At 46.0% G+C, this 576,716-nt stretch overlaps 2 protein-coding genes across 3 annotated transcripts; one reads left to right on the top strand and one right to left on the bottom strand.

Moving 5' to 3' along the window:
* Positions 1 to 41,882: 41,882 nt before the first annotated feature.
* On the top strand, positions 41,883 to 197,931 carry LOC138511358 (tetraspanin-36-like). Of its 2 annotated transcripts, XM_069626969.1 has the most exons (7): positions 41,887 to 42,097; positions 70,751 to 70,957; positions 127,113 to 127,187; positions 130,479 to 130,574; positions 133,692 to 133,841; positions 159,559 to 159,642; positions 195,551 to 197,931. In XM_069626969.1, exons 1-7 carry the CDS (start codon positions 42,038 to 42,040, stop codon positions 195,614 to 195,616), a joined length of 738 nt encoding a protein of 245 aa, XP_069483070.1. In that variant the 5' UTR covers positions 41,887 to 42,037; the 3' UTR covers positions 195,617 to 197,931. The 2 variants fall into 2 exon arrangements, with proteins under 2 accessions (XP_069483071.1, XP_069483070.1); XM_069626970.1 differs by lacking the exon at positions 159,559 to 159,642 and having other exon boundaries at positions 41,883 to 42,097.
* Positions 197,932 to 272,182: 74,251 nt separating this feature from the next.
* On the bottom strand, positions 272,183 to 549,478 carry LOC138511357 (tetraspanin-36-like). Its single transcript, XM_069626968.1, has 7 exons — positions 549,229 to 549,478; positions 433,613 to 433,804; positions 374,909 to 374,983; positions 349,924 to 350,019; positions 287,731 to 287,883; positions 286,844 to 286,927; positions 272,183 to 275,796 (listed from the first exon to the last, which is right to left on the bottom strand). The coding sequence occupies exons 1-7, from the start codon at positions 549,286 to 549,288 to the stop codon at positions 275,710 to 275,712; spliced, it is 747 nt and encodes a 248-aa protein (XP_069483069.1). The 5' UTR covers positions 549,289 to 549,478; the 3' UTR covers positions 272,183 to 275,709.
* Between the last annotated feature and the right edge of the window lie 27,238 nt (positions 549,479 to 576,716).

Genomic DNA, 576,716 nt, shown 5'->3' with positions numbered 1-576,716 from the left:
AGGGCGGCAGCAGCACAGATGTGAAAATCAAACAATGGGCAAATACATGGTGCCTGCCCCATGTTGCAGGGCGGCAGCGCACACAGATGTGAAAGTCCAGCAATGAGCAAATGCAGAGTGCCTACCCAATGTTGCAGGGCGGCAGCAGTTCACAGATGCGAAAGTCAAACAATGGGCAAATACATGGTGCCTACCCCATGTTGCAGGGCAGCAGCAGCACACAGATGCGAAAGTCAGATCAGTGGGCAAATACATGGTGCCTACCCCATGTTGGAGGGCAGCAGCAGCACATAGATGCAAAAGTCATAACAGTGGGCAAATACATCTTGATCGCGTTGAGGCCTTATTCAGTATCATTAGCCAACTGGATCACTTCCCAAAGCATGATCTGGAACCATTTGGCGTCTCCGTCAGTTTGCACTCCTGGTAACAGTAACAATGCAAAAATGTTTCTTTCTTGCTGTATAGTCGATATTGATATTGATTCTTTCAGTAATTGTGAAGAATCTTGAGATAAATCATGGGACCTGCTCCTTCTCCGTAATTCTTCTTTTTTCTTCTTTTCTGGTAGGATGCAGAACATACGTCGCTGCGACATCACTGTGGTGGGGACATCGGACACTGGTGTTGGGGCTTCCAAGTCACCTGGTGCCCCTATAAAGGGTTCTTCGGGGACCACCAGGAGTACAGAGTGCAAGGACTCCAGCGAGCAGGTTCTCCTCCATGATGGCTGGAGGTGCAGAAATGCCTACTGGCTGTTCACCAAATAGTTCTACATCACGGCTGCTGTCCCTTTATTGAGGCCTGGGATGTATAATGTCTTATTGCACCTATTGTTGGTCCCCACAAAGACGCTCCCTTTGTTATAAAAGCGCAATTCATATTCTTCCTGTTTTTGCACCTTCACTGGTTTCTCCATTGCTTTGACCCACGTGAGTTTGCCACATGCTCAGTCCAGTACCCAATGCATACCACATTCACATTTTGGATCACTTCTTCTACAAATCCTACAAGTCCTCCTGCCATACAGCTCATTGTAGTTTCTTGCCATCTGCTCACCACAAATCGCACGCCTTCCAACCTCAGGTACAGTCTTTGCAAACACTGCACACTTTTGGAATTTTTAGCACATTGCAGTTGGTCAGGGTCCATTACTTCAAGTTGCACGCTTTGTGCCTGAAAAGTGCTTCGCAATCCGCACAAGGTCAGATTAAGTAAACATTGAGCCTCCAAAATCAGAGTTTCCTGTGGTATTAAATCCGGGCAACTCCCGATGCGTGTGGTATCAAATAACAACCTTAAATGCTCCCATAAGCCTTCTTTCCCCCCCTGAGCTCATGTTTGCGTACCAACTATTACTTAAACTTTGGATGCTGTACGTCTTCTATTGTGTCTAACCCAAGTCCTCGGTACTGATCGTACTTGGCCCTTCTAACTTGTCTTTTAAAATGTTGCGGAACAATAACATGGGGGATACTAGGGGAAAAGCTAACATTTGCAATTATGTTTGAAAACACATTAGGAAATAATGATAATATGAGTAAATTTGTAAGCTTCCCGTGTGTTGCTGGGTGACAGATGTATCTCTATATAGTCATAAAATGTTCTCACTTGGTTTTCATTTTCAAAGTGATGAATATGAAACTGACATGAATGGAACAACAATGTCTTTCTTAATCATTGCAATTCAACTAATCTTGTATCTGTCCTAGTGCCATGTCTGTGATTATCTCACCTATTGAGCTGTTCTGACACATATCACTGTGTTGCACTCCATCTCTCTGATTCATGCTTAGGTATCCCTGATGATTGTTTTGGTTATTCGTTACATGTAAGCTGTATTAGCTAGACTCTCGCAATCGGTGGATGTATTTGCTTAGTTGCATCCTGTGGTAGCTGCAATTTGGGGTATTGTGTTGTGTTATGTTTACACTAGAGGTAATCTTCCTACATACAGTTCCGTAATAGAACGTCAGAGGCATGTACAAAGCAATTTAGACATAAGGGTTATTTTGAGTTTATCGATTTATGGGTGCTATTATCCAAAGTCTTAACACCATTGTAGCTTAATGAATAGTGTGCTTCATGTGAGTTTGTACCTGTCATGACCACTATTAATACTCGTTGTTAATATTGAAATGTACAGCATGCTTGCCACGTTTGTGACGTCACACGCGCGTGCAATGTCATCTTTATTATTTATGGTGCAACACAACCAATATGGCGCACTCAGGCACGCAGAACGCGGATTTTTTGCACCCGTAGCACAGGTCCTAACCCACCTGTGCATATTGATAAGTTAATTTTGGAGATTTTAGAATGGGAATTTTACCATTGCATTGTTAATTTGTCAGCTACCAATGACGTGTTCCCTTTAGTATTTGTTCAATTGCATTTTGCTTTTCTTTTCTGATTCAAGGGCAGTGTTGGAGTTCTTTATATGTATTTGTTTGTGTTCACTACTGAAGATTTTCATCAGTTATTGACTGTTAAATCCTGCTACGTGATCTAAGGATATGTTAAGGAGCAAGCTTTTTTAGGTGAAGAATATGTTGGTCCCCACGTGAGGAAACAGCCCCCTTGTGGTATCTGTGATGCTGCCCCTTTAAGGGCCGCACACACGCGCGCACTCTGCCGCGTGCACTATAAATAAAGAGGGTGTTTCCGGCCGCGTTAGAGCGACCGGGTAGCCCGAGCTGCATAGACGTGTCCCTGGTGCAGTCTGTAGCGGGAGGGGGCTCACGGGCATTGGTGTGCACACATAGCGCACCACAACAGTGGCGACAAGGCACGGATGAATCCCAGTCATGGCGGTGATAATCGACGGCGAGTTTTGTTTATTTTACAACATCAGCACCGTTCGATCATGCCGCAGGGAAGCAGGCAGTCCACGCGGTCGACGGGCATTTTGTGACCGGGCCTAGGAAGGCTGCAGCAGTGATTTCTTCAACTTCTAAAGGCCATCCAAAGCCAATTTTTGGAATGCTTGGCAGCGGAGAGCTTTTTGGACAGAAATTTTGTTTATTTTTGTCTGTTTTCACCGAGTGAATGGTGGTTCCTGGAGAGGCCTGCTAAGCCAGTAGGACAGTCTCCAGGCCCCACCTGGCTCAATTTCTGGGACTCCCACCCACAAGAAGAGGAAGACATTGGGTTACATCTATCCCTGGCAAAATCGCTGGATCTTCACAGTGTTAAGCTGGTGGAAGGACTGAAGTGTCATTGGCCTGCCTGCAAGGAGAAGAAGCCTGCTGACCTACAATCTGCCTGCCTGCAAGAGGAGAGAGCCTGAGTTGCGGCCTTTGGTGGCTTACACAAAAGTGCCTGAGCGCTCTAGGCAATGGATGACGGTGGACCAGCAGCACCCCAACAGCAACCAGATCAAGGTCAGCCTCAAGCCCCTGTTCAACCTCCAGTGCTGCCACCTGTGGCAGCTTTACAACATCCTGTACAGCCTCCTGAGGCAGCTGTTCAACCTCCTGTACAGCCTTCTGTGGCAGCTGTTCAACCTCCAGCACAGCCCCCCGCGATGGCGGCACCACAACTACCAGGTGCGTTACCACCAATGCCTGAGTTTGATATCTCGGGGGCACCTTCGAGCGTGGGGCCACGTTGGAAGATGTGGATGGACAGGCTGGAGATGTGTTTTCGTGCTACAATGGAGACTAATGATGACAGCAAGCTAGCCACCTTGCTGTATGTGCAGGTCCAGCTGTGCATGAGGTATTCTTGTTGCTTCAGCCACGTGATGTCTCCTATGCTGCGGCGAAGGACGCTCTCCATGATTATTTCTTACCCCTTGCCAACGCGGACTATGAAAGATTCCTCATGGGGGCAGCACGCCAAAAAGACAATGAGATACTCGACACGTACTATGGATGGCTGAGAAGGCTGGCGGTGCCATGTGCATGGGTGGATCCTGACACAATGATCAGGAATCAGCTGATCCAGGGCTGCAGGTCTGGCAAACTAAGAAGACAAGTCCTAAGGGTGCCCGGCATCACCCTGCCACGCATCTTGGAACTAGAGAGGTGCCAGGAGGTTTCTGACCTGCAAGCGTCCCGAATGGAGGCGGGGTAAGCCCCAATAAGACAGAAGAGATTTGTGCAGTCGGACGCGGCAGAGGAGCCAGACGTGGGGGAATGAGTCCACGTGAGAGGGGATCGGCATCTGTCAACTCGTGCTCCAAGTGTGGGTGCGACATTCCACACCTAGCTGAATGCCCGTCTATCAGGAAGACATGTGGCAGGTGTGGTGGTCCAGACCACTACGCTAGGATGTGCAGGGCCACTGCCCCTGAAGTGGTTTCCAGAGGCCTGGTGCGGGCTGGCTTCTTCCGACAGCAACGCCCCTCAAACGTTGCTCAGCTTGATCAGGCGGAGGACAATCCGGCTCTCGATGAGGAAGAGGAGGATGAAGAAGAAAACGTGTGCTTCGTTTCCAGTAATGGCGTATCGAAGGCGAAAACAAAGTGGCAGCCTCGATGTCTAGTAATGGTAAATGAGCCCTCAGACCCGGTACTGGTAGACACGGTGGCTTCACTCAACATCATGGCTCGTGAACACTATGACGCCATGGTGTGCCCGCCCACCCTGACCAAGCTGAAGGCTTGTATCTTCACCTTTGGAGGAGCAGACCCAATACAGCTGGACAGTGCATTTGTTGCGGATGTTGAACATGGTGGGTCAGCCATAAGGGCCTGATTCTATGTGACGCTGGTCAGCAGCAACAGCATGCTGAGCTGTACGGTGGCAGAGGCATTGGGTATCGTTACGTTTGCATACTTCGTGTATGTGGATGACATTCAAACACTCCTGGAGAAACAAACGGCTCTGTTTGATGGAATTGGATAGCTGGTTGGGGAACCAGTTAAACCACACATAGATGACTCGGTACAGCCCATTGCCCTCAAGCATCGACGGGTCCCATTCCACCTAGATCTGGTGGATAAAGAACTCGACAACCTAGTCAAATTGGACATCATAGAGAAGGTCGAGGGCCCGACACCGTGGGTATCCCCAATCGTAGTGGCTCGTAAACCCAGCCAACCAGACTCTGTTCACATTTGCGTAAACATGCGTCTGCCCAACAAGGGCATTAAGAGGGAGCGACACCTCACGCCCACGATTGATGATATTATTACTGAGCTGCAGGGTGCCTGGTCCTTTTCTAAGCTGGACCTATGGGCAGGGTACCATCAGGTGGTACTGCAACCCGAGTCAAGGTACATTACAACGTTTACCACTCAGTGGGGCCTCCATAGATACAAGAGGCTCAGCTTTGGGGTGTCGTCCGCAGCTGAGGTATTTCAGAATATCATTCGTGGAGCGCTGGCAGACCTGGAAGGTGTCTTAAATATTAGTGATGACATCCTTGTGTTTGCCAAATCGGAGTCTGACCACCTGATGAAGCTAGCCAAGACATTTGAACGCATATGGTCTCTGGGCCTGACACTGCACCGAGAGAAGTGTGAATTCCTCTGCACCACCATTGAGTTCTTCGGGTTTGTGTTCTGGGGCTGGAGGAGTTTCGCCCGATCCACGCAAGGTGAAGGACATCATGGAGGCCAGGGCCCCCGAAAACGTCTCGGAAGTGAGGAGTTTCCATGGAATGGTCACCTATTGTGGCAATTTCATACGCAACCTGGCAGCAAGATCTGAGCCCCTCAGGGCCCTCACGAAGAACGACATGGCCTGGCAATGGGGCCCTCTCGAGGAGGCGGCTTTCGAGGACATTAAGGGTGCACTCACGGCTGAGGACATCATGGCTTTCTTCGACCCTGCACTGGAATCGGAGATTGTAGTGTACGCCAGCCCGTTTGGCCTGGGAGCAGTGCTAACGCAAATTGGTGCCAACCAGGAGGACCGTCCCATTGTGTATGCCAGTAAATCGCTATCGGTGACAGAGCAATGATACTCCCAGATCGAACGGGAGGCCCTTGCCGTCTTGTGGGGCTGCCGCCACTTTGGACTGTATGTTCTGGGATGACCGGTGACAGTGGTCACGGAACACAAACCCCTGCTGCCCATCCTAGCGGGGTCGTCGTCCAAGCCACTAGCCCGAATTGAAAGGTGGATGCTGGCACTGTTAGAGTATGGCAGGTATACCTGCCCGGAAGCAACAACACGGCGGATTATCTGTCGAGACACTCGTGAGAGGGCACTGGGGGGGTGCCGTCCACGTGCGCGGAGGAGATGGATGAACATGTACAGCTAGTGGTGGAGGCTGCGACACCCAACACAGTGCCCATACAGGTCCTTGAACAAGCATCCAGTGAGGATGACTGTTTCAGAATACTCAAGTCAGCCATCCAACAGGACTCGTGGTGTATGGTAATTGACTCACTGGCCGCCAGAACGCAGGAGGCCAAGTCCACCTTCGAACAGCTGTGGCGAGTAAGAGGGGAATTGACTTTCTCGGACAATGGACTCCTGCTGAGAGGGGACAGCATTGTCATACCTCAGAGTCAGACTCAGCAAATGATGGTCCTGGCACACCAAGGCCATCAACGTGCAGCAAAGACGAAAGCACGCCTGCGCCAGAAGGCCTGGTTTCCCGACCTGGAACAGAGGGTGGAGGAGTTTGTGGCATCTTCTGTATGGTGCCAAGCAGCGGCCCCTGCTCAGAAAGAGCCAGAGATTGAGAACATGCCAAGAGGGACCAAACCGTGGGAGGTCATCCATGCTGACTTCGGCTCCACGTCCAGGGGCACCCATTTCCTGGTGGTGGTTGACGAGTGGTCCCACTACCCAGAGGTGGAGTTCATTGAGTCGATGGCTTTCGACAAGGTGGCGGTGGCTATTGAAAAGATCTTTGCCACCCACGGACTGCCCACAGTGCTCTGCTCCGACAATGGCCCACCATTACAAGGGGACAGTTTTGTGGGTCTGATGGAGGAGTATGGCGTACATCACCGCAAGGTAACACCACGGTGGCCCCGGGCCAATGGGGGGGCTGAGAGGATGATGCGGCTGCTTAATAAGGTTTTTCACATTGCCCAAGGGGAAGGCAAGTGCCTGGAACGAGCACTGTACACATTTCTGAGAGGGTACCACAATACTCCCCATACCTCCATGGGGGTGGCTCCAGCAGAGCGGCAAACAGCCTTGCTACTGCTACTGGACTTGTCAGCAGCCTTTGACCTGGTTGACCATGCAGTTTTATGTAGCCACCTCAGGCTCGCTGCCAACTTCACAGGATAGGCCATAGCCTGGGTAGAATCCTTTCTAGCCAACTGGACTATTAGAGTTTTCTCTACTTCCACCTGTGCGGATCCTATCCAAATAATATGTGGAGTCCCACAGGGATCCTATATCTCACCCACTAGGAACAATATTTTCACCAAGCCACTATTTGACAAGTTGGACAGACTGGGCATCACCTATACTAATTATGCAGATGACACCCAGATCCTCATACCCCTTTCGGGCAACTATGAAGCAGATTTGGCCCGGTGAATAAGATATACATCCTCATTCAGGCATGGATGGCAACAAACGGCCTCTGCCTGAACGAAGATAAAACTGAGATCCTGCTCCACGGATCTGTCTCCAACCTAAAAAAACCAGACCCAAACTACGTATCTTTCAATATTGACAACAATATTATCAAAGCTATGCCCGAGGTAAAAACTCTAGGATTCTATCTGGACTCTTCTCTCACCCTGAAAAGGCAAGTTCACTCCCTCTCCTCCACAACAGCTTACACCTGTAAATTAATCCGAGCGGCCAGACCATTCCTGTCCAGCACCAGTTGTATCACCTTGGCTAATGCTCTTATTATGTCTAGACTAGACTATTGCAACGCCCTGTCCTCAGGAACCAACAAGTATGTCACGGACAAACTCCAAAGATTGCAAAACAACGCCCTAAGAGCAGCGTTGAACATCCCATTTAGAGAGCATATCTCTAAATTCCGGAAAGAGGCTCATTTGCTAAAAATAAAGACGGGATCCTCCTCAAAACTATGGGCCTCATTACGAGGTGGGCGGTAAGGAATTACCGGCACTGTTAAGGGCACCGGTGCCGGTAATCCCTTACCACCCTATTCCGAGGTCCCTTAGCGTGTTCCTTCCCTAACGCCTGATTTTACCAGGCGTTATGGAAGGGACCCGTTAAGGGACCTCAGAGCTAATAATAGGCCCGCTAATAGCGGGCCCGTTATTAGCACCATCCCCATTCAGCCCTATGGGGGCTGAAATGGGAATGGGGAATGGTTCCCGGAATGGGGTCTTCCCGGTTCCTCCAAGGTCAGAATGACCCGGTAAGTCCCTATTCCAGGAACACAGACCCGGAATGCGGTAAGGGGGTAGCCATGGCGCTAATAGCACCATGGCTCCCTCCTACTTCGTAATGAGGCCCTATATCTATTACTTCCAAATGCCTAAACAATCTAGCACCTCCTTACTTATCGGAAAAAATCTCCAGGAAATCCACAACCCGACCTTTGAGATCCACCAACACATTCTTGCTTGAAATCGCTAGATTCAAACTGGCCACGGCTGGAGGAACCAGCTTCCCAGTCAAAGCCGCGCAAGTATGGAATACACTCCCAATAGACCTTAGACGTCCTATACCTTACGTCAGATTTAGAATCAACGCTCTCAAATGGCTTTGCTCCAATGACCAATAACCACTGAACCTAACAATACTACTGTGACTTACGCACCGGACCTGTTGGTCCATAGCCTTAGCCGTAGGCACTCTAATTTAGCTAATGTCAAATCTGACCCTTGCTCATGTATCTGATCAGTTATACCATTCCATGCTCCACAATTAGCAAATGTCTATATTGCCTCACCTACTGTACTCACATTGTATTCACTTTGTATTCACCTGTATCCACATGTACCCACGAATGACAAATGTCTGTACTGTTTCATTTATTGCACCACACAATGTATTCACATGTATTCACTAGCCTGCGACAGGCACTGTAACTAAGCTTTGAGAATTCTTGTACTGTTGCGCCCAGCTGCCCAAGGGCTTGGTGCGCATTATCAAATTAATAAACAAACAAACAAACAAACAATGTTCCAGTGGTGCCCCCGAGACCTACTACCAGAGCTCGGTGAGCGGGAGCATGCCATAATCAGCAATGAAGAGGTCGAGCGGGAGTGCCGTGAACTGACAGCAACCGGGAACATTCGGAGGGGACTGAGGCCACAGAGGCTTGTGCCGGGAGACGAGGTACTAGTAAAGAACCGGCACCCCCAGGGAAAACTGGCACTGACTTATAAGCCGGCACCGCTGGACGTGGTGGCAGTAAAAGGGTCCATGGTGACCGCCTCCGACGGAAGCACCTCTGTAACATGTATTGCAATCTTCTTTATGCTCTTGGGAGAGCCACAGACTGATCCAAGGACTGACCCTACGGCCAGCGAGCCAGCAGTAGAGGTTCTGGATGAAGGGGGTGGTTCCCCATGCCTCCCTGGCTCCCCAGCTTGGGATCCGGGGGTAGAGGGAATTCCGATCAGAGATGTGGGCAGGAGGTATCCCCAGAGGACTGGGCGAGGGAAACCTACACGTTTCAAAGGGGCTCCGGGTTTTGTGAATGTAGTGGTTAGAACTGTTAAGCCTCCCTTGTTCATTGTTGTGTTTTGATATGAAAAAGGAGGAGTGTGATGCTGCCCCTTTAAGGACTGCACGCATGTGGCGGAGTGACGTTGCACTCCGCTGCGTGCACTATAAATAAAGAGGACATTCCGCGTTAGAGCGACCAGGTAGCCTGAACTGCATAGACGTGTTCCTGGTGCAGTCTGTAGTGGGAGGGGGCTCACGGGCATTGGTGTGCGCACATAGCGCACCACAACAGTATGCGACACCCAGGAGACCGTGTCGTGCCGGAGAAACTCCAGGCCCACGGAGTCACGAGAGATGGGCTGGGTACACAGCAGTGGGACGTGTCCAGCCCCGAGTCGCACCAGCAAACCGTGAAGCGCAGCTCAGATCGTGCAGGCTCCGGGCGGCCTGGAGGCAGCCATCCCTGTGGCAGGACCTGTGTGATCTGGAGCTGGGCCTCTCGATCACCCCGTCTGAGTTGGAGCGAGGTTGAGGAGCCATGAGGAGAAACACACTCAGGGTCGCAGAGCGGGGCAGGACCCGCGCCTGGCTTCAGACACAGCACCAGAGCAGAGACCAAACTCCTCGGCTACGGCTGCACCATTCTATGCAGCTAGTCAGCGCTGTTGCCCCCCAGCAGTCCCCCCATAAAAATCAACTGAACTTTGAGGTCTGTCGCAGAGCTCTGGGAGAGCAGACCCATCGTGGTGTGGGGCCGCCTCTTGCTCCACCGGAGGCGTCCCCAACCTCTGCACAATGCCCTGCCCTGCATCAGGAGAGGACACCAGTAGCTCCCCCACGACCTGGGGCCCGTCTCCCTGCCTTTGCCCCAGCACCAATCTGAAGCGGATCACCGCAGAGGCCCTAGAGAGGACCCCCAGGGTCCTGAGTGAGACCTCCAACTCACCTCTGGACCCTGCGACCTGCAAGCCATAACGGGAGCACTGTGCACTGCGCCGTGATCCCCACCAGAAGAGGTAGCCGCCCCACCCAACTGCGACCCGGGAGTGCCCTTGGCCTTCGTGGGGCACTTGGGGTCCTAAAAGAAAAGCTTTGGCATACAACAAGCCGGTGAGCAGGGGATTATCATACAAAACCCCCGGGCCAGACCCCAGCTCTGCCCCGAGTGAGACCCCCAACCCGAGGCCTGGGAAGCCAAGAAACAGTGGGCCACCCATGAGCTGGGCAGCTTTGCTGCCAATATTCCAGTACGACCAGGCGCCCCTCCCAATACAGGAAATCATGCCTGCCATGGCTACGCCGGACCCGGAGGAGACCCAATTGATGAGCAAGGGCATGGCAGCACTTCTTGAAGAAATAAGGGGACTTAGGGCAGACATTAGCAAAAGACTGCATAGGCTGGACAAAAAAGTGGACCGCATAGACGACCGCATCCGGGGTCTCGAAGCAAACCAAACTTCTGTGGACCTACTAGAGATCCAAATCAACATGAGACTCTCGGAGCCGGAGGGAAGTGAAGAGAAGTGCGTGCTCAAAATGGACGATTATGAAAACCGTGAGCGCTGCAACAACCGAAGGTTCCTGGTGCAAGAAGGAGAAACACAGAACAACATTGTTTAGGCCATAATTGGGGTTGTTAGACAGCTCCTGAATGAAGGAAAAACCAACGAACCCACCATAGACAGAGCGCACATATCGGTGGGGAGCTCCAGGGGTACATGGTCAGTGTTGGCGAGATTTCATTATTTTGATGAGAAATCAAAGATTCTGGAAATGTCAAGAAAAAGGGTCCCGGTAGAATGGGGAACCTCACAGATAACTGTGTTCCAGGACCTGTCGGCCTTCACCCTGACCAGGAGGAGACTCTGTTCACCTCATTTCCAAAGGAGTGCGTTATAGGTGGGAGGTTCCCTTCTCCCTTGCTTTGAGTTCGAGGGGTATAAATGCAGCCTCATAACGGAAGATGACATAAGCAGAGTGACTCAGGAACTGTTAAGTGTCTCAGCCCAAGTGGCCACATCGAGGTCTCGGGGAGGCAGACCGAAACCCAGAAGGTCAATGGATTTGTGGGAAGATGCAGCGTTCATGGCCATCGGAAATTGAAGAAGTTAGACCTGGTGTCACCCCTGCAGTCCGAAGAGCGGGGCTAAGTCTTTGATGTGTCCATGGGAGGGAAGCACAAGGTGGCACCTGGCCCATAACACTTTCAAGCCAATCAGGTGGATCACTCAGTGTTCGATTCTTATGAGGCCACGGGGTTACTTGAGCCACCTGTTGTGAGGCGGCATTCCTGTGCGCCTACCAGTTAAAGCTTGTGGAGTTATGTCAATTTGACTACAGGGGAGGAAGGAGTGGTGGGTTTAAGGTTAATGAAGGCTCGCTCAATCAGGGTGCTCAGAGGTGCCACATTGAGATTTTCAAGCCTGAAGGTGGGGCAAACAAAGGTGGTCTGGCCCAGCGACGTGTTACATGTCGCATGTAGTCCAGGTGTCGGCAGAATGGGGGGAGTTGGGGGTTCTGTTGTTTACAAAAGGGAATTTCAAGTTAGGCAGGCTACCAAACACCAGTTCCGTTCAGCGGGAAGTTCTATAATTTATGTTCAGAATAATGGGCGCTCAGCCTTGGGGAGGTGTGTGGCATAGCGCTAAAACTAAGAGATACATGAGAAGTGCCAGCCCTCCTGATGGCTAGCACAGCGAACACAATGGCGTTGGGTTAGCTGAACGTAAGAGGATTGAACTCCCCACACAAGAGGTCCTTAACCGTTTGTGAATTCAACCGACTAAAGTTAGATTTTATGTTTTTGCAGTAGACCCGCTGGCTAAGGGGTCTACCATCCTCTCAACCATCCTTGAGAGCCAAGTCAATAGGAGAGGTGTTTCATGCTTCCTTTTCGTCCAAAAAAAAAAGGGTAGCTCTCCTCATTTCTAGTAGGCTTCACTTTACCCTGAAGGCACAATCAAAGGACCCAGGGGGACGCTTTGTGATGGTGAAGGGGGAGGTTAAGGGCCGCATGCTCACAGTGGTCTCTCTCTTCTGCCTGAATGACGAGCACGGGCAGTAAAATTCAAACCTTTAAAGAAGGCACACTGATAATTGGGGGCGATTTTAACATGGTCCTGCACCCTGATCTTGATCGGAAGAGAGCGGGTCCCTAAGAAGCAATCCGGTCGCAACACAGGCTGTCCTTGCGCTCCCAGTTGGTTAACATGGAATTGTGGGTGGCTGATTCTCATGTTAGAGAGCAGGATCTGGACACCCCATTCACTTACTATTCAAGGGTGCATGACACAGTTTCAAGGATAGATTATATCCTTGTTGAATCTCCACTATTCGAAAGGGTGAGGGAATCCACCACGGAAGTGATTACGTGGTCGGACCAAGACCTGGTGAGAGTTAGAATTGGTGTATTGTCCCCAGCGAACCATGAGTCCAGGTGGTCATGAAATAATCAGTTGCTGCGGGATAAAGAGCTAGCCCTGGCACTGCTGAAGGCTATCAGGGAGTTCTTTGAATTTAACAAGGGGGAAGTGGGGATCCCGGGGATTTGGGAAGCCTTTAAGTCCACGACTCGAGGAGTCCTGAAAGGAATGTGGTCCAAGAGGAAAAGAAAAAGAGCAGCAGAAGAGAAGGTCCTTAGGGGGAAAATTGAGTCCTTGCAGCCGCGAGGGAAAATTAAATCCCAATGTTTCCAGGGAAATGGGCTGAGCTACAGGAATACAAAGTAAAACTGAAAGCCCTCATGGTGGGCCAAACTGAGAGAAAAGTGGCTTTCCTAGAGCAGAAATATATGGAAAAAGGGAACAGGCGGACAAAATACTGGCATGGAGGTTAAAAGAGCAGAGAAACCGAAGGGTGGATGCAATCCTCCCACCAGGAGGTGAAAAGCTACTGAACGACCCCTAGATAGCTGAAGAGATTCGGGTATATTATGAGTACCTCTATACCTCAGAATATAAGGGGGACGGGACCGATGTAGATAGGTTCCTGAACTCCCTCCTGATCCCTAGTCTCCCCCCAGAAAACGATGAAGCCCTTGAAACTCCCATTACCAAACAGGAAGTGATAGACATGATTAGTAGCATGAAGGGGGGTATGACGCCGGGAGAAAATGACTTTACTGTCTATTTATTTAAGAGATTTCGCTCCACCCTGGCCCCATTCATGAGCAAGCTGTTCAATAATGCAATGGTATCGGGCTCCCTTCCAAAATCCATGCTCTCAGCCCAGATAGCAGTTATCCCGAAGGAAGGGAAAGTGCCAATCTTATGGACCAATTTCCCTGCTGAATACTGATGTTAAAATTATGGCAAAAGTGCTTTCCAATAGACTTAGTCACCTGATGACCTTGTTGGTACATGGGGACCAAGTGGGGTTTATCCCGGGACGACAGGGAGCTGAGAATGTAAGGAAATCAATAAACCTGATACACAAATCAAAATGCAAGAGTCTGGAGGCATACTTGATTTCCCTAGACTCAGTGAAGGCCTTTGATTGAATTCAGTGGGGGTACATGGGAAAGATCCTACAGAAGATGGGGTTCGGTAGTAACTTTAGGCAGTGGATCTCTGCAATATACAACAACCCCACAGCAAAAGTGGCAGTGAATGGCACAATTTCTTCCCTCCCCCATCTCACCAGAGGAACGACACATGGTTGCTTGTCTCCCCCTGTTGTATGTCCTGGCCATGGAGCCCCTGGCAATTGTTATTAGGAAAAACCAACGGATAACAGGAATTCAGTGTAGGGTCGTTGACTTTAAACTCTCCTTGTTTGCCGATGACATCCTCTGCTATGTGACGAATTTAGCAAAATACCTCCCTGAACTCCTAGTCCAGATAAACTTGTCCGGCAGGTTCTCAGGCCTGAAAATTAACCTCCGCAAGTCTAATGCAAAGCCCATCAGAGGGGACGACTCGGCAACCAGAGGTAGGAAAATGGTAAATGGGATGAGAATCGAGCGCATGTCCTCCCCGTACCTGGGCATTCACCTACCCAGAGATCTGACGAAACTGGTAGAGCTCAATTTCACTCCCATTCTAGAAAAGATAAGTCTGGACCTCCTGCGCTGGGCTCCGCTCACCCTATCCTGGTTTGGGCGCATAGTATCAGTGAAAATTAACGTTCTCCTCCACCATGTCCCTACCCTTGACCCTCCCGGAAACGTTTTAGAGACCATGGTGAACCGGTTAATATGGAAAGGGAAGAGGCCCAGCATTAGACATGCTACTCTAACCCTGCCCAGAGATTTTGGTGGTTTAGGCCTTCCTGACTTCTGGCAATACCATAAAGCAGCACAATTGCGAGTTATGTTGGAACATCTACGAGACGATCTGGGCACCTACTGGACGTATATTGAGGACATACATGCCCATCTTAAAAATGACAGAGATCTATCGTGGGCTCCAAGCAGTGCGGTTCCTATCCATATCAAAACCCACCCAACCTTCTCTGTTCTATGAGGCTTATGGAAAACGAGCAAAGGGAATCTCCCCCTCTCTTTCTGGCCATCGCCTTTGAGCTCACTGTGGGGCGACCCACTGCATATGGGAAACAAGGGCTTCCCACAAATGCAGTCATGGTCAGAAAGGGGCCTTGAGAGAGTAGTCCAACTGTTCAGGGGGAACCACTTCATTGAGTATGAGGCCTTAACTGAGACCTTGACAGCAAAATTATTGAACGTCTTTGAATCCTGCACCTTAGGGGTATTATGACCGACCCTAAATGGCACTCTAAAATCTCAAGCCCCCTCATGTCCTTTGAGAAAATCCTTTGGGAGTCCACCAAGAGGAAGGGAATGCTCTCCAAAATGTAAAGGTTCTGGTCACGGCAGAACTGGAGGGGAGGCAGAAGTTCAAACAATTCTGGTAGTTAAATTCTGGGGGTGAGGGAGGATATCTGAGGACACCTGGGGGAGAATCTATAAATTAATGTTTGCCGGTAACCTTTACACCTCGGCAATGGATCACAATTTTAATATCCTGCCCTTTTGGCACTTGCCCTCCTTCAGATTGTCCTAGATGTTTGCGGGATCCTCCCCCCTCTGCCCAAGGGAGTGTGGACAGCTGGGGTCGTGGTTCCACATTTGGTGGGAGTGTCCGAAAGATACAGGTATACTGGGCAGAGGTCCTCCATTGGATTAAGGAGTTGGTCAGAGTATCTCCTAGCCTGAGCCCTCACCAGGTGATTCTGTACATCCCTGGTGCTGACGCTGATACCCCCACGTTCCTGAAAATCATTGAATCTATGTTAACAGTGGGGAGAGTAGCGGTAGCCCAGAAATGGAAAGACAAAACCACCCCAGCGAAAAGTGAACTATCAACCAAGCTGTGGGACATATTCACGTACGGAAACATGACACAATGGAAAGCTTTTCGATTGAGTGGGGATTTTTTATGTTGAAATGGGGGGAGTGGAAACCCGAATCTCTGAGACTGCTTGAGACAGTGGGCATGTTCTACCTACAGCATTTTCATGTGGAACAGGAACTCTAATGAACTGGGGAATTAGAGGCAGAACGCCAAGAATGTCTGAATTCTCTGATGCAATTGCTTGCTTCAAAGTCCCGTTGAGTGTACGGTTATGTAATACGAGTTACCTTTTTTACAAACTTAACCAAGTTTTAATAACAGGTCAAAATCATTCATGTAGGCAAGAAGCATTTGGTTGGAATCCGTCATACGAGAAAATTTGGTGAGAATTCTGCTTTTTTTGTATTGTGTTCTAGCTGAATCAACGACCCTTCACAGTACAAACAGTGCACAGCATGTGAGGCATATTAGCATATTAAAATGTATTAAAACTCATACTTCAATTGACACTCAATCCATCACAATTGAATCATTAGGACTTCACCATTACTAGTTTCACAATTACCATTTAATCAGTCACATATCTATGAGTCCCATGTGAATGCTAACACCGGGATGAAGCCCATGTGCTCACCTGTGTGGTGAGAAAGACTTCTTGACCCGCTATCAATCTGTCCCAAAACATTTCAGAACCCAAGCTCTCCTTCCTGTCCACAATCCATCCCAAAAGGGACACCCTCATCTGCCATGTGCCGCTAAACTCAATCATTATGTGTTTTAGGTTTTGTTTTCCCACTTCTTCCCATGAAGAGCAAGTGTTTGCTCTGCTTAGGATCCTATCACGTATGGAAATGATTTCTCCAGCATTGATCAAGTTTAAGTGAAACCTTAAGAATTGTTGTCTCTGCTTTGAATTTGGGAAGTGTCTCAGATACCTTGAAAGAAAGCCACAGGGGTTATCGTAGATTGATTGAGATTTGGCTTAAACCAACTCTCTCATCCCTTCAATGTTACAGATCCAATCCGATCTACCCAGTGCCTTCTTAACACCCATGGGATTAGAGATTAAATGCTCCACTGTCCATTCATACACCATCAGTGTTTTATGCAAAAAGAAAATGTAAGTTTCACAATAAAGGACTGGTTCCCCTGTCCAACACAGTGCCTATATCTTTGTACAGTGAATGATTTGGAGAGACCATGATCCATCTTAATATAGAGACAATCCTGCACTCAACCTGCATCTGCAAGGAGTGCATACCCAGTTCATATCTCAAACTGAGCACAGGGAAGCTCTGAGGGAGGGCCAAGACCTTTTTCAAGAGTGCCCCCTCTATATGTTTCCAGTCTATCTTCCTAGATGGGGGTCCTATATCCATGCCATAGAACAGGGTATGCAGTAATTTCCCAGTATACAATCTTATGAGGGGAATGAGTGAGAATTTGCAGTAGGTGGTGAGCAGTTTCCTCATTTGACAAGATGAATGTAACACCCTGTCCTTAAGATCTGAAAATGTCTGGCCCAGTGTTGGGAATGAATACAATTTGAAACCCAAATAAACCACATATTTTCCTACAGGCACAACCTGCTCCTTCATGGACCACTTGTAGTTTGAGCTGGGCTTACCAGGTCTTTTGAAGGACACTATCTTTGTTTTGGTGAGGTTAATCTTTAATTCATTTTCTGGTGCATTGTCTCCCATAGTTGTCAGCAGTCTCTGGAGGCCCACCGAAGTAGTATAGTCCATAAGGACTATATCATCAGCGTATAGCAACCACATCATGGGACTTTTCCCAATTTTAGGTCTACCTAGCACGTGTGGCATCAAAGACTTCTCTAGGTCAGCCAGATATAAATTGAAGAGAAAGGGGGTGATTATACACCCTTGTTTCACCCCTCTCTCCACTGGAATTGGGGCTGCCAGATGACCTTGCGTGTTCAATACTGACACGTATATTGGTGCCCTCATATAAACTTACTATGACGGCTAACAGTGCCCTCGGGATCCCCCACACTTCTAGCATAGCCCACAGGCTGTTGATCATATCAAAAGCTTTCGATAGATCAATATATGCACCATGTAGGATTGGGCCATCCTTAGCCCAGGAACCTTCACAGACCACACTCATGATCAGGCCATTCGAGCCAGTTGATAAACCACTTCTAAACCCTATTTGGTATTTTGACAAGATGTTATTTTCAGCGGCCCAAGCCTCCAATTCCCGCAAGAATGCCCCCGCAAAGATTTGACCTTCAACGTCAAGAAGGGCGATCAGACGATAGTTAGATGGATCTGCCTGATCGCCCATCTTATAAATGGGAATTACTGTGGCTGACTTCCACGATGGGGGAATATCCCTGGTCAACAGAACTTCCTCAAAAGGTTTGAACAAGATCCTGGACCACAAAACTATATTCCCTTCAAGCTTTGATTTGTCAAGCCATTTGGGCCGTCCTCCCTTGAAGAGGAAGAACCCGCTCAATAAGATTGGTGATGTGTTCCTGGGTGAGGGCTGCCCTCCAAGTTGTTTTTTTGGACTATGGGACATGGTAATGCTTTGCAGGTTTATCATATAGAGTTATGAAGTGACTGTACCATGTTGATTCGGCCACTACATTACTCTATATGCTAGCGTGGGGTTCTTGCTGTTGATTTATTAGTGACTAGAAGTTTCCAGAGGCCTTATCCAGCAGAGCTTCCAACATCATCTCGCTATCTTTCCGGAATAAATGCCTGTGTGAATGGGACAAATTCCTATATTCTCTCTTCAGGGAATTCACTTTATTTTGAGAGTCCACGATTTTAAATGACACATTTTTAACATGCCTGAGGGCTTTCCTTAGTTCTCTTTTCCTCTCCCATACTTCCTCATCGAAATGCTGTTTATGATTTCTCCATCAAAAAAGGCAGCCTGAGGTTGTGGCGTGTCTAACTCCCACAGAAGTTCCAGAAGGTTATTTGGGCCACAAACTCTTGTTAAGTCAGAATCTGACATGTTGTAAGCTAATTTTTGCAAAGCACTGCTTAGGCAATCTCCGCCCTGCTGAATTTGACAATTCTGTTCTTGTTCACTCTGAACTCACAACACAGTCCCATGCTTACTCTGTGTGGTTTCCGGGACAGAAACCCCACCAACGGTTTGTGATCACTGCTTCCCAACTCCCGAACTGAGAAATGGTGACAACCAGCAAACAGATCTTGTGAGAGGAAGAGGTTGTCTATGGTCGAACCTACAGATCCTCTCCTCCAAGTGAAAGCAGGGGGGGGGAGCCTCCCTGCACATTGCCATTCACCATCACTGAGTTCAATTCAGTCATGAAAGAGAGCCACTTTCTCCTGTTATTGGAGTGTCCTCTTTCCAGTGAATTAATTCTGGGGGCTCTTGTGACAATGCATTGAGAGTTGAAATCTCCTGCTACCACTAAGCCTGCCAAGTCTGCTGACATATGACTCGTCGATAAAACATCAGACAAGATCTCCAAAAAGGATGTGAGAGTAGAAGAGATGGGGGTTCTGATATACATTTATGATCACTAGCGATCTTTGGGGGAAAGTACCTCTTATGGATAACTTCACAGCCAGGAGGCCCTCTTAGTCTGTAGGTATTAATTCAATGTTGGACACTAGTGTTTCTCACACTGCTATTAAGAGGCCGTCAGCCAGCCTGCCTTTTTTTCTCCGGGGGGCAGGCTGATGAAAGGTCAAGAAACCATCTATATGACAACGGGCCATCAACCACATTTCCTGAAGGAGGATTGGATCATGTTTGCCAAAGATCTCCGCTTTCATGTGAGATTTCTAAACGAGTTGGAACCCCACGTTTTCCAGCTCAATAACTGTAGGTCCCCTGCTACTACTGAGACTCATCACTAACACCAGGTTTCTGAAAGATGTGTTTCAAAATGTCTGAAAACAGGGAACATACTTGGATTTTTTAATCGTTCGATGATTTAGGTTTCTCTGCACCTTCACAGGACTTTTGCATGCGCTGGGAACGATCCTGGCTTGGGGCCCCAGGTGAATTTAATGATTTGTTTCCACCCCCGTTGCTGGTTGTCTTCGAACTTGCCTCCCTGTCCTTTCCCAAGCTGGTACATCAAATCTCATATCACCAGTGACTAAACTCGGCACTGACTTCCAGTACAGCTTTGGCCCCTTCATTGGTTTTTAGGCCTAGCTCAACTATTGAGACACATTCTTTATGCGGGGATGGAACGTATTCCATGTTGTGAGTAAAGAATAGGTACAGATCTGGGATTTTCTTGAAGATGGACAAACCTGCACTACGATTGAGGGCATCACGCTCACTCCCTTTCGATGTGTGTTTCAGCCATACCATCGGGATGGCAAATGGATGTCACTCTGAGTCATCCACAACTGAACCCAGATCAATTGCACATTTCATCACTTCAAACCCACCGTCCAACAGTGCCTACTTCCATTTGTTCCACCTTTCCCACTCCACAAAATCCTGTCGTTCACTCATTGATTCTTGGTCTACCGCAGAGGATTTAGGGGTCACGGCTTTTTCCTCTATAGAGGATTAGTTCCCATTTTACTGTTGCTTGAGCTTTATCAGCTTTATCAGTTTGAATACTCACAGTAGCCTTAGGGAGAGCCCCAGCGCTCGAGACACTGGCATGACCCTGCTTTTTCCACCGTTGGAAAATGGCCTCCCACTTCCTTTGTTCCTGATGTTGATCCGTTTGGAGTCCTATACTTAGGTTGTGGGAAGAGGATGATGAGAAACTGTCTGCAGAGTCCTTATCTTTTCTGGTTGAGGGGTTACAGCTAGCGACCCCAGAATCATTGTTGATGGAAGTTTGTTGCTGTGCTTCCTTCAGGGTTTGCGCTGTGTTTTTGCCTGGCGGGATTTTCCCCTCTTAGGGATTGAAATTTATTTTTATTTTGTTCCTGATTTTCTCTGCTTTTTTGATTCTTTAGTTTTAGTTCAAGATTATCCTCTCCAACTCTCGGGGAGGACTCTTCTCTTCTTCTTTCCAAATTGTTCTTCCTTTTCCTCTTGGTTCTCCTCCGCGCCCTCTGCTTGTTTTCATTTAGCTGCTCACACACAGTTACATCACTAATTTCGACTATCTCCGGCCCGGCCTTTGCTTCTTCATACTTATCCAAATCCACCACTTCTGCCATCTGCGCATGATGCCAAAATTCTTCAAGAGCTGATTCTGATAGTGGTGTGTCATCAAACTCAGAATTCGCATCTATGTCTGCGTGATGGGATGGACGCACCTCCCCACGACCCACATCCTTCCGGGCATCCTCTATCCTGGGGGGGGGCTAATAGTTTCTCTATTTTCTGATTGGAATCCAAACAGTGCTTTTGTAGGGCGTTTATAACTTCTGACTGTCTCTCGTGTAGGGTATTGAAGTAGGCCGCGGTATGTAATATAAATGCGGGAAGCAGTTGGGTAGTTAAATCTATTTATTAGATCGAATGATGCAATAACATTAATATAGTAATATATGTATATAGGAATGGAGGAGGAAGACAACCTATAACCTCGGGAGCTGGACAGTTATGTTTCAATTCAGTGCTTCATTCTAGAACCTTATCAACACTTCAGTTCCAAATGTTCCAACGCTACCCACCATACAATGATCAGGCATGTCCCATACAGACCAGGCACTTCTGTCAGAATGATAAATACTACACATCTCCCTCCTTTTATATTGTTCTAACAAAACATATTCCTTTTACAATTTTCCTAACTATGTATAACCGTTCTGGAACACATTTATTCTATTATCACTATTCACAAACTATGTACAACTTCTGTCGCACTATTTCCAGCTGGTTCATTTGAACTCCACATAGTCCTCCATCTTCTTTGGTAGTCGATATGATCTGCCCGATCGGGACATACATGCTCCATGTCTGGATGTGCTTGGCAAGGAAAAATTGAACTGCTCAGATTTGCCATTATATACCTTCTCAACAGCACTATCTACTTTACTTTTCGCACTATTGTTTGAATTTCTAGACTCCTTAGCTTTCTTAACGGTATCCTGGTCTACATCTTTCACTTCCTTCCTGTTACCCTCAACACTTTCACACATCCAAATTCTTTCTACATTCCATATCCTATTGTCCTCTGTTCTGACAGCATTGCGAAATGCCTCTATTACCCTGATAGGATTGGACCATTTGCATGGTCCTTTTCTTAGAGCAGGAGGCAGTAACACTTTAACAAACTTACCAACAGCTTTACACATATCATACTTGTTGTTACGAACTTTCTTATCATAATTAACCTTATTTCTCTTTTGTGTTTCTCTGATTTTCTTTCTAACACTAACCAATTTCTTTCCCATTTCTTTACTTCCTTTAATAAGCCAAATTGGAGCTAATTTGGTGTTTGCCTTTCTTCCCCTGCTATGCTCAAAAGGAGAGACACCTGTACTGGTATGTGGGGTGAAGCGATGAGCAATTACTTTCTCCTTAAGAGCATCTTCCCAATCTAACCCATTGGCCCACGCCATTCTTATGGTTTCTTTCAGTATCTTATTAAATCGTTCCACTGTCCCATTAGTTTGTGGATGATAGATTGAGCTAGTTTTGTGCTCAATGGCAAATTTTTTACAAAATTCCGCCACTTCCTTAGACATAAATTGAGTACCGTTATCAGAAAGGATACTTCCCGGATAACCTTCCCTCTCACATATGTTTGATAAAAATTCCACCACAGTTTTACCCGTAACACTAGAAGTAATTAAAATCTCTGCCCACCTGGTGAGAAGATCTATAACTACCAAGCAATACTTTTGTACACCTTTACAACATACGGGACCTAAAATATCCATGCTTATATCCCTCCATACACTATTGGGAATATCAGTAATAACCATTGGTTGTTTGGAGCCCACACATTTTTTTTCATCAACACAACAAAGGATACATTCCCTAACATAACGCTCAATTTGTAGGTCACACCCAGGCCACCAATAGTCATTCCTAATTCTTTGCTTAGTCTTTATCACTCCTTTATGACCCTCGTGACCCAGTTCTATAATCTTCAACCGCAGATCTGTCGGCGGAATGACTTTATCTCCTCTCATTACAAAATTTCCGTGAACATGCAGTTCATCTGCAACTGTCCAGAAAGAACTTAGATCAGCCCCTTCAAATTTAGATTTCTTCATGGAATCATGACTTTGAATCAATTCTTTCAATTTCTTGATGTTATTATCATTACATTCAGCCTGATCCCAAACATCTTTTGATATAGAAGAGGTATCCACACAAAATACAACCTCCATGTCTTCATCTTCATCAACAATCTCAGAAATGTTGGTTAATCGAGATAAACAATCAGCAGACACATTCTTTACTCCTGGAACGTATGTCACAGTATAGTTGAACTCTTGCAGCATCATGACCCATCTTCTCATTCTGTTGGATACTTTATTGAGACCTTTTGACATGAACACTTGAGTTAGAGGCTTGTGATCTGTTCGAAACTCAACTTGGTTGCCCCATATAAAGCTGTCAGCTGCCCACTTGATAGCTAACGCCTCTTTTTCTATAGTGGCATATGAAATCTCTGCTCCTTTGAGCAATCTCGATGCGAAAGCAATTACTGCTTCCTGTCCATTCTTCTCCTGTGACAATACAGCTCCCAATCCTATATTGCTAGCATCCGTAGTGATTACAATCTTGTCATTAGTACAAAAGTTCTTTAATGCAGGAGCAGAATTTATTGCGTTCTTTATAAATTTGAATTCATTTTCACATTCCACACTCCACTCAAAAACTTTCCTCTTGAGTGCCTCTCGTAATGGAACAGTGTGTATGGCAAAATCCTTGACAAATTTTGAATAATATTCAGCCATGCCAATAAATGTCCGAATCTCATCCTTATTGCTCGGGCTTGGCATTCCTACAATAGTGTTGACCAATTGAGGCTTTGGAAAAATTCCTTCTGCAGTAATTTTATGTCCCAAATATTCAATCTCCTTGCAATTTATCTTGCACTTATCTTTGCTCAACGTCATTCCAGCATCATATAACCTTTTGCATACATGTAATAATCTCTTGTCGTGTAATTCTTGAGTGGCAGCATGAATTAATATGTCATCTTGAAAACAGACAACTCCATCAATATCCTTGAACATACCATGCATAACCTTCTGGAAGACCGATGCAGCTGACACTAATCCAAAAGGCATTCTTTTAAATTGATACAACCCATCATGAGTTATGAACGCAGTCAGTTTCCTTGAATCTCTATGCAATTTAATCTGATGGTAAGCAGATGACAAGTCTAACGTCGAAAATATTTTAGAAGGTCCAATGGTAGAAACAATTTCTTGTATATTTGGTAACGGATGACGATCAGGTATGACACATTTGTTCAATTCACGTAAATCAACACAGATCCTAAGTTTTCCTGACTTTTTTCTTATTACCACCAGTGGAGAAACCCATTCACTGGCATCAATACTTTCTATAATTCCATCTTCTTCTAGTTTCTTTATTTCCTTGCTGACTTCTTCTCGTAATGCTAAAGGAATACTTCTCAATCTTTGAGCTATGGGTTTTTTATTTGGCTTTAGCAATATTTGATGAGTATAGCCTTTAAGACATCCTATATTATCTCGGAAAACCTTTAGCAACCCAGCCTTACGTATAACATCAACACCATTACTCAATTCAGTACTTCCACTGCTTATAGCCAAGACTGATTCCTCACTGGTTGAATCCACTTTCACTTGTAATTTACTCTGGTGAGTCCAGCTGAGTAGAGCAGTCTTCCCTTCACTTGTAATATATATTTTTCCTTTTGCACTTCTGTTCTTAAATTTCAACCTTCCCCAATGCCAACCAATGACATTAATTCTCACACCGCCATATGCCCTTGGATTAATATCTGTTTCATGCAAATATTCATGTTTATTCCTGTTCCACAACTGCTTGGGCAGGAGCGTATATTTTGCACCCGTATCGATCATCATACATACTTCATTGCCATCAATAGACACCATTGCCCTGGGACTTTCCAACACTTCTTCATCATCATCGTCTGTTATAGTGCATACACAGTCATCTTGAATTTCCTTTTCACTGTGATCACTATCAGAATTATCCCCTATCCAATTCATGGCACTGTCGCGAAATCTGCAACATTTAGAGAAGTGACCTTTTCCTTTGCACTTGTTACAAATTATTTTTAATGCTGGACAGACTGGGTCATCAGCCCAATGATTCACATTGCCACATCTGTAACACTTTCCTTGACGTTTCTTTTCCACTTTCCTTAATTGATTCTCTGTATGTTTTTTTTTAGAAACTTCATATGATGGACCCTTCTGACCATATTTGCTTGATCTTCTATCCACTCTCATTGAATTACATTGTTTATTGACAGATCTCCTCTTAGTGGTGTCATTATTGATCATTGAAATCGACTCTTCGTCACGTGCGTCATGCATTTTACTACTACTGCTTCCTATTTTTACTTGTTTCATCTTGTTCTCCAATTCTTTAACACACTCCTCAGTGTGCTCTACTTCTTTTGCTACTCTAAGAACAGTGTCAAGGGAAGGATCACTTTCTGACCACAATCTTTCCCTTACTTTGCTACTGCGACACTCCAACATAAATTGGTCCCTGAGTCTCTCGTCCAGTTGCTCATTGAAATTGCATGACTTTGCTAATTTCCTTAATGCAGTGACAAACTTTTCCACACTCTCTCCCTCCTCCTGTGTGCGTTTGCCAAACTTATAACGCTCTAGAATTATGCTCACTTTCTTTTCAAAATGTTTATCAATTTTCTTTACCGCTAACTGGTATTCATTCAGGTCCACACTCTCATCTTCTGGTAATTCTGGAAGTGTTTCATATTTTTCTTGGCCAACAGGACCCAAACAGTGCAAGAGCAATGATTTCCTTTTTTCCGCACTGCAATTCGGACCACATATGACACCAGCATAATGTTCAAAAGATTTTATCCACCTTTTCCAAGGCAAGGTTGGTTCGTCAGTGCTGGGCATAAAAAAAACAGGTGGAGGCCCACTGCTGAATGCCATGACAGTTTATGTTATATAAACCACAAGTTTGTATGTATAGTGTTGCTCTTTGGATTTCTTCGCACTAATTTAAGTTGTGTTTGGGTGTGTGGTCACTTCTTACACAATTCCTGCCATTATGCAAGCATATTTTCAATTGAAATTTTGTTCCCGATGCACCTTCTGATATTAGATAGATGAGTGTAATATTTGTCAGCAGAGGTATGATCACTCATGTATTACTGATACCATTGTTCCTTGAATTTACACTGTAACACAACAGGACTGTCCGCTTCATCTGACCGTATCTATTCAGCACTGTTGAAATGCATAACTTGTGACCTTCCGTTGGGATTGAAACACAGCGTACTGCACCTTTAAGGAAAATTTCCCATATACGCGCGTTGTGCGCATGTGCGAACTCCGCCGTCAATGTAAACAAAGTACGTTGCATTCAACGCTGCAGCACCTCAGTGATCGTATCACCGAACATCACAATCTTCGTGTGCCGCACTGGAGCTGCCAAACGTTACCTTCAGGAACGTTGAGACGGGGCCGCTTCTACGCTCGGGCATGAGCGGAGCAGCTCCGTGCATCTCGATGCTGCGTAAGTTCGCCGAATCCCATCCTCGTCGCCACTTGAAGTAGGCCGCGGTATGTAATATAAATGCGGGAAGCAGTTGGGTAGTTAAATCTATTTATTAGATCGAATGATGCAATAACATTAATATAGTAATATATGTATATAGGAATGGAGGAGGAAGACAACCTATAACCTCGGGAGCTGGACAGTTATGTTTCAATTCAGTGCTTCATTCTAGAACCTTATCAACACTTCAGTTCCAAATGTTCCAACGCTACCCACCATACAATGATCAGGCATGTCCCATACAGACCAGGCACTTCTGTCAGAATGATAAATACTACAGGTATCTATTACTGTGGAGTTTAAGGCAGTTTGTATACCGACCAGGGTCGAGTCACAGGATACCACCTCCTTACTCAATTCCATCAATATGCCTGAATGAACCTGGACTTCTCCTTTGAGCAACTCGAAGACGGATACAAGAGAGTCAAAGACAAAATTTAAAGCTGATAAGGTGATTTCATTGACCTCCTTCGATTGCTGTGTGGTAACCTTGGGAGAATGGGAGTGGTCAGACTCGTAGTGTAGGCGAGGTCCAGAGGGGCTTACATTCAAGCCAGGCAGTGATGTTGAAGCTGAAGCTTGTGGGGCTAAAGGGCATGCCATGCATGACCAGTCTGGCAGAAGAACACATCCTTCTTCTACCATATAGATTAGTTGGCTCTCCCTCCAATATTGCGTCTGGGTTTGGCCAGGTAAAATGTCCTGAAAGGGCCCCCCGCATTCCACTCCTTCTAGGTGATCGACATCCCCAGTGCTCCAACTTCTCTCTTTTTTTTTAAGTAATTAATTTTTCATTTAATTGAGGTCGCGGTCAGAGTGCTGTCACTAGAGAGCTGAGTCTTTGAAAGGAACACTCCTCCTCCTTGCAATGGGTAGCGTCAAAAGACTCTGGTAGGATAGCGGGACACAGAAAATACTCCTGGAACACTCCGCTAGGGAGCTGAGTCTTTGAAAGGAATATTCCTCCTCCTGGCAATGGGCAGCGTGAAAAGACTCTGGTAGGATAGCGTTTGACACAGAAAACACTTCTGTAACACTCCGCTACTGTTAGAAGTGTCAATCACATATGGCTCACACTATTTCTAGGATATGAGTGTTATTATTAGCACTTTGTGGCACTGGTGCTTAGTTTTGGACCTTGGCATGAAAGTGTTTGGAACAGCCAAGCTTGCATCTCTCTCTACCTTATTTTCCAATTAGTGGGCGCAGTGCTGTCACATTTTACTCTATAGTGTTAATATTGATTTCACACACCTTTCTGTCGACTTTTATATGTAACCTTTTCACTTTTCCAGTTTGTCATTTTCGTGAGGCTTTACTGTTGAGAAACTGATCATTTATGTCATTAATTTTCCCTTTCTTTTGTTGACTTGTGTGTTTTATTTGATGTTGCTGCATTTATGTCGTTGTGATCCCATTTTTCATGTTTTATATATTTCATAATTTGGCTGAACGTGTTTTTCATTTCATTTGTTGATGTTATTTAGAATTGCTGTTTGAATTGAGCATGTTATATTATGGGTTCGCTTTTCCTCTTGGTATTTTGAACTTATATGATTTTATGTAAAATTTTGATCTGTCTCTGTAAACTAGAATAGCCCTGAGGAAGACCTCTAGTGGTCGAAACACCTGTTGGCTTTTACTACACTACTAATAATTTCATAGGATTTTGAAGCTTTGCTGACCAATTAATATTAGCGTTGAGACCTGTAGAGTCCTATCACGATATTATATTCATTGCTATCTCATGTCACTACTGTTTAGCCCAGAATAAGCAGGGTCCCAATTCTTTTTTTTAAGATCTTTATTTGTTTACCCTGGTTCAGGTCCCCATAAACCCTGATCCTTGCTGCTCACCCGCTGTGAAAAGTGTATCCAGTTCTGCTCGAGCCCTGGAAGGCCCCCTCTTTGTCTTTTAGTTGTATATAGTCTGTAAAGGATACGTTTGCATTTAAGGCTTTTAACTTTTCACTTGTGTGTCATAGGGGTGCCTCGGATTCATTTTTACAGCCAGCCTGAGATTTCCAGGCGCTGCTAGCTTTGTTGTTCTTTATGAATCAGTGCTGCTCGAAGTTGATTCCTCATCTAGTGCCCCTTCCTTACATTTTAACAAAATGTGTACAAAACATGTTCATGTTGGGATGCAATAGGTACCTGAATATCAGTGGAATAAGAATTTGTTGAGGAGAAGATGATGTTCCAGGGACTTAGGAATCAAGGGAATACAACAGTAAAACTTTATGGAACTGCCTTGCGCTCCTGTAAACATTGACACTTGTGAGTAACCCAGGCTAAGGAGACAAGTTATTAGCAGATGTGTTTTAGTGTTGCTCAATGGGTTTCGACACACTGGAAAGATATTTCCAAGAGGTTCATCTATTTTTAGAGAAGACAATGCCACTTCTTTATGTCTCAGCAATGGCGACCCCCTCGAAAAACAACATTTTAAAAACATTTTTACAAAATGAACATGGACATAGTTTCTTTTTGAAGTCACACCGCCTTCTTTGAGAAAAATAATTTCTGTAACAGAAATAATTTCTTTATGAAGGCAGAGCAATTTCAAAAAGGAACTATTTCTTTTTGAAGTCCCAGGGCTGCCCTCACCCCATGACATGGAGGTCTCCAGTCTGGAGACCTCCATGTCATGGGGTCGGGGGAGACCTATAACTTAAAAAAGAAAGAGTTTCCTTTTGAAGTCACGTTCAGTCCTTTAACGGAAATAATTTCTTTATGAAGTCAGAGTGAATTCAAGAAGAAACCATTTCTTTTTGAAGTAATAGGGCTACCCTCCACCCCATGGCATGGAGGCCTCAGGATTCTCTGCAGATGGCTGCTGCAGGGAGCTGAAGGCCCCGTTCCCTTGACCAACGGATTGAAGGTAAGAAAATGTATTTTCTTTAAATGTGTGTGCATGCCTATATATGTATATTATGTATATAATCTAATGTGCATGAATGAGTTAGTGCATGATGTATGGGTGGCTGCCTGGGTGTGCCTGTGTGAGTGCACGGTGAAAGGGTGCACACTTAAATGTATGGGTGGCTACCTGGGTGTGCCTGCATGATGAAAGGGTGCACATGTAAATGTATGGGTTGCTGCTTGGGTGTGTCTGTATTGTGAAAAGGTGCACAGCTAAACGTATGGGCTGATGCCTTGGTGTTCCTGTATGGTGAAAGGGTGCACATTTAAATGTATGGGTGGCTGGGAGTGCATGTGTGTGTGTGTTTGTGTGTGTGTATGGTGAATGAGTATACACTTAAATCTATGACTTGCTGCCTGTGTGTGCCTGTAAGGTGAAGAGGTGCATATAGTTAAATGTATGGGTGTCTGCCTTGGTGTGCCTGTATGGTGAAAGGGTACACACTTAAATGTATGGGTGGCTGGGTGTGCGTGTGTGTGTGTATGGTGAATGGTGTGTGCGCGTGAGTTCAGGGGTGCAACAAAACCTACATTTTGGGGCTAACCCTTAAAATGTTGGGAGAGGTGCTAACTTCACAGGCAGTGGGGGAGGGGCAAATGTATTTGTGTGGGGGCATCTAACTTATTTATGCATTCTAATGAGGCTATTCTAATGCAGCTTCAATGTTACAAGCAGTTAACGCTCTCTTTTAAGTTTGAAAGCACCTACTACTGTGAGAATGAGTCGTCTCCTGTCCCCTCTCTAACCTTCGAATCACTCCCCTCGTATGCAAGTACTAAACCCACATCACAATTTCAATGGCCTAAAAAAGTAAGCATGCGACTGCAGGTACTAACTGTGTAATGCCGTACATTAGTAATTGCTGGGCCTTTATTAACAGCGAAACCCAGGCGCCATTTAGCAATGCCAGTAATTCAGATTTATTCAAAACCTTCCACACCTCGCTTTTTTGATTGTAGTTTGGTAGTTTGTCTCCTTGTGTGTGAGAGGGTATGCCCAGACGTGGGTCCCTTGCTCGCTACGCCATAGGGGACCAAGCTCCACCTCACTGAGGAGGCCCAACAAGGCGGAAACATGTCTGGGGCTGCTTGTGTTTCCGTGCAGAGGGGACCTGGCCTAGCAGTTCGGGCTTGGCTGCTACCTTCGGTGGCGGCAGCTGCTGACTGATTTGCACATGGCAGGACCCCTTTTGCAATGGAGCAGACGGGCTAAAAAACAGTGGTGTGGAAGGTTGCCCAGAGCAATGCCAGTGGTTCAGATTTATTCAAAACCTTCCACCCATCACTTTTGTGCTTACAGTTTGTCTCACTATGTGAGAGAGGGTATGCCCAGACGTGGGTCCCTTGCTCGCTACGCCATAGGGAACCAAGCTGCACCTCACTGAGGAGGCCCAACAAGGTGGAAACATGTCTGGGGTTGCTTGTGTTTCCGTGCTGAGGGGACCTGGCCTAGCAGTTCGGGCTGGGCTGCTACCATTGGTGGCAGTACCAGACTGGTTTGCACATGGCTGGACCCCTTTTGCAATGGCGCAGACGGGCTAAAAGACGGTGGTGTGGAAGGTTGCCCAGAGCACTGCCAGTGGTTCAGATTTATTCAAAACCTACCACCCATCACTTTTTTGGTTGTATTTTTAATAGCAAAGCATTACATTAATTAAAGCATTAATGTTCCTGTGCACTGTTGGTGACTTGCATGTATTGGATTTTTGGATTGGTGTTACCCTACTAAACAATTGCAAACAATCCGGCTTTTTAGCCAATTTTCTCAGATAGTGTGCTGTATAATGAATTAAAACACATATGTACATTTTTCTCCTAGTACAGTGTGCGGCGTACCACTGTAGCAGCACGTTTGTGCGTGTTGTGCAAGTCTGGTAATCTAGACCAGCCCAGAGTGTGGCGCGACCCATCATTTGTTTCTGCGCTGTGGGGGAGGGGGCTAGAGGGGGCTATGACACCGTGTCTCAGTAATACTAGTGGCCGTGCCTGGAAGCAAACGTGTTTTAAAACTCGTTTGCAGTTAGTTATCGTTTTAGTTGCCAATGTAATGGAAAGCATATAACGGGAGATTGTTGTTTAATGACTTTGTAAATCAATGTTTCCAAACGATATGGTCGCATAGAGTATAAAACACACGTGTCCTACACACCTGGCAGATATAACACAGTTTGCTGTGCACACATGACTTGGACATTTACTGAGCTTTGTAAACGAGTCCAGGCCAGGTCTGGACCACCTCCAAACACTGCAGGGATAGATGCAAACAGCAATGCCGAATAGCCCTGCACACACAGATCCTGCGCACCCACAAATCCATTTCTATTGAAAATGGGTAGACGCGGGGCAAACACGTGTTGGCCAGCATGGATGGGGTGTTCCTTCCATTCAAAACATTTGTTTCATCGTAGCTAGCGGTAAAAGCATTTTCAGAAATGCCACTCTTTGAAAAGATTCCAGATGCCTGAAGCAGGCTCAGCGAGTTGCCCATGTGGTATGGAACATCAGTGTTCGTTATATTGTTCATGTGTTGTATTGATATAGCGCATACAACTCTGTGGCATATATTCACTGGAATACCACAGTAGGGGGAACCATTTATAACCAGGGACATATTCAGCTACCCTATTAGTATACATTGTAATTGGTTATTTATAACGTGCTTAATACCCACAGGTGTTTAAGCGCGGAGAGAATGGCACTGGACAAGAGTTACCTGAAATGACATGGGGCGAAACACATACATTCTTCTCACATTCTTCAGTATCTGCGTAATATTGTCGATATGACATCTTTGGTACTGCAGTACTTGCATATACTGTGCATCAGCTAGGTCTTGCGGGGTCATTCATTTCATCTCTTGGTTGTGTAGTGCCATTCTGACAGTGCTGAGGCAGAAAATCAGAATAATGTGCACTACCTGGCGGAGGCCTGCCTACGAGACACGAAAGAGGTGAATGATGGTCATTTATTTTATTTCTTTATATTTGAATTTTACAATAGGATGAAGCATAGGGTTACTGCTTGAAAGCACATAGAAGATAAAAACAGGACATCATATCCAATAGAGAGGTGTGATATATAGAGAGGTGTATATATATATACACACACAAGGAGTGGGAGCAAGGGATGAGGTTACCTTCCATACTTCAATTTCCAAGTAGTCTGCTTAGTCACCGTCAGCAGAAGAGATCTGAGCTGACAGTCCACCTACATAGCTTTTGTTAAGGCGCCATGTGTCACAGAAACCATGGGGCTTGCAGGCTAAAATTACAACCAGTATAAAACAAACAGACAGGGATCCGTTTGCATGGACATTGTAGGCAAATGCCTGGTTATCAAGTGATGGCTAAATGCTGTGAGGGCGGGGGTTGCTGCCCATAAGGTATACATGTGGTAGAGCCAAGTATAGGAATTTTGGAGTGGAGGAGAGTTTATTTGATTCATTTCTGTGCACTATCTGGGTTAGATCGTCTGTTCAGGAGCCAGATTTTCACATTCTAACTGCAGGTTTGGGGGAGGTCTGGTACTGCAAGGGCTCTTCCTCAATGTTTCAGACTTTGGATCCTGGGGGCTGTTAGGTTATCATCCTGCGGGGATTGTAGCAGTCGTGGAGGTACATATTGGTTCATGTGAGATTTCAGGCATTTCAGACCATTGCTATAGAGGATTTGGAAAGTAATACTGTTGTTTTATGTGTTACTCTCTTCACAATGTGGAGCCAGTCGAGGTTTTTCAGGGTGGGGCAGATATTGGCATAGTGCTTGAGTCCCAAAATAGGTCTAGATGCTTTATTTTGGATGAGTGCTCATCGGCTTAGTTGTTTTTTTTTTAGTCATAGACAGAGGGGGTCATTACGACCCTAGCGCTAAGGGGTTAACGGCGCCGTAAAAGGTGTCGGCGCCATTAAACCCTTAACGCCTGATTACGAGGTCCCTTTGCGGCTCCCGACCTTAACGGCTGGTTTGGACCAGCCGTTAAAGTAGGGAACCGCAAAGGGACTTTCGAGGTAATTACGGTACCGCAATTTTCGGTACCGTAATTAACGCCTTCCCCAGTCCCATTGAGCCCTATGGGTCAAAAATGGGAATGGGGAAGGGCCAATGGTAAATGGGGAATTACTGCCCCGCCAACCTTGGAATGGGGCGGTATTTCCCCATTTACCATTGGCGGACTCATTACAATACCGGCAGCAACCATGGTGCTAATAGCACCATGGGTTACAGCCGGTGTTTTAATGAGGGCCAGAGACTATTACAATAGTTTAGGCGAGAGAGGAGGGCTTTGGTCACCTCAATTTTCTGTGCCATTTGCGAGCAGGGGATTATTCTCCTAATGTGTGGAGCTGGCAGTGTCATTATTTTATGTTTAAAATGATGCCTACATTCTTTACCTGGTCCAACAGGGTGGGTTCCATGCCCTTCAGGGTGGCCTTTTGAAAGGAATTGTGGCCAGAGTTGGGATCTCAAAGAAGAGAATCTCGGTTTTACCAGCGTTAATGGTGAGGTTGTTATCCATGCAGAGATTATTAGCTATGGGGCACTCCTGGATTCTGTGCAGGAGTCCAGTGATACTGATTGCTGTTGTTATTGATCTCCAGGTTCGCTAGAACCTGGAGATCACCTGCGTATATTTGGAAAGGTTTTGAGAAGAGTTTGATCATGTTTGCTAGGGGTTCACTGTAAACATTAAATAGCTTAAATGGTTTATCTCAGAGTAAATAAGTTGTCCCTTAGTTTTACCAATGTGAGCAAGACAGACGCAGCAATTAAAATGAACATTAAGAGCATGAATCAAAAGCAGAGGTGCTTTTTTAACTTGCGTGATTGTAAGAAATGCACTTGTCACGCTATTCAGAAATGTGACATGCACATTTTTGGGGGCTGACTTGCTCCCTCGGATACATTGGTGTCCGCATGGTGCAGCCAAAAGGTCCTGTCACAGAGAATTGCACACACATAGAAAAGAGCAATTCAAACTGCTAGTGTATTGTCACTTACACAGAAATGCGCAAAAGGATAAGAAAACATTCTCTTGAGCATTGTGCTCCCTCCTGTGCCTGGTTCTCTCTGCTTTCATTTTCTGCACATTGAAAAGTGCTTTCTATTTGTGAGTTAGGATGCGGTTTTGAAATGGGACGAAAAGCCTCCTTATACTGCTTGTCGGAGTAACTCTGCTCATATTTGTTTCACATCAGCGAAAGGAATGAACTGGTACATCCCATCGCTGACGTTAAAAAAAGAATTGTGAATCAGACCAAAAGTTTTTACAAAACAAAATTGTTTATCCTTTACTATTAGGCGCCGACCAATCAGGAGGCCAGGAATGGAATGCAGGCGTGACTGCATGAGCCCCGCCTGCGTTCTGTCTAGATCTCTGGCACCTCCATTTTTTATCGACAACCCACCATGCCTCCATGCCCAGTCCAGACCTCCAACCCCACTGATTCTCATGACACCCACTCCTGCCTTCCCAAACTCCGCTTACCACCTCTCCTCCCGAATAACAAAGGGACTTACTCCCTTTTCTGTCTTCATGGCAATCTCCATTTTTGTTTTGTTTCCGTTTCCACACAATACATGCAGTGTCCATCGCCAGTGCAAACAACAAATTGAAATTTTGTATTACCCTGTAGGGAGCCCCCGTGGTGCTAATAAGCGATAAACCCTGCAATGGGGGTGGGGGCAGACCTCGAGGCCTAAGTTGGTCCTTGCTGCCCTTGCACCTGCTTGGCCCGGGCTGGTAGCCCATTGTTTTCCCTGTCCACCTCCCCCACCCCCGCTGCAGGGTTTATCACTTATATGCATGTTATATTATCTGCAAACCTCACAGCCAAAAATGTTTTGCAAACTGCTTCAAATTCCTGAAACAGGAAATTACATCAAAGAAGAAGCAGAAAAACATTCTGGATATTACTTGGAACATTAAAGATACAAAGTGAAGGATATGATATGGCATTTATAACCCGCCTATACACAAAGGTTCCATATCCTTTACTTTTCAACAATGACAAGTTTACATTCCTAATCACCCTGCCCCATCAGTAGGATTAAAGTAATACCAGCAGAAGTAGTCGTGTTACCAATTGTGATACTAGTAATGAAACTACTAGCAGTACTAGTAGCACTAATAGTTGTAGAACTACTAATAGAAGCAGATATAGCAGTACAAGTATTACGGGCACAACCGGTAATGGTACTGTTAGTAGTATTGTTACTCTCAGTAGTACTGCTACTTGTAGTATTAGTACAGCTATTACTACAGGCAGTACTGCTATGAGCAGTAGCAGGGCTGTTAATAGCAATAGTAGAACTGCTATTGCTACAGGTATTATCAGTAGTTCTACTATCAGCACTGCTACCATAATTAGTAAGATTAGTGGTAGCAGAAGAACCACTACTTTTAGTGTATATAGTAACACTAGTACTAATGTAACCTCTGGTTCTTCTATTATTACTACTCCAGATAGTCGTAATGATACTCCCAATAGAAGAAGTAGTAATGGTATTACTAGAACCAGTAGCATTAGTAGTAGTACTATTACTACTGGCATTATCTCTACTTTTCTTTTTTCTATTGGTACTACTAAAAGCAGTATGGTGCTGGTTTGCCACTATTGGTACTAATATCACTATTTATAGTATTACGAGTAGTAGTAGCAGCGGTAGCCATAGTCCTGTCAGCAGTACTACTTCTACTAGTGATAGTACCAGTACTTCTACGGCTTACTACCACCACTGGTAATATTAGTATTAGTACAAGCAGTGCTCCAGAGAATATTTTGAGCTGGGAGTATTTTACTCCCTATTTTTAAACTTTGAGAGTAAATGTAATTTCCAGAGAGTACAATTTTTTTTTTCTCCTTTGCAAGAGAGTAATCTGCATGTGACATCCAGCCGACATGTGCAAAAACTGTATGGAAATCATTACTATGCGGCAGCTTTCTGCATTGTGACAGAACGCACCTTTCATTATGTCTCTAAGGTCTGCCCATTTGATCTCGCCTGTATATATTTAAATGTTGGAAAGACAAAAATCTAGTCAATTACACAGTAAAGCAAACATTAATTGTATTGTGTGTTTTAAGGTTCGATAGCAGACTTGTCTTTTGATGTTTAATGAAAGTCGTCATTTCCTGGAGCTATTACTACCTAATGGTATGCCAATGTTATGATTCAATAGTGCAGAGAGGCAAGGACTCCGTGTTAAATTCTATACCTAATCTCATGGTCAAATGATTCATTGTATAGCGCTTTTGGCAGAGCGTTGTACAAAGAACATATTTATCACAGTTATCACCAAACCGAAGTTGGTACTCCTTTATCGACCTCGAAATGATTAAAGGCTGAGTTTGCCTTGTCGGAATTCGAACCTGCAATCTACAGATCACGCACAGATTGCAGCAACGAGGTTTGAACCGGCTGAGCTATTTTATTGGCTAAAATCCTTCAGAGGTCGGTAAACTGAGTATCGACTGAGGTATAATAATCACAGTGCCTACATGTTGGACGAACCATGTATGAAGTGCTACATAAAGTTAAATACTTATCTGGATTATCATGGGGACAGGTTTTGCTGAGTTTCTATTTCCATTACAAATGTAACTTGGATTTGTTTGTTTTTGAACAGCGCTTGCACTTCCTGGAGAGTCAGGCTTTGGATATTTTACTTGTAGTCTTGAAGATTTGAGAGGCTATAACAGCTATCAGGTAATATTATCCCCATAAATAATGTCGCCATATATATGGTCGCCAGGAAACGGCATAGGCAACATTATTTATGGGGATAATTTATAGGGTAGATAAAAATCAAAAGAAGCGCTCTAGTTTCTGTCAAGTAACCTGACCTTTGCACTTTCCTCTCCTCCAAACTTGTGTGTAAATCTACACAGGAAAATAATAAAACTGACATATTTACAAGATTTTCATGCATCAAACGGCCTGGTACGCACCTTATCTGGAGGCCTGAGTACTGTATAGGCGCCATACAAATGTCCAAGAAAATAAAATAACCTTCTGCTAGGACTACCACTGCTGATAGTACTGTTGGTCCTACTAGCATTACAATTGGCCTTACTAATACTACAGATTACTGGATAGACAACCTTGCTGATGGAAAGTAAGAGCAACCTTTCACTTTGCATATGAGCTGTCCTAATGGGTTTAAAGTAGGTGGGAAGACATTCTTGTTTTATTACTTCAATTGCTTACTCTTTTGGGGTTTATAAACCCTGATTTAATTTGCTGGAGAGTTTCTGTTTAGCTATTCCTAAATGTGTTTTATGGGTTAACTTGCTTGTTTTCTTTTTAGCAATTAAGGGCTTGCAGATATGAATTGGGGAACGGGTTGTAAGTACACAATGACGGTACCATAATGTGTATCACACACACTTGTACAACCGCATTCACGTGCATATCTCTTTTCCCTATATCTTCAGTCAACAGTAGAACAAGTTGTTCATTTTAACAAATGTATTCCTCAGGTAAACAGCCAGACCTATTGGCTTTGCTACTCACGTGACTGCTATTTGATCCTCTAAGTGCACACCTCTAGAATGTCATGGCTTCCTCCCATTCACAAGTCACTTGAAGGTGCTCATGTACTATATCTGTGAAGCCCCGCAACACCCTAAAACTGACAACAGGAGACCTGGAGACCTTCAATGATAATCTTGGAAAATTTGGACATCTTTGCACCTTTTTTATGCAGATTTGTCAATGCCTCATTTAGGCACAGTACTGTCCCGCAGGCCATTAAAACAGTGGCTGTCACACCCCTTCTAAAGAAGGTAGGCTTAGATCCCAAAGACGCTACTAACTTCCGGCCCATCACAAATACTTTATTTTTCTTAATGCTGGTCGACAAGGTAGCTACAATCCACCTTCAACCCCACATTGAAAATACAGGTTGGTTACATGAAAGACAATCAGGCTTCCGTCGCTTTCATGGCACAGAGAATGCCTTGGTGGACCTTCAAACCCACATGCTGACCCTAGTGGAGAAAAGTAGACCTGGCCTGTTGATATTGTTAGATCTCAGCACAGCTTTCGACCTTCTAGACCACGAGATATTATTGAAGAGACTGCTAGATACGGGCAGACTTGCTGCCGAGACGATACATTTTGTCAGATCCTTTCTGGAAGGTAGAAGATCCACGGTGCACTGGGGAGACGCGTGCTCTGAAGTGGAAACCATTATGTGTAGCGTCCCTCAGGGAGCATGTCTGTGTCCTCTGCTTTTTAACATTTATATAGTCCCTCTTTGTAGAGAATTGGAAAAGTTGGGCTTTTTCTTTACGAATTATGCTGACGATTTCCATTTGTCAATGCAGCTATCACGAGACCACCAGGAAGATCAGCATGCATTAAATGAGGTTTATAGAGTTATAAAAAACTGGATGACCATAAATTGGTTATGCCTAAATGCCGGTAAACGAACTTATGATTTACGGGTCCAAGAAATCCAGAGAGAGCTTGGCTCCTACTTTCACCAGCTTCGTAGTTGAGGATAGCCTTATAGAAGTAGTTGATAAGGTGAAGACCCTGGGTGCAGAACTGGAGGCCTCTTTGGATGCAGGGGCTCAAGTGGATGCCATCGAAAAAAACACCCAATACTACCTGCGAGTACTGAGACAGGTGGCTCCACTAATTTCTATAAATAATCGAGCCAAACTAGTATGGGCTGTTATTTTGCCACACCTGGATTACTGTAATGCTCTGCTGGGGGGTGCCAGTAGATAAGATATCCTCAGACTGCAAAAAATCCAGAATGCATCCGTTCGTATAGTTTACGGCATGACTAAATATGAACCTACATCTCTTGTCAGAAAGGAATTGCACTGGCTGCCCATATCAGCCAGGATCTCCTTTAAAATGCGGACACTGGGCCTCATCACGACCCAGGCGGTAAGTTACCGCCTGGGCCGTGACTTTACCACCATGGCGTAAACTACGTTTACGCCATGGTGGTTGGCGGACTTACCGCCCCATTCGGACCTTGGCGGGGCGGTAAATCCCCAATCCCCATTTACCCTTCCCCATTCCCATTTTTGCCCCATAGGGCATAATGGGAGTGGGGAAGGCGTTAATTACGCCACCGTAAATTACGGTGGCGTAATTAACTCCATGGTCCCTTAGCGCCATGGATTTTAACACCTGCTAAAAGCAGGTGTTAAATTCGCCATGGCGCTAAGGGACCTCGTACTCTGGCGGTAAGGGTCGGCGCTGTTTACGGCGCCGTAAACCCCTTACCGCCTGAGTTGTAATGAGGCCCACTGTGTCATAAATGTGTCTATGGGAGAGCTCCCAGCTATTTAAAGGACAAGATCACCATATATCAGCCCACTAAAAATCTTCGTTCCACTTCTGCCCAGCTTTTGCAGGTGGCAACGACTAAGAGAGCATGCAGCAATGGACGCTCCTTACCAGTACTCGTGTCAAAGGCATGGAATAACCTACCCTCTGGCGCTCAGAGAAGAGACCAATCACCTGGCCTTCAGAAAGCTTTTGAAAATGATACTCTTCATCTAATCTTCGGCCATCTTCACTGTTCTTTTTCTGCTTGTGAAGGAGCGCCTAGATGTCTTAGGGCTTTGGCGCTATAGAAATGTTATAACATAACATAACACATCAGGCCAGCTCTGAAGAGCCTGCTTTGGCATCGGCTGCTTTGGCTGGAAAAAGCGCTTCATCCACGAGGCGTATATCAGAGTGCTCCCCTGCCCTGATCTGAAGACACCACCCTCCCAGAACCTTGAGATCCTGCACTGCCAGGAGACTGGCTCCAATCACCTTTAAGAAAAAATCATGTCCAGATTCAGGGGGGGAAACCAAAACGAACTTTATTTTTTTTTAAATAAGTGCTCTCAAAAAGAATGATTTCCATCAAAGAAAATGGACACGACACACACCCTTTTGCTCCTGCACACAAGTGTTGAGACTTTTTCTAGGTGGCCGGGAATTAGGGCCGCCTGTCAGCCTCATCCACTTGCCTGGTGAATGTTAGCTTTGCCCGGTGCCGCCGCTGTGTTCTTCCGCTGCCTGCAATTACCAACAGTACTACCTGCACTAGCCTGCCTTATTTTATTTTATTTAGTATTTGTCGAGCGCACTACAGCCCAGAGGCAACGAGGCGCTATAAGGAGATTTAAAGAAGGCTTGCTTGAGGGTTACAATAAGCGGCCCCATACGGTATACTTAGGTAGATTCAGTTACAGGGTTACAGACGATATACAGTCCTATTACATAGTTGCAGCGGGTATACAGTGAAGGTTACAGTTAGTTACTCATATACTTTTCTAGGTAGCACGAGGCACAACAGAGCATGTGCTAGGTGATATAGTGGAGGTGCAGACCTAGACTGACGGGCTCTTTTATACAAAGAGCTGGGTTTTTAAGGCCTTGCGGAAGGCTGTGTGAGACTCAATTGATCTAATCTGAGCTGGGAGGTTGTTCCATAGGGTCGCCGCCATAGAGGGGAAGCTAGTGCCTCCTGCCCGCACTCTGCGCGTGTGCAGGACAGTGATGCGATTAGCATAGGCTACTCTAGACGGTCTGTTGACTGTTTGGGCCTCATTCCGAGGCTGGCGCTATCCATGGAGTAAATAGCACCATGGTAAGCAACCATGGAGCTATTTACTCCATGGAAATCCGGCATGGTGAATGGAGTAATTACCGGTCCATTCCAAGGTTGGAGGGACTGGTAATTCCCCATTCACCATACCGGTTCCCCATCCCCATTCCTGCCCCCATAGGGCTCAATGGGAATGGGGAAGGAGTAAATTACGGCACCGTAAATTACGGTGCCGTAATTTACTCCAAGGTCCCTTTGCGGGTTGGATTTTTAACGCCTGCTAAAAGCAGGCGTTAAATGCAAACCCGCAAAAGGGAACTCGGAATATGGTGGTAAGTGTTAACGGTCACCGTTGCCATTAACGGTGACCGTTAACCCTTACCGCCAGCCTCGGAATGAGGCCCTTTGTCTGCTAATCCTTCTATGCATCTACTTGTTCTGAAGCAGTCACCGCCGGCTACCTTCCTATGCATTTATTCTAATCAAATATAACAAGCACCCTGAATGACCAGCGCACTGTGTATCCCCACACGCACCCCCTCCGCCCCTACACACACACACACACACACTCCTCCCAGCCTCTCCCTCTTTGAGGCGCCACGAAGTAACTTGCGCGGTACAAATCAACAATACATGATTAACCATTCCATGATCCCTCTCCTGTTTGGGGACTTACACCCCCTTACCCCCAGCGCCCCAGGTTACAGCACCCGGTGTATTGGCTTGGCTGCATCAAATATTAGTGGCAGCCTCGCCAGCTACACTTCCAGTATATGACGTGGGCCGGCTTCATTGTGTAAAACAAAATCCGCACTTCTCTCTTCTTCGACATGAAGAAATACCGCGGGATCATATGTCGTGGAGTCAGCAGAGGCCTGTGCAGAGCAGAGGAGGGATTTCTCGCACTTCTCCTTTCGCCCATGAAGCAATGGGTTCCAGTCAGGAAGCCCTCGGCGCTGTGGTGAGGAATACCCCGAAGCCCACGTGACCAGGCGGATAAAGAGGTCTCCACACTCCTGCTGCTGCCCGGAGGGAGAAGCCATGGACCCCGTAATTGTCGCATCTAAGGCAGTGCTGCTGCTGCTAAGCCTGGCTTTCTGGGTAAGTCTGCCCTGGCAGAAAGAATAGACACGACCGGCCTCTAAACTCAAGTTCTATTGCGCCCTTTGCCAGTTAAAATGCGTTTATCAGTAGGCTTGACCTGGAGAAATGTTAGTGTTGCACAGTGGTTAGTTTGCAAGAAAATAAGTGCCAGGGCCCAGATCATTGTATTTGGGGTACAGTACAGCTCGCGCCTGCTCCTTTGGGTTGCTGGATGCTCTGACTGTCATAACTCCATAATCAACCTGAGTCTGAGACAATGAGTGTCGGGCCCCAGAAATAAGGCTGAGTCCTGGCAAAACACCCCCACCGAATTAAGCACTGGTGTTGCAATCACGTGGTTTTCGAATGTTACCTGTATTTCTTTGCAGATGAACTGGAGGCATTTCTGAATAAACCCTTTCATTTTCCCTTCATGTAATCTAATTCATTACTAAATCTGTGGTCATGTTTTCTGTCTTGCAATTTCTATTTGGATTTTTTAAAATGTAAATTGCCTTTGTAATGTATAGCAAGTACTTGTATTTGTTATATATTTGTATAGCAAATCGCCATAGGGCGCAGCCCTTCTGCTCGTCTTACACATGTGCACCCTGGTGTAGGAAACCTATATTGGAGACGTGAGTGAGAAGTGACAGGTGGTTTTTGCGTTCTATGTCATCATTTTGGTAGGTCGCCTAACAAAAAAGATTTTTTTCATCTGATTTTAGGCAGCCTATAAAAAGCAAAAAAAGACATTGGGCCTCATTACGAGGTTGGTGCTAGTCATGGCGATATTAGCGCCATGACTAGCACCAATAACGGGACCGAGTCCGCCCTCGTTCAATGGGGACTTACTGGTCTAGTCCGACCTTGGTGGGACCGGTAAGTCCCATTGTAGAAGCCATTCCCCATTCCCATTTGAGCCCCCATAAGACTCAATGGGAAGGGGGAAGGCTTCAATAATGGTACCGCAAATTGCGGTACCGTTATTGACCTCGGTATCCCTTAACGGGTCCCGTCCATAACGCCTGGTAAAACCAGGCGTTAAGGGAGGGACCTGCAAAGGGGCCTCGGAATAGGGCGCAAAGTGATTACCGGCACTGGTGTCATTACCGGTGCCTAGTGGTCGAAGTGAGCGGGAGCGGTCGGGAGCGGTGCTCCTCTACTTTTTAAAATTACATTTTACAGCTCCTATACTTTTATTTTAAAAAGAAATCGTTCCGGAATGGTTTCATTTTAAAATAAAAGTGGATGAAGTCTTTGCAGCTTGCACTTTCAGAGCACTGCACTAAACGTTCCCTTAAACAGCAGGTGCAAGTGTTTGGGGGTTAGTATTATGTGTGGGAGGGGGTGTGGTGATGGGGTTTGTGGGGAGTGTGTGCTGACCAGCAGGGAACATAGTTATACTACTTCTTTTTGTACACTTCGACCACTGCCTGTGCCCGGTATCCCTTTGCGCCCACCTCAGAATGAGGTCCATTCCCTCGCACCCAATAGCCCGGTCTCCCCCATCTGCGCTTCTGGGTCGTGAGCGGCAGGGGCATGACAGTTCGATTTCGAAAGACCGCTCCGTGCGGTCACATCGCAGTCTTTCTAAATCGTTTTTTTAGTCGTCATTTCTAAAAAGGTCATTTGTCCCAATACCGGATTTGGTTCGTGTGCACTAATGTAAAAATCACTTCATTCTGGCAATAACATTTTTACTGCAGTTTTACACATTGGCAGTGCCCCAGCCGGTGGGCAGGCCCAGTTCATTTACAGATGGGTTTTTGTATTTATTGCTTGATTAATTTAAGGCACTTATATAGGGTGCTACTACTACTCCGTAGGTCCTCCAGCACCGCGCATAAGGCTGCCAAAACAAACCGTCGTTTTTCGGTTTAAATGTAAATGAGAAGAGAAAAGGAGAAATGAGAGGAATTGGAAAGTAATTTATCCCAAATTTTTGGACCTTGAACCACGAGCTCCCATGCCCCTGTGCCTACCTAAAGGAAGGAACACGTCAAAGGGAGTGTGGACACCATGTGAGGATGGAAGAAGGTTCAAAGGGAGTGCGGACACCATGTGAGGGTGGGAGAAGGTTCAAAGGGAGTGCGGACACCATGTGAGGGTGGAAGAAGGTTCAAAGGGAGGGTGGACACCATGTGAGGGTGGGAGAAGGTTCAAAGGGAGTGCGGACACCATGTGAGGGTGGGAGAATGTTCAAAGGGAGTGTGAACACCATGTGAGGGTGGGAAAAGGTTCAAAGGGAGTGTGGACACCATGTGAGGGTGGGAGAAGGTTCAAAGGGAGTGTGGACACCATGTGAGGGTGGATGGAGGTTCAAAGGGAGTGTGGACACCATGTGAGGGGGGAGGAAGATTCAAAGGGAGTGTAGACACCATGTGAGGGTGGGAGAATGTTCAAAGGGAGTGTGAACAGCATGTGAGGGTGGGAAAAGGTTCAAAGGGTGCATGGCCACCATGTGAGGGTGGGAGAAGGTTCAGAGTGTGTGTGGACACCATGTGAGGCTGGGAGAAGGTTCAAAGGGAGTGCGGACACCATGTGAGGGTGGGAGAATGTTCAAATGGAGTGTGGACACCATGTGAGGGTGGGAGAATGTTCAAAGGGAGTGTGAACACCATGTGAGGATGAGAGAATGTTCAAAGGGAGTGTGAACACCATGTACGGTTGGGAGAAGGTTCAAAGGGAGGGTGGACACCATGTGAGGGTGGGAGAAGGTTCAAAGGGAGTGTGGACACCATGTGAGGGTGAAGGAAGATTCAAAGGGAGTGTGGACACCATGTGAGGGTGGAGGAAGATTCAAAGGGAGTGTGGACACCATGTGAGGGTGGGAGAATGTTCAAAGGGAGTGTGAACAGCATGTGAGGGTGGGAAAAGGTTCAAAGGGTGCATGGCCACCATGTGAGGGTGGGAGAAGGTTCAGAGTGTGTGTGGACACCATGTGAGGCTGGGAGAAGGTTCAAAGGGAGTGCGGACACCATGTGAGGGTGGGAGAATGTTCAAAGGGAGTGTGGACACCATGTGAGGGTGGGAGAATGTTCAAAGGGAGTGTGAACACCATGTGAGGATGAGAGAATGTTCAAAGGGAGTGTGAACACCATGTACGGTTGGGAGAAGGTTCAAAGGGAGGGTGGACACCATGTGAGGGTGGGAGAAGGTTCAAAGGGTGCGTGGCCCCCATGTGAGGGTGGGAGAAGGTTCAGAGGGTGTGTGGATACCATGTGAGGGTGGGAAAAGGTTCAAAGGGTGTGTGGACGTCATGTGAGGTTGAGGAAGGTTCAAAGGGAGTGTGGACACCATGTGAGGGTGGAGGAATGTTCAAAGGGAGTGTGAACACCATGTGAGGGTGGGAGAAGGTTCAAAGGGAGTGTGAACACCATGTGAGGGTGGGAGAAGGTTCAAAGGGTGGTGGCCACCATATGAGGGTGGGAGAAGGTTCGGAGGGTGTGTGGACACCATGTGAGGGTGAGAAAGGGTTCAATGGGTGTGTGGACGTCATGTGAGGGTGGAGGAAGGTTCAAAGGGAGTGTGGACACCATGCGAGGGTGGAGGAATGTTCAAAGGGAGTGTGGACACCATGTGAGGGTGGAGGAAGGTTCAAAGGGAGTGTGGACACCATGTGAGGGTGGAGGAAGATTCAAAGGGAGTGTGGACACCATGTGAGGGTGGAGGAAGATTCAAAGGGAGTGTGGACACCATGTGAGGGTGGAGGAAGATTCAAAGGGAGTGTGGACACCATGTGAGGGTGGGAGAAGGTTCAAAGGGTGTGCGGACACCATGTGACGGTGGGATAAGGTTCAAAGGGATTGTGGACACCATGTGACGGTGGGAGAAGGTTCAAAGGGTGTGTGGACACTATGTGAGGGTGGGAGAAGGCACATAATGAGTGACCATGATCTTGGGTTCTATGTGAATTTGCCAGCTCTAGCATGAACCGCGGTAAAAACACTGGCAGCAGCATTGTCATTTCTTTTTTGTTGTTGGTGCAAGCGTTTTCCTTTTGAACTCTCCAGCTAAACCCTCGCCATTCCCCCATTAACTTTAAGTGCCGCTACCAGTACTTTTACTGCAGGCCTTTTAGTGCCACTCTGGGGACCCATAACGGGGCATATTCCACTTTAAGGCGTGCTTTGCCATTTCCTGTTCAGTTGAATTTGATGTGCTTGCCCTCCAATAGAGGTTTGCACTCAAAATGTAAGCTTAGGGACATCAAAAAATGAAAAATGCGTTAAAGGTGAAAGAATGCTGGGGGGGGGTTTACCGGAGTTTGACCTCTCCCCCTTCATTTTTAAAGAGGGTGAAAGGCAGACGACGTGCTCAAATGGAGTGTACTGCAGTCGCATCCATTTATTTTTGGTCAGCCCACACATTTCAAGTTATCGGCCCGAGTTTGAGACACTGTCCACTACTTCTAGTGATCATGCGATGCTGTTTATGAAATGTTTGGGCCCTCCGCCATATTCCAGGAAAATTTGGGGCGTTAACCCAATGGTCAACTCCCAAGGGAACAGGTTATGTGGAATAGTAGCAAATATACAAAAGCTAAACACTGCCTTGGGGGGGGTTGGACCAAGAGAGAGAGGGAATTCTGAAGGAATGTAACTGGGATTTGTAAAGGATGAAGGACGTTTTTGGCCCATTGGCTCAAAGGCACCTACAAACAAATAAATACTAGGGCAAACCTGGATTTAGGTTTGACTATGGTATTCACAATAAGGATAAAGAGCTTAATGCGCGGGTGCAAAGAATTAAGAGAAGCCTTATTTTACCCTGGAGGGAAAAAATTGGAATGGTAGCAGCTGCCAGATCTAGTTATAAGAATTGGCTGCAGCAGTCTACGTTTTCGATGAATACGGTGGGATGGAAACTCATTAATCGTTAGATAAGCTGTTATGAGTCTAAGAAATGATGGCACCTCATACGCAGTCATGGGTCTGCTAGCACTGCTAAAGAAATCTGTTTCATTCCAGAAGAGTCCTGGGGCTCCTTTATTTAGAATTCTTATTGGTGGGGAGGGGATCCAACCTGGGCAGCTGAACCTAAGGCAATGTGTGAGACACTGGTTGCCAGGCATACAAGGGAGGTTGATCTGTTGGGCGGCTTCTTGTAACCCTTAAATACGCCTTCTTACGCTCCATTTTAAAGTGTCTCAATGCCATTTGACTGTAGAGCGCTCCACAAATGTAAAAAATAAATAAATAAAATAAAATCTGGTGGCCATTATTGTGAAGTTTAAGGCTTCCAGGCCCTCTGTAACTCGGTCTTTGGGAGTGCTCATGTGCTCTGGGCCCAAATATTAAAGGGGTCACGTAAATCAAACCATTGAGCAAATCAACAGGATAAATTGCTCTCTATGCAGGAGCTCAATGAGGGGATAGACTAGGTCAAGGAGAGTATAAAATCAATCAATCTTTAATGTACACATATCAAATAACATTACACATGGTGCTGAAATCACAATAAAAACAGCATAAAGACACACAGTCAATAATGGACATTTCCAATTAAAGTGCATATTAGTCTAATAAGCGTCCTATAATATAAAGTGAACACACTGTGCATAGAATAATTCAGAAACATATTGCACCAGAGGACGGCTCCAATCTCAAATTGATGCCCAGTATATATTCAAAATCGAAATTATATAACCAAAGTAAGGCAGAAAAAAGAGAAAAAAAGACAGAAAAAGGATAAAGAAAAATAAACACAAATTATATATATGTTTATAGAGGGCACCATCCCACGCAGGTCAAGACAGTCAATGTTTCCTGCAAAGTTAGTAGGTTGTCCCAAATCAAAGGTAAATTTGTATAGTAAGCTGTTAGATACCAGTGCAGCCCATGAGATTGTTGGCAGCTGCACCAGGTACTGGTTGTTGACTATTGCGGTCAGATTGGAGACAAGTATTGCATCTGTTTCAGTTAATACTAATGCATCTCGAACTTGTCAGCTTACTATAAAATTTACTTTTGATTGGGGACAACCTACTAACTTTGCAGGAAATATTGACTGTCTTGACCTGCGTGGGATGGTGCCCTCTATATACATATATATAATTTGTGTTTATTTTTCTTTATCCTTTTTCTGTCTTTTTTTCTCTTTTTTCTGCCTTACTTTGGTTATATAATTTCGATTTTGAATATATACTGGGCATCAATTTGAGATTGGAGCCGTCCTCTGGTGCAATATGTTTCTGAATTATTCTATGCACAGTGTGTTCACTTTATATTATAGGACGCTTATTAGACTAATATGCACTTTAATTGGAAATGTCCATTATTGACTGTGTGTTTTATGCTGTTTTTATTGTGATTTCAGCACCATGTGTAATGTTATTTGATATGTGTACATTAATGATTGATTGATTTTATACTCTCCTTGACCTAGTCTATCCCCTCATTGAGCTCCTGCATAGAGAGCAATTTATCCTGTTGATTTGCTCAATGGTTTGATTTACGTGACCCCCCTTTCTCTTTCGCTAATTGTTCTGTTACTCCCCTGGGTCTACGTGGTTGGGGACGCCTATTCTGGATTACATTCTTGCAGACATGTCAGACTGGGATTATTTCATGTTCTTGGAAACAATCGATCTTGATCCCGGTTGACAAGAAGGGCCCACGCAAACTCCCACTTAACTACGGATTGCTGGCCTTGTTGGATTGCAGCTCCAAAATATTTGCAAATATTTTGTTGGACCTGCTATCCATACGGGTAGTGGAGCGTGGTTTATTACATTTCCAGCAGACGGGTTTCCAAAAGAACTGTGGGACAACACATTCCATCTGGACCCTCATAACCCTGATTTCTGACATACAATGTTACCCTGGCACAGTTCTTTACCTGTCTTTAGTAGATTATTCTGCCACTTTTAATAGTTTATTAAGATCAAAACTATGGGAAAAGCTGTCTCAATGGGACATTGACCCCTCAATACTATATTTCATTAAAGCTCTACGTAGCGATCCGCAGGTTAGAGTTTGTTTGTCCCAAGAGGGGGATCTGTCGTGCTCTTTCTCGACCAATAGAGCTTTGAAGCAGGGGTGCGCTCTTACCCCACTGCTATTCAACCTCTATATAGATGAGCTAGCTCATTTGTAAAGGACAATCTATAACCATTCGCCGTGTTACAGCATGGAAGTCATCAACTGCTTGACATACACGAATGATATTGTCATATTAGATCGGCCCGCAGTGTGCCTACAGCAATCCTTAGACGCTCTATATACCTTTGCCTCAGATCACGGCCTTATTCCCAATGTCATAAAAACTAAGATCATGACGATAGGGAAGAGGGCATGTGGTGCCCCCTCTTTTGTGTGGAACCTGCGTGGTGTTAAGTTAGAGCAGGTTAAGGAATATAAATATTTGGGAGTCAGTATGAGAACATACATCTCACTCGTACATCTGGCTGAGGGGATTAGGCACAAGGCAGGGTTTAAGTAGCTGTCTCTTAAAAAAATCATTGATGCTCAAGGGGGTCGTTCTATCGAGGCTAAAATTATAGCTTACTGGAATTCAATTATCCCTGTCTTACTATACCACTTATGCATAGGCACGTTATAAATGCCATATCATATAATTTATCATATCATACGACCTGGAAGTTTTCACAGAGAAGGCAGTTACCTGGCTCACAGAGTGTGGAAATAAAATGTTATTCTCTCTACTAAGCCTCCCAGGGAGAGTGCCAGTTGAACCCATAAGACTAGAGCTAGACCTGCCCTCTTTCCTTTCCCTTTGGAAGATTTCAGCTTGCAAGTTCTGGGCAAAATAATATTACGGTTGTTCGGGGGATGATTCTCTATTAAGCATGGCCGTTGCCCATTCTAGCCGGTTCTCAAAAAGCATATTGTTCAGGGAATTGGAGGGTTTTGTAAAAGATCATCTTAATGAAATTGGAGGGTTCGGTGTCTCGGAATCATGGCTGGATTTTAATCTTTTAAAAATCGAGGAAAAGTCAAGACATTATGAAACTGCTTTGGCACTGAACTATCTGGCTAAGCTGCACAGGTATGAGTCCATCTCACATCAGGGTTTCCAAATAGACCAGACAAAGTGGTACTTGATAAAGCTCTGGCTCCCGGCTATGATTAGATGTATTCTATCAATGCGTCTTAACACTCTCCCTGTTTTAGAAAACACAGGGGTTTGGGCAAGTGTTCCCTGGGTTGATCGACTGTGTAGAGTGTGTGGCAAACACGTAGAGTCAACATGACACATTTGAACTATTTGTGAGGCTCTTTGGGGGGAGTATGAGAGAGGTTATAGTAAATTCTCTCTCTACTCCTCAGACCCATTTTGGAGCACAGTCTATTGTGCTGAATCCCTGGTGATTACATCGGCAGAGTTTCATGTCTGGCATATTGTCAATTTGATTTAAAACATTTTCTTAGGGAAATGTATGTATATTTTATATGAATGTGTTTTTAATTCGAAATCATTTTTTTTATTGGAAAATATGTATTTGATGTTTATTGTAAATTGTATTTATTATGTTTTTCTACATAGTGTCAAAGGTGACAAAGTTCAACCAAATACAATGAAATACATTCTTTTATTTTTATTTTTTAAATGAAACCTTCCCGCACACTTCAAACCCTTGGCAGATCCCTGCAGTGGTTCTGAGGTTAGACTGGTACTTGCAGGCACCTGGAGCAGGATCAAAGGTGCTCTCTGATACCATGGGAACAGTGGGGAGATGGAGGGCCTCCAACAATACAGCATTGGGCAGGCAAGCTTCACCAGTGCCATCTGCAAAGGGACCGTAGCCTAAGGCATAATGATGCCAGGGATGAGGAGTAAGATGCACCTGGTGTGGGTGGTTGTGTGAAGAACGTGAGTTGTAGTCCAAGTAGACACATAACGTGTGGGAGAAATACTACATTACTGGTGATTTTCGGGATTGAATGCGTGACGAAAGAGGTGAGTGCTTGAACGTACGTTAGGTGTGTAGTGGATCGATTATTTTCCAGAGGGGCCGTTCACAATCATTAATGTGACCCATCAGTCCCCGCAGTGACTGGCCTTATGGTTTGTGATCATTATTATGAGGCTGTGCAGATCCTGGTGGAGTGCTCAATTCCTGTATCAGAAAACCAGGTGTTCTACATCTAGGACCTTTGTAAAAAGACACCGGAATTAAATCCAGTAGCCCTAATAATAATTTGTATATCAGCCACCTGCTACTTTAGCGTGCAAGTATACGTGTGAATCTCAAGCAGTGGCTAGCTAGATACCTTCTCTAGAGCCGCACATTGTAGATCTGCAAATAGCATTCACTCGTCATACAGTTCAAATCTACTGCACAGTGAATATCTGAAGGCAATGGACCTCTTTACGTAAGGCGGTGCAGTAAAATTCCATTACCACCAATTTATAGCAACAACAGAATTACCACCATGTTTACTGCACCGCCAAATACAGAGACGGCATTGAATTAGAATATTTGCTTGAATTGGAGGATTTGCTTGAATTGGAGGATTTCCTGCAGTAACGTGCAGGAGTTAAATCCTTCACTTCAAAATAAAAATTGATCTGATTCACCAAGGGCACAACTACTGCCTGTGTTTTTTCTGCAAATCTCCTCATGGAGTCCTATAAACGTCATAAATAGGGGCTAACACATGTAAGAAGCTATTCATAATCTGGCTGTAATTCGGCCGGACCAAGAGGTGGTAGCAGTAATTGAGTTTGGCAGTAATTAAATGAAAATTCTATGGAATTGCCACCAAACTTGTAATGAGGCCCCGTGACCTTTAAGGAATACCGGGCAGTATCAATTCATACAGATACATAGATATTGATATTGATTTCAGAAATTGACCACCAATCCCTTCTAGTTTGCCATTGTTTAACTGATGTAACACCAAATTGATTTTGTGTCCGGCTCTGGTTTTGCTGTTACCAAACGACGGCTCCCATGTATCCATTCTTGCTTATTTCACTTGCATTACTGAGTGCATCTCTGTGGAACTCATAAAAAGGTAGGAAATTCAACTTGTCTTTCAAACCTTTATTTGGGAACTTAAAAAAACAAAACGAAGAGTAAACAAAAGTCTCTTCAGTGTGTCTCATTTTTAAAATAAAAAAAGTCACTACTTTAAAATCATTATGCAAGCATGTATCTTTCGTAGTAATTCAAATGAATCAAAAAAGTATTTCAGAATGGCTGGCATACGGGACACAGCGCCAAAGTCCAGCCACACCATACACCACTTCCAAAATTAAAACCCCGTACAGCAGCACCAACATATTAGTATTAATTAGCAAAGAATAGCTAGCATTGGTCACCATCTTCAACAGCCCACCTTGCCATCTTCACCAGCGTCCTATAACCTTTGGAGTACTGGGAGTCTAGTCCAAAGCAACAGCTTATCCAACAAGGGAAAAAAGTTATGTTTTTTATTGCATCTAAAAAAAATAAAAGTGAATCAAGCATTGAATCAGCCATGAGGTGGTTGGATCAACCCCCACTCATTCTCACCTTTAACGTTTGCTGGGAGTTTGCTGGGAGTTGCTGAGTGAATGATTCATTCTAGCTACTATGAAGGCAGAAAAAAAAACGTTTTGCCCCACATATCTAACAATGTTTAAATACATCATTAAAAATGTAAATTGTGCTTGTTGATCTGAAGTTGGCGTTGGTCCATGCATTACTAAAAAACAATTGATTCGACCCTTATGACGAGTATTCTGTTTCCAGAAGAAAAAAAACCTGGAAATGGATTTGTTTGACAGAGGATGACCAGATGTGGGGTTCTTATTTATTTTTTAAGCAGATTGCTGACCAGGGAATGCCCATGGATCTGCTTCTGTCTCTGTTCTGAGGGATCTATGGACTATTGAGGGCGTCCTCTGGAGAAGCATTGCAATGACGGGTCTGCATACTGATGGACCTTGTTGGACTTTTCAGCCACGTTGCACATCTTTGTCCATCCCCCACCCGCTTTTGGGCTGCATAGAGTTAGCATGTCTTCAGTGACTGCTTTCAGGTGGCTTGATTTCTTTTCCTGTCTTTTCCACCGTTTCTATCTTTTTTTTAACGTAACTTTTTATTGGCATGAATGTTCCTTCCCCCTTCGTCCTTGCCCCCCTACCCCCGGTCCGAGCGTAGTCCATGTGTAGGCAGTTCCCTTGAGATGAGATTGCTGTGGTGTAACAGTTCTTCTGGATAACCGGGCTTGCAGAAGAGCATCGTCAGTAGCCTCTTCATAGTTCGCCTTCTCCGGGCCGCTCGATTATGCCCAGGAGGCCACCCGGCTCCCCTTGCCCCCTCCCTGAGATACTTCAATATGGATGACCAGTCAGTGCTGAACCTCTTGTAATCCCCTTGGATGGAGTATGTGAGCCACTCCAAAGCGACAAAAAACAGATCTTCGCCACTCATTCGTGGTCCTGTGGAGGATCCCTAACCTTCCACTTGCGCGCCAGTACCAGCGCCGCCGCCATCATCATCATTATGACATAGAGTTTGCGCCTCGGCTTAGAGGTGATTTCCTCCAGCGTCCCATCGGTTCCTATCATTGCCAGGCCTCTATTTCCCTTGCACCTCACCCCTAGGACCTGCTCAATAGCTCCCAGCATGCCTTTCCAATAGTGGTCCCCGCATTCCCTCCAACAGAACTGTGAGGTCCACGGGTACATTCTGTGCAGTTTTGTCGGTGTCATGTGCCATTGGAGAATACGTTTTAGCCATATATCCCTTATTTGGAGGGATCTTGCACCGTTTGTATCTTAAACACAACATTCCGTCACGTGGGGTCTTGATTCCTGGCCTACTGCTTTTTTCTATTCATTTAAATGTGCGATTTTGGCCACAAGCTTTAATTCCAGAAACACAAAAATATGCTTCAAAGGAGCACAATATAAATATCTATATATAAAAAATATAAAAATACAACACTGACAAAACAAATCCATAGTGCAGTGTATTGGGAATTCTAATAAAGGAAAGTGGAGGAGAAATAGGAAACAGAGGGAGAGCAAGAAGAGAGAAGAGAAGGGGACACAGAGTGTATGCAAAGATGTGGCGTTTCTGCCAGTTCTAATGTAGAAAAATCTCATTTAGCTTGACCGGGACTAGCTCATCAACACTTACTTCCTGTTTGATAGTGTTTATAAGTTGTTATTCATTTTTCATTTTGTCAGGCATGAAAAAGTGACCGCCTGCTTGCCTCAATCTACTCCTCACTTGGCTTTATTTTGCATTCTTACGTTTTGGACATCAAAACTTGCCTGCAGCTGTCGGAAGCTCGTCAGTGGCCCCTGGATGCCTGGACGCAAAGGAAGCTTTGATGGCCAACAAGGTGTGGAAAATGAACGCAGACGATGCTGATGTGTCTGTTTTACAGACAGACCAAGACCCTGAAGCTCTGCACCATGAAGTCTTACGGCCAAATTAAATCTGCAACCCCTCAAAGAGCAACCTCACTTTGCTGCTGCATTCACATGGATGCCTTTTTTCACTCAGACATTCTGTATCTGCCAAAAGACACCAAAGTTCCTCTTGTCCCACTCAGGATTAAATGTATCTGGTCATGCAAAACTGCATTCTGGACCGCCGTTTGCGTTTCTTCAATGAGGCGGTGGGATGCCCGCTATTGTTGTGGTCTTTTTGCACAAGTCATAGATCCTATTGTACCAGCCCAGCACAGCTCCATGAACTCTTCTTCAAAAAGAGATTTGAATTCAAAGTGTGGTGCACAGTCCATCAGGCCGTCCTTCAGATACGCCCTCAATTCTGATTGTGAAGATCCAACAATGTTTGCCGATTGCAACCTGGAAATCCATGCAGAGTGCACTCTTTCTCAGGATGCGCAGCTCACTGCTCGACCTCTCTTCAACACTATGTACGGTTTATTGATGAGCGCCGAACATTCCAGAAAAGGCTGACCACCAAGGCAGCAATAAGCATCTCTTGGATCCAGGCTACTGTTCATCTCCCCTAACTGAGGCTCAAAAGCAGCGCTACGTTTCAGCCCATTTGGTATTCCTGCAGTTCCCAAAAACTATTTAACAATCCTGTATTTTGTATTCGTATTGTTTAGATGGATTTCTAAACTCTGGCCTGATGGGCAGAGTTTAGGAGGCCAGCCTAGTTATAGTGAACAGGGGAACTCTGGGAGTTTAGCCAAACCAATCAAGGTAAGCATGGAAGAGTGGTCAAGGCAAATTCTCAGGAGAGGTGAGTGGTGTCAGGGGTCCACAATGAGTCCAGACAGTGAAATACACAATGATTGCAGTTAGGCCGCAAGTAAAAAAACACTACATTTATTATAGGTCCAAAAACACACTAGAAAAATGAATCAAGCTGGTAATATTATCACACAACACCCTAAATATAAAACATATATACAGTCATAGTTAGTCAGTACAATGCATACAATTCACCCCCAATACCTGAAAGGAGAGGTAAGTAATTAGGTAATTGGATCAACAGTCCATAGGAATGAGAGCCCTAACTTTAGAAGTCCAACCCTAAGTTGAATGGGACCTTGTGCCCAAAAAGTTCACAAAGTACGTTTAAAGTTGTGAAAAAGTTAGGAAGTGTTGCTGTGGGTGTAAATGAATTTTCCTAGCTTCTGGAGCACTTTTCCCAACAGTTCTTTGAAAGGCAATGGAATGAAATAATAAATCAAAGTATTGGTACTACGATTTTCCAATAGTACTTGGAGGTCGAATGGGGGTTGCTGGAGGCAGGTTTTCCCTCTGTTGGATACAGTAGAAGATACCCAGGAGCTGCGGGTGCAAGCAATGTTCCGGTCCTGTCCAGGAGCTAAATGCAACCCTTTGCAGTGGAGAATTACAGCAGGCTCCAAAACAGGACTCGTCTGGACACTCTACCAGATGGGGGATGGCCAGTTTCAGTGACAGTCACTGCACACGAGTGACAGCAGGCATCTCAGTAGTCACAAACAAATGAAGCCTCCCAGAACAGGACCCATCAATGCTGGGACGCTGAAACCTGGCAGGAAGTAGACTTGCAGGACTAGCTGGAGACCCCCAAAGCTCAGGGCCAATATTCAGAACAGGGAGGATTCTAGCATGGTAGCCCAAAACAGAGCTGGGCAGTCAACCGGTTGGTCCAGGGCATTCCTATAGTCTGGAACTTCGAAAGTTCCAGACTATAGGAATGTGAGAAGGCATTGAGTCTTTTTTGGCCGAACAGTCCAAGGGGCAAAGCACCAGCAAGGGTCTTCTGAGATCAGATAGTCTAGCAGGGCTTCACCGGGACAGCAGCAGAATGGTCGCCAGGCCTCTTCAGGATTCGTCCTCGGGTGTTCTGTTGTCTGCACAGCTACACAGGATACTTGGCTTCCTTTCTGATCTGCTGAAATGGCATGCAGGACTCCATTTCGTATTCTGAATTCAGGTGAGTGATCAAACTCTACCCTCCAATAGGAAGATCTGCTCCACACATGCACACCAGCACTGGTCCTATCAGGGACCACTGTGGGTCTGGCTCGTGCATGCACACTAGACATACTGGCACCAGTATGTGGATTGGGGCCAGACAGTCCCAACCCATTTTATGAGCCCATACATCCATGGCATGTACTAGTCAGCGAAAACCACTGCTTTCGCCGGCAAGTGCATGGCCATAAAAGGGGATTCCTGACCTGAGAAGTCAGGAAGAAGGCAAAAGAACAAAATGGCCAAAGAACAAGTGAAAAAACCTTGTGGCACGGCCCTCATTGGACACTAGCCACAGTTGGTAGCCAAACGCGGTAAACGCGATGAGCTAACTAAAAATAAAGCAAAAGAGATAAACATGTAACTGCTGCCACCAGCTTGTCTTTAGGTACATTTAAAAGTAACCAAAAATTCCTTTGATGTAAGTCTAGCATGATACAAAAATAGTCCCACTGCACTGCATTGTAAGATGCTTTGTGAAACATGAGAAAGTTACCAGAACAGATAACATGACAAAAGATGAAAGGGTACCATAGTTTTCCAGTACTGACAGTCTGGTCAGTTTCCCCACAAATGAGCAAAAGGCCAGTGAAGTGAAGCTGAATGCTTCACTTCCTTGTAAAAAGTCAGCACAAGGTGTAAAAACAAAAGCAAAATGTTTGGGGGTGCATAGAATATGGAAGAAACAACCCCTAGAAGAGAATCTTTCCTAACACTAACCCCCACCCCAGACTAAGAAGGGTCCTAATTTACCCCTGGATGGGTCTCCTGTTCCAGTCATTTGTACATTCTGTACGGCCCATCAGCATTGCAATGTTTAGCACCTGGCCTGTGCTAAATGGTGAAGTCCAAGCCTTGAAATTGTATGGACCACCTGAGCACTTTAGGATTCTCTCCCTTCATGTTCTTCAACCACTTTAAGGGCTAAGGTCAGCCTGCACAATGAAGTAAGTTCCATGGATGGAGGCAGGGTCCCCGCTTCCTAAGGCTCCACACAATGGAAAGACATTTGTTCTCCCCCGTAGGTCACCTGAGCTCTCTGTCCTCAAGCTGACAACTGATGAAACATAGAGAATGTTCCCTGCCTTTGTCATCTAGCTGTGATGCTACTGCTCCTATCCCAGTGTCAGAGGTGTCTGTCTGCACTATGAAATATCTCTGGTAATCAGGTGCCATGAGAACAGGGGCCTGACAAAGGGAATACTTTAGGTCTTGGAAGGCCTTCTCACACTCCTCAGACCAGGAAATGTTCTTAGGTTTCTTTGGAGAAGTGAGGGCAGTCAGAGGGGCAGCTATAGGGCCACAGTCTGCCATATAGTCCCTGTAATACCCAGTGAGGCCCTGGAAAGGCCTCACTTGGGTTTGGGCAGTGGGGGTTGACTGGACCTGTACAGCCTGTACTTTACTGAGAAGAGGTTGAATCTTGCCCTGACCAACCTCATGCTCAAAGTGACCATTGAACCCTGACCAATCTGGCACATGCTAGCCTTTATGGTCAGGTGGGTCTTCTGAAGAGCCTGTAACACAATCTCCAGGTGCCTAACACGCTCCCCCCAAGTGGGTCTGGTGACTGCTATATCATCCAGATATGCAATGCAGAATCCATCCAACCCACTGAAAACATGGTTGAGCATGCTTTGAAATGTGGCAGGTGCAGTCTTCAACCCAAAAGGCATTACCCTTAACTGATTAAGACCTTCAGGTGTTGGAAATGCTCTCTTCTTCTTGGCATTTTCTGAGGGATATTTGAAAATACCCTGCAATGAGATCAAAAGTGCTAAGCTACTTGGCAGTACCTAGCTTGTCTATCAACTCATCCGTTCTTGGTAGAGGGTGAGCATCTGTCTTGGTGACAACATTCAGAGCTCTAGAGTCCATGCAGAATCTTAATCCGGAGGTAACTGTTTTTGGTACCAGAGCCACAGCACTGGACCAATGATGGCTAGAGAGCTCAAACACCTTAAGATCTAACATTTTGTTGACCTCAGACTTAGTGTCAGATCTTACTTTGTGTGAACAACCACAACTCCAAAACTTGGTTGGTCCACCAACTCCAGTGGCAGAGTCTTGCTCACACCAATCTGTGAAGCCTGGAATTAGGGAAAACAAGGGGGAAAATGTCCTCCCAAAGGTTATCACCTCACCTTGCTGTTGTGGAGTCAGTTGCGGGGATACTAGTCCACCCTCAATGAAGTCATAAGGAGGGCTTCCCTGCAACAGGTCAGGGTTGGACTCAGATGTCTTTGTTTCCCTTTCTGAAACCAGGAACAGGGCTTGTTTTTCATCCCCAAGGACGCCATCAATGGGAAACTCTATGGAAGCCTTTCTAGGTCTTCCAAGGCCCACTGAATAGCTTACCTTACAAAGTCTTTGATCTTGGTAAGGCCCAGACCATGAACTCATGATCAGGTATTTTGACACTAAGTATGATATAGGAAGGTCCCCCTGCCTGCATTGGGGCTTTCTAACAGCTACAATAAAACTTTGGAGAGTTCCCAAGAATCTCTAACTCAGACAAAAATATTGTGGGGGACAGTTGTGTGACCAATCATAAGTCACTTGGATATCTGGTTTTTCCATCTAATCCCATTGCCTCTAATGCCATTCCATTAAATTCTTTCCATCTAAAAACTTTGCATCTAATGCATTTTCTGGGGGGGTAAAGGGTTAATTTTTAATTAGGTGCATTATAAAGGGTAAAAAACAGGGGCTGGGGGGAGGGGCCCCCAAAAAATGCATCAGATGCAAAGTTTTTATATGTAAAAAATTTGATGGTTTGACATTAGATGCAATGGCATTAGATGGAAAGACCATAAACCGTCACTTCATCTTCATCCCACCTAGTCTGGCTATAACTGAACCTGAAGATGCTGCCTGAGTCAGGCATAACTTCAGAGGAGCTACCTCTGGTAAAAATGTCCAGTAAAGCTTTAATGACTGACTTGGCAATCATTATCTGATGTGGGTTGGCATCTGGACACTTGGCGTTGTGATCAGCAACCACTTAGTCAATCCTATTGCCCAAGGATGAACAAACAGGTCTAACAAAGTTAGGCCGTGTCTCTTTAGAGACTGGGCCCGCTACTGGTAGTAGAACCCGGTGATTCTGAATTCCTGTTCATCTTTGGTCAGATATGATATGATATTTTATTTTATTTATATTGCGCTCGTACACAAGTGTTTCAGAGCGTGACCAGGCAAAAAGCGAGGGGAACAAGGGAGAACAAAAAAAGAAAACAGTGATCTTACTAGGCCCAGTGACATTAAGAAAGCGCCAATGTATGGAAAAGGAAAAAGGGGTAAAGTGCATGGAAGGGGGGGGTGGAAAGTGCGGAACAGAAGAGAGAACACAATAAATATTAAATAAAATAAATAAATAAATACGGGCGATAAACCATGGTAGTGCAGCCAGCAAGTGGCAGATGAAAGTTAGTCAGATAAGGTATATTTGATAAGTGCAGAAGAAAAGTGGGAGGGGGACTGTATGGATACAGATACAGGACCCTAATGCAGGGGGTGCCCTGGAGGCAGTGCAGGATGGTGGCAGGGTGAGCAGGTACCTGGGCCCGAATGCCAGAGGTTGGCCAGGTGCACGATGCCAAGAGAAGAAACAGATCAACAGGGGAGACGGGGGGCAAAGGCAGAGGCAACGAGGATGGTCTTGAGGTGCTTCCGGAACCGGAGATGGTTTTCCTCAAGTTTCAAGGAGGCCGGGAGGCTGTTGCAAAGGGAGGCACCGGCCGAAGACAGAGATCTACCCCCAGCTCGTTTCTTTGCAAAACAGCTAATCCCTGAGGGAGTTAGGAGTAGAGGAGCGAAGGGCTAGAGAGGGGAGGTATTTATGGAGTGATAGTTGAAGGTATTTTGGACCCAGGCCCCCGAAAGCCTTGTGGACAATGCAGAGGGTTTTAAATGTAATCCTTGCATCCACTGGGAGCCAATGAAGGGATTTCAGGGCTGGAGAGATACGATCCCAGGGCTTGAGGCCAAGGACAAGTCTCGCAGTCCTGTTCTGGATTAGTTGTAAAGGGCGGAGAGTGGAAGCAGGTAAATTTAGAAAGAGGCTGTTAAAGTAATCCAGTCCGGAGAGAACTAGAGCTTGGGAGGCAGTGAGATTTTGAGGGAAGTAAGGGAAAGGCAGGGTACCTCTAAGGAGTGGCAATAAAAAGTTTGACTTTTTGGAGATGTCAGAGATGTGTGCGGAGAAGGGAAGTGTGGAGTCAAAGATAACCCAGAGATTCTTAGCCACGCAGGTGGGGGCAGGAGGAGGGCCAAGGGGGGCCGGCCAGAGAGTGAGAGGAAAGAATGCAGCTGGTGTACCAATAAGGAGGATCTTGGTCTTGTTGGTATTTAGACAAAGATCATTGGCGGCACACCAATTCTGAGTGGTGATTAGACAATCAGAGATGAGGGAAGGAGAGGAGGAGGCTGAAGAAAGCCTGGAAATGAGTTGGGTGTCATCAACAAAGCACTGGAAAGGTGATCAGAAAATGGAGATGCAGGAGGCGTGAGTTGCCAGGTATTGGTTCAAAAGCCAGTGCGAGAGGTTAGACCCTTGGGGGATACCAAGGTGGAGAGGGAGATAGAAGATAGGAAGGACCCAAGTTGTACCTGGGAGGGTCGATCAGAAAGAAAAGAGGTTGGCCAGGCCAGAGCCTGATCAGTGATACCCAGGTTATCACTGACAAAATAGCTGACAAGAAGTGAAACTCCTACAGTTGGTTTCATCTAGGACCCCCATCATGGCCAGCAGGATTGCATAGCTCACCACATTTGAGTTACCCTGATGTCAGGATGAACTATAAGGGGATCCTCAATTAACTTGCACTACTCTGTTCTAAACTCATGGCAGCGACCTTGTGAAGCAAGCATGCAATGAGTACTGAACTGGATAATATTCAAGATTACAACATATCTAAAAGGTTTACTGGAAAAGTTGATACTTATTCATTAGGGCGAGTCCAACAACAAGCCCAACAAGAGACTACCACCAAAAGATTGCTAACAAATCAATCAAAACTTTAATTCCTTGCTAAACCTGTGGAAAATTCACCTAAAACGCGGCTGACAGGCACCTCACTAAACCACGTTCCATCATGCAAAGGGCCTACAGGGCTAGCTAACACAAGTGGTGGGGTTGCATCAAGTCTACCTGATGGGCAGGGGTCATTGATAGTGGGTTTACACCCAGACTCTCATATGCCCTATACTGCTCCACCCACCCTCAGCTTTAACATCCCTGCAATGGTGCACACAGCTGAAGACCCCAGTTTTGGGGAAACTCCGGATCAGACAGCCGTGAGCACACAATGTGCACTGACCTCCCGGCAGAACGAATGTGAAGATTTTTAGATGAGTCATACTTACGATTATGCAGGAATATGGGTGATTTGAATGACAAAACCAACAGCGAGACAGCTAAAACCATAAACAAACCATCTATTTTGGCCCAAAAATCAAATCAACCGACTGAGGCAAATTAGATTCACCATAAAGATCAACTATTGTTAATGAGCTTAATCCAAATGTCTTCTTCACACCAAGCAATATTCAAAACAGGCAGGAGTCCAACATCTTACCAGACCTAGACACCTTGGGACCTGCCTCAATTTCGGCTCTTTATTTGGTGCTGGAGTCACTACTTCGGCTCTATGACAACATTAAAGAAACGGTCAAGTATAACATACTACAAATTACAGGGATTGATATAAAGATAAAAAAATGTTGTGTTTGGTCGCAACAAATAAGTAAAAGAAGAGGGGTAAGCCCCGCTACATTGACATTATCGATCTAGACAATGATAGCCTGATGACAATGACAGGCACAGGTACTCAGCCGGAAGTTGAAATGGTTAGCCTGACACCTAATAGCCTTTCGTCTCTTATTGATTGTCATTTGGGACAGAGTCACTCGCTGTTGTCACCCTATGCTCCAATTGCGAGTGCTAATATTGAAAAAGGTGCTACAAGTGAACTTGATAAAACATCTTCTTCAATTGGTCTGCTCAATACGCGGAATGCAAAACCCAAAACTAAAAGAAAGCAACGGCAACAACAAATAAAGAAAACAAAAAATATGTCAGCCCAAAATAACAACAGAAGGAAATCCTCATTAAAGTTTCAGTGGTCCTTGCCTATGGTGGAGGAATCCGCTAATCTGTCCATGCAGCAAATTCAGGGGAATTGTCTTCTAACAGTGGTTGGCTCTGTGATTAAAGACGAACATCCTGCAGCCCCTGTTACAGGAAAAAACTGCAATCTCAGACCCTGGAATCCTATATAGAACTATCAACAGCAAGGCCATCGATACAGAGAAAAGAAGATGCTCTTTCAAACGTGAAGGTGCTAGGCGAATGGGTTTCACAGACTGCTGTTACACCACAGAATCAAACTGATCCTGTGTCTGAAGTTTCTATAACACAAATCACAGGTTGTCCTGTACATCAAGAACCATCTACTGACGACTCAAAGCTGACAAATATGCCTGCCACAAAATCAATTGGATGGGTAAACATCACCCATATCAACGGTGAGCTGGCTATGAGTAGAAGCAAGGTTCTGGCCAATTTCAAACAATACCATGCTTACTTCCTCTTCATTCGGGCGATATAGATTGCATCACATTTTTGGACTCAGATAGTAATCGCCTGGTGTGCCACTTTCACCCCAACTTGGTTATCAGATTGGTCTTTGAAGAACGAGCAACTTTAAGCTCTGTGGGGTTTGATCTATATGAGATGAACAACACAGAAGAAGTAAGGAGCTTCTTATTGGTTCCTAATAATAAGGAGATGCTAACTAACAAGGAACAACGATCAGAAAGAACCTCTCATGTAGTCCGCCGCAGTGATAAAACAAAAACAGTCTCTAACATAGTCAGGTCAGGATTGGTCGTGGTTGGAGACTGCTGTTAACATGTTTGCGAACTCAAGACAAGCACAACAGTAGCTTTAACCTATACAACTTATCACTAATCTCCTGGAATGTCTGTGGATACAGCAATTTAGCAAAGGCCTTACATCAGACTAATTTTATTTTGGATAAACACGTTCTACTTTTTCAAGAGACCATGACTGTGACTTATTTTGATTTAGAGGGGTTCTTCACCATCACAAAACCAGCTACCAGAGGTCCATTAGGACGACCTTCGGGAGGCCTCGTAATTGCCATTGACCTGAGCCTGAAAGCCAAGTGTGAGGAAATAGAGACAAGCCTTGATGGCTTATTATCAGTAGCTGTTTCATTAGAAGCACTCAACTTGGATATTCTTGTTGTTAATCTTTACTGGAATCCCCATAGGACCTCTTGTAACTCCATGCAAACGGTGTTGGCTGAGCTTATTAAAAAACTGGCTAGATCTGGGTCACTCCCCAATAGTATAATTGGAGAGGAATTTAACACCAGTTGCACGGAGGGAGCAAGGCTAAACGACAAACAAGCAGATCCTATAGGGCACTTAGGGGGTAGAATTTGCAATAGGTCCTCAATGGGACTGGTTCATGAAAAATTGGGGCCTACATTTGGTCTTACCTTTCAATAATTCACAGGAAGGGGAGACTTCAACATGGAGTAGAGGTTCTTCTTCCTCTTTGATAGATCAAATCTACACATATAATTACTTGCAATCATTGTGTAGGGCCTTAGCTATTCACAAACTGTGATTTACGGATCATTCTACAGTATATCTCAGTTTGGATTTGGCAATAAATGTCCATATTATTTCCCCTTCCCTGGTTCCGCTCTCCATTGATAGGGGAGGGTTAACAGTGAAGTGGAACTCGTTTTGGTTTTCTGGTCATCCTGAAAAAAGCAATGCGATTGGTTGATGATAGAGAAGGTAACAGCTTGAATCTTTTAAGAATGATAGATTCAACATCACTATATCTCAAAACATAAAATTGTTATCAGAAAAGGGTAAGCTACGACATCATAAAATACCTCCACACCCTCACACATATATGACATGAGAATTGCAGAGGCTAAGAAATTCAAGAGAAGATGTCTCAGAGATCTTCTTAAAGAACATCTGACAACTGAAGTATTCAGACAAAGAAAGAAATCAATTGTACAGGGTCATAAGAATCTTGTGAAAAATCTAAAAATCCAACTTCCCACTAAAGACAATAAAAATATCCTTGAGAAGCTAAAACACTGCAATACTTAGGAATTCTTGGCCCTGGTTGGAAGCAACATAGACCTTTTCAAACTAACTATTAAATGTACTATATCTGAACATATTTGGCAAAACCTGTATTCAATCAAATGTACTCATCCCCATAGGGTAGTCCAAGAGGACATCGGCTGATGAGCCTTTTGGTTCTTGCAGACTATCCATGGGGGAAGAGGATCTGCTCTGGGCTATTTCGAGGGCCAGGGCGTTTAGAGCGCCTGGCCCTGATGGCTTGACACCTGTCTTATTGAAGAGTAACCCTCAGGCTTGGGTGGGCACATTGGGGAAACTGCTTTGGTCCATTTTTTCTACTCATCTTCCCCCCCCCCCACCTGTCATGAATCAATCATCATTCCGGTTCACAAAAATGGCCAAATCAACGACCCAAATAATTACAAGCCAATAGCACTCCTAGATAGATGCAGCCAGTGCAGTATTTTCGACCTTGCTTTTGGGAGATTTGAAACACTCATCGACACATCTGGGAGCGCTAAATCGTTCCAGGAGGGCTTCATATCAGGTATGGGCACAGTTCTTAACGCCACAGTGATGGGTCACCTATTAGAATATGTTAAAAAGGGGGCCACTGGCACCATCTATATGGCCTCGCTCTATATGACTAGTGCATTCGACAGAACCCTTTTTTGGAACAATTTGCTTGAATGGTCAGTACCAGTTAAGTTAGTCCAATTAATGGCGAGTATGCATTAAAAACTACTATTAAGATCTGGCTGATGAAAGCGGGTAGTGTGTCAGGCCCAGTACAGACCTTTGAGGGCCTTAGAGAAGGTTGCATCCTGGCACCTACCCTCCTCAACACTTATATCAGCGACTTACAACAACTTTGGTCTGAGGCAACTTCTTTTCCAGTTAATCTGAGGCATATAAAATTAATCTGTCTGGCATTTGCCGATGACTTCGTTTTCTTTGATAAAACTGCTGTGGGGCTACAAAAAAAGTTAAATCTGTTCTTTTACTATTCTGTCGAGAATAACCTCCTGATTAACGGCGAGAAGTCTAAGGTTGTAATTTCTTCAACTAAAACCAAAGCCAAAGTGATACTCTGGAAGGTGGGTGAACAAAACCTTGAGAGGGTATCTTCGATTTGTTACTTAGGGTACAATCTTACGAATACTCGATCTTTGGCAACATGTAAGACCAACCAGAGAGAAATCTAGGCCCTTGATTTGTCAGATGAAAAGGCTTAATCTTCATCTTTGCAAATACTCCCTTCTACCTATTAAAATAGTATCTAGCTAAAGTGGGGCCCTCAATCCTCTATGGTTTAGGCATGACAACCCTTGATTTAGGATTATATCTGAACACTATACAGGGACTAGTCTGGAAGGAGACCCTGGGCATGTCCAAATCAGTCCCTAATGCCATCATCAGACATGAGCTGGGTCGGATTTCTCTTCTAGCCAGGGTCCAATGGAGACAGCAGTCTACGCAAAAATTATCTGCCCTCCAGACAACTCGGGAGAACTGTTAGTAAACCAGTCCCTTGAGTCACTGAATGTGTTCAGGGTTAAATTGAAGAACATTCTGGATACCATAAATTCCTTCTGAAGAGGAATTACCTCTTAGACCAGCCACCGCAAAAAATTGATTGGTGTTTTACAATCGATGGATTGTCTTGTTATAAAACTTACAGTGAATATGCAAGTTTCCCCGGCAAAAGGGAGGTTTTGCCAAAATGTATTAACTTACTTCCATGTAAAAAAATCTGTAGTCTGTATTTGTGCTTCTGACTTAACCAACTCCCTACACTTGAACGTGTGGGTAGCTGGAAGTCCGAGGCGGGGCGAAAGCCACATTGTAGACTATGCAACTGTGTGTGCACTCCAGAGACCTTAAAGCATTTGATTCTAGATTGTAGTAAAGCAATGGACTTCAGATTTCAACACTTTAGACTTGTAGTTCCGATAGAGCTTAACAGTTTGGGAGAATCTTTTTGCTGGCAGTTTATGTGGGAAGATAGTGTATCGCTCATACTGGCCCTGCATGGTTTTTTTAGAGGCTATATTCAAGAGAATCGATGAACTTCCCCAGGGTTAATCCTTGAAGAGCGAGGGCAATGTTAATTTATGTAGATTTTGGAGTAATACTACAAACAAGACTATAGGGAGAGCGTACATTAATTTCTTTATTGTCTCAATGTCACTCCAACAACTTGGATTGACTGGATTCGGAACTGAACGACCGATCAATGTTGGAAGACATTATTAGTTACTCTCTCCTTTTTCTCTCTTCTATATTGGCATTTTTATATGACATTGTGAAATTTTAGTAACTGTATATGGGTCAATTTGAAAAAGTGTTTATCTGAATTTTGTAAAAATTGTGTTTTTCTAGATGATTACATTGTGAAAGGTTTAACTTAAAAACCAAAATACAATTTAAAAGAAGTCACAATGAAACCACGTTGTTGGTTGACATGCCCACACCTCATTAGTGGGGGTGGAGGGAAGGAGCATTGCCAAAGCACTATGGCTGTGTATACAGCTACAGGTGGCTTCGCCCCCCCTTTCCACATTCAATAGAATTCGTCGTGGATCATATCAGATGGTGCTAGAGCAGCACATGTAATGGGACGCTAAAAATTGAGCAATTTGTCAGTCTGTTGCCATATTTTGAGAAATGGCACGACCTTGCCAAAGGGTGGGCTGCCCCATTTCTAGAATAGGCTGTGCAGATTAGTAGTAAAGAAGGATCATATGCTGCCTCCTGACGCACAGGTCGATGGCACTGCAGAACCCCCAGCACATTCCCTGGTTTACATGACAGCACGCCCCATGAAAACTAGGGACTGAACATTGACATAATGTTTTTCACTTTGCAGCATTTGGTAATGTAAGGTAGATTCTTACTGCCTATTGCTAAGGCAAAGATATATCAACCTACTTGGCTTACAGGGTTTTTCCTCAGTTTCCTTATCTTCTGAGTTCTGAAAGAAATAAAAGAGAACTCTGTCCAGAAGAGAGACTGACAGGCATAGTAGAAGGGAGAGTGGTACCAGTTGTCATATACAAAGGAAGTTCAGGGGGTTAGGGACTGGAGTCCCCCAACTCCCTCATCTCACTTCTGGGAGGGGACCCCATTCCCCCTTTTACAGGTTCATGACCCTAACTCTGGAACAATGCCCCCTCCATCCTACTCTTCAGGAAGGAACTGAAGACTCTACTCTTCAAAGAACATCTCGCCAATCGCTGATCAGTCCACCCAATTCTATTTCTCTACCTGTGAAGTCCCCACCCACTCTACTCACCCCCTGCTCTTCCCAGCTCCTTTGCTACTCCAGTACCCCCTGGGTGTGTTGTTTTCAGCTAGATTCACGCTTTATAAATGCCATACAAGTAGGTTCCTTCAAGTCGTAGGAAAAGCAGCACTTCACGGTCATGATTTCTAAGGGTCAAGGGTGCTGGTGCAGAGCCTCAGCTGCCCCGCTACTGCTTCAGGATTGAATCCCAGCATTTGACCAAGTATTGGGGCAGAATGTTTGTGTTAACTCTTAAACCAGAGGTAAAGGGTGACCCATATTGACAATCAGACACATATGCCCATTCAAACAATGTGTGGCCAGACAACCAGTGCTGGTTGCCACGTCCACATTTTGCGACCATTTGCATGCACAAACTCAGCTATGTGGATTTAAACTGAAATCCGGACATCCCACCCCCAGGCACAAAAGCCCTATATGGAGTGACAAGGCCAGGGCCATGGCCTTGTCAAGAAGGGAGAACTCTGTTTCTAAGCAGTGCACCTGTCTCAAGATATGAGTCCATTCCAAGTTGCTTGCCAGTGTTTTTCTGTTTCTTTTAGAGACATATCGGCTCCATCTGAAGCCAAGAGGAAGCATGCGAACCAGAAGCCTGAACCAACACACTACTTTAGTGAAAAGGCGACACAGTTTGATCAGCACTGTGAGTGCCCGTACAGAAACCCACAAAGCTGAGTCACCTGCACAGCCCTACCCCGCCAGCGAGCCACAGCACGGGGAGAGCAAGCTGCAGAAGGAGGCAGAATCCATATGGGGCTAGCTGAAGGACTCTGAGGTGCTCCCAGAAGAGACCAGTGAGCATGGACAACCCCTATACTGTCAGGGACAAAAAGCAGAGTTCATCCTTATTGGGTTTACTGCAGGTGCACCCGGAATCGGTCACTGGAACACAAAATATTGTCTGCCCAGACCACCATTGCTGTTCTGTGGCAGACCCACAGAGAAAGTGGCCTGGGCTCAGCCTCTAATTATGACTTTTCATTTTCCTAGCACGGCCAGGGCGGGGAAAGCAGATTGGACATGGATTGAAGGCCAATACCAGCAGAAGAGGGGAGGATATAAGCAGATGCCAGAAAGAAGTAAGTGTGGGTTATTCAGGTCACAGGTTGAAGAGGTAGAAGATCAGGAGACTGGCAGCAGGATCGAAGGAGCAGCGAGTTGTGGAAGTGATTTCTGGAAAAGGTGAGGCATTGGCTAAGGAGTGGAAGTAGTACTGCAGTGTGAGTGAGAATGTTGGTGGCAAGTGTTGGTAGAGTAAATAGTGTAGGCAATGACTGACTTGTATGGTACAGAGTGAAAGAAGAATGTTTGTGTAGTAGTAGTGTGGAGGAAGGAGTAGTAGTGGAAAGGAGGTAGTAGTGTGGTGGAGATAGTAGTGTGTAGGAGGTAGTAGTAATATGGAGGAGGTGGTAGTAGTGTGGAGGAGGTAGTAATAGTGGGAAGGAGGGAGTAGTAGTTTGGAGGAGGTAGTAGTAGTGTGGAGGAGGGAGTAATAGTGGAAGGAGGGGGTAGTGGTATGGAGGAGGTAGTAGAAGTGTGGAGGAGGGAGTAATAGTGGGAAGGAGGGAGTAGTAGTTTGGAGGAGGGTGTAGTAGTGTGGATGAGGGGGTAGTAATGCAGAGGAGGGAGTGGTAGCACCTCCTCGCCCTCCTTTCCTTGTCTGCCAGTGTCATTTTTCTTGATTTAAACAAACCAGGGGTCACCTTAGGGAGCAGGAAAGTCTCCCTGTATGATATGGCCACACATGGTGCAGCCACATCATACGGTTACACTGCCAATAACAGAATCTGGGTATACTGTCCATGTGGGAAACTAAGGTGAACCTTTGTGTTACCTCCCAAGAGGAGGCTCAAACATCACATGGTTGTGAATCCAGTGAGACCTGGATGCAAGCCACCACTAGGCAAAAATGATCAAGACATCACAGGAGCATAGCAAAAGGCATGGGGCTCACCAGTGCGGGCTGCGCAAACCAAGTAATTGAACCTCCCAGATAGGAAAAAATAACCATGCTAAGCAAGCGCAGAATCCCTCTCTGACTAGCACCATTCAAAAACTAAGCCAGCGGACCACCTGCAAAGGTCCTGGCTTTGCCACGTTAGCTGTACATTCAGCATATGTGCAGCTACAATATTAACCTCAGGCCTTTCAGATGGGCCACTACAGCTCCTCCCACTTTGAAAAACCAGGGGGACAACAGCACACAGCCACGCTGCTCTGTTAGGGTGTGTTGGCCACGCTGCACGAAGGAAGTGGGCAGCGGGGCAGCAGACCAGTTCACGTATCATACTGAACAGTGCTCTGATATGCAGTGGGCACAGGGGGATCTTCCCTTGCGTTGACACCCCATCTATGTGGAATGCAGTTTGCGTACTCTGCCTTCTCGTACATTTACATTCTAACTGGGTATCGTAGCCAAGGACATTGATTGATTTGTGTTATAGGAATACGTTAAATTCTCACAAGAGGGAACAAATACGGATTTGCAATTGTTTGGATATACAGTATCACTTCACAATGACACTCTGCACCAGGTGTCGACTAGGCAAGGATGTTGCCCTGTACAATGTGTGATGATGCCTGTTGCAATGATGGATGGCCATCATTTTCATTTGGCAAACACAAGATCCATTCTGAAAAACATTTGATAAATCTTCCCAATAGTGAGCAGGTGCAGGCCTAGACCTAGTGAATACAAAGCCTATATTTGTGTGATAATAAATTATCTGCTGTTCTCTGAAAGATGTGTTCCTTCATGATTTCCCCTTTTTCATAGTTCAAATAATGTCTGATTGTTTATGTTGCAGGCTGTGGCAATTGTGCTTATCGGCTTCGGAGTATATTCCATATACGTGAACAGCAGCGTCGAATACCACGATGACTACCTCTTCGAAGTCAACCACTACAGCGCCCTCTACTACTTTCTCATCATCGGCCTCGGCGTGGTGCTGTTCCTCATAGGGTGCACTGGCTTGTGGTCGATTTGTTCAGGAAATTATTTTGGGCTTGAATTGGTAAGTGATATGATCACATGTGCATAGGCTTAAAAACCTTCGAACATAAATAACCAATTGCATAAAATGGCAAGAGTAGCCGGAAATGATAGAGCATATAATACTTGCCACAAAATAAGGGCCTGCTAGCCTTTCTGGCATAGCATACACTGTTCTAACATATTTTAAAGGCTATTATCGGTCGGTAATTCATAGGGTCACTCCATCATACTTCTTAAACATCGGAATTACCACTGATCACTTCCAGGACGGGGCGTAGGACCCTGTGACTTATTAATGGTCATTGAAAATTCTAAACATTATTTTTATTTGAAAGGCATATTTGTATCAGATGGAATGAGAGGTATGGGTGGTATAAGAACATTATCTAAGTTCCATCAATTACGTAGGCCTCTATGATGTGTCTTTGTGGATGCACAATTGTCAACCTTGTTCCATGAAGTGGGGTGGAAAGAAGTAACCTGAAAGCATTCTGAATGTTTGCGTTAGTGGAAGGTGAAGGGGAACGCGTAGAACCATGCTCATTTTGTTTGTTAAAATGATAGCGGTTCTTGAAGAGGAAGGGCTCACAGGTTGCCATTTGGACCGCAGAGGGCAACCTATCACTGATGAATTGCATCAACTGAGTACGGAAGCATACCTAAGCATTATATATATATATATATATATATATATATATATATATATATATATATATATATATATATATATATATATTCAGTAAAAAAACTTTGTTAAAGGGACGTTATGGTTAAGTTGCACTACTAAAAACCTATGAAATTCACTAAAAAAAACTTTGCTATGTGATGTCATCTTTGATGTCCTGGGTGTTAGTCTTAGCAGTGCACGCCGGTGGCGCGAGTTATGGTTGCTTAGCTTACCATAACTGGCGAATTTCAGGGGGGTTTTGGTTTTACTTTGAATCATAGCAAAGTTTTTCACCGTCCACCTACCGCTCCATATTACTGTTTGTTGCCTCTTTCCTAATTTCCGCTCGCAAATTGCCTTATTAGCTGTCCTACCAAAAAAGAAAGGCATCCGTAAACAAAGTAAATGTGCCGTTAAGAACCACCTTTCACAGTGTAAATATATTTTTTAAAAATCGCATACAATCCATGTATTTTACATTTCTCAGTAAAGGACATAGATGAAATAAGATTTGCCAGTAATTGTCTAGATTTGCAAAGCAGTAACGTGTGCTACTAAAAAATAGGATTTCTGGTTATAATCCGGCATGCCTGCGGCGGGCTGGATTACAAAACAAAATCCTTTTTCAAGATGGCCACCATAGAAAGGGAAGGTGGTTGTTCCATACATGGCCCCTCTTCGCTTTCCATGGCAGCCTGCAAAAAGCAAAGGTACGTACGTGCTGTGACGCAGAACCTGTAAATGAACATACAGCGACGTACAACGTAGTACCTTACATTTTGAAATGATACACTGGATTTTAAAAGAAAGCGTTAACATTTTAGAATTTGTAAAGTACTTTTATTTAACAAGAAACTGTCGGAGACCATCGGACTAATCCCATTTTCAATTAAATTGTAACAATGGTTCTAAGGGCGTCATTGAAAATGTTAATGGTGAGGCACACGTTGTTCTTTTCCCATACACAAAGTATGCATTTTTGTTAAAGCACCCGCTTTGTTTGTACAGTGATTTTGAAGACGGCGCCAAGACCTTCGGCCTACACCACCATAAATGATGTTATGTTACTCCTAATGGCCAGTTCAGCGTATGGACAAAGGGGGCCTGGGCGATCATCCCACAAAATTGTGATGGACAGGCAGCCGGTCACAAGCAGTTGCATCTGACGTCCAAAGAAGCCGTCACTCGGCATCTGGAAACCATGGCACGCACAGTACAGCAAGATGTAGCTGGGCGGAAAACATAAGAGAAAATACGTGTCAATACCCAACCTTTAGCAAAACATTGCAAAAAAGACACAAAGAATGTGGAAAGTAATACACAAATCGAAGTGGTCAAATATGACATTTTAAGGAAATATTAGCGTTGACCATGGGTAAATATAGTGACAGCCTACAAACGCTGAGAACCTGCACTCGCCGTAAGGTTTAAAAAAATGGCAACTACACAGTAAAATGGTAATTCAGTTATGAAGCCAAAATGAATGGACAAGTAAGAAAAAATTACATCTCGTGATTTTGAACCAGACCAAAAGAACGTGCAAAGTGATACACAAACCTATGTGGGCAAACATAACATTTCAAAGAAGAAATATTAACGCTCAACAAGAGTGAGTCTAGTCATAGCCTGCAAACGCGGAGATTCTGCACTCTCCGTTATTGGAGGAAAATTACAACTGCGCAGAAAGATAATACTTCAGTTATATTGTCACAATTAGTGTTTCGGTAACATAAAATTAAAACGCGGTTCGGTGTAGAGTTGTCAAAATTAAACTTACATGATGTTTACTGCCTCCATTGTCAGTCAGACTGCAATGTATTCGCACCAAAGAATCTTTGTGAACTGATATTTCATGTGCCTTACAAACGTTTTTAAAACATAACCTTATCAAATGGTATTTTTTCCAAGCTTTCCTTCCTTGCATTGCTTCTGAAGTTTCCCTTTTGCTCAATGTCAAAAAACAATTGCCCCTTATGGATTCACTCGGATGCGTAGGCCTGCTGAGCTCGCAACCAAAAAAGCAAATCAAGTTACCTTCACTCAGAAGGCAAATACATTCTCACTTTGCAACAACATATGAGAATCCAATCATGAAAAGCGCTACTTCCATACACCTCCAGAACCTCTGTTTCCATCAAACAGTGCAGGTGGCAGCCTCAGATTCCAAAACGTAGGACGCCAGTCTGTCGGCAATATTATTCTAAATACATTGTAACACAGACGCAGTAGTTGGTCGCCGTACATTGAGCACCAACTTCCACTTTACCGTATGACTTTGGTGACAAGAAAACACCACTTTTTGAGTTTCTGCTGCCACATCCCATTCCATCCTCATTAAAGCTCACCTTCGGAAACAGTATTTCATAAGTGTAACAAGTGCAATGGTGTCTTGTTTTTTATGTGTTACCGGCGATGTCCGCGTACACCAAAACATGAACAAAAGATGGCGGGGGCAGTGACGAAATCTGACGCACTTCACGCTGTCCCACAACCAATCAGTGAAAGCGCCACATGTCCACGGACATGACACTACAGATTAGCCAATCGATTTCTTGTCCGCGGAGCGAACAGGGAAGTGTGACCGCGGAGTGACATTGATATCACTAATTTTTTTAGACATATTTTTGGGTCGTTTTAAAGGAAACTACTGGACGGATTGTCACCAAATTTACAAAAGCACGCTTTCGGGACCAAGCCCCTGCCCCTGCTGCAAATTTGGTGAAACTCCGTCCAGCGGTCACACTTCCCCCATTCAGTCTATGGGAAAAAAAGATGTTTTTGGACCCCCCCCTATAACTTTTCCACCCCTAGACCAAACATCACCAAATTCAGAGTGACCCATATACTTTTTTTTGCAAAGTTTGGTGAGGATTCGTCAAGGGGGAGCGGAGTTATAAGCCACTGAAAAAGTGCTCTTCCTATGGAAACAGCACCTTAACCATAACTACACAGCCGCTACCGTGGCTGTGTAATATGCTGCAGTGGTTGTGGCGAGGGCCTAGAGTCTTGGGTGTATGTCCATAGATATTTGAATATATCGGTGTACAGTGACTTATAACTCCAATGCTTATTAATTTGTTCTATGGTGCATGGCCTTTGGCCATGCACCCAAGACTGTACACCCTCCCCACTACCATCTGAGCAATAAGCTATACTATGGGTGTATCCATTGCTGTGATATGCTGTGGTGGTTGTGGCCAGAGCCTAAAGTCTTGGGAGTATGGCCTACGGTCGCTTATAAATCATTAGCACACCCATAGAATTAAACATTTTAACTGTAGCATGTACTCAATTTGCACCCAGGACTCTAGGCCCTGCCAACACCTACCAGATACATAATCGATTGTATGGGTGTGATGTATGAATGTGAAGTGCTGCAGTGGATGTGGGCAGGGTCTACACTCTTGGCTGTATGGCCTATGGCCTGCAGCCATGCACCCAAAACTCTACATACTTCCCACAACCACTGCACTATATAAAACCCATGGTGCCTTATAACTTCAGTGCTTAGAACGTTGTACTTGGGTGCATGGCCTTTGGCCATGCACCCAAGACTCTAGGTCCTGTCTAGAACCACCACAGCATATCGCACCCATTGTGGCTTGTAACTTCACTACGTATATATTTGGTCTTGGGTGCATGGCCTTTGGCCATGCACCCAAGCCTCTAGGCCCTTCCCACAACCACCTGATTGATGTTTAATACTACGGGTGTATCTATAGCTGTGATATGCTGCAGTGGTTGTGGCCAGAGCCTAGAGTCTTGGGTGTAAGGCCATAGATATTTGAATGTATGGGTGTGCAGTATATAAAACTCATAGTGGCTTATAACTCCAGTGCTTATAACTTAGTTCTTGGGTGCATGGTCTTCGGCACCCGTGCCCTTGCACCCGAGACTCTACGTACTGGCAACAACTACCACAGCATATCGCACCAATAGTGGCTTATAATTTCTCTACGTATAAATTTGATCTTCACCCAAGACGCTAGGCCATGGCCACAAACACCGCAGCATATCACACCCATAGTGGCGTATAAATCAGGAGCACACCCATAGAAACAAAAATGTTAAGTACAGTATGTACTCAATTGTAATGTTCGCTAACACCACGCGTGTCCTTAGAACAGTTTCAAGTTGCCTGCGCACAGCACAGACTGAAGTACTATCCTTATCAGACCCCTCATTTTCAGTACTTACAAACATCCCGGACAAGGTGGGCATAGGGAATACATCATTAACACCTGCCGCCTAAACAAATACAGTATTTCACCCATCCCTTACTCTCTGAACCTCCCCAAGCACTCTGACACACCAAAACTGTTTCCGAAACAGCATTTCACCTCTGGTCGCCGCTGCGCTGTCAGCGGATCCAAGATGTCGGGCAAATCCAAACAATCTGACGCACATCACGGCTCACTGCAGCCAATCAGCAGAGACGTTGCATGTCCGCGGTCATGACGCCAGCCCCTTAGCCAATCGGTATCTTGTCCACGGAGAGAACTGGGAAGTGTGACCGCGGAGCGGACCTAGATATCACTAATTTTTTTAGACATATTTTTGAGTCGTTTTAAAGGAAACTACTGGACAGATTGTCACCAAATTTACAAAAGCACACTTTCGGGACCAAGCCCCTGCCCCTGCCCCTGCCGCAAATTTGGTGAAAGTCCATCCAGCGGTTTGGCCTGTAGGCGTGCACAAAGTTTTTCCCCCATTCAGTCTATGGGACCCCACCTATAACTTCCCCCCCCCCGGACCAAACATCACGAAACTTTACAAAAATAATTCAGAGTGGCCTATATACTTTTTTTGCCAAGTTTGGTGAGGATTCGTCCAGGGGAGCGGAGTTATAAGCCACCCAAAAAGTGCTCTTCCTATGGAAAGCACCTACCGTGGCTGTGTAATATATATGCCAATATATATGCCAATATATATGCCAAGTTCTCATTTGATCTGTCTGGGCCCTAATAGATATAAAGCCATATACATGAAAATGCAAGCAATATTGCACAGAAAAATGGAATAGAAATGAATGACCATATATTGAGTGAAACCATTGCACTAAGTTTTGGGTGTTTTCCTAATGAAAAGGTGTTCTTATTCATGTGTTTTAGTGTAACAAGTGATTTGTCAATGTAATGATGAATGTATATTTTTCACTTTAATCCATTTCATTCCCATGCAAGCCCTCCATGTGCACACACCCACTCTCCCTTCGCTGTCTCACTATAACTCTTGTGTGTCACATATGTTGGCCAATGTAATTTTAAAGATATTGGAGATCATTATATGTTTGCTGGTATCCTGGTGGTAAATCCTCCAGGATACCGGAAAATGGAATTACTGTTACTGGCACTCAGTCAGATGGAATGTCTACCAGATTACGAGTGCCGGTGCAACTCCCCATTCAACTGAGTTGCATAGGACTCCATGGAGGAGTTTTCTGGTATTACAGGCAAGAACGAGGCTGAAAAAGGTGTCACTCTACATAGGGAGGCCAACCTGTCACGTTCCAGATGTTTTGCTCAACAAAACTCTCGCAAGGGTCAGCCATTTTAGTCAGTGGTGCAGGATCATGGGATTTGTAGAACAAACATCTGGGGGTGACAGGTTGAGGGCCTGATTACACATGGTTACTGCAGGTAAATCAACAGTTGTTCTTGGAGAGACTAGCTGTCGCTGACTGTACAGTTTACATTTGCTGTGTATCTCTGGGCACTATTTTTGAGGGCAGAAAGTAATGGATTTCTTCTTCATGCCATTACACCATTAAACCACTTCCATGGGCCGGGAGGATAGCTCAGGATCAACGCGTTTGTCTTGGAAGCAAGACAATGCATAGCAACACTGGTTCGAATCCTGGTCTTGGGCTTTGCAACTGGTCTCCGGTATTAAACTTGTTATAAAAGAACAATTATAATTATGCTGAACTTTGGAACATAACATTCTACATTAGTAACATGCATCTTCTCACCAGCCTAATGCCAGGGATCATGAGGAAGGTCCCTATAGCCTCCAAACAGACACCCAAGAGGCAACGGTTAAAGAGCCAAGCCATTTATAAGATTAAGCTTCTTCCACTTGGGACAAAAAGACAGTGACAGCTCTGCAGCCGCTGGCATGTGGAGGAATCCCACATCTTTGTTTCCAAATGTAGGACACACATACTCTTCAAACCGAATAAATCTTTTGCCTTTTACATGCTGAATAGAAACCATGGCTGCAGCTGATCTGTTGTGATGTAAGCTGTGTGGAGGACTTTCATTTGAATCCAGTAACAATGACAATATAGCTGCCAAGACATGCGTGAGGCCTTCAGCCAGTCCTAATTTTTGACATTGCAGGCTGGGACTTGAAGGCTTATATTTTTTAATTAATTGTGTTTTAATTTAAGTTCCCGCAGGCAGCCAGCAAAACCTGGACTGAGTGAAGATGCCCCACATAGCATAACATGGGGCCACTTGGCTACAATGCAACAGTCCAAAGACTCCTTTTTGCAGTGTGAAAAGGCCTGTCGCTGATGCTTGCCAAAGAAGATACAGTCTAGATTATCCTCATGCCTTCTGCTTACCCCACCCCTGGAATGTTTGTATTCCACCAGTCTCATACTACATAAGGTCTAAATATTATTTTTTACAACCGCTAGTATTGAATATATGTTTGTAATATTGGTTTGGCTTTGGCGCCAGGGAATTTTGAAAGCATCAAAAATTCTGTAGCATTCAAAATCCTGGTGGGACCACCTTGCATGCTCTCTAGATTGATACATGTCCACCAGACTTAAAATGCCCCAAGGTTAACCTATCCCTCTTCGTTCATCCAATGTATGAGCCAGTTTTTTGATGTCCCAGAGGCCTATCCCTGATCACAAGTCTTGTGAACTCCTAGTATGATGTACAGTCTAGCCCAAGCTAACAATGTGCATCTAACAGAGATGAAGTTAGAGCTCCGCTCATTTCTGGGACAGGAATAATGAGCAAAGCATGAGGAAGGGTCAGGTACACCACAAATTGTGATTGTGCATCGAGAAAACATGTTATTCCATGATGATCAGTGGCACCCATCCCACACTGCAACTGATGCCTGGTCAGTGTACCATGCTAACGTGAGGTGTTTTAAGGTTCCAGCATAATGGCATCAGCAAGAAGCAATAAAAAAGAAAGAGGTGCTTGGGGAAGAGAAGCATCTTGGCCAGGGTTATCTTGACAACTACGGATAACAGAAAGACAGGACATCTTATGGTCCAATCTACAAGATGTCTCATGGATGACTTGTGATTTAACTTCAATAGCTTTTTCGCATCTTAAGGGGCTCGGCTCCCCTGATCTGAAATATCTTCAAGCTTAGTCACTGATCTAGGGGGTCAGAGGAGTTGTGTCAGTGAGGGGCAAGAGATTAGATTTGGACCAGTTCACCTTCACCCGAGATTGGCGCCACACACCACATGCTCAATCATAATGAAGAGGAGGATGCCAGCCATTGTGTATCATTACGAGTTTGGCTGTAATTTGGCAGTAAATCTGGAGAATTACTACCAAAATCCTTTACCGTTACTGTTAGTCTGAAAAACCAAATTCTAACCATCGTCTTACCCCCCCCTACTGGGAAACCATGCAATGGTCTAGACAATCTTAGACAACCTCCTGGGGGTTATGGATTACTATAGCCCCCCCCCCCCCCCCGCTGCATTCGTATCTCAGGCCCTATGTGCACTGTGTTACTCCTAGATTAGTTCCAACAACATATCAACATACTCCTATCTTACTACTGTGGACACAAATAACATAAAACACAAAGAAAACACATGACTCGGTTCGATTATAACAATAGAATACATTTATTTATGCACCGTAAAGCATAATGCAGGCAATCCTAATGCAGACAATCCTAAAACTATTGCGAATGTCTAATTTGCACCTTTTATACTTCTGGTGAAAAGCAAATCTACCATGCAATAACTATAAGCTTTACAGGTTTCTAATGCAAGCCTGTGATGCAAGCCTGTGATTCTAATGCAGTCTAAATGCAAGCGTCAGCATCCATCTCCTTCATGCAGGATCAAATCCACACCAATCCTTCACACTCACTCACTCTAAACAATCCCTGTCTGATTTTCCCCTTCAACCAAACCCAAAGCTCTTTGTGTGACTAATCAATCAGTTTAAACCACACTTCCCATTTGCTTCCCTTGGTCTCCAGTTCTGTCTGCCAGTTCTCACCTCTATGCATGACTCTGCAATCAGCCAGTCAGTGGCAGGCCTCAGGATCTGGTAGCTGCCAAGCTCTGCCAAGCTCTCTCTCTGCCAGATCGATCTCATCAAAGCCTCATCAGGTTCTGCTGCACCAAGACACTTCTCTCTCATCGCATCTCGTACTCCATCTTGCACCATCTCCAACCAACAACCAACAACTACCAGCCAACTCCAGCTAGTCCCCTCTCCCCCTTGCTTATACTCTTCCAATGACGCACTCATCCCCCAAGGTTACTCACATACTCTAAGCTAGCAATGTCTGTCTGTTAGCGTATAGCAAATGCCTGCAAGTCTGTGTTATGTTCTTGTTGCGTTCTGGTCACTAAGTGTGCTGTGTCAAAGTGTGTCAAAGTGACATTGGACATCATATCTCTCCCTTGGCCTTCTGAGTGCGCGGTGCAAAACACCATCTAATTCCATCTATTTCCCCATTCACTCCACTGTTGGCATCACAAAATGCTCTCTCTGTCCAGAAAATAGGCCATCTCTCTCTCATGCAAAAAGCACTCCTCCAATCTCCCCATGTCGCTCACTCCATGGCCCCAATCTCTGCTGCCTCCCTGGCACACAAGCTCAAGCTGATTAGCCTCCTTCCCTCTCCCCACTCGGACAAGAGTTTGTGTTGTCTGTGTCTGCAAAGAAAATGTTTACGAATTCCTGGTACAATGTTAACTCAAAACATCTTCGCTCTGAGCCCAGTGCCCCTTCTGTCGCCTTCAGAATGGATTCAAATGCCAGCTAAATGCTTCCTAGCGTTTACACTTTCCTTCTTGCAATGCAAGTGCTACATAATGCAAACTCATTCTAAGTGCACACTCTACATACATACGTACATGACAGTCTCTTCATGTGTCTCTACAAAGCATACATGTGTCATCATTCTAAATGGCTCTAAGTGGCATTTCAAATATGACAGTGTGTCATTTCCAGGCCTCATCCGTTCTCTCTAGTGCAAACAATACGTTTCTCTTCTCAGCCTAAGCGCTACAATGCAAACATAGATACATAGCAAATCATTCTCTACATGTCATGATGCAAATATACTGTCTCTCTAGAGCACTATATGGCACTTCAAATACGTGCAAGTGTCATTCTATTGCAAATGGCAAAGTGGCAGTCTAATATATGGATACTGTAATGATGCTACTTCTGCAATGTACAATGGATAGCTAACCAGGATGCAATCATGCCTAAAGGAATAATACTGGAATAAACAAACAAACAAACAAACAATGAGTAATGGTTCTCTATCAATGGGTTTTATGATTCTCTAATGATAACAATCCAGGCATCTAATTTTATCAGATTTCACCATGCTAATCTGAAGTGTTTTAAGGTTCCAGCATAATGGCATCAGCAAGAAGCAATACAAAAGAAAGAGGTGCTTGGGGAAGAGAAGCAGGCCAGGGTTATCTTGACAACTATGGATAACAGAAAGACAGGCCATTTTATGGTCCAATCTACAAGGTGGCTCATGGATGACTTGTGATTTAACTTCAATAGCTTTTTGGCATCTTAACGGGCTCGGCTCCCCTGATATGAAATATCTTCAAGCTTAGTCACTGATCTAGGGGGTCAGAGGAGTTGTGTCAGTGAGGGGCAAGAGATTAGATTTGGGCCAATTCACCTTCACCCGAGAGTGGCGCGACACACTACATGCTCAAACATAATGAAGAGGAGCATGCCAGTCATTGTGTATCATTACGAGTTTGGCTGTAATTTGGCAGTAAATCTCGAGAATTACTACCAAAATCCTTTACCGTTGCTACCACTTGGTCTTGTGGAATTACCACAGGATCACGAGTTGTGACAGAGTGGTGTTAGTGCCCAATTTTGGAGTCCAGAGGACCCCATGGGATTTTTTAGAGTTACTGCCACTGGTAATTCTGCTGTGGTAATTCCAACGATTTTTGTTTGCGCAAAAATTTATGATTTTCCTCTTTTTTGCTGGAAGTACATCTTAACCACCAAAACCGGTATTACAGTGGTTTGGTAATGTGGAGGTAAAGCAGAAGTAATGAAATTATTGCCACTTTACTTCCACTTTTTACCACACCACTACCACTATACACTTAATGAGACCCAATAGTTAGAAAATATCATCTGCATGTAGGGAGATGAAAGCATACTGACCTCCCAATGCACGCCTCTGTGGAAATGGTGCCTCTTGTGCAGTACCACCAGGAGCTTCATAGCAATTGAAAATAATAACAAATATAAGGGGACATACTTGTCTCATCCAAGAGGGAAAACATCAGAAAGCACATAATTGCTACCCCCCTAGATCTTGGGTAACAATGTAATAGTTTAGAAAGGTTTCTGAGATAGTCAGAGAATCACAGCTTTCCCATTGTGACCAGTAATTTGTTGACCAAAAAAGAAAATCGATTTAAAAAATAAAGATACAAAAAATCAATTTAGGTGAATAAAAATTGGCAAAAATTTCGATTTGCATGTGACAATGTCAAATTATTGGTTTGAATGTCAAATCACAGGTTTAAATTGCATTTGTTAAAAAAGGGCTAATTAGAGATTAGTTATAAATAGTACAAATGGGAAGTTTGGTGGGGTTCTTCAAGGGCCGGGAAAAGGAGGCTTCATAGGGTAAAAGAGGCAATTTGGTTTGGGGATAGCCCCCGTTAAAAGGTATTTGTTACTCCAGTATATATAGTTAGAATTTATGTTGACTTAGTGAAATTACATTTAACAAGGATAAAACACATTTTTCAAACTGCATTACAATTATAGAAAGATTCCCTAGATGGTACTCTGAGACAATAGATATTGTTTGAAAGTAGATATTAGGCTTGGTGAAAAAGATATCTCAATTTTTTTTTAAGATATTTAAAATTCATTATTAAAGCATGTAGATTTTTACCCAGCATTAAAATCACATATAACGCTTTTCCATGGCTTCAAAATGAAATAAAATCAGGTGCTTTCTCAGCATGTACAATCAACACACAAAGGGGGAGTCCCCCAAATGAACCACTTAAATAAGTTGATTCTCGTACGGATGAACCTACAATGAGGGTCATCGATTATTTACTTCATTTATTATGTAGGCCAACCGGCCCTACAGTCAAGTTTTTAAGAACACTATATTTAATATTCTCATTTCATTTACTTGTTGATACAAATCCCACAAATACTGAAAGATGTCAATAAAAACATGCATCGTACATTGGACACTCAAAACCTAACATTCAAATCTAAGCATAACATTTATGAAGCAAGAAAAATACACAATTGTTGCAATTCATATTTTTAGCCAAACAAGATCCAATCTTGTAGCGCACATATGCTTGTGAGTGAGCTAATGTACACCCGACGGGTCAATACAGGTATTCTCAAAGCAAATTTGCTGGGAAACCCTGTACGTCTCCTGTATTGCTGGCCATATCTGGCCAAGCTAAATAGGTTATATACACGGCAGGTGCCCATAGTTCTTACAGATAACATTTAGATCTATAAAGGCTGCAAATGTCATTGGTGGTTTTGGTGTTTCTTTCCCATAGCAAATAGTTGCCAGAGTAATACTATTCAGGCCCGTTAAGTGACCCCTTCTAAAGCCAGTCTGTTGTTTTGGTATTATTTTGTTTGCTTTAGCCCAATTCTCCAGTACTTTCAATAGTAGCCCAGCAAAGATCTTACTCTTAATATCCAGCAATGTAATGGGCCTATAATTACTAGGATATTTTTGGTCACCCTTTTTATAAATCGGTATTATTAGAGCAGTCTTCCAAGATTGTGGAATGATTTTAGTCCTCAAAATTTCACGGAAGAGTTGACACAATATTCTTGCCCAGAGTTCTGGATTTGTTTTAAAACCTGATAGGTAAGTCCGCTCGGTCCTGCAGCTCTGAATGAAGATGACTTGTTGATTAACTCGAGGACTTCCTCCTCTGTGATTTCGAATGCCTATGAGAAGTCTGAAGGGATGAACAAAGGGCCGTTATCTGATTTCGAATATTTTTCTGAAAAATAGATCATCCATGCAGATTCTTGCATGCAGTTTGTTTAGATCACCTCTTGATCTTGACCTTGAGAATTTATCAGGGACCAGAAGTTGCGGGAGTTGTTATCTGATAAGGTTCTTATCATGGATTCACCATCTTGCTGCAGGCGTTTACAGCGCCTTTGTCTGGACCAGTTTTTATACGAATATTTTAATAAGTTTTATTTATTTCCATAGGGTAGAGCTATCCAGTGTTACTTTCTTTGCTATTGCAATGGAGCGGCGGGTTTCCCGCTTTTTCTTCATGGATTCTTCATCAAATGCATGTTTATGAGAATTTTATTTCTCGAAGAAGTGTGATTTGGGGTTTATCTATTGACCAAAGAAAATTGTGAAAATGCTGCGGGTGGCAGTTTCCTTCCCAGGGCTCTGGACCGGAAGCTGTAACAATGTGTATGAGTTCCTCATTCAACCGATGGCCTTCATTTCTGTATTTCAAAACTCTGTTCTTCTGGATGTTTACCTGTAGACTATTATGCCATACTGCTGCTGTTAGTTTGGAATTCCAGCGGAATGAGGCCTGTAGCTTACAGTGATCACTTAAATTAAAGTCACCCACTACTAGCTCATCGCAGAGATGAAATAAACTGGGGAGATACAACAATATAATCCAGAGTGGATCTGATGTTCCCGCGTAACCAGGTGTATAGTGGCGGGACATCTCCCTCTATATTACCATTCACTGACCTTAAGTTCCATTCTATAAAAAAGGTGCACCATTTTTTCCTGTTTGCACTTATTGTTCTTGCTTTGTACAAATGACACCCTGGATTGTATGGAACACACTGGGAATTCAGATCCTCTGCAACCAGAATATGTGAATCCGGGTAAATGGCTTTGATATATGTAAGATAAGAAGTTCACCCTGGGAATCTTGGTAGACCGAGAGTTCTGTACACACGGGATTCCAGTATAGGTTAATCACCAGCAGTTCTTTCATCCTGGCGGTTGATGGCGCCTTCAATTTTGCAGCTAAGATGCCGTCCTGATTACATGGTATTTTTAGGACTTGTTTAAAGATATCTGATCTGCAGCCCATAAGTAGCCCCCCTTTTGGTCTACCCTTCCTCATCGTTGTTGCAGCTTAACTCACCATTTCGAAGCCTTCTAGTTCTGGTGCATGTTTCTTGGAAAAGGATCAAGTCCATTACCCCCAAATACTTCTGATTTGGTCTTTGCATTTCTGAAAGTACTGGATCCCCTTGTATTCCAGTTTGTTATTTTAATATGATCTTTGCTAAAGTATAGTCTGACCTGTGCCTAACTTTGAGCAAATTTGTGTGATAATTTCGGGAATTAAAGATAGTAGGATGGCGTGATCTGAGCCACTTTTTGGAGGGGAGTTTTGACCTCCCTTTAAACGTCCATCATTTCCTTGAGCTGTCTTTTCCTTAAGAATGGGTGCTTTATCTTGTTCCTCGTTTACCCCTGGTAGGGATTCGTGCACCAGCAAGCAGTGTTTTTCCAAGCGGTCTGCTGCGGTAACAATTGCTCTGGCCCTCGCTCTCGAGGTCAACACCACTTCAGCCAAATGTATCTTACTGGGATTAGGGAACTTGGTGTATTCTATATCTCTGGTCGAAAAGAGGTATAGAGCTGGAACTTTTTTTATTATTGACCGTATCTCTCCTCTATTCAAGAATTTTGGATCGAATATGTGTTTTTTGCAGGTGAACCATGATTTCAGAATAGCAAAAGACACCTGCTCCTCCTGTATGTTATCGGGGACTTTGTAATCTTTTGAACCAGTTGATATTTCCTCATGTCTATGAGTTTCTACTTTCTGGCCCATTGTACTGATTAGCACTGACGGAGAAGGTACGGTTTTAACTTCTATTCCAACCATTGCCGGTCTTGCTTGGATGTCTTCTATTGAGCAGGGCTCTGTGGGCATATTTGAAGTCTTTTTTTGGGGCTTACTGAAAATGGGTGCCATTTTTATGGATGGCTCTTGGACTTGAGTTGACACTTTTCGAGATTTTTTCTTTAAAAGAAAGATCGGAGCCCACTTAATTTGTTTCCCTCCATTTGATAACGTAGTCCCAGCTTCCAGAACTTGATTACGCCCCTTTTTGGGGATATTTGATGGTAGATCGGTGTGTATGCCTATAGTCATTGATGTCATTCTTAATTCTTTGCTTGGTGGTAGAGGCTTCTCCTTTGAGGCCTTTCTTTTTTCCTGTATTGAATTTTGCCGCCCAGGTTGGCTATCTGTAGATGTTTAGCTGTCCTTTCCCTTCTTCTCCTGGATTTTTGGATTTGCCACTGGGTTGGTTAAGGCTTTTATAAAATTGTTAGTCTTACTACTTCCCAGGTTTTCGATCTTTCTGTTTTTGACTTTTTCCCTTTGGGATTCGGAGAGTCAGATGCTTTATGCTTTCTTCCCCTCTTCTTTTTTCTCAATCTTCTCCTGCACTTGTAGGTTTGTTGCGAGTCATCCTTCCATTCCTCCATCTCTAAATTCTCTTCTTGTCCTTGTTGGATGGAGGATTCCTCTGGATTGGAGGGTATGCTCTCTGGTATAGTGTCCGCCAACTGGGCCAGACGGCAAAATTCATCCAGTATTGACTGAGAAAGAGGGGTATCCTCAAATGTGGAGGGATAGTCAGTTGTTAGAGGTGAGAAGGGTGTATTAACCTCTAGCGGAGTTCCTGTTGATTGTGGTTCCTGTGTCATGATTTATTTTCTTTTTTGTTGTAAAAAATCCGTACGTAAGTAGATGTTTAACTTTGGAACTTTCTATTTTTAAATCCCTTAGTGCGTCTTTCAGATGTTGTGTCTCTTCTCTTTGTAGTGTCATAGCTTGTGTAATGGCCTGTAATGTTGGTGAGACGTGTTGTTCATAGCATTTCTCAAGGCCACTATAGTTGAGTAGAACTGATCTATGTCTTTAGACATTTCCATTAAGATACCTGTATGTATCTGTATGTCACCTTTGATGTTTTCAAACGCTTTAACAAGGGAGTTTAGAACGCAATTTAGGCCAACCAGTGTTGCTTCACTCGCGATGGATGGTCGCGCATCCCTTAAAGGGGGACTAGAGTCTCTATCCCTTTGGTGGCCAATAGCCTTGGGAGAAGGTGAATGGCTTCTCGGTTGCACTGTCGTATTCTGGCTTGATTTGGGATTATGGGTACTGTTTGGGGAAATCAGCGATAGCATCAACCTAGAGGGTGGATCCAATACTGAAGGTACTTGCTCGTTTTCCTCCCCTCCATTAGTATTCCTTTGTCCAATTGTCAGACATGAGTGTATGTTTATAGGAGAATTAGTCAGCCTCCCATGCCTTTGACTTGAGAATTAGTGTTTAATTGTTCCCTTCATGTTCGTCGCTGTGAGGGTAAAGTCTTTGATGGCTTCCCCCTGACCATCCTGTATCGATGCCTCTTCCCCTAAGACTGTTTGAAAGGTACAATCATTATCTACATTGTGCAATTGCACTTGAATAGCAATGGTTTTTCCAGCCAGCACGCTTTGTTGCAAGTGCAATTGTTGCTGGAGTTCTGGCCTGGAAGAATTGCCAATAAGGGAGTCCTCCCACCCAGGGACTCTTGGCTCATCTATTCCTGGGCCACTTCTTAGATTGTATCTTGGGAGCATACTTGGATTTCAGAACCTTAATAAGAGGCCTGTTGGGGCCGTGATTATTAAATTGGCATAGATTGCAGTATTCTGCTGTCTTGTGAGAATATAGGTGGAGATGTCTTTCCTAACGTGTGAAATGTCCTTGTTTATTTACGAAGTAGGCAGCACAGCATAATCATGTGCTGACCTTGCTGAATTTCTGCAGTTTGTGGTATCTGTTGCAGTATGGTGGATATGCTAAACCTTTTGCTGGGCGTTGTAGAGAGGGGTCCGGGCGGTCGGATCAAGGGTTATAAACCCCACAGTCTCCGAACATAGGGTTCCTCTCTATATTGAACCAGGCATGAAAGCAAGCATGAAAGCCAATTAAATTGCTTTCTGAAGGTCAAGTGAAAAGGACGGCGGGTTGGATCAAAGGGTTCAACCCCACAGTCTCCGAACTGCGTGTTTGACGTCTATAGTAAAAAGACAAATCAAACGTTTTTCTTATTTTTTTTTTACTTTTCTTTATTGGCATAGAAAGAGTACAGATTACCCACACAATATATACATCAGATGGTAACGCAGTTGCATGTATGACATTTGACATATTGAGGATACCAATTAGGGAGCTGCGCTCTTAGGCATACAGTACAGAGTGCTCAAGTGATAGCAGGGGTTGGCGCATCAAGTAGAGGTGATGATACCAGTTCAATGTCCTCTTTGTTGTTCAGATAACTACAGAACTCTGTCCATATGTTTTTAGGGCGGGAAGTCAATGGGAGGGTATTAATGTAGTCCTCCTCGCACACTTGGGTCCAGGTCAGGGCCTTCAGCCACATCTCGAATGATGGGGGAGAGCGGCGCTTCCAGCATTGTTGATACATTTTTTAGCTACCATGGTGGCAACATTCAGAAATGTAGCCATCTTTCTAGCCTCAGGTTCATCCCACACTCCAAACAGGACAGCAAGAGGTGCAGGAGAGATTTGGGTCATTATTATTTCAGATAAGGCCTCAATAATGGCCTCCCAGTATGGGCCCAGGGCCTCACAGGACCAGAACATGTGTATGTGATCGGCAGCAGTGGATTTGCATCCAGGGCACGTCTGAGCCTGGCCAGGCGTGAACCTTCCCACCCTGTGTGGCGTGTAGTATAGGCGGTTTAGGAGTTTGTATTGCATGCATCTATATCTGGCGTTGAGGGAGGTTTTAAGTGTGTGTAAGCACATCTTGTTCCACAATACATTTGAAAGGGGCACGCCCAGTTCGCTACTCCACATGTCACGCACCGGTTGCAATGCCTCATCAATGCTAGCCATTTGTATTTTATATAACGATGAAGTTATGCCTCTGGCCCCAGCCGCGTTAGCTATATATTGGATTTCGGGCGAGTCTGGGGGCTCATCTGGGTAGGAGGGGCACAAAGCGCAAATTGCTGCCCTTAACCTGAAATACTGCAGCATCTCGAGTGCCGAGCCGGAGTGACCGGGTCTCCACGTCTGCGGTGTAATGAACTTCCCATCAGGGAAAAGGTCGGTCAACGCTCGGTAGCCCAGGTTTTCCCAGCGTTCCATTAGGAGTTTATCATGAGTAGGGCTGAGACCCGGGAACTGCCAGATGGGCAGCCACTTGTAGTATGGGTGGTGGCCGGTGTTTACCTGGAGTAATCGCTTCCAAGCCATGATTGTGGCCGCTATGGGGTCGGCAGGGGATCAGCTCGGAATGTGTGGTGAAGAATAAGGGATAGAGGATTGACTTCCTTACATGCCAGTTTCTCGAGTTTCTCATGTGGGGGAGGGTCCGTAAATATATACCAGTGTGAGGCATGTTGTGCTTGTGTGGCAGTCCAGTATTTTGTGAAATCCGGGGCAGTGAAGCCACCCTTCTCATAGGGAAGAGTCATATGCTGCCACTTTTTCCTCACCGCTCCAGAGTGCCACAGAAAGCGGGCGCAGGCCATGTGGAGGTCCCTGAAGTATCGCCTCCTGGGCCAGATCGGCACATTCACGAAGATGTAAAGCAACTTGGGGACAATGATCATTTTAATCAAAGAAAGCCTGCCCGACAGCGAAAGTGGCAGACTACGCCATTTCGACAACCGGGCCTCCATTAGTTGCGCCACAGCTGTATAGTTGTCAGCTATCAATGATGGCCTACTGAGGGAAACCCACACTCCAAGGTAACTGATACCCCCGGGCGACCAACGAAGGGGAAATTCACAATCCGGTCGGGGGGGTCCCACCGTTAGTGGGAAGATGTCGGACTTAGTATAGTTGATTGTGAAGCCTGAGAATGTGCCTATTTTAATTATATCTCGGAGAATGGGGTCTAAATGAGCAGCCAGGTCTCTGATGTATAAGAGTACATCATCTGCATACAATGAGATGATCTCCGGGGTGTCTTGCATACGTATGCCTTTCCGTGCGTGTTTGTCCCGGACAGCCATAGGTTCGATAGCAAGTGCAAAAAGTATTGGGGAGAACGGGCAACCTTGGCGAGTGCCTCTGTACAGCGCGAAGGGAGGGGAGACTTTAGAATTGATGAGAACCCTAGCCACCGGGTCCGTGTATAACAGCTTAATGTATGATATAATTCGTGGGCCAATTCCCATTTTGTGGAGCACTGCCCACATATACTGCCATGACACCATGTCGAACGCCTTCTGGGCGTCGAGAGTAACTGCCACAGCATGGGCATTGGGGTCAGTTCTAGATATGACATTGAACAGTTGGCGGATGTTGAGGGACGTGGATCTGTTGGGAACGAATCCGCTCTGATCAGGGTGAACCAGGTAGGTCATTATCGGGAGGAACCTGCTCGCAATGATCTTGGCAAAAAATGTTGTGTCTATGTTGATTAAAGACAGGGGTCTGTAAGACCCGCATTCATCTGGTGGCTTGCCAGGTTTGGGGAGTACAGTTATAACAGCCTCACGCAGAGAATGGGGCAGAGTACCTAGTTCGAGCGATTCATTCCAGACTTCAAGGAGTCTGGGTGCCAGGATGGCTACATGTTCCTGGTAAAACTCCGAGGTAAGACCATCTGGGCCAGGTGCTTTGCCCTTTGGGCAGCTAGATATGGCTGTGGTTATCTCATCAAGAGTGAATGGGACCTCTATCTGATTTCTGGTGTCGTGGGAGATGAGGGTCATGGCGATTTGTTCAAGAAGGAGGTCAGTGTCTTGCAGGCTATGTTCTTGTTGGGGGCCGTATAGGGCTGTGTAGAATGTGGTGAAAGTTTCCAGAATGTGTTGGTCGGACCAGCCCAGTGCCCCGGAGGCGTCATGGACGCAGTCTATACGTGTCCTGCCACTCTCTGGACGGGCCAGTCTGGCAAGCGTACTGCCGGGTCTGTCCCCCTCGCCATACTTCCGGGCAGCCATGGGACGGGCATGGTACTGTAACTCACTACGGGCATGGGCCTCGAACGTTTCAAGGTCCGACCTGATTTGTGCCAGTATGTTCGGGGAAGGGGCAGAAGCATATTGCTTTTCAAGGTCTTTTAGCTTCACCTCCGACTGCTTTAAGCTATTTCTGATGGCTTTGAGGACCTCAGCCTCCCTGGATATACACATCCCCCTAATGAAGACCTTAAACGCCTGTCACCGCACTCCATCGGAAGTATCCTGTCTGTTATTGCATTCAAAAAAGGTGTTGATATCGGCCAGGATTTCAGCTTTCAAAACTATATCTTGGAGGGCCTCAGATTTGAATCGCCAAGATGAGCGGGAGGGTTGGTCACGCTCCAGTTATATTCTTGATAGACTATCATGCACCGAGGAATAAAAGGTATACTCAATGTGAACACATATGCCCCCAACTTCGACGCTCCAGACTTCTTTGATGCAATCACCTCCGTACTGTTGAAATATACAGGGGTCCCTATCATATGGGTGGGAGACATGAATCTGATACTAGACACCGTCCTGGACAGACATGGGAACGCACGCAGGGCTGTCACACGCGCGGCCATTAGACTGCACACACACATGAACACGCTAGGACTCAGAGATGTATGGAGAGTCCTCCACCCACAGTATACCTTTTATTCCTCGGCCCCACCGTGGCCCAACGCGGGCCCAAAAACAGTGGCAACAAGGTGAAAACAAAAAATAACATTGCAACTGCAGTGAGGTGCGCTGTTGCCGTGTGGTTGGCATCTCAGAATGTAAGGGCGGACAGAGTATACTGCCCGAGATAGGTTCCTGCGGTGGGCAAATCCAGTGCATGATCCCTGAAGTCTGTATGTCAGCCCAAAAGCATATAGCACGGAAGCAATAGTAGTTAGGGCAAGCGGACGGTTACCAGCCATGGGGACAAGTGCCGGTATGTGTTTAAAGCATTGGAACCAGAGCCGACAGCCCAGTCGCTAGCAACAGGGATATATATTTGCCGATTAAAGAGCGGTGTTGCCATCATCACGTTGAGTAAATAGGATCACCAGATATAATAGTCAACTAGTCCGGAGCATGCTTATGCGTTATTGGCACGGGCCCCCTCTGGATTAGGAAGTGGAATCTGCGCCTCGATAAATCTCGTTGCCTCCTCAGGGACAGTGAAAAAGAACAGTTTGCCGTTGTGAGTAATCTTGAGTCTCGCGGGGAACAGGATGGCATAAGGAACATTGCGCTCTCTGAGCAGTTTCTTGACGCCTAAGAATTGCCTTCTCTGTTGCTGCACTCCGACAGAGAAATCCGGGAAAATCCTGATAGTATGGGCCTCCTAGCGCAAGTCACCCTTCTCTCTCGCCAGGTGAAGGATAAGGTCTCTGTCACGATAATTAAGGATCCTGGCGATGATGGGTCTGGAATATCGCCTGGTCTGGTGCGCGGGGACAGAGCCCGATGCGCTCGCTCAACTGTGAAGTATGGTGACAAGGAGGGGTTCCCCAGAAGATCCTTGAGTAGACATTCGACGGCATCTTCCATGCGTCCCTTGAGGGCATTTTCAGGGACCCCGATAATGCGCATGTTGTTCCTGCGGGAGCGCGACTCCAAATCTTGACATTTGGCTTTCACATTTTTCATGTCGCGGGTCAGAGATGCAACCGTATCCTGTAGTGCGTGTATGTTGTCTTAGTTTGTCGATATCCTATCCTCAGCCTCTGTGATTCTAGTTCCGGCCTGATCCACTCGTGCCCTGAGCGAGGCGACGTTAGCATTGATGCCGTCCAACTTCTCATGAAAGGCAGCAAGGTTTTTGGCCATTGATTCCATCAATGTGGTGAGGTCCGGCGGCTGGGGAGCAGGGTGAGGGGTGATCTCAGGCTCCTCTTGTTCGGGAGGCACCTGGTCAGCCTCGGCCCTCGGGACAGACTTAGCAAACCTGTCCATAGCTCCCCCCTTGTTAGCCCCCTTGGTTCTGTTCGGCATTGTGTGCTTGGGCTGATGATGCAGGAGGCCTACGAGTGATGCTCCACAAAGTGGGGACCCTGGAAGGGCCGCGGGCACTGGACTGGACACCAACCGATGTTGTGGGTGGGCCCAGGAGGAGCAGAGGCCGCAGTTGGGTATGTGGAGACCAGGCATACAGGATTCAGATGGGGGAGGCTGTAGCGAGATGGCCACAGCAATGGCAGACCAGCTAGCCTCACGGACCGATGATAGTGGCTGGGGGTCCAATGGAGGCAGGTGTTCGCTGCTAGGCAAATGTGCAATGTGGTGGTGATGAGGCAGCTATATCAAGATGGGCTCCGCTAGTGCCACATGTCCCAACGTTGCTATAGGCGTGATCTACTGATAATGATGCGTAGGGTAGAAAGCTGCCGCCCCAGCCAGGCCCAGCAGCAGGCTCCGCAGGGTGCTAAACGGCGGATGATGGGAACGGGGTCCCCCACAGGCAGGCACAATGCAGGCGAGCACCGTCAGTATTATTAGCCCCGCGGCAGGCCAGGCGGGTCCTTCAGCATGCAGCCACGGCTGCAGCCGCCAGGAGCGAAGATCGCAGCCCTCACCCCCTCACCTGATCTGACGGGGAACAGCCAGACGCAGCCTCGCTGTCCCCGGAGGCAGCCGAGACACGGCAGAAGTAGGAGCTCCGTTGCAAGTGGCCGAGGTAGGGGGGGAGACGCGGCCCCCGCTCCAGCACAGGGCACAGCCGCCGTCCCCGGCACAGCAGCCCAGTTGATGCCGATTAGGGCTGCCCTCCACAGGCGCGCGGGGCCCCCAGGCGCCCGCCGCACGTCAGCAGGCGAAGATCACAGGCGTACAGCTGCTGCCACGCCACAGGCCGCGGCCGCAGGGATTCTGCCCACAGAGGGCCAGGCCACGACTTGGTCACCGGCAGCCCTGCGGAGCGCATATCCAGACGCAGCCCCGCGCTCCCCGGAGGCAGCCGGGATTCGGCAGAAGCAAGAGCTCTGCTGCAGGTGGCAAAGGAAGGGTGGTGAGAGAAGACACGGCCCGTGCTCCGGCGCAGGCCCCAGCCACCGTCCCGCGGCACCGCAACCCAGCTGATGTAACTGAGGGCAGCCCTCCACAGGCGGGCGGGTCCCCCAGGCGCCCACTGCAGGGCAGTAGGCGATGATCACAGGCTTTCAGACGCCGCCGCGCCGCCGCGCCGCCGCGCCGCAGGCCGCAGCCACAGGGTCACCTCTCACAGAGGGCCAGACCACGACTCGGCCAAAGGCAGCCCCCCGGTGCATAGATCTGGACCAAACTCGCAGGGTGCAGGGCAGGGATGTCAGACAGCAGATGCACCGAGTTATAGGCAACAGGACCCCATGCAGCTGCAGATGTAGACGGATGATAGCCGACTCTACACGGAGCTAAGAAGCTAAGCAGCCATCTTGGGCTGCTCAACAGCGCCACCCAAATCAAACGTTTTTCTAAGCGTATTTAGTGTGAGTGACTGCTGCACCCACTGTTACAACCAGCTTTCAATTCAGCCAGCTGTCGGGAATCCCAGCGAGGCGCACTGGCAGCTTTCCGCTGCAATACCCAGAGGACGTCCCAACAAAAAAAATGACAGGAGGGGCCTAGAGGGGACTTGTGGTCCGAGTAACTATGTTTTTTAAAATGTCTTCAGCGCGCAAGGGATGCGCGACTTACCGAAACAGCAGAGTACTTGGTGGTAGTGGACGTCTTGTGGGGCGGCGGCAACCCTCCCCCACAATGGCTCCACTCCGCTCCACACCACTCAGCTCGGCTCGGGCCCGCTCCCAGGCTCCTGGCTCCTGAGAACTTTGACAGACAAAACGTCTGCTGCTGCAGTCACACCAGTACCGAACGCTGAGCACTGAGCCTGGAATCGAGGAAAGGACCTTAGGGGTCAGTGAGACGTGGCTCGTACGTGTCAAGCCGCGCTGTTCTCACACTGATCTCGTGAACACTCTGAGATTCAGTGAATCAGCCGCTTCCAACACTCACGGGGAAAACATTTAAAAATTGACACATCCCAGGTCCAGTGTATAAAAGCACTGCTCAAGCCTAGCGCAACAGACTTAGTTGAGACAGGACACAAAAGAGCCTCTTGGGGTTTAGGGACATACAAAACCTGATTTCGTCTGGATGGATCAAGCATACCATATATGAAAAGATTCCATTAGCGCATATTTTAGCACATATATTTCATGTTATATTTAATTATTTTATTTATTGTGTAATAAAGTTTGAATGAATTCAAACTGCAGCACATTTTCAACAATACACATATACAATAAACCACATGAATCCTTGATTAACCACAAATCAAAAACCTCTTTAGCTAAAAATTATGAAACATCAGCATCAGTACAATTCATTAAAATCAATTCATTAAAATACAACTAAATCCTGGGGATTTTGTTGAGTTGTTTTAGGAGTCTCACCATCCCTGTCCTATTTCGAAAATGTATCTTTACTGTCAGCAAAACATTATGTAGGCAAATTCTGATATTTATTTATATCTTTTTACATTTATAAAGCGTGCTAAGCCCAGGGGGCATCAAGGCGCTATCACAAGCACAGTTGCTATAAGACAGCGAGGGATTGATAATCCAGCCCAGAACTGTGCTCGCGAGCACATCTATCGTGGCTTGGATTGTACTGTCGTCCGAACGACTGAGCGCCAAAAGAAAAACGGAGGAATTTTACATCCCCAGCGAACGCTGGCGGCCGAGACGAAACATCATATTATATGAGCCTCTAACGCAATATCATGACGTGGATAGGACCGTTCCGAGAGTACATTAACCCCCACCCTTCATTGGGACAGAACACCAAGGTGCTGTTGTGAAGACTTGAGTATTAATCACCATCACCACAGGCTGTCTACACTTCATGGCAAGCTGCCCCCTAAATACAGCAGGGAGACAAAGAGACTACTACGTCCATTTGGGGACCTAAGTCAAACTGGAGGATCCTAGAAGAACCCAGCTTTTTGTGTAGATTACGACCACTCACATGCGAGCACTCCCATTATAAATGCACAATTTATGGCATTTTTTGAAAGATCAACTTAGATCAACCATAAAGTTCAAGTGACTGATTAAGCCATCCTCCTGAAGAAAGTTCCATATCAAATATAGATAACTGAAACATGTCGAGGGCAAGACCTAGTAATTCTATATACTAGAGATGTATTGAGATCCTTATTGATCAAACTTCATTCTCAACTGTTGAGTAAGACCTGATCTTGAAGCTAGCTGATGTGATTATTATATCAGTATTGAATTGCTGCTATCAGACCATAAGCCTTTGGTGTCACAAGTACTTTATATTATAGTATTTTATCTTTATTGTGTTTAACTGTGTTTTATTGATTATTAATACAATGAAAATGTTTTGAATTACTAAATTGGCATTTGAAAGTGTTGTTGTGTATCTACCTCACCTTTATAAACACTCTCTTCAACCCCCCCCCAAAAAGTGGTAGAGAAATCGCCACTTTTCTGTTTAGTAATTTTTTGGGTTTCTCCTCTTTATATTTAAGTTCTATGCAGTCATGTTCCTACTATGGCTGGAACTATAGATTAGCTTCGACATCCACCCCTGATATGTTTGAATTGCGACATGGGTGAAATTCTGGGACTGCTAGCATAGAGGGCATGTCAATGGCACACCCGACTGAGTCCATCCGTGCTCAGTGCCAGTCATGCTGTGGGAATTATTTCAGAACGGTGAAGCAGATCACAAGCAGGCTGCTGTCGGTTCTGCTATGTGGTTCAGTGCCTCTGGAATATCTAACTACTCAGTGTTTTTTTCTGTGACTTTCCAAGAGCCACAGTGACAGATCAGTCTAGGCAACTCTTCAGGAGGTAAATAATATTTGAAAGGTAAAGTAAACACCTTCGGGTCCACATAATATATGTGTAAACAATATTCTTTATAACTATGGTGTGCAAAGGAATGTTTACAATGTTAATATTCAGGCATGCTAAAATATACAGAAATGTAACCACACAGGGCCATAAAATGTTATAGTCCACAACGTTCAACAGGACCTTTCTTGAGGCTCAGGCACCTTTAGAATCAGCAAACCACGGCCACAATCATGCCACAGTACAAATCAATGGCCCAGTGCAAGTCAATGGAGGTAAGTAGTAGGTGTGCACATGGGACAAAAGGATACTAAAGTAAATCTTGAAATGGGTGAGGGGACCCCACTGAAGAGATCCAGTCACCACCTTGCTGGGCAAGAGATTACAGATCAGATCTTTATGTAACCAGCCGGGAATGCAGTGTTACTGCTTCGATAGGATGGGGATCTGCACATGAGACCTATAATGCTGGGCCAATGGAACAAAGGCACAAAGGTGAGTCTGTGGTCCACCAAGAGGAGAATCAGGTGACGAAAGGGGCTTGAAACAGCATGGCACCTGAACTTGCAGGGCAAGCTGCCAAACAGACTGTGGTTGTCCTTTAGGTGGGCATTGTCTACACACAAAGACCGTGCAGCTGAAGCAGCAGAAACAACACCTCAGCAGAAGTCTAAGGCCCTCTGAAATGAAGACACGTTTAATGAAGGAAGTCATAGCCTCACCGTTAAGGACTCTGCAGGGCAGAGTCATTGTAGCAGGATCCGACAAGGTCCCAGTTATGTTAACAGATAGACAAGGTCAGCAAGCAAAGACCCAAATGAGGAGTTACAGGCCAAAGGCCCAGGCTGATATCAGAGCGACTACCGGATGGTGACCATGTGAAGAAATAGTGACTCAGTGGCTTTAGATTGAATAAAAAGCAATATTGTCCCATCTCAAGGAAACACAGATGAGTACTGGAAAATGGAAGAGCACATACATGGCTTCAGAGTAGCTGATCCAGCCTACACCTCTGGTTCAAGGGGAAGGATCGCTGTTCAAAGTTCCTCCTGTCCACAGGAAACAAAGAAATTGGCCATTTGATTTGTTAGTATCCAAGAGATGCTGTGGCAGAGCTTCTATCATTGTCCTCAGGAAATTCCTCCCTCCTAGTGATTTCAGTTCCAGTCCCAGCATTGACAAAACAAATCAGATTATCAGCTTATACGCTGCTTCAACTGGCCGATGAGGGTGAACCTTCCTCCAGTTAAAAAAGCAGACTTCTCCTCCCGTCATGGTTTCACACACTATTCAAACATTTGGCTGCAGGACATTCGGTGATGGTTACCACATGATTACCACATATGCACCTTTGCATGCATGTGCAAACACAGTGGATGTGAATTCTAGAGGAATCCCAGATATTCCTCCCACAGGTATACTCAGGCACATCCACACAACCCCTTTTTTCAGCTCCTGGATGGAACTCACTTCAGATATGACCCTACCTCGTTGCACCCATTCACATAATGGCAACAAAGTATTGGATTTAAAAACAAATACAAACTCAATTGTGAGCCTTCGGGAAGGAAAAATACTTCCTAGGAGCCACAAAATGTACACTTGTGCATCCACCATCTTAAGGTACACTGCCACCAGCCGGAAACAGTACAACTGTCTGGGCAATCTTATGTGCCCAGAGATACTAGGGGCACCTTGGCAGTAGCCCCCACCTTAGGAGCCATAAGGAACCCTAAGGAGCACAAAACAGAGCATTACATCCACAGTGAGACCTGGTAGAGTCCTCACTGGGGGAAATGGCAAGAGCACCACAGAAAAAGTAAACTGTTCAGGGGACTTACAGAGTGGGCGAAATAGTACCTTCTACCTTACAATGATACTAGAGGATAAGTCACCCTTGTCCAACATAGACTGTTAGAAACAGGTGGTTAGGGTGACAAACATCTGTAAGGATTCAACTCAAGTCTGTATGATTGAATGTTCTGGAATTCCAAAACCATATGCAATGCTGGCTACATTTACTTCTCCTCCTTTCTCCTGCAGTCTTATGCTGGTTTACAGACCATCTCCATCAGATGTATTCTTCATCAAGGAAACTGCAGACACGGCCTTCCGGACAGTGGCTTTATCCTCCATCACATGATCAGCGGTGTTAGGTGGTTTACATTTTTGAGTTGAGTTCCAAGATCTGATTGCCAATCCCTCCTTCTTTTCAAGCTCAGCACCCTTGCGTCTGGCCACACACATTGTGTTGGCCATACTGCAGATGCTATTTATAGCTCTGACTCCTCTATATGTATAGAAATACCAACATCTTTGATCTTCTCTTATCACATTCTCGTGTATTTTTCTACCATCTGGTTAAGGTATTGACTCAACCTGTGCTGTATTTGATTTTGAATATCTCTCAAAACCGGAGGCATTAAAACAAGCCTACAATCATAGGACCTAAACTTGATCAGAGCCAGTGGGGGGGCGCAGAATATCCTGAGACAGCTCTCTTGGACACCTGTATCACCTATCAGCTAGAATTGTGGCCATTACACATACAAGAAAATAAAATAAAACAAACCTTTGAATGTCTGAATTCTGGAAGTGGTTCATAACTGAGCCTGAGACTCAGAAACAAATACTGAGGCGGGTGGAACTCCGCTTAAGAGTAGCATATTACCTCATGGCTAAGATAATACAGCATTGATAGCTGATCCCATAGAGGCCTAAAACGCTTCCCGGTCGATGGAGGCCCTTAATGTCACAAAGTTACTTTCAGTGTGTAATGGAATGTAGTCATTCGGGGCACCGAGTGCCACTATTCTCGTAACGTCGGACCTATGCCAAGGATTAGTAAACTTCTTTTCTACTAAAGTATTTACTGTCTAGGCTGCTATCGAGGAACATGCTGCTAATCCAGACACCAATGCTTATGCTATGCAAGACAGTAAGGCGTTGGTGCCCCCAATTACTTTATGCAATGTACACTGCTTTTCTCAGCAGGTTGCCTCCAATTACCAAAATTCAACTCAAAGCTTCTTCCCGTCAGACTCCTATGCAGTCATCCAATTACCAAAATTCAACTCAAAGCTTCTCCCCTTCAGACTCCTATGCAGCCATCCAATTACCAAAATTCAACTCAAGGCTTCTCCCCGTCAGACTCCTATGCAGCCATCCAATTACCAACATTCAACTTAAGGCTTCTTCCCGTCAGACTCCTATGCAGCCATCCAATTACCAAAATTCAACTCAAAGCTTCTTGCCGTCAGACTCCTATGCAGCCATCCAATTACCAACATTCAACTCAAGGCTTCTCCCCGTCAGACTCCTATGCAGCCATCCAATTACCAACATTCAACTCAAGGCTTCTTCCCGTCAGACTCCTATGCAGCCATCCAATTACCAACATTCAACTTAAGGCTTCTCCCCGTCAGACTCCTATGCAGCCATCCAATTACCAAAATTCAACTCAAAGCTTCTTCCCGTCAGACTCCTATGCAGTCATCCAATTACCAAAATTCAACTCAAAGCTTCTCCCCTTCAGACTCCTATGCAGCCATCCAATTACCAACATTCAACTCAAGGCTGCTCCCCGTCAGACTCCTATGCAGCCATCCAATTACCAACATTCAACTCAAGGCTGCTCCCCGTCAGACTCCTATGCAGCCATCCAATTACCAAAATTCAACTCAAGGCTTCTCCCCGTCAGACTCCTATGCAGCCATCCAATTACCAAAATTCAACTCAAGGCTTCTCCCCGTCAGACTCCTATGCAGCCATTTTGGTTTATGTTCTAAGAGTGAGCATGTTTGTCCAGTTTACAGAGGAATATATAATAGCCCACAATTAAGGTTAAAAAAAAAAAGCCTGCAAGGCCTGGCTAAATCTCTACAACATTGTTAATCCTTTGTTTTTCTTAGAAAATATTGTGTTTGCATTAAAGGAGGCAACTTTGATACCATTGTTGAAGAAGCCAGCCAATTATCATCCAATGACCCTCGTAGTGTACTGTACCAAATGAACGGAAGGAACTTTAAGGGCTTTCCGGGGCGAATGCTTTGTTTATGGATTCCACCATTCCTGTTAGTTGCCTTCGACAAGTGGATCTCATGTTGAACTTTTTTTATCGTTTGATCTGTGCAAATATGAGATGAGCAAATTGATGGATGTTTTTCGAAACTCTGAATGTGCCTTATTGAGGTCTTAAACCTCAAAGGTTTAAAGGCCCAATAAGTGTCCTGTTTTCTGTGCAAGCCTGTTCACACAGATGTACACTGGTTTGTAGCAGCTGTGACATCCCACATTCAGGAATCCCATTGGGTAATGCCAAAAGACTATATTATCCCAGGGTATCCACCCACTCTACAATCAAACCTCGGGAGGTGGTACACACAGGATCACACAGGGGCTGTGTCCCCTCCTCAACCTTCAATGTCAAGCGGTATCACTGAGGCTGTAGACTGAGCATTAAATGTAAGACTATGTGACCAGCGGGGCATGGACTGTAATACCTGGAAAGCATGGAACATGAAATCAAACCACAGATAGCTTGAGGGGCTCGCAAGCCGGCGAACAGCATGATGAACATGCTTAGCGTAGACACCAGAGATAGTAGTCAGGGAACCTGCAATCCACAGACACTCAGGGAGTTTGGAGGAAATAGTTCACTGGCAATAAGGTAAGATGAGCTGTGGAGCCATGTGGCTCCAATGACAGTCCCACCTTTCTCCAAGGTAGCAGCTGAGTAATTTAAGCCCCTAGTCGAGGACCACATTAAATAGTAAGTCATTTGTGAGCACAGAGAAAGGAGACACAAGAAATGAATAATAATGAGGGGTGTCGAAGCGGATGGTGGGGAGGCAGGACAAGGAAATCAAACACATTCCTAGGCCCAGCAGTTAATAGTGAAATTGCACCACCAACCCTGGACATTAAAGATGTGTAAAAGAAGGCAGAAAAAACGTGGATTTGAGGGAGTTGGAATGGTGGCCCAGAGAGGCAGTATTGCAATACCAGATGGAGCAAAGGAGAAAGCTTAATGAAGTTTATAAATCGGGCTCCGACACCAGTCAGACAGCAAGGAGAGCTTCCTTCAGGCAACCTGCCGTGGGTGAGAGCCGAGATCATGGCCACGGCCAGAGAGCATCAAGGAGAGATGATGTGTTGCTAGACTGCACATCCTATCAGAAGCAGGTGGTAAGCAGAAGGAGGAGAATTGTTGATAGCTTGCTGGGGGCTATACTGCAAACCCCCTCAGGAGCCAGTGATCCAGTCAAAGCCTGGACGGGGTACCCTTGGCTGGTGGGTCATATTAACACCAGCCTGAAAAGAACCTGCCAGGGGGGAGAAATGAATGCTGGTAATATTCTGAGGCATCCTGTAAGGCAAGGTGGAACAATCTATTCTTGCTGGAAGGCGAATGGTGCAACGGCCTTCAAGAGCATAGGAAAACGGCGCGCAGTCAGGGGGTAACAATATTTGAACCAAGAAACAACACAGAGGGAGCCACAGGACAGAGCTGAACACTTACTGGTTTGGCCACAAAATGTGTGAATTGACGCAACCCTGTGACAGGAAGCCAAGACTCCTTTATAACCAGAGGGTCTGCACCCGTACTCCGGCAAACCATGAGAATCGACATTCGTCGCGATGAGTCATGAAGAACGGAGCAGAAGCCATTTGATGAGGAAACGTGTAGAAGCGCAGCAGGAGTTCATCCTTCCTAGACCACTTCTAATGGTAAAGCGCTGCTGGTGTTTGCGAACACCAGCATCCTTCATCTCAACCAGAGCAAAGTCATGTGCCATGCTCTCCCTGGCCCACCGGTGCAGCTGAGGCTCTCGCTCAAGGAACCCTAGCTTCCCTGAACCATGCTGCTGTCCTGGCATGGATCTGCACAAAGATGCAGAGGTACTGCAACTAGGAGCGCTGTTATCCAGCAGCGCCTCCAACCTGTGATTAATAAACAACGAAACTGAAGTGGGTGTTCTCATAGCGGGTGCACATGGAAGCCTTGCATGCATTGGTCACTGCGCTGGCCATGGAGATGAAGAGGTGAGCACACTGAGAGAAGCTTGGTAACTTGCTGAGTGTTTGGCTAGCAATAACATGCACATCATGAGCAGAACTGTTGAGTGCTCTATGTGATAAATGTAATCACATGAGTGTACCTGGTTAATGTGCGAAAGATTTTCCATACTCATCTCTTTGTTCTCCCTACCCTTTCCCGCAATGCATAGATAAAGATTATATTCTTATAAAATAAAACCTTTGAGTGGACCTTCTGTTCATTTAAGTGATGTTCCATCGGCACTGTCGCCCACCCTTATGAGCTGACCGTGGATACTTGACCACAGCTACCAGTAAGTGAGTAAAAGAAAGCTTGCATGAGAGCCTGGTTGCCTACCCTAATACATGGCTAAGAAACATCACAATAGCACTGTTAATCACATTAAAAGTGATCTGTTAAAATTGAGATCCTCACCTGCTTGTAAGACTTGCTCCTAAGACCTGCTTCTAAGACCCGTGTCTAAAACCCTTCTGCGTGGAATCAATCATCTTGACCTGACATATTAGGCTGTGTCCTGTGCTTCTATATTTGAAGCAGTACAACCAGTGCCCCTGCTCTTTGACAGTGGCTCCAAACGGCTGTGACTTGCCCGCACAGCTTTTCACCACCAGGAACCTCTTTATCTTGGTGAGCAAATTTGCAGTCTAGGTTCCATCAAGCGATTGAAGGTCTTCTCACTTACATCCCTTATTGACGCCCAGTGTACCCTGCATGCCGACGGTTCTCTGAACACAGAGCGCATCACTGGAACCTCCTCCCATTGACATCTGGAGGAGCCCTTGCCATTCAAGAGGGCCATCACGCCTTTCCTCTTTTTGGCTTTGTGTTCGACTTGCTAATATTAAATAGATTTGAGCCTATATCCATGTTGCTTCACAGGAGGTGTCTTTCTGAGCTCAACAAGCGGGAACTAGAACGATGCCCCAATAGCAAGGGTAATCCTAAGGGTAAAAGGGCAACATCCTGTACCAACACCTACCTTAAAATACTAACCTACCAACTGAAAAAGGTCTAGAATCTCACAGCCAATGGAGCAACAGGAAACTCCAAATGTGTACATGGCACCTCCGTTTTTAGTAAAGTGTATTGCTTCAATGTCGAGTCATACAGGCCCTGTTTTGGTCTTTCACATTTTTCATTTGAAATGGGCCACCATACCTAGGTGTGGGAGAGAATGCTGTGACTCTGACAAAGAAAGCTTGATAGCTTTTTAAGTGTTCAGTTAGGGTTTCAGTTTTCCGCCGGCTGCCTTGATTTGTTTTTCTTTGCCGAGACCAATGAATCTGTCATGTGATAATCTGCAGCTACTTAGCCCTCAGCCTACATTTTATTTATCTATGGTTTTGCCACAGAATGATGCTGCAAGGTGGGGCTGATGAGTAAGCATGTATTCCATAAGGAAGTATCAGCCTCACAAACTAAGGCCTGTGACAGTTTAAATGTATACTTACCTGCCAAAGACAGACCTCTTTAAAAGGTGATGCATATCACTGACATGTTTCACCCTGCTTCCAGCACTTTGGTGTTATGCAGTTAATATGCTTTTGGCATATTGCAGTTCAATGTGGGGCTCTCATGTTATGCAGGGAAATCACCCGTTGGTATATACATTAGGAAGCTTCTCCACACACAGCTACCTTTGATGGGTTTTCCCAGCTGTAGGCAAGCCCTCCCTCAAGTTATGGAGCACCCACGCAGGGAGTCGTGGACCACTGTAAGAAAGAGTCATGAGTCATACAATTCTGCCTGGATACTGTGAGGGGTCCGAAATGCGAGGCAAACACAAAGGTATAGTTTTCCCAAGGTTTGCCGTTTTAATAAATACAAAGGGGCAAGATGAACGCCTATATTTCCCTGTCCCAAAAAGGATGTCCCTGCCTAGCAATCTAAAACTGAAGAAAATAGCAAAGTGTCCAAAACATCTCTGATCTTCACACTGATACGCACAACAAAAATATATAAGGAATATGTAGCTGTCCTCAGTTCAACAAAACAATATACCAGTTAAAATTTAAGGTTTCAGAAAGTACCCCTTGTGACCAGGATTGGACAATTCAAGAATACCTTGAGCAAGTTCTGATTCAACAAAGGTCTATTCAGTGTAACACAAAAAAGTATTTTCGATCCACTGCATCCTTCCACTTTGTAAAGTAAATGCCTTTTTCACAAATGTTTGTTCACAAATCAAAGCAACTGTTGTTCTCCACAACATCCTTCTTGATAAGGCAAATGTCTCTCTCTCTCAAAACACAAGTTCATAAACCAAGGCAATCCTTCTGTTCAGAATTGTTCAGCAATTATTAGCATATCAAACCTATTCTTCAAATGAAACACTTTTGTCAGGATAGAACACCAACTACCTTTGGTGATGCAACAGTTTGTCAAAAGGATGATAGATGATAGACAAGTTCTTTCCACCACACATTTTTGCCACAAACACACTTCTTCAAATCATCTTCTTCTTTCATGCTATACTCGCCTGCCAGGACTAACTACTATGAGCCATTTCCTGGTGTACTCGCCTACCGGGGAAAAAGCTCCTACAACTACAATCAATCCTTGTGGCAATATTTGTTCCAAGATTCTACACTCCAGTATCTCTTGTGAGGAGGGCTGAACAATAGCTGCTTCTTCTCATACTCTCTTAACTCTTGGCAATGTGGATTCCAGTTTTGCCCAAACTGAAAACTCAAGATAGGAGAGTTGTTCCCAGGTTGTTTCTTACCTACTTATTGGCAACCTCTTGGCAGCTGGCAATGTGGGTTACAAGTTTCCCCCAGTTGGTGTCCTATATAAAGGGAGTTGCACCCTTGTTGCCTGTGTATGGTTTCTTCACAGCCTCTTGGCTGCTGGCAATCAGGGTAATACGTTTCCCCCAATTGGTGTCCCATATAAGAGGAATTACACCCGTATCACTGTTGTATGGCTTCTTCACAGATTCTTGGCTGTTGGCAATGCAGATTATACGTTTGCCCCAAATGGTGTCCCATATAAGAGGAATTACGCTCTTGCCAACTCTGTACTGCAGTGTTACTTATTCGGTTTTCACAATTATGGTTTGTTAACAGTTGTCCTGTTAGGAGTGCCCCATGGTCAAAGTTAGCATCAGGCCAACATACCAGTCTCCTTCGGCGTCTCCTCTTTGTGGTCAGTTGCTGCAGTGGACTTCCTGTGTCCTGTCCTCTCTGACACCAGCTTCCGCGCACCTTCGGTGGACTTTGCGGTTTTCCCTTGGAGTTCTAACAGCTCCATTGATCTTCCGCGGCTGTTCATACACTGAAACATAACACACTGAGTTGGGAGCATGACTCCCCCCTCAGCTGGGCTTCCTCTTCACATGCCACTTCCTGTTGCACATACTCTGCAATACCGTTCGGCTTCACTCCTCGCGTCGGAATCAGCTGGCATTCTTTCTTCTGTGGCAATCCCAGCACCTCAGACTGCATCTGTTTCAGCTACTCCTTCCACGTCTCTTTCTTCCAGCTGCATCTCATTCCTGAGTTTAAATGTTCCACTCAGGTGTCCTGGTCTGTAACAACTAGACTGCACATTTTGGTCAATTACACTTTTAATCCTACCTGAATATGATCCCTTCTTCCTCGTCCCAGTACAATAGGCATTATGGATACAGAAGTCCAAAGTGGTGTTGGTCTTTTTATATTTAGTTAGTTTTAACTGCTTTATGAACTGAGAGTTGTTAGAGTGAGGGGAGGTTTTCAAAAGCATTTGTGATTCAGCATTGGAATGAGGACCTCTACTTAAGGCAGAATTAGGACAATTAAAGGAAGTCCTATTTACTCCTGAACTTCCAAGGTACAAACCTTATTCTGTTTGGATGATTTTTCATAATATGTCTTTGAGTAGTTATACGGGAGGAACTTGTACCCTGACAAAATGCCATTAGGTATTTGTGAATTGTGAACTCTCATCTCAGAATAAGGTGAATACTGCGTCCCTCCCAGTGAAGTCACCGCTTCCCCCTGGCAGCCGTCTCCTCCCATATGATCCTCCCTCCTGATGCCACCCCCAGGGATATGATCAGTTAGCAGCTGCTGCCTTCCCCTGGCCACACGAGAGGAGACTTTAGGCTGGGGTTTAGCGATGACTCTGCAGAATTCATCACAATACACTCGCAGAGTCCTTTAAGAAAAGGTCAAACATTACACCACTTCACTCAGTGTGGATAAAAACAGCAGGAATGCATCAATAATTATGTTACCAGTGCATTACTGCACTACTGTACAAACATGTTTGGTGGTAAGATGGAGGATTTCCCTCAAAACCAGCAAAAATCAGCATCATCTGTTTAATTACTGCCAGTGGTAATTGTGCTGAAATCCCCATGCAATCCTATGGACTCCGACAATGGGCATTAACACTGCCCTACCACCACATGTAATCCTGCGGTAAATCTGTAGAACCAAGTGGCAGTGACGGTAATCAAGTTTGGTGGTAATTCAGCAGATTTCCTGTCAAATGACCACCAAACTCATAATGAGGCTCTGTGTCAGCTTCCCAGGACCAGGTGGCAAAACTAACATGAAGGAAACTATATGGGAGACATCATACGTCATAAAACTAAAACAAAATAGTGCCAATTCTTGACCAACATGAGTATTAATGTGAAAACATAATTTACACTATCATTACACCAGTAACAATGAAGACCGGAAGAGATCTGTATTCCCAAGGGACTCAAATGATAAGGATAAAGTGCATTCATGGGAGGCATCTGATGGGCGTCTATTCAACTCCACATGTTTGAAATGAGTGTCACTGCCTCCTGTTTGTTGTGGTGAATGGAGAGTTCAGTTCAATAAAAGAAGCATTCAATGGTTGGTTAAAAAAAAAAAACCATGGACTCCTACTGCCTCGATCTACTACGATTGAAGGGTTCCGTGTAATAATGTCCCTGTGAAAAAGTCGTCAGGTTCTGGTGACTTTTTCCTGGCTATCAAAATTCTTTCCCCAATTATTCTAGGAGGGGTATAATTATATATTATTACCTGCAGTCCTAGAATATGATTGCCTGGAGGGTGCATCATTAAGGCAACCTGTCGACTTTTCTCATGGGGACATTATTACCTGATGCCCTCAACCACTTGTATTTTGTAGCAGGATTAATGGAATATTTTAATGTTTGCAACGAGCATAGAATTCTCTAATATAAGCGTGCTGGTTGTGTGTGTGTTATGGTGTCAGTAGATGTACCTCAATGAACTGTGTTTTATTTATTTTAAATGTAAATATTTGAAAGAAATGATGCTAAGAAGTAACTGTACCCGCGGTATGCCCAGCCACGCCGGTGCGCCCGTCGCAATCCCGCTCTGCTTTCTTCCGCCAATGCTGGCATTCTGCGCTTGTGTGGTACCTTTCACAGACGGGACTCTGGGTGCAGCTGCGACTGCCAGAAATGGGGGCAGGAGGAGGGGTGCTCTGGGGAAAATAGTGGGATGCTACATCATCTCCCTCTCTTGTGAGTGGGGAATTAGTACAAAGTCCAGATAGCACGCAGGTGTTTTCTTTTGCATTCCCTCCTTACACTGCTGCTCTATTTAGTGTTATTCCAAGTTTGCTGGTCTGGAAAATAAGTGCCGGTAATGACGTTACAAGGGCTGGAAGTAAGTCAGCATCCTACAGGCAAAAATAGCCTGTATTACCAATAGGACTCCATGAAATGGGGATTTAACTCCCTTACCGCAACTTGTAATTTGCCGGCCTCATTACAGGATTGCCGGGCTTGTGACATTAAATCGTGTTGGTAAGGGCGGTAAATCCCCATTCCAAGGAGTTCCATAGGGCTTCATAGGGCGGGGGGATTTTGACGCAATTACCACCGTGCTGGTCAAAAATGCATTTTTTTTTACCAGTAGGGGCAGATTTACCTCCAGCTCTTGGCTGAAGGTAAATCCTTAACCCCTACCAGCAAAGTTGTAGTTAGCCGTTCTGGTAGAATTGCTGGTAAATGTTATTACCGGCACTTTTACAGTGTACCCTCCAACTCTGAGGCTGGATGGATGGCTGCAGGATGGACGACAGAGCAGCTTGTGGTCAGGAATCGTATCAGTGCTGGTTGGCGAGTCTGAAGCACTGGACGAGGCAGTTCGGACGACGTTAGCGATTGCAGCTTGATAACAGTCAGCGGTGCAGTCGATTGCAGCTCGTGGGGCTCGACTGGTCCGGAAATGTCCGTTAAGGTGGATGCCGGTTGATGCTGAGCTTCTATCTGGGACTACAACCAAAAGACCCAGGGCAATAGCCCCCTGAGACCACCCTAGCAACGTCTCTGTGTCGAACCCAGAGAATTCACTAAAAGTGCACGCTTTTCAGAGTGGCACATTCCAGCCCGTCTGGTGCCTCAAGGTAATGGCAAATGACAACTTTCTATGCTTCTTGGATGTAGGCGATGGACCTGGTGACTGCAGAAATGCAGGTTTACACCCTGCATCTTTGGGGCTGGTGGGTGTGGGTTTTCTTGCGGTGCAGTGCACTGGATGTGGCTTGGCCCTCAGAGCAGTATGAATATTGAAGTAGTTAGGCGAGTGCTGCTGCAGTTGGGCTGTGGTATCCCAAATGTCACTAATGTGGTAATTGAATGTGTGTTGTGGGGAAGAGGAGCTGTATCTCAAATGCCTGTCCACGGCCATGTTTTGCTCAGCTGCAGTTTTTATTAGGAATACACCGGCAAACAGCAGCACCCGCAGCATGCTCGTGAACACATGCAGGAGGATCATTATATCCGGCCCGCCCAGTGGTCAAAGTGTACGAAAAGAAGTAGTGGAACGATGTTCCCTAGTGGCCTGCCCCTGCTCCCCACACACCCCATCACTACGCCCCCTAAAACTCCCAAACACATGCACCTGCTGTTTAAGGGAATGTTCAGTGCACTTCACTTACTGCAACTTTAAACTTCTTCCTACACTTTTATTTTAAAACAAAACCATTCCGGAACAGTTTCTTGTTAAAATAAAAGGACAGGACCAGTATACAAACAGTAAAACTTAATAAGAAAAGTAGAGGAGCACCGCTCACGCCCACTCCGACCACTGGCCTTGTCTCTCTCCTGCTAGTGCCGGTGTTCTGCACATCCGTGTTACATCACAAACAAGACGCTCAGCACAGTTTGGCGTACCATAGGGGAGACTCCATGTTGGGAAAAGAAGCAGGGTGCTACAATAAATTAAGATCAGATTAAAAACACACGTTTTTTTAGATGTATTAGCACATGAAGAGCGTTAATGACCTCCTTTCAGTCAATCAGAATTCTAAGAAAGCAGTCAATACATACTGATATTGACTGCATTTTGAACATTCTGTATTCAAATGCACCTAGGGAACGGAAGATAGCACAGCGGCAACACGCTGGTCTTGGAAGCAAGACCACGCAGAGCAACAGAGGTTCGAATCCCAGATCTGCCCTTAGAAACTGACCTCAGGCTTTAGGCTTAGGAACTCGGGTAAGTATTAGGCTTAGAAACTGAACTCAGATGGGTATTAGACGCTCTTTCCTTCCCTGCACTGTTTTTCTATCTCTATCTTCTTTTGCCTCCACTGAAGGCTTTTCATATGCGCAACGGTTTGTAACAGCACCTTGATGCCCCTGTGTTTGGTGCGCCTTATAAAAGAAAAAAATACAAATAAATAAATAAATAGGCGCGTTATAAAAAACCAAATTAAAAAAATAAGGAAGCAACAATGCAATTTCCAGGCAAGACTTTTTTCAACAAGACATCTCTCTGGAAGAACCTTTTTTTGGCTACAATATGCTAGCTCACACATGAGCGAGAAAGCTAAATCATTTGAGAATGCTTTCACTTTCTTATAGTGAAACAGTTTACTTTTACATTACGCCCAGTGCATGCTCATGATAAACCTGTTGCCAGTTCAACCAAATGCAATTTAAATGGTTCATGGCAACTATGTTATTTGAATACTACCAAAAAAAACACATTACATTTACTAACTCGGCTTGTCTACTTACTTTACTCTTAAAGTAACACTTTACCACGAAAACTCCAAAACATGTATTATTTCTACTACCATGTGCTAATAGCTTTATAGACTTTGGAAGGGATAATTATAGCTTGGGATAATGACCCTTCCCTACCTCGGTGGTGGGTCATTATCCCACGATAACAACTCCCCTCAGTCTATAAAGCCATATTATTATTATTATTATTATTATTATTATTATTATTATTATTATTATTAGGGTATTTATTGAATGCAGACCTTTAGCATGGATACTTAGCTGCTTTTATTAGCTTTTACCTCTTTATATAACGGACAGGTCTGATATCTAATAATTATTGGCATGATCAATAACATCCTGCATCTGGGTTATCAGTGTTTTATCTTTGTGCTGTGCATGTTTTTATAAAACATTGAATGGGATGAGGCCATCAATAGAAAGTGTTTTCAAGCATGAAAGCTTATCCCCTAAACACTGAGAAAGGTGGCGAGGCCAATACCTGAACCATGACTGCCTGCCCCTTGAATGAAACACTCTTCAAGTGTTGCTCAATATCACACTGTGATCAACCAGATGCCAGGCCACGTGCCCCTCCTTCAAAGAAAGCAACGCCTGTGCATGTTGCCTGCGCCACAACTGAATGGGCTCATTCTATTGATGCAGACACCGGCTGCCCTACCTATTGGGCAGTGCCCTCAACCAGGGCTGGCATTTGGGCATGGCTGCATGGGCGACCACCCAGGGCACCATTAGCCTCTCGGCACGCCAGCTCGGGGGAGTGTTTCAAGGGCTCCACCGAGCTGGCGTGATGGGAGAAGGCGCGGCAGGCGACCTATTTAAATTAAATGTGCCCCACTCTTGTGCTGACGCCGGGCTTTTGCAACACGGGAGTGGGGCACTTTTAATAACAATAGGGTCAACAAACACGTACTTAAGCAGCAGCATTGGGTGGAGGAATAGTAGGGGGGGGCATGAAAAATATACTAATTACAAGCTAAGTACAAGACCACCACCAGTGGTCCAAAATGGTGAAATGACATTTGATTTGATTAACTGTCAAATAAGCCATGCACAATAAAGGGGCCTACATTAGAACCTAGTGAATCCGACACAGCATGGGTAGCTTAGTGAGTTGCTTGCATCCGAGTTCTGTCCTGTGGGTACCTTTGAAGACAGAAGGTCGATACAGACTGTGGGGACATCACGTGATCGCGGGAGCGTGTTCTCGCGAGATCTCGATAGACGGGATCTCGCGAGCCCACGCTCCGCGGGAAAACGTTCCCGCTTCGGAGAGTTGGCGCGCTGCCAGCCAGAGCGGTCGTACAGGAGCGCTGCTCCTGATTACAGGAAAAGGGAGAGTCAACTCGAGAATCATCATCACAGCTCTTAGGGCATAACACCACAGCCACTGGAGGCTTCATGGGGGCCCTGGGAGCTTACGGCGTGCCACCGGTGAGCACAACCCCTCCACAGTGAAGTAACTGGGGAAGCACAGGACCTGGGCAGTAAACAGTGAGTAAGCGCCCTGCGCCACCGGTCCGTCTTAAGACATTCTCCCTTGTTGTCAGTCAATAAAGACTGTTAGAAATCCTACAGTGTCCTGTCATCCATTCAGGCCACAACATAACTGGCGACGAGGATACCTGCAGTCCCACGGACCCACCATGCAAGGCGCCACGCCACCCCCCGCGTTTCTCCCCTTGCCAGGGACACCGGCGATTCCGTGGATGCAATGGGAACCCCTTTTTTCCACCTACTTGGAAGCGGTGGGCGGCACGCGATATGCCCCCATCAGGAAGAGGGCGATGCTGTTGAATGCGCTAGGGGTGGAAGGTCAGCGTATCTTTGCAGGCCTTAAAGAAAAACCTGCGGCCGACGGAGACGCCGATGACGACGACGTGTACAAAGAAGCCACGCGTCGCATCATGAAGAGGTTCACCAACAAGGAGAATATTGTACTGCACAGGTTGAGATTCTACACTCGCAAACAGGAAGGGAGCGAAACCGTGGATGACTACATCACCAGGATGAGAGAACTCGCTTCTCTGTGCGCCTTCGGAGAAAATGCAGAACAGGTCATCTGCGACATGCTCGTCGTCCACACCAACTCCAGGAAAGTACAGGACAAACTCATCCAGGAGAAGGAGGTCACCCTCGATAAAGCCATCCAGATTGCCAGGGCGGAGGAAGAAACCTCCAGCAGACGCAAGGAGGCGGGAAGTCACCTGCCCGTGCCCGAAATGGCGGCGCTACAATGGAGAGGTCGCAGAGACAAGCAATCCCGCGACGGCCCCAAAGACAAAAGTCCCAGGAAAAGGGAGGCACCGAAATGCTACAGATGCGCCAGCCTCAAGCACATGGCGAATGACCGCGACTGTCCCGCCAGGAATAAAGAATGCTCCAAGTGCGGACGCATTGGCCACGTGGCTCCAGCATGCATGTGGCGGGAGAAAACCGTGTCCCGTGTTGACGGTGACTGCACCTCCACCGATGAGGATGAACTACAGGACAGACCCATGGTTGTCATGGTCAATGCCCCCCATGCCAGAAGAGAAAAGCCCCACTGCACCATTAAAGTGGACGGAATGGAAACGCGCGTCATGGCTGATTCGGGATCCGACCTCACCATTCTGCCCATCAACACGTACAAGGAGATGATGGGACAAGAAAGAGTGGAGATTAGATCCACCAGGCAAAAACCCACCGTGTTTGGAGGGGCAACGGTCGACCTGTTGGGCTACATCAAGGCCCGCATCGATTTCAAGGGGAGGTCTACCACCACCAAGGTGTATTTTTCTCCCAAAGGTCCAGCCGTGCTGGGGTGGGATGACCAACACAAACTCAGCATGAAACTAGATCCCAGCACTCCGGAACAGGTGCTCATGATCTCGTCAGGAGCAGCGCAAAACTATAAGGAGATCTTTCCAAACCTGTTTTCCGAGAAACCGGGAAAAGTGAAAAACTTCGTACACAAAATTCGACTGAAACTCAACGCCACTCCAGTCAAGCACAAAGTAAGGGCGGTACCTGCCACCGCAAGACCAGCGTTGGACGCTCACCTGAGGAAGATGGTCGAGGAAGGAACCATTGAAACCGTGGAATCCTCGGAGTGGCTGAGTCCGGTAGTACTAGTAAAGAAGAAATCCAGCAACGACCTCAGGATCTGTATCGACCTGAGAAGCCTGAACTTGGAGGTGATCACGGATAGCTTCCCGCTCCCCAGCATCAATGAGATCGTCCTCATGATGAAAAAGGCGGCCATTTTCTCGAAACTGAACATGCGTGATGCCTATCACCAGATTCCCCTACACAAGTCCTCCCGCCCCCTGACGGCGTTCATCACTCCTTTTGGCACCTTGCAATACACCCGCATGCCTTTCGGGTTATCGTCCGCAGCATCCGCATTCCAGAGGATGATGAACTCCCTATTGAAAGGCCTCACCAATGTCTCATTCTTCCAAGACGACATTCTGGTATACGCCAAGGACAGCGAGACCCATGACAAGGCGCTCAAGTCAGTCCTAAGCAGACTTCAGGAGGAAGGCATTCACCTACGCCATGAAAAGTGTGTCTTCGGGGCGAACAAAGTAGAGTATCTTGGGTACTGCATCTCGAGTGATGGGGTGAGTCCCAAGAGGAACCTCATGGAGGCCATTACTGAGGCGCCGGTGCCGATGTCTAAAGAGGAACTGCGCTCATTCTTAGGCCTAGCTGAGTACTATGCCAAATTCGTCCCCAGGTTCTCTGAGACCACGTCTCCCATGAGGGAGCTTCTGAAGAAGGGGGCAGCGTACTCTTGGGGCCCAGAACAAGACGAGGCTTTCGGCGAAATCAAGAATAGGATTCTACATGCGCCGTGCCTTACACCATACAACCCTGAATGGGACACCTACATCACCACTGACGCCAGCGCATACGGCCTAGGGGCCACCTTGACTCAAAAAAAAAGGCGACACAGAGAACATTGTGGCATTTGCATCCAAGGCATTATCCTCATCCGAGAAGAATTACTCTACGGTAGAGAAAGAGATGTTGGCATGCGCTTGGGCCGTCGACTACTTCAGATCATACGTATGGGGGACAAGGTTCAAGTTGATCACCGATCACAAGCCGCTAATTCACATGCTGAGCCCGGGCGGCACCAAGACGGCCACCCCCAGACTGGCCAGGATCGCTGCGAAGCTCCAAGAGTATACCTACGAGATACAACACATTGCGGGCTGGAAAAACACACAAGCGGACTGCATGTCCAGGCTCCTCAACCAAAGCGCCCCCGGCACCACATTCCTGGAAGACGAATGTGTCGTTGCGTCCATCGGCGACCTGAGGAACGTCGAGTACATGGAAATGAGCGAGCGCCACTGGCAGGAAGAGTTCGAGCAGGACTACGCTCTAAGGCACGTAAGCACCTGGGTTCGGAATGGATGGCCCGACGAGAGAGCGATCCCTGAAGGCCTTCGTCCCTACTGGAAGGTGAATGAGGAAATTACCGCCATGAACGGTCTCATTCTCAGAGGTGATCAAATCATCCCACCCAGCGGAATCTGTAAAGTCATACTGTGCAGAGCACACTCGGGCCATTTAGGGTGCAACATGACCAGAAGAAGGATACGCGACGCATACTGGTGGCCAGGTATGGACCAGGACGTTCGGCAGATGGTCGATAGGTGCCACGAATGCTCCAACAGCGACAAGCGCTTAGCCGTGAGGCAAGCCCCCATGCTGCCCACCGAAGTCCCCAAAGGGGTGTGGCGAAAACTGGGGCTGGATTTCATAGGGCCGCTGGACAACATGCCCCCTGAGCGCAGATACGGGATAGTCTTGGTCGACTATTTTTCCAAATGGGTGGAAGCTGACTTCACCCCGGACATCACCACGGGAACAGTCATTGAAACCCTCACCGCCATATTTCAGCGGGAGGGCCTGCCCGAAGAACTTGTCACGGACAACGGAGTCCAACTAGTCTCCAGAGAAATGGAAAAATTTCTCAAGCTTAACAACATCAAACAGCGGAAAGCAAGTCTATACCACCCACAGGCAAATGGCCTAGTCGAGCGGGCCAACCGCTTCATCAAAGGGGCGCTGCAACTGGCCCACGCCTCGGGCCTAGACCCTTACAAGACGGTCAAAGAAGCCGTAGCGGCCCACCGTCTCACCCCCAACGCCGTCACCAGTGTGTCCCCGTTCCATCTGCTGAGGGGGAGAAGGGCGGCATCCTCACTGGTACCACCATGGCTTCAGCAAGTGAGGGCCGACGAAGACGTTGACATGGTTGACGTAACGTGCCGTATGCAGCGCAACAAAGAAGCAATGAAAGCACAGGGGGACTTGCGCCGAGCCGCTCGACACACACAAGTCAACAAAGGGGATCTGGTGAAGATACGACTTCCCCACAAGGACACCTCCACAGGTTCCAGATACAGCAGTCCCATAGAAGTCATGGAGAGAGGGACAAACCACATCCGCACCAGCGATGGCAGGAGATGGAACCTAGAGAGGGTAGCCATGTACCGCAGGAAAGATGATACTGTACACTCCCCTGGAGACACGGGAGGAGATCAGATCTGCCAAGAGCCATACGAGAACCATCATCTCCCGAGTGGAGACATCATAGAGCCACAACATCGCAACGACTTCGCAAGCTCCCCTTCCCCAACCACACCCAGGGGATCACAGCAAGGAGCTGGACAAAGAGATCCCGAATCACCAGCACCCTCCCAAGGACACTTCATCGATCCCGCTACATACCCGGATCCAGGCAGGCCCCAGAGAGAGAGAAGGAAGCCCGGGAAATATGCGGACTTCATCATGGAGTGACCTCCCATCCTTTTTCCCAGCAGAGGAGGTGTGTGGGGACATCACGTGATCGCGGGAGCGTGTTCTCGCGAGATCCCGATAGACAGGATCTCGCGAGCCCACGCTCCGCGGGAAAACGTTCCCGCTTCGGAGAGTTGGCGCGCTGCCAGCCAGAGCGGTCGTACAGGAGCGCTGCTCCTGATTACAGGAAAAGGGAGAGTCAACTCGAGAATCATCATCACAGCTCTTAGGGCATAACACCACAGCCACTGGAGGCTTCATGGGGGCCCTGGAAGCTTACGGCGTGCCACCGGTGAGCACAACCCCTCCACAGTGAAGTAACTGGGGAAGCACAGGACCTGGGCAGTAAACAGTGAGTAAGCGCCCTGCGCCACCGGTCCGTCTTAAGACATTCTCCCTTGTTGTCAGTTAATAAAGACTGTTAGAAATCCTACAGTGTCCTGTCATCCATTCAGGCCACAACACAGACAGTACATCAGTGGTCGAAGTGGGCAGGTTGGGAGCAGTGTTCCTCTACTTTTTTTAAATTAAGTTTTACTGTTCCTATACTTTCATTTAAAAAAAGAAAACGCTACTAGAATGATTTTTTTTAAATAAAAGCGTAGCAAGAAGTTGAAACTTGCACTTCAGTGCACTACTCTTAACGTTCCCTAAAATTTCAGGTGCGTTTATTTGGGGGTTGGTACAGCGCGTAGCAGGGGGCGTGGCAACACGGTTTAAGGGGAAGGGGCAGCCCAGCAGGAAACATAGTTGCACTACTTCTTTTCCTACACTTCGACCCTGCAGCACATTAGATGTTGAGAGACTCCGAGGAAGTGAGACACTAACATTAAACAAAAATCGCCCCTCTGCTCCCCCTGCCTCCGAAATGACACAGGTGGGTGGGGCTTATGTGGTGCCATATTTTTGTTTCACTGCCCCATTGGGCGTTGCCGCCGCTAAGGTCGGCCCTGCCCCCAACATTCTAGTGTGGGCCTGGTTTTTTATTGGTCAACCAACGCGATATACTTTCAAATGCAGTATTTTCAACATGTTTTATCAATACACCTTTTAGTAATGCTCAAACAGTCGGTCCTGAAAAGTAATGAATTCCAATGCGCGAGTGTGAGCCACTTTTTCATCGGTGCCCACTGGCCAGGGTCATTTTATGTCCCAGGGAGAGCCTGCTCTGATGGCAGTTACGTTGATGTTTTTGTCGTCATGTGACAGATAAGCTATGGGCTTTCGCCGCACAGACTTCCTTTTCTCGTGCGTGTTAAAAGGGATGGCCAGAGCGATAGTCTCCGCGGTCTTCCTTCCTGCCCTGTGTTGCAAGATGGGTTTAGAGACTTCGTCAGCAGTTGTGAAATCACATTGCACGAGATGGCACTGCAAGCCCAGGCTCGGACTGGCATTTAAAACTAAGCAACCGAGGAACAATGTGTGCCAGTTCCAAGAGTTACAGTGAAGCTGGTAGATTCCATGTGCGATTGAACCTATGTGTGTTAAAATGTATTTGCTGCCACTCTTATCAGCAGTTTGTCGTGAAGGTCATTTGCAATTGTGAGACACTATTTTTTATTGATACCCAGTATTAGAACACCCTTGTGGTGTTTCCATGCACGTGATTGGTCAATCTGCGGGCTCTACAAACTAGGTTATAGCCTGCAGATTGAATATAGCCTAGAAAATAATTACTTCGCTTACCTCTGCCGCCGATGACAGCCTGGAAAAAAGCTGCGGCCGACAGGGATGTCATATCACCAAAATGCCTGGGGTAGCGGAAGTGACATCACACGACCCTTGACCCCCACCCTCTGATGACATCACAGGAAGTGATGTAATTTGACACCGCCCCAAGTGACATCACAGGAAGTGATCACAAATAATCTTCAGATTGTTTAGATGCATCTAGCACCCGTGTTTCCAGGTGCTCTGATTTAAGCAGGATATAAGAACCAAGGCACAGAGGGAGGCATGATTTGTTCACGATTACACATTTGGGAAATGCCATTTTCCAGATTCAATGTGGGGTATAAATGTAAAACATACATAATGCAGTATTTGTAACAAGGTAACCGAAATCTGTAATGAAGGCTACAGCTAGTGTATGGAACATCTAGATCAATGGACACAGAAGTATGTGTTATCTGTGGTGTTGCTGTGTTAAACAAGCCAAAAAAGAACTGACCTGGGGAGGTGTGTGCTGCTGTTTAACCAGGAGAAAAATGCTGCACGAGCAAGGCCTGAAAAAGAAATCATTGACCCGGATTTAGCATCAACCAAATTCACTTGTTATAAATGTATACTACCAGTCTGCTACCACTACGATAGAAGAAACCTATTAGACGGGTCTGCGTGCACAGAGGGGCTGGTCTGCGTGCACAGAAGGGAGTGCAACTGATAATGTTATCTTTGCTGGAGTATAATACCTGGAAAAGTTTCTTTCAATATACCCAAGACCTCCCATTGTTTTATTATCTAAGCATAATACTGGGTGCACACATAAATTCATAGCACCACACAGTTATTTAAAATTAAAAACACCCACGAGTTGCTTCTCACCCGGGGACTCACTGGTAGACTTCTAGGCGCGCACTGAACACTACCCCTTTGTCAGACCCAATGGTGTTCAATGGCGTAGCACAGCATTTGGCAGCTCTCCTGCGAGCCATGCTATTGGGGTCTCCCCAAGCTCCTTAACAAAGCACAGGGCACACCACAACCCGGGCCGGTCCGGACCACCACGTGTGCACAATGTCCATGATGATTATGCCGCTGCAGGTGAAAGAAGTAAATATGTTTTTCAATTAAAGCTTACATCCTTAACGTAACATAGAGAGAAGGGGGCAGTGCCTGGTCCACAAATATACCAGCCACCAGTAGTTGCTGGTGAGTTGTTTTTTGGAGGGTGTAAATATTTGTCACACGTATGTGTTTGCGACTAAGCATAGCGAGGGAGCCCGAACTAATGGAAATGGGTTAGGGGGGTCACAGGGTGATTCTTCTCCCTCCCCAGCTTAAAGGTTTTGAATAATGGGTTAAAATGGTGCATTACACAGCAGACTTTCTGGGAAAATGTGGGTAAAATGCCAACAATGTGGGTAAAAGGCCAACAATTGGTTTTGTAGAATGTGTGGGGTAAATCATGAAAAAAGTACAATAGATACAAGTCACCAAAAATGCACAGGGCATTTCCCAGTGCATTATCATACCAGACCCCGCAATATATGCCAGTATAAAAACATTTTTATGCTGGATGTGCCCATACATTTCCATGCTGGCTCCACCAACACATGCCAGTATTCCCATCTAAGACCATACTTATGTTTGCTTCAAGACTTATTTCTATAGTTTCATTACTGGCACTTGGCACACAACTGGCTCTGCCAATATATGACAGTACTCCTATGTAATACATACTCCCATTGGTTTGGCCATTAAAATTGACATTTCACAATATGAAAACCTGTCCAAACTGGTTCCAATGTAAGCCAGTCTAGACCCATAAGAACACTTATGATGCTTGATTCATCATAGATGCTCAGTTAATAAAAGGTCATGCAACAGTGAAGAATATACAGGCCGCTACACCAAAACATAAGTTTAGCAAGGTAACACAGCCTATCAGGCTTGCTTTTTTAAAGATACCGAGTAATACATGTCATGCCACAGTAAACAATGGCTAGACTGACTGCACCACAATGCCATTCTAGCCAGGGAAGGGCACACATGAACTTGCTGTTGCCCAAAAATACCAGTAAAACATGCAAAGTCAATAAAGGATGTGGCAAAAATGCTCCAGTGATCACCGCCAGTCTCCCAGGGGCTTGCACACACATGCATCCCCTTTCATCCACCGGTCACTCACCCATACATCTTCTCTCGCATTCACTCACACGGGATTCACCACACAGGCACACACCAAACCCCACCAAGAATATTCAAGCATACATTACCACTTGTATGCTCATTCACCCACCAGTCACTCACTCACACCTTCTCTTATATGCACTGATTGCATTCTCTACACAGGCACCCACCACCCACCCAGAACCTTCAAAAACACGCCTTCACATTCGTATTCCTTCACCCACCAGTCAATCACTCATACACCTTTTCCTACCTCCACCCATTGCATTTTCCACACAGGCGCACACCCATCCAATCATTACATTCCCTACACAGGCACTCAACCAAACCCAGATCATTCAAAAACACACTTCACATTAGATCACTTCTCATTCACCCACCAGTCACTCCCACCTTCTCTTAAATCCACTCATTGCATTCTCTACAAAGGTACACTCCCACCCACCCAGAACATTCAAAAACACACATCACATCACTTCTCATTCACCCACCATTCACATACATACATCTGACACGCACTTCACACATGCAAAACACACATCGTATTACAAAAAAAAGCTTTACCTTTTTTTTGCAGCTTCGGTTCATCCTTCCAGGGCTCCTCCGTGCTGCTCCCAAACAGGAACCAGGAAGCTGCGAGAGCTTCCTCATTCTTGTATGTGAGCTGCAAGGAAGCTGAGGGCAAAGAGGTTGGAGCTGAATGTAGCATGTGACATGTGCCACATGTCACGGTCAGCTCCAACCCCTACTGAGTGCCTCCCTGGCCCAGCCTTCACCCTAATGGGTGAGGACTGGGCCAGGGACCCAGCAGACCTTGTGTGGTGGGGCTCACTGTGCCCCAGGAGAGCCCACTAAACCAGGAGCACCCGTTTATTGTTTTGCCCAATTTCTTTTTTTTATGGTGGGATCGCAAGGGAGTCCCCAGGGGTTGCAACTGTGTACCCCAGGGGCCGCAGTTGCGACCCCTTGCAACCACAAAATGGCATCTCTGGCAGCCGCATTTTTATTCCTCCTGCGTCCCATTCATCACCTGAAACAGGTCACAAAATATGTTGCCCTGCTAACGCAGGAGCGTGCCTCACCAGGTCCCACCCCCTCAAGAAAGCTCTGGGAAGAAAGTTAATTGCTAAACATTGAAGGTCCTGCAAACAATTTAAGTCGCATTGTAGTGTGAGCAGAAGTAATGTAGCTCAGCCCTAACAAAATGAAAGCTTTGTAATGATCTCCGGAAACACTTTATCTGCTGTTTTGCTGTGTGAGTATACAGAGCTTAGCTCAGCCCCCTCACAAAAGCGAACAACATTAAAGCTGTCTTATTAACTCAGGCAACACTATATCTGCCGCATTCCCATGCAAGCATATTTGGCGTGTGCCTTGACCCCTAAACAAAACAAAGTAAAGGAAACCTTTCTTTTGCGCTCCAGAACAGTGCAATACAAACGCTGCAAACAAGGAAACACAAAATCTACAAACAAAAGTAAGCAATCATTATGTAGTGCCCTCCATCTGAAAGTCAAAAATACACTTGTGTTTGTGGTTGAAATAATTCAATATTATATTTACTTTTAAAACAAGTAACTTTAACCCTGCATTTCACTGCCTGATTAAAAAATAAACTCATACCTGCAGTTCCTTTCCATAATTAAACCCCCCAATGCGAACCCTTCTCCAAATAAAAATGTATTTCTGCAACATTTATTGGTCACTGGTCTTTTTTGATGATTTAATTAAACACTGAGGGTGTTCTAATAGCTTTATAAACCTTAAGCTCAGGCCGTACCAGGCATTATGTTCCCTTATACCTCGTTAACTTGGTAATCAGGGCCATAACACCCGGTACGGCCCTTACTCCAGGTCTATAAAGCTATAGTATCTCTTGCCTCAGTCCGACCTGTCTAGACATTACTCTCAGTTGCCCTCTGTGGCCCATCTCTGCGCTATTCCTGCACAAGTGTTGTACCTATTGGTGTTTTTAAATCACACAGCATTAGCTGAAAAGGAGCAGAGTGCTGTCCAAGAAAGGGATATAATAATAGGGTGCAATTAGAAGTATATAATATCCAGGGTAGTAAGAAGGATATTATTATTAGTGTGGGCTATTACGTGTCCCTAGAGATACCTATAAGCCTAAACTATTGCATTGGAGTACAGATAGGGAGAGATGTGTGAGAGGTGTGACACAGAGTCTGTAGGTGTTGTTTGGCTATGTGCTTACCCATTACCTGGCCATGCTAATCTCTATGGCCACTCCCTCCCATTCCTGCCTCTGGCCACCCCAAAGACCTCCTCATGGGAACTCGTTGAGCTCACTTTAATCAAGCCTTAACATCAGGCTTTACATTCAAAGTGTCTGGCTGTGTTTGTTAAAAGCTGTCTCCTGAAAGTTGACAGAGTTGTAAACTCGCAGTCTTACCAGGCCTGCCTTCAGCCACTGGATTTATAAGCACTCTACGTCCTTCACTGAAATCTTGTTAAAAACAAGCTTTGCCAGAGCCACTGAAGTCCTGTTTAAAGCAAGCACTGGCAAAGCCAACATGTTTAGCTTGTGCATAAGTTTTAAGCGTTTGCCAGGCACTGCTATTAGATGCCCAGGTGCTCGCACCATTGTGCACTTGCTACCAACAATGGGAAGCTGTTGGCATTGCCAGTGATTGTTTTTATTATATTTATTTGTGGGCCAGCTCACCGCTGTAATAGTCTCAAAGCGTGTACAACCTGTCTGACTTCATGAAGGCAGTGGGTTACCGTAATGGGATACAAGTGACTCCATCTTGGTCAGCTAGCTTGTGCAGACTTGCAGACGTGCATCTGCAGCTCCTTCATGAATTGTAAGGGGTTGGGGTCACTATGATGTCAGATGGAAGGTTCCCTCATATTCGCAGTACGTAGTCCCAGTCTTTACCTTATTGCAGTGTTTGATGCACAATCTGGCGATGTGCAGGCTTCTGGTGTTGTGTTTGCGCCCAGAGGTGGTAGGTTTCTTGGCAAGGTAAGCAGGGACATTGGTGGTTAGTGCTTTATAGGTGATGCAGGCTGTCTTGAAGGTGATGCAGGATGTGGCCGGATCAAATATTTGTGCAAGAGAAAATGCATTTTGTGAATGCAAGAATGGCATTGAGTTTGCACAGTTGCATTAGCGCCAGTGCAATAGGGTCATATTCTTGTACTTTTTTAGCCCTTTGATGAGAAGGGAGGCTGGATGCTCTTGGGGAGGGGAGCGGTCCAAGTGGTTTCTTGAACAGGACAGCGTTGCAGTCATCCATTTGGGAGATGACTTGTCCTTGGACAGGTCCCTGAGGTCTGACTCAGGAAGGCATAGAATGGTTTACTTAAAGGGGGAGAGCCCTACATTTAGTTAGAGAGCTGGCATGCATGCAGTGGTAAGTGGGGAGGCAATAAAGCATTTGGCCCTTGCCATTGCAGATTCTGCCTTAATTTCCTGCCACCTGCGGATGGCCAATTTCTTGTCTGTGCCCGCCAAGGATCCCATTTCCTCTTGCTGCCGAGTGGCGGATGCCTATTGAGTTGCTAGTCTTCAGGGTAAGACGGAGAGCCGCTTAGTACACAAAGCAAAAGGTGTATCGCAGCACAGTGAAGAAAGCATGGTGTCTACTAAACATCAATAACGAGAAAACACATAGAATAATCGTAGTGCACATGGCAAAAAAGGTGCCACAAGCAACACACTGTCAAAGAACCATAACACAGGCAGTAGGGTCTTATAATAATAATTTAGCATGTATATAGCGCTACGAACCATCAGACATCTGAGCGCTGCTTATTATGGTGCTCATTTATCGACCTCCGAAGGATGAAAGGCTGGGTTTGGCCCCGCCAGAATTTGAACCTGTGTTGGCGGGCTATGCATGGATGTTAAAGCGAGCGCCCTACTCGCTGTGCTATCTGACCAGCAACAATGAAAACAAATACAGGCGCCTTGGAATCAAGAGATCCGTCAGTTGCAAAGCAAGTGCAGGTAGTGAAAGGACTGTAATATAGTCAATAGGGGACTTATCTTATAATCATTGTCCTATGGCCTTAACTGGCAAGTGGGACCCCTCACCGTGTTCATTGACCCACTCGACAGCTTTGGGCTTCCACAGATGGGTGTTCTCCTACCACCCCAAGCAGTAGCAGCTTCAAGACCTTCAGTCACCATCGGCCGGATACAAGATGGACACGCACGGCAAAAGGACGCCTATCACATTTCACCAAGTGTGGTCTCCATTTTTTAAGAATAAGGATTCATTTCCTGATGTTTCATCACTAGAATGCACTTTTTTGCCACATAAAAATATGGAAATATGTACTTGCTTTCACATATTAAACATATTAAAACAGCATTTCACTGGACCCAGGGCCGGCCCTAGGATTTGCAGGGCCCCGTGCGGCAAAAGATGTGTGGGGCCCCTTTATTTGCAGTGCTGAAAATTATGTTACAAAATTAGTCATTAATATCCGTGGGGATCAAATGAACTGATGTTCAATATCTGAATTTTAACTGTTAATATTACGGCTGTAGCAATATTAGGAGTGAGGCTTATTTTGGAGTAGCTGCCCGAGTGAGCAGAATCATTTATAGAGATGGGTACCAAAAAAGAAAGTACTGTGATGAGGAAGAGCAGGACAAAGAGCAGTGCAGATCACTGGTAAGTAATCCGAACATACCTAATGTGACTGCATGTTCCAAGGATGTAAGGGCAGGAAATGGCCCTGGGGCAGGGAATGGCCCTGGGCCAGATGGGGCAAAATGCTTTTTCTGCAGGCTAGTGCAATCGTAACAAAGTCTATTTATCAGAAAGGTACAGAGGCAGCAAGAGTAAGCAATTCAGCAAGTCTTCAAATGTCATCCATAGGGCTCATGTCAAGGAAAAAGTGTGGGGGATCATTAACATTTGCACATGGACTGAACGTATCCTAAAGTGAAATACGCAAATGTAACTCAACTGGCCTTTCCTAATAGGAGAAAATTCAGAAGAGAAATGAGCATGGCCTTTCACAAAATTAATCATCAATATACGGAAAAATAACAGCTAGAGGAGATTTTCCTAGAACACTGCTAGCAAAGAATAAAAGGTATGCACCCTTTTAACCCAAAAATGTATTTTGAACTATTTCATGTAAACCAAAATACCAATACAAGAGGTGTGCTTTTGAAGACACTTTCATGTGGTTTTGTGGGTTAAAATCACGTTTGCATGTTGGCTTAAAAAACATCCAAGGGGGATCTAATCGGCACTGTGAAAAAAGTGGCGGACGTTGTCAACCCTTATGTAATCTCAACTAGTACCGTGAAAATCAGCACACGGCCAGGTAGAATATTTTCAACCCAGAAACCTCTCTCCCCACATCCATGGACCTTGTAAATCAGCACAACAAATTTGCCTCTGATCCTTTCCCTTCCTCTCCACGATATTTGTCTTTCAACAGTAGTTTGTTACACAAATCAGACTTGAAAAGTACATACATCATAATTAAAGTACTGTAGCAATATAGGAATCCTTATAGATATTTGCTAAACAAAACGAGTACAAATGTTGTGTTATTTTCACCCCACCATGAAGACTACAAATACCAGAATGCAATTCCATAAAATCATGAAAAATGGCTAGTAGGCTGTCTTTCAAGAATTGATCCTAACAAAAGATAATGTGAAATGGTAACCTTTTGCGTCATTTGACAAAGGCATGCTTTATATGATGCGAGTGACATGTGGCACTCTCCCCCAAACATGTTTCTATTTATCACACCAAATGCAGACATATGAATACTAGCGAGATAGTGCACAGCTCTTTTTTGTCAACATAGTTTAATTGTCTTCAAAGAGGACAGATTTGGGCAGCAACTCGTTTTTCTGTATGTGCTTTCAGAATAAAATGCCCCTTTTCATGTTTAAACAAAGGTTCTTAAATGAGCCATTACTTTAAAAAAAAAAGGGGGATAAGCCCTAACTGTGAGGCCCCACAGGTCTGATTGGCTGTTGGGCGAGGTGGGCGGGAGGCATTTGCCTCTTGAAGTGCGTCACAGGGGATTGGGACCGAGGCCTCGATAAAACAGGCACAAAGAAAAGCCCTGTGGCTGGAAGCAGCCCAGCCTTCGTTACTTCTTATGGTCATGGCAGCAGGTAGCTGAGCTGCCCTCAAGAGCGTGGGCCCAGGGGCGACGGCATAGACTACCCATGCCTCTGCCGGCTCTGACTGGACCATGGTTGCACCTTCATGCCTGTCAGTGGTAGAAATGTGCCGAAAAAAGTAGCCGACCTTTAGTCTCGGCAGGGCAGAGGGTAGGTAGAAGCATAGTGCAACATGCGACAAGTGTTGCGGCCGGGGCATTCCAGTAGTCTAAGTGACTGGTAACTATGGCTCCGATTACAACTGTACACTTGCAAAGGGACATGAATGGACAACTCCTCCATATAGAATGGTGAATATGGTCATAAAAAGTAGAGGAAGGGTAAACAGAAAATAATAAAAGTAGTGGAACACTGCTCCCGACCGTTCCCGCTCACTTTGCCTGTACACTTCAGTAGACCTTGCTGAAGCGCGTGCAGTGCGTGCCATGAAGACAGACTCATATGTGACATGATAGTGACTCGACACGTTAAGCTCGGCCAATGAGGGTCCTGTACAACCACCGCCGCCTGCAATGCTTGTCATTAGCTGAGAAGTCCTCAGCACTGCAAAGGCTTTTCTTGCAATAATTGGGATTTCTGTTCTTTTTCTCTTCCATTTTCAGTTCAAGAACGTTACCCAGTTTTTCTTTTTAGTGGAGTTGGGTATCTTCATTTCGGCGATATACACCCTGGCAAAGGTAAGATATACAACAACTCAAATGTAAGTCATTTTTTCCTAGTGTTTTTTAAAATATATAAATATTGTTTATCAATCTTGAAAATCCTTCTTTGCATTGTGAGATTAATCGTTTCATAGATGTGTGTGCATGGACTGATGAGCAGCTCTTCTAGTTACACCTTAAATTGATGTTTGAAATGATCAGCTCATTCGTATTCTTGCTGGAAGTCCAACTTCCGGTTTCGATGGTTGCAGTTATGACAGGTTTGTGTAAATAATTCCTATGTAGATTCACCTAATGCAGTTTAATATTGTGTTGGTAGTGTGTGTCAGCAGTTTCGCTGTAGCATGTAAGGTTTTGAATCTTGATGGTCTCATAGAGTTGGTCCTGGAGTACTAAGCAGGTGACAGGGAGTGGACTCTCACCTATTTTATGCGCGAGGAATGGTGTCGTCCAAAGTAGTACTGTGCTGCCCAGGCCTGGATCAGAAGGGAGTGAGTGACATTGCCAAAAGCACTCTGGTGTCAAGAAAAATAAGGGCCTGTGGTACAGAAAGAGGTGAACATCTCGTTGTGTCCTGGTCCTGCTGCTTCCAGTCTGCATTGATTTCTCAGGAACACAGCTTGTACCCAGTGGAACACTATATCATCTCATAGTCCCTCCACAAATGGTTCATGGGGTGCTCTTCAGAGGGTGTACGCGTCCCAGCGATGCACTATATCATCTCATGGTCCCTCCACAAATGTTTTATAGGGCGCTTTCAGAGGGTGTATGCGCCCCATCAATACATTACGTATTCTTATGGTCCCTCCACATATGGTTTATGGGGCGCTCTTCAGAGGGTGTATGCGCCCCAGCGAAACACTCTATTATCTCATAATCCCTCCACAAATGGTTCATGGGTTGCTCTTCAGATGGTGTACGCACCCCAGCGATGCACTATATCTCATGGTCCCTCCGCAAATGGTTCATGGGGTGCTCTTCAGAGTTTGTACGCACCCCAGCGATGCACTATATCATCTCATGGTCCCTCCAAAAATGGTTCATGGGGTGCTCTTCAGAGGGTGTAAGCGCCCCAGCGATGCACTGTATCATCCTATGGTCTCTTCACAAATGGTCCATGGGGCGCTTTCAGAGGCTGTACGTGCCCCAGTGATACATTATGTATTCCCATGGTCCCAATAGCATTTGACACTAACTGCGTATTGCTAGCTTATGGAGCAATGCATGAAATGACAGTCACGTTTTACTTTGTCTACTAACCCACAGATATGTATATATATATATATATATTTTCTTTGTGTTACGCATACCCCACGTGCCATCCATATGTATTCTTAAATGTGTGTCGATGGAAGAAATTAAACTTTGTTTTAAGGTATCTCTACTCTTGGTGATCTCTATGAGCTAGTATCTACCAATCTAGCTACACTGCCAAAACAGGGCGACCTCCAGTGCATCAATGACAAGGGTAGCCTTTGACTCTGTTCTCTAATTTGCTATTGCAACCCTCTAGAGTCAGGCCCCCTTCCAAAAAAGAGGGTTCCTGTCCCTTTCTTTTCTCATTCCCATGGTCCTTCCACAAATGGTTTATGGGCCGCACTGCAGAGGGTGTACGTGCCCCAGAGATACACTATGTATTGTCATGGTCCCTCCACAAATGTTTCATGGGGTGCTTTTAAAGGGAGTACTCTCCCAAGCAAAATGCTGCATCATCTCATGGTCCCTCCACAAATGGATCCTGGGGTGCTCTTCAGCGGGCGTTCATGCCCCAGCGATGCACTATATCATCTCATGGTCCCTCCACGAATGGTCCATGGGGCCCTTTTAGAGGGTGTATGTGCCCCAGCGATACATTATGTATTCACATGGTCCCTCCACATATGGTTTATGGGGCGCTCTTCAGAGGGTGTATGCGCCCCAGCGAAACACTATATCATCTCATGGTCCCTCCACAAATGGTTCATGGGGTGCTCTTCAGAGGGTGTACGCGCCCCAGCAATGCACTATATCTCACGGTCCCTCCACAAATGATTCATGGGTTGCTCTTCAGAAGGTGTACGCGTCCCAGCGATGCACTATATCATCTCATAGTCCCTCTACAAATGTTTCATAGGGCGATTTCAGAGGGTGTATGCGCCCCAGCAATACATTACGTATTCTCATGGTCCCTCCACATATGGTTAATGGGGCGGTCTTCAGAGGGTGTACGCGCCCCAGCGATGCACTATATCTCATGGTCCCTCCACGAATGGTTCATGGGGCGCTTTCTGGCGGTGCGCGCTCTTTATTCCCAAGTCGTTAGATGCACAGCCCTACCCCCAACCACACAAAGGGCGCCAACATAACCTGTAGAATGGGTTTAATAATCAGAATGTCAGAGGGTAGCTTTGACGTGCCAGTAGACATGGGGGCCGAATGCCGATTCATTAAACCTATCCCCAGTTGAAGGACGACGTCCTTTTTGAGAAGGCTAAAATAAACCATTCCATATATAGGTTTGCCAAGTTGGGCGGTCGGGGGGCTCTTACCATATCTTACAGGGGGCCTCTTTCATTTTCTGTCATGCCACTGGCCTGCCCCTTGTTGCTACATCAATGCTTTTATGGTAACATAAGAACTTCAACTCGAAGAAAAAACAAAGCAGAATTTGGAAAGATAATTTTAAATTAAGAGGAATGTAATTAGTCATATCAGATGTAGTAAAGAATAAAGGCATTACAAATAACATAAACAACCCTAATACTTAAAAAAAAATGTAAACATTACATTATGTTTAAAAAAGGAACATGTTAAAATTTGAGAATAACACACGCTCCACCCAGCAGCCTAAACCTGGGTCCTGAACACTCAAATAATGTGGTTTTAATATGAAAAGGTGGAGGGCGCTGTAGTACCCCACAGCGGTCTCCTCGTTTGCAATTACTGGCCATCTCCAGTGTGTCCGTACTTTTTCTAAGTTGCTCTGCGTGTGCAGTGGCCGCTGCCCTGCCTTGGCTCAAGAGAAAAGAACTGATGCCTTTGGGCTGTAGATGATAAGTATTGCGAATTGTAATCTTTGAAATGGTTCTTTTCACTTCATTCAGGTGCTATTTTAGGAAATAATGACATGTTAACACGGCATTCTTCATTTTTCTCACGAGCTTAAAATTAATGTATCTCCAATGTGCTGTTTTGACTCTAGGTTGTATTTCATGGGTTAGCTGTACTGTGTAGTGACTTCCGATCTTTAAATGGCTGCTTGTTGCACTTAAATAAGATTGCTCCAAAAATGAGACTTACGAAATATTTGTCTTTTATTTTCTGCAGGGCCTGAATAACTCAGCGTTTAAAATAAACGCCATAATGCAGAAATACGATGGGTACAACGCAGAGTCGCTATCTGTGGATTATGGACAGCGGCAGGTAAACCAGCGCTCCAGCAAATATGAATGAAAGCTATCATTTCTGTTATAGAGAAGATCAAGTAGCCATGTATGTTTTCCTTTGGCCTATTAGGTGCCTACACTATTGCATTACAGTACATATAAGAGAAATGGCATATGAAGAGGGACACACAGCTTGTAAGTGTTGTTTGGTTATTTGCCCACACATTGACTGCCCATGGGCATGCTAATCCCTAGTGCCAGTCCCACGCAGTTTCTGCCCCTCCCCACCTGAAATACCACCTCATGGGAACTCCTTGATGTTTACCATCAAACTTTGCACTCAAAGTGCCTGCCAGTGTTTGTTCAAAGAAGTCCTCATGACTTAATTGGAGTTGTAAACCCAGCTACTGGTGTGATAAAAATGTCATACCCAGGTCTGCCTTCAGCCACTCGATGTCTAAGCACTACGCCTGTCCTTCAATGAAGTCCTGTTAAAAACAAGCATTGGCCAAGCCAACAGTTGTTTCTTGTGTATACCTATTAGGCATTTGCCAGGCACTGCTATCAGATGCACAGGTACTCGCACCATTTTGCACCCGCTACCATTGCTGGCCAGTTAATACCACTAGGGAAGGTACCTTTGCCTGCACAAAAGCCCAAACTGTTGGTATTGCCTATTCTTGCTTTAATCATACTTTGTCCTCGCCAGTGTCTGCACCTTGGACCGAATTACTTGCAAAAGGCACTGCACATTATTCATCAAATATAAAATGCATGACCTCGCTAGCCAACAAACTGAACAGTTAGAGACACAAAACAATTAGACGGAGTGTGTCTAAGGTGTCACTGCTGTGGGTCTCGTCAGCAATATAATGGTAATAGTAAAATCCAGATATTTTAATATCTCCTTTTTAAAAACAAATTCACCTAATTAGGAGTTGGGATATTTACTGCCTGGGGTAAATAAGACATATACAACAAGCAGTACTTTTTATTCTTCATACAGTAAAGATTCCACGGGATCCCAACTCAAGTGAGGCGATCATTGAAAAACAAGCCGATTTTAAAGTACCCAGATGTTTACAGTTACCACTGTAAAGAAGGTCCTTCTGTATCCCCTCAAGCTTTCTGGTATCTGTGGACTCTGATAATGCGACTGTACCAAAGGAAGAATGGATGCCTGGGTAAAGGTTCACAGTCATCTTTAATACAAATTCAAAAGACACACTGGAAGTACACAGAGCTCCTGCAATCAGCTTGCTTTTAGAGGCCTTTTCAATGATGCAATACGTTAATGCAATTTCAGGATACATATCTGATTGGTTCTCTTAGCCAGAATAAAAGCCCTCCCTATCTTTGATTGGGTGGCTTATCTGTCACTCACAAAGGCCACATTAGTCACTTTTAGAAAGCACTGTCTGACTGACACATAGAGTGATAAGCTTACTTTAGACCCAGCCGGACAAAATTACACATCCTTTAACTCCTGCCAAGAAACAGTCCTTATCTGCTTCTCGAGGTCCTGCCAAACTTAATTGGCAGCGCATACCATGGAAAATCCCATGAGCTCATTTGTTTGCTGCCAACTAACGCAGCTGATCTGTACTAATTGATAACTAAGTGGTATCGTCCTTGCCTTTTAGCTGATTTACCATCAATCATGTCTGCTTTTCCCCAGCCAAGTTACACATTTAATCTCCAGACCCAATTATTTCACAGCGAAATGTTCCCAAAGACCTTCTGCCAAACGGTGAATTGTTATTTCCTTTTAAGCATAACTCATTTTCTATCCAGTTTCCAGAATATATTTTTTACATATTCATGATGTGCGTGTAATACCGGAGGCGCCCTTCACTTCCTGGGTTATTCTGACCCCAAAAAATATGCGCCGCCCACATGCACATTTTACCTTCAGAAAGCACTATAATTCTGATTTTTGAAATACTGGGACATTGATCAGCCTATCATATTATCTGTACTTAATTTGAGGGGGTAGACGGTCTGGTACCCGTATACACCGCCATAGCCATAATGAGGCCATAATGAAGCCATATGAGGCAGTGCTTATGTTTGTAGTTATTCAGCTGGACTTCTGAAATCGCTTCAACTGCCCCTTCTCAGGCGGTGCATGGGGCAAAGGGTAGCGGGGAGGTGAGAGAGAACTGAGAGCATTAGTGAGTCTGTGGCCCCAATGAGATGAAAGAAATTGAGCCAGCAGTGTGGCTCTCTGCCTCCTGGGCCCAGATCGATGGCAACATCCCCAAGCCAAGCCTGAATGTCTTGCATGCCTGTGGTCCTCCCTAAAGTGTGGGTGCCTGGCTGATACCTGCCCGAAAAGCAGCTGGATACCTGAGGAGACATGGCAGAGGCAGAGAGAATACCAGCAGCAGCAGTGGACTGGCCCGCATACATATATATAGTAGGAAAGATCATTTGAGCCAAGTCATACATTCCACAACACCACCTAGTAGCCATCGCTGAAAGTTCATCTACAGTTCTGAACCAAAACAACAAGGCATTGTGGGTATGCAAATTAACTGAAATGCAAACCTTTTTCTCCACAAAATTGAATTGGCCTGCGAAGGCAGTGCTATGGTATACATAGTTTTATCAACCCAGGACAAAGGCTGCTAGGACAACCACATACTTGGTTTCACCCTTATTAGGGGTCATCAGTGCAGTATAGTCCTGATAACTTTGTGGTTGGAGTATTTGGCCATGTTTTCACAACACCAAGAAAGTTATGGTGGGTTTAAAAAGGTTTGAAAAAACCTTTTCACCTGAAATGTGAAAGTAGGAAAGTTCATTTGAGCAAAGTCACACATTCTATATAGTTTGGGAAGATGCCAAGAATAATAATAATGTATTTCTTATATTGTGCTTCACACCCATAGGACTAAGAGCGCTGAAAAAACAGAAGACATTATTATCCCACAGAGTAGTTCTCAATGTATCGACCTCGGAAGGGTGAAAGGCTGAGTTGACATTGCTGGGATTCAAACATGCCGCAGCAGGCTGCACACAGATTTTGGGGGCTAGCGCTTAGCTCACTGTGCTATCTGACCAGCTATGATGCAAGAATGATACAATGGGAGGGACATATGATTTTTAAAAGGAAAACACATCTTAACATGCATTTTCTTTCCTGCTGCAGTTGCAGTGCTGTGGTGTCCAAGGCTACTTTGACTGGGAGTTCACCCCTTGGTTCTCCGATGCTGCAAATAATTCCGTGCCTCTGAGCTGCTGCGTGCACCCTCGAAACTGCACTGGGAGTGTGGAGGAGCCCTGGAACCTCTTTACTGAGGCAAGTGGTTTATTATACTTTATCCCTTATGTATATATATTCCTTGAAAATATCCTTCTGCTTGAACCGAAAGACCACACCCACAGGCACAGTGTGGGGTCTCTCTAGAATAATATAATGCATCTTTCTTCTAATGTACAGATTTGTGTGCCGTCCCTCACATTACATTTAAAATAATCAGTGTTATTTGTCCTTAAAGATTCCTCCCACATGAGACTTTGAGGCTGATGTACAACAATGTTTTCAATGGGACTTTTCTTTCTTAAAACATTTGTGTAAATCAGGCCGTTTCTCACAAATCACCTACCTTTCTTCTTGACCCCTCCTTACAGTCACATAGGCAAGGAATGGGGTTTCTTTACCTTGGTTTCGTTGCTCAAATTCTATCAACAACACATTTACATGCTTATTGTTCTTTTTAATCCATAAGTGGCAAATTGTTTGCAAGTTGTTTTATGCTGCAACCAGTTATTTTTTTGTTGATGTCTGTTGTTATTATTTGATTGGAAACCTAACCACATTGTCTCTTTAAAGGAATAGGGCGCTCAAAAATATTATTGTCCCGAGGGTTCGGTCATGTGTTTTTAAGCATACGAGCCCACTCATATCAAAGGCAGAACACTGGACTGGATCACACACCTCAATTGCTCTATTGACCTTCTATCCAATGACCCATGCATTTGGTCGGATCATCACATAATAACCTTCTCTATCAAAGCCAATACACCTCACCTGGCGCCTATCATCGCCCCAGCTACCAGTACGAGAAATAAGAAAGATATTACACCTGACAAACTCTTACCCATACTACTCCCCATCCTGAACAATACTGACCCAGAGGCTGACCCCACAGTCTCAGTGGATATCTACAACCAGGCCATACTTAAAGCACTGAACACCATTGCCCCCCTAAAATTGCGGAAATCCAAACCACAGCGTCACCTTAACACTTGGTTCACGCCGCAGCTAAGAGAATTACGCAAAGCTAAGAGAACCGCAGAGTCACATTGGAAAAAACATCCCACAGCATCCAATAAGACTGAGCTAACCCTAGCCTCCTCTAGTTACAAAGAAGCCATCTTTATTGCTAAAAAGGACACATATAACAAAAGGATTACACAAGCGGAATCCAACACAAAGGAACTCTTTAAGATTTTGAAAGAACTAGAATCCCCCATTGCCCCCATAGACAAATTTGTTACAGATGCACTATGGTGTAGTAATATTCAGAAGGCCTTATTAGATAAAATAGCTCGCCTACAATCTAAAATCAACGTAAAAAAATCCCTGCTACTTGCTGACCCGGACTACAAACAATTACCTAACAAATCACCTACCTTTATGTCAACCTGTAAACCTTTCAGCTTCTCACCCCTTTCAATCTGGGAAGTAGAAAACATCATCAGGAAACTTAAACCTTCAAATTGCCAAGGTGATGCCTGCCCTGCCCCGATCATCAAAGCTGCTGCGCACGACCTGGCACCATTTATAACTAACCTCATCAATGCCTCCTTCAAAACTGGAGTAGTGCCTGATAACCTAAAAGATGCGTGGGTCATCCCACTCCTTAAAAAACCTACTCTTGATCCAGCCAACCCTTCTAACTTTAGACCGATAACAACTGTACCTTTTTTATTAAAAATACTGGACAGAGCAGCCTACTTACAAATACAGGCCTACTTAGAATCAAACAATCTCCTAGGACTTAGGCAGTCAGGTTTCCGACCGAGACACGGTACGGAAACTGCATTAATAGATCTCACTACCCAGATCCAAATCCTGAAAGACAATGGTAAACTTGCACTCCTCTTATTGCTTGATCTGTCAGCAGCTTTTGACCTGGTCAACCATCAAACACTATGTCACCATTTGAAAACTGCAGCACACTTCTCAGACGCAGCCACAGCCTGGATCAGTTCCTTCTTGGCAAACAGAACCATGAGGGTCTTCTCTCCCACTGATTCTGCTGAACCTTCACCAGTACCCTGTGGAGTCCCGCAAGGCTCCTGCGTGTCCCCGACACTCTATAATATATTCACAAAACCCCTCTTTGATATCCTTGACTATCTGGGTGTCACATATACCAATTACGCGGACGACACCCAGATACTCATTCCTATCTCGGGGAACTATGAAACAGACAGCAAAACCCTTAATGAAATCTACTCAATAACTCAAGCATGGATGGCACATCATGGACTTTGTCTCAATGACGAAAAAACTGAGTTGATCATCCTTGGCACTCACGCCAAACTCAAAAATCTCAATCCCGCATTTAAATCCTTCACCATAGATGGCAATCTCATCCCCGTGTCAAATAATACCAAAACCCTTGGGGTTTACATCGATGCCACCTTATCCTTCTCCAAACAAACTAATGCAGTAGCATCATCAGCCGCTTACACCTGCAAGCTGATCACTGCATGTAGGCCGTTCATCTCCTCACCCAATTGCATTACTCTTGCTAGAGCATTAGTCCTATCCAAGATAGACTATTGTAATGCCCTTTACTTAGGCACCAGCCACAAAAATATCAATAAACTGCAAGTAATTCAAAATAATGCCATCAGAGCTGCCCTTAACATCCCCAAAAAGATGCACATCTCGGAGACCAGACGCAAACTATGTTGGCTTCCAGTCAAGCACAGAATATCCCTTAAAACTCTGGCCCTTACACATAAAGCCAGGGCCAACCTTGCACCAGCCTACCTCACCAACCAACTTACACCTCACACCTCTTCAAGACCACTTAGAGCAGCACAAGCTAACACTATGTCCATACCGAGATTTAAACTTCATAACTCGGGTGGTGCTAGCTTCCCTGTACAAGCCTCTAAATTATGGAACACAATACCTGCACCTTTGCGTGCAGAACCTTCATTTAACCTATTTAAACATAACACGAAGTGTTGGCTTCACAACATGGACTCTTTGACACCCTAACCGCCTGATCCCAGCATGATCGACTGTCACTGGCACACTTTTGTAATTAATGTACTTATACTAGACTATGTATATTTGCATTTGCATGACTACGTTTGTACCCACCTGTAACTACAATGTAACGTAACCCTTATTGACTGCCTTCAATTGCAACTGTAACCAGATCTAACTTATGCGCCCGTATGCCCCTGGGCCTGGCTGCGCTTTATAAATAAAATAAATACAAAATACAAATACGTTTATCGATCGCACAAACATTTCCTATGCACCTTACCGTAGTTTTCCTCACTTTTACACAAGCGAAATCAGGCAGCAGGGCACAGCCATCTTGTGCTAATCTTATCCTTTGCTGCATCGCCCTAAGGTGAACTGCCCTGGCGGCACTAAATCATATCCCTGACCCCTGAGGCTCACATCACCAAACCTAGTGATAGTCTTCGCCTATCTCCATGACATAGCCAAACGCGCCCAGTCATCACCTACGTGTTAACGTCAGTTGACGCAGAACCCGGAATATCAACACACATCATCTCACAACACAGCACGTCCCAATTTTGAATATAAAAATATATTTTTAAATGAAATAGTAAACTCTGCAATTTGTAATGTACTTTTATTTCACAATAAATGCTCCGAGAACATCCGGCGATTGCCATATTCAAGCAAATGGGTAATTGTTTTATTTGTTCTCGATCCACAAATGTTTATCGTGAGTCACACAGTGTTCCTTTCGGGTATAAGAAGCGCATTGGACGCACCGGGACTCGCAAGGCTTCGGCATCAGCTTGGTGCTAGGCCACCGTAAATGATGTCAGGTTGCTCCTTATTCCTGGAACTGTGTAAGGGCATATCGGCCTGTGGCGATCGTCCCAAAACAGCATCATAGTTATCCAGCCATTTAAGTGTATCTGCAGCTGCCATCTAAAGAAGCCATCAATTGGTATCTGGAATCAATTACATTCGCAGAAAGGCATGATGCAGCTGTGTGGAAATCATAACAGAAATGTGTCTCAGTAGCCGTTCTTTATTATAATGTACCAATTTACCCATTTATTCTGCACCGAAAACTAATGATGAACACAAACGTGAAACAATGGGAACACAGAGAAAACATTGTGGAAAGTAGTCTACAATTTGCTTGAGAGGTTAGTGCTATGGAGTATGCTTAGCTCGCAATGGGAAGCAGAAGGTGACGCCACAATTCGAAGAACACATAGACGGCATTTTAACAAAATATTAGCATAGGATTTGGCATTGGTGGAACCTGGGGGAACCCAGATGTCGACTACATACATTTCGATGCTTGGCTGCCCATGTGCCCGGGACAAAGACAAGTACACACAGGTTGATTTTGTGTGTTGTTGCAAAATGCCACAAACAACAACCCAGTACTATGTGAGCCAGCAATAACGGTCAGAAAATGAAACCTTGACTCGTTTGTCTATAAAATCGTCAAGAGTAAAACTTACATAATATTCAGCATTTCCATTCTCTCGGCGTAACACAGATTGTCCATTCAGATCAATGAATTTTCATAAAATGAAATTACATGTTCCTTTGTCCAGTTTTGTAATGGTGAACCTTATCATATTTGACGGTATTACACCCCTCCCTTCATTCATTCCTTTTGGAATCCTCCCTTTCTTCCAAGGTCGAAAAACAATTGAACTGTATACTGTGTATAGATTTGCTCAGCTCACAAGCAAAATTCAAAGGCACTGACCTTCACTCCGAATGGGAGCAAATAGCCCTTCAGACCATAGTGGCTGATTTGAAATATTTTAGAAAAATAAATGAATTGTTTGCTGCCATCCACCAATGCCGCGCGAAATTTCTAGTGATTTACTTTTTTTAATGAAAACAGTTACAGTTAGTTTACTTCCAAATGCCTTATTTATAATGCCCCTCTGGAGAATTTTTCACTCTCCCAGTGACTCCCACAGCCAGCCCACACCACCTGTCAGCTCAGCCCGTCTCCTGTTCAGACGGCAAATCACACATTTTTTTTTAAAGGAGCGAGACTCGAGACCTGACAAAATGTGCTTGTACAAGAATGTCAGAGCAAGCCCTGCTGCAACCCCCATCCTGTCAGGCCATGATCCCCTGACCCCATGACCCCAGATCCCTTAGAATGCATCTGGTTGTCAGACCCTAACCCCGCACCACCTCAACCTCACCTCCTATATACCTATTCTGGATTGGTCATATATTTTGGTAACGCTGACACCTACCCTCACTGCGTTTGTAATCGTAAGACTCCAAGGGCTGCAAATCAAAGATCGGCCCCTGTGATAAGGCATCCAATAGTAACAACCCCTAACACATGCCCCCATAAATATATAGGTTAGAATGCACCTTTTTCTCACCAACAACCCCCTTTGATGCGCTGTTTTGCTTACAGTCAGTAGTACTTGCGTTCCAAGTACAGGGACGTTATGTCACCAAAATGCCAGGGGTAGCGGAAGTGACATAACAAAACCCTTGACCCCTGATGATATCACAGGAAGTGATGTCATTTGAACCCATCCCGAAGTGATATCGCGGGAAGCGATGGAACACGATCTTTCACCAGTTGACAAAACAGGAAGTGGCATCACATAGCATTGTACACTACGAAAAATATGGTTACGATATCACTATAATGTGATGAACATTTTATACAAGAATGGATCATCATATGTATCATTAAGATCTGTGTGTATAGGCCCATATTACCAAATTACTTTGAATGCAAGCAGACCTCCAAGACCAAATGATAATGATGTGTTATTATATAGCACTTATGCTTAAGCGCTTTATATAGAAATAAATATACACCCAATACCACCCAACCTGTGTTGGTACTCATGTATCGACTTCAGAAGGATGAAAGGCTGAGTTGAGGCGTTTAAGAACAGACTAAATCAGTGACTCACCCCCTGAAGTGTGCCTGAAATAAACTTTTAATGAGTCTAGCAATTATTGTATAGAATTCCAGAAAGACACATTATTTGGTATTCCTGTTATTTCTTATTTAGGGTCAGTGCTGAAAGTGTTAGACTTGTGGCACTCCTGTTCAAATTTTTCTTTTTTTTTAAGGGGCCTGAACAAGAAAGCCAGCCACTCCAGAAGTAAAGAGCCACATGGTGCTGGCCACAGCCCAGGAGCTTGCATTACAAAAAAAAAGTTTCCTTTTAGTTTTTTTTTTCCAGAGGTCGCAAGGGAGACCTCAGAGGATGCAGTTTTGACCTTGGGCGACCCATAAATGACATCCCTGGCCAAGTATCTTATCTAGCCTAGGTCTCATTCCTTTTGTGGGATGCGTATTTGTTCAGCTATATGGACAAGTGTTTGGTAAGGCAACTGCAGAACCCCAAAGTTGCTTTCATGCTGTTATCCATCTGACCCTCCACCAATCAGTGAAGGACCCACAATAGCTCGACGAACCAGGGAAGTGTGAAAGCACAGCATTACACTGTATGGAATTCTCCAAAAGGCACTTCTTGCAAATAAAAATGACAAAGAGGATACATTTCAAAAGACAAATTGGAAAGCTTTATTTGGACACTTTATATAAACATTGTTGAACAAATAAATAGCTGCTAATCATTTGAACCGGGAAGTGAACTGTTCCACGAGGTCTGCTTTCGGTGGACAGGGCACGTTTGCAATGTTTTGTGGCAATGTATGTGTCCTCGGAACAAAATCATGCGCAAATCCATGAGTATGTATGTCCAACACAGTCAAAACGAGATCTTTCACAAAATCAAATTCCATTTCCTGGTATATTGGCTTGACCATCCATTTATTGCTTCTTTTCATAAAGGCCATTGTGTAACGAAGCAACCCAAAGTTTCCTGCAGTCCTCGATTGTTCACGCCCTACATTCTCGTTATGCACTAAGACCGCTAGTAATGTCCTATATTGCATCCTGTCTATGCCGAATTGCAATCTCTTAGGCCTGTACTTTAGGCACATATTGTGGAACACCTCCAAATCTCCTTTGTGACAGAATGTGACAGAGTCCCTTGTGATCTCTTGATAGAGTTTTATCAAACACAATCTTCTCAAGAGCTTTGTGTGGAGGTGAAGATGGAATCAACCACTTCTTCTTGAGTTCTTGCTCCTCCGACAAAGGTCCATGTGCACATTGGTGAAAATGCAGGTTTTCTGTCCAAGAGTGAATGTTGGAACAGTGGTGCATTAGTGAGCGCCGTTTTTCAAGTAGAATTTCCACAGACCTACCACAAGTTTTGGAGCTTCACCAAAGATGGTTGCTGAAAGACTGGGACAACTGTAAAATATTTTCAGAACCTTTTTTTTCCAGCAGCTGAGATTTTTTTATTGATTGATTAGGCAACGTTTGATACATCAAATTGATGGTGATTATTTGGAAACTGCTCTCTCATGGTCTTGGCTATTGAAACATGTCTGTCGGTGGCTATGAGGTCTATTTGCTTTCCCAGCGATTTGAGATTTTCCAGGGATTTGATTAAACCATGTTTCTCCATGGCCACTGAGGATTTACATTCAGACACCTGCACGACCACCAAACTCACAATTTTATTAGCTTTCATGTCCTGAAAGTGGTATGTGCAGTACTTTGCTGAAATGAAAATCCGGGGCTGTCACACTGTCCATCGCCAGCTAGCCTGAACCGTTTATCAGAGAATGTTCTTTCAATTGACATTTGTGCAATTTTCCAAGCTTCACTAATAGCAGGGAATAAATATTCATGTTGATATTTGTAATGCTGCGTTTTAGAAAGGAACTGGAGTCCCAGAAATTGACAGAAACTGGACAACTTACTAAAAGTAGAGCCACTGAAAAGTAAAGCTGCTGCACACAGTAGATTTTCAGCTGGCACTTTCCCCAGCATTGGTTGAGCGGACCATGAAAATTTAGCATGGAGCAGATCACAGGTGGCTTGTATTTTCAGGTTAGTGTCTTGTGATACACGAGTCACATTCAACAACGGCTTCCCGCATCCTTCCCCTCTCACTGAATTTCAGCATCAGTATAATCTCTACCAGGCAGCTGTCGAATACAATGTATTTGGGCTCCTTTATTAGACTATCATCCTGCATGAATTTGGTTTGTGACTCAACTGTGGTGGACATATCGGCCGAACAGGAGAAACTGTAGTCAAGATCTTTGGCTAGTTCCTCGGTCAATTGCGTTGAGGCTTCAGTCTCTGTTATTTCAGCTTGTGAGAGAAACCATCAATGTCGATTGTTTGTTGGGTGGCCCTTTTTTTGCAGGTGTAGATTATGTCAAGTAGTCAGCGAGTATTTCAAAAGCATCTTCATTATATTCAGTTTCATCTTCATCTTGTGCAGTTCTCGCATTGTAGCAATGGTCCAACAGCACTTTGCAGGCTTCGCCGGTCACATTCAATTAATTTTCTGGCCATTGTGCATAAGCCTCTCGAGTCTGCTTATTGATTTGAACACGCTGCGCCTCAAATAATAGTTGCTCCATGGTGAAATCAGTTTGGCAAGCAGCATCTCTGGTTTCAGTAGCTGTCTGTGTCTTCATAGTTCGTTTACTTCTGGGCCTCTAGGAGATGGGTTGTAAAAACATGTTCAATGTAAATACAACATACAGTATATAGCACTTTAGATTTTAAAAAAATCATGTTATGAAGACACCAGCCCAAAGAACTTTTTGTAATCGAACTTGTTTGTTAGTTACCCTTGCTTTCTTGATTTTCTGTGAAACCGTGTTCTTCACTGTAACGACTGCACCAGCAAGCTGGTCCGCCACCTCGGATCCATGTGCCTCCTCTTTTATTTCCTGATCTTGTATACATCCCTTGAATAGAATATTCATTAAAAAAAAGTCAATCGTATTTGAAATCAAATTCTTCCCTTGCACACATGGCTTGCATAGATACCCTCGTACAATGTGTACGTCATTTAGTCAACATATACATTTCAAATTTCACCTAATTGATGGCTAGTGTACTCGATCAGAGATCACTGTGCGAAACCCACTGATTGTAATGTTGCACTCAAGCTTTTTGCAAAAGAATCTTGTTTATAATAATGTCACTGACTAATAGTTTATGCTTGATTGAATGTATGTACCTATGTGCTCCGCGTAATGATATGTAACCATGTTGTCCACATGATTATATGCCCAGCTACCTGAGGGTTCGGAGGCGCTCTATAAATAAACAAACTAAACTAAACTAAACTAATAGTATCAGATGTGGGATATACTTTCTTTCATTCAAGGGAACTGTCAGTATGCATACCTCAGGCTCTGGATCAGCTCCAAAGGATGATGTTATTGTAGTTGAAGTACCAACATCACTCTGTAACACAGTGCTTGTTTTAGTATGGATGAAAAAAGTGAAATTGAGCACAGACAATGGGATGCAGACAATGGTACATATCAATAAAAACCCATAAATGAAACATTATGCAAACAAACAACAGGATACGTAACTTTTTTCATGTTATCTATAATTCCATGCATAATACATTTCTGGAATTGAATAGTGAAATAAGACTACCTGATACACGCTCGAAGTTGTTGTTGACTCCGGGAAAGAAATGGATGCAGAATCTTGCTCGTTCAATTTCAGTGCATTGTCATGGAGTTGGAAAGGGAAAATTAGATTTGAAATAGAAATGTGGGAAGATCCAACTCTCAACAATATAAACTTACAGCAAGTATGTATGGCTCACCATTGGTATACTGGACATGTCGGTTGTGTCGTCACTACTGATAGTCTGTGCTTCACTCAACATGCGAAGCTAAAGAAATTGACATGTTGAGCAACCATTCACGAAAAGATTATGCTTATTTCCAAGGGCACTATAGCACAGTTTTTTCTGTGTCCATAAATAGTTTTCTCTAATGCTCCTAAGACCTGGGACAGATGTATAGCAAAATAGGGTGTAGTTATAAAGCAATACAAACTTTTCAATATGCAAAGTATTATAAGGAACATTTAAACCAAAAACACAAATCCGTCCATGTAGTTACCTGTTCAGTACCCCAAGGCCTACAGATAAATCATGAACCGTGACTCACCTGAGGCAGCGTGTGCATGATTAGAGTTGGAATTGCATTTGCAAGCAATTTACAAGACGTTCTGAGTCGATGCTTCTTTGTGTACTGCGATTGGTCGTACATATTCGTGGTAAAGTGCAGGCTGCAGATGCGGAATCGATCACCCCTCAAGTCCCCCAAGACATCCTGGGCTCTACTTTCAAGCTCTTCCTGTGCAAATCCGCAATATCTGACCCATTCTCTTATTAGATCTATATTCCTCGGAAATATATGCATTATTGTGCTTTTAGGTTTGGAATGGGTCTTAGAACGGCAACCGTAAACCTTACAAGCAAGCATTGCTGAAAAATATGTAAAATAAAAAAGGTCCACATCGTTAAAAACTTATTTTGCATGAATGCGTGAGAAAGATGGAATTATATCATACATTTTTCTATGCAATGTATGTTTTGGTCACAGAAGCAAAACCTGTGTAGCGTAGCCTACTGTATTCTAGGATAACTTTCATACACAATTGATTGACGCAAATCGTAACATGTTACTCGTCCCTTGAATGTACTATAATGCATTAAAAGGAAACATGCTTCTAGACACGGTCCGCGAAGGATGTAATTCTATCCAAATTGACACTGATGACAATTGCTACATATCGAGAACAGAACAAATTAAACCCAAGTCAATGGTAATTGCAACAAGACTTTACACTACTGGGTACATTCGTTCGAAATAGATCAAATTTAGAGATCAAGAAGATATGATTAGTTGACCTGCCCTTACCGTGACCAACAAACAGTTAGATTCAGCAAGCAGGGTAGTTAGTAGCAGGAGAACAGGTAGCGTGATCACTAGTTGACTTCCAGTGCTCAGAGATGTTCAGAGGTGGCACAATGACGAGCTGACTTTCAATGGTCACAGATGTTCACAGGTAGCACGTTCACGAGTTGACTTCCAGTGCTCACAATGGTCTCATGAAAAATATAAAGGGGTTTATAAAGAATTAGAAAAGTGGGTGCGTATGTAAACGAGTGATGTGTATATGGCGTGGTCGTATGTGGATAGCAGGGGCATGGCCTGCTTAAGGGAGCCTGCCTCAAGATACTGGGTCTGGGGAGGCCATGTGAACATTGGCCCCTGCGCAGAAGATACCTTTGAAGTGTACATGGTGTTTGGCACCTTGGCCGTTCCCACCCCTGCCACCCTCTTTGCCAGTGCACATCCACTGGTGCGAACTGCCGTTGATAATGGAAGGGGAATGGATGGGCATGAGGCGTGCAGACAAAGCCCGGAACAGGGAGAGACACACTTATGTGGATTGCAGTGGCACGGCCTGCTTCAGGGAGCCTGCCTGGAGGCACTGGGTCTGAGAAGGGCATGTGAACTATGGCCCCTGCGCGTATGATATCTTTGAAGTGTACATGGTGTTTAGCACCTTGGCCGTTCCCACCCCTGCCAGCCCCTTTGGGAGGGCACGGCCACAGGTGCTAAAAGTCATTGATTCTGGAGGGGGGAATGGAGGGGCATGAGGCATGCAGAAAAGGGCCGGAACACTGCTGAATGGAGACACACTTGATTCACTGAAAAATTGAAACAACCATTCATAAAAGTTCAGTTCTATTTTATTTTGTTGCTGATGTTGATTATATACTTCGGGTTGCAACACAGTGTGGGAAAATCCCCTGTGCTGACTGCTGTCACTGGGAATGTGTCTCTAATGGCACCAACGACACAGGCGGGTATTACTCGTCGAACGCGGTGTCCAAGATTCCCATGAAGCCACCACGTAAACGAACGATAGGCCACCAGCCTGTACCACCTGTGGAAGAGAAAGATACAAACAGTTTTTAAATGAACAAGATAAGTGTATTAAACCTTAGTTGAAAATGCAATCATGTATTCTATGTATCCTATGGCATTGTTGCCAGTACACATGTAACTACACGGATCCATCCACTTGGGCTTTAAAGTGTAGACACATTACAATATTGAACGACTATGCATTCCATTACATTTGGGACACAAAGAAATATTGTTTCATGGTTGTACATGAAATAAACATAAGATGACTACTATGATTTTCCCAAATCGCGAGTGATGTATAGAATTGCAACACTACATTCATTTGGCAGTGATAGATCAAAGTTACGATAATATAGGAGACAAACATGAAATGTTAGTGGCCTAAGTGACATTGCATCTAGAGTACATTTACTCCTTACTTGGATTGCAAGGGCGAACTGTTGCACGAAGTTCGTGCATAAGCACCATCATAATCCTCAACACAGACCTTGTGAGGCAGGCTGCCCTGAAGTCATGCAGCTTGGTAACACATTGTGACCGTGTCTCGTCTTCCGATATGTTGGACAAGAATCCAGAGTTTTCTTGGCAGCAGCAGTTCTCCTCCTCGGTTGGCATGACCTCGCACTGATTGCAGATAGAACAGGTGGAGACGTCGTCCATGCGACTAGGCTCAGGCTCTTGATCTGGTGATTCGGCCTCCCAACTGCCGTCCGAAGCCCCATCATTTCTGCATCTTTCTCTTTCGAGTAATTCCACCTCTGAATACTCCGGCTCGTACTGGTAGGGCTGTATGGTTGCCATTAATCGACAAAATAAAAATAGATAGTAATGATAGTACTAGTATCTGTTTGCACGGACTACAAGCAACGAAGATAGCTGAACAGAGCAGAAATGAGGCACAGGATACACAAATAAAGACAGTGAAATGATTGGAAAGCAAATCTGATGTTGTCTAAGGAGAAGCAGTCTGTTTATGCTTATTGAGGAAAGAGGCGTCCTGCCATTTCCATGGAGACACGTCATTAGCTGGAGCGCAGAGAACGTTGACACGAGACGTGCATTCGCATTGTGAAATGGGCAGTACACATCTAGTGATGTCAGCCTCAGGGGCGGGGGATATGATTTAGGGCCACCAGGGCAGTTCACCTTAGGGCGATGCAGCAACAGATAAGATTAGCACAAGATGGCAGCGCCCTGCTGCCCGATTTCGCATGTGTAAAAGTGAGGAAAACTACGAAAGGTGCATAGGAAATGTGTGTACGATCGAACAACGTATGCTTAAAAACACATGCCGGAACCCTGGGACAATAATATTTTTGAGCGCACTATTCCGTTAACCAACGTTTTTTCACTGCTTTTGAACGATTGGTTTAAGGAAAACGTAACAAAAATTTACCTTCAACAAAGCTTTTTCTGATAATTTGTTTTAATGCTATATAGTTTAATATTTGCAATGCCCATGGAACAGGGCCTTCAGTCATGCACACTGGCTACTGTGGCCAGGGCTAGGCCTTTTTCTGCTACCCACTAAACACCTCAAACCACCGGACAGACCAAGTTGGCAAGGACTGCAGCCATGTCCAGTGGCTACTTTGACTGTACAGGGCTCTTGGCCCTCCCCCCGCAGCCCTGAGCTACCCATAGGCCCATTGGGCGTGGGTTCAAGGAGATGCACATTTGCTACTTTGGCCCTGTTCAGAGAATCCAGCTACTGTGCCCCCAGGTCAGGCCATCTAGACTTGCCAAGTGGCTACTTTGAGTGGAGAAGGTCCTTCGTGCCTTCCCGGGGGATCCCTGAACCATCAATATTGTCCACTGCATATGGTCTACAGCCATCCCCAGTTGCAATTTTCACAGAGGCAGCATCTTTGGATCCGCCTGAGGGACACAGCGTGATCATTAAACTTGACCTGGCCTTTGGACTATCCGAAATGCCCCATGGACAGTGGCCCATTTTCCCCCTAATTGGCAACTGACAGGGATGCCCTACTCTCTGAGTGGCCACTGTGCCTCCGGAAGAGGCTCTGGCCATGGCTAGTAGCCGGAAGAACCAGGGTTAGCTACAGCATTCACCCCCCGACCCCCTGACGAAGCTCCATGAAAGTATCCTATATAAAGCAGATGGATATTTTTCTGGAGCGTTTTGTGAAGATTCATTGAACATTGTCAAAGTTATTATCCAATGTATATTCAGTGAAACATGTTTGTTTAAAGGGACAGTATGGATAAGCTTCCCTAAAAAAAAACATGTAATTCAGTGGGAAACAGACGATCTTTAAGGCATGTTCTAGTTGCAGCTCAAAAAATCCTAAAAATTCACAGTTTCAAAAGGACTCATAACTTCACCACTGCCTTCATAAAAGAACATGACTCAACCACCTCCATGCACTGCTATGCGGTCGCAAACATCACACATGTATATTCACTTCCAACAAGACCTTAGCAAAAAAAAAAGAGCTAAAGAAAGTAAAGGAAAACTCCAAACTGGTTAGGGTCATTGTAAGTGAGGAGCAATACAAACAAATATGCTATCAGTAATAATTAAAATGCAGTTGTGATTCTCCAAGGGTAACACCATACAAAGAGTGGTCATGAGCATAGCATGTTCTTATCCCATGCCGAACATATGGGACCGCCTCAAATATTCCCACCCTTTCTTCTTGCCCCCTCCCCTGTAACAATACCCCTGAAATTCGGAAGGTATTGGACGCTACATCACCTTAACTATGAGGTCCCCCTTGCGTAGTCCCAAAGTACACTGATGATATCACTGATGACATCACACGTGACATCACTTATGGCATCATCAATGACATCACTGCTACAACAGTTCGCGCTTGCAGGTAAGAGAGATGAAACATTTAAAAGTGTGTTTCTGCCTATAAGGGTGAATTCAAGTGCAAAGTGTGCATGTAAAAATACTGCCCATTTATTACCATGGTATTCTTACACACCAGAGTTAGCCTGTATTGTAAGCATTCACTCTGTTCTCCAAACATTCCCATGTGCAAAGGAGACATTTGGCAGTACAAGTATGACTTTGCACCAGTCTACCAAAGATTACAGCATACAAAGGAAGGAACAGTTTCCCCAATCAACATATGTACATATGACAGAGAACTTACTGTCAGTATAACAACTCAAAAGGTAGGCTGCGACCATGTGAAATGTAACGGTTTGGGCAGATGGCCTGCAAAGGTCAACCATATAGAAAAACACATGGTAATGAATGTACTGAACGGATGTAAGTTGTAATCGTTTTAGTGCCACAGTTTTCTTTTTTTAATTTCAATTTTATTGGTTTTGTAAAAGTTCGACAGTCAATTACATTCAAATTCCAACACTGAGTCGAAAGAAAAAGATTGTTCACAGCAAATAACATTTTCATATCAAGCGTATAAAGTCTCTTGGAATCAAATAATTAACCAATAACGTCAACAAAACCCACTTTCTTTACCCCGCTCTCCTTCACATGTCACCGTCCGGGGATTGAAAACAAATTTAAACATTACCAAAGAACCGCTAATATACTCATGACATAAGGCAAGTGTGCACAGCATAACACATGACCCTGGCATAACAGGCTCCAACAGCAATTGACTAAATTGACACAAAATTCGGCAGTGTTTTGCACACATTCTTTTCACGTGACATATGTAGCACGAAATTCTGACCATGCGTTCTCAACATTGGTACGATCTCCATGTAAGGCTGCAGTCAGGTTTTCCATTCTGTAAATACTCAGAGCAACACCCAGCCACTCAGTCTTGCTAGGTAGTGTGGCTCTTTCCATACCATGGTTAGAAAGGCTCATGCAGCCATCAACAGACCTAACACCATTTTGGGTGCTTTCATGATCGTGTCCTCCGTTTCAATCAAGCCAAACAAAATCAGCAGTGGTTGTTTCTCTCTTTCGACATCATCTAGGTCCCTAATCCAGCTAAGAACCTCTGACCAATAGGCTTGGACCACTGCACATCCCCACCACATATGCCAATAATCAGCCCGCTTCCCGCAGCCCCTCCAGCAGTATGGGCTTACTCCTTGATACATTTTGGCAAGCCGGGTTGGGTCATATTGCCATCTATACATTAATTTGATAGCATGTAGTTTATACTGACAAGATATAGATGATTTCGCCGTCCGTCTGCATATTTGAAGCCATAACTTCTGTGAAATATGCCTGCCCATATCCGATTCCCATCTGCCTTTGAGTGTCAGGGAGGGTGTAATATCGACCTCAATCAATGCCAGGTACATTGCACTTATCAAACCTCTGGAGCCCATGCATGTGTCAAGAATTCTCTCAAATGGGGTAAGGTCCCTCTGCAATTGTTCTTTCCATATCGGCCTTGTCAATACCCCCTTGAGTCTCATGTACAGGAAAACCGAGAGCGGGCCTATGCCAAGCGCCTCCAGAAGCTCCTGAATGGTTATAAAAGAGCCATTTCTCCATAGTTGACCTGCCCTTTCTAGGCCCGCCTGGTACCAGGTCTCAAAACTTCCTGGTTCCGGGATTGCATCTCGGATCCCCGGGGACCATAGGTGACCCAGAGGAGAGGCCCATGTCGTAACTCCAACCATTTTCTTGCCGGGTTTCCATATTGCCCATATTGTACCTATAATGGGATGAGATTTGATGCTATTACGTAATTGGGACCCAGGCACCCATAGCCATTCACCCAAAATAAAGGGACGGAGGTGATAGTTATCCAGGGCTATCCACTGTGGCTCTGACTGCTGCCTGACATGCGGAAGGAGGACCCGGAGTTGGGCCGCCCTATAATATGTTTCGATGTCCGGTAGGCCTACCCCTGCATTATCTTTTCGAAGCTGGAGCAAGGATCTCGGAATTCCAGGCTTTTGGCCGTGCCACAAGAAAGCTAGTAGTAATTTTCTCGTGTTCGTGAAGTATTCTGGGGGCATTTTGATGGGAAGCATTTGGAGCAAATATAGTATTTTAGGGAGGATCACCATTTTTATGGCATTTAAACGGCCCAGCCAAGAGATGGTGAGCTTGGACCATCTTTGAATATCTTTTTGAAGGGCAAGTGACAATGGTGGGAAATTGGCTTCATATAGGGATCTTAGGTCCTGAGTAACATTAATACCCAAGTATCGGAGCGTGGTGAGACTGACTTTTACTCCTAGGGAGGCAAAGCGTTCGACCTCAGAGTCTCTACTTTTGTCAATTGGGAGGAGGACAGATTTTGCAGTGTTAATTTTCAGACCGGCCAACTGACCATATTCTTCAATTATTTCAAGCGCGGCCGGGACCGAATCTAAGGGATCAGTTAAGTGTAATAAGATATCATCGGCATATAGGCCCAGTTTGTATTCTCGATCACCTACTGTGATACCTTTAACTCTATTATCGTGTCTCAGTTTTTGAGCTAACGGCTCAAGGGACATTACAAATAATATCGCTGACAGTGGGCAGCCCTGCCTTGTCCCCCTTTCCAGTGGAAACCATCGTGAATAACCTCCATTCACCACTACTGAAGTTGTGGGGGAGGTGTACAGCGCTTTGATGGCGCGGCAGAGTTTTGGCCCTAACCCGTTCGAGACCAATACCTGTTCGAGAAAATCCCATGACACCCTATCAAAGGCCTTCTCGGCATCTAACGACAAAAGTGATGGGTCCCCTCCCATACCATGTGCCTCATGGAGTAAGTGAAGTGTTTTTCTAATAGTGTCCGCGCCCTGTCTCCCAAGAACGAAGCAAACTTGGTCAGAATGTATTAACCTAGGGAGGTGCGTTTCAAACCGGGCCGCAATGACCCTGGCATAAATCTTAGCGTCGATATTGAGGAAAAAAATGGGACGATAGGAGCTGAAGTATTTCGGATCTCTACCCTCCTTCGGAATGACTGCAAGGAGGGCTTGAGAGAAGGATGGAGGAGCGTGACCTGTGTCGAAGATGTGGTTGAACAGGGATGCAAGAAAGGGGGCAATGAGAGTGGAGAATGTCTTGTAGAAAGCGGGCGTGAATCCATCATCTCCTGGGGCTTTACCTGTCTTCAAGCGCTTTATGGCTTCTACAACTTCCTCTTCTGTGACTGGCATGTCTAGGGAATCGGCCTCCGTGAGTGTGAGTGAGGGGATCCGCACCTCCTTGAGGTACGTGTCTATGCTTCCCACGGGAGGAGGGGGGTCACTTACATATAGACCTTCATAGAAGAAGGCAAATGTTTCTTGTACGTCCTCGGGGGAAGTCACTGTCGTGTCCGTGAGGGTGCCATCTGTCCTTTCGATAAGTTCAACCCATCTCTCCGCCTTCTGTGCACGGAGACGAGCAGCCAAGAGGGCATCCGCCTTGTCGCCCTTCTCATGATATTTTTGTTTGAGGTATTGTAGGGTCTGGGTAGTTTTGCCCGCGAAAAGTATTTTCAATTCCTCTCTAAGTAGTTTAGCTTCTGCAATATACTTGGGTCTTTCAGATGGGGAGGACTGTGCCAGGCTCTGGGCCTTACGGAGCCTTTCCCTAATGCCCTTCTCTATCAAGGCACCTTCTCGTTTTTTTTGGGCCCCTTCCCTTATAAGCACCCCCCTCCAAGTTGCCTTGGCTGCCTCCCATACGGATGTCTTCCCTACCACCCTGTGTCATTAGAAGCGAAGAACTGCTCAATCTTGGTTTCCAAAGCTTCCTTGAAGACCAAGTCAGCCATAAGGAGTCATTACATCTCCATTTGGTATTCCGGGGGGCCAGGTCGTTCCAAAGTATATCCACCATAACCATATCATGATCTGTCCAAGCAGAGGGGTATATGCCGCTTGCAATGTGCGCAAGAGGCCATCTGAGAGGAAGATGTAATCGATACGCGTGAGCGTGTCGTGGGGGAGGGAGTGGAAGGTGAAGCCTCTGTCCGTCGGGTGCAAATAGCGCCAACTGTCCACAAGAACATAAAGTTAAGGGTTAGTTTAATGTCCGCCTCGTTCCGCGTGTTGGGTGGATCTGCTACGTCAGCTCTAGTTTGTTTATCCTTTGAACTGTCCATCCACGTGTTAAAATCCCCACCGAGAACTATGTGTCCCCTGGCCATGCCGAAAACCTTCTCACTGATTTTGTGGAGGAACCTATTTTGCCCTTGGTAAGGCGCATAAAGCGTAGCAAGGGTAACTGTTGTGCCCCGTATGTTTCCCACGACTCTGAGAGCCCTCCCCTCCCTGTCCATCCATGTCTCAAGAATTGTCATCCGGAGGCCTTTGCGGATTAGGATCCCCACTCCCGCTTTTTTTGAGATACCTGAGCTCCAGAAGGAGGGTCCGATCTCCCGTGCTGGGATCACTCTCTCCTCACCCTTTCGATATCGCGTTTCCTGGAGGAATAGAATATCTATATTTGATCTCCTAAATTCCCTGGTGCCATGGATCTCTTTGTGGGGGAGTTCAAACCCTTGACATTGAGTGTGCAAATGCGTAATGTGTCCTTATAGAGGGTAGGTGCCATCTTGAGCTTTGGTTAAGTGTGTAAGCAGCCAGTTCGTCTGCTTCATGGCCCGTGTCATGTTTGATGTTGCAGTGTGTGGTTCGTATTCTTTGGAATGGGTCTCAGCTAGTCCTTCAGAGGACAAAAACTGACCCATCTAGTACGTATAATGTCCCTTTATGTATCCAGATTGTGTTTTCGTGCCCCTCAGGTCTGTGTTGTGACAAAATATGTGTTTACCACCCGCCCCACCCTCCCCTTCCCCCGTATCCCTCTATGTTCGGTGCCCGACCCGTCCAGGTTAACATCACCCAGTTAGTCTCGGACCACCAGTGGAGACCGCGAAACAAGCGGTCCTATCTTAATATAGATCTCAATAACAGTGAGCCCCCAACCATGTGCTCGTAACTTATCAACAAACCAAAAACAAGAACTCCGACCCCCCAAAGGCATCATTCCAGCATAAGTGTTACCTCGTATCTCTTTCTGGGCACCCTAAACATACATGGTCAAGTTCACCATTCGCACGAAAGGAGTAACACATTGGAGTCTAAAGGTGCAACCAAGGAATCGGGCACATCATTGGTGTATGTTTTACATGAACTCTTAAGTCTGACGCACCCTCTTCGCTTCTCTCTGCCTCGGGCAGCGCCCAATCGACCAGCTTCAACCGGATCACTCACCACAGGGTTCGTTTGCCCCCAGCGGCCTAGCATGCCAGTCTGGTGGCCAGATTAGTGTTCCATGTCCTGTAAATTTTTCATTCTCCGAAATTTCCTGGAGCCCTGGATCCGTCTGCGCCACGGGCCCTTAGTGTGCCATTCACCTTCCTCCCTCCTCGACTCTCCATGGAAGGGGCCCTCCTCCTGGGTACCCAACATGTCAGATATGCAGTCTGCAATGTCCTTTTTTCCGAAACCAGCTTCACTGTTGAACTCTCCCACTCAAAGTTGAGTGAGAACGGATAACCCCACCGATACCTGGTGCGTTTATCCTTCAGCATTTTCGTAATCGGGCAGCATTTCTTCCTCATTGCGAGCGTGAGCGATGATAGGTCTTGGTAAAGCGAGATGGTAGCATAGCCGAGAGTAAGCAACGAAGCGTGTCTGGCTTTATCTAAAATCCTGGCTCTGTCCGCATAGTTGTGAAACCTAGCCAGGACCGAACGCGGACCTCCTGGCCTGCCTCCGGCTCTGTGGATGCGATCAAGTTTGGGTTCATCCACTGTCTCATCCTTAAAAAGGAGCTTCAGGATGGCGTGCAGGGTCTGTTTCAGGTCTGAATCAGTTTCTCCTTCCTTTTTGGGGATGCCGTAGACACGTATGTTATTACGGCATTCCCTGTTTTCAAGATCGTCAACCTTTAGGCGTAATGCCTCTTCCCTGTGTTCTACTTCCGCAATGCGGTGGTACATGTGGGCTTCCAACGTATTCAAGGAGGTTTGATTGTGTTCGACCTGCTCCAGCCTGTCCTCCATTTTGTCCATTCTCTGTATAATTTTGTGCATTTTGCTGCCTATGTCTGCCCTCATGCTTCGCATCTCCGCGAGTAGATCAGCGACATCCACCTTGGTTGCCGCGGCCTCAGACCCAACAGTCGACATTTTAAGGTCAATGGGGGACTTCAGGGTTTTGTGGGTTGGTGTGAACTTGTATTTTGACAATCTGTCCTTATGGTTCATGGGCGGCGGGACCCCGTCGATGAAGTGAGTAGGTCTCAACAATGCGCCAGAGGTCAGCCCCGCCAGAGTGGGCGCTTGAAAGGTATGAGCTTGTGTGCGAAAGCATGATGTCGTGTGAGAATCCAATATCCAATGTTCTCGTTCGCTCGGTGTATTGACCTTCAATTCGGGTCCAGGGCGGTCTCCCAAGGAGAGGAGTCCACGCACAGCCTCTTCAGGCCATCCCCATGCGTGCAGCCTAGCCCAGACCCAATGCTCAGTGTACTTTGTTTCGGTACGCTTCAGGGTTCGAGTGGGGGGCCGAGGAGGGCACACGCCCTGAGAGACATGGGCCCAACCCTCAGCCCTCTGCTGCCTGGAGAAGCCTGCCCAGGGCCTCCTGCCGTATCTCCGGTACTCAGAGCACTGTGGTTCTTTCCACCTATGCCACTGGGGGGGGGGGCGGATCACAAAGGGCACCTCAACAGCCCCAGGCCTCACTCACCAATCGATTCATCAGCCGAGTTGGAATCCAGTAGAGGGCTCGGTGCACACAGCGAGCAACAGGAGCAGCTCAAGCAAGCGGGGTGAAGAGAAGTGATGCCGCGTCACCGTAGGGCAGGGGCGCTTCACGGACCAGAGCCAACGCCGCACGGGATCTGGCGACCAAACGGCCTTCGTCCGGGCCTCAAATTCACAAACCTGGAGGTCGCGGGACAGCTGGATGGCCCTGCGGGAGGAGATATGCGTGTACTTTAGAGTGGGCCCCAGCAGCGATGTGTATTGGAGCGCTTTCCTCGGTGCCGCGCGTATCACGGCTCCGCGTATGGAAGAGGCACGCAGGCCCTTCCAGCCTTCGTGCTGCGTGTGGCGCAGGGGGCGTTTTCTCAGTGAAAAAGGCTCAGTTTTGCTTCAGGTTTTCTCCGGGTGGTGCCTGGACACTTCCGATGCTGGTTTTCATCGATGAAGTAGCAGATGGGGGTCTCGTGGTTGGGGCTCAACCCACTTTTCAGGACCCTTGCGCGGAGCCTACACGGAGAGTGATACCATCCGTGCGCCCCCTGGTGGCCAGTTCATAAATCAGTGCCACAATTTTAAGCCAGAATTTCACGACTACGTGTTTTGGAAAATTACTCCCATGATCCCTCACCATTGCCTATGCTGGATATGGCTAAGGAAAGTTATAATGTAAATCCTCTGGCGATCCAAAGGTTGCAGGCTCCCGCTGTATTGCATCTGAAATGATAGATTGCTATGTGCAAGACCAACTTTTTCAGGTATCCCACCATTATGTACAATGCTTGACAATTGTTTTTGGATCGCCATAAACGACAGGGTATATTGCATCTGTGGTGGAATGTACTTTATATCTTCAAATGCACTAAAATTGCTTTAACTTGGCTGTTACTTACCAAAAAGGCTATAGAAGCTGTCATAAGTGATTTCTGATATGATGTCCTCACTGATGGCATCTGACATGTCCTAAGTGGTATCAGTTATGGAAGTTGTGATGTTATCAGTACGCCTGGGGGCTGCCCAGTGGGGGGCTTCATAGTTAAGGTGCCATAGCTTCCAACACCTGCTGAATTTTAGGGTTGTTTTGCATTAAATGCTCACCTTAACTTCACTCCAACTATGTATTTCAAGGGTTTTGTTGCACTCAATCTATTCACCTTAAATGTCTTGTAACTGTAGTTTCTTCACTGCATTTCGAAGGCTTTGTTCTGCTATGCCTCCCACCACCTGTGATTCTACTTTTCTTCTTCTGATAACATAACTGATGTCATATCCTTTGTTATCAATATGTGTTCTTCGGCTATGCAACATGGGGTACCAGGATGAAGAAGAGGGAAGTGTGGTAATGCCACGGGTGGGATGAGAAAAAAGAGGGCAGAGTAATGCAACGGATTGCTAATGGGGTACAGGGACGAGGAAGAGTGAGGCATGGGTAATGGAGTACTGGGATGAGTAAGAGAGAAGCAGCCAAAATGGAGTACTCGGATCAGGAAGAGGTAGGTGGAGGTATTGTAACAGATTACTACTGATGTACTAGGATGACAAATAGGGAGGTGTGGGTAATGCAACAGATTACTATTGGGGTGTTGGAATAAGTAGGTGAAGGTGGAGAAGGGGTAATTAAATGGATTATTAATAGGGTTACTGGAAAGTGGAGATTGAGGCAGGAGTAATGGAGTAGTAATACAAGGAGGAGAGAGCCAGGCTAATGGGGTACTGGGACGAGGAAGATTGTGGTCTTGGCAATGTAATGGATTTCTAATGGGGTACTTGGATGAGAAAGAGGTAGGCTGTGTAATGCAACATATTACTAATGGGGAACTGGGATAAGGAGGGGGTAATGGAGTGCTCGGAGAAGGAAGCAGGTGGTGGCGATAATTTACATATTACCAATGGTGCACTGGGACATGGAAGAGGGACGTGGCAGTAATGTAACACATTACTAATTGGGTACTGGGACAAGGAAAAGGGGCATAGCCATAATGCAACAAATTACTAACGGGGTACTGGGACAAGGAAGAGAGAGGTGGAGTAATGCAACAGATTATTATTGAGGTACTGGGACCCGGAATAGGGAGGTGGGAACAATGCATGGATTACAAATGGAATGGGATAAGGAAGAGGGAGGTGGAGCTAATGTAATGGATTACTGATGGGATGCCGGGACAAGGAAGAGGGATGTGGTGGTAATAAACTGGATTAATGTTGGGGCAATGGAATGAGGAAGAGGGATTTGAGGGTAATGGAGTACTGGGATGAGGGAGGTGTGGATAATAATGGTTTAGTTATAGGGATCTGGGATGAGGAAGAGGGAGGTGATAGTAATGTAATGGATTACAAATGCTGTACTGGGATGAAAAAGAGGGAGTTGGGGTAATGCAACAGATTACTATTAGGATGTTGGGATGAGTGAGCTGGGAGTAATGGAGTACTGGGAGGAGGCATAGGCAGGTGGCAGTCATTGCATAGATTACTAATGGGGTACTAATATGAGGAAGAGAGAGGTGAAGGTTATGGAGTACGGGGACGAGGAACAGGAAGGCTGGATAATGTATTGGGTTACTAATGGAGTGTTGGGATAAGGAAGAGGGAGATGGCGGTAATGTAATAGATGATTAATGGTGTGCTGATGTGAGGAAGAGGGAGGTGAAGGTAATGACGTACTGGGACAAGGAGGAGGGAAACAGAGGTGATGGAGTGAAGGTTCGAGGCAGAGGGAGGTAGCAATAATGTAATAGATTACTAACGGGGTAATAGGATGAGGAAGTGAGATGTGGGAGTAATGCAGCAGATTGCTATTGGGGTACTGGGATGAGGAAGATGGAGGTGAGAGAAATGAAGTACTGGGCCGAGGAAGAGAGAGGTTGGGGTGATGGAGTACCGAGAGGTGGATGAGGGAGGTGGGGGTAATGTAATGTATTGTTATTAGACCTGGGAGAGCCAGGGAATTCATGGGTAGAGACAGGCTGGGAGTCTGGCCTGACTTTTGGGATCGAACACAATCTGAGTCAGGGAAACGGCTGTGCAAAACTGTGCACAGGCCTATGTCAGGGGCTGGGGAGGCGGTGCAAAAAAAGGGGCTTAAAGGGATTGGAGCAAGAAAGGGGACTAAAAGGGACTAGAAAAGGGGATAAACGGGGTTGTGGCAAGAAGAGGGGCTAAAATGGGTTGAGGCAACTAAAGGGGCTACAGGGGTTGGGGCACGGAAATGGATTGTGTCAACAATAGGATCTAAAAGGTTTGGGGGAGAGAAAAGGGGCCAAAGATGCCAAATAAAACTGCCTGACATGAGAAAAGCGGTTAAAGAAGGCAAGTAAGGGTACTAAAAGGGAATAGGGTAAGAAAAGGGGCTAAAAGAGACTGGGGCAAAAAAAGGTGTGTAAAAGGGATTGGGGCACGAAAAAAGGGACTAAAGGGTTTGGGGCAAGAAAAGGGGCTAAAGGGGCAAGAAAAGGGGCTAAAGGGGCAGGAATAAGGGCTTAGGGGGCAAGCAAAGGGGCTTAGGCAAGAAAAGGGGCTAAAGGGGTGTGGGCAAGAAAAGGGGCTAAATAGAACTGGCGGCTGCAAAAGGGGCAGAGGGCAAGATATGACGTGATATGCTTGTCCAATCAAAACAAAGGCTATTGAAAAATACATTGGCATCACTCGCGCTTCTGTTGCACATTTCTTTTCAATATCATGAAGCAAATTAAAGCTTTGGAAGCAGAAGGCATTTTACCATTCACAGCATGGTTTGGCAGTGATATGAATCTCACCAGGGGGCCATACTAGTTGACACTTGTAAAGAATGTTCCAGTCTTGGAAACTGTAGACAAGGATACTGTGGCGTGGTGGCGATAAATCTTCCCGTTAGACATGGAAAAAGGTTAAAGCACCCTTCCTCCCTCCCTCCGATTTTCGTAGGCGCTCACTCCAAAGTTTTTAGTTTATTAATAATGATAATAATAATTTTCATTTATATGGCGCTACGGATCCTCAGGCATCTAAGCGCTGCTTATTATTACCCACGGTGTGTGGTGTTCAATTATCGAACTCGGAAGGATGAAAGGCTGAGTTTGGCCCTGCCGGGATTCGGCATGCTCAGCACAGATGTCAAAGCGAGCGCTCTACTCTCTGTGCTATCTGCTAATCCTGCTGAAAACTCCAACATCTCCAGAACCTTGAATTACAAGATGATATATCTTCTGCTTTCCTAATGCAGTATTACAAACTATAACTCATGTATCATTTAATTTGTTGATAGCTTTGTACTTTCTTTGGGCGCTTATTCGTGTCTATGGCTACTGGAGGGATGTTTTACGAATAAATGTTCTATTGGACACTGTTTTAGAGAGGTTTATTTCATGTCTTGTTTTTTTATTTTTTTCCAGGGCTGCGCAGGAAAGTTCTTTGCAAAGCTTAAATATTATGCCACTATTGGCCTCATTTGCAGCGTGGTGCTTGCTGTTTTTACGGTAATGTACTCTTTTTCTTACACATATAAATAGCAATGATGATTTTAAAAAAAGGAAGACGATAGCACTGGCACACACAGTTTTATTTTTTTTAAAAACAATTTTATTAATTTTTACAACACACAAATAACAACCAACGCTCCCAACAGTTTCGGTTTCAACCTTCATAGCATACAATTTGCATATCTTTATTACTGTCATCCCCCCCCTTTAACTCGAGCTTCCTCCATTATCCCACCAAATATCAAGTCTTAGGGGGCTGTTGCCCTTCATTGCTCTCGGGCGTATCATGTTCGCTTGGGCTGGTTTGGGTGGATCCCGACAATGTGGCCACCAGTTGTCTCCATGCTATCAGAGGTCCCACTTCGTTTTCCTCCCATCTGCTGGCTGCCTCGTACCACACTACTGTTTCGGCGTCGGCCCATTTCAAGAGATCATGCCACCATACCTCTATTCTGGGTCTGTGGCTTGTTTTCCAGCTCATAGCAATTCTCTATTAAGCCAGAATGTAGGCCAGGTCCTTGAGTTTGCTCACGTGCTTCAAGTTGTGTGGTCTGGTGAATCCCCCTACCATGCATGTCCACACAGATTCTACATCTAGCTTGATTCCCTTCTCAGTGAAACGTAGGTTAACTTCCCCCCAGAATTTTCCCACCTCCGGGCATGCCCAGAACATATGAATCATCCCTGCATCTATCTCCCTACACTTAGGGCATGTTTGTATTTCTGTGCCACCAAATCTGGTGATCTTCCGTGGGGTCATGTATGCCCTATGGGTTATGTACAGCTGGATATGTTGCAGCTTTGCATTTCTGGATACCTTTTTTGGTATCTCTGTGCCCTTTCCCATAGCCCGTCCACTCTGGTATAAGTGATATATTGCCCCTGGTGTAACCCAGTTTCTTCAACTATCGTTTGGAAATCCAGCGTTTTTCCTTCTTGGCACATATCTCCCAGAGTTGCTATGCCTACGGCTCCCAATGTTTCCAAATCCCCTTTCGTAGTTGCTCGTCCACCCCGTGTAACATCACAAGTGGTGCCTGCGGGGAGCATGGGGATAGGTTGCCCATAGCCCGGCACACCTTGTGCCCTTGTGCCATGCCTTCCAGCCTAGTTCTAGCAATCTTGATCACCCTTTTAGCTCTGATTTGGGAAGCCAAATCAGTTCTTTTAAAAAATACAGGTCACATTCATCCCTTAGCAGTCTAGATTCTGCTGTTGTATCTTCCGACAGCCACCCAGCGACATATTGTATTTGCCCTCCAGGTGGTATATCTCAAAGTTCGACAAGTTTATGCCCCCTCTGTCATACGTGTTCTGTAATTTCCATAAGGCAATTCTGTTTCTGGTGTTGTTGTGCCAAAGGAAGCCTCTGCATAGGCTCTGGAGCTTAGTAAAAAAAACATCTGGGCAACATGTGTGGGATGTTTACAAAGAAGTGTAGTAGGCTGGGCAAGACCACCATCTTCAGCAAAACCGCCCTCCCCACCATGGCTAAGGGGAGCTTTGCCCAGCATCCCATGCTGTTTTTGATGTTTTCTACCGCTATCTTGGTGTTATATTTGTGTTTGTCTTCTATCGAGTGATATATGTTGATCCCCAAGTATCTAAACACTCTGGTCTCCCAGGCTATCTGTAGGACTGGTAACTCTTCCTGTGGGACTCCTTTGTATCTTCCTAAGTGGAACATGCACGGTTTTTTGGGGTTAACCGCTGTGCTGGAGAGTGTCGCGTAACGTTCCATCACCTCCAAGATATATTGTACATTTTCCTCCGCGTATCGCAGATACAGTAGCACATCGTCTGCGTATAATGATATCAAGTGCAGTCCCCCCTTGGTGTGAACCCTTATTTCTTCATATTGTTGCCTTAAATAGATCGCTAGAGGTTCTAATGCTAGGATGTACAGCATCGGGGACCATGGGCATCCCTGTCTAGTGCCTCTGCTGAGTTGCCATCTGTCTGAGATGATCGCTCCCGTTTTAACTCTGGCTATTGGAGAGCTATACACCATTTTCACCCACCTCAGGTACCCGTGGCCCATCCCATATTCCTTCAAGACTCCCAACAACCAGGGCCATTTTACAGAGTCAAAGGCTTTCACGGCGTCTAGTGAGACTATTGCTATTTCACCTGGGTCACCTTCCGCCTGTTTTATGATGTGGTGGAGATATGCTCCTACCTGGGACATATCCAGTCTGGTCGGGGTGTATGAGTTTATCTATTACCCGTTTAAGTCTGTTCGCCAGCACCGCAATGAGAATTTTACTGTCTTGGTTTAGCATGGATAGCGGTCTGTACGGCCCACAGTCTGTGCTTGGCTTAATAGGTTTAAGGAGCGGGATGATTATCACCTCCCTCAGGGATTCCAGCAATCTCCCTTTCTCAAAAGCCTCATTTAGCATAGCCAGTAGCAGGGGGAGCACTTCCTGCCTGTACGTTTTGTAGAATTCACTAGGGAGCCCGTCTGCCCCAGGGGCTTTACTGGTGGGCAGTTGTTTGACCACTGTCTCTAGCTCCTCCATCGTAATAGGGGCATCTAGGCTCTCTCTATCTCTGTGCCCAATTTAGGTAACCCTATATCCTCTAGCGTCTCCTGAATCTCCTGCTCTGCCAGCTCCCCAGCGTCCTCGTATAAATGTTGATAGAATTTAAGGAATCTCTCATTTACGCTCTCCTGGGTGTCCCATATTTGGCCTGTTTCTCCCCTTATCTGTCTGATCGCTGTTCTGGGTGTCTCGTTCTTGTATAGCCATGCTAGCAGCCTCCTCGGCTTATCCCCCCCTCATGTTGTCTTTCTACATATTTTTTATAATTTACGTTGCATAATCTTTCCCAGAGCCCACCACATTCTTGTTGTAGTCGGCTCATGGTCTCAGTGCCCTCCTGTGAGGTATTCCCTCCTTTCATGATTGCTTCAATTTTCTTTTCGGCCTCTTGTAGTTCTCGCGTTATGCCCCCTTGAAGCCCTCTGGATTTGAACACGGCTGCTCCCCTCATCACCACCTTAAAAGCCTCCCACAGAGTGTCCTCCGATTCTACACTGCCAGTGTTCTTTTCAAAGAATTCGGTTATGTTAGGTCCTCCCGGAACGCGTTATCTCTCAGTGATTCAGCTCTGAGCCTCCACGTTGGGATCTTGGCTCTGGGGGTTTGGTGTCGCCACGCCATAACCAGGGGGGAGTGGTCTGACAGTATCCTTACTTTATATTCTGACCTCTCAATCTACCCGATGAGTTCCGGAGTGGCGAACATGTAGTCCAATCTCATATATACCTTTTGTGGGGCTGCAAATCTGAAAATCTGTCAGCAGGGCCTGCAGGGTTTTAGCTGCAGGAGTAGGTCTGTCTAGTTTTGTGTCTGATCTATCCATTTTGGGATTTAGCATGCAGTTGAAGTCCCCTCACCATATAACTGCACCTCCCAGGTGGGGGCTAGTTTTGCTGTATAGTGTCTTGAAATAGGCCACTGTGTCTTATTCTGGGGCATATGTGTTGATTATGCTTAGTCCTCTATTCTCTAGCATACCCCGTATCACCACCATTCTCCCATCCAGCTCTACCGTGGCCTGCAGCAGCTGAAAGGGTACATGTGGCGCTACCCAGGTGATTACTCCCCAGGCATATGCCGAATACGTTGCTCTAACGGTGGTCCCCCTCCATTTTTTTAGAATCACATCCTGTTTCTCTTTAGTGAGGTGGGTTTCTTGTAATAAGGCTGTGTCTATCTTTTGCCTCCTCAGATACATCATGACCTTTTTCCCCTTCAGATAGCTGTTGAGCCCCCTGACGTTCCAGGTTACTATTTCTAAGGTCTCCCATTTTTATCCATATCCCATCCCGTCCCCGCCCCCCGTAGTCCAGCACTCCATGTGTGCTTTTGCGTGGATATGAGTTTGCTCCCTAATTATTTCCCCTACAAGCTCCCCAACATTCCCCCACCTCCCCCCCTCCCAGTCCCCAACTGAAACAATTCCCTCAACTCCCCTCCTCCCCCCTCCCTACCCATCCCTAACTTTTGCCCTGCTCCATCCCTGGATCTCAGGCGATCCCACATTTAGTCCTGTCTTGGCTTGCCGGTACTAGGAACTCAGCAGCATACTTGGCAACCCTACCGATTTAGGCGGTAGGATACCGCTTTTTAAGCAGTCCTGCCGCCTACCGATTTATTGGCACCAAACACCGATAACTTTTTTTTGTAAAAAAGAAAATATTTTTATTTTTTACATTTTTATTTTGTTTACATTTCTTTTGCCCACGCCAGCTCGGGGGAGTCTTTTAAGAGCTCCCCCGAGGTGGCGTCGCGGGAGAAGGCACGGCATGCAGGCTTTTGATGTCAAAGGCACCCACAGCGGTGGGCTAAATGCGCCCCTACGCCGCGTGTGCCTTTGACAAAAGGCGCCATTAGCCCCCCACCACGCCAACTCGGGGGAGTCTTTCAAGGGCTCCCCCGAGCTGGCGTGGTGGCAGAAGGCATGGCAGGCGCCTCATTGTCATTGAATGCACCCGCGGCGGCGGGCTCATTCAATGACAATGGGCTGCTGACACGCCCTATTCCTATCATTAGCTCCTCGCCTGACTATTTTTGAAACTTTAAGATTCCTACAGATTTTTGGTCACAGAATGTTGCCATGTATGCAGCAGGGCAGTTACCACTCTACCGGTAACCTGTCTAATCTAAACTATTGGGGTGTGGAAGTGGGTCCACTTTGTTCCTGCATTATGCTCAATGTGATGCGCGCACTAATCTTACTTATGTTAGGCCTAGAGTGCTTCACTACGTCTGTGTGTGCTCTATCTTATAGTCTAGTCCCATTGTCTTAGGTCATATAGCACCTCAGTTTCTGGAATCACTGCATCACTTCTCTGTTTCGTCCTCCTTCTGCGGGTCTGTCCCATCTGGACAGCTCTGGCCGACTAGCCACTCTGTCACTTCCTCTGGTGTTGCGAATAATAGGGCCCTATTTTTGTGGAGCACCATTAGCTTTGCTGGGTACATCAGCATGTATCTGTTGCCCGCATCTCGCAGCCTCCTCTTCACAGTCCCATAGTTCAGTCGTTTCCTCTGCACCAGGAGCGTATAGTCTGGGTACGCCGTAATGGGTGCAGTCGCCCTATGCATTGTGCCTCCTTTTCGGAAGAATTCCAGGATCTTCTCCCTGTCTCGATAATTCAAAATCTTTACAATTATCGGTCTCGAGGGAGGGGGGGGCCTGGTGGTGGTTTCCTGGTGAGAGCCCTGTGCGCTCTTTCCACCGCAAACCCTTGGGGGAGTGCTCCTCCCTGTATTTTTTGCAGCAGCATGGTCTCCATGTAGTCCGTGGGGTTTGGGCCTTCCTCGCCTACCGGAAGCCCGACAATGCGTATATTATTTCTGCGGGCCCGCCCTTTCGGCTTCCTCAGCTCTGCTTTCCAGATTGCACACTTGCTGTTGCAGTATATGGATCTCCGAGGCATGCGACTTGCAGGCCACTGTGTTTGAGCTTGCCATCTTCTCCAGTTTAGCAGTGCGTTCCGCTACTTTCTTAACATCCTGTCTCAGAATGTTCATATCCTCTTACACCGCTCCAATTGTCAGGTCCAGTGATGTTTTAAGATCAGCCATGGCTGCCTCCAGCTTGGTTTCCCAGGCCGACTTCAGGTCTGCAATTGCGTCTAGGATTTGCTTGTCGTTTCTCTCTGGCACGTTGTCCAATTGCGTGTTTCTGTCTTTCTTCCTGGCCTCCTCCATTGTTTGGGGTGTTTTGGTAAAGTCCTCCATCGTCGCTTGTTTCCCTTTTGATTTTGGTAGTTTAGAAGCCATTCTGGCGCCCTCTAGTACATTAGTTTGCCGCGGTTGGGGTTAATTCACTTGCCCTTCGATGAATTTGGGTCAGTTCGGCCTTCTCATGCGGCAGCGGGGATCTCCTCTGGCCGGCTGTTATCATTTCTTCTCACATATTTCCTGCGTGGCCTGGTGCTTCCCTCAGATATGTGGGGCCCAGATGTATGTGGTGACAGAGATCCAGCACTTTGCCCTCAATCTTCCAGTGCGCTCTACGCCATCAGGTGCCCTGGCAGCTGTTTCCTTTTGCTCCTTGGTTGGCTCTGTGCACTCCTTGTGGACCTTTGCTTTAATGTTTCTGTAGGCCCCTGCCAGTGTTCTGCGGGTCCACCTTTACCTTGCTCATGCCTGCATCCTCTGACTGTCTGGTTCTCTCCGGCCCCAGTCACCCAGTCACGCCAGTCAAGGGCTAGCTTGCCTTTTATATGTGTTCTCTGAGCATATGTTGCGCTCCACAGCTCTTGCACTCTTGGGTTCTATCTGTGCATGACTCTGCCTTCTGCCCCTACTGTGCCAGCCAGCAGCAGGACTAACCATGTCCTGCGCTGCTGTTTTGTTAGCGAATTACGTTATTTCAGGTCTCGCCCGTACTGGCTGTGTATCTGGGTGAGGGTGTTAGGCTCTCTTTTCGTTCATTGCAGGGCTGGAGCCTCCCATGTTTCATGCATTGTTTCTCATTGCTTATGAGGACTCGCTCTTTGTGATGTTTCGTATTTTCAATGGGGCCAGCGCTGGTCTCTTCCGTGTATGCTTTATGGGTCTTATTTATATTGTGGTTGATCCAGCACCATGTCCACCCCCACTGCCTCCGTCGGGGTGATCGCGTGCTCTCTGCAATGTGGCTTACGTCCTGATCCGCTTCCGCGGTTGCGCTTCTGCTCCCGCCAGCCTCGATCGGCTTTGTATGATGCCGATCGACGCCGCGGATGCGCTCCGCTGATGCCCACGGATCCGTCGCATGCGTGGGTTGTGTGCATCGGGGGCTAAGCACCCAGGGACGTCATTTGGGGGTCGCCAGAGGTCGCAACTGCGACCTCTGAGGTCTCCCTTGCAACCTCTGTGGTCACCCTTGCGACCTCTAGAAAAACAAGAGAAAAAAAAAGTTTTTTTTTTTTTTTTTTGAAATGTAAGCTCATGGGCTGTGGCCAGCAACATGTGGCTCGTTAGTTCTGGAGTCGCTGGCTTTCTTGTTAAAGCCCCTTAAAAAAGGAAGAAAAAGAAGAAAGGAGTGACACAAGTCTAACACTTTCAGCACTGACCCTAAATAAGAAAGATTAGGAATACCAAATAATGTGTCTTTCTGGAATTCTGTACAATAATTGAGTCATTAAAGGTTTATTTCAGGCACACTTCAGGGGGTGAGTCACTGATTTAGTCTGTTCTTAAATGCCTCAACTCAGCCTTTCATCCTTCTGAGGTCGATAAATGAGTACCAACACAGGTTGGGTGATATTGGGTGTACATTTTTTCTATATAAAGCGCTTAAGCGTAAGTGCTATTATCATTTGGTCATGGACGTCTGCTTGCATTCACAGTAATTTGGTAATATGGGCCTACATACACTGATCTTAACGATACATATGGTGATTGTATGAAATGTACATCACATTATAGCGATATAGTAACCATATTTTTTATAGTGTACAATGCTATGTGATAGCACTTCCTGTTTTGTCAACGGGTGAAAGGTCGCGTTCCATCGCATCCAGTGATATCACTTCGGGGTGGGGTCAAATGACATCACTTCCTGGGATGTCACCAGGGGCCAAGGGTCGTGTGATGTCACTTCCGCTACCCCTGGCATTTTGGTGAAATGACGTCCCTGTAAGCACCTACCGCATTCAAGTGCTCCCCGCCCGCCACCAAGTCGCTCTGCATTGTGAAGGGTCTTCCTTGTCTCCGGATGTGTAGAGGGCACTCTTACTGTCGCCGAACGAGTCCCACAGCTCGGATCCTATCTCCTTTGTTCTTCTACGGCGGCTATTTTCTCCAGGCATCCACAAGCTTCCGTGAGCAAACGTTGTTCCGTAGCTGCCATTCCTTTGCTGGACCCCAGCTCTCGCGTTGGTCACCATGCGCTGCGCCTCTTCACACAGCTGTGGGTCCGTTTTGGTGTCATCCGTGTAGCTATATTTATCAGCGCATTCTAGGATTCTTTCGGATCTGCAGGAGCAGCGGCGAAGCCCGGTTTACCATATGGCTGGCTAGCCACGCCCCCTCTGGCACACAAAGTTTACATGTTTTATAGACAGGACGAGGGCCCAATTTTGAGGTCCATGTCAAATCGCAAAAGTGTTGTTCCATCGGGGAACACTTTTCCTAAAAGCACCATTTCCTGTGACAGAAAGAATGTGGTGTACTGACATCAAAGACTCAGCTAGTTACTGTCCTACTGTCCCTGATGTACTACTGCCTGACAACGGCCCTAGTGATCGTCAGGAATACATTCAGGTGCGATAGGGGATTCTTCTTGTAGAGCGCTGATTTACATTTTAGTTAGATTTCGGCACTTGTGAGGTGCCATTAAAATCTATTGTACAGTCTCTCCTGCGTAAGCTGGGCATTTTCTAGACGGAAGGCTGCACCACCTGTCTGATTTACTGAAAGCCCAAAGATACTTTCCTAAGTCAGACAAGTGGCAGACTCTGGAGAAATGCTATCAGTGACACAAGAGCCCACGCTGCCCCCATGGAGACAGATGTTATGAGCTTTTGCAGCTGGGAGCACGAGAGCCCCCTCCAATGTTTTCACCCACCTCAGAATGGTGGTGCTTGTCCCTGGAGGGGAGAATGTGGGCTTCCCACGTTACTTCCAGAATCCGGCCACTGGGAATATAACAGAGTGTGAGCGCGCGCTATCGTAGTTTCGGAACTCAATGCCCAACTCTATTTTCATCCTTGCTCACGTGACAGGAGACCACGATTTGGTCCAGCATTTAATTGTCAGGATTTAATGGTCCTAAATGAATAAAACGTGGCACTCGTGGTGTTATTTCTTCGCACCTTAACAAGGGATGATTCACCATCTCACGTTTTACTTCCTTCAGGGTAGATAACCAGTCTTGGCTGCTACAGCTTTGATACCAGGCCAGACAGCCCTTCCAGACTCTTACACGATCTCGACTAATTCTTTGCTGCAACACAGCTTCGGCCTTTCTTCCATGGGTTTGAGCTTACTAAAGTTATGACACGGATGTCCAGCTTCTATACAATGACTGCTCCGCCTGCAGTCTATACACTACTTGTAGCCATCAACTAAGATTACTTGATCTACTTGCGTTGCTGCATCTGTACAGTTATTCAACGGCTTGCATTTTCTGCAGTGCTTTTCACACGTACACTCTTCCTCCTGCATACAAAAGTTTACTTGATTCCTTATTTCGTCATCAGTTTCGATAAGGTCCACTCATTCTTCTTCAACCAGTCTTCAGGGTGTCACGTTCTTCTTTCGTGATGTCACCAGCTCCTCTTTCTCTCTTTTTCATATTCCTTCAGGGAGCTCCTCTCTCAGATTGTCATCTCTACGGGGATGCATCAGATATGGTTTTCTAAGTGGATACCTTTGCTCAAATCTCCGCTGTGGTATGGTCACAATTGCTGGCGTCAGGCCTGGCACAATTTCAGGCCTCCAGTATAGAGGTGGTGGGGGGCTGGGACTTCCAGCAGAGGCATTCGGCTGCTCCTCTACTATACATTTACATTTGCATACAAATCCTTCCTTTGCCTGGTGTCCTGGACTGCCTCCACCTGCTCTGACCTTACCCAAAGAAACCACAACCTTCTACTTCCTGGGTCTCTTTTTTAATCCCCTTTCCCCTTTCATTGGTTTTCCTCCCCTGCTGATTGCTCAGGTCAACCGCTTATTGTTCTTATTGTAGGTTTTACAATTGACAAAGGACTTAAAAGGGGATCTAAGCCCTGCCTCTTTCTTGTGTGCTGGTCCATCTGGGTTATCAATGGCAACCCACTGCAGTTACAGTAACTGTCTGAGCCCATGTGAGGGCATTGTTCATTCCCGGGATTGTCAATCTGGCCGGAGAGCCTTTCTGTTGCTCTGTTATAGGTGAGCGTTCTGTCTCTGCAGTGTATTTTGAAGTTTACCGGATGCACGCTGATATTTGGGTTGGTCTGTTTGGTTGCTTCGCATAGCAGCTTCCCTATGCTGTGCTTCCAGTTGGAGTGCATGGTTATGCTACAAATATGCGGGATGTCTCTCAGGCTATTCACTCGTCTTTCCACGGCTAGACATTCTGGGACTTATAGATCCCTAAAAAAACACAAAGAAAATGGTGATCATCAGGCACAAAAGGTATGGGGTGATTGAACATAGGCACAAACAGAAGGGACAGGGACTGGGGCCCTCCCAATTACTATCTTCCCCATTTGGGGTAGGACTGGCTCGGGCTTCCACCCAGATAGGCCTCTGAACCCAGGCTGATATGGGTCCCCATCCCCTCTTGGCAGGGTCAAAGTACTGACCCTGCCACACACTTCCACCCTTTCCTCTAAGTCCTCCACATTGACGCAGCTGCTAGCTGTGGATACTGAGACAGGAAATCTACATTGGCCTGCTTAGACCCAGAGCCAGCCTTAGAGGGGGGTGGGCCGGGGGACCACCCAGGGTACCATGCCCCCCCAGGGCGCCATTAGGCCCCCGCCATGCAAGGTCGGGGGAGTCTTTTAAGGGCTCCTCCGAGTTGGTATAGTGAAAAAAGGAGTGGCAGGCGCCCTTTTTTTATTAAATGCGCCCACGGCGGTGGGGCGCATTTAACAACAGTAGGGTGCTGATGCTCTCTGCATCAGCATCCTATTACCGTGATGATTACCTCCCTGCTCCGACGCGGGAGCTAGGAGGTTTTCATTGGAATAGGGCGCTCATGCATTAGCATGCATGAGCATCCTATTCCAGTGATTAACCCCCTGCGAGGCGCGGAGCAGGGAGGGACAAAATAAATGTGGCGCCCATGCCCCCTAACCTCCCCCCCATGCCCCGCCTCGCCTCACCCCTGTCGACCAGGGGCACTTGGGGAGGGGGGGTTTGCCAATTTGCCCAGGGGGCTGCTGCCTCTAAGGCCGGCACTGCTTGGACCCTGCCCTTTGTTATACCCTTGAGGTGTGCAGCTATAGGGCGAGGAAAGACTACAATACTTGGGTTGATGTCCTTATTTCTGGCCATTCACACCAATGGAGAATGGTCTGTTGCAAGTTTAAACTGGCAACCATTCAGATTGTATTTGGGACTATGCACGGCACATTTTATAGCCAGACACTCTAGTTCTACCAACAGATGGTTCCTTTCCCTCAGGAAGAATTTACAGCTAATATTATTCCCTTCCCTTCTCCCTCGTGTAATTAAGATAACACTTCTCCCAGGCCTAGAGATGAGGCACCCGTTTGCATTACAAACTCTTTTGTGAAGTTCTGAATTCCCAACACTGTACTCTCATAGAGAGTATTCTTTAAACTTTCAAAGGCCACTTGGGTCTGATTGTCCCACTGGATGAAGTAAGGCTGGGCCATGGGTCAGTTTGTTGGTTAAGGGGCTGGCTCTTTCCGAGAAGTTAGGGATGAACCTGCGGTAGTACCGGACAGGAATGCTCAGATTTCCTTTTCCTTTTACCTATCGAGGGCGTGCAACACCTTGGACATCTTCTATGGGGACTTTGTGATAACATTTGCCAATTTCCCACCTGGAAGCCCAAGTATTTGATGCACAATTAGGCAAGATGTTTTTGGCAGCATTGGCTGTTGGGTGTTCTTTCCTTAGCATGCCACATACTGCTGTCAAGTACTTCAGGGGATCTTTCTAGGTAGAGCTGTGTATGACAATATCATCAAAATACATCCTGGAAAAAGTCTGACATGGGGCTTAAATTCGATCCTTCAACCTCTAGAAGGTGGGAGGTGCTCCATGATGGTCAAATAGGAGCATCGCAAATTGAAAAATATCTCCGGTGGTGGAGAAGGTGGCCTTGCGTTTGTCCTCCTAATCGAGTGGTACTTGCAAGTATCCTTTACTGAGGACTAAGGTGGAGATAAATCTCACCATCCCGAGAGTTTCTGCCAACTCAACCCTGGGCATCAGGTATGAATCCGACTTCGACATTTAATTTAGCCGTTGGAAGTCAATACAGAACCGGTGTTGTCAGACTTGGACACTGGGATGCTTGGAGAGGACCCCTCACTGTAGGGTCTTTCAATTACCCCCACCAAAGTTCCAACATCTACCTCAACTCCTCTCTTATGATTGTCTTCCAGGGCTCTAGCAACTGGGGGGGTTTAGTCTAATGACTCTCCTGGGTGGGGGTTGAATTTCATGTACTATTCCCCTCATTCTTCTTGCCTTTGTAGAGAAGACATCCAGGTGCATCTCCAGTAGTTCTGTTAACTCCTGGTGACTAGAGCCGGGAGATCTGGTGGCATGGGGCCCCCAAGAACTTTCCTTCATAGAGGAGACTCCTGGTTTGTTGTTGAAGTAAAGAGCTAGGAGCATTGGGTTACTGTTCTCTCGCTAGGCCTTCAACCTATTCCCATGATCTGTAATGGCTTCTGCCTACCTGCCTGCTGTACCTTGTAGGATATTTGGGACAAGACCTCTGTGTGATGACATATGGCCCATGCCATCTAGCCAGTAGTTTGTTCTGTGTTGTGGGGAGTACAATCACAACCTTGTCCCCAACCCAGAAGGTATGCAGCTTGGCATCCTTTTTGAAGGCCTTCTCCTGTTGGGCTTGGGCAGCTTTACTCTCTGTTCTTGTGCACCATCGGGTGGTCGCTGATCTGTCAGTTAACCGGTCATTCCCATTCTTCCCACATAATATCTAGCACATGTTGGGGTTTATGGCTATACACCAGTTCAAAAAGGTGGAAGCTGAAGGGAGATTGGGGTGTCTTTCTGATAGCAAACAAGGCCTAGGGTATCAAGGCATCCTATTCCATCCATCCTCTGTAACCAGCCTTCTCAAAATGCATTTCAGAGTCTGGTTAAAACATTCCACCAGCCGTCTGTCTGAGGGTGTTAGTTCGATGTCCTGAGATTGTTCATTTTTATAAGGTTTTTCATGTCTCCCATCAGCTTTGACCTTAAACTGCTACCTTGCTTAGTAAGAATCTCCCTAGGGAAGCCAAATCTGGCAAAAAATGGTAAGAGCATCTTAAGAATAGCATTGGTGCTGTTGCTCCTCAAAGTAAAGTTATCTGGGTATCTGGTAGTCTATTATCACTAGAATGCATTTGGTTGACACCTTTTAAGAGTCCAGCAGCCCCATCACTTCAATACTGATCCTAAAAAGGGGATCATGTTTTTTTTCGGATTTGTAGAGCCGCAACAGCCCAGGGGCATTGTGGTACTTGTTACAGACAGTTCTTATTTACAGACAAGTGAACATTTGCAATTTACAGTATGGTTGCTATTGTTACAGACAATTTATAGTTACAGTTAAATAAAAACTGTTGCAATTTACAGTACAGTTAAGATAAAAACAGTTGCCATTTACAGTACAGAAAGTGAGGTTTTAAGATTTCTTCGGAAGGCAGGGAGCAAATTTTCTGCTCTAATGTCTGTGGGGAGTGTGTTCCAGGATTTGGCGGCAATGTAGCGGAAGCCTAGGCCGCCAGCTTTGGCCCTATTGATTTGTGGGATGTAAAGTTGGTTGGTGTATTGTGTCCTAGTGGGTCGTGTAGAGGAGGATTTGGTAATTGTCTCTGATAGGTATGATGGTGCAGAGAGAGTGAGGCATTTATGTGTGAGGGTGAGAATTTTGAAAGTTATTTGCTCTTTGACCGGGAGCCATTGAGCTGATTGTCTGGTTTTGGAGATATGCTCCCTTTTTGGGATGCTTAAAGCTGAACGAAGTGCATTGTTCTGTGTGACTTGTAATCTATTTAGGTTTTTTTCAGATGTACCTGCTAATAAAGCATTGCAATAGTCTAATTTAGCACCAATAGTTGCTCTAGCTATTGATAGACAATTGGGTTTGTATAGGTATGGTTTTATGGCGTTTATAAGCTTGGTGGAGTGTGTGGATGAGGATGTGATAGCCCTGACCTGTCTATTCATGGATAGTGTGAAGTCTATGTAGACCCCCAGGGTCTTGATAGATGTAGACACAGGGATGATAGTATTGTCAATGGTAAAGTTGGCGTACAGTTTATCAAGTTTCACTAGAGTATTTTTTAGGCCTATTATAATTATGTCAGTCTTATCCCCATTGAGACAAAGGCCATTGACCGCCATCCAGGCCTGGATAATATTGGATGATATTGGGCAATGGCTTTTGGGTTGCTTGGGGTACGTGACTTGCTTACCTCTGGGGGAAAATTGGGCACGTTGCGCAGAACTGCTTTACTTGAGAGTACGCACCTGGCTAGTAGAACCTACTGAGGATGGCCTGTTAGGTCTTCTTTATGCACAGGTGTCCGGGGTTAAGTTGGAATGGGCTATTTACAGTACTGGTTTCCTTAATTGTTCCAGTACCAACAATTTGTAGTGGGTGTTTTCTTTGTCCTTTGGAATTTATAACTGGTATGGTGTGGGTTTTTTTAAAGTTCAGCTTTTAACTTGGGATATATGTTTTTATGGGCCTTGGCCTGTTTCAGAAGTAGATCAATTATTTGTCATTCATTAAATTCTATTGACCTGGTGTTCCTAGGAGTTGAGACACTCCACTTTGTGCCTCCATCATCTGTCCAAATCTGGTGTTGGCTCTGTCGGTCTTGTCTATCTCTTCTACTTGTTTGATCTCTGGCATTAATATCTTCTCACATACTTGCTCAGCTATGGCTTGGCCAGGTTTGATGACATAGGCGAGATTCCCTAGATTAAAGAGACTACTTGTACTTCACCCATCGACAAATCCCACCACCATGTCTAGGGAGTGTTTATGGTCTACTCTGGATTTTCGGGGCAATTCTCCCATAAGTCCCTTGTGGTATCTCCATGTTCAAACATGATTTATCCAGGGCTTTGCCCGGGGTAGAATTATCAACTCCTTGTCCCCATATTGGTCATAACCAACAGCCCTGAGTTTTCCTCGAGTGGGTACTCGGCCCATTTTTATCAGTGTTACTATCCTCAACATCTCCATTGGCTGTGGGTGACTTTGGTATAGGGTCTGCGAGATCTATGATGACACCATGAGTCACAGATGGACTCAAGAACATACCAACTCCCGAAGACAGTTCAAGGGTTTATATTTTATTTTTCATCAAAGGGCTCTCAAAGGGTACTCCGTCTCTATTTAAACTAGGAATGGGCAAGCCCTCCCTCGAGCAGGCATCCCTCAAGCCCAGGCTTGTCACTAGAGATCAGTAACCTTTACTATCGAATAACTGTCTGTCTTATGGTGATGGACTAAAGGCAAACGTCTTAGATCTCTAGCTGTCTCTGGGAACATAGGTGGTCCCTAACCTGAGCACCCCAGTGGTAGTTTGAAATAATAGGTGACATGGAGCCCACTTGGTATTTTACTTCTACACACTCCTATTCCTCTCCCTACGTCTTTCTGTCTGTCCATATTCTCTACCTTCTCTCCTTCTTCTACTCCACCCACTGTCTCCTCCTCTGTCTCCTGACACTTCTTCTCCTGTCTACCTCCACCCTCCAATCTTATTCTTCACTACTACTACTCCCCTCTTCAAACTGCTACTCCCCCCTTCACACTACTATTCCCCTCTCCACTCTACTACTCTCCCTCTATGCAACTTCTGCTCTCCTCTCCATACTGTTACCACTCTCCTTCCTGCACTACTACTACTCTCCACACTACTACTACTGTCCACACCACCATCTCCACAGTCACCCTCTTTACACTCTCTTATTCAGCTTCTCACTCACTTCCTGCTCTACCTCCACAAAGCTCACTCACACACCTAGCATGCACCCTTATATCCAAGTACTACTTTTTTCATCAGCCGATAACTCACCATGCACACATCTTGAATCATCTACCTCCATGCTCTTCTGCACCGTCCTTCCCTCGCCTGTCTCTCGGGCATCCTCCACTTCCTCTGACCTCACCTGAACAACCCACAATGTCCTGCTTCCTGGTTTTATTTTTATCCTCCCTCTTCCGTTTATATTTGTTATCCTCCACTGATGATTCCCTGGGTCAACTGCATACCCTTCTTGACCCATGGGAGGTGTTACAATTGACAAAAGACATAAGGTGTTCTAAGATCGCCCCTGTGTGCACGTCTGCCTCGGTTTGTCAATAGTGGCCTCCTGCCTCCTCTTCCATTGGTTATCCTCCTCTGCTGATTCCATGGGCCAACTGCTTACTCTTCTCCACCCCAGGGAGGTGTTACAATTGACAAGACATAAGGGGATCCACCCGTTTCTTATGAGGGTGTTCTCCTTGCCTAGGATTGTTGGTCTGACTGAGGAGCCTTTGTGCAGCCCCATTCCAGGTGAGTGTACGGTCTCTGCAGTGTGTATTGAGGTTTTCCTGGATGCACGCTGAAATTTGGGTTGCTCTGCTGGGTTGCATCGCATAGCGGCTTCCCTTCACGGTGCTGCCAGTTAAGAGTGTGCAGTTATGCTGCAATTATCAGGAATGTCTCTCAGGCTATTCTCTCAACTTTCCACTGCTAGACATGCTGGGCCTTCTAGTTCCCTAAAAACAATAGAAATAAACTGACCAGCTTCATGTAACACAGGTATGGGGTGATCGACAGTGGTACTTTGCTCATGCATGCATGCACAACAAAAAAGAGCAGGTACTATGCTCTACCAAATGCCACCTTCCCCTTCTGGGATAGGACTACCTCCACCCTAGTAGGACTACCACTCCAGGCAGAAACAGGTCCACATCTACTCTTGGCAGGGTTGGCATATTGACATTGTATGGTACTATAAAGTGAGATAAGATGATGTGGCCAGGTTAACTGAATCATCCAGTGCCAAAGTCAGATTATGATCCTCAACACTACAGTTTTACGGTCTCGAATGTGGCTACTTAATCATCTCTCCAGACTAACACATTATTCCCATGCTTTACAATGCATGTCTGGAGGAACCAACCTCTAAACTTGCCCCATACTGATGCTTTGTTAGTTTGTATAGCTAACATTATCTGGTGCAGGTGTTTTGTAGCACAGTACTTAAGTATATATACCTAATTGTGTATTAACCTAAGACACAGAGAAGGCAGAGTATGCCTTTCAGAATTTGGTTCTGCAGTTGGGCATATGGAGCCAGATCTCTGTAACGAGTGCTTAACAAACTGAACTATCTTCTGAACCATCATGGCTCTCATATGTACCAATATACATTTCAGCTTTAGTAATTGCACTTGATAAATGTATTCCTGTCGTGACTTGCCGCGTAGTGAAGAGTAATGGGCTTCTGTCCACAAATCACCCACAGGGAGAGAGTAAAGAAACTCCCTGTGCCAGCTTTGAGGCCACAGGTGGTTTGATGGTTCACCGGATCCGATGACGCCGAGGACCCAGGAGGCTGTTAAAAGGAAGTTAGGGTTAGCACAGGCAAACACAGTACTTTGTTATGAAGAAGTGTGCAAAACTCTCTTACCTAAGTCTAGCGGGATGGTGCTAGGGTGCCTGGGGTCAGATGCGAGGGAGTGTCAAAGATCCGGGCAGCCGTGTCCCAGATGGCTGGCTGATACCTGTAGCCGTTCCGTAGCCGAAGGGAACTTGAAACTGATTATGAAGCCAATGGTCGAAAGGTCGAAAGCCAGAGGGGAAATCCGAAAGCAATCCATAGAGCGTAGCAAAAGAGTCCAAAGTACCAATATCCGTGCAGAGTTCCGAGCAACAGTATCCGTGGAGCAAGAAAGCCAATCCGTGGTTCGTAAGCCTGAGTCCAAATCCGATGCAGCAAACAACGAGAATCCTGAAAGCGCCGAACAGAGTCGTGAAACAGCTGTAAAGCGGTGAGCAACTCGAACTTCCTGGCTTTTACGTGTGCCGGCTCCCAGTCACGTGAGCGGAAACCTGAGCACGTGATCGGGAAGCCATCACAGAACCAGGAAGTAACCGCGATCGGGTGCTCCAGCCCGAACGCAGTCTCCACAGGAGTTGCCAATGGAAACGAGGCAACAAACCGGGCCGGCCTCTGCGCTCGGCCCGAATCCGCCGGTGATGACGACTCCCTTGCACCATAGGTGAAGGGATGGCTTGGGAGGTGGACTGTGACCCGGGGAGTCTAGCAGTGTGTGTCGGGGTATCAAGCGGGGTGGTGCGTAGTTGTGTAACTGATTTGTTGTGCATGACAAAGCCCCCCCTCAATGGCCCACAACCACGTGGGCAAGAAGGGTGTTCCCGGTGAAAACGTGAAACAAGCCTCGGGGCAACGACATCACTCGCGGGGACCCAACACCGCTCCTCGGGGCCAAAACCCGCCCAGTCCACAAGGTACTGGAGACCACCCCGAACCATACGAGAACCCAATATACCCGAGACCTCATACTCCTCCGAGCCACCCACCGAAACAGGGCCAGGTGTAGACCGGAGACGGGTAGGGGCCGGACATGGTTTCAACAAAGAGGTGTGGAACACAGGGTGTATGCGCCAGGAGGCATGTACCGAGAGGCGATAGGCCAAAGGGTTGATCACAACGGAAATCCTATAAGGGCCCACAAAACGAGGGAGTAATTTGCGACAACCAGGAAGCCTGAGATGGCGAGAAGAGAGCCAAACCCTGTCCCCCACAACATAGGAAGGTGCCACTGCCCTCCTCCTGTACGCTGCAGCCTTCGTTGACTCCTGGGCCTCCCGAAGGTGAGTAAGGGTTTGGGCCTGAACGGCCGACAAGTCGCGAGCACAGGCAGCAGCAGCAGGATTATCAGATGGCGCCAGGTCTGGGACAGGCAAGGTGCGAGGGTGTTGACCATACAAAACATAAAAGGGAGAATAGCCAGTGGAGGAATGCGTGGTGTTGTTGTAGGAGAACTCAGCGAGGTGTAGCAAACCCAGCCAGGACTGCTGGTGTTTGCAACACCAGACACCGCAAATACTGCTCCATGGCTTGGTTCACCCTCTCAGTCTGGCCGTCTGTCTCCGGATGGTATGCAGAGGAAAAACGGGAATCGATACCTAGGAGAACCGTGAGTGCCCGCCAGAAACGGGAAGTGAATTGGGGTCCTCTATCTGAGACGATAACCGTGGCTAACCCAAAGAGGCAAAAGACTGACTTAAAGAAAAGATCGGCCAAGGCCGGGGCTGAAGGGATGCCAGAACAGGGAATAAAACGAGCCATTTTGGAAAAAGAGCCGACCACCACCCAAATGGTATTGAATCCCTTGGTTCGGGGTAGGTCTGTTACAAAATCCATGGATACCGTGTGCCAGGGCCTGGGGGGTATGGGTAAAGGAAGCAGGAGCCCCACCGGACGCCCTCAGCGGAGCCTACACTGGGCGCATATCGCACAGGTGTTAACGTATCCTTCTACGTTGTGTTTCATGGAGGGCCACCAACACCAACGTCTGAGGAGGTCCAACGTGCGTTTTTTTCCCGGGATGGCCATTGATGGCGCTATCGTGGGACCATTCCAGAGCGAGATTGCGAGCGTCAGTTGTCGGTAACCACAATCTGTTTTAGATATACGGTAGCCCGTCATGAAACACCGGATCCCACTTGGTAACCTGATCAGGATGTAGTGAAACCCATTTGCGATTGGAATCCAACGAAGGCAGAGGAGGGGTGCAAAGACAAATGACATGTTGGTCTAATAGATTTTCCGGGAAAACAGGCAAGGATACCCCCCCGGAGAGCGAGACAACGCATCCGCCTTCCCAGGGGACAGACCGGACCGATGTTTGATCTAGAAGTCAAAGCCGCAAAGAACAAGTGCCACTGCACCTGCCGACTGTTAATACACTTTAGCGAGGCCAAGTCCTGGAGGTTACGGTGGTCGGTGAACACAGTGACAGCGTGCCTTGCCCCCAACAGATGATGCCTCCAGACCTGGAAGGCATCCTTGATGGCCAACAGCTCCTTCTCTGTGACGGTGTAGTGCAACTCCGTAGCAGAGAATTTCCGGGAATGAAACGCTACCAGGTGCAACTGACCCGAAGAAGGGCAGCGTTGGGACAAGACCGCACCAAGGGCGAAGGAGGAAGCATCAGTCTCCACAATGAATGGGAGTTCTGGGTCAGGGTGCTTCAGGACAGGGGCTGTAGTAAATGCTGACTTCAGGGCGTCAAAAGCTGCTTGGTGTTCATCCAACCAGACAAAAGGCGACTTGGGGCTGGTCAGGGCAGTAAGGGGGGGCTGCAAGGGATGAGCAATCCTGGATGAAGCGACTGTAGAAATTCAAGAACCCAAGAAATGATTGCAGGGCCTTAATGTTACAGGGCTTCGGCCAGACCTTGAACTGGTTCATTGCCAAACCCCCAGGGGTAATATGGAAACCCAGAAATTCCACACTTTCAGTGTGGAACTGACATTACTCGGGTTTGGCATAGAGTGAGTGTCGGCAGAGATGGGACAGTACCTCGCAGACGTGTGATATGTGGTCCTTCATGTTCTGTGAGTATATCAAGATGTCATCAAGGTATACTGCTACACACACATCCAACAAGTCGTGAAAAACCTCATTCATGAAACGTTGGAAGGTAGCAGGGGCGTTACAAAGCCCGAAGGGCATGACCACATATTCAAACAATCCGTAGCGGGTACAGAAGGCCGTCTTCCACTCGTCTCCGGAGCGGATTCTGACCAGGTTATAGGCTCCGCGGGGATCGAGTTTTGTAAAGATGGTAGCGTGGCTTAACCTGTCCAATAATGGGGTAATCAGAGGAATTGAGTATCGATTCTTGATGGTGATAGAATTTAGTCGGCGGTAGTCCACACAAGGACGCAGATCGCCCTCCTTTTTGGGGACAAAGAAAATAGGGCTAGCCGCCGGTGAGGTGGAGGGACGTATATGATCGACCTTCAAGGCTACCTGTATGTACTCCTTTAATGCTTGTTCTTCCGAGGGAGACAAGGAATAGATGCGGCCTGAGGGAATCACGGAGTCAGGGAGCAGGTCGATGGGGCAGTCGTAGGAACGATGTGGTGGGAGCACCTCCGAGGAACCCTTATCAAAGACCTCATGGAAATCCCCGTATTCTGTGGGGAAACCAAGGGCAACAGCCCCCACCACATGAGGCTCCAAGGCCATAGGAACGTCTTCGTGAAGTGTGAGTTGCGCTATGGCCCCTAGGGCTCGTGTGGGTGATTCAGTGTCGTCAGGTGCGGTGAGACAATAGTTCTGACACGTTTCTGATTCGAAATGAACCTGCCCAGACTTCCAGTCAATCAAAGGGTTGTGTTGATGCAACCAAGGGAGACCCAGTATGATCCCAAACTGTGGCATTGTAATCAGGTCGAATGAGATAACTTCCTGATGCGTGTTCTGTATAGGTAGGGTGATCGGGGCGGTCTGTTGCTTGATTGGGCCTGAAATCAGTGCTGTGCCATCCACCGCCTGTACCAGCTCTGGATGTTGCTTGGTAATCAGAGGTAGATTTAAGGACCCGGCCAGTTTAATGTCAATATAGTTGCCCGTGGCGCCTGAGTCTAAGTAAATCGAGACAGCATGAACAATGCCGGGTGTTGGTTTTAACGTCGGCTGTACCAGCACTGGCCTAATCCTGCCAAAGGTGGGGTACCTGTCCGGGGAAATGGAAGTACTGCTCGAGCCGGCCCCCGGGTCTAGGGTCGAGCATTCCGAAAAATCGGATTCTTGAGCTTAGGGCGTCTGGGACATGACTTTACAAAATGGCCATTCAGGCCGCAGTAGAAACAAGCGTGGTTGGTTCTTCTGCGGTCCCTCTCTAATTGTGTGATGGGGCTGTGAACACCACCTATTTGCATGGGCTCGACGCCTGATCAGAGGAAGAGGAAGGCAAAGTGGTATTGGCGACTCCTGTTTCGAACCGACGTTCAGAACGCCTTGCGTCAATTTGTAACGCCAGGTCCACTAAATCGGTGTGGGTCGCGGGCAAGGAAGGGACGACAGCCATAGCGTCTTTCATGGTGTTGTTGAGCCCTCTATAGAAGACAACTGCCTTTTTTTGTTCAGGCCAGGACATTTCAGCAGCTAGCTGATTGAAACGAGCAATGTATTCTATGAGGGATCCCTTTCCTTGAGTCAGGTCTAACAGCTCGAGATCCCGGGACTGGGCCTTGTGACGTGTGTCGAACACATGAGTAATTTCTGTGATCAGCAGCTCAAAGTCGTATAGAACAGGGTTGTCGTTTTCCAACAAGGGGTTAGCCCATGCTGCAGCGGTGCCGGCCAAATGAGACAAAGTGAACGCTGCTTTTGTGGTGGCGTCGGGAAAAGCCTAAGGTCTGCAGAGGAAGTGTAGTTTGCACTGGTTTATAAAGGTGCAAAACATTCTAGGGTCACCGTGGAACCTCTCTGGGACGGCCAAGGAAAAGGGCGTGGGCATGAGTACTGGCAACTGAGGTGCTGTAGGGACAATAGGAGGCTCGGGAACAATAGGCTGGACAGCTGGGGGTTTTGCAGCGGCAGCGGCCTCCCCGAATTCAGCATCAGCGGGCAGAGGGTGTTGTGTGCTTTGGATCAACTCTAGCCTCTGGTGTATCGCAGCAGTGGCGGCACCCATATCCTCCCTTAGCAATGTGAGTGCCTGTACCAAGGCAGCCACGGGGTCCTCAGCTGCAGGCTCCATACTCATCACAACGCACTGGCTTCACAGTCTGTCGTGACTTGCCGCGTAGTGAAGAGTAATGGGCCTCTGTCCACAAACCACCCACAGGGAGAGAGTAAAGAAACTCTGTGTGCGAGCTTTGAGGCCACAGGTGATTTGATGGTTCACCGGATCCGATGACGCCGAGGTCCCCGGAGGCTGTTAAAAGGAAGATAGGGTTAGCACAGGCAAACACAGTACTTTGATATGAAGAAGTGTGCAAAACTCTCTTACCTAAGTCTAGCGGGATGGTGCTAGGGTGCCTGGGGTCAGATGCGAGGGAGCGTCAAAGATCCGGGCAGCCGTGTCCCAGATGGTAGGTACCGGCTGATACCTGTAGCCCTTCCGTAGCCGAAGGGAACTTGAAACTGATTACGAAGCCAATGGTCGAAAGGTCGAAAGCCAGAGGGGAAATCCGAAAGCAATCCGTAGAGCGTAGCAAAAGAGTCCAAAGTACCAATATCCGTGCAGAGTTCCGAGCGACAGTATCCATGGAGCAAGAAAGCCAATCCGTGGTTCGTAAGCCTGAGTCCAAATCCGATGCAGCAAACAACGTGAATCCTGAAAGTGCCGAACAGAGTCATGAAACAGCTGTGAAGCGGTGAGCAACTCGTACTTCCCGGCTTTTACGTGCGCCGGCTCCCAGTCACGTGAGTGGAAACCTGAGCACGTGATCGGGAAGCCGTCGCGGAACCAGGAAGTAACCGCAATCGGGTGCTCCAGCCCGAATGCAGTCTCCACGGGAGTTGCCAATGGAAACGAGGCAACAAACCGGGCCGGCCTCTGCGCACGGCCCGAATCCGCCGGTGATGACGACTCCCTCGCACCATAGGTGAAGGGATGGCTTGGGAGGTGGACTGTGACCCGGGGAGTCTAGCAGTGTGTGTCGGGGTATCAAGCGGGGTGGTGCGTAGTTGTTTAACTGATTTGTTGTGCATGACAATTCCCTACAGAAACGTGTCAACGCTACAGCAGTTGTGCTATAGTGATCGCACAAACTGTATGGACTGCAATGAATACAGAAAGCATTTGTGGATTAATTTATCACTGGAATATACTTTTGAACAAGAAAGCAAAAAAAAGGGAAACAAACTCCCGGTGCGTGGCATCCTCGCCAGCACCTTCACTCCACAAAAAGACCTGGCTGAGGTGATTGTGCCCCCAGATGCCCCACAACGCTTCCAAACACTGTAAAAGTATTTAAAATGGAAACGTTTGCGCACTCTGCACTGCAGGCCCCTTCCTCCTCCCCCCCCTTCCCCAGCCCAATCCTGCCTCTTCCCTCCCCATGCACCACGATTGGTGTCCTGGCCCATATTTCATTAAAAAAAAAAGGGAAACAAACTCCCGGTGCGTGGCGTCCTCGCCAGCACCTTCACTCCACAACAAAAAGACCTGGCTGAGGTGAGTGTGCCCCCAGATGCCCCACAGCGCTTCCAAACACTGTAAAAGTGTTTAAAATGGAAACGTTTGTCACTCGGTGCTGCATCCCCCTCCTCCTCCCCCCCTTCCCCAGCCCAATCCCGCCTCTTCCCTCCCCCTGCACCACGATTGGTGTCTTGGCCACATATCATGAACCCTCCCAGGGCAGCCCTCTGCCCGGCAGCCCCCGTGGCTAAGGTCCCCAAGGCCAAGGGCGGCTCCAACATTGGCGGCTCCAAGATGTGTCTGCAGGTGTCCGCAGGGGAAGCCAGTGAAGCCAGTAGTCAACAGACACCAACAAAAACTGTGAGTGTGGCATGGGTGGGGAGTGGAGCAAATACTCTACTCCAGAAAACCATTGCCACTCTATTTTACCTCACAATGACATAGAGTGCCATAATATTAGCATGCCCACGCTTAGATAGAATTGTGAACATTAGCCTGCGTCGCATCTAGATGGAATTGTGAATATTGGCATGTCCACACTTAGACAGATAGGTAAATATTAGCATGTCCACACTTAGACAGATTGGTAAATATTAGCATGTCCACACTTAGACAGATTGGTGAATATTAGCACGTCCACACTTGGATAGAATTGTGAACATTAGCCTGCATCACATCTGGATGGAGTTGTGAATGCTGGCACGTCCACACTTGGATAGAATAGTGAATATTGGCATGTCCACGGTTGGATAGAATTGTGAACATTAGCCTGCGTCGCATCTAGATGGAATTGTGAATATTGGCATGTCCACACTTAGATAGAATTGTAAATACTAGCATGTCCACACTTAGAGATAGAATTGTAAATATTAGCATGTTGACACTTAGATAGAGTTGTGGACATTAGCCGGCGATGCATCGAGTTTTTGATTGAAGGATAGCATGCCCACGCCCAGATGAAACTTGAAGGTTAGCATGTGCCACACTTAGAACTGTGAATACCAGCCTGCGCCGCTCCTGGATAGGATTGTGAATGTTAGCACGCCCACACCTAGATAGAACTCTGAACATTGGCCTGCGCCGCTTCTAGATAAGACTGTGAAGGCCAACAAGTGCCACACTTAGAGAAACCTGTGATTGTTAGCATGGTAAAGGTCAGGTAACCCACTAACTAATATAACTTCAAACTCTGCATACTTGTCACTCTCACCTGATTCCCACGGAGGCGCAGGTCTGGCTTCGAGTGCTGATGCTTCTTCAATGGTGAAGCACAGGACACTGAAGATGGACTCTCTGGCTTGCAGGAATATTCCCCTGTGCGTGAAAAGGGAGTATTACCTACTGACGGAATAATGCTCAAGCCTCCCACTCCCTTCCAACCCTCCACGATACCCTTCCACGATTCCCCGTGAAGTCTCACCTTAGGGTCTGGAAGGATGAGTACTCCATCCTGCTTCTGATGCAGGGGCGCGTTGAAACCAGGTTACTTCACTGTATTGAGGTTTGATGGGAGTTCAAATAAGCTTGACTATTCAGGTAAGGCGCTGTAAGAGTTCTGTAGCAAGTTCAAAAGTTCAAGCTTAATAATAATGTTCATTGTCTTATTGCAGAAAACACTAACGCTTATGTCTTTTTCCCCTTAGGGGCCGGGGTTCGGAATGCCGGAGATATGGCGCCGACCCGAAGTGAAACATGCAGTTCCAGTAAATGACAGGTAAGTTCTGGATGAGCGTTCGGGTAATGTCTTTGCATTCGCTCATTCAATGTCTTTGTCTTTTTTCCCCATAAGGGCCGGGGTCCGGAATGCCAGGAAGCGGCAGGACCCGAAATGAAATGGGAATGACCCAACAGGTAAGTCTTAGAAGGAAACTGAGCTTTTCCTATTCCCTTCCTCCTCTCACCTTGTGTTCTTGTCTTTTTCTCTCTAGGCTCTGGGAAGTGGCTGCGGATCCGGATGATCGCTGCAGAAGATGGAGGTGCCCAGGAAAGGTGAGTGAAATGCAGCGCGGCAGCGATCGAAACGAAATGCTTTTAAAAATGTTGTCCTCCCTTTCAGGATAGTCGGTGTGATGTCTCCGTGACGCAGCTTTAGCAGGTAAGGTCTTCTTTCTCTCCAATTCTCTCTTAGCAGGTGACCCAGGATGCTGACAGGTGTGGCTGAAGTCCAGATGCAGGAGCTGACACGGTGAGCGTCCAGCTGCGAGGAGCAGAACAACGCGAAACGTGAGTTGCTGATCGGGCGTGGTTTAAATAGCTTTGGAAGAAGTTCCAGGTATGAATCCTTCCACCGATCAGGTATGTATCCTTCCCCAACCACACCCAGGAGAAAGTAGTCCCACAGGTAAAGTAGTTCCATTCAGGCCTCAAGAGGGCCTGGATGTAGCAGCATGGTCTGCATCAGGTAAGTGCACATTAAAAGACTTGAACACATGTCTAGCTTTATGAGCCTGGCGCCTAAGGCGCCAGGACAGGGGTCCAACATGAGCCTGGCGCCTAGGGCGCCAGGACTGTGTCCAAAGGGCCCCAGCTTGGGCCCGCTGGCACTTCCCTGGGGTGAATGATGCCTGCCTCTGGGGTTGCTTGGTCGGACCTGGCTCCTTGGAGGTAGGCATCATGACAATACTTATCTCACTCAAAAACTCACACAACCATCTCTCGCACCACAAGCCGCACGCACTTCACAACACGGCAACAACACATAAGCCGGAGCAACAGCACACGCGGACTGACACCGATCCAATACCTGCACCAAAGCTCAGTATCTGGTGTATACCGAGCTGAAGCTGCCAACAGAACACCACCCCTCTCACTATCCTACTCCCTCTTCACCTTACTAACCCATCCCACCTTATCGTTATCAGATCCGCCAGAGCGCCTGGGGACCAATTCCGTTGGCGACGGTGCGCGGTACAAATACCTTCAACATTTAACATATAGCCATGTTGGAACCCCGCTCAAGGAGGACTGCCGGGGCATGTGCCCCTTTTGTCCTCCCATAATGGCATTTCTGGTATGGGAGGTGGATGAAGGGCTTGCATGCCATAGAAAAAATGCTGAGTATGAGGTTTGAAAATAAATATATGGGCAAGCCAACAGCACACTGGAGGAATTCTGTCGGAGGACGATCTTGAAATGTGATACATTGGGCCACCCCATGTATAAAACAGACCAGGTTACAAGCACACAGTAGTGTTATGGGTTGCCAGTGATAGGGTCGAAAACAAAAGGATTGAATGCCTATGATAGGTTATTTATAACGTGCCTAATACCCAGAGGTTTCTAAGCGCGGACCTGGGGATCGAACTTATGGTGTTCTGTGTCGTCTTGCTTCCAAAGTGAGCATGTTGCCCCTGAGCTATCCTCCTGAGAACCGAGTGTTCCCTAGTGTACAAGGGAAAAGACAGGAAGAACCATACAATTTTATGGAACTGGTCATCTATCAGTATGAAATAAATGTAGGAATATCACTGTACTGGAAGAACAAAGAAACACCTTTTCATATTGTTGATGTCTGGAAAGTTTGGAAAGTTGACCAATGTCATGCCACACCCTGGTCCAGTTCCGTTCAGAATGACTTTAGTTTGGGAAATATACTCCCATAAAAGTTAATACAAATAGTTCATAGTATTCAAGTCTAAAATGAAATGAGGCCGATGCCGCAAGGGGCCGTGTCTACATCTTGACGCAGTGTGGCTGGCGCGAGTCGTTTAATACCCTGTGGTGCTGCTGTAGCAGCAAAAGCAGAGAGTTTGACACCTCCGGCGCCGAGATCTATCCTGTAGTGTCTGTTGCTGTGAGTTGGGGACGGATAAAGTGTCAGAGCGGCGGGAGTGCACCGTGGGTGCATGCCATGTCAAGGGCGACTCATGGTGGGGGAAAGCGTCCTGCCACATGGTGCACACTCTGCCGTTCCCGCATGTACTGTGTAGCCCAGCTGGAGTGAAAGGGAAGCATCCCCTGACAGTTCGGCTGCAGCCGGAGGGAGCAGGTTGGGTGAGCACCTGTACATACATAGCAAGCGTAGCCGAATACCCCACACCGCCTTCCCGGGTCCTGCATTGTGTTACCTGATTCATGAAGCAACTTTGTTTATTCTGCAGTCCTCCACACATTCCCCTCTCCACTGCCCTCCACCAACCCCACACCTGAAATAGCACACTGGCTCGTTTGTGGATGTATAGGCCGCAGTTGCTTTATTAAGCAGGAGGAGGCTTACAGGTGTTCCTTTACTCGAATTTGGTAGTACTGCTTCAGGATATTTTACTCTGAGCAGTACACCCTTACATTCCCCACTTGTTGGCGAGCAGCATCTGTTGAGCGGAACGGACAGCGTTACTTTTACGCTTTAACTTAGCATGAACTCGAACTTGATGGCGGGCAGCCTCCGTTGTGCACAGCTGACCCTGTCAACCTTCCCACTTTATTACTTGTTAACTTGTACTTTGAACACTCCCCATTTCGGCACCGGCTTTATTTTCAGCCGGTTTCACTTTTACTACTTTCCCAGGTACAGGATTGTTAACCTTTTCACCCCCTGTTGCCTGCCCCCACCCTTGTTCCTCGTTGGCCAGGTGTACGTGCTCTAACTTTCCATTCACCCAACCCGTTCCTAACCCCAGCCCCCAGCTTCCATGTCCCCATCTTATTCCTTGCCACCGGGGTCCTGCCAATCTCTCGCCTCCTCACCCCTCCCTCCCTCCCTAGGTACCTCACCTCTGCCCCTTCCACCTGGTCTCCAGGCCTACTACTCACTCTCCATTACTTGTGTGACTCACCCATAATTGTTCCCCCGTTAGGTTTCTGTTCTCCTTCATTCCCCGTTGCACTTGCCCACTTCCCTTACCCCCATGGCCTGCTCCTCATTCCCCTGGGGTTTGTTCCCCCCCACTCTCCTCCTCTTTTACTCCCCCCTGGTACTCAACCACTAGTTCTTTATCAACTTCCCAAGTAGCTGCGTTGCTTTCCGTACATTTGTCCCCTTACCCCGAGAATCCAGCTGTAAAATTCAAACACAGATTAATACATTCAACAATTTCTAACAATTTGTGTTTTTTAGTCATTTATTTATTTACTTTGTTCGAGTGGGCAGGGGGTTGTTTCTTCCTTCTGAGGGCAGGAACAAGAGGCTGCTTTCCCCCCCCCCCTTTCCCTGCTTATAAGCCCAATCAACAGGGCTGGTCTAGCTCGCCCCTTCCCACATACACCCCTTTTTCACGCCTTGTTGTCCTGTCCCTCCCTTCTTCCTGGGCCTGTGGCCGGCTAGTCTGGAAGGGGTTTCCCCTCCCCACGCCTGCCCTATAGTTGTAGGAGGATGGGGTCCTTGGCCTAAGGGTTGACTGGTGGGGGGGTCAGCTACGTTTGGGTCTGCTTTTAGCCCTCATTTCGTTCGGCGCATCCCTGGGCTGCAGTACTATAGAGAAGCTCAGTGGAACGCCAGGAACCGGAGAGCTGAAGGACTGACAGCGGGGCATGAGCAGGGTTGTTCAAGTGACTTGGCAGGAACGTGGCGGCGTGGTGACCTGCAGCGCTTTGAATTTTCTGAGGTTGACTATCCAGCTGCATGCCCCTAGGCCCGCAGTGTGAACAGTGTGATGTGCTTAGTTCTGTTCGGGGTTCTTCGGGGGTCCGGTACTTAATTAAAAGTCAGTAGGCGGAAAAGCAGGGAAATAGAAAAAAGAATCCTGTCCCAGAGGACTCTAACTTCTTTGCACCCCGTAATGAGCACAGCAGCCAGGAAAAACCAGCATCTCAGGTCCCCGTTATGCCTGCATTAGGCCGGATCGAGCAGTCCATCTCCAGACTGGAGGGCAAGTTTGATAAGCTATCAGAGAGGGCGGCCCAGCTGGAGACAAGATCTTACACACTAGAACAAAGGACCAGCGAGTTAGACAAAGAGTGCTCTCAGACCTTACATCTATCTAGTACAGAGAATCAGTCGGGAGCTGGAGGTGCTGGTAACGTGGCAATGGAAAACAGAATTGAATTGAAAACCTTGAGAACCTTGAGAACACACAGTTAAGGATCATCTGACTCCCAATCGCAGTGGAGGGGTTGGACCCAATAGACTTTGTCACTACTTGGCTGCCAGAGTTGTTGGACCTTGAAGTGGACGAAGACCCTATCTACGTAGACAAATGCTATAGGAGCACACCACTGACCTCCATAGTGAAGCTGCCGTCGGCTGGTGGGCCCACACTCCTAGTCCGGCTAAGCGATGCACGCGATGGAGACAGGATCCGGAGGGCAGCAGCGGCGAAGAAAACCTTAGAGTATCAGGGCCACAAAGTCCACCTCTTTCCAGATCTCTCGCCTGCCACTGAAAAGAGAAGGAAGTCGCTGAACGCAATAAAGAAGGCTTTTTTGGAGTGTCGCGTTAAAAAGCAGGACAGCTCCGACCCGCCAAGCTCAGGGTTTCCTGGAATGTGAAGGAGTTCTGGGATGCGCAAGGTGGTGACAAGCTGCTGAAATCCATCGCTGCAGAAAAGTCACATGGCAAGTGCACCAGATAAGGGTCCTGGGCAAGGAGTGAACTGCCTCGCTTTTTTCATCTCTTGGCACAGTGTGCTTGATGTTGAGAACCATATGTCCTCTTGCTGGTTTGTCATTGCTATCTGCTGGTTAGCTGTTCCCTTAATGTGACCCGTTTTCCCAATCTCAACATATTGTCCTGGGGGGCTGAGTTTTGACCTGTTCCACCCTAGTTGACTTGCCCCAGGGTGCCACCTTAGGAGAGCACTGACCCTTTTTGTTTTTACCACTGAGACCCCACCATTAATTTATGCAGACTATCATGTTGTATCCTTTTATTTACAAAATATTTTAATGTGTCTGTGTTTCCACAATGTCAGAGCTTCCTATGGTTGTTCCCTTGTATTGTTTGTACCATAAACTAAAACTAATAAAATACATTAAAAAAAAAAATAAAAGTGTTTTGGGATTGTTACCAATAGAGAGATGCTGTATACTCTGGGCATCTTCAATACAAGATAAATTCAGTTCTCAAGGAACAGTGTAATTAGCAGCTAATTGTGGAATTCCTAAAAATTTGTCACAGAAGGCATTTTCGATATGATATGATGTTATTTATAACGTGTTTAATGCCCAGTGCTTTCTAAGCGCGGACCCAGGGATCGATGGTGTTGTCTTGCTTCTTAGGCGAGCGTGTTGCCCCTGAGCTATCCTCCCGAGACGATGCCTGGTGATTTCTTTGGGTTTCCATACAGGCCTTGATTTGGCCTTTGCTTGGTAAATTCTTAGCATTAGGTTTACTGGTGGACTTTTAATAGGCTGTGGCAAATTTGGAAAATGCACCTACAAACTGACTACTGACTCAGCTGTTTAATCATGTGGTGTTGAGGATTGAGGCGAGAAGTAACACGAATACCCAAATAATCAGAGTGGCGTGGCCATAGTACTTAACAACACGTATAGAAATGTGTTTGAGTAACAGGTCTTCTCTTTATTACACAAATTGTGGTAAAAAAGCAAATTGTAGCAGATCTAGCAATGTTAACCTCCAAGTCCAATTTATTCATGGCCACTGTGTAGGCACCGACTAGTCTTTACAGAGATTGCAGAGTCTTTGCTAAAAGCACACACTCATCTACATGAGATAAAAGGGGGATACCCAGGCTATTAAATATTAAGATTCTTCAGTAATGTGTCAGACCATTAGTGTATAGATTAAAAAGGGTTCCATGTAATAATGTCCCCGCAAAAATATCGCCATGCAAAAAAAATCGCCTAAAAAAATTGCCGTTTTTTGTGGGGACATTATTACATGGAACATGCGGGGGACACCCCCACAACCCCCAAACCTTTTTTTTTCCTTCATGGTGAGCATGGGACACCCCCGCAACCCCCGCTGCCCCTGTCCCCATATATATGCTTACCCAAATAATAGCGCCACGACTTTTTCCCGTCGATATTATTTACGCCGACCATACATATGGGGATAATATTACCTGATAACTTAAAAAGTATGGATGCCAAGACACAGCCTTGATGTACACCACAAGTTAGCATTTCGGTCAATATGCACTTTAGCTTTAGGAACTAGCATGATAAGTAAATCAGCTGGTATTCCCATCTGGTGCAGACTAAACCACAGTTTCTCATGATTAAAAGAATCCAATGCCATGTTCAAGTACATAAAGGCTACATTGAATAGCTCTTTTTATATATATAAATAGTGATTTAGCCACTACTAGATACAAATTCAGAGACTTGATCCAGTCTACACTTTTTTTGCGCATAGTACTTTAAAGGCTGCTAATAGCACATTGTTATTATGAGGATAAATAAACTACAAGTCCTAGAATGAAAAGAGGTGTTGGTTGAAAAGCAAGGACTGGCTCAAGGGTGCCCACTTTGTAGGTTAGATTGTCACCTTCCAAGTATGTCCTCACTAAAGAATTATGAGGTTTGGTGTTGTGGGAAAATAAGACATACCTACATATTTTGAACTGTGAACTCTATACATGTGTCACAGTTTAATTACGCTCTAAAATATAAACATGTTTCAGACAGCAACCAGGCATTGTTCACCAGGAGTGGCAGGGACTAATGAGAAGTCTGGAGGAGGAACATTGCATATGCAATTACCAGGGGTGTTCTGAAGGTACTGCTTCCGCACCTGACTGAATGCTGGGTATATTGTTTGCAAACGTAAAAACAGAATTCCCAGCGAAGGAGGAGATGAGAAATTTGAAAGGCACACACATAAAACTTCCACAGGATGCAAAACTAAACGTCACACAGTGAGATGCACTGAAATAACGGCACTGGCCTATAGAGAACACAAATATGTGCTGGGAGATGACATCCACATGGCTTCCATAGCTGCTCATCCATGATCCGTACTGTACCATTAAACAGTTGCAAGTTGTGTGTCCCGTTAAATGAACATTGGCAGTGTTTTTTATTTGTCTAGTTGTAGGAAGACATTCATTACAAATCAAGTGGTTAAAGGCACACTTGGTTAAGACAGTTAAGACATTTTTGAATACACCAGGAAATGATTTACAGGTAAGCTATGACACTTTTCAGAAGACTGCTTATAAATAACAATATCGACCTCATAACATCATATAGGTATGGTATGGTCATTTTTATTTGTAAAGCGTCTAATCACAAAGCAAGTGTTTCAAAGCACTCAAGGAGGGAGGGAACAAGGGGCAAAATCATCAGTCATTCAGAGGCCTTGAATTTCTGAATGATACAAGTCTGCACAGGCAGAGTAAGTGCATATGATACAAGTAACAGTGTAGATAACAGCAAATAGGTCTGATGACGATTCTGCAGTTTTGCCAAGTGCATTGAGGCGCCACCATGCAAGGAGGGGAGACAGGGAAGATAGATAGACGATCTTCAAGGCATGGTACGTTCAAATCGTGCAAGTGCACAGACTGTGGAATGCAAGCTGACTGGTGGGGGTGCCAGGCACCTGTGAGACTCTGAGGTACACCCGGCGGCCAGTCAGCAAGCTGTGCGCTAAAGGAGGCAGAGAGGGATAGAACAGAGAGAGAGGTTAGCGGGGTAGATGGAGAGAGAAATAACAGGAGAAGAGGAATGTCTTAAGGAGTTTCCGGAACTTAAGGAGATCAGGCTAGAGACAGAGGGCGGCAGGGAGGCTGTTCCATAGGGAGACCCCTGCAGAGGGTAAAGATCTCCCTCCAAATCTCTGCTTGAGAGAACCGGCTCACATGCAGAAGGTTGGAGGTAGATGAGCAGAGGGCTCTGGAGGGACAGTATTTAGGTAGGCGTTTGTTGCAGATAGGTAGGTCCAAAGCCCCAGAGTGCCTTGTGGACAATGCAGAGGGTCTTGAACTTGATCCTTGAAGCTACGGGAGCCAGTGGAGGGATTTCAATGCCGAAGAGATGCGTTCCCGGGGCTTGAGACCAAGGATAAGTCTCGCGGTTATGTTCTGGATGAGTTGCAGAGGGCGCAAAGAAAAGGCAGGCAGGTTGATAAAGAGGCTGTTGCAGTTGTCCAGCCGTGAGGGAGCCAGAGCTCTGGAGACAGTGAGCCACTAGGGGAAGGTGAGGACAGGAAAAGTACAGCTGAAGAGGTGCAGCTGGTAGTTGGACTTGTGAGTGGAGAGTCCCTCTAGCCGAGGCCCTACCTTATTCGGGATCTTTAGCATTGCCTCCACTCCATATGTCAGTGACGGGAGCACCTTTGATTTGAAATAATTTACCACTGGCAGTATTGAAAAGTGACTGAATTTCCTGTTCAGTGCCGCTGCTTGACTGGCCGGGGTCTTAGTTCTCTCTCGGAGATGATCCACCATTGGGGTTTTGACTGCACTGTTGTTAAACCATGCTCCTAGGTACTTGAACGATTTAACATGTTCAATCAGTGTACAGCCGAGGAAACATTTCAGGTTTTCTTTGTGTTTATTTCTAAGGCATTCGTCTTGATGTCGTTTCGGAGGCTGTCTTAACTGTCGCTGAAGGCCCACTGGAGTTTGGTCTATTAAGACCAAGTCATCCGTGTACAGTAATTGGTTTAGACAGATGCCTCCTATAGTTGGTGGAAAACATCTGAGCAAGGCCTGTGGCTGCTTGATGTCTGCCAGAAAGAAGTTGAACAGGGCCATTGGGTATCCTTGTTTTACTCCTCTTGCAGTTGGAATTTCAGTTTATAAGAGACCCGACCGGTTCAGTCGTACTCTCATGCTGGTCTGGGAGTGCAATGCTATCAGAGGTTCTGAAATGGATTTCGGGCAGTTCTAAGCATCCAGTTTTTTCCACAGGCGTTGTCACTTTACTTGATCGAATGCCTGGACAAGGTCCACAAAATCCACGAAGATCCTTGTTTTGCCCTCCTGCACTCTCCATTTCAGCATACTGAGAAGTCATATTTTTACAGCTGTGCCGATGCCCTTGACAAAACAAATATATTTAACGAGAGGTGTGCTATGATCTTGACGAAACTGCCAACGGCAGAAAACCCAAGCAGTTATTTGAGAACTACCGTGCAATCCGAACTGGTTCCTTTGCTTCAAAACGGTCTAAAGCAAGACATTGATAATCTCTTGCATCAAATTGTGTTACACGAAAGCCACCTATCCATCTACAGGGCTGGTGGCCACTGCTGCTCTTTTAAGGCAGCAGGAATCTGCAAAGCAAACCCGTGGAAGTCAGTGCAAACTCACACAACACGAATACGTGCATTCTGATACAGAGCAGAAACTCAATTCAAAAACAATACTTTAGAACATGGTTTTGCTAAATAATGTTTGTAACTGTTACTATTTACTATTTTTGCTCTTGTTTTCTCCTGCAAACAAAATGTCTTCCTCCGTGTGCCCACACCAGTGCGCACCACCATACCGACCAAGGCAATCTCCTTTACCATTTTCAGTATTCGTCCTCCAATCTGAACCGTCCAAGCTCTTCAGTTTAAGACATAATTTCCTTCGTACAATTGTGAACAGCAATCCAAACAGCCACAAACGCCCCGCACATACACACACCCACCAGACCTCAACCAATCTCCGACCGCCAATGATACACTTCCCACCCTCTATCTATGCACATAACCATGCTTCATACCCCCAACCAAAACACAAACACCTCTGCTCTGTCCAGCACCGCCCCATACAATTGCCCCAGATCCACACATGGCAGATGTGACCACTCTCTCACAGAAATCCACAATCTCCCAGAGCCCCCAGCACTCCAAGGCGTCGCTGCCAACTGGAGCCTACTTTGTCTCTCATATGGGGTCAAACTGGCAAAACAATATCAATGGTAAGATTTTGGTAGCTCTAGCTGCTAACCTCATTCTGCCATCTTGTACGTTGTGATTACTGCTTTATCTTCTTTCAGCATCTTGACTCATTTATCAAATCTAGAATGCATTACCGCATTCTGTGATTATTACTTCAAGAGGATTGTGTTGGCATGGAATGTGTGCCGCAAGCTTTTTAGACTATGCCTATATTAGCCTTGTAAATAAAGTAACATGCAAATAGTTTGATATATTTCACACAGGTTTGCTGTACTTGAAGATCCACCTCTCAATAATTGATTATTTTATTTATTTTTGCAGGTTTTTGGAAAATTGAGTGTTGCACAAATCAGGAACCGTGACTATAATTATGTGCGTCTACACTAACACCTGCTCTGCTCAAAGGACCTCATCACTGGTATCTGTGGAGACGGAGCAGAATACCTACCCACGGTGGCACAGTTCCCGCGCACCCCCTAATGCCGCAAGACCTTTTCCCTTTTGCAGCAAGGACATATTACACTGGTGTTCCCAGTTAGATAGACACTGTGTTTTATATATATATTGCCTTGTTATGTGCAACAAGCAATGCCAGGGATAAGCTGATCCATGAACATGTTTATAAGAATAGAACGATGCATACATAGATCCTGTGTAGGCCTCATACCCCTTGTGAGTGCTGAGGCCTAATATCCTTTAATCCGAGAGGTTGTTTTTTTCACCAGCACTAATAATGTTTTATGGTTAATGTAATGTAGAGTTATTTTCTTAAGTGCAACTTCTGCCTCCTTTGGCGACTTCATGGCAGTAGGTAGAGTTGAAATACTCGGCAGGTTAAAAACAAGGTGCCCATTTTTACTGAGCACCCCTGGCGCACTTTTGGACCCCCACGTCCTAAGATAACAGAAAATGGAGTGAAACAGTGGCAGTAAGACAGAGTAAATGTGAGTACTGTTTATTAAACCAGACTGTTATCCACCATTTCGGAAGACATGCCTACACCAACAAATTCATGCCACTAAAAGAAAATTAAGTTAAAGAACAACACATTGATGAACTATGTGCAAAAGTAGTTTGGGAGTGAAATACGTTTAATAATCTAAAATTGTAACGTCCATTGTATTAATGTTTTTCTGCTAATTTGGGGTCATTTTCCAAGTTTTTTTGAATGAATATATTTAAACTTTTGCCTTCCCTTAGATGTCCCACCAGCTGCACTCCCACCTCTGGACGGTAAATTCTTCCTCCCAGGACGTTTTTCAAAGAAAGCTGTTTGAGCAAATGCAATGAGGGTGGGACTTCTTCAGCAAGAGTCAGGGGCAGATTGAGCTCTGATCTAGAGATGATTCAAGTTCAGGTGATGGGCAGGTGGACTACACAAGTAACACTATAGAGCGCAGCATGGTTTTCAGGTGAAGGGTACTAAATTCTGAAGCTCAGTTTGCTCTCTCATATGTTGGTTCAGATGCATAGACTGCTCTCGATGACCTCTTACGCAACCTCATCTTCAGTTACCTCCACGGCACCCTTCAAATATTTCTTTTAGTCCCTTTAAACGCAAACTCCTGGGGCTGTTTTGTATATTCCTGGAAGGCTGAAGATCCGCTTTAAAGTCTGCTGCATTGCTGGCCATGGAAACCACCATGCAACTTAGTTTGGGATAACCCCATTGTTCCTGAGAAGCAATGAGCCTGTGTATTCCGAAGGGTGGGCTCATGATGGGCTTAGGCGGTATCCCCACATCTGCCTGGAGGGTCCCAGAAGCGTAAGGGCTTAGAGGTTCTGCGCCACAAAGCTCAGTTGCTGGGATGGTACTCAGTGATTTCATTGCACGATGTTCGCCATACACATTTTAAGTGCAGAATATTCTTCGCCCAAGAAATTCACCTGTAATATATAGTCTAAAAGAAGTTATAGATAGTAAGGTTAGGAAAAGGGATCATGTTTGCAAGGGGCATGAAGTTGGTTTGGCGGTTATTGGGGGGAGGGTTAGGAAGGGTTTCCCCCACATTATGCTACTGCTCTGAATTTAAAAATGATGAAAATACTTAAAAACAAAACATTTGGGGATGAAAAGACCAGTGGTAAGAACACATGGAACTGCACAGATCCAGAACCAAGTTCCTAAGAAGTTCTATGCCACCCTCTCTGGAGCTTTATGAATAACAGTACAGCCTTGTAAGGTCTGTCTACTAGGTATTGCTGCAAAGAGTTGGTCTGGCCTAAGGGATGCAGTCATTTGCTGTCAAGAAGCGTAGTGTATTAGTGAGGAAGTCGATAATTAAGAAAAACAAGATCAACTGTTTTGGTCCATAAAATGTTAATCTGCTCGAGTAATAATAGGAGTTGGAAGGTAAGACTCCAACCCTTGAAAGCAAAGGTTTTAGGGCCAGGAGGGGTTGCAGTTACCTGCGTGTGTGCTCCATGCCACTGATGTAGGTAAACCAGGCAAGGTTCGGTAAAGCTGTGCTTCATGATTACAGGTCTGTGACTGAAGGCTGCTACTTCCTGCTAGATGCAAAATGTTGTTCAAGTCAAAACTGGAAACCCTATCTTTCCATATTAGTCTACACTCATTCACATTCCAAAGCAGAACTGTTTCATTGCACTTGTAACTAGGGGTGTCGACTTGTAACTGTATCTATAACCTCTGGCATGTATGTTTAAATGAATGTGTCTTCAATAAAATTACATTACATACATGTCCTATTTCTGTGAGTCTTATAGAAGAACGCATCAGCCTAAAACTTTAATTTCGGATCAACCAAAATACGAACTGCAACAATAAGCTTCATGCTACCACTAAACAGCCTACTAACGCTACTATTTGGGAAGAGGGTGAAGAAAGATTGGCACACTACAGAGGCCATTTTGGATGAGCTCCCTTGACTTCAACAGCCAGTTAGGTTTTTCCGTTTATTACCAGTTTATACACGCTGTTCTACGGCCAATTACTCTCCTCGCTGGACAGACAATTATAGCCCGCCCCAGCCTTAAAGTTCTGCTGTGTCTAGGACTCTCTTACGGTATTACATACACCGCAAGCCATATTTTATATATATGTGTGTACATTTGTGCTTACATAAATGTATGTGTGTGTATATATGTGTGTGTGTATTTAAGTATATGGGTATATGCATTTGTGTTTTTACAGATGCATATGAATCTTTAACGTAACCCCCGGAATGACCTGTGGCACGTGTTAAGCACAACATTAGCACCACTGGGTTACCAAATGAGTAACCCGGGGTGTTTAAAAAAAAGAAGCATTTTCACTCATTGAACGAAATGTCGCGCGCGTCCCGTTCAATGACGTAAAATGCTTTGCCATGATGGCCGCCATGGCAGTAGAAGGCGGGGCTCCATACAGAGCCCCTCATCTATTACCATGGTGGCTGGAAAAGGAAGAGGCAGGGAAGATGGTGGGTTGCGGAGCCAGCCATTAGGCAGCTTGGAACGTGGGCTAGATCAGGAGTATCACCGTGTGTTTCAAGCCACCCAATTGGCCGGCTCCCACCCGCAGGGTGCTAAATATTTTTAGTTCAGGGATTGGGTGGAGCTTGTTCACCCTCAAGCTGGGAGCAGGCCTGTCTCCTTAGGCCTTCCAAAAATGGGCACTCGCATTGGCCGTTACTGAACATTTCCCTATCAGGACACCTTCTGCAAGTTAACTGCAACTCAGGATGGTCATGGGGGTCAAATACTTCAGGCAGCTCCTCTTCCTCGTCAGGCTCAGGAGCTTGGCCACTGCCTCCACCTCAGTGTTAGGTGAGTTGGGGGGAATATCCTCTTTCCCTCTTTTTTGCTTTTTGACTCCTTTAGCCTTGGGGTTCCCCTTTGGCTTTGGCTCAGCGTTGGACTTGGCCAACACAGCCTTAGTTTGAGAGCTAGTGCACAGTCTCTCTGCTGTATATCCCACAAGCCCTAAGTCTCTGAGATCATTTCCCAGCAGCACTCTTCCAGGGACTTGCCTCGGAACACTCACAAGCATCCTTACTACTCCACCATTCACAGCTAGAGTTACAGGCATAACTGGAAACATGAGAGGGGGTATATCAGCCAACGTAGTGGGCATCAGAGGAACTCTGGAAAGCTGGAATCCACTACAGTTCTGCTGGCCCCAGTGTCCCTGATGGCACAGGTGTCTACACCATCTACCAAGACACTATCCTTAAAGTAATTCTTAGTATTGTCAGGGATGGAGGCATATGCCGCAGCTACTCTTGGTTCCCAGGATCCCAGGGTAACTAAAACTACTTTAGACTCTATCCCACTGGGGAAGGAATAACAAGAGAAGGATGCCCCTGTGAGTATCTCTTCCTCCTCATGGTGGAAGGCCATATTCACAGAGTGGACCTCCAAGGTGTTGACCTTACATCTGGGGGCCCCCTTCACATGGTCACTTGCTCCACAAGCCACACAAGATCCACTGTGTCTTGGGACATAGGGAGGATACGCATAACCAGAGTTGTGCTTGGGATGATTAGTCCCACTATCCTGTACATGGTCAAGTGACTTAAACTTTTAAAACTTTTTATGGCCCTATTGGGATGAAGATTTTTCAATTGAACCACCCTCTTTCTCTTTTTGCTTCATTCCCTGTTCCTGCATTCTAGAAGCAGGCTTGTCCTTATGGAAAACCCTGTGGGATACCCATACATCTATTGAAGTGGATCTATCTCCTTAGAGTCAGACAAATGCAGCATACGTTCAGGGGAACATGATGCAAAAATAGGTTCCAGCATGACCAAATGAATTGTGCATTCAAATGTGGTAACATTATAAACTCCCACCCAACCAGTCAGGTTTTTCAAAGATTCTGTTACATATGTGACCCAAATACCACTTTCTCTTTTCTTGTACTCCCTGAATCTTTTCAAATATTGGGTAGGAGTCTTCCCAAACTTCGAGATAAGGTTTTGCTTCATTTTTGCAAACTCCTTTCTCTCAGTTCTTGACATTTCCACAATGACACTACAGCCCGGTTTTCTCTCAGCCTAAGCTTTTGTCTCTTGAGATCTAACACAGCCGCAGCCTCATAGTAAATAAAGGACACATGGGATTCAACAACATCCTCATCCTCTCTCTCTATGTGGGCAGCAACAGCCACATCATGACTGTTACTGGGAGCAGCCCCAGCACCTTCTGCACTATCAAAAGAGGGAAGAGGTAACATCCTGCTTTCCTGCCAATCAATCATCTTTTGGATTAGCTCACCCTTTGTGCCAGAGGTAGTGATGTCTCTTTCTGCACATAGGCTTCTCTTTGAATACCCTCTGCCTACAGAGAGCTGCCTCAGCAAGGGGTCGGTTATAGCTCCTTTGAACTTCTCTCTGGTCACCCTGTCAGGTCTTCAGAGATCGATTGCAAAGCAGGGCTCTATCGGGACAACAGCGGGTGCAGGGTGACAAATCTTCTCTGCACAGTTCCGAATAGTCCTTGGTTCTGCTTTGTCTCTCTGGATACTTGGCTCTGTGTATAGGTTGATTCGAACCTATGGGTGATCTGCAGTTCTGCGCTCAGGCCCCCACCTCATATCCCAAAGTCCAGTGAGTGCTTGCACACAGCTGGCCAATGAGGAGATCCGCCCCACTCATGCATTCCAGCAGTGGCCCAATCAAGGACCACTGTGGCTCTCATGCGCATCCTTAGCACCTGTGCACTTTGAAGCATAACCAAGGAGGGGATTTCGTAGTCCAGACGGCCTTCTTCAAACTTGCCAAGATTGACCGTGGAGTGATTTAAGTGCGCTATGTAATCATACCACTTACCGGTGCCCCTAGTTCATCCGAACTCTTTTTACGCACTAAAGATCTCTGGTGGACCTTGCTTTGGCTTGGGTGGCCTCCGCTTCCTATAGCCATCTGAAAGTTGGGGATAGCTTAGTTCTCTGCAGCAGACCCTCCTCTGACTCTCGGATCAGAAATTTCCACACTTCAGTGTCCTCTTCTAACCTTTGCTCCCCCTTGAAGTTTGTACTTTGTTGCTTTACGCACCGACAAGCGCTTTTACGCACATACATAACATTGAGCACAATCTTCGTAGGGATGGACTTCGTAAGTTAGGGGTATCCATTTCTGGCCATTGTGATAAGGCTTGTTTACTTTCCCTTCTTACAGGTTTTGGCTGGAATCTGGACTATACTGCATTGATTGAAAAGTGACTATATATTTTACATAGTGTGTTTAAGTAGTATTATTACTGTGTTTTCCATTATTCACTTGTGTTTGTTCTGGGCCTAATAAATTGTGTAATTTTGATATACTACTATCTAAGGCTAATTCTTGTCACTCTACTGTGTGTGCTCATCCAAGATCTCATATCACTCCCACTACTCCTGAGACTTGACTGCTCTCCCAGCTACCCTGAATTGTCCTGGCTAACTTCACAGAAGTGTTCCCTGTTTCATTGACAAGGGCGGCCTCCTGAACATCTGTTCACCAGAGCAGTGTTCCGAAATCCATTCTAACAGGGGGTACATATCAGAAATACCTAGCTAGTGCACTACATTTTTGCTACATCGCCTAAAATGGACCACCCGACATCATCTCTCATGGCGTGGCTTAGCAGGCATGGTTCTTGTAGGACTGGGTTTATCACTTCCCCACCTTTTCTTTGTGTGTTTCCTGCATTCTTGCATGCTTGGTAAATCCAGATTTTGCTATGTTTTTCCAGGATGGGACATTCAAAAAATGTTATCTGGAGAAGAAACCTCCACACTTCGAGGGCCTGCTTAAACACCTTTCGAGTACATCTTGCAACCACACGCTGTCTAATTCTAGTATCATGCAATCAATGTACTAGACCTGCCTTTACTGGAAATACGCTCGGCAGCATGGGTTGGGTTTGGTCCCTTATTTACTGATCAACACTTGTTTGAATCATTACCAATGCTTAGACAAGATCCCCCATAACCACAATCAAACACTACCCTTAATTCCCTTTGTACCTCTCCAATGGGTAGTCTGTTCATTTCTATTCTACTCCCACTTCTTTTATCCACACACCTTTTTCTTTCTCCCTCCAGAGACCACGGTCTACATACCGCAGCCTTGTTGGTAGGGGAACAAAAGGCCACTTTCTAGACAATTCCTGGTGCTGTAAACCCACTAAGGTGGTGATGGGCACAGTATACATACATATCAGCACCAGGAGATTATGGGATTTCAGAGGAAATATATGTAGGATACAAAGTTCAATCAGTGTGGCCTTCATGCACGACACATCGGCCTTCAGCCCAGTTCAACCGATCGAGGCTCTTAGCTGTCCTAAAGGACCTGATGACTCCCTCCATTCCCTTTGGATAGTACCACTACCAAACTCCAACACCAAAAGTAGAGTAGTATTTGGTATTGGAGGGGAGTGTAATTAACATTTCCAGTCCAGTAGAGTAGACAGGGTTGTGTGCTGGTGCCCTTTTTTTTTCAACCTTTACACAATCTCACTGCAGGTGAAATCGGTGAGAAGCATCAGTACCCTTGTTGACCTACGCTGATGATCGCTCTGATGGCAAGAGCGACACAATCACTCTCCTTTTGAATGGCCTTTAAATTAGGGATTGTGTTAGAAAGATTCATTGGTTGAAATGTATTGGAGACCCACTTTTCTTTATCAATTGTTCTAAGTGGTTTGTTACCAGAAACTATATTAAGAAATGGATATGCAGAGGTTATTCATTGCGTAGGGGAGCCAAGCAAAGTAAAGAGAGCAACAGAAAACATTTCGAGAGCACATTGCATTGCTCTGTTAGACAGCCTTGGATCTCCAAACACTCCTGAGAAAGTAGTTATTCCATTTTAGATTTAACTCAGCGACAGTACGGTTGCAGAAACGAGATACTAATAGCCTATGACCATTCTGTTCCCAGTTTCAGGAAACAATGATGCACTGCAATTTTGCACTAAATACTAACTTATTCATCAATTCATGATTTTCCCTATTTTAAAATCTTGATGGTTTTGGGAATGCTGACCTGCTCCTTTATATCTCAAACTCATGTTATGGGATGTTACAGGGCTTTTATACTCTGCTAAACCACCACCGTAGCAGTCTCAGCTGGCTTGTCTGGAAAAATGTGGTATATTGTGTCCTCATCCAGGGTAGCCAGACCTAAGTCTGTTGAACAAAAAGAATGATAAAGAGGAGGAAGAATGACGGGCCATGCGTGGGGATGCATGTGGATCCTTTGGAGGAGCCATGTGACAAGGATAAATATATATGTACATTCATTCCGTGGAAAACACCTCGCTTAAGAGAGAGTTAAGATGATCAGGTTTAACGCAACAAAACCCCTGAAATTTAGCTCTCGCCTTTCATGCAAGTCCACCTAAACTTTGTGGCCCCAATGCGCAGCGTATGACCTTAATGATGACATCACTAAATACATCATACATGCCATGACTGATGGCAGTACTAATGACATCATACATGAGATCACTGGTTTGATTCCTTACATTTTGAAATATATGTGCATATTTCATACTTGCATAGTTCATTGTAGTGCCTTGTTTATTTAAATGTAACGTACGGTATACAATTAGAAGTACATGTAGACATTATTACAAAGAAGAATAGTACAAAAGCATGTATGTACTTTGAAAGGAAATCTGTTTATTTATTTATACAAATTAATAATTTATTTTGAAGAGAAATCACTTAAACTATTAGCAATGCAATTACTATGTCTATAACTAAATATTTACTTTCTAATCTTCATTTCTTTTCCATAAATGTAATTATGTAGCATAAGTAACTGGTTTTTTTGTATGTTAACAAAACTTCGAATTGGTAGATTCTGTGCTATGATAATGCACACGGGCATGTATTTTCTTTTATATGCATTTATTTATTCATTTTTTGCATTTGTATAGCGTGCGCAAGCCCTCAGGCATCAGGGCGCTGAGGAGAACAGGTTACATGAGGCCACTTAGGCACAGAAGGCGGTTGGTTGCATTGATGCAGTGGTTACATTGTTGCATATAGTCATAAAAAATACAAACAATGCATACATATTGCTGCAAGGGTCTGAAAATGGTGGAAGGCCAAAGTCATTTGAGTTAATTGAAGAGACAGGATTTGAGGCCTTTACAGAAAGCCCAGGATGAGCCTTCTGATCTGAGATTGAGTGGAAGGAAGTTCCATTGATTGGCTGCAATGACTGGGAAACTTGAGCCACCTGCTTTGGCACGCTTGAAGGTGGACTGAACTAGTCTATGTGCATAGGGGGTTGGATGGGCCAGGTTGATTGCGGTTTGGAAAATATTTGAGACAGGTAGGGTGGCGCTGTTTTGGAGATGCATCTGGAGGTAATTGTTAGGATCTTGAAGAGAATTCTTTCCCGGATATTGAGCCATTGTACCTTCCTGCGGCCAGTTGATATGTGTTCGGTTTTGGGGAGGTTGAGGGCAGCTTATAGAGTATTATTTTTTATGACTTGCAGTTTTTTTAGATTGTGGTATGAGGTGCCACCACGGCACGAGCGATCGTCGAGCAGCTATTTGGCGACAGTAAGTGTCTTGAGGAGTTAAGGTGTTTAGTGGTGTATGCAGCTGAAGAGGCGATGGCGTTGCCTTTTCTGGGAAGTGTAAGAGAGGCATCTAGATAGACTCCCAGGGTGTTTACTGAGGGTGGGACTGGGATAGGGATACCATCAATAATGAAGGTGGGGTATTTAGGGTTCAATGTGTTCAGAGCTGTTGGATGTCCTATGATAAGGAGTTCTGTTTTGTCATCGTTCAAGCAGAGGCCGTGGGAGGTCATCCATGCTTGAATGATGGTGAAGGTTGAGTTTAGAGTGGCAGCATCTTCTAAGTAGGTGCCGGTGAGGGAGAGGAGAATATGGGTATCATCTGGAAGGGGGTCGAAGAGGGGCTTTGTGAAAATGTTGTAGAGTGTGGAGGAAACACATTAGCCTTGGGGGACTTTGCAGTTGATTGGTGAAGGTGTTGGGCTAGCATTCTCAGAGAAGACTTTAATTCTTCTACCTTCTAAGAAGGAGGCTATCCATGCTGTTGCTTCTGGTGATAAGGAAGCTGCTTGGGTAAGCTGTCGGCAGAGTATGCTGAGGTCAACTAAGTCAAACGCTGCTGACAGGTCTAGTAGCAACAAGAGGGCACGTTTTCCCTTATCCCTGAGGCCATCTATCTGATTTTTTAAATCAAGGAGGGCAGATTCAGTTCTGTGCCCACGACGGAAACCGGTTTGGCTGATTCCGAGTATCTGATATCTTTCTAGGTGTCGCTGTATTTGGACGTATGCTGCTCTGCCAAGTATTTTTAACAGGAAGGGGATGGTTGTGATGGGGCAGTTGTTATTGGGGGATGTTGGATTAAGGGTCGTTTTTTTAGGAGCAGTAAGACCCATGTTGCTTTGAGGCTTGCAGGTACCACACTTGAGGTGAAGGAGGAACTTATAACTGCAGTGATAAACGGGGCCAAGGTTTCAGCGCAGTCTTTGATCAGGGGGGCTGAGCGTATGTTGCCTTTGCATTTAGATGGTTTAAGGCTTTTCAGGATGTTTAGGGTGTCTTGGTCGGAGATGGTATTGAATTTGAATAGCAGTGTGGTGGGGTATTGTGAGGGGCAGAGGGGATATCCACGGGCCGGTGTTGGTCAAGGTGGGTTGTTTGGAGTGGTTCAGGGTGTTTTGTTTGGGGATGATTTTGTTTTGGAGCAATCTGATTTTGTTTAACATGGCGCTCTGGATGCTGTTGCATAATGCATGATCTTTGGAGAGCGGGAATGGCGGGAGACTGAGGCCTTAAGTTCCTCGAGGATGGAGAGTCATTCTCTGGTATTGGAGGTCACGTTGGCTATTCTGGAGTTGAACGTATTGACTTTGGGCCTCATTACCCGGTAGGCGGTGAGCCATGGCGCTATTAGCGTCGACCATCAAATGAAAATAAGGCAGTCATTGTGGCTTTGGGTCAAAATAAAGGGACTATACTAAGAAAAACCTATTGCCAAGTCCTTATGCTAAATACAAAAAGAAGTGTGGGATAGAAGTTTCAATAAAGAAAGAAGTGTTCTTAAATAATATGTCTGGATACAGTCGTATGGGTTTTCCTTCCCCACGTTTTGAACGTGGGATAGGTGGAAACTCTGAGCACAGCACACACTCAAGCTTTCCCCAGCACAAGCTGACAGTTCCATTGCAGCTATCAGTTTCTCCAATGGCTTAAATGTCTCTTACCAATAAAAAGTCTCTTGCCCTTGAGGGCCTGATAGTGCAACAAACAAATACACAGTTCTGTTCTACAAATGTTTTGGGTGACGGTTTCACCCTTAGGTCCTCCTCTTCTGGGCGCTGACCCCTCTGCCACTACTTTGGGTGATGGCTTCACCCTGTGTTCCCAATCTTCTGGGCACTGACCCCTCAGACACTACCTTGGGTGATGGCTTCACCCCTGGATCCCCTCATCTGGGCGTTGACCCATCAGAGTCTTACTCAACTACTTCTACAACTGCTTCTGGGTGACGGTTTCACCCCAAGGTCTCCCTCTTCTGAGCGCAGAACTTCCAGACACTTTGGGTGATAACCTTTCACTCCAGGATCTCCCTCGGCCTGGCTCAGACCCCAAATGACAATCGGGATTCACTCCCCTTGCTTTTCCACAATGCAGAATTCACTTCCCTTGCTTTCTCACAATGAAGGATTCACTTCCCTTGCTTTCTCACAATGAAGGATTCACTTCCCTTGCTTTCTCTCGATGCAGGATTCACCTCCTTTGCTTTCTCACAATGCGGGATTCACTTCCCTTGCTTTCTCTCGATGCGGGATTCGCCTCTCTTGCTTTCTCACAATGCAGGATTCACTTCCCTTTTACTTCTTAACTGTTTGTAGATCAAAGTCTTTCGATTCTATAGGGATTTTGCTAGACCTACTGTATGACCACTTGGCCCTCTTTTGGCGGCTCTCCTACGACCTTCTGGTTTCTGCAGTGTTACTCAGCATGGGATTGACCAGTGTCTCTCGAGTTAGCACCCACATGGTGCTGGTTCCCTCTGTAGCTGATTTTCCCTTTTATAATTTACAGTTCTTTGAACTTCCTCCAAATGGCTACTTTGCGACTTTCATTTAACACAGTTTGGTTCTTATCGGCTTTCCCTTCGACTCACCGGCTGTGATGAGTCGCTTGGCTTTTCTTGTATCCAGAGTCAAGGCCGGTACCACGGTAGCAGGAGTTTCCCTCACTCCTGCTTATTAGCCTAGGTACGCTCTGTGTACTGTTGGCATCTGCTGCAACACACTTGGGCTATTTTCCTCGGTCTTACGATTCCTCCTGCTGAGATTTTGCAGATCTGCATCGAAAGGGCAAGGTCGTGTCTTTCCTTGTTGGCTTCTCGATATTCATTGCCTTTCTCCTCCTCTTGAACTGCCGAGCCTGGATATCTGTTTCAACGTGCAGTCTGCCTTGCTGGTACTGTGCTCTTTTCCTCCACCTTTTATCCCTGTGGGGGAAAGGAAGGGCTGTCAGGTGTGTGTGATTTTGGTCAATTCCCTGACTTTGCTGACTCTGGTATTGGGACACGCCAGGTGAACAGCTCTGATGTTAGTCTGTTGTCTTTTGTGTTGTGCAAAAGTGTTCGTGTGAGGATGGGGGGGCAGTGTTTTTGAATGTCCTACAGAAGAGGATGGGGAAAAGGTGCGCAGAAAAGGGGGATACCGCGTCTCACCCATCAGTGTCCCATTTCTGCTCTCGAGGACCCCCCATCCAATAGTGATGGCTGTGTCCTGACCACCTGGAGGACAGGTCCTCTGGATTTAGCCATGGAGACACTTCAGGTTTCTCACAGTAGATACTGGGCAGCTGATATTTTGGGCTGCAGGCAGTGAGCCGTCATGTTTGTTGCATGTGGCCTGATAGGGTTCGAGAGGTGATTCTGCGGTTGCGTGATTGCATAGGTATCGGGTAGCGGGCTGAGAGGCATTGTGTTTGTTGCGTGTGGCCTAGTGGGGTTCTAGAGCTGATTCTGTAGTTGCGTGGTTGTGTGGATATGGGGAGTCTAATGTCGGGGCTGTGGCATAGATGCTGGGTGGAGGCAGGCAGGGTTCGGCGGGCGGGGGGTAGGTGTATTGCGTGAGCTGTTTGTGGCAGTTGCGGTGCAGACGGTATACCCTCAGGTAGGGTAGAGGGCAGGAAGGTGGTGGGCGATGGCAGAATAAGGGGGCAATGCGGGTGTCATGCTGTGAGAGAGAATGCAACATACCATGTGAGACCGGTGGGTGGATGAAGGATGGCCATCCTAGCCAGCTGAAACGATGAGCATGGCGGCTCCATTCACCAGCACCTAACACCTGCCGAGCACAACACCACACTCTTGGAATGCGCAGGCTTTGCCGCACAGGGTTGGGTGCATGGATTTTATCGTATGTGTGGGCGGAGAAGAGCATCGAACGTGGCATCAAGTGTCGTATAGAATGACGAATCTGGCAGCGTGCTCTGCAGAGCACAACACTGCGCCCTTGACCTGCGCGGGCTTTGCCACAGAGAAGTGGGTGGAGAAGAGCGTTGAACGCGGTGTCAAGCGCTGTGTAGAACGAAGAATCGAGCAGCGTGCTCTACAGACCTGCAGAGCTGCAGAGCACAACACCGCTCCCGTGGCCTGCTCAGGCTTTGACGCGAGGGTTGGGTGCATGGATTTTATCGTATGTGTGGGCGGAGAAGAGCATCAAACGTGGCATCAAGTGTTGTCTTTGAAATACCTGAAAGAGATTTTCCTGAATCAGTTACTTCCCCTGCAATGAAGTATTGTAATTGCTTACTAATACATGACATTCAAACCATTTGTATAACCTTACATAATTTTATTTTACATTTTATAAGTTAAGTACTACAAATGAATGCTCCACACGTAATCATATCATATGTGTTTATGATTCTATTGTTCCATGTCATGTTGTTATTATTAAGTGTAATCAATTAAAATATGTATCAAAAGTGGTCAACAAAAATATTCTAACATATATGATCAATAAAGACATATACGATGTAATTATTGATGTCATCAATTATGCCATGTATGATGTACTTAGGTGTGTTACCAGTGATGCCATCAATGATCTAATCATTGATGTCATCTGTGATGTCATCATTGTCGTAATGCGCTGACCAACAGGGGGCTCAAAGTTAAGTTGGACTTGCTTGAAATGCAACTGCTGAATTTCAGAGGTGTTGTTGTGTTAAATCTGATCACCTTAACTCTCTCTTACCACGGTTGTTTCACTGAATTTCAAAAGTTTTGTTGCTATGTTTTTTTTCAGATTAATTGTAATCACCTTTGTGGGCGATGGCATTTTTCTTGTTTAAACATGTACGGGTGTATGCTATGCCATGTTGTTTAAGTTTTAAAAAACCAATACAAAATATTTATAAAAAATAATCGGATGACCTTAACACTGTCCTAACTAAACGATAGTTTTTTTGGGGCACACTCTACATGTTGCACCAGTTGGTTTCTTTGTGGCCCACTAGCCATGGCCTTCGGCATGGCCAGTACCCACGGCATTTGGCTGTGCTCACTGTACATGTTGCACCAATAGGTTTCTTTGGAGCCCCCTGGTCATGGCCTTCGCCGTGGTCAGTTGCACAAAGACCCATTACTCCCTGTCTAGTAGATCTGATCACTGTAGGTGTAAAATTTCTTTTTTTGTTCTCACTGTCATCCAATTCCTGCGGGATTCTCCTGATTATGAACTACACATATAATGAAAAGGAACTCCACATGCCCGCAGGTTTCACCCAGTATCCCCCTGATAAAGCTTGAAAATTAAAAATTCTTCTCTGTCCTCGCAGGCATGTACCAAGTGACCCCCCTCTTCTTTCACTTGTCCCTCCACTCTCCATAGCTGGTTTTTCCTTCCCTGGCCCTCTCCTATTTACCCCATGACTCTGTAATTCGTGTTCCGCATTTTCCGTTTTCAGTGAAAAGAACTTTTTATAAAGATCTTTTCACTGAAAGGTCGATTTAGAAAGACTGCTCCGTGACTGCACGGAGCGGTCTTTCTAAATCGCACAGTCACGTCCCTGCCACACACAAGTGCAGGGGCGGACAGGCTCTGGGGTACTAGGAAGCAGAGGGTGAGGAGAATGGGTAAGTCTGTGTGTGTGTTTGTGTGCGCGTTTGTGTGTGTGTTGTATGTATGTGTTTTGGTTTAGTTGGTGGGGTGGAGAGGGCAGGTGGGAGGTGCCTGGGGTTGTGGGTGAAATCCCGAGGGTGGGGTTGTGGGGATGGGGCCAGGGCTGAAATCCTGCGGGAGAGGGTGTGGGTGGAGTGCGGGTAAGAAAAATGTGGGGCTCGAGGGGATGAAAGCCTACTAATATATTATTATTTTTTAAAGGGTAAACTGCATTTTAAAAGTCTCAAGAGAAAAAAACCTTTACATTGCTGGCTTTCCGATCAAAAGAAAATCGGTCAAAGTAATTTGGTCTTTTTCTCCTGAGACCTTTACAAAAAGGTCATTTCACATAGAACTGTATTTTCTTCTCCAAGCACATCTTTCATTGCAGCTACAGGAATTTCTCAGGAATCTCGTGAGCTTCCCCCCGGATTCCCACGATAATCTGAAAACGTTTGAACTGGAACTGGCTCCCCAGACCAGTCCCTTCACCTGGTGTTTTCCTTCCCCCTCCAAATAGCTTTCTGAGCACTTTTATTTTTCACATTCCCCCAGTATTACCCCGGTAATCGCTTGCAATGAGCACCAAAAAAAGGCGTTTTTGTAATTTCTGAAAAGCCTCTCTACTACAAAGCACCATGGGAGACATAGCTATTTTTGACAGCAGTGGGCACTCCCTTACCTGTCAAATATTTTAAAAGCTACTGGACGGATTTACCCCAAACTAGTTGAGTCAATGCTTCATGCCCCAGTTGTTTCTTATTTGGTCCAAATCTGACCAGCAGTTTTTGCTCATTGGCTGACCAAAAAATGTGGCCTTTTCTCTATGGGAAAATGAATGGGAGTTGATATGATATGATAAGGCATTCATAACGCACCTATACAAAAATGTTTCATGGCGAGACGAGGCAAGGGAGGGGGAACAAAGGGAAGACAAAGACAAACGATCTTACTAGGCCAGGTGACATTTACATTGCGCAAGTGCAGGGGCAAAGGGTAAGTGCGGGGGTAGGGCAGTTCAATACATAGGATCAACAGTAAAGAATAAAGAAAATAAATAAAAGCAATAGGTAAAGGTGCGGCCAGCTAGTGGCAAGTGCAGGAGTAAGTGCAGACATCAAGTGTGAAGATCTGGTTGGGACTAGGGATGCAGAAACAGCCCCCAAGTGCAGGGGTAGCCAGGGAGGAAGTGCAGGTGTGCAGCTGATGGGGGAGGGGACCCGGGCCCGAGATCAGAGGGTAGCCAGGTGACTAGTGCAGTTTCAGCCAGGAGTTCAGCAGGGGAGAGGAAGAGAGAAAGCAGAAGCAAAGAGGAAGGTCTTGAGGTGCTTCCGGAAACAGAGATGGTTCTCCTCATGTTTCAGGGAGGCAGTAAGGCTGTTCCAGAGAGAGTCCCCAGCCGAAGAAAGAGATCTACCACCAACTCGTTGCTTAGAGAAGCGACTGACCCTGAGGGAGTTGGAGGCGGATGAGCGAAGAGCTCGAGAGGGAAGATATTTAGCAAGGGAGAGTTGAAGGTATTGAGGCCCAAGGCCCCAGAAGGCCTTGTGGACAATGCAGAGGGTTTTGAACTTAATCCTCGCAGCTGCTGGGAGCCAGTGTAGAGATAGAGAGCAGGTGTGCCGATGAGGAGAATCTCGGTCTTACTGGCATTAAGGCAGAGATCATTGGCGGCACAACACTCCTGGATAGCGGACAGGCAGTCAGAGATGAGAGAAGGAGAAGAGGTGGTGTAAGGGAGTCTGAAGATGAGGTGAGTGTCATCCACATAGCACTGAAAGTTGGGACAGAGAGTGGCAATGCGGTGGGCAAGAAGTGCCATGTATTGGTTGAACAGCCAGAGAGAGAGGTTAGACCCCTGGGAAACACCTCAGGTAAAGATAGAGATAGAAATAGAGGAGAGGAAGGACCCAAGTTGGACCTGGCAGGGTCAATCGGAGAGGAAAGAGGTGAGCCAAGCCAGGGCCTGATCAGTGATACCCAGGTTATCATGTAGACGGTTGAGCAGGATGGCATGGTTGACCATGTCAAAGGCAGAAGAGAGATGAAGTAAGATGAGGACACAGGGGGTATTGGAGTCAAGGCTCGAGAGCAGGTCTTCACAGATGTTCAGGAGAGCAGTTTCTGTGCTTCTGGCAGCTCTGAAGCCAGACTGATGGCCATGGAGACAACCAACCAATTCAATGTGAAGATTAAGCTGGGAGATGGCCAGCTTTTCCAGGAGGTGGCCCAGGAAAGGAGTGATAGAGATTGGGAGGTAGTCAGCAGGGCAGGAGGGGCCGGCTGAGGGTTTCTTAAGAAGAGGGTGCACAAGGGAGTTCTTCAGGGGGGAAGGGAAGACTCCATTGGTGAAGGAGTGGTTGCAGAAGTCAGCCAGATCCAGAGCAAGGGTGTCAAAGTGGTCCTTGATGGTTTTAGAGGAATAAGGGAGAACCTGTTTTGACAAGACTTTCATAGATCAGACTTGGCTAGAAACCTTGTCTGGGGAGAACAGGGGGAAGGCAGAGAAGGAGAGAGGAGAGGTTGCCTCAGACGGGCCAGAGGAAGAGAGGGAGTAGAGGTAGGAAGAGGAGAGGAAGAGAAAGAGGACAGGATGTCCTGAATTTTCGAGATGAAATGAGAAGCCAGGGCCGTGCAGAGGGCCTGGGAAGGGACAGGAGAGGTAGAGACTGCAACAGGATTGGCCAGCTCCTTGGAGATTTTAAAGCGTTCAGTCGAGTCGTTGGATGCCGCAGAGACGCAGACTTGGATGAGGGCACTCTTCTTGGTGCGGACAGAGAGCCGGTATTGCCTTTGGAGCAGGCGGCAGGCCAGTTTGTCAGAGGATGTACTGGAAGCATGCCATTTCCTCTCAGCCACCCAGCACTTGCATTTAAGGGTGACGAGGCCTAAGCCGTACCAGGAGTTGCACTTAGCTTTGGGCTTCAAGCGGATCCTCATGACAAGGGCAAGGACATCAAGAGTATCAGATACAGCAGAGTGGACCATAGAAAGGGCTGTGTCCGGGTAGAAGTCAGCCGAAGGGGGAGGGAGAGAGGGGGAGAAAGTAGTGGCAAAAGCCTCAACTGACACACGCTTCAGAAGGTAGGTGGCAGTGCTGGAATTGGCTTGGCCTGAGGGGTGGAGAGAGTGAGCTAGTGTTTATTTTCTTTCTTAATAACTTTTTCCTTTTTTAACAAATCTTTCCCAAAATGTCTAGACCAGAGGGGCCCACACCATAAATGTTGTTTGCAAAATGTTACCCAAATCCGTTAACCAAGTCAAAAGTTATTAGCAATAGAATTTTTGAATTTCCTATGGCTCATAGGTTTCACCTTAACTAAAGGGCGACAGCCACACCCCTATAGCACGACAACCACACCCTATAATATACATATACTCAGTCTATGAGAAACACGATAGAGGTGCATGGATGACAGGTGAGCCGGAGGGTGGGTGTTAAAAGCAGGAGGGATAGTGGGTGGGTGATAAAAGCAGGAGGGAGGGTGGATGGCTAGGTGGTGAAAGCAGGAGGGAGGGTGGATGGCTAGGTGGTGAAAGCAGGAGGAATAGGGTTGGAGGATGGGGTAGCAAACGAAGTAGCAAGGGTGGGTAGGTGATAAAATCAGGAGCAGGTATAATTCAGGTGATAAAAGCAATAGGTGATAAAAGCAATAAATGTTAAAAGCAAGAGGGTGAAGGGTAGGGGTCAAAAGCAAGAGTGGTGGTAATAAACTCAGGAGGGTGAGTCGTTAAAGCAGGAGGGAGGGTGGGTGGTAAAAGCAAGAAGGTTGATAGATGGTAAAAGCAAGAGGGACAGTGGGTGTTAAAAGCATGAGGCGTTGTGGTAAAAGCAAGGGGTTGGGTGTAATGTAATGTAACAACATATATAAAGCACTAAACTATGGCCCGTAGGCATCTAGGCACTAGAAACAGTAGTGAGATGAAGCCTTTATGACAGACAAAGAGTGACAGAACCAAAACTAAATAATATAAGACTTCAGAGCTTTCTGAAAGCCCAAGTGATCACTCACTTCCTGTTACTGAGCTGGGAGAGAGTTCCGTGTGGAAGGTACAAGAATTGAATAAGCTTGGCCCCCCAGCCCATGGTCTGCGGAATCTAGGAACTGTCAGAAGTTTCTGAGAGGCAGATCGAAGGGACCTTAATGGTTCATAAGGGGTCAACTAAGCCTGCAGGTACTCGGAATGATGAATTGTATGGTGAGCAAGGCAAAGGATCTTAAATGTAATGCGACTGCTCGCAGGGAGCCAGTGAAGCTGCTGAGGGAGAACCTGAGAATGAGCCAGACGGTTACTCCAAGTGCCAGCCAGGCTACATCATTTTGAATTAGCTGCAAACCGCTGAATTAAGAAGGATGTTTGGCCCAAATAGATAACGTTGCAGTAATCTAGGCACCCCAAAATCGATGCCACCACCAATTTTGCTTGAGATTCAGGTGGCAAAAAAGGATGTTCAACTTTAGCAAAGCCCGAATTACATACCAAAGAGATTTGTTGCTCCCTGGAGCCAGAAGGTAAGATTTTAACACCAAGGCCCTCATTACGACCCTGGCGGAAATCGAAAAACGATGGCGGAAATGCAACACCGCCATCGAACACCGCTCGGTGCGATTATGACCCGTCACCGTAAAGTACGATGCCATCAGCGACACCGTAGTGAACGCCAACGCAAACTGCACCAAGTACGCGCACGCGCGCCATGCAAAACCGTAATTACCACCATGGCGCAACGGTACGCGAATGCTGACCCTAGCGGACATTCACTTAACGCCATCAAGCATGGCGGAAAGTACCATTCCGCCATGGTGAGAATTACGGCATCGCAAACCAACCGTAAATGGCCCTACTGAGTGCCTGTACACCACTCCCTGCCCACATTGCACAACACCTCGTAGGTGCAATGAAGTTACACAATGCAACCAGTGAAATGCACAAGTCACCCATGCATGCCAACGAACAAATGAATGTAGGGGCTCCAAGTGCCTTGTGAGTGGCCATCCATATTTGGCATGGCACCATTGCCGTACTGATGCAGCACAGGCACGTGAAGGTTCAAGTACAGCAATATGAAATGAAACATGAGACAAAACAACAACAGGCCCCCATCGCTTGACACCAGTGTAAGGCAACATTCAAAGCAGTATCCTGAGGGAGACTGCACCAGCCCTGTACTCATGCCAGTAAACAAACCAACCATCAGCATAAGCATGTACCACACAAGTTGGCAGAGTGACTGAGCAGCCAGGCTCATCTCAAGAGGGGCCAATGGGAGCTGCAGGGCACAGATGGCACGAATACAGAAGCTATTCCAATGGACATGACCTCAGTCTCCCTCCAAGAAACGCACGCAAACACAGGCACCTGTGACCAGCCATTTTCTGATGATCACATTATTCCACCAATCCACCTGGCTGACCGGCATCTGTTACACAAAAGCTAATCCCCCGCCCCTGAGCATGACATCATTAAAACAGTCATAATGGCAGGCCCCATCCCTGACCTTACTGGGCTTCGTAGGCAAACGCGGCCAGTACAGTACCACGCAACTATACTCAGAAGCCGGAACCCAATGCAGATCTCCTCACAATACACCGCTCCATAAATAGGAATATGCTACATTACTTGCAAAGAATAACGCTACACGGTTGAAATCAGAATCAAATTTTAATGCACATCAAATTCACCAAGCCCATACAGCTATTAGGTCATAAACTCCAATATATTTTTCATTACTGTGGGCTGCATCCGCAATAAATGACCAGCTTCTCCTTGTGTGACGCCCTGTTCCTTCATGGTACACAGGGGCTACATTCACGTTCAAAAAGGCAACATGGAAGCGCCGAGAACAGCAGGGCCGTCCCATTAGGTAGGCACTAGTCCAGCTGAAAGGCTGATATGTAGCTCCTAGCCACTAGTACTGCGTAAGGGCATGTGGCCCATTGGCGATCGTCCCATAAGATCGTAATGGTGCTCCACTGATTAACTCGAAGCAGCAGGTTTCGGGAGTAAAAGCCATCTGCAGGAGTGGCATACAGATGGCAGCGGCAAAAGGGGAGGAGATACCTGTCACCCAAATGAAATGAAAAAGAATAGCATGGGCATCAGAACTTCATTTGTATTACTCACTTCAATGATCACACTAAATCCACAGCCATATGCATGCTAGCCCACTCAAAAGGATTATTTCCACCCAAAAATCACTTGCGAATCATAACTATATAAATCGAGGTGAAAACACTATTACAAACGAGTGTTTGTGTGCATGCGTCTGTTAAGACAGAATCCATTAGATGGGATTCGTAACGTGCATAGACACAAGTGTTTGAAGGCGCGTCGAGACAGGGAGGGTTCAACAAGGGCAGATAGACGATGGTCCCACTATGGCAGCTCTGCATCACATAGCGCAGGAGAATTGGATAGATCCCGAAAAGCCATGTACATGGCAAACTCTCAATTAAATCATCTGTCCATGCATCCATACATCATTCCCTCATCCCGGTATGAAAACGCCTGATTATTTACTCACATCACATTTGAAACTTCCATTGAGTCTGTGCGTAATGCAGTCTGCAAAATCCACTGTGCTCCAGCCCGGAATCCTAGTGTTGTGAAGTAACATGTATTTGGGAACGTCCTGCCTTATCGTCCACTACGCTATTGCGCATCCCATACTATTCATATCAATCATTGCATTCTCGCCATGGCCCCTGTCCCAAGGACATTAAACAATAGAACGTTATATTTGCAGTCAGACCTGTGGGCGTCTCCTCGCCGCTAGCTGAAAACCGAAAGCGCTGTCCTTCGAATTCCTCATTTGCAACATCACGTCGATAAGGCATCTGTGACCGCTTGAAATCACAAATTCATCCATGTAGTGCGGCAGTGTGTGAAAATGGCAACTGGCTTCACTCACAAATGGGATGCCCCGCCCGTCGGTGAACCTCGGTACAGTGCTCGCCCAAAGGGGATTGCAGCTGGCACAGGTGGAATGAATCACCACAGGTGGAGGCTATACAGCCTGAAAACACATAAATAGCACACCCAACCCCCTCCCACAACCACACCCACTCCAAAATGCTACCGGCAGGACTAGCGATGTTGGCCCTGGGGGACCTGATAGCACTGCAAGTACTCCAACTTCAAGAAGAAGACGAACACCAACTACTACAACAACCGGCCGCACAGAGGAGACGCAGGAGGAGGAGGAGGGCAAGGCAGGGCCAGCAAGGGCCACCAGCACAGCCACTACCACCACGCAGGCAGCCCGCAATCCCACGCCTCCGAGCTCATCCGTTCAACCTCACTGCTGAGCAGATCCACACCCTCTACCGTTTGGACGGGGACACCATAACCGCCATTGTGAACATGACACACGCTGACCTTGTCAGCATGATAGATAGCCCAACCGCCATCCCACCCCTACTGAAGGTGGTGTCTGTACTCCACTTCCTGGCCACAGGCACCTACCAGCACACAGTCGGGCAGTTGCATGGCATTTCACAGCCACTGTTCTCACGGACACTATCGCAAGTGCTCGATGCCCTCCTGAAGCACGCAGACGACTACATCTCTGTACCACGCTCGGAGCATGACATTACTAACACAAAAGTTGGATTCCATGCACTGGCCGGCATACCGGGTTGCATTGGTGCCATCGACTGCACCCATGTGGAATTGGTTGTCCCACATGCCATGGAGGCCCAGTACTGCAACCGGAAACAATATCATTCTCTTAATGTACAGATGGTGTGTGACTGAAGCAGGATCTTTACACATTGTTGTGCCCGATTTCCTGGATCAACCCATGATTCTATGGTCTTGAGGAACTCTACAATACCACGCTACATGGAGCGACACGCAGGGAACAGATCCTGGCTACTCGGTGAGTCTCATTTCATGCATGATAATGTGGGGTATGTGATGCGGAAATGACCTGGCAGGTAGGGGGGGGGGGATGCGTACGTAGCAATGTCATTCCACAAACATCCTTTATTGTCCACATACAGGTGATGCCGGGTATCCACTGAAGAGATGGCTCCTTACACCACTCCGGAACCCACAGAACCAGCATGAGGAGGACTACAACCATGCCCACTCACGTACCCGTGTAGTCATTGAACAGGCATTCGGCCTACTGAAGGCTCGTTTCCGCTGCCTCAGCAGGTCTGGCGGGGCACTCCTGTACCGCCATGAGAAGGTTGCAAAGATGGTCATGGCATGTGTCATGCTACACAACATGTGCGTACGTAGAAATGTGCCCATGCCCCCTGACGCAGAACTACAAGCACCTGAAGATGGTCATGATGAGGGTGGGGATGTGGCAGCACCTCAAGGAGTCCGCGAGGCACAGGAGGGCCGTGAAATTCATCAGAATATCATAGATTCATGCTTCTAGCACTCACGGCTGGTGGCTGATACATGGACACGGGACTTGTGGCACTGTGTGTGTCTGGAACATGCACAATGTGGAATGTACGCCTATAAAGGCCTCGTACACAAAGATCAATGTCCACACATCTCATTGGGTGATTATGTAATGTTTATAGCATATGTGAAATTATATTACACACCCCATCGACCCGCCACCCAAGAAAGCCCAACACCCCCCTCCACCCTCCTACCTCCCCCCCGAACACCAGTGTCCAAAGATGCTCATTGTCAGTGGGCAGACGCTATTGCAAGCCCCCTCTCCGGGTATCAGGGGCACCCCTGCCTGTGGAGCGCAGGTTCCTCCCAGATCTACGTTGGGGGCTGCCCTGGACGGAACTTGCAACGGATGATGTCTCTGCCTGCTCACGTCCATGCATGTCCCTAAGGGTTTGTGAGAGCTCAGTGAGCACACGGCGCACAGCGGCAAGTTCACCACATACGTCTTTGGACGTCGCATGCAGTTCCCCCCTCAGGCTCTCGGTGCTTCTCTCCATTTGTACCCTCAGGCTCTCGGTGCTTCTCTCCATTTGTACCCTTAGTGTCTCTGTACTTCTCTCCATTTGTGCCCTAAGTGTCTCAGTAGATGTTTCTATGACTGCCTTAGTACCCCCACATTCATCAGCATGCTCCTTGAGGAGCGTGGCCAGTTGCTGCTGTTGCACGATCACCTGGTCGAGGGACTGTTGCCTCTGCTGGGCCATGGCCATTTGCGGTGGTGTCACAGAGGGGCTGATGACCTCATGTTGCCTTGCCACAGGGCTTGTGGGGGATGGCCAGTCGTCGTCTTGTGGGTGCCCCTGCGTGGTATCCTCATGGTGTACGGGATGAAACAAACAGGGGGATTGAGACAGGTCATGGATGGGTCCTACATCGACAGCACCGTTTTCTGTGTCGGAGCATGCTGCCATTAATGCAGTGTCACCTATGGTGCTGCTGCCACCAGAAGCAGTGCCTTCTGTGGCATCCATTGGGGGGACCTGTGGTGCTGCTGTTGTGGGCATGCTGGCTGCTGGGGTGCCTGTTGAAGTCCCCTCCTGTGTGCTGCCACTTGATTTGTGCTGCTGCCGTGTCTTGATCCGTGCAGCTGAGGTGGAGGGTCTTTGGCCGTTGGTCTTGGCCCTCTTTGCAGGTGTGCTGGTAGGGGTGTCCTGGAGCTCGTCGTTTGAATCGGACCCTGTGGTGGAGTAAAGGAGGGCGAGCGTTATTTATGGGTCTGTGGAAATTGGAATGGCAATGTATCACATGCATTGGGGTGGTACCTGAGGGTGATTTGGGTCAGGGCCTTGGAGGTGGTTTCATTTTTGTGTGGATTGAGGATGCAGTTGTTTTGCAGCCTGCAGTTAGGGTGTGCATGCTGCACGTGTAGAGAGTATTTTTAGGATTTTTAATTATTTATGTATTTAATGTGACTTTTAAAGTGCGCTATCAGGCCAATGTATGTGGACGTTCTCCTGGACATGTGTTTCTGTTGCACTATGTGGACACATGGTACTTCACATGATTGGACATTGTGGATTTAGCATTGTTTTATTTGGCCCACCTACCTGATTCTTCGGATGTCTGCACTCCTTTCTCCATCCCTCCGACTCCCTCTATACTCTCCATTCCAATGGTGGAGGCACAGATTTCTTCCCAGGGGGTCAACTTGATGGGTGATTCCGATCCTCCCCCGGTAGCTGTGGCAATGTTACGGTTGGCTGATAGTATGCTCCGTACGCGTATCCGCAAGTCGTCCCATCGCTTTCTGCATTGCTGTGGGTTGCGGGGTGCGGTCCCCACCGCACTTACCCGCTGTGCCACCAGGGCCCATATGGCCTTCTTGTTCGCAAGTGCCGTCCTGGTCATTTGCGTCGAGAAGACGACCGCAGCATTCTCCTGGAGGGTCTCTGTGAGCACGGTGAGTTCCTCATGGGAGAAGTGGACCTGCCGCTTGCGGTCGCACGCTTTTTTGGCAACTTTTCCCATTTCGATTGTTTTAACTAGGGTGGCTAACGGGTTGGGATGTGTCTCAGGGTCGGATTTTTAATGGTTGTGTTGGGATTCTGATTTTATAGGTGTACAGCGTGCTGTTTCCCGTTCCGGCCCCATGTTTTTACTTCCGTTTCCGTATATTTACGGTCACCGTATTTTGCGATTACCGCTCATTACGGTGACCGCTATGATGGGTGGCGGAATTGCACCTAGGGCGCCGTACGGCGGCGGTGAGGGGCGTTTTGGGGACATTTCCGCCATCGCGGACTTTGCACTTCCGCCATGGCTTAATGCTCGTGCCCGATGGGTCGGAATTAGCCGCACTTTCCTCCATCGTGCAATGGCGGAAACGCTATTTACGCTATGGCGGTCAGGTCAGTTACTTTCCGCCAGGGTCGTAATGAGGGCCCAAGACTTTTAACTGATTTGCTAGGTTTAGGACATGGGTCCAAAGAGTCCGGCCAAAAGTAATTGGTCCAAGCTAATTGCAGTGCAACAGAGCCAGTTACCATAATGTCTGTTTTCTCTCCATTTAATTTGAGCCAATTTGTGGCCATCTAATAACCTACTGCCGCCAAGCAACTTCTCAGCTTAGAAGGGGGGGGGCAGTTTCAGGAGAGTCCAGCCACAATATCAGCTGGGTATTGTCAGCGTAGGTATCAAACTGTACCTTGCATACATAGATAAGGGATGTAAGTGAATGTAAATAAAGATGAAAAAATGTGGTAGGTGGTAAAAGCAAGAGGGACGGTAGGTGGTAAAAACATGGGGAGGGTGGGTGGTAAAGCAGGGGGAGGATGTGTAGTTGATGAAGCGGTAGTTGATGAAGAGGGAGCATGGGTCAGTAAGTGGTAAAAACTGCATGTATGGAAGGTAGGTGGCATGAGCAGGATGGAGGTGGGTATGTAGGTGGTAAAAGCAGGAGGGAGGGCTGATGGCTGCATGGTAGAAGCAGAAAGGAAAGTGGGTGGGTAAGTGGTAAAAGCTGGTGGGTGGGTGGTAAAAGCATGAGTTAGAGTGGATGGGTCGGTGATAAAAGCAGGAGGGGAGGGTGGTAGAAGCAGCAGAGAGAAAAGATGTGTGGTGGTAAAAGTAGGAGGGTGTATGTGTGGTAAAAGCTGGAGGGTGGGTGGGTGTGTCCAAAGCACCTCACATCATATACATGAAAAGTGATTTGCAATTTTGGGCCACTTTTTCATAAGCACCCGAATCTATTTTTTGTACAAGTCGAATCCTGGTTTTTGGGTGGTTGAGTCGAGTGTTAGGGGATGGGAGATGGAAGGAGTCTAATTTGCTGTAACCAACATTTGTAAATAAAAAATACATATATTTATATATATTTATATATATTCAGCACTCGCATTTCAAGCAAGTCCACTTTAACTATGCACCCACTGTTGTGCAGCGTATAACCACAATGATAGCGCCTTGCTTTGTTGCTTTGTTGCTGCAGTAATCTCGTGAGATTCCGCCGGTCTTCCCCAGATAAACCAAAAGATGTATACCCATAACTGACTCCCCAAGCCACCTCCAAATACTCAACTTTCCCTCTCCCGACCTCTAGCCTGATGTATTGCTATTTCTACAGGTATTGGTATTTATGTAAAGCCTGTTGCCAGGCCATTTAAACGCTGTTGTTCAAGACAATCAGTGTTCCCCTAGGAGTAACTAACAGAAGAGTTTGGAGTCTTTTTTTGAAGTCGAGAAAGTTATTAGACACTTTAAGGTCATGGGGGAGTTCATTGCACAGCTTGATGGCATCCTTTTTCCTCCTCCAAATAGCATTTTCAGTTCTTTCATTTTCAGCTTCTCCCGGTAATATAGCGGGAATCATTCGCATCGAGCAAAAGAAAATGGCAGATTTCACTTCTGAAAAGCCTCTCAGTCACTCTGCTGCAAAGCACCATGACCGATATATAGGTTTTAAGGAGCAGGAAGCACCCCTATTTTTTTTATTTTTTTTATTTATTTTTTTCCTTGAATTTAATAAAAAAGATTTTTTAAAGGGTCTTCAAAGCTTGAAGATTCGCGAAACCAAGCGTGTGTTACTGTGTCACGGCCTCTTGCCTTCCAAGTTCTGGTGTACCATCGTCTCGCTCTTCAACTGGTGTGTAATGGCCAGAGTTTTTTCCGACCTGGAGTGGCCCTCTGGGTGTGCACAGATGGTTTATCATTTTGAAGGCTAGTTCTATTAACTTCACCATTGTCAGTGTCCATCTCGTTGTCTCTCCCGGAATTAGCCTGTTCCAGACTGCGTCTTCATCCAGCGTTACCGCCCCCTGCAAGCGAGAATAAAGATAAATATCTCTATTTTGTTGTGTCTTCGGGCACTGGAGCACTAAATGTTTCAGTGTTTCCACTTGGTCTTTATTTTTGCATAGACGGCAGCTGTTGTCCATCGACGGGGAGCAGATTGCTAGGATTTCGTGTGTCGTCAGTAAATTGAGCCTGGCTTTCAGGAACGTACCTCGCATACCTTTGTTTGGAAATTTCATGCAGTAGTTTTGAGGTTTCTTGACTTTGTTGAACGTTGGTGGAAGATGAATCAGTAGTTTGTTGGCGCTAGCTGTGTCGTGTGCGGACGTCGTAATCCAGTCCATCAGTTCCATTTTCAATTTCACTCGGTCCGGGTTGGTTTTCAGAACTTCTTCCGAGCATGCTATTTCTCTCAGGATATCTTCCTGTCTTGCCGCCCAGTTATTGAGTGGCTTACATGTGCCGCTCTTGAGCTCTTCTGCAATGATGTTGTAAATTAGCAAGGTATCCGCCATCAGGATTTTTCTGAATAGTCTCATCTTGCTTTGCCCTACCAACAAAGCCAAGGAAACGAGGGCCAGTTCTCGTCTAATCGCGGGCATGGATGTTGACTTTGGTAGGCCCAGTACTGATTTCCAGACATGGCCTTCCAGCTTCTGCCATATCGTGCTTCGGAGGTTTAAAGATGCTTCCATGCCATGGATAATCGACGGGATGACCTTGGCCTTATAAAAGTTGATGGATGGCAAAAGTGAACATTTTCCAAATTTATTATCCACCGATCTTCTTTGTGCTGTTAGTAGTTTCACCTTAATCCATAGCTGTACTTGCATCGCTTTGTCTTTGGCTGACCCGTCGATGGTCACCCCTAGGTATTTGAACTCATTGACTTCTTTTGTTTTGTTCAGAAACCATTTTGGCGGTCTACGCAACTTCTTTGCTGTTTTGTCCAAGACTAGTATTTTTGTTTTTGCTTTGTTAATTTCCAGATTATTGTCTTTCATGTATCTCGCCAGGTTCGATAATTTACGTTGTAAGCCAATTTGTGTTTGGTCAATGATGATGGTGTCGTCGGCGTAAAGGAGTCACAATGTAATCACTTTCCCAATTTTTGGTGGAAATGCTCTTATTTTTTCCTCGTCGATTTGGTAATCACTGAGGAAGGCGATAAAGAGGGCTGGAGCTAAGGAGCATCCTTGTTTGACGCCTCGCTTAACTATGATCTCCTCCGACAGTACTCCTTGTTTGTTTAGTTTCACCCTGATCTTGGTTTTGGCGTGCAGCGCTTTTATTGGACTCAAAACTCGATGATGGGCATTTCCAGTCGTTTAACTTTGCCCACAATTTTGCCTGGTCTATTTTATTGAAGGCTTTCGAGAGGTCTGCAAATGCAATATACACTTTTGGTGCTCCTTCTCTGACTTTGGCCTTCAGGATGTTTATCAGTAAGATGTTTATAGCTGTGCTTCAGCTTTTCTGGAAACCTGTTTGGAAGATGTTGCTGCAAGGAGCATTTTTGGCCCAGCTTCTAATAGCTGTGTTGCAAAGATTTTACCCACAATGTCCAAGAGTGCTATAGGTCTGTAGCTTTCCGGGTCCTCTCTGCCACCTTTTTTATATACTGGGACAATTATGGCCTTCAGCCAGGTTTACGGTATCATTTTTGTATTTTTGCAGTGGCTAAAGATTTTGCTGATTGCCCCCGCCCAAGCGTTCTGTGATTGTTTCAGATCTAAATTGGTCAAGCCATCCGGGCCGGCGACTCTCGATGTTTTGAGTTTGTTGATGGCCTTTTCAATATCGTCCACGTTCGATACATCCACCCACGGTGTGGTGGTTTCTTCATCTTCCTCAGGTGCTGTCCCCTGAGGGAGGTCGAATTGGGCCGCCAAGTATGTTTTCCATTTTTCTTCTGACACAGCGTTCATGATTTCTGTGGATAAGGGCGAGGTCATTGTTTTAATTAGCGCCCAGAAGTCACTTGATTCTTTTGTGCTTAGACTTCTCAACATCTTTTCGGCATCATGTTCGTACAGGAGATGTTTTAGCCAATGTTTGTACGTCTTGGTTTTCATTTGCCATTTTTCCCATGCTTCTTTGGTATTCGTTTTCTTTGCTGTTCTTTTCCATTTCCGTACCACTTTCCTCTTTTCGGTCACCAATTTGTCAAAGACGTGCTTTGGTCGCGCTGCCTTGTTCTGTTTTCCAGACGCAGACTTCTGTAAGGAAGCAGTAGGGCCAGATAGTTTTGACGCTCTACCCCACCATCTGGTGTGTGTGCTTCGTCCGACTGCCCGTATTTCGCAGTTATCTTTAGGATGTCAGCTTCTGTCAGGCGTAACCTGGATTGCTGATTGTTAACCTCCACGTTGAACTTGTATGTCTGATTGGCTGGCTTCTTTCCTTGCCATGAGCACATCAGAAGATTGTGGTTGTTGTGCGTAGTTCTTTGGACTTCATAATCCAGAATACTGGGCAAGAGAGCATGGGAAGCATAGCTGTAGTCCAAGGTCGCTTTAGAGTTCAGGTTTTCCCAAGTCGGAATGTTCACTTGTTTGGGGAACAATGTTGCGATGTTGTGCAGATTCCTTGGTTTCGCGACAGACCTCCAGGTCTTACCTCGTTTGACTGTGTTACCTCGTGTCGGCCAGTCTTTTTCGCTTTCATGTTGTCCGGTGCACTCAGTGTTCAGGTCGCCGCACACAATGACGTTGATCTTTTCGAACTCCGAGTAAATCCAATCTATTGTTTCCCCCATTTTCATGAAGTAGGCTTTAGTTGTCCTCCGTTGGGGGTTCCAATATGTGTTTATTATTGCTAATTGGGTAGTTTGTTCCTGCTCCGGCACTACAGTTTGGTTACTCCATGTTGTCAAACGACCAGCATCTCATATGATTCCATTAGCTTCCTCGGTGTAGTGAGACCTGCGCCCATTTTTATTGCTGTCAAGAGTCCCGAGGATGGACGACCCAGCAGGCCCTTTGCTGCCTGGGATATTTCTACTTCGTAACCATCTAGGGTCGGTTTTTCTAGCAGTCATGTCTCTTGGAGACATACAATGTCCAGTAGGCCTAGCTCGACGTCGCCCACCGTTGTCAGATATGCCTGACCTCTCGTGTTCCATGATCCCAAGGTGTGTCTTTCAATACCTGCATCTGTAGATGTTTTGGCAGATCCTATGGGAGTGGTACTGGTACTGGGGTCCGTTTTCGTTGCTATCTCTGTGCTTTTGGGTTCAAGGTTGATTTGAGCAACGACCACGGGCCTTGAGATGGTGTCGCCGCTTTTGTTTTCTTGGGTTTCCGTCATGACTTTTGTTGGTTGACTGCCTTCGTATGGTATTCTTTGGACTGTGGGTGAGTTGAGTATGATGATCCTCTGATCTGGACCATGAGTTGTGGTTGCGCTGGCCTTTCTCATATCTTTCTCTCTCATATCTTTCCTTCTTTTCGTATGGCTTCTTGCATTCATTCTCATAACTGGACTGGCGAGGTCGGTAGTGTTGGGCTTCTTGGAGGGAATGCCTGGTTGCAGTACAGTTTGTCTTTTCCCCAGTCTTTGCCTATCTTTTTGCTTGGTATAGCTCTTCCGTTCTGGATGTGTATCTGTGTTTCCGTTCTTTTGTGCCTTTTGAATGGCACTCTTTGTCGTCTCTGATGCTTGGTGGATTTATTTCTGACAATGTGAAGCCGATTTGCTCCATTTCTCTGATTGTGTTCGAGTTTATATGTTGGATTCCTGCTGCCTTGACGTGGAGGTAAGCTTTTGCTGTGTTTCCTCTGTGATAAGGTTCGACTAATTTGATGTCTTCTGACTTGATGCCTTTCAGTGTGGTTATTTTGCTCGTTATTTTTAGGATGGTTTTCCTATTCAGAATCATGTAGCCTTCTATCCTTTTAGATTGTTCTACTTTGAACGTACGTTCCGCCTCTTCTGCCCTTGTATCTTTGCTCTGAAGTTTGTTTGCTTTTTTCGGTTCTCTTTTCTGCTCTGGGGTTGCGTGCCTACTTGGTCTTCGCCTATCTTCTTTGATATCTGCCTTGCTGCTTTGCCGCTTCTTGTTTTCGTGGATATGTGCAATTGCCTCTTGAGGCTCTTTGGTGGCTGGTTGATCCTTCTTTTCATACTTTCTACCCACTTCTTTTCTGCTCGTGGCTGGATCTTCTGTTGACATTGTATTTTTTTCAGGTTCAATGATGAACACCTCTTGATCTAACTCGCCTGGGGTGGCTTCCCAATGTTGTGAGAGGTTCATCAACGCTGTATCTTTGAAGAAGTCTTCTACTGATCTCGGGGAGCTGTTAGTGTTTCTCACCTTTTTCATTGGTCTCACGGCTTCCAGAGGTTCATTTGCTTGGGTTGGTTTTTTCAGGTTTGACTTCTTCGGTTTTTGATTACGTCCGGTCAGCGTTCGCGTTGTCATGATCACTGGTTCTTTGCTTGTACTTTTAATATCACCGGGTTTCTTGTGGATGGGTGGTTTGTTGCTCCTGGTTTCTCTGATACAGTGGAGCTCATTCTGGGTGTGGCGCCGATCTTTTCTTTTGCCTTTACTTTTGCCTCCTGCAGTGGTCTAGTTCTTTCGGCGTTTCTCTGGCATCACTCTGGCTCTTGTCTGTTTTCTCCATCAATGTCCGTTGGTTTTTTCTTTTCTGCTTGAAACGACTCTACTAGCTTTTTCAGATCTTCTACTTTTTTTTCCTAACATTTGTGGTGGTTACTGTTTCTTTCCTCTAGGGCGGTGATGTAGCCTTTGATGTAGGTAATTTTTGTCGTTAAGCTTGCAAGAATCGAGGTGTTGTCTTGTACTCCGTCTTTTATAGCCTCATATAGTTTGCAGAATGGGGCTAAGGCGATCGTAATAGCTGACATGACCGTTAACATGTCGGGTTTTTTGCTTGGAGAATCTTTTTGCGTTGTTGAGGGATATTTCGCTCAGCCGTCTGGTCTTAGGAGACGGTATCATTATCACTGGTCTCCCCGGAGTTTGTGGCCCCTCTAAAGTCACGTTGTCTCTTGAGTGTTTTGCCCACTGTTCGTATTCTGACAGGGCAAGTATTATTGATCCTCTGCTCACTTGGCCCAGTTGCTTCTTAGGGTCATTAATCCCCGTTTTGACTGGGGTAGATGGTGTTTGGCTCGTGCTGAGGTGGATTTTGGTCCAGTCAAGGCGGTTTTCACTCATCTGTGAGGCCTTCGTTCTATCCACCGGTTTGGGTGGTGGACTTCCGACTCTTGGTGTTTGGTCCTGTTGATTTGCTACCTCCTCCCGGAGCTTAAGCAACCTTCTTCCTGGAGCTTCCTTTCTGTTTGTTGAATTGCTTTGTTTGGCGGTATGGACTCGTCCCCTTGGTTGCCGAGTCTAGTTGGTTCCTCATGGGAGTAGGTGGCATGTTGATCTCCCTATGCGCTTGATTAGCGTCTATATTTTTTCTTTTCGCCAGTGAACTCTGGGGGGGACCAGCTTCGTCTGGAGGTGGGTTATGGTCTTGATCCCGCACTGGATCAGTTTTACGCAGTTTGCTAACTGGAGTAATATCCTGGACCGCTTCTAGAATTTCTGCGTCAGACAATTCTGATTCTGTGTCTAGTTTGCGTTTTTGGTGGTTGCAGAAAAATGCTTTTAGGGTTCCCGACATCAGGGGGGTTGGAAGCCATTTGAGCTGTGCAACACTTCTTTTATAAGGTTTCTGGTGCCTGTTTGCTGTTGTTTTCACCTTTGCCGGTTTTGTTTCGCTGTTTTCTTGTTTTTTCTTATGCGCTTTCAAGTTTGTGGTACTAGCTTGGACTTTTCTTTGTGTCGCAGTTTTAGGGTCATTCTTTTTTTTTTTTTCGTTTTGTCTGGCGATTGACTTGCCTCTGATTGCGAGGCAGACTCTGGGTTTTCATCCTCGTCGGTTTCCCCGCCGTTGTCACTCTCCTCACTGTCATTCCTAGTGACAGAGCTGACTTTTTTCAAGTCTTGAATGGCACTTTTAGATTTTTTTGGATCTTGTTGGCTCCTTTCTATGCACAGGGCCGCTGTATTCTGTGGAGACCTGGGTTCTATGTGAACTAACGCCATGACGCATGTTTTCTTTTGTTCTACGTGGTGTTCAGAGTTCTGATTTTGGTTTGCCCTTTCATGGCTTAGTTCGGGGCTTACCGCGTCCTCTACTTGCGATCTTTCTTCATTCCTTTCGGGAACTTTGGCGCTTTTCGTCTGTTGCTTGGGTGCGCTCGGAGGGCTTCGGCTCTCGTCGGGAGCTGGCTCCACCCCCCTCAACAACGGCGTGTTCGCCGGCTCCCGCGCGGGTCCAGGAAGTACAGGGAGCACGGATGCCGGATTACTGTCCCCCCTACTGATGTCCTCATCTGCTGTGCAGCGCTGCCGCACAGGGTCCGACAGAGGCCACCCTTTGGCCACCCCCGTCAGAGACCCACTCGCCCTTTCGGTGGTTGGCGGGGCACTGTGTGCATCGCGTGAGGGTGAGTGGCTTGTATCCCAGCTATTATCTTGCATTTCTTGGATTTTGTGGATCGCTTGAGGTTCTTCCTCAGTCACCTGCGCGCCGTGGGGCGTTAAACTGCCGAGGCTTGTCTGTCGTGGCTGTGGAGGGCCTTTGTGTTAGGCACCTTTGCTGTGATTTTGGTGCTTCTAAGGCAGCGGCCGCTCAGCTCCGAGTCTATTTCAGTGGCTGTATCATCCGGCTGCTCCTTTCTTGCACACTTCCTCTCTGAGTGCTTTGTGTGCCGTGAGGGTTTCACATTAAGGTCTATTGCTCCTCTGCTCACCGCGGATCCCGCGGACTCCCACAGACTCCAACTCTCCTCACAACTCAGCTCACCGCTTTGCTTTGGGTGGGAGTTTTTAAGCCCTCCAACACTGGTAGTAGACAGGAGAGAAAGACTATAGGGACTCCCGCAGACTCCAACTCTCCTCACAACTCTGCTCAGCACTTCGCTCTGGGTGGGAGTTTTTAAGTCCTCCCAAACTGGTAGTAGACAGGCGAGAAAGACTGTAGGGACTCCTGCAGACTCCAACTCTATTCACAACTCCGCTTTTAAAAGCCACAGGATGCATTTCCCCAAACCAGTCATGGAAATTAAGCCAATGCTTTTTGCCAAAATTCTTTCTTATTCGGTCCAACTCTGCCCAGCAGTTTTTCACGCTACGGCTGTACAAAAACAGTTTTTTTCCCTATGTGAAAAGGAATGGGAGTAGGCAGTGTTCTTAATAACATTTAAATTTGTAAGCAAATTGATTCTAAAAATGTGCAGTTTAGGAGGGGTTGGGCGGGGGGGCTTGACAAACGCTTTGTTTGGAAAATTTCATCGAAATCCAGCAAGTCAAAAGATATTAGCAACAGAATTTTGGGAAACGTTGCAGATTTTACATTTCTCAAAATCCCCTCTGCTGCTAAGCACCATGTGAGATAATGATACATTTGTGAGCACCCCCTTCTCTGTTGAATATTTTAAAAACTACTGGACAGATTCACCACAAACCAGTCTAGGAAATCAAGTCAACGCTTTGTGCGAAGTTGTTTCTTATTGTCTCCAAATCAGTCCAGCATTTTCTATACTACAGCTTACACAAATTGCACTTTTTCTCAATGGAAAAATGAATGGGAGTAGTACAAAAACAGAGTTTTTTTGTTTTCCTAATAACTTTTTAATTTGTTAACAAATATTTCCCAAAATGTCTAGTTTGAGCGGGGCTTGTGACTAACTTTTTCTGGAGGACAATGGCATCCAAATTCATCCAGTGAGTCAAAAGTTATTAGCAATAGAATTTTACCAATAGTCTATGTACAATGGTTTCACTTTAACGACAGGGCGGCTGTGAAAAGGCCTTTCTTGGGCTACAGGAAGCCATTTCCTTGCCTCCTATTCGTAGGGTACCTGATTACAAGAGATCCTTTATTGTATAAAAAGGTGCTTCTTAAGCAGTTATTGGTAAAGTATTGACACAACTGCACGTTGAAGGCAGGGTACATACTATTTGTTTCACCAACAAGCAGCAGAAGGGTAGAGCATTGAGGTGGGCCAATGTGGAGAATGAATGCTTGACTAAAGTAAAGGGTGATTTTAATGAAGATTTAGACCTTACCAAATGGAATTTACCTTCAAGATTGAGCCATACTGCATGCCCCCTAAGCGGCTGAAAATGAAGGGAGAGAATCTAACAATTGCTCAGGTGCCCTGAAACCACCCATGCCCTTCATACGAAATGTGCGCAGGAAGAACAAATCTCATGTTTCATGTGCTAGCCCACTTACATGTATTGTATTGTTGTATTGTATTGTTTTTGTCATTTATATAGTGCCCTTTCCCCATTTGTATGGCCTCAATGCACTTTGTGGTTGGAACGCCCTCAGGAACCAAAGTCCATGTGTGGGAGATTCTAAGAGTTAACTTTAAAATGTATTTGCATTTTGCCAGGTTAGGACTTGGGCGTGCTGGCTGGGCTCCAGTAAGCAGCCTGGAGGTCAGGCACATGAGTGGGTGCTGTTGGCGGTTCATAATAGAACGCTAGTCCTGGAGACTTGATGTGTGCCCAGCTAGACCACATTTTTTGGTAGGTTGTCGATGTACACTAATCAAACACACAAAGGATGTTCCCATCAGGAATTGTTCTAATGACTGAATCACAAATAAATGTGAATCGTATGGTGCAGCATGGAAATTAATCCCATCATTTGAGTGTTCTAATAATTGGCTTAAAGAATAAATTGTGAGAACAGAAAATGAATAATTATAGTACACTGCAAAATGATTTGAAAAATAATTAAATCAATAGTTTATTTCACAAATTCAAATAAGCAAGCAAAAAACAAGAAACATTTGTAAGTTCAGAACCTGACCAAATCTGCTAAGGGGCGATGTGCCTACATGTATAGTGAATCAGCATAGGTATGAATCAACTGCACGTGGAAACAATACATAGCTGAACATATTTTATATGCAAAACATTTCAGAGATGTAACATTATACATGAGTAGTGGACAGAGATGTCTGGGGCTGTATACTAATGGCAGGAGTTGAAGCACAGAAGTCTAGAAAAAAAGAGCTCCTATGGGAGACACGTTACATTTTAATACCTCTAGCTACACACCCATACCCATCAGTCTTGCATCTTCACATTACACTCAACGCATCCTCTTCTTGCAGAATCAAATCTATACTCTGTGCTTTACCATACAAAAATAAATGTTTGTTGAGGCAGATGAGTTGAGGCACGGCAGGGGTCTCACTGTGGACGGCTATGAGAGCTACTTGACCGGATATGCATAGCCATAGCTGAATTCTATAGTGCACAGATGGGTGGCTTTGCCTGCGGCATGTGTCCACACAGACGTAGTGCAAGTTGTACATACCTTGAACTCGGATGGAGTTAATCTTCAATGTTGTTTTCCTAGGTCCAACGCAAGTGGCTGGTCTTGCCAGCTGTGGTCTCCCTAGATTGAGAGCCTGAGCTGTAGAAGGGGGACCTGGAGGGACGGGGGAGTGATGTACGATCACCTGAGATTGAGGGGGGGTTTATCACGGTGTGCTGCTGGCAACGCTGCAAGGATCCGTGTAGGTTTGAGTGGATAGGCGTGTTGTCGGGTTTGGGCCAGTGCTTCTGTGTGCGTATCACAGTATAGAGTGCTAGAAGGTTTCAAGAGGGGGAAGGAAAGAGGCAGGTTTTGAGGGCATTTTTGAATGGCAAGTGATTGACAATTTTGTGGATGTGGAGGGGCAAAGAGTTCCAAGATGATAGGATTTCGGACGGAGAAGGAGGATCCGCCCAATCTGGTGCATTTGGAATGTGGGACAACTAGGAGAGATGCTGTGCTGGATCTGAGTGTCCTCCAGGGGTGGTAGCAAGTGAGTTTGTTCTAGAGCTTTGTTGTGGATGGCACATGAGTGATGCACATGGCTTTAAAGGTAGTATGTCGACCAATAGGGAGCCAGTGGAGGACTCTTAGTGTAGGGCTGATGTGTTCTCTGGGAGGGAGGCAAATGAGCAGGGGGGCGCAGCGTTTTGGATTCTTAACAGTTTCCTTACCAGGAACACTGGTGCGCCTAGATAAAGGCAGTTTGCATACTCTAAGAATGAGAGGTTGATGGAGATGATGGCAGAGAAACGGTGAGGATAGGTGAGGTATGGGAAGTGTGACAAATTGGACTCTATTCGCACAAAAATCCAAATCGGAGATTTCTTTCCTGGGGTCAAGACCCATCAAACACTTCATGACTCAATTGGATAGCATTTATTTATTTATTACATTTGTATACCGCGCAGGCAGCCCGGGGGCATTGTGGCACTGTTACTTGTAGGAAAACCTAGTTACAATGGGTACAGGTTATGTCTTGGGTTACAGTAAGACATGGTACTGTGTCAAGCAGTAGGGCGTATCATACAACATATGTATAAAGTATTGGGTAGAGTAGTGGGCATACATGGTAATCCTGGGAGCTTGAGCATATAGAGTTGGTTAGGCGAACAGGGTAGTTTTCATGGCTTTGCGGAAGGCAGTCAGTGAAGGTTCAGATCGCAGTGAGGTGGGGAGGGTGTTCCAGTGTAGAGCGGCAAGGTAGGGAAAGCTGGCGCGACCTGCTCTAGCTCTTTTGACCCTAGGTACGGAGAGCATATTGCAATAGGGTGTCCTGGTGGGTCTTGTGGAGGAGACCGGGTGGATTCTCTGAGATAGGTACGCTGGGGCAGGGAGGTGGACGCACTTGTGGGTGATGGTTAGTGCTTTGAATATAATTCTTTCCTTTTTGGGGAGCCAATGGGAAGCTTTTCTGGCAGCAGTGATGTGCTCTCCCTTAGCAATGCCTTGTGCTGCACGCAGGGCGCTATTTTGGATTACTTGCAGTTTCTCAAGATTTTTGTTGGAGGTCCCTAGGAAGAGAACATTACAGTAGTCTAGCATTGTACGTGCAAATCACCCAAATGGCGAATCGAGACATGGAGACTGGGAAAACAACCTCTGTAAAAGTTAATAAAATGTTGTAAACCTCAAATCTTGAAACAAACCCAGTTTGTTTCTTTAGACTACAAATCCCAGAAATCTCTTTTTACTGTGACGAGGAAGAGGGTTGAGGAGATAGGTTACAGTAGCGAAAAGAAAGGTAGACTCAATGACCTACACCTGAGATTGAGGAAGGACTTTAAAAGGCTCATACTTCCAATAGAGAGGAGAGACTGCAAGCCAGGTCATTAGAACAGGAGGGGGGCAAAGAGAGCATCGGTGGAAGTTGTGTCAAACCGAGGCCCGCCGAATGTTACGCAGAGAGAACCACTAAGGAGCAGAGACAGGATATAGAGAGCCATGCTGGAGAGGGCACCCCGTTCCACAGAGGTTGCTCAGCGGAACTTGGCATAGTGTTTGGTCGGTCCCGGAAAACTCAGAGGAATTGCTCAGTGACTTTGGACGTGAGAGGGGCTCCAGGACGCCAGGAGGGGCGTACCAACGTTGAATGTTAAGCAGGAGAATTGAAGGGGACAGTGTCACAGCGGGAGTGCAGTTCCATGCAAGAGAGGAAGGTTGGCTGCCAAGATCCAAGGAGGGGAGAGCGAGCAGAGACTGAGGGCCATGTGAGGCTGTGTCTTGGGGCTGCCATTTAACCTCAGAATACATTGCCTCATTGGGAAGCAGCGGGAAGGCGTGTTGCAAGAAAGGCTTTCCAAACCGAAGTGGGAAACTGATTGCCTCCAAGGGTAGCGTATGCCCCGGAGTAACGGCAGGGCAGAAAAGAAGCCCCCCCTATGGAGAGGGATATTGCAGAGCTGGGCACTGTCGCAGTAGCAAGAGCATAAACCGGAAAGTGTCAGCTGAGAAAAGTACACTGCATCGATTTGCTCGTAAGCGCAAACGCTGGCTGCAATTGCAACAAAGGAAGCATTGATGAAAGCTTTGAATGTCAGAAAAGTAATTCACAAGTGGTAGCAAAGATAGCAAATCTTTGTTTACCCAAATGAAAAGTATTGTGAACAGAAGTTAACTCGTGTGCAATGTTCCCTCTAAGCTGTGCGCACGTGCGCTTGCCAAGCTTGCTTCTGGTTTCCGCTCAAAGGATATTAACAGCGCACACAGACAATTTTCACCTATTCAAAAAGATTTAATAAGGTACAAGCCACAACAATTAACTGACATTTGTTTTCTCTTAAAATAACGAACTAATCTTGCTATTCTGGTATAGCTCATTTGAATTACCCTACTATGCAAGCGTGACCTAAAATCCCCAACAACAGAATCCACCCACAAGAGGTTAAAATCTAATATGAAAAAGTGGCTCAGAACAGAACAATCTAACCAAAATATACTTTCACTCGTTAACCAAATAATGTTCCCTCACCACCCATGACTTCGATTCTTCACTCTACCACGCTTTTACCATACGACTCTAACTTCTGTCCAGAAAGGTTGCCAGATTTACCTAAATCTACTTGCTTTATATTTATTGTGATATGAATATCGCTCAAGTGCCAGAATTTCTGTTGCTTATCAAAAGCGTCACCCACACTACGTAACCCAACTATCACCCAATTATTGGATACTGACTGTCAGTAAGCAGGCTACTTGGATGTGTAGCCTCATTCAATGCTTCCTCTTCTTGGTACATATGTCACACAAGTGCTTTGCAGCGGTCCCCTTGCAAGTTAACACATTATGGGCCTCATTACAAGTCCGGCGGTAGCCTTGCCGGTAAAATTGGCAGGCTACCACCGGACTCGTGCATTTTGTCTGGTGCCTGGCTCCACGGAAACAAGGGTGGATTACGACTGCGGTGTTCCTGGAAGTCAGGCACCGGAAAAATGTGAATCCCCATTCCCATTTGAGTGCCATAGGACTCAATGGGGATGAGGGAAGCACCAGCACCGTTAATAACAGTGCTGGTGCTTCCCGGAAAGTCTGGGATGACCTGGCAGGAGGGACGCAGACTCGTAGTGTGCCGGTCCAGAAACAACGGTGCCAGTAGGCTTACCGGCACTGTTGTTACCAGACCGGCACACTTGTAATGATGAAACTCACACATAAATTTGCTGCCTAAGGATTTTGAGTAGACAAATGTCTTGCTCAGCTTCTCCTACTTTAGCATTGCTAACATTACCCTATAAGTGGAGAGAAACATTGCAATATCATTTATTTGGCCTGCAAGGGATAATGAATATGCACTGTGCCTAGCATTACTCCTCTATAATATTAGGACAATGGATATTCACATAGTAAAATTCTTTTCACACAATCTGCATCCTTTCCAAGTGTTCAGAGTTCCATTGGGCATAGACCTTAACAAAGTATTTGGTAACTCCCTGCTATGCAAACCCGGCTTCACTGAGCACTTGTATAATACTATAGGCGTGGGGTATGTTACAAGAAATACACTGCAAAATAATTGTGTACATGCAGATTCATGACATTGGGCCTCATTCCGAGGTTGGCTGTAAGGGGTTAACAGCGCCGTTATGGGTGCTGTTAACCCCTTACCGCCGCATTATGAGGTCCTTTAGCAGGTCCCGCTAAGGGTGGCTGGTTTTACCAGGCGCCCTTAGCGGGAGCCGTTAAAGGACCAGGCTGCTAACCACGGGCCCGTTCTTAACGGCCCGTTGTTAGCTCCATCCCCATTCCCATTGAGCCCTATGGGGGCTCGAATGGGAATGGTGATGGGTTCCCTGAATGGGGAAATACTGGGTCCTCCAAGGTTGGAATGACCCGGTAATTTCCCATTCAGGGAACACTGCCCCGGTATGCGGTAAGGGGGTAGCCATGGTACTAATAGCACCATGGCTACCGCCAACTTCATAATGAGGCCCATTGTCTTAAAATCCACATAATATCATAATGAGACATTTAAAATATTTTGCTTGCAAAGTATTTTTGGTATGCAAATATCCCAATGAGTGTTTACTACTACAATCCCTCACTTTTTACAGTGCTCTGCCAAAGTAGTATCAGAGGACAGCACAGGAGCCGGGCGATGCAGGATTACAGGCGGAAGGGGAAAGGAGAACATTCCTTGGTGATGAACAAATCAGCACAGTTAAAAAAACCAAGTCACAATTTTCGACAGTACATGGAAGGAAATGTGTTTGTATTCTAAACAGTAGGAAACTACACCTTCTGTTTGTATCTATGCTCCGCTGATGCGGGCTGCTCTATATAATCATGGGTTCTTTGTTTATTGAATCAAGCATCCCGCTGAAACTTATTTAAGTGATAGCAATAATTTACAGAATAGGGGTCCCTGGTTACAGAAGAAGGTACTCGGTCTGTTGTACCGCTGAGCATGGCTGCCATTAACTTAAAAGGCATATATACATATGCTTGTAACGCTAACTGTAATTCTGCCATGATTGTAACCACTCTCCTGATTCTGTCATTCTTGTAATTTCACTCTTGAAGATATGCACCCGGTTACCTTCGGGCCTGGCTGCGCTATACAAATGAACAAAATACAAATACAAATATGATTTTCTTCAACATGGCTCCATAAGAAACCTCAGTAAGGCTCTTCTTGAATTTTGCCTTGACCGTGGCGAGGAAGGGAGAGCAAAACTATAGGCTGTATTATGAGCCCTGTCATTTAACTTCCTATGGCAGGGTTGCAAGCAGGGCTTTAATAAGATTTTGCTCCCTACCTGGATTCAAATGATTTTTCAGGGTGTAAAAAAGTAATAGGGATATTTTGTGCTTATTAAAATATATTCTTTCCTCTTAAAATTCCCCTGGAGATCATGCAGCAGTCTTATTAGAGTTCTTTCCTATGCCACTGCTCCGCTGGTAAGTAACCTGACAAAATATCAGTGCAGCTTTGTGGGTAGAAGCCGGGGGTTGGCTCCCATGTGTTCATTGTTTCCCATTTGTGTTGGGAACATTTGCCTGTTTTTATGGAGTAGAAATTGATGGTGTTTATGCCTCTTAGCTATAAGGCTTTTTTTTTTTAGTAAGTATTGTCACAGGACAACATAATGTGAATAGCAAGCAGAGGACCAGGAATTATGACCATAAAATACTGAGGTGCAGTTATTCTGATGCATTATCATTAATGCACATTACATATCCTTACAAAAACTATGACTGTTCTCCAGGCCCTTGAATTACTTCATTAAAGTGACACATTAACTCCTATTGGCATGTTTCCGGACACATTGCTTTTAGTTGCCATCATTCCATCTGTAAATCTGAGTTTTTTGACAGCAACATCAATTATGAAAAGCGATATTGGTTTTTTGTACTAGACATGAGTGTTTTTCCAGTGGCATAAAACACACATTTTACTCTGCAGTCTGCACAGTAGTACTTTTGCTAGGTACTGTGGCAAATCTTGAAGTCTTGGACTAGTTGATGAGTTGACTTTATAATAACATATACAATATTTATTTAGCCTATATGTTTGGAAAAAGTGTTAAAGTGTTGGAAGATGCAACACAGATTTGTAAAGAATTGCAGTGGAAGGAAAGCGGAAATTCCTTTCCAAACTCTATTCAGAGACAGTAGCTCACTAACTAGGCATGCTCACAAAGTGGCTTACCTTATTAGTCATTTGCGCCCATGGAAAATAATGTGTGCACAACAGCCAACTAGTTCCGCACATAGAGAAAATTAATTAGAAGGAACATTGCTCGTGTGGGAACTGTGTTGCTGTAAAGCATTGAAGGTGAACTAATTAAGCTGAGAAGGCACAGAAAGTGGGTTGTGCAGCATATAAAGAGTGCAAGAAAGCTTTTATTCTACCTTAAAGCAATATTGGCGTACGTTGAAGTGATAGAGATAAGTGTAACACCAGAGCAAGTATTGCCCCAAGCCAAACTAAAGAGGAGCTTGCTTCCATTGAAGTTTATCACGAAGAAGAAAAAACGAGGTACCAACTATTTGGTTGTGAAGTACATGGTAGTAGATATAGGAGATCAGTGCTAGCAGGCGAGTAGACTAGGGCAAGGGACTTCTAGTGCAGCTCGGACAAGTTAGTGGATCCGACAGATGTATTGAACTTTGCAAGTCAAGATAAAAAGTTGTATTAAAAGGAGAAAAAGAACACTGTTATTTTGGAACTGTTCTGAGAAAAATGTTATGATGGGGAAACCATCCTGACTGTGGTTTTGTTGGTTGAAAATCCTAAAGAGGAATATTCTTGAAACTGTGAAAACTGACTGAAGAAAATTACTGTTACCTTTCCCTGACATTTGTTACTTTGAACGCCTTGTGGAATATAAGGAAATCATTCATTTGACCTTTTGGAATTGGAGCTAAACTTTTATTTGTTTTCCTTTTGTTTTGAATCACGGTTAAGGGGAACTGTTGGTAATACACTGTGGCCCTCATTACGACCTTGGCGGAGAACCATGGTGCTATTAGCACCATGGTCCATGGCGCTAAGTTGCCAAATCCATGGTGGTCGGCGGACTTACCGCCCCATTCCGACCTTGGCGGGGCGGTAAGTCCCCAATCCCCATTTACCCTTCCCCATTCCCATAGGGCATAATGGGAGTGGGGAAGGCGTTAATTACGCCACCGTAAATTACGGTGGCGTAATTAACAACAAGGTCCCTTAGCGCCATGGATTTTAACACCTGCTAAAAGCAGGTGTTAAATCCGCCATGGCGCTAAGGGAACTCGTACTCAGGCGGTAAGGGTCGGCGAAGTTTACGCCGGCGTAAACCCCTTACCGCCTGGGTCGTAATGAGGGCCTATATGTTTTATGTCGAGCGCCATTTTCCTGGGTGCATTTTGTATTAGTAGTAGGGATAGGATTATTTTTGTATTATCATCTTATTTTAGTTTGAATTAGGCAGGGAACTGTGTGATAGGTTAGGGATAGAGAGGAGTTTAACCAACCCGATTATTTCTTTAATAAAAAAATGGCTTCTAAACTCAAATTGAACAGTTGTCCACCTCACGTCCTTGACCCTTTCTCACAGAAGATATACGCATGAGGATGTGTAGGTGAAAGTCCCAGGTTCTGGATACAGAGTTGATGTGTTGGGAGAGGGATAAATCGTGTCCACTTTGCATCCAAGGTATTTTTCACCGAGGTGGAGGCTGCTGGTGGAGGGGCAGAGGGAGAGAGGCCAGGGGGAGGGAGAGAGGCCAGGGAATAGGTTGGGGAAGGAGCACTGTTTTCCCGCAGACTAGGATTTCTGTTCGGGGAGTGGGGTCGAATAGATGCTAAAAAGGAGGGGAGATAGGGATGCTCCCTGTGGGACCCCTTTTGGTATTGATCGGGATGTGGAGGTGAAAGGGTGATGGAGCATGATTTGCGAGTGATTAGAGATGCAAGAGGAGATCCAAGTGAGGGCTGTGTATTTGATTCATAAGCAGTGTAGCCTGTCTAGGAGACTGGTGTGGTCAATGGTAACCAAGGCGGCAGAGAGGTCAAGGAGAATGAGTAAAGCGCATCCTTCCGCGTCCGCTGTTCTTTTTACTACTGCTGACTGTGAGAAACCTGAGGACATCCTCACATTTTCTTCCCTTGGATCCTCGTCTCAGGTGTCCAGGACATGGCCATCGCCTTTGGATCCAGACCCAGGGGGTGGAGAAGTGCAGGAGGATTACCTGAGTAGGGGATCCTTGGGAAGTAGAAAGAGGATGCCCAAGGGTGAGACGCAGTATTCTCTTCATCTTTCCCGATATCCATCACCCTGCTCTCCCTCAGCCTTTGCGGAACATTATCCTTTTCCTGACAGTAATATATCAGACTTACCTATTACCCCTATAAGACACTACAACTCCCACAATCTCTGTTTCTCATTTGCTTGTCTAAGTACTGATAGGAGGAAGAAACAACATAGAGGAGGGAAGATTATCCATAGGACCCAATGTACCATGAGCCCATGGGCTTGAGAGGCAGGTGGTGAGACCCTGACCCCAACCCAGAAATCCCAGGGAGTTGCTCACCAGCGCTGCGCTATCCGGGTAAGTCTCATGACCAGAGGAAGAGAGGAACACAGTAAGTGTGTGTGTGGCTGGAATGGGAGAACGAGGCAATTGTTTATTGAATGAAGAACTGCATTCTGGGACTTGTAGTTTGGGGAAACAGCAAGATTTAAAAAGCCAGAAAAGAGAAGTGCCCAAGAGGAATAGCATTCTGGAACTTACAGTGCGAGAAAACAGCTAAGAAAGCAAAGTAATGCTGACCTTTAAAACTGTTGTTTTGAAATACGTTTGATGACTAGGTTCGAGCCTAGCAGAGGGAAACCTAGATGAAAAAGGATTTTGTTGAACCTTTGTGAATAGAACTACCAGACATAAGAGTCATTGGGGAAGAAGAGCAAAGTGTAACGAAGTTAATAGCCGAAGTGGTCCTGTGGAGGTCTGTGACAAAATCTGCGCACAATTGAAAGTCTTCAACATTAGGGGAAGGTCCGAACCTGACTGAGGGAGACCTGGAATGTGAATAATGTTTGAGCAAGGGAGCCACCGACCCCCCGCCGGCATTGTGATTGAAAGGACCGAGCCCAAATGAGGGAGACCCATGCTGATTTGAGAATGTATTTGTACTTGGGGATGGGAACCCCTTAAACTGTAATTTAAGAGGTCTGAATCTGACTGAGGGAGACCTGTGTTTAACAGCAAATTTAACTGAAATCATGTAACTTTGTCATTGAAGGCCAAGTGGGCCCTGATCTACAATCTGAACTACATCTTGAGTGTGTAGAGCCAGAGTGTGTCACACAGCCTATGTGGGCCACCTTACCCATGTGGTTAAACATGGGGAAGAGGCTTTGCTCAGCCACCCTGACAAATAATTTTAACACCATTTTTCCTTTTGTGCATTTGCATTTCCCTCTTCACATTTATTATCGTAGAGTAAGGCCAGGCATTATTTTTTTTCTTTTTTAGTATAGGATACTTTTATTTGAATAAAGACTGACTAGGAGTGTGTTTTCTTTGATTTGATAGTTAAGACTACTCCCTTAGATATAGGGCTAGAGAGGAGTTTTCCAACCCCATCCAAATATTCAAATAAATGTTTTGAAAACTTGCAGACCTTGTGTCTGTCATACCTTTAATACCATGAGTCACTCACATGACCCAGTATGCCTTTCGCCGAGCATTTTCTCTAACAGGAAATTTCATCATAAAATTCAGTACACGTAGTGCAATCATGTACATAATCATCCTTCCCTAATGGTTCCTCTCTGAATGTTGCTGGATTCACTAGTCTGCATCTAACAATTTTGATTGCAGGGTTCGAAATAATTACCTCGTACCTTGATGCTCCTTGGGTTTCTCTAGAATGGCAAATAATGTGTGCTCAATGAATAATGTTAATGAACACCCCATTGTAATACTTGAAGCCTTTTCACTTGCAAATGCAGCAGCAGCTAAAGATTGTTTTCAAGGGTAATGCCCTTTCATAACTGGATCTAAACTCCCACTATAATAAACCAGTGGTTTGTGTCCATGTCCTAATGTCGTTTTCTGTGTGAGAACTGCTGTCAAGACTTCTCCATTTGAATGAGAAAATAAGTACAATCCTTCATGATAGCCTGGAATTCCTAGCACAGTGGCTGTACCAATTGCCTTTTTTAATTCCTCAAATCCTTCAGTCATTTCATCTGTCCATGTTATCTTACTTTTGTCTACCTGCGCTTCTTTAAGTCCTTTGCAATGTGGTTGAATATATGTGCTGTAATAGTAAGCCCAGGCCCTATCGTAGTTACATAGGTCTAAAAACAGTTGCATTTCCCTCACTGTGTTAGGTTCTGAAGCCTTCATAAATGTTTATGCTCTTTGTGGTGTCACTTTTCTTACCCTCTTGATAAATTAGCTGCCCTATGTACAAGACCTCTTCCTGACAATATTGTAACTTTTCTTTGTATCCTTTCTCTGCTAATGTGGTAATGAGTCGCACTGAGTCTTCCCTGCACCTTTCATCTGTCTCACTGCACACCAATATGTCATCTATTTACTGTATTATTGCACTCTCAAGCTGCACATTACCCAGGTCCATCTGAAGGACACTGTTAAAGATCGATGGGGACTCACAGTACCCTTGAGGCAAATGAGTATGTTTCAGGTGGATTTTTCAATGCGAAAAGTCAAATCTTGTGAGTCCTTATGGAGGGGAATTGAGAAGAACGTGCTTTTTAGATCTATAACTGTAAAATATTTAGCCAAGATGAAATATTACCTAATATTGTGGCGGGATTTGGAACTAAAGGAAACTATGCTTCAACAATATGGTTTAGGGGGCGAAGATCCTGAATAAATCTCCATGACCTCCAGTTGATTTCTTCACTGGGCACACAGTCGTGTTACATGGGGACTCAGATGGCACCAATATTCTTTGTTTCGTTAAATCGGAAATGGTCTTGAATATACCTTCATCTGCTTCTCGGGACATGAGATAATGTTTTGCTCATGGCAAAATTGCTCCTGGTTTAAGCTTGATTTTAACTGCTCCTACTTCTTTCAATAGGCCCATGTCATATGGACTGGTAGTCCATAAAATAGTTGGCACTTTCTCCAAATCCGCCATTCTCTGCAATATTTCCCTACTCTCCACAGTATTCCAATAAGTGAGACTTATAAAAAATATTAATTCATCATCAGAATAATCATCCCTAAAAAGCTCCTTGTCTGTCAATCTTTATCCTTCACCAAGGGCTATCACTGCTCTCCATGCTCTCCCCACCTCTTCTGTTCCATGGACAACCACTCTTTCCTCTCTGACCACTGCTGCTTCTAACTCTAAAGGGATAACGTATCCTTCTTCATCATCCATGGGTATTTCTGGTCTAAACAAAAACATTTCAGGTATTCTCAATGTTTTACCTACCAGTTTAGGTAACCACGATAATAAGACAGTCACTTCTTACAAAAATACATCCAGTTCTAAAGGGACTCCTCGTAAGGCTTTCTGGCCTGTGAAAGCTAATATAAATTTGTTCACATTCATATAATGTATCTCTGGAGTAGAACACACTATTCCCTTGTCATTAAAAGATTTTGGGGGTCATGACGAGTATGGAGGTAGCCATGGTGCTATTAGCGCCATGGCTACCCCCATACTGCATACCGGGTCCGGGTTCCCTGAATGGGGAAATACCGGGCCATTCCAACCTTGGAGGACCCGTATTTCCCCATTCAGGGAACCCATCCCCATTCGAGCCCCCATAGGGCTCAATGGGAATGGGGTGGGAGCTAACAACGGGCCCCTTAATAACATTAATAACAGGCCCATTGTTAGCTCCCTGGTCCTTTAACGGCTCCCACTAAGGGCGCTTGGTAAAACCAGCCACCCTTAGCGGGACCCGCTAAAGGACCTCGTAATGCGGCAGTAAGGGGTTAACAGCATCGGCACCCTTACCGGCACTGTTAACCCCTTACCGCCTACCTCCGAATGAGGCCCATTCTCATGTTTTGTCATCAAGTCACATCGTAGTATGTTAACTGGTGTCTGCCGAGAATATAATAAGGACATCAAAATATTGTGTTCTCCTATAGAGAATGGTAGTTTGTCTATAAAAGGAACTAAGAAGCCCATTGCCCAGAGAATTCCTGCGCATTCATGGCAATGCCTGACATTGGTTATTTTTCCTACCGGACATAGGAACGAGTTGCTCCAGTGTCTAGAAGGAACTTAAATGTCTTGCCTCTGATTGTTACCTTGAGCCTTGGTTCCTCTTCGGGGTCCGGTGTCGCTGTGGGCTGTCCTATTGTGGATATACATTCATCCCTGTACCTGTGAAAGGATTTCCTCTTACCACTGTCACACTCCCTAGTTTAAGTGCAGGTTTTTGCAGTATTCTTACATTTGTGTTCCATTGTGGTACCATGACTTGCTTTGTCTGTGCTCGCTGGGTCTGTATCTGTTGGGTTTACATAGGCACTTGCTTTGGTTGCCCTTGCATTTGTAATAGAGCTTGCTGTGGTTGCAGCGCATGTGCCTAATTCTGCGTGTGATTTTGGGCATAATATTCCTGTGGTTCTGTATTATATTGTGTAACATAGCCCATCCCCCCTCGTGGAGTTTGCCAATTTTGCTGTATTTCCCCTCTACTTCTACATGTTCTGGCAATATGTCCCATCCTCCTGCAATTCCAACATTGTTGCGGCTGTCCCCCATGAAATCCTCCTCCTCCCTGATTATTCTGAAATCCACCTCGTCCTCCTCCCCTGAGTCCATTCCCTCTTCCTCTTGGCCAAACATTTTACCCACTCTGATCTATAGGGTATACTACATTACTTTGCTGCACTGGTCGCATCTCTTGTGTTGCCACACCCTCATTACTCATCAATACCGCTCCCTCTATGGCTAGTTTTGACAATTGTTTAAGAACTAACTTTGTTTCCTCCTGCTTTCTACTCTCGGCTTTGTTCTTACTCTTCTCTTGTAACAACCGGCAATGGCACACGATTGTCAATTGTATTTCTGGCCATGTCTTTGTTTCCACCCCTACCTGTTTCTTCATCAACCTTTGCACTGGCTCAGGCAGTCCTTGACATAAAATGTGGTAATGCCACTGTTTTGTCCCACAGTTCCCTTGTCTCGAGACGCCATCTCTCGTGAATATCTTGAAAAAAGACGACAGGATCTTCATTCTCGCCCATCTTCCTAGTGATGAACGCACCCATATCTGATGCATTGAGATATTGTACTCTGAGCGCTCGCCATACAATGGCGCTCATCATGTGTCGTATTTTGTGCAGTCACACCCGCATATCCGGCTCGCTTCCAAATGTCATCAGCCCTCTCTCCTAGGATGGCTGCTAGCAGGCCTTTTATGTCGCCTATAGCTAACATCATTCCTGATGTAATTCTTTTTAACTCATAAATCCATTTTCCTGCACCTGATGTCAAAGTAGTTAATTTACATTTCAAATTATCCGTGTCCATTTGTGGCCATGGAATATCTTTTGGTCGTCCTCCCCCTTTCTCTAATAATGGAATTTGTGAGAACCCTGATCCATAATCATACCCACCTATGCTTTGTGTCTTCCAGGTGGGGCTAGTCTCACCCATTTGTCTCCGTCCTGGTAGTAACCTTAATCTTCTTAGATAAGGCAGGGATACATCCCCTACACTGTGCGACCGTGCTTGTCGTCACTCAGTGTATGGTGTCAGTTCTGGTGTTTTTTCTTTAGGGTCCTCCAAGTCTGACCATTTTACCCCTTTCACTACACTCAAATCTTTCGAGAAACCGCCTGCGCCCTCTCTTCAGACTTTCTCGTTTTCTTCCCTTTTTCGTCTGACAACATTATGCCCCAGCTTGTTTGGCTTTCATCTCTTTCTACATCGTCAAGTTCTAGGGCCTCATTATAAGTTTGCCGGTCCGGGAACTACGGTACCGGTAAGCTTGCCGGTACCGTAGTTCCCGGACCAGAAAACTTGTGCTCACAGGTGCCTTTCTGCCCACCAGGTCGGACCTGGCGGGCAGAGCAGCACCTATGAGCACAGCATGTCGGACGCACCGGCACCGTTATAAATGGTGCCGGTGCCTCCGACCTCCCCATTCCCATTCGGCCCTTTTGGGCCGAATGGGAATAGGGAGCATCTTTTTTCTGGCGCCCGCAAATGGGCAATTACGGGGTACGGCAGGGCCGTAATGACCCGGTAATTGCCCATTCGTGGGCGCTGGAAAACAAATGACACTGGCAGCAGCCGGCTACCACCGGTGTCATAATGAGGCCCCTAGTCTACTTAAAGACAGCGTTCTATGCTCATCTGTTAATGCGCTATCTGACCCTCCTCCTGTTTCCCCTCAATAAAGATCCTTCAACATCTTCTTGGGTTTTATTCCCATCTTCATCTCTCATTTGCCTATATAAATCCTCAATCCTCTTCCCTATGTTTTCTGCTTCATGCTTGTCAGCCCATGTCTGTATTCTCAATATCCCTTGCAGCTCCATGAGGGGCTGCAGTGTCCCTCTCTCTTCCGTGAATAGTTCTTGTGCGTCGATCAGTACTATGCTTCTATAAAATAAATAATCTATCTCATCCTTTATTCCCCTACTTCTGTTCATGTCATCTTCCCTTCTTCTCATCTCTTTTCTGTTCTTACTCTTTCCTTTTTTTCAATCTGCATACTTGCATTCTCTGTATTTCCATCTCCTCTTGCTGCTTCTCTTCTAGCCTTTTTCTTTCCTTGCCTAGTACCTTTTTATCGTTCTTCCTTTTGCTTCCTCTGTTTTTCCTTCTCTTCTTTGTATGCTCTCGCTCTTTGTTTTCCTGCTCTTCTCTTTCTTCCCTTTCTAAAACTCCATCAATGCCCTTATCACCTAACTTAAGTAACATCTGGTGTCCAATCCATTCATTCTGTACTATTGTTATTCCTGTTGCCTTATATTTCACTTCACTTTGTCTCCTTGACTCTTCCTGTATCTCCATTTGTCTGTCCTGTTTATTTATTTATTTGTTTATTAAAGTGCTGACAGCCCGCAGCCATCAGGGCGCCTCACATACACATGACTTAGAAGGATGGGATGAGAAAAGAACATCTGAGAAAAAGGATTCGTAACTGGCTACCACAAGCAAGGTGTAATCATTCGAACAATACCGGTTTTCAGATGTTTCCTAAATGTTAGGTAACATGCTTCCAAGCATTGTGCCAGGGTGTAAGAAACTCAAGGCTACTTCCCCAGATAGAGCCCAGGAATCCCTTATGCAGGTGGCCAGGACATGGTCATCCCTGTTGGATCTAGTTCCTGGGGGTGGACCAGTGGGGGAGGATCACCTGTGAAGGGGAGAACAGGGTTATGCTTGGGAATATACCCCAGGTGAGACACTGTATCATCACAGGGAGGAAGGTAAGGGAAATTAAGTCCCTGAAGCTTTTATAAACTATTCCCGCTCATAATCCCTTACACCCATTGAATCTCCCATACCCAAACGTAAAGCCAACAATCCGTTTACATCTGATAAACTTGCTAAGAACACAACTCCCAGAATCCCTGCTTTCCAGGTTCCTATCCGAGTACTCCCGGTCACTCGTCCCTTTAATTATTACTTTCCGAACTCCTGGTCCACTTGGACCAGACCCTACCATTCCCACAATTGCCTCGGTTTATTTTATGATAAGAATCCTCTCCATTCTTGCTTGCTTTATAACCCTGACATATCCTACATTTCGAGTTGCCTAACCACCTTCTTTTTTATGACACCTTTCCCCATCCTAAACCATAGGACACTCAGAAACTCTAACCCCCTCTTTTTCCAATACAAACACCTTTTTACACGGTGATAAAAACCGGACAAATGTTTAAACTGTTTACCTGACATGTCCCAACCCAAGGGTCAGGCAGAGTCAGGCCATTAACCCGAATCACACACACCTGACGGCCCTTTCCTTTCCCTACAGGGATAAAAGGTGGAGCACGAGAGCGCAGAATGAGCATGGCAGACCGCACGACGTGAGAACTAACTCTGCACGGCAGTTCAATAGGAGGCGAAAGACGGCGCAAGTCGAGAGGACACCAAGGGGAGAAGTGACCTTGCCCTTATTGACAGAGACCCATGAAACCTCAAGAGAAGGAATCGTAAAACCACAAACTATAGCCAGCGTGTGTTTCAGCAGATGCCAACGATGCCCGGGCACCTCCTCCGCTGACAGCCAAGCCGGGGAGAGATGCATGGCCCAATGGAACCGGCCTTGACTATACAGACAAGAAAGCAAAGCAATTCATCAGAGCTGATGAGTCGAGGGGAAAACCAATAAAGAAACCGAACTGTATCGAATGAATGTAGCAAATGGTTAATTGATCTTTGAGCAAAGAAAGGAACTACTGAGAAAGTGGCGGAAAAGCCTGCAACAGGGGGGTCTGGCACCACATGGGTGCTCATGCCGGCGATTACCCAAAGGTAGAGACTATGATAACTAAAAGGCCTTGGGAAGAGGCGAAGAGAGGTCAAAGTGTTCAGACAGGGGTCTTATGAAATCCTCTGTACGGTGGAAAGTCTTTGACCGACAGATGATTGTGAAGAAGGAAAGTGAATCCTGCATGGTGAAATCAGTAATGAACTGTATTTTGTAAAGTTGGCAAGAGTGAATCTGTCATAGGGAAGCTAACAACCAAGGGGAAAGCCTGATTAACTATATAAAAGACATTGAAGATTGGCAAGAGTGAACCCGGCGGAGGGATGCTAACAGAAAGGGGCGAGGCCTGAAGTCCCTATGAACAGTGTGTTGACAGGCGTGAACCAAATCAAGGGAGATTCACACTGTATTGTTTGAAAGAACATTAAGATTTGTGAAAGCAGGAAGTACTGTAAGGCAAGGGGAATTGAAGTGTCCCCCTTGTCATCTGGCGTGGAAAGTCATCACCCTAACTACCGTATGAAAAGAACTGTTTAATAGAATTGTCGAGGAACTACTGTGAGGGGTCTGAGCCTGGAAGAGGCGACCCAGGGGTGAAGCCATCACCCAAAGTATTCGTGGAATAGAACTTTGTATATGTTTGTCGAGAGCATCATGCCTCGAAGGCAAGAGACTTTTGTTAAAGGAGACTCAGGCCATCAAAGAACCTAATAGCTGATACAAAACTGTTGGCTCGTGCTGAGAAAGCTTACGCGTGTGCGGTGCTCCAAGGTCCCACCTTGTCCCGTGCTGAAAAAGGTGGGGAAGGGAGACCCCTGGCAACCACATACTGACTTATTATTTGTGAACACTTTCGTTATTGAACCCTTATCCCACACTTTTGTATAATTAGTTGTGAGGAATTGGCAATAGGTTTTTATTAGCATAGACGCTTTTATTTTGACACAATGCCACAAGGACGGCCATATTTTCCATTTGATGGTCGACGCTTGCTCCCATCTTAGATTTAGGTTTAGATTAGTCATTTTTCCACCATGCCTTTTCAGTTGAATAAACACCCTTGAACTGTGATTACTTGTGTCTGTCTTTACTGCTGGCACCATGAGTTCCAACATTGAGCTGACAGGACATTGAAGGTGCCCTAGACCTCTAGCTCTTCTGGATCTAACAACAGACAGGAGACCACCAGAACGGAGTTGACGATGTGGAACATTGAATGTTATTTTTTCCTTGAGGTAGGCACGAGCATTGCCATAGACATATTTGTGAGCCACAGAGAGTGCCTTGAAATAAATTCTTGCTGCCACACATAGCCAGTGGATTCCCTTTCTGGCTTGCGTGATGGGCTTTCTCCTTGGGATATCATGGACAATACGGACAGCATCATTCTGTAATTAATTTTTAAAGTCTCTTTAGACTGTTGTTACTTGCTCCAATGAAAAGGGCATTGAAATAGACAATGCGCGGCATAAATATTGCCCTGACTAGAGCCGCACGTTTTTAATGAGACAGAAAAGATTTGACATGCCTTCACTTTCAGATGATAGTGTGCGTTGCCTACTGTAGCATTTACCTGCACATCGGAACTCAGTGAAGCGTCAAAATGTACTCCCAACGTTTTGACTTTGGTCAAGATCTTAATCTGGTTATTTTCAATATTCAAATGAGAGTAGTCCGGATGTAGCTTGGTTCTAGCTTGCGAGGACCAATAAATCATCAGCTCGGTCTTGGCAGGGTTTAAACACATCCAGTTATGAGCCATTCATGCCTTGACAAGATATTGGTAAGCTGAATTGAGTCAGATACATAGTCGCTACTCAGTTCCAAAAGGAACTGAGTGTATTCGGCATAGTTGGAAAAGTGGACATCAGAAATTGTTTATCCGTTCTCTCATCATGATGTTTACTTTCTTTGTGTGCTGGCGTATATTTGCGTTCTCTGTTTTTGCTCTATTACGTATAATCCTCATTGTTATAAGCAGTGGGCTCATATGTCGCTTAACATACCCTGCTGCTGCTTTCAATTGCTTTAAAGGATAAAATCCCTGTTCCTCAGTATCTGTGCTCGTGTTTTCAGAAGGGGAAAGAGGCATTTTTTCAGGAGTGGAAAGAGGAGTCGAAAGCGTTATATCCTCCTCCTTATGCTGGTTAACAATACACTCCTTCTCAGGTGGATCTTCTTTCACGCTTTGATTTCCACAACTCTTAAATGGCCAAAACCTTCTGTAAGTTCTTCCCCTTGTATATAGTATGAAAATATGTTGTCATATGTTACAATACTGTTTTTGACAACATACCCTCTTGAGGCTAAAGCATTAGTGTTTTATTAGTCGTGCCTCTGACCCACTCTGTGTGATAGTGTCTTATCTTTGGTGTCTATCTCAGCAGTACCCTGCATAGGTGAGAAGTGGAGTGTACCCCATGATGACAAGCCGATCGACTGTCAATACTTGCCAGATCTTTTATTCTCTTATTTATTTTATCAAGTATATCACACTAGTTAATTTGAGCAGGCACCATCAATCACTGCTTATTACCAAAAATCAAATTTTTGCAAGATGTTCTTTTCGTTCATCAATTTTAACTGTTTCTTTTTTTCTTGTATTGAGAGTCTCTTCTTTATTTTAGCATTATTCTCCTTTGATTTTTTCCCTCCTGATTGAGGTCAATCTCTTGATTGAAAATATGATGATCTCCCTAATTTTTTAATAATGGTTTTATTTCTCCTAATATAGACATAAATGTGTTATACTGACATATTTATAACCCCATACACATGTGCACGATGTTCTGCGTACGCCTTGCTTTACTATATTAAGTAAATGTATCTCATGTCACTTTTCATCCCATTTTGGAATTTGATGCACACTCTTTTTCATGGCTTTCCCTCAGGAATCCTTAAATAATACCCTTATATTTGAGGTTTAGTGTGTATCCTTCCACCGACAAGTACATAGAGCAAACAAGTACATATGAGCAAATGAGTGCTTACGAAAAAGGGGTGCGTAGAGGGGATGAGTGCTTAGAGGGGGTGAGTGCGTAGAGGGGGTGAGTGCGTAGAGGGGTGAGTGCGTAGAGCGGGTGAGTGAGCAAAACAGATGAATGCATTGGGCGTGTGAGGGCATAAAGTGGATGAGCGCCTGTAGCGAACGAGCGCCTAGACCGAACGAGTATAGAATGCATAGAGCGGATGGAACGAGTGAAGCATGTTTCTGGAATCTATATAGACAGAACAAATGATATATGTGAATGGAATCGATCACATATATGGATCAAACGGGTGCCGGACGTGGATAGAACGGGTGTTGTACATTGATAGAACGGCTGACATATGTGGATAAAACCGGTCCCGTATATGGATGGATCGGATGCGTATGTGGACGAAACGGGTGACGTAAGTGGATGAAACGTGTGAAATAGGTGGATGGAAAGGATGAAGTATGAAGAAGTTACGGGCAAAATATGTGGATGGAGTGCATAAAACAACTTAGAATACACAAAATGGATCGGAATAAATAGAGCGCATTAGAGTGCGTGTGGCGGACAGGAGTGCGTGTGACGGACAGGAGTGGGTGTGGCTGACAGGAGTGCATTCATGAGCCTGACAAGAGGGTATGCATGGAGCAGACTGGAGCATATGCATGGGACAGACAGGAGTGTATACATAGGGCAGACAGGAGTGCATGCGTGGGGCAGACAAGAGTGCATGCGTGGGACAGACAATAGTGTATACGTGGGGCAGACAAGAGTACATTCGTGGTGCGGACTGTAGCGTGCGTGGTGGACTGCAGTGCGCGGGGCGGACTGAGTGCATGAGAGCGTCGAGCTGACCAGCGTGTGTGAGCAGACTGGGGTGCATGGAGCGGATAGGAGTGCATGGAACAGACTGGAGCGCATAGAATTGCATGACGTATATAGTATGGTTTGAAATGCAGAGAACTTTTGACAGAGCATATAACCCATCATATCACACCACCATGCGTACTCTCCCCTTTACTCCACCACTCAACTGTTCTCATACGAACATCCGCTGCATACTACCCATCATTCTAAGTAAACACTGCTGGTTATACACCCCCCAGCCAGGCGTTTTCCTCAGGCCTAACGCAGCCACATTCGGTCTGGATAAATCCTGCCAGAACGAACACATACTCCTGGTCTCTCAACAACACCTACCGCTAAGAAGCAGCTATCACACGAATACTGCACCAGCTGCACACATACCCGGTCCTCATATGCACCTTTGACTCTCTGCTCTCTCTACTGATCTGAACTTCGGTTACAAAGGGCATTCAACCTACCAGCGCCTTCAGACCATACCAAAGGTATATAAGGCGCTATATAAATGCAAAATAACATAACATAACACCTCTCTTGGAACCAGGAATTGAGGTATCTATTTCTCTTTTTTCTTATCCCCAAAACCCCTGTTACGGGTTGGTCTTTGAACATTGTATGGCTTGTTGCTACATAGACCCTCTGATTGGTTGGCATGCTTTGCCAACCTTGGACTTTCGGCTCGTTAGCAGCATGTAAGCCAAATGAAACTACTCCCCCACATTCCCAATTAGTCCATTGTCTCTCATCAAGCAGGCAGGCCCCAAACCAAGGCTTCTCCTTTGTAGTTGACCTGGAAGCCTGCTCTCTGTTCCGGGACATTCAAGTGAGTGTAGGTACACTATTATCTTCATTTGGGCTTAATGAATAACCCTTGTTTTCAACATCTGAATCACGTGTGAGGAGACCACAAATGTGTCCATCTCGACCTTCTATTTACTGCTATTTTATTCAATTGAGTTGGGTATCATTACCCTTCTTGGCCTTTAGAGACTCTAGGGACTTGCTCAATCCATTTTACATAGGTTATCCACATCTTTGTCTAATTCTTAGCTCTTGCAGATGTTTTCTCCTTGGCTTAATCTAAGAGAAATATGGCTTACGTACATGGCTTATCCTTTTGACTCCCCTTGTGCCTTGTAATTATTCCTTGAAGTAGCATCATTGATCCCAGGCCAATAGACTCCTCTTTATTCCTCAAACAAAGCTGTTTGCATCTCCAGACTCTACATCCCTGGTCTGTCGCCGAGGTAGCTTGAATGGTTTTAATAGAGGTCCGACGACCATCTTTAGATCATGGCTGCTCTAGCCATGTTATGTTTTCCTCTGCAGCAAGCTTCTATATGTCTCATCTACCTTGTGTTTCTGTGTATATACATTTATTAATCAGCAGGTTACTTTATCTTCTTTGCATATACGATTTCTTCATATTTGATTACATGTTCCTCTTGTTACTTCAGTCAAATCTTTATTCTTTGAGTATTTGCATATTGGTTCAATAAATCGCAGTATCTTTCCTCTATGACGTCACTCTGCTCTTGTCAAATTTAACTTTTAGCTCTATGATGTTCAATGGTTTGTACAGACATCCTTCCACCATCTCAGTGCAAGGATACATTTGATATGGTTGTCTGACTGCGTATCGTCTCTCATACACTCGATGCAGTATTGGGATGATACCTGGTGTCCCACATAGGGCTCTTCTCCTACTCTTCCAGTATGACGGAGGTGAGGGGGTGGCGGCGAGGTATAACATGCCCACCTGCTCCTCTATATGCCTTACACTAAGGCGCTTTACAAAATGAATGAATTGGTTCAAGAAATGCAAAGGTGGGCACATATACCAAGATACAAAAGAAAGAAAAGGAGGAGAAAAGAAAACCAGCAAGTAGAAATGTATTGGTGATCAGTCAAAATGAAGTTCAAGCAACATGAGACTAAACGCAGCCTCCCACAAACAAAAATGAACATTGGCGGAAGCAAAACATTAAGACAGGCCAACACATCGAGGGACCCAAGAAAAAATAAGACCAGTTTTAAATGTCATCTGAAACGTCTCCAAAATAGGGATCCCTGGACACAGCGTAGCGGGCTCCAGACCCACCGCCAGCATGCAAAAAAGTAACCTATGAGCTCACATGCACGGTAGGAGAGGGCAGAGAGGGCGCTGATGGTGAAGTGGGCGCTGATGCTCAACAGGGAACTGCGCACCATGCAGAACTTAATGGCTGGTTACTGTGCCATCAGGCATACAAAGTACCCATGCAGCGTTTCGGTGCTGTGCATGCCGTCCTCATAGATGTGCACCAGCACCAGAGTGTGCTTGGGCTCACGGTCCACGGCATCCAGGAAGGCCTTGCTGCTGCCAAGCATATATATGACATACATTACTTACTGTAATCGTATTTCTGATGCTTGTCTCTGCTTAGATTGATATGCTATGTATAGGCCGACATCTAGTGTTAGTTGCGGACTGTTACATGATTTGTTTTCGAAACTCGAAAAGGGACGTTGACTGGGCATGTTAGTACTACTGTCCCTAGTGTGACGTCTACTGTATCCATGGTCCTTCATGCGTCGAGGTCTGTCAGATTGTTTTGTTTCTGACATGAGGTTGCATGAAGTGTGGCGTCAGTACAGAGATAGGAAAGCAGAAAGGCAGATAGAGCAAAAACATCTATGCACCTTCGACTCCAGGAGGGGAGGAAGGGTGGGCGCATGTGAATCTAAGCAGATACAAGCAACGATTACGGTGAGTAATGTATGCCTTCTGAGGCTTGTGGATCTGCTTAGATCACATGTATTGCTGAGTTAGATGGTGTTTGGAAAAAATTAGGTAGTTCAATGGACTGGTTGACATGGAACTTAGATATGAATTAAGGTGAGAACCTAGGGTGTGTGATAAGAACCACTTTGTCCTTGTGGGTGACAATGGAAGAGTTTTGTGCTGATAGTGCCTGTAGCTCACATGTCTTATTGAGGTGATCGCTTCTAGAAAGCCAGTTTTGTAAGTTAAGTGCATTAAACTGACTTTGTGCAGTGGCTCGAAAGGCAGACCCATGAGCTTTGTAAGTAAAACGTTAAAGGCCCAACCTGGTGGTGGGTTTGAAATGGGTGGGTATGGTCTATTTACCCGATCCATGAATGCTTTGATAACAGGTACCTTTCCCCAAGACAACTTGTTTTGGGAAGTAGTGTAAGCGGACAGGGCCGCTAGGTGTACCTTGATAGAATTAAACACTAAACCAAAGTCTAGTAGGTAAAGCATATAGTGGAGAATGTTAGATGGTGAACATTCAATTGGATTTAAGTTTTGTGATCTGCACCAGAAGACAAATCTTTTCCACTTGCTAAAGTAACAGTATCTGGTGTTGGGTTACCGTGCTTCCTTGAGGATATCCATGCACCTTTGAGAAAGGTTTAAGTGCCCAAACTCTATGACTTCAGGAGCCAAGCTGCCAAGTTCATAGACTGAGGGTGTGGATGGAGTGTTGCCCCCGGGTGCTGGGACAGCAAGTTGAAGGGGCACTGAACTTTTATTGGTTTGCACATTGCAAGTTTGAGTAGGTGTTGAAACCATGGTTGTCGTGCCCACATTGAAGCGATTAGGATCAGAGTGACTTGTTCCTGGTGCCTCTTGTGCACTATCCTGCTGAGGAGTGGTGTTGGTGGAAAAGCGTAAGCGAATTTCCCTGACCAACTCATCCACCGGGCATTCCCCTTGGAATCTGGACGGGGAAACTAGTTTGGGCATTTTGCATTTAGGTTTGTTGCAAACAAATCTAGAGGTGGATGATCCCACAGGGAAAAGATTTTGTTTACGATGTCTTTGTGGATTTGCCATTTGTGTTCCTCGGAAAGAGGACTTCAGCTTAGGGTGTCTGCTAGAGCATTGAGTTCCCCTGGAACGTGTTGAGAGACACGGAACATGTTCCGCCTGAGTGCCCGCTCCCAAATGTTTTGGGATAGCCTGGCCAGACTTAGAGAGTTTGCCTCTCCCTGCTTGTTTAGGTAAAACATGGCAGTGGTGCTGTCTGTGCGGACATGCACTATTTTACCTACTAGATGCTGTTGAAAATCTTGCAGTGCCTTGAGAACTGATTGGAGTTCTAGAAAGTTTATATGGTTTTGGGCGGTAGTCTGTGTCCACAAACCGTGAGCTGTGTGATGAAGGTAATGGTCTCCTCAGCCTGAAAATGAGGCATCTATTGTTAGTATTGCTTGAACTGGTGGATTGTGAAAGGGTTTTCTTTTTAGAAAGTTTTCTTTGGACCACAAGCGAAGAGCTTGTACTAGGGTTAGCGAAACAAACACTAGATGGTCCCACTAACCGTTTGCCTGAGACCATTGTTTTGCTGAGCACTCCTGAATCAGGCGCATGCGCATGTGGGGAACTAGGTAGATGCATGAGGCCATCATCCAAAGCAGGCGCATTGCCTTGCGTACAGTTATCTGGCATCGGCTAGATAATGAGGTACCTGAAACAACATCGTTTGAGGGGAAGACTAACTCCTCTTGAGTTTTTATGATCGCTCCCAGGAATTGTTTTACGTGACTGGGGACAAGACTTTATTTTCTCATTGATAGAGATGGAGTAGCATGGGAGGGGACATGAAGCAGGGCGTCATTGTTTGGAAGTAGTGGAGTCTCTGGTGGAGGAGGCCCTACCTCTACGCTTGGGTCTTTTGTAGCCTATTTGAAAACTACTGGAGGACTGCCCCTCTGGAGACTGGTTTCCCTGACCGTAGTTAGAGGAGCTTTGTTGACCTTTTCCATGGACAAATCTTTTCATGTTGAATACGCCTCTTTGGACAAAAGGTTTATTGGATAGTTGTCCTAGTGATTTTAAGGTGTCATATTCCTCATTGGAATAATTTAGTGCATAGTCTGTAACCGTATTCTTAAGCTAAAGCGCCTAGATGCCTCTGGGCTTTGTGCGCTATATAAATATCAAAATAAATAAATATTCAAGTGCCTTGCCAAACAAGGCATTTGGCTCGATGGGCATATTAAGTAATGTAGCCTGCGTTTCCAGCTTGAAGCCTGACTGCCTTAACCAGGCATGGCGCTTAATTAGAGTGCCCTTAGCTATAATGTGGCCTGCATTGTCGGCAGCATCTAAATTATTTTTTAGAATGCAATTGGCCACTTGCTTGCCCTCTGAAATTGTCTTTGTAAGCTGAGGTTTGAGCAGCTAGAGCACTGCTTCAATCTGCTGTTCTAACGAGTCCCACATATGGCAGCCATAACTAGTCAGAAGAGTGGTATTATTGGCGATTCTGGTTTTGCAGGCAGCTGAGGATGCCACTTTCCAACCAAAGGTGTAAATCTTTTTACTTTCTTTGTCAGGTGGTGCCTCGGCGGAAGCCAGTGGCATGCCTGCTCTCTTCCTGGTCGTGGTGAAGGTTTTAATTGTCCTCTGATGTACAGTGGGTCAGTAGGGGATGGGCTGAACACCCTCTCAAGGCTCGTGAACGTTGGTGTTAGTAGGGAAGGCTGAATACATCTTTGAACCGACTGAAGGAGGGGAATTAATTGTGTTGTGGACTTCTTGTCTCCCAGAATTTCCTCCACAAAATCTTTGTCCTGTTGGGCTTCCAGAGTATCAATTTTGAAGTGTTGGGCGGCCCTTATGAGCAGGTCGTTATACTGGAGCTGATTATCTATAGGGGAGTCAGCCACTAGCTGATCTTGATTATCTGGGGACTGGATGACATAGATATCGGGGTATTCATAGTCGTAGTATTGGTCCTGGTCCTGACTATACGGGTCGCCATGGGATCCTGGATCTTGAGACTCTTAGGGGTCCACAATTTACAGATCCTGTGAGATGTCTTGGAACTGTGAGGTAACATGAGTCTGGGTGGAGGTGCTGGGCTGGGAAGTGTCTATTCGTGGCACCTTAGAAGGTGGTTCACCCCTGGCTACCCTTTCCCCCTGTGCATAGTTCTGAGGGCTTGTAAACTCTTCAGGGTGACTGTCCATAAAGGCCATGAAACAGGATATCCTCCTCATCACCTTGTCAAAGCTTTCAGGTGTCCACTTAGTGGACCTAGGAAAGACAGGAGGGGCAGGAGTGTCTTGAGGGGGTGTAAGTTCTTTGTAACTTAAAGCCCCTGATAGGGTGTCTGTAGAGGGAGTATAGCTACTATCCTGAAAGGGAGGGGGCTGAGATGGCATAACGGTCGAAGTTTTGGAGGTTTTCTACGTCTTGGACTTTGAAAGAATGACTGGGACATGTTTTTTGATTAATTCCTGCATTTTTGACGCGCTAGAAGAGGGCGTTGAAGGTTTTGATTTTGACACATGCTCTTCGGTGTGCCAAAGGAGGACTTTTTAGGCACAGTGTCTGAAACGGGCATAGTTGGAGTTTGTTTTGGAGACCTGTCATGCAGTGAATGCGATGGCCCAGAGGACAGAGATGATTTTGAAGACTGCTCCTTATACACTGCGTGGCCATGAACGGTCAACGGCGTGTTCGGCATTCGGCTGTGAGGAATGCCCTCAGTGCGTCGTGGTGTGTGCCTTTGCTGCCAGGTGTTTTCTCTGTAACAGGAACACTGGTCTGCTTAATGGAGTCGGGGGCTAGCACATGGGATTCTCCTGAACCCTGTTTGCCTTCAGTGTCACTTAGCACTTTGAGGCTGCTATCGCTGGTTTCACCCACTATGTCTATGGAGTCCACAGCCTGCATGGCGTGGAAGACCCAGCGCTTCGTTCGACAGTCCTTTAAAGTCTTTGGACAGAAGAGTTTGCAAGATTTGCTATTCTTTTTAGGGCGATCCCTTAGAAGACAGTGGTTGCACACCTTGTGCATGTTTTTCCAGGGATACCTCCGAATACAAGATGGACAGAATTTAAAGGGTGTGTTTTTTTAGTTGGTAGGAAAGACAGCACAGCAATGAATGGGAAAAGAAGGGATCAGATTAGGCATTCTCTAAACATAAAGAAGTGAATTAACTACCCCCACTCCCTACTGTAATGGGCAGAGGCCCGGCGAGGCATGTGTAGGCCGCAGTCACTGTCCGTCGAGGCGGTTAGTCCGCTCGTCGCCGACGATGGGTCAGTTCGTCAATATCCACCGAAAGTGTTCTTCGTACGGTGGGCGATGGGCAGTTGTAATGAAAGAATAGGTAAGAAAGTCTCAAATTAAACTTTATAATAGTAAAGGCGTTAGCCAGAAGAACTTTGCAAACTAGCGACCGAATATGGTGGCGGAAAAAACAATCTGAGGGACCTCGCCGCGTGAATGACCATGGGTACAGTAGACATCACACTAGGGATAGCATTACTAACACACCCAGTCGACGTCCCTTTGAGTTTTGAAAACACATCATGTAATACTCTATGAATACCACTAGATGTCGGCCTATACATAGCATGTGATCTAAGCAGATCCACAAGCCTCCAAAATATATATACAAACATATATATTATCGATGAGCGTAGACCAATCTTTATTGCGTGATCATGCATGCTAATATATAATTTGTTGTCTCCCTTTGGAATATTAAACTAGAAATAAGGGAGCCATATTAGTGCGGCCTAATTTGGCCTGTACTCTAATATTTTGGTCACCGATTATTATAAACAAATTAACAGACTCAATAAAGGTAATGTTAGGGAAAAAAGTTATAAATTCGGATCTATTACAATGGATAGCTATTCTTATTTAGCTAAGCAAGCATATGATCACTTGATCAGTAATGGGAGAATACCCAAGAAAAAGCATTTTGTTAATTGTCACTCCTATGAAGAAGTTTACACATAGAGTATGAATGATGGTGATATGTTGTTTGTGTAGGAAAAGATTAGGAAAGTTAACTAAAAACATATGATTGGTGCCAACAACTACAGTAACTATATAAAAATACATTATTGGCAGAATATATTGAAATGGCTATGCCTCTACCACATTTCCCAAAGTATCTCTCGTCCGTTATCCCAGCAAGCACTTTTGCTATGTCTTTATAAGATTCTGCTTTAACATATTGGAAACCTTGGAGAGATTAGGCTGTATTTGTGATTTAGATTGGTGAAACCGTGCATGTAGGATATGTAAAAACCCACCCCAATATGAAACTTTGAAACATCTTGTTAAATAGTGTGTATATTGTGTAGCTACACAAGATTATAGGAGATTTATAAATAATCCAAGCATGGTGATCAGCAAGGATTTTTGGTTACATCTAAGGGGGTCACTAATACATCATTGCACTTATTAGATTCCTTAAAAAATACTCCTAGAAGAAGAATGGTATATCAAAATTTTGTTAATTATGTGTCATATTTAAGAGGATGAAATATTAGTCTCTTTTTATGTAAAAGTTAAGGATGATGATTTTACATATGAAACATATTTTATAATTGTGAAAAGTTTATTTTAAACTATATCACAACAAATAAAAAATAAATTAAGAAAAAGAATGTAGCAGGCTTTCCCTGATTGGACAACTTCTACCTGTTTCAAGTTGCAGATCCCCTCCATAGACCACTGGGGATCTGACAGAGGACTGCTGCTGCAACCAGCAGTTGCCAAATCAACCACCATGTTTCGGACTGCTGCTTTCAAGTTGACTGGGAAGACCGGCACCGGGTGCTAACTCCCCCTTCTGGTTTCACTCACCATTTGGATCTTACGTCTCTTCAGTGAGGTCCTCAACTGCCACATGATTTCTCCTTCCCGTGCGGTACCTCGCTCCTTTTCCCAGCGGTTTCTTGTGGCTCTGCTCACCCAGCATTGCTCCACTTACAGCTCTGTATTCTTCCGACCTCTTCGCTCTGTCATGCCGGTTGTTAGGTAGGATTTTGTAGAGTCCAGCTGGTGTGTGAGTTTACAAGACATATCTGCTTGGTGTTAGTGACCCAACCTTTAACATAGGCCTGTACTACACAAGTCGGTAGAGTGGCTGAGCATCCAGGCTTATCTTAGAAGGTGAACTGTGAGCTATAGAGCAGTACAATGAAATCAGTAAAAACAAGTATTCAAGTAAACACCACATCCTTAAAAGTTAGATTACATTATTTATTTATATATACACACAGCAAACTAATCACAATAAGTTATGCAGCAACTAATAGTAACATCAAGTAGAATTTCAGAATCAAGTTATTCAAGCAGCAATAATGCAGGTGAGTAAATCATTATTGTACTAAAACATTTCCAGCCCACAGAATGACATCAATCAAGGTCAGTAGTAGCACTTAATGGTTCATCATAGAATATTGAGTTTGGAGGGAAAAAGTGCTTGAGTAGAATAGAACACTGTAGCACTGTAAAAATAGTATTTCTCTCAGAGAGATGTAGGAAGTCTTCTCCCCAGCAATAAGAGTGTCAAACAATTAAATCCTTTATAGGGAACAAGCACTGCCAAAGTCAATAGGGTTCAGAATGGATGCATTTAGGGGGCTAGGACGGCCAAAGTCAATATGACAGTTCTAGTTTTGATGCAATCTTCTTGGAAAAGGTTAGTTGAACAGTCAGTAGTTCTTTGAAGAAAAATTTAGGAGCTCAAGAGAGCCTACCTGGGGTGCACAAGATGTTAGGCCTGCACAAGCGAATTGAAGTAATTCAAAAGGTTAGGAAGCACTCGTTTTTAGCTGAAGGTGGTTAAACCGAAAGCCCCACAGTACCTTAGAATTGAAGCAGGTGTTCCAGCTGAGCTTTCTTGATGCAGCAATGCAGACCCTTGTTCCTGGGCCTTGGTCGTGGTGACGAAAGAAAGGACATCTGGTGGGATTCTGCGGCAGCACTCTCGAGAGGGACTGTGCAGCAATGGATTCCACTTGTTTCAGCGGCTCTTTGTGGTTTTGGCACCCTTTTTCTCAGCGACAAAGAGGAACGAATATCCCCGGTTGGAATTTGGCGCTGCTTCCGTGTTGATGGGAAAATGGTAAAGCAATGTCAAAGCTTCACTGGTGCATTCGCGGTCCTGGAAGGTGCTTCTGGCTTCTCTCTGCATGTTCATCTTTGGATTTGAGGTTGCAGTGGTCGACTCTGCCTGTAGTCTCAAAATCCTCACCTTATATGCACAATCACATTGATTCACAGCACTAAGCTGTCAATCACACTGGGGCGGGGGGGTCATCCTCTAGGACAGCCATCTCCCCAGTTGTAGCTGGGTTCGGCCAGGCATGCCTACAAAGAAAGGCCACTGAAGTTTCGGGCACCTCCCTCACTTCCTGCCTTCTCAGACACACTGGAGCCGGGGAGCCAAAGGCAAAACACACAATGGAATCAAACATGATCTAAACAATAGAGTAAAAGCCCAGAAGGAACCAACGAACAAGAAATGGCGAAAAAAGAAGACAGGTGCCACTTAGGTAAAATGGTCACCTTTGGGGGCTCCACTGCAGCTGAGACTCAGCCTGTAGAATACAAAGTAGCAGAAAGCTACATGAGAAGTGGGATAAGGAGTTACTATGTAACCCCCCAGCACTCCACATAAGGTGGTGTGTACTGATCCCACAAAGGAAAAAGTCAAGTAAGACAAAGGTTGTCCTACTATTCTTGGGAACTAAAGTTCTCACAAGAAAATGTATTTAAACATTTAGAGGAGTCCAAGGGACTCCTCAGTGGCACTGCACAAAAGGCGCTGTGTGCCACTATATAAAAAGCAGATGCTTATGGAGTTTACCAGAGTCCATTAAAACATAAGGAACACAAAATCTTAGTTAGAGGAAAAAGGCATGAGTGGGTGGCAAAAAGGCCCACTCACTCAGGAGGTTAAAATCAAAAAGGTCCCAGATTCCAGCAAAGGGCTGAGGGCTCTAAAGTTAAAGGCAATTAGCACAGAAACTGAACATTTTCCCTAACACCGGTTTCCCTCCTGCGGTCTGTTACCGGCTTCCAGCATTCTCCCGATATGTTTCCTGCTGCATAAACTCTGCAATCGTGAAAGGGTCCCGAGTGGTCCTCCTGCCACACCGCCGATCTGGTGACGTCTACCTGCACGTAGCAGTCTGTTTTACTGCTACCACAGCTGACCCCATTTCTAAATGGAGGTCAATTTTTAAAGCTCCCACTATTAATATGAGACCAGGAAAAACAAGACCGCTCACCATTAGAACAGTAGTTCTGCCTTACTTCTGCTGTCCTCCTCCTCGTCCCAGTACACTGGTGAGGCTGATATGGATCTGTATTACCAAAATAAGGCTGGCATGTATTTGTATTACCAACATGATGCTGATATGTGTTTGCATTAACAAAATGAGGATGGGCTTCCTAGTTGGTCTCTTTCTCGTCCCCGTATTAATCTGGTGTTTCTTGCTGACAGTTTGGGGGAAATAACCGGGAAAGGGTTGACAATAGCCTACAAAGGCTTGTGGGATAGAGGGTTAATTACAAAAGGGAAATGGGGATATCATGGCTCACCTAAGAACATCCTCTCCCCACTCCACAAGTCTCCTCCACCCAGGTGATCCTCCCTCGAATAGACGCCCTCAGGGTCGGGATCCAAGAGCAGTGGCCTTTCCCTGTCCACCCGAGAAGAGGATATAGGGGCAAAACAAAAGAGAGGACACCCTCAGGTTCCTCATCTCCCCCCCCCCCACACCCTCTCCATAGCTGAAGCATTAACTGGGACCTTTCGATAGGGACTTTTTTTTTTATAGAATCCTGCCTACTGTGACCTCTCTGTAATATACTGAACTCTGAAAAGGGTAGGGATGGACTTCCTAAGCTTGGTCCTGTTTAGTTCAGGTATACTAGTGGATATGTGAAACCTCTCTACCCATTTTCCCCCACTTCAGCCATTTCCAGTGCATATTCCTATGAATTACAGTTTTCCATTCCAAAGTGTTAGGCTGACCATTTTGGTGTTACCAAACTTTTTATATATATTGTATAGTGATATCTGTAAGGAAGTCATGGTATCAAAGTAAGACAGACAGAAGTGATCACAGTACAAGGGTGTTTATTAAACTGTAAAAATGGGTGGGATAAACGCCTAATCTAAACTTAAATCTAAGATGGGAGCAAGCTACGACCATCAAATAATAATTATACAGTCCTAGTGGAGTCTAGTCAAATAAACAGGGACGATACTAAAATAAAACTATTGCCAATCCTTACCGCTATGCTACAAAAGAGTGTGGGATAATGTTCGCAAGAAAAAAAAGACGAGCTCACAAACTGATAAGTCAGGATGTTATTGCCGGGGTCTGCCATCCCCACGTTTCTAGCATGGGACAAGGCAGGACTCTCGAGCACAACACACTGCTGGGCTTCTCCAGCACAGGTTTACAGTTTGTTTCCAAAATATCAGGGCCTTCTGTGGCCAAGTCTCTTTTACACCAAGTCTCTTGCCTCAGAGGGCCTGATGTGTTATAAACAACAAAACAAAAGTTCCTTTCAATAATCTTCCTGTCGGGTGATTTCCCTTCACCCATGGATCTCCCTCAACCAGGCTCCGATCCTTTTTGCAACGTTGGCCTCCCTCAGTCGGGTTCACATTTGCCAGTTTAACACAGCTCACTTAGTTGTGACACCTTGAGGGATTCACTTCCTTAGGCTTTCTCTTAGCCCCCAGTCAAGCTTTCTCTTAGCCCCCAGTCAGGCTCCACACATTTTCTGTTTGCACAGCGTTCCCCACAGCCGGGCGCACACGCCTGTTTCACAATGTGAAAACTTTAGTAATGGATTAAGGACTTTCGATTGTACAAGGGATTTTGGCTCGATCCTTGTATGACCACCTAAACCCTCTATGCTGGCCTTTCCTATGGCCACGTGGTACTATAATGTTCATAAGAAAAAGGGACCAGCCAGAGCCTTTCGAATGAGCACCCACATGGCGCCGGACCACTCTGCCGGTGGTCTTCCCCCTGGGCTTTAAAGGTTCAGTAGCACACAAGTTCTTGGTTCATATCATGTTGCCGTTTGCAATCTTCGATCAACACCATCCGGTTTACTATCTGTTGTAGCTCCGACTCACCGGCTGTGCTGAACTCCTTGTCATTTCTTGCCTCTGGAGTCAAGGATGGTAGCATAGTAGCAAGCGCGTCTCCCCGCTTTGGTTATCAGTGCGGGAGGGTCCCGTGCACCGCTGACATCTGTTATACCACACGTCAGCTGTAGTTTCCCGTCTTATGATTCCTTTCACAGAGGCTTCGCGGTTCTGGGTCGAAAAGGGCAAGGGCACTTCCCTCCTTGTTGTTCTCTCTGGTCTCACTGCCTTTCTTCTCCGTTAGAACTGCCACCCTGGAATAGCTGATTCCTTGTGTGTTTGGCCTTGCTTCCAGTGTGCCTGTGGGGAAGGGAAAGGGGTGTCAGGTGTGTGTAGCTATTGTCAATTGCCTGACCCTTGTGTTGGGACATGTCAGGTAAACGGCTCTAGTTTTAGTCCGTTTTCTTTCACGGTGTAAGAAAGTATTTGTGTCCGAAAAAGGGGGGCGGGGAGGTTAGAGGTTCTAAGTATCCTACGGGATAGGATGGTCAAAAGGTGTTATAAGGAAGGGGGTACTGTGTCTCCCCCGTTGGTGTCCCACTTCCACTCCCCGAAGACCCCACATCCAGGTGATCCTACCCCACTGGTCCACCCCCAGGAACTGGATCCAATAGCGATGGCCGTGTCCTGGCCACCTCGATGACAGATCTCGGGGGACTAGCGGGTGAGACATCTTCAAGTTTATCACAGCTATCAGACCAGGAGGGTCCCATGTACTGCTGACATCCTTCGCACCATTCCCCAGCTGCGATTCCCGGTCTTACTTTTATTTCTCTGAAGCTCAGCGGGTCTGGTTTGAAAAGGGCAACTCCCTCCTTGTCGTCCTTTCAAGTCTCGCCGTCTTTATCTTCCCGTTTGAACTGCCAATCTAGAATAGCTGCTTCCATTGGCCTTGCTCAGAGTGTGCTTTCGTGCTCCACCTTTTATCCCTATGGGGAAACGGAAGGAAAGTCAGGTGTGTCTAATTATCGGCAATTGCCTGACTCTTGTGTTGGGACGTCAGGTATACGGCTCTGGTGTTAGTCTGTTGTCTTTCATGGTAATCGGTATGTGAGAAAGTGTTTGTGTCAAGAAAGGGGGGGGTGTGTTTCTAGATATCCTACGAGGCAGGATGGGGAAGAGGTGTCATAAGGAAGGGGGTACCACATCTCACCCTTCGGTGTCCCACTTCCACTCCCCGAAGACCCCTCACCCAGGTGATTCTCCCTTACTGGTCCACCCCCAGAAACTGGATCCAATAGCGATGGCCATGTCTTGGCCACCTGGATGACAGATCCCCGGGGACTAATGAGTGAGACACCTTCTCACATCACTTACCAATAGTGTGCTAAACCGAATGCTTCGTTGTGTTTAATGTTTTATAGCATATTTTTGTACATACCTGTGTGGACCTGTTTTCCCTAACATGCTTTTCTCTTATTAGCTGTAGTTTGCACTAACCCAACCTCCTAATTCTAAGCTTACCTGCTCAAACACTCTACCATTGAGAGTTTGGTCCAAGATTTATGTGTGAAACCTGTTGCACATTTTCCTTGTCTTCTGTAAAGGTGCATAAGAAGGAGACTGACAAGGAGGCATCATTGTGTTGGTTACAAACTTATTAAATTATTAAAGAAACCCATCTCTCCCTAATTTTATGAGGCGTGCCCTGCCTCACCCTAGGAAAACTTGAGTGTCAGAATGTCTGTCAAAATCAAATGTTCTCTGTCCTCCATCAGAAACCAACTAATCTAACCCTAGCACTATAAATAAGTCCTTAACTAAAGTGCATTTTGTGTTTCCTTCACCAGGAGAATGACTCCCTCCTCCTGGTTTCTTGCTTCCATTTCATATTAGAAATAACTCCTTCTCTGTTCAATTACAAAGAACCAGGGGAATGACTTCCTTCTCCTGGTCCTTTATCAGTCTCTGTAACTCCTTCCAAGAAGTAGAAAAATGCATAGCCTTATTTGGCTTCCATTTACCATGCTGATGAGGGAGATTGCTCCCTTTCCACTCTACTTGGGCAGTTGTATTGGACACACAGTCTACTTGCTCAGTGTTATGGGGTTGACCACTGTGACGAGGGAGGGGACTCCCGATGCTATCTGCTTGGACAGTGGGATTTGGCTGTCCACTGCAATGAGACATGACTTCCGATACACTCTGCTGGGGCTGTGGTGTTTGGCTGACCACTGTGATGAAGGAGATGACTCCTGCTGCGCGCTGGTCTATGAGTCTGACTTCCCAGACCCCTCCCGGTCTGCCCGTTGTTCCTGTTACCTTGTTCTCCGTTGGGACACGGCTCTGGTTATTCCCCTGGGTCGCGGGTTCCTTAATCTCCTTTTTCCTTCACTTGCGCTGCTCTGCAGCAGGCTGAAGCTGGTGGTTTCGCCACTGTTTCCAGACCACATGGTCCACCTTTCTGCAGTCGTGCCACCACCTCGATTGCTTCTTCCTTGTCGTAAGTCAGCTCCCAGCCGGCTTCTGGGACGATGTAGCAGCATCCCATTTAGTGCGGCCTCCGCCTTGTGCACCAGCTTATCCACGTCTATGGTCCCCCCGGTTTGAATCTCCCAGACAGAGCTTGCTGGCTTCCACGATCAGAACCCTTTTTTGATTTTTTGTTTCTATTGTTGACTCCGCCCTCGTGTAACGTCAACATCATCTTGAAAAGTCTCATTGGCACTCTTCATGCGTCCAGTGAGCCACCTTGTTGCAGTACTTAGCTGGATTTGCATATGGCACCTCATGTTCTTCTACATTCCAGTATGTCCAGTATGTCCTACATTTGTCACTCATGGCTTCACAGTAACACATGGTTCCACCAGAAAGGGTTGACAAAGAGGATAGGGTACTGATTATCATGAACTTATTTCCCTTAGCTTGACTCATCTTTAATACATGGCTGTAGGAACAAAATCAGCCACTGCAGATTCCCTTCAGATGTTCTACGTGTGTGTCTTACATTGGAGAACATTTAGCTGGATGCCAGTGATTTGTATGTATCACAATAATATTACAACTTCCACCACTGTTGAAATGAATGATGGAACAAAATAATTGCAATGCATTGCAAAGTTAAGGGATATAATCAATGCATGAACAGTGAATATGTATTGTTTCAAAGTTAATAAGACTTTCACTGTGAAGTATTGGAGAAAAACAATTTCCATCTGTGTTTGACTGGTGGAATGAAATAGGGATCAAGTAACTTCTGACAGTAAATTTGCAAAAGTACTCAACAAAAAGGAAGTGTGAAGGCAACATGAAGTAGACAAAGACAACTGAATGGAATTTTGAAGTACACACTTTTATTAACTAAAAAGGAGGATTTGGAGAAAGTCCTAACTTGCCCTATGCGAAGGTGACATTTCTCTACCTCAATAAAACTAAAGATAGTCTGGGTCAGGAAGTCCAAAGCAAATGTCCCTCTGTGTCCAAAACATATACTTGCCCACACACCTAAATGTATCCAATGTGCAGGGATGCCATCATGAAGTGTTCAAAGTAAAAGTTCATAGCTTCCTCCAGCTGGTTTTCCTTTCCGCAATGTTCAAATAATTCACTTTACAAAAGTGTGGTTCCCATCCCCAAGCTTTCAAGTCTTCCAATCTTTCCACTGTTTCAAATAACACAATTCCTTGGGATATTCAATGCTTCCCAGCTCTCCAGGTTTGGTTACCTTTTCACCACTGTATAAAGTTCAGTTCATCAATTTCAAATCACACAGGTTTCCTTTATTGAACAACAATGTTGCTTTTCCTTCAGTGGGTGTATTCGGTCCAGGCGCAGTTGTCGGACCACAGGGTCCACCCACCCCAGGTCACGTAAACTATAAATCTTACTTGGATCTGTATCATTAGTCTCTTGCCACAGCGGGCTTGACTTAATATCCTTTCAGGCGCCCTCGAAGCTAATTCATCATTTGTTTTGTCATCATTCACTTGTTTAGTAGTTTTCACTTGCAAGACCAACATAGGCTTTCCAGTACTCTTTCCTGCTAGAAAACTTATTTTCTGTTTCATGTTTCTTGATTAAGGCACCTGGCACCCTTTTTACCAGGTGTCTCTTGCATGCAGACCTGGTTACTATGACAGTTCTTATGCCCAACTATTCTTGGCTCTGGGCAATGCTTGCATATTTAACTCTTGGCAATGCTAAGAAATGCTTGCTTATTGGACTCTTGGCAATGCTTGCTGATTCAATTTGTCATTGTGTTAATTACTTTTTCATATTTGACTCTTGGCAATGCTCGCTTTCAATTCAGATATTCTAATGGTAATGTCTTTGGCAATAAACCGCCCATTCACTGTGTCTGGAGTCCCCTTTTTACCTAGGCAGACTCATTGGCCTTCTCACGGTCTGCTCTCCAATTTCTGTGGCTTTCCGGAGAACTGTCTCTGCTCGCGGTCTGCTTACGCTCATTCCCTCTGGCGTACGGCATCCTCCACGGCTTCCTCACTTCCCCGCTGGTTATCTTGGAGCTCTGGGAGACTGCAGTCAGCGGTCCTGCACCTGTGAGCATTCAGGAGTCTCTCCACCACTCCCAATACCTTCGCTCAATGCCGCACTGCTTTCCCTGCTCAGCCTCATACTGCCAACAAGCCCCTCTCGCTCGCTGCACCAGATCAAGCTCTCTGAACCTCCCAGTGTCTTGGGGATGTGCCTTCTCGCCGTCACGACTTCTGCCCTGGAACTCTCCTTCACGCTTTTCGTGCGTCCCCATCAGCCCTTCAGCTGAGCCCGTTTTAAACTTCCCGGCTCCATGACAATGAGCCCATCAAACAGACAGCTCATGTCTCTTCTTCCAGACTGTCTTCTGTGTTAATGTTGGCCTCCTCGTCTCAGTAACTAAGTGGTGTTTGTGTGAGTTAGAATTCCAAAAGAGAGGTTGTATGGCAGAGGTATGTCTTTTTCTCGTCCCAGGACCTGACTGGAGTTTACTGGGATTTAATTTAGGTAAAGAATAGGGAAGGGACTGGTAATAACCTACAAAGGCCTGGGGTACATTAAATTAACTAGAAAATGGAAATGGGGGATACCGTGTCGCACCCAAGAATGCCTCATCCCCAAGTCTCCTCCACCGAGGTGATCCTCCCTCGCATATCCACCCTTAGGGTCAGGATCCGATAGCGACAGCCTTTCCTTGGCTACCTGGCAGGAGGATATGTAGCCATATTCATCTACATGGACTTTACTCCAGCAACAGTAAACACAAGAAAGCAAGGGTTTCTATTGTTCCATGTCTGTTTGATCAATCTTGTGCTGGATTTATATTGTTGATTTCGCCTTTTTTTCCTCTCTTACTTGTACAGCACGCTAAATGAATTAATTTTAACTTTCTGCATTATTTTAGCAATATTGTTGGATGCAATATTTTGAATGATGCAATTCATTTTTGAAGCTCGATCTCAAGTTGGTACTTCACATGTACTTATCGTTAAGGGGATGGAGGTAGAGCAAGCCAATGGACCCTTTTCAAATGGTGGGAGGTGGGAGAAGAAGCTACAACTCCGAACAAGAGCGAATTTGAACATTCTAATATTTTCTTCTTATTAAAACAGAGGTTCAGGTCATATTCCAGAGAAGATATGTGGCATGTTCATTTATTGGAATGCGGACAGTAAGACAAACCGTGGAAAGAAGACCTGCAATCACTTTGTCTATATCACATAATGCTGTAGGCTTTCCCAATGAGTTGTAGCCCAAAACCCTAAAGATATCAGAGAAAGTGACGAAACTGCCAAAGCCATTTTTATAATTCCCTCAAATAGGTCATATTTGGAAGACAGCTACAGTCCTGTTGGTTTCCTCCTGATGCACAACTTGAAAAACTGTGGCTTTAAGTAAATAAAAAAAAACTATTCATGCTTGAGGGCGTCTGTGAGAGTATTCATGTTAACTCAGAAGTGGAGAAGCAACCTTATTTTGTCAAACATTCCTCCAGCTGTAATGCGTCATGTTATGTTAAGTTGATTTATACTGCGCACCGTTGCCATTTTCATGGTCCCGAGGTGCTCAATAGACTTCTTAAAGGGGCATTGCTCCAAGCCTTAACACTGAAGCCGAAACAGAGAAACCAACAACAAGTAAATATCTCGTCGGTAAAGAGACTACCATGTTGTCCTTTTTCCAGAACAAATTGTGGTCCATTTCAAGGGTCAGTTGTGGGGAAACGAGAGGTAAGTCATCCTCCATATGCAGTGGCGGTGGGTATCTGCAGGTGCTAAGAGCCCTTAAAATAATCAGGATGCTTGAGCTCGTCCTTTATATCAATGTCCATTGATATCGAATGGCGAAAAACAGCAAATAGCACCATTAACAAATTTGAAAGAAATGGAGAAAATACAACACGTGTCTCTGAAAGGCTCAGTGTTTTGGAAGAAGATGCTTTGATCCTATGAGCAAGAAGAAGGCCCAAGATTATGAATGGAAATTATTTTGTAAACTTGGTTACAAATACAGACGAGAGACAGAAAACAAGACACCCACCAACCTATTCATTGTCTGCCCCTGGACAAAAATTCATCCATGTTTTTCTCTCAGCAGTCCACTCACCAGAACAGCCATGACATCACACAAACAACCCTCCAGTAGTATTCATGTACCCATTCAGGACACAGGATACCCAGAAAAGGTATCGTACCAGTGTAGAGAAGCTTCTTAAAAAGAAAAGAAACACTTTTGAAACTTACAAAGGATGAGCATTTATTGAGTTTGTCAAACGTAAAGTAGATGATTTATGTCTTTCATAAACATTAAGAAACAGATCATGTTAACAACAAGTGGTTCTCGAGAAGAACGGAATTCATAGAAAAGCAATCAACCAGCATCACACAGCAGTTATTTATGGTCCAGATTAATGTCTTGCCACCTTCACCAGGAGCGGAGATAAACGTTATCTTACACCCATCTGATATTCTATAGTGGAGGTGCTGCATTATATTAGCACTTAACAGCTTCACTCATGTAGTTCTACATAACATTTTTCAACTTAGTCTTTTTCAATGATTTTTGCCTTTATTTGCCCCTCCTCACCTCTGACCAGGTGTTTTCACATTTCTTTTAGACAAGTATATTTGTGGGGGTGCATAATACATATGTTGTATTACTACCAGAACGTTCAAAACTGCATTTTATATATTTATATTTTTCTGTAAATACTTGGATCTCCTTCAACAAGACTCAACATATTAAAATGTGTCAATGGTTGTATAAGATACAAACATGAAGCGTTCATTTATGGGTCTACACAGATTTGAGATGTGCACATTTTTCAGATGTAAATAAATTAATGGAGCATGTGGTCCTAAATGTCTTCATACATGGTGTTAGGAAAGATTTCCTTTTTGCTGCTTTCCTCCCATACATTTCTGTGGGGCATACTTTCTTTTTGCTTGTTTTGAACACTGTCTTGACTTTTTGGAGGACAGTAAATCCATCTGCATTACTTCCCTTGCCTGTTTTGCTCTTTCTTATACGTAAACTGACTAGTTCATAAGACTGTCAGTATTGAGAAACAATGGGCCTCATTACGAGTCCAGCGGCAACCAGCCGGTTTTTCCGGCTCGGTTACCGCCGGACTCGTATTACCATTCCGCCTCCGTGACTCCCGGAATTACCAGGGCATTACAACCCTGGTGTCCCGGGAATTCTAGAGGCAGAATTCGGTAAATCCCCATTCCCACTGAGTTCCATAGGACTCAATGGGAATGGGGAAGTGGAAACCCCGGCACCATCTCGTGATGGTGCTGGTGTTTCCACGTCTGCCTGCAGGCGGCGGTGTTAAACCCGCCAGGTCAGACTTGGCGGGAACGCCACCTCCTGCCTGCAGGACTCGAGATCAGGCGGTCCGAAATTAACAGTAGCGGTGGGTTTACGTCACTCTTATTGCCGGACCGCCCGACCTGTAATAAGGCTGAATGTCTCTGTTTATAAATTCTTGTATTTTTACAATTGCACGCAGCACCTTAAAGTGAAGTGCAGTGAGGATACTTTGTATCTTTATAACCTTTTACATAATGACTTTTTGGTTACTTTCGCAATGTGCCTAAGGCAAGTTCGGGGCAACAGTGATATTTTTACTGTTTTGAAGCATTTTAGTCATGCACTTTTGCATTTACACTGAATTGGTGCACAAGGTGGCTAGCCCTCTAAAATGTCCATGCCACAAGGTTTTACGCTTGTTCGCCATTATAGGGTGGCATCCCAAAATCCTGACCCCAGAGCCAATTTTGGAAATCCATCTTAACACACACAAAAACCTATTTGGATTGCTCCTGTATACACTCAAAACACTGGTTATGTATTCAAGTATAATTTTGCGACTGTATGGTCCCAATATGGACTGCAGGGCTTTTAATCAATAACAAATGTATTATGAAGTCAAATTGGCTATGGGTCAGAATGTTGGAAACTTTTCAATTCATCAAAAATATTCAATGATAATGTAGATAAACTTTTGTGGATACTACAACAGGCTGGATTCCTTGTGAATCTGCTTTAGGGGAATCTCCATATCAAATGTTCCCGATAAAGCCTTTCATAAAACTATAAATGCACTCTTCTGCGAAAAAGAGGATGCAGGCCTCCAAATATTCATGACATTTCAACAGCAGGTTTCTGGGAGAAGTTCAGAAGTTCTGATGTTTTGCTCCCCCTGAGAAAATGTCTGGTACATCCGATTGACAGAGGTCACCCATTGCAGACAGTGGATAATCCACATATAACTATGTTTTGTAATTGATCCTATGCACAGGATTGTAACTCAGCACTAAAAAAGGAAACACCGAGTCAGTTTCCCAACAAGACAAAATACAGAAATATTCCTCTTTCTATCCAGACCAATGAGGAAAAAATATATATTTCTAATATAAGCTTCTCAAAAGGAATATCACTGCAAAAGGTTTAAAAAAAAGTGGGTTACCATTTAAGATTTGTTTAAAACGTTTATTTTATTTAACTATTGGACTAGTTTCTCACAAAGTTATAAGGCAATTCAATAAGCAACATTTCAGCTTGGCTTCTCTAGTGATAGACAGCCTGGCCGATGGCTGGTGTTTTCCTTTATAAGTTGAACAACATTTACGCAGCTTGCGTAGGAAACATTTTCAAAGTTGACAGTTAAAAAAAGTGTATTTGACATATCCTATGGTTCATAAGCAGTTGGGAACAATTCGATCACTGCTGAATTTCATTTGGAAGTTTTGCATAGTGCTTTTACTATGAAAGGGCATCTTCCGAGCACCTTAAAACAACAGGTAAGAGTATAGGGATGATCATAACAATCAAACATTGGGCCAAACGTAGAACAGAACTGGTTTCATGTGGGCTGTGTAGAGTGGAATTCCCATAGTGATAATCCTTTGAAATGTAGGAGTCCTCCTAGTGATTCAGTTAACTATTGGGAGAGCAACTCATGCATTTCCAATGCTATACATTTGTAAGCCATTCCAGGTTTTTGGAAGTCAAAATAGTTCCTTGTTTACAATCTTGGGAGTAATTGACTTCCTTCACTAACTCAAAGCTAGTCATAGAATTCCCACAGCCTTCTGATTTTGAAATCTTAGAACAAAAATCAACACAGTAGTAAATGAATTTGTAAAGGTTCCCGATCTGGCCGAGGCAGTTGAGACGGTACTCTGGCAAAAGTATAAGGAAAATATAACAACATACTATCAATATGTCTGGCTCCACATCTGGTCTGACTTCCAGGATCTAATGTAACTGAATTGTTGGATACTTTCCAAAATGGGGTCATCCAGGATGTGGGTTGCAAGCCTGCTCTGGGAGAACGTCTTTAGGTGTGTGCCCTCCTGTGCTTAAATAAGTATAGTATTTTGATCAAAAGCAGTGAACTCAACTATTCAATACTGCACACATTTTCGGACAACGACACTGAATAGTTACTGCAAAGCCTTTGGAGTTTGGCCTCCATTAGCGCTTTATGCAAAACCTCGGTTTGTCCGTCTGGCACTGTTCAGAGTGGTTTTGTACTCTCCCTAAATCACTTATATGAAAGGTTTGTTCTGTACAGCTGTAGAACAACGCTAAAACATTTATGTGAGTTCTTTATAAAAATGTACTCTAGAACTGCAGACCATGTGAAGCATGTTGCTTTAAAACCATGCTAAAGGCAGCTATTGTGCATAGTCCTTTCAGAAGGCATCAGTTCCAACTGAAATGGTTTTGCTTCACGGGAACATTTATTCAGGCGAGCTGTCCAGAGTAGAGTGGTTCATATCCGTGGTCACGCTTTCGACATGTGATAACACAAACGCTCAGCATACCGAAGAACTAGAAAAATAAAACAAAAGCATAAATACTCTTTGTCTTGACGCTGAATGAAGAGAAATGAAGTAATGGACAGTGGTCATAGAAATAAATAATTTGAGAAACAAACACAGGGGAAAGGCACATTAAGCTTCAGAATGGCTTTGTATCATGTATCTGAGATAAGATTCAACAAATTACACACGTACTACAGATTATGTTTAATAATGATAAGTTATTCTTTGTCAAATCATAAGATTTCCCCTGTCAAAAGGAGGCAGTTATTTGGCATGAAGAGTCCTAACCACCACACCTCTCTCTCAATTTAGCATATTGGTCTAACCTGTTCTACTATGGCGAGGACAAGACACACAAGAGATGAGGATTAAGCATAATAAGGAAAGGCATGCCAATTACAACAACAAAAAATCCTGCCAACCCTAGATTACTTCAATAACAGCAGTTCCTACAATCTAGCACCCAGGATGCTCGGGCAATAGGGATGTTAGTGGGATTATGAGAATTGGAAAGTTCACCACAGCATGCTATGCAACAGAGAGCTATGGTTTTAGGCACGGTAGGAAACAAATTTAAGTGAAAAAATTCGAAAAATAAACTTTTACTTCAGTGTCAATAATTTAGGCCATTAATAGTCTCTCTGACTATTTGCTTCTGTAATTGTGCGTCCAGTGTCTTTGCACTTCGGGTGCACTACAACAACTTCAGCCTCCTGGAAATAGGACCCAACCTTTGGTATAAGTCTGAACTACACAGGTTGGTAGTGTGGTAGAGCAGCCACGCTTATCTCAAGAGGGGTCAGTCAATGTGAGCTGTAGAGTGGTTACACTAAGATTCACAGTGACAAGTATCCAAATAAACACTTATATTCAAGGTTTCTTGATATAAATAATTAAAACAATTAATTATTTATTTACCGGTCATTTGAATAAGCCTTCTTTAGAAGGGAGCAATATAATAGCAACACACAAATACCTTGAAAATACACACGCTTAGTTTCTAAATCAGAAAACACCCATTGGGGATGACACACAGACACTTCCTACACCCTCGGGTGACTCCAATAGTTAGGACACTGTGGACATTGATATGTTACTGTTTAGCATTTAGAATAGCACTGAGATGAGTGTCAATGAAAAGGTTATTAGAACAAACAAGAGATCACAAATATTCTTAAGCAGTCAAATACTTTTCAGCCCTCCCCAATGTCAGAGGAGAGAAGAGTCTTTCAGTGAAACAGGCTAAGCCAAAGTCAATGGGCAAAAGTCTATGGAGCTGAAGCACTTCTTGCAGGTAAGTAAGAAAAGTCTTTGAACAATGTTTAGAAGTCTTTGAAGAAAAAGAAGAATCAATGTAGAGCCACAAGCTGTTAGACTTGTGAGCGGTAGAAGCAAATCTACAACAAGAGGTAAGTTCTCTTAGACTTTCACAGTAACTTTAGCTAGAAGAAAATGCAGCAGATGACTTCTGTTCCTGTGCTGCTCTGCAGATCCTGTGTTCCTGGGCCTCAGTAATGGGACAAGAGGGAGTCTTCTGGGGACTCCTGCACTGCAGTGGGACAGTTACCGACAGCAACCAGCACTCTTCAAACAAGTGGCACTTCAGTGTTTCAGCTCCTTGCGTCTACCGCACATTTCTTGGCTGTCGAGGTGGACCTTCCTTGCTTCTGGGGTCCCGCACTCTATTGAGGGGGCTCAGGCTCGGCCAGTCCTGCTTCCTGGGAGTCCGGAGGATCTTCCTGGAGCTCTTGGCCAACTTAAAAGCAACACACACAAACTGGTGTTCCTCTCCCTGGCTGTTCGGTTCTAGCAGCGACTGCAATGGAAATTCAACCAGCTTCGAGAAGGATGTCCAGGTGGCTTGATGGGTCCCACCAACTCAAGGGGAGAAGTCATCTTCGCGGGGCTTCTCTGTCGATCCGAATTTGGAGTTTCAGCACAGCAGCAGGGCTTCACCGGGCAAACCAATGAGTTGCAGCAGGCGCCCTCGCCTTTTATGCATGTTGCTCCCATTCATTCCAGCTTAGCTGTCAGTCAATCAGCAGGGTGGCTGTCCTTAACGAACAGCCAACTGGCCAATTACCTATGAGTGCATTACCATCTCCTAGGAGACTAAGCACAGGGCGTTTCTGGGACCTCCCTCACTTCCTGCCCCCACCAGACACCCTGGAGTCAGAGGCGGGCTTCACTCGTGAATCCCGCCAAAGGCAAAACGAACAATGGGACCAAACCTGGTTTGGCGCGCATAGTAAATCTCAAGAAGGACCTTTCCACAGAGAAATGGCGAAAAAAGAAGACTGGGCCATTTTGACAAAAATGGCACCCATGGATGCTTTACTGCAGCTGCAAACGCAGCACACGGTAAAGACACACCATGGTAGTAAAAAGAAAACCACTGCCACCAGCCATTAATCGCAGAAAGGGTAACATATAATCGTTACACGAGAAGTTAGACAAAGGGTATACTAAGTAACCCCTCCAGCACCCTATTGTAAGATAGTGTGTGCTGGGTCTAGAAAGTTACAAGTCTAATGTAAAGTCAATTACACTTTACTGCTCTTGGAAACAGTAGTTATCCAAGGGAAAAGTATTTAAACCTTTGGGGAAATCTTAAAGACTTCCCTGTAGCACTACACTGAAGGTGCTGTGTGCTACAATGTAAAAAGATGCCTATGGAGTTTGTCAGACTCCAAAAACAAAAGAAACACAGAGTTAAAATCACATTAAAGTACATGAGAGAGTGTGGAAAAAGGGTCTCACTCTCTCCAGGTAAGTCCTAGAGTCCAGCAAAAGAGCTGGGGGTCTCTAAGGTAGAGAGGAATTAGCACATTTTTGAGAATTCTCCCAAACAGTGACTGAGCAGCATGTCTTATCTCAAGAGGGGTAAATGTGAGCTGCAGAGCTGTAGCATCAAAATCCACACATACAAGTATTCAAATAACACTTGCACTCAAGGTTTTCTAGTAAAATAAATATTTATTTATTTAACGGTCAGTTTTAAATATGCATTCTTTAAAAAGGGCAGTGTGCAACAATCAAAATACATTTTATAACACTTTCTCAGAATCAAGATAAGCACGTAGATACTCTTTAGAGATGCTTCATACACACTACCTACACCCTGAGGTGACTTCAATTACTAGGACAGTATTGGCATTTATTTAGCACTTTTATGCTTGGTAGAATTCTGAGGTTGTGAAAAAGGGAAAGGTTAAGGAAGAAAAAAAGGTTAACAGGTTCTCATAGCATGTGTGCACTTTCCAACCTCCCAATGGTGTCTAAATAAAACCTTTCACAGCAATACTAGTTAAACACCAATGTACCACCTATGAGGGACAGTTAGAATCAAAGTCAATGGGTCAAAAAAGTCTGCAGGGAGCCAAGACAGCCAAAGTAAATTTGAACAATGCCTATAGAGCTGAGGCAATTCTTAGATAGCACACAGTCTTGTACAAAGTTAGAGAGTTTGTATAAAATCACTGTTTGGCCACAAGCTGTTAGGCTTGTGAAAGTCACAACTGAGATCAACTCTTCAAAAAGCAGATACTGCAAGTCTCAAGTGAGATAATGCAAGTTAGAAGAGGAGGACCCAGCTGGGTTCTGTTCTGATTGCCGGGTTGCAGATCCTGGGCCTCAGTCGTGGGGACAAGGGGGAGGACGTTTGGAGGACTCCTGCACTGCAGTTCGAAGGTCGGCGGCAGCTACAGGCTCTTTTCAGTTCAGCAGCACTTTGCGGTTTCAGCTACCGGCAAATAGCACCACCGCGGATCTTGGACACTTGATGGGCTTCCTTCACTCCTTGAGTCTAGCACTCTGGTGAGGTGACTCCAGCTTGGGTCGTCGTGTTTCGCAAGGGTCTTTAGGATCTTCTTGGAGCTTCGGTCCGGCTTAAAGACGTTTCACTCGGCTACATATTTCTCGATCCCTGGCACTCGGGTCCAGCAGCAACAAAGAGGTACAGCCAGTTGGGGAAGGTCCTCCAGCAAAGTTCGTCTTGGGGTTAGTTGGTCCCACTAACCCAAGGAAAGAAGTCATCCTCTCTGGAGCTTCTCTAGTCGATTCGGAAAAGCAGTTTCAGAAGAGCAGCAGGGCTTCACCAGGCAGTTCAACGGTCCTGGAGGACGCAGCAAGCTTCTCTTCACAATACCTTTGTTGGATGTTTCGTCCAGTGGTCGACTCTGTCTCCAATTCAAAAAGCCTTGCCTTTTTTGCAGGTCTCTCCCATTCATGCACAGCCTAGCTGTTACTCACACAGCAGGGTGGCTGTCCTTCAAGGACAGCCAGCCAATCAGGACTGGGTGCATTTAGGTAACCAAGGAGACTAAGGACGAGGAGTTTCGGGCACCTGCCTTGCTTCCTGCCCTGCCAGACACACTGGAGCTAGAGGCGGGTTCCAGAACTAAAGCCCGCCAAAGGCAAAACAAACAAAAGGGTTAAACCTAGTTTGACACGCAGACTAAAACCCAAGAAAGACCTCACAAACAAGAAATGGCGAAAAAAGAAGACCGGGGCCATTTTGACACAAAGGTCACCCATGGGTGCTATACTGCAGCTGAGGATTCAGTTTATGGTAGAAAAGCACACTGGTAGGAACATTAAACCACTGCCACCAGCCATTTAAAGTAGTGAGGGTAACATAAAAATGTTACATGATTATGTAGGAAAAATAAGTAAGCCCCCAGCACTCCACATAGAATGGGGTGTGCTGGACCTACATAAGATAAAGGTAAGTAAAGTCAATTTCACTTTATTACTCTTGGGAACAGTAGTTCACCCAAGAGAAGGTAGTTAAACTAAACCTTATGAGTAATCCAAAGGACTTCTCTGTGACACTGCTATGTGTCACAATACAATGGGTAGATCCCTATGGAGTTTGTCAGACTCCAAAAACAAAGAAAACACAGATTCCAAATCAGATCAAAAATGCATGAGAGAGTGAGAAAAATGTCTCTAAGACACAGGGGTCTCTAAAGTTGAAGGGAATTAGCACAGACATGAGAATTCTCCCTAACAATCTACCATTTCGAAGTTTAAACATTCACAGAAGTAAACATTAATACATCTGAAACATGAAGTGCATTTAAGCATACATTTATTTAGATTTATTTTGGCAGAAATACATCTTAACATTTGTACACCCAATGTCCGTATTTCAATGAGTTCCTATTAGAGCTTCTATTACAACACTAAGGTTCCCAATGTGGACCTGAGGGCAAAAAATGAGAACGCGGTTTTCTAATGAGTAAAGTTTTACAAGTGCCCTGCCTGGCTCTAGGGATTGCCAAGAAAGTGGTTTAGGGTGCTGGGCGATTCCCTGAGCCAGAGGCTGATGGTCCCAGGGATGGAATAGGGAGGGTCAGTCTCCTGCGGTCAGATCACTTGGCAGGGGCCAGCCACATTGACTCATCTCATATATTTCCATGGGGAAGGGATTCTACCCAAACTCTCAATCTACTAGGGCAGTTTAATATTGGAAGCTTTGTAGCCTAACCACTGTTAACACAGAGCTGTAGTCCTCAAGGAAAGCTATTCCAACAACTCAGTCAGACCTAAACACTCAGCACTGAAATGGATACATTCTCCTTTAAGATAAAAAGATGTATCCACCTGAGCCCACTAGCGATTGACCCGACACATGTCCCCACTCGGTACAGCTATTACAGTGGATACAAAGTTACTATTGCGGAACATGACTTATGAAATGTAACTAATCCACGCTGACCGCAAAGATTCTAAACCAATCATTGTTCTCAAGCTCTCATTCCGTTCACTGAAATACAATGTACAATTTCAGCAAGGGAAGAAGTTTTATTTTCCTTAGTCATATTCTAAGGCTTATTTAGGGTTTCACGGACGTCTGAGTCATATCCTGGAAAGGCAGCTAGAGCCAGTTTACAGCAGGGAGCACTGGGAAGGTGCAGAGGGTGACAAGGAGAAAGCCACCTATCCAGACCAGTTCTCAATTCCAAGATGGTTGTTCGCCTTGATACAGCTTTAGTCCAGCCCCCTATCCCCTATCAACCAACATGACCACAGATGATTGGCCCAATCACTCCTCAACCCAGCCTACATTACTCGGGAGCAGACACTTAAGGGAAGGAATGACCAGGAGGAGAGACTACTGCACTATATAAACCGGGACTGTCATTCTGAGAGTGTCGTTTGTTGGAGCAGGTTGTGGATGACAGTTGGAGTCTGGAGCATGATAAAAGGACGGTGGAGGACTAGAAGGGGGAGCGTAAGGAGAAGGTGATTATATCAGGACGAGATGGTAAAGAGTTAAAAGCAGTGGTAATACCAGGAGGAGGTGTTTAGGAAAGATTTATTTGCAACTTTCACTCCATAGTTTTCTATGGAACCCTGTTCTTTCTGCTCTGTGTTTGATGCTGTCATGACTTTGAAGAAAAATAAAGCCTTCAGCTTCACTTCCTCCTGCCTTTTGCTCACCTGTTATGAGGAAACTGATCAATCCTTCAGATTATCAGTACTGGGAAACTTTGTTTCCCTTTTTAATTTTTTTATTTTTAACATTGCACACAGAATCTTACAATGCAGTGCAATGGGGACACTTGAGACAAAAGCCACTGCAATCATAAATACAACAACTTTCTATTAATAATTGCTGTGGTTTTCTTTTTAAGTCTCCCGGACCCCCCTCCCGGGTCGGCGGAGCCCGGGAGACTTAAAATGAAAACCACAGCACTCATAAATACAACAAGGTTGTATTTATAATTGCCGGTACTTTCGCTTTGAGTCTCCCGGGCTCACCCGGCTCGGGGGAGCCCTTGAAGTAACACGCACTTAACTGAAACGCTCTTGTGCAAAGAAAAGCCTTTCTTTCCCACAAACTACAGTAATACGTTGTTGCTAAGTGGTCACGGGGTTCCGGTTAACATGATGAACACTACCTGTAGCTGTTACGCTCACCTGGTTCCCACAGGGGCATCGATCGGACCCGGACAGCTGCGGTCTCCACCAACGTGATGCGTAGTGAAGAGATGACAGTCTGGACTGGCCCGCCTAATCTTGTCTGCTGGACTCGTAGAAGTATTCTCCTGCAAGTGGAGAAAGGGATTTAGCCACCCCTGGACTTTAGTGATGGCCCCCCGATATCCTCTCTTGGTAACCTCACCTTATGTTTTTAAATGATGAGCTCTCCATCCTGCATGGCATGCAGGGGCGCGTAGATACCAGTTACTTCACTGGTTTGAAGGTACAGGAGGAGTTCCGGAGGAATATTGACTCCAGTGTCTATAAAGTTCAAAGAGTTCAATACGTCCAATGTTCACTCTTGTTCCATTCCCTCGTTAGGTTGCAGCTGGGTCCAAAAGAATATTGCCTGGAGGCAGCTGATGGCTTTCAGGTAAGAGTCTGTATTACCAAACACTGTCCGGTAAAAGTTGCATGAGTTTAACTTGCTGTTTTCTCTCCCTTTATAGGTGCGGCATAGAAAGATGCAGCGAATTAAAGGATAATACCTCCGGTGGTAAAGCAGGTAAGCCTATGGTGGCAAAGAGATTGTCTTTCTCGGTTTTCTCGGCTCACCTTGTTATTCCTTTTGTTTTCACCCCAGGTGCTGGGTTTCGACGAAGAAAATGATGGAGGCAGCGCCGAGTTGAAAGATGCGGTGGACTGGTGAGTATAACGCGGCACTGCTGTTGGCGAAGCGACGCGTGCTGAAATAATGTCCTTTCCAGGCTCGGAGATGTGCCGGGTCCGGAATCAGGTAAAGAATCAAATAATGTCCATGATCTAACGTCTTCTCCTTTCTTTTCCTTTTGTCTAGGAGCTCCGGATTCGAGGCGGGCGTGGCCGAAGACTGGATGCTGACTTGCAGACACAGTGAGCGTTTCGCTGCTGGATGCAGAATAACACGAAGCATGAGCTGCTGTTCGGGCGTGGTTTAAATAGCCTGCAAAGTAGTCCCAGGTAAGAAGATCCCCAGAACCACACCTGAGTAAAAAATAGTCCCTGTAATAAAATAGTCCCATCCAGGCCTCACGTTGGCTTGGACTCATTTGCAGCATGGTCTGCATAAGGTAAGTAAAGTCTATGAGCCTGGCGCCTATGGCGCCAGGACTGATTTCTATGATGAGCCTGGCGCCTAAGGCGCCAGTACTGAATCCAAACAGCCCCCAGCCGGGGCTGTTGGGGTTTTAATGAGTATCTGGATGCCTGCTCCCGGGGCTGATGGACTCGATCCGGATGCCCGGGGGTAGGCATCATGACAGTAGCCTAATTGAAGTTAAACTGACTTTCCCAAAGAGTTGCAAGAATTGTTTAAAGGGACCGTGCGCATGAGGCAATGTTTCCTGATACCTTGGAGGCTGAAAAGCAAACGTGTGTGCCTACTCTTGTGTTCAATAGAAGATATACATCTTGCAATGTATTAAAGTCTGAAGCAGGAGATTGTAGAAGTAGTAGACGCTGAAGCCAGAACAAGCATTACTCAAACACAGAGGGAGCTCTATGAACGTAAATCCTGCACATGTAAGAACTGTACACCTATATTCTGAAGTTGAGTTATGTATTGTTACCCAAGAGTCTTCATCCAAAGCTGGGAGAGTGGCAGAACCGCTTTGGGGGTAACCATTGAAGAAAGGTGTATATAAAGCTGAGGAAGGGGAGCTGGGTAGTTGTTTGTCAAAGCGGTTTCTTATCTGCACTGCAAAGACTGTCTGGTAGAATAAGAGGCGGTCTAGAAACCAGAAGCAGATTTAATGGTAGCAGTAAGACAGGCAAAGAGGATGCCCTTTCTGATGATATAGAATGAAGAGTGCCTTGCCAGCCTCTGGTGGTAGAAGATGTGTTGTTGAACTGCCCAGCCTTTAAGTTGCCGTTGTAGCAGCCATCACAAAGCAGTAGAGGTTGTAGTTGTAGTACTGTGGTTGTCAATATTTGTGAGAACTGTTGAAGCTAACTATGTGGCAAAGGAGCCTGCACTCACGGTTCTATCGCAGAAGGACGTTGCTGAGAGAGGAGCAAACCTCAAGTGAGAACATCAAAACACATTGTACATAACACACTGCAGGATTTGGAAGCTGAGAGAGAGATTGTTGTCAAAGTTGGAGAAATACTTTAGTCAACTTCATCTTCTTTTTGCTGGAAGTCCTCATTGGCCCAGAAAATGTGAGTGCAGTTTGCATTGGCTAGAGTTAAAATGGACTGTCAAGAAGCCCATACTGGATTCCCAAAATATTGGACTCAGCTGGTATGATTTGCTGGGTTCATTACACAAAGAGAACAGAGAAAAGGACCACAAGTCCTTGAAAGTCTCACATTAGATGTTGCGGGTTTCCCAGGGATTTACAAACCCATCACCGGTTGTACAAATATCTCTGGGTCAGTCTTGACCATCTGCCAATATAGGTGCTGCATTTCTGTCGTGGTGAGATGGTGCCAGGAGTCCTTGCCTCTTCCTCCTACCATCCTGCTTACTCTCAAAGCTGGTCACCTAGATTCCATCAAAGCCATGACCTCCCATACTTGGATGCACTGACTATTCTTCCTCTGGACTCATTGAATGGGTTGTATTCCTCATCCCACCATCTACATCTGCCTATGGCAACCCTGGAACACTGGAACATACCTGTTGTGTCAAACTGCAGGTCTCCCTTCTCGTTCTCCTCAATCTTGTTTTCCCTGCTTTTTTTACCTACTCCACAGTGCCTCCTCCTCTGTACTACCTTTGTTACCTGGTGTTGTCACTTTCTGCTGTCCATCCTGACTCAAATGCCTCCACACCAGACCCCTTATCTCTCGCCAATGCTCACCAATTTCCTGCCACAAAAACCATCTCCACTGACACACCCCAACTGACTGGGGTCTCCAGGTTTTATAGTGCTCCCCCTCCTCCGCCTGTAGTGTAAGTTGAGAGAATGACTGCACCTGTGTACTGTAACTGGGGCAGATTATGATTGGTTGGTCCTTCTTGCTTGACTCTGGGCTTAGGGGGCCAGACCAAGCCTGCATTTGGTCTGTCTGACGTCTTGGAATCCACTCAACCCTGCTCCCTATCGTGTAACTGTTTGGTGTTGCCTGTGCACAGCCCAGGTTTCCTTTTCCCACAGTGAGCGAATGGCATTGTGGAAAAGATCTAGCTAAGCTTTTAAACATCACTAAGTGTATACAGCATTCAGGATGCTGTGGATTTGTGGCAATTTGGCGAGCGTACGCTGTGCCGGGAGACGATTAAATGGTAACTTTGTATTGCCCAGAGTTAAATCTGCTTTTGGGAATATATGAATTTGCAACAGTGTATCAAATATGTGTCTCCATAGTTCATGGAGCAGGGCTTGAAGTGGTTTCTCTGATACTGTGGTTTGGATTGTAAAGTTATCAGGACAAAATTCACTGTGGGTACAGAGAAGATTTTATTTCCCTTTCTAGGGCTTTGGATCTGCCAAGGGAGCTTCAGGATCTTGCAGTTGGGGGTAGAGGAGATCCATAGAAGGGTGGCTCTGTGAATGCCCTGCCATGAAAAGGGAATGACGTGAAAGTGACCAGGGGGTCCACCCATACAAACCAAGGCGCATCAGCCACTGGTTTGGGGAGGAGCCCAGCCCACTGAATTACCCCTATACCTTGAGCCAAGCAAGGAACTTCATAGCAGGATCAAAAGCATAAATGAGGGATTCCAGTTCAGGAAGGAAATCAATTTTCTTTTTTCATAACTGCAGCTGTCACCAATAGCATGTGTTCTTTTGAGATACACATCTAAAGATGTAAGCTTACATATGATGAAGAGGTATACAGTCTTGAAAGCTAATCTCCTACACAATGGCTGTATTCATAGCATCTGCAAAAATCGTGCAGCTGGGCCTGAAAAGAGGAATGTGCCTGCTGGCAATACATCTGATGTTGCCACAACCTGAACATAATTCACTTTCAGAGAACACTGAACAAAAAAGATAGATCTACAGGAAAACTGCTACCGTCCACCATTGCATGCTCGACATGGTGGACACCTGCGTTCCAAAAGATACACTGAATTTACATTGTCTTGCCTCAAAGTAATCTGGACTATGAAGTATGCAATTAATGTTGATAAATACCTTGACAATCGCAAATCCAAGAATGACAAGCGAGGCATAGCTGAGAACATGTTGCAGCCAGTGATCGAGTTTCTCTTCACAGCCCTGCAAGATCCAAAGAAAGGAAGATTCATGTTACAGTTCTCTGGGGTATATCGCCGGGCTCCAGCCGAGGGTACATGCGGGTGGACTGAGTCCCCCACTTTTTTCAGACGGCACCTTGATAGGCTAATTTCTGGTGATGCCACATTCAATTGGTATGTTGAGTCCCCCCACTTTTATTTTGGACTTGACCCCTGGTATATCTTGCAGGATGCCATCTCTCAAACGCAGAGCATCAAACATGGTCGGGGAAGCCTTAATTAGGTTGCTTTTCATACTAAAAGGAAAAGAAGAAATGCACCATTCCATTTGTTCATTTACACATTAGTGCCAGTGGGGGCTTTTCACTGTGGTTTGGCAGCTTAGGGCAGGCGGCCACTCATGAATCATAAGGAATCTCAAATCCCCCTTTACATTCAGAAAAAGGGTACTGCATAACAGTGGCGGCGCTGACTGCAGCCTTGTGCCCGTTTATGGTCACAATGCTAATGGGTTACATGCTTTATCATTACAGTACAACTGAAGAGTTACTTGATGCCCAAAATGTGCTATGCTAGCTGACACACAATACCGTCCCCCATGCATTTTGAAAGCAAAAACGTCAATGAAAATGCGTGAGGAAATCGCGCAGGAGACCCGCTGCCGAAAGCATATTGCTGTCTATATGCCGCACTGATGATCACGTGACTTTCCGCCATTTTATTTTCATATAATCGTTCACACTTCAACCTGGTGGTTCGGTACAGTACATTAAAAAGCAGGCTCTGACCACAGCCAATCCTTCTAGCATTGGTCCTTTTAATTACCTCTGTGTTGAGCTTCTTCAGCTCGTCCAGGCTTCCTGTACAGTTGTTAGCAGTATGTTGGCAGCAGCTGCTGGGGACAGAGTTATTTTTTGTGCCGTTTGACCAGGGAATGTGTTCCCAGTTGGTGTAATTGCTCACACCGCAGCATTGTAACTATCAAAATAAGCGAAACGTTTACAAGATTAGTTCTCCTTGAGCCATGAAAAATGCAGATACTTATTACCAATGTTGCTTCTGGCAGACACCTAAAGCCTACTATTGCAAGCAACATGCAACTGCAACACATACAATAAAATAAAATAAAAAGCCTAACACCTAAAAAGAAATTCAACAGTACATCGTGATAAAAATATATTTAGTTGAAAACCATACACCTATTGGTTAAATAAATGACTAAAAGTGAAGGTGTAGGCGACTGATATGATTGGTTATTTATTACGCGCTAATAGCCAGAGGTTTCTAAGCGCAGCGGGGATCGAACCTGTGTTGCTCCTTGTGGTCTTGCTTCCAAGGCGAGCACGTTGCCCCTGAGCTATCCTCCTGATAGCTGTACTGTACTTTTTTCGGGAAGTGCATGCATTATATATTATCTGTACAGTAGCAAATTGAATGAACTGAGGTTTAGTAGGTTTAGTAGCTTGACAGCAGAACAGCAATTCCTCAATTCCCCAAGACGAAAATAAAGATGGAGCAACTTTGCTGTAAGAGGTTGGCGAAGGGTTAGGGAACAAAAGGTAAACAAGAAGTGCAATAAAGAACCCTTGTAATCGGCCGCTAAAATGGATTTTTCGAATCAGCCCTGAGGACGGATTCTGAGGGCCACCCTATTCTGATGATCAGTGACAAATACTAAAACACTAATGCCCAGCCAAACCCTATCTGGGTAGTGTGGATGAGCAGCGAGGTTTAGAGTTAGGAGGGCGTGGATGTGGTGAAGGGCTCAGTTAAGCACATGCAGAGTACTCTTAAATATACAAGTTAGGCAGAATGTATAAAAATGCAGTTATCTGATGAGGCCTTAGAACAAACTCATCAATTAAAAATCACAGGTAACACACTAAAACATTCACTACTATCACATACACATGCACCCTTGTGTGCTCTGCTAAGAGCACTAACACTTCACATTTACATGCAGTTAGCATCAATTTTCAATATACTACAGGGTTAGCAAAACTAGTGACTAAATAAATAGAACCATGTAAGCAATCAAAACTTTACGAACTAATGGGTTTAGAATGAAGAAGTTACAAACCACCATATACAAAATTAGAATTCAACCCTTAGGAAGTTCTTCCGTAGCTAGCCAATCAAGGTCCTAGTGACCTTGGAGTTACACACCCAAATAAAAGTATTTCAGGACGCTAGGAGTCACTTTAGGAAGACTGAAGATGTGTTGACTTGAGCCTACAAGCAGCTTGCGTGTTCCAAAGTTTAGGAAAATCCAGAGTAAAGTCTTTAACAAAAAAAAAAAAATATCTCCTAATCCAACCACCTTAAAGGAGACCCAGGGAGGAATCCCACGCCAGAACACTACTGTTCAAGATGAGGAAAGGGAGAGAGGGCTAGGACTTTACATCCATACAACCCTATAAATACAGGTATGTTTACTCACCCCCCTAGACCTACCCATCCCCCAACATCTGGCCACCAACACAGACTGACACTTTGTTCGCAAAAGCTGATGTTTTCCCTGGGAAATGGCTTACCCTACATGGGAAATCTGGCCACTCCAGGGCAGGAAGAAAATCAAGCTACAAGATGGCTAAAGGACAGGCAAAGGTCTCCTGGCACAGGCATTTTAGAGTATACAGTACTCTAATAGGCATTATGCAATAAAATGCAAGAGTGCACACGACCATAAAAAGAAACTACAAAAGTATCCACTGCCACCAGCCCATCCTAGACATCATGCAGGTAACCACAATGTTGCAGTGATACAAATTGTCTCTGCTGAACTTGACATAAGGTGATGTGCGCAGGAAAAATAAACAGAGAACTTCCGTATGGAGAACCAAGTTCTCCTGTACCGATAGCCAAAGGGGCTAGCCAGTGCGCCCAAAACAGATGAGCTTAGCAAGGTAAGTAAAGCAAAAAAGCCTTTACTTACCTCGAAAAGTCAGCAAAGATTCTAAATCATAGCAAAAGGAAGGGGGTTCCACTGGTGTCTATGTAGGGAAAGCAGCAAAAAGAAAAACCTTTCTGATCCGCAGTGAAGGCTGCAAGAGGGGCAAAGGGAAGGACACACCTGATTTTCACAAAGACTGGAGCTTGTAGTGGCACGTCATGGAGAGATTGTTAGGAGGAGCCTGCTGAGTACAATGATAGCTAGTGCTCGGCAGAAGAACTAGGTTAGAGAAGACCTAGTGCTAGGTGCATTCTTTACTCTTTTATCTGTTATGCACTATGGTTACAGCACATACATTTTTCTATCCCTGAATGGCATGCCCAGAATCACTTTTGGGACGCCTCCTTAGTTGAGGTCAACCCTGGATAGTGTAGTAAGTCAGACTCAGGAGACGTACAAGATGGTATTTTGGGTAACGTGGTTCTTTATTTTGAACACAAAAACCTACACTATCCCTACTTTTCTCAGCCCTATTCTTTAAAGAAAAGAGTCTATAAGGATGCTTGTCAGGATGTCTAACAAAATAATCCAAGCCCGCCGTCCAGAAAACCTCTCCTAACCTGATTCCAGTCCCTATCACTATACAACAACAACAAAACGATTTTAACGCAAAAGGTATCATAAGGATCTTTTACCCAAATGATAGAATGGTGGCTGTTTTCTGACCCCGGAGTAATGTTTCTGTATCACATAAGGACTTCTTGCTTGATACACAGTTCCAGCTAAGGTACCTGCAAGTGTCTCTTCCAACTTCCCATCCTGGGGTAACTTATCAGTCTTTGGTCAGTCTCTTTTCCTCCCTGGGCTTATTCCCACGTCATCTTCCTTCTCCTCAGCTTACCATACAGGGAACATCGTGGTGTCTTTTCCACCCAACTGCCTCCTGGTTTTTAGCCCTCACTGGGGTCTCGGATTTCCCACCCCTCTTCTTGCGATTCAGTTTTTCTCAGCCCACATTGGTGCCTGGTTTCTTGTATCCTACCTTAGGGTCTTTTTGCTCCCACCCCACCTTGGGGTATGGTTTGTTGCACCCCACCTGGCAGCCTGTAAGCTTGCACCCCACCTTCAGCCTGGTTGCTCACATCCTGCTTTGGGGTCTGGTTGCTCGCGTCCCGCTCCAGTGTCTAATTGCTTGAATTCCACCCTTACGCTATCGGTCAGGCTCCAAGGAGCAACCACTTACCATCTGCCTCCCTGTGGTGCTCCTGCAGGTAGGCATTCAGGTAAGTGGATGCAGCTTCTCTGTTCTGGCTTCTTCAAGAAGTTCTGCGTGTGTCGGATCAGTAGCTCCCTTCCCTCTGCCTTCCTGCAGGGCTTTCGACATCGGTTCGTCGTGATGCTATTTGGCTGCTGCTCGAGCGTTCCCCACTGCAGGAGACCCTCCAGATTCCTGGGACAAAGGAGGATAACACATATCCCTGTTTAGGGATTGCCTGTTCCAAAGGTGGGTCACCCCCGTGGGATCCACTTGGTCTGTCCCCTAGGCAGTGTTCGGCATAGCAGGCTCAACTCCTTAGTCCCAAATAGGGTGGCTGCCCCTTGGGTAGAGGGAGAAAATCCCTGAATTTGTCCCAATAGAGAAAGGATTTTCATAGGATAGAATTTCCTTAAGGGTGTGCATAAATACGGTGGTATGAGGGTTTGCCCAAACGCTGGCCCACCCTACGTTCCAGCCTTAGGGGGGCCTGATCGATAATAGGCAGTGAACCCAATTTGCACGGCATGGAAGCTAGGGGTGGGTTCCCAAAGAGAGGCAAATGAGCTGGTGCAAAACGTATAATCAGAGATGACCATCAGGTACCTTTGAATATCTTCACATTTCAGCCCTGGATCAGCTCAGCAGAACATGCTTTACTTGGTGGGCCCGAATTCCCTACAGAGTACCCCCGACCCCCAAACGTTTGACTAAATGCAATTAGCACCTCTATCCCCATGGGCGACCTGGGCCAGCACTGCTGCATACCCCCCACTTGGGTTACCCAATTAATATAACCCAAAACTATGAGACCAAGATAGTAGAATCTCTCGGATAGGTAGTTTAGTGCGCAGCTTTTTGTTTCACTGACAATTTCATTGACATTTTCTTAGTGCATTTTGCCTGAAATATAGACGAGGCCATAATTAAGGTTGGGGGATTAATATGCGGCTAAATGCATTTAAAAAAAAAACAAAAGTAAATTGACAGCGGAAAAAACCCTTGCAAAATCAGCTAGATCCAAATTTCTTACTGGGACCTCCTTACTGGAAAACAGGCTGATTTGACATCTTTAACCAACTATCACAATCTTTGACTTAGTGACATGAAGGTGCTTCTGATCACAATATGCGCTGAGGACTTCCAGTAAGAAGTGTGGGTCAAGCTCGTTTTGGACAAAACAGCATTGTCAGAAATCAGAAAAAGTGATACCTCCTGCGCTTCAGCCGACAGAACATCCAGCCCCAGATTCCTGTGTTACTTATCTAGGTCGCTTAATGTTAGAGTGGGGGATATCACTCCTGCCTGTCTCACTTGAGCTTGAAAAGCAAACAGCTAATATCGAGCCGGGGCCCTATTCTCCAAATGGAAGGCTTCCAAAGGTTTGACTAGCCCTACGGACAACTTTAGCTCTGATGAGCCGCCCAAAGAAGGGTGCGATTCGTAAATTCTAAGGCTGTCTGAAGAGTGGTTTTCTTCAGCGTGGTGTATTTTCCAGTCATTAAGAACGGTATGAACCCCTGATCAATTGTACCCACTCCCCCTGAAAAGCCTACCTTCCTGTCCTGATGAATGTGTTCCATGCACTAATTCCCAAGTCTGGGTTTGAGACGGGTGTTTCATGAATAATTGACCAATACCATCAAGAAGGGAAATGGGGTACCCCATCTCACTGCTTGAAGATGTAACAATAAAAGGAGTTCTACAAGAGTGGGGAATAGCAATAATAGAAAGCATTTTATTGAAAACATGAAGCAGTACAGTGGCCCATATCATGGGGCCATTATTACATATGCCCATTGGTACACAGTCAGTGCCCAGAGCTTTGCTATTCTTCTGCAACCTGAGAATCATGACTAGGCTGGGCATTGAGGCTAAGCTATACTCTTGTCATTGTGTTGATATAAGAGCTTAGCTTGGGCCACCAGCACCCAAAAGCTCATTGTGTCATTGGCCGAAAGCCCTGGAAGCCCTGGCAAAGCGCTGCTCTTTCTTGGAACGGGGAGACGCTCCATGGCGCATCTTCTCTTGAACTGGCAGCGCTAACCAGTTTAGAGTCCTTAGTTTGTAGTTGGCACACATCATCCAGCGTGGGGACGTCTCTGGTTGCTGAAATCTTGCACTGCCAGGTTCATGGAAACCATCAGTGCACCCTTGTTGCTGGACCTAGACATTGCTTCTCTGCTGCCGCGCTCTGCAAAGAGGAGCTTTGCTGGAGCTGGAGTCTTCCATCCTTCCTGCCTGCAAACCCTGTGCTTTACCAGCTCATCTCACCTGTCGTGGCCAGTGGGACCTCCCTAGTTGTGGAAACCCAAGCAGAGATCCTTCTTCGTCAAATTACTCTGAAGAGCTGACAATTTTGAAAGGTACAGGGACTGGCAATTTTGACAAGTTAGGCAATACGAGATTAAGCTAGAGGCAAAGGATCACGCATTTGTTAAGAGGTGAAGCTGAGATTTTTGCCCAATCTCTTTTCCAGCTCTTATGATGAATTGAAATAATCCAGGATTACAGAACTGACTAGGAAAGTACACAAATCACATAACCCAACATGATAATTGTTAAAATTATAATATTATGGAAGCATATTATGCAAAATGCGAATGCTTCTAGCGTCATTGTCTCCGTCACCAAGTTAAGTATATAAGTACCACCATACTAATTGATGAGATCTTAAAACATTTAATCTGATTTGATTTATTTGTGGAAGGTGCCTTGCCCAAAGGCATCTGGGCGCATATCTTAAGATACATTTGCACAAAAACAAAGATACAGATGTACATATTTACAAGCAGCAAAAAACACAGATATTATATTACATTTTACAGATGAACAGCAGGGCATATTTAAAACAGTTACCCTTATGCAAGGAGAGTAGATATGGCGTAAGAATCTAAACGTCAAGGGACACCAACCAGATCTTGGCTTTGTTTTTAAAGGAGTGGAACGATGGCTCAGTCCTAATAGGGTTGGGCATAGAGTTTCAAAGTTTAGTGGCGAGGACAGGGAAGCTCACCCCGCCCGCTTTTTGGAGCTTATATCTTTGTATGTTGAGCCTATGCAATTGGGCAGATCTCAGTGGCCGTGTTGAGGAGTGGTGAATGAATCGGTTTGCCAAGTAGGCCGGGGCCTGGTTGTTCGCACTTTTATGTGTGAGGGCAAGGGTTTTAAGAGAAATTCTTTGGGAGACCGATAGCCAGTGAAGGCTTCGTCTAGTGTCCGAAATGTGTGAAGATCTAGGAACGGTGAGGGCAGCCCTAATGGCATTATTTTGAATAACCGGATGTTTGTTTACGTTACGTTGACTAGTCCCTAGGTATAGTGCATTGCAGTAGTCTAGTTTGGACATAACCAAGGTCCTGGCGAGCCTAATGCAGTTGGGTGTGCTAAGGACCGGGTGGCAAGCTGAGATCAGTTTGCAGGTGTGTGCCGAGGCTGCAATGACGGTGTAGGTTTGTCTGTTGAGCGAAGGTGTGGGGTCGAGGTAGATTCTGCTGGTTTTGGTGTTGTTAGAGACCTTTATGGTGTTACCATCAATGTTAAAGGCTCTGAAGGACGGGTCCAGTTAAGTAATCCGATTCTGTGAACCGAGGATGAGGAGCTCTGTCTTGTCATCGTTAAGACAGTGCTCATGTTGGGCCATCCAAGCCTGTATGACTTGATAAACCTCGTTAAGGGCTTTAGTGTCAATAATGTGGTCACCCGTGATCAGAATGAGTATCTGGGTGTCGTCAGCATAGTTGGTGTATGTAACACCCAGATAGTCAAGTATGTCAAATAATGGCTTGGTGAACACATTATAAAGTGTGGGGGAAACACAGGATCCTTGTGGGACCCCACATAGGACTGGTGAAGGGTCGGCCATGGGGGAGGGGGAGAAGACCCTCATGGATCTGTTATTCAAGAACGATCTGATCCAGGTGGTGGCTTTGTCTGAAAAATGAGCAGCACTTTCGAGGTCTTGACAGAGGAAGTGGTGGTTGACAACATCAAATGCCGCTGATAAATCAAGGAGAAGTAGCAGAGCTAATTTGCCATTGTCTTTAAGGTCCTCAATTTGTGTCTTAAGGTCTATAAGTGCAGTCTCGGTTCCATGCCTAGGGCGGAAGCCGGATTCTTTTAGGCCAAGGAAATGGTTAGATTCCAGGTAATCCTGTATCTGCAGGTAAGCCGCACGATCTAAGATCTTAAGTATGAAGGAGACGGTGGTGATAGGCCTGTAGTTAGTTGGTATGTTGGCGTTCAATGTTGGTTTCTTTAAGAGGGGAATGACCCAGGCGTCCTTGAGGTTGTCGGGGACAATGCCAGTGTTGAAAGAGGAGTTGATAAGAGCAGTGATGAAAGGGGCTAGTTTGTGAGCAGCATCCTTGATGATGGGAGCGGGACAAGTATCACCCTGACAGTTGGATGGTTTGAGTTTGCTGATGATACTTTCAACTTCTGGGATAGTAAGTGGCGAGAAGTTGAATGGTGCCTGGATGAGCACTGACAAGGTGGTTGAAGAATTAGATAATATAGTGTTATGAAGACAGTTTTTTTTATTATTAAATTTTGACTGGAGCATAGCTATCTTTTCTAACAGTGCTTTTTGGATGTTGGAACACCACGTGCTGTCTTTGCTACATGTGTCAGGAGAGGAGGAGGGCGATTCTAATTCCTTCAGGATTTTGAAGAGTCCTTAGTATTAGATTCAGCTTGTGTTATGCCTATGTTGTATGTCTGTTTTTTAGCTTGGAGAAAGACTTCATTGTAGTTGAGAGTAGCAACTACTAGGTTGTCTTTGTTAGTGATGCAGTGCAGTTGTATACATCCACGAGGGTGGTAGGGTCTGTACATGATCGCGCAATTTTATTAAGCATGGGCAGTATGATGGGGAGAGGTTTGTCCCAAGTGATATCCTTTTTGTTTCTTGTGGATATGGTGGGTGCGATGTCCTGTTTAGTATGTGAATTATTGGCTAGGATATTGAAGGTGATAATGTGGTGGTCAGACCACGCACATGAAGTGTTCTGTTCTATATTAATGTCGCAGTTACGGTCGGTTACCCAATCAAGTGTCCAGCCTTTAATATGAGTAGGTTCACATACGCGTTGTGTGAAGCCTAGATTAGAGAGCGTGCTTGCGATTTCCAATGTAGGCTGGCCATTGGGGTCAAGAAGTCCAAGGTTAAGGTCGCAAAGTAAGATGATTTTGGAATTTGTTTGAATTTTTTCTAGTAGGATGGTTGTAAGATCCTCATTGAAGGTTTTAAGGGGGACTGGGGGTCTGTAGAAGAGGAGCAAGGTCGCTGTTTTGTTAGGAAAGATAGCGAGTTTGACAGATAATAATTCAGCTGACTGAAGTTGTGAGTTTGATGTAATTCTAATGTTGACAGTGTCTTTGTGAATAAAGGCAACACCACCACCTTTAGTCTGGCCTGTGTTACGGTCACATCTGATAACAGAATATCCATTGGGTAGAGCGAGGGAAAGGACTGGGCCAGATGCAGCATGAAGCCATGTCTCAGTAATCGCAATGAAGTCGAGGTCATGGGTAGTAATAAGTTCTGCAATGTCAAGTGCATGGGCCGGGAGGGACCTAGCATTAATGAGAGCACCCTTGATCTTTGTTTCTTTGAGGGTATTTTTTCTGACTGGTGGTAGCGTGGGCATAGAAGGTAGAACAGATTCCGCTGTTGGGTGCGACATGCACATTTGGCGGGGTGTAAGATGAAATCTGGACCTGAGTCTAGAGTTTCTAATGAGAACAGAGCATGGTTGGTTAGGTGTGGGTTTGCCAGCAAAGTGCTGTAACCATAGGACTGGTGAGTTAAGATACGGGTTGGATACTAGGTCGGAAGAAGTGAGCAGAGAGTTGGGAGATAATTTAGGCGTGGGAGGTGAGGGCGGGTTGAGGGAGGGGGTACTGAGGTACTCAAACATATTATGAGCCGTGTGGCAGTGTGGCAAAGGTAAAATATACATGGATGTCTTTGTGACGGCAGAACAGTGGAGAGGTTTGCAGTGCGGTAAAAATATAGGACCTTGAGCAGGTGGATTCTCGAGTAAAGTAAAAAGACAGAAAGCAATGAGGAGCAACAGCATCCGCATGGTGAGTAAGTAAGAGAGCTGATGTGTAAAATGCAGAGGTTAAGAGGCTAGACCCATAGGCTTGGTACTCAGAGGCTAGTCCCAAGGGTGTATTCAATAACGACAATAGGCTAGTTCTATATGCATAGGCACAGTAATTAATAGGCTAGTCTCACAAGGCACCATCAATAAGGACAGTAGGCTAGTCCCATATGCATAGACATAGTAATTAATAGGCTAGTCTCACAAGGCACCATCACTAAAGGCAGTAGGATAGACCCGTATGCAAAGACACAATGCTTGTAGGCTAGTCCAGCAGGGCATACAAGGTGTAGTAGGCTAGATTAAGGCATTAAACACAGACTAAAGTGGTTGTCAATGCAGATACAAACCCAGTGTCATACTAGTTGGGTTAAGCAGCAGGTAGCAGTGAAAATTAGTACAGTTGAGCTGGCATAGCAGAAGTTGGGGTCACTGGTGGGGGTACAAAGACACATAGTGGATGTACTGGGTTTGGCATTTGGCTTAGGTTAATTCCCCTGGGTTTCTCCTTTGTATTTTAAAACTTTAAATACACCCGGAACACAGGCATGTGGATTATGTATGATATACAGAAGCCTTTTAATTGTACAAAGAAAAGCTAGTCCGCTCTCCTCTGTCTAGAACCCATTCCTCTCAAATGGCCTACATGAAACGAAAGATCAAGTAATGGGTCAGAGTCCTGCTTGGACAGCTCTATCTGTATGCTTGAGTGCCTCACACCCTGCTTCTACCATGTATGGAATTATAACAGCTACTCGGAAGGGTGATCCGAGATTGCCTGCAATTTGGGCGGAGGAATTGGGGGAAGATGTTAACTTCAGATGTTGGCGGAGTGTTAAGATCTTGATGGTCGTGGAGATTAATAATGCCTCCGTCCCCAAGTACCACACAGACAATTGGTATAGAATGCCTGTGCAGTCTTTGAGGCCACAGGTTTTTTGTGAGCCGTCATGTCTGGAACCGGGAACTGCCAGAAGGACCCCTTGAGCTCTGTAAGGCAATGAGTGGTTATCAGATAATGTGCGATTATTACAAGGTATACCCAGCAAGGAGACAAAGCACCTCTTACCTAGAAATACGGGAAGTGGTACCGTGATGGAAAAAGGCAGTGAACCCGGGACAGAGGGCTTGGTGAGCTTCTCGGTGTGGAAGGTGGGTGTCTGGTATCCAAACCCTGGATAGCGGCACACAAGAGGCTTGTGGTAATGTAGGTCAGGCAAACGCCTAGCAGGAGGCCAATGGCCAAAGTCACTGAATCCAAAAACGAAATCCGTAAGACAGTCCAATTCCAAAAAACCAAGGTCGGGTAACGAATGCCAGGGGTTGACAGAACAATCCAGTAAACAGAGTCCGAGGTCTAGTAACGTGTAAGAAGCAAGAAGTGGACAAAGCAATCCAGTAGACAAGGCAATCCAGTAGACAATATCCGAGGTCGTAGTAACGAGATTCAAGCATGCGAACAAGCGCCGTAAAGTCCTGAAGGTAAACAGCTGTGAAGCAACGCTATCGATTTCAGGACGCCTTTTGAGCCAATAGGGAAGGTCACCTGATGCTGGAATGGTCATATGATGTGGTCATATGAGGTGTTGTCGTCACGTGACGTTTGGCCCGATCACGTGACGTGTAGATCTTTGTTGACAATATGGAACGTTGCGGGCCAGCAGATGTTTCCATTGTAGACGCCAGCGATGCGAAGGCCGGTAAACACCTGATCCAAAAAACAATGTTCTGGCATAACGGGTGAGAGGCCGCAACCTCCGTATGCCGGAATGTGTGCGTGGGATACCCTTGTTTTGAAGTGTAGAGGGGTTAGTACGTGTGCCTGTGGGTTGTCTGGCAGAAACAGGGCGTGTCGTGGGAAACATAACACGGAGGTGCTGTGAAAACACTTGTTTGGTAAGTTTGGATTGGTCCCTCAGAGCTTCTCAAACTAAGTTGTTGTTTAGGGCCTATTGGACGCCGGAGAAACTATTCAGGAGACGACTTTTAGACAACAATCTTTGCTGGAAGTGTAAATGTTCGAGAGGATCTCTGAGTCATTTGATGTGGTCCTGTACCAAGACGATGCAATTCTGGGATAAGGTTCGGGAGAGGTTGAGTCTGGTCTTTGATGTCACAATCCCCATGAATGCTTCATTACTGATTTTGGGTGATGACTCTTCTCTGGAGGAAATTGACTTTGGTAAGAGAGTTTGGTTGCTTCGTGCATGCATGGTTGCTAAATAATTCATATTGAGGTCATGGAAATCAAGTACTTCATTTAACATTGATGACTGGGTGGAGGAGCTACTTACTGTTTCAACGTATGAAAAAGCCATTTACAAACTCACTGGTGACATTGAAACATTTTGGGACATTTGGAGCTGCTTTCTTGATGCATATGGATAAACCTGATCTTTGATCTGGGGTATTATGTACTTACCCTTGAACACTCATAATCTGTATAATACCTATAGTTTGTGTGATGGTTTTTGTAATGCCCTTTTGTCTGAGGTATAGTATTTTGCATTGAAATGTTTGGTTTATGTCTTCTACTCCTACGCTCTTATTCTCTTTCTTCCTTTTCTTTTTCTTTTTCTTCTTTTCCTTTCTTCCTTCTTGTTCTATTTTTGATGTTTATATGATGTTTGGATTGTTTATGGCGAATTGATTACTTTGCTTTCACTTGGTTGATATGTGTGAATTTCATGGACTGCTGTTCATTTATTTATGTTTGCTTACTGTGAAAATAAAAATTTAAATTCTAAAAAAGTAATGGGCTAACCAATACCACCTGCATGTGAGAAGGCAAAGCTTTTCACAGAAGACAGCGCAGTTCTATTTGTGATATAAGATGATTTGTTCAGGATCACTGCATCGTCTGACGGCAAGGCCAGAATATGAGCATGAATGCTTTCGTTCCAGTGTCTTGGATTTGGATACATAATCACCTCTCCAGAGTAAAACTTCATGCTCATCAGTGGGGGTGGCTGTGTAGGTTTTACAACCCATATCTGAAGGAATGTTTTTTTAGACCTACACCATACTGATGCTATGCTAGTTTTTATGGCAACTGCGTGCATGTACATTGGTAATAATAGGACCTATTGTGGTACAAAACAAAGTGCATATACATGCAGGTTTATCAACTTCAGAAATAGGAAAGGCTGAGTCAGCCTTGCTGGAATTTGGTATTGTAATCTTGCAGATGAACATGCATCTCTGCAATGAGTGCTTAACACACTGAGCTATCTTCTGAACCATCACAGCACTCAAATATATTAACGTGCATTTCAGCTTTGGCTAATGCACATGATCAATATAGTCCCCAATATAGTCTATATTGACAATATAGTCAATATAGAATGGTATGCAGTGATTTTACCAAATCTAAAATAACGAACAACATTTTTACCTAAAAACTTTTACTGAAGAAACACAGAATTCTTATCACATGTAACCAGTGAGAATACTGCGTGCGTTGTACCACAGTGAACACACAAACTATGCCTACCACAGTGAACACAGAAAGCATTTCAAGATGAATTGATCCGAGCAGACGTTACTTGTCAACAACAGACAGGCAATATGTATAAACCCTCTGCAGCATGCCCTAAAATATCCTGTTGTGTGCTATTTAAACTTTGGTGAACAATGGGAACTCACTTCTCTAGATCAGACATCCTTGTGCCCCGCCCCTCCCCAAGGTGTTGGCCCGGAGCAAGGGCCCCTTTTGCCTTCCCATGAAGCCATCTCTGCACTGCAACTCTTGGACCTTAATCACCACATCTTATGGTGAGAGCTGACATCGCCGATGGCCTAGACCAGGGGTCTGCAATGACTGAAGGCCTAGACTTACCGAAGGGTTGATGGTCATCCTGGTTGGGTTCAAGGGACTGGTGAGCATACCTGTTTTTTTAGTCACTGTGGTCTCCATTTTTCCTTTTGGGGGTAAAGTCCTATCCAGCAGTTATCCTTGCCTTACCTTTGCGGGTGGAACCTTGGTATCAGAATCCTATCTGGGGTTCTTTCTAGACCTCCAGGATTGGTATCCGCACCCCATCCTTATGCAGAAAACCTATATGTGATATACCCAAATGTATCACTATCACATGTACCTACTGAAATCAGCCCTTACATTCTCTAGTGGAGAACTGTGACTTTCATTTGAAAACTCAACCAAAAGCACCCAAAAAATGCGTTACTTACCTAGAATATGGTTGAACACTTGCTCATAGCTTAGGGTTGGACTCATTAAGTTTCGTAATGTTGTGCATATGTCACCTTATAATTTGAAAGGCCTATGCTAACTTGTTAAACATATTTTGTCACCACTTTAGGTTGCTGTTACAATATTTACCTAAGACTGATTCAATCTAAGCTGTGTTGGTATACCAGTTGGACACCTAACTGTACTTGTGTGTGGTATTTATTTGTAGTATTCTAGTTTAAGTTATCTGTGTTGTTAATTGAATGTACACTTACCTCTGAGGACAATCTGTTGCTTGACAATCTCTTGTGTATATTATCTATGTTACACCAAGCTCCTAATGTCCTTAGTCTAAACCTGACTGATCAGCATCAGAACCGAGTGAGAGTTTCATTAGACATTTGCTTAAACATTTGCAGATACACTAAAGTTGGCTACCCAGAACCCACAACCAGTAGTATTCTGAAAAACCTCCAAGTGGTGGCAAGCGAAGGAATACAGGTGTAAAGACTTGGTGAAAAATCACTGAAGTGCTCACCCACAGGCCCACACACTAATAGTGAATCAGGCAAAGTTTACTGTGAGTGTGGCATTAGGCATGTGGAGCTTCACAGCAGAGACCCCTTAGCAAGCTACCGCCTGACCAATTAAGGAGCTTTGCATTGCTAGGGATCTTAGGCAACAAAGCAGAGTTAGCCAAAGGTATTATGGACTTTCAGATAGAGTCTACCTCTCATACTGTTTCCAGCCTCCCTACTACCATATTTGCGGCCACCTCTGGGGCTATGTATCTCCTGAACATGGAGAAGGAGAATCTTAAGACTCTGAGAAATTCAGCTTGGCCCAAAAAGGCCTCAGTTGGAAGCAGATGCCAGAAAATGGGAAGCTGGACTGGCTGCCCAGGATAGAGAGAGCGCCTATCAGGTAGGCCTGAAAATAGAGGAAAGTGGCCATGGGGAAAAGCGCTTGCTGCTCAGAAGGAATAAAAATATAAAGACCTGGCCCACTACCTAGAGTTGAAAAGAATTGAAGGTTTCTAGAGCTCCTAGTTTCAGTGGATCAACATCAGGTAATGGAAATGGCCTTCACCTTTCCTCATCCAGATTGCCTAAGGACGTGCTGAATGTGTTGGATGTGAAAGATGGTACTTAAAATTGTTTAAACTCCTATGAGTTGGCCTGTGAGGTACAAAGGGTGAATACTCCTGATCTGGCTTCATATTTTGCTTATTATACTCCACCAGAAGGAAAGTCAATTTGCCAACATGCCGGGGGTAGCGGAAGGGACATCACACTGAGATGACATCACAGAAAGTGATGTCACATGGCCTTTAAACCTGGTGACATAAAAGGAAGTGACATCACCGATTTACAAAAGGATACAATATGTGTACGATCAATAAAGCCAAACTAAAACAGACAAAGGGGTATTTTGAATACAATCATATATTCACTAGCCTGCTGCCTTCATGTAACAGAGGCGCAGCCATGATATTCTGGCAGCACACCAGCCAGAGCTACCAGAGCCTAGGTGCACTGCCTTAATATGCCAGTATTACTTTATGTGACCAGCTGCTGCTATATTATGACAGCAATAGCTTCACATGCCAGGTATAATATAGCCTAGCATGACGTCTACTGTATTTGTAAGTTAGTTGTAGCCTCAAATTCATAGTACTGCCATTAAATGCAAGGTTCAACCTTGTGCCCAGGTGGTAACACCTTATACCTAGTGCAGCCTCTAATGCCCAAGAACCTCTGTCTTCTGCCATGTTAAACCTCAAGTACAGTCATCATACACAAGGTACAGCCTCAACAGCTAGATATGGCATTATAGAGCAGGCATAGGCAGTGTCTGTGATGGATGCTTCTCTTTCTATGCTAACACACAACAGGAGGTCTCAGCATGGAACCAGGGGGTAGTCATGTAGCAGGCAAGCACAGCCTTCATGGTCTTTACTGTGAATGATTGAACTCAGTAGCAGTGGTTGGACCCTGGATGTCTGGCATTTTTAATATGTTGTGTAATCATTCATGGCGTTGCTGAAAGATTGACACCACATTGTAATGAATACGAATGCACTCCAAACAATGAGCCTGAAATACTGTTGAAATGGCTTCTTGGCAAGGTTGGGCACTTGAAGGTTCCATGGTGCTCGCATTCTTGGAAAATTGAATATGGAGTGCACCATAACTTCAGAAAACATGCCAATGACCCTCACAATGAAACACTCTGCTTGTTTTGGTAACTTTGAGAGCAGGTGAATAAACCTCAAGCTGATGAAATGTGCCCGTGTCATGGTAATGCATACCATTACTTCACAGATGCAATCGCTGTAATATCTCGTGAACACAACCACGGAGAGCTATTCTGACCTACATACACCATTGAGGATGCTTGATGCAACTGCTTTCAGCAGTTCTTTTCATAGGGAGCTGACAGGCCCCACACACAAAGTTGTTCATAAAGTGCACTCTCATCCAACAACAAAGGGGGAATATGGGAATGTGGTGCCTTTTTCTCGAATGTGAATGCCAGGGTGTGGGCAGAAATTCACACAATGCATCAAAGCTGTTCCACTTCCTAAAAACTGACATGTGGGATTCATTCACACTGTCATGAAATCAGATCATTTAAATAGACGCCCAGTGTCCCATAGGCAGCCACAGTTACTCCACTCGTGGAAAGCAAGTGAGGCATTGTGCAGGGCGTGTGATACTGAGAGGTAACTCTAGATGCCCGAGTAGGACTCCACCGGCAGAGTGGTGACATTTTGGCCAGAAGAACATTACATCTGCCCTCATTGTAAAACAAGGCAGTGTTCGAAGATTAGGAATCGGTGACCAGGAGCGAATACCAGCTCATGGGTGTCGGGCAGGAGCTACCAACAAATCAACTGCACATCTAACTTCCGCGGGAGGGACGCATTTTACCTCTATGCCCATTATGTATGATCCATTACATTTAAATGTTTCCAAATTCTTGTTTATTAACATCCTCAAATACTCAAAGTTAATGAGACACAGGCATGCTTGTAAGGTACCAGTTGGCCTGGGGAGCCACAAATAGTTCCTGGTAACTGCTGGTTCCAAGCTAATCAGGCAGTCCTAAGCTTAAAGCAGGAGCTAAATAACTCCCACCAATTTCGCACCATGCAAGGAGCTACGAAATGGCGCTTTTCCTTGGGCAGCATGCATCTCTGTGCTGGCCCTGACATTCTGGATGTCACAATGTCGTATTGGTACCTCACAGCTGTGAAGGGAAAATGAAACATGTGATGCGATGAGCATACAATCACCACACAAGTTGAAGACACGGTACAAATGGCACAAGCCAATTAACAAATTTACCATTCCCCTCCGAAAGAAATATACACTTAGAATCCAGCTTTTTGAAGCGCAAATGTAAATGTTAACTTAAAAATTGATTCAAAGGAGTTAGCAGTATCTGCTGACTTTTGGGTGTCCACAAGGTCAACCTGACCATGTGAAAGGGGACCACCAGATGTGGGTAAAAACTCATGGGTTTTAGCTCACAACTTGGCCTTCTGTCGGGATAATGGAATTATAATGACTGGTGCATTCTTCCCTTCCATTGAAAAACCTGTGTGTTTAGGCTGAAGTTGTGTTGGTGTCCTTGAGCCTTAGGAACAACAGTATCTGCCACAGGAGGGGAAAGAAACCCAACTAGACAGCAACATATATTTCCTGAATGCTTGCAAGAAACAATTTAATACCAAAAGCACTCACAATCTGAAATCCACTGAGGACTACCCACATAATGGTATATGGTCAGCACACGTGCAGGAAAGCATCATAAAAAGGAATAATCTCCTACACAACTCCAAAAGAACCAGGAAGAGGAAGGAGATAAACTTCACTACAGGGCTCTGAGAACAAAACCGGCCACATAACTTGATCAGGAGATAAATAAAGTATCTAAAACAATGAAACAATCAATTCTGAAGAACAAGAAAACAAATAAACGCACTGCACTTCTTGAAACAGTGACCCACACAACAAATAAAAACACTGTGAACCCACCAGAAGAACTCACAAAGCAGCAGAGTATTCTGAGTGCAGTCTGGACTCTATAAGGAATTGACGTTCTACCCCAGCCAGGCACTAGACAATATTCAACTGTGCACGGGAATTTGAAAGACTACATATCTAGGCATAACAATGAAATGAACAAAGGGCTGCCGCTGATAATGAAGACCAAAAAAAAGGACTCAAACTGGACAGCTCAATTTGGCCGTAGCCCGAAACTTAAAACCTACATCGAAGGTCTCAGAAAGCGTATGAGATCTGACTTTCTCAACATAGGGGACAGAACCTTATTTCTAGAAAGCAGAAGGTCATCGTAATAAGACAAACAGATAAGGGTAGTGCTGTTGTGGTCAGGGATACTGTGAGGAACCTGAGGCCATCCTCACTTCTTTTCCCCTGTATCCTCCTCTCGGGTGGCTAGGGAAAGGCCATCGCTTTTGGATCCCGCCCCTGGGGGTGGAGATGCGAGGGAGGAACACCTGAGACTTGGGGAGTTGGGAGAGGACGTCCTTAGGTGAGACATGGTATTTCCCAAATCCCTTCCATAACGAACCCTCCATCCCTCAAGCCTTTGTAGGTTTTTGTCAACTCTTTCCCTGTGCTTCCCCTAAAATTTCCCCAAAGTATACCAGTATGCTACTCAGATGAAGAAGAGGACAATTAAAACAAGACATCCTCATTTTATTAATGTAGACACATAACAACCTCATTTTGGTACTGGGACAAAGGAGAGGATAACTAGAATAACACATCGTCATTTTCTGAATGCAGACACATATCAACCCCATTCGAGGAGGAGGACAACACAAGTAAAGCAGGACTACTGCTTTAATGGTGAGCGGTCTAGTCCTTTTTGGAAGACTAACGGAGGCGCAAGCTTTAAAAGCCAGAATTAAGAGGGAAATGGGGTCAGCTGTGGATGCCGAGTCAGCTTTGAGGCAGCAGCCGGGAAAGGAACGGTGTCCAGTCATTTGGTCGACTACAAACTGGTCGACTGCAATTTGGTCGACGTCATTTGGTCGAAAACCAAATGGTCGAATTTTTTATTTTTATTTATATATGTGTTTTGTGGGTTTTCGTGTTGAAAAAAAAAAAGAAAGAAAAAAAAGGGGGCTGGGGGGGACCCCCCCCCAAAAAAAAAAAAGGGGTAAAAAAAAAAAAAAAAAATTCGACCATTTGGTTTTCGACCAAATTGATTCGACCAGTTGTCCAGTCGACCAATTGTTTTCGACCAAATGACTGGCAACCGAAAGGAACTCCAGGCCAGCTGTGTGGCAAGAGGAGCGCTCGAAACCCGTGTGCAGATGCAGAGTTTATGCAGCAGGAAGCAAAGCTAAGGTGTGCTGGAAGCCGGCAACCCGTGCGAGGGAGACCGGCGTGACCGAGCAAAGCAGTCATGGGAATCCTGTACTGCAAGTGGAGCATCGTTGGGGAGCCGCGCTACGAAAAGCCACTGGGAGAGGAAGACGATGTTACGCATAGGAAAGCAGAGACCCTTGGCAGCAGAGACCTTGCAACGCCATAAGCTCCGACCAGTGAGTGTGGAATACACCAGACTGGCAGGCGAATATGCGGTGAGCATGTTTTGTATGACAAACAAAATGAAAACCTTTACAAGTGCTTTTGAATATCGCACAGAACCAATACAAGTTTTGAGCACTCACTAGTTTAGTGTAAGAAAGGCTGTGGAATTAACGAACGCTACGCTATGAACTGTATTTTGTGAAACACAAGTATTGGAAAAGTCAAGATAACACCCAGAAGGGTATGGTATGAAAAACAAGTGCTAGCAAAGCCAAGAGAACACTAAGAGTTACATGCAGGTTATGAGAAACCAAGCATTGCCAATAGCTAAAATACAAGGAACTGTATTACCTGGGAAACAGGTGCTAGTAAAGCCAAAAGAACATTAAGAGTTGTAAGATCTGAGAAATCCTGCATTTGCCAGAGCCAAGAGCATTGAAGGAACTGTATGCTAAGAGGAAACATTCATTGGCAAGAGCCAAGAGAACATAAGTCAATGTAACAAGGCCACGGTAGTCAACACGATTATGGGACAGTGTCAGAAGAATGTGACACCTGTGAATGGAGCAAGTACCACTACTAATAAGAAACAGCAGACTTGCGTTGATGGAAAAGCAGTCAAGAAAGGGTACCGGATGTGTGACCTGTAATGGGTGACCCGTGTGGTCCGACAACTGCGCCTAGACCGAGTGGCCCTTGGATGAAAGTGGCGTGGCTGGAATGCAGTCAAGAAAGGGTACTGGTTGCGTGACCTGTAATGGGTGTACTGTGTGGTCTGACAACTGCACCTAGACCCAGTGGCCCTGTATAAAGAAGCAAAAGTTACAAGACTCCAATGAAGACAAGCGGCAATATTGGATTATTATGTATCACTATGTATTACACAGTGTAATTTTTTGTAATAAAAGTGCCCTTTTGGATGACACGTGTTTCGGCGGCAGGCGATCGCAGAAAGTCGACGTGAAAGGCCGTACTATCCACTCAAAGTGGGATTTAACCCATTAATACAACAAATCAAAGCGAGCCAACAAGAATAAATAACAAAATGCTTAACTTTGCCCTGATTTGAGAAAGGCATGCGGCCGAAACATGTGTCATCCAAATGTGCACTTTTATTACAAAAAATTACGCTATGCAATAAATAGTGATACGTAATAATCCAATATTGGCACTTGTCTTCATTGGAGTCTTGTAACTTTTGCTAATACATGCGGATTTGAGCGTTTTCACCGCCATTCTGCAACAAGATGCGACAACCAAAGCTACTTCAACCTTTGAATTTACAAGGTCACTGAGTCACAAACAGCTATAAAGCGCATTGGCCTACTTTTACACTGTATAAAGAAGCCATTGAAAGAATCCATCAAGAGGTTTATGTTTTGCAGCAATCATTTGTGTGCTTTTGAAACCAAGATATTGAACTTTTGAAAAGAACCAATGCCAAGGAGCTGGGAAAGAGTCCCAAGGAACTGTATTGTTTTGAGAAAGCTAGAAGAGTTGAACTCTTGGGGAAGGGATCCCCAGTATCTTGTGAACTATTTTGAATGGGGGAAGGGGAAGCTGGTTACAAACCAAGAGATGGAAGAAGCTCTGAACTATATTTTGAACAGAATTCATTTTGATGCTGGCATCCCTACACATTGTATACAGTTATATGTTAGGGCAAGAAGAGATTTTGGATACAAATTGTGCCTCAGTATGCAAACCTTTTCAAGGCAGACATTGCCAATAGATCTTCCAACAAAAAGTCCAGAAACCACTTACAAACCTCTGATACATGAAGGCCATTTTCTTGATTTTAAGAGAAGGTGAAGATTCTCCTGATAAAGTGGTGGAAGACATTTAGTGATTCATGGAACGGTTTAAGCTCACCATGAAATCCTTCAATAGGGGTGCACACTATCTGCATACCACTATTTCAATTAGGGAGAATGGTCACCTACAAACAGTTGTATTCACAAAACCTACCGATAGGCAGAAACACCTATACAGGAAAAGTTTCCAGAGAAACCATACACAATGACATATCATCTACAGCCATGCCATCTGATATCAAAGTATATGTTCCAACAAGAAGGCAAGGGAAAATCAGCTTGCCCGACCAATACAACCTTCTTGCAAAATGGTCACTCAGCTAGACAAATTGACAGGGAATTTGATAATACTTTGAAAATACTCAGAGACAACCTGCTAAAATAAAGAGAAGGAGAAAATGCAAGATAATACCCAAGTTAGCTGCTGAACACCCACCACTAACAAATGAATACAATTATTAAGGACCTGCAACCAATATTCAGCAGGGACGATGAGGGTTGAGATATTTTCAAGGAAACTCCCCTAACTGCATACTAGCAACCAAAATAAATCAATCACAATTCCAGACCAGAGCCCCATTTCCACCAGATTAAAAAAGGTACCCATGCAATGCTAGGAGATGAAAAACCTGCCAACACATCTGCACCGACTCTGCCATAACTACCCTCCAAAACGAAACGGTACATATAAAAGGGGCATACACCGGCCAATCATCCAATGTTGTAAACCTCGTCAAAGTTAAGAAATGCCTAAAAGGACATTGGGCCTCATTACACGGAAGGCGGTTATCCATGGTGCTATTAGCACCATGGTTGCCGCCAGTACCATACCGGTACCACCATGGAGAAAAGGGGAATTACCACCCCATTCCAAGGTTGGCGGGGCAGTAATTCCCCCTTTCTCCATGGCCCTTCCCCATTCCCATTTTTGCCCCATAGGGCATAATGGCAATGGGGAAGGAGCTAATTGCGGTACCGCAAATTGCAGTACCATAATTAGCACCAAGATCCCTTTGTGGGACCCAACTTTAACGGCTGGTCTACACCAGGCGTTAAGGTCGGGCCCCGCAAAGGGACCTCGTAGTAAGGCGGTAAGGGTTAATGGTCCCCGGTACCCTTACCGGTGACCGTTAACCCTTACCGCCTTCCGTTTAATGAGGCCCATTATGTGATTGAGACTTGCCAGGAATTACTTCAAACAGCAAACTTACATAGACACACCTTCTCGACTCACAAAAGAGACACCGGTGGGTTGACACTTCTCACAAGATGGGCACTCATTGCTGGACCTGACTGTGATAGTATTGAACGGGGGCCTCTCGAATACCACACATAAAAGTGTGGGAGCTCATGTACTTGAAGACGCTCAATCTCAATTACACAGGTATGAGCAAAGATATGGAATGTATTTATATTTATCTATATATATATGCTGATAAAATAGCTCAGCGGGTTGAGCGTACGTTGCTGTGATCTGTGCAAGATCTTTAGGTCGCAGGTTCAAATCTCGGTAAGGCTAACTCAGCCTTTCATCATTCCGAGGTTGATCAATGAGTAACAACTTCAGTTGGTTGATAATTGTATGTAAATATGTTCTATGTACAGCGCATTGGCAAAAGTGATATATAAATAACAAATCATTATTATCATAAACATTTATGACACACTATGGCCAACTCTGAACCTTGGACCATCAACACAACTACACCAACAGTGCCAAATATGAACCCTGCAGGGACACCAACAGCTGTGGGACACTACAGTTCAGAACCCGTAACGGAATTGGGAGGGTGGAAGAACACAAGATGGAAATCATGGGTTTCTCTGCTCAAATGTTTGGCACCCTCCCTTTATCTAGCATGTGGTGTACTGAGATAACAGGGCATACTACACTTTAAAACATTGGTACCACATGTATGCATTGGTCAAATAATATCCAGGCTTGTAAGCATAAGTAAGTGCATACTGCACAGTGGATGACAAACATGGACGCTTAGTTCTGACTTGATAGTTTAGTGTATATAGTGGTGAAAAGGAACAAGTTACTTACCTGTAACTGTTGTTCTCCAGCATGGGTCTGGCATGGATTCACATGCTCATGAATATTCCCCGTCGTCAGGCTGGGAATCCTCGGTAAAGAAAAATCAGTATCAGTTTCGTTTCTGATCTGTCTTTCGTAGTAGTAACCAATCACTGATCTCTGCGTCATACTGACCACAGCCAATGACTGCCATCTCCCTAAGCCCCGCCTCTGGCAGCCATATTCAGATTTGGTAGCACATGAAGTGGCAGTATGAGCAAGTGAAGAGCCGCAGTGGGGTAGGCGGGAGGGTTGTGAATGCATGCCAGACCCTATGCTGGAGAACAACAGTTACAGGTAAGTAACTTGTTCCTTCTCCAGCATGGGGTCTGGCATGCATTCACATGCTCATGAATATAAGAATACATAGCAGTACACACATGCACAACCACGGGGGGTGGCAAAAGGCTCAACATTAAGCAATACAAAAAACCCAACATTAAGCATCTCTTACCTCCTCACCAGGCTCACCTTAAGCGAACAGGTTGCGCAGCACTGCTTGGCCGACCCTGGACTCCTCCCTGGAATCCCGATCGACGCAGTAGAATCTCGTGAAGGTGTGCGTCGACCTCCACGTAGCAGCCCTGCAGATGTCCAGCACGGGCACACCAGATAGGAACGCCGTAGTAGCAGCGATCGCTCAGGTCGAATGGGCTCTCGGACGGCCTGGCAGCGGTCGGTTAGCCAACCGGTGGCAGTGCATGATGCAGCCCGAGAGCCATCTGGAAATAGAAGACTTCGAGAGAGCCTTCCCTTGATTCACAGGTCCAAAGTTCACGAATAGCTGTGATGTCCTCCGAAAACTCTTCGTGCGGTCCACGTAGAACTTCAGCGCTCTAGCCACATCCAGCGAGTGCAAAGTCCTCTCAGCCGGCGACGAAGGAGACGGGAAGAAAACAGGTAAAACCAGAGGCTCGTTAAGATGGAAGTCCGACGGCACCTTGGGCATAAACGAGGGGTGCGTCCTAAGCACCACCCTCGAGGCATGGAAAGTCAAGTACGGTGCTTTGCAGGATAGGGCCTGGATCTCTCCCACTCGTCGTGCGGAGGTAATGGCCACCAGGAATGCAGTCTTCCACGACACAAACTTCATCGGTGCGGAGTGCATCGGCTCGAATGGGGGCCCCATGAGCCTGGTCAGCACCACGTTAAGTTCCCACGCCGGGGCCTTCACCGGCGGCAACGACCGGAACAGTCCTTTCATAAACTCTTTTACCAGTCGATGGGACCACAGGGACGTCCGTCCTGTGGTTCTGGTATATCCAGATGAATCTTAATGGAGGCATGGGCTAGCCCAGCCTTTGCCAGCGATAGCAGGTACGGCAGCACTTGAGGGGCCGTAATCCGTAGGGGGTTGATCTTCTGTGCTCGGCACCAGATAGAGAACCTCTTCCACTTGTGACCGTAGCATTTGAGAGTCGAGGACGCCCTGGCCTTTGCAAGAACCTCTCTGCAGTCGGCCGGTATATCGTACCCTCCAAACTCTAGCGCTGCAGGAGCCAAGCCTGCAGGTTCAGCGACGCCGGGTCATGGTGGAAGATGGCGCATCCTTCTCTGGAGAGAAGATCCGCGTCCGCCGACAGCTTGATGGGAGGGGACGTTGACAAGTCCAGAAGGTCCGGGAACCAGATCTGCCTCGGCCACGCCGGTGCGACGAGGATCATCCTGCACCGGGACCTCTTGAGCTGGTTGATGAGTCGAAGCAGCAACGGCAACGGGGGGAACGCATACAGGTATAGGCCGTCCCAGGGGAACGAGAACGCATCGCCCATGCTTCTCGGCTGGGGAAACCTGCTGGCGAACCTCTGGCGCTTCGAGTTCGTCGCTGTTGCAAACAGGTCGATTTGGGGTTTGCCCCATCGTCGGAAGAGTTGATCCACCTGATCCTGGCGCAGTTCCCACTCGTGACACGCGCGCAACTCCCTGCTGAGCGAGTCGGCAATGGTGTTTCTTTCTCCTGCCAGGTGGAAGGGAACCAGGAACATCCCCTGGGCGACCACCCCGTGCCACAGATCCTGAGCCTCCTTGGATAGGGCTGGGGATCTGGTGACTCCCTGCTTCCGTATGTAAAACATTGTCGTGGTGTTGTCCGTGAAGATCCACCACCTTGCCCTTGAGCGACGGGAGGAACGATTTGAGAGCCCAGAACACGGCTCGGAGTTCCAGGATGTTGATGTGCAGGAGCCTCTCCTCCGGGAGCCAGAGGCCTCTTGCGTGGAGATCTCCGGTGTGGGCGCCCCAACCTTCCAGGGAGGCGTCCGTCGTCACCCTCTCCTGGTACGCCAGCGTCTGAAAGTCCTTGCCCGCCGTGAGGTGCGCTCGAAGGCCCCACCACTGAATCGCCCGCCGGAACACCTCGTTGAGGGGGACCCTGTCTTCAAAGGTGCCAGTCGCCTGCATCCAACGGGCGTCGAGAAATTCTTGAAGAGGGCGCATCCGTAGTCTGCAGAGGCGCACCAGGTAGATGCAAGAGGACATCATCCCCAGGAGGGACTTGATGGACCTCACCCTGGCCACGTCCATGGCTAGCAGGCGCTGCACTTTGCCCAGAATGGTCTTCGTCCGTTCTTCTGACAGTGCCGCCAGGCGCCTCACTGTATCGAGCTTCGCTCCCAGAAACAGGGCCACCTGCGACGGCACCAGGTGGGACTTTGGGTAATTTATGGCGAATCCCAGGTCTGTGAGTAGCTGGACGGTCCTCGCAGTGTGTTCGACGGCGAGTTCCCTCGTCCTTGAGCGGATGAGCCAGTCGTCCAGGTAGGGGTAGATGTGAATCCCCTGCAGGCGCAGCCGCACCGCCACAGGTGCTAGGCACTTGGTAAAGACCCTGGGGGCCGACTTCAATCCGAACGGCAGTGCTTTGAATTGGTAGTGGCGTCGCTGGACGACGAACCTGAGGAACTTTCGGTGACTTTTGAGGATGGGAACGTGGAAGTATGCATCCTCCAGGTCCAACGACGATAGAAAGTCGCCTTCCTCCAGCTGTCCCAGCATGTGCTGGAGGGTGACCATCCTGAACTTTTGTGACCTGATGTATTTGTTCAAACGACGAAGGTCCAGGATGGGGCGCCAGCCGCCCGTCTTCTTTCTGACGAGGAAGTACCTTGAGTACACTCCGGAGCCCCGGAGACTCTTCGGGACGAGCTCGATGGCGCCTTTCCTGAGCATCGCCCGTACTTCCAACAGCAGTTGCGGGATGTGATTTTCGTTCCTGGACACAGGTGGAACGTGAGGGCACTTCTTCAGGAATTCGATAGAGTGTCCTCTTGCCAGGGTATCCAGCACCCAACAGTCGGTGGAGATGGACTTCCACATGCCGACGAAATTCGTCAGCCGGCCTCCCACCCGGGTGCTTCGGTGGGGGACCCAGGCCATGGCCGGTTCAGTCCTGCTTGGAGGTGGTGGCCTTGCTGCCCTGGCCACCTTGCCGACGGCGGCGAGGCGCTCCCTGCTTGCCGCGACCCCTGTAGGCCTCCTGAGACGAGGATCGTGCCGCCTGGCGGTAGGACGACGAGCCACCGCTGGATCCCTTGGAGGCCCCCTGTCTGCCTCCAGAGCTCCGAAAGGGCCGTCGTTGCTGAAGGGCTCCTAGGGCGCGGGCAGTCTCCGTGTCCGTCTTTATGGCTTGGAGGGATTCGTCCACCGCCTTCCCGAACAAGTTGCTGCCGTCGAAGGGCATGTCCAACACCCTGGTCTGGACGTCCTGACGGAAGTCGGTCGCCCGGAGCCAACCCCGTCGTTGTAGGCAAACTCTGTTGCCCAGCTGGCGGAACCCGGTATCAGCAATATCGGTTGCCACCGTTATGGCGTGGTCCGACGCCACCTCGCCTTCTTGAAGTATTTCCAGGGCCTCGGACCTCTTGTCGTCCGGTAGGAAGTCCAATATGGGGGCCAGCTTACACCAGATTTCCCTGTCGTAACGGGCCACGATCGCCAGGGCGTTGGCCGCTGTGATCGTCGTCGCCGCCGACGAGATGACTCATCGCCCCATGGCGTCCAACTTCCTACCCTCGCCGTCCGGAGGGGAATTCGACGTTGAGGCTCCTGACCCCGCCGCTTTCTTCTTCGCCGCCGCCGAGACGACCGAGTCTGGCGTTGGCTGGGCCCTGAGGCACAGGGGAGCGCTCTCGGGGACCCGGTACTTCTTCTCATACCGGTCCCGTTTGGCTGGTGCAGTGGAGGGGTTCTTGAGTACCGACAGGCCCTCCTCCCAAATGCCATCGATTAGAGGCACCGCGATGACAGTCTTCCTCTTGGCCTCCCGGCGCTAATAGAGGAAACCTTCCTTTTTCTGCTCCTCCGGGCAGAGCTGGAACAATTCGGACGCCCTGGCGATAATGGCTTGGAATGAGCCAATCTCGTCGGGCGGAGAGGCTCGTGCGACGGGAGACCCGTTCCGTCGTCGTCGCTGTCGCCCTCAGAACCCGTCGTCGAGCCCACCGCAGCATCATCTCCCGACTCGTGGGAGGATGAGGAGAGAACTGTAGGCCTTACGGGGGCGAGTGGAGGAGAGGGTTGGGTCCTCTGTCGTTTGTTCTGAGGACTTCCCGACGGGCCAGGTTGCGGGTCCTCCGGCCTGGGCCGTGGTAATCTCGTCCTTATCTCAGAGCATAAGGACTGGATCACAGACAAAATGGCCGCCGAGCTATCCTGAGGCCTAGGTTCCGGCTGCGCCGGAAGGGAAGGCTTCTCTTCCTCACCATCGTCGTTTTCCTCGGTTATCTCCCGAGGATCTCCCTTACGGGATCGAACCTTCTCGAATTGGACTTTGAGATTCCTCACAGCCTCGGTCAGTTCCTCCTCCGAGGCTGACTCCGAGCTCAAGTAGGCTACCGTGCCCCCCCTCGCTTCTTCCATCATGGTGGCCATGACGATGGGCTGAAAAGAGGATTCCCTCCTTGGCGGCAGGGAAACTCTAGTCCCGGAGGCAGTCTCTGCTGGCGGGGTCTCTGCCGGCTTGGCCAGAGTCGCCGCGATCGCCTCGATAGAGGTCTTTGCCTGCTGGGTAGGGGCCTTCACCACCTTAGGTGCGTCCCGTGCCTTCTCCTTAAGGGGAGTGGCGACACCTCGCTCCCCCTCTCCCGAGATCGGACGGGGCTTCTCCCGAAGCTTACCCGGGGTCTCGGACTTCCTCTTCTCCGAACCGGAGCGCTGGCTCGTGGTTGACGGTGCCGGGGAAGGTGCGCCCTGCCTGGCGACTGAAGAGCCCGACCTTTCGGCGCTCCTAGAGCCCGCTGACTCGCGGCGCTTGGCCTGGTGTTGGGCCCCCGTCGCCGGGGAGCCCGCACAGGACTTAGAAGCCCGCTCGGACCCTTTCTTCTTCTCACCCGTTGAGCCCTTCTCTAACCAGCTGGCGAGACGGGATCGACGGTCCCTCATGGTCTGCTCCGACAAGTTCTTGCAGAACTGGCAGTACTTCCCTACATGAGTCTTGTACCCATGAAGACAGTAGAGGCATCGCGAATGTTAGTCCTCCTTAAAAACATTCTGCAGGCCGCATCCGGGGCAGCTGCGAAACAGCTTGGGTCCGGGTGACAAACTCGCGTCCTGGGCCATCTCGAAGTAGGCCGCAAATCTTCTGGAATCCTCCAAAAGGTTGATTCGACGAAATCTTCACCCTTGAGGGGTGTAGGAAAATCCTGCTACGGGTAACCGTTAACGGGAGTAGAAACGGTGGAGCTTGAGGCTCGATTAATCCAAAAAATGTGAAAAATCACCTGAAAAAGCGCGAAAACGCAGAAAAAGCTCGAGAGTTAAGCACGAGGACTCCCAACACTTGAACGTGCGGTAAAAATCTGAATATGGCTGCCAGAGGCGGGGCTTAGGGAGATGGCAGTCATTGGCTGTGGTCAGTATGACGCAGAGATCAGTGATTGGTTACTACTACGAAAGACAGATCTGAAACGAAACTGATACTGATTTTTCTTTACCGAGGATTCCCAGCCTGACGACGGGGAATATTCATGAGCATGAGAATCCATGCCAGACCCCATGCTGGAGAAGTGCAATTTGTAAGCCTAACTTGGCATTTCAGTCACTGCACGTAATTGTAAGGGTGTGGCACCAGGCCCATGCAGGAACGTTGCAGCAATGGAATCTTAAGCCTACCTATAAACATCTTTAGATTCCATACAAAGAAACTGCACTCACATCCTCATTTTCTAGTCCTGGGTTTTAAGTCATGCATTTAAAAATTGGCATACAGTGCCATGAATGATTTGTTATACTCAATGGCTTCTGTTAGGGAGAATTTCCATTTCTGTGCCAATTCCCTTTAACATTAGGGACCTCCAGCTCTTTTGCCATGCTCAGGGCTTTTTAGTTTTTACTCCTGAGTGAGTGGGGCCTTTTCCACACTCACTCATGTATTTCCCTGACTATGATTTTCTATGTTCCTTACTGTTTTATGGAGTCTGGTAAACTCCATAGGCATCTGCTTTTGCATTGTGACACACAGCACCTTTTGTGTAGTGCCACTGAGAAGTCCCTTGGACTTCTCTTTATGTTTAACTACATTTTCTTGGGTGAACTACTGTTCCCAAGAATAGTAAGGTGACCCCTGTCTTACTTACCTTTACTTTATGGGTCCAGCACACATCTCCCTATGTAGAGTGCTGGAGGGTTACATGGTAATTCATTTAACCCATTCCTCATGTAACATGTTGTTACACTAACTCACTTGAATGGCTCGTGGCAGTGGTTTCCTTTTTACTACCCAGTGACATGTATCTGCAGGCTGATACCTCAGCTGCAGAGCTGCACCCAAGGGTGACCACTTTCTCAAAATGGCCCTGTTTTCTTTTTTCGACATTTCTTGTAAGTTCGTTTCTTCTGGGCTTATATTCTGTTGTTTACATCAGGTTTGAGTCCTTTGTGTAGTTTGCCTTTGATGGGCTTCAGTCCTGAAGCCCGCCCAGGCTCCAGTGTGTCTGGAAAGGCAGAAAGTGAGGTAGGGTCCCCAAACTTCCATGTCCTATGTCTCTAGGTGTGCCTGAGTGAAACCAGTACCAATTGGCCGGCTGGCTGTCCTAGAGGACAGCCTCCCTGCTGTGTGATTGACAGCCTAGGGCTGTGAAAGAATGGGAACTTGCATACAAAGCGAGTTTCTTGGGACTAAGAGCAGAGGCGACCAGTGGAGGACAACATCCGAAGCAGAAGACGAGAGACAACGCCAGCAGCACCCTCCTAGACCGCAAAGTGCCCGGTGAAGCCCTGCAGCTGAGCTGACCCCGTTTTCGAATCGACAGGGAAGACCCGTAAAGAACAACTTCCTCCCTTAGGCTGGTGGGAACAACTAGTCTCGAGACAAACTCTACTTTGGCGTAACCCCCGACTTGCTAAGACTTTCCAAGGCTGCAGAAGCCATATACTCGGGGTACCGCGACCACTTGTGAGTGCATTGTCTTCCGAAGTCCGAATCCGGCCAGATCTTCGTGGGCATCCAGAGGACCCTACAGAAGCAAGAAATCTGGGTCAAGAGTCCCCTCACCAGAGTCCAGGACCGAGGGATCAAGGAGATCCTAACCAGAGCTTCACAAAGAGCAGCTGAATCGAATGAAATCCATTGCTGCCGAGTCCTTCTCTTGATTGCTGCCTCAGGAGCCCGCCAGACAACCTCCCTTTGGTCACCACGTCCAAGGACCAGGAACAAGGGCATTGCATCGTGAAGGCAACCAGCTGGAACAGCTTCTTCATTTCAAAGGTACTACGGGCTTGGGGTATTTTATCCTTTTGCCATTTGGGGTGCTTCCTATCTTTGGGAGTGCGATTTAGCCCTTCACTAAATTGACCTCAACTTACCTGAACTGGCCTTACAGCTTGTGCTTTCAAAAGGTGACTCCTCTTGAGTTGCTGTGATTTCTCTTTTGAACACTGACTATTTAAGAACATTTTTCAAAGAGGAAGAGCTTCAGAACTTTGACTTTGCCCATTGAATTTTGTTGTCCTGGCTCCCTAAAGGCCTTCTCATGAACCTATTGGCTTTGGCAGTGCTTGGTCCCTTGAAGGTTTTAAATGAACACTAATGCTGGAATAATAGACTGCCTGATTCCTTTTGGGAGAATCTAATTGTTCTTATAAACTATCAGTTTGTTCTGATCTAACCTTAAAACTCAATATTGCAAAGGTGATACTACATAAATGCTATACTGACCTTAAATGACGTCACCTTTGGGTGCTGGAACATGTGTAAAATATGAATGAATTACTCACCTGCTTTATTATTCACTTTTTTAATTGAATCCTAACTTGGACCTACTTTTACAGATAATGACTGCTTTTTAAAGAATGCGTTGAATATCTTAGTGTATAAATAAATACATAATGTACTATATAACTTTAAGTGTGTGTTTAATTGGATACTTGTATTTACTGATTTCATTGCACACATTACCCCTTTTAGGATAAGTCTTGTGTAGTCCCACACCAGTAGGACTGCATAATTCTTACATAAAACCGAGAGGTGTGTGCTAGAACTGTATATTCCATCCCCTCACTGGTCACCCTTGATGTCTGTTGCGCAACGGCACCCCTACCTGGTCCCCCGTGATGTCTGTTGTGCACCCCCCTTCTGGCCCCTCACGATGTTCGTTCCCCCTCCCCTGCTTTGCCAGCTCTCTTCTTTCCCTTTTCCCCTTATCCCTAATTCCGCCCCACCCCCCACCTAATCATTGCAGGAGTTGTCTTGATTCACTATAGTTTTAACCATCAGCGACCTGTTGCCAACAATTGGATTTGACTTTTTGGACACTTTGACTTTGGAGCTGCACCTTCTCAACTCTCATGCTGGACCTCGTACTCAGGGTGGCCCTGAATCATGCTGTGCCCATCGTCTTCTTGAATCCTTGCCTACATTTTCTGTTCCCTGCAACATTAGGTGTTTTACTGACCTCTGCAACTGTATTCGCTCTCCCTTCTGCTTCTCTTCTCCTTTTCACTGTTTTTCTTCTCTGTTCTCCACTCCTCTTCTTTCTCCCTCTCTCCATTACTTTTTTCTATGCACTTACTCTATCAGAATTGTCCCTGGACCTTGTATGATAGTAACAAATGTTTGTCTCCTCCCCTCTTCCCATACGTGTTCCTGCCATCAAGCACTATCTCAAATGTTGTCAGGCCTAGTACGATAGTCGCTTGTCTTGTTCCACCCCCTCCTCTCTTCTCTCTCCCTCACCTCTTGTAAATCTACGGCTCTACCAGAAATGTCGTCAGGCCTAGTACGGTAGTCGCCTTTCTGTTTCCCATTTCCTTCCTATCTGTGTCTTAGCTCTTGCACTATCTGAAATGTCGCCAGGCCAAGTAGGATAGTTAATTTCACATTCTTGTTGTTCACAGCCTGTAAGAATATCATTGTATTTTCCCTTGTTCCCTCCCTTGCCTTGAAGCGCTTTGAAACACATTGTGTATAGGCGCTATATAAATAAACCATCATATCATAAAAGGTAAAGCTTCTGGAGTGAAAAGCATGTCGACCACTGGAAGCTGAAGTAACCCAAGAAGACGACCAGAGACGCCTGCAGACCCTTTGTAACAATGTGAAGCGACCACTGCTGTCCAGGCCCTGTTTTCTTTGCTACAGAGGAGCTACGAAAAGGAAGACTCCTTCCCTTTGGCTGGTGGGGACAACCAGTCCCAAGGCGAACTTTGAATTGAGCCATCTCCTGAGGTCCTAGGAGTTTCCGGAGCTGCGAAACCCCAATAACAGGAGACCTGCTGCCCATTTTGAGTGCATCGCTGTGGAAAGGCCGAATCCATCCAAACCTTTGCTGAACCCGTAAGACCACTCCAGAGATCGATTGAACTCGGCCAGATCTCCTCAGAGTGTGGTACTGCAGGAAGCGAAGAAGATTGATGAGACAATCTGTGTCCTTTGTTGGTGCTGCAGAAAAGGCGCCAAAACCGCAGTGAACCAAGTAGTTGCTGAAAGTCTTGCCCCAGGTACTCTCCCTCGAGGCTGCTGCTGAGAGAACCCGTCCACTGTCCTGCCTTCAGTCATTAGACCAAGGAATCCGGAGGCTGGGTCCAGAGCTGCAACATCGCAGAGCACCAGCACAAACATTTTCTTCTAACCTAAGGTACTGTATGGAAAAAGGTATCGCTTATCTGATTCCAAGAAGTCGCTCCAGTGTTGGAGTGCGCCTAGAGGTGTACAGGGTCACCCCCTCTTACCTCAGACTCAAGCCACTGCTTGTGTCCCTTCATTGAGTCCTTTTACAGGTCTCCCTTGTTAGTTGTTAACTTGCTGCTTCTATAACACTAGCGGCTGGAAGAAATCCTCTGGAACTCTTCGTATTCTGCTGCTTGTCAAGACTTTGAGCACTCACTGAAATGCCTTTATCTGTGCGAAGAAACCCTTTATAGAACCTTGAACCAGGATAATGTTACACTAACTAACCATTTTCCTCTCTTAAAGTGAATTTACTGTATGTGTTTGCAGAGTAAATGTATTACCGTATGAACTGTTAAAAATCACAGGTGCGCCTAATAACCGATAATACGATAAATTGGTCTTTTCCCTTCCTAACGTTGCTACAAATGTAACCGCTAACAAACACAAAAGTGAAAGTGTCCTTTGAAGTATATTCTCAAGTATTCCGAAGTGTTCTAGTGTAAACGTCTAAAGTATTTAAAGTGACTCTGGTGTATATATAATAAATATATAATTTTATATAAAGTATAAGTGTAAGAGTTCACATCTTCCTCTTAAGATAAGCCTGAGTGGGGCGTGGCCAGCGAGCGTAGGATGAGGACGCGAATCCTCACAGCTCCCAGGGCCCCCAGCTAGATCCTGCAATTTTGGGTCGCTACACCCACAAAAATACACCCACAAGCGGCGGAGCCACTCTACAATGTGCTGCTCTGATGTGGGCTTGAATCGCAGCACCAGCGGTGAAATATAATCTGTGAAAAACTGGCCTGACCAACAGTGACAGCCTGACAAAGTGGCCGCCGGAGCAACGGACTAGGAGTTGGCGCGAACCAAGGAAGCTGACACCCTATACCCCTGATGTTCTTACCGCACCGCTGTGACACTACGGAGAAAACATGCTGACACGAGCGGCGTGTAGCCACTAGTGCGAATACTGCATGCGCCCAAGAAGCGTACGAGCGACAACGGCACCGGCTCCGTGAGGAGGCCAGCCTCAGGACACCGACGAGCTCCCGACGAGGCTGCGAGCGCTGCCACTAAAGTGGTAAGAAATAGAACATCCAGACCGCCCCCAGCGCCGGCGAGCCTCAAAACCCGACCGCCGCACACACGGGTGCTAATACACGCTAAGGGCTCCAACAAGCAGTGGCAAAGCGGCCACTAGAGCTCCACGACACAGCGTAACGCAGGTGCACTGAAGTGAAATTTAGAATCGCCAGATCCAGAGAGGGGTTGGACCAGCAAAGTAACGGATAACCCCGCAGTAAAGGGACTGCTACGCTAACACACACCCTTCCCAACAAAATGGAAATCAGCTGCACTGACCTGGCTGACACCTCTAATCCTACACTACGCGCTTGTCTGCCCGAGCCACAGACAATAGAGCATATACTGGCAAAGGAACTGACATTGGGAACGACAGCACGTGAGCTGCAATAGCAACTGAACTGATAGAAACACTGCCTAAGCGGTAGGGGAGAGAAATGCCAGTACGCTGAGACCGAGTGGCAAAGTGCCACTGAACCTGAGAGATGATTGCCCACTGACTCTACGAAGCACATAGTCAGGCGCAGGTGCCCTGTAAAAGCACCAACAAGACGACACTGTGCATAGCATCAGAGACGGGGAAATCTGCACTGAACCCCTGCGGATCCAGAACAATTCCACGTATATCTCCTTGCACGCAACAGGAACAAACTCTGTGGCGCGCTACCCGATGGCGGGAGGGGCAATGATACCATAATAACCATTTCATGCACAGCTAACACGTGCTGGGAATCATCACATAACACGATCTGCCCACCACCTCCCAGCACTGATACACGAAGTTAGACTCCCTGAGCTTGGGCCACGACTGCAAACCCCATAAAAGAGGAAATAACCGCACGATATCACCATCTGATATCTTTGCAGCCGTTGCAGTGGGCCGTCCGACCCATCCAAACGCGACAGGATCACACTGAGTCAATGTGTGACGCAGGATCGTAAGAAGAACAGTAAAACGCCTACTCCACGAACCAATACCTAGGCCTTCATGATATAGACATCGGCAGACCTCGAGGGGCGGGAATGAAATGTCATACGTGATAACGCAGTGGACGCATGGGAAGTACTCACAAACTGGTTAATGCTGAACACCTGTGATAAGAAATGTAAAGTGTGACACGGTGATAGAAATTGCAGTGGAAATCCCCTAAAGAGTTAGACGCCAAACCTGGTGGCCTTGTCGCCCACTGCGAACTGTAAGCAAACATCTAAGGAAAGCAACGTCTTGTGGCACCTCCTGGCCAGTGCTCCCGCAAGAGCATACTTGGCGCACCTGGTGATATGCTTGCCTGGCTCCCAAAGAAACCATGGAGCAATAGACAAAACTGGAAAGTGCCCCAGCTCACGGTAACGCCCAGAGCAGATACTCTGTGTACCCGAACAATTCTACATACAACAGTTGTGTTAAACCAGCTTCCCGCACACAACGCTGACTACAACAATTTGGGGAAGGATAGAGCAAAGCCTGCTACAACACAGAGCAAAATGGATCAGTACACAACCTCTGCCCAAGCCCCCTTACAAGAACAAGCCAAATCTGGTGACACAGCGGGATCGGAAGATAATATATCCCTGAAAGACGTAATGAATGCCATTGCCAACTCAAGAACCTCGATGGAAAAGAAGATGGATGGAATAAGCACAGGTGTCACTGCAGAAGCTTACGGCCCGTACGGGAGAAGCGGAGGGTCGTATTTCGGAAACAGAAGATGGCCTGAGGACTGTAAATCACCAAATGACAGGGGCGCTAGCTCGCCTCAAGGCACTGGAAGAACGGGTGGAAGAGGGAGAAGGTAGGGCGAGACTGAACAATATCCGGATCCTGGGATTACCCGAAAAATCGGAAGGCCATAGCATGGAATTATTCCGCGAACAATGGCTCGCGGATCTCTTCTCTGCCAAGACCCTATGGAAATTCTTATCAATCGAAAGAGCCCACCGAATACCATCTGGCAAACAAATTCCTGGAGCTCCCCACCATACAATTGCAAAGCTCCTAAACTACAGGGATCGGGACGCCATACTTCAGATGGCCAGATCTAAAGGCTCCACAACATACAATGGCTCCAGAATTGCCTTTTTTCCTGACTTTACCAGAGAGGTACAGAAAACGAGGCAGTCTTTTGATCCACTCAAGAAACGACTTCAAACCCTCAACATAAAATATGGACTCTTATTCCCTGCACAACTGAAAGTATACTATAAAGGGACAACTGTACACTTCACGGACCCCAGAGAAGCATGGAGCTTGGCGGAAAGTCATCTAGAAGGTGACTGGAGACCAAATAGATGGCACGACAATGGCAGGAACCTACCACGGCCGGAGAAGGGGATGCCAGAGCGGCCACAACAAGAGCTGGAACAATGACAATGACTGAGGCGAAGGAGACGACATTGGCATACTACGATTTGCATCGAGCGAAGACATCATCATGTTATTACGTGACCAATCTGTTGACGAAGCTGTAGAACCCAATACCATAATAGCTGGCGGCCCATACCGCATAGACCCCCACTGCTGTTACCTGGCGAATAGGATAGGTAACAACCATGTCTAATTGTTGTTGACAGCTAGCTGCTTTCTTCTCTTTTCTTTCTTCTCTTTTCTCAAGCTGGCAGTTGTTATTGTTTTGGCAACAGATGCTTCAAGTTGGGTGGAGTATAGGGAGGGGGGAAGGCAAATTATTTATTATGGTTTTTCACGGGTCCGAGATGCACAACACACATACTCCTACACAAACACACTACATTCTGGGACGGCAGTGCAGGCACCTCCCAGGAACCTCACACACAATATCCAACAGCAGCTACTGTACATCTAATGGTGACGTCCGACAGTAATGTCCGAACCCTTCGATTTCTGACATGGAACGTTAACGGGTTAGGTAGTGGTATCAAATGAAGACTTGTCACCCAGGCTTTGAATAGACACACACCAGACATGGTGCTGCTTACTGAGACCCATTTGGCAGGTACAAACTGCACTCTTTTTAAGCGTACCAACTTCCGGACGGCACTCCATGCCGGCTTTACCACAGGCTCAAGGGAGGTGCTCGTACTGATTCACAAAAAGCTCCCCTTCAAACTCTCCAAAGTAACACAAGACACGGGGGGTAGATATGTCTATGTAACTGGAACACTGTGGAACCAAACCATAGCAATATTAGCTGTGTACTCACCACCTGCATTGATGACTACATTTATAGAAGATTTCACCCCTTTGATTGTCAATGATACCTCAGACACACTGATTTTGGGGGGTGATTTTAATGAGGTCATGAACATAGGAATGGACCGCACGCACCCGAGGGGCAGAAACCTGGAAGCTCGTACAAAACTAGCCACCTTCACTGAGGCACTGGGATTGAAAGATGTGTGGCGAGATCTCCACCCTACTGGCCGCGAATACTCATTCCACTCAGGGGTGCATGCTTCCCTCTCAAGGTTGGACTACTTCTTTATGCCAACAACAGACATACACAGGGCGACCAGCGCGACCCTACTCCCACGCGGAATCTCTGTCCACTCTCCCCTACTAATGGAAATGACGACAAGAATGCTTCCCCCACCCTCCTGGCGCCTTAACAGTTACTATCTGGGCTTCCCGGAATTCGTAGAACACATCCAAAAAGCTACAAAAACCTATTTTGAACTGAATACTGGATCAGTTGATGACCCAGAGATACTATGGGAAGCATATAAACAAGTGCTGCGAGGAGAGATCCTCTCCTGGACAGCGGCACATAAAAAAGCACACCTATAAAAGATAAGGGAAGCAGAGGTGCAGGTGGAACAGGCAGAACAATCTCACCGGCCCTGGACCTGCCCGAGACCAACCGTTCACTAATATTAACTTCTATTAACTCAAAAGAAGTTGCAGAACATAGCACTAGACAGCGCCAAACAAGCACACAGATCGATGCGTGCCAGAATCTATGAAACAGGTGACAAGGCAGGCAAAATGTTAGCGTGGCTGGAACGCAGAGATGAGGGAAATAGACAGGTCAGAATGATAAAACCTGCAAACGCTGAACCTTCGCTAACCGACAAAAATATTGCAGAAGGTTTTGCAGCTTACTATACTGATCTTTAAAAATCTGAGAGCACCGTCAATACCGCCGTGCTGGACGAGATCAACCTCCCAAACCTAACTGTCGAACAAAAAGACCTGCTCAAAACAAACATCACAGAAGAAGAATTGGTGCTAGCCATGTCGCAGCTCCAATCCGGGAAAACTTCCGGGCCGAACGGCTTCCCAGTGGAGATATGGAAGAGAATAGAACAAAACGAATTGGCACTGCACCTTCTGCGTGTGTACACTCCTCCAAAGGCAAAAGGCCAACTACCCACAGACCTGAGAAAAGCCACTATAATAGTGATACTCAAGGTCGACAAATCCCCAGACCAATACAGTTCGTATAGGCTAATCTCACTAATAAATAGCGAAACCAAAATATTAGCGAAAATACTGGCGAATAGATTACAGAAAGTCATCAAGTCACTAATACATCCGGATCAATGCGGCTTCATGCCCAAAAGGTCCACACGCATGAACATACACAGGCTGCACTTGGCACTAGAAAGAATCACGGCTCTTCAAGGTCCCCTGGCAATGTTAGCGATAGACTTCGAAAAAGCCTTCGACTCAGTCTACTGGGAAGCAATGAGGGAAATAATGCACCGAATGGGCTTTGGGGAACAATTTATGGGATGGGTACAAGTACTGTATAACTCCGAACCACGGCTGTCCTCTGTCCGCAATGCTCTTTGCGGTGGCAATGGAGCCTCTCGCCATACTATTAAGAGACACTCAAACATGGACCGGATTTCGATGGTCAGACGAGTGAGAGGATAAGACCTCGTTATACGCAGACAACCTGCTCCTATACCTATCCGACCCTGCAATCTCCTGTCCAGTAGTAACGCACCTGCTGGGAAGATACGAATCTTTCAGTGGTCTGAGGGTACACTGGTCAAAATCTATACTATTCCCAATTAAAGAATTAGAAGATGCTCTTCCACGTGACTGCCCTTATCGTGTAAAAAGAAACCACTTGCAATACCTGGGGGTGCAGATCACAAAAGACCTAAATGAATATGTGGCGAAAAATCGCTATCCAATCATAGAACGATTCACAGAAGATGTCAAACACTGGGTCGCCCTACCGCTGACTCTACTAGCGAGAGCAGCGCTGTTCAAGATGATGACCTTGCCACGATTCTTGTACATCCTCCAAAATGCCCCACTACACATCCCCACATGCAAATTTCACAGGATCGACAGAATCATTAGGAAGCTCCTGTGGAGCAACGGCTGCCCGAGGCTTGCACTTCACACCCTGCAACGGTCTATTTGGGAGGGAGGCATTGGGCTACCGCGACTGCAGACATATTACTGGGCAAACCAGATGGCAGTAATAAACAACATGCTACATGGAGACACTACTCTACCTCATATCAGACCTGACACCATAAAAGGAGCTAAAACAACCCCACTGGAGGCGCTGTATCACAAAATCAACACGAAGAGCCCCAAGACAATGTCGCCCCAATTGACGGTAATCTGGCCTGAGACACACAAATAAATCAACTGGGAAGGAAAAATCACCCCAGCGCAACCGCTATGGGGAAATAAGAACCTACTCGAGGTAGATAAGCTCCCGAAATGGCAGAGCTGGACAGCAGCGGGTATAACTAAGATGGGAGACGTAATTACAGAGGGGAAACTAGCTCCTTTCGATTACTTGGTTGCCGAATTCAACCTCTCTGATACAGAGTGGTAACGACACACTCTGTTAAGTCATGCGCTACAGCGCCATCTCCCAGATCTATGTAACATGGCAGAAGGCACTCCCATAGAGAGAAACCTAGTCTTAGACTGGACTGATGTCAAGACCACCTCTGTGATGTACAATGCCATCACCTCCTTTGCTATACCTGAATTAGCAAGTCTAAAATCCAAATGGGAAAGAGATGTGGGAGCGATCCTGCCGGAAGACTGGATTGCAATACTAATGTACCCAAGGTAAACGGCCATATCATCCAGACTCCGCCTCATACAGCTCAAAATATTACACAGAATATACTATACAAGGGTAGCACTCTATCACTGGGGCAGAATCACAGACCCTAATTGCCTACGCTGTCACCAGGAAGAGGGCACCTTCTTCCATATACTGTGGGATTGTCCTCACTTAAAACGATACTGGCAACAATGCTGTGACACATTATCGCGGGTCCTGGGCTGCACTATACCTAGAGATCCAAAATTATTGGTGTTGGGTGTGGAAGATGAGGGAACAATGTTGCGTTACGATAAATTGCTGTTTTCAACCTCCACAGTACTGATTAAAAGTAACATTGCCAAACTGTGGGGGTCTAACACAACTCCGGAACATAAACAATAGATCACCGATGTGGACGCATGCATAGCAATGGAGCAGCGAGTATATGTGGCGAAAGCCAATAAGATCTGGGGAAAATGGGAAAATGCCCATTAATCTGCTGGAATCTATACACTACATACTTTATACAAACTGTATTGAAAATGTGAATATGTTACACTGTCACTATTGTGTGTTGCCAAAACCTGGACCCAAAGTTATCAGAACTGAGACAATGTTTGATTTGTATTATGTAAAGAGAAAACAATAAAAAATTTGATATGAAAAAAAAAGATAAGCCTGACTACTCTGTCACTCTACCAAGGTCCTGAGTTAGTACAGACTGATACTAAGAGTTGGAGATCTACAAACTACTGGGTTAGCTTACTAAAGTCTTACTACCAGTAGGGCTTTAGGAAAACTCCCATAACAGGATCAAAGGCCGTATAATCAGTGTTTGTTCTCTGTCAGCAACAGGTTGCAAGGTGTGACCTTGCCAGGTTGTGACCACCCCGTCCGTTGCCATTATATTCATGTGGGTACAAGAGACCGGGGCACGTTAGAGAGGACGGTTCACTTGCGCAGAAGTCTCATGTTGCTGTTGGTTATGTGTCTGCTACTGATGTAATTAAAAAGTGTTCATTAATCCACCATAATTGTGAGTTGTGTTTTCTTTCACCACAATCTGGTGCCTTAGACATTGGATTCCTGCTGTTCTGCGGCCAGACATAGGGCAGCCGGGTACACTTTCTGGTGATCCCCTTGGACCTAGTAAGGACGATTTCGTCAGAGGGGGGAGCTGGCGGAGCGCCCAGAGAGGGCAGATAGAGCCGATGCAGAGCAAGAAGTGATTGAAAATATTGTGGGTTGGTGAACACAGGTAACTGTATCAATGTATTGTGATGTCATGTATCATGTTGTCTGAAACTGGTCAAAATATCTGTATTTGGACCAAAGTATAGAATCTGTCTGGAGTAATAGTACTGTGCCTAACCAAACTGGTTATCTGAAGTAAGAAAAGTAAAGCAGTTGGCCACTGCAGTGTTAAAGCAGCACATCCATGCTCCCTACTGACTTAAGAAAACATGAGACTGCGATGTCGGTCAGAGTAGTGCAGGACAGAGTAGGGACAAAGATAAATGTGTTCTGTATGAATGCGAAGAAAACATTTTGGATGAGAGCCCTGTCTTGTCTCAACCCAGAACTTGTCAATCGAAACCCTCTATGTGCAACAGGCTGTATTTCCACCGATTATGTGTCTTGTTCTGACCCTTACCTACCCACGTCTATGACGAACTGAATACTGCTCTGCGTTGTGGGTAGAACAACAGGGGATATAGGCTATGAAACAGCAGTCATCTGAATCCGACCAACATCTCAGGGCGTCTCTGAAATTTCTATATGGAGGAAGGAACAGGGCTCAGGAAAAATACCCGAGCCGCCAAATAGGCATGGCAGAGCAGTTAAATTAATGAGCCGTACTCACACTGCCAGACACTGACTCACTAGTGCAGACGGGGTTAGGAAATAAGCCATACATCTTTCTTACCCCTGCGAGAATGGGTTCAGGGCAATGTAGACAAGTGCCACTTCCTCCTAAAGAGAGTCTAGCACCCTTCATGTTTACTCACTACTCGCCAAAATCATGTAAGTAACTGGAACAATGGCACAAATATACACATACCAAGTCACCTAGATACTTTCCCCAGGAAGGCACATTCAATCTAGACGGAATAACAAATTTACGAACGGCATTGGAGAAAAAGGGCTCACGTGTACACAAATGCCAGTGGGATAGCTACCTCGATTGGTTTATCAAAGCCATTAAGAGACTGATCGAAGACCCGGGCACACTAAAGAGTCTCAAATAAAGCTCCAGGAGCAAGTAAAATCCATGAAACATTAGTGCACAAACCTGCAAGTCCTGACTCATAAAAGTGGGTACAAGTGATTATATTCTGTCCTCCAAGGGGAGCCCCCATTGAAAGAAAGCCATGAAGATATTCTGGATACTTATTACCCAGCCATCTTGAAAAACCCGCCCAACCAGCGAGCAGACAGCCCCGGATCCTCTCAACCATCTACCTACCACCAATCCACACCCAAAGCTGATTGGGCGTGGATTGCATTAAAGCTGTAATGCTCGAGTGCTTCACACCCAAGCTCACCTCCTACAAGTCCTACAGGTTCCACATTGACAAACACCTCTCCTTCAAGACACACATAGCTAAGAAAACTCAGACAGCTTGGTATCAGCTCTCCCTCCTGTGGAAAGTCAAATCCTGCCTCCCTCCAGACAGCTTTAAATCCACAGTTCAAGCACTGGTCCTATCCCACCTGGATGGGGGCAACGCCCTCCTCGAAGGCCTTGCGTCATCCTCCCTTGTGCCCCTGAGAAGTGTCCTACACACAGCCTCATCAAGGGCATCATTGTGCCGACCCACAGCCCCAGTAACACTCAGATTCTGCCTACAATGAAGCCAGGTATATCACATTTTATTTAAGACCTGCGTGCAGTGAATGCTGCCGTATTACCATCCTTTCCTGTGGTACCCAATGCAGCTCCAATTTTGTCATGTACACTGCCAACCTGTCATAGATTTGTGTTCAGCATTCTTCTCTATACTGAGAGAGTCAATGGGGGTCATTCCGAGTTTGGAGGTAGCCAGGGTGCTATTAGCACCATGGTTGCCTCCAAACTCTGGTCCGGGTCCGGGTAGGCGGAATGGGGACTTACCGGGACATTCTGACCTATGGGGACCCAGTAAGTCCCCATGCCGAATACCATTCCCCATTCCCATTCGAGCCCCCATAGGGCTCAATGGGAATGGGGAAGCCGCTAATAACGGGCCCGCAAATAGCGTTATTTGCTCCCTCGTCCCCTAACGGGACCCGCTAAGGACGTCTGGTCTGACCAGATGTTTTCAGTGGGTCCCGCTAGGGAACCTCGGAATAGAGCGGTAAGGGGTTACTGGCACCGGCATCCTTACTGGTAAACCCCTTACCGCCCACCTCGGAATGACCCCCACTATCTCTTCAAGTTCCCCATAATATGACGCAATATACGTTCACTCGTCTCCCAATGGGGTATGGAGAGAGCCCCACACTGCTTTCCTAAATTTTGAAGAGAGATCTGGATTCAGTACAGTTTCCAGGAGGGTCGACGCTGGTGCAGTACGTAGACGATCTGCTCATAGCCTCACCCTCCTAGGAAGCCTGTGAGGAGGACACACTGGTTCTGTTGAAAGCGGTTGCTGAAAAAGGTTGCACGGCATCTAGACACGAATTACAGTTATGTCTAACCCGAGTGCAGTACGTGGGCTAGGAGCTTTCTGCTGGGGAAACACAACACGTGTCAAACTGCTGCCTTATGAGGTATGAAAATCTGCTTATTTCTGCTGCCAATGTGACCCTAAGCCACTGCCCAGTCCTTAACCCTGTATTATTGTTACCAACCCCTGAAGGAGAGCAGTATGACTGTCAGGTGGTTGTGGAAACACTTCTGTCACCTTGCATTGGTTTGAATGATGGACCCCTGCTGAACCCAGATCTCATTCTCTTCATGGATGGCTCTTGCATCAGTGTCCCGGAGACTGGAGAACTGCTTTCAGGAAATGCTGCGTGTACCCCCCAGTCGGTCCTAGAAGTATACAGATTGCCCACAGTCAAATCAGCACAAGTCACCAAGCTTGTGGGTGTCACGCGTGTGTGTGCTCTGGCTCATGGTAGATCATTTACGATCTACACCAACTCCAGGTACGCCCATAGGGTGGTCCACGACTTCGGCATCCTCTGGAAACAATGTATATACTTTTTTTTTAAACACTCGATATTGACATTTTATAAGAATTCACTCAATACTCCCAACTAACCCCCTAAACCCCCTCCCAATATCCACCCCCCCCATATACAGCAACAGCCTTTGTCAAACAGTTCAACAATTTCCCAAACCCACCCCAACCCCCTCAACCCTCCCTCCCGCCCCCAAATGTCCCGTCTGACTACTCCGCTCTCCACTGGTCACAGCAACAATGTATATACTTAACCTCCACTGGCACCTCCATCCAAAATGGGAAATACGTAGCAGCTTTATTAGATGCATTAAGATGCATTACTACTTCCTGCAGCAATAGCTATAGTTTAGTGCAGGGGGCACAACCCCTCCCAGTCTACTGCCCTGGAAAAAGCTTTAGCCGACGGTGCTTCTTGCTCAGCGGCCCTATCTGGCCACTCTCCAAGATCAAGCTCTGGAGACTGTGAAGGTGACTTGGACGCAGCATAGGTATAGTCTGGGAGTAGACTCCCTATGGCGTTCCCCAGACAGCCGCCTGGTGGCACCCAAGGTATTATTCCCTTATTTGGGTTGTGAAGCTCATGACGTGGCCCATTCAGGTAAACATGTCATGATCACGTTACTCCAGAAATTGTGGATAACCCCTGGTTTAGCTTCCATGGTCCAACATTACTGTGAAAGCTGTGTAACATGTCTGTCGTATAATATCGGGATAGCTGGGCCTATGAAGCTACGTGCACGTCCCGTTTTGGAAGGTCTATTTCTACACATTCAGATAGAACCCAACACTAAAACTGAGGCTGATAACTAAATTAAAGTTTATGAGTTCTTCACCCAGAAAAATGATTCCCTTCGCCTGGTCTTCCTTCGCCAGTCTTCCAACAGAAATGATTTAGTAAATGTTCCACAACAAACAGGGGACCAGGAGAATGACTCCCTTCTCCTGGTCTTTAGGTCTTCACTGTATTTCCAATACTTCAGTAGCAACTTTCAATCAATGTCTCTAACTCCTTCCAGGCAGTATAGAAGCATGGGCTGCTCTCCTGATGAGGGTCTGGTATCCGTAAGCCCTCAGATTCTTTAGCTGGTCTTGTCTTGTAGTTTATCTATCCTTGTGGATTATCACTACGAGAGATGAGGTCATGTCTGATAGCTTCTTATTTTATTTTGTTCTCTCTCCCCTTATCTTTATTCTGTTGAAGGGGACTCTTCCAAATGTACTTCTCTGTGCTCTCCTTTTCATAAATACTAGGATGAGGGAGATTACTCTTGATGCACTTTTCAGCGTTGTACTGCTTACTGTGAGTACTGGTACGGGGAGATTTCTCCAGATGCACCTATCAGTGATACACTCTTTCTGGTGAGTACAAGGATGAGGGAGATTACTTCTGATGAACTTATCAATGGTGTACTGCTTATTGTGAGCACTGGTACGAGGGGCATTACTCCTGATGCCTTTATCAATGGTGTACTCTTTCTGGTGAGTGTTAGGACGAGGGAGATTACTCCCAATGCACTCCTTTGTGACCCACATACCCACACCGGACTTCCCTGCCCCCGTTACCTTCTAGCATGCAACAGCACTTTACTGGTTCTTCCTGGGGCTGGGTTTCAGAGCATCAGCATCCTTGCTCTTCTCCTTCTCATGTGATTCTCTTGTGGTTGCTGTGTAGTCTGCCAGAGGCTACGATAATGGCAATGTTGTTGGACCCACCGGTCCACCTCTGCGAGGTCCAAGACTGTGTACCTTCTTCCAGCTTCCAGTTTCTGTTTGTGCCTTACTCTGCAAAGCCTGTGTGTTTGGTGTCCCAGGCACTGCTGGTTCGCCTTCTCTCCATGTACGGGCTCCCAGTTTGAACTTCCCGGGCCGACCAAACTGACCAGCTGTCTCTCCAGCTTCTCTTGTACTTCTTGACTGCATGCTACACCAACCAACTAGTCCGTTCTTCCTGTTCATTTGAGGTTGATAGGACCGCCCTCGCGTAACGTTAACCTCATAGTGTACAGTCGCTGCAGTGTCCTTCATGCCTGTGGTGGGCCACCTCATGTCAGTACTCGTATAGCTTTGTCTATTGTTTCTCCATGGGTTTCTTATGCTCTTCTTTGTCTCAGTATTTTACATACTGGGCAGTCTTGATGTTACAATAGCACATAGTTCTATTAGTGGTGACGGGGGAAAAGGTGGACAAGGATGGTATGGGTGTATGTGACCAGGGATTAGGGAGTCTGATTCTCAGGTGGTTGTCCATGTCCCCAGGAGGTCCTCCCGCAAATTACCACCCCTAGGGAGATAATTGGGCAGCAGCTGCACCGCCCTAACCTCATACGAGAGGGCTCCACCTGGGAAAAAAGGGATGAGACCAGATGAATTGTCACACCATGCACAGCTCCGCGAGGGTCGGCTTGAACCAGCAGCGGGACTGTGCCATCCTCTGAAACCAGGACACTGGATCCTGGTGGAGATGCACCCACAGAAGCCAGCGTTTCAGCCGAGGTGGCGTGGAGTGTTCCAGGTTCTTCTCACTATGAACTCTGCTGTCAAGTGCGACAAGATCCCGGCCTGGATCTACGCATCACACTACTGCAAGGTCCCCGTTACAGCTGATGACATTACCAGCTAACCCACCAATCTTTTCCTCTGACACAAACCATACCTGCCGAGACTACAAACACCATCTTTGTGATGCCTCCAGCCCGGTGCCGGTGCCAGTCATCCTGAGTTTCTGGAGCAGAACAAACTGTACCAGAGAGCGAGGGCCGACCCTCAGTCAATACGTTCACGTGCCGAGATAAAATCTGCAACTGCTGAGTCTTTTCACCACCGTGAGGGCCCTGAAAGAACTATTGTTAAAGCTCCTTCAGCAGGAGTTCACAGCACCAGAGGGAACAACCCCGATCCAAGTTCCCCTGCTGGCCCACTGAACTGGAGACTTCCAGCCCTTTAAGATGAGTAGCAATACCCTGGAGATGGATGGGGATGCAGATTTTAATCAAACATCAATAAATTTAGACAACACAAATAGCTTGGCAAAAATGTGTCTGTTTTAATGCAAGTAACTAAAACAGGGAGTACAACGAACATCAGCAATCGCTCGATACTCAACTCTCAATCATTTCATAAAAAAGCTGGGTTCTTAAACCCAAAATTGGTCATAGCTGACGTGTTGACCTGCGTCATTACCAACGTCATCCTACGTGGCAAATTACTAAAACCTAGTGGGAAGCGGGATTGGTTCTAAGTGAATAACTAAGCATGGGTGTTATATTTGTATAGAGTAACATAGAGAAATAATTGTATACTTAACATCAGGTGGGGCAACTAAGCCCTCCCTTCAAAATGACCACTATGAACGTCACTAAATGTATGACGTCCTATTGGCAACACAACTATAGGACCCCCAACTAAGTGGTCCTCTACAATTGGTTGGCTACTAACCCCTGTCAGTAACTTTCCACCTACGTGAGCAGCACGCAGACCGAACAACCAGGTGCGGGTGAGCTTCTCATGATACCAGCTTCCCACCAATTAAAAGTACACTCCATCATCACCTCAATGGTTCAGTGTCAATTAGTGTTTGAAGTTGGCCTTGAGTCTGTACTGTTCTCTGGGATTTTTTTAAAGGAGTATGGGTATCGCCTGTCTTCCGTACGTAGGTGTGATCTTCTCATGCATCCAACTTTCTTCTATCACGTGACTGGACACCACGATTTGAGCATTTTCTTGTATTTGATTTTATTCTCCAATAGTCCTCTGACGTCTTTTGTTTTCACTTGACCTTCTTGAACAGGAGCTTCTGTTCTTTCACGTTTAATTGTATCCAATGTCAGCCAATTCTAGTTCTGATAAGACCTTGGCTCTCTTGGCTCATCCAACTCCTTAGCTGAAATATACTCTGTTTAATTCGAATGCTTTTATATCTGTGACACTGAATTGATGCCGTCCTCATTGCTCAAGACTGCTATATACATAGTGGAACATTCATTCTTTATTCAATCTATATGTATCTATGAGGTACATATGTTGGTGCTTGCCACGATCTAACTATTAAAAGCATTTGGCTAGCTTCATGATTGCTTTAGTGCTTGTGTTTCATTGCATTTGTACACGTTTAAACTAACTAAGTATCTTCATCTTGCTTATGGCATAAGTCTCTTCATCTTGATCACAAGATGTCACTTATCCTTGGTACTTCTTTGTTCTTCATAAATTGTCTGCCTCTCTGGTCTGGTTATCTTCTATATGGAGTCGATTCAGTCTTGTATGACGTCACCATTCATCCGATCATTCAGTTTCTTTGTTTCATAAGGATTCGCATTCAAATGTCATATTGTCTTGGATGTAGGTATGGTTTCCTCAATAGGTACTTCACTTCCCATATTCTCTTAGGTATAGGTATTCCTGTGGGTACTGCACAGAGTCGTTGCTGTTCTTCCTGCTTTCTTATTGGTGTAGTATACGTCACATACTTTGGTTCATACTTCTCAGGTAATGTAGGCGGGGCAGGTCATCTACGGAGCCTGACACCACTGAATCGCACAACGCAACCAACCAGAAGTACGCTCTGCGATCCCGAGGAAGAACACCAGAGGTACCAGAGTTTTGAACAGAGTGGTGACTGGTCAAGTTACTCACCACTGGATCTAGCTTACCAGCGACAATCAATCCGCCAACTAAGGCGGTTCCCGAACCAAGAGTAGATGCCACTGCTGCAATGTCCCTGGCATCTATGAGTCTTTGCCCCTGCTGCTATCACTTGTTGGTCTTCATCTTAGTGACCATGACCCACGTATTCATCTAGCTCTGGTACTTGCTGATGTTGTAGTGCATATACTGGTAGTGGAGCCTGGAAGTTGGGAACATTTGATCTTTGGAACATTGGAACTTTGGAACATTTGTACTTCGGAATTCTGCTACAGCTCAGGGACTGCCCCCCACAAAATCTGATACCCTGAGTGAAAGGACTGGCTGCACTCAAGCATCTTCCCTTGCACACTGCATCCCAACGAGTCTGATCAATTTAAGTGAACGTTGTCTATATACCACAAACTATCACACCGGGATATAGTCCAGAAAAAACTCAGAACCGGAAGAATCCATGAAGAACCTCACAGAGGGCACCATGTCTGGTTATATTTCTGTATTTCTGTGATAGTACGATTAATGATTTTCTCCTGTGTAATTGTGTCTGAATCTTTCCGCACCACATGTCATGTGAATGAAGGTCTGGATGCACACCCCTGGGCTGACAGCGCAAACACCTGTTTGCACGTCTCTTGGCAGTATGCCTGCATTTTCAACCTAACCAACTGCTGGGTGTGTGCCCACCTCCTCCACGATCTGTCTTCCCGGTTTCCCATTATACCCATTTCCTTCCAGTGGGGAGACATCTGTCTGGATCTCAAGCTGGTGACACAGTCTGTAGGCCCCGGCCCTGTCGAGACACTCATTCGCATCTGGGTTTCACTGGACCCCTGAATTTCCCCACCCCGGATCAAGTACAGGTCAAATGTCATGATGCCTACCCCCAGGGAACCAGACCAGGTCCAGCAACCCCGGAAGCAGACATCAAGTTATTTTGAGCAAGCCCAAAAACCCCTGCCACCTATGGCGCCAGGCTCATTTGGAGAGTCATTCCTGGCGCCATCGGCGCCAGGCTCATAGAGTAGAACTTACCTGATGCAGACCATGCTGCAAGCTTACCTGATGCAGACCATGCTGCAGAGCTCCAAGCCAAATGAGGCTTGGAAGGGACTATTTTACCTAGGGACTATTTTTTACTCGGGTGGGGCTGGGGAGGAATACTTACCTGGGACTACTTTGGAGGCTATTTAAACAACGCCCGAAGAACAGCACACGCTTCGCGTTATTCTGCATCCAGCAGCGTAACGCTCACTGTGTCTGCAAGCCTGCATCCAGTCTTCTGCCACGCCCGCCTCGAGTCTCCAGCTCCTAGAAAAAGGGAGGAACAGAAGGAGAAGAGGTTAGAATAAGAGCAAAACCTACGATCCTTACCTGAATTCCAGATCCACCGCGCCTTCGAGCTGGAAGAAAGAAGCATTTTACGCATGCCGCCTCGCCTGCTGCAGCGCCGCGCTGAACTCACCGGCCCTCGCAGAATCCTCACGATCCACTGCATCATTCTGCACGTTCCCGCCGCATTCTGGCACCTAAGGGGAACACAAGAACAGCAAAGGTGAGCCAAGGGAATAAACACAGGCAATAGTAACTACCCCCATAGACTTACCTAATTACCGCCGGGGGTACTATTCCTCTTCACGAGTCGGCGCAGTCTCCATTGCATCCTCTCCATACCCCAGCCCCTAAGTGGAACAAAAGGACAACAAGGTGAGATGAAGGGACAAACAAGGGGAACTCTTCTCACCACAATAGACTTACCTAATTTTACCGCCGGAGGCATTATTCCCCGAACTTCATATTTTCTCTCCACACCTGAATAAGGGAGCAAGCCACAGGTTACAGTCTGGCCTTATTTTATTGAACTGTGTAGGATAAGCCAAATCCTTACCTGAACTTCGTCAGCTACCACGAGGAACTCTTCGCTGGGGTCAAGCTGCAAACTGCAAGGAATCGGACAAGAGTTCAAGTCAGACATGTGAACTCTTACGAACTACATACTTTTCGGAGTCAATATTGTTCTGGAACTCACCAATTCCTTCGAGCCAGTGAAGCAACTGGTTATCAACGCGCCCCTGCGCTCAATGCAGGATGGAGAGCTCATCTTTTCAAACCATCAGGTGAGACTATAAGAGGGGACATCAAAGGTGATCTGTGGGGAGAACAGCGGGGGTCGGGGGATTTACGCTCAACCCCACGGGTGGTTAATTCCCTTTCTCCATTTACAGAAGAATATTCCTACGGGCCAAGCAAACTAAGCTAGGTGGGCCAGTCCAGTCCGTCATCTCGGCCCTACGTGTCACACTGGTGGAGACCACAGCTGTCCAGTTCAGATCGACGCCTCTGTGGGAGCCAGGTGAGCATAACATCAAAGCAGCCACTCTTCATCTGTCCTCTGCGTCAACGGGTCTCCTATGGTCGTACCAAGGGTCTCTATACATGGGAACTAGCAAATGTCAATATTACATGTCCATCAACCCTAGTGTAGTGATATAACGTCACTTTCACCTTTGACCCTGGATTTTCATTCTCCCAATCCGAGTACTTCACTTATTCCAGAATTTACTTCATCTGCAGGGATAAAGCTAATCCATGGTTGCCCATCAATTGGGGTAGGAGCTGTTACATGGGATATATCCTGCCTGCAGTGTGACACTCTCCTTTGCTTCCTGGTCCACCCCATTCCAAGAGGAGCACTGATTGGGAATCCTTTGTTGCAGGGGTGGGATATCTGATACCAGCTCTTTGGGTCAAGATAAGCAGAGACCGCCTGACTCAATTGTCCCAGTTACTCTAAGACATTGGGCCTCATTCCGAGTAGGGTGCAAAGAGATACTGGGCACCGTTAAGGACATCGGTGCCGGTAATCCGTTTGCACCCTACTACGAGTTCCCTTAGCGGGTCCCTTCCTTAACGCCTGCTTTTACCAGCTGTTAAGTACAGGAAGCCAATAACGGTACCGCAAACTGTGGTACCGTTATTAGCTACTTCCCCCTTCCCATTGAGTCCCCATCTCACCAAACCGGACACGGTACCGGTATGGGAGGTAGTCATGGTGCAAATAGTGCCATGGCTACCTCCATACTCGGAATGAGGCCCATTGCCAATGCTACCGCTGCATCATTGTCCCGCGAACACTTGGCCATCCGAACCATGGTACACCAGAACCAAGGAAGCTCAAGAAACATGAGAATGGCACAGAGGTGAGAAGAGGATGATCGTATGGAGCGAGGGTGAGAGTAGGGAGTGAGATGGGCTGATAGGCAGGGTGGGGCAAGTCTGTGTATAGTTTTGAAGATGATGAGAATGATATTATACTTTATCATCTGCCTCATAGATAATGAGCCTAACTGGCGATGGGCTGGGGAGGTAAAGGTGAAGCAGGAAGTAGAAGAGTGTACTGTGAGGAGTCAGTAATGCGAGGCGGACAACTGTTTGAAAATTTATCAATATATAATTATAATTTTATTCTCAAAGAAATATGATCAAAATGCCTCACTTACCCTACTCTGCCGAGGATTTCCCCACCTAACCAAAGCTAAGAGGAAACACTCTAATACAGGATAACTGGCCCTCACACTAAGCAACAAATACACAAAGACAATGGGCCTCATTACGAGGCTTGCGCTCCCGTAATGAAGGGGGCCGGTACTGGACCGGCCCCCTTCATTACGGGAGCGTGTATTACGAGGTTCCCTTTGCGGGACCCGGATCAGACGTCTGGTAAAACCAGACGTCTTTTCCGGGTCCCGCGAGGGGAAGAGGGAGGTAACAATGGGACACCTGTAATGTGCCCGTTGTTACCTCCCACCCCCTTCCCATTGAGCCTTATGGGGCCTCAAATGGGAATGGGGAATGGTTCCTGCAAGGAGGACTTACCGGGTCCTCCTATGTCAGAATGACCCGGTAAGTCCCCATTGCAGGAACCCGGTAATGGAGCTCCATGGCTACCTCCAAACTCGTAATGAGGCCCAATATATGGCAATACAACAGAACATGAACAACATTCAGGGCCTCATTACGAGTTTGGAGGCAGCCATGCCCTTAATAAGGGCATGGCTGCCTCCAAACTCTGGTCCGGGTTCCCTGAATGGGATAATACCGGGCCATTCCGACCTTGGAGGGCCCGGTATTTCCCAATTCAGGGAACCCAGACCCGGACTATCCCCATTCCCATTTGAGCCCCAATAGGGCTCAATGGGAATGGGGAGCATGCTAACAACGGGCCCGTTAATGACGGGCCCGTTGTTAGCATGCTGGCTCCCTCGCGGGACCTGCTAAGGACGTCTGGTAAAACCAGACGTCCAGAGCGGGTCCTGCGAGGGGACCTCATAATAGGGCGGTATGGGTTAACGGCTCCGGCGTCTTCACCGGCGCCGTTAACCCCTTACCGCCCACCTCGTAATGAGGCCCTCAGTCTCTGAATAACCTTCTAATGTGCTGGGTGATTTCCCTTCCCCAAGATTCAAGGTCAATTCTGTTAGTGTTCAACCAAAGAAAGAAATGTCTCAAATCAGTTCGTAATGTTTCAAAGTCAATGTAAATGTTTGTTAACCAAAGTTCCAATGATAGCAAATCTCTTCTCCTTGGTGAAATATCCACTTTCCACTTCCCTCAAATAGCTCCAATGGTAATCCCAGCCACAATGCTCTGTCACCTCTTCAGGAAGACTTGCCACAGTTCAAAATGAAAGCAACGTCCACAACTGTCAGTGATGCACAGTTCTTGGTTAACAGTTGGTATTTTCTTTGTTACATTTTTAGAATTCACAATGGTATATTTGTCAGGATGACTTCATAGAGCTGCTGCTTCCACTTCAACAACTTCACTTCTACTTGATTCACTATGAGAACAGTCACCTTTGTCTCAAAGTGCTCCACTTTGTTTAGACTACTACAATGCTGCATCCACTGACAACCAGATATACCACCATAGGTTCAGTACTTTGAACTACGACCACAGCTTAAATGATTTGTACTTCTATACAGACTCGTCAAGGTCTACTTTAAAGTACTTTAACAACTTCAAGTAGGCAAGGCACACTGCGTTGGCATAATTCTCTTCAAAAGGGACAGCTTCTTTGACTCTCTTGTCTGTCTTGACACAATAACAACCTGGATTTGCCTTTAAGACTCACTTCTCTATGTCTTCCACAGTCCTTGGCACTACAGGTTGTGTCAACTTAAAAAGCAGTCTTTACAAGCAACTGGGTTCCCTTCCCAAGCTTAATCTGCACCTTTCTGACAGTTATCAGCCCAAGTAATTACCCAGAAGCTTTGGTGCCACTCTCATAGCTTCAGGTAATGCTTGTACACTTGTAATTTAGGCCAATTAAACTGTTATTAACGTCACAGTACAGTTAGATTGCTCTTGAACTCTAGGAAAGGCTAGTTTCCCTATTAATAGGGGAAACTCTTGTCTTGGGCAATGCACGTTCTCTTCTTCAATATCAGATACAATTCAACTTCTTATAAAATTAACGTATGCCATGTTAAAGTAAAGAAGAAATCACAATTAGGCACACACAACCACTTCTTAATGCAGTTTTGGAAGTTTAAAATTGGGTAGGGAATTGTATTCACGTGTGAAAGTGAAGGATATAAATCAGTTCTACTTTGGGAATCACAATTAGGCACAGTCGACCATTCCTTGATGTAGTTTTCACAAGTTACAAGTCTTAACAATTGTATTATCAAGGTTAGGTATTCGGTAATGGTCTTCACAACATTCACTCTACTTAATTAGTGGCACATGACCACTCCTTCAAGCAGTAACAGTCTTTTCAAGATTGAACAATGGGTTTAAACAACGTTAACTTCTCACGCGAGTAAAATGACGTTCACGTTATACGCGAGTGCTACATTTCCATTGTTCGGTTACATCAGCTTTAATGAACAACTTCTACTTGCTTTGAATCTTACGCGAGTGAACAGGGAACTGGATACTGTTACCGGCAATGTGCGCGCAAGTTGTTAGAACACTGTGCTTCACTCACCAGCTTCTTTGACACTTGCTCTATGGGTCGCACTGCTTCCATGCCTTTTGCCACAACTTCTACTGCTTCTGGCTTCTTAGGGACTCACACCCGTCCGCTGTCAAGGTGTCTCCGGTCCGGCCACACGTTTATGGAGCCCATCTTGCTTGTGAGACCCAAGGCTTGACAACTGCTCCTCGCCTCGGTCTCCAGCATGCTCTCTGTTTGGTAAGTCCTGCAATGAAACTCACATGGGAAAGACAACTCTCCTGCACGTCTTAAGCTGCGCAGCCTCTGCCCTTCAGAGTTTGGAGGAACAGGACCCTCTCAGAACAAGCAGGTGAAATCTGCTGTCTCCACGCTCCGGCGTCCCCCTTGTGCTCCCACTTCTGCTTTGTTTGCCAGCCTTGTGCCTTCTTCCATCTGCCACAGCTCGCATTCCAGTAACAGTTCCAGCTCCTTCCTTTCCTTCTAATTGCCTGCACCTGAGGGGACCTTTTATTTCTCCCAGGTTCTCTCAGGTGTGGGCTGTTAGGCTTAATTGCCGGACTACTCCAACTGTGTCTTTTCAGCCCTCTTCCCAGTACCTATGAGATTATGGGACATGCAGTCCTCTTCAGCAAAGTTAGTTCTTTTAACTATTAATTTACTTTTAAGAGTAGATTTATTTCCCTTAAACTCATTAAAAGATGGACTGTTAGAATTAGTTGTTACAGAGGAAGATCTTGAATTTAAAGCATTTTCTCTAGATCCTTTAACATTATATCTTTGGGAGTAAGGAGGGCATTTATTCTTAAAAGATTGTTCTGTTGGCAAAGTTTGCTCAGATTTAATAAAGCTTCCACCCCAGGTCACAGATCTTAAATGAAGGTCAGGGACATTACAATGACTGTATGCTCCTACCTGTTTTGGCAACCCAGAAAGGCACTTCCTTTCAGAGGATAAACACTGTGTCTCATCCTATGGGATCTCCTCACCACCCTGGGCCCTGTCTACTCCCAGCTGATCCTACCGAAGTACACCACCCCCAAGGTCAGGATCAGAAAGCGTACGCCTTTTCCTGGCTACGTGGGAGGAGACTTTAGGCAGGGTTTCAGTGAGGGGTCCATAGGATTCCTCCCAGTACAGAGAGAAAAGTTGAGGACTGTGTCAAAAAAACATAGTTGGGCAAGCCATAGAGTAGACTGGCACAGTAGTCAGATCGAGAAAGTACTAAAGTGGAGATTAGATGCTTAGCAGTGTTAAAGGGAAGAAGATGTCTGGGGTTAACTTTAAGGGATGGCTCCTGGGTAGCACTGTGGAATGTGTGACTTGGCTGAAATGGCTTCTTCTCTCATATTCCAGGTGCAAGGTTTTTTTTTTTTTAAGTCTTTTTTATACCCAGCAAAGCTTTTCTGGTGTTTGCTAAATATGTCACAGAAAAGTCTTGTCCTTCCATGAATGCCAAATCTGATTAGGCTTCCTCTGGCTGAAAAAGCAGCAAGTCTATAATGCCAAGCTACAGGTTGAAAGCCTTACCAGATATCAAACGCTGGTTATTTAAATGCAAATACATTCTACAAAAAACAGGGGAAACACGGCTTCCCTAGAATGTGAAACGAATCACATGTAGTGGCAGAAAAAGATGAAATCTACCTCAATAGTTTTGGCTTTGGAGCCAATTATATCTTCAGCAAAAGGCTTGTCTGGAACACTGATGGCATAGTTTTGCCAGCTACCATCATAATAAATACTCAATATTTCTAAAACATTCTTATCCAGCCCTTCTGATACACACACAATTTAATACAATCTTGCCATAAATGTGTTTGATTGGAGTAATGATCACAATACCTTTTGTTGTAAAATATTCCCTGTTTTCTAGACATAGGCCAGGGTTTATAGTCATAATGTCGAAAAAAAAATGTCGACAGACAAAAATTTCGAAAAAAAAATGTCGAAAATAATAATGTCGACATCCTATACTTATAATGTAAAAAGTTTTTCGAAAAAAAAATGTCAACATTTTTTTTTTGACATTATGACTATAAACCCTTAAAACTATCAACACCTCACCTAACACCCCCCTGCCACCCCCCCCCACACCCCCCAACCACCCTTTCACCCCTCATACTCAACACATACCAATTATTTATTTATTTATTTATTTATTCAATAAATAAATAACCTAAAAAAGGATCATTTACTATGGGGGGGGGTCCCCCCCCAACCCCCCCTCACCCAACACCCCCCTGCCACCCCCCCACACCCCCCAACCACCCTTTCACCCCTCATACTCAACACATACCAATTATTTATTTATTTATTTATTCAATAAATAAATAACCTAAAAAAGGATCATTTACTATGGGGGGGTCCCCCCCCAACCCCCCCTCACCCAACACCCCCCTGCCACCCCCCCCACACCCCCCAACCACCCTTTCACCCCTCATACTCAACACATAACAATTATATATTTATTTATTTAGTCAATAATTAAATAAATAAAAATAGTATTTACTATGGGGGGGTCCCCCCCCAACCCCCCCTCACCCAACACCCCCCTGCCACCCCCCCACACCCCCCAACCACCCTTTCACCCCTCATACTCAACACATACCAATTATTTATTTATTTATTTATTTATTCAATAAATAAATAACCTAAAAAAGGATCATTTACTATGGGGGGGTCCCCCCCCAACCCCCCCTCACCCAACACCCCCCTGCCACCCCCCCACACCCCCCAACCACCCTTTCACCCTCATACTCAACACATAACAATTATATATTTATTTATTTAGTCAATAATTAAATAAAAAAAATAGTATTTACTATGGGGGGGTCCCCCCCCAACCCCCCCTCACCCAACACCCCCCTGCCACCCCCCCACACCTCCCAACCACCCTTTCACCCCTCATACTCAACACATAACAATTATATATTTATTTAGTCAATAATTAAATAAATAAAAATAGTATTTACTATGGGGGGGTCCCCCCCAACCCCCCCTCACCCAACACCCCCCTGCCACCCCCCCCACACCCCCCCAACCACCCCTCATACTCAACACATCATATATATATTTATTTATTTATTTATTCATACAATAAATTAAATTTCGAAAAAATATTGAAAAATGTCGACATTTTTGTTTGTCGACATTATTGTTTTTCGACATTAATTTGTCGACATTTTGACTGTCGACATTACTGATGTCGACATTATGACTGCACACCATAGGCCAGTCCTCCACCTTGGCATCCAGCAACCACACAAGCCATTGTTGGCTATACTAGCGCTACACTCTGCATTAAACCAGAGGGAAGCCCACGAATGTTAATTGAGGGCCTCCAGGGGTTGCAACTGCGACCCCTGTCAACTCCTGTGCATCCCCTGGCTCTGCCTCTGTGACCCCTGGTTAAGTGTTGCAGAGGCAGAAAGAAACCGAAAGTAAAGAGGGCTCTCAGACGAGAGTCCTTTTCGCATTCATTGCTTTTTGAAATCACTCTGACTTCAAAAGGAACCCCTCTCCCCCACAGGACACTAAAGGCTCTGGCTCACCTGCTCTGCATATGACAAGATGCAGTGCTGGTTCCTTGCGTGCATAGAGCATGGGTGCCAGAGAGACCTGTCTGCAGAGGAGTTTCTCAGAGCAGCAACGGATTTGGGAACATTTAATAATGTTTTTTTGCAAATGTCAGTGCGTGCGTGCATGAAAAGGTGTGTGTGCGTGTTTATGTGTATGTATATGCATATTATGTAATGTGTGTGAGTGAGAGCATGATGTATGGGTGTGTGAGTGAATGGTGGATGGGTGCACGTGTAAATTAACATGTGAATGGTGTATGAATGTGTGTGCTTGTGTTCAATGCCTAGATTACTTACCAGTACTCTTCATTACTCTAGTCCTACTCTTCCTCGACCCAGTACTTGCCTAAATAGGCACCTTGCCTCATTCATAAGAGGTAATGCTGGGCCAAGGAGCTTCTTTTGGGTGTTGGAGGAGGTTTGTATCACGTAATGGGCATCCATGATAAAGCAGGCATGATATGTGTTATTAGTGGCTAGACTTGCATTTTGGTACAGCCAGTCTAGTCATTTTTTAATGTGGCATGACATTTTTACAGGGCATCTATGATAAAGTAAGCATGATAAGTGTTATTACCTGTCTAGACCAGCATTTGGGTGCAGCCATTCAAGTATTTTCTTACTGTGGCATGACATTTTTACAGGGCATCTATAATAATGTAAGCATGATAAGTGTTATATCCTGTCTAGACTGAAATTTGGGTGCAGCCAGTCCAGCCACTTCTTACTGTATCATAGCATATTTTTCTGGGCATATATAATGAAGTAAACATCATACGTGTTATTATGTGTCTAGACTAGCATTTTGCTGCACTAGACTAGCCATTTCTTACTGTGGCTTGACATTTTGTACTGGGCATCTCTGATAAAAAATCATGATAAGTGTAATTACCTGGCCAAACTGGCATTTTGGTGCAGCAAGTCTGTACTGTGGCATTGTTTATTATTCTGGGTATCTATGTTGAAGTAAGCATGACAACTGTTAATAGATGGTTAGATGGGCATTTTGGTGCTGCCAGTCTAGGCATGTCTTACTGTGGCATGTCATTTTTTTACTGTGAATCATCAAGGCTCCAGCAAACATGATAAGTGTTACTACTTGTCTGGCCTACATTTTTCAGCCAGTTTTTACATGTTTTCTTATGGTGGCATTGCATTTTTAACGGCATAGCAGTAAGACAGCCCAGCGCGTTGAGTGCTTGCTGCAGTGATCTGCAGGTCGCAGGTTCAAGTCCTGGCAAGGCGAACATAGCTTTTCATTCTTTCAAGGTTGATAAATGGGTACCAACTTTTTTTGGGATGTTAATTGAATGGAAATATGTGCTATATAAAGTGCTTTGGCAAAAGCGCTATATAAATAACAAATTATTATCATTAATTAAAGCACTAATGCTCCTGTGCACTGAAAGTGACTTGGATTTTTGCATACAGTATTATCGGAGCAACTTGCAATTTAGGGGGGGATCTACTTTTCATATAATGACAATACCTGACATGGAGCTATAATTGGTATAATATGGAAGTAACTGGCCATGCAATGCTGAAGAGGCACATCTATGGCAGTGTCTCAATCTATTTTTGTGTGTGTTTATAGTTTATTAAAAACATTAACAGTTTTAATCATATACTTCAAAACCTTTAGTTCATTACAAATGGAAATACATTACTTCAGACACAATATTCTAAAACAAACATTACAGACATTAATTCATTCAACAAATACAATACCATCTATATTAATAAAAGTCAAAATGTGTGGTTTTATGGCTTGGCAAAGTGTTGTTCCTTATACAATTCCACACCGTTTCACCAATCAGCATAACATTTTGCATAGTTTCCGGTTAGGACTCTCTGGATATTACTGGCTACATGACATGTGGTCACCCCACCCCTTTCCCAGATTTCAGCAAAAGTCCAGATTTGTTAGTTGGTTTGTGGCTTGGCGAAGCGTTGCTCCTTATACAATTCCACAACATTTCACCGATTTGCACTAAATTTTGCATAGTTACCCATTAGGACCTTCCAGACATTAGTGACTACATGACATTTGGACACCCCACCCCTTTCCCCGGATATCAGCACCTTCACACATGAGATGGTTGTCTGAAATCGGCGAAACATCAATGTGGTCGTAGAAGGACCGGTCTAGACACGAGGAACAAAACTCGAGCTCGAAAAACACATTTCATTCATGGCATATGAAGGAAGTACCCTTGTTAAAATGTTGTTGTATCTCAAATATTCTTGTCTGCTTTAGTACGTATTTGGTATTTCAAAATGTATACATTTATGTACTTTTCTTTTACGCCTGCAAGCAACTTCCGGTGATGTTACACAGATTAAAGAGGAACTTATGACATCTGGGTCAAAGATCAAGTGACATCACTTCCTGTGAAGTCCGTTCCGCTACCCCAGGCATTTTGGTGAATCGCTTTCCCTGGGGAATCCCTTCCAGGGACTGGTGTAATATACAGCAAGCAAAGGTTCTGACATTCTCGAGAAATGTTAACATGGATAACACTTGAAGATAACTGCATGGCCATTGGTCAATATTGGAGAAACGTCCACTTTCAAGACATTCCAACTTTGTGCATTTGGGAGTTCTTGCCTTCCCCCGCCCCTCCATCCTGATTAAAGTGTCACACACCTTGCTTGCTTTGTGTCATTTTGCTTCTGCACAACTCATCTAAGGAAATTTCTCCTCGCCCTCCACGTCTAATGCACAGGTTTTGTCCCACCACTACAAAATAGAAGTGCTACAAAGGTATTTCCTGAGCCTCCAGCTTTTAAAGGTTTAATGTGTTCAATGTACTCACTAGAACGTTATGCCTGGGATAGCATTTGTAAAGTAGTCTGAATGTAGAAAAACTAAAGCGCACAGAACATTAAGTGGTTAGCCTGAAATTAGAAATTAGCCGTCCAGGACTAGGGCATTAATGTGCAGCTGCATGATGCGCTAGTCTTGGCGAGAGGTGTAACTGCTACTCTATGTCAAAAGTCAACCCAGCTTGCTTATAATTCCTAAATAAAATTAACCTTGAAATCAGAGGGTTTATCAGAAATGACAAGTCTTCAATCGAGAATGCCTGTGAAGTGGGACAGAGCAAGGATGATGAAAGGAAATGCCAAAATAACATAACGAACATACATAAGCAAGCACCAAGAACATGCAGACACACAGCGTGCATCTGTGACACTATGTCAAAGCTCTGTGAAGAGACACAGGCAGGAGTGTCTAGTTTAGGTCCCACTGGCGGGGACCAAAACCAAAATGTAGGTTCTTCTTGCCTCTAGCAAGGGGAATCAAAAGGTAACCGAGGATTCCCAGCCTGATGACGGGGAATATTCATAGCATGTGAATCTATGAAAGATCCAATGCTGGAGAACAGTGTTTCCATGACGAAGCCACATGGCTGCGACATCACACCTTGCCGAGCAAATAAACACAAGATTTTGGTGCGTACCTTCCTCTCGCAGAAGCGACATCTTACAAGTCAGTCATACGTTCATTTCTGAAACAGAGCCTACGTTGTCACATGTAATCGAGAAATCACTCACCTGCTCCTGCAAGTAATCAACGGCCCTGGACTCTGCATTCTTCCCATCATATTTCTTGAATACTTCGCTCATACTTCTGTCCAAATCAGGTCTGATCTAAAGACAAACATACAGCATGTGAACATCATGCAACACTAATTTTGGTTCAAAGTACAGTAAGGAGGACTGCGCTTAGAATTAAGAGTATTTAGAAACACACTGATAACTGTTAATGATCCTACTTTTCCTCGTCACGGTTTTTATTGTAGGAAGGTGAGTCATGAACAGGAAAACGGAGTCAGCCCTTGAAAATGAGGGCCAGCGAGGTAAGCCCCCCTCGCCCCAGTATAAAGCCCCTGACATATACACCTGTTAGTAATGCTGAAACAGAGCGCCAACAGGCAAAGAACCCGGTTCACAAAGGTGAACAGCAGGCAGAAAATGCTGGACCGCGACCAGGAAGAACAGGACAGGTGCATTGTAAAAACTGACAGGTGGATTGTACCAACTGACAGGTGGAATGTACCAACTGACAGGTGGAATGTGTAGTCAAGACAATACACCATCAGAGCACATTAAGAACTCACTTTAACTCTAGTGCTGATGTAAACTCCCAGATACTTGTTAAGAAGATGAGATGCAGTGTGGTTAAAGGGTCATTTTTAGTTGCATGCATATTGTTTCATATCATAGGAGGAAAACATGAACGTTTTGTTCCCGTGTGCTTTTTTTGGGGTGCCCTTTCAGACACACGCAAAATTCCCCGTAAGTATACACTTTGTGCCTTAGAATAAATTGTGTATTGAGTATTGAGTTAAAATGTGTGCAAAGACATTCGGTTTCTGTACATATATCAGTTTTTTTAGAAAGAGGTAACATGCGATTGCTTTAAATTTCACCTATATAAAGTCAATGATGTAGCATACTAGTCTTATGGAAGGTAAGATGAAAAATTTACTGAAATCTTGTGTTTTTAATGGGCAAACGTTGCAAACAATTTTCTTGACTGCAAACATGTTCCTTACATGCTTATTTTAATTAGGAAACAAAACGTGAATTCATGCAGTGCCAAGAGTCGAACTGCGACCCTTACACTTGTAGAAGAGCAGGTAGACGCTATCTTGCCAGTTTCCGCCCCCTCGGCGCTGTCATATTGGAACAGTCATAGAAAAGCAATAAATGGGATCCCCTGTATAGTTCCCATACCGCATCAAGTGTATGAGCACTCAGACAGCCGTACAGAATGTAGCCTCGCACTGAAGTTGTGGAAGGATGTCGTATGGAAGAATGCTACATGGAAGGATGTTGCCTGAAAATATGTCAGAATGCATCAATGAATATTATGGAAGGACATTAAAAGAGAAATCTGACTAGAACAAAGTGATTTCATAAAGATGATTTATGAACCTATGCTGAAACGATATGAAAATACTTAGAAGTAACAATGTAACTGAAGCACTAAGAGTAACATGAACCTAAAGCTAAAGTAATCATGGATCTAAAGAAGATGCAGTAACTTACTGAACAAGAACTGTAAATACGCACTAACGCAAGGCAGAAAGAAAACGTACAGAAGCTTGCTTTAGAGGACTATATATTGTGGCAAGGACGGCTATAGTAAGAAAAGGACGCTGGCTCACGTTGTACTTAACCAAGCTACCTCAGAGGCAGGCAGAGGCTGTAGGATCAGGAAACACAGGAAAAAAGTTTTGTGTGCACAAAGGGAGTAAGTACATGCACAAACTCTGAATATGGGACATTCTTTATAGATGGAAGACGAAAACATCTGGGAGAGCCAAACAGTTGGTCAATTAAAAGCATACAAAGTTCATATGAGATAGAGTAAGCACGTCTCTAGAGGCCAAGAGGAGCAACAGCACCCTGCATGAATTGAATCCGAAAGCAGTAAAGGGGGGCGTGGCCAAGCTGCAATGGCCAAGCTGCAACAGGGATGGCCACGTAGCTCGGGAGCTCCGGGGCTGAAGAGAATATAACACAATGAATTAAGTGTTTATCTTTATCTAAACTACATGACTATATAATCGGATTTAGTACCATCTCGTTGCAACATTATCCGGCTCTCCTTACACACTGTTACTCTGCTACGACTCGCATAACTCCGACGTATCTTAAATATGCAGGTGGTCGTGCCGCAACGGTTCGCTATGTGCCGGAAGTGGGCTCGTTCCTGATTTTCTTTTGGAATACATATTTTGACGGTTGGTGCTGTTTCGTCTTTCAGTGGACTCCTGTGATTGTGCAGAGAGAGACACCGCCGAAGTTTCTCTTCAGGAGGCTGCCTGGCTGTGTGAAGGGGCGAGGCCTGCATCCTCGCCCTCACGTTACTTCTATTGCTGACACGTCCTGTCAGCTGACAGGCTTTCGCGTCTTGGAGATCCTGCTTGTTGTGGGAAAAACATCTACAGCACAGCAAACATCGTAAGTCTCTCTTTTTTGGAATTAATATATACCGACAATAAATTTAAAGCACAGCTTTTTACATCAGACATTCTCTGGATTTGGCCAATTAAATTAACATTTTACAAAGTGGCTCCAGAATTAATTGACCATTGCTCCCCTGTGACCTGAGTTCTTTATTACTCTTAACTTCAGCATTTTCAAGGCTACTCTTATCGGTTTGTTGAACCTTACCTTTTACAGCCTATCAGCATATTTGCACTAATTTAATTTCTTACTATGGCTGATTTCACCAATACCATGATCCCTCCTGAGAATACATCTTCCAACGCCTGTATGGAGAACATTTTAGAGGAGCTTACCAACATCCGTTCCTCCATTTCCTCACTGGATTCCCGTTCCTCCTCCATCCAAGAAGAAATTAAAGAATGTAAATGTGAAATCAAGTAATTCTCTGGCAGATTGGAAGAGACAGAGGAAAGAATTGGTTTCATAGAGGACAGAGTAGAAGGCCTTGAAGGTATACAAGGAAGACTTGCTCAATTCGAGAACAAAGTCAACGAATTAGAAGATAGAAATAGAAGAGACAACCTTTGTTTGAAGGAGATGACCCATTAGCTTCCTCATCAACTGGATTCCATCTACATTAGGAATTACCTTCTCTCCCCCATTAGAGCTACAATGTGCTCACAGAATCCGAACTCGTTTCACCAACAAAAACTCCTCACCTAGACCTTTCATTGCCTGCTTCCTTAGGCATCATCAAGCATGTCAAGTCCTCCAAGCTGTTAGGAAAAAATTCCCCATACTCTTCCAAAGTCACAAACTTTTAATTTCCCCGGACTTCTCCAGTATCACTCAGGCCAAAGGGAAAAGATTTCTGGACATGAGACCTCTTCTGAAGTCAATAATATCACATATGGCCTAATAGACCCAGCTAGAATGATCATTACTATCCCAGATGGTCCTACTAAGGAATTTACTGACCCGAATGACCTCCAGAACCTTCGTCAAGTGCTGCAAACATCCCCGATGGAGACTACTTCTCCGAATTCTGTGGTTAACACTTCTAAAGTGGATACTCCTCGTCACTCGCCGACTCTTAAGATACCCAAGAATCAACATATCAAATACATACCCAAACGAGCCCCTCTCTCACAAGTCCACCGACCTGATGGATCAAAAGAAGACTCTTATGCATCATCAACGCTGACACCAACCTACTAGCTACTGTTTTATTAATCCTCACATTTTATCACTCTTCATCACTTCCGTTTCATCACTTAATTCATGCCTAATTAACTTCTGTTCTTGATTCTCTCTTCTCGCTCTTCGCTTCTTCTGACCTATGCTCATTCCATCTCTGTACTCTGGTTCCTCCCATGATTCTGACTCTCCTTTGCTACCGCTTTCTAGCTAATTTCATCTCTACCCATTTGTCATTACCTACTTTCTTATATCCTTGCTTTACCAATCTTTCTTTTTCTAAAATGTTTTCCTTTTTTGGCGTCTTCCCCTCCTTTTGTGTCTTCCTCTGTATCCCAATCTTTTTGCTCCTGTTGGTATTCGATATTCCATTCATGCCTTAAAATATTTAGTTCCAAAACTAGTGCAAATCATAGAAATGTTGTTCTGCCATATCTTTTGCACTACCTTCATCACCATCATATTTATATATACTAATGTCTAGTAAATTCGTAACATGGAATGTTAAAAGGTTTGGGTCATCCGATTAAACAGAGCAAATTATTATATCAACTTGCTAAACAAAAACCTGATATCATCTGCCTGCAAGAAACTCATTTAAACTCAGATATAGAGAACCTCAAGATTAGAGCCCCCTGGATTGGTCACAAACTCTATGCAAATGCACTCGATAAAAAGGGTGGAGTGTCCATCTTAGTAAATAAACATTTGAACTTTTCCTTAATTGAAGAAGATAAGGATCCTGAAGGCAGATGGATCGTCATCAAGGCATCTTCTATTCTCAAAACGGTTCTGAGTCACAGAAAGGGATCAACAGACTTCTTGCTCTGTGAGCATATACTTTTTCTATACAAAAAGAAAGTCTGATATTCTATTAGGTGTCATCTAACACTCTTCCCACATCAAGTGGAATTAATTATCTCAAAATTTGATTAGTTAAGAATCAATACATTTCTTAAAACAATCATAAAAATTATCATAGTGCATAAAACATATACAATATGTTAAATCAACACAAGTAGGAACACCATGGGTGAATAATGTTGCAATAATTTCTTAAGGATTAGTGTATTTCATTTTGTTTGAAATACACTAATAGGAAATAGGCTGAAAGTAGTAAGGCATAGGAATCAGAGTGTGATATGTACACACATTTAAGGATTATCTTGGCAACCTTCTCATATTACTTATTTAGGGCTTTTCATTACTAAAGATATTTACTCCACTGTTAACCAAAATACTAATCTCCTAATCGATAAAGTTACAGACATGACTTCAAAATGGTCCTCTCTCTTCTTATCCTGGTGGAGACGCATAGACACTATTAAAATGATGATCAGTCCCATAGTCCTATATACACTATCCATGATTCCTACTGCTATTCATACCTCCTTTTTTAAGAAACTTGTTTCCCTTCTCCTAAAATTCGTATGGAACCACAAAGTACCTCATATTGCCATTAACAAATTACGACTCCCCAAAACTTCAGGCGGTGTCAAATTCCCTAATTTATATCACAAAGCTTTTTCTCTACAACAACTGTTTTCAAATTGTACGAATATCACTTAGATAGTGTGCCTTCCTGGGTTAATATTGAAGCTAGTCTTATCTCTCCAATTCACCTCTCCCATTTTTTAATAACCTCATCTTGGCCTAACATTACCTCGTTTCCATCTTTACAGTTTCTTAAAACTATCTGGAATAAACTTCCATCTAATTACTACACAAGAATCAATCCTGATGACATACGTCTTTGGTTGAATCATCAAAATTTCACCAAGTCTAAACTCACCACTATCTTTAGATGGTACTCAGCTGGCATCAAATTAGTTAAACATTTATATCATAACTCAGAATTAATTCCTTTCGTACAGATTTGTTCACAATTCAAAATCCCTTCTTCAGATCTTCCCTTTCACACCTCCCTTATTAAATCCATTACTAAATTCTTATCCACACTTAAGCAAAAATGTCGCTCCCCTTTCTTTAACCTTTTGATTAGCAATTCTTCAACTAATGCCTCAAACTCTATGATTTACTAAATGATCCTCCTTCTCCTAACTTTCTTAATATTAGTTCGGTCAGACAATGGGAAATTGATTGGGATCTTCAACTCTCCCAGGACCAATGGAACAAGATTTGGAAAATGTGTCACTCAACCTCAATTGCCGCCAATGTTACCCAAACCCGTTTTTTTAAACGAGGCATTATTTTTCCTCCTTTTTTTTTACTCCTCTGCGCATTGCCAAAACGGTAGACACTGTATCTAACAATTGCTGTTCTTGTGGTGAACCCAATGCAGACTTTATTCACCTAATTTTCAAGTGTAAACATGTACATGCTTTTTGGTCTTCGATTTAGTCTCGACTGCAAACAATTTTCCACTTATCAGAAATCTCTAGCAAATCTAATGGTTGGGTCTATGGTTAATCCAATTATTAGTCAGATTAATTCACCTTCTCTGTTTAACTTGTTCATAGGTATTGCATTTCAAAACATTGCTTACAATTGGAAAAATACTGCTAACATATCATATAATATTTGGTGGAACTCTATTTGCTCCATCCATCGAATTGAAAAGTGCCATGCTTTTTCTTTGGATACTATGCAGAAGTTTAACAAAAAATGCAATATATTTGTTCAGTATCTTAACTCTCATGATTGATCTAACTTACCCTCTCCTCTCCTTTTGTCTCCCGTCATGTCCCTGTGTATTTGTCTTTCCCTGTTTATTGTCTCATTTATTATACACATCAATATAGATTATATTCCCAATCTTGAATAACATGTTCTTAAACAGCGTTTTCTTTATCCGGCTATATTGTAATTTCTCAAGATATCTATTGCTCAATAATGGTATACTGTTATTTTCTTTCTTAGCACACCATTATGTTTCATGTTAAACTAATAGAAATCTTTAAACATAAAATAAATCAGTAAATGGAAGGATGAAATGGACAAATGTGTGGTCACTTCACATGTGACTCAGAAGTTGAAAACAAAGGCTATTCATTAGTGCCTTAAGCTAAGATAGTGGTGTGCTCACACTCCCTTGAATGTTCCAGGACAGTGAGCAAGCAACAAGGCCAACTATAAACGGAAGACTTTGGTTTGTGGCCTACCGATGAGAGATGATGGACTAATTGGGAAATTGGGGAGTAGTCTGATGGGATTCAAGCACCTAGGTTTCATTTCACGTACCTGCAGCTAAGGAGCCAAAAGTCCAGGGTTGGGATAGTATGCCAACCAATCAGTGGGGTCGGAGGACAATGTAACATACAATGCTGCAGAAGCCAATCCACTGTTATGTCCACTATAAATAGTAATATACCTATTTGATATGATATATGACATTTATAACGCGCCTATACACAAGTGTTTAGAGGTAGTTCAATGCGTGCCCTACAGATAAGGGGTAGCCAATGATGCACTAGTCTTTATATGTTCTATAAGTAGATATGTTGCCTTCACCAATCCCTTCCCGATTTCTTGGGGAATTTATAAAGAGAAATACATACCTCAATTCCTGGTTCAAAGGGGACAGAAGGGAACACACTAAAGTAAATGGTATTAATGATTCCTGAGGCAAGGCCAGTAGAAGAGTGTGTAAACTCCAAGATGGAGTGAAACAGAGAAGAGTTACATTTACTAAGATAGTAAAGGAAGGCATATGTAGTAAAAATAAAAAACTGCCAAGTGTGGGGTTATAAAATTGTTAATATAAATCTAAGTCTAGACTGATGAATATAAATCGATAGTAAAAAATGCAAGCGATTGGTGAAAAATGCGGACCAAGAGATTGACGACAAATCAGGAAGGAAAAAGAATCAAAGGAAAGTAATATATAAGTAGAGACTCTTAAAATATTAATAATAAAAGAACAATATATTAAAAATTCATAGAAACTGTAAACGAACAAGGAAACAGAATATCATCGTATAGATGTTTAAAAATAAAAAAAGGGGGGCAGTTCAAATATATCCTGATTGGGATTATAAATGGTGATTGATGGTGCCAGTGTCAATTGACAGGTGTGGTATATCTGATAAAATAAAGAATCGAATAAAACAACGGTAAGTATTGACGATCAAAATCAATCTGCATCATGTGGGAAACATCTCTTTACATCTAAGTAGGACACACAGCAAAAATAAGAAAATACCATTCGAAATGGGTTAGAGGCACTACCAATAAGACACTCATGCCGTGGCCTCAGGAGGGTTCGCTGTCAAACAACGTATTTCAGCATTTGACGACATATTTGCATGCCACATGTAAGGCAAAAAAGTTGCAGAAAAGGTTGGCCATTTTAGAATTTTGTAAAATGTACCAGAGTGAGAAAGAAGATCCAGCCTATAGGGAGTGGATGCTCAATCAGCATAAAGGGGAGGAAAAAAGTGCCTTTGGCTCCCCTTTCCCCCTGAAGAAAAGAGTGCAGATACAGAGGAGAAGAGATTTTACCCTTTAAAGGAATTAAAAGCAGCGGGAGTATGTTAATCCAACGTATGCGCCCCTCGCTTATAATAACAAGGATAATGCGGAAGAGAGCAAGAGCAGAGAACACAAAGAGATATTAGCATGTGATGAAAGTAAACAGCGTGATAAGAGAAAGGACAGACAAGACAGACAAATGGAGATAGAGGAAGAAGCAGGGAGAAAAAAAGAATTAAAGGATAAAGCTAAGGGAATAACAATAGTACAGAATAAATTTATGGGAGGACAAATATTGCTTAAGCTAGACGATAAAGGCATTCATGGGGTTCAAGAAAAGGAGGAGAGAGAACAGCGGGAAAAGATGAGGGGAGAAGAAAGAGCATACAAAGAAGAGAGGGATAAAGAATGCAACCGAAGGGAAGAACGAAGAGAGTATGAGGCAAGAAAAGGAGAATTTAGAAGAGAAGAAACAGGAAGAGATAGAAGCCCACAGAATGAAAGTACGTAGGTTGCAAGGAAGGCAAGATGAATATGAATTGAGGGAGATGAGGAGAAAAGAAGAGGAAATTAAATGAACAAGAGTAGGGGATTGAAAGACGGTGAAATTGAAATTGACGCACAAGAACGACTGGAGAGAGAGAGAGGGTCACAACAGCCCCGTAGGGAGCTGTAAGGAATACCGAAACCAGCATAGGCTAGTGGACAGGATATAGAAGATATAGAGCAAAGACTTGGGAAATTATATAGGCAAATGAGGGAAGAGGAAGGTACAAAACCTAATAGAATATAGAAGGATCCCTATTAAAGGGTACTGAAGATAGACCAGGTGGCACAATAACAGATGAGTACGGAACATTGTCTTTAAACAGATTAGATCTCAAAGACATGGAAGGAGCCAATAGTCACATGAGGGCAGGCATTATGATGTCAGACAAAGGTAGGGGGGAGAATGACAGGGCGCAAAGAGATGACACATGCTGGCTTTCAAAAGAATCGAGTGCAGAGAAAGGGATAAAATAATCGGATTTAGAGGACCCTAAAAAGAGGACACCAGAACCAACACCATATACTGAGCGACCACCAGTACGATTGCCTAGTACAGGGGATATATCCCCGCCATATGTAAGCAGGTTAAGACCAATACCAGAAAGGAAACAAAATGTGCGAGACTAGCTCTGTTTTGAACACAAGGAGTGTATGATTATGAAGAAGGATTCTCACAATTCTCATTATTGGAATAGGGGAGAGGACAACCACAATATATACCATGGCCACAGATGGATAAAGATAATTTGAGGTGTAAAGTGCTGAGTTTAACTTCCGGTGCGGGGAAAATGGATTTATGAAGTACAGAGTATGCCATTAGGAATGACGCTTTCTATAGGTGACATGAAAGGGCTGCTAGCAGCTATTCCAGGGGAGATAGCCTACGACATTTGGAAGCGAGCAGGATATGCATGTGTGACTGCGCAAAATATGACACACGATAGAGCGCCATTTAATAATTGCCGAGGAGACGTATGGAAAGCACTCAGTGTGCAATATTCCGATACATCAGATATGGGTGCGGTCATGACTAGGCAGATGGGAGAGGATGAAGATCGTGTTGCCTTTATTTGTGATATTCCTGTGTCCGCGAGGGAAAATACCCAATGTCAGGAACTCTCATGAATGCTCAAGGGTTCTCTGTGGTGATGAGTTTAGTTACTTTTAAAGACGAATTACCAATTTCTATAGGAGAACACAATAGGCCAATGCTACTATTATACTCTATGCAGACGCCAGTCAACATTTTGGGATGTGATTTAACGACAAAACTTAACATGACAATGGGCCTCATTACAACTATGGCGGTCCGCGGACTACGGTACCGGTAAGCATGCCGGTACCGTAGTTCCCTGACCACCATACTACGTGCTCTGCTCGCCGGTGCCGTTTCACCTGCCAGGTTTTTCCTGGCGGGTGTAACGGCACCCGCGAGCAGAGCACGTCGGAGGCACCGGCACAACTCTGAATGTGCCGGTGCATCTGACGTCCCCATCCCCATTCAGCCCTATGGGGCAGAATGGGGATCGGGACGCCCTTGATTCCGGCACCCGAAAATGGGCAATTACCGGGTCCGCTGAGCTCGGCATGACCCGGTTCTTGCACATTTGCAGGTGAGGAAAAAATGCAACTCTGGCGGCAGCCGTGCCCTTAATAAGGGAACGGCTACCACCAGAGTTATAATGAAGGCCCAATATCTTTCACTGACAAAAGAATAGTGTGCTCTACCCAAAGGATACACAATATTTATGTGGGAGAGTTTATATTAACCTTTAGATGCCAGAACGCATTATGAGGAGTTCCTTTAGATCCAGAAGTATTTCTGTATGGAGAGACTATTCTATTATCATGGTTACCCAGGTTGTTAGGTCCAGTATTGAGAATATCTGATGAATTTTTGTTTAGACCGGAAACACCCATGGACGATGAGGATGGGCAGATCATTCCGTTAGAATTAGAAGCAGCAGTGATCAGAGAAGAAAGGGTGATGCTTCATGGGATAGATGATGAAAGAAGGAGATGGAGGACAGTGATAGCTCTTAGTGAAGGATACAGGTTGACAGATTTGACAGACGAAGAACTGTTTAGAGATGACTAGTCTGACGATGAACTAGTGTTTTTATAAGTATCACTTATTGGAAAGTAAAGAATATAGAAATACCTTATAGAATGGCGTTGGTAAAAAGAAGACAGTCATTGCTTTCAGGAAGACTTAGAGACAGTGTCAGAGATTCTATGGACCACAAGCCCATATGATGTGGGTTTATTAAAAGGGATAGGTGCAAACCAGGAGCTCTTTAACCATGAGCAAAACAATACCCCATGTCCAGAGGGGTGAATGAAAGGTATATTTGAGACCATTTCCACTTTAATGAAGCAAGGCATATTGGTGCCATCAGATTCATCCTGTAACATGGCAGTGTACCCTTTGCAAAAATCAAAGGGGGGTCGTGGAGATTTATACAGGACCTTCGCCTCACGATACTGTGTAATATCCATCCACGGCCAAATATTTTACATTTGTCGATTTAAATAAAGCATTCTTTTTGATTCCCCTTCATGAAGACTCACAAGATTTGACTACATTTTCATACAGAAATACACACCTGAAACATACTAGTTTGCCCCAGGGGTACTGTAAACCCACGTCCATCTTTAACAGGATCCTCCAGATGGACTTGGGCAATGTCCAACTCAAAAGTGCAATAATTCAGTATTTGAATGACATTTTGGTGTGTAGTGAGACAAAGGAAAGGTGTAGAGAAGACTCAGTTAAACTCATAACCATACTCTCAGAGAGTGGATACATGGTAGACAAAGGAATTACAATATTGTCAAGAAGTCTTACACATAGGACAGTTAATCTCCCACGAAGGGAGAAAAGTGACACCTCACAGAGCAGAAGCAATCATGAAAAGCATAGTGCATTGCATAGGTTTTCAATTACAGTACGTACATTCACCTACTTTTAAAAGGACTTAAAGAAGCACAGTTAGATAAGAGAACAATAACATGGACAGATGAGATGACTGAAGGGTTCGAAAAATTGAAAAAAGCAATTAGTACAACCCCTGTGTTAAGATTCCCAGATTACAATGACACATTGGGCCTCATTCAGAGTGAGGTGGTAAGGGGTTAACGGTGCCGGTAAGAATGCTGGTGCCGTTAACCCCTTACTGCCGCATTCTGAGGTCCTTTAGCGGGTCCCGCTAAAGGACCAGGGAGCTAATAACGGGCCCGTTATTAACAGGCCCGTTATTAGCTCCCTCCCCTTTCGCATTGAGCCCTATGGAGACTCGAATGAGAATGGGGATGGCTTCCCTGAATGGGGAAATACCGGGTCCTCCAAGGTTGGAATGATCCGGTAAGTCCCCATTCAGGGAACCCAGGCCCCAGTTTGGAGGCAGCCATGCCGCAAATAGCGGCATGGCAACATCCAAAGTCGTAATGAGGCCCAATGTATTTATTCTCCCTTTCAAATGGAGATGTCATGACAGCAGTTCTTACACAGAAGATGACATTAGGACATGGACACAAACCATTGGCATATTACTGGGATTTCAGACACAGTAATGAAGGGACACTATCCCTGTGCGCAATCCTTAGCTGCTGCTGCTGCATTTGCAATTGAAAAAGCTTCCAGTATAACGATGGGGTGCACAATAACGTTATTTGTATAGCATGCATTGTTTGCAATTTTAGAGAAGCCCAAAAGTACATTGTCTACACAAATAGTATCAAGGTGCAAGGTGATTTTTTCCAACCCCACAATTAACATTGCTAGATGTAAGACAGTGGCCCTCATTACGACCCTGGCGGTAAGGGGTTTACGCCAGCGTTAGCTGCGCCGACCCCTTACCGCCAACTACGAGTTCCCAAAGCGCCATGGACACTTTTCCGCCCGCTTTTTGCGGGCGTAAAAATCCATGGCGCTATGGGACCTTGGTGTTAATTACGCCACCGTAATGTACGGTGGCGTAATTAACGCCTTCCCCACTCCCATTGAGCCCTATGGGGCCGAAATGGGAATGGGGAAGGGTAAATGGGTCAATGGGGACTTACCGCCCCGCCAACCTCGGAATGGGGCGGTAAGTCCGCCATCCGCCATGGCGTAAACGGACTTTACGCCATGGCGGAAAAGTCCGTCGATGGCGGAAAAAATCCGCCAGGGTCGTAATGAGGGCCAGTGAATACAGCAATGTTTATAGCAGAACCAGTAGGAGCGAATGACTATGTACATGATTGCACAACGTACACTGATTGTTTGAACGATATTCCCCAAGCTAGAGAAAATGCCCTTGAAAGGGGGGTGGGGGGTGTTTAGGGTTCTTGTTAGGGAGAATTTTCAATTTCTGTGCTAACTCCCTTTAACTTTGGAGACCCTCCGTTCGTTTGCTAGAATCTGGGATCTTTTTGATTTTTAAACTCCTGAGTGAGTAGTACGTATTGCCACTCACTCATGTGTTTTTCTCTGACTGGGATTTTTAACTGTTTAATGGAGTCCGGTAAACTCCATAGGCATCTTCGTTTTGCATAGTGACACACAGCACCCTCTGTGCAGTGTCACTGAGAAGTCCCTTGGACCTCCCTTAATGTTTAATACATGTTTCTTGTGTGAACTACAGTTTCCAGGAATAGTTAGATAGCTTTTATCTTACTTGCCTTTTCTTTTTGTGGTTCCAGCACACACCACCCTATGTGCAAGACTGGGGGGTTACACAGTAACTCCTTATCCCACTTCTCATGTAACTTTTTGTTACATTAACTAACTTGAATATCTGGTGGCAGTGGTTACATTTTACTACCTTTTGTGCAGGGTACTTGCAAGCGGATTTCTCAGCTGCAGTACAGCACCCATGGGTGACCATTTTTCCAAAATGGCCCCTGTCTTCTTATTTCACCATTTTCTGTTTGTTAGTTCCTTCTGGGCTTTTACTCTGTTATTTAAACTAGGTTTAGGTCCTTATAGTGTTTTGCCTTAGAGTGCTTCAACCCTGAAGCGCGCCCAGGCTCCAGTGTGTCTGGAAAGGAAGGAAGTGAGGTAGGGTTCCGAAACTTCACTGTCCTGTGTCTCTAGGTGTGCCTGACTGAAACCAGTTCTGTCTGGCTGGCTGTCCTGGAGGACAGCCACTCCACAGGTGATTGAAAGCCCTAGGGCTGTGAATGAATGGAATTTCGTATAAAAGGTGAGGCTTTTGGGACTGCAGGCAGAGTTGACCACTGGAACATCATATCCCATGAAGAGGATGACCAGAGACGCCAACAGCACCTTCCAGGACCGCAGTAGCACTGGTGAAGCCTTGAGGCTGTGCTGATTCGGTTCTCGTTTCTACAGGGAAGGTCCGCGCAGGATGACTTCCTCCCTTGGGCTGGTGGGCCAACTAGCCTCGCGGCTTGCTTCATTTTGGCTCATCCCCCGACTTGCTGCGACTTTCCTCGGCTGCAGAATCCCAATGCCCGGGGTCCCTACTCCCTGACCATTATCAAGTGCATCGTCTTCCAGAAACAAATCCAGCCAAAACTTTGTGGGCACCTTCAAGGACCTCCAGAAGCAGGAATTTTTCATCCAGAGTCCCATCTCCGGAGTCCAGGACTAAAGGACCAAGGAAATTCCAACCGCAGCTATTCATTTCTCTTTGATGCTGAGAAAGAGCCGCTTAATCGTGTGGAATCCATTGCTGCTGAGTCCCTCTCTAGAGTGCTGCCGCAGAAGCCTACCAGACGGCCTCCCTTTCAAGACCACTACCACGGACCGGGAACAAGGGTCGGCATCACTGCATCAGAAAGGCATCCAGCTGGAACCTCTTCTTCAATTCTACGGTACTGTGGGGCTTGGGGTATAACTACCTTTTGCCATTTGTAGTGTTGGCTGGCTTGGGAAGTACTATTTTAACCCCCCCTAGAGTTGATCTTAGCTCGTCTGTGCTGGAACTGGAACTGTCCCATTGACTTTGGCTGTCCTGGTTTCCTAAAGGCTCTTATTCTGAACCCTATTGGCTTTGGCAGTGCTTGTTCCTTTAGAGGTTTTAATTATTGAAAATCAAAATGGTAGGGCTCGGGTCCTGCACCAGCACGTGTCAATCTTGACATGGGTTGTGTGGCTGTTGCTGAAGAAATTGATAATTACAATTAATGAAAAAATATGTCTTTACTGTAGCTTTATCAGATTATGCATAAGTATGGAGGTTCTGAAATTTTCTCTCTACCGGCCTATGTCCCGGGTTTGAGTCTCAACCAGAAACTTTAACTCACCATCCCTTTCACAGAAGAGAAATGTCCACTAAATATCAGTCTTTGTCCTGCCCAAGGGCAGTCCAACACCGAAATGCCAGAAAATTCTCTTCTGAACAAGAGAAGCGACAGCAACCCCAGACATGTGTTTCAGCCTGGTTGATCCTCATCAGTGAGGTGGAGCTGTGCCTCTATAAGAACATTGAGCAAGGGTTCCATGTCTGGAATACCCTTGTAACTTAGAGTGAAAACCCAAAGCTACTTAATATGCATAAGTAAGGGGGGGTTCTGGGAATTTCTCTCTGCCGGCCTATATCCCGGGTTTGAGTCTCAACCAGATTCTTTAGCTCACCATCCCTTTCACAGAAGAGAAATTTCCACTACATATCAGTGTTTGTCCTGCCCAAGGACAGTCCAGCACCGAAATGCCAGGGAATTCTCTTCTGAACAAGAGTACCGACAGCAACCTCAGATACATACTTGAACTGGATTCTTGCAGGCAGGCTGGAAGACAAAGGGGTGCAGAGTTTTGGATTCCTCCCTCGCTTTCTGCCTTCACAGACACTCTGGAGCCTGGGCAGGCTTGACTGAGGTCTCCCACCGAAGATATAAATCACACAAAGGAATGTTCCACCTTGGAGGGCAGGGGAAGTTCCAAGAAGGGGCATGTTAGGCAGAATCCTGTGCAGTTCCCTTGGGGAACACTGCAAAAAGATTAAGACTACAGGAGCAGCAGTAAACCCAATTGGTAGCAGTCTGCACCACACACATTTTCCTGGTAGCTGTGGCTGAGCAGTCAGACTTCTCTCAAGAAGAGTAGGGCAGTATGTAGAGTATACACAATAGGGCCAAAACACAGTAGAGCAAACAAACACTGACCAGAGCTTTGTATAAAAAGTATATAGTTATTTATTTAAAAACACACTTGAAGTAATATACCAGCACTCATCAGTAAAAGCAAGTTAAAACACAATCAGGTAAAGTATACACACCTCCCCTAATAGCTATCAGACAAGTCAGGGTTAAAGCACACTATTTGTTAAGACAGAAGTGAGCGCTTAACCTAGATGGCACTCTAATAGTTTAGGTTAGAAAGGGAGAGAAAAGGCAGAGCATAAAATAAAACAGTTCCCAACACTTTTTAAGAGGCAACGCAGTCCAGGGTGCCAATTCGCCCCTCCACCCTTCCTGTGGAACCCAGACAGAGTGGCACCACTTGGAGGGCTTCTGTGGAGAAGCCTGCCAAAATAGTGAAACAAAGGGCTTGGCCTTGGTCAGAGTTACAGAGACGGACACAAACGCCATTTTAGAATCGAGTTCTGGCAAAAAGACCCAACCGGTGATTTAATATTAAATAAATAAACCGGCGGTATCTTTAACATTGCACCAAAAACTGGTGCGTTTAAAATGAATGGGAAAAATCCCATAGAGAATATTCCGGTGGAATATTTTGCGTGATAACCACTGCCACCAGCCAGAAACTCAACGAGGGGGGTCGGGACAGTGCCCCCTCGAAAACAGACCCAGGCGCAATCAAATTACCCCTTACCAGTACTTCCACAATATGATGGTTTGTACTGGTTCTGTTCACAATTTTTGGACTAGTAAAGCCAATGGGGACTTTACATGCACTGGGAGACAGTAGTCAGTCCCAGGGTATGGAGTCTATGTATGGGGGTCACTGTGACACCCCTGTGGTACTGCACTGAGGGTGCTGTGTACCACACATACAGAAAAACAGATGATACCCTATGGAGTAAAAAGAAACTCCATAGCCCATAAGCACATAACAAGTTAAAGACATACCTCAAATCATGCCTAAGAGTGGGATAAAAGAGTCTCACTCTTAACAGGAGAAAAAAACAAACCCCACAAATCGAGCAAAGCTGCTGGGGGACTCACTAGGTTTGGGAAATTAGCCTTTTAAGAGAATTCTCCCTAACAGGGCAAGAAGCGTGAACATGGCAACGAAAGAAGACGGGCCATTTTGGTAAAATGGGCACCCATGGGTGACTTTACCGCAGGTGTGAAAACAGCCCGTAATAAAGGTGCACCGAATTTGAAAAAAGGTTCACTGCCACCAGCCACTTTTAAGGTAAGCTTGTGCCTGTAACAGAATTGTTACAGTGCTAGTGAGAAAGGGGATACATTGTATCCCCCCGCACTCCACTTAAGGTGGGCTGTGCTGGTTTTCATCTACCAAAATGTAGAAGGTATAGAAATATCCTTTCTACCCTTGGGAACTGTAGTCCTCACAAGGTTAGCCAGAGAATGTAAAAAGGGGAGCCCAAAGGGCAACCCTGTAACAATAAAAAGGTATATACCAAAAGTTGTTGAAGAGGACAACATTAAAAGGACACTATGGAGAGTCTAACAAAGGATACCTATAAAAAGAGTAAAAGGATCTGTGAGTGTGGAAAAAGGTCTCCACTCACTGAGGTATAGGGAAAAATAATCTACCAGTTCAGCAAACGGTTCTGGGGTTCTGACAAGTGAGGTAGATTTAGCTCTATGCGCTATGCCCGAAGGACATTAGCTGTGGAGACAAGCAGCAACAGGGAGTTGAACGCTCCCACAGAGCGACTACTGCTAAGAGGTACGAATACTTCACATCCAGGCTGGGAGAGCCAACGAGGTTACGGGACCCTGAGTTGGCAAGTGGCCTATGTGAATCAGAATGAAAGAAGTACGAATACTTCAAATCAAGGCTGGGAGAGCCAACCGGGTTATGGGACCCTGAGAAACCAGAACGGGTGAACTTGCTACGTGAATCAGCTTGAGATTATTACAAATACTTTTCATCCAGGTTGGGAAAGCCGACCAGGTTACAAGACCCAGAGAAACCTGAGTGGGCAAGTGCCCTGTGTTAATCAGAGTGAAAGAAACACAAAGGTTTTGTGTCAAGGTTGGGAAAACTGACGAGGTTGCGGAGCCTGAGAAATCCTGAGTGGGCATGCACTCTGTGTGAATTACGTGAATTGAGAGAAAACAAGTCTGTTAGAACACCATAGAACTTTGGGGAGCCCCAGGTGCAGGAAAACAATTATAGAGAGAACTGTAAAAGGGACCCAGGAGAGGTCTTGCGAAAAACCCTTGCTTTCCTGAAGAAGTGGGAACTATAAGGAGGAACTTTTTATTTGGACTAATAAAGGCAGCAAGAAAGCTGCTTGATATTAGCGAGCTTGGAACTATCGGCCAAGCATCCAAGAAATTGGGACAGGCAGAAGCTGAAGAAAGAGGTCATTGCTGTAGCCTCTCTTTTCAGTTCCGTTTTCCTAAGTGGTAGGGCCAGTTTAGCTGGATAGGATTTTGTACCGAAGACTGTTTTATTTGATGAACAGCCTTATATTTAGTTAGGGATTTTCCCTCATAGAAATAGAGCAAACTATGAGTTCTCTTTTACTTTTAAATAAAGATCCTTAAAAACATGTTAGTCGGTGGTCCAAGTCCTTCTTCTTTTTCACCACAATCACTGCAGTAAACTCACTAACATCAACTCCAAGAACTCTGTAAAGCGAGACCGTCCTGATTTGATAATGAGTCCCACGACTGTTGAAGGGGGTGTCAATGGACCAAACAAGCTCGACTGCAGGACCTTCTTGTCATATCTGACAAAGCCTTCTCTCCTGCTAATGTAGTAAAGATCAGACCGAGGAGCAATGGCACACAAATCACTGACTATTTCATACTACAGAGGCCCATTTGTACACAGGCATTAAGAATCTCATGGGTCTGGACACACAATTCATTATACCTTCCTTGACGTTTATGCTGCATTCAACGTCAAACAGAACATCATTGTTGAAGACGTTTTTCAGTCTGCAAAGAGAAGCCAGTGTGACAAAATTTTGGGCAAACTCAATCCAGTATCTGGCAAAATTAAGTACCTCAATCATGCTACCATAATTGCAGATTCCTTTATAGACCATAAGAATGACTCATTTAGAACACTGCTGGCCCCGTTATTTTATAATGCCTCTACTCCATGTGCAAACAAATTGGGTACTATCTCTCTTTTGGCATTGACCTTGGTTTTACAGTCGATAGTCGGGATTTACAACAACGTAAACATGGAAGTACAAAGTCACACTTCCCTATTGTTCTAGTTAATTATGCAGGCACATTTCATCAGGTCAAGTTTGGCTCCCATAGTGGTTCAAACTTCTCAACCTTTGACCAATACATCATTACAGGTTTTAACAGTAGAAAAATGAATGTTTCATACTTCACCAATCTCTCACAATAGCTCAGTACAGTTTTTAACATCAGAAAAAGAAATGCATGTCCTCAATATGGAGGTGTGAGTACTGTAAGGGAATGTGGGACCCTCTTGTCTTTGCAGATGTATGTTTTCCCATCATCTATTCCCAACAAAGGACCAATAAAAGGGGAAAATAAACAAAATATAACCCCAAATTTGAACCTTCTTGAGATAATCAGTAAAATTCAAAAAGGTTCATAATATCCTTAAATATGGCAGGCAATGATATATGGGTGGCACCTGGAAAAGATAGGGGAGCGGCTCAGCCAGTGGAAACCGACACAACCAATACTAATGCCAATGAAAATCACAATTGGGAGAACGTTTGAAAATTCTTTGATATGGAAGCTTCTACGATTGCTGAAACGGGAGAGGCATCCACCCAGGTGAAGATCATCAGCCTAATTGGCCAGGAAATCCTACCAAACAATAACGAACTAGCCTTAAAGGGATTCTATTGGGCTCCTGCTAATTGGACTGTTAATGTTAATAAATAGACCAGGACACAAGTTCTAAGGCCAAAGACCTTAAGGCAGCACCCTTGCATTGGTAATGAAGCAAAGCCACCATCTGAATTAACTATGTTAGATTATAAGGGGGACTTGTGTCTAGGTCTGCAGTCCAATAAAGTAAGAAGCAGAAGTGTATCCCCTCAATCGGGCTCGGGTCTTTAGTTGTTATTTGCAATCCCATCATTACAATCTCTAGTCTCCTCAGCCACTGAACAGACTGAACTTCAAGACATGTTATGCTTTGTTGTTAGTTGGCTTTTATACTGCGCACATCACCACCGTAGTAGTCCTAAAGTAATACTGAAACCTTGTCTGTATGGGTGATCTGTGAACCTCCCCCCATGCAGGGTGTTAACCAGACCATGGCCTGTGGGGTGAAAAGGAAACAGGGAAAGGGTCAGCGGGAAATGGTAAAACAACACTGTTAATCTACAATTGAACTCTAAGGTTGTCTACTCCATGTGGAAGGCTGAATTAAAATCATTCTTACTCCTCGGATTGTATATATTCCTGTTAAGAAGAATTTTCAGAATGAGCCCTGTGGACAGATTCTAAGCGCCCACCCTATTCTGATGAACAGGGACAAACACTAAGGTCTCGCCACACTATCTGTGTAGTGGGACTGAACAGCAATTCTTAAGACTTAGGCACGCATGGGAGGGATAACGGGTTCAGTTAAGCACACACAGAGCCCTTTTAATAATACAAGTTATGCAGAATGTATAAAAATACAGTTGCCTTGCACAACTCTTATCAATGAAAAACCACTGATACATAACACACTAGAACATTTACTACTAATATATACACATTCACCATTATGTGCTGTGCTAAACGCACAGCACTAATAGCACTAAAAGCACTAACACTGCACTTTTAAATACAGTTAGAATAACCGTTCAATGTAATGTAAGTGTAGTAAAGCAAGTGACTAAAGAAATAGAACCAGGTAGGTTTGTGATGTCACCAGTGTGCTTAGGGGGTGCACAATGGGGGCCTCATAGTTAAGGTGGCGTAGCTTCCAGCACTTGGCCAATTTCAGGGGTTTTGTTGCATTATTCTGGTACCGTATGAATGTTGTGGAATTCTTCATCTGGGTTGTTTGTTGCTCGGTCCGATCTGGTGGATGGTTGTTTTAATTTCAATATTTCCAATAAGGTGTTGTTTTGCACTTATTTTCGGTGTCTGGACAGCGTCAGGCGACCCTAGGCCGGTTCTGCATTCAGAGGCACTTCTGTTAAGATTGTGAACGGAATGGATAGGTGGTCTTCCCATGGGAGGTGGACTGGAGAGCAGACTGTAACAGTGTGCTCACAACATGAAATGTCATCAAAAATGTTTCAGGCCATGTGGGTAAGACCCAGCACTTGTTTTTTGAGATGTAGTGCAGGGAGATCAGCTGTGAGGGATTCTCTGATCGGATTGTCATCTTGGTTCCTCCTGTACAAAGCGGTCAGGAAGGCACTTCAGGAGACATCTGGATGCAAAAGCCATTGTAGCTGGACTTCCTGGATCATCTTTGATGACTAGAATGAAGGTGTTGCTATAGTGGCTTCCAACTCCCACTTTTCCTCTCTTCTGATTCTACTGGATTTGTGGGTTCTTGGCACGTTGTTTTGTTAATTGTGTGGAAAGTAGAGTTTGCAGTTGTAAAAATAATAATAATAAACAATAAAAATAAAGGTGCGAGGGGGTAAAAGCTTAGATTGTTGATTAGTGTTCTTTACATTTTCGTGATAGTTGGTGTCCAGGGTTCGACAATTCAACAAGGAAATACACCTAGAACTTTGCTTTATAGGAAAAAACATTTTATAAGTGAAGAATGTAAAAAGAAAGGGCTAAACCGGTGATATGAAGAGAATGGTGTTAACTGCCATTGATCTATTAAATGTTGATTTATTAAATATATTGGTACAAAAAGGCATCTTCCAATGCTTATGGGTGCCGACTGGTAGCAGAGCGAAAATGATATAGCAGTGTTACGCATTTGCTTTGAGTTATTAATGGAAGTAGAAGTAGTCAACTTAACAATGCAGTGGTGCTGATTGGTATTCCAGTGGATTAAAAAGATAACATTGAATGATTACAGGAGCTATGCTGTGGTCTCCGTTGGTATCATAGTGGATTAAGCTGGTGTTACGGAAAAATGTATGTAGCCATTCTGTGAATTAAATGTGTTGTCACAGTGCAATTGATGCACATATGCAATGGAGTGAACCAGAGACAAAAGTGTAATTGATGAAGTTTTGCTGTGGATTCAAACCGACTCACTAAAATGGATGTAGCAATGCTATGGACTTAGCAGATAACTCAGATCACTCAGTGCATCTATGCTGTGAATTAATTGGTATTCCCATGCAGACAATGATGGCGTAGATATGCTATGTCGAACAAGTGACTTGAAGAATATATGGCGCTATGCTGTTGGCTCAGCAAGTACAATAAAAAAAAAGAAAACAGTGTGCAAAGAACTCTTACCGCCAAGTGAAATTCAACTGTGCACTTTTAGCAAAGTTAGGTTGCAGAAGAAAGGAGAACCGCAAGCAGCCGCTGAATGCCAAAATGACTCAATCTGCAAATGACAAGGAAAGCATTGCAACTTTAGGTCCAAAGCGAAGATATTAAGCAGCTCTTAGACAGATGGAAATGCAGGCCCCGCTTGCCGAGGAGAGAAGGCGGAGTGTGGCAGTAAACCGTGGTGCTGCAAACTTTTTCATCTGTAGTTCCAAGATGGCAGCGATGGCTCGATCAATATTTAAAGCCGCAGAGCAAACCTTTAAGGCACATGCAAACCAAATTACATTATGCCAATACCCAAAGTAGACGAATAACGAGAGACAACCTTTCAAACAAACCTCATGGGAAGCAAAGTCTTTCAAGGAACCTAAAACAAGCACCTCAGTGGAACAACAAATCCTGGGGCTGCTTACAAAGACATCCACCAGCTCAGCACTGTAATAAAAAGAGGCTGGAGGAAGCCAAAGATGGGCAAAGACTGGGAGGAAGCAGACATGCTACTCACCGCTCACTGGATACATGGGGAGATAGCTGCCTTTGAAGAGATGGTAGAACTAACATGAACTGAGACCAGAAGCCATGCTTGAGGACGGGGTGCCTCCTTAAAAAGCAAATGAAAGGGGGAGGAATACTTGCTACCAATCAGAAGAATCGGGTTGGGAACCAGAGGACATGGAGAGATCTGTGTTAGAGGAGGTTTCCTAAAGTCCTACTGATAGTAAGACTTTAGTAAGCTAACCCAGTGGTTTGTAGATCTCCAACTCTTAGCATCAGTCTTTACTAACTCAGGATCTTGGTAGAGTGGCAGAGCAGTCAGGCTTATTTTAAGAGGAAGATGTGTGCTGTAGGTAAACGCTGAACCTTAGCTAGACATGCACATCAAAGAAACTCTTACACTTATAATGTACATACAATTATATATTTATTATGTATGCACACCAGAATCACTTTAAATACTTCAGACGTTTACACTAGAACACTTCGGAATACTTGATAATATACTTCAAAGGACACTTTCACTTTTGTGTTTGCTTGCGGTTACATTTGTTGCAACGATTGAAAGGTAAAAGAAAATGTTATCTTATTATCGGGCATTACACGCACCTGCAATTTTTACCAGTTCATACACTAATACATTTACTCTGCAAACACATATAGTAAAGTTACTTAAAGGGAGGAAAATGGTTAGTTAGTGTAACATTAGCCTGGTTCAAGGTTCTAGAGAGGGTTTCTTCGCACAGCAAGTCTTTTTAGTCCAGAAACGCAACCCAAGCTAAAGGCAGTTCGGAGAGGGCTCAACGTCTTGACAAGCAGCAGAATACAAAGAGTTCCTTAGGATTTCTTCCAGTCTCTAGCGTTATAGAAGAAGCAAGGTAATAACTAACAAGGGAGACCTGTTAAAGGACTAAATGAAGGGACACAAGCAGCGGCTTGAGTCAGAGGTAAGAGGGGGTGACCCTGGACACCACTAGGTGCACTCCAACGCTCTGGAGCGACTTCTTGGAATCAGGTAAACAATACCTTTTTCCCCACAGTACCTTAGGTTAGAATGTTCATGCTGGATGCTCTGCGATGTTGCAGCTCTGGACCCGCCCTCCTGATTTGTTGGTCTGATGACTGAAGGCAGGACAATGGACGGGGTCTCTCAGCAGCAGTCTTGAGGAAGGAGCTGGGGCATGACTTTTAGCAACATTTTGGTTTACTCTGCGGTTATGGCCCCTTTTCTGCAGCACCAACAAAGGACACAGAGCGCCCGGTCAATCTGCTTCGCTTCCTGCAATCCCGCACTCTGATGAAGGGTTCTGGGTGAGTTGGATCTGATCTTTGGAGTGTCCTTACGGGTTCAACAAAGATTTGGATGGATTCCGCCTTTCCATGACGATGCACTCAAAATGGTCAGCAGGTCACCTGGTATTGGGGTTCTGCAGCTCTGGAAACTCCTAGGACCTCGGGAGATGGCTCAATTCAAAGTTTGTTTTGGGACTGGTTGTTCCACCAGCCAAAGTGAAGGAGTCATGCTCTTCAGAGCTCTTCTGTTGCACAGGAAATGGGGTCAGGACAGCACTGATCGCTTCACATTGTTCCAAAGGGTCTGCAGGCATCCCTGGTCATCTTCTTCTTTGGTTACTTCATCTTCCAGTGGTTGACTTGCTTTCACGCCAGAAGCCTCACCTTTTATATACTTCCAGCACACACTCCTCTGCAATCTCTCTATGCATTTTACAGAAAGGGGCTAAACTATAAATCTAATACCCCTATTGGATTGGTAGATGAAATTGGAGACTTCGGTTGCTAATCTTGCAATTTTGCCTTGAAAAAGACCACAAGGATCGAAACACATCTTGGCAAACTCTTACGGCAAATTTTTACAATGGCAAAACTGTTTTATTGATCTGTGCAGTTACATATTTAATAAATATACTATCCACAACCATTTAACCAACTCACGGTGCATTCATGTGACAACATTGATACTAATATTTATGAGCTAAATTATACTTTTTACAAGCGCATAGGTAATGGCACACAGTGTTTCTTCTATATCTAAGACTTAGCTGTTTAAAGAAGCCTCTACCCTAAATAAAAGAAGCACCTGGAGAACCCCATTTTCTGTTAACCAACCTTAGATATTTTTCTAAAGATGTATTAGTTATTTTCTTTATATACATTCCCGCGTTCCCACAGGCATTTATCCAAGCTAAGATCGTCTACTCTTTGGCAATGTAAAGACATGTAAAACCTCATCTTGTGACATGCATTTTGTCATTGTTCGACCTCACTGCAGTGCTCCAATACACTTGACAAAAGCACAGAAATCCACCTTTATATAGCAAGGCATATTGCTATAGCTATAAGGATAGCTTTTTCTATTTCAACTTACCTTCCCCCGGTAAACAAATCCCATCACAAAGGCAACAACTTCTGCAGCAAAGATAATCATGAGGAGGAACAGGAACTGAAAAAAACAAAAAGGGGTATGTGGTGAGAAAATCAGCATTCTCTGTCTTTATACAAGGACAGAAAAGCAATCATTGTTACCTTAAACAACATCTATAAGTCAAACAACACTTCAAAAGACCTGCTAATAAAAGTGAATACCTGGGTTCCAGATACAATTTTGAAGTGAAATTAGTAATCCCTATTTTTTTACGTTTGGAACAAAATATTCTTTTAAAGATGTGCTTAAGTCCCCTATCTGATCCTGCGGACCGCCAAGGTAGTTATTGAAAGTGGGTTTATTATACACATGGGAAAACAAAACCTACCTCAACAAGGAATATCGTTAGTCACTCAGCGAAAGCCTTAAGTGTAGTAAATGTACAGTCCCTTCTCATTGCGAGTTTCTGGAGAGTTTCCAAACTCTCAATTTTTCCGTTTTTTGCAGGTTTTACAGCCGCTCCCAAACCTTAAGGAAGAGGTTTGCCCTTGAGGTATATCCTGAATTCTACTTCAAACTTTTTGACAAGTTCCTCGTCCAGGGGTCGTTTTTTCAGCTGGTGTTAGAAGGATCTAGTAGACTTCCCTGACTCTTTATTCCTCGGGGTCTACCTCTGAGTTCTCACCACTTCCTTCCCCACGAATCTTGGTATCTATTTGCCTCGAGAGACCTACAGCTTCCAGCTGTCGTCTGTGACCCGCTCTCGTTTCTCACTGTGCTTGTGGTTACCTTGAGTTGACCTGGCCCCCTGGAACATTCCTCCATTTTCTGGCTAAAGGGAGGCTTGCCATCACTACTTTCTAACCTTCCCATTAAGGCTTAATCCCCTCTTCCTCCTCCTGCTTCTTGGTACCATTACCATCTTACTTTTACTGCTTTCCTCTTCTAGGCTTGCTTCCACCTCCTCCTTGCTTCTTGTTCTCTCCGCCTCTGCTGTTGTGTTCACCTCCCTACCTCTACTTCCTTCCATCCTGCTCTACTATCACTTAAACCTCCTCTTCTGTGTTTTTACCTTTCTCCTCTTCCAAATTCTCTCTCTCATTCTTCACCCCTAGTTTCAAATCACTATTGACTTTCGCTTCCAAACTCCAACACTATCCGACTGAAGTGGAACTCTTTAATGAAAAATGGCATCCTCCCTCGAGGGCTATGTAAAATGCATTGCTCGGGCCAAATGGGTTACTCCTGTGTATGCTACTGGGCCTTGGTGGCAGAACAACCTTAAAGAGGGTAGGTCTGCCATCTTAGATCATGACTCTATACCAGATCTCTTACTGGTGAGGTTATGGTGGTGTGAATGCAGTGTTGATGCCTGGGTCAATTCTGAGTAAGTGTCTTTGTTTCCCTTTGACTTAATATTTCCCAACTCACAAGCATAAGGTACAGTGGTTATGAGCCAACTCGCCCACTCTTATGAGTCTTCTTTGATCTTATCGGCTGATGACAGAAAACCCTTTCAATTTCTAAACTGGGCTGCTGGTAACAGATCAGAGGCCCATGGCGGCTCTTGGGCTGGCCCTGACTTATAACAATAAAATAAATCTCACATGAGGACATTTTTTGGGCGATATCAATTTTGAGTACCCCGCGACCAGGTCCAAGTTAAATTTAGAACGTGTCACATTGGTGCGTGAAACAACGGAGACCTAGCGATCCTCCACTTGGTTTGTGGAAAAAGAAAACATTTGTCTCATCCACAGCCTTTGCCGCGCCACATAGACAATTATGTACAGGTAAATCTCAAGATTGCTTAATAAATAAGTCCAATAATCTGGTTATACGATGATCCAAAATTCTTTATTACTGGCCCTATGTGATTACATGTGTTTCGGCACTTTACTGTGCCTTTCTCAAATCAGGGCATGTCCTTGGTTTGTCTCCATTTGTAATCTGCGTAATTGCAGTATAAAGGAAGTCATGGGTTAAAATCTCACCTCAAAATGTTAAGTCTCTCGCGTCTTGCGTCGGATCGGGGTGTGGGTGAGACACATTTTCTCTGACTTAGAACAAGTTGCGTGCTCCCTTAAAGGGACCAGTGAAGCTAAACCCATCTTAGGGTATACAACTGTCTTACTTCTAGTGTCATTCTGGGTAGGTGGATCCCCAAGCCTGGGGAAACTCTGAGGAGTTCACCATGGTGGTTTTCTGTTGAGTGGCTGTTCCCTGCCAAGTCAAAGGAATCAAGAGAGGATGACCAATGGAGCAGGTATGTTAGGGAGATTTATCATCGTTATGCTTCATCCCCTCTCCAAGTGAGACCCCCAACACCTTTTTTCTGGACTTCTGGATTTTTTTCTTTCTATCCTGAATGAGTGGAGCCTTTTTCCACTCATTCATTCTTATTTGTTCTGACTTTTGGAACTCTGTTCTCCAAGGCATAAATTAGTTTTCAGAAACTGAGTTTGCTAATTAAAATGTTCTTTATTAGCAATCGAACATTTTTGATTAGCAATTTTGTACTCTTATTTTAAGTCACCCTAACGTATTTGTACCCAAGGCATAAAATTGGCAAGAATACAGCATTTCTATGTACCTCTAAAGTAATACATTAGTGCAATAATTTTCTATAAAATGTAAAGGTTAGCTGCATGATTGGATAAAAAAAATAGATATGATAAAAAGGCTCTGAAAACATCTCAGTGCAAGGGTCTATGCGGCTGGGTGTGGTCAGTGTTGCACAGGGTAGTGTCCTTCAAATTGTATGCTTAACCCTTCATGTGTTGTGTAAGGAAAGTTCAGACGTTCCATAAAACCAGAAGGTTCACAATGTTAAAGGAAAGTCCTAGTCCGAGACGTAGTATGGCTTTTGCGGAAGGGAGGGTAATTGTCAACTTCAGACGGACAAGATGGCCCTTGCCCGTCATTGATATAGTAAGGGCCATCTCCACACACCCTGTGCACAAAAAAATTGCACATCACCTCTGCCATAAGAATGAAACTACTTATGACAAATTCAAACTGTAGCTTCCCACATAACTATCTCCTTAAACACAATCCCCCTCTTAGCCCATAGTATTCCTCTGCTGCCCCCATACACACCTCATCTAGACACAGGTGACTACCAGGGTCCATGACCATCCTGCCATAACTTTAATGGCTGAAATACACACTCCCATAATAGCACCTCCCAAACTCTCCCACATTTTTGGACTCAGGTCCGCCCGAGGGTAGTCAACCAAAAGCATGTTGGGACCAAAATTATGGCAAAAGGAGCTATAAGAAATTAATGAATGAATATCAATTGTTTGCAATATAGTGTTAATTGCCACTTTCAGAGAAAGGGCAGGGCCGCTAACTGTCCTCAAGCCCGAGTCAGGTAAGCACAAGCGCAGCATTCCAGCTTTGTCTGTCAATGGAAGCGATATTTATCCTTATTAGCACATAGAGCAGTAGATCTGTAGCTGTACATACTGGATGGAACTATTGATCAATACTTTGCATAAACTTCTAGTTAGCTTTGTGCATTCATTATGTAAGAGAAAATAAAGTAAGCGACTAAACAGAGTGGATGGTGTAGCAGGCAGAGAACTGGGAAAACTAGTTGGAATATTGTAGTTTTGCTGCCATCTTTCAGGGGAGCTGGTATAAAGCAACAGGGTGAAACAACAGGATGACAATAAATTTGAGGTCAGCTCATGGGTTGAGCAACAGTTGCACAGATTGTGCAACCAGCATGTCACAGAACGAAGATTGCCATCAAAAGCATTTGGCGATGTGATGATGTACATTTTAAAAAGTGTTCACTTGTCAATATGACGCACTTTCCCAAGCAAAATGAAATATAGTTGACACTATGATATTTCTATACAATTACTTAAACCTTACTGAAGAACATGTACACAATGCAGTGTACTGTAATTATGCATTATTTAACAAAATTTCACACACTGCCCTTTGCCATACAGGATAGTTATTTTAATAAAAGTATAATTCAGGTTACTTCTTTGCAATTATTTGAAAAAAAAGAGAGAATGTTTGTTACCTAGCACTCCCACCCAGAGCATTGGCAATTTAAAAGTGGAGATTTCCCCTGCACTCCCATTAGCCTCTTGGCACTTGCAGTGAACAGATAAGCGGGCGGAGGAAGCCCTGAGGGCAAGAGTAATGTTGGGTGAGCTGTGCTTTCATTGAACAAGGTAATTTAAATAGCTAGCTGGGCTGCACAAGTGTCAGTTTAATTAGCAAACCTACAGAATTACATAGCAAATTGCTATGCGACACTGCTTATTTTATGCCTTGGTTCTCTGTGTTTTATTTTTTACTATGGAGTCTTATTTCCTCCATACCTCTTTAAAGGCATCTGTGTTTAACTTTTGCAGCACACAGCTCCTTATGGGCAGTGTTGCTGGGAACCCTTTGGGTTCCCCTTTGAGATTCTTTCTTTATACTAACTAACTACAGTTCTTAAAGTTAGAGTGACACTTTGTATCCTTCCAAAAACGTTATACTATGAGAGATTAGCACACATCTGCTTATGTGTACTAAGTACTAAGGGTATACCTAGTATCCCCCTTTTCTATGCTTCAGTGACATTTTAGTCACATAGACAACCCTATAGTTATGGCTAGTGGCATTGGACGTGTTCTACCAACTATTGTGCTATTTTTTTTTTTACCACAGACTGTATTCACACTCTCGGTTGGGCACAATAGGGTCACCTATGTTCCAACATGGAGACTTTGTTTCTTTTTCGCCATTTCTATCATGGTTGTCCTTGGTTAGCCCTTCTTCTACTATTCTGGGAGGGGGAGGTTTGTGTGTGTGTTTTTCCTTTGGGGGAACCGTTGGGTGTCCCTGACTAGGCTCCAGTGTGTCTGGTAGGCAGGAAGTGAGAGAGGAGTTTTTTACTCCCCTGCCCTTTGTCTGCCAGAGTGCCTGAATGGAACCAGTTCCCACTGGAGGCTGGCTGTCCTGATTGGACAGCCATCCACCCCTTTCTGTAAACTGCTGCTGAGAGAGATTGTAGAGGGGGGTGTGGTGAAACTGAATAAAAGCGGAGGTTCCTGATGTGAAAGGCATGTCGACCACTGGAAAGTGAAGTAACCAAAGCTGAAGACTACCAGAGACGCCTGCAGACCCTTTGCTTCACTGTGAAGCGACCAATGCTGTCACAACCCCATTTTCTACTCGGCAGAGGAGCTCCAAAAAGAAGGGCTCCTTCCCTTTGACTGGTGGGACCAACCAGCCCTGAAACAACCTATGAATTGAGCCATCTCCTGAGGTGCTGTGCCTCTCCAAAGCTGCAGACCCCGAATACCAGGAGACCTCTGACCCATTCGAAGTGCATCGTCTTTGCAAGGCGGAATCTGTCCAAGTCTTTGCTGAGCTCCAGGCGTACCCCCAGAGACACGATCTGACTCATCTAAAGCCCACTCACCAGAGTGCAGGACTTCAGAATCTAAGAAGATCGACCAGGTGAGTAACATGCATTTTTGGTGCTGAGAAAAAGGTGCCAAAACCGCAGAAGAAGCTGACCAAAGAAGCTGAAGAAATCAGTGCCAAGGTCCCTCTCTCGAGACTGCCACTGAGACAACCCCTTCAGAGATCGTCCTCTCTTCACCAGATGTGTGCCTGTCCGAGGGGTGACTGAGGGGCAAGTGGTGAGACCCTGACCTCGACCCACAGAACCCAAAGAAGTTGCTCGATGCGTCACAGGAGAGTTAGAAAAACCTAGTGGCGAGCGTGTGGCTGGAGCAGAAGCAGAGATTGGAAAGCGGCACAGAAGAAGGAAAGCAAGAAAAAGAAGGTGCGTGAGTAGCGCAAAGAGAGGAAAAGACAGAAGAGAGGGCACGAGCGACCTGAAAGCAGAAGAGTGCGTGTAAGCGACCCCAAAGACAGAAAGAGTGCACAGAAAGGGTGCAAGCGACCCGAAAGCAGAAGAAAGGTTGCAAGCAACCCGAAAGTAAGAAAAGTGCAAGGGTGCACGGTAAAGTGAAAGGAGTGTGCCAGGGACACGACAAACCAAGAGGAGAGTGCAAGAGGCACTGCAAAGAGAAAGAAGGTGCAGGAGTGCACTGCAAAGGGAAAGAAAGGGGAAAGTAAAACAAGACAGAAGAAAACATACGAAGCGTAAAGAGACAGGTCAGAAGTCAGAGTGGTCATGCAGGGGTGGAGCAAAAGCCTGGCGTTTTCAAACGTCTCTGATGCTGCCCCATGGAAGGAACAATGTGAACTTTTGTTTGAGGCAAGAGGGCCCTGAGCTTGGAGAAGGGAATTCTGAGAGGCCCACAGAGACATGTTTGAACCTTTGCAGGAGAGGCCTAAATTGAGGAAGGAAACCCTGAGAGGCCTAACCTGAACTGTGTTTTTATGTTGTTTGGAACTGGAAGGAATTAAGCTTGGGGAAGGGACCGTAGGCGACCCAGAGACATTGTGGACTTTATTTGCTGCAAGAGCCCTACGTGGAAGGTACCAAGGGCAAACCTTTTAGTGTTGAATTATCTTTTTGCTACACTGGCAGAACTACATCTGATGGTAAGGCCACCTGAAACCAGTTGTGGTTTTCATTTCTTTTTGAGCCACCACTTTTATTTAAGAAGATCCCAGAACACATGTTGTCTAAGAGTGAGGGCACACATAGATTTTGACACAGACAGTCCTTCGTTTCGGGTTTACGGACATCGACGGCGTTTAGAAACGTCACTTGAGGGAACACCCCCCCCTTTAGAGTTAGGGTCAGTTAAGCATTACACCAACCCAACAATATATTTCAATAAAGGTTTTCGAACTGGTACTTTTGAGTGTGTGTCTCTCTTGATACCATGCCTGTCTCACACCACTCTAACCTTAGGCCCAAGCTGACGGCTTGTGTCCCTTTAGGGAGTCGTTTTGCAAGGTCTCCATCGTTGTGTTAACTCTTCAAGTTTCTTTTCCTAGAGACTAAAAGTATCATAACAAACGTTTGGTGTTCTACTGCTTCGTAAGACTTTGAGCCCTCGCCAAACTGACTTTTGCACATAGTTAGGGATTGGACTTTAAAAGCTTTAGTTTGCCAAGAAAATGATTCTAGAATGTTAAGCTCTGCTACTGTAGGACTAACCAACCTTTGTCCTTCCTAAAATACTTTATCTTATATGGTTTTGCTAACTAAATACAATTACTGTATATCCTTGTCTATGTGCGAGTGCGCGGTGCTACAGATAATACGGTAGAACTGTCATTGGTGTCAAACTCTAACAATTGTAACCGCGAGCAACAACCATTGAAGCAATGGCCTTTGAAAAGTATTTATAAGTATTCCTAAGTGTGTTGGTTAATTGAACTAAATATTTAACAACCTTTCTTGTGTAAATATAAATGACATATTTAATATAACATTTTAAGTTTCTTTGGACTACTGTATTGAACTGGGTTCAGTGTACTTACCACAGCTGGCATCTTCATATGATGAGCCTGACTGTTCTTCCACTCTACCAAAGTTCCATGAGTTGTACAGACTGATGCTAAGTGTTGGGGACCCGTATACCAAAGGGATAGTTTTATAAAGTCTTAGCTCAAGTGGACTTGAGGAAAACTCCCCTAACGCTTGTGTTACAGCTGGTGGGATTGTGTAGTATTGGATTACAAATGGTTGGTAAGAACCACGTGTGCTCCGGCGCTGGACCTTGAGTATCATGACCAGTTAGGTGGTGTGTCAGAAGCGAGTAAATGATCAGTCTTGTCACTTCAGTTTAGATTTTCGAATGCTGCTTCATTGGCATATATTTTCCCTGATCTGTTAGCACATACAGTGCCCGATCGCATACAGAGTGCTGGGACGTGTTCCGATCATATAGGTCTTTGTCAAGGTAGGTAAGTAAAGTGCTGTGTCGGTAATCTTGATAGCGGTTTCCATGTGAATTAGATGCTGTACAAGATGAGCGGTCACAATGATCTTTTGAAAGATCACTGTGACCGCTCATCTTGTCTCCAGAGGCCCCCCAGGCCTTATACTTTGCTATGCAGCATCTGCCTTATACACTTAAAACTATAGTATGTGTATTTATTTATGTATACACAAGGATAATTAGACAGTATTTAAAAAGCAGCAACTAATAGTAACATTAAATCAAAAGTTAAGATTCAGTTTAACAAGAGCAATAAAGTAGGTGAGTAAACTTTTCTTATGCTAAACATGTCCCAGCACACATAGTGATGTAATTTAAGGTCAGTATTAGCACTTATTTGTGATTACCATTACAATATTGAGTCTCAAGGAGGGAAAAGTTCAAGTTAGATCAGAACATACTTTATAAGTAGTAAAGCAGTTAGATTCTCCTATAGGGATGTAGGCAGACTTTTATCCCAGCAATAATAGTGTCCAACAAAGGAAACCTGTGAGGGAACATGCAGTGACAAAGCCAATAGGTTCACAAGAGGAGCCATTAGGGAGCCAGGACAACCAAAGTCAATAGGCCAGTTCCATTTTCTGATGCACTCTTCTTAGAAAATGTTTTAAAATAGTCAATAGTTCAGTAGAAAAATCACAGAAGCTCAAGAGGAGCCACCTTGAAAAAGCACAAGCTAGGAGGCCAGTGCAAGTGAGTTGAGGAGGTTTAAAATAGTACTCAAGTTAGGAAGCACTACAAATGGCAAAAGGTAGATATACCCCAAGACCCACAGTACCTGAGAATTGAAGAATTGGTTCCAGCTGGATGCCTTCCTGTTGCAGTTGTCACGATCCATGCCCCTGACCACCTCAGGTATAACAGCCCCCAGGCAGCAGTAGGGCTAATGCCATTCACACTGGCCCCAAGGGCCTTAAAACTCCATCAGAAACATACGAGTCAGTACTGGCGCCTTTGGCGCCAGGTTCATTATCAGGAATAAAGCAATACCAGTTTTGGACCTTAATCCAACATGGAGGCCTATTACACAGCTCAGTTCTTTAGAACCAAGCCATGCTGTCTAGTGTTTTGGGTGTGGCTGGGCCTGGAACTACTTGGCCTGGAACTACTTCACCTGGTCTATTTAAACCACACCCTAACAGCAGAATACGCTTCGCATTATTCGGCACTCCTGCAGCATAACGGCATGTCCAACTCCTGCTCATCTGCTTCTCCAGCGGCCCGATCTTGAAGCCCTAGATCCGGAGTCATTAATAACCTGGAAGAACAAGAACAGCATTAGCGAGCAAGAACACTTACCTGTGAAGTAACCGGTCTTGAATCCATCCAGCGCTACGCTTCCCTCGCCCATCTCCGGAGTTCGCCACAACCTGCAAAGGTAAAGAAACAAAGATAGCATCAATAACAATTCTTACCTGGGCAATCAGCGAGTCCTGGCAGCACCCTGCGTTTCTCTTACCTCACCCATCTCCGGGTTTCACCGCAACCTACAAGGGAGAAGGAACAAGGACAGCATTAACAAGGCACTTACCTGGGCAAGCAGCGCTTCGATCGCTCATCACTCCGGAACATCACCGCAACCTGCACAAAGAAGGGAAGAGAACACAGGTTAGCAATTAACACCAATAAACAGCGCAGCGCTCTGCGCATCAAAAACTCACTGTGTTCTTCGCCATTGGCGCGGCAACTCCGAGATTGCAACCATACCTGTGAAAACAAAAAGAGACATTGTGAGGGAACAGCGTAGTGGAGCAAGACGCCGAGAAGACAGAGAAAACGGAGGTAAAGAAAGAGACAGAATAAAGCCGGAAAAGACATTATAACTCACCTGGAAGACAGCAAGCAGAGTCAGAGTCACAGCCAGTCTGGACCTGAAATAAGGGCACATGGACCAGTGAAGCAACTAGGTCCACGGAACGCCTGCACTAACCACGCGCCCCTGCACAGAGACGCAGGGCAGAGAGTTCAACACACAAAACCCTAAGGTGAGCAATAACCCCAAGGGAGGGGATTTGGACCAGACGGAGGTGGGAGTCCACCTATCACAGAACCAGTATCTTAACTCTCCATTCTCCTGTTATAGGCGCTACCCAATGTCTGGCACATAACCAAGCAGAGAGGGGCCCGGGATAGCGCTTAGACCTCCATCCAGCATCGTGTGGCACCCCCATGGATACCAGGTGAGCGTAACAGCAGTGTAGCAGACCCTTGGTCCTAGTCCTTGGTCATGGTAACAAAAGAGAGGACTTCTGGCGGGCTACTTCGGCAGCACTCGGTAGAGAGGCTCTGCAGCAATGGATTCTCCAGGCTTCAGCGGCCGTTTGTGGTTTTGCTGCCTTTTTCTCAGTGCCAAAGAAGAACGAACAGCTCCGGTTGGCAGTTACTTGATCCCTTGTTCCGGGACTCTGGTGAGGGGACTCTGGATGAAGATTTCCTCCGTCTGTAGGGTTCTCTGGATGCCCACAAACTTTTGGCCAGATTCGCACTTCCGAACACAAAGCATTCGATGATGAACAGGGGTCCCCGGGCATTGAGATTCTGCATCCTTGGAAAGTCACAGCCAGTCGGGGGGTTGCACCAAAATGAAGCTTGTCTCGAGTCTAGTTGGTCACACCAGCCCAAGGGAGGAAGCCGTCTCTTCTGGGTCTTCCCAGTCGAAATGAAAACGGGGTCAGCACAGCTACAGGGCTACACCGGGCACTGAGGGTGCTGCTGGCATTTCTTCACGTCTTCTTCGTCAGATGGTGTCTCTGTCTCTAGTTCCAAAAACCTCACCTTTTAAGAAATTTTCCATTCATTCACAGCCCTCAGGCTGTCAATCATCCAGCAGGGTGGATGTCCTCCCGGACAGACAGCCAGCCAGCCAATCGGAACAGACACACCTAGAGACAAAGGACAGGGATGTTTCGGGACCCTCCCTCCCTTCTTGTCTTTCCAGACAGACTGGAGCTGGGCAGCTGGGCAGGCTTCAGGGCTGAAGCCCGCCAAAGGCAAAATGCACAAAAGACTCAAACCTGGTTTAAACAACAGAGTAAAAGCCCAGAAGGAACTAACTGACAGGAAATGGCGAAAAATAAAGACAGGGAGCATTTTGGGGAAATGGTGACCCTTGGGTGCTGTACTGCAGCTGAGAAATCAGCCTGCAGATACATGGCACAAAGGTAGTAAAAAAATAAACCACTGCCACCAGACATTCAAGTCAGTTAGTGTAACAAAAAGTTAGGAATGTATGTAACCCCTCAGCACTCCGCATAGGGTGGTGTGTGCTGTACCCACAAAAGAAAAGGCAAGTAAGACAAAAGTCATTGACTATTCTTGGGAACAGTAGTTCACCCAAGAGAATGTACTTAAACATTTAGAGAAGTCCAAGAGACTTCTCAGTGGCACTGCACAAAAGGTGTTGTTTACAGACTCCATTAAACAGTGCGAACCCCAAAATCCAAGTCAGAAAAACACATGACAGAGAGGGGAAAAAGTCCTACTCACTCAGGATTAAAATTTAAAAAAACCTGAGTCCAGCAAAAGAGCTTGGGGTCTCTAAGGTTGAAAGGAAACGACACAGAAATAAAAATGCTCTTTAACACACCCTGGTCAGAGAGAGGTGCATGGTCAACTTCAACAGAGAACAGCACGCTCGCTGTGCCCTGGCCAGGGTGGAAGCCAGACTGGAAAGAATCAAAGAAACTAGAATATTCAAGAAAATAACTGAGAAGGGGAGAGATAAGAGACTCCAAAAACTTTATAAAGAAAGGTAATAAGAAAATTGGACGGAAATTAGCAGGACCTGAAGAGTCCAATGAACGTTTTTTTAAGAGAGGGATCACCAGTGCGTGTTTCAGATTTGAGGGATAAGCCCTGACTGGCAAGAATGATTAATAGCCTGGCAAACCCATGTGGCAATAGTCGGCATAATGCCCTTGCACACAGCTAATGGAACAGGGTCCAAGGCAGAGGCAGATTTAAGCATAGAGGTAGCCCTTATTATATCCTCTGGAGAAAAAGAGGGGAAATAAGACCACATACTCAGCGAGACACAATTAGGCCTGGCTGGAAAATATCCATCGGGCCCTAAACTCGACGATGTAATCATATTGCGAATTCCCACAATTCTGTCACAGAAAAAACTCAACAGGGAGTCACACAGCTCCTGCGAGGGAGCAACCCTTGCCTGTACTGTGATAGGAGTGGATAAAAAGCATACACGTTTGAATAGCTAACGAGACTGATTAAGAGCAGACTTCACCTTACCTCAATAGAACTTGCTCTTAGCAACCACAATAGCCTTGTAAAACACAATAGTGGCCTGACGCAGAAGCACACGTTCAGAATGAAGATCAGAGATTTCCACTTTCGTTCAGCCTTTCTTCCAGAGGTACAGGCGATGCAGGCAGGTACTATGCTTATAGAAACAAGCTTGGGTCCCTCTCCACATGCAACCTTCAACACCCGGAGTAGGACTTGCTCTGGCTTCCCTCTGGTAAGCCTCCCACCACAGGCTGAGAGGGTTTCCTATCCCCTTGTGACATGATTAGGTAGCTAACCTTGTCACACTATCCACTGAAAGTTGCAATGTAGATACTGCAGAGGTTCCCTTTTAAAGATGCTATTTTTTAACTAAATGTGAACTTGTTGAAGAGCTGAGTTTGCTGAGCAGCTATTTTCACCTTAGTATCTTTGGCCATCACTATGAAAAGATCTCAAGGTCCAAGACTACATAAAAGAGAGTTGAGAGATTGGGACCAAAACTAATCTTGGGTCAGAAAAGATATATTTTCCAGGTGCGATATATCACCATCAGTGAAACTGTTGAAGGTGTGAGGCTCACATCTACTCACTGGAGTAGGTGTTTGATGGACAGAAGACATCCACAAGGAACATGATAATCTCTCTGGGTGTGTTAAGAACAATGCATCTGATTCTGCTGGTACTTTTCTAAACTGAGGCCAAGCAGACAGATAAAACGCTTGCTATTGGATAGGGCTATCTCTGAAAAGGGTGCAGATTCTTGTATGCGAAACATCCGTGACTAAAAGGCTGGAGAACCACTTTATGAGGGTGTTTTGTAGCTATCAAGGACTGCAGAGATCTCAGAAATCGTTGATGACATTTCATATCTTGGGTATGATCGCATGTTCTTCAAACTGAATTACCCAGCATAGGTCCACAAAAGATTGTGTAACCCAAAGAAGCCCCAATTACTGTCAGTGCAGTAAAATTAACTAGCAACTAAATGATGTGCATGTTAATGGTAATCATTTTTTGTCCCTGCAGCATTGACATTGTTAGATAGAAAGACAATTTTTTACCAAATGTGGTAGCCCCCTGTACTTCTTTCTGGCATTTCTCTGGTTGTGACTTGTTTTTCTCCCAGCAAGGCTTTGTCTCAAGCATGGCTGAGTGTGGTTCTGTGTTTTTGTTCTCTGCTTTTTATAGTCCTTGTGACTGTAAGGCAAAGGTACCAGGAAGGTACATCTTAGTCTACCAGAGCGAGTACCCTCTCACTGTTTGTAATGAGGATAGGTTGACGATTTATCTCCTGTGTAAAATAGTTCACCTGCGTCGACTCATTTTATCTGGATCCTTTTTGATCCCTTCCGCAATTCATCAAGATGGAGGAAGGTTGAGTTTTTTGCCTCAAAGCCTGAGGGGTCACGTGACTATCCCTTATGCCTTTGTTTGTGTGAGAGAGGAAGTGGCCATCGTTGGCCACTGGGTGTTGTAAGGGTGCAGAAGAAGGCAACTGACCAGGAGGTGTCATAGTGGTTGGCAAAGACTTTTATTAAATTCAAAAACCTCGACTCCCCTGATGTGGCCACCTCTCTCTTCTGCGACCTCTGCAACTGTCTCTCCCTCACTATCCTTCCCTCTGGCCCTACCCACTCTGCTGGGCACACCTTGAATTCTCTCCTCGACCCCTCTCCCTACCCCTCTATCTTGGACTGACTACTCCCTCCTCTCCTTCTTCCTCGACCAATAGCATGTGTCTCAGTATCAGCCTCCTCCTTCATCCCTCCCCGTCCCCTTCTTGGGATTTTTCCCCGGACTATGCCCTAACAAACTTCCATCTCTCTATCACCAACACCCTGGACATCATTGCCCCTGTCAGGAGGATTTGCATGAAGCCTGCCATAAAACGCAACTCTTGGTATGACTCCGACCTGGCTGCCTTGAAACGAAAGTGCTAAGTGGAAGAGGAGGAGTGGCCAACATCTAGCTCATCCCCTGATAAAGGCAATCCAAAGGCAATACTGACTCTCCATCTGCTCCAAAAAAAGAGCTCATGTCCAAGCTCATATCTCTGGAGCCACAAACAACACGTCTGAACTCTTTAAAATCTGCAAGGAACTCATCAATTCTACCACTGTGTCCTCATCTCCTCTGCCCTCCTAGGATTTATGCTGTGCATAGGCCTACTACTTCTCCTCCAAAACCCTTGCCATCCTATCCTCTCCATCATCTGCTCCCTCTTCCCACACCCCACCTTCATTGTACCCCCTCTCATCCCTTTCCTCTGCTCCCTCTATCCCATTACACTAGAGTTGTCTCTATGAAAGTCTTCTCAAAACAGGTGCTTCCCTGTTCCTCCAGAACCATCAAGGACAACATCAAGGACAACATGCCTTGGCTGACCTCTGTAACTACTCTTTTCCCACAGGCTCTTTCCCCCAACCTCTCAAGCACTCCCTTGTGCACCCTTTCCTAAAAATAAGCCATCTGCTGACTCCTCTTGTCCGGCTAACTATCGACCTAGCTCTATCACTTCTTTCTTGGACAAACTCATGGAGAAACTGGTCATCCCCCAACTGACCCTCCACACTGAAAGGCACAGAAACAGCTCTTGTGAATACCTGTAAAGACCTACTCTCCAGCCTGGACTCTAACTCTCCATCTGTCCTGATCCTCCTCACTCTCTCCTCAGCCTTTGACACTGTTAACCACACCATCCTCATAAATCATCTCCATGATACCCTTGGTATCACGGTGTAGTAGGATATTGAAAGTACGAGACACACAGGTAACAGGAATGGGTGATTTATTATTAGGCAATATTTAGCTATAACAACACATTTAAGTAAAAGGGAATTACGAGCCCCACCGGACTCCTGCTCGCCGTCCTCTCAACCATCTCTCCTCGCTCCATTCTCCGCCTCACAGAACCTCCGTGACACAGTCTGGCTCATGTAGCGGTGGTTGCCTCACGAGGCACTTAGTCCACCGCTACACATCCACCCTTCTTCACAGAGGCGCGAACACAGAAAATTATGTTTCTCATCCCTCTATTCGAAATCATCCAAGTGTTGAGGTCTTCTGTAGACTCTTCCCCACCTGGACCGTTGATGATTCTCTGTTGTATTACTAGGCAAGGAACATTGTGAAACTTTCTTAACTTTCCTCTAATCCTTCCCCAACTTACTGGAATCCTGTCCCATCTCACCTCTTACACCAACACCAACATCACTCCTCACTCCCTCATTCAAACCCTTCAACGCAAACACTCTCTCCATGTTGCACACACGCCCATCTTCAACACTTATGGCGTGTTTAAATACTTCAATTTCTACCATTGGCCTGGACCACTTGCATGGCCCACTCCTGAGAAGAGGAGGAAGTTTGATTCTCACTGATTCTCCCACAACAGGAGTGGTATGACAGGTACCTGTCATGATGCCTATCCCCGGGGACCCAGACCAAGTCCAACAACCCCGGAAGCAGGCATCAAGTTACCCCAAGCAAGCCCAACAACCCCCGCTAGGGGCTATTTGGGTGCAGTCCTGGCGCCTATGGCGCCAGGCTCATATGGAGAGTCAGTCCTAGTGCCATAAGCGCCAGGCTCATAGATTAAAACTTACCTGATGCAGACCATGCTGCAAGAGCGCCAAGCCAAACGAGGCTTGGAAGGGGCTATTTTACCTAGGGACTATTTTTTTACTCGGGTGGGGCTGGGGAGGAATACTTACCTGGGACTACTTTGGAGGCTATTTAAACCACGCCCGAAGAGCAGCACACGCTTCGCGTTATTCTGCATCCAGCAGCGTAACGCTCACCGTGCCTGCAAGTCTGCATTCAGTCTTCTGCCACGCCCGCCTCGAGTTTGGAGCTCCTAGAAAAAGGGAGAAAGAAGGAGAAAAGGTTAGAACAAGAGCAATACCTTTGATCCTTACCTGAATTCCCGATCCATTGCGCCTTCGAGCTGGAAGAAAGAAGTTATATTATGCGCGTCGCCTCGCCTGCTGCAGCGCCGCGCTGAACTCACCGGCCTTCGCATGCATTTTCACATTTCACCGCATCCTCCTGCATGTTCCCGCCGCACTCCGGCACCTAAGGAGAAGACAAGAACAGCAAGGAGAGCCAAGGGAATACACAGAGTAATACCCCCATAGACTTACCTGATTTACCACCGGGGGTACTATTCTTCTTCACGGGTCGGCGCAGCTTCCACTGCATCCTAGCCGAACCCCAGCCCCTAAGGGGAAAACAAAAGGACAGCAAGGTGAAACAAGGGACTAACAAGGGGAACCCTCCTCACCACAAAAGACTTACCTGATTTACCGCCGGAGGCATTATTCCCCGAGACTTCATACTTTCTCTAAGCGCCTGAATAAGGGAGAAAGCAACAGGTTACATATGGACATTATTTTATCGAACTGTGTTGGATAATACAAATCCTTACCAGAACATTACCGGTTGCCACGAGGAACTCTTCAGTAGGGTCAAGCTGAAACCTGCAAGGAATCGGACAAGAGTGAAAGTCAGGCATTTGAACTCTTACGAACTACATACTTACGGCGTCTTGCCGGGAATATCGGAGTCAATATTGCCTTGGAACTCACCAATTCCTTCGAGCCAGTGAAGCAACTGGTTATCTACGCGCCCCTGCGCTCAATGCAGGATGGAGAGCTCATCTTTTCAAATCATCAGGTGAGACTATAAGAGGGGACATCCAATGTGATCAGTGGGGAGAACAGCGGGGTGGGGGTATTTACGCTCAACTCCACGGGTGGTTAATTCCCTTTCTCCATTTGCAGAAGAATATTCCTACGGGCCAAGCAAACGAAGCTAGGTGGGCCAGTCCAGTCCGTCATCTCGGCCCTACGCATCACATTGGTGGAGACCGCAGCAGTCCAGTCCAGATTGACGCCTCTGTGGGAGCGAGGTGAGCGTAACATACCTCTAACACCAGATCTGTCATGAGCCATTTTGTTTTTTACCTGACTACTCCTAATATTCTCAACAGCATTCTTCAGCTTCTGTCATGATCTCTGCTTCCAAAAGGTCAGGGTTTTCCCAACTCCCTTGGAAGCAGATCCATAACCCAGGTTCCGAGTGCCAACCAGTCCCAATTGGGACCTTTTGGACCCAGTCCTGGCGCCAGTGGCACCAGGCTCATAAATATGCCCAGTCCCAGCGCTGGAAGCGCCGGGCTCATAATGCTTGGGTGGACTTACCTGCAGCAGACCATGCTGCTTACTTGCCTGCCAGTTGAGCCTCTGATCCTCTTCTGTTTGGAACTACTTTTCCTGTTGGGTGGGGCAGGAGCCACTCCCTAGATTCAGAAAACTAGAACTCTTCTGGAAAGCAGGAACTCTTTTCTTACCTAGGCGTGGCTGTGGAAGGAGACACCTAAGCACTACAGGAGGCTATTTAAACCACACCCGATGGATGAATCTTGCTTTGCGTTATTCTGCATCCTCTGCAGCAGAACGCTCATCGTGTCTTCTGCATCTGATCCTGGGCCTAAGGAAAAAGGCTTACCATCCTGAATCCAGTCTTCAGCAACGCCTATAAAGACAAGAAAGAACAGGTTAGCATTACGGTCTTCAGTGACAGCTCTTCACTTACCTGGTCCATCGGCTGTCACCAACGCCTCGCGCTGCATTCTGGCATCTGAAAGACAAAGGCTTACCTACTCTTCGTGCGCTCCGGAGGTCTTCACACTGCATTCCGGCATCTGAAAGACAAAAGCTTACCAACTCTTCGCACGCTCCGGAGGCCTTCGGCGCTGCATCCCGCATCTCAAAGACAAAACAAGGTGCGTTTAAAGACATTGGGGAACTTTAATACTCACGTGCCATTACTCCTTTCCACATCTAACCCAGTGGGTATTCCGGCACCCTGCAGCCGCTCCGAACTTGTACCTGCAAAATAAAAAGACAGTTAGAGCGCATCGTGAAGCAGGCAACAAGCGCTTACTTACGTGCTTCCAGGCGCTTCTATTCATCACACGGGCTCCATCTTCAACTCACTTCAGCCCGTCATCCGCCATCGCCGGAACCCTGCAAAACAAGAAACATCATTACTAAAGACTTTAAAGACATTAGAATTACTCGAAACTTACCGTTCGTGCAGTAAACGACGGACAGCAGTCCTCTGAAGTCAAGAGGCCTGCTCCCCTTATCCAGTGAAGAAACTGGTTACAGCACCCTGCCCCGAGGCAGATGGAGAGCACAGCGTTCACTTACCTAAGGTGAGAGCGTTAACCTTTGGGGTTCTACAGGAGAAGAGAAAGGGAAGAAGAGAGAGACATTCAATAACCCAGTTCCTTAATCCCATATTTTCTATCTGCAGACATCTTACCCTTCGAGTCAGACATACAGTGCACAGAGGTCCAGCCCAAAGAGCCAGCTGTGTGTTACACATCACCTTTGAAGATACGGTATACGCCCAGTCAAGACCGGCGCCTCTACGGGAATCAGGTGAGCGTTACAGAACGCAAAGCCTACCACAAAACTCCAGTCCAGGCGCTATGGAAACCTCGGATACCGACCAGCTAGCCCAGTTACTTGGGGAACTAAGGGCAGAAGTGCATGCAGCCCGTCAGGAAACGAACGCTCTAAGAAGGGAACTGATTATTTCCAAGGAGCGAACAGATGATCTCGCTAGACAATTGCTACAGTCACAAGCCGGACAGACCCCGTTACCCGCATCTGGGGGAAATCTTCCTTCTACATCCTCTATGAATCCAGTGCAGATCAACCTACCTGGGAATGTACCTCTGGCTCCGCCCGAACGATTTTCTGGTGACCCAAAGAGGTTTGCAGTATTTATCAATCAGTGCCGGTTGCATTTCTTATGCCGGCCAGCATCCTTTCCAACTGATCAAGCTAAAGTAGCTTTCGTGCTTTCGTACCTTAGTGGCAATGCGGCAGACTGGTCGTTCCCTCTAGTAAATCAAGATGATCCGCTCCTCCATGATTTTCAAGCTTTTCAGCTCAGTATGGAAAAACTGTTCGCAAGACATTCACAGGGGCAGGCCTTGGACAATGAGCTTCTTTCGTTGCGACAAGGTAATCAAGACCTTTTGGCTTATATTGCGTCTTTCAACAGACTGATAGTGGAAACTCAATGGCCTGAGGACAAAAGGATTACGCTGTTTTATAGAGGTCTACGTGGAGAGCTCAAAGATGTGTTAGCCCAAGTAGTGAATCCCCCACAAGATTGTTCGGACTATATAGACTTAGTCGTTCAAATAGATCACAGACTGCAGAACAGGAAGGCCGATCGTTCCAAGTTTGATGCTCGAGTATTTTCCAAACCGCCAACTCCTTCCAAAGGAGTAGACTCCGGGGAACCCATGCAAATAGGGGGTCTGAAAGGTCTTCTAACACAAAAGGAGCGGGAAAGGAGAAAACAGTTGCAATTATGCCTCTATTGCGGAAACTCAGGGCACTTTCTTCGAGACTGTCCGGTGAAACCTGCCAAGAAGGCAGTAGGAGCTGCAGTTACCAAAGTTACAAACTCTGAGCAGGGAAACGACCTCGCCCGACAAGAATAGAGGTCCTCTTGCCGAGCGTGAAAACCAGTTCCGTGACCTCGCATTTCGTGATACCTATGGTCCTCATTAGCCCTGATAATCCGGATCGATTACATGCAATTGAAGCTTACGTCGACAGCGGTGCCATCGGCAATTATGTGGATCATAAAATGGTTTTGAGGATGAATCTAACTCTTTGTCCCAAGGCTGTAAAGGACGTCATTACTACGGTGGATGGTACGGAGATAGCCTCCGGGCCAGTAACGCATACCACTCAAGAGGTGACGCTAGTAAGTCAAGATGGACACCATGGGCCTCATTACGACCCTGGCGGTAAGTTACCGCCAGGGCCGTGACTTTACCGCCATGGTGCTAACTACGTTAACGCCATGGCGGTAAGGGGATTTACCGCCCCATTCCGACCTTGGCGGGGCGGTAAATCCCCAATCCCCATTTACCCTTCCCCATTCCCATTTTTGCCCCATAGGGCATAATGGGAGTGGGGAAGGCGTTAATTACGCCACCGTAAATTGCGGTGGCGTAATTAACACCAAGTTCCCTTACCGCCATGGTTTTTTACACCCGCTAAAAGCAGGTGTAAAAACCGCCATGGCGGAAAGGGAACTCGTAATTGGCGGTAAGGGGTCGGCGCAGCTAACGCTGGCGCTAACCCCTTACCGCCAGGGTCGTAATGAGGCCCCATGAGAAGATCGTGTTCGATGTGATCAAGGCCCCTCAGTTTCAGATTATTCTAGGAATACCTTGGTTAGAGAAACACAATCCTCTGATCGATTGGCGAGCAAGAACGGTCCAGTTTCCAGAATGTGTCTCTACTTGTCACCCTCCACCTGGTGTTGCACTGGCAGCAATTTCTTCAGAGACTCCCCAGTTACCTCCCGAATACCTAGAATACCAAGATGTTTTCCGGAAGGATCAGCCTAACTCTCTACCTCCTCATAGGTCTTATGACTGCCAGATAGACCTGATACCTGGATCTACTCCTCCTTGTAGTAGAATTTATGCCCTCACCGAGCCTGAGAACCTTCACCTTCGACAATACCTGGATCAATACCTGGCAAATGGGTTTATTCGTCCTTCCAAGTCCCCTGCTTCTTCAGCTTTGTTCTTCGTTCCAAAAAAGGAAGGAGACCTTAGAAATTGTATAGATTATCGCTCCCTGAACCAGATCACCGTTAAGAATAGATATCCGTTACCTTTGATCCCTGAACTCCTGGACCAAGTCAGAAAAGCATGCATATATACAAAGCTGGATCTTAGAGGAGCTTACCACTTGGTACGAGTAAAAGAGGGCGATGAATGGAAGACGGCCTTCCGCACCAAGTATGGGCTATTTGAATATCAGGTCATGCCCTTCGGACTTTGCAATGCCCCGGCCGCCTTTAAATATTTTATGAACGATGTCCTCAGAGAGCTCATAGATGTGTGTGTTGTTGTTTACATTGACGACATCCTCGTTTATTCTTCATCGGAATCTGAACATCGGAAACACGTGAAAATGGTCCTCGAAAGATTGCGTCAACACAAACTTTTCGCTAAGTTGGAAAAATGTGTTTTCAACGTGACTGAAGTTGAGTTCTTGGGATTCATATTATCACCTGGCGGAGTGCGTATGGATTCAAAGAAGGTCGATGCAGTTCTCAAATGGCCATCACCATCCTCCGTAAAAGGTGTGCAAAGCATGTTAGGCTTTGCTAACTTTTACCGCAGGTTTATCCCCCAATTCTCTCGAATAGTCCAGCCCATCACTGCCTTGTTAAAGAAAAACAAATGTTTTGAATGGTCTACCGAGGCGGAACAAGCTTTCCAGGATTTGAAGACTAAATTTATTTCTGCACCAATCTTAAAACACCCTCGCCCCGAACTCCCCTACATCGTGGAAACTGATGCTTCAAGCCTTGCCATGGGGGCAGTTCTATCACAAAAGGACCCGGTAACCAATCAGTTGCATCCCGTGGCATTTTGGTCCCGCAAATTCTCGCCTCCTGAAATCAATTACATGATTACTGACAAGGAACTTCTGGCTATCAAGTCTGCCTTTAAGGCTTGGCGGCATTATCTGCTGGGGGCCCGACACACCGTTACTGTGATTACGGATCACCGAAACCTGCAATATTTGAAAACCGCAAAAGCCAAATCCTCTAGACAACTCCGTTGGGCATTATTCTTTGCCGAGTTTGACTTCATAATTACCTATCGACCTGGTACAAAGAACGGTAAAGCTGATGCCCTTTCTCGGATGGGAGTGGAAGAACACTTGATCAACCCTAAACCTGTACCAATCATTCCTGAACAAAGAATTCTGGGTGTAATCGCCACAGAATCCATAGAGGAAGTTAAGGATAAAGCCAGGCAACTTGTAACTCCAGCAGACATACAGAATTGGCATCTGCAGGGAAAGGACTTTGCAGTAAAGGACAACTTATTGTATTTCCAAGAACGATTATACCTACCCAGCACAGATTTACAGAAAAAAGTAATCTCTTGTTATCACGATTCTTTAATGGAAGGACATCCCGGTATGGCCAAGACCTCAGAAAAGATCAAGCGCTACTTCTGGTGGCCGTCTTGGAAAAAAGATATCAGAGACTTTATAATGTCCTGTGGAGTATGCGCCCAAAACAAGAGTCAAAAGGAAAGACCAGCAGGCCTCTTACGCCCTATTGACATCCCACCTCGCCCTTGGCATACGCTTTCTATGGACTTCATCACCGATCTACCTCCATGCTCCGGATACAATACGATTCTAGTAATCGTGGACTTATTCTCCAAGATGGCGCATTTCATTCCGCTCAAAGGCTTGCCAACAGCAGCAACTCTGGCCCGAGAATTTCTCGAAAGCATCGTCCAACTGCACGGTTTTCCTTCGGTTCTAATTTAGGATCGAGGTAGTCAATTTATTTCTCATTTTTGGCAAAGTTGCTGTCGGTCGGCTCAAATTGATGTGAGATTATCGACCAGTCACCATCCTCAGACCGACGGACAAACCGAGAGGACCAATCAAACTCTGGAACAGTATTTACGCTGCATGCTGCAACAAACTGAAAAAACTTGGAAAGACATCCTTTGGATAGCCGAATATGCCTACAATAACTCTGTCCATTCAGGAATTGGGAAAACCCTGTTTTTTCTTTTGTACGGCAGTCACCCTCGAACCTCGGAGTTGGATCCCCTCCAAGATCTTGAAACACCAGCAGTAGACTACCTGCATTCTACAATCACCCAAGCCTTTAAGGAAGCTGTTTCTCACCTTCAAAGGGCTAAAGAACAATACAAGAAAGGAGCAGATCAACATCGGAAGGAAGCCCCTCAATATCAAGTAGGGGATCAAGTCTGGTTATCCACCAAATATCTACCTCTAAAAGGGCCACGCACATTCAACCCAAGATACCTTGGTCCCTATTCCATCACTACCATAGTAAACCCAGTAGCGGTCAAGTTGGACTTGCCCCCGCACATGAAGATACATCCGGTCTTCCACGTCTCTCTATTAAAACCCGTGCAACCTCAAACCCGACTAACTAAATCTCCAAAACCTATCCTAGTTGATGGAGAACTCGAGTTTGAAGTCAAAAGCATTCTGGACTCCAAGATCTCCAAATCTAAACTATTTTACCTAATTGACTGGAAAGGCTACGGCCCCCAAGAGAGATCCTGGGAACCTGCTGAATATGTCCACGCTCCTCGCCTAATCAAAAGATTTCACCGAACATTTCCTGACAAGCCAAAACCCCCGGAGAAGCCCGGTTTGGGAGGGGCCTTGAGGGGGGGTACTGTCATGATCTCTGCTTCCAAAAGGTCAGGGTTTTCCCAACTCCCTTGGAAGCAGATCCATAACCCAGGTTCCGAGTGCCAACCAGTCCCAATTGGGACCTTTTGGACCCAGTCCTGGCGCCAGTGGCACCAGGCTCATAAATATGCCCAGTCCCAGCGCTGGAAGCGCCGGGCTCATAATGCTTGGGTGGACTTACCTGCAGCAGACCATGCTGCTTACTTGCCTGCCAGTTGAGCCTCTGATCCTCTTCTGTTTGGAACTACTTTTCCTGTTGGGTGGGGCAGGAGCCACTCCCTAGATTCAGAACACTAGAACTCTTCTGGAAAGCAGGAACTCTTTTCTTACCTAGGCGTGGCTGTGGAAGGAGATACCTAAGCACTACAGGAGGCTATTTAAACCACACCCGATGGATGAATCTTGCTTTGCGTTATTCTGCATCCTCTGCAGCAGAACGCTCATCGTGTCTTCTGCATCTGATCCTGGGCCTAAGGAAAAAGGCTTACCATCCTGAATCCAGTCTTCAGCAACGCCTATAAAGACAAGAAAGAACAGGTTAGCATTACGGTCTTCAGTGACAGCTCTTCACTTACCTGGTCCATCGGCTGTCACCAACGCCTCGCGCTGCATTCTGGCATTTGAAAGACAAAGGCTTACCTACTCTTCGTGCGCTCCGGAGGTCTTCACACTGCATTCCGGCATCTGAAAGACAAAAGCTTACCAACTCTTCGCACGCTCCGGAGGCCTTCGGCGCTGCATCCCGCATCTGAAAGACAAAACAAGGTGCGTTTAAAGACATTGGGGAACTTTAATACTCACGTGCCATTACTCCTTTCCACATCTAACCCAGTGGGTATTCCGGCACCCTGCAGCTGCTCCGAACTTGTACCTGCAAAATAAAAAGACAGTTAGAGCGCATCGTGAAGCAGGCAACAAGCGCTTACTTACGTGCTTCCAGGCGCTTCTATTCATCACACGGGCTCCATCTTCAACTCACTTCAGCCCGTCATCCGCCATCGCCGGAACCCTGCAAAACAAGAAATATCATTACTAAAGACTTTAAAGACATTAGAATTACTCGAAACTTACCGTTCGTGCAGTAAACGACGGACAGCAGTCCTCTGAAGTCAAGAGGCCTGCTCCCCTTATCCAGTGAAGAAACTGGTTACAGCACCCTGCCCCGAGGCAGATGGAGAGCACGGCGTTCACTTACCTAAGGTGAGAGCGTTAACCTTTGGGGTTCTACAGGAGAAGAGAAAGGGAAGAAGAGAGAGACATTCAATAACCCAGTTCCTTAATCCCATATTTTCTATCTGCAGACATCTTACCCTTTCGAGTCAGACATACAGTGCACAGAGGTCCAGCCCAAAGAGCCAGCCGTGTGTTACACATCACCTTTGAAGATATGGTATATGCCCAGTCAAGACCGGCGCCTCTACGGGAATCAGGTGAGCGTTACGGCTTCTCCCCAACATCAGTACTCTTCCCCATCCATGATGGTACTAGCTTTGTGTTAGCCTTCCGACCCCTACTAAACTCAAACACGGATATGCCCATTGTGCAATGTGGTGCAAAACGGTGTGCAACAATCACATCTCTCACAGATTTTTCCCAATCCAGTCCATTAGACCATGCCCAATGGATCGCTTCCTAAAGAACCTTGTTAAAACTTTCTACAACTCCGTTGGTCTGAGGGTGATAAATTGCACTCCATTTATGCTTAATAAAATTCTTCTTACAATACTCTTCCATTTCCTTTGAGTGAAACTGAGTACCATTATCAGTGATAATGACCTTGGAAAGCCCTCCCGCTCACAGATTTAATCTAAGAACCCAATAACAGTTTTTGTGGTAATGCAGTGTTTCATTGACACCTCCACCCATTTGGTTAATAGATCAATCACAACCAAACAAAAAGCTTGCTTCCCATTCCTCCATGGATGTGTTGGGTCTAACACATCCATGCCTAGTTTATCCCAAGGCCTTTCAGAGGTATTTGTTACAACCATGAGATACTTCGCACCCACACAAATCTTATCACTTCTATTGCAAAGGATACATTGGCGAACAGTTCTTTCAATTTAAAGGTCATATCCAGGCCACCAATAATCACTTCTTATTCTTTTCTTCGTTTTGATGATTCCTTGATGACCCTCATGGTCTTAAGTCTATCAGTCTCTGACGCACGCCCAAAGGTGGAATGATTCTGTCGTCTCGCATCAACATCTATCCTTGAATGTTTAATTCATCAATTACATTCCAAAATGGTAACAATTCTGAATCTTTGAACTGGAATTTTCTGGGAGAACACTGTTCTCCTAACATTTGTCGTAGTTTGTTTAGCGAAACATCCTGTGTCACTGCCTCCTCCCATTCCTCACATGGCACTGGTACAGCATCCCCACTGAACACTACTTCTGAATCGTCTCCCTCTTTATCATCATCCATTTCTGTAATACTTGTGAGCCGAGACAAACAGTTTATGGTGACGTTTCTTACCCGTGGCACATATTTTATTGTACAGTTGAATTCCTGCAGCTACGTTACCCATCTTATTATCTGACCCGACACTCTGTCAAGGCCTTTCGACATAATTATTTCGACCAGAGGTTTGTGCTCAGTACGGAATTCAAGGTCGACACCCCAAAAGAAATTTCTAAATTTCTCTGCCACCCATTTAATGGCCAATATCTTTTTTTCAATAGTAGCGCATGATCTTTCAGCTCCTTTCAATAACCTAGAGGCAATCTCTATGAGAACCTCATTCCCATTGTCCTCCTGAGTGACCACAGCTCCCAAACCTACATTGCTGGCATCAGTGGTTATGATGGTTTTCCGATTACTCTTAAAGTTTTTAAAATCCGTCGCTCTGGACAGTGCAGGTTTGATGAATTAAAATTCTTCTTCACATTCGCTGCTTCATTCAAAAGTATTGCTCCCTTTGGTGAGATCACGCAGAGAAAGTGTGTGGCCGGCGAATTCACAAATTAACTTAGAGTAATATGAAAGTCCTGACTTCTTCTCGTGACGGAGGTCTGCGCATCTTTTCTATAGCCTCAGCTAGTTGTTTCCTGGGGCGTATCCCATCTGCTGAAATGATGTGACCCAAATATTCAATTTCTTGCCTGTTGATTTTACATTTCTCCTTGCACAGAGCCATTCCCACTCCATGCAACTTCCAGTACACATATTCCAGCCTCTCATTGTGAAGCTTTAAATTATCTGCATATGTCAGTATGTCGTCTTGGAAACAGATGATGCCTTCATCTCCTTTAAACAAATTATACATGATTTTTTGAACTACAGAAACACCATAAACAAGTCCAAATGGCATCCTTTTGTACTGGTATAAACCTTCAGGTGTAATGAATGCGGTACAGTTTTTTGATTCATGATGTAATATAACTTGGTGATAAACCGATGCTAAATCTACAGTAGAGAAAATTGTTGCCGGGCCGATCGTGGATACAATTTCTTGTATATTGGGCAGCGGATGTCTATCTGGAATCACGCATTTATTCAGCTCTTGCATGTCGACACATTCTGAGCTTCCCCGTCTTCTTCCTAAGAACAAAAAGCAGTGATACCCATTCATTGGCATCAATGCTTTCTATGATGTCCTGTTCTTCTAGCTTCTTTAATTCTCTCTTCACCTCTTCCCTGATCAACAGGGGGATGGCGCGCAACTTCTGCACCACTGGTTGGTGATCTTTTTTCATCTTAATCCGATGGACAAATCCACGTAAACATCTGATTTCATCCCAGAACACTTCATTCATTATCTCCTTCATCGTAACATCCCTATTTGTGTTTTCCACCGAAAATACTGACTCGTCGGCATTAGGGTCTAGTCTTACTTTAAGTTTGCATTGATGCGTCCAATTTAACAAAGGCGTCCTCCCTGCTTTTGTGACATATATCTTGCCCCTAGCAATTCTGTTCAGCGTACCCCAGAACCATCCAATTAGTTCAATCTTGACTCCCCCATATGCCATGGAGTTGATGTCAATTTCATTGAGAAATGTGTGTTTCGACTCATGCCAAATGTTCTGTGGTATCAGTGTATACTTGGCACCTGAATCTATCATCATGTTTAATTCTGCATCGTATATGTAAATTGTGGCTTTGGGACTCTCTATCTCTTTGTTGTCATCGACAATCATGAATTCACATTGTTCTCCTTCTTCATCACTGGGGTCGCTCCCAATCCAATTAGTGGATATATCCTTGGCTTTGCAAAACTTTGAGAAATGCCATTTTCCTTTAGACTTGCGGCAAATAGTTTTTAAAGCAGGGAAATCAGGGTCATCTGCCCGATGATTGACACTGTCACATCTGAAACATCTACCTGGGCTATTTCTCCTGGGGCTATTCATTCTTTGTCCACAATTTGAGGGTCTGCCTCATCTGTCATCTTTCCAGAATGATCTGAGTCCTCTCTCGTAAGTTCTTTTTTTAGCAGACGCACCACTGATCACGGCAACTGAGTCATTTATATTGGGAGTACTTGACGATGAAATATTTGCTTCGACGTCTTCCGTCTTTGTATTTAATCTCTTAACCCTACTTTCTAACATCTTGACACACTTCTCCGTGTGCTCCACTTCCTTCGCAATACACAGAGCAGTGTTGAGTGATGGGGCGTCCTTTGACCATAATCTCTCTCAGACTTTAGTACTGTTGCATTCCAGCATAAACTGATCCCTCATACGTTCATCAAGCTGTTCATTGAAATTGCAGGTCCTTACCAGCTTCCTCAAACATGTGATGTATTGTTCTACGGTTTCCCATGCTTCTTGTGCCATTTTGCCAAATTTGTAGTGTTCTAAAATAATGCTGAGCTTTTTTTCATAATGCTTGCCAATCTTCTTGATTGCCCTTTCATATTCATTGAGATCAGCACCTTCAGTCTCGGGAAGATCTGGTAGGTCCTCAAATTTTTCTTGTCCTGCAGAACCTATGCAATATAACAAAAGGGACTTCCTCCTTTCAATGCTACATTTATGGCCACAAACTACATTGGCGTAGTGCTCGAAGGCGTGGTGAGTTCACCCACATCGGCAGGAAGAATGTGGGAGGAGGTACAATGCTGAATGCCATGCTTTATGTGTAATGCTGATATTGATGAGGTGCAGGATAGGGTTCGTAGATCTGTCAGGCGAGGATTATAATTTAATTTTAATTATGATGAAATAAGGAATGATACTTCTTTAGTGTCTTAATAGAAGATTAGATGATTATTTTGAATGAGAGTGGTTTCTCTGATATTGCGTCACAGTTTAGCATGCATAGTGCTCACAGAGGTAGTAAGATTCATGGAGTGGTGCGGCCTCTTTGTTTTAACTGATTCACAACAGATAGAATAAATATCTATCTGCATTTATCCTTGCTGCTGTGTTTATTTATTTCCAATATATTTCAATCTTTGGAGTTCCCTGCAGTGGCTTAGCAAAACTAGCTATATGGGCTATATGAATTGCCGATAATGGTTGTCAATAATAGAAAGCGCGGATGTCCCAGGTTTGCCTGACACTTCTATGGAGGTGCGAATCTCGCAACGTTTGAATAACTGAAGTGGGGGCCCCCTACTGGCGTATCAAACATGTAGCTGTGTGGGTACAGGGTTCTCAACGCAGAGCCGGGTTGGGAAATGTGCTGGTGCCACCGAGATATTATCCTCACCCTTGTTCAAGCAGCGATGAGACCAGAGAACTTATGGACGATCTTCGCACAACAGCAGCAGCAGCATCAGACACAGCAGGGCTGGCATCAGGGCAACATCCTCGTCGCCACTTGTAGTAAGATGTTGAAAGTACGAGACGCACAGGTAACAGGAATGGGTGATTTATTATTAATAGGCAATATTTAGCTATAACAACACATTTAAGCAAAAGGGAATTACGAGCCCCACCGGACTCCGGCTCGTCGTCCTCTCAAACATCTCTCCTCACTCTATTCCCCGCATCACAGAACCTGTGGCACAGGCTGGCTCACGTAGCAGTGGTTGCCTCACAAGGCTCTTAGTCCAGCACTACACACGGACAGGGCACTGGCATGGCTTACCTCTTTCCTCTCTAATAGACCCTCCCAGGTTCAAATGGGCCTGTGTCTGTCCTCCATCTCACTCTCTCCTTGTGGCGTCCCTCGGGGCTCTATCCTATTGCCATAAATCTTCAACATTTACCTGGCCCCTTTGGCCCACCTGATCTCCACCGACTCTCCTAACTTACAGTGTTACGCAGATGACACACAACGCTCCTTCTTCCTGCCATTCTGTCATAGTGCTCTGCCAACAATCTCTGTCTCAATGCCAGCAAGACTGAGATCCGGTTCCATGTGATGTTAATAAAAAATGCTATAACGAAAACATTTTTACCTAAACCTATTTGGGGGATGGGTGCCCAAGCCCCCGGTTTTGCAATGATTATAACCCCACCCCACCCCCCACCCTTTTCAATCCCTTAACCCACCGATTTATATGTATTTAAATAATTCAGAGATTTTCGGTATTAAACTTTCGTTCAAAAAGTTATTCGTTATTGTTTATTTGTTAACATCACTGGATACCCCGAAATCCTTTTCATTGGGATGCCTGCTCCCAGCTACCCCCTCACTCTCTGGCCAGACTCCTTGGGCCCACTCCCCTCACCCACTTGTGAGGCTAAAAACCTTGGGATCATTTTCGACTTCTCCCTCTCTTTCTCTCCACACATCATGGGCATTGCCAAGAAGTCCAAAGTTCAGCTCCATCTCCTTAGGGGCATCCATCCTACCTTTCCTCATCTTCCCCTAGAAACTCAATGTCTGCAGAACCCTGGTTCTCTCTAAACTGGACTACTGCAACAGCCTCTTCCTCAACCTTCTTCTTTCCTCCCTTCGCCCCTCCAACTAATCCAGAATAGGACTGTGTTGTAATCTGTGTCTTGGGTGACGTGATGTCGTACCAAGATATTACAGACTGCAAGACTTATCCTTGGCCTCAAACACAGGGACCGCATCTCTCCAGCACTAAAATCTCTCCACTGGCTCCTGGTGACTGCAAGGATCAAATTCAAAACCCTTTGCATCATTCACAAGGCTATTTTGGGGACTGGGACCTCTCTACATCCAGCTATCCATCCCTAAATACCACCCAGCCAGAACCCTTCGCTCCTCTGGCTCCAACTCTCTGCAGGTCAGACATTTCTTCAAGCAGAGAGTGGGTGGTAGATCCCTCTCCTCGGCTGGTGCCTCCCTCTGGCACAGCCTTCCTCTCCCCATCAGACTTGAGCGGGACCTTCTTTAGTTCCGAAACTTCTCAAGACCTTCCTTTTCTCCTCCGCCTTCCATCTCCCCTCCCTTGCTAAGCTCTCCACCTGCCCTTGTGACTGGGGCATGGTCCCTTTCTGAGTTTTACAGGGACCAGACCACCCCCCTACCAGTCTCCTTTGCAAGTATTTGCCCTTGGGCTCCCTTTCCTGAATATTTTGTCAATCCTCCTGCCCTTTGCTCTTTGCCTCCCCTCGCCCCCTCTATTCCCCTGGCACTGCTAAAGCACTTGCCCTCTCACAGGGGGTTCCCCCACTATTCCACTTCTCCCCACACCGCTCCCCTTGCACTTATCATCTAGCACTTGCACGGTAGGATTGTCACAAGGCCAATTTAACCGTGTCTTTTCTCTTGTTGCTGCTTTTCGTATGACATTCCACGCTCCCCCTTACTCCCCCTTCATGCCTGTGCGGCTTGGAAACAATTGTGTGTAGGCCCCATACAAATGTCCAATAAAATAAATAAAAATAAAATAAACCTAGCTATTCCTAACTCTAAGAGGGGTTTCGTTGCATCACAAATAAAATGAAAGGATGTCTGTAAACTGAAAAAGCCACCAGCCTGAGTCAAAGCCCTACATCTGTCCCTTAAACTACAACATAAGAATCCTAATCAGACGTAAAGTTCTCTCACCAGGAGAATGACTCCCTTCTCCTGGCGTCCTAAAATAAAGTCTCTTCAGTACTCCAATCGCTGCCAGGGAGAATTACTCCCATCCTCTGGTCTTCATTTACGCACAGTTCCAGAAGTGGCCAGGAGGAATGACTCCCATCCCCTGGCTTCTCTGGTAATATTGAAGCTGGGTCCAGGGGGAATGACTCCCTGCCCATAGATCATGGTTTCACCAAAGTTCGAACTGTGTTTATGGGGAATGACTCCCTTCTCTGGATGTTCTTATCAACCAAGTTCCAAATGTGTCCATGGGGAATGACTCCCTTCCCCTGGATGTTAGTTTCAACAATGTTCCAATGCAGTTCAGGGGGATTGCCTCCCATCCCCTGTCTTCTTAGGTACATTTTACAACAGTACCAGGCTCTCCTTAGCCAGTCGGTGATCTTTTCTTTACCAGTGTTTGGAGGGTTCCTCCCTCTGATATTCACCTTGTACTTGTTTGGGTCCCAGACCTTGGTTTATATTCTTTTATTAAGCCTAATTGGTTCACTCTCTTTCCAAGTACTGCCACGAGGAAGATGACTTGCATTAACATAGGCTTCACCTCGGTTCAGGTCCAGGCCCTTGGTTCTCTTTCTTTCTCATTAGGCTCACTTGGTTGACTCTCTTCCCAAGTACCGCCACAATGGAGATGCTTCGTATCGTTATTTTCATGCAGGGTTTCTCTCTCTCTCTCGCACCTCCAAGCCCCTATCAGGTCCTGTGACCGGATCTATACCTTCATTAGCTCCAGGACTCGTGGCTGGTTCTTCCTGGGTGTCTGCGACTTTTCGCCGGGCTGCGCTGGCTTCTCTGGCCCCTGCTGCTCTCACTTTGCATAGCTTTGTGCCGGTCTCTTCATGGACAAAGTAGACACCTGTCACGATCCACAGTCGAATGCGCCACCCATTATGGAAACTTTGTATGCCTTTACTACCCCACCGACACTCTTGGCGGTTGCCATGGCGTCTCCAGCAACGCTGTGTATCTACGTATCCTACGCAGAACACTGCGCGTTCATGTCAAAAACTATCCTCGGTTGCCAAGGTAATTTGACGTGCGGCAGGACATCAGCACGTATTATCGACACTGCAGAAGTATAAAGAAACAATACTCCATTGCGCCAATGCTTCTAATTAATGTAAGTTCCCTAGCGTTCTGACCTTGAATATTGCCTTCCTGATCACCATTTCCTGACCCTTGGCTTTGCTCCCTGACCATGCTTGGGACCACGCATTGACCGGTACCTTTTCCTTGGTTCATTTCTGTTACGAACACGGATTATGTTTAAAGGATTGCATTTTGGATTTGCCTATAACTTGTGATTATTGGCCTACCATCAACTGCTATATCCTGTGTGAACGTGTGAAAACAGTGGGATTGCATTATCGCTTGGAACCAGCGTCATGCACAGAACTTTGGACGCTAGGCAGCTATAATTGTGCACTTGGGTTGTCGTTAGTGCGTCCTCATTCCTAGCGGGGCAGTAGATCCCTACTAAACTAATTAATACCCTTCCTTTCTGCTACTCGTCCCCTCTTTAGTTGTGTACTTCCTCAATTGGACTCAGGAATCCCTCCTTCACATCCCTTCGGGTCAATACCTGAGTTTTTGCCACCAGACTTCAACTACCATTCCTTAGGTTTAGGCCCAATACTATACAGGTTAGTCCTTTTCCTGAATTCTGTAATTTATTTCGTTACGCAGATGTATAGTAAAACCCATATTCTTTCTTTACAGCCTGGCATATACCTGGTAGCACTTTTGCTCTTTCGTCTGAATCACAACTCTGTCTGTATAATCTAACGGACAGAGCAGTGCTTCATAAGAAAGGTTGCCTTCCTTGAGGAGGCCCTTTTAGAGGGCTCAACGGACAGTCTCATTTGTGATGGCTTACTGATATCTTGACCTCCTACTGCCCTCCTCGTGAGTATTAACAGCACCATTACTGAACTGCACGGCCCACTTCCCAGATGATGCGGCACAGTCTTCCAGGTCCCAGTCACGTCCTTGACCGGCTCCACAACACCGGGCAAAGGACTCCTGTCGTCAGCCCCTTGCCTTTGGGAATGAACTGCTCTTGCCTTCCCCAAAGGGTTCTCTGCGTTTCCTTTGAATTTCCCAGACTGGAATGTCATTCGTGCTGGTATTCGGCTCTCTTTCTGGAAGTCATTTGTCAGTTTTTATGTATTTCTCAGGACGACTCCCTGACGGAAGTCTAGACCATTCCTGTATCTTCTGTAAGAAGGCATGGTTTCAAACAGTGAAGACAGACACAAGTGACCAAAGTTTAAGGGTATTTATTGAACATGAATGGGGTGGTAAAACGCCTATCTAGCCCCATAACTAAGATGGGAGTAGTCTCGACCATCAAATAATAAATAATAACATCCTAGTGGAGTCTGTCAAGACAAAATTACCTATACTAAAAAAATCTATTGCCAATCCTTACTCTAATAACAAATGGGTGTAAGAAAATAGTGTATGCAAAAGAAAAAGTGTTCATGAAATAATATGTCAGAATTACTGAGTACGGTTGCGCGGCAACCAGGATGGCCGCCTAAACGTCGAGCTCCGGATCAGCAGAGCGCTCGATCCTTTCTCGCTCTGCCCGACGCTACCTAAGAACCTGCTGACTTCGCCCGATCCTTCGGGAGCCCCGCCGCTGCTGCTGGGTGCAGCCTGGAGCCGCTGCGAGCCCCGAGGACGGGGCTATGCCTTCCTTCGCATCGGCGGCTGCGGCCTCCCGCTCTCCCTGCCCCGCGGCTCTGGCGGCATCGGCCCTCCTCTGACTTGAGGCCGCGGCGCTGCGGGCCGCTCTGGGGGAGGGGCGCTCGCCCGGCGAGGCGCGCCGGATCATCGCGGCCGGCCGGGCCTCTCCTCACTCCTCTGCGCCTTCCGGCCAGGACCACCGCTGACTGCCGGCCCCTTCTCCATTTCAGCGTGGCTTGCCGGCGCTGACCGGCCCCGGGCCCTCGCCCCGGGGGGCCCCATCGACACCGGAGCACCTGAGAGGTAGGGGGCGTGCGGGGGGGGGATGTGCCTGGCTGCTGTGGCCCCGGATCGATCACTCGCGCCTATTTCACCCTGCGAGTGATCCCCCTACACCGGAGCCGGCGCCGCTGCTGGGCCTGGGGCGGCGCGGACCCCCCCCACCCCCTGCCCTGGTCCTGCCTCTCCCCCGACATCGTTGACTACTACCTGAGGCCTATTGGGCCGCCCTGGACTCTGTGACCCGCTGGGCCGCGGCGCACTCTCCACGTTCAATCTGCCCTTAGGCTGCCTGTGTCCTGGAGCTGCGGAGCCGGGGAACAAACTACGCTGTTGCCCCCACGGGCTTCTCTGGAGCTCCGCGCCTACCACTGTATCCTACACCGCCTGGGCGCACTCGGGCCTGCTACATCCTCTTCGCCACCAATCTCGGCAACACCTGCCCTCCAGCCCAAGAGAGGGGTCATAGCTTCTCCTTCTCTTCACCCCCTGGACTCTAGGTGAGCCCACTGGTTGCTCCTCGCCTACATTGCCCCGGTATACGCATCGGTCCCGGTGATCTTGAGGACGTGCTTCGGCACTAGTACCTAGCTCTCATTTCTCCCCCTTCTTCCTCCTTGATCCACGTAACGGCCAGGATGACCAAAGGGGGTGCGAGGAAGCAGAGCTCCATCAATATGTTCGCGAAGGCTGCGGGGAGACCATCTGGGGAGGCTGCTGAGCAGGACTCTACCGCCCCGCCCGACGCAGCCCCGGGGTCCCAGAATATGATGGATTTTATACGAGAGGGTTTCACTGCTCTTCACTCAAAACTAGATGATATGAACGGCACCATATCTTCTATTAAGGCCCACATTGAGAGGACGGACAGCCGAGTATTGGAGGTCGAGACGCGGGTCGATTCCGCTGAGGATGCGCTGGGGGCTCTGCGCACCGAGGTTGTCGCTCTTTCCAACCGAGTCCTTGAGGTGGAAAAGAAAAATTAAGATTTAGAATCCCGCTCGAGGCGCAATAATCTCCGCATTATCAGGGTCCCTGAGGATGAAATTCACAAGCCAATGGAGGACTTTGTTCAGCGCACGCTTCTGTCGCTCCTTGATGAGCCCGAGCTTTCTCCACACTTCGCAAGTGAGCGGGCACATCGCGCCCTGGTGGCTAAACCTAGGCCCGGTGCCCTTCCTCCGCCCATCATAGCCCGTGTATTGAACTACCGTGACCGCGACGCCCTCCTCAGGGCCGCAAGACTCAAAGGTGAGCTACTACTGGGCGGTGCAAGGATCCATCTTTATCCCGACTTTTCAACTGCTGTCCAGCGGGAACGCAAGACCTTCCAGGCAGTGAAACGCAGGCTACGAGACCATTCAATCAAATATGCTATGCTCTATCCCGCCAAGCTTCGCATAGAACATGCCAATCAGGCGTTGTTCTTCACGATTCCAGAGGAGGCCTCCAAATTCATTGATGAACACTTCCCTGGCTGATCCCTCTCCCCTGATCTCGGTTCAGCGGTTATCCTAGGTCCCCGACGGGGGGTGCATAGGTCCTCCCACCCTCCTGTTCCAGGGCCACGTTGATCCTTCATCCCGTAGCCTGCTTGCTCAGTTCAACTTGCAGGGCCCGCCCGAACTGCCTCTGGCGAGAACTTTGTCCAATCTACATTCCACCTCCATTGTGGGCTTCTTATGTTCTACTTGCTCTGCTGCAACCCAGAGCGATACGGCCAGTCAGGCCTTCAGACCCCCAGGCGCTGATGCCTTTGTTTTGGTTTTGTTTACAAGGGGATGGGCTTGTCATCCCTCTGTTTGGGGGCGGGGTGGGTGGGGGCGGGTTATGTTGGGGTTTTTGTTATTGAAAAATTGGCGCTGGCAGCGAAGGCGGACTGTGCCGAGGCACCTTGGAACTGTTGTCGTAGGACCGTTGACCTGACCCTCTGGTCACTGACCCTCTGCTTAATTCCAAACACTGCAACACTGTGACTGAGAGTGTCCTGACCTTTATGAGCTGGAACGTACGGGGGCTGGGGAATTATAGAAAGATGAGACAACTCCAGCTGCAGGCCGAGCGCCATGGATCCAGTATTCTCTTCCTTCAAGAGACTCATGCCCGTTCTGTACACTGCATGCGTTTTGCCAAGTCCTGGGGTCCCCATAGGTTTTTCACTGATTACTCCTCTCAAAGCCGGGGAGTCATGACCCTCATTCACAAGAACCTTCATTTTACCCTCATCTCCCCGACAATTGACCCCCAGGGTAGATATGTATTGCTTCACGCCATGCTGCACCACAAGGAAGTGATTCTTCTAAACATCTATGGCCCTAACCTTGATGACCCGGATTTTTATGTGCAGGTCACCCCCCTTTTCGATGGCTTCCCCCTTGTTCCAATCCTCTGGGGTGGGGACTTCAACACGATCTTCGACGTAGCTCTAGATAGATCAGGCTCCAGGCCCCGTCACCTCTCCAGGGCGGCTTACGCCGCACTGTCTTCCCTTCCCCGTCTGGCCATGGTGGATGCATGGAGGTTCTTCTACCCGGATTCTCGCATCTACTCTTTCTACTCCTCTGTACATGACTCCTACTCTCGTATTGATAGGTGGGTGATTTCTAACGTATTGGTCAAGAGCGTAACACAACTAATGATCCTTCCGAGAACCCTATCTGACCACTCTCCTGTCACCATTACCGTAGATTGGGGTCCCGATCCCGCCCGCACCCGACACTGGAAATTGAAACCCCTTTCCCTACTTGACCCGGAGTTCTGCTCCGAGCTTGAGTTGTCGATCGAGGAGTTCTTTGAGACCAACACAGGCTCGGTAACGTCCCAGGCCACCTTATGGGAGTCATTCAAGGTTTATATTAAAGGGATTGCGCTGTCCAAGGAGAATTGGGTCCTTAAGTCGATCCGCAGAGACCTCGCCTCCAGTGAATCTAGACTTTCGTCCCTGGAGGCTACATGCTCTCTACACTCTACCCCTGGTACCCTGGCTGACATCGGGGAGGAACTGGACAAGTTCTGTTCTCTTGCGGACCGCGAGCAGAGGTTCCTCGATAACCCTGGCATGGCGAGGAGTTATGGGGAGGGGGAGCGCCCCGGCCGCTTTCTGGCTAGGTTGATCCGGCATGAGACGGGGTCCCCGCACATTCTCGGGGTTGAGAGATCTGATGGCTCTATGGCGGTCTCTTCACAGGAGGTCAATATGGAATTTTTTACCTTCTACGAATCCCTGTACTATCATGCTGATGAGGTATCGCTGGCGGAGATTGACTCCTTTCTCGAGGCCCTCCCTTTATCAACTCTGTCTCCGGAGGCCGCGGGTTCCCTTGACTCCCCACTCACACGGGAGGAACTGTCGGCCGCTATTGATTCAATATCTTCGGGCCGCACCCCTGGCTCGGACGGTGTCCCGGTCGAGTTCTATAAACGCTTCAAGTCACAACTGCTCCCTCATTTGCTGGCTCTCTGGGAGGAGTCCGTTGAGGCCGGGGTGCTCCCCCCTTCCCTCCGTGAGGCCACAATCGCAGTACTACTTAAGCCCGGTAAACCCCCTTCGCAGTGCGGTTCGTATCGCCCACTTTCTCTCATAAACTGCGATGTCAAGATATTTGCCAAGGCTCTGGCTCTCCGGCTGGCTCCCCTCTTACCATCTATGATTCACCCGGACCAGGCCGGTTTTATCCCAGGTCGCTCTACCTCCCTGAACTTGAGGCGCCTATTCAACATTATCGACAAAATCAGTCCCGAGACGCACGCTGTGGCTGTTGCCCTCGACATGCAAAAGGCATTCGACTCGGTTTCATGGAGGTATCTGTGGCGGGTCCTCGAGTGCTGTAAATTCGGCCCCTCTTTTCTGTCCTGGGTCAGACTGCTTTACTCTGAGCCGGTTGCCAGGGTCAGCACTGGCGACCGTTATTCTCCACTTTTCAAGATCGCCAGGGGAACGAGACAGGGGTGCCCCTTCTCTCCCCTGGTCTTTGCGGTAGCTATCGAGCCTTTTGCCGACATGCTCCGCCAACTCCATGCTCACAGGGGTCTCCGCTCCGCAGGACAGACGGACATAGTGTCCCTCTATGCGGATGATGCGTTGCTGTTTGTACGCTCCCCTTCCACCAACCTACCCCCTATACTGGCGGACATTACCCGTTTCGGTCGAGTCTCGGGCCTTAAAGTGAATTGCTCGAAATCCATTCTTTTTCCGCTCACGGAATGTACCTCTCCCCCTCCCGACACCTTCGGTTTCACATGGGCCCAAACCACATTTACCTACCTGGGGACGGTGGTGACTCGCCAGCACGAGCTGACCTTCCATGAAAACTACCAGGAGTATCTCACACACTTGACGGCTAAGATCCAGGTCTGGGACAAACTCCCGATTTCTCTGGCTGGCAGGATAGGTCTGCTGAAGATGGTGGTATTGCCCCAGCTGCTCTATAGGTTCGCTAACGTTCCCTTGTGGCCGGGGATGGGCTTTTTTCGCGACTTGTCTCGCACCGTGAACTCCTTTCTCTGGCACTCGGGTGCAGTCCGCCTTAAAATCGGGACCCTTTCCGCTCCCATGTCTTATGGGGGCTTTTGTAACGCTCACCTGATTCCCGTAGAGGCGCCGGTCTTGACTGGGCGTATACCGTATCTGCAAAGGTGATGTGTAACACACGGCTGGCTCTTTGGGCTGGACCTCTGTGCACTGTATGTCTGACTTGAAGGGTAAGATGTCTGCAGATAGAAAATATGGGATTAAGGAACTGGGTTATTGAATGTCTCTCTCTTCTTCCCTTTCTCTTCTCCTGTAGAACCCCAAAGGTTAACGCTCTCACCTTAGGTAAGTGAACGCCGTGCTCTCCATCTGCCTCGGGGCAGGGTGCTGTAACCAGTTTCTTCACTGGATAAGGGGAGCAGGCCTCTTGACTTCAGAGGACTGCTGTCCGTCGTTTACTGCACGAACGGTAAGTTTCGAGTCATTCTAATGTCTTTAAAGTCTTTAGTAATGATGTTTCTTGTTTTGCAGGGTTCCGGCGATGGCGGATGACGGGCTGAGGTGAGTTGAAGATGGAGCCCGTGTGATGAATAGAAGCGCCTGGAAGCACGTAAGTAAGCGCTTGTTGCCTGCTTCACGATGCGCTCTAACTGTCTTTTTATTTTGCAGGTACAAGTTCGGAGCGGCTGCAGGGTGCCGGAATACCCACTGGGTTAGATGTGGAAAGGAGTAATGGCACGTGAGTATTAAAGTTCCCCAATGTCTTTAAACGCACCTTGTTTTGTCTTTCAGATGCCGGAATGCAGTGTGAAGACCTCCGGAGCGCACGAAGAGTAGGTAAGCCTTTGTCTTTCAGATGCCGGAATGCAGCGCGAGGCGTTGGTGACAGCCGATGGACCAGGTAAGTGAAGAGCTGTCACTGAAGACCGTAATGCTAACCTGTTCTTTCTTGTCTTTATGGGTGTTGCTGAAGACTGGATTCAGGATGGTAAGCCTTTTTCCTTAGGCCCAGGATCAGATGCAGAAGACACGATGAGCGTTCTGCTGCAGAGGATGCAGAATAACGCAAAGCAAGATTCATCCATTGGGTGTGGTTTAAATAGCCTCCTGTAGTGCTTAGGTGTCTCCTTCCACAGCCACGCCTAGGTAAGAAAAGAGTTCCTGCTTTCCAGAAGAGTTCCAGTGTTCTGAATCTAGGGAGTGGCTCCTGCCCCACCCAACAGGAAAAGTAGTTCCAAACAGAAGAGGATCAGAGGCTCAACTGGCAGGCAAGTAAGCAGCATGGTCTGCTGCAGGTAAGTCCACCCAAGCATTATGAGCCCGGCGCTTCCAGCGCTGGGACTGGGCATATTTATGAGCCTGGTGCCACTGGCGCCAGGACTGGGTCCAAAAGGTCCCAATTGGGACTGGTTGGCACTCGGAACCTGGGTTATGGATCTGCTTCCAAGGGAGTTGGGAAAACCCTGACCTTTTGGAAGCAGAGATCATGACAGCTTTGGTGCCCCTAACTTTCTTAAATACTGGCTGGCGTCACAAATCCAATACACCTCCTATTGGTTTAATACCACGGACCCTGCCCCGCACGTCCGACTTGAGAGGCTTGCAGTGATTGACCGAGACATCCGCTCCCTGGTGTTGCAACCCGCTCCCTTGGCTCGGGGCTCGCAGAATCCGGTCGCCTGCACAGCCGTTGCACTGGCAAAAATGTGGAAACTGATGGGGATTACCTATGCCTTCCATGGCAATCTCCCACTTTGGAATTTTCTCCTTGGGGTCCCGCGGGTTCCATTGGGTACGGTTCGCCGATGGGCGGACGCGGGCTTCGAGCTGTTACGCGACGTGTTTGACCAGGGTATATTCGTCGAGTGGCCCGACCTCCCCCTGCCCCTGAGAAGAGACCGGAGTGTATGGCTTCAATATGCATCCCTTCGTAGGACCCTTAAGCGACATTACCAAACATTCCCTGCATTGCCACCTGACGACCCCGCCATTGAGGAGCTCACCTCCCCCAGCCCTACGAGGGGTAAGATCTCTAGGTTATATACCATGCTGCAATCCAGATCGATCCCAGACTTTGCTAAACTGAAACGTGCCTGGGAGGCAGACCTCGGTGTTGGGATGTCCGATGATCGCTGGACCCACCTATGCGAACGCATGCAACGGGTTTCCCTCAACTCCCGGTTTAAACTTATCCAATTCAAAGTGCTTCACAGATTTCACCATACCCCGATCAGACTACACCGTATGTCCATCGACCACCCTGCCAGCTGCCCCAGATGCGGTCAGGACGATGCCGACTACATCCATATGATTTGGTCCTGCCCCCGCCTCGCACAGTTCTGGGAGGCTGTTTGCTCGACAGTGTCCGCTGTAACTGACCACCCCATTGCTCTCTCTCCGCTGGTATGCCTCTTCCATGATCTCCCAGGCCTCCCCCGAGATTCCAAGAAACTAGCTGGTCTCTGCCTGCTTCTCGCGGTGCGCTCCATCCTGCTCTGTTGGCTTCGCCCCTTGCCTCCCACACATGCCCAATGGCTGAGAGCGGTCACGTGGGCCTCTGACTCCGAGGAAACCTGGTCCCACTTACAACCCATTCACTCCAGACCTAGAAACATCTGTCTCAGGTTCCGCTCCTATATGTCTGATCTAGTCGAGATCCAGGACACCTCCTCCTCCCCCGCTTCCCCTCACCAGCTTGGGTCCTCAGCCCTGTCATAGTTTCCTGATGTCCTTTTTCACGATGTGACTGTATTTTGTTCTTTGATTGTTCATCATGTGTAGTAACCTCTGCATACCTACGCTATGTACGCTGTTCTTTTACATTGCTTCTGCCTGACGCTGTTCGCCTGTGTTTTGCTGCCACGCTAATAATAAAAAGAAGTTTAAAAAAAAAAAGAATTACTGAGTACTGAAGCTCCCTTCCCCACGTTTTCAGCACAGGAAAAGGTGGCACACCCAGGTTCAGCTTCTTACAAAATGAGCAGTTAACCACGTGGATAGAGGCCCACCTGTCCTTCTACGTTAACTCTCTTTTCTTTGACTTCAGAACAATGTTCCAACAAACCGTCTTGCAAGAATGCCTCTCTCTCGGGCTCAGATCTTGTACTACACAGTTCTCGTAGGTCTCCCTCTGTCGGGCTTGGACCACTTTTTGGTTTCAATTCAACAAAAACAAGCCAGGTGGTTCCTTTCCCCAAGCTTATCTCCCTCCAGGTCTCCCTCTGTCGGGCTCAGACCACTTTTTGGATGTCAAAGACTTTCGAATGTGAGTTGGATTTTAACAAAGACCTTTGCAGGACCACTTTGACTTTCTGACACAGTTTAACTTTCGCTTTTCCCCTTCTCTGGGAGTTTAATCTCTTTTATTCAGTTCACAGTTCAATTAGTTCCTGTTCATTTGTGGCTATCCGGTATACGCGTCAACTTCACTCTCTCTACCCAAATGCTTTCGGGTACTTTGACTCCTTTTCAACAACTTGCATAGGCTTCCCCCACTCAGGTGCCCCAGCCTCATTCATTTACCACTTTGTTTCACTTTCTTCATATCAGCCGGATTCTGGGCAACTCACCTCCCCAGCTCTGCTGTTCTCCCGGGAGGGAAAAGCAGGCATCTGTGTGGCACTTCCAAGGAGAGACTTCCTCCACTCTGTGGGTCTCACCTCTTGAAAACCTTGGGCCTCATTACGACCCAGGCAGTAAGTTACCGCCTGGGTCGTACCTTTACCGCCATGGCGTAAACTATGTTTACGCCATGGTGGTTGGCGGACTTACCGCCCCATTCCGAGGTGAGTGGGGCGGTAAGTCCCCATTAACCCATTTACCCTTCCCCATTCCCATTTTTGCCCCATAGGGCATAATGGGGGTGGGGAAGGCGTTAATTACGCCACCGTAAATTACGGTGGCGTAATTAACAACAAGGTCCCTTAGCGCCATGGATTTTAACACCTGCTAATAGCAGGTGTTAAAACCTCCATGGCGCTAAGGGACCTCGGAATCAGGCGGTAAGGGTCGGCGCTGTTTATGCCGCCGTAAACCCCTTACCGCCTGGGTCCTAATGAGGCCCCTTGTGGCTTCTTGGAATGTAATACCCTTTGCTTGGTTGTCTCTGGCTCTCATTAGCTTTTGCTCAGTCTCTGGGTAAATTAATTTCCTCAGCCCGGTTTGCATCAGCCCAGGAAGAGCTGGCCTCTCTTGTGCCCCCGTCCAGCTGGCTGAGTGCTTGGGAGTTTGGTAGGAAGCCTCCCTCCTGTCTTCCCAAGAGCAACTGACTTCTTTTCCCTGGCAGGCTCCATTTAAACACCTGTGAAAGGTTAATGTGTTGCAGATGTGTGCTTATGGTTGGGCCTTACTGAGCTTGCTGTCCTCATTAACAGGAGAGTCTGTCTTCTATGTCTTAGTATGTGTTTTGGCAGTACTCTTCATCCTCTCAATCCCTCTCTTCCTCGTCTCAGTGTTTGTGTAAAAAAGGGGGCAGGGGCGCCTCACTCAGGAGATCCTGCAGCACAGGTCCACCCCCAGGGACTGGTTCCAAAGGCAACCTGAGTGACAAATCCCTGGGAACTAGCTAGTGAGACATCCTCTGGTTTCTCACACTTCTCTATGCCATTCTTCATGGCTCCTGGTTTCCACTGAGGCTCAGTACTGGCGCTGTTGGTAATCTTCATGCTTTGGATGATCTTTTTCGTGCCAGTACCAGAGTTGATCATACTTTTGGTATTGTTAGTAATCTTCTTCGTTTCAGTAGCAGTAACTGGTATTATGTTATAATAACAAATAGAAGTGCTATCGGGAGAGGAGGCAGGGTTTGATGGACAGGTAGAAACGGGCATGAGACGGTTGGGTTCAGAGTGTTGTAACGCAAGATGCAGGTTTAAAAAAGTAAAATCTCAAATGTTTGGGGTAGACGGCAAACAGCTGCAATCTCAGTTCTAGGATTATTTGCAGATAATATTTTCTTCTGGCCTTAATAGCCACATGTGGAAAAACAGACTTTTAGGATGCCATGGTCTATTGGGGCATAAAGAGGTTTACCAAACTCTACAAGCCGCAACCCCAGATAATGATTCTCTGTGTGTACAAGCCTAAACAAAAGGCTGTTGCCTTATACAAGCATATGGGGTTTTAGCAACATCTTACCTCAAACTACGTTGGAGAACTCATTCATGAAACAATGGGGGTCATTACAAGTTCAAGCCCGTGTCCGGGTCCATGGTGTCGGAATGGGGACTTACCTGGACATTCCGACCTTTGCGCACCTGGTAAGTCCCCATTCCGAAAACCATTCCCCATTCCCATTGAGCCCCCATAAGGCTCAATGGGAATGAGGAAGGAGCTAATAACGGGGCCGCAAATAGCAGGCCCGTTATTAGCTTCTTCGTCCCTTAGCGGCTCCCGCTAAGGGACCTCGGAATGCGGCGGTAGCGGGTTAACGGCACCGGCATCCTTACCGGTGCCGTTAACACCTTACCGCCGCACTCGAAATGAGGCCCAATGTCTGAGTCGACCGTCCTCCATGTTAAGCTTTGGTTGAGGGTCTGGAAAAACGATAAGGCTTTGCTGACCAAAGACATTTTATCTCATCTAATGGCTATTGAGAAAAATGTATTAAAAATCACTTCGATGGTTTTTATCATGCAATCCCTACAAGTGTGGAATTTTAAATCTTATTTTTATAATGTCTTGTGTTTGACTAAATCTCTGGCAGACAGTATTGTTTCTGACCTGCGTCGGAGGCAATTGGGAAAGAGAACTGTTGGCACTCGCAAAACATGCCAATAGGCGATATATAATTTTCTCTGAGGGTAAGCTGACATGGCCCAAGTTAAGAAATGACTATGTTCTTATTACCGGCGATAGGTGTAATATTATTTGGTTGAATTATTGCGAAGTAGATAGCAAATATGTAATTCAAAGCTCCTGGATTTGTAAGGCAGCTGCAGAAGACTTGCTACATCTGTTTTTCTTCTACCCGGCCTATAAGGAACACTGCCAGCACTTCTTAATCAAACTTCTTAAACCATTGAATTTTAGACAATATAAACCGGTCCTTACCTTCTTGCTCGAAGATGAGACAACACTTACAGCATGGACATAGGTGGGGTTTCTTAAAGCATGTTTCAGAATAAGAGGGATTTTGCTAAAGGCAGATTAAGATTCTAGGTGTTTTTAAGACTAAATTGAAATGTTTGAATACTTTTTTGTATCCTTGAATTAACTGCTATTTTGTTCTTATGTTTCTATCTGTTATATTTAAGAAAGAACGCGCTGAAAGAATATTTAGATGTTAGGGTGCGCTGGAATGTTTGATGTTTTTCCATTCTTCTATCTGTTGGCATACTGTTTTTATGTTTTAATATTTATTGCAAATTCTGCAGTTGTTTCTGCATGTTATTGTAAGTTTGATGGAATAGTGTTTTCCGATTAACTTTATTAAAAAAAACCTACAAGACAAAGGCCCTCATTACGACCCTGGCGGAAAGTGACTGACCTGACCGCCATAGCGTAAATAGCGTTTCCGCCATTGCACGACGGAGCAAAGTGCGGCTAATTCCGACCCATCGGGCACGAGCACTACGCCATGGCGGAAGTGCAAAGTCCGCGATGGCGGAAATGTCCCCAAAACGCCCCTCACCGCCGTCGTACGGCGCCCTAGGTGCAATCCCGCCACCCATCTTAGCGGTCACCGTAATGAGCGGCAATCGGAAAGTACGGTGACCGTAAATATACGGAAACGGAAGTAAAAACATGGTCCCGGAACGGGAAACAGCACGCCGTACACCTATAAAATCAGAATTCCCACACAACCATTAAAAATACTACCCTGAGACACATCCCAACCCGTCATCCACCCTAGTGAAAGCAATAGAAATGGGAAAAGTAGCGAAAAAAGCGTGCGACCGCAAGCGGCAGGTCCACTTCTCCCGTGAGGAACTCACCGTGCTCACAGAGACCCTCCAGGAGAATGCTGCCGTCGTCTTCTCGACGCAAATGACCAGGACGGCACTTGCGAACAAGAAGGCCATATGGGCCCTGGTGGCACAGCGGGTATGTGCGGTGGGGACCGCACCCCGCAACCCACAGCAATGCAGAAAGCGATGGGACGACTTGCGGATACGCGTCCGGAGCATACTTTCTGCCAACCGAAACATTGCCACAGCTACCGGGGGAGGATCGGAATCACCCATCAAGTTGACCCCCTGGGAAGAAATCTGTGCCTCCACCATTGGAATGGAGAGTATAGAGGGAGTCGGAGGGATGGAGAAAGGAGTGCAGACATCCGAAGAATCCGGTAGGTGGGCCAAATAAAACAATGCTAAATCCACAATGTCCAATCATGTGAAGTACCATGTGTCCACATAGTGCAACAGTAACACATGTCCAGGAGAACGTCCACATACATTGGCCTGATAGCGCACTTTAAAACTCACATTAAATACATAAATAATTAAAAATCCTAAAAACACCCTCTACACGTGCAGCAGGCACACCCTAACTGCAGGCTGCAAAACAACTGCATCCTCAATCCGCACAAAAATGAAACCACCTCCAAGGCCCCGACCCAAATCACCCTCAGGTACCACCCCAATGCATGTGATACATTGCCATTCCAATTTCAACAGACCCATTAATAACGCTCGCCCTCCTTTACTCCACCACAGGGTCCGATTCAAACGACGAGCTCCAGGACACCCCTACCAGCACACCTGCAAAGAGGGCCAAGACCAACGGCCAAAGACCCTCCACCTCAGCTGCACGCATCAAGACACGGTAGCAGCACAAATCAAGTGGCAGCACACAGGAGGGAACTTCAACAGGCACCCCAGCAGCCAGCATGCCCACAACAGCACCACCACAGGTCCCCCCAATGGATGCCACAGAAGGCACTGCTTCTGGTGGCAGCAGCACCATAGGTGACACTGCATTAATGGCAGCATGCTCCGACACAGAAAACGGGGATGTCGAAGTAAGATCCATCCATGACCTGTCTCAAACCCCCTGTTTGTTTCATCCCGTACACCATGAGGATACCACGCAGGGGCACCCACAAGACGACGACTGGCCATCCCCCACAAGCCCTGTGGCAAGGCAACATGAGGTGACCAGCCCCTCTGTGACACCACCGCAAATGGCCATGGCACAGCAGAGGCAACAGTCCCTCGACCAGGTGATCGTGCAACAGCAGCAACTGGCCACGCTCCTCAAGGACCATGCTGATGAATGTGGGGGTACTAAGGCAGCCATAGAAACATCAACTGAGACACTTAGGGCAGAAATGGAGAGAAGCACCGAGAGCCTGAGAGTACAAATGGAGAGAAGCACCGAGAGCCTGAGAGTACAAATGGAGAGAAGCACCGAGAGCCTGAGGGGGGAACTGCATGCGACGTCCAAAGACGTATGTGCTGAACTTGCCGCTGTGCGCCGTGTGCTCACTGAGCTCTCACAAACCCTTAGGGACATGCATGGACGTGAGCAGGCAGAGACATCATCCGTTGCAAGTTCCGTCCAGGGAAGCCCCCAACGTAGATCTGGGAGGAACCTGCGCTCCACAGGCAGGGGTGCCCCTGATACCCGGAGAGGGGGCTTGCAATAGCGTCTGCCCACTGACAATGAGCATCTTCGGACACTGGTGTTCGGGGGGGAGGTAGGAGGGTGGAGGGGGTGTGTTGGGCTCACTTGGGTGGCGGGTCGATGGGGTGTGTAACATAATTTAACATATGCTATAAACAATGCACGATCATCCAATGAGATGTGTGGACATTGATCTTTGTGTACGAGGCCTTCATAGGCGTACAGTCCATATTGTGCATGTTCCAGACACACACAGTGCCACAAGTCCCGTGTCCATGTATCAGCCACCAGGCGTGAGTGCTAGAAGCATGAATCAATGAGAATCTGACGAATGTCACGGCCCTCCTGTGCCTCGCAGACTCCTTGAGGTGCTGCCACATCCCCACCCTCATCATGACCATCTTCAGGTGCTTGCAGTTCTGCGTCAGGGGGCATGGGCACATTTCTACGTACGCACATGTTGTGTAGCATGACACATGCCATGACCATCTTTGCAACCTTCTCATGGCGGTACAGGAGTGCCCCGCCAGACCTGCTGAGGCAGCGGAAACGAGTCTTCAGTAGGCCGAATGCCTGTTCTATGACTACACGGGTACGTGAGTGGGCATGGTTGTAGTGCTCCTCATGCTGGTTCTGTGGGTTCCGGAGTGGTGTAAGGAGCCATCTCTTCAGTGGATACCCGGCATCACCTGTATGTGGACAATAAAGGATGTTTGTGGAATGACATTGCTACGTACGCACCCCCCATCCCCCTTCCTGCCAGGTCATGAAATGAGACTCACCGAGTAGCCAGGATCTGTTCCCTGCGTGTCGCTCCATGTAGCGTGGTATTGTAGAGTTCCTCAAGACCATGGAATCATGGGTTGATCCAGGAAATCGGGCACAACAATGTGTAATGATCCTGTTGGAGTCACACACCATTTGTACATTAAGAGAATGAAATTGTTTTCGGTTGCGGTACTGGGCCTCCATGGCATGTGGGACGACCAGTTCCACATGGGTGCAGTCGATGGCACCAATGCAACCCGGTATGCCGCCAAGTGCATGGAATCCCACTTTTGTGTTCAAAATTTCCTGCTCCGAGCGTGGTAGAGAGATGTAGTTGTCTGCGTGCTTCAGGAGGGCATCGAGCACTTGCAATAGTGTCCGTGAGAACACTGGCTGTGAAATGCCATGCAACTGTCCGACTGTGTGCTGGTAGGTGCCTGTGGCCAGGAAGTGGAGTACAGACACCACCTTCAGTAGGGGTGTGATGGCGGTTGGGCTATCTATCATGCAGACAAGGTCAGCCTGTGTCATGTCCACAATGGCGGTTATGGTGTCCCGGTCCAAACGGTAGAGGGTGTGGATCTGCTCATCCGTGAGGTTGAACGGATGTGCTCAGAGGCGTGGGATTGAGGGCTGCCTGCGTGGTGGTAGTGGCTGTGCTGGCGGGCCTTGCTGGCCCTGCCTTGCCCTCCTCCTCCTCCTGCGTCTCCTCTGTGCGGCCGGTTGTTGTAGTAGTTGGTGTTCGTCTTCTTCTTGAAGTTGGAGTACTTGCAGTGCTATCAGGTCCCCCAGGGCCAACATTGCTAGTCCTGCCGGTAGCATTTTGGAGTGGGTGTGGTTGTGGGAGGGGGTTGGGTGTGCAATTTATGTGTTTTCAAGCTGTATTGCCTCCACCTGTGGTGATTCATTCCACCTGTGCAAGCTGCAATCCCCTTTGGGCGAGCACGTCCCGCACACAACGCTGCAATTCGACGCATGGCATCTTGCTATTACAATCATGTATTTAATCCCGATGGCAGTGAAATATTGGTTCATATGTTCATTCTGCTATGGTCCCATTGTTTCACATACTATCTTTACAGTCGCGAACAAACTTGTGAAGGGTCAGTGGAATGTAGTACTCGATTAACGGTGGACCCTCATGCAGCACTGTACTGAGGTTCACCGACGGGCGGGGCGTCCCATTTGTGAGTGAAGCCAGTTGCCATTTTCACACACTGCCGCACTACATGGATGAATTTGTGATTTCAAGCGGTCACAGATGCCTTTTCGACGTGATGTTGCAAATGAGGAATTCGAAGGACAGCGCTTTCGGTTTTCAGCTAGCGGCGAGGAGACGCCCACAGGTCTGACTGCAGATATAAGGTTCTATTGTTTAATGTCCTTGGGACAGGGTCCATGGCGAGAATGCTATGATTGATATGAATAGTATGGGATGCGCAATAGCGTAGTGGACGATAAGGCCGGACGTTCCCAAATACATGTTACTTCACAACACTGGAATTCCGGCCTGAAGCACAGTGGATTTTGCAGACTGCATTACGCACAGACTCAATGGAAATTTCACATGTTATGTGAGTAAATAATCAGGCGTTTTCATACCGGGATGAGGGAATGATGTATGGATGCATGGACAGATGATTTCATGGAGAGTTTGCCATGTACAGGGCTTTTTGGAATCTATCCACCTCCCCTGCGCTATGTGATGCAGAGCTGCCATAGTGGGACCATCATCTTTCTGCCCTTGTTGAACCCTCCCTGTCTCGACGCGCCTTCAAACACTTGTGTCTATGCACGTTACTAATCCCATCTAATGGATTCTGTCTTAACAGACGCATGCACACAAACACTCGTTTGTAATAGTGTTTTCACCTCGATTTTTATAGTTGTGATTCGCAAGTGATATTTTGTGTGGGAATAATCCTTTTGAGTGGGCTAGCATGCATATGGCTGTAGATTTAGTGTGATCATTGAAGTGAGTAATACAAATCAAGTTCTGATGGCCATACTATTCTTTTTCATTTCATTTGGGTGACAGGTATCTCCTCCCCTTTTGCCGCTGCCATCTGTATGCCACTCCTGCAGATGGCTTTTACTCCCGACACCTGCTGCTTCGAGTTAATCAGTGGAGCACCATTACGATCTTATGGGACGATCGCCAATGGGCCACATGCCCTTACGCAGTACTAGTGGCTAGGAGCAACATTTCGACCTTTCAGCTGGACTAGTGCCTACCTAATGGGACGGCCCTGCGGTTCTAGGCGCTTCCATGTTGCCTTCTTGAACGTGAATGTAGCCCCTGTGTACCATGAAGGAACAGGGCGTCACACAAGCAGAAGCTGGTCATTTATTGCGGATGCAGCCCACAATACTGAAATGTATTTTGGAGTTCATGACCTAATGGCTGTATGGGCTTGGTGATTTTGTGGTGCATTAAATTTCTATTCTGATATTAACCGTGTAGCGTTATTCTTTGCAAGTAATGTAGCATATTCCTATTTGTGGAGCGGTGTATTGTGAGGAGATCTGCATTGGGTTCCGGCTTCTGAGTATAGTTGCGTGGTACTGAACTGGCCGCGTTTGCCTACGAAGCCCAGTAAGGTCAGGGATGGGGCCTGCCATTATGACTGTTTTAATGATGTCATGCTCAGGGGCGGGGGATTAGCTTTTGTGTAACAGATGCCGGTCAGCCAGGTGGATTGGTGGAATGATGTGATTATCAGACTATGGCTGGTCACAGGTGCCTGTGTTTGCGTGCGTTTCTTGGAGGGAGACTGAGGTCATGTCCATTGGAATAGCTTCTGTATTCGTGCCATCTGTGCCCTGCAGCTCCTATTGGCCCCTCTTCAGATGAGCCTGGCTGCTCTGTCACTCTGCCAACTTGTGTGGTACATGCTTATGCTGATGGTTGGTTTGTTTACTGGCAGGAGTACAGGGCTGGTGCAGTCTCACTCAGGATACTGCTTTGAATGTTGCCTTACACTGGTGTCAGTCGATGGGGGGGCCTGTTTTTGTTTGTCTCATTTTTCTGCTCATGTTGCTGTACTTGAACCTTCACATGCCTGTGCTGCATCAGTGCGGCTATGGTGCCATGGCAAATATGGATGCCCACTCACAAGGCACTTGGAGCCCCTGGATTCATTTGTTCGTTGGCATGCATGGGTGACTTGTACATTTCACTGGTTGCATTGTGTGACTTCATTGCACCTACGAGGAGTTGTGCAATGTGGCCAGGGAGTGGTGTACAGGCACTCAGTAGGGCCGTTTACGGTTGATTCGCGATGCCATACTTCTCACCATGGCGGAATGGTACTTTCCGCCATGCTTGATGGCGTTAGGTACATGTCAGCTAGGGTCAGAATTGGCGTACCGTTGCGCCATGGTGGTAATTACGGTTTGGCATGGCGCGCGTGCGCGTACTTGGTGCAGTTAGCGTTGGCGTTCACTACGGTGTCGCTAATGGCATCGAACTTTACGGTGACGGGTCATAATCGCACCGAGCGCTATTCGATGGCGGTATTGCATTTCCGCCATCGTTTTTCGATTTCCGCCAGGGTCGTAATGAGGGCCAAAGCCATTTATGGCCTCATTAGGAGTTTGGAGGGAAGGGAAAACATAGTGGGTAACTCTATTGCCACCAGTTTTTTTCAGTCCACCCGTTCATGGGTTTTTAAACCATAAACTATAAACCCATCAGCATATGCATGGCGGTATTACCACTGGTGGCAAAGCCTTCATTCCCCATGAAGACCCAGGGGACCTCAGAATGGCAAACAGTAGAAACTCATCATGGCCATCTGTGGTAACTAACTCCATTTGGCGGTATTAACACCACTAATAGCACAAAACTCGTAATGAGGCCCTTAGACTCTCAGAGAGGCAGAGGTTCACTTGAGGGTGCTGAAGATTCCTGGCGGAGTCCTCTAAATACAACACACCAGGGGCCGAGACATTGCATATTGGTTATTACTTAGGCAGTATGATTCTTCACGTGAACACTTGAGTCACTTATGGCTACGCCTTCACCCCCTTAACCCTTTCTCACTTCTATTTGTGCCAATGGGGGTCATTCTGACCCTGGAGGTACAGGGTTAACGGCGCCGGTAAAGGTGCCGGAGCCGTCAACTCCTTACCGCCTCATTACAAGTTCTGCTCGAATGGGAATGGGGATGTACCGGGTCCGGGTTCCTTGAATGCGGAATTACCGGGCCCTCCAAGGTCAGAATGGCCCAGTAATTCCTCATTCAAGGAACCCGGACCCGGTAAGGGGATAGCCATGCCGCTAATAGCGGCATGGTGTCATGCGCCGCTTTCTCACCAGGCGTCTTTGGCCCCGCTGCCGCTTACGGACTTCCTGATTTCCGTCACGCTGACGCTACGTTCACTAAGCGGTCTAGTCTTTTTCCGCTAGGGTGACCGTAGCGTTATTTAACCACTCCTCTCCCTGGGTCCAGCGCGTTGCAACCTTCCACGGTCAGCTGCTTTTCCTCGCGGCCGCGGTCTTGCTACACGCTGTTTTCCTCTTGCTCCTCGAGCCTTTCCTCTTTCACCTCTCTTACTCTTCACAGTCCTTCTCCGGTCCCCGCCTTCTGTACTCTCCCTCCTCCCTACTTTCCCTCCTTCGTGCCCGGCTTTCTGCCTTTGGTTTTGTTTACTTTCGCTTCCTGTGTTTTGCTGGAGTTTACATATCCTGCTGGGTCCTGTTGCTGCCTTCTCCCATTGTTCATCTGCTTACACGCTAAACTGCCGTCAGGATACCTGCCGGTTCCAGGGGTTTTTTGCCTATTCTGGCTTTTTTCCCCCTCTTTGTCCCTCCCGAGAGTGGGACACGGTCAGGGCGCATTTACACGCTCTCACTGTGGCTTCCTCTTGTGGGAGACACGCTCAGCCTCGAAAAAAAGAAAAGGACTACACGGCACATCGAGCGCTCAGCCCAGTTGAGGAGGATTTCGACTCCACAGGTGAGGAGGTTGAAGAGATAAAAAAGGGTACTACAACTGTATTAGAAGTTGGTGCTGACAGTTTGCAACGCCTACAAACAACAACCATGGCAACCCCTGAGCAAGTGCAGGAACTAATTGCTGCAGTACAAAGCCTCTCTTTGGAAATGCAAAATATAAAAACCGAAAACAACCTGCTAAAACAAATGGTAGCAGTGAGGGAGCCCCCCAACACAGACCTGCCTCCTATGCCTTTGTCTTCTGGGAAGTACGATGGTTCCCCCAAGACCCTAAAAGAATTTCTTGACGCTTGCAGGGTGTATTTTTCCTTCAGAACCCGCACCTACGCCTCTGATCATGCCAAGGTTGGATTCCTGGTGTCCAATATGACAGGGAACGCTCTTGCTTGGGCCACCCCTCTAGTCACCGGAAATGACCCTGTCCTACAGAATTTCGATGCCTTTATCGATTTTGTCAAACAAACCTTTGAAAGACCCGAAATCTCAATGGCAGCTGGTGAAGACTTGATGGACATTCGTCAAGGACAAGTTGATGTGCTGTCTTATATCTCCTCCTTTAAGAGATTGGCCATGGAGACGGGTTGGTCTGAGCAGTCCCAATTTATTCTGTTCCGCTGAGGTCTTAGGGAAGAATTAAAAGATGAAATGGCTCATTTTCCTCGGCCTACTTCCCTGCAGGATCTGATGACGGCCGCTCTTCAGATGGAGTTCAGGATGCAAGAAAGACGTCTAGAAAGAAGAAAGACGCGTACCTCCTTTTCAAGGACCTCCTCACCTCCTTCAACAGCGCTCAAACCTCACGATGAGCCTATGCAAATCGGCACAACTCGCCGTTCTCTAACGCCTGAAGAAAGAAGGAGGAGAAGGGAACAGGGCCTATGTGCCTATTGTGCCTCGGATCGCCACACGGTGCATAATTGTACTGAACTAACCAAGAAACCGGCGGAAAACGCAAACCCTCGAACCTAGTTGGGACGGGTTATCGAGGGCAGTCTTCCAGTCCCTACATTACTATGTCTATTGATTCCTCGAACCCTTCAGAAGATTCCCGCCTGATGGTCATAACGGTTAAGGTTACTATCAATGGCAGCCCGGTAGAGACGCTGGCTCTCTTGGATTGCGGTGCCGCAGGGAACTTCGCTGACACCCTATGGGTTGACAAAGTAGGTGCTTCACGGATAGATCGCTGACACGGCCAGAAAGTAGAAGGAGTAGACGGCACACCATTGAGCTCAGGACTCATTGTTCAAACTACCGAACCCCTTCCTCTAACTATATTTCAGCATTCAGAAGTCATTACTTTTGACATCATTCGAGCAGCCCATTTTCCCTTAATTTTGGGGATTACCTGGCTGCGACAACATAATCCCTATGTCGACTGGAAGTCTAATAGTTTGCATTTTAATTCCAGTTATTGCCAGACACACTGCTTTCAAGAAGCACATTACCAGGAGGTAAAAATATCTCCCACTGTTCTCCCCACGAGTATAGGGGTGCATTCCATTGACAAGGTATTGGAAGAATACCCTATGGTGTTTGCTGAATCCGCCCCCATGGCATTACCACCTCACAGACCGGAGGACTGCTCCATTGAGCTGATACCCAATGCCCTGGTGCCATTTGGCCGAATGTTTGCCTTATCCAAGACTGAAAAGGACGCTTTACGAAAGTATTTGGATGACAACTTGTGCAACGGTCTCATCAGACCCTCTAAATCCCCGGCGGGTGCTCCCTTGTTTTTTATTCCAAAGAGGGATTCTAAGGACCTCAGGCCATGCATCGATTACAGGGGACTCAATAAGGTAACTTGTAAGGACAGATATCCCATGCCCCTCATTCCTGACATTTTGGAATCAGTACAGGGAGCGACTGTTATCACTTACTCAGAGTAAGTCCAGGAGATGAATGGAAGACGGCCTTCAGGACACCATTTGGCCTGTACGAATACTACGTTATGCCCTTCGGACTGGTCAATGCTCCAGCAATTTTTCAAAGGTTCATAGACCGAATATTCTCAGATTTATTGTTTATTTCAGTGGTAGTTTACCTTGACGACATACTTGTTTTTTCACAGTCTATGTCAGAGCATCTACTGCATCTCACAGAGGTCCTGGAGCGCCTTAAGAAACATCATTTATTGGCCAAACGTGAAAAATGTGTATTTGGGGCATCTTTGGTCCCTTACTTGGGGTTTATCCTCTCACCACAAGGAGTACAAATGGATCAAAAGAAGGTCGAGGCTATTCTCCATTGGCAGGCTCCTTCCTCAGTCAAAGAGGTTCAGAGATTCTTGGGCCTGGCTAATTTTTATAGGCGTTTCGTGCCAGGTTTTTCCAACACTGTTCTACCAATTACCAACTTGTTGAAGAAGACATCTGTGCCTTTCATCTGGAGCCCTCAGGCTGAAGAGAGCTTTCAACTCTTGAAGAAGAGCTTGTGCAGCGATCCCATCCTATGCCAGCCGGACCAAAACAAACCTTTTATCGTTGAGACAGATGCCTCTGCCGCAGCTATAGGAGCTGTTCTACTACAAGAGCATGACAACGCGGAACACCCAATAGCGTATCTGTCTAAGACTCTCACTACTAGTCAACGGAATTATTCCGTAATTGAACGTGAACTCCTGGCCATGAAAAGAGCCTGTGAAGTCTGGAGACACCTCCTACAGGGGTGCAGCCACCCTTTTGTAATCCGGACCGACCATAAGAATTTACAAGTTCTACAGTCAATGGAGTGCATCAATTCCAGACAAGCCCGATGGGCGCATTTTTTCTCACAATATGACTTTACCATCACTTATATTCCTGGAAGCCAAAATACTTTGGCAGATGCCCTGTCCAGGAAGTCTTTCTCCTCCCATGTTGCCTCATCTTGCCCGGAGAAGTTGTTTCCCAGGAACCGCATTGTTGCCACTATCTCCTCTTTGTTTCAACGGATAAAAGAAGCCGTCTCCTTACATCCAGAACCCCGCGGCATGATTCAAAAGGATGGTTTGTTCCTGAAGAATCAGAGGATCTGGGTACCATCTAAACCTCTTCAGAAAGACATATTATCCTGGTGCCATAATCATAAGACGGCAGGCCATAGGGGACAGGCGAGTACCTTGGACTTGATTAGTAGAGCCTGGCCAAGTTTGTCTGAAGATGTTAAGCGTTACGTCAGGTCCTGCAGAGTCTGCTGTCAGAGTAAAAACAACACAAAAAAACCCATAGGTCTGCTGCAACAAGACTCCATCCCGGAGCGTCTGTGGAGTCATGTATCTACTGATTTCATTGTGGACTTACCTATGTCTCAAGGATGTTCATGCATAATGGTGTCCATCGACTCCCTCACCAAGATGGCTCATTTCTCTCCACTCCCTGGTATACCAACTGCCGATGGTATGGCATTGGTTTTCATTAAAGATGTGTTTCGACTCCATGGTCTTCCAGATAAGATAGTATCAGACCGAGGGAGCCAATACGTCTCCAAATTCTGGAAGTCCTTATGCGCCGCTCTTAATATTCACCGCGCATTGTCATCGGGATATCATCCCCACACCAATGGGCAGACAGAGCGGTTAAACGCCACCTTGGAACAATATTTGCGCAGCTACACCAATCTGGAACAAGACAACTGGGTGGATATGTCACCGACGGCGGAGTTCGCATATAATAATGCCAGTCATTCCGCAAGCAAGATGTCTCCCTTCTATTGCTCATATGGATTTCATCCCCGAGCCATCATTCCACATTTTTCCTGCAAACCTGCACTTCCGGCGGTAGAGGAGGTACTAACCCGTATAAAGGACATTCAAGACAAAGCTAAGTTGAACCTCAGAGATAGCCTCCAGGCATATAAGAGGCAAGCCGACCGGCACCGGCAGGTAGTACCTGATTGGGAGGTTGGCTCCAAGGTGTGGTTATCCACCAAATACCTTCCTAGATGGTCTCGCCCGTCTAAGCTGTCCCCCAGGTTTATTGGTCCCTATCCCATTACTGCCAAGATCAATCCAGTGGCCTTCCGCCTAAAGCTGCCACATTCTCTTAGGCGAATTCACCCAGTGTTTCACGCATCTCTTTTGAAGAGTGCCGAACAGTCACTAAGGGCCCGCCCTTTCCCCATTCTCTCTCACTCACCTGATACACCTGAGTATGAAGTATCCAGGTTACTGGACTCCAGGTACCGCAAAGGGCGCCTGGAATACCTGGTGCATTGGAAGGGTTTTTCCCATGCTGAGGACTCTTGGGAACCAAATTCACATATCCACGCTCCTGTCCTTCTCCGGAAGTTTCACCGTTTACATCCCGGTAAACCGGGTGGCCTGGGCCTTGGCGGGGGGCATACTGTCATGCGCCGCTTTCTCACCTGGCGTCTTTGGCCCCGCTGCCGCTTACGGACTTCCTGATTTCCGTCACGCTGACGCTACGTTCACTAAGCGGTCTAGTCTTTTTCCGCTAGGGTGACCGTAGCGTTATTTAACCACTCCTCTCCCTGGGTCCAGCGCGTTGCAACCTTCCACGGTCAGCTGCTTTTCCTCGCGGCCGCGGTCTTGCTACACGCTGTTTTCCTCTTGCTCCTCGAGCCTTTCCTCTTTCACCTCTCTTACTCTTCACAGTCCTTCTCCGGTCCCCGCCTTCTGTACTCTCCCTCCTCCCTACTTTCCCTCCTTCGTGCCCGGCTTTCTGCCTTTGGTTTTGTTTACTTTCGCTTCCTGTGTTTTGCTGGAGTTTACATATCCTGCTGGGTCCTGTTGCTGCCTTCTCCCATTGTTCATCTGCTTACACGCTAAACTGCCGTCAGGATACCTGCCGGTTCCAGGGGTTTTTTGTCTATTCTGGCTTTTTTCCCCCTCTTTGTCCCTCCCGAGAGTGGGACACGGTCAGGGCACATTTACACGCTCTCACTGTGGCTTCCTCTTGTGGGAGACACGCTCAGCCTCGAAAAAAAGAAAAGGACTACACGGCACATTGAGCGCTCAGCCCAGTTGAGGAGGATTTCGACTCCACAGGTGAGGAGGTTGAAGAGATAAAAAAGGGTACTACAACTGTATTAGAAGTTGGTGCTGACACATGGTTACCTCCTACCTCGTAATGACCACCAATGTCTTTTCATGGGTCTCTAGTTATCGTTTTTGGCTTGCACATTTTACGCCCCACTACTAACTGGTACGGCTGCAATGAATGATCGTATGATCGATGGCCCTAGGCAGCAGAGATTTTCCAACCTTATGTTGTAATCCTTTCTAGTATGATATGAACTGATAATGCTACTGGCTATATCCCATAGATGTTAACTCCCATGGGCAAATCCATTATTTAGAGTGTTAGGATATCTTTTAATGCATACAGGCTCATATCATACATTTGAAGAAAAAAAGAAGACTTCATGGCTAAGATAAGTCACATCTCGATTAATGAAATCTTTAATTTGCAGCTGATAGAAAGGTTGGATGACTTTAAAAATATCAGGCTTAATTATTGAGAAGACAATAACACATGCTTAGGTCATGTCTGCAGTGCATGAGCTGGTGCATCCATTGACTATGATTTATTATTTTGACATTAAGAAAGTGATACTTACAAATCCCAGCCCAACCCGTGATTCCTTAATGGTGGCGTAGCAACCAATCAAGCCGATGATGAACATCACCATGGCAATGCTCAGGATGATCACAGCAGGCAACATGGTGTACCGGTCTTCCAGGAAGTGGTCATAGTTCCTGTAGGAGTTAATAACATATATGCCAACATAGCTGAGCCCAGCGGCAGCGGCCTGAAAGACAAAAGACACATGTTCATATGAGTGAATGCCTCAGTTAAAGGCCCAATATCTCCCAGCAAGTGGTGCTCTTAAAATTGACATATCTCTAGGCGATGTGGATTACTTTGAGTTACAGTAAGGATTTACTCACATCATGCTTTCACATTTCTGTTAGTTTGGCATGATAAGTGTACTTTAAACCTGCGACTGTCTGATACTTCTGCACGGAAAGCTAAAGGGTTTGGGTGTTTTAGCAATAAACAGTAGTCAATTGGTCTGCTATGGGATATTTTCATTCCACAAAATGAGGATTAGTCGAACGTCGGATGTTTACAATTCCATTATGCAAGCAATTAGGACATTTAGGCCATTTAGGGCCTCATTAAGAGTTTGGAGGCAGCCATGCCGCTATTTGCAGCATGGCTGCCTCCAAACTCGGGTCCGGGTTCCTTGAATGAGGAATTACCGGGCCATTCCAACCTTGGAAGACCCGGTAATTCCTCATTCAATGTACCCATCCCCATTCCTATTTGAGCCCCCATAGGGCTCAACGGGAATGGGGAGGGAGCTAACAACGGGCCCGTTAATGTCTGACCAGACGTCCTTTCCAGGTCCCACGAGGGAACCTCGTAATAGGGCGGAGTGGGTTTAACGGCACCGGCACCATTACCGGTGCCGTTAAACCCATTCCGCCCGCCTCGTAATGAGGCCCTTAGTGTTTTGCTCTGATTCTATAGCAGCAGGTAAACCAAAGCCCATCCCCCATGCATGTGAAGGGCTCTGATTCTGTAGTAGCAGGTAAACCAAAGTCCATCGCTCATGCATGTGGAGTGCTCTGATTCTGTAGGAGCAGGTAAGACAGAGCCCATCCCTCATGTATGTGCAGGGCTCTGATTCTGTAGTAGCAGGTAAGCCACAGCCCATGCCTCGTGTATGTGCAGGGCTCTGATTCTATTGTAGCAGGTAAGGCACAGCCCATCCCTCATGTATGTGCAGGGCTCTGATTCTGTGGTAGCAGGTAAGCCACAGCCCATCCCTCATGTATGTGCAGGGCTCTGATTCCGTGGTAGAAGGTAAGCCACAGCCCATCCCTCATGTATGTGCAGGGCTCTGATTCTGTAGTAGCAAGTAAACTAAAGCCCATCCCTCATGTATGTGGAGGGGTCGGTTCTGTAGTAGGAAGTGAACTGAAGCCCATCCTTCATGTGTGTGGAGGGCTCTGATTCTGTAGTCGCAAGTAAACTAAAGCCCATCGCTCATGTATGCGGAGGGCTCTGATTCTGTAGTAGCAGGTAAACCACATGCCTAATACACAACAATCCACACAAACTTCACTACATTGCAACAACAAAACAAACCACACATAGGGCCTCATTACGAGTTTGAAGCCTCCAAACCGGGCTCAATTACCGGGTTCCTTCAATGGTGAATAACCGGGTCATTCCAACATTGGAGGACCGGTAAATCCTCCTTCAAGGAACCATTCCCCATTCCCATTTGAGCCCCCATAGGGCTCAATGGGAATAGGGAGGGAGGTAATAAAGGGCACATTACAAATGCCCATTATTACCTCCCTCTTCCCCTCGCGGGACCCGGAAAATACGTCTGGTTTTACCAGACGTCTGTTCCGAGTCCCGCAAAGGGAACCTTGTAATCAGCGCTCCCGTAATGAAGGGTGCCGGTCCCGTACCGGCACCCTTCATTACGGGACCGCAAGGGTCGTAATGAGGCCCATAGACCCGCACAACAGCACACGACGACTACCGACCGTAAAAACACCCCAAGCCCAGCCAACGGACCCACCAGGCTGAGACCGCCAACAGTACATCACTGCTCTCTTGCACTTTTCCAGCTTATTCCCACTAAGTCACCCCCCTTCCCTTTTTTCAAAGCCGCCAGAGCACCAGGTGACCACTCCGGTGGTGATAGTGTGCGGTACAAATATCCTTTAACATTAACATGTATGTGCACGGATCAATACGATTTTAACCAGGGAGTGTTTAACTCCCTGTTTTTTGAAAGTTGGGAATACAATTATTTGTTAGGGAGTGAAATGATAACGGCCAATTCGCAAGTAGACATATTTTAACTTAAATTTATATTTTTTTATGTAATCCATACTATTTGCACCTAGTAATTCATGCAAATTAAAAGATGTAAATCCCTCCAGCCCCAGCCATATCAATGGAGCTGTTCGTGGGGAAGCAATGGGGCAGACTCCTATGTGCCCATTAGTCCACATTTTCTGGTGGGAGTATTTTGACTCCCTATTTTGTTTTGGGGTGGGGAGTGTATTTGCCTTTTTCTAGCGAGTAAACAAGGTTGTTATATTATGGTATTATTATTACTATGGTATTTATGAAGAAGCAACAGAGAAGTATACAACAATACAGATACATAACGGATCGTTTTACAGAAGTATACAAGAGTACATATGCATAACGGAGTGCTTTTCAGAGGTAATAACAGAACAGATATGCAGCAGGGGTGGGATATAGAGGGGCCCAGAAGAGGGTTACAGCTGTATCGGGTGGCGTGGAGAAGATGGGCGGGCGGTGTCTAGCGAGTCAGGTGGCGCGAGGGGCGATGTGATGGCCTAGGTGTTGAGACCGAGAGCTTCCTATTGTTACACCACTTACATGAGGGGCTGGCTATGAATTAAGCCGCTGAGTGGCGCATACCCAAAACATGAAAATTGCCAAGTGGTTCCAATCTCACTCTGCAATCCATGCATGCACCTACTGTAAGGACATGCATGGCCCTATCCATGCCTGACCCTTCACTCCACACTCTTGCAGTTTCCCTTTTCTAGTTTCTCATAAAGGGACCAAACACACTACTCAGCCTTACTATACACAGCCCCCTCCTGCCAGCATCCATAGGGGCTTCCTTGGGATTCTATTGCTGCCACAGACTATTGACTCCATTGCCCTAGCACTGCTACAGTCGTTGCTGTACAGGACATGGATCCCAGAGGCAGAACACCTTTCAAAACTGTCCAAATGTTTTCTCATTCGGCCATCGAAACCCATTATAGCCTTTACAGCGAGAGCTTAAACTGACATAATGGCATTATTGCAACAGTCATAGGGCCTCATTACACGGTAGGCGGTGAACCATGGCGCTATTAGCGCCATGGTTCATGCCGGTAAAATACCTGCACCGCCTTGGTGGAAAGGGGAATTACCGCCCCATTCCAAGGTTGGCGGGGCGGTAATTCCCCCTTCCACCATTGCCCTTCCCCATTCCCATTTTTGCCCCATAGGGCATAATGGGAATGGGGAAGGCGCTAATTACGGCACCGCAAATTGCGGTACCGTAATTAGCTCCCTGGGTCTCTTTGCGGGTTGGTTTTTAACGCCTGCAAAAAGCAGGCGTTAAATACCCCAACCCGCAAAGGGACCTCGTAGTAAGGCGGTAAGGATTTACCGGTACCGGTAAAATACCGGTACCGGTAAACCCTTACCGCCTACCGTGTAATGAGGCCCATAGCCTTATTCGCACCTGCGGTTCATTTAGTTATCGGTCCCCAACGTCTGCTTTATTTTCTGATAGGCAGTGGTGGCAGCTCTCCATGTGGTAAGGCTGGGACAATTGTCTTCACTCTATAAAGATGTACAGTGTACAGTTGCACTGAAATAATCTATTGCCAGTTAAATGTGACTGTAGCAAGTCTATAATTGAGAGAAGCTTGGGTGCAGCCGATTGAAGGAATGGGGGCATGATCAATGCCCATTACTGAAGCTAAATACCCAGAAACACATCTACTGTAAGGCCAACTATGGCGGTTCTACACAGTTTACTGTCGCTGGATACTCCACAGTTTTTATTAACTCTACCTAAATGCACATATCAGAACTAGTAAATAAAATCGAATAAGAATAAATAATTAAATATCAAACAAGCATAGACAAAATAAGTTTTTGGCTTTTGTGTACTGTGGGATAACCATTTGCCAGGCACTGCCAAAAAAATACTGTCTGGCCATAAGATGGCAAAAGCTGTGGAAAATGTGGTGGGTACCTAGGCATATGATGGCATTAAAAGAGCAAACATGTTACATGCTTGCTTATGATAGGAATTCAATGCAAAAACAGTTGTGAGGACACACTTGCTTCGTACGGTAACTCTAAGCACATTTGATTAAGACATTTGTATTACACCAGGAGCCGTTTCACAGCTGCAATTAAGCTATCATCTTTCGGAAGACTGCTTAAAAATACCTAAAGCAGTACCATAACAGCCAATAGTTTGATGTTAGTCCATGATAATGTGCAAATGACAGTCTCCACAAGTGGACCCCTGACAGCTTTTACCTGTGTTTCTCATATGCCACTTGTTGCATTTTCAATGTAATGCATGACTTTTCCCAAATGTATTTTTCATATTGCACTGCATGTGACTGTACTGTATAAGCCCTGCTCTTTCCCCAGACAAAGGGAATCCAAGGCCTGGCCCATCCTTCCACCATCTCTGAAAACTCCCAGGCACAGCTACGACAGCTGCACGCTTTTACTGCAGCCTGGGAGTGGGGAGACTGGCCTTTCCATCTACTTCCTTAAACAACCCCCCTCGTAGGTTTAGTACCCAACCCTGCGTATGTTTAGTCACCTGTGATGACCCGCCCCATTCCGGTCAACTTCCTCCTTGGAACCATTATGTCCATCATGGGGTGGGGGTGCTCTCCAGAGTCTCTGGCATGGGGAAGCACAGCTCTGTAGAGAGAACCTGTCTTTGCCTATGTTAGCTCACCTGCCTACCCTTCCACTTTACAACCAGTACAAAATCTGCAGCCTGGGCGAACTAACACTTCCATTCTTCCTTGAACAACTTTCTTCCTTCTCCAGTAATCACCATCTGTTGTTGCCTACACCCTGTGAATTGCGCCCATCCTCCTTGGACACTGGGAAGAGATGGGGGAGGGGGATCTCTAGAGGGGACGGCAACAGTTGTGCATAGAGCACCTCTCCCAGCATCTGTTGTCACTTACCCCCTGTGAATGCCACCTCTTCCTCCCTGCACATCTTGTTGAGACAGGCACTGAGGTCATTTTTTCTGGGTTGCCTGCCGTGGTGTGCTGATTCTGTGGATTTGGGGGTGTGGGAGAAAAGCTGAGGAGGCCCCTTTAGCAGCTACCCTTCTTTTCATTTTCTGCCCTTCACCCACTCCCCCTTTTCCTCCTCTTGATCCTCTCCTCCCCCAACCTGCTCTATTTGTCCAGCGGTTGGCCTCCCAGCTGTCCCTCTCTAGCTCTCTCTCTGTGTCTCCCTCTCCCTCTGTCTCTCCCCCTCTCTCTCTGTGTCTCTGTCTGTCTCTCACTCTCTGTCCCCCTGTGTGTGTGTGTGTGTGTGTGTGTGTGTGTGTGGGTCTCTCTCTATCTATCTCTCTTGTGTCTCTACCTGTGTGTCTCTCCCTGTCTCTCTCACTCTCTCTCTCTCTCTCTCTCTCTCTTTCTCTCTTTCTCTCTTTCTCTCTCTCTCTCTCTCTCTCTCTCTCTGTCTCTCCCAGTTTGTCTCTCTCAGTTTGTCTCTCTCAGTTTGTCTCTCTCAGTGTGTCTCTCTCTGTACCCTTCTCTGTGTCTGGTCTGTCTTTCCCTCTCTCTCTCTCTGTCTCTCCCAGTGTCTCTCCCTGTCTCTCTCTCCCTGTCTCTCACTCTGTCTCTCACCCTGTCTCTCACCCTGTCTCTCACCCTGTCTCTCACCCCGTCTCTCACCCTGTCCCGATCTCTCTCTCTCTTTTGCTCTTTTTCCCTCTGTGTGTGTCTCTCTCTCTCGCTCTCTCTCTCTCACTGTCACTCTCTCACTGTCACTCTCTCTTTATCTCTCTCTCCCCCTGAGTGTATGTCTCTCTCCCTGGGTGTGTCTCCCTCTCCCTGGGTGTGTCTCCCTCTCCCTGGGTGTGTTTCTCTCGCTGTGCGTGTCTCTCTCGCTGTGCGTGTCTCTCTCCCTGTGTGTCTCTCTGTCTCTCTCTTCTCAGTTTCTCTCTCTTTTTCTCTCCCTTTCTCGTTCATCCCCTTTTCTCGGCACTCACCCTCTTTACAATTCCCTTCTCTCCCACTACCTCCCAACTGGCTATTTTTCCTCCTCACTCCCCCCAGCTGCCCATTCTTCTCTCTCACCATCTCTCGCCCTCTCTCCTTCTTCCCAGCAGCATTCCAACTCGAATGTTCCCTTCTCCAATGCTTGCCTTCTTCCCTTGGTGTCCTTCCCTACACCCAAGGGTAGCCCCCAGACCTACGGATCCCATAAAAGTGGGTGTAACTAATTGGTCTGCCTGCCATCAATGCGCGCCTTCTGCCCGCAGCCCAGTGCAAACAATCATCTGTGTCCAGTGTGCCTATCTTACTCTGCTGGCAATATGTTTACTGCTCTGTCTGTAATAAATATCTTCCTGATTATCACAAAGACTTTGGTGCCTACATTTGTGTTTCCTCTTTTCGGCGTAGTTTGCCTGTTATTGCCAGAGTGGGGATCCAGTCTGCCTACACACACAACACACCCTCACTGGGTCTGTTAATTCCCTGGCCCAAAACTGTGGCTCTGCCCTTTTTCTGCCTTCAGCAACAGCCATTTCTATGCACGTTGATTCTAACTTTCCCCCTTTTCAGAATCTACGGACCAGAGCCCACCAGTCCCAGGGATGAGGTGAACCTGCCTTGCAAGATGCTTGCTGTAGCCGTGGCTGGGCTGTCTGTCTGCTGGATCAAGTTTTAAAGTAAAAACTGGCGCACCAGTCACACACACTGAAATTGTCAGCTTGTAGCTTGTGGGGAGGACTCCTTGTCTCTGAGGGGGGTGGTAAAACTGAGGGTAGGTCAGTGTACCCATCTAGTCAAACCAGGTCCCACTCCCACAGTGATGAGGTGCTGGTACATTTCCACTGTCAGAGGAGGACCTGCACACCCACACAACTGTACTGGTAACCTGTAGTGTGTACTTTTCCGGATAATCTACCCAACTAGTCATAGCATCCAGTTCTCAACCCCTATTTTTATCCAATGTTTGGTTTCAACCCTGAGAGTTGCTCAGGAGAGGATGGCCAGAGGGTTACCTGCCCCGTAACACACTTTCTAGGCCCATACTGGAGGGTGACAAGGGTAGCTGTGGCTCAATGCTCACCTTAGGGACTGGTCTGCCTGGAGACTCATTTTAAGCATGCTACCTGTCCCTTAATTCAGTTCCCTAGTGCCAGGGTCACCTAGCCTGTACCAGATTAATCTCCTAGACACTCACTAGGAGTGAACAAGGCTAATAGAGAGCCCAACCCACCCATTTCCCCAGTTTATTTGTGTACATATCCTGGTCGTGACAGCCGGGTATTTCTTTAAGGCCATGAGAGTGGGCCTCTCGAGATTGTCTTTGCCTGGAACTCTTTTGTGCAGAGTCCCTGACCTGCCTGAATCCGAGTAGTTTTCCAGGGACACCTGCGGATTGTACCGGACACTCTTTTTGGGAGTGGACCAGAGCTTGGCATTACTGTGCCCATGTCCTACAACAGTTTATCACCCAACCCCTCCCCTAGTTGAGCACCTGTGAGTGTACATCTGTGAGTGCATGTGAACGAATTTGAGTGTGCAAGAGTAACCCTAGTTGAAAGACTTGGATAGTAGTGACTCGGTTGTGCTGATCTATGCCCTGTAGTGATTTAGTATTTGTCCTGAGAAAATGGTTAAGAAATGTTAGTTTGTGTACCACACCTTTTTTCCTGTCATAATATGAAATTCTGTAAACCAGGGAGTGAGACTTTCCTCTGACTCCCTTGTGGCCCTCATGGCTACAGTGCATGTCAAAGATATTAGACGGATGCCAGTATGTCATAAACAGACCAAGCGCCAGAACCTACTGGTCTGACCCCTAGAAGGCTCCTTTGATAACTCACCCAGCTGTGGCGTGTGAGGTACTTAAAAGGAAAAAAGGGAGCTCAGCAGTTAGGCAGTGGGAGCCCTACACTTCGTGGTCCCAGCAACGTGTGTCTATGCCCAGGAAGAAATGGCTGACACAAGTGACCCTAGAGAAAAAGCTAGAACAGCATAATCTAGAGAGGATGAGAAATGACAGTTATAGGTGTGACCCCCACCTGTTCCCAGTGTTACCCCCCACTAACCTCTTCCCTCTGCCCCAGAGGATGTCCTCGCTTTTTCTGCACTGGTTACCCCACCTAGCTTTTTTGCTCTCTTCCCAGTCCCTGCCCTTGTGCGTATATCCCTGCCGCGTCAGCCCCTGTACTATTACACCTGTGCCCCATGTAGTATCTTCAGCCAATGAGGCCCCTGCGCTGACCAGCTAGGCCGTGGCTACCAGGTCTACTGTCCAGGTCCCAGCTTCCCCCGGTCCCTGCGTTACCCCTAGTGCCAACCTCTAAATAGGCGCAAACTCTTCAGCTGTTAGAAGCGCATATATATGTCAGATTCCCCCCCCTTGTGTAGAGACTGGGAGGACGATATAAACCATCAAAAGGAATGGGGTGGAACACACTGCCATTGAGCAGTACCCCAAGAGGGCAGGGGATCTAAGGTCAGCTAAGGGTTTTGTAACCCAAGGCCTGTCATGCTCAAAGTAAAGGAGGCCAATGTCATTAATTACCTGTTTGACAAGGCCAGGGATTCTGACACCGACTCTTCCTCCTCCTCAGAACGGGAAGAAGAGGAAAGGGGGTGGTGGCACCCATGAGGACTGTGGCTGCCCCTCAGGCATTCACCTTAGCCATAGTCCACCAGCCCTGGTCCCCAGAAGAGATACTCAGCTTAAAGAGCCGGTTCCCCAACATTAGGACAAGCACTCAGGCATTTGTGGTGTTCCTGAAGGATGTGATACCTTCCTATGCCCCCTCTCTGGCTGACATGTGCCAGTTACTGAGGACACTCCAGTCCTCAGACCAGTTGGCCATCCTTACGAACAAGGCTAACTTGACCATAGAAATGGACCTTCAAAATCTGCCTGAGAAGACGGAAGGTGACAGAGTGACTCCTGCTCATCCTACCCAGTCCCGGATGATGGAAGAAATTGCAAACGCAAAAGCAGAGCAAATCCTGTAAGCAGCATAACAATGAGGATGTGGATGACTATCTTGAGAGGGTAAAGCAGGTCTTCCAGCAATAATCTGGGATGGATGACCCTGTTAAAACAGCTAGGCCCTTGATCATCACCCAATTTGTAGAGGGTCAACTGCCAAAGGCCAGCGCAGACATCAAGTGGATGTGTGTGGGGTGGGACAGCATGCCCTAAACCATCTTGGCCCATGCCAGCCACTACTGCAGCCAGCATTAGAAGGAGCAGAATGGCACTAATGAGGGAATAATGCAGCTGATGTTTGCCATACTGCAGAAGAATGCTAATGTGGCCTCTGCTTCTGCTTTTCCTGAATCCCCAGACCGGGATGAGATAGCCCTCTAGATGGTGCACGCACCTGACGGGGGGCCAGTACAGGGCTTTGTGAAAAACCTGAAGGTATTCACCCAGGTAGACCTCTGGAAACCCTTATTCATGTGGCCAGGGGAGGGCTGGTGCTCTCAGATCCCAACCCTGGGGGTGGACAGCGATTGAGGATCACCTTGGTGAGGGGCCCCAGGGTTATGTTCAGGGGAATGCCCCAGGTGAGACGCGGAATTATGCCGAGGAAGGAGAGGCGTATGAGATCTGTGAGGCTTTTATAGGCTACACTACACCCGCCTCACCTACTCCCAGTAAACCTCTCCTACCCAAACCCAGTAAACCCTCCATGCAAAAGCGATCCCCTAGGATCTCAAACTGTGTCACCCGGTTCACTATTCTTATATTCGCAAGCATTATTCTTCCTATCCTTTTGATTATTCTTTATCGCAATCCCCACATGCTCAGGTAACATACTACAAATCCCATTAAATACCTGGTCTATTTTACGATTTGCGTTATTCCCGTTTGCTTCAAGAATCCTGTCCCTCTAATTATCATTTTCCGAAATCCCAATCTACTGTGACAAAATACTCTCATTCCTACAATCCCCTATGTTCTGTTTTTCACCCCGGTCATTTTCGCCCATTTCACACACCCTATCCATTCTGCTCTTTTCAGTCTACCCATCAACCCCCTTCTTACAATAACAACGTTTTTCCATCCTATCCCGTAGGACAAGTTGGCATTAACTCTGCTTTACGGAAGTATAATGATGCTGTTTACCTGACATGCCCCGACAGAAAGGTCAGGCAAAGTCAGGCAATCAACTTGAACCACACACACCTGACGGCCCTTCCTTTTCCCCACAGTTATAAAAGGTGGAGCAGAAGAGTGCAGTACGAGCAAGGCAAAAAAGGCGAGCACAAAGGACTGCACGATGAGACGGCTAATCCAAGGCAGCAGTTTAGGCAAAGGAGAAAGGCAGTGGCGAGGAGAGAATTGACCTTGCCCTTTTCGTCCTAGACCCGCGGAACCGCCCGCAAAGGGAATCTAAGACCGCAGACAATAGCCCCAGTGTGATGATGTATGTGTTAACGGTACACAGGGCCAGCCTATGCTGATATGGCAGAGCAGAGGAGGCTCCTGTGCCCCTTGTACTGGCCTTGACTCCAAAGAAGCATAACGCCAGGAGGTTAAGCACACCCAGTGAGTCGAGGGGAGAATTGATGGAAGCCGGGAGGTGTTGAGTGAGAATCGCAAAGTGGCAAGTTCTGAATCCAAAAGTGGTGAAATATACATGAACTGTAAAAGGTATGAAAGGGAGACCAGCAGCAGAGTGAAACTGACACCACGTGGGTGTTAACTCAAGAGACTCTGATCGAGCCCCATATTGACACTACAGAAGCCAGAAGGCCATAGGAAGGCTGCCAAAAGAATGCAGTGGTCATACGCGAGTGTTGAGCAAATGCCATGTACATTCAAAAGAGTTTGGTTTGTGAAATTGTATTAATGCAAGGGAAATAATCCGGTATAGTAAATAAGGAAAAGGGACGTGAATCCCGAAAACATTTGCAACAAGTAGAAAGCACAGAGAAGGGTCCGAGTCTGGACAAGCGAGATCCTGGGGTAGCTAAACGCAACACTAGCAGTCGCGAGAGGTCCGAGCCTGAATGAGGGAGATCCAGGGGTGAAGTTGTCACCCAAGGGCTGACAGTTGCGAGTAGTCTGAGCCCGAATGAGGGAGATCCAAGGAGTTAAGCTATCACCCAAGAGAAAAGAACTGTTACAGAGAAGCACTATTGAGAAGGTGTCAGCCCAGGAGAGGGGGGCCCAGGGGTGAAGCCCTCAACCTATCTGAACTGTGATAAATTGTCAAGAAGGTAAAAAGGGGGTCAGCCCAGAAGGGGTGAAAATCATCACCCTATTTGAACTGTAGCTTAAAGCTGTAGATTACAAATTGGGAAATGTCAGCCCAGAAGCGGGGAAACCAAGAAGGAACTTTTATTTGGTTAAAGGAACTTTTGGTTTGTTGTTTTGAACCCATGAGGCCCCGAAGGCAAGAGAGTTTCAGAGGAAACAAGACTTGGCCATCAACGGTCCTGAGAACTGCCATTGGAACTGTTGTCTAATGCTGGAGAAGCCAGAGACCGTACTGTGCTCCAAGCTCCCATCTTACCCCGTGTCTAAAACGTTGGGAAGGGAAACCCAAACTACACCATCCTGACTTATTATTTGTGAGCACTTATTTTTTTTCTTGAAACCTATCACACACTCTTCCTTTACTCAAGTGTAAGGAATTGGCAATAGTTTTTCTTAGTATAGGCCTTTTTGTTTGACACGACACCACTAGGACTGCTTATTTTTCATTTGATGGTCGACACCTGCCCCCATCTTAGATTTAGGTTTAGATTAGGCATTTTTCCAACTCGCACACCGTTTCCATTGTTCAATAAACACCTTTGAGCTGGTGATGGGCGGAGCCACTTTAGAAACTGAGTGGGGCAAACTTGGAGGCTGCGCCCCCTCTATTCAATCCCAGGGCTGTCAGGCGTGGGGACCTAGTAAGAGCAATGGGGAGCAGATGCAAGTGGATCTAGGTCACCTGGCCTAAGCACCACCCACCTTCTTAGCCCTGCCTCATCTTCCCTGCTCTTAACTATTAGATCAAGGGCGTCTCTCGCCCGGGTGTCCTAAGTGAAGGGCTGATAAAGAAAATGGCAATTCCTATTTGGACCTGTTCGGACCAGGAGGAGCCAGGGCCCGTCCCCCTGCTCAGACAGCAGGTAAGCAAGCACCAACATGTGTTACTCCTTCTGTCCCCACAGGCCATTCATTCCCACCCCCTCCGGTCCCCCCCAAGATGTTCCCTGTGCCCCCACCATTCTCGCACACAGGTGTTGCCTCTTTTGCTTGATTCTTCTACGCTGCTCCCACCTCACCCCCCTCAAGCCTACCTCTGCAGGAGTCTGTCCTGATAAATTCTGGTTTCACCATCACCGTCTTGTGGCTAATGCTGGATTTGAATTTTATTGACTTCATTGATTCACGGTGCGTCACCCTTTCCCAACTCTCATGCTGGACTTCCTTGGTGGCCCTGAAACATGCTGTTCCCATCTTCATCTTGTATCCTGCCGTGCAACATTGTGTTACTACTGACTTCTGCAATTGTATTTACTCTCCCCTCTCGCTTCTCCACTCTTTTTGACTGCTAACTCTCTGTTCTCTCCTCATTTCCCTTCTCCCTTTTCCTATCTACTCCCCTTACTTTCTTCTATGCACTTACTCTATCAGAATTGTCCCTGGAGCTAGTATGATAGCAACCTCGTCTGTCTCCTCCTCCCTCCCCCTCCTCCCCCCCTCCCCTTACTGTCTATCTGAAATGTCATCAGGCCTAGTATGATAGTCGCTTGTTTTGTTCCTCCCCTACCTTTCTGCACCCCTCTCCCTCACCTCTTGTTTTTCTCCGGCTCTACCAGAAATGTCGTCACGCCTAGTACGGTAGTCGCCTGTCTGTTTTCATTTCCTTCCCACTCTCCCCCTCCCTTCCTTATCTATGTCTTAGCTCTTGCACTATCTGAAATGTCATCAGGCCGAGTACAATAGTTAATTTCACATCCTTACTGTTCATGGCCTCTAAGAATGTCACTGTATTTTCCCTTGTTCCCTCCCTTGCCTTGAAGCGCTTTGAAACACATTGTGTATAGGCGCTATATAAATAAACTATCATATCATATCATTACTTGTGTCTGTCTTACTTGTGTCACCATGACTTTCTCACAGCCTCTAGAGGGCAGCTTGGATTTAGCAGGGCAGGAAGAGGAGGAATTACTCACTACTCCCAGATACTGTGAGAGGATCATTAACTGTGGTACATTATGTATTGTTCTGATGGCAAACTTGAACCGATATTAATTACCAGATCCAGCATACTTGATGTTCATATAATGACATGCATAGATCCTGCTAGATATTAAAGGCAGACACACCTTTTTACTGAAATTAACCAGACCTTACTTGCCCAGCAAATACATTTCAATTACTATATGCTTGCAGATAATTGGTGACAAGCCCCCGTGGGCTCATTTAATATATGCCATACTAGTTCCGGACGATACGCAACTAGTGCAAATATTCTAACCTCCTAATTATGGTAAGAACTCTTTCCCATGCTAAATCCCTTATTCACGAGTGGCACGCTTCAATCAATGAATATTTTCACCCACCTTTCACTCAATATATGATACACAGTGTTGTGAAGAATCTGAGGGTGTCCTCACTTCTTTCCCCAACATATCCTCCTCCCAGGTGGCCAAGGAAAGGAAGGCACTATCGGACCCTGACCCTGAGGCTGGATATGTGAGGGAGGATCACCTGGGTGGAGGAGACTTGGGGAGTGGGGATGAGGCACCCTTGGGTGAGACATGGTATCCCCCATTTCCATTTTCTAATGAACCTAATGTCCCCTAGGCCTTTGGAGTTTTTTATAAGCCCCTTCCCTATCTTTTGCATGACTTATCTGCCAGTGAACAACACTTTCGTACTGGGACGAGGAAGAGGCATCCCAGAGCTATACATCACACATACAAACACCATTTTGGTACTGGGACGAGGAAGATGCAACACAAACTGACAACAGACTGCAGAACTAACGCTGTGCTGTCTAGTTATCAAGTGCCTAATCCAGCTGGCAGGATATTTAAAGGCCAGTGCTGGAATCAGAAGGAAGTGCAGGTGAAGCTGAAGGAGAGAGCAATCGTGTGGAAGCGACACACCAAGAAGTCCAGAGAAGCCCGAAAGGGATGCAGAGCAAGCGCAGCGTATGGCCAGGTGGAAAGCACTTCAGAGGACGGCTGGAGTTTCCCTCTCAAGCAGAGAAGCAGATGGAGAGGCCAGGTGAGAGCCGGAGACGCACCGCCATACTAACTGCAGGAGAGAAGGAGCTGGGGGTGTCACAGAGGTCGGGCAGTGCATCGGCTATACCGGCGGGCGAGAGAGAAGCTATCCCTGAAGCCGCGGGAGGGCAAGCAGGACAGAGAGCGCCTCCCGGAGACACGACAAGTGCTGCAGCCATACACCACCCGTCGGACACGATAAAGAGACTAACTACGTGAATTCCCTCATTTAAGTCAATTTTGGGGAAACTGCGGGATAAGTATAAAAATGAAACAATGAACTGTGAAAACAGAGCAAGTATGAATAACGATGAAGTGAATTGGCAATAAACGGACATGAAAACAATACTAAGAAGTAGGGCCAAGTAAGCAAGCAGAAGTGAATGATTGGGATTAACATTGTCAGAGTCAAGCAGATATTATTGCACACTACTGAAAGAAATGAATGTTTAGGAAAAGTAAACCTGTATGCAAGATCGCTGGTGCAAAAAGGACTTTAAACTGAGTTTCCTAGCAGGAGAGTGTACTGGGAAGCTTGTTTTGGTCTTTGCAAGAGAAAGCTATATAGCAGTGAATGGTGAGAAAAGGAGAAACAATAAAGCTTCAAGGGCAAGTGAAAAGGAATCAATCAGCCTTATTGTGAAGCTGGAACTGTGGCAAAATACTTATGAAGCAGAAGCAAGTCAGGTGTGTCGATTGCGTGACCTGTAATGGGTGGACCTCGTGGTCTGACAACTGCAACTAGAGCGAATACGCCCACCTTAAGGAACAGCCACTTTGTGATTGAACAAAGGAAAACCTATGCAAATTGAAACTGAGGAACTGAACTTTGTGAACTGGTGCAAGGTAACCAAACTGAAGAGCTGGGAAGTGTCCCAAGTAATTGTGTTATATGGAACATCGATTATCCTGAAGAATGGTGTTTTGGAACTTTGATAGACTTGAAAGCTTGGGAAAGAGAACCCCTATTTTGTAAAGTGAACTGCATGAACCTTGGGGAAGGGAAACCCTTTTCCATCCAAGAGGTGGAAGAATGTCTGAACTTTCATTTGACCACTTCTTATTTGATGCTGACATTCCTACACATTGTATACAGTTAGATGTGAAGGCTAGTATAGGTTTTGGACACAGACATTTACTTTTGACTTTCCTTACACAGACGATCATTAGTTTTATTTAGGTAGGGAAACCCACCTTAGCATAGCGCAAGTTAGGCCATTTTCCAACCCTCCACTTTTAGTTAATAAAGGTTTGTCCTTAACATCTTATTCCGTTGTCTGTGTCTACTTCATGATGCCTTCACAGTGCTCCCACGCCATAACTATTTTCTCCTGAGGCACTAGCTTTGTCTTAATTATGGAATAATGCCACAATTGGCACCAATACCATAATGGTCACACCCACAGGATCAAATGTGGTCACCAAGGCAATCTACTTACCCCCCCGACCCAAGTCACAATTTTTCCAGAAAATGTTGCTTTAAGCAACACTGTACCTTTTATATTTCAGTATATTACAGTGAGCGATATACTCAGAATGTATTGGGAACCATCAAATCTCATTGGCAAGGCCTTTCATGCCCTAGCTCCTACCCTTCTTTGCTACAATAAGCAGCAGTTTGGATGTAAACAATGAGATACTAATATCTTGGTTTTCTCTCCGTCCCACTACCCCACTCCTTTTTCTTGTTTTCAGGTGGAATATTCATGTTTGCACAATCTTTGCATCAAATGGGTGTATTGTCAATCATGTTTTTGACTTCGCAATGTGACTTTATTTTTATGTTTATGTGTGCACATGGTTACTTTCTGTATTGGTTTAGCCTTGAGAAAGACCTGTGAGGGTTGAAACATGTGTCAGCTGCCTTTCATAACTTGTCAATTAAACCTCTTTTGTTGGAATCACAGAAATTGTGGGCACTTTTATTTTGAATAACCAGCGCAAGATATCCGGGTATAACTCGCAATAGTCAATACATGAGGTGTGTGCAACGCCTCCCCTTTCCGTGATCCTGCTGCTGGTTCCACCTATTCAACTATAAGTGTCATATCTATATATCGTACAATTAGCCTTTCATTGAAGTGCGAGTTGATTCAGTCTCTAGTGCTTCCCCAACATGTTTACCTGTAATCTTGCCCACTAGGGTTCATCTGGGTCCCCGGACTAGCACACAGGCCTTCTTGTTCAGCGTATCCTCCCCATCTGCTAAGGATGGCTTTTCTGGGAAAGGTGGGTTCAGTGATCTTTTGAAAAAAGGGTTGAGGTGCTCTCTACATCCCAGATAGTCCTGATGAGTTCTTCATGCAGGTCTGCAAAACCAGAACCAGAACTGAGGGATTCAGAAATCTCTGCCCCACCTTCTCCGTCATGGTTCTGACTGAGGTAGATGAGCAGAAGCTGGCAGCACACCCTGTGGGCCACCCAGAGCACGGAAGCGGGGCTAATCAAATCTGCTTGCCGCCGCGTATTCAGGTGATACCTGGGTATTCCCTCCCCAGGGATTCCCCAGTATTCTATGAAGCCAGACGATGAAAGGGGGCTGGTTCCTGTTAAGAATGCCTTGTTAAGACAGGACATCCTGGCTGTGGCACAGTCCACTGCTGATACCGCCATCATGGCAGTGCAAAAACACAATTCTAACACCTATTGCCTGGTTCAGGACCTCAGACCCATTAACCTTTTTGTGGGACCCCTGACGGCCTTTACCCCAAATCCTGACACATTTAGCTGCCATACCTGTGACTGCTTCTCACTTCATTGTCATCAATCTTTGCAGTGCCTTCTTCAGAGTTCCTCTGCATCTGGACACCTGGCATCTGTTTGCCTTTTACTTTAAGGGTGTCCAGATGGTTTGGAAAAGAATGCCAGAGGGTATATCATTGCCTCGATAGTGTTCTCCCAAATACTCCACGAGAACCTCTCAGAGATAGTGCTGCCCGGCTCCAGCGAGCTTTTGATCTAAGTGGATGATCTGCTCTATAATAGAGGAACTGAGCACCCTTGACATGGTTCATCTGCTCACTGAGCTGGCTAGCAAGGGCCACAAGACATCAAAGGTGAATCTGCAGTTCTGCAAAACTAAGTTGAAGTATCTGGGGCATATCATCAGCAAGGGTTGCAGGTCTCTGGATCCAGAGAGTGAAGGCTATTGCAGCCCTACCTCCCCGAGTGACTCAGAGCAACCTGAGATCCTTCCTAGGTGTGGTAGGATACTGAAGGCAGGGAATATGTGTTTATGCCTTCTTAGTAAGATTACTGCGGGAGGCATTCTGTCAGATCAGCTGGACCATGTGCCTTGAACCCCTGAGCAGAGGGAAGCCTTTGAACGAGTCAAAGCAGCCCCGTGAAGTGCACCTGCAATGGGCTTGCCTGGCTACGAAAAACACTTCATCATCTACTGTCATGAGAGGAAAAGAATAGTTTCAGGGGTACTGCTTTAAGATCATTCTGGTGCACTGTGTTCTTTGGCCTACTACAGCACTCCGCTTGACACTGTCGTTGCTGCCCTACCCTCTTGTCTGTGCGCTGGTGCAAGTTCTGTGTCCCTGGCTCTAAAGAGTAAAATTATTGTCCTAGACAGCAAGGTTCTTTTCAGGGTACCCTACTCTGTGCATGCTCTCTTGACACATAGCAGGACCCAACATCTTTCCACAGCCCACAAACTGAGATATAAGGAGGCACTTTTCAACAGTAACGGCATCACTGTAGAGAGTGCTCATGAATTCAACATCGCCTCCCTGGTGCCAGCTTGTGATGAGTACCTCGAGGAACATGACTGCCTCCGGATGGTACATCAGCAGGTTACACTCCAATCCCTGGGGCCCATGCACTATTTGTGGACGGGTCCGCCCAAAATAGAATGTCTGATGGGGCTCTCATATCAGGTTATGCCATTGTGACCTGGGAGGAAATGAATCACACCTTTATTGTCAAAGAATCAAAGCCCATATACCACCACCCCCCTTGTTCTGCTCAAGGGGCAGAGATTGTGGCCCTAACCAGAGCCTTTAAACTGATGTCAGAGAGGCAGGTTAATATATTGCCAGACAGTAGGTATGCACTAGGGGTGTTTCTGGATTTTGGCATTATCTAGCGGGAATGGAGTTATCTCACTTCGGGTGGAATCCCAATTGGGAATGTTTCCCATGTCACTGCTCTTTTAGATGCTTTGCTCCTACCTGTCAAGATCTCAATCATGCACTGTAAAGCTGCCCAAAGAACTCCTGAGGGGACACAAGACATGGCTCTCATACTCCCTAATTTGCCAGTACAAGATCCTGTAGCAGAACTGACAACATTGCTACACACACTGCAGGATACAAGAGGAACAGCCAGGATGAATCGGGAGTGTGCACCGCCTGGATGAGAAACCAATGGCTCTGGAATATCTGATTCGCTTGACACACAAAAGCGCACACGTGGTTAGCTCTGCCATTACTAGCTATATAAGGAGTACCTGGTTCACCCCTTGGTTGGGAGAGAGAACGAAATGCTTTGTTCAGCAGTGTCTGATCTGCTAGCTTCATAACATTGGTAGGTCAGTGCAGGTGCCCCTGGTTCAGCCCACCAGCCCCCTGTTGGGCCCTTGTATGAGATCCAGATGGATTTCATAACACTGCCACCAGTGGGTAAGTACCGATATGTTCTGTGGAAGCCTTCTCATGTATCCGGGATGACGCTACCACATTGGCCCAAAAATTACTTAGCAAATGTGTCCATGGTGGGGAGTGGCCTCTGTTCTTTCTACTGACAGAGTCCCACATTTTGTCAACCAGGTGATGACTTGCATGTCTTAGGCCCTGGGGATTAACCAGAAGTTGCATATACCATACAGACCACAAAGCTTGTGGCAAACAGAAAGGAGGAATGGGGAGCTCAAGAACAAGCTGGCAAAAGTGTGCGCACAGACAGGACTAAATTGTCCAGACGTGTTGCCCCTTGTCCTCATGTACATGAGAGGAATGCCGAGACACGTTGCTGGACGCTCTCCATTTGAGATCCAGATGGCAAGACCAATGCCCCTGCCGGCTGCAGCTCCTCCCTCTGAAAGGGTTACCTTTAGCATTGACGGATGATTCAGTTATGGCTTATTTCAAAGATCTTACTTCTGTCATGAGACAGATCTACTGCCAGGTCAGCAAGGCAAACCTGTTCCAGGCCAGCAAAATCTACATTCCTTTCAGTCCAGGTAGAAGGAGCCATTTACTATCCTTATGACCACAGACACCGCTCTGAAGCTACAAGGTGTATAGTCTTGGGTTCACGTCAACCATGCCAAGAAGGTTAGGCCCCGTCCTCCTCCTGAAGTAAGTAGAACCCTCAGTGATGCCTGCTACAAACCTGGGGCCCTGTCCTCCATCTCACCGGGCCCTGAAGGGTCAGGGACTCGACCCAGTGGAGCCCAATTATAGCCTGAGGCCCAGGAAGTAGCCCAGACCCTGTGCTATCTATTTTCTCAAACATCTGCCCTCAACCCCACTCTGAAGCCCCGCCGGCATGGCAACAGTCTATCTTCTCTCGCCGTGGGGAAATGACCTTTCTTCAGAAGACTGAAACCAATGGATGGGTATCCCCTTCAACGTAGGCATCTGAGGAACAATAATAGTAGAACACAGAAAGTGATGCCTCACGGTACAAAATTTGTTTAGTTCAATAGAGGCTCAAGTAGTAGTGGAGGACTGTGGCAGGCAACTACTCAATAACAATTAATTTAATAATATATATATTTTTTTATATCATTTTAAACAATCGATAAAAAAAACAAATAAACAATGTGTGCAAATACGCATAATTAAACATGTTGTGCAAATGTGAAAAAGTGTTTTATATGTGCACATTCGCAAAATGTATATACTGCCGGTCTTAAATAGGGACCGAAGGAATCAAAAACATTGTGCCAATATATGTGTACACTGTTGCAACCAACACTATTCATCAAAATAGTCACATTCTATTCTCAACATTTCGTCATATAAAGGCAATCTAAAGGAGCACAAATACAAACGGACAAGCTCCTCAGTTCTTAATGTATACATTTCCCTTTCTCTTAGTTTTGATGGTGCAACATCTAGTTCATCATTAGAGCTGATGTCCGTCTTCCTCAGGAAGTGAATGTAGCATAGGATGATCCTTGTGTATTTCTAATCCTCTTACGCCATCCTGTGATGTCTCTATAAATTCTAAAATTACACAAACACACACATATATATATATAATCCATTAAAATCCATGCTGCCTGTCCACAACCCACCAAGCTATCTCATTAGCTCCCATTATTCAATTATTAAAGAGCATGTACCATTTGCTCATTACTCCGTCTTCAATCACACAAGCAGAAAACCAACCTGCAATTACATCATGCAAAGTAGGGTATTAACCTCTAAATCCCATATGTGGTGCTTTATCACAGCATGCATTCTCTTGTCAAGGTCCAACGAAAGCACTAACCTCCACCACAAGCTCAATTCTTCTGGCAGTGGAGCATATTAACTACTCCTCCCAATTTCAATTCGTCTCAGCAGCCCGTATATCCAAACTTAGACATCAGTCTTCTGAGTTTCCTAAGACAAACATATAATAGTCTAAAAGGGCAGATTATATAAACCCTTTTAGGTTGCACCAAATATATTTCTATATCTGTTGTCACATCTACCTAACAGCCAATAGGCTGTTTTTTCTCAACATAAAGGTGATATAGTGCCAACCATCCACTTCTACCACGTGGATCCCTATGTCACATATCATAGATGTTATACCACTCTGTCCCTCAGATGTATAGTTAAGTGAAATGCCACATGTAGTATTTATATAGTCCCATTTCATGTATGGACCGATCTTTTTTATATTTACTTCATTATAAATGCCATGAAGTCACGCAGAGGAACTACTTACACTAACTCCCAGGCATCATCTGATAAGTTCAGTAGGAGTGTTAGTGTAATCCTCATAACATAATTAATGAATCTATCTCCAATTACTCACAAGCTGTGTTGTTCATTGGTGTCTGAAAACCAGTTTGTTGGGCCTCTATGTGCAGTGTTGGTAATTATATAGACTGGTGTCATTCCTATTGGTTGTTTAACCCATTCAAATAGCTCTGTGTATGGTAGAGCCAACATTGTTCTCTTTGGGAACGTCTAACCGCTGTATTTTGCCAATTATTGCCCCATACGTTATCAATTGCCCACCATCTAAATTCTTCAGGTACATGATTTTCTTTCAGAAAATGGGCATCTAAGAGTGACGTAAGACTCTTTGTTCGAATCCTAGATCTATGTTCTCTGATTCTAAACTTGATGGCTGTTGATGTTTTTCTTATATATGTCTTATTACATGGACATGTGATAGCATATATTACATTATTGCTATTGCAGGTCATGTGACTCGTCTTCAAAGTCCATGTTTTATGATTGATCACAATAGATCTATTCCCAGATGTAGAACTACAATTACAGCACCCTCCACATGGGAAAAGGACCATAATAGGCGCCAGACCCCACATAGATGTAATAGTGGGAGTTTTAAATTAAGATCCTCTGCCTGCTCGGGGTAGCGATTCCCTTAAATTCTTTCCCTTTTTAAAGGGAAACATTGAACGTTGTAATGTAGGATTAAGACTTGGAGGATAGAGAGACTATGACTAATCAGCACAAGCTCTGTTCCAACTGGGTGTTCTTGCTCCTCGTGGGTCCCCAAAGCCAATCCGTGATGCCAGCCATCAGCCAGTTAATCATGCTTGCTCTGCTCCCTCTGCTGTGCCCTCCGGTGTTAACAGACTACCAAGAGAATATTTTCCTCTGGATCTGCTATTTGGCAGCCCGCAAACTCAATCAGAGCAGCTACTGGGTCTGAGCCCATATGCCTTCCTATCAGGGCGCAGAGTTCCTGCTCCAGGTGACACGTACCAGTGTCTCCGACCTATTCCTCTGCCATCCCGGGACGCTCATTGCACACCTGAAAAAAGTGGCTCTAATTGCACGGTAAAAGGCCACCTTCCCTGTCTGCTTCAAGTGGGAAAGCAAAGAAGGGGCAGAAGATGTGGGCACCCACACCAAATGCCAGTCCACTGTGCTTTGGTCGCACAAGGTCCCTGCCCTGAGGACCCAGCAAATAGAAAGTCTTCTCCCTGTTAGAACGCCACAACTAACTTTTCAACAATACAGCACCGCCTCCTACCTTATATTGCCTGCCGGATATGGAAGCTACCCTTGCCTGAGTGCCAGCCAACAGACACCTGGTTGGTACTTAAGACCTCTTCTGAATCTGCGGCAGCAAGGCCAACAAGCAGCTGCCCGAACTGTGGAGCGGCAGCTGCGCCCTGGACCATGTGGTGCCTGCCATCAGTTTCACCAAAGAAAGACCTCCCGATAAGATCCGAAATACCTGTGACCTACAATAAGCCTGTGGCATAGTAAACACCTACACTCCTCTGACAGACGCACAGCTGTATGGCACCGCATTAACACCCCAGATGGGTTTCATGGAAGTAGGTTGGGCTGTGTATCGGTTTCAGGCAATTCTTGAAGTGGTGGCGAATGAGACTGCTATCTCACTAGAAACATTGGCAGCCAAGCAGATTGAGAAAACTGGCTCTCTAAAACCGGATGGCCCACGACACGACATCGCATTGGCTTCCTATGGCAGAGTGTATGCACTTACTACATTAGAGTGTTGTGTATTTGTTCCAGACTCCTCTGATAAAATCTTTGGCCACGCTGCTCACATCGCCTCCCTTGGGGCCACCCCCAAGGATACATCCAAAGACTTTCTCGATGGAATAAAAGACTGGCTCAGCTCCTTCTGGGGAAACTGCTTTCATATGTCCTGTATGCGGTTGTGGGGTTACTTGCACTAATAATCATCTGCAAACTACTCTGGTGGGCTGGTATCAAAGTGTTCAAGACCCCTTGACCTTACTTGACCATGCCTCATATCCCCCTCATATCCTGGAATCTGGACTCCCTAAACCAAGAACTTTACAGATTGCCGGCCCAGATTGAGGTGTGGCGCTGATACCCAGACCAGTTGGTGTGGACCCTTTCGAGAACAGACAGGGGTTGTGGAAATGACAGTCTCTTAGGGTGGACCCTTGACAGCCTTTACCAGTGTTTCTCATATCTGTCACTTCTTGCATTTTCAATGTAATGCATGATTTTTCATTTCCCAAATATATTTTTCATATTGCACTATAAGTGACTGCACTGTTTAAGCCCTGCTCCTGCCCCATACACAGGAAATCCAATGCCTGGCCCATCCCCCACCCCTCCGAAAGCTCAGTCCAGGCACAGCTGTGACAGCTGCAAGCTTTTACTACAGCCCGGGAGCGTGGGGGTTGGCCTTCCTTAAATAACCTCCTCCCCTCCCCATTCCCTGCCTATGTTTATCCACATGTGATGACCCTCCACTGTCCTGTCACCTTCCTCTTTGAACCCTGGGAACCATTGTGTCCATCATGGGGGTGGTGGGTGGGGTGCGGTCTCTGGAGTGGGGAAGCACAGCTGTAAAGAAAGGATATTTCTTTGCCTATGTTTTCCCACCTGCCTCCCCTTCCACTTTACAGCCAGTGTAAAATCTGCAGCCTGTGGGGGCTGGCCCTTCCATCCTTCCTTGGATAACTTCATTCCCTCTCTAGTAAACAGCATCTACTCCCCGTGAATCCCGCCCCTTCCTCCTTGGACTCTGGGATGAGCTGGGTTCACCATGGGGGTGGGTGAGCTCTAGAAGGGAAAAGAACATGCTTTGCTCTGGAGTCTTTATTTGGGATTGCCTGCCGTGGTGGGCTTATCATGTGGGTTGGCGTGGGGGGAGCTGAGGAGGCCCCTTTAGCAGGTACCCGTGTTTTCCCTGTCTGCCCTTCAACCACTCCCCCTTTTCCTTTTCTTCTTCCTCTCTCTCCCCCAACCGGCTCTATTTGTCTACCGGTTGGTCTCCCAGCTGTGTGTGTCTCTCTCTCTCTCTCTCTCTCACTCTCTCTCTCTCTCTTTCTCTCTCTAGCCATGCGTCACACTTAGGTAGAATTGTGAAGCTTAACCATTGTTTGTCAGCCATATATCGCATCTAGATAGATAGTGTTAGTCCAGAAAGACTGGGTCAGGTAGCAACATCTCTCATATAGGCAAATTGTCCACTGTTGTACTTGCAGCAAAAGGCATTTACCCCTCCGCCCTGGTATGCGAAACCTTATAGCTTCTGCCTACATCGCTATACCCCCATCTATGCGTTTCACTGTCTTTCCAGAACTCCCATTTAGGCCTCTCTCCCTCTCTCTAGGTGTCCCAAATCCAGGAGCTACTATATTTTACTATCTACTGTTGTATCCTCATTTAGACGTTTCTCCAGCTATCCAGCTGTCCCAAATCCAGGTGATACTGTACTTTACTGTCTAATTTGGTACCTCCTTTTAGGCGCACCCCTCCTCCTATCCCCTTGTATCCAGGTGCCCCAAATCCCGCTCCTAATAACCTGACCAGTTGGCCAAGGCCAGCTAAGCCACCCCATCCCCTGCCCCATCATCCCTCTGCTCAGACTTTCGTTCCTGGGAGACCACAAATAGCAAGACCAGCCAATCACAATGGACCAAGAAAAAGAACACTGCAGTCGAACCCCAGCCAAGCCTACAGTACATATACCTTACATCGCATCCTAGAATGCAGCTATGGCTATGCTATTCCAGTCTAGCAACACACATAGTCGTCCACACTTCAACCCCTGACGTACCTCAACACTGCTGCCACTAGTATACAGGGATGACCAACAAAACACAATTTGGTCTAGCTGGGAACACATTGAATCTCCAGCACTAGAAATCTATCCTAAACCACCAAAAGCACCCACCCACGTGCCTGACCTCCAGGCTGCTTTTTGGAGCCTAGCCAGCCCACCTAAGCCCTAACTCAGCAAAAATGCACACAAGCATCTTTAATTGAAACTCTTAGAACATCTTATACCTGCAGTCACCGAAGGCGTTCCAACCACAAATTGCATTGAAGACATACACATGGGGAAAGGGCGCTATATAAATGATGAGTACAATACAATACAATTCCTCTCTCGCCGTCTATCTATCTCGCTGTCTTTCTCTCACTCTGCCTTTCACTCTCTCTGTGCCTCATTCTCTCTCTGCGCCTCTCTCTCTGCGCCTCTCTCTCTGTGCCTGTGTGTGTGTCCCAGTGTCTCCCTTTTGCTGTAGGTCTCCCTCCCTGTGTGTCTCTCCCTCTCTGTGTGTCTCTCTCTCTCCCTGTGTGTGTCTCGCTCCCTGTGTGCATCTCGCTCCCTGTGTGCATCTCTCTCCCTCTACTCCTCTCTTTTGCCCTTTCTCTCTCTTTTTCTTTCCCTTTGTCTTTCACCCCCTTCTTTCAGCCCTCACCCTTTCTGCGAGCCCCTTTTCTCCCACTACCTCACAACCGGCTATTTTTCCTCCTCGCTCCCCACTCTCTCTCTCTTATAGCTCCCCAGCTGCCCATTCTTTCTTCTCTCTCTCCATCTCTAGCACTCTCTCCTCCTTCCCAGCAGCCACCCCCACTCGAATGTTACCCTCTCCAACTCTTCCCTTCCTCCCTTTGTGTCTCTTCTCCCTCCCTTCTGCATTTAAGGGTAGTCCCCAAGCCTGCGGGTCCATGAAAGTGGGTGTGCCTAGCTTGTATGCCTGCTATCAATGCCCTGCCTTGTGCCCGCAGCCCAGTGCAGACAATCATCTGTGTCCAGTGTGCCTAACTTACTCTTCTGGCAATAAGTTTACTTCTCTGTCTGCAATAAATCTGTTCCTGATTTCTGAAAAGACTTTGGTGTCTTCATTTGTGTTCCCACTTTTCGGCATAACCTGTCTGTTATTGCCAGAGGGGGGGCCAAGTCAGCCCGCACACACAACGCCCAAAACTGTGGTTCTGCCTGGGGTTTCACACACAGACTTCCCCATTTGGGCCTGCCTCCCACATCCACCAACAGAGATCTCAGGAGCTTGTATTTTGCGCAGGGATGTGCAGTAGTGGGTTGGAGTGGCAAAAGGGATTAGCATGGCCATAGGCGGTCAATGGGTAGGTAAGGAGTCAAACACCCACAGACTGTGTCCATCCTCACATCTCATCTCCGTGTAATATGTACTCGGATGCCAAAGGTTGTGGCTTGAAGTGCCACCTAATATCCAAAAATAAAAATCTGTATTGTTATGTCATCTTGTCTTGTATAGTGCGCACATCACCACTGTAGTAGTCTTAAAGCTATGACCCTTGTATGTACAGCGGCGAATTGTCACCCCAGTCAGGGTGGCAGCCAGACCGGTCTGAGGGGTGAAAAGGCAACGAGGCCAAAGATAGTAGGAAATGGGGAAGAGTGAGAAAAGTCAGGGAGCCAAAAACATAAAGGTTTACCACACAACATGGAAGGACATTAAACAAGCATTGGGGATGCCAGCAATTTTGAATTTTCTGCAGGCATGGGAAAGGCATTTGCAAGGCACTGCTATAGTGGGATTAACTGACCATCGATGGTAGCAGCTGCACGATAGTGTGAGTACCTAGGCATATAATAGCAGTGTCTGGAAAATGCCTAGTACTTATACACAAGCCAAAACTGTTGGCTTTGCCGGTACTTGTTTTCAACAGCACTTCAGTGAATGACACTCATAGTGCTTAGAAATCGAGTGGCACTTGGCAGTCCTGGTTAAGACATTTTTATAAGAACAGTCATTAACTCTCAGAAGACTACTCTGAAAAATCATTGGCAGGCATTTCGAGTGCAAAGTTTAATGGAAAGGCTTCAGTAAAGCGAGCTCAAATATATCCCGGTAGATATGTTTAGGTTGGATAGGGGCAGGAAGTGGGTGGAAATGGGCGTAGGGTTAGCATGACCACCGGAAGTCAACGTGTGGGTACATTTTTTAAACAATACCTACAAGCTTTGTGCCCTACAACCTTTTTGTCCCTCCTCATATGCCATTTCTCCCTAGCTGTACTCTAATGCAATAGTTTTGGATTATAGGTGACACTAGAGCGCCACCTAATAGTCAAAACTAAAAAAGACCCCAATGCAGGAAATTCACCAGCTTCCTAGACAAAAATAATATTGTAGGAAAAATTACAGCAGAAGCAAAATGTGATGAGATAGCAATGTCCTCCTTAAACACAAACGGGGAACAAGAATAGGGATACAATGTGCCCTCGTGTTTTGTGGAGCAAACGTAAATTCTATTCTGTATGTCCCTGCTTGAAGAAATTCAGTTGTGCAGGGTAAATTACAGTGACTCCTTGTCCCTTCCTGCCAAGCACTGGAGCATTCAGAAAAAGATTACACTTTCTTTTTCAAGGGAGATCATTTCCAAGAGACTATACTTACTTTCCACACGCTCTCCAAAAGGTTTCTTTAAATTAGCTAGGCATGTCGTTATTCGGTGTGCGCTCAATATAAGAAATGCAACAACAGAGCAGTTCCCTGGTGCTAAGCGGAGACAATTCGATAGCCGCAGAAATCGATGGCGTACAGTCAATGGCGTACAAAACCTGAAAGCGAGGAGGCCGGCTTCTAGATTCATGCATGTAGACATCAGGGGAAGCATGTCGAGAACACTACTTACATATGTGATATGCACTCCTGGCAGAGCTAAACAAAAGTGGGCTTGGCCAAAATGTGCTCCAAATGATGAAATCACTCCATCAATAGCCCAACTGATGCAGACACCAACGTGGGATATGAAATGATTCAGATAAAGAATGTTCCAGATCTTTCCTTCCAAACTATGTTTGTTGAACGAAGGTGACCGATTTCGTTCTTCCTGGAAACCAAATTGGAATGTCAGTCAGAATTTAAGTAGTGCAGATGGTCTGAGGCACAGAAGCTGGATATGAGACATGCTGCAGCCTTGGAATGGTGCTCATACATTTGATGATAAAAGCTTGTTTGATTGGCTGGATCACTGGATGGTGCTTTGGCTTTGTACTTCCTTGAATAACCATTTTCCATATCTGAAGACAATAACATTTTCCATATCTGAAGACGAGATCTTTCAACAATGGAGAATGTAGAGGTGCGCTGTGGCGTATGTGTCCCGCCAAATTCATCCAGCGTGATCTTTGGCCATGATAACCAATTGTCTGCTGGTGGCACTCACAGTATATTCAATCTAAGAAAGTGTAAGGGATGGTAGAGGAGCAGACATATGTGCTCCAGGGTTTTAGGCCCTCTACCCATCACTATCATTCCCGGGTTAATCAAACCTGTGGCTCAATGTGCAGTTTAGTGGTGGCATGTACATCACTTCAGTCCAAGCAAATCTATTGCAAGACTGTCTATCCAAAGATCTCGTGAGCATTCGTTTTGGCTGTTAGGTAGCGCTTTTGCATCATCTATAAGCCGAGACTTCTGCATTGGAGGACAAATAGGAGAAAGATGGGATGTGAAGAGGGATCACAGCTTGTGGGTGTTTAGCTTTTTACCCACTCATTGAAAACCCCATACCATGCTACACCATTCGTACCCACTACCCATGTCTGCCTGTCCAAAGCACACTCTTCGGGGGTATCTTTGCACTAGCTCCATACCTCATTAACATCAAACTTTCGACTCGGTAGGGCCCGCCAGTGTTATTTCCAAGCAGTCTACGGAGGAATAAATGGCTATATTGCACCTGTAAATGAGGCTGTGGTGTAATACAAATGTCTTATCAAAGTGTGCCTTCAGCCACTTGATTTATAAACAATGTATGATCTCAGCTTTTTTTGCATTGAGGTCCTGTTATAAAATAGTATAAGACAGAAGTGTTATCTTGTGTATAGGTTTTAGATAGACTAAGGCCACACTGAAATCATATGCACATGGTCTGACACTATTTTCCAACTGTTGACATTTTATGGCTAGGTGGTTCCATTAGGACAGTGCCTGGCCAATGCCTATCCCATGCCTACACAGAAACTGTTGACTTTGCCATTGCTTGTTTTAAATGTCTTTTATTCACATCTAGAACTGATTCAATGATTTTGCACTTAGAGGACACGGAGTGCATTTGGTGAGGATGCAATTGGCCCCTCCAAAAGATATGACATCCAAATACTTTACTTCACAGGACAGGACACTGGTAACCAGGTTTTCAATGAAAACAAAGTAAATGTTAAAATGAATGACATGTGCATAAAACCATTAGATAAATCACTCTCAAGAGCTGTAGTAACCCTAGACTGGCAGCATTGTGCAATCATCTTCAACGGGCACGGGTCCCCCAAACAGCCAGGCCTGTGCAATAAACAATTCAAAAGGCACCAGCCTCCTCCAAGAAAATGCGACTCATTCAGTGGTGAAGCCACACCTTAAGCTATTACTGTGGGATCGGTTAGTGGTCACATCACTAAAAGGAATATATACTGGCCACTGTCAACCGAAGGCATGCCAGTGAGGCATATGGCCTGCATAGAGAGTTACACACTGTAATTCGGGTCAGAGGAGAACATTTTGACAGAATAGATGCACTGAAGAGCAGGGGCCTGCAACCTTTGGCTCTCCAGATGTTTTGGACAACTCCCATCAGCCCAAGCCAGTGTAGTTTAATATGACGGATAGCGGATCTCATAGTCCAAAACATCTGGAGAGCCCCAGGTTGCAGGCCTCTGCTGTAGAGGAATTGTTTATTATAGTTTTAGATATCGAACAAGGATGTCAAGAAAAAGAAGTGCATAAAGAAAAAGAAGGATTTCAAGAAAATAGACTTGTTATGGAGTTCCTCGAAGGAAGGGTGTTAAAGACATGAAGGAACCTACCCACAAGAGTCGGTCACCGGATTCAAGAAGGCATAGGGCAGGGCAATGCTCCAGATGAAATTTTGAGTTGAGAGTATTTTACTCTACGTTTTTTAAAGTTAGGAGTAAAAGGTTTTTTTTAGAGAGTAGAAATGTAAGTCCAATTTCCAATGGGAGTATTTTGTAAGTGGGTAAAAATATGGTTTAACTGCAAAATGGAAACGATTTTGTCATAATGATTTCTTTGCACCTAGTTCGTCATGCACATTTAGTGTACTTATTCCGATCAGGCTGTATAAAGCTCTCCATGCACACGATGCTTTAGGTTTGATCCTATACACGGTCTTCTTGCGCTGCTGGCAATTGGCGGTAGGCGGAACAAAGTTGAGAAAGACAGCAGATAAAGCATTGGCAACATGTCCAGAGAAGGAAGTGGCAGTGCTCCCTGCACAGCATCACGCGATAGGCCAGATAAGGATCGCTGCAACGCATGAAACATTGCACTATGCCCACAAGAGTGCCACAGGGCCTTTGCCTGCTATGGTTTAGCGCTTCTCGCCGTGCTAGTGAAGCACTCAGAAAGAAACAAGCAGTCAAGCTGTAACGATCTACTGATTTTAAGTCCAAACAATCAACAATATTAAAGCGTGGACCTAAATATATCTGTTCAAAAACTCTGTTCAGATATTCTTGTGGTCAATCTAGGTTAAAAATAAAGATGTTCCTGGGGTGAGATTTTTGACAGTGAGGCAGAAAGTTAAGTCAACACTACTGTCATAAAGGCTGTTGGTGAGAATGGGCCACGTGTTCTTCAAACCCCAACAATATGTAGACTACAAAAGGAGCAAAATGCATGAATTCATGAATGCAGGATTGATCTATACATTCTTTAGTAGCCATTATGCCTCCAGTTTCTAAATGATACTAAACCGCTTTACTGAAGCTCAAAACAAGGTTGCAGTGTAGCATGGGAGCTGCCACGAGTATGTTGCCACGCACGTCCCACTAGTGCAACAGATGGGGCTTGCACAGGGCGTAGACTGCCACATTCAACCTCGTGCTTAGTAGCATAACTCTTCGTTGAAGGTGGGTCAGAGACTGCAGGTTGTTGCAAGTTTCGGTTTCTGGATTAGGTCCAGGTAGACGGCGGTTCAGCGCTCCAACGGGATGGTTCTGAAAACCTTCCAGCAGGTCGACTCGTGCACCTCAGGGCCGTAGCCACATCAGGTGTCACGAGAAGAGCAGACCCTAGGACGCAACAGTTTAGCAGCAGCGAACATCAATGCGATTGGGGGCGGCCGGCGAAATTCATGGCATAGATGAATAAAACACAGTGCAAGGAAGGCCCCTCTTGAGGCAAGAGAGCAGCAGGAGAGATTGTTTTTGGCCACAAGTCAAAGACCTGCAGAGTCCCAAGCTCCAACTCGGGACATCGGCTGGCGCACTACTGGAGATTCCTTGGAAGATCCCAGGACACTTCCGAAGGATTCTGACAGCAGGTTTCTTGGCAGGGATCCAGACTGGTGCTTCCCACCGGCCCATGAGCCTACAGGGTCTTTTAGGATCATTGCAAAAGAAGCAGGGATTCACCAGTACTTGTCATTGGTAATGCTGGTTGTCTCTGTAGCAGTCTTCGGGTCTTCAGCTCGGGGCTCTTCTTCAGAGTCTTGGGTCCAATGGACGATCCGAGAAAAGGCTGAAGGACTCCTCCTTTTATCCCACATTCCATGCAAAGTGGCAAGAGCTGTCTGATCATGTACAGCCACATGCCCAGCAACACCACCTGGCTGGAATGTGGATTGGGACAAGACAGTCCCAACCCCCATATCCAGCCAGGATGCACACACCTCCACTTTTGCAGGCTCCAGCTTGGAGTACCTGGCAAAGTGTACGGCATACATTGAATTTTCTACGCCAAGAGCACAGGATACTTCAAAGGCCAACGGACAAGTTGGCCAAAGTACAGAGTGAAAACCACGTGCCATGGCCATTTTGAGTATATGGGATTCAAAATGGCATCCTGTGGTAAGATGAAAAGAATGGTAGAATATTATCCACTGACACAAGGATGTAAGCAATAATTGCATGCAGCAAGATGGGGGCAGGATGGGTGGCATAATGTGTGAGTGGGAACATAGTGCTTTGACAAGAAACATTTGATTACTTTATGTTTGGACAATGTTTTGACGAAGCAGTCCGATTGCAGGGTGCTTTGCAATCAGAGCATGGTTAATGAAGATGCTGCAACAAGCAGGTGGTGGAAGCAGGACGCTGGTCATGGACAGGAGCCAGTGCAGCGACATACTAGTACCATGAAACATAAATGTATATTAAAGACTGCATAAGCAAGGCATCACAAGTTGGAGGAATTAACGCCATGATGACTTGTCACGCCCCTCCCCACCCCCCAAGGCTAGGATTTACCTCTTCAAAGCAACATCAATTGTATATTCTCTAGGTCAGGGAGGTAGGAGTTCTGACTGTGTTACCCTCCAAGTTCCCCACCCATGGAAGCAGGAGTAGCACATGGAGGGCTAGGGACAATGGGTACGAAGGGGTTGGGGTGTAAGTGCGTAGACAGAAGATGGAGTTGGCCGGGTACTGGGGTGGGGGCAAGCACGTGGAGGGATTTCATTACTAGGAGAAGAAATGTGAAGAGGGAGAGGTTGTGCGTGGTAAGAGAGTGCAAATGAAGTGAATTTAACTAGTGACGGGATTAAAAATACATTATAACTGTTTTGATGTATTGTCTGTAACTTGGCGCAGTTCACTGGTTAAATTCACTCTGTTTTCTACTGAGGGTTCTTGGTCTAAGCACCCTCAAACTAACAGTTGAACGCTGCCGTCGTAACTACCCTACTAGTAGGCATTAGCACTGGTATTACTAGTGGCCTTTTTGAACGCCCCCCCCCTTTTCTGAGTGCAAATGAAGGCAGTGTGCTGGATGGTGGGGTGCGGATTGCGGAAGGTTAAAGAGGTGTGGGTGGCAAGGGTCCGTGGTTTGTCAAGGGAGAGGCAAGAAAATAGAGCAGCAATCTTATAAGGACACTGGTGCAGTAAATCAGTCTGCTAAGGATTAAAGGGTCATTATTCCATTTTCCTTACTCCCTACATGAATAATCACATGCATCAATTGCTGCTATGCCAAGCGGTACCCTGAGCAGGGTTATGGCTTTACCACCACTGCGGTGGTAAGGTCTGGCTGGGCAAACAATAGTTCTGGCATTTGCATGTATTGATTTCTAAAAATGTAGCCAAAGTCCACCTCGGAGTGATCAAATGCATATGGGATAATAATGGCTCACAGTGGAATCGCATCCCTTCCCTTGCGGGACAACAGCGTTTGCATCTGTCAAGAGCAGAGAAATGACATCTTTTTACCACCCATATATGAAGTATTGCAACCCCTAATCATGTAGTATGTGCAGAATTTGGGATTCCCAAAATAATGCATGAAGGATATAGCTTGCTATCCACAAGGAGTATTGGCAGTAAAACAGGTGGCATTTAGAATACCGCCTGTTTTTAAGAATTCAACCATACTCGTACGAGCCGCTAAGGCATCAATAACTGCAACAGGAGCCCATTTAAGTAGATCCCACCACTGGTCTCTAGCCCTGTCCATGCCCACTAAAACAAATGCGTAGTAAAATTCTCACACTTCATTCTGATGTAACAGCAGATTGTTTTACAGTCTCTCTCTCTCTCTCTCTCTCCCCCCCCCCTCCCTCCCTCCCCCCCTCCCTCCCTCCCCAGACTCCCGGAGTTTACGTCAGATAGAAATTACTATATTCACTCTAAGTACTTCACGCGTAAACAAGAGGCCTTTCAGAACCATAATGCATATCAGACAACAAGAAAGATAACGTGACTGATGGGAAATTCCACCTCAAAACAGAGCACACAGCCAACGCTTCACAAAGCTGCGTTGGTCACACTTCCCAAAAGGCTGAATGCTGTGTATTGTTGGTGCGTAGAATGGCAGCTGAGCTCATGGTCACGCTGGTGGCTTTGTGCGCAAGGGAAAAAAACAAGGCGTACGCGTAAGGAACGAAACAGTACACGAAAGGTGATCAAGGACAACCTGCTATCCCCAGCAGGGCCGTGTTTCCCAATCACGAGTGCTCAGACAATAAATCAAGTTCTGCGCTTAAACGTTTGGTCGAACCGACTGGCATAACAAAAGTGTAAGGCCTATAATTAAGACTTCAGGATTCATTTTATAGAAATGGGCCCTTCACGGGTTATTTTCATTGTCCCGTGAGCTAGATTTGAATTTCCGGTGTATTAAGATAAATAAGCAGCCCTGGGTGTGCGCTCCCCTCTCATTTCCTGCCAGCGGTGGAATTGGGATGGTACAAGACAGAGCTGCACTCCAGCAAAAACTGTCTTGCGGAGGCTGTTCAGACGGCACTTGAAAGGCATCCTTTGCTCAGCAGAGCAGACTTAAAGAATGAAGCTGTCCGAAGCTGTATATGTCTCATGCTTTGCATACATTTTACTCTCAGGGTGATTATTCTGACAGAGGAAATGAGCACCATACCCAGCGTGCATTACATGCTCAGAAGGAATGAATGTTTGAATTATTACTAGCACATACATGTTAGATAAATTGGTGGTCATTCTTGTGCTCCCAGAATGCATTTTGTTTGTATGCAAAGCAGCCAGCATCCTATATAAAGGGCACGCACATCATTCAACACTTAGCTCCGTCCCCCAGTATCCGCCCCACCACTGACAATCTGCATCCTGCTGCGTGTGAAGGTGGTGGTTGGGGTTCCCCCAGTAAATGTCAATTTCCAGCACTGATTTCCCCCACAAAGCCTTTGCAGGCGATCACCAACCCAGATCCTGCCAACCCCAAACAGGAAAGCGAGGAGCAATCCCATAACTCCTTCTGCATAAGGCTGTCTAGGTGCCAGATGCTTAAAAATAATTAATTCCTAGTCTTATTTCTTGTCATCTTCTGCAGGCGGCATCAACTTGTCTGCCTCCCAAACTTCAAGTGGTATCACACCATCACATGAGAACTTATAGGCAAGGCCCTTTCACACAGAGCCTCCATTCCTTGATTACTCAGGTGCCTCTCTAGGTCACCCTAATATCATCCACTGCAAAGGCCCCAGATCTTCAGCAGTATTCTCTACAGCTGTCACTCTTTTACCATCCCGCCTCAAACTGCTGTGTCACTGGTAGTCTCATCCGCCACTATCTCAGTTTTCTGGCGACAACCCGCCATTTTGTGTAACGGTCCAGAGCAACATAGTGTGGTCAATAACAACCTTATCCCCGTTCTACGGTCTACAGTCCCCTTAATTCAGATCACGCAAGGTTGCAGTGTTCCTGGATACAATGTTATCCATCTGGGTGTTTCTAAGGTACTCCTGAATATCCCTTGTATGCTAAGCAGTAGCTACCAAGAACTGACTGTTAATGTAGAGCTTAACAGCCAGTTGAATGTCTAGCGCATGCAGGCTTCTTTCTGCACCTGATTAAGGGTGTTTTAAATAGACGGGTAAATCATTGGTTCAATTAACATGGAATTTAGGTATAACCTCAACCATGGATGCTCTTTTACAGATCATTCGCTTACTCTGTGACAGAAGTAATAGCCACTAAGTGGGCCACCATTAGCGTTAAATAGTCCGTAGTAAATGTGTGCATGAGTTCAAAAGGAGGAAGCATTAATCTATGCAGTACATCTATTAAATCTCACTTTGGAGCTAGATTTGCCACGGGAAAGGGCATTGCTGAACCCTTCCACCATTCAATGCCGTGCTGTGAAGTTGCACGTGCTGCCAATGCAGACCAATGCACCATGATCTTGTCAAAGATGGTCCTTGATTAAATAAAGTAGCAATATCCTTTTCTCAGGAGTGTAGACGAGGGGTATGGAATGCGTTACACCAGTTCACATGTCGTTTCCACTTGTTATAGTAACACAACTTTGCGTTGCATCTCCATGCATCTTTGTGGAAATTGTACATGACCACATACTATGACATCAGGAGACAGGCCGCTAAGTTCATATTGTCTTGACTGGGGAGTAACAACCTCCCCTAGCTGTGTTAAAAGCTATTGGTGTAACCCACCTATACGTGTGTTACTGGCATTCACAGTAGGTGTGGATGGCCAACCTGTCCTGCCCATGAAAGAGTGCCAATGGTATGGCTTTCATCTTGTGTAAAATCTTCTGAATGAGTGTTGGGGAGTCATCATAGTTTATGCAAAGATCCACGATCAGCATAACATCGCCCACTGACCTTGACTGTGGGTTCATGGAGGGAGGTACCTGGGAGCAAATCTTTGACATTTCTTCTTGCAAACCGCTCTATGCCTGGTGTTTCCTGTTGACCAAAAATGTCTTTTAGTACTTGTTTATTTAGTTATTTATTTTATTGTTTGACGCACAGACCTAACTGGATAGCAGTTGAGAGCTACACACAGTGTTTGTAGCCAGCATTTTGGCTGGCGCTTTTTAACAGAAGCGAAGTCACACATATTCTGGTCTGTGCGTCATTCCATCCGTCCATCAAGATTAGTCCTTGGTCAGGTATTGTTGAAAAATCCACGTTTTAAGAGCTTTTCGGAATTGGAAAATTGTGGGGGCATTCCAAGCCGGTACCAGGAGCGAATTCCAGAAGGCAGGTGCCTGACCAGAAAAGGACGGGTCCTCTCTTTGCAGTACAGGTTTGATTCATGTCGGTTGGTCAAGTTGCTGCATGAGGATCATGTGCCACCAGATAAGTGGAGCTTAGCCACCAGGGACTGGTGCGCTACTCGGGATTGCTTTGTACATGTATTTATTTATTCCGGTCTCTCTCAGGATCTTGTGTATCCTGTAAGTCACAAACCATTTGATCCACAATGTGATCACAGACATGTTCAGCTACTTGTGTTTTGTCTTTGAGGTGAAAGTAGTCCACTATTGTGTTTTGCTAACTTGGCTAAATGTGTGGAGAGTATGCCTCCCAGCTTGCTGACCTAGAACATTGCTATTGGTGTTCTCCATCTTATAAAGACATATTCGTTTCTCATCTGTGCCCGGAGATCACCACAGTTGTAATCTCTAACACAGTGATCTAGAGTGATGGTTGCTGTGCCCCGCTCCTTGCACTATGAGATCAAGCATGTAGACACCCCACCTTCGGAGGGTTGCATGCGTCATGTTCAACCGAGGAGAGAGGGGATTGGAAAAGGTTGTGCCCTTGCAAGATTTTGTACTCCACCATTTCTGCCATTCAGCCATCTGCGGTGCTGCAGTCGATGGATTCTGTGACAGGGACCATTCCATACCGAGCCATTCTAATGAAGGTTTCATAGGTAGTTTGGTATATGGTAGCAGATGATTACAAGAGGCCATTGTGACCAACATTTTCATTACTTTTCACACTGCGAGTCTGTTAAGGTGGGACCATGTCCCAAAAGGCATGTATTCTCTCTTGCGAGGGAAGGGCCAGTGCCTGTTTGCAGCCTATGACAGCTCCCAGAAATGTGACAGTTTGGGATTAGGTGAGATTTTTGGGAAATGTGCTGTAAATACTGAGTGCTGTACAGTAGGAAGGTTGTTCGCCTATGTTGAATGCATTTTTTGGACATGATCCCTTTTACCAGCCAGAAGCCTAGGTATGGACATATATGTACCACATCTCTGCATAGATGTCTGCTACCACCCATAAAACCTTTGGGATAACGCCAGCACCACAAATGTTCACAAAAGGCAGGACTAACCATAAATGACACCCACCTGAAATCATACATATTTCCTGTCGATTGATGCATAGAAATATGAAAATAAGCATCCTTAAAATCGCCTGCAAATCTCTCCTAGTGAACTTTCTCATCACCCCCACACTTACAGCTTGTTACTGATATCCAAACCCCCAGGCTACAACAGAAATGTTGCTGAATCCCTCAGCGACTCCTTATAGGCAATCCTGTCCCGGGAGGATAACTCAGCAGCCACGTGCTCGCCTTGGAAACAAGATGACACGAAGCAACACAGGTTCGATCCCCGGGTCCGCGCCTAGAAACCTCTGGTATTAAGCGCATTATAAATACGCAACTAAGAGACATATTTCTGTAACAGTGCATCGATGCCCCAAGGCTGTGTGAACGTTTTAAAAATGCAAATAAATAAAATAAATCCTGGTTACCCACCCCCTCCCTCACCATGCTAGGGGACCTCAATATTTGGTTCGATGTCCCGCATAACCCCATGACATGACCAATCTTGGACTGCCTGGAATCCCGCCACCCACCTCAACTGGTATCAGGCCCCACTCACTCGGCAGGCCACACTCTAGACTCAATCTTCAGTTCTTGTAAACTGATCTCAACACCCCCACCCCGACCACTAATCTGGATGGACCACTCTGCCATCGTCTTCACGCTCTAGACAGCAGACACTCCTTCAACCTGCTCCTACGTCTAGGCTCACAGACCCACACACCACCTACCCAGTCTTTTCTCCCTTCTCCCATCATGAATTCCATAAGCTACTAGCCAGCAGCCGTCCCTGGAGATCCTTGCCCTCCTTCTCTCCTAAAATAGATCCTTTCCTCAACCTGTGCCGGCAGCATTGCAAGATCTATCGTTAACCCATCCCCCACCTCAAGCACGTTTCACAGCTGTTTTCAAGACATCCCACATCAAACCACTGCTCTGAAAATTCCTCCCTTGACCCCTTCTACCGGCCAACTAAAGAGAAACATTTCATACCCAAATTAATTGACCGAAACAGCCTACACCCAGCTATGCCTTTTCTCTGAATCTAACATCCTCCTCAACCCCACGAAGTCCGGCTTCAGGCCCCTATGTAGAACTGAATCGTGCCTAGTCTCCCATTTGGATGATCTCAAAAGAACCTCAGACTCAGAAGGCTGTTCTGCACTTGTCCTCTCGACCGCTCAGCGACCTTTGACACCATTGACCACTGCACACTCACGGACAGACTCCACTTCCTCGGCATCAGGGATATAGCATTGAAGTGGTTATCCTCCTTCCTCTCAAGTTACACACATGCCTTCCTTCTCCTCGGCTCTGTGCCCCATCACCAACGGAGTACCACATGGTGCCTCTCTACAACCCCTGCTCTTTAACGTCAACCTAAGCCCCCTTTCTGCACTTATCCATTCACACAGCCTGTCTTGATACAACTACACAGATGACACCCAAGTCATCTTCAAGATCGCCAAGCACACCTCCAACCCCTCCCCTGACCCACTTCATGCCTCAAAGTAATCAACCACTGGATTACGGCTAACCACCTCCTTCTCAGCCCTGGAAAAACTTACATCATGATCTGCGGGAAGACTACCCTCTTCCCCCAACCCATCCCATGGCTGATTTCCCTAGCCCCCCCCCTACCTCCAACACAGAACCTTAGATGCACCATAGACGCACATCTGACACTATCACATCACATCCTATCAACTCTTTATCAAATTCCTGCTACCTACAACTACGCATTCTCCGATGCATCTTTCCAAACCTCACCTACCCTCTCAGAGTCGCTGCAATCATGACCATTGTCCTCTCCCACCTAGACGCCCCTCCATCTCAACTTAGAAATCTTCAACGGGTCCAAAACACTGCTTTAAGGCTCTTTCTTGCCCTCCGCCCTAGAGAGCACATCACACCCACACTCCGTGCACTCGCTCCCCGTCAGGAGACGGTCCACTTTCAAGGCTATGTGCATCACCCACCGTATTCTGCACAACACAGATCCAGAATACCTACAATACAAGCTCATCCACTACAGACCCAACATTAACCTGAGATCAGGCACAGCTCTCCTCCTTGTCATTCCTTCTGCCACAATATGGATTTTAGCATCCGCTGCATAGATGATCACCTCGCCTTCTGGAAGGCACCCAAGACCTGGCTCTTCCCGTCTGCATCTCGACAGACCTAATCCGCCTCTCGGGTGAACCATCACCCCCAGAAACATATTCAGGGACATCAACGAGTCTCATGAGGAGACCCCAATAAAGTACTGAGCACGCACTGGAAGGATTCCCGTTGACCCGCAATAAAAGATCTGCACTCCTTCATCGAAACAAGTCATCCGCCATGACTCACAGGTATGTAATGCACACTATCTCAATGGAAGATAACTGAATCCCAACCATGGCACGGCCACCAACCCACATACATCTGCAATCATCCACTACTTGATCTCACATCGCATATCACCTATGCCACCAGAATGCAGCCAAATCCCACAATAAAAACTTTGTCTAGTTGGACACATATGGGCCTGATCACGACCTCGGCGGTAACGCTAACGCTATTAGCGCGGGGGCTATTAGCGCGACCGCCATAGCCCCGGCACAGCCCCCGGCCAAATTCTGGGCCAAGGACCAAGACCAGGAAACCCATCACCGGAGTGAGCTCTCAGCGGAGGATGGCGAGGATAGGCAAAGCGAAGGATCTACCTTCGACCGTCAAGATGGGCATGTTACATACTCAGCCCTTCGTCAGCTCCTTGGCGAAATGGTGGATAAAATCACTTTGGCGGGCCAGAAACAGATGGGCACTTTGAGGGAGGATTTGGCTGAGGGCCTGAAGAACACTCACTAGCAGACCAAGGAGACCCTCCTGGTTGCGACAGATCGGGCAAGCCTTGGGAGTGGGCCACGGTCAAACGGAAACGGTCCAGGAAGCGCTCCGCCCAGATGGCGGATCATGGCTCACCGGGGTGGGGGGGCCTGCCCGCACACTCAGCCTTCCTCTGTTGATACCCCGGGTGGAACTGGGGTTTTGCACTCCTAGAGGCCCAGCAAAGGCTGTCCGGGGAGGGCACCTACAGCATTCTGTTGGTTTCAGCTATTTGATAGCAAATGCATTTGTAAAGGTTCAAGACAGGGCGGGGAGGAGGAGCGTGTCTTGGAATGGGATTGGGATATCCTGCGTTGGGGAATACTGGGTTACTTTCGGGGCCCAGCTCTCGCCTTTTGGAAAGGAGGGGGGTATGTTGCTAGCTGGGCCCGCCCAGGGGGTGGTTTGGATGTTGGGGAAAGGGATGGGGGGGTTTCTCAGGAGCACAAAGGAAGACCGAGCAGGCTACCCTTCAGACCCTACATAAGAGGCCGGGTACCACGAAGTGTGAGAAGCATAGCGTATGGGGCCTTGTTCTTCTGAGCAGCATCTTTATTTAGCATGGACCAGTTGAGGATAGTTTTGTTAAATGTGAATGGGCTCAACTCTCTAGTTAAAAGGAGAAAGTTAGAACTCTACCTACGAAAGGAGAACCCACATATAGTTGCTTTGCAAGAAACCCACATCCAGACACGAGATCAATGGAGGGTTAGGCTCTGGGGATATGGACGGCTTCAACAGGCCACGCAGTCATGTAAGAAGGGTGGGGTGATTCTCGCCCTGAAGGATGGGCTGGACCTGTCGATAAAGTCTATAAAGAAAGATAATCAGGGAAGGTACCTGGCATTCTTGATGGAGGGCAGGGGAGAGGTATATACCGTTGCCACGCTGTCTCTGGTCCGGTTAAGAGATTTTGCCAGGGGGCGTATAATCTTAACTGGAGACTTTAACATGGCTTGGGATCTGTCCAGGGATAGAAGCAGAGACGTATGGGGTTCGGTGGGCGGGCCCTCGAGAGACCTTAAAAAGAAAATCAAGGACTTGGCCTTAGTGGATGCTTGGAGGGAAACACAGGGGGAAGACAGGGGATACACATTTTACTACTATGTCCATAGAACCCACTCCCGTATTGACTATATCTGGACCTCTGCCTCTCTCCTGGGGCTTATCGCGGAGCTCTCTCTTTGCACCATAGCGTTATCAGACGATGCCCCTATGACATTACTTCTTTCGAAGATCGCAGGGACCTCCAGGTCTGTGGAGATGGCGCTATCCCTCAGCACTGTTTAAGGATCCGGTCCTGGTCAGGGAAGTTGATAGGGAGCTGGAGGAATATGTGGAAAAGAATGCCTGGGAGGATACTTCTCCGCAAATATGGTGGGATGCTCTTAAGGCCACGATAAGGGGGAACATTTTGGCAATTAAAGCCAGAAGAGAGAGGGAGCTGAGGAGGGAAGAGGAGATGGTGGGCGAGAGACTCAAGGAAGCAATGGCAAGGTTAGCCGTTAAGCACACACCGGCCGCCACTAAGGAAGTTCGTACTTTGACAGGGCAATTGAACCTTCTCCAAACTAGAGCGGCCAAACGTAGCTTACTACGTCTGCAGCAGATACACTACATGAAAGCCAATAAGGTTGATAGGCTGCTAGCACAAATGTTGCGGAAGAACGAACAGCGTAGGACGATCCTAGCTTTAAAGGGGGAGGGTGGCCAGAGATTTACAGACACCGTAGCGATGGAGAGGGAGTTCTGTCAATTCTTCTCTTCCTTATATATGTCAAGTACTCCTGACCCCACATTGCAGCAGGCTTACCTGGATAGAGTTGATCTCCCGGCCCTCTCGAGGGATGAGTGGGATCAGCTAGAGGGGGACATAACTACTGATGAAGTCAGGAAAGCTCAGGGGCCCGATGGTTTCATGGTCGAGTTCTTTAAGAATCATAAAGAGATTCTAATCCCTCACCTAACTAGGCTCTTTAATTGTGTGGGCGCGTGCGGTGTCTTACCGACCACCATGGATGAGGCCAAGGTATCGCTTGGATATAAGCAGGGCAAAGATCTAGAGGAGTGTGGATCTTATCGACCGATTGCACTCATAAATGTAGACGCAAAGATCTACACGAAGCTCCTGGCGTCCCGATTAATTTCCCTCATGCCCAAACTGATACACAACGATCAGGCGGGCTTTATAAAGGTGCATCAGACGGCTGATAATGTGCGGAGAGTGATTCACTTGATTGAGAAGTCTCAGATTAAGGAGATCCCAGGCCTTCTTCTAGTGGTTGATTCCGAAAAGGCTTTTGACCGCGTGGAGTGGAGCTTCCTGTTTGCCACTATGGTTAAGATGGGGTTTGGGCCTAAATTTCTGGCTCGAGTAAAAGCGGCCTATCGGAGTCCATCCCTTCAGTTAGTGATCAATGGCCGGATCTCGGATCCAGTGCAAATTGAGAGGGGCACAAAGCAGGGCTGTCTTCTGTCTCCGTTACTCTATGCGCTCCACTTAGAACCTTTCTTAGAGGCGATAAGAGAGAATGAGGGGATAAAGGGCATGGTGTTTGGTGGGCGAACCTATAAGGTAGCCGCATTTGCAGATGATATCTTGCTCACATTGACTGACCCTATAACATCACTAGCGGCGCTGCAAGAGGAAGTGGATTACTTTGGGCGGGTGGCGGGACTGAAGGTGAATACCAATAAGTCGGAGGTCCTAGACCTGAACCTATCAACAGCTGCAGAACAAAGCCTCAAGCAGGGCTACGCCTTCAGGTGGACACGGGTAGGACTTAGATACCTAGGGATCTACCTTACCAAAACAGTGGACGAGCTCTATCGAGTGAACTTCCTCCCTCTGTTAGAGAGAATTAAGTCCAAGCTGATTGACTGGGGCCCATCGTTCGTCTCGTGGTTGGGGCGTATTAATGTTCTTAAAATGGCGGTGCTGCCGCGTTTGCTATATTTTGTTGCCGCTCTTCCGGTGGCGGTCCCCATCTCCTTCTTTAGAACCCTACATGCTCTTACTAACCCTTTTCTTTGGAGCCGCAAAAGACCCAGGGTGGCCGCGACTCTTATGAAGTCTCTCGTCTGTCGGGGGGGCTTGGGGGAACCCGACTTTAGAGCTTACTATTAAGCGGCTAAGGTGAGGGTTCTTCGAGATTGGCAGAGGGACGACCGGGGCAAGCCGTGGAGACCGATGGACAGGGCGGTAGTGGCCGGAAATCTAGAGGGAGCACTTTGGCTCCCGAAAGCGGATAGACCCCCTCAGATGTACAGGAGCCGAATCACTTCGACAGTAGGAGGGGCTTGGGATGCAGCAATCGAGAAGGCGCACATAACTACCTTTCCCTCCCCCTACACACCTCTCTACGATAACCCGCGATTCTCACCAGGTTATAAAACCTCAGCATTCAATAATTGGCACCTGGGGGGATACCGGATGATTCGAGATATGTTTGAGGGAGATAAGCTGAAGGACTTCCAGCAGTGTAAGGCTGAGTTCGGCTTAAGGGAAACCCATAGATATGTATATATGCAGCTGAGGCATTGGTTGTCCCACCCAGACCAGAAACAGGCAGGCACACGTTCCTTGACTCTATTTGAGAAGTACCTAGATACACATGAGGGAGAAAGGGGCCTCATAGCATCCATTTACAGGGTTATTAAAATGGGAGAGGACATTTCACGCAGAGCATACATGGAGAAATGGGAGGGAGCCACGGGCGTTGTAATAGATGTGGAAGAATGGCAGGAATTGTGGAAACAGATCCCGAAATTAACTAGATCTATTCAGACCTGGGAGATGTGGATGAAGCTAATCCATCAATGGCACTTAACTCCAATTAGACTTAATAAAATGTTTGCGTCCTCCTCGCCGCTGTGCTGGAATTGTGGTGAGCATGGCTCGTGGCCCTTATTTGGTGGGACTGCCCGAGGTTGGCCGCTTATTGGGGGAGTATTCACCAGGCCATTGAACGGGTCATAGATATCAAGCTGAGTGGCAACAGAGGTCTCTCCATGCTAGGCCTCAATCGGAGCCTGCTGGAAATACCCAGGAAGTCGGGTCGTATAGTATATGTCACTATGATGATGGCGGCAGCAATGGCGCTGACGCGCAGGTGGAGGTCAAAAGAACCTCCCCCGAGAGCACGAATGGGTGGCAAGATTGTGGTCGGTCGTGGTCATGGAATGGCTCTCACACTCCTTACAGGGTCAACATGGGAAATTTCTGTCTGGCTGGGCTCCCCGGTTGAACTTTTTTGAAAGAGAGAGCACGTAGAGCCTGGTGCCGTAAAAGCATGGAACTACTTGGCATCGTACTCCCTCAAGAAGACACTGATTTAGGAGTGAACTAGAGTCTAAAGGGAGCTTTGCCTGAACTTAGATATGATGCTATGTTCATATTTTTCCTGGTCTTTATTCCTCTATTACAAAGATGTTATAACTTCAGTACTACTGCTTCTGAGATTCCAGAGGGTGGGGGGGATGGGAGTTTTCTTCCCTTGTTACATTCCTTGTTGTGTTTGATTTCTATCTCTTGTGAAATATCAATAAAAATTAATTTTAAAAAAAAATAATTTTTTGAAGAGTTCTTTTGTGTTCGAGTCTGCTTGCAGGATACAGTTATTAAGGGACTCCTTTTTGGCAGTGATAATGGCATCTTTGTATGTGATGGCGGCAAGGATGAAACCGTCTTTATGCTCGTCAGAGGGGTTTCTTTTCCAATGATTTTCAGCACAGCGTTTGGCTTTACGGAGCACTCTTAACTGTGGTGTAAACCAGGAGTTGAGATGTGCACATGGTTTGGACTTTCTAAGTTTGATAGGGGCGATAGAATTTATGGCCGTGAGCATGCTGTGATTATAGGTGTCTGCCAGGGATGTAGGGTCGGTGCAGGAGTATGAGGCAGCAATGAGCGATGGGAGTAACAGTGGGAGTAGTTTCTCCTTAGTTATGTCCCTTTTATTTCTAGCGGGGAGGGCAGGAGCTAATATAGTCGGGGCACGCGGGGCTGCTTCAATATTGAAGGTAATGATGTGGTGGTCAGACCATAAACAGGGGGTACTGGAGAGGACATTAATATTACAGTTGGAGCCGGCTAGCCAGTCTAGAGTCCTCCCTTTGGAGTGGGTGGGTTCTTGAATGTGCAGGGTGAAGCCGAGGTCAGTTAGTGTGTTCTCCAGGTCAGATGCAGTGGAGTCTTTGGGGTCACCAAGTCCTAGATTAAGGTCACCTAGGATGATAATTTGCGAGTTGGTTTTAGTTTTGTCGAGAAGAAGGGTGGACATTTCATCAACAAAGGAGGGTGCAGGACCTGGGGGTCTGTAGATAAGGTGGAGGGTGGCGGTTTGGTTGGGCGTAAGTGGTAGTTTGACTGAGAGTAGTTCAGCTGATTCACGTTTAGAATTGGTTGACACTCTTAGACCGAGAGAGTTTTTATGAATGAAGGCCACTCCACCGCCTCTGGTGTGGGCAGTGATACAATCGCATCTTGTGATGCCGTAGTCTGGCGGTAGGGCCAAGGCTAAGGCAGGTCCGGAAGCGGCATGTAGCCACGTTTCGGATATGGCAATAAGATTGAGTTTGTGGGTTGTAATGAGGTCTGCGATGTCTAGAGCATGAGCTGGAAGGGATCTGGCGTTAATAAGGGCGCCCTTGATTTGTGGTGGTTTGGCTACTGTAGTAGTGGGTTTCAGCGTGCTGGAATGTGAATGTGAGCGAGGTGGTGTGTGTATAGTTTGCTTAGGGATGTTGCTACAGGTGTGTGGTAGGCAGAATCTTGAACCAAGTCTCTTGTTTCTAAGCGTGAGGGAGCATGGTTGGTTAGGGGTGGGTTTCCTAGCAAAGTGTTCCAGTCAAAGCACAGGGTTGTTAAGGTATTGATTAGAGTAATTACTGCTGTAATACTGTTGGAAGGTGTTGGCCTTGGGGTAGCCCATTGTGGGGTTCAAACTGGGAAGTAGCTGGTAGTCAGGGCTAGGATAGGTAGTGGGTGTATGTGGTAGGGAGTGGAAGGTTAACGGGAGCGCATGCGGGAGATGTGAAGGTGTTATCACAGTGAGTGACTGAGCAATGTTGGCTGCAGGTATGGTCATGCAATAATAAAGGATAAAGATAGTCCTAGAAAGCATGATGGTGATGTTAGGCACCAGGGATTAAAGTGGGGTGCGCCGACCAAAAGGCAGGTGGGCAAGTACCTGTGAATCAATTCCGAGGTAGGTGGGGGGCAGGCAAGCACGCTGGCTCTGCAAGTTAAATAGAGGCTCTAAGCAGGTTTGACAAAAGTGGTGCAGCGCGTCAAAGCCTCAGTCTCAGGATTAGAGACTGTGTTGTCTAAGTAGTGTAGGTGTGAGTGGGTAAACGTAGTGGCAAGACACTGGCGTGCAGAATTGTTAAAGCAGGCACTGAGGCACAATAGGTCAGCAATAATGGTTGATGCCATGAAGTGGGGCTGAGCTAAGCAAGCATAGTAGTGGACACATTGTTAGTGTAAAATTGTCCATCTTGGTCTTGTCTAACAAGACATCTCCTTGTTTGACAAAGATGTGCTTGTTTATAATCTGTGCCTGTACAATATGCAGGGCTTCTCCTGGTGACACTGGCTGATGAACTAGGCCCTGCCCCACAGATAAGGGGTGATGCCTGGCCCCCTCCTTTTCTTCCAGGGTGGCCCCATCCACCACGTGGGGCCACCACACATCCGGCATCATTTTCAGTGTCCCGTGCAGCCCCTATGCACCTGGGGACCGCCCACACTCACCGCGGCACCCACGGCCATGTTATTGTTCAGGGAGGGCCCCGTTGGCTGGGCTGCTCCTGACATAGGCAGGATTTTCTCAATAGCAGGCCCACCTCACTGGCCACGAGGCAGGTCTTTGGGGGCACAGCCAGGTAGCCGGTCAGGGCTGCCCTCCACACACGGCCCTGGCCAGGCTGTTCTTGATGGGCCCAGGCATCCACTGCTACACTGCCCGGGCCATAAATGTATCTGGGGCCCGTCCGGTCTGGCCCTCGGGTGGACGGACATGCGCTACGGCCCAGGGGCGGTCGAGCCGCTCCTGGCATAACAGCTTGGCTCCCCTGCACAGTGTCTGCAGGGGCTCCACGTTGCGCCACCCAGCGCTTTTCAACAGATTAAGCCCACAGGGGGCCACAGGCTACGCATTGTACAACAGGGTTTTGTTTGCATATTAATGCATGGCGATGTCCCCACCAGCAACCAAATCTCCCAGTGGCTCCAGATATAGCTTGAAAAGCATTAGTGACAAGATTGACTCCTGGGGCACCCCAAAATGCATCAGGAGAGGATTATATGGCTCCTGTCTCACAAGGACTACCTATTAACAGTCAGCCAGAAAGGACCAGAACAACTCAAGAATGGCTAGCAAAATCTACTAGCCCACTCACCTTGGCGAGGAGATTTTATGAAGATCGAGTACAATTTGCATGGTACTAGACCTTGCTTGCGAGTATACAGATGTTTGAAACCTTTATTTGACATTTACTGCCAACAATCTTTGCTTGCAATAAATGGCAAATAAGTTTAACTGTGATATGGCTGGCCTTTGGGTGTCAGCATTGCCTCAAATATAAAGTGTGCTCATGGAGAAATGCATAATTTTACGGAAGGCACTTGTAAATATTCTGTCACCCATCACAGTGGGGCAAGTGCATTTCTCTTAGGACGAGTATGTTAAATAAGGAACTCGCCCTAAATTTGTAGTGGGATTTTTAAGAATTTTCAAGGTCTGTCAAGGACCCTCCCACCAATGTACAGCTGATGTAATAGGATGTCAAAAGAAATCCCCAAAGATTTCACAGAGGAAGAAATAATTTAGAGAGCCACAGAAATGGAAGCCATCAACAGCCTAGAGTCTATAGAATATCTATGTGAAGAATAAAAACTCAGTCTTTGAAATATTGCATTTTCGTTACAGACATTAATGTAGACTAAGGAGAAACCCATTAGATGCAATGTGAAGATACAACAGGGTTTCCTCAACATACTGACACATGGGGATGCCCCCACCAGAAACCAGATACTCCAGAGACTCGAAGTATAGGTTGAAAATCATTGGTGACCAGATGAACTCCTGGAGTACCTCAAAATGCATCAGGAGAGGATCATGCTGACTAGCTGTTAAGTGTCAGGCAGAAAGGACCAGAAGCACTCAAGCCGGGCTTGCAAAATCTACTAACCCACTTGCATTGGCGATGAGATTTTATGAAGGGCGAGTACCATTTGCATGCTACAACCTTGCTGGCGAGTATGGGGATGTTTGAAACTTTTATTTGGCATGTACTGCCAACAAACTTTGCTTGCAGTAAATTGCAAATAGGTTTTAATGAGCATAGGTCACAGGCTGCTAATTGGCCACATCATCATATGTAAAGATGGCTTTTCAGTAAGATTGTTGGGACGGGTTACTTGACCAGTCATCAAAAAGAAAAAGACCTAAGGGAAAAATCCTGCTCAAGAGAAGAATGCACTTTAAATCATCATAAATTGGGCAAAACAGTCAGAGCAATATTTTATCTTCACAGCGGGACATGGATTGTGGAAATAGAAGGTAGGCTTGGCAGTCCACATAAGTATTGAGAGCTCTTCTAAATCCTGGATTGCAAAATTCGGACTAGAGGAAGGATGTTTATTAGAGAAAATAGCCATGGGCAAATAGAAGAGGCAGATATTGGGCCTCATTACGACCCAGGCGGTAAGTTACCGCCTGGGTCGTACCTTTACCACCATGGCGTAAACTATGTTTACGCCATGGTGGTTGGCGGACTTACCGCCCCATTCCAAGGTGAGTGGGGCGGTAAGTCCCCATTAACCCATTTACCCTTCCCCATTCCCATTTTTGCCCCATAGGGCATAATGGGAGTGGGGAAGGCGTTAATTACACCACCGTAAATTACGGTGGCGTAATTAACAACAAGGTCCCTTAGCGCCATGGATTTTAACACCTGCTAAAAGCAGGTGTTAAAACCTCCATGGCGCTAAGGGACCTCGGAATCAGGCGGTAAGGGTCGGCGCTGTTTACGCCGCCGTAAACCCCTTACCGCCTGGGTCCTAATGAGGCCCATTCTCTTGAATAGTGGGTATCTTGTCAGAGAAAATCTGCACACATACCTGTCATTTTCCTGGACACTTGTCCTTCAGACAGCTAACCTTCAGCAGTGGATCTTTTAAGGTTTTAAAAATTATGTATTTTATGAGGCATCAATTACATGACAATAATAAGAATTCTAACCGTGTATGACGTGGTGTAAAGATAGAAAATGCTTCTTTCAAAGATTAAAAGTTCACATAATTTCAGGTTCACTGTCTAACGCTTGCTAACCATTACACTCCTTTGAGTTCAGAATTAAAAACAGGAGAGGCCAGGCATGAGATACTTCAGAACATTAGCACTTGGATTGCAGAAGAGCAATATTTTCAACAAGTTCTTGATTGAACATATTAAGTTGACTAGTGACTATTTCCAAGAGGAAAATCACCTAAAGAACAGGAAATGTTGTGAAAGGTTTGAGATAAACATTCAGATGTAATAGATTAAGTTCCTCCTGAGCGCAGGGTTTTATTTCCTATGACCATGTACTAACTTGTTGGGCATTTCAAGGTAAATGATGTGATAAGACCAATCAACATCTACTGAAGAGATTTGACAGGGCATCAAGCATAACCAATTAATAAATATAAAATGTTACCCTTTCCGTGTGTAAGCAATTCACTGTAATGGAAAACATTCAAAGAGCTAATGAAGCTGTTAAGTGATAGATAAAAAAGCATTGTCCCCCATTGAATATTAAACCCCCCCACCCAACAAAAAAGAGAATTCTAAACAAGCATAGGTTACAACTTTGGTCATCTCAGCATTACAATCCACAGGATGGCCAGCCGGATCATAAATACAATACAGAAATAGCTACATTATTTTCAACTGCAATTTTAGGGAACCCATTTTCTAAAGATCTTTGGGTGATATATGGGTGATTGTTTGTCCAACAGGAACACAGAGAAAGATATCATACATTTTCTGGTCTAGCACATCCAATATGTGATGTGACTGATCTCACTGATATATATATGAAATCAACTTGACTATGTAAGATCAAGTCAGAGATAGTGGAATCATGTCAAACCGAGGACAAAGCCTTTACTAGCAAACAATGAAGTGCAGACATCTTATTGCAGAAGTGTTAACTATTCATGAGAGAAATGGCAACAGGAATAAGATTACAATGACTTGATTCTAGTGTGGTCCTAGGACGTACGTCACTGATCAGATGTTAAATATAGAATACATTATTCTACAGTATAAAATATATATTTATATTGCACACACTGCAATTTGAGCCACCTCCCGGTGCTGGCAAGATAGCAGGTCACAGGGAGCACACAGACAGAGCGGGTGAAGGAAACAAAAGGTGGGGAAGGGAAAGGAGGGAACAGAAAAGCAGAGGAAATAAAGGGAGAATGGGTCGGTGGTAGAGGCATAAGCATCCAACAGATGTAAGACAGCAGGCAAGTTAGAAGAGGAAGGTCTGATTGCAGCCCGATAGTGCATGGGGAAGTTGATGGCTCTAAGAAGCAGCAGGGAGTTCCACAGGTGAAGGCCAAAACCAGCAAAGCGTCAATCTCCTTAGCTTCTGCAATGTGAAGAGGGGACTGAAGGCATTTAAAGGTAAGGCACAACATCTTGAACCAGATACTTGCTGCCACAGAAGAAATGCTTTTTTTGGACCAAATGTACCTATATACTATCAACGCCCATAATCAATACCATATACTATCAATACAATATTCCCATTTGCTATTAATACATGTCACCATAAACTGTATTCCTATTGCATCCTGGAAATGTAGTCTTTCTGCTGATCTTCATGCAGTTCAGTTTTCTTTATTACCTCACTTCTTGGTGAACCCAATATTGCGCTCCAGTGTTTCTCTTCCAATCTCTGTTCTTTTTCCTGGTGGCCACTTTGAGAAATTATTTAGCCGAATCATCTCAAGAAGGCTACCATTGACATGAATAGGATATGCATCAGACTCTAACATGGTCCCCTTTTCCGGGTTTGGCATTTTGCAAATGAAAATTACACCATTAAACCTTTTAAATGCTATCAATGAGATTTGTGCTGTGTGACAGAGAGCCCTGCTTGTGACTTGTGGTTGAGGGTGGGGTGGCCATGTGGGAAGTAGGCACTGTAAGCTACACAATGTTGGGCCCAAGAGCGGTGTGGGGAGGGCGTACTGACCCACCCCACCATGCCCTGGTGGTTTGGAAGGGTCTTGTCAAATTGACCTATAGCATGCCCCTTAAGGAAGCCTCAAGCATGAGTAATGTTACCATCCCACATACAACCCCATAACTCTATTGCTCACAATGTTCCTTCCCCCTCTAAAGTTTTTGTGGGGCAGCCACGCCACCACCTGAGATGCATTTTGGAATGCTGGTGTGTTCTTAGGGCCGCCTGGAGACAAGGGTCTGCTACCTCCAGACTGCCACAGGGAAAATGGCATAAATATGACATAATCTGGAAAATAATCAAGGTCCACTGGGCCCTGTTGCACCCCAGCCGATCCAGTGCAATCGGTGCTTCAGAGCAAGTCAGCCTCCCTCCCTGCATCCTGTCCCCACCCACCCCCTACCCTCCTCTCCTCTCCACGGATTGGGTGCTTCCTGAGGTCAGCTGACCCAGGAAGCAGAAAACACACCCCTCGTAATCCCACAATAGAGGGTATGATTGCCCGGCCACTGGGGAAGGCTGGAGGCAAAGGGCCCTGTGGTGGGTTTCAACGCATTTGAGCTGTGTGGAGGGGGGGAGGGGATCACTACATCTGAGTCGCACTGCTCTTGGGTTTCACCGCACTTGAGTTGGGCTGCTATAAAGCTTCAGCATGTTGAAGTTGTGCAGTGGTGGAGTTTCGCCACATTTAAATTGTGCTACCATAAGGTTTTACAACGGTTGGCAGTACTGAAATGAGGTTTCCTCACAGGGCCTCACTAGGGCAGCGTGATCCCAATCACTACCTCTTGTAGCTCCGAATAGTGGCCAACATCCTTTCCACAAGGCTTGTTTCCTAAATTCATACAGCCCCCGAACTATGGCCAACAGCTCCAAAATAAGAGGCTACAAATGGCACAAAAGAGGTTTCACTGATCACCGAAACAGTCACCATCCTTATTCCCCATCCCACCCCTCCTTTGCACTCAAGGGACACACCAAGTAGCACCCTCCTTAAATAAATATGACCCCTGCCTTCATCACAGACTTAGCCCCTCTCCCTCCTGAAATCCAGCGACACATACCTACCACAATACAGCCACTCTGACCCCCACCCCCATCCCTGACAAGCTCTCATCCTCTGTCTACTAAGAGAAACCTGAGGGTATTCTTACTCCTAAAACCCCTGGATCCTCTTCTCAGGTGGCCAGGGAAAAGAGCATCGGGTTTGTATCCCGACCCTGGGGGTGGAGAAGCGAGGGAGGATCACCTGGGTGGAGGGTCCTCAGAGATTGGGAGTGGCTACCCATAGGCGAGACATGGTATTCCCCCTTTCCATAATTATGACCAACATAACCCTCCGCTGATCTTTATGGGTTACTGCAAGACCTCTCTCCTTATTTCCCCACATTTAACATTTGAAATTACTAATACGAGGAAGAGGAGACTACGAGTAATGAACAGTACACCTTCATTTGACAACTCTGGTATTGAGACAAGGAAGATGCCTGCAAAGTATGGTGAGAGTCAGGCATGTCCTCTTAATCATAGTCAGGCAAGTCTAATTAGACATCCACACTTGCAGCCTGTCAAGGGCCTGCAGGTGTATAAAGGGAGACCAGTAAAGAGAGAGGGAGCAACAGGGAGGATAGGTCAGGGGACCCATTCCGTGGTGGAACCTGAAGTGTGACCAGGACACCGGTCGACCTCCCCGAGGTGTGGGAGACTCTGTGACAGAGATTGAGCAGCTGGGAGCTGCAAACGAACAAGAAAGAGAGAGAGGATGCTGTCAGCGTCCTTCCAGAAGCAACAAAGTTTCTGGCGCATACAGAAATCAAACTGGCATGCGGGCGGGGCTCGCAGAGGTCGGAGCACCAGACTGGGAAGCCAAAGGAGCAGCAACAGCCACTAGATATTGAATACTGAACTGAGGTTTAAAATAGAAGTAAACTAAAACTGAATGGAAGTTTTAAACAGTGTTAAATCACGCACATGGAATGCTGAACTGAATGGAAGTTTAAAACGGTGCTAAACCACTCAGACTGACTACCTAATTGACTGAAAACCTAAAATGTAAAACCCTATTGAACATTGAGCTGAAATATGAACTTCATAAGCCAAGCAAAGAGCTAATAAAGGATAAAAACGAAAATGCCCATAGGAAAGTAACCTATGGGGAAAGGAACAAGTGCAACCAAAGGTGGGGCATGAACAGGACCACTACAAAGTGAACTTTGTGAGTAAATGTAGTGTGTCAAGGCCAAATACTGGCCAGAGGAGTGTAAATGCTGCACATAAAGCCAAGAGGGAAACAAGCAGAAACTAAGAGAACATGACTTTGTATACAGCGGCAAATGATGAGGAGACTTTGTGGGCCGAAGAGTCAAGGGGCCCTGGATGCGTGACCTGTGGTGGGTGGACCGTGTGGTCGGACGACTGTGCCTAGACCAGTGAGCCCTACATTGTGAAAGATAAAGACACTGTGAAACCAACCAAGAAGGAGCACCCCAAGTAAATTGGTGACGCAAACCAGAAGGAGGGTCAGGTTGACCCAGATATAAGTTGAACTTTAAAAGACTGAATCACACATTGGTTGCTACGTTGAGGTTTTGGGGAAGGGAACCCTGAGACTTGATGAACTACACCTACCGTCTTGAGGACAGGGCCTCAAGACCCCCCTTTTGTTTTAACTGTTACCTTAAACTTGGGGAAGGGAGCACTGAGGAGTTTGTGGAACTGTTTGAACTTGAACAAGGTAAACCCAATACTTTGTGGAACTTTCTTGAACTTTATTTATTTTATTTTATTGTTTTTTTACAACGGGCGTAATACAGTACCTGAGTTCGGTTTCTAAGCGCGAACATGGGGAAGGGGAGCTGAAGAATAAGCTTAGAGCTGGAAGAAGCTCAGAATTGTGTGTTAATCACAATTTCCTTGATTATTGACATCCCTACACACGGTTTAGCTTTAATTGTGAGAGCAAGTATACGTTTTGGACAGAGATGGTGTTCGCAATCAGCAGCCGGAGGCCCCAAAGCTTTGTTTGACATCCACGCAAAAGGTCAGAGTTTTCATCCTGCCTGTCAAAAGAAACATCTACGACATCACAAATCAGCTGTAGAGCGCCCTACACTACTACAGTCGGGCCCAGCGAAGATATTGAGTATCCATGCACAGCAGAAGCTTATAATCGGCTGCACTGCGCCCTCCTCCACTTCCTTTTGATCAAGAGAAGATATTGAATATCTATATACGGGATTACCTGATTGGTAAGCATAAAATAAAAAATGCCAGACAACCGGAAGGACTTCGACTGAAGTCCAGGGGCCATCGATCCACGCTGTGTCATCACTGAAACATGAGAGAACAGGACCCTTCCACATAAAATGCAATCCCTTATGGATACAAGGGTGTTTAAATATTCTGTACGGTGATCCAGGCACACTAACCTGGTAAAACACTAATGTATCATATAGAGATATTGTTTTGTAAATTGATAAGAGTCCTGTAAATATATTTTAACAAGAATTGTTATTTTTGATTAAATCACTAGATAAATGAAGATAAATTCCTGATGTCCTGAAATATTGTGTTGTTCAACTAATTCGGAACATTGTTGATTATTGCGTGAAAAATGTGCGAATTGTGTGTACCGGGTCTAATCACACTGGTCATTTTGCTGTTAGATTGCCAGGAGCCCCAATATTTATTAATCTCAGTGCAAACTAACTCACCCACTCCCCCAAATACATCCTCTACTGTCCCAGCCACACTTCCCATAGACCACCCCTGACAACCCCAACCACCACAGCATGACCCACACAACATCCAACTCTGTGGCGGCCCGCCGCCTCCTCCCCATCGACCTCGAGTCAACCATGCCCCTCTGTGGACAACTGTTCTCCATGCCAAGCTTCCAGCCAAAACATTCCTGCTCCCACCCAACACATACCTCATCAACTGTCCAGTCCATGCCACCAGCAAACCCGCCAAACGCCCTGCCCACCCTAGCCTTCCCCTCACATCCTCCATCACTGCACCTGCCACCTCCCTCCACCCCTTAGCAAGTACCGGCCCCTCACCTCCTTGAACCACCCCCCTGCGCACCAAGTTCCTGCCCAGTACCTAAACCCGCAAGCCACAATGAAAAAACTATTAAGTCGCCTCCGTTGCATTCATATCAATGCCAGATCCGTCGCTAAAAAGCATCACAACATACATGACCTAAATCGTAACAGAATACCCCGACATCATCTTCATCATCAAAACATGTTTTTCCTGATCACACATGAAGTCTTCCCACTAGGATACAAGTAATTTGTCCAAAATCGGGGCAGCAGAGCAGGCTGACTTGCGATCTTCTGTCAAGCCTTTCTCCGCCTTGCACATCGAAAACCACCCCCTCATACCAAACTGTGAATCCTTCTTGGCCAAATTCCTCCTCTCACCCTTATCTACACACAGCTTCTTGCTAATATACCGACCCCAGAGATACAGCACAAGCTTCATGGAATCCCTAAGCGACTCCATCGCCGCCATTATGGTCTCCCATCCCCTCCTAACAGTACTAGGGAACTTCAACATTTGGTTCCGCATGCGCCTCAACCAAATGACCCGATCGTTACTGGATAACAGGGAAAAACTGCAACTAACACAGCTAATCTCAGTCCAGCCCACTGACTGCATCACCACCTCGCCCGCTCATATGGTCAGACCACGTTGCCATCATCTTCTTCCGATCCTCACAAGCTCTCCCCCCGCTCCCTGTGAAACTGCCTGTACCACCTACCCAATCCCACCTTTGGAAGGAAATCAAAGTGACACCAGACATGGCAGAGGGACTACTTATCTCACAAACCTTCTTTTCACGTTCCCCAGCTCAGGTCACCATCAGTAACTCAGATTCCTGGCTATCCGAAGCACACAACCCCCTTGCACCCATCAGATCCTTCTCAAACAGAAAATGCCACTCACTAAGATGGTTCATACCAGTGCTCAAAAAATACAAAACCCTGAACCATTCCCTTGAGCGTACATGAAATTCAGACCCATCGTGGTCCAACACTTACGGTATGGTATGGTTCAAGACTTATTAAGCGCAAAACATATCACCTCAGACTGGAGGCATCATGGCACTGAAACAAGTGAGCCAAAAAGACCCAAGCAGACAGAAAGACAAACGACACACAGCCCCCTGCCCACTGTCTTCCAATTTACGGAGGGACTAAGAAAGTCTTTACTGTATGGCAGAAATCTAGACGCCCTTCAATCCCTGGAAGATTTGTTGGTAAAGAACTGCACAACCGTGATGCCTGCACGGAAAAAGAGAGACCTCCCCATTTCACCCATCTAAAGGAGTGTACTGAGAGTAGATTGGTGTAAGCAGAGAGCAATCCTTTCCCAGGAGCATAGCGTTGGAGTTTACAATGAATGAACTTGGCCGACTGACCATACAGCGCATGACGCGCGATGCACAGTGTCTTGAACTTTATTTGTTTTTCCACCAGCAGCCAGTGAAGAGCTTGCAAGAGATGCTCACTCTGACTGGCTTTCACCAGTACTCTGGCGGCTGAATTTTGTATTCTTTGGAGTCGACCAATATCCACCTTTGACAGGCCGAGGGAAAGAGCGCTGCAGTAGTGAAGCCGGCTAGAAATAAAGGCATTTACTAATGGAATTGTGTGCGTAAAGACAAAATACTCCAAAAGGTATTTAACGGATCTCAGATTAAAGAAACAAGCACTAGAAACATGAGCAATCTGTTTCTCCACAAAGATAGTGAGGAGTCAAGCCAGAAACCCATATTCCTTACTTTGTTTCAAAGGTAAAGGACAGTTTCCTAAAGAAGGGGCGAGAATTGGAACACCCATCTAGATGCTTCAGTTGACCCAAAAATACCAGCTCGTGGGCTAACAGTATATGATGAACAGGTCAGCAACTCAGTCTTCTGAACGTTAAACTTAAGCCTGTTTTGACGCATCCAAATACTGACCTGCTCCAAACACAATTTCAGCCTATTACAAGCAAGCGTATCGTCCTCGTAAAGCTGAAAACTTAGCTGAGTATCATTAGCATGAATGTAAAACCAACCTCATTATATGAACCAGTGGTCTCATGTGCAGATTGAAAAGCAATGGTCTTAAAGAAGAGCCTTGAGGGACTCCACAGGAGATCGCTTTTGCACTAGATTCATAAGGTGGACAAACCACCAAATGTGATCTGTCAGATAAAAAGGAGGCAAGCCACTTAAGGCCACTATCCTTCACTCCAAAACTACTTAATCTAGACAGAAGGATATTGTGATCCACTGTGTCAAATGTCACCTATAGGTCCAATAAAATGAGTACACCCGGCACCACAAACTGCTTGTCTTACATCACCTACTGATGCCAGAACTACCAACCAACAGCCTAGTCTACACCTCCCAGCTCACACTCTGTCGTGCAGAGGTCCACAAAGCCAAAACAAATCCTACTACAGGAACAGAAACTCCAATGCCACAAACACAACCAGGGAAATCTTTAGGCTCATTGCTGAATACAACGCCTCTGCATGCTCCACCCATGCACCCCGCCACACACAATCCCTCTGCAACTCTCTCTCAGACCACTTCTGCAACAAAGCCCTAGAGAGAACAAGGATCCCAGCTGCTCATTTAGCTCCCCTAAAAGCAGTGCACCACGCTGCAGTACGTCTTATTACAGGAGCACAGAAATGTAAGCGAATTACCCCGATCCTAAGCAAACTACTTTGGCTGCCAGTCCAAGCCAGGAAACTGTTCAAGATGGCATGTATCATCTACAAAGCAGCCACGAGTAGCGCATCAGCGTACCCTGAGGCTAAGCTCCACATATCTGGTGGAACACGCTCCTCGCGCAGCAAACTGACCAACCGGATTGAATCACAACTCGTCCGCAAAGAGAGAGAGGGCCCGCAAACAATCCTTCTCTTGCCATGCACCCACCCACTGGAACTTAATCCCAGTGTCGGCTCTGAATGCCCCCACAATTCTGCAATTTTGCAAATCTCTCAAAACCTTTCAACAACACCTGACCAAGGACTAATTCCAACGGACACACATACCGACGCACAAACCTCACAGTATTGCGATACTGTTAAAAGATGGCAGCCCAAATGCTGGCTACCCACACTCTGTACAGCGCTCTGCTGCTCTCGAGCTAGGTCTGAGTTTTACACAATAAAAATACATAAAGAAAAGAGACACGCTACTATCCTTGCTAAAATCTCAACCCTGACCCCCGTCTGCCATGTATAGCCAAATTGGCAGACAGAGCGACTTACTCACAACCATGCCTCTTCTCAGAATCCAATAAGATTCTAGATGCTGCTCAATCAGGCTTTAGACCATTAAGAAAACAGAAACCTACCTGGTTTCCATCTGGGATGATCTACAAAGAGACACCGACACAGATGATGTACTGCCCTAATCCTACTCAAACTCTCAGCAACACTCAATACGATAGACCACTCCATCCTTTAGGCATCAGGGATCTAGCTCTGAAATGGATATCCAACTTTCCTCTCCTTTCCTTTTGTACTCTGTTCTCCTCAATACCCCTGGAAGTTATGAACGGGGTACCACAAGGTGCCTCTGCCTCTCCTCTTCAACCACTACCTAAGCCCACTACCTAAGACCACTGCCTGCCCTCAGCCAAGATCATGGTCTATCTTGCAACACCTACTCCAACGACACCAAACTAATCTTCAAAATCTCAAATAGGCCTTCCGCTTTCGCCCCCGATCTCGCATCCTGCCTCTCCGAAACAGAACGCTGGATGGCAGGAAATCATCTTCTACTCAACCCAGGCAAAACAGAGATCATGCTACGTGGAAAAACGACACTCTTTCCTCAAACCACCCACTAAACCTCCCTACACTACTCCCCCCCAGCCCTCCACAGCCAACACAGTAAAAAATCTTAGATGCATTATGAACTAAGACCTGACTCTGTCTCATCACACCAACTCAGTGGTCAAAAATGGTTTCCTCTGCATACGGATCATTCACCACATCTTTCCTTTCCACACAAAGACACTCTTATTTAAGCCATCATATTTTTACACCTAGACTATGTCAACGCCCTTTACTTACAAGTTCCCACTATGCAGCTAAGAAAACTCTAACAAGTGCAAAATACTGCTGCAAGACTCCTCCTAGCTTTAGGCCCTAGAGAACACATTTCTCCCCCAACCCCTCTGAGTCCTCCACTGGCTGCAGGTCAGTCAGCGAACGTCAACCAAGCAGAAACCTCAGGTCGAGCACAGATCTTCTACTTGTAATTGCAGTGACTAAATCAACTTGTATGGGAGGCACCTCCTTCTCAGTACTAGCACCCATAATTTGGAACTCTCTCCCTGTAGCCATCCACCTCACAGATGGCCACCTTGCCTTCACAAAACCACTCGAAACATGGCTCCTCCCTGCACCTAGGCACATGTAACCAATGACACTTGACTAACACGGCAACAATTCTGTCAGCACCTCTCACCCTACTATCCCTGAGTGCCCCTACCCCGCTCTCTCAATCAACAAACACTACCCATCCTTCAACTCTACCACCGCTGCTAGCAATATAGAATAGGTAGTCAGAACCCTCCCAAGCTGGGAATCAAACTTTTGGGGGACTCAGACAGGCCAGTGATTAAGGGATTAGCGAGCTGTGTCTCGCTGGAGGACTCGACTGTGCAGGAGAACGGCATGCACGTGGACGACAAGCTCGATCTCGATAGATGACTATGCACCATCTCCACCACGCCTGAATCCAACCCAGTACCGGTAATCTACAAAGAGGTTACAGTCAAGAAGACTTAATATGGGTGGTGTATGTGTCCTTTCTCACCTCTGCATGTAAACCGCATGTCAACTGCATGTTAGCATCGAGCCAGATATTGTGCGCATAATTATCAGCAGAGCCCTCAACTGTACACAGTTGCCCTAGGTGTTTGACAGGCTTCTGACTTCACACTCATCCTCTCTTGCGCTGCGACCCATACAATCCAGCCGAGCTCCACAAAAACCTCGGTCCAGCTGTCAATAGTCTCAGTCACATCACTCTTTGCTCTGCTCTGCCTTTGCAATATGCCCTGCATGAGAAATTATTTTAACGTAGTCCTCTCTGCCCATCATCGACGGGGCGATAAATGTTTGCATCTGTTGTGTAGCATCTATCATTTACACGTTCGAAGGGCGTTCACCTACCATAGCACTTCGAGGCCATAACAATGGCAGTAGGCACTATACAAATATCAAATAACATAACATGGGGAGCACTGGAACACATGCTTCCCCAAGCAATAAAGCAGTTGCAGGCGACTGCACATTAGGTTTTATCCCAGTAGATTGTAGTTTCCCCATTGTAGTTACTACAACGCACTGCATGCGCAGCGCTGCACCAAAGAACTGAGCAAGCATTCCCTTTCAGAATAGGTGCAAAATGGGAACCCAAGATAGAGGCCAGCCTTTATCAAGGCTCGGAACACAAGAATCTAGAGACGGGGCACTCAGCCTGGTGTAAATCCTGCAAATTTACACAGTGAAACACATAAAATCTAAAACATATGACAGACTCATTGAAGCTGTGAGGCACGGCTGGTCGTCAGGAGTCAGGCCAACCCCCTACATTACCGAAAAGGGATAGCCGGTAAGATAAATGATAGATTTCATTAAAAGCCCTTACGGTTAGCAATCACTGAAATGCTGGTACTTTTGTTTTCCAGGGGCTCCAATTCTCATTTCACAGCCTTAGCATAGACGCGTTATCTTGTTTTACGTACACAGCGCCTTACGCCAAAGCTCTTTACAAAAAAAGATGAGATGGTACAAAACAAGTACGGAGCAATAAACATAGATTCAACAGAGAGAGGGAAATAGCGATAGAATGCCAAACAAGAGTCAAACGATTTGATGGTCCACAGACACAGTGTAACGTTAGGGTCAAGCAACATAACGAACATTGCAAAACAAAAACAAGCATTGGTAATGCCAACAGTTTGGGCCTTTGTGTAGGTTTGGAATAGGCATTTGCTAGGCACTGATATAATGGTAGTACATTACATGGCCAGACGATTGCAACAGCTCGAAAATGAAGTGATTACCTGGGCATATGATGGTGTTACCTGGCAAATGCATATCTAGTAACTCAAGCCAAAACTGCTGTCTTTGTCTTTGGTCGTTGTAAAAAGGACTTCAGTGCATAGAAGCGGAATAAATCAAGTGGCTGAAGGCAAACTTGTTTAAGCCATTTCTATTACACCATTTACAGCTGCAATTAAGCCATTCACACTCAGAAGACTGCTTAGAATTAACAGTGGCAGGCTAACTTTTGATGCTACTACTTGGTAGACCAACTCAAAGAGATTCCAGGAGGATGCGTTTTGTGAGAGGAGGGGCACGTAGTGCGTGGGAATGGCCTAACGATTAGCATGGCCATGGACAGTCAAGGAGGGGTAGCCGAACAACATCCACAAGCTGTGTGTCCCTCATCATATGCCATCCCCCTCCTACCTGTGCTCCAATGCATTTGTTTCGGCTTATAGGTGGTGCTTAAGCGCCACCTAATAACCCAAACTATTACGCTATCTCACTCCTCCGTCTCCCCACCCCCGATACAAAAATCATCAACATAGAAAGGGGCCAATCATAAAAAGTTCTACAATCCAGAAAAATAAAGAAACTGCAAGCATAGGCCCATGGAGCAGCACCAGATCTCCAAAGTCCAGACTCAATCAGAGACTGGGAGAGAGACTCCCATGAATGCAAATGTATGGATTCTTTGGGGCTACAAATCCTGAACCCTGGGAAGAAGATGAGAAGCCGAACATTAAAGAAATGAGGGAATTAGTCCCATCAATTCCCCCATTAGCTTACCAATTGGATGGCGGGTTGATGGCACAGTCCTACAATGGATTGCATCCTAACTCAGACACCGGCTTGTCCAGATGAGCAGCAACAGAATCCAATGCCCCATAATCCACAGATTCTCACAAAGCCAGCTGATCCTATGCCCGGTCACCTTCAAACACTACAAAGAGCCAATGCTCGATGGAATAGGTGGGAGACTCCTCGCTAAGCTGAACATCGAGATGCATCAATACGCTGGTGGCACACAGTTCTGCCGAAAGGTACATCGTATCAACGGCATCCATCAACCAGCCCTAGCTTCCCACTTATTTCAGCATGGATGCAAAGCACTTTGCCTGAAACTGTATACCTTAAAAACAGACTTCATCTTCCGGGGAGGGAGGAGGTGAGGGGTTCTACCAAATAGGCCCAAAACCAGACCTGGGTGACAGAAATTAAACATGACATCGCCTTCGGTTCCTCAGGATCAGCGCTAAATCCCTGCGCTTCATCATGGACAGTAATCTTTCCTTTCAAGACCCACATCATGATGAAAACCCAGACAACCTGGTACTAAGTTTCTGCGACCAATCAAACCCTACCTTCCCTGCCACAGACTTCAGATAGATACCCGCGTGGGCTTGCCAATGCTCTCTTCAGCTGAGTACCAACCTCCTTCTGCCCCCTCTAAATACTGTTCGGTTTACCAAAGCTGATCTCATCACAAGAACGAAGAAATGCACCTGCATCAACCGAGCTACACTGGTGACCGCTCAAAACCTACGTCACAAGGCAACGGCAAAGGAAGATGAGTGCCACTTGGCTGCAGAAACTCGCCATCTCATCAGGCCTTCACAGCAGCAGGAGCCATAACATCACCATAATGGAACCAAAAACCAGAGACAAAAACATGCCTTTTCTAGCTAAGTAATGGCATCCTGGAATAACATACCAACACATATCAGACTAGCCCCATCTCTCATGGACGTCCAAGAAGGGGCTGCTCTAAGGAGTGCTGTGGCTCGATGACTCCCTGATAACTCTCCTACCCCGCTCACCAATTCCCATGCCTTCTGCAACTCACCCTGCCCTTCTCTCTCTGTATTTTCCCCATGACTTGTATAGTGGTCCATTGCTTTTTAGCTAGGTGTGTGCTATGGTTTCTGCTGTATAAACGACGTTCATAAACACAGCATCACTTGCAAGAACGATACACCCTTATGCGCATAATGAAGCACACAAGTGAGCAGCACTCAGAGCAAGGTAGTGTAAAACCAGTGTTCAAATTTAGCGGGAAACATTAGAAGGTGAGGCTGGCCCCTCAACATTCTTATCTTACCAACGGGACTCGAATCCATGCCACCCACTGCTGATCACTGGTTGCCAGAGGAAGGCCAAAAGATAAGAGCAACGAGGTTCCAGGGCCTCCGTGTGGGGTTTGGATGCCTGCTTCTAGATCCTTCTCTTTCACTTCTCTTTGGTGGCTTTTTCACCATGTTTCCCCTTCTCCCTTGTTATCGAAAGGTTAATGTTAGTAAGCAGTTGGAAGGATCTTTCTGCGCACTGTCCAGAACAGCAAAACGCTGTACGGACTAACACCTGACATTGCTTTCACAAGGCGTAAAAACGGTCACACGCTGTCAGTGCCCGAGATTGCGCTGCGACCCTTCTAATCCAACCTTTCCCCCAATGCCTTACATTCAATTGGGTTGGAGTGCCCTTAGTCACGCAGTTGAAGCAGGGCCACTCAAAGTGGCAAAGGCCTTCCCTCGCCTGGCTCTCATATTGCTCAATAGTGGACTGACTACTTAACACAGCAGGCCTGGCAGTGGTCTCTGTTTACATTCAAGGCAGGCTTCAAGAGGTTGAGGCGAACATCCGTCAGATTATTAACAAGCTCCTTAGGCGCTTCTGCATGACTGTGGGGGCTGCGTCACCACTGCTAATATGAACTTTTATGAAGAGGCCCTCACTCTAATGTGAGGTCATCTGTGACTATCTTAGCCGCGCGTTTAAGGATCTCACACAGGCCGCGTCCCTGGCGATCTACCTCAGCCTTTCACATTTCAAGTAAACACGTCTAATGCATGTGCATTTTACCACAGACATAACCATACAGGAGAGACTTTCACCAGTAAAAGTAGCACATCCCTGCTGAACAACACCCGCTAATTTAGCAAATGGACCATGCCTCGCTGAAAGGTGCGCGCCCTAACCTTGCAAAAGTGCTATAGCTCAGGCGAAAAGTGCGCCATTTCCAAGAAAATGAGCAAACATTCTGAGAAGGGCTCGGATTTCCTCAGTGCTGTTCAAGCACAGGACTCGTGACAGCTCTTTTGAGAAGTTACTTTTTTTGTCCGCGCAGAAGAAATAAACACGCAACACTGGAGCGCATGCAGAGTACAAGAAAACGTGTTTTGCATGACTGAGAACTACGCATGCTCTCCGTCCTTCCGTACCAAAAAAATAACATACCTGGTAGGAAGTGCCCACACTGTCCTCCGTCTGCCCACAGCAGTCCTACGAGAAGATTCAAGAGCCTTTCATTTCAGTTGAAAAAAGGATGCACGGTTCTTTAAGCAATAAATAAACAACTTCTTTAAGAGCACCTTAAAGCCGGTTCTGCTTATTTTCGTGGACTTTATTTTTTTAAGTGTGCGCTTTGTTCATGCTGGTCGGCGTGAATTCTACCCGTTTTGTTTTTTTCTTTGTAATGGGGGGTACCCTCATGCCAGCCCTAGCCCACACCCCCAACACACTACTTCCCTGCCCCCAAGTACACATATAATAAGTACACATAAGTACACATGTATGCAGTGCTCCAGATAAGATTTCGAAGTGGGAGTATTTTACTCCCCATTTTTTTGAAGTTGGGAGTAACATTATTTTTTAGGGAGTAAAAATGTAAGTCTAATTCCCAATGGGGAGTATTTTATAAACGAGTCAAATGGTTTAAATGGAAAACGAATTTTTTGTTGAAATCATTTCTTTGCACCCAGTTACTCACAAGTTGGGCAGAAATGCTCATGTGTCATCATTCCGCGTGATTTGCATTGGTTGTCGATCAAGGATCGCATAAGATTTATGGCCGCTTGCCTTGTTTTCAAATGTGTCAATGGCTTTGCCCCTCAATATTTGAAAGAGCTGATCCACCCATATTGTCCTGTCAGACAGCTAAGCTCTAGTGACCTTCATCTTCTATCTGTAGGCCATTCAGTGTATAAGTCCCGGGAGACAGAAGAAGTTCAGTATTTGGTTCAAAACTATGGAATTCTCTACCTTTAGAATTGAGGACTCTTACCTCTCTCTATCAATTCCGTAGAGCACTAGGAACCTTTCTGTTTAGATAGGTTTCCCCTACACTGCTGTCTTGTATTTGGGTTTAGCCATGCTCTGTTCGAATGATGTTCCATCTGCGCCCTTATACAGTTTGGTCCGTTCTGTACGCACTACAAATTCTAAAATACAAATACAATGTTTACTTCTTCCGGTCAGGCAATGATAGTATGTTCTTCCGTTGGTGCTACGTGCACTGCTGGTCCACAACATGGAGCTGTGTGAGTGAAAGCAGGGGCACAAGGTCCCAAGTGTCTGTTTCCTAGTATTCCTACTCCCTTTTCTTATTTTTTGGGAGTATTTTCCTATTTTTAGGGAGTAAAAGTGTCCGATACACCCCTTATCTGTGGGACTGTGTGTATGTATTGTCTAAATTCGTGTCACACTCGGGCGATTTAAACAAGTCCCTGTTCCTGAAAAAACAGCTGTCCGAAAGGAAAAGGATTAATTACAGTCATCCAGCCGATTTGCAATAGACATTTCTGCCTGCAAAATCATCTGTATCAGAGGTAAGTAAGAGGTTAATGCCAGTGGTTATGGAGCTGCTGCTGTAATAAAATTGGGCGGTTTTAGACACTTGATTTCTAAACTGAACAGCATACCAGCACAAAGCTCAACATTACAGTACATATCTGGACTCGTTTTCTTAGGTTTTGGATCAAGAACAGCTTTAGTGACAATGAGTATAGAAAAACTGTATTGTTATGCATGGTAGTACATTCTAAATTTGTATTGTATTTGATTATTTATATAGCGCTCTTTCCCCATTGTATGGCCTCAATGCACTTTGTAGTTGGAACGCCCCCAGTGACCGTAGTCAATGTGTTGGAGGTTCAAAGAGTTTTAGATTAGAAGATGCGTGCGTGTATTTTCGCCGGACTTAGACTTAGGTGGCTGGCTAGGCTGACTAAGCAGCCCAGAAAGGTCAGGCACGTGGGTGGGTGCAGTTGGTGGTTTGCGATAGAGTGCTATTGTTGAGAGAGTCGATGTGTGGCCAGCTATACCGAATTCCTTTCCGTTGGTAATCGCTGTATGCTAGTGGCAGAGGTGTTGAGGTACGTCAGGTGTTTCAGTCTGGACGGCTATATGCGATGCTAGGCCAGAAGAGCGTAGCCGCATTCTACAGTGCATGGATGCTTGGCCGTGCCTCTGGCTTTTGTCCACAGAGGTGGTGTGAGATATACTTTAATTTGCATGAATTAACATTCAATTTTAGGGATGTGTCATTATTCCCTCCATGGATATCTTTCCAAGATTGTGAATTGCTCACAGGGCAACACTCTAACACTCTGTGTGCCTTAGTTGCAATAGGTCGCCTCTGCTGCCAATTAAATGGAAAGTGTGCCTGTGGCCCATTCTTTCTTGACATTACTGTCTTTTTCTTTAGCTTTCTTGTAGTGTGTGCTTAATTTTTATTAAATACTTTATTGATGGTTATCACGTTTAATGGTGTGAACATTACTACTGCCTTTTAATCACAAAGAGTTGTTTCGGTATTTGCGGCTGCTATTGCCATGACAGCGTAACACATTGGCTTTGAAACTGCTTGTTTTTTTAAATAGTAAATGTAGACCAGTAGGTATTGGGATAATCGGTGGATAAGGATTGTACAAACATTGTAATGTTAAAACAAAAATCTGAATAGGGGGAATGTCTGCCTAGCAAAAGCTATTCCTTCTGAAATGGAAGCACATGCCTTGCAGAACAGGATACATCTTGAAACAATGTATGGCTTGTAAAGTACAGTTTCTTTCACGTGATTCTCTGAAGTTTACAGACACTGAGACTCCTCTCGAGTAATGCTCAATTCTGAACTTCAGAACTTAGTTTACGAATCTATCAGCGAACATAAGATGTAACAGGTGACATCATCCCCGGCGTATGCGCGTTCAATCAGTAAGTAGCTGCCCACTCCATATATGGTCCCAGACAAAAACGCAGGGTTTGAAATTGAGATTTGATGAGCAGGAGCTAAAACCAGCCCCTGGGTGTCTGACATCACCCAGTAGGCAGGAGCTACCTCTGGAGAACCAGGAGCGAGTATCCAGCCCACAGCAAATCTAACAGCCACATAAGTTGCACACATTAACCTTTTTGCCCATTATGTATGATCCATTATGTTTAGATGTGTTTCAATACTTATTTATTAAAATGATAAAAGTTAATGTGTCATATGCATGTTTGTAAGGCACCACTTGGCCTTGGGAGCCAAACGTAGCTCCTGGTAGCTCTTGGTTTCAAGCTAACCACGCCTCTCCTAGGCTAGAAGCAGGAGCTAAATAGCTTGCAGCTCCCCTACATTTCGAACCCTGCTACCCCCTGGGTCGGCACTACGCAAGTGCGGCATCTGCAGCTGCACTTGGCCTCGCGCTCATGTGGCCCCGCGTGGGAGAAAGGGGGTCCGCCTTTGAGAATCTCTAGCGCTGATGTGTGGTCAGGCTCGGAGTGCGAGTGTCAGGCAGGCTGACATGACGCGGGCTGTCTGTAACAAAATGGTAACAGTCTTGCTGCCCGTGCCGTGGACAGGGCTCCAGCACAGTGTAGCACATAGTGACATTGCATGCTGTACAGTGGCAGAGTTGCCATGCCCGCCTATTATCAGCGATTTTGGGCTTGTTTTAGCACAAAGTCGCTTATAATATTTAGATGTAGGTTGTTAGAAGAAATAAGCACTTGTAATTGGGCTTGTTGACACAGCCAATTGTCTCCGTCCAGAGCGTCCTGGAAAGGGGTGCTGGCAGCCCTTTAAGGACCTGCAATTATTGCAGGTCGCTAAAGGACTGCCAGCAGCGCAGTTACCTTTGTTCTTAGTCCTGTTTGGAGGAGTGCTCTTTTCCTTTGCATATGTTTATGCATTTGGCACTGATGGGTGGCACCTTTCCATCTGAAAGTCTCCCTCACAGAGTGTAACCTAGCCAATAGCATCCCACCAGTGCCACATGCCCAAATAAATGCAAAAGGAGAGAAAGCGCCCTTTTAAGCGTTAGTCAAGATTCCTGTGACTGACATACAACAAAAGGTACTGCTCTTAGCACCATACACAACAGCACTCTGGAGGTTTGTGGTAGAGGTGATATTTATCTAAGTGACGATATAAAAAATAAATTCTGTAATTCTCAAAGTGATTAAGTAGTGATGTAAAAAAACGATTTTTCAGGCTTGTATTATTTTGCATTCTGGGACTTCTAGTTTTCCGGGCAGCATGTGGTTTACGAAGCTAAAGCAACATTCTTTTGGCTGAACATGTTTCTCTAAGCATTTACATGTTGTAAGATTGCCTGCATTTGTGATGTGCATTTTGCAAGGAAACGATCAGATTTATCAAGTTTCCTGCGACCATGAGTCATGTTATCCAGTCCTGTTTTTTCTATTTGAATTCTGGGACTTAAAGATTTTTCTTACCCATTTCACATTTAGGTACACATTACAAGTCAGAGAATTCAGAGCACAAAAAGGACTGGAGGGCTTTCTCATGCATGGCCATGGGAAACTTGAGAGCGCTTCTCAATAAGACAGTATTATTGTAGGTCTTGAAATCCAAAATGTAAATATTTGGAGCAAGTGGCTTTTAGAAAGCATGTGTTCAAGTGCCTGTGTTAAAATCCCAGCTTCGTGTTTAACCACGATGTGAGATCCTGGGCAAATAATGTAATTCCTTATAGTATAGAGGGCTGGCCTCAGCAGAGCCATCATTAACATTGTTCCCATTGTGCCACCATTCACCAAAGTGGCATGGGCCATCCAGAGTACTGCCCTACACAGGTGAATGAGTGAAATAATTTGCCATAGTCCACCATAAAAACAGCATGTGTATGTGTGGGTCGCGGTAAAACGGCAGGTGGGCGACAAGAATGTATCTTTATACTCAGTGTGCCATAAATCAATATGCATGCAGCAATGATAGCCATTGGGTTATTGTGCCTACTGCTGCGATTATGTTTAAACTGCTGGCCACGGGTTCCAATCCCCTCAAGTTTCATCCTTCTGAGGTCAGGTTGGATTGATGTCACTTCCTGTGATGGCATCAGATGCAAATTAAGGGGCTCCGCAATTAATATGCTGCACTTGGCCCCACAATTCCTAGGGCCGGCCCTGACTACTCCCGTCCCTTATGTAGCCTACCCGCTGCACCTCCATGCTTCCCACGCCTCCCCTTCCTGTAGCTTAATAGGAATAGGGCTTGGGGTGGTCCCTAGCACCTGGTGAAGGTCCCCACTTGTTGTGGGGCCTATAGGGCCTTACTTTGATCAGCGCAGCCCCCCCCACCTCCTTACCCCCTCTACCTCAGCTGTGGGCTGAACAGAAAAGCTTTAACAGTGGCAAGCACAGGGGACATGCAGGGGACTTGTTTAAAGCTCTTGCTAAAACCAGCACAGAGAAGGACGTTTTGCAAAGTAATCTTAGAATCAGAGATGAAAGCAATAGAGATGACAACTGTATGCTGAAATTACCACCTCTGTTGTGGTTACCCGCTCACTCCGACACCCTGAACTGTTCACTGCATCCCTTGCACAGATGCATTGAATATCTCAGCACTGTAACCATCAACAATGTTTAAAGTTTACTCTACCTGTGAAAACTGCCTTAAACACCGCTAACCCTCGACTGCCCCAGAGTCCTATTCCTGGTTTGAGATAGTGTTCTACAGGCAAACCCTAGCCAGGGCTTAAAGTGGGCCGGGGCAGAGCCCGGACAGTCTCCAAAGAGTGGTGTCTAGCGCGCGACTCAGTGGTGTATCACCAGTATGGGAAACAACGACGGCCGGCTCCATTTGCAGGCAAGAGAAGAAGGGCAGGATGAGGCAGGGTTAGAGCCCAGACACTTCGAGTGCTGATTTGGGTATGACCAGCAGTGACTGGTGTGCTTTGGCATCATAGTTTACAGAGGTTCAGGCAGGTTTGGCCATTTCTACTTATGCTGTTCACAAATTTGGGGGCAGGGGCTGGATGGCAGCTTTGAAAGCTGATAGTGAGCGAGGGCCATTAAACCCATTGCTCTTTTTACCCCCACCCCTTCCCTTGAGCAAGGGAGGCAGAATAGCTATTTCAACTTCCTCTGGCCCATTAGATGCATCTTTCACCCCAAATCAGAGTTTCACCAAGATTCTACTCATCAGGCGTGGGCCATCTGCAAGTTGAGCCCAGCAGTTAAGCCTTTAGCTACATTATAGGGCAGTGGTCTTCACATTCTTATGCCGCACCCCATTGAAGAAACCTTTTAACAGATGGGCCTCACCTATCCCTGGTCATGATGTTGGCTGGTACCAAGGGGTTGGTGGTGGGTGATGGCATGTCAAGATGCCACGTTCACCCACTCTAATGCATACCACTAAATCGGTTTAGCCTTGACAGGGAGGGCCAGCTTGGATGTCTTTCAGGGGTGTCTTATTGAGACCAAGATGGCTGACATGGGACTGTCAACCAATAAGGACAACACCACAAGAATGGAATAGTGGCTTCTGCGGCAGGAAGATTGAAGAGCGGTATAAGCAGCTCATTGAACCAACTGTCTCAGGTGATTTCATTGCACGTGGATGGGAGGGAGCATATGTTTCCAATTCCAAGGCCTCATCACTAAGGGTGGAATTTACACACCATGGAACGCTCAGAGCATGTGTTGTTTCCGTGTTGTGTTCTTAATTTACACTGCCTTCTATTCTCCCTTATCACTTGCCTTCCCCTGCTCACTCTCTCCACTAGCTCTAAATTCTCCACACTCCCTCCTCTGTTCTTTGTGTCCCTCCCCTGTTCTGTCACCCTTCGCTCTCTCCCTCCTTTAGATATCTGGTCTGTACTCTTACTCTTTCACACTCTATCCCTACCATTCTATTTGCTCTCCTTATCATGCTGTCTCTTGGTTCTCCCTCACTTCCATTTTGTCGCTTCACTCATTCTTTCTTTTAATGCAGTCGCTTGGATTGTCCTCCCTCACATTCTCCTTCTTACCACCTCTCATGTTCTTTCTCTTTCACTCCCTTTTCTCCCTCTTCTATGGCACCCATTCTTGTCTCTGCTTTCTCCTCCTTTTGGGCTGCAACATTTTCACCTCCTGTTTTGTATTCTGTCTCTCTTACTCTCCTTCTCCAGAGAACTGAAGGTACCCTGTGTCATCCACGAGAAGGCCCTCCAGTCCTGGTGTTTCCTTCCCAGCAAGACTGAAAATCCCAGTACGCAAAGAATAAAGCCTGGACTGGATGTCCCAGTTATATACCACATGTGTAAACTCTATATCTCTGCTTCTCTCTGATGTGCCGGCCTCTCCCTCCCTCTTTCGCCCTCACCTTCACGCCCACTCTACCCGTCTTTCCTAATACCTCTTTCACCCTCTTCCACTTTATCTTCCCCTCCACTCTATCAATCTCTTGCTCCCTCACACTCACATGCTCTCGCCTTGTACTCACTCCTACTCATTATATCAGCTCTATCATTCTTTATTTCCCACCTGTTCAGCTCTCTCTCTCTCTCTCTCTCTCTCTCGTCTGTCAGGCTTCATCCTTTTAGTGTTGTTTCTCAGCTCTGTATGTGCTATTAGGAAGGATAGCTCAAGGGCAATGCGTTTGTCTTGGAAGCAAGACAACAAGGCGCAACACAGGTTCGTAATCCCAATCCAGTGCTTAGAAACCATTTTCTGGTATGAAGCGTGTTATAAATGAACAATAAAATATATATATACAAGGCCTATGTCCCTTTACTTTTATCCTGCTCTGTTCTTTCACCTTCGCCAAGCACCTTTCCAATTTGTTTCCTCTTCTTTCAGGTAACAGTCACAGTTGTCACAGCACGCGCCTCTTTCAGGGGACTCGGCTACAAACTCAGTGACTGAGAAGTAAACACAGCCCCTTAGTTTCAGTCTGCACGTATTAATATACCATTCACTGCACAGAGCTTCAGGCTCAGTTGAAATTTAGATACGGCTAAGTAGTTTTGATGGTGCTTCACGCTGTGGGATTCATGCCCTCTCCCCAACATCAAGAAGGTGTCGCTCCCCCCCTCCGGGTAGTAAGCCCACAGTTTCAAGACGACTGGAGGTCTATTGATATTGCCTCAGCAGCCTTTTGTCCTCTGCCACTGTGTCTGCCGATGCTGTCGTGCCATCTGTGAAAGCATCAGGAAGTAGACATAGAACACAGAGAACAGTTTGGGCTACAAACTTTTATTGAAATCACAAAGAGGTTGGGGTAATGCCTAGTGGAATTTCCCTACCTAACTGAAACTTAGGATAGTCTGGGTCAGGAAGTCCAAAGTAAATGTCCGTCTGTGTCCAAACCATATATCTGCTCTCACATCTATTTGTTCAAACTGTGCAGGGATGTCATCATCAAATGAAAAAGTGGTCAAACAAATGTTCAGGGCTTCTTCCAGCTCTTGATCGTAAAGGAGCTCTCCGTTCCCCAGCATTCCAACGAGTTCACTTTCACAAAGGGGTTCGGTTCCCCAAGCTTTCAAGTCTCTCTCTGTTTTTACAACTACACAATCCCTCAGGATTCTTCCTAGCTGTCAACCCCTTTGTCTCTTTCATCGATATCATGAAGTTCAACTCTTTCAGTTCATAATATGCAGGTTTCTCTGAATATTCAACCATACACTTATGGATGAATCAAGTGGCTCCTCATTAGTGGGGTGGGCCCGGTCGCGGTGCAGTTGTCAGACCACACGGTCCACCCATTACAGGTCACACAACCGTCACACCTGATTGGCTTCTTTTCCACAGTTTCACCAGCACTGCTTCAGCTCAACATTGGTATTGGATTCTCACAGTTCTTTGCAACACTTGTTTTGCCACCATTCACTTGTTGGAGTATCAGACTTTCTCATATTGTTGTCACAGTTTTACCTTGTACAGTTCCTCTTTTCCTTATGGCTCTTGCCAATGCTTGCTTTTTCTCAACTTGTACAATTCACAGTTCTTTAAATTCATTAACAATACTTGCTTTCTTTAGTTTTCATAATTTACAGTTCCTTTGTATCAGGGAACGCTTTTCTCTTCTTTCCACTCATGTGGCATTGACTCATCATTACTTTCCTTAGATTTGGTAGTCAAAGTTGCAGCTCATTCATATCCAAAACAATGTAAGCGCAAAATTCCCAGTTCACTCTCCTGCTGAGAATGTGCACACTGCTAACAGGCTTCTCGTTCAACTTCAAGTTTACTGCTTTTCTGGCAATCTTCGTGGCCTTTCCAATCTTGCTACAGTTTGGTATTAACAAACCGTTCCTTTAACCACTTTACTGTAGCTGTTAAACATCAGTGCTTTACATTTTCTGTACCGGCAACCACATTGCCTCTGCTGTCGCTCGCTCATTCACGAGCGCTCCGACCTTTCTTAATAACGCAGCTCGCACCACAGCATCCCGGATTCACTCAGCCCCACTTGACACACCGGGTACGCTGTCTTTGTGTGCCCTTCTCCGCTTCAGTTGGTCCTTCACTGCTGCAGCTGTTCCCAGCTCGGCAAGCCCCTCGTCCTGGGCCTCTGACAACGCACGTTACCTGAGAGGGAGTCCTCTTGACTAAAGGAGGTCGCAGCCTGGCTCTGCCACCTGAGACCTTCCAACAACACCAGCCACGATCTGCTTCTGATGAAGCAACTCTTCAGCACCTCAGTGCTTCGGACATGCGTCTCCCAGGCTTCTCCTCCAGCTTCTATGACTGCAAGCACCTTCTCTACTTCTCCTTCTTCTGTCTCCATAAGCCGCAGCTGAATAGGCCATTTATACTGCCCCTTTGGCTCCTGGTGCTGGCCATTCACATTGAGTACACAATGGTCTTGGTACTCGGCATCCCTCTTCCTTGTCCGAGTACCAGAGTGGGGTTTGTGCATGTCTGAGCTAATAAAGGATGAATGTAAGTTCCTCTGTGGTCTCTTCCTCATCTCAGTACCAGAGTGGTGCACATTGGGAGAGGGTTTTCTAACACAATAGGGAAAAGATTGTAAATATACCAAAAAAGACTGGGGGACATTTATTTCCTGATGAAAGGGAACTGGGGGATACCGTGTCTCATCCCCACTCCCCAAATGTCCTCCTCCCGGGTGATCCTCCCTCACATATCCATCCCCAGGGTCAGGATCCAAGAGCAATGGCCTCTCCCTGGCCACGTGGGGGGAATATATTTTGGGTAAAGAAGTGAGGACGCCCCTCAGATTTCTCACACATCACATTAATGATTGTTTAAATACACTCAGATGGGAAAAGTGCTATTGTCGATGAAGGCAGGGGCTGGCCGTCACATCCGAATGATGCCTTGTGCTTCCAAGTGGGAGGGCTCTAGCCCTCCCAAGCCATTGCTGGTGCCGCCCATGGCTGTTCAGCAGTGGCATCGTAGTGCACGGTGTGGTTGTAGTTTTAAATTTGTGGTCTGACATCTTAAGGACTACCTCCTTTGTGTGGTCTGAATGATTACCTGCTGCTACAAAAATCATTGACAAAAAGGAAGGACCACAGGGAGGCAGACTCCTGGAATGCAGGCATGAGTGGCTGTGATACGGACCGAAAGAAAAGAGGGACCTGTTGGATGTGACCGCACTAATGATGCTCAGATGTAGCAATAGGAGTGATTAATGGTGTCACAAACCAGGGTCTTCCAGGATACCTTATCAGGCTGAGGAGACCCTGCTGACTTTCAAAAACTACGGTAGTCCTCAAGTGTGCAACTCAGAGAATGCAGTTGGAAAGACAAAGGAGTGTGTTGTACATCGGAAAAAAGTACACAAAATACAGGATTCCAGGAAGCCGTAGAAGTTAAGGAAATCAGGGTTCGAAGTTGACAGGAGCTGGAAGCAATTTAGCTCCTGGTTACAGCCAAGGGGACCTGGTTAGACTGAAACCAACAACTACTAGGAGCTACACTTGACCCCTCGGATAAGAGTTGCAAGACGCACAAAGATACATGATATTAACTGTGTAGTTTTGGGAATGTGTTTACAGGAGAATAACGGACACGCCTAAAGGGCATTTAAAGCATATTGTATAATATTCAAATGGTCAAAGTTTGCATCTTGCGCTCGTGTTAGATTTGCCGCGTGCTATGGGCTGACTCCTGGTTACCAAGAGGAAGCAACGGGTGATGCCTGATACCAAGGAGCTGCTTTTTGCTCCTGGTCAACAAATCCCAATTTCGACCCCTGGGAAATGAAGGCTACCATCGGGGCGCAGGCTATAGACTTGGGGATTCACATCATTTCTGTCGACAACTGACTTGAGTAGACACAGGAAGGCTGCAAACAACCAAGTGTATCGTTTACCTCTCCAATACGGCAACAGGCTATTCTATTTTAGGCTATTGTTTTTTCCTGGTATTTTGCATATCAATCCACTTGCAGTGCTTTATTCACTGCACTGTTAGATGAAGTCTCCTATGTTTGTAAATCAAAAAGGCATGTGTGTAACATTTACCTATGGTTGATGCAGGAAAGAATTGTCAGGATTGGATGGGAGACCAGGCTGTGGATGCCATGCAACCCGTGGGTATAATGTAAATGAATACTGTGTCATGTGGCATGCTATGTTACAAGGCTTTTATACTGTGCCAAATCACGACCATAGTGGTAGGACACAAGCACAGTAGAAGATATTGTAAGGTCACTGGTGAGCATGTGACCAGTGTACTCGCGGCTAAATGGGCACTGTCCTTTCATTGCCGGCTTGCACCCAAGCCTGGCATACTGATGCAGGTTGGTGCATGGCTGTACGCTACTAGTGGGTGTGTGGCGTGTGTGTGATTAAAGCCTCAGTGTCTACTAATTGTATTTTTGTTGTATGCATGTCTATCAGACACATACTGCAGTGCAAGTGTGCACATCACAACGTTTCGCAAGTAGGTGTTGCGAAGTACGTTCCAGGAGGCAGCAGGTAAGTACACTCAAGTTCCTTTATTGAGATGTTACATGTAGGTAGCTCAGTTAAGGGGCAGAGGCCCGGAGGGGACAACAGGCACCCACCACCCGGGCTAGCTCTGACCCACTGCCCGAGCTGGTACACAGTTCAAATGCAAACCTTCCTCCCACCCATCAACAATCTCACAGTGACATCACTCACTCAAGCATCCAAGGGATCAAAACAACAGTAAGGCTAATAATACACAAGGGAAAAGAATTACTGAAAAGGGTAGGGACATAGGGTCTCATAGGCCGGTAAGCCTACTGGCACAGTTGTTTCTGGACTGGCACACTACAGGTTTGCCTGCCAGAGCCACTCTGCCGACAGGGCTGACCCTGCCGGGCACAGCGCCCATGGTAGGCAAGCCATCACGGAAGCACCGGCACTGTTATCAACAGTGTCAGTGATTCCCTGGTCCCTATTCCCATACAATACTATGGGAATGGGGACTTACAAATTGCTGGCGCCTGACTTCCTGGACTGCTGGGGTTGTAATCCCCCGGGGTTACCGGGAAGTCAGGTGCCAGTAATTATTTTCGGGTCTGGCGGCAACCCACCGGTGTGAAGGAAGGACACATACATTTTGTGACAAGATGCATCTGCATTGCATAGAGAAACTTTCCCACCACACCGCTGTAAACTGATGCACAGTGGGTCCTCAACATCTGGCAACTGGGGTCTGCTTGGTTTGGTCCACATTGTCTAGGCTAGCACAGTGATAGTTAAATCCAGGATTGTTTAAGGGGCACTAGCTTCATGGCACTGGTAGGGGTGTACATCCCACCACGTGCACATGTGTGGGTGCCAATTCCTCAAAGGATGATTCTTGGTGCAGTTGCGGCTTAAAACTCACTATTGCATGAGGGTTTGATGACACAGACACATTCCACACGTTTACTATTGTGTGTGTTATTTTCTTTTGGTTGCACACTTATGTCACCCAAAGCACACAGAGAGAGAGAGAGAGAGAGAGAGAGAGAGAGCAAGAGAGAGAGAGAGAGAGAGAGAGAGACAGAGACAGAGACAGAGAGAGAGAGAGAGAGAGAGAGAGAGTAAGAGAGAGAGAGAGAGAGAGACAGAGACACAGAGAGAGAGAGAGAGAGAGAGAGAGAGAGAGAGAGAGAGTGTTCTCTACTTTTGTTGCAAGTACTTCTGTTACCTTCCGCACACTGTTGCAAGGTGGTGCAACAAGGGAAAGAGGGACAGGTTTTACATTTTCAGTTTTGTTTCTTAGAAGCCGAGGGAGGGCACGTGTCATATCGCATATGTTCTCTGGTTCAGATGTTCGTTAACTGGCAAGTCCTAACTTGCTAAAGAGGTGGTGTAGTGTAGTTTTGCATTAGCCTCCAGGCGGAATGCAGCAGAGGTGTCATGGTTTGTTTCCTCTTTTCCTGAGCTCTTCAATGATTCTCACTTTCCAGGCACAACTGAAGAGGAGCATACCTAAAAATATGGAAGGGGTGACTCAGAAGAAGGCTCTAAGTGTGTGTGTTTGTGTGTGTCTGTGCTATGACAGGTTTATGCCGCATTGTTCTGTTGGGATATGTGTTTCGTTACCATGCAACTCTGCAGACACACACATATACACACACACACACACCACCCCAAATCCCCCCCTTCTGATGGATACCCTTGTGCTTAAGCTTAATTTTAATTCTTCCTTCTAAATTGTGTTGGTGGAACCGAACCCCATTTTTCATTTTTAAGGGTGTTTGTCTTGTTTTCGTTTTATTTATTTGTAGATTTATTTATTCCCCCGCCTTTATCTTTTGGACATAAAGGCTGTTTTGTTATACTGGCTGCTATGATATGTTGCATTATGCCATGCTATATTATGTTTTGTCGTGTCACAGCAATGTCAGGTGACTTTGTACAAGGACAACAAAGGCTGTTGTGAGGAATCCAAGGAATTTGTCTCTTCTCCCAAAGTAGGAGCCACCCCTTTGAGATAGGGGAGGTGAGCCCACTACGATTATCGCCCCCTAGGGGACAGGGCAAGTGGGATCACACTGGGGTGACCCCCATATGGGGACAAGAGATCCACAAGTAAGGGTTTTTCTACAGCCCCTTGCAATACAGATAAAGTACAAGGCCCTTTAAAGGGGGATGGTTTGGTTCTGACCCGGCCTTGATAACAACTTTGAAAAGGAGCAGAACCAATGGAGCCTTTTCTCTCTTTCGGGGAGAACATAAAAGGACCTGTGACCCTGCAGTAGGGGGAGATCTGGCCTGCGCGAAGCAGAGGAAGGGATTTTTACCTTCCACGAGGAGCCAGGAGGCACGGCCACGCAGACGGCATGGTGAGCGGAGGAAACCAGAGACAAGTGGAAAGCTGCAAGTACAGGAAGGCGGAGAGCCCAGGGAGTACTATGAGGGAGGATCATGTGGGATCAGACGACTGCCCGGAGGAGGTGATAAACCCTATAACACCTAAACATTTGATGGCATATTGTCTTTCCAGTCAAAAGACCATTCATACCCCATACACACACAACACTCACCTAACATCTCCTGTCTCTAATGTTTTTCTAAATAAAAGCCCTAAACAATATCACTATATAAATTCTATGTACTCCAACTCCCATAAAGCCTCGAGTACTGAGAGGAAGAAGGGGTTAATGGAGATTGAACCAAAAACAAAGTTCAACTAGTTGTTTTGTGAAACAGGAGGTTGTGGGACATTTAAAAATTGGTGTCTGCACTCACGAAGAAAGCAGAGGCGGAGAAGAAGGCAGAGCCAGAGAAGCACGCAGTACGAGAGAGGACCGTTATGGAGAAGGCAGGTGCTTCCATACAGCCACTCGCCAGTACCACACGTTAGATACTGGCGTGGTGCGAGGCCAAGAGAGACGCAGCAGGCACCGTGGGAGGACTATCAGAGTACCTGCTGCAGCAGCAGAGTTACTGAGACACGGTCATGCAGAGAAGCAGATGTCTTGCCGGCGGGTGAGCACGGAGCTGCCGAGAGTGCTGGAGGAAGGTCTGCAGTGAAAGGGAGGCTGTCCCAGAGAGGAAGCTTCATCACAGCAACTTGCCACAGGTCGGGAACGCTGCAAGACACCGGAGAGTCTGCCCATTCTGGGCATTTTCCATGCTAAATGATTTTTAAATTTGGTCATTTTTCGGTGCTAAATGATTTTTAAATTTGGGCACTTTTCCATGCTAAATGATTTTTAAATCTGGCCATTTCATTTTCTTTGCTGAATGGTTTTTAAATCTGGGCATTTTTCTGTGATGAATGATTTTTAAATTTGGTCATTTTTCTGTGCTGAATGATTTTTAAATTTGGGCATGTTTCAATGCTAAATGATTTTTAAATCTTGACATTTCATTTTTTTTGCTAAATGGTTTTTAAATGGCATTTTTCTGTGCTAAATGATTTTTAAATCTGGGCAATTTTCTGTGCTAAATAATTTTTAAATGTAGCCATTTTTCCATGCTAAATGATTTTTAAGTCTGGGCATTTTCTGTGCTAAATGATTTTTAAATATGGCAATTTTTCTGGGCTAAATTATTTTTAAATCTGGGCATTTTCTGTGCTATATTATTTTTTAATTCTGGGCATTTTCTATGCTAAATCTCTGTACTCTGGCATCTCTCATGCATATCTGAACCTCAACTCCTGTGCCTAACCCTGCTGCCCTCACTGGGATCTTGTTATTAGTGCTGGTTTCTCTGCTCCTGTTTTGCTACTAGGCCACCTGGTGAGTTCTGGCGTGCACTGTGCAGTTCTGTCCCTCTCCCTCCGCTGAGCACCTCTCTGATCCCCCACCCTCGTCCCATTGGTGCTCTCTGTCTCTCCTATCTATTCTAACTGCTTCCCCATCACCAATCATCCCTCTCTCTTATAGCCTGGAAGGAAGAAATGTAAGAAGGCTCTCCTGGTCTCCAACCCTGGTCTGCCTGTTGCCGACACCTATGTCAATGCTTCCTTCAGGCAGACTGTCACTGACATTCTCTTTGTCGTTCTTTCTCCTGACCTATGGACTCCCCATATGGCCTCTGTCATCTCCCCTTTCTCTTCTTCACCCATTAATGGTGGTACCAGTTGAAGTGCTCTTGGCTCACTTATCATCATCCAGGTGCATCATCAATGTGTATCGTAATGGCACGCTCATGGCCCAGGGCTCACAGCCCAACCTCCTCATTCATGACAGGCATTTACTATCTCTTTTCAACTCCCCTTTCTTCCATCCCCCCTTCTTCTCCCCATTCGGTGGTGGTACCCCACCCTGTACCCCCCTGAAAACATTTAAAGGGGGCAACAAGCTTCACTTAGCTACCCTCAATTCTCGTTCCGCTGTCAAACACTCCTCTGACATATGTCTCCTACTTGAAGACCATTACGTCCTTGCTCTCAACGAGACGTAGTTTAAGGCCAGTTCTGTCACTGCTTTTGATGCCCTTCACCCCAAGGACTACAAGATTCTGTCCAATCCCAGGCCCTCCCTGTCTGGGGCAGAGTGGCCCTGATTTTCCCTGAGTGGGGTCTGGCCACCATCATTACCACACAATCCTACTCCTCCTTTGAATGCCTCGTCTGTAGGCTGTCTGTCCCTCCTACCCTCTCCCTCACTCTCACCACTATCTAAAGGCCCCCCGGGCCTACCCACCTTTTCCTCTTGGAACTGGAGTATCTCTCATCCTCTCTGCTGGCCTCCTCCCCCAAACCTCTCTTCCTTGGGGACTTTAAAATCCATCTTGAGTCTCCGGGTTTGACAACTGTACTCTTTCGTGACTTCTGTGACTCTCTTTCCCTCACAATTCTTATTTCTTGGCCAACTGACTCTGCCGGCCACAACTTGGATGCTCACATGTCAACAGACATCCCTCTGCACAACCCTCTAACTACTCCTCTCTCCGGGTCTGACGAGTCTCTCCTCTCCTCCCATCTTAAGCTCCCTGACACCCAGACGATGCCTCTACCTGCACTACCGGTCTCCTTCTCCATCATTCGACCAATGAAGCGTGTGTCAGTCGCTGCATTTGTCGCCACCTTCATCCCTCCTCCCACCCCTACCTTTGACTCTCCTACCAACTTTGCACTGGCTAAACGCCATCTCTATCACGCTGGACATCCTTGCCCCTGCCAAATGCAACTCTTGGTAAGACTTCGACCTGGCAGCTTTTAAACGCAAGTGCAAATCTGCTGAGCGGAAGTGGCAGGCCTCAAGTATATCCTCTGACAAACTGGCCTGTCGCCTGCTCCAAAGGCAATATTGACTTGCCATACGCTCCAAGAAGAGTGCTCATGTCCTGGCTCGCATCTCGGGGTCAACTAATAACACGGCTGAACTTTCCAAAATCTGCAAGAAACTCGCCAATCCTACTGCATTCTCCTCCTCTCCTCTTCCCACCCAGGCACTCTGCACAGCACTTGCCTCCCACCTCTCCACCAAAACTCAGGGCATCATGTCCTCACTGTCCTCTACTACCTCCCTCCCCCGCACTTCTCCTGCCTCCCTTGGCCCTTCCTGCACCAATTCTCTCCTACTTCTCTCCCATTGCACCGGACAAGGTCTCTAGAGTAGTCCGCTCTATGAAAGTCTCCTCCAATCAGGTGCTCCCCTGCTCTTTCATAACTATCAAGGACACCATCTCCTCTCTCGCCCCTTCCTTGGCTGACCTCTGTAACCACTCCTTTGCCACTGGCTCTTTCCCACATCCCCTCGAGCACTCTCTTGTGCGCCCTCTCCTAAAAAAAAGCCGTCTGCAGACCCTTCATTCCCGGCTAAATATCGCCCTATCTCTATCTCCCCTTTCTTGGGCAAACTCAATAGACCCACCACAGCGAATCGGCTGGCTGCCTCCACGATCACCAGTCTGGCGTCAGAGCATCCAGAGGCACAGAAACAGCTCTCCTGAACACCTGTGAAGAATTGCTCTCAAGCCCCGACTCTAACTCTCCCTCTGTTCTGATCCTTCTCGATCTTTCTTCTGCCTTTGACACAGTCAATCCTGACATCGTGGAGTGTGAACTGCAAAACTTGGAATTACTTTGGGCAAGGCGAACGTTTTTCCTCTTTGTGCTTTCCTGCATTGCGAGCCGTCACGGGGCTCTTGCAGGACTCTGAACGCTGCCTAATGAGGCGGGGCTAGCAGCAGACACGTGATTCATCACGTGACCATTCTCCACAATAAAGAACCGAGTGATACGCCCGAGCGGCGAGTGTGAACTGCAAAACTTGGAATCACTTTGGGCAAGGCGAACGTTTTTCCTCTTTGTGCTTTCCTGCATTGCGAGCCGTCACGGGGCTCTTGCAGGACTCTGAACGCTGCCTAAGGAGGCGGGGCTAGCGGCAGACACGTGATTCATCACGTGACCATTCTCCACAATAAAGAACCGAGTGATACGCCCGAGCGGCGAGTGTGAACTGCAAAACTTGGAATTACTTTGGACAAGGCAAACTTTTTTCCTCTTTGTGCTTTCCTGCATTGCGAGCCGTCACGGGGCTCTTGCAGGACTCTGAACGCTGCCTAATGAGGCGGGGCTAGCGGCAGACACGTGATTCATCACGTGACCATTCTCCACAATAAAGAACCAAGTGATACGCCCGAGCGGCGAGTGTGAACTGCAAAACATGGAATTACTTTGGGCAAGGCAAACGTTTTTCCTCTTTGTGCTTTCCTGCATTGCGAGCCGTCACGGGGCTCTTGCAGGACTCTGAACGCTGCCTAAGGAGGCGGGGCTAGCGGCAGACACGTGATTCATCACGTGACCATTCTCCACAATAAAGAACCGAGTGATACACCCTTGCAGCGTTAAGCCCGACAGGGGTAAAGGGCGCCATCTGTTGTGCGGCTGTTTGGTGCTGGGGGAGACTGCAAAGGAAATCCCCTCTTTGATCTCTCTTGGACACCCGACCAACCCGCGCACCACGTGTAGGACCGATACATTACTGTACACGGTGCGTGGAGTTTGGGCAGCAGAGTTGGGCAGTCTGCGGCAGTCCGCAGCGGGAGATGGCGCCAGATGAAGGAGAACCGCAAAGATGTTTGCTTAGCAACAGCCAGCGGACGGAAGATTCAGAGCTCGACCATCGGAGCCCGCTGAAACCTGCGACATTAAAATGAGGTAAGATCTTACTGGAGGACAAACTAACAGCGCAAGGAAAGCAAGGGCAGCGTTTACCCAGGCTTTCCGAAAAACCTCAAAGAAGCCTGATTCCACCAAACACTGACACTAATATCCCTGCATTCACCCCTTCCGAGGTGCCGATGAGAACGCCGTCAGTGGAAGGGGGGGAGAGAAGGTCAATGGAGCTATCACCTGTCTTTGTCCCAGTAGAGGAAAAGGGAAGGGAAAAGAGAGACGAGATTAAGAGGGGCGAAAAAGTCTGCTCACCCTCACAAGCTGGAATCCATCGTCCTGGGAGAGGGATGAGACCTGAAATGACAGATGAAAGCTATGTGGACGGAGTCCCTTTACACACGGAGACGATCAATATATCGGTTGGGGAAAAAAAGAAAAAGGATGAAAGCATGCTCGCTTCCTGTGCAATTAGCGACCTAACAGAAAAAATGGACGGGAAAGATGTTGCTGTGTTAATAGACGAACCGGACAACGCAAAATCTAAAACGGGGTGTATAACGGAGTGTACTGTCCACCCCATACCTAATGTCCAGAACCTCCAAAGCCCCCCGACAGGAGGCAGCATGTCTTACCTCCAAGACCAGGAATTTGGAAAAATATCATATGAGATATTAGACTCGAATGTGGTGATCTTAACAGATAATGTTATAGACTTGGAGGAAAGGCTGGACCTCTCCCAGATCATAGAAAATCCACTAAGCTCTACGAACAACGAGGAGGGAAACGAGCCCAGAAAGAAGGAAAAAAAAATAAAATCAGCCTAAAGAAACAGAGAAAATCAAATTTGAAGGAACTAAAAACTAAAAAAAAAAAACAAGACAAATAACATTATAACAAAGCCACCTATCTTGATGATAAAAAAAAGAGAAGGAGCAGAAGAAACTGGAAACCGAGATTAAAGAAAAACGGGTATATAAAAAAATCAACCCGACAAATAGAATAACGACAGACCAACCCACGGTCTCACACTTTTTTCTGAAAAAGCAAAACACAAAGGTTCAAAACTTGGGCGAACTATCGGATGCAGAAATTCTACAAGGGGCATACATAGACCCCAAGATCCATTTACCAGGTTTGCAGGTTTTTTCATGGTCAGGTATGGCTAACGCACAAACTGAACAAAACTGGGAGAAAGACCCCACCAAGGGGGGAGGTCGCACGAGCCATGACGTAACAAGACCAACTGCTCAGTGTGGGAGAAACTCAATAGAAGCGGACTCCCCACAGAAGCAACGAGAGAACGTGGCAACTAACACACTGAATAGCCCGGGAGAGGGCTTGACGAGACAGCCACGGTGCTCTGTACCGCAAAACACTTTAGAACGAACTAATATTAAGTTGACAACTCAGACGAAGGAGAACCAAGCACAGCTAGAAACTAAAACAGTAGAAGGCAAACATGTCTCAACAGTTGGAATACAGAGAGAGGAATCAACACCCCGATTAACTGAACTACATGACAGCACAGTGCCAGTCCTAACGAAAGAGAAAACCATTAATAAAGAGCAAACGCCGTTAAGGAACCAGACAGAAGGCAATCTCAGAAGCCCAACGAATGGACTAGTATCGAGGGAAATGAGAGGCAACAAAATTCAATCCCATACTTCAGGGGAAACCCCCTCGAAAGAAAAGACACCAATGAGAAAGCAAAACGAGGGAAGACCATCAGTGTAATGTTCGAAAAAACACCATCTCCAGAACCACGAAAAAAGAGAACTTCGGGCGAAGGTGAGATCAATGATATCGTCAAAGGGGGCACAAAAGGAAATAAACCATCACAACCACTGTCTACTCCACTAACAAGAAAACATTCTTTATCAAGATTCCCAGAATATCCACAAAAAGAAACCCCGACAAAAAAAATGGACCTCATGACAATAATGTCCACTTTTACTATAGCTCTGAGACCTTTTACAAAGCTATACAAGGCACTTAATGATACGATCAAAGATCAGTCTTCATTACTAACAACGCTGCACACTAAAATGATGTATTTAGAGGGCTTTATTGCAGCATTACCAACGCAAAAAGAGCTGTACAAATCCACCAGCGGGTAACAATTTAAAGAGAATCAGGAGGCGAGAACACATAGTAGTAATCAAAAAACAGAAATTACGCAAATAGAAACAAGGAATCAAATGATACAAACAGGTTTGGAGGAGGAAGGACAAAATGAGGTGTTACGCAGAGTGGAAATCTGGAGACAGAAGACAAATGATAATAGCAAGAAAAGAAAAGAGGAAGAGGAATCCGCAGGAGAGAGAGTCATTGGGGAAAACCTATTAGAACCACCCCTACAATCCCTAACGCAAACCGGGGGTCAAAGTAAGAAATCAGATCGAAAAATAAACCCTAACCGAAAAGAAATGTAATGTGAAACAACCAGGAAACGTGTGAACGGCTGCGTGGTCCTGAAAGAAAAAAAATCATCAGAAATACAATTGAATTGTAAACTACAGGATACACAACAACAACCTACACAAAATTTGAGAGGTGAGATATACTCGGTATTCTCCCAGATTCAAGGAGATAAACTCACCAAGAAAAGGAAAGTAATATTTGAATCTCCTGACAATAAAGAGAAGAAACAGGAAGCATACAATGAGGAAACAGAGGATGAAGTAGCCCTGTCGATCTTAGCACAACGGTTAGTACCAAACAACCCCCCTCAACTTAAAGAAACGGAAAAGGGAACGAGAAAAAAAACTACTAATCCACCGATCAAAAGAATCGTGATCATAGATTCAGAAGAATCCACGAACCTATTAGATCTGTCACAACATCCGGAGGAGGAGGGAGAAAACGAAACAAGTCATATAAAGGAACATCTAGAGAATACAAAAACTCTAAGAAACAGCTCTAGAGATATTAATCTGGACGGTTATTTGTCACCATTTATCTCGCTAGAAGACAAGAGGAAAAAAGTCGATAATGAAGAAAGAAAAAAACGAGACAGGATGACATGGGGGGAAAAACATACCGAAAGAGAACAAATAAATAATTACTCTAACAAGAGACCTCAACGCCTACAGGATGAGAAAGAAAAAACAGAATCCCCTAGCGTTAACACATCTAGAAGAGCCTTCAGGGATAACCAGAGTTACAAACCAGGAAGACAGCGAGAACATCAATCGAGATCGAGAATTCGAAACTCGAGTTATACAAATATAAAAATTATAGGAAAGTCAAACGATATTACTCTGAACAGGAAGAACATAATGACTTTGCTACAATGTATACCACCCCTAAGAACAATAACCTCTGTGGATATCAGGATTGTGGAATTCGCCAAGCGACGCAAACAGGATAGTGTCTACCTACATATCCCTTCTCCGGTGGTAAGAACAATGATGGAACAAGCCACGGAAAATGTTTGATATTGGGATATGAGTTAACAATATATAAAGGCTTTAATCAGAAAAGGGAAAAAACAACGCAAACAGGATCCCCACCTAGACGAAGGGATGAACAAAGGAAATACGAACATGTAAACCTGGATAGAAAGGCAGCAGTTACATCGCCAAAAAGAAATAGAACTCGAGCTACTGATGAGAACAAAAAATCTACAGAACGAAGCAGATGTCGCAATAAAAGTAGAAGTCAAAAAGATCAGGAGGGGAAAACGCAGAGATATAGGAGGGACTCGACATCGCCACAAAACGAATCAGTCAAATCATATAAAGACCCTACGGGGGCGGGCCGGTTCCCTAAAGGACCCCAACCAAAAATAAAGATCACATTCAATCCAGAAGATAACGAAAAAGAAGAGCTATCATCGGCAAATCTGGAAAAAGAATGGAAGAAACTGAAAGAAGGTCAAAAATGGAGATGGATTTCCAAAGTTCTCAATCAAAGTGATTCCAGTTAGCAAACGAAGATCAGGATTTTGGAACCTCCACCAAACAAGGAAATCAGGGAGGAGACGGTATCGTTGAAATTCGCTTCCTGGAACACTAGAGGTTTCGCACATCTCCTAAAACAAAGTGATGTACATCTAGGAGACTTTGATATTCTCTGTCTCCAAGAGACATGGTTAAGAGAGCAGCCCACAATGGATGGTTACGAAGTATATCTTTCTCCAGCGGCAAAAGAACTTTCAGGTAGACCGTCATCTGGCCTCCTGACAATGTTACGCTCAAACAAAGATCTACAAGTGACAAGAGTATTAGAATCGTTGCTATACTTCCAAGTGCTACTATTAACATGGGAAGGAAGAAATCAAAGAGTGCCAGCTCAGAAGCCAGAGAACATCATAATAATTAATACTTACTGGAACCCACTGGCATTAAGTGACGAACAGTTTTTAAAACAGTTAAATAATATCTTCGAGAAAATTGACTTTGAACTTCAACTGAGTCACTGGATCATATGCAGAGATTTGAATCCGGAATATCCTAAACTACGGAAATGTAATCAGAATTACTCAAAAACTCCAGCAAAGAAAAGGGGAATAAAATGGGACACACTAATGAAAACAAGATCCTTAAAAAATCTCCATTTTTTGATTGAGGAACACGTGCCCCGGATACCAACTTGGGAAAACGGCTCTTCAGCATATATCTTGGATCACATCTTTGTTAGCCCGGAATTCTTATCATATGTCACCTATTTTAAGGTCAAGCGTACCAAGAACAGTGACCACAACTTACTTAAATTCGAATGGAAAACCCAACAGGAACCAAGAGACCTAATGAAAACAGAGATCGAAGAATCCCGAGGCAGAATAAGATTAAAGGTAAAACCGGAAGACATAACTAATCTTACCAAAAAATACGTAGAAAGAAATAACAACGAAAAAGAAAAAAAAGTTGATTACGAACAATGTTTAAACATCTATAAACAAAGAGTGAACACGGTAACAAAGAAAAGAGGTGAACATATGCATAGTTATGACAAACATTTGATAATCGAACGGAAAAAGTTAAGAAAACTGCAGGGACGGGCAAAGAAAACTAAAGATATATAAAAGACGTGGAGGCGGCCCAAAAAGCAAAAAAATATTATAAACACTGGCTAGGATCACGCAGAGCAGCAATGCTCCAAGCAGACGCGGAGCTGATGCTAAGATCATTGAATGGGCGTAACTCTAGAGATTTCTGGACACTAATTAAGCAAACAACGAATACTCCGAGAAACGCAATTGATAATAACGTAGGAGAAGGCAAGTGGATTGAGCATTTTACCAATCTCTATAAAAACAATAATAAAAAAACAAAGACCGCAATCAACAAAGTGGAAGTAAAATGGGCACTCCCAAATGACATACCTTCAATTATAACGAGAATCAAACAACTAAATACCTCTAGAGCTCCGGGGCCGGATGGCCTGACTAACGCCCATCTAAAGGAATCACCACAAAATTGGGCACTATTTATTAGCAATGTATTTGACATCATCGAAGAAACTAAATCGATTCCGAAATCCTGGAAAAAGGCTATAATAGTTCCTATTTATAAGAACGGCCCAAGACAAAACTCAAAAAATTACAGACCAATAGCGTTATTAGACGTCATTGGGAAAATATATGGTTCAACCTTGTTGGAGATGTTCGAGAAATGGGCTAATGAAAATGAACTGATGGACCCTTTTCAATCGGGCTTCGTGAGGAACGAAGGGACTCTGGCCAACATATTCCTAATTAACATCTTAAAAAGCAGAACGAAAGAAGAAAAACCAGGCATATACATGGCCTTCATTGACCTGGTTCAAGCGTTTGACCAGGTCAATAGAGAGCGCCTCTGGAGAAAATTAGAAACAAAGAAATGCCCGGGTAACATACTAGAGCAAATTAAAGCACTCTACACAGAGACATCTTTATCAATCCACCTGAACCAACAAGGAGAGTTATCAAACCCCATAGAAACAGCAAGAGGGGTGAAGCAGGGCTGCCCGTTGGCGCCGACGTTATTTAACGCCTACCTGTGGGATTTCAGAGATTTGGAAGTTGAAATTAGATCTTACCCCCCAAAAATAGGTGGGACCACCCTGTCTCGACTACTATATGCGGATGACCTAATATTAATAGATCAAACGCCGATAGGATTACAAAGGCAACTCGAAAATCTAAGCAGATATGTCGAAAACAACAACTTAGAGATCAATAAGAGTAAAACAAAAATCATGGTGCTACAAAAAAGTAACACCCCAAAAAACCCATTTACATGGCAGTTGGAAGGTGCAAAGATCCAGACAGTATTGGATTTTAAATATCTGGGAGTGCTACTGAGCAACAACCAAACGGAAATAAGTATGCAACATCATCTCTGGGAAAGAATGAAGAACTTAACATCCCAAGCTAAGATCATTGAAAGGAAATTTTGCCAGTATTCACTCAAACCAATAATACAATTCTATCGCACAAAAGTGATTCCATCAGTTACATATGGAGTGGAGGCCTTCTTTAACATCCCGGAAGAAATCTGGATAAAGTTGGAAAGCTACTTCTGGAGACAGCTTTTAAATCTCCCAACATCCACGCCCATGCCGTTAATAAGAAGGGAATTATGTACCCTATCATTGCAAGGCATTGTATTAAGAAATAAACTGATGATGTACAGGAAAGTGATCATGCCGGAGAGATCGAATATTTTTGATATCATCCACAGAGAAATCTCAGGATCAAATTCCAAAACTTTAAAAAATTGGCAACAGAAAAATACCCTATTACTGGAAGAAATAGGATCTTCAGAAGCAGAGCTAATTCATAATCCAACAAAAGTTGCAACAAGAATAGAAACTTGGGATTGGATAAAGACTCTTGACACAGCGGGGTCATACAAACTAGCGGCACACGCAACACCGATGTGCAGAAAGCTAAATGAAATAAGATCATACCTGAACCTCTTCCCAAGTAAAAAACATCGACAAACATTTTTGAGAGAACGCCTTAATATTCTACAGACAAACGAGATAAGGGCAATCAGAGGAACATCAGCTACTGATAAATACTGTTTTTGTCAGGAAACGGGGTGCAAGGAATACTTAAGGCACCTGCTCTTAAATTGCAAGAGTTTAACTGAATTGAGAACTATGCACATGTTACATCTGTTTGAGGATTTACTATTCTATGATGAACAATACTGGTGGAAACGCCTAATAGAAGGTGAAGGAGTAAAGGAAACAATTGCAGTGACACAATTTTTGCAAAATATCGACTTCAGAAAAACATGAATAAGGAAACCACGAGGAAGGAATTAGGAAGCAATAGCGGGATGTGGATTTTTGGATTCGAGTGAACTAATTTTGTAAAAGAAAATGTGAAAACATTTTTTAAGTCAAAATAAAAATAAAATCTTGACATCCTCATAAATCGTCTCTGTGATACCCTAGGCATCACAGACTGGGGACTGGCGTGGCTGACATCCTTCCTTTCAAACGGACTGGCCTAAGTGTGATTGGACTCTTTCCTATCCTCCACCTCATTCTCTACCTGTGGCGTCTATCATATCACTATGGCTCTTCAACATCTACCTTGCCCCTCTTGCCCACTTGATCTCCATCTTCTCGCCTCACTTCCAGTGCTATGCTGACGACACTCAACTGCCCTTTAAGCTTCCATCCTCTACCTCCTCCCCTTCCTCTGTCATACCCGACTGCCTGACTGCTATTCAGGCATAGTGCCCTGCTAACGTTCTCCGACTTAATACCAGCAAGACAGAGATCCTTCTCATTTGGACACCTGCCCCCAGTTTTCCCCCACTCTCTGGCCACTCTCCTTGGATCCCCTCCCCTCACCCTCTTGTGAGGCTAAAAACCTTGGGGTTATCTTTGATTCATCTCTCTCCGCATATCACAGACCTTGCCAAGAAAGCCAACTTTCAGCCCCCCCTCCTGGGCATTCTCCCTTTCCTCTCCCCAGAAGCTCAATCTCTCCAGAGCTCTGGTTCTCTTTAAGCTGGACTACTGCAAAAGCCTCTTCCTCACTCTGCCTCATTCTTCCCTTCGTCCTCTTCAACTAATCCAGAACAGGGCTGCAAGACTTATCTGTCATGATGCCTACCTCCAAGGAGCCAGGTCCGACCCAGCGACCCCAGAGGCAGGCATCATTTTCCCCAGGGGAGTGCCAGCGGGCCCAAGCTGGGGCCCTTTGGACGCAGTCCTGGCGCCTTAGGCGCCAGGCTCATGTTGGACCTCTGTCCTGGCGCCTTAGGCGCCAGGCTCATAAAGCTAGACATGTGTTCAAGTGTTTTCATGTGCACTTATCTGATGCAGACCATGCTGCCACATCCAGGCCCTCTTGAGGCCTGAATGGAACTACTTTACCTGTGGGACTACTTTCCACCCGGGTGTGGTCGGGGAAGGATACATACCTGATCGGAGGAAGGATACACACTTGAGACTTCTTCCAAAGCTATTTAAACCACACCCGATCAGCAACTCACGCTTCGCGTTGTTCTGCTCCTCGCAGCTGGATGCTCACCGTGTCAGCTCCTGCATCTGGACTTCAGCCACGCCTGTCAGCACCCTGGGTCACCTGCAAAGGGAGACAAGAGACCTTACCAGCTAAATCTGCACCACAGAGACATCACCGACGATCCTGAAAGGGAAGACATTATTTTTAAAAGCATTTCGTTACGATCGCTGCAGCGCTGTATTTCACTCACCTTTCCTGGGTTCCTCCATCTTCAGCACCGATCATCCGGATACACAGCCACTTCCCAGAGCCTAGAGAAAAGGAGAAGAATAAGAGGTGAGAGAAGGAATGGTATAAGACTTACCTCATTTCATTTCGGGTCTTGCCGCTTCCAGGCATTTTCCGGACCCCGGCCCCTATGGGGAAAAAAGACAAAGACATTGAATGAGCATATGCAAAGTCAGTTCCCGAGCGCTCATCCAGAACTAACCTGCCATTTACTGGAACTGGAACTGCACGTTTCACTTCGGGTCAGTGCCATATCTTCGGCATTCCGAACCCCGGCCCCTAAGGGGAAAAAAGACATAAACATTAGCGCTTGCTGCAAAAAGACAATGAACATTATTATTAAGCTTGGACTTTTGAACTTGCAACAGAACTTTTACAGAGCCTTACCAGAATAGTCAAGCTTACCTGAACTCCCATCAATCCTCAATCCAGTGAAGTAACTGGGTTTCAACGCGCCCCTGCATCAGAAGCAGGATGGAGAGCTCATCCTTCCTGACCCTAAGGTGAGACTTCACGGGGAATCGTGGAAGGGTATCGTGGAGGGTTGGAAGAGAGTGGGAGGCTTGATCATAACTCAGTCAGTAGGTAATACTCCCTTTTCACGCACAGGGGAATATTCCTGCGAGCCGGAGAAGCCAGAGTAGAGGGCCCTTCCTGTCCATCTTCAGAGTCCTGCGCTTCACCATTGAAGAAGCATCAGCACTCGAAGCCAGACCTGCGCCTCCGTGGGAATCAGGTGAGCGTTACATTATCCTTGGTCTCAAGCCCAAGGACCACATTTCTCCGGCCCTGAAATCTCTCCACTGGCTCCCGGTGACTGCAAGGATCAAATCCAACACCCTTTGCATCATCCACAAGGCTGTCTGGGGCCTGGGACCTCTCTACATCCAGCTTTCACTCCCTAAATACCTGCCCGCTAGAGTTCTGTGGTCCTCAAGCTACAACTCTCTGCAGGTCAGACGCTTCTTCAAGCAGAGAGTGGGAGCTAGATCCCTTTCCTCGGCAGGAGACTCCCTTTGGAATGGCATTTCTGCAGTCTTCATACTTGTGCTGGATCTTCTTAAGTTCCGGAACCTCCACAAGACTTTCTTTTTCTCTTCCTCCTACCTTCTCCCTCCCCCGGTGCTAATGTCCCTCTGCAGCTGCGACTGGTGCCTCGTCCCTTATGAGTCTTCAGTGGCCAGGCCCTCCTTGACCAGTCTCCTTACCCCCTCCCCCAGCATCCCTAACCAGCACTTACCCTTGGGCACCCTTCCCGGACTATCCTGAATCTGGTCCACCCCATCCATCGCACTTTTTCCCCTTTCATGCTTCCCCTGCACTTGCCCTCCGTGGCTCCCCCCAACACTTTCTCACCCCTCTGTTCCCCCACTCCTGCACTTCACCCCCTCACTCCCGCCCCCTGCCCTCATGCCAGCCCTCCCCCTACTTCCACCCTCCCCTGCACTTTTTGTCTCTGCACTTGCATGGTAAGAATGTTACAAAGCCTAGTACGACCATTACCGTTGGTTTTACCCTATGTCCCTCCTCCCCCTCTTTTGTTTTGTGGCGACTGGAGACTCTTGTGTATAGGCGCCACACATATACAATACATAAAATAAATAAAACAGGCATGTGCAGGAAGTAAACATATGCAGTGGTAACAGTAAACAGAGTCAGAGTGGGAGGTGAGAGCTGAAGAAAGAAGCAATACCAGTCCACAGAATGAAGCAGAGTACATGCAGATCTACCACATCATTCGAGAGTCACCATGGTTCGCAAATGAGCAGAGGCATTACGGATTTTTCACACCCTGCCTGGGGTGATCAATTTGGATGGTGCTTGAGAATCAAGTACGCCCAAGAAGTATGAGACAGCCCTGGCAAAACATTTTTGGGAACAAAACCAATGTCGTCCTGGAGAGGTATTATTTCTTCTCGAGGAAGCAGAAAAAGCAGGAGTCTGTGGACAACTGTGTTGCAGCTTTGTGTCAGGGTTTCATCAGTGGCTAGCACGGGTAAGGGGCACCAGGTAAATAGCATTAAGGGTCTGCAGCACTATGGCCAAAGAAAGAGCTCTGTAAAGCTAAAACGCCCATATTTCAGGACATTATTGTGTTTTGCCTGCAGGAAAAAGGCCTTGTGTGGGCAGAAAACGCTGAAGAGCGTGCTGGGGGTCAAAAGACTTAATTTCCCAGAAGGCTTGCCTGACCACGAGCCTCCGGACTACTCCAAGGCAACGCCCAATCAACTGCAAATGTGCTGGATGACATGGGACAGAGAGGACGTACGAGCATAGGGCTCCTGCAGGCTGCAAACCGCGAGGCCACACCCCGCCTGCGAACACTGCAGGCCCCGCATTCCGCATCAGATAAGTGCTTTTTTCTTGAATTGCATACAAACGCAAGTAGCGTTCAGGCTGGGAACTCATCATAGAACGCAAGCAGCGCTTGGGCAGTGTTTTTCAAAAAAGCCTTGGGAAACGCAGAGTGACTTCCGATGCACTATAAAAGTGTCGGAGCTTGAGGAAACCGACAACAGTATTTGCATGTTGACTGCCAATGAGCAGTAATGACAACTTGTACTGTGTGCTGTAACACGGCCTTGTAACACAAACTCACGCGTGCTTTTGATTTTCTTATAGCGGCGCTCCTCTGTATCAATACGGCTAGAACTTTGGGACTGCAGCTCTTGGCAGATGTACCTGCTCCACGGCAGGAAGCTAAGTGCTATTTTGTTACTCAAGTCAATGGGCCTCATTACACGGATGGCGGTAAGGGTTTACCGGTACCGGTAAGGGTACCAGTGCCGGTAAACCCTTACCACCTTACTACGAGGTCCCTTTGTGGGACCCTACCTTAACGGCTGGTTTTATCAGCCGTTAAGGACGGGACCCGCAAAGGGACCTTGGAGGTAATTACGGTACCGCAATTTGCGGTACCGTAATTACCGCCTTCCCCGTTCCCATTGAGCCCTATGGGGGCAAAAATGGGAATGGGGAAGTGCCATGGTGAATGGGGAATTACCGCCCCCACAAACCTTGGAATAGGGCGGTAATTCCGCCATTCACCATGGCGGACTCGATAAAATACCGGTGGCAACCAGGGTGCTAATAGCGCCATGGTTACCGCCGTACGTGTAATGAGGCCCAATGTGTCTTGGTGGTGAGTACTAACAATCATCGCAGTGCATTAATGTTATTGTCAAAGGGAAAATTGTATGCAATGTGCTTTAGAACCTGTTAAAGGTGCTGGTTGTGAAGTCAAACAACCAGCACTGGTTACAATAGTGAATGCGTGATAGGAACCCATCAGAAACCCATAACGTACCAGGTGTCTACACAGTGTTAACAGAGCCTTAGGCTGAGATTAGGCAGGTCTTTGGGGCATAGAGTGTATGTGTTTATGAGAGCGTGTGGGCGGAGTACCAGTGATCTCAGGAACCCCAGGAGGGGACAATAAGGCGTATATCTTCCCAGTACTCCCTTCCCTATCTATCACCTCTTCCTGACCCTCTATCCGGTTTCCCTAACCTCCCCTACCTATCCAATCCAGCGGACTCTAAGCCTCTTTCCACGGCGGGTCACGGAGGCCTGAGTTACCTAACATCCAGGCACCAAGACCCAATAGGAGGCAGGTGAACGTGCTACCTCCGCGCAAGGTTGGGTACCTGACACTTTGAGGGGACTGATTGCCACTTACAAGTTTACAGGTGTTGCCGATGAGTACCCAAGGGATCAGCTTATGCTCCATACTGCCGACCCCCACAAGAGTAATGGCAGACGAAGGACCGTACCCTGGAGCAGGCCATTGAAATGTCTAGAGTGATGGTTTTGGGGAGCAAGTGTATGAAAGTAGTCCAACAAGAGTCACTGCTCAGTATGTGAAAACAATAGAGAATGAAAGAGACGACGATAGCAATGACGTCACTGTGGTGTTAGTCAAGAAGGGATCAGTGTCTGCACCACTACACCTGCCGGAGCAGCCATGGTTCGTGAACGATGTGGGAGAACAGTTTGAAACTGGCGGTCCCAGCAGCGGTAGTGTGGTTGTTCCTTAGAGACCTTCCTCCAATAAACGTACATTTTTCTCCCACGATCCGCCGTCCACCTCGTCTTTTACAACAGGGCTTCACAAACCATGGAAAAGCTGCAGTAGGAAACTAGGGAATCCACTGGAAAGGAAATCTGTGTGTGGATAATCAGAGATTCATATATGGGATTGTTGCCATCAGCGACATGCAAAGTTCTCTACCACCAAACAGTGGCCAAGAAGAAGCTGTTCTGGTGCGACCCGTGGCGCCACGCCATTCAACTAATCAGGCTCAAGGCCACCCCGATGTGAGTTAAGGGGCGGGGCTTCCACACTCTTTTTGTTATGAAGAGAGAGCATGGAAGCCTTTCCTAAATCTTGCTGCTTTCAAGGCTTCCTCCACCTCTCTTCTTAACAAAAATCAATTGCGCACATCAGCCCCCTCGCCTCGGATGTGAAAGAACACATAACATTGTTATAGGTTGGATCGCATCACTGGGGAGGGGGCTGCTGATGTGTGCATTTGCTTTTTGTTAAGCAGAGAGGGGATTTAAGTCTTTCCTGAAACCGGTGGGGTTAAGGTTTTATTGTGTTTGTGTAGAAAAATGTATTTGCACAAGCGCTGCAAAACGTTAAAGCTTCTAGTTTCTCGAAAGGCTTCCCACACCTCTCTATCTAACAAAAATCAAATGCATACACCAGCCCCCCCCCCCCCCCATGGATGCGAGTCAACATATAACAACGTATGTGCTCTTTCACATACGAGGAGAGGGGGCTGATGTGCGCATTTGCTTTTTGTTAAGCAGAGAGGGGAGGAAGCATTGTTTATGTTAGCTCAATATGTATGCATGCATGAGTGCAAGCAGTGTGTACATGTATTATTTAATGTGTGTGTGTGAAGGAGTGCATGAAAAATGGGGAACTGGGTGTGCGTGTGAATGAGCGAGTGTATGGTGAATAGGGGTGCGAGTGAATGGTATGTTGTGTAAGTGTGTGTGTGTGTGTGTGTGTGCGCGCGCGCAAGCTTATGTGTAATGCTGGCCGAGGAGCTGATTTTGGCAGGTAGAGGGTAGGAGTAGTGGGGGTGGGTGCGAGAGGGAAGGGTGGTGGCACACTGTACTACTGTCTGGTCCCCTGGTGGTCACTTTTGCTTAAAGGGTGACGCCTGATTGGATACCTGGGCTTTAGATATAGAAATTATCAAAGCCACTAAATGTGTATGTTATCTTTAAATCCAATCACTTGGTTATTCTCACTGGCATATTATGATATGATAGTTTATTTATATAGCGCCTATACACAATGTGTTTCAAAGCGCTTCAAGGCAAGGGAGGGAACAAGGGAAAATACAATGACATTCTTAGAGGCCATGAACAGTAAGGATGTGAAATTAACTATTGTACTCGGCCTGACGACATTTCAGATAGTGCAAGAGCTAAGACATAGATAAGGAAGGGAGGGGGAGAGTGGGAAGGAAATGGAAACAGACAGGCGACTACCGTACTAGGCCTGACGACATTTCTGGTAGAGCCGGAGAAAAACAAGAGGTGAGGGAGAGGGGTGCAGAAAGGTAGGGGAGGAACAAAACAAGCGACTATCATACTAGGCCTGACGACATTTCAGATAGTGCAGGAGGGGTGGTGGGGAGGAAAAAAACAGTAAGGGGAGGTGGGAGGAGACAGACGAGGTTGCTATCATACTAGGTCCAGGGATAATTCTGATAGAGTAAGTGCATAGAAGAAAGTAAGGGGAGGAGATAGGAAAAGGGAGAAGGGAAATGAGGAGAGAACAGAGAGTTACCAGTCAAAAAGAGTGGAGAAGCAAGAAGGGAGAGTAAATACAATTGCAGAAGTCAGTAGTAACACAATGGTGCAAGCCAGGATACAAGATGAAGATGGGAACAGGGTGATTCAGGGCCACAATGAGTACAAGATGCAAAGGAAGTCCAGCATGAGAGTTGAGAAAGGGTGACGCACCGTGAATCAATGAAGTCAATAAAATTCAAACCCAGCATTGGCCACAAGACGGTGATGATGAAAACCAGAATTTATCAGGACAGACTCCTGCAGAAGTAGGCTTGAGGGGGGTGAGGTGGGAGCAGGGTAGAAGAATCAAGCAAAACAGGCAACACCTGTGTGCGATAATGGTGGGGGCACAAGGGAACATCTCGGGGGGACCAGAAGGGGGGGAATGGCCAGTGGGGACAGAAGGAGTAACACATGTTGGTGCATGCTTACCTGCTGCCTGAGCAGGGGGTCGGGCCCTGGGTCCTCCTTGTCCGAACAGGTCCAAACAGGAATTGCCCTTTTCTTTATCAGCCCTTCACTTAGGACACCCGGGCGAGAGACACCCTTGATCTAATAGGTAAGAGCAGGAAAGATGAGGCAGGGCTAAGAAGGTGGTGCTTAGGCCAGGTGACCTAGATCCACTTGCACCTGCTCCCCATTGCTCTTACTAGGTCCCCACGCCTGACAGCCCTGGGATTGAATAGAGGGGGCGCAGCCTCCAAGTTTGCCCCACTCAGTTTCTGAAGTGGCTCCTCCCATCACCAGCTAGCGCCCCCCCCCGATAATGTAGGTGGCATTGCAACCCTTCTGGGACCCAATAAAAGGCTTACATGCTACGGGTGATTTGGAATGGAAGTGTGGGGGAGGGTTGGAAATGCATTCATGGCTATTGTATCCAGGATGTGGCTAAGTGTGATGGTCTAGCAGAAGGGTTCTGAAAGGGTAATAGGGAGTTATTGGTAAACGCATTGCAGGATTTGAGTGTGGTGTATTCGAGAATTTTCCTTTGGGGACAGGGTTGGGTTGGGGGTTTCAGGCTCTCACTGGGCTGTAGGGCAATAGTTCAGCCCCAAAATGCTAGCATAGGCAATTTGAATTTGTCCCAGTGTGCCAGTGTTTTGGCCAAAATGGGCCAACTTGATGAGCTACTTCACTGTGCAGCTAGTAGATTTGACTAGCGTTAGTGCACAAATATTCTTTAAAGTGCACAATTTGCAACACATTTTAACAAAAATACTCTTTCTTGGGTACTAATCAAACAGTTTTCACAAAAGGAACCAGTTGCCATTTGCAACAGCAGGACACTTTTTCCACCAGTGCCTGGAGTCATTTTATGTCCCAGTCCAACCCTGGTGGGGGGGGTGCTATCATGCCAGTGCTGTGAACCAAAAAGGAGGGATCAGTTTGTGAGAGTGTATTGTAAAAAAAGAGATGAAGGGATTTTCCACTGGAATGAGTTACAGGGAAGCGGTGAAGTCATGGCATGAGAGTACTATGCCAATTTATAACTCCTGCACCAGGGTGCTGAGGGTAAAGGAGAATTGGGGGACAGTAGTAGGTGGAGTAAATAAGAGTTTCTCAAAGATCTGGAGATTATAAATCAGTCTATTCCAATGTCTGTTTAGGGCATTGAACACTAAGGTGCTGACCCCCAAATTTCATGTTCAACATCTTCACCTTATATTCCCAGCCGGTCCAATTAAAAGGTATCAAAGCCTGCATTGCCTGTGATGCTTAACCACGAAACGTAGACGTATGCAATGGCAACTGGAAATGTTCAGACCTGCCATCGGTGACCGGTGGAACCTATGACAAGCATTTCCTCTTTCCATTCATGCCCACACGACTCATCAGTGATAGGCCTGGGACTTAAAGGGGACAGCAGGTCTTCTAATGGACGGAGGAACAAAACCACCTACCTAACTTGTGGAGGCAAATTCTGCACATTTGCATTGTTCAAGCTTAAGTAAAGGCCACTCCCCGCCCTATGCAGAGGGCTTGCACAACACTCACTGCATGAAGGCACAGAAATTAGGGTTTGTTGTCTGGATGGGATGTGGTTTAGGGGTCACTCTTTTCAGTGACAACTACATTGGTGAAACACGCGTAGAGGATTTTTCTTTGTAGTTAGGTTTTTTTTTTAAACCTTCATCTTTTGAGGATTTTCCATTTAATGTGTATAATAATAAATAATAATTAAATAATTTAGCTTTTATATAGCACCACGAACCCTCAGGCACCTGAGTGCTTCTTATTATTACCCACGGTGTGTGGTGCTCATTTATCGACCTCAGAAGTTTGAAAATCTGAGTTTGGACGTGCCGGGATTCAAACCTGCAATAATTTAGTCTCGAAGGAGTGGCAATCAATAAACAGTTAATCTATCTAATCAAACTACCAATTTCAGAGTCTTCTATCCAAGGAACATGCCAACAACCCATCACGATAATTTACTCCAAGCTGGTGCAGCAGCTTTGCTCCATAATTTGAAGAATGTATACTTGATATTCGCCAGACACAATATCTGGGGCTCCATCGCTGCGACAGCGGCACCTAAAATTCTGCAGATTTTTTCACCAGAGGTTTGATATATGCCTGCAAAATTGTTGATGCCCCTCTACTGACAGCGAACATCGTTCAAATAACCTGTTCTTTGGAATGCATTGCACTCAAAAGGGTCTGCAACCATATCTGAGCTCACTGCACCATTTACAAAGGAGAAATATCCATTTGAATATCAGTCTTGGTCCCACCCACAAGGTCAGTCCAGCACTAAAATACTAGGCAATTCTCCTCTGAACAAGAGTACAATCAGCAACCCCAGACACGTGTTTCGGCCTAGTCGGTCCTCATCAGTGAGGTGAAGCTGACACTCTATAAAGTTTGGTCTCAGTAAAAGGGCTCCCGCGCCTGTTGTACTTTTAGAAGTAAAAAAATGCAGAGATCCTGGACAATTCACTATCACACTGTGGCCCAGTTATCTTACATGTTACTACTGAGAGAGATTAGAAACTGGCAACCGGCGGTTTGTGATACTTCCATGTAAAATGGCCTCTTGCTGACAACTTTACATCTTTCCCACACTTATCATATGTGCCCATCTTATTTTGTTTGTTAGAATGTTACAGCACTATTACAAAAATGGTAATAAGGTCAATTAGACGCGCAATGTATTTCTATTTTTATCAGTTTTCAATTGTAGAACCTCATAATGTTTGTCGTTTGTGTTATTCTTGAATCATTTAGAAAATGTAGATGTGCTTCAAAAAAGATCAAATACACGAACCGGAAACAATTCAAAAGTCTAAAAGGGGAATAGACACAAAACGATGAAACAGCGTACCTTGATAATATAGGCAAAGAATAGGTGCAGCCACAATTACAACCTCTCGAAATTATAAATGGCTGCATTCAATGCAGTTATAACCGCACACATGGATCGCAAACGCAAGGTGAATGAGGGGCATGTGAGAATACAATTATCGATAGAGGGGCCAGTTAATAAAGCTAGTTATTGGCACTTACCTGATTTATGGGTTTGAGCCAAAGCACAAGCACACGACCTCTTAAGGAGGTAATAGACAGTGATTTTGGCCAAATGCTAGGTCAATAATATCATTAGGACTTGAGTGCACGAGTCCAGTAACACCCTCCTTCGCCTTTGTTCTTCCCGCCCTTTCTGTCAACTGTCGGCTGCGCGAGAGCTTCACCTAAGGGCCTAAACCAATGGTCGAAGGTGGTGTGAGAGGTGCTCCGCTACTTTTAAAAAAAAAAAATGTTTTAAGTTTTACTGTTCCTATACTTTCATTCTTAAAAGAAATCGTTCCAGTACGGTTTCGTTTTAAAATAAAAGTGTAGGAAGAAGTTGAAACTTGCACTTCAGTGCACTGCACTGAACATTCCCATAAAGACCAGGTGTGTTTGTTTGGGGATTTGGACTGGGTTTGTTGGAGTCATGGCCATTGGGTTTGTGGGGAGCGAAGGCACACAGTTCCACTACTTCTTTTCACACACTTCGACCACTGGCCTAACCTGGAAGTTTCAGATAGCGTTCGGAGCAATTCGATTGGCCCTTCTGCTCAACACTCACAAACATTGCTGCGATGGACCCGCATATGGTCCAGTAATCAGTAGGTACTCCAGGAGACCTACCCAACCAAGATAATCCACAAACCACAGGCCACAGTGGACGCTTTTCACCTCCCCACTGACACTTCATTGTGTTGGCCTCCGCTCACGCCTCTCATTTATTGAAGCGTGTGCACTAAATCACCATGGAGTGCCCCCAAAGAGGACTTGGTGGCCCTAGCATTGCTGGGCGTGCAATGTTTGCCTGACAGTCATGTGTATGGAGACGCTGCCTCTGGATTGCGATATTACTCCGAGCATTTACTTTGAGAAAAAAAAGTAAAGCAAAAAATACTTGACCTTCCGTGTATTCATTGTCAATGGAACATTGCAAGCCTCTAAAAGGAAGAGGGTGATTGCCAGACTTCCAGAGAGGGCATGAAGGAGACATCTATTCTATCTAATCTAACCATATAACAAAAGGCCAGATGTGTGCTTGAGCCTGTATAATGCAGTCATAGCTTCGCCTATTGTCACTACTAGAGGGAGCTGTTGCCTTAGGATACATAGAGACAATGCCAATTGGCATTGGCTAAGGCCTGTTGTCACCACTAGAGGGAGCTGTTGCCTTAGGATACATAGAGACAATGCCAATTCGCTTAGCTTCGTCTGTTGTCACCTCTAGAGGGAGCTGTTGGTTTAAGATATGTAGTGGTCCTACTGTGTCAATGAAAACCTGCACTTTGGCCCGTGTACACGGGCCTGTACACTAGTTTGTACATATTAAGATAAATCGGGGATATTACAAGCGGGGACTAACAGTAAGTTCCCATTCCCGTGGAGTCCGACAGGGGACTCCACGGGAATGGGAACACGGAAGCACCGGCACCATTGTTAACGGTGCCAGTGCTTCAGTAATTTATCTGCCGGTAGGGGCCTGAACTACGGCAGGACAGGCCTGCCGCTATTTCACAGACCCTGCCGGCAGACACAGAGTGAGCCGGCACCTTAATTCTGGAATGGCTCACTCGTGATGAAGCCTATAGGTGGGCGGTACGGTAGTGTGGCGGTAAAGGTATTACCGCCGCATTTTTACCACACTGCCCAACTCGTAATGAGGCTAAGTGTTGGTGTATCACACACATGGAAACATGAAAACAAGGTTATCAAAGCCTGTGCTGTAGTAGAGGTGGGATTGAAGTGCCTTATGCAGGTTAATCTGGTCCAATACCACAGCGAGTAGAGCGCTCGCTTTGACATCTATACAGAGCCTGCTGATGCAGGTTCGAATCCCGGCAGGACCAAACTCAGCATTTCATCCTTCCAAGGTCGATAAATGAGCACCACACACCGTGGGTAATAATAAGCAGTGCTCAGATGCCTGGGTGTTCGTAGCGCTATATACATGCTAAATTATTATATGAACAAGATATTTGGAACTGATGCAAAAACGTGTTACACAACTAGCTATTAGAATATAATAGAGCAAAGATAGAAAAGGGAGCCAGGGAGCGGGTATGCTTGAACAGAAATGATGATTTATTGGAGGATGTAGGTAAAGTAATGAGAATATGAGGTGAATGTCACTATATGTGATATTACTTTTGAGGCTGGCGATGGATTATTATTTGCAATTTTGTAAACACCAATGCTTATGGGTTCACTTCGTATATTTGTGTGTTTTTATGAAGGTTGGTCTAGATTTCTATAACAAGGTTCTGGGCTACTCACAAAACATACATGGGAGTAATGAGTTAGACTTGCTTAGTTTGGAACGGAATCATGGAAGGAACATAGTGCTCACATAACCCAAGTCCTGATTGGATGCTGAATATGGTTCATAGTCATTTTTTCGAGAAAAAAAAGTCGAAAAAAAAAGTCGAATTTCTTTTTCAATACGTTTTTTTTTCGAAATGGGGTGTTCCCCCAACCCCTCTTTTTTTCTATTTTTTTAATTTTACCGCTTCTTTTTTTATTCCCGGACCCCAAAATAAATATATAATTTAAAAAAAAAGAATTCGACTTTTTTTTCGATATTTTTTTTTCGACATTATTGTCTTTCGACATTATGTTTTCGAAAAAATGACTGCACTCCACTGAATATTCCAAGAGTGCTTTCATTAGACTAAAAGATCCAGAATCGTATGTCCTAATGTACTGAAAAACAAGGTCAGCAATAAAGGTTCATAGGGGTCACAGATCAAGGATTAGTAATACAGCGCTGTGTACTTATCATTCTTTATGGATAGCCGGACTCCTGAATAAAGAGGTCAAGACGCTGCCAGGGTTTGACTTGCAGGAACACCCTCACCTGTGCTGAAACTGCAGAGCTAGACTCGTGATTAACACGTGTATGGCGAGGCGGGGTAGAGTCCCTGTGATCTGGTAGCGAGGGCATGGGAAATGGGCCAGGATAAGATATGGCATATTAACAATGATATCTGATTTGGAAAAGGCGGTAATGAACTAAAAGATCGACTACCCACACAAAGCCTGATTCATGGAACTGTGCAAAGTGTATTTTTGCAGTGCAAAGTCCGGGCAAAGTCAGCGCATAGTCATTTTTGCAGTTCACAATGACTTTGCACGGACAAAATACTCTTTGCACGGTTCCATGTATCAGGGTTTGTGCCGGCAGTGCAAAGTCACTTTTCAGCAGTGCAAATGCACTTTGAACCGGGCAAATATTCCATGAATCAGCCCCCTAGGGTGCATTCGGCATAGTAGATTAGATCTTTTGTCCATAATACCAAACAGGGGATTGGGGGTTGTCGAGTTGCCCCCAGCTGCCCCAATTCGGTATTATGGTCTGCAGGGGTTGCGGGGTTGTCCCTGCTTACATTTAAGGCAGTGCAGGGGACAAACCGGCAAAATCCAAAAACATCAAACGATCAAATTACAAAATACGGGCAGGTGGGCTCCGTGATTTTGTAATTCGATCTTTTGGGATACGTTTTTTGTCCTGCTCTGTTTTCGGTCTGCATTTTTTGATGTTTGCATATGTTTTTTTAACATGCATCCGGAATAGGATGACGTTTTTTTAACATACATCCGGAAGAGGATGCCTCAAATGTCTCTTTTCTTCCCAGAGACCCAATAACAGAGATCATTTTTGCATATTAGAAGATGGTAATGTAGCAATCCCCACTGACAGTCCCGACATTAGTGTAGCCCCGGATCTTTTACAACCCTAGCAGTCCTACAATCCTAGCAACACTGCTGTGGACTGTCAGGACTCGGGACTAGCTAGCCCCTGAGCTTCTATCCAGGGCTACAACCAAAAGACCCAGGGCTATAGCCCCCCCGCCCGCAGCTTCTCCCCAACAACGCCTCTGGTTGTCCGAAACCCTTGTCATCTGCCACCTGGACTGTGGCAATGCCTTACTGACAGAGGAGTCCCAGATGACACATTATGCCCTCTGAAAGCTGTAGAGTGTGCCGAATCCTCAAGACTACGCCCTCAGGTATGCAACAGGTTTCAGACAGACTGCATCAAAGAAGTCACAACCAAAAGACCACTCTACCCAGCCATAAAACTCAGCACCTCCAGAAGCCATCACATGGCCAGCCCGGAAACAAAGAACTACAAGAGAAACAAACGAGGCCTTTTCCTGCTATTCGCCGTCTCTGGAACAAGCTACCAGGCCAGACAAGCTAAACAATGTCAGACAGAGACTTCAATGACATAAAGAAAACAGACACCAAACAGAAGTAAAACACTGTGGGGTGAGAATGTTCTGAGAACCGCAGACTCAGCACAATTTATTTTTAATTTAACATGTCTTTTAAAGAAGAAACTGGTGTTAAACAAGAGCAGTGGTGTCGCCATGAATCAAATTTAGGAGGGACATGCCAGGTGTCGACGACGAAATCCGAAAATGGAGGAGGCACCCCGATAACCCGGGCGGTGTCCTCCTCCTAAATCTCCCTCCCCCTCCTCAAAGGAGGGGAGGAAAGGCAGAGCGCGGCAAAAGCAGGGAAAGCCCGCGAAAATGGAAAATGAGAAGAGCGCGGCAAAGGGGGAGGAAAAGCCCGCGGAAGGGGGACAATGGAAAGGGGCGGAGTTATCCCCCTTTAAAGCAGGCGGGTTCCCACTGCAGGCATCATCCAGCCTTGGCGGGGGACGCCCGCCTGCCACCGAGGACTTCGTTTTTCGCCTGCCACCGAGGACTTCGTTTTTCAAGGGGCTGTGACCAGACGAGGAGGTTCGTGTTACCCCAGTGAAGGAAGAGGTCCGGTATGGAAAGTTCCAGAGGTTCCAGAGAAGGTGTTGCCCAGTTCACGGGAGCGGGAGATGGAGATGGCGCAGCTTGAGCAAAGAAAGAGGTAAATGGCTGGGCACTGGGTGGTCGCGGTTCGTGCAGCTTAATCCCACGCAGGGCGGATTTGGGTTAATTAATGAGACATGCAGGCAGGACGGTATCAGCGTTCAGTTGCTGCGAAACTCCCCAGGGAACTAGGTTGGGGAGGGTGTCGGAAGCGAGAAACGGTGTCGGTCCGGTAGCACAGCCAGTAGAGCAGCTCCCTTCGACATCTGTGTAGGTCCTGCTGTCGCAGGTTCGAATCCCGGCAGCGCCAAACTCAGCCTTTCATCCTTCCGGGGTCGGTAAATGTACACCCCACACTGTGGGTAATAATAAGCAGCGCTCAGATGCCTGAGCGTGCTTGGCGCTATATAAAATGCTAAAGTAATTAAATTATTGGTGGTTTGAATCTGTGGATTCCTTTATCCATGAGGGTCAAGGAAGATTAGGAGACTGGCGCGGAGAATAGGCACAAGTCAGTCAATAACATAATGTGATTGTAAAAGTAGATAGGTTAGCAGTAAGCATAGACAGTATGCGGAGGCATTTAACGAGCGTCCGGGGAAACAATGCAGTTAAGGTTACTGTTGGGGGAGGTTAAGATGCACGCCTCGCGGTTAATTATTTCAAATGTTTGCAATGAAGAATGGCTAAGTAAAGTCAAGGAATGTGAATTCAGCATGCTGGGTGATGCGAAGGTATGCGGTTATGGCCGGTTGGGTTACGTGCATCGGTCTGGATGCAGGCCTAGTCGCAGTAACTTAAGGATGTGCTGGCTAGGGGCTGCTTTGCCCCGCGGGTAGGCAGCCACAAAGGGGATGTGGGCCACAAGGGTGAGAAAAGGGCAATAGAAAGATAGTTGTCCATGTGCGGTTGCTAACATGCTTGTATACATCAGGGCGCGAGGCTTGCAAATAGGATGCATTTGCTGGGAGGTGTTTCCCAGGCACGGGGTGCAAGGCGCATGCAACGGGAGCCTGGCTAGCTCAGTCGGTAGGGCAGGAGACTCTTAATCTCAGGGTCGGGGGTTCGAGCCTCACGCGGGGCGAAAACAACTAACATTTAGCTGGACGGTTAGCTCAGTTGGTTAGAGCGTGATGTTAATAACGCCAAGGTCACAGGTTCAATCCCTGTATAGGCAAGCTAACAGAACGCGCCTATAAACAGGTGTTCCTGGGGCACGTTTTTATGGTGATGTAGCCTAAAGGCTTAGAGCGGTGCAGCCTTTGTCCTGGTTTATGATTAAGGTCGAGAAGGGATTAGGTGGTTCCCGACTTTTCGCACCGCACATTATGAAACCCATAGGGCATTTGTAAAACGCCTATACACAAGTGTTTCATGGCGCACGCTTTTAGGATGATTTAGCTTACGGGTGTAGGCCGGTGCAACCATTGTGCAGGTATATGCTTAAGGTCGCCAAGTGAATAGGCCGTTTCTCAAGGTCATATTTCGCACATTAATAGTAGCGGCAACAGAACTTGCGGTGTAAGTGGCATATTGCAGCTTTGGTTGTCGGGCTAGGGGTACTGACCGTATACCCAATCTGGTCACACAGTGGGGGAAATGTTGCAGTTGCGATCGGGGTGTCCACACCAGGAACAGGGAAGTGATTGTTGTTGGCATGGCAGTGTGAAGGTTGGCCGATGAGGGTTTTAAAGCTGCAGTCATACTTTATAAAGAGGTGGAGGATAGCTTTGGGGACAAAGTGCTCGCCTTGGAAGGGCGACGGTACCAAGCACCCCAGGTTCGGTCCGCGCTCAGAAACCATGGGGTATTAAGCGCACTGTAAACAAACTATCATATGGCATACACAAATATTGGGGGGTCTAGAAATGCAGCCAGGTATCCTTACAAAGCGGTTGTGCTGTGTTGTATTGGTGGTCAACTTGTTGGTTTCATGCACGGCAGTTATTTAATGGTTATTTAATTTTCGCCCCGCACGTTAAGAAACCGTTATGGCATTTATAACACGCCTATACACAAGTGTTTCTGGGCGCACTTTGTTAGGACGACTTAACTTACTGATTAGTGCAGGGCATCAAGGGCCAGGTTATACTTGCGGTCACCAAGTGAGTAAGCCGTTTTCTGAAGGTTCGCGCCACACGTTAGAAACAAAGATGGCGGCATGCAGGGCTCCCTGTGTAACAGGTCGCCGGTCATATGGGATGCAGGGGAGTTCGTCGCAGAGCGTCGTTTATACGCTATGCAATTTGAATGGCGGGTAGAAGCCGCCGTTGGGGGTTGTAACAATAGAACAACTACAGAATAAAAGAGCCTGGCTTCGGCCATCCCCGCGGTTGGGGATTACAAAGATCAGAATGAAATCGGCTGGGCGACACATACCAACCAGGCTTGCAGCAGAAAGGGAAGTGAGGCTGCCGATAGAGATCACGCAGGGTTAGGGCGCAGCGACGGTCCATTAATTGGTTAAACACGGGTACCCGTGGAAAACGCACACCAGGTGGGTTATTAGGAAATTTAAAGGGCCACTTTGTTTCGTGCGCAAGAACATTAAAGAGGGCAGGTTAGCTCGTCACTTTAGTGGTATACCGTATTTCTGCATCATCCATTCACTCTTGGTTAATTGTTTGTACATGCTTCCATAGTTTCGCCCTTTGCGTTGTTTGGGGTGATGGGTATGGGAATATATTGAGCGATGCTAATGTTTGGGTTGTGCAGCCCAGCTGGGGAAGGAGTTGTGGCTTCTGTTGCCTCTCTTGGACGGGATGGATTGAAGAAACGGGGATCCCTAAGGGCATTTGGGGGTTCACCCTGGTAACGTAGTATGGCATGACTCTGTCCAGTGGGGGTAGGAGCACCGCTAGGTTATCCTTACAGAATAGCGCTGCAGGCAGTATGGCAGGTCCCGGTCCATTATATGGGGCAGCGCGAGGAGGCCCGTTGTACAAAGTGCGCTATAAGAGGGTTGCATGTTCCTTCACGCTGAAGTTGGGGATAGAGGTATGGCGCTACAAGCGCAATTGCATTAGGCGTTCACGATAAAGGGGAGTGCCAGGAGGAGGGTACGATTTAACGGCACTATGAGCATAATGGCCTGACCCCCTTACAGTACCCAGAGGTACAGCACTCGCCATGGCACAGGAAAATTGTATGAAGGAGGCAGCGCAAGGGGAGCGCCACGGGGCGCGTACTTCTAAATGTCGCTAAGAGCATTATTGCATGCCTCTTGCCAGTTGGGCGTGGGAGCGCCACAAGGCTAGTATGGAAAAGGGCGCTGGGAGCATTCCCAAGTATGGGTTTCATTCCCCAATTATGAATGCAATTCAAATTCCCAATTATGAATTCAGCAGACAAGGGGCCAGTTGTCAGGCGTACACACTTAACAAAGCTGCAAAGTGATGCGAGGGGGGAACAGTTTGGCTTGGGCGCAAGTACTTGAAATTTAAAAACGAGAGGTGGTACACAGAGAAAAGCAGGAACGTGTTTAAAGGCGCAGGTAGCAGGGTCAGCGCAGCCCTGCACCTGACCAATGAGAATGATCAAGTATCAGTGGTAAAGGTGTGCACGGCAGGTAACGATATAGAGTGAGTTGTGGGATAGCACCACTAGGTACGCCTGAGGAAGGAGAGGCAGTCTTGTTGGTTATGGCAGTTGCCTTACATGTTAAGAAAAATGGAAGGGGGGAGCCCGCTAGTGAAAGATGGGAGGCGGTACACACAGGACAGGAAAAAATGGTACCTGGGCTGAGACAAGGGGGAAATGAATGCAGAGGTACAGGTCTAACAAGGGACTATAAAGGCAGCTCCTCCCGTCCAGCGCAGGCAATCACCCGGTTGGTAGCTCACAGCAGGCGGAGCAAGATTAAGGTGGGGGAGGATTAGTCCAGTAAAAGGGTAGATGAATTGCTAAGGGTGGAAAATGAGTCCCTGGTTGAATATACAAGAGAGTGAGTGCCCGGCCCAGCACGGGGCGGAGGAAATGTCACCGGAAATTGGGCACAAGGTGCACAAAGCCCCTGGAAAGGTATTGCACGGGGCAGGCATGGGCGGTGCAACCCAAGTTTCCCGTAGGTTAACCCAGTGGATGGCAATTGGGCACAAGGTGCTCAAAGCTCTTGGAAAGGTATTGCACAGGGCAGGCATGGGCGGTTCAACCCAAGTTCCCCGTAGGACAACCCAGTGGATGGCAGACATTTGTCAGCAGTAGGGACAGAGCCCCATAGTAGAAGCCAGCTCAAAACTCTGGGAAATGTAACAATAAGGAAAGACGGCACAAGACCACGGATTCTTGTGGGGCGAGAGGACGGGGAAAGGGGAAGTAAGGCAAATGTGGTGCCTGAAATTCTAACTTTAAAAGTGTCCCGGAGCAGGCTCGCCCTGGTTAAGGCGGAGCAGGATGGAAAGGGGACAGATGGAAAGAGTGTCCCGGAGCAAGCCCGCCCTGGTTAAGGCGGAGCAGGATGGAAAGGGGACAGATGGAAAAAGTGTCCCGGAGCAAGCCCGCCCTGGTTAAGGCGGAGCAGGATGGAAAGGGGACAGATGGAAAAAGTGTCCCAGAGCAAGCCCGCCCTGGTTAAGGCGGAGCAGGATGGAAAGGGGTCAGATGGAAAAAGTGTCCCAGAACAGGCACACCCTGGTTAAGGCGGAGCAGGATGGAGCTGGAACGAAGGAAAGAGGGTCGCAGAGCAGGCTCGCCCTGGTAAGGCGGAGCAAGAGGGAAAGGTGGCAGGGGCAGAAGTACAGCAGACATGGCCTTAGCATCTTAAGCTCCACTGAATAATCTCGAAAAGTTGGTGCTCATCGGGTGGCATGGGGGGAAGGAGGTCTGGGGGTGAGAAGGTACATCAGGCCGAAAGGAACTTAAAATCGACATGCCACCTTCTTTCCCCACCAGCGACAGCCGGGAGGAAATGAGATTGGGAGGGGTGGGGTGCCGGGGTTGATAGGGGCGCAGCAGCAGGTGCGCAGATATCCTGGGAAACAGCAAAAGAAGGACATATTGGCCTTATGTCTGGGTGGTGCTGACCCGACAAGCCTGGGAAAGGGGGCCTCTGAGGGTTTTTGCCAGAGCAGTCACGGCTTGATTAATTTTAATTCCCTTGAGTATATTATGGAAGTTGGGGGACATAGAGGGGAGCACAGACAAAAGTATGGGGGCGCCTGTAAAAGAGCATGTGTGATGTCAGAAGCACTCCTGCAAAGAATCTTTTGTGCACACCAACTACCACACCCCTTCTGCGCAACTCCCCTCCCACCAGAATGTAGGCACTAAACCATTAAGTCACTAATGACCCATCATTAGCGGTTTAGTGCGCTACATTCTGATTGGAGGGGCTGCTCTTGGCTGCAGGTTGACTTAACAGCTCTTCATTGTTGTGCAGCATTTTTCTGTAATGCTGCGTTTCCTCCCCATCCCTCTCTAACCCGCCCCCCACACCTCAGCCAGACACCAAACACCTCCCAAACCCCTACGACCACTGCCCCAAACACAGAACAACTATTTGTTTTAAAGAAAAATGCGGCAAAAACACCACAGGGAATAGTACAATGTTTAAAAGCGCTGCAATGCAAACACGGTACGCGCATAGCTTTAAGGGGTCTTCTAGTGGAGTTTATTTTATTAGCAAACTTTCAGGTGGAGGGCGGCACACTTGAGAGCGGAACAGAACTTGAGATGAGAAACACTTCGATAGATGTTTCTCGATTTTCATTTACAAACCGCATCCATTTTAGACTCCATAGATGCCGCTTTATCGGTTCCTAGGGTGTCTGTGGCCAAACAGCTTAACCCGGAGTTTCCAGAAGGTTCAGCTGAATGCAAAGCGCGTGACACAACATGCCGAATGCACTTCCTTTGCTAAACGTTACTTCCTATGGAACAGATGCATGCGTTGATACAAATAAGTGCCCAGCTGAGGTGGGGAGGGCTGGGGGGGGAGATTTCGGTGCCCCCCCCCCAGCGACGCCACTGAACAGGAGGTTCCGTGGCATGACAAAATATGGACGTTCCTAACGAGTTTGAAAAAACTGTAACTCTGAAAAACAGGTTCGACTGCATCCCTTGTTTTTATTTGTTGTTATTTCCTCCATCACGCTTCTATGCGAACGTACTGCTTTTAAAACAAAACGACTGATACATTTTCTGTTAAGGACCGGAGGGGTCTGATGCGCCACGGCTCCTGGCAACACCCTTTCACACGAGCCTATCCTGTGCATTAATATCCAACACTGCCTTTCTGGGCCCTGTGCGTCTCGGTCTAAAAACACACCGATTCTGGCGCCCTTGATATATTTAAACAAGGAGACACAAGACTCACAATGCCCAGGTTTTTGCAGCGGAAATTCCTGAATAGGATCGTTTTCACGCCAGTAGCACGAGCTATACTATACCAGTCATTATATGTATATATATATATATGCCACCCACGAGGAACAGACCCGAGAGGGCATGCAACACGTGGTGAATCATGTGTCGGAATGGTATGCATTATGCATCGGTATAAGATAAGGGGTCTTATGCTTGCCGTTGCCCAGATTTCCTAGGTAGCACCCACATAGTCCTGCCCCACTCCATCCTGCTCATCGCATTTTTATTTTTGGCTGTCAAATGGCGCTTAAGCACCACTTATTATCCAAACCTATGTACTGGAGTACAGATAGGAGGGAGAAGGGATAATACACAGGTTGTGGGTGTTGTTTAGGGAATGGCCTGAGCAACCAACTGATTGGCCAGGCTATTCCCTATGGCGATGCCCACCGTCCCATTACCTGTCCCTGCCGGCCTAAACCCCACTCCCATGGGGTCTCTTTGAGCTACGTCTTGCATGGAGTAACCTCAAACATTGTTCTGCATAGGACCTCCAGGTGCTATTTCAAAACAGTCTTCTGGGAGCTGTAGACTTAATTGCAACCTGTAAATGCGCCGCGGTGCAAAACATGTCTTTACGAAGTGTGCCTGTATCCATCTGATTTATAAGCAGTGTGTGTGCCCTCGCGTCTGTTCCTTGCACTGAAGTCCTGTTAGAAAACAAGCACTGGGAAAACCAACAGTTTTGGCTTGTCTATTGGTATTAAATAGGCATTTGACAGCACTGCTAGCCTACGTCCACGTACTCACGCCATTTCCAGCTGTTGCCAACTTGAGGCCACGTGAAGTGCCTGGCAAATGCCTATACCATACCTACAAAAAAACTACAACTGCTGGCTTTGCCATCCTTTGTCTAGTTATGAGACAGACCGCATTGTCTCTGTAATTATAGCCTGGTGCTACACCAATTACTTGAATTGCTAATTAGAACATTTGTCTCGATATTGGGACCTGGTAGTAACACGTTAGACTTTGTGGTGCTTTGAAATACAATCTGTTGGGAGATTTGCTTAGAGGACACTTATGGTTACAGAGCGCGTATGTTTCCGGTTTTCCTTTATAGACTTTCAGAAGTTTTTACTTTTCGATCCCAGACCCAAGAGAACAACACTGTGGCCAAATCCATTTAATCAGAAATGAGATTTCTGTTTGTGTTCACCCTTCCCCCCAACTTTGTGTGCATGTTTCTTTGCCACGTTGCTTTTTACATGGGCACATTGAGAAACACAGAAAAGAACTTGGCGTGGTACAGTAGGAAACTTGAAACAAAGGCCCAACTAAAAAAATCAAAGCATCGTCCCAATTGGTTTGTGGCGTGGCTGTTCTGGCGTCTTTGTTCGGTGCAGTCCTGCTGCTGTGTGCGCCTTTTGTTACTAGCGGTGTCCGGTGGCGACGGTCTCCATAATGACAGCACACACATCGTCAAAGTCCGGCCCATTTCAACGCACAGCATCGCCGTGTCCTTCAGTTCAAGCACACTGGCCGCCGGTGAATTCTACCTAATCTTTACTTTTAGTTACGAGGGCTTTAGGCGCCCCCTTTGTTATTCGTGTCTACTGTATTTTTTTTTTTTTGTTTATTAACCTGTTTAAGGTTTTTTACAAATCTGTGCTGTGGTGAACTGTGTTTGTGCTACTTCTAAGAAATTAGACCCAGAACTTACGACACCACTCTCAAATTTCCTTGAGGGTCTCTTGCTGGTATTGCAGGCGACAAAGTACTGTCACTGGCTTTTGCCAGAGCTACTTCAAGGAATTGAAGTCTACTGTATTTCCTTCACCACAGAAAAATACTGACACAGGCGAAGGGAAAAACAATGAAAACACCAAAGGACACACGATGCCTGCAATGAATTGGATCGATGGCTGGTGTTTGTCCACACACGATCACCGCTTGTAAAAGTAACTGTTTATACAGATTTAAAAAATCCATGCATTAAACTAAAGAAACTAACACTATAAGCAAGGGTGGTGGGGGGGGGGGGATCGTCTACGGTAAATCCATCAACACCCCGCCTCCTCTTGATAGTACATTTCATGTTATATGCGTTGAACTTTTTTTTTAAATTGCATTAAGCATTGCTTGTAACGAGCATCGTACACTGACAGGATGTTTCATAATTATTCGTTCACTCGAGATAAGAGGGGCGTGCACGCCGATCATACCAATACGTTACTGATAGTCTTTCCATGCTGTAAAATATAGGTTATTGTCAATGACCTATAATTTACAACATGCAACTACTATTCTCAACACCTTTTTTTATTACCCTTTTTCCCAAAAGTATTGTAAAGGTAAACGTTTTGAATGCTGCGAGTTGTGCTTACCCAGAATATGAGGCTGAGTAGAATGAGGATTGTTTTGGAGGTGATCACCCCGCAGTCCATGCTGGAAACTCTGAGTTCGGGCACTGCTGCTACTTGCTGGCTCCGGTCCTGGCTGCTGCTAATCTGCAGAATTAATTCTTAGCTCTGCCTCTTGCCTATCCCCTTATCTGCTGTCCCGCCGGCACTAGACACATGACTCTCATGATCAGGTCACATGCCAGAGCTGCCAGTGCCGAGTGCAATGGCAGGGCAGTCAGACTGGTATCCAGGGGCTGCTATTACAAAGAGCAGCCCGGAAATGCAGGCAGATGGGGCAGCCATCTTAAAGCAGCCCTTTCAGACCAATATACGGGGAACTTCTCACAGCACTACCCAATGTAAACATGACAGAGCACTGTAAATGTAAGACCATATGTTTTACATGTTGAAGATTTTACATGTTGAAGAAACATAAGCTGCTAACAAGTTTCTATTTTCCTAGTTGCCTAGCGTCTGTCGCACAAGCGAAGGGTAAATAGTGCAGAATAAAAACATTTGACTCATTAGACGGATAATGGATATATTTTCAAAAAAATGTTTGTCCCCGCCCCCCCAAACTGCACATTTTGGGAAATTGTTTCGCCTAGGCTCATTCATTTTCCAATCGAGAAAATGTGCACCAATTAATCAAGTGTAGATCGAAAACCGCTGGACAGATTTGTACCAAATAAGAAACAAAGTGGGCAGAAAGCATCACAGATATTTATTTTCGTGCTTTAGGGGAAAATTCATCCATTCGTTTTTAAAATATTCAACATAGAAGGGGGTGCTTCCAGCATAGCTCTCAACCATTTGTGTCACAAAGGCGGGTGAAAACTCCCAATTTTATTTTTGGAGCGTGAGAGGCCTATTGAAACGAATGGGCATGCAAGAGGCTTGGCGGGTGAGTCCGCTGTTTGCAAGTGTGAGTTGAGAGCTATGCCCCAATACAAAAAAAGTACATATATCTCCCACACAATATGTGGCAACTTTTTGCCACAGCTGGGAGGGAAATTTCTTACCATAAATCGGGTGACTTGTATTTTCCCATTGGAATGAATTGGGATTAGAAATATATTAGGAGGAAGAAAGTAAAAAGTAGCAACTTTTTCCTGAAAAAAATCAGGAGTCTCCCGCCCAAATCGGGAAGGTTGGCATGTATGCATGGTGCACTGCAGCAGCGGAGACTTTTCAGGAATGAAAAACCATCAACTAGTTTTTTCATTGATGCAAGCCATTTTTGCGGTAATCTCGCAGTAATTGTGCAGCAATTTTGCTACAATTTCACACAAGAACAAGGGAGGATGTTCCCACATTTATTTTCGAAATATGCCTGGTGTACGGTCATTCGAAATGCTATGGCACACAAAATCGATTCTCTCCATGCCAAAATCCAAGCCAAAAGAGACTCCCTCGCCACCAAACCATTTACGCTTACCACTGCCAACCAGCCCAAACCCGCCCCATTTCCCAACACCCCCATTTTCAAGTTCACTAAAATCTCCCAAGAACAGGTGTAGTCCACCATCCTCTCCTTAAATCCTTCTAACTGTAAAGGTGACACCTGTCCTGCACACCTATGTAAATCTCTGTACCCCCACTCTTGAACCATTATATCAGACTTCATTAACGCCTCCTCCACCACTAACTCTGTTCCTGCAAACATTAAAGCCGCGTGGATCACCCCCTCTCAAAAAACCCACACTTGACCCATTTGTTCCTTCCAACTATCGCCCTATTACATACATGCCAACTTTGTGACGTACCTGGGAGGGAGATTTCCCCAAGGAAATCGGGAGACATGCATTTTCCCATAGGAATGCATTGGGGCTGTGGTTATTTTAGGCGGTAGAGCGTGAAAAATATCAATATTTTTAACTGAAAAATCGGGACTCTCCCGCCTAAATCGGGAGGGTTGGCATGTATGCTATTACCACAGCCTCTTTCCTGCTGAAGATAATTGACTGTCTAGCGTACTCCCAAATTCAACCCTTCCTTGATATCAATCACCTCCTTGGCTCGAGACAATCAGGTTTCTGCCCTAAACACAGTACTGAAACTGCCCTTCTGGACTTAAAAATCCAGATGGACAGCATCCTTGACTCTGGAAAGCTAAGCATTCTCCTGCTCCTAAATTTATCTGCTGCATTCGGCCTAGTTGACCATGAAAAACTGTGCCAAAACTTGAATTTTCCCCCAGAACCCACCGCTTGGATACAGTCATTCTTAGCTGACCGCACTACTAGAGTCTTCATTGGCGATTGTGGTGTGTTGCCACGGCGGGGCCGGGCTACACTCCAGGCCGCTGGCGCTGCGCGCAGCGCAATAATACACGTGGCCAGCTCAGTTGATGTCCGGAGCGGGAACTGCCTTTTTGGCACGCTCCGTCTCCCTTTTACTCACTCGTCTGCGTGACCCTTGTCACGTGGACATCACATCCCTCTTCAAATTTGGATAAAAAAAACAAACATTCTTAACATCAGAGAACTAACACATGTCGGCCGTCGGGGCCGGGGAGACGAAGTTGTCTCAGACTGTCCAATGGATCTTGTCTAGTTGTTCAGCGACCCTTGCACAAGTAGATGCCGTTCATTACATATCCTTGCAGTCTGGTGGACGGCACTAGTCGCTTCCGGAGTGAGTAGTGCTCTCCTCGCTCCTGGTGGGGAGTTGGGGGTGTGTCTGCGTTCCTCTGTTCTTCTTGTTGGTCTAGACCTTTCCGCATCGAGTTCTCGCCTGGCCTTTCACTTGTGATGGGGCTGTGTTACACCATCCACTGGTTGCCTTACGCGGACGAATGCCCGTGCAGCCACTAAACCCTCCCTCTTAGGTCCTGATCTACCTTCCCCTTCTAACCTCATGTCCTCACTCCCTCAAGCAGCACGGCAGCGGCGGACCATGCTATACAACAAGAATACACAAGGGCATCCAACGGGCTATGGTCATACTCACCCGTTCCTTTTATTGCAACGTTGGCAGCTGCCCTGGTTTTTGTCTGGAGGTGTGTGAGTGCAAAGAGGTTAGGTCGGTGTAACAAGAGACGTGGCCGGGGCGCGATTTGAAAGCAGAGCAGAGGTACCATTTTTAATTGTGTTTGTGTATGTTTGTTGGGGGGCTGGGCTTTGGGCTGACCCTAGTGAGGGTGCGTGTCACATTTGGACAAGTGAGCAGAGCTCACAGTACAGATTAAGGCCCCAGGTATGTTGCTCTAGGTGCGCAGAAGGAACCACATGGGATTTTGTGTTAAGAGCACACTTTTAGGAGCCCTGTATAACTTTTCCCCCTGCCGCCAAAAATAATCTTCATCAAACTGGCAAAAAGATTTTTGAGTTTTGCAGGCACTTTTTCAGGACGGTTTGGTGCAAATTAGTAAATCGGTGTGATGGTTCAGGTTACAGGCCACCAAAAACTGCTTCACTTACCAAACTAAGCAGAGGAGTATCCAGCATTGTAAGAGTGGGGGGGGCGGGTGAGCAACGAAATGCAGTGTGTGGAATTCCACATGGTCTCATTGGTGGCCCCGAACGGCCCACCCCTGCGCCAATCTACTTTTTGGTAACATTAGTGGACAATGGCATTTTAACACAACAAAAAAAAATAAAACTGCAGGATCATTCCAGATGCAGGAAACTCATCTATTAGAGCTCTGTCCAAGCCCTCTGAGGCAAAATACATGCAAACATCCTAAATATTATATGGATTGCACCAACTGAAGTGACTTCACAGAAAATGACATTGCAAGGCGCATCATCAGTCCTTGATACTTGGAGGCACCATGGAAGTGACTTCAGAATAAGTTGCCATAAATAAGCCACGTGACAAATAACTTTGTCGTGCAAAATACCTAAATTGCACTTTTGTTATATGTGGAGCAACTCTATAGTCATTAGGCTTTTCCATTATAATACCATGATACATTAACATAAGCTTTGAAGTGAATCAGAGTCACTTGCAGAGCTGCAGATAAGGCACAATGTGATTAAATGATTTGCTCAGGATCATACACTTGGTTAAATGGTGAAACTGGGATGTGGACAATTTAAGCGACCGCGCACATCTTTCCAGGTTTAGTTGATATAGATATTTATTAAGGTTTTGCTTTATTTCATGTGCTTAAAAAATTATTTATAGCAATGCCTTGGAAGCAAACCACATTACATAATAAACTATCCTTTAATAGTAAACTAACCATACACTATATGCATTGTCATTTTTTTATTTTATTTATTTTATATTTATATAGCGCCGACTGCCCGCAGGCATCATAGAAATATGTTGAGCAATGAGAGTATCAGTTTAGTTTTATTCTCCCCATTCTGCATGCAAAGTCACAATAGCATCATGTAGATTAATGTGAGCCTAACAAATCCCCCCCTTGGGTTTAAAGCCATAGTCATTATCTCATAAAGCAGGAAACATTATGCACCCTTCTCACTTCTGATCACTCCCTCCCATTCACATTTCTAAAGGGACAAAAGTCCCTGCTAATAGTACCCCCTCCATCCCATCAGTGCCTAATGGTTCATATTGTAATGCTCTGTTGATACATAGCAACGTGTGAACCCTCTGCTGTCCGGAGCTCCTTGATGAAATTGTCCTGGCAGCGGGACACCTCTACCATTCGGAACGGGTAAGGTGTCCTGCTGCCAGGACAATGAGCGTGCTGAGCAGGAATTGCTCAGCACACATTGTCCTGTCAGCGGGACACCTTTGCCATTGGGCGCACTCCTTGATGTGCCGAACGGTAGAGGTGTCCCAATGACCAATGTCCCGGTCTGGCTCTTAAAAGAGCTACGGGGGCAGCTTGCCCCCCCCGCCTCTCCCGCTTGGAGCCATTTGAACACAGGAAAACATACCTTAATTTTAATCAGTCAGAATCTTGTAGAAAAAAATCTATCAGCACGTACGCATATAATGTGCTGTGCAGAACCCAAGTTTGGAGATATATGGCATTTAAAAATTGATACCAAGTATACTTGGTTACCCACAGGCACTGCATTAACCGATGGCTTCTGCTTTTGAATGGAAGGAAAAATCAAGGGAATTGCTGAAATTCCAGTCAATCTGTTAGTTTCGGCCATGGCTTTATAGTTCAGCTAGGTCAGGTCAATTTAGCCCAGAATTTAAGAGATCAGGGGGTGATAAAGTCTGGTCTGCTCAATGGACGTTGCGCCACTGTTTCCATGTGTTATTGTATATGTACATATAAATGTTGTGTGCATACAGTGTAGTATGTCAATGGAGGTGCTGGGTGCATTTGAGCATGAGTGAGAGTGTATGCAAGCATATTTGTTTTTGGACTTTTGTGACTGAATGAATGATAAATAATGCATTGTTTTAATGTTCTATTGGAATTAAGTTTGTGAATGTTATGTTATGTCACTGGGTGCATGGCAGGCCCACTGAAGATGTGTGGGGGCCCAATTGAATTTTAAAGATAGGCTACCAGTCTCATGAAAGTTATAACAGAGCGTCAGCAATGAACTTGTGTGGTGTAGTAGTCTAGTGTTATCCCTCAGGGATTTAGGTTGTTTGACCGAGGTACAAAATCACGGCAAAATTGACTATAGTCATTTTCGCTGTGAATACATTTTACCTCGGTCCAAAAACCCAAACCCATGTCCCCCGAAATCGCCATTACGCCCATAAATCCCCACCTACTTACCGTTTCTCCATCCGCTGCCTCTCCTGTACCCTGCAGCGTCAGATCCATCCATCTAACGTGGGTCAGACCTGACGCTGCATGGTCCCCTTTATTTCTTTTTTTGTTGGGTCCCCTGCCACCAATGCTGAGGAAGCAAGGGATACCGCCGCAACCGGCAAAGCCAAAAATACCGAACATGGAGAGCAGGGGACACCCCCGCACCCCCACCTCTTTATGTTCGGTATCTTCAGCTTCAAACTAATGGTGGTCAAATCTTCCATTTGAATACATTTTATCAAACAATTTGGGCAAACGATCCCTAAGAGCTACCATCCGGCCTCCTTCCACCCCACCGCTGTCCCCCCAACATTTTAAGCAAAGTTACTCCACTGCCTGTGGGGCTGGCTTTCGCGTTCAATTCCTCCCACAGAGTTGGCGGGACCTTTTGGAAGTGTGACACATTTCTAGTCACTGCCTCTTGTCCTCGGTTGGCTGAGGCAAGGCCATGTTCTCGGTGCGATATCGTCCACTGTGCTGACTCGTAGGGTAGGGCCATTTTTCCCTTTGTGGCCTGTTTTTCACAAGTACCGTGTCTCCTATCTGGAGCTCACTGAGGGTGGCTCCCTTGACTTGGTCTTCCTTGGCGTTATGTCTGCGTCTTCTGGTTTCTACCTTCTCCAGGTCTACCTGTGGAGGCTTCAGGAGTGGTATTGGGGTAGGTTTCCTTGTATGGGTACACCAAACATCATGGCTGCTGGGCTGGCACGGGTGGTTGAGTGGGGGGGTCAGCCGGTAGGCACAGAGGAATCTGTAGAGCTCAGGGAGCCATGTCCGACCTTTGTCCTTGGCAATTCTTACAGTATTGTTGATTGATGCCATGAATCTTTCGGCGTCCCCGTTGGCCTGTGGCCAGTACGGGGTGATGTGATGATGGCGTTCCTATACTGTCAGTGAAAGCTCTGAAACCTTTGCTCATGAAGGGTGGTCCGTTGTCGCTTTGGATTGAGGATTGTATGCCATGTGTCGCAAACATCTTTTCCAGTGCTGTGGTCACCGTGTTCAACTTCGGGTTATCTGGTGTGTTCGTCGATCGCTACGAGTAGGTACATCTCATTCGCAATCGTGCAGAAGTCGATACTTATGGCGTTCCACCTGCGGGTGCTCCAGGGGGGCACTCCATGGATTCTGGAGGCCCTGGTCGGCGAGTGGATAAACAAGCCATGCAGGCTTCCACAAGTGCTATGACTTTGCGCTGCATGTGGGGTAGCCATACGCAGGACTTGAGGAACGCTTGGGTTTTCACTATGCCCTGGTGCCCTTCATGTGCTAATCTGAGGGCTCTCTCTTGTAGGGAGGCGGGCAACATGATCCGGTGCCCTTTCAGGATTAAGCCGTCTAGCAAGATGGATAGTTCATGCCATATCCTGAAAAGTGCTTTAATCAGCTCTTGAGCTGGGGCTGTTTTCCATGCAACTGCTGTCAGAAACGTTTTCCATTTGCCCTAGAGGATGGCTGTCTTCGCAAGTTGTAGGCACGGATCTTTGTCTGTTTCGGCCTGGATTTCTTCAACTTTCTTGGTTCTGGGCCTGGCGCATGCGACTATTTGGCATACGTGTTCTTCCATCACTTTTGTGGCTTCATGTTCGGTGGAGGTGGCCGGGCGAGGGTGATGTGACGGGAAGTCTGCCGGATTGTCGGCGCCTGCTCGGTACTGGACTTCCAGGTCAAATTGTTGTAGTTACAGTAGCCAATGCTCGATCCTTGCAGGGGGGTGCGGCGCCGACCCGCTGAAGATGGGTATGTGTGGCTTGTGGTCAGTCATTACCTTCACCGGGTGCCCCAGGATGTACATGTGGAAGTGTTTGCACCCCCAGATTATTGCCAGCACCTCTTTTTCAATGTGGGCGTAGTTCCTTTCGGTTGGTGTGAGCGCCCTGCTCGCGAATGCGATGGTGAAAACTGTTCCCTCTTTGTCCCTCTGTTTTAACATCGCTCCTAACCCTAGAGGGCTTGCGTCGACAAGCAGATCTGTCGTGCGAGATATGTCAAAGAATGCCATGGTGGCGTCACTGGAGAAGGAGGCCTTGATTTTCTTGAATGCTTGTTCTTGTTCGATGCCCCAAGTCCAGTGAGTTTGCGCAGGGGGGCTGCGGTGGTGGCCAGGTCAGGAATAAAGCGACCACAGTAGTTGGCCATGCCCAGAAAGCTATGAATCTCTGTCGCTGTGGTTGGGGCCTGTGCGTTCTTAATGTCATTTACCTTGCCAGGGTCGAGGGACACCCCTTGCTTGTTAAAAACGTAGCCAAAGAAACTCAGCGATCGTTTCCCAAATTTGCACTTCTCCTCGTGGAGCGTGAGCCCCGACTCTTCTAGTCGTTGATGGGTGGCTGCTAGTCGTTTGGTGTGTTTTTCTTCTGTTTTGCCGTAGACCAGGATATCGTTGCTGACGTTCGTCACTCCTGGTAGGTCTTGTAGGACTTTCCGTATCTCTTGTTGGAAGACTTCCGCTGCCGAGGAGATGCTGAAGTTGAGGCAGTAGTAGCGTCGGAGACCCAGGTGTGAGGAGAACGTGGTGATGTAGTGCGATTCTCTTGCAAGGCGGATCTGGTGATAGCACGATTGGAGGTCGAGCTTGCTGAAGACGGTCACAACCGTCAGATCGACGATCAGTTTATCTATTGTGTGATGTCTCTGTTGTCCCATTGCGGCATTGGGGGGCCGCATATGAATGTATATGTGCACTGCATTCGGCTGCTTTGGTTTGGCTTTGACCACCATTAGCGAGACCCACAGTGTGGGTCCTGAAGTTTTCTCGGTGATCCTCAGGTTCTCGAGCTTCTTGAGCTCTGCCTCCACTGCGGCTCTCATGTGGAACGGTACTCTTCTGTGAAGTACAGCCGTGGCTCGATGGGGGGTGGGGGTCGATGTGAAGCTTCACTAACCTGCCCTTGAGACAGCCGATACCTGTGAAGAGGTTCTTGTGCTTCGCCACTAGGTGTTCAATATCTTCTGATTGGACTGCCAGGTTAAACTGGATGACCTCCAGGCGTTCTGCTGTCGTGCTCTGAGTAGGGTCTCTATCCCAGCATCCACAACATGTATGCAGGTCTTGCAGCGGATTCCCCGGTGGGAGAGTGTCGTCTTGAAGTAGCCAGCCATGAGGAAAGGGCTTTTTGCAGCCGTAGACATAGAGCAGGACTGAATGCCTCTGAAGTGTGGGTTTCGGGTCGCTGCTGAAACTGTCGGTGTTGTCGCCGTTAATGGCTTGGGACCATCCACTTCTGCCGTTGCACTTCTGCCGTTGCGCTGTCTGCCTGGTGGTCTTTTGTGTTGGCGATCGCGTCAGTCTGGACAGCCTGATGGTCTGCGGGATCCTGCATTGCCTTTGTGGTGCGGGGTGGATTCCATCGGTGAGTAGTCTTTAGGTTGTCTGGCGCTCAGGCACACCGATGCGTAATGGTTAAGTTGTCCACATTTGTGGCACGTGGTGCCATATTCTGGGCATGGGTTGCTCCTGCCATGCTGTCCTCCACACCATATGCAGTCCTTCGGCCGGGTAGCAGGTTGGCTTTGTTGGGGTCTGTGTTGCCTTAGGGCATTGATTGTCTTGGTGCCACTCTTTGTCAGCTCCGTATCCAGTGGCAGGCGGCTTATGATTTTCTCCATCTCGGTTGCGTGTTCATCCGTTTGCTCACGTAGTCGCCCATGGACAGGATGGTGTCCAGTGGAAGGTCTGTTTCTGCGAGAAAGGTGCTTCTGAGTTTTTACAATGACAAACCGTGGCTGACTTGCTGTTTTACTGAGAATTCTTTGTTTGGGAAGTTGCAGGCTTGTGCCATTTCTCTCAGGCAGCTGTGGAAGTCGTCTAGACTCTCCTGCGGGCATTGTCTGGACTGGCTCATTTTAAATCACTCGAAGTCGGCGCTGACCATAGGCTTGAATTCTTTGTGAGTACATCTTTCGCCATCTCATAATCATCCGACGTGCCACGGTTTGGTAGGGCGCTGAATATGCGGAGTGCCATCGTGCCAAGGTTGAGCATGAGGAATGCTCTCTTCATATCTTCACTGTCGACTTTCCGTGTGAGGAAGCAGAGCTCGTATTGTTGCATCCACAGCTCCCATTGAAGGCCAGTACATGGTCCAAAGGGTTGGAAGGGCTGTATGAACGTCCCTTGCATTTTGTCTAGCCACGTACTGATGTCAGGATTGCGGCCATGTAGCCTTTGCCGGGTTGCAATGTCATCCGTCATGTCGTAGTGGGCTCAGGTCTGTAGTTGCTATGCCTCTCGCGTCTGCTGGCACGTGGTGGTGTCTTCGTTGATATGTATGGGCCAGGCTGTGAACTCTCCTTTTGGCCGTGGCCCTTCTGCTCATGAGGCTGGGGCTGGTGCCTGGTGGCCTTGCCGTATTGGGCGTATGGGTGTTGGCTGTGATGGTGCCAGGGAGATTTGTGGCACTCTGCTTTCCTTTGTGATAGTCTTTATATGGTCTGCTGGGCTGGTGTGTACAGGATATGCTGACCCGTGCCACATTGGCGCTTCTCCTCTCCCTGGGTGGTGGGTTGGTAGGGAACTTCTCAGTCAACAGGCCGAGGGATGCAGTGTACGTGTGTGTGGTCAGTGCGCAGTATATAGAAGTGTTGCCTACTTACTGTGAAGTCTGCCAGCAGGCAGACATGCAGCAACCCGCTGCTGATTCCCAGTGGCAGTCGATTGCAGGGGTTTTTTTCTCTCCTTTTGCAGCTCTCACAGGCTCCCGTATCAGGCACGTGTAGCTCAGCGGGCCTCGGGTAGCCTGGGGGTGTGGAAGACAGGTTGCCCACACTTCGTTGGTGTGGGGAGCAGAGATATGCTGTGCGGGTCTTCTGGATCCCGCCTCGTCGCCAGTGTGGTGTGTTGCCACAGCGGGGTCGGGCTATGCAGCAGGCCGCTGGCACTGCATGCGGCGCAATAATACACAGAGCCAGCTCAGTTGATGTCCGAAGCCTCCCTTTTATTCACTCGTCCACATGACCCTTGACACATCGACATCACAGCGATGAGGCAGCAGACCCCATCTTTGCACCTCTTGGGGTCCCTTCACTACAAAAGAGACAAATGAAATTAGCTATTTATACATAACGTGGCTCTTCCTACTATCACACTCCCCCTTCGACTGGTATAAATTACTTGTCGGAAAACGTTTGGTGGTTTTATCTGAAGATCTGTGATCAAATCACAAAGCAATCCCCTTTTGGATCTTGTTCCCCTGTAGAACATACACAGAATTTGTATTTTAGAACTTATTATGGCTCCATTGTGCGCCTTAAATAACTCTCGCTGCCTCCATACTTACCCTGCACATAAACTGTGGCTGGGTTAGGTCTTTCTTCATAGATTATTTGTTTTATGCTCCAACTTTCATGGCTGGATTCTACTGCTTGGGTTTGTTTCCCATTGCGCTCTATACCTATAGATGTAACACAAAATCAAAAAATACCATAAAGTTTGTTATTTGCTTTGCCTTAACTCTCTGCATAGATTAATCTTGCACTATCCTAGTCAGGATAAACTACTTGACTCACCTTAACCGCCCAATTGATCTGTCTCGGGCTGATTAATCCTGAGTTCAAGGCAGTTCCCCAGTGTGTTATCTATAATTAAGATATCCAATGGGTCACGGTAAGTAATAGTTTCAAAAGGCAGAATATAGTTCCCATGACATTACCAGGTGCAGTGTTATTATATTTACCTTACTTTTCTTTAAAATCAAGGTTCGTTGTGTTCCCATCGATAGATTCTACGGATCGCTCTCACTGCATGTGGAATCTCTACTTTTCTATAGATTGCGCTCACTATGCGCATATACCTCTTGATCAGTATGTAAATTATGCCCCTAGAATTAGCATCGCGTCCTGCCCACTTCCATATTAGCAAGGTTTTCTTACCTTCTCAACAGGCAACTTATGTCTCTCGATCACACCAAACTTTTTCTGATCGGTGCGGCATCCATGATGGATCTTTTATGCCGTCCCTTTTTATTGACGCCGGACGGCATTCATGAAATGCCGGCAGTCATTTTGGGATGAGTTGTATCAACATATTGTTCCTTTCTAACCCAATATTTTGTAGAATTCTATTTCAATGTAGGCAATGGGAGTGGGTTTAGTTATTGAACAATTACCGCTTGTGTCTACTGTGTCATTGTCAATTATAAGCTTTAGTCTTCATTTAGCTAGCCCAAAAAACGACCATCAGTACATGTAGAGGGATATACTTTTCTCTTGAACATCCGAGTAGAAATCCCTTCTTTATAGCCTTAATTTCTTTTTTTTAAATTATATTTTAAATTTCAGGAAAACTATTCTGTCCTGGATTCCTTCCACACTGGCCTGATATTAAGCTAATTGGACAGATTCCTTACACTGTTATCTGATTATGTCTTACATTATACTGGAGTCTTTTATTTAATTTTGTGCCACTCGACCTCCTCATTGAGGCCTCTGGTGTCGCTTTTTGTAAGAAATATCAGTTCTTGGTCCCTCCTTATCAATTTAATTTCTTTGTCTTGCTGGTTCTTACTCTGTATATTTTGCAACACTGTCCAAGTGAACTCTCCCCACCCAGAAGAACAGCATTAAACATTAAAAGGATACTGGAACAGAAACATGTTGAGCAAAAGAAGGGACCATTGAGATTGTTTTGAGCCCCAGACAAACCTGATTCTGTTACCTAATCTGTATTTGGGAGACAGCTAGACTATAAAGTCACTATAGCACTTTATTATGTTTTTACAGTGTTTTTAGATTAAGGTGTTTTTGTAATTGAATATTGTAATTGTTTTTAGCTATAAAGTATGTAAGATGAATTTATATTATAGTAGCATGAATATAAAATAAAATGGAAACATAATTTACTACCAAAGGGTTGTAATTGATTAGTATCTCCACCTTTGTAGATTCGTGATTCAGAAATTGTTTCCTAAAACACTGCAACAGAGACAGCTTTAGGCCAAACCTCTTTTCCATTGTATTATAACTTATCCGGGCATAGGTTTGACTTCTCCACCTCTAGTAGATAGTAGGTGGTCCGGAGTTTCCTTGTTTATAAATTGAATTTCCTAGTATACACACCATTCTGATCTATTTTATCAACTCTATAATTCCAGAAGAACACATGCTTCTGAAATATTTGTTTTACTTTCCCAGGATGTGCAGTCAATTTATTTACCCTCCTACTCCCAGTAAATTTACAAAATAAAAAGGGCTGGGATGTAATCTATTCCTCTTTAGAATATAACTTCCCTCTGAACTATTTCTCCATAATATTATACTTACATAGGAATTTCTTTCTGGCTGTCTCTCAGGCAGGCGGGAAACTTCTTAAGGACTGGTTCCATCCTCCCCTTCTAGGGGGGCATCAGTCATCAAGATGGGGTCAGCCTCCCTCCACAGCCTGGTTTCTCTTAAAGTGAACAGCTAGAATTCAAAATGGGTTCTAAAGGAAAGCAATCTATTCTATTTTCATTTCTGATGTTGTCAATTCCCCTTACTGTCCTTCTTCCTGTCAGTCAGCCAATCAGTAAGTGAGTGAGTGAATGACTGAGGCCCCAAATGTATGGGTTTGGACTTTTATATATAGGACACCCTTCCCTTTAGAGTTGTGTATCATAGATCTAATCTAATTGGTCAGCGTATCTGTTTGGACGATTCCAAAAGCGACATCCTCTTCATACCCATTGGGCATGACGGTAGTAAAATCTAAACTCAGTTTTTCTCCCATTTGATGGGATGTCCTCTTGGAGATTTCTACAGTAAAGAATTGTAATTTTCAGAAACATCATGTTCTGCACAAGTAACCATGTTACTAAATAGTTTGTCAGATTGTTCTCACTCAGGTGAATCCAATGATGTTAGCCTATTTCATCACAATCTGTGTTTAACGGATGCATGCTTTTCATTCTCTGATATGTTGACACAACAATATTATTCCCAGCTTAAAATAACAACCTCACAGGCACGGACACCAGGATATATGAACCACTGATGTATGCCTTTTCTATGCAAAAAGAGCTACATTTGTTTAATTTGCATAATTAAAAAAAATTAGAATATATTGTTTACATTCAGCTGCTAGAGCTTTTCACCCTGAACAATTTAAAAAACATTCCCTCAAAAGTTATAAACACAAATGTGATTCCATATTTAACATTCTCATATTGCATTTTTTACTCTGCATGTAACGGAAGAATCACAATATGAAATTACATTCCAAACCATGCCTGGTAACAGCAACATGGTGTTAGTCACATTTGAAGCTTAGAGCTTGGCCATTTTTGACTCCTGAGAATGTGGTTGCCATGGGACTCTTAGTCAGAAAGCCCTTTGAAATGAGGCTACCCAGGAACACTTTTCACCCAGTCTCCCCCTTGAGTGAATACAGCCACTTTGTGTTACTTGAGCCAAACTCTTGGTCTCCAAACGTCTGAATCGCATGGGCCCGGCTGATGAGAAGATCTAATTACTTGGAGAGCAGACCAATGCTCATAATCTATTCTTTTCTTTGTATTTATAAGGCATTTGTTTTCCTCTACAAGGCCGGGCTTCTGAGAACAAAAGCAAAACATTTGGTCCTTTGATCCAGGCCACGTCAAGGTTTTATAGCCCATCCTCTGAGTCTGAGTAAAATGTTCCTGTATCTGTTGGGGGAAGGAATGTCATTTTGCTGTCCAGGCCATGTTGCTAGCTTTATTCATCAATGAAGCATTTCAAGCTATATGCTTTCTACACTTCAACACTGCAATTGTCACTTCAAACACACCAACATTATAACAAATCCACATTAAAGAATTAGATTTCACGCTTGTGTGTGTTTCTCCATACAAAGCTACTTCCCAATCCTGTAAAGAAAAACAGACACAATGCAAGCCCCAATTTCTTTTTTGTAAATTTTCTATAAAATGCTGTGCTCTTCATCCCAGAGTGCACTGTTCTTTCTTTTATAAAAGGTTGTTGGATACTTTCACGTAGCTGAAGAGATTTATTTTCTTAGCCTTGTCATTTATTGTGAACAAATGCACTCTTGTTGTAGATGGGCTGCTAACATCACGCATTGCAGTTCAAAACAATAATGATTGAATTAGTAATGTAACCACAGTCTCTCCTTTTGACCTAGGGAAATTCCCCTTACCCAGATTTAAGCCGAATTATGCTCAATCATTGAAGAAAAGAAAATAAGGAAATCCTGGTTTGCAACAAAGTTCCAACACAGTTTTGTGCAACTTCAACTTCCAACAAAGAACGTAGAAGACTCTTCATCTTCTTTAAACAGGTTCTCAATAACAACAATAATTATCTTGGCCAGGATGATTTGCCACAAGTGAGAAATTCTAAAGAAATGTGACTTCTTTGTAACAGCTTTACACAATCCCTACTTTAGCACCACAAACAACATAACCACTTTGTAGCACTTCATCAGCTTCCACCTGGATTACTTCCATGGCAGGCCTACTTCTCCAAAGGTTTTCCATCCGGGTATTCTCCCTTGTCCGAACAGTGTTTCACAACAACAAGGGCTTTTGTGGTTAAGATCAACTGACAAGAGGATCACAACAGCTTCACAGTATTCAACAGTTTGCAACTTCACAACTATCAACTACTCTTCAGGGAAAACAAGATTCACATTGGTGCTCTTTAATACTCTTCAATAAATAATGATCCTCTCCTTATGTATATTATTTTCCACAATGGCAGCCTTTTTGCCACTATTGGTTCCCCGCTGCACAAATAACTAAATGCTGACAAGGATAGAGTTTTATTCTGCTTCTACCTTGACTTTGGCAATGTGGGTTTATACCAGCTTTTACCATATGTTGTACAAAGTATGAACAACATGTTTCACAACCTATGGACCTTTCATTAGACCCTTACTGCCATTGGCAATATCTGTTGGATAGTGTTTGCCATGGTTTTAGTTTCTCTTGGCTTGGGCAATGCTTGTAGTTAACAATTCTTAACAATGTCACCTCCACGGGTTGCTGGTTTTTGCACAGACGCACACCTTTAAAGTTATAGTCAATTGGATTTGTTACAAATGGCTTTTGCTGCTTTTCACTAGTTCGATATTCAAAATTACTTTGTGACCCACTTTCACTCATACACAAGTGCTGCTGTGGGATGTTTCAACCCACTAGTCCAGGCCCTGCAACATTACTGTGCATTGCTTGCATCAGGAACATCAGAATGGCCGCCGGAAAGCATTCTGCTTGCTAAAATCACCCAGAAATGCGCAGTAAAAATCTGGAAATTAGGCCGCTTTCCACTTTTGCCTATGTCAGTGGTAACACAGGAGACCACTGCCAAAACCCATCATTTGGCTGCCCACAGAGCAACATCATTGCAAAAGAAACCCAGAGCTGTTTTAAAAATCTGTTTCTTCTTGGTTGTCAAATTTGCAAAAATCATGGCTCACAAACCACACAAAAGATCCAACCTCCTTGTTGGGTGTTAAACATCATTCTACTTCAAGAATCCACATAAATACAATGTCCACAGACGTACACTTATCAGAAGAAAATCCACATTGAAGATTGCTTGCTTGGAAAACTCACCTCTGTCAGAAGCTGGTGATTTCTAAAACCTGTCATGTTTAAAGTTTTACATTGAACTCAAAGTAGGCCAAAGAAAGACTTGCTATCAGAAGACTAAGAGGTGGAAACAATTCAAAACTATATTTAAAAGGGCTTGAATTAAGAAATTGGTTGATGTATTTGTTAAAAATGTAAGTTATATTTTAGGACAAGACAATTTCAGACATTGTGTTTAAAAGTTAAGGTTTCCCACACTGAGCTTCAAAGACATTCCACACCTTCTCCCAAACAAAGGAATCCCCCCCCTGCTCTCTGCTAAGAAACTGGCAGGCTGGTGTGAAAGGAACTGGGAGGGGCACTCTGGCATATTACTCTGAATGTAGACAAAGGACTCCTTGAACTGAATAGAAAATGCTAATTCGGGTGTGACTGACATCAGCTGCCCTGGCAGGAAGAAGATCATGTGACTTTCTGACTCAGCCAAGCTTGGAGGCGGGCCAGACTGGAAATGTGGATTGGAAACTAAAGTAACTGTATGTTTTGGGAAAAGACTTATAAAATCTTGTGCCAAACTGACACAAATATGAAATTTAGAGATTAATAAAATGAAAAATTCACTCACAGTTTAAAACTAATCTGGAATCTGTGCGACATTCAGAGACTGAACTACGAAAGTTTTAATATTGTAGCTATTGTGATTATGCTAGGAACATGAACAATTACAGGAATATGCCCAGAGGGTATGTGCATGTATGTGTAAAAAACTGTACAGATCCGAAAATGTGTAACCAACCAAAAGCACGAAAAATTGTCATTTATGAACCAGAACTCGTAGGAAGATAAGATTTTGACCGAAACGTACCTTAGGCAATCTGTGATGTGTCTATGTATTATTAACAAGTTGTGCATATTGAAAATATGTTTTTTGGGAAAAATAGATTTTCTGGGTAAAAGCAAAGGGGAGGTTCTTCCCTAGATTGTAAATGGCAGCATCACTCTGACACATGATGACACCTCATGACACACTGTTCCTTTCTCAAATCAGGGGACAGGGAAGTCTCTGACCTATCAGATCCTTAGAGGGTTGGGCATGGACAATCAGCCTCCCCACCCACTTTGGAAAATGGATAAATAGGCACTGCTGAGGACAGGCAAGACACACACTTTCACTCATCAACTGATCCACTGGCGAAGCACCCTGCAGGAAGATACAGACTCCAGAACCAGACTCCAGATCCAGACTCTAGAACCAGACCCCAGAACCCTGAAGCAGAGGCCTAATCCAAAAAGCTGAACCCTTTTCAACAGGCCTTTAGAATCTTTTGCAACAAGATTCTAACCCCAAACTTCCACAGGGCCTAATCGTTCAACAGCCTGGCTGAGCTGTTTGCTGCTTCTGGCCAACAACCGTGCTAGAACCCAAGATCCAGACCAGTCTAGCAGAGCTGTAACCCAGAACCCGTAAGATCCAGTCCAAGAGGGCGTGCAGACCAGAGTGCCTTGCTGAGAGCAGAGTCCAGGTGCCCTGATCCTGTCCGGTGGCGAGCGATGTCCAGTCCAAACCCTTGACCTGATCTTTGACGGGTCCATGTTAAACCAGAGTTTTGAGTATTTAGCGTAGAGCTGTCCATAGTCATCTCTTAGTTTAAAGTAATCCATCCAACCCATTCCAACATATCCAGAACTGCATTATAGAATCTTGTGTCCATCCTGAATCTTTCATTATACAGTAAAATCTTGACTCCTTTTGAGAAAAATCGACCTTTACTAAAACCTCTGTAACTTTTGAATCGTACGTAATTTAGAAGCTAACATCCTCAGCTTTCAAACGAACCCAAAACGACATTCCAATTCCTTATAGTTTTTCCGTAATCGCGTTTCCCGCGCATGGAAAAGTTGCTGCGAATTTGCATTTGGCTCAATTTTACTCCATATAAAAAAACAGCTATTTTTTGTTTTCAACTTCTGAATTTCGTTTTCCATCTGCTAACCATTCAACAATCATTGCTAGTGTTTCCCTGAACTTATCCAAAGCAACTCTCACTTGTTCTGAATTCAATTTAGCGAATTAAAATCATTTTTAGCATTTTCCCCATTCAATTCAACCACATTTAAAAGCAATTGACCTGTTTTAAAATCATTACCGTTCTCTCTAAGCATGCTGGGGGGAATCGGGATTGAAACTGCAATTGTTGATTGTTATTCCTAATACCTGTGTGCCCTCATTCATCTCTTGATATTGCATATTGGGGGGAGTGAGTAACAGCAGGAGGAAAGAGTGATTATATTGTCTTTGGTTGAATTCATATCAAGTTTCCTTCTGAGTTGCATTCTTTCCTATCATTGCATTTCCATGAACCACACAAAGCTATTCTCTGCTACATTATTCTTGCTATTCCTACTCCTAATTGATTAAAGAGATTGTTAATATTGTCATATTACCCATTGCCGATCATTGTTCATATTTATAAGTGTGATATTCAGATATTATCCATATTTATAAAAGTGTGAAATATATATGGTTTGATTCTTCAAATAAATCTTTTAATTTGCAAAACAAACCTATTTCTTGGTTCAGTGAGACCAGGGGAATTCAAAGGGAGGGGCGTTATATAGGGGTACATCACCCAGAATTAAAAGAACTTTTGACATAAAAATATATAAATAAGGGTTTCCATTGGGCATCCCATACTAGGCATTGACTTAGTTGGAGTGCTGGATTGAAATCACTTACACGGCTTTCGCTGCTTTGCAATAGTTTGGTATTCAAAATTGCTCTCAGAGCTACTTTCACTCATATGCAAGTGTTACCTTCTTGTTTCATGCGCTTCCATTGCCCTCACCGCTTGCAGTACTTCTGCTTCTGTTGCTCCTTGCGACCAAGCAAACAGCTTCTGTTCATCCGCCTTTGCCCGCGCCAACTGCAATAGGAGCGCCTCTTGCTCCTGAGGCCATCTGGTGCACGCCAACCACTAGAGACAGCCTCGAGGCCTTCGGGTGCAGACCAGCCACCGGTGACAGCCTACTGGGAAGGAAACTTCCCTCGCTTTGCTTCCCGCTGCGCAGCCTCTGCAGAACAGGTCTCCAGAGGGCAAGCTTACCCCCTGCACGCTTCCTGCGGCGCAACCTCTGCACTTTAGGTTTTGGGAGACACAGAACCTGTCAGGAACGGCAGCTGATATCTGTTGATTAGTGGTCCCGGCGTCTTCCCTCTCTGCCAGCTTCTGCCTGGACTGCTTGCACAAACCATGCTGCTTCTGCTTCTTGCTTTCTCTGCTCTTCTCCTTCTGACTCATGGCCTACACCTAAGGGGGCCTTTTGAGACTCTCGGTCTCCCTCAGGTGTGAGTCATCTGAATTAACGAACTGACCACTCCTGCAATAGTTTTACCTTTTCATTCCTCTTCTTCATCCCAGTACTTAGGGAATTATGGGACTTGAATTCCCTAATGACTAAGTTAGGTTTTTCGAGTTTGATTTTTACCTTCAAACCCAAGTCTGTTCTCTATAACATACTTTAAAGGAATATCATAATAATTAGTCACCAGACTTGATTGAAAAGAGGATGGCAGTTCTTTTAAGTCATTATTATTTAGATCTTTCTTTTCACTGCGCCTTTGGGCATTAGGGAGGTTTTTAGCTTTACCAGTCTTCAGGAGTTTGGAATGTTTTTTATTTCTCCCAAGACCTAGTAGTTTGTGATTGTTTTCACCTGTATTTACATGTGTATCTTGTGGAACAAAAAGATGGTTATTACAAAAAGCCATTACATACTCTGGCATTGCGGTGCCATTCTCCATAGATGAAGACAAATACTGCATCTCATCCCACGTGGTCCTCTCATTCCCCTGGGCCTTTTCTCTCCCAGGTGATCCTTCTGCAGAACACCACCCACAAGGCCAGGATCAGAAAGCGTCTGCCTTTCCCTGGCAACCCACAAGGAGACGTTAGGCAGGGAATTAGTGAGGAGTCCATAGGATTCATTCCACCTAACTTTGGGCAGCTCCTCAATTATTATTGAAGCTGGTTGAGGGTGGCAGCTTTTCAATTGATTTATATGGACCAATTTTTCCTCAATCTGATCAACTTTTTGGATATGGTTCTTATAGGTGACAGGAGAAATGTTATCAATGATCTCAAAATCACCTCACCAAGATGGTAAAAACATCTTCTTCTTGGCTTGGTTCCTTTGACAATTATAGAGATAAACCCGATCACCTACCACATACTCCCGTTTTGTTATTTTGAGGCCAAAATGTGTCCTCAAACCCTTCTGCATACTTTTCCAGGTTGTGCTGGGGCATATACAATAGCTTGCTGTAGGTGTTTCCTCAAATTCTCAATGTATTCATGAGTAGATGAGGCGTTTACCAACATTAGCTCCTGAGTTCGTTAAAGCACATTTGCAGTAATACAATTTTTCATCCAGTCATTCATTTAAATGGAGACACTCTGGTGATTGAAGGTGAACATCTGAGGGCCGTCAGGACAAATGGCAATCAGATGTACAAATTTGGTGCAGAATCAACCACAAACTTCTTCAAGATACTCACAATTGTTGTGTTGTATCTCTTTACACCTCTGCTCGATGCTGGGCAGTAGGCGATGAGGAGTTCTATTTTCACTCTTTACATTTTCCATATCTTGGTCATCACCTCACTGGTAAAATGACTACCTATGTTAGAGTCAGTCCTTTGAGGAAGAGTGAAATGATAAAAGATGTGGCTTTGTCATCAAAGTGGTGGCCGTCTCTGTCTCACGATTTGGGGCATGATGGCATTCAACCAACTTTGGGAAAAGGCATGTCACTGTCAACAGTTATTTGTTTCCTCTCGAAGAACAAGTTACTGGTCCAATGAAGTCTACTTGCAAATCAGACCATGGCAATGTAATTCCTCTCTTCTGTAGAGGAGGGTCTGTTTGGGAAAACTCGGTTGGAACTGAGCACACACAATACACACCTTCAAATATATATTGTGATCCCGGACCAAATGTGGAGAGTAAGCGACTACTCGCTGTATCTCTAAAGTCTTTTGAAATGTCATTTGGCCAGTGGTAGCTGCGTCATGGGCATGGTTACATTTCAGAATGAGGTAGGTACCACCCACTGGTCATACCCGGATTAGGGTTTCCTCACCAACAATCTGTCCTGAATCTTGTAGAATTTCTGCAATTGCATCAAAACTCTGGGGTGTTCTGTTCCTTGAAAATCTGATTCAGTCAGAGAAAAACAGAGTGGATCTTCTAAATATTGATAGAATTTCCCAATGATGAGATCCACCGTTTGAGCCGTGATCAACTCTGCAACAGGAGAATCTGTACTCCACTGAGCAGCTGAAAGTTCACTGTCTGTGTGAGTTTGTGATCTGGTCACTGCCGTCACCAGGATTTCTTACAGGATTTGTTCCATATCTATGAAGTCCCCCTGTAGAGCTCCTGTTTTTGCCAATTGGTCAGCCTCTTGTTAGGGAGAAATCACATAAATGGCTGATTTCCCTTACCTAAAGAGTCCCCCAGCAGCTTTGCTGGATTTCTAGGATTTACTTTTTTCATCTGGTAAGAGTGTGAGCCATTTTCCCACTCTTACATGTGTTTTGCTATTTGTATTTCTACTTTCTGTGTGATCATGGGCACTGGAGCCTCACCTACTCCATGTGCACCACTTTTTGTGTGTGTTACACAGCACCTTCAGTGCAGTGACACAGGGTTGTCTTTGAAAAACTTCCCACGGACTTCATTTTCTAGGGCTGACTACTGTCCCCCAGAAACAGGTAAAGTTGCCATTCACTTTATATAGTCACTTTAAACCACAGACCCAGTACACCCCATCTTACATGGAGTATTGAAAAGGGTTAACTTTTACCCCTTTTTGTCTCTGCCTATTGAAGCCTTGTTTCATTCCCTTAAAATTAAGACTTGGCTGGTGGCAGTTGTATCTACCCTAAACTTTCTACCGCGGTTATCTTACATAACGTGGTAATGTTTTAGGCTATTATATTAGCCTCGAACATAAAACCCACTTGACCATATATGTTTTATTTTGGTTCCGGCTGGGTCACCATTTCTTTTTGTTAAAGTCTTTCTCATGTTTTTCTCCGTGCACCAAACCGAGGATGACTCCTTTGTTTGCTGTCTTTTTGCGGGCTTCTGCACAGAAGCCCTCCTTAAGGCGCCTAATAGTCTAGGTAGGCAGGATGTGAGTGAGGGATCCTCGGACCCCTGCCATGGGTTCCCTTGGTAACCCAAGTCACACTCTTGTCTGATTGGCTAAGGGGACTGGCCTTGCCAGGCCAGCCAGCCTGCTGTGTGATTGACAGCCAGGCTGTATGAATGGGGGAAAACTGCATAAAAAGCAGGTCTCTGGGACTGGAAGAGCAGAGTCGCCACTGGAATGAAAGAACCAACGAGGAACTGGAAGAAGAGGACCCTTACAATGACTGAACCGCCCGGTGAAGCCCGGCTGCAGGTCCGAATCTCCAAATCCGACAACAGAGAAGATCGTCCAGGAAACCTCTTCCCTTGAGCTGGTGGGGCCAACCAGTTCGCCCAAACTACAAGCCAGGACCCCTCCCCTGGTTGAATTTGCTGTACAGAGCTACAGTGGGCCGGATAGCCAGGAAAGTCAGACCCTGCTTGGGTTTTAATGAGCGCACATTTTATTCGTTGTTTGGTGCTGCTGCTGGTTTCTTCCCTGGGTAGTGCAGGACCCTCCAGTCTTCCTACTTCTAATTAGTCCGACAGTCGCTTCAGGAACCGTGAGCCTGCTGGAACTACCATGAACGTCTGCCTCAGCTACAGCCCCATCGCCGTTTCAAGGTACTGTGCAAATCGGGTTGTGTGTTTTGCTCAGCCGCGGTGAAAGTGTTTGAAATCATTCTCCAATCCGAGGTCTTGTCCTTCTCTTCTCTTTGAACTATCTTTTCTACCAACCAACCTCGTCTGCTCAGAATACTTACCTGTTGTTTTTGCCTAATTGCTGATAACCTTGTCTTTCCCTCCCTTTTAAATTGCTGCAGTGCCATTTTGCTCCCACTTCATGTTGAGAGCTTAACTTGTATGGAATTTAAGGGAAGTGGTGTGGTGTATTTATGATTGTGATTTTGACCTTGCTTAGAATAGTGAAATGTTATACAACTGTTGAGTAAATAAATATATATTCTTTTACTTAGAAACCTTGAGTCAGTGTTTGCCTGAATTATAGTGATTGCTGTCCTTTGTGTAACTATTTGTACTGCTCACTTACTCTTGAGATAGGTCTGGCTGCTCCGCTACTGCTACCACTACAACTGTGTAGTACAGGCTTGTGCCAAAGGTGATATTGTACTGTCACTTGTAGTCTTAATTGTGTGTAGTGTTCCCAAAGGGTACTGCATATAATTCTGCCTAACACTGGTGTACAGTGGTGAGGATAAAAGTATAGTAATTACACTTAGAGTGCTGCTATTACCTTGGATCAACTAACCACAAGGCTAACATCACTAAAAAGCAGCGATAATCATATCTGATATGGAAAGCCACAGTCAGGAGACCCTCATGAGTTACACTGCTGATTATTTAAGAAACATGTGTAAAGAATGGAAACTCTCTGCCAAAGGCAAAAAGATTGAATTAGTTGAGAAGTTGTTAAAGAGTTAAAGTCTAGGGAGTGGGTCTGAAATACCTGACTCTCTAGCAAATGTGGAAAGTATTGCGGATGATACTATGTCTATTAATGATGAGTTGGAAGAGGAAGAAGTGTCTCTTAATGTAGGCTACCCTCGCCCCTTGCCTGCTCAGCAACCTCAACCCTTGTCCACTGGGACCCTCACACGTCCTACACTCAGTCCTGAATTCATTGTTCTAGGGAAAATGAGGCTTGAACTGGAATTCAAATGTTTAAATGCTCAAAATGAACAAAAACACCAAGAACTTATGCTCAGAGAAATGGGGTTGAATCATGAACTTGAAATGAAAAGATTGTCTCTTGAAAATGCTTCTCTCCCAGAGTCTTCTAGGTCTTCCAGTCCTAAGAGACCCTGCATGCCTAACGAAATTGTGGGTATGTATGAGGTTAAGCTTGATATTTTAGATTGGTTGGCAGTGTTTGAATATAACCATGATATTCAAGGTCTCACAGGGAATCAATTGTTTCCCTGGCTCTTCTCTAGGCTACCCACTGTTGCATCTGATGTTGTGATGGAGTCGGGGGAGGTGGATAGGATGGATTATGAGTGTGTGAAGCTAGCTTTAATTGCTAGATTCAGGAAGACCCCTTCCCAGTACCTTAAGAGGTTTAGGATTCTCAAAAAGCATGATGGTACCCCTTGGGCTAACTGGGTATGTGAATGTTTGAAAAACTTAGATGTTTGGATTAAGGGTTATAGAGTAAACACTTATGAAGGAATTAGAAATCTTGTTATGTTGGAGTCTATTTTTGATGTCTGCACTCCTGAGCTCAAACAGCACTTGGCTGAATCTAAGGAGATAGATCCAAAGAAACTAGCTAAGGCTGCTGACTTGTGGGTTGCCAACAGGGCTACTCACAATGATTCTGGGGCTACTCAGAAAAAGGATGAGGGAAAACAACCAAAGAAAGACAACAAAGAGAATTCTAATGCCTCCAATCCAAAAGAGAGCCACAAACAGAAACATAAGGGTAAACCACAAGGGAAACCAAATCAGGCTAGTGCACCACCTGGACCCAAACCAGATGGAGGTCAGAACAAACCCCCATTCATCAAAACATTTGGGAAATGTTATGTTTGTGGGTCAACTGACCATGTGAAAGGGGATCCCAGATGTAAGGGTAAACCTTCAGGGGTCCACACTGTCTCCTTAGCCTTCTCCCCAGAGGAAGAAGTACCTATGGCAAGTGGAAACTTTCACCTACTGGCTGATGAACCCATGAGAGTCTCAGCCAGTGTTTCTTTAGTGTCCCTGGGCTTGTGGGAACAACAGAATTTAGATGTCTATAATTCCATCCCAGATAATACTAAAGAGTATTATAAAGATAGTGTTCTTGTGAATGGTCAGGAAACCACTGCCATCAGAGACACTGGAGCCAGCATAACTGTGATGGATGAATCATTTTTCAAGGTGGAGGATGTTTCTAAGGCACCCAAACGCCTCACCAAGTTAGCTGGAGGCCCTGTGCAAATGCTTCCCCAGTTACCAGCTCTCATCCAGTGTAATGATATGACTGTCAAGATACCTGTTGGTGTGCAGAGTGAAGTGCCTGGGAGAGTCCTGTTGGGTAATGACCTTAAAACTCTTGGAGTTGTGTCAAGCACCCCCAGGCCTCCCAATAAAAGGAAACAGGCGCTCACAAGGTCTGCAAGGGAGAGAACCTTGAGAGGCTCTCCAGAGGAGATGATGGAAGAACATATCACTCCCACTCCACAGGAGTTGCTCACTGCTATTTCTAGAAAAACAGAGGCAAAGGGGAAACCCAAGACCTCCAGGAAAAAGTTAGACAGCACCCCTGTGCTACCAGCAAGGACATAACTAAGATTGTCCAAAGTCACTCCTGTGGCTACTCCACCTGCTTAGGCAGAGCATGAGGTGCAACATTGTGTGGGTGAACCAGCATCTGAAGAGTCAGATCTGGAGGAAGACACTGTCTTAATTTGAGATCTTGACCCTGTGGAACATCCTGAGCTGCAGTCTTTACTGGCAGAAGGTAGACCCAACAGGACAGACTTTAGCAAAGGACAGAGAGAGTGTCCTACTCTTGAAAATCTTCGACAGCAGGCTGCTAACCAACTTGAGGGGCAAGAAGCTGGAAAGCACAGGTTGAGCTGGGAAGATGGCCTCTTCTACAGTGAACCAACTGAGTCGACCCCTGGGGACTGCACAATAATTATAGTGCCCTTTGCTAACAGACTCCAGTTCCTACAGTTAGCCCACAAGATACCTTTGGCTGGTCACTTGAGTTTCAAGAAGACCAAGGAAAGGCTCTCTCTCTACTTCTACTGGCCTAAAATGGGTTCAGAAGTGGACAAATTCTGTAGGAGCTGTCACACTTGCCAAACCTCTGGCAAGAGTGGAGCCAAGAATGTGGCACCCCTGGTGCCTCTCCCTGTGGTGGGAGTTCCTTTTGAGAGGGTGGGCATTGACATTGTCGGTCCCCTTGACCCTCCCACATCTTCAGGGAACAGGTTTATCCTGGTTGTAGTAGACCATGCTACAAGATACCCAGAAGCCATACCTATGAGAACTGTTACAGCTCAGGCTGTGGCTAAGGCGCTACTTGGCATTTTTACCAGAGTAGGGTTCCCTAAGGAAGTGATATCCAACAGGGGATCCAATTTTATGTCCCACTACATGCCAGCCATGTGGAAAAACTGTGGTGTCACTTACAAGTTCTTTACAGCCTACCATCCACAGACAAATGCACTGGTAGAGAGGTTTAATCGTACTATGAAGGGCATGATAGGTGCTATAGAGGAACCCCTTAAGAAAAGGTGGGACCTTCTACTGCCATGCCTTCTCTTTGCATATAGAGAAGTACCTCAGGGGGGAGTGGGTTACAGTCCCTTTGAACTTCTCTATGGCCATCCAGTCAGAGGTCCATTGGCCCTGATCAAGGAGGGGTTGGAGAGTGCTCCTCCCCCCAAGCCAGTCAGAGTGACTGACTATGTGATAGGTCTCCGGAGGAGAATGTCACACATGTTGGCAGAAGCAAGTGATAACCTGAAAGCAGGCCAGGCTCTGGTCAAACATTGGCATGACCAGAAGGCCAACATGGTTGAGTTTACTCAAGACCAGCTTGTACTAGTTAGGTGTCAACAAGGCAGAGGGCCCTGCAGGACAAGTGGATAGGACCGTTCAAGGTTGTGGGCAAACTTGGAGAGGTGAACTATCTGGTGGACTTAGGCAGACTTATGGAGGCTCCCAGAGTCTTTTACACCAACCATTTAAAGGCGTATATCTTGAGACCGGATGTAAGAGCTTTGCTTCTAGCTTCAGCTCAAGAGGAAGAGGAAAGTGAACCTCTACCTGACCTCCTCAGAGGCCAACCTTTAGATGAACAGATAGAAGGAGTTAAGCTCTCTTCTCAGCTGACTTCTGAACAACAGGAGAGGTGAAAAGGTCTGTTGAATCAGTTTGCCTCCCTGTTTTCTCTGTCACCAGGCTTGACCTCTTGGGGCCAGCATAATATTCTCACTGGTGACTGTTTACCTGTCAAAAGCAGGGGTTACAGAATGTCAGAACATGTGAGATCCCACATCAAAGGAGAGGTCAACAAGATGCTTGATCTCGGGGTTATAGAGCCCTCTA

Source organism: Ambystoma mexicanum, chromosome 6p, assembly GCF_040938575.1.
Source record: "Ambystoma mexicanum isolate Mex_15411 chromosome 6p, UKY_AmexF1_1, whole genome shotgun sequence".
NCBI classification, from domain to species: Eukaryota; Metazoa; Chordata; class Amphibia; order Caudata; family Ambystomatidae; genus Ambystoma; species Ambystoma mexicanum.
The sequence above is the reverse complement of the archived record's forward strand: the minus strand, read 5'-3'. Positions and strand labels throughout refer to the sequence as shown.

What these genes read in the sequence shown, in the direction of transcription:
- LOC138511358 (XM_069626969.1), top strand. Translation starts at nt 42,038, where the DNA reads ATGGACCCCGTAATTGTCGCATCTAAGGCAGTGCTGCTGCTGCTAAGC. An exon ending in CCTGGAACCTCTTTACTGAG is followed by an intron (nt 133,842 to 159,558) that starts GCAAGTGGTTTA and finishes ATTTTTTTCCAG; the next exon opens with GGCTGCGCAGGAAAGTTCTT. An exon ending in TGGTGCTTGCTGTTTTTACG is followed by an intron (nt 159,643 to 195,550) that starts GTAATGTACTCT and finishes TTATTTTTGCAG; the next exon opens with GTTTTTGGAAAATTGAGTGT.
- LOC138511357 (XM_069626968.1), bottom strand. Translation starts at nt 549,288, where the DNA reads ATGGACTGCGGGGTGATCACCTCCAAAACAATCCTCATTCTACTCAGC. An exon ending in CACGGGTTGGGCTGGGATTT is followed by an intron (nt 374,984 to 433,612) that starts GTAAGTATCACT and finishes TGTTTTTTTCAG; the next exon opens with TTCCTGTTCCTCCTCATGAT. An exon ending in TTGATTACTTGCAGGAGCAG is followed by an intron (nt 287,884 to 349,923) that starts GTGAGTGATTTC and finishes TTATTTTGATAG; the next exon opens with TTACAATGCTGCGGTGTGAG.